General features: G+C 48.1%; 4 protein-coding genes across 7 annotated transcripts; 2 read left to right on the forward strand and 2 right to left on the reverse strand.

The window, feature by feature from the left end:
* Window positions 1-58,677: 58,677 nt before the first annotated feature.
* On the reverse strand, window positions 58,678-77,971 carry CYP26B1 (cytochrome P450 family 26 subfamily B member 1). The gene is made up of 6 exons (XM_072862120.1): window positions 77,621-77,971; window positions 75,308-75,532; window positions 62,196-62,471; window positions 60,998-61,153; window positions 60,043-60,324; window positions 58,678-59,090 (listed from the first exon to the last, which is right to left on the reverse strand). The coding sequence occupies exons 1-6, from the start codon at window positions 77,822-77,824 to the stop codon at window positions 58,698-58,700; spliced, it is 1,536 nt and encodes a 511-aa protein (XP_072718221.1). The 5' UTR covers window positions 77,825-77,971; the 3' UTR covers window positions 58,678-58,697.
* Window positions 77,972-106,710: 28,739 nt separating this feature from the next.
* EXOC6B (exocyst complex component 6B) lies at window positions 106,711-424,394 on the reverse strand. 4 transcript variants are annotated; one of them, XM_072861634.1, is made up of 23 exons: window positions 424,100-424,394; window positions 371,806-371,971; window positions 365,032-365,079; window positions 362,768-362,858; window positions 362,614-362,659; window positions 357,897-358,101; window positions 302,863-302,934; window positions 277,853-277,954; window positions 268,535-268,603; window positions 240,692-240,775; window positions 240,483-240,529; window positions 239,115-239,235; window positions 236,530-236,601; window positions 235,980-236,077; window positions 234,987-235,092; window positions 233,708-233,817; window positions 227,799-227,910; window positions 224,202-224,336; window positions 222,862-223,041; window positions 199,221-199,362; window positions 186,652-186,725; window positions 118,633-118,745; window positions 106,711-112,824 (listed from the first exon to the last, which is right to left on the reverse strand). In XM_072861634.1, the coding sequence occupies exons 1-23, from the start codon at window positions 424,210-424,212 to the stop codon at window positions 112,698-112,700; spliced, it is 2,433 nt and encodes an 810-aa protein (XP_072717735.1). In that variant the 5' UTR covers window positions 424,213-424,394; the 3' UTR covers window positions 106,711-112,697. The 4 variants fall into 4 exon arrangements, with proteins under 4 accessions (XP_072717735.1, XP_072717733.1, XP_072717736.1 ...); XM_072861632.1 differs by having other exon boundaries at window positions 106,712-112,824; window positions 277,778-277,954; XM_072861635.1 differs by lacking the exon at window positions 302,863-302,934 and having other exon boundaries at window positions 106,712-112,824; window positions 424,100-424,392.
* Window positions 424,395-437,916: 13,522 nt separating this feature from the next.
* SPR (sepiapterin reductase) lies at window positions 437,917-440,900 on the forward strand. The gene is made up of 3 exons (XM_072862810.1): window positions 437,917-438,253; window positions 439,087-439,377; window positions 439,526-440,900. Exons 1-3 carry the CDS (start codon window positions 437,917-437,919, stop codon window positions 439,714-439,716), a joined length of 819 nt encoding a protein of 272 aa, XP_072718911.1. The 3' UTR covers window positions 439,717-440,900.
* Window positions 440,901-456,637: 15,737 nt separating this feature from the next.
* Window positions 456,638-466,431, forward strand: EMX1 (empty spiracles homeobox 1). The gene is made up of 3 exons (XM_072862622.1): window positions 456,638-457,016; window positions 459,600-459,784; window positions 465,952-466,431. Exons 1-3 carry the CDS (start codon window positions 456,638-456,640, stop codon window positions 466,117-466,119), a joined length of 732 nt encoding a protein of 243 aa, XP_072718723.1. The 3' UTR covers window positions 466,120-466,431.
* The last annotated feature ends 5,093 nt before the right edge of the window (window positions 466,432-471,524 follow it).

A 471,524-nucleotide genomic window follows, 5' to 3' on the forward strand; every position in this document is an offset into this window, starting at 1 on the left:
GGCAATTCCCAGCCTTAGAGCCCTCATCTTGACAGTACAAATGATGCATGAAAAAATGCTGGCATTTGCAAACTGGACCGCAGGGAGCCATGAAGTTAGGAAGTGTTATGAACAGAGAGAAAGGCTTTTGCTTTACTAAGCAAGGCATTTGGCTCTGCATTACAAGCCAGATGAGGGAACATATGGCCTATAGGACTCTCAATAGCCTCCTCCATGAGTTTGGCTCATCACAACATGGAAAAATACCTTGACGTCTGGGCTCTGTGAGACATCAGACTCACCTAGGAAGCAAGAGACCCATTTTTAGACCCCATTCTTCCCAAACAGGACCAATGTGCTAAATTCAACTGCCATTTCCCAGGACCATTGCCCAATCACTGGGTGCAAAATATTCCACTTGAGTACGTGTATCTGTAAAGTTACAAACTTTTTAAGGAAAGAAGAAGCTGTTTGGAGAGTTCAGTCCCTAGATACACTTTAGGAAGGGAGAGACTGAAGCATCCTGTCAATCTCTGAACAACACCCTACTCTCCAGGCAGGAAGCCCACAGTAGGGACCCTGCTTTGCTATGAAAGCTCATCTGTCTGGTGGGCTTGAGGCTCGGCAAACACCAAGAGCATGACATAAGTCTGTAAGACCAGGCATTTCAGCAGAACCAAGATCTTGTAGAGTACTGGAACACAGGGCAGGTAACATAGCGCTGATTCCCAGCTATGTAGAAACACAGTCAATGGCAAATGAAGGGATAAGAAATCATTGAAATTAAGGGGAAGATGGGCTCCTTTGTGGAGAGGGGTGGCCCAAGAATTTAGTATTCATTTTAATAAGAAACAATGTAGATGGAGTTGCATCTACTTTGCCTGTCTGGTTTTTATTTACCCTTCCTCCCTTCTTTGGAAAAGCATCACAGAGCAAAACATCCCAGAAGGGAAACTAGCCTGATAAATAGACCATCAAGAGAAATAATTAGTCTAGATAGGAAAATTAAATAGGGGGAGCCACTAATCAGCTGCTCTCTCTGCAAGGAGGAGGCTGGGAAAGTAATTTAAAAAACCTTTTGGAGGAGACTCTGAGGCAGAGCGTAAAGTAAAAATACAGATGGCCAGAAATTAGAGTAAGTCTGTGTGCACAGGAACAGGTGGAATTGGTTAGAGGCAGAGCTCCCTCCCACCCTGCTTACCCCCTCCAATTCTTCTCATGACTTTACCTTCTGCTTGGCAGCGCTGTGAGCTAGGAAGAAAAAAACATCTCCCTCCAAGCTGGTGAAGCTGTCTCCAGCTGGGAGACTGCACTGCTAGCAGCTCTGCTCAGTTCCCAGGGGCTGCACACAGAGCCCCCAGCACCAGCAGACTGATCCTAACTCAATTCCTTCAGTGCTGGCCTCACAAGTAGAGGGGTAACTCAGCACCCCAGAGCCCCTGTCAGCATGAACTGGAGGGAAACTTTGCCTGGGCAAAACAATGCTAAATAAAACCATCAGACCCTCCCTGCTTATAACCCTCCCAGAAGATTAAGCTTTGCTAGGATCAGACTGAGTCAGTCCACCACCAAGGCAGGAGGGAGCAGACCACAGCTCTGCTTTGCCCACATCGGACTTCTTTTTGCTCCAGGACCTCACTGTTCTTCCCATTCCTGCAACAAGAAACTACAGACTCTCTAGTTGAGATCACCCTGTCAACAATCATTATGGCATCTGGTCACCTGCAAAGGCCACCATCTTACCAAGCAGGGCTACAAGCTGGAAGGTCCACAATGGTCCTGCAAACTCAGAGGCTGTACCAGTGTCAGAAACAGTGGAAGTCCTGAAGGGAAATTGGGATAGACAAGGCTTTGGAACACAAATAAAATTCTTCACCCCAAGGAAGTTTGGATCTTCAGCTTCCATTCAGTTTGGGAAACTCTAGCTGACTGAAGCCCAGGGCTAAGCAAACTCATGTCTCCCAGAATGGAATCCATTACCGAGCTGGAATGCCTCTAATTATACTAACACTAATAACGTTAGCTACTAAAATAGCTCAGAAAAGGATAAGTTACAAACGTGGTTTTCAGCCTGTGGGTTTCAAATGCATGGAGGTTGCCAGGAGGGGTTGAGAGCAGGGACACAACCTACTTTCTTTCATTTCACTTCCATCTAGCAAACTCACCCACCGTTTTCAGATCCAGTCACATAAAGAACAGATGTTTTAGTTGCTATGTAGGCACCCAAAGAAGTGGCCCAGGTTTCAGAAGAAAAGCGCTGAAAGACTTTTCTCTATTTTAGATAGAGAGGAGAAAATTGTTTACCCTGGATAGAAATGATCAGGTTTCCTTCCCTTTCTATATGTGAAATCATGTACCTTATGACTCTATGAAAGCTTTCAAAAAAAAAAAAAAAAAAAGCTTTTTTTTTAAAAAAAAAAACACCAGAAACCAGACTTCTGTCTACCTCATATAGCAAAGGGGAAGTTCATACCAGGTTACATCTGTCAGTGCTCAACAACCAGGAATTCGTACGATGCCTCTACCCCTCACTAAGCGATGCATTATGGAAGATGACCTGGCTGAACGCCTCGCCCCAAGGAGAAAATAGGAGCCTGAAGAAAACCGGTGCCATATTTTATAGAGGATTTTCTTTGGCTAGCATTAAAGTTTTCCATAGAAAATTAAATTCCCACCCAAAATAGTTTACTCTCCAACTAAATCCTCTCTGATTTATGGATTGGGATGATGGTTGGGATTTTTTTTGCTCCTAATATTGGAGGCAGAAGCAACTGCCTCCAAATGCAAGTTTCAAAGGGAAGGTCCCAATTTCCTTTTCATCCTGTTTTGGGAGTTTTTAAGAATGTTTAGTATTTGTTTTTAAAAAATTAAGATTTTGGAACTGCTTATGTGCATCGTGGTGTCACTGCCAGATTTCAGACTAATCTGAAAGTAAAGTGCCAAAGGACTGGAGGGGGTACAAACAATATTTACACACAGTACACTTTTATATTGAGAGGCAGGGACCTAATAAAGAGCAGCAAGTAGGTGACCAAATCAATGAGAAAAAGGCACATCAAGACAGGGGATTTCAACTCAAAGGATTATTCCTTTATTAGTCAGGACTGCTTCTGAAGGAAATAAGCCAGATCATTTCTGTCATGAGACTGGTGATTCTTCATGACTCCATCACAGGAAGAGGCAAAGAAGAAACACACATACACACATGTCGTAGGTTTCGGTAACATGGAGGTCACAGCTAAAAATTCAAGCCCTTATTAGAAGTTAGGGGAAATTACCTTCCTAAAGACATGCCAGTGACCTTCAACTCCTAATATAGTCTAAAGGGATTTGGAGTCCAGCTGTTCATACACACTCAGAACACCCAAATTGCAGATGATTAGTATGACTCAGTTTGCTACCTTTCCTAAATTTGTCCCCACTGGAAATAAATGCCAATTGTTCAAACATGAGGGGAAGAAGGAACACAGCCTTCTTCCTACAAAGCCTAAGGTCAGTTACACACTTTGTCAAGGGTTTACCTGCCTTCAGCATTGCCTTTGGGGAGCAGATCCTTCCTCAGGCATTGCAACAACAGGTACTGTAAAAAAGTCCTGCTTGCAAGCACACTGAAGGAAACGGAGAGACTCCCTTGCCACTGTTAGGCTCAGACAGTATCGATCCTGGAATAAAAGTATCAATCCTGGAATAAAATACAATAATAAGAGATGCTGCAGCTATGGATGGCTCAGTCTTTTGGGGCCAACTGCAAGGCAGGCTTTGCCTGTGAATGTCCCTACAGGGGCTGGAGCTATGCACCATCTCCAACACACTCAGAATTTCCCAAATGGTGCAAGATGCATAACAGCGATAGCTAATGCTTTTTGAAAGCCTTGTTCCCCCAGTCCACATATTCTCCCACTGAACAACAGTTTTATCCCAAATGTACTTTTTTTGATATCCCATATTGTTTTCTGTGAGACCAAAAAGGGAAAACAGGACAGTTTGTTCACCCCTTCCTCAGCCCATTTTAACTTTGGAAATAAAATAAATTAAAGAGAGAGGAAAACAGAGGAATAAAAAACAAAAGGTGAAAAAGACAGTAAAGGAAAACCAACATTCTTCAAAATTAAAAAGGTGGTTGTTCAAAGCTCTCCACGAATCTCCTTTTAATGAAGGGCCAATTCCTTCTGAAGCCTGTGGAATAATTACTCTGAAGCTTCACAGAATTAGTTTCACCTCAAGCAAGTTAGGGAGTGATGAGCCATGGCCAAGTTTGAATAAATGGATGTAAATCAAGATCCCCTGGCCCCCTTCCAAGCTGGCCAGACACAAGACAGCTCTGGTCTTGAAGTCACATACCTCGTGTATCTACACTCGCAGCGGATCGTGACTCTGTCTGGGTTGATCGTGTGCTTGCTAACAAAGCCTCGTTACTGCTCGTTACAAAGCTATATCACTGTAATAGCAAGGTGCTTACAGCAACAGGTGAAGGTGGTGTAAATGCATCTCTAACAGGTCTCATACTGCTCGTTTGACCTCAGAACAAACAAACAAAATTGCTTCTCACCTTCCTTGGGGTTCCCTTTCTACAGGACTCCACATAAAAGGAAAAAAGCTCCAGGCTTGCCTGGCCTGGAATCAGAAGGCACTTGCATGTGGAGGAGAAGGAGGAGGGAAGAGAGCCCCAGTCCTTTCCCTCCCCTGTCCCACTTGAAACGTTTTCTTTCCTTCAGCCCTGAAGTCCTGCCAGGAAGACTCCGGATCCTGCAGATGGGAGAGCGTGCATGGTGAGTCAGTTCCCAAACCTTCCTGAGGTTGGATTTGACACCAGCAAAATGCCTTCACTTCAGCACAAGGTTTTAACAACCATATGCAAGATGGGTACGTGAGGGAGATGGGTAGCCAGTGAGTATAATTTAAGGACCAGCTACCCCTCCCAGGCCACTTTCAGCTGCAAGCCCAGTTGAGTTGGGGTTTGCAACACCAGATCCAGCAGGAGCAATTGCATTTCTATCAGACCCACAACCCCACTCAAGATCACAAACCCCAACTGCACTGTGTTTTGGTGGTGGCCCAAGGAAGGTGCTGCTCCAAGGGATGGGATGATCACAGGTTGAAGGGAGTTTATTCTGGGATGAGGCTGGTCGTACTTAAAAGAAATGTGGCTCGGCATGTTTGGAGAAGGGGTTTGTCAAAGGAGGGTCCAATGCCAAGCACAGAGGGGCTGCAAACCGTCCAGAGGACTTTCTGCTCCAGTTTTAAAATACCACCTCTTCCCAAAGCGACCATGAGATACTTTCTAAGGCAAATAGACAAATGTCACCACATGGAAGTTAAAATTATCAAAAACTAAAGACACCTCAATGATGAAAACACACAACCCAGAAAAATGAGATTTAAAGATCAGACCTCCCCATGCACACCCCATAGCAGAGGACATGCACTGGGTTTTAAGAATGATTTCTAACCAGAAAAGCCCAGAATGGCTTAGATGTGTGACTTCATCCAAAAAAAAGCGTGGCCCAGACATATGTAACAAACCCAGAAGTCATCCGGAGGCCAAACAAAGAGCGGATGAATTAAGACAAGGCCAAATGATCAGAAAAAGGAAATAAAGGTTTATAATCTGTCTAACCTGCCTAGAAAGCACAGGTCTTTCCTACATCAACATTCCTTAGCAGTTAGTAAGAGATAATAACATGATTATTATGGGGTTTCTAGAGACAGCTCAGGCAAAAGTAAAGGAAATTCATGCTGCCATAGAAGAAAACCACAATAGAGGGCTCTGCATTTAAAGGTTGTCTGCTCTGGACATTTCAGCTATTCATTGAGCAAATATTAGTAGCCGAACTATTCAGGCTGGCAAGGGATTGGGTTCAAATGTGACCGAGGCGAATGATTAAACCAAGCGTTTATGCAGCTTTCCTGGGATAGACTGTGTCTGCACAGGCGGAGGAGGCGGGCAGACACCCCTCGGTTGGGTTTGACCCACAGACAACACCAGGCAGTGGATTCTGCAAGGACTGATGCTGCACTGGAGATTTTTTGGATGAATAATTTATTCACTGAAAAAAATTGGGGTTTTGGGCCTACCAAAACTATTTGCAAACTCAGTGAATACTTTCCACCAAAAGCCTGAAAACATTTCAAGGAAGCAGTGTTTTGTTTAGACTTTTTTTACTTTTTTTTCCCCCCCTCTAGAAATGCCTCTGCTTGAAACTGCACTTTGAGGCCAAATTACTTGACTTTAAGCAGACTAAGCTTGAACGGAGATGCTTCCATTTCACACTGAACATTGTCAGCACTCCGCTTTGTGGGCCAACCCAAAGAAATCAGTGATTTGCACAGTTCTAGTAGGAACAGCTGGAACAAGCCTACTGGCTCAGTACTCACAGGGAAAGACTGGATCTAGTGCCAGTAGACCCAGTTCACAGTGTGACCTGGAGCAAGTAAGAGAAAGGACTTCTGGACTAAGGAAATACTTGATATGGGCTACTCAGGAACTATGCTGGGAAACCTGGGGCCAAGAAGAAAAGCCTGGAGTCTGCAGAGTTGGAAGGAGCATGAAGGAGCCCAGCCTGGCACCTCCACAGAGCTCTGGGAAGTAGATAACCCAAGAAATAAAAATCCACTGACAGCAAAGAGGCCAGCTGAGCTGACTCTCGAGGAACTGAAGCAGTAGGAATCAGCTCATGATAGTCCTCCAGGCTCCCTGAAGACCATTAGCCTAAGGTTAATGGCAATATCTAGTAAGAGGATGATGAACTCCCAAGGAGATGTTCCACCTGCTGATGCACAGAGAAGAGAGACCTCTCCTTTCATATACGCAGGCATGCTGGTGGTGGATGAAGGGACAGTGAGCAGGTATTCCCACACAACCCTAAGCTCCCAAATAGGCGCCAAGTCTCCCCAGACTTACTATACAGCAGATTTGTCCTCCAACCTTCCCTTCTCCATCAGCTATGTGGAGTCTAGTCTCCCAACTTCTGTAGCTAAATTAAAGGCTTCAGTGGAGACTGTGGGATAACCCCACATTCACTTCTCTTTGTTAGTCCCCAGCAACAAGCAAAGCATAAAAGAGTAAGATACACACAAACATACTAAAATCCCATCCCAAAACGTTTCTCTACATTCCAGTTATCTGCTGCTCAGGGACTTCCTAAGCCAGAAGTGCCATCCTTACATTTAGCAGCACTTGATGGAGCTTTATTGCTTTTGCCTATATGGCATTATGCTGGAGGGAAGGGGAGGAGAAAACCCAGCTGGATATAGGCCAAGAATTGTGTCCTCACATGATGGTGTTCCTGCACACAGCTTATCTTTGCAGCGATGGGGGCTTGTTGAAGGCAAATTGATGTGATTTTGGATGTTCAGGAATTTTGGCTGTCACCACAGAGACATTCTGGACACGTGCAAACACCCAACAGTTCACACCAACTCCTATTCATTTTCTGCCCAGTCGCGGAGGGCAGGAACAGGCTCTCGACCCATAAATCAGGTCATGGTGTGTTTGTCCCTGTGCCATGAAGAATTCTCCGAGAATCCTGCAGCTGAAGACAGGAAATTCACAGCTGAGACCCGTTCCAGGGCTGGAGCCCAGGGAACTGGCAAGCAACTGCAGTGGGAGATTTTGGAGTTACTGAGCTGAGATTTATGCTGCTGGAATTCATCACAAATATTTCACTCTCAGCAAGAGGTGGGAAACAGGGAAAGATCGCTTTGCATGAGACAGCTTATTTATGCAGGGCTGTCTCTCATCTAGCTTTGGAGGCATCATGAGGCAGAGAGCTGTAGTTCACAGAGCCTTTTGGGAGGCAGAGGATGGCTCTGGAGCTCCATCCAAGCCTATCTCCAGCAGCCTCCTGGAATCCAACTCCTTCTCTTGATTGATTCTCCTATAGAGGCAGCATCAATTGCTTGCCTTTGCTGCTATCAAAGGCTGCACTGGCTGCTCATCAGTCAGTGTCCTGAATACACCTCTTCCTGGGGTCTCTACTCCCAAATAAACACCAGCGGGGGAGAAGACCACCATAACAAGGTGAAAATTTGGCTCAGTCTGTTTGCATTGTCACCAAAGTCCCACTATGATGGGGCACTGCAAGTCTCATCACCTCCAGAATGGCAGAGAACTCTGCTGACAGCCAGTTCAGTAACCACAGCAGTTCTTCTGTGCTTTGCAAGCATCTGAGGTGGAAGAGGTCGCTTTATCCAAGCTGAGAGATGCCACAGCACCATATTGCTATGCCATACACATTAGAGAGGTTGGTTTTGAAGAGTTTAGTTAAGCCTTGGGGAAACACATGCTTGGGGTTGCTCTTGTGCATGCACACGAGGCATGTCTGCACAGACTGTTACGGCTGGGCACGCTGGAGCCACTTGGATGTGCTGGCACAACCTTCTGCCTGGGCTGGGAGGTCTTGCGGAGGGGGCTCTGGAGGAGTCTCTGCTCACATCCAGCCAGGTCAGATATGAGACCTCTCCACATATGCACGTGCCATGCAGGCAAAGCAATTTTGAATGACAAATATTGCCAATTCACATATTTGACTGGCTCATGCTGGGGCAATACCAGAGATGACCACCACCAGCTTTCTGCTGCACCCATGTGCCAGGTATTACCTCCCCCATAGTAAGGGCAGCAGAGCTGACCACAAACTAGTGTCTGGTATATGAACTTAATTCATTTCTAATTTGGTGTTTACCTTAAACATACATGGCTGTGAAAAGCAGTGGCTGAGAGAAGGCTGTAGCAAATGACTGTCTGCCCTGAGCAGTCCCCTGGGTGAACACAGCAGCTGCAGCTACCCATTGCTGCTGGAGTCAGTCCTGAAGAGCTCATGGACCAGGGAAGGGAAAATCTTGGAGCCAGAAGCAGAGTTTACTGCTGGTGGGGAGGGTTTAAGTTGGTGACAAAGGGACTGTTTGCCCTGTGGGCACCCAATTCCCACACTACCCCCAGTGCCTCTGCAGGAGCCGCAGAGGCCTCCATCACTGTGATCCTTTCTTCCTCATCCTCCTCCCCCCATTCCCCTGCCTTTTATGAGTAGCCATATCTAAATACCTAAATCTGGTTACTGTTGCACAGCCCTTGATTTGGAAGGAAGTTGCTCAGATGAGGCAATACTTGAACTTTGACGTTTTCACGCCTTTACAGAGCTTTTCTTCTTGAACATATAATATTAACCCAGGAAACATCCTGAGTATGTCTCTAGTGCACAGATCCAGTTCTGCTCTCATTCACAGCCCCTCAAGGTAATGGGGACATAAAGGAGAACAGAAGTCCTACTTTATCTACCGGAAGTGTCTTAGGGTTGTGCAACTTGTTTACGATGGCAAATTTTGGCAGCCAGCGCAAGGAGCTTGGGATGGGATTCCAGTTCAGCTCGAACTGCCTCTCAACAAGTCCCAACAAAAATGCGCACCATTCAAATTTTGCCACACCAAATTCATACTCCGACTTGGCTCCAGCAGCACGTGTGCGTGGGACATTCTCACCGCTGCTTACGCCACCGCGTTCCTCCCAGCAGATCTCACCAGATAAGTTTCCCCATCTGAACCATTGAGATATGCTTTGGTGATGAGCAGGTAAGTACAAAGTTCAGATGGCCTTTCCCCTCCCTGCAAGATCCACTGATAAGTGACCAAGGTCAAGCTCTCATCCAAATCTAGTGAGACCAGTATTGGCAAGGAAGTGCAAGCAATATTTGCCCATTAAGTCAACTGGTCAGAGAGTAGGTGTTTCCTGGTCTAGTTCCCCATATCCCTAGAAATGGATCTATGTGATCTGACCACTAGTGTACTAACTCCTCCTTCTGTTACCATGCTAGTGACAGAAAAGTGGTATCTGCCTTCCAGTGTGGTGAATTTTTCCACAAGTAGCCCATTATTTAGAAAGTCCATTCAAAACCATTGGGCCAGCTACATTTTCTGGGACAAAAATAATAAAATTGGAAGCTTCCCTCTTGCCTATAGCCTAATTTCTTGGGATGTGGGGAAAATTACTTTTTCCCCACAAACACAGAGGGTTCCTTAGTTATTAAGCCATGGCACAGAATTGGAAGCAGCTACCCTTTACTGGTTACCCAATTATGAGGCAGCTAGGGTGGAGAGTCTGCATCGCCTTTGCTAAGGGAATCTGAAATGGAACCCAAAAGTTTTGTCTCAGATTGAACCAAAATATTTTGAACCATGTAGATCACACTTTGGGTTGTTTTAAACAAGTTTTCCCTCCTATTTTCTGGCCTAGTCAAACGAAAGAATTTCAGGGTCCTATCCACCAATTGCTGAGTAGGTATCTCCCCACACATTTTGGGTCCAGTCGCATAAATGATAGCTTTCTTTGAGGGTACAAAGCAAAGCTGTGATCCATGAACTCCAAGCAGAAACCTCTAAACAGTGGGAAAGAGCAGATTCCCAGTGTGAAAGTCAGGGAAGTTTTTAGCTATCCGCTTTCAAAGTGTATGAACTCAGAATACTGGATGCTGATAGAATCCTCAGGTCACACTGATGCCATTCATTGCTCAGGAAAAGACTGTCCCAGCAGCATCAATGGACTTAGCATCTAAACAGTCAGGAAGCAAAGAGCAAAGAGGGGAAGTGGACAAAATGCTTTGCCCAAGGTTGGAATGAAGGTCAACACCAGATCAGGATTAAGAAGCGTGCTCTGCAGCATCCCATGAGTGCTATGCTTTCTCTACAGTAGACACTAGATTGACAGAGGATAGCAAGTGAGGTTATTACAGAAGTATTTGCAGAACAAAAAAATCAGCCCTTTATATGGCACTTAAAATCCACCCATGAAGTAGGTGACTTTATGTAGACATAATACCCTACTCTTTACATGGAAATATGCCAGGAATGTGAAGTGATGCATATGGTTTCACAGAAACCCTCTCAAAGATCTCCAGCTTTCCTCAAAAAAAAAAAAAAAAAGACAAAAAAAGGAAAAAAATAGGCAGGAAGACGTTTTCACAAACATTAAGTCATTTAACTTTCTTGTTCATCAGCAGAGAAGCGGGTAAAAGGAATGTGAAGCATTTACTAGCAGGGCAGGAATCATTCAAAAATGGAGTGAGTCCATTAATTACAGAAGTAAATACAATTAACACAGCCTCCAAAGAGTTTACATAAGCTTCTTTTAAAAAGTATCCCCTTCTACCAAGCAAGAGTGTCTAATTTAGAAGTGAAATTAGGAAGCTGGCTAGAGATAAAACAACCAAGGAGACGCTTGCAAAATACAGTTCCTCAGTTGTGCTAGAAAAGATAAATGCTATGAAGCCACCAAGGCCGTTAGCACAATTACCAAACCGCTGAGTACTTGGGAGACGCTGTAAGGTAACAGAAGATGAAAGAAAAAAAACAAGGCGGGGGGGAAGGCAACATTTTCCCCAAGATACAGGCCCAGTAAGGTCAGAAGCAGCACAAAAGGCACTGAACTGGTAACTTCTGATGAAGAACTGTCCATGCCTGCTTTGGGGTTGTCCACATCTGAGTTTGAAGGGGCCCATTGAAATGACCCCTCTCATCTAGTACAGCAATGAAGCTTTTCTTTAATCAATTAAAATGCTTAAGGCCAAAAACTGAACTCAAACACACCTGCCTTCCGTTTTCTACAGAAGAAACTGAGAGACCTTCACCTGGGAGCTACATCCCAGCAGTTTGTACTGCACATACAGCATCAGGAAACTATGAAAACGTAGGCAGTGCTGACTCTCCACATTTTTAGAATAATTTTGAAAGTCTGGAAAGGGTAAAGAAGAGCTTTGGACAGCATGTGAAATGTCTTTTCAAGGGATTCACAGCATCTTCATTAAAACCTACAAGTGTCTCCAGACAAAACGCTGGCCACTGAAAATCACACCTTCTTCTAGCAGAGAAAGGCTGAGCTGCTTGAAACTACAGCCAGGACTGGGACATGACAAAACAGATTCAAAATGAGGAGAAACACTCGTTAGTCTGGGTAATCCCTGCCCCAAGGAAGAGTCCACAGCCCTGTACATGTCTCGCTGGGTGACAGCGGCCGGACAGGAGGGTGGAGGCTCTGGCTCAGAGCGTGCAGTTACAGGAGCACAGGTTGAGACCAGCCTGTGCTTGCAAGTTTCCCCTTCCACAGAAGGGTGCAGCTGATGTTTCTCCTATGCTGGTAAAAGGACAAGGCAGGACACCAGCAAACGCTGACGCAGGTCCCATGAGGACACACGGTGCTTCTGATGTCTAGGAAAGCACTGAGGAGCAACCCACCGTTTTGCAACTTTATGCCAAAGTTTTGGAGCCAGCTTTCCTTCTGCAAAGCTACTTGCCTTCTGCACCAGACCTTCGAGTTATTCACTCCTTCCTAATACAGAAATAAGAGCCTAATAAGGCTCCACACCTCTAAGTCTATATGGTGTGGGGTGGACTCACCCAGGATGGGTTAAGATTTTAGCCAGATTTTGCTAGCCTCAGGTAAAGCACCGCAGGGATTCAGCAGGGACTGTTAAGCACAGTGCCAGGATAACACGGCCAGGCCACATCCAGACCTGGCACCGCACACCCCGTGCTCCTAACTCAGAGCTCACACAAGAGAAGAGGCAGTTCAGGTCACCTACACCAGCAGGATAGACAAGCCCCCTGGCTATCAGTTTTGTAGGTGTGGGTCTGCACCCTCTAAAGGAACCCATGCTCAGCTTGCCTACAACCATGACAAGAAGCAAAAATATCCGGCTCTTCTAAGGGATGAAAGGCAAGCACTCAAAGGATTAAGTCACCAGCTTCTTCCCTTCCTTTCAGAGCTGGTGAACCATGCAGCAATGCATGTCGGCTGTGTTGGTTTTGAGTCGGGAGCCAGAACAATGCAGCCTGTCTTTCCTGGTGTGCACCTCCAGGGAGGATTCCCACAAGCGTTCCTCCAAACAGGACAACGTAGGTGGCAAACAAAAGAGAAAAGCCCTTCAACTTTTGACCCTCCTGGAGTTTACAAATTGCAAAGAGCTCATGTCATCATGAATGAGTCAAGAGGCATCTCACAGAGCCCTTCGGCCCACGCTGCACGTGCCTCTGCACTTTGTCACCTCCTGCAAGTGTTTGTCCTGTTTCTACCATGGAGCAGGAGAATGGGGCAGATCATTCATGGGAAGTTTTGCCTATGGGTGTGCCTGTCTCCAGAAACAGCAAATAAATTAAAGTCCTCAGGTCCAAAGGCAAGCCACATCTGTGATAGATGCTAGTCTTGATCCACATTAGATGACAGCAGCTTTAATAAACCTAGAGAGATGTATTCCCTATGTCTGCTTGTCTCCAAGCGACCTCAGACATTCTTCATGCCTGGTACTGGGGTGGCCTGAGTGAATTCATGCTCAGAGCAACTACTGCCTGGAAGTAGGAAGGGACACCAGACCTATTGCTTTTGCAGGTGGGGAAAACCAAGCACAGGAGGGACAGATTTGCTCAAGATCAGCCAGGCAGCCTACGGCAGGGCAAAGAATTGAGCACAACTATGCCAGAGTCCCAGCCCAACACCTTTGCTACAAGGCAATGGCTGTCCTTCTAAGGAAAACCAAAAGCATATGGCCACACATGCCTGTACAAAGAAACTGAGAGGATCCTAACACAGAGGCACTTCCACATGCAGTCAGGACTACACCGTGCAGCCCATTTCAGTTCCTCACTGCTTTGGGGTTGGTTTGGGTTTTTTTAAGGCAGTTTTTCTATGACACACTTTGTTGGGTTTTGGTCTGATATGTGTAAGGTCAAAAAGGACAACACCTAGAACTCACATGGCTGGTACAAACTGTGTCCCCAGTCTCTCAGAGAAAGCTTCTGCCAAACGTATTGTACCTACAGAGCATCCCCACAAATTTCTGACAAGTTCATTGCAAAGCATAAAATGCTGTGGAAAGACTATGTCCATGTTTTCAAACATGAAGAAAAGTCAGCCAGCCTTCTCAGGACGACAGGGCTGCCAGCATTTGCCAGTTGATGTGGGCTGGAAATAAATAAATAAATAAATATAGAGATAAATAGATAGATATATAGATATATATGGAATCAACTTAGACAACAACAGCAAGTGAGCGAGCATTCACATTCTGGTGCAAATACTAATGCCATCCTTTTCCTGAGTCACTCGGGCCTAAAGGCGCATAGTCACGCTAGCCCAAAGGCAGGATGTATATCCACACGGTACTAAGCTTGAACTACTGGTTATGGGCTGGCACACAGCCGGCTTAGAGTAGGAGCATGCATCTGCATCTGTCTGCATTTTTGTGAGCTGCGGCAGAAAGTTAGGACTTCTCAAGAAACAAGGCTGAGAATCAGGAGCCCTCTCCTCTGCTGATATACCGTCCTGCCATACACCCACCACAAGCATTTCCCAGGCTTACTTTGCAGGACCTTTTGTACCTTCACCTTGCTGCCATCACACTTACTTACAAGCAAGCACAAGCCAGGAGGGAAGGTATAAAATATAAACCTTCATTAAAGATTTTGTAAGAAGTCAATGAGGCCAAAATAACAGAGGATGTAATAGAGCCATAAATATCTCCCACAGCCATAAACACTTCTACCTGCTGCAGCCTGGGCATTTATAAGTGCTTCAGGCATTCAGCGCCGTGTTCACACTTATTCCAACATTTACCATCCAAGGAGCCAGGGGCAGGCAGATGTGGTGCCATGCACAGACTCAGCCATCAGCCTGGTTTTACGATTCTGGCTTGGGTACCTTCCCTGAACTCTCCTTTCTGTGGGATTAGGGCTCCTGCTTCAACCAAGGGGTGTTTAAAAGTTCTGGCTGAGCTCAGGGCCCATTATATTCAGGTGCACATAGACTTTGAAGTGTCTCAGAAGAGACTTTTCCTAAGCAAATGGGATAAAGGGGAGAAAAGCACCTTTCCTGAACACTAGGTTAAAAAAAAACCCAACAGGATTTCCCCTAACCAAGAATGGTATTACAAAAGCCGCCTTCCCAGTAGGTCTTCTCTTGAATGTCTCAACAGTGCCAAAAAGCCTCTGGAAAGTGGAGAACACTTCTCAGGTCACTAAAGAAGGACAAGTGGATTCTCAGGAACACCAACCCACTGCATCATCTCCCACACTAACCTGGGAAAGTGGGAAGTCATTGGCTGTGCCAAGGAAATTCCTTATTCTGCCCTCAAAGCACCAGCTGTATAGGGCATAAATCCTTATGGCCAGCCAGGCTTTTGACAGAAACCTTCAGGCACCCATCCTCCTTCCTAGGCCTGGGGTTTCCAGGTACTGGACAATATCATTGCTGGCACATCCCACCACTTCCAAGAGGCACAGGACAAAAGCTGAAGTATTTTAGCAGCAGACAGATGGGTTTACAAGAGTCTAGGTGGTCAAGGGGTCTCCAAACTAGAGTATTCATGCCCACCAGCCTCAGATGTGGGTTTTTTCCCATTACCCAAAAACACATCTTTCCCTAAAAAAATACATCCTCCCCTCAAACCTCAGAGCATCTACAGGTATTCATCAACTTTTTCAGAATCCTCCTCAGATATTCCACAACCTTCCCCATATCACACCATCATGTTTCCAGCTTTTCCAAGCCTCACAGGAGATCTCCAACTAGCTTATTTCCCTTCTTCACACCCTCAAGTTGCTACAGCAACAATTATATGTGGTAATGTGCAGTGTATGGTTGTAGTGTATGCTGGATACCCCGGTCATGGCAAGAGGTGGAGAAGTGGTCCCTTAGGTTTGAGCAAGGGAGCATCTCTTTAATACTGACAGAGGTCAGCAAGAGACACAGAAACAGGCCTAAACTTTTCCTAAATGGATTCTGAAGGCTATTTTACTTTGCTGCAAAGCTACAGCTTGTCCTGAGATCATAACCCACCTGAGGCTCAGGGACGGGCCAGCAGTGGGATATCTGCCAAGTGCCATGGAGTCATCTCACTACAGATGCTTCTGCCTAAGCTGCGCATTTTGTTACGGGAAACCAGAGGTGTTTGCTACTTGCTCCCTCAAGTCCTCGCAGGACATTGCCAAAGCTATCTTTGAAGTGGGGTTATAGACAAGAATTCATGATTCCCCTCCAGAGGGACCTCAAGGTAAGTGACATTTGCAAGGCTTAATCATGACCTTGTGAACAATGGGTGAATCAGAAAGCTGAACTTTACATCATTCACCCAGATTAATGTGACCTTGGACACCTCCTTCAAGATCCCAGGCCAAACATTAGTTAGTTTCTCCCCTAGATGATTCAGAACTAAGATTAACAAGAGAGAAAGCACCAAGCCAAGCAGAATTATTTGCAAAGCTTAGTTAAGCAGGAAATGTTTTACTTGTCCATGACTCGAAGATCACATTATCCCACTATTATATGTCCTTTGGAAGTTTTTCATAAATACAGTAATGCTGAGAGGCAGGAAGGAAGAAGGACAAATAGGTCAGTTATTAGAGAGCTCATATGAGATATGAGAGCAATTGTAGCCCTCTGCATTGCATGAATCACACACGGAAACTGAACCCTAATGACCAGTATGCCAAATGCTGGCTAATCTGACCATAAGAACCAGCTTCATCCTGGACCAAATACCTCCTGCTACATGCATCAACTAATTCATCAGCAGGATCTCCACAAAGAAATCTTTGTTTCAACAAATCAATATTTTCCAGAAAAACACCAAAAAAGGTTGCCAGGACTATTTCAAGCTTCTTTTACTTTTACAAGAAATAAAAGGAACCAGGTCCAGATCCCAAGCCACTGAGAATCCAAATTTCCGAGTGTTCACCTTTGTAGTTTACACCATGTCAAAGGACACGGTGTAACTTAGGGCAGGTACTCCAACTTTCTCAAGAGAAAAGGTAAGAACAAGTTACTCTTCTTGCTAATCCTTCACACAGTGAAAAAAAAAAAAAAAAAAACCAGCACAAAACCTCAGCCCCTACCTTCAGCTGCTGCTATCACACCACCTCTGACTCAGATCTCCCAGACTAAAAAAACCCCACACAGCTGCTATCTTCTTAAATTTCTTTAAAAAAATGCTGATCATTTGCCACATTAATTCATTGTACCTGAGGTCTTCCCAACTCCCAGCTAAAGCTAATGAGAAATTCTCACCTATTCTGGTTTTGACCTATACCTTCTAGGAAGGGAGACCTGAAAGCAGAAAGCTCAGCAAAATCCAGCTAGGACCTGCCCATCCAGTTCCACACCACCCAATACAGAGGAATTTGCCTTGTAGAATTCAGACTTGCGAGGAGCAGAAGTAAAGGTTCTTATTGCCTCGGTAATTGCTTGTACTGGTGGAGAGTGGGCCAGGCGTAATGGGGCTGGACAAACTGCCAACAGGCAATCGCAGCCTGAGATGAGTTGACAGCAGTGCCTAGGGTGCATAAGCTGGCTTTCTCTCCTGTAACAACCATCCTCTTCTGTTCAAGGAACCACTTGCTGGGCCAATCTCTTTTCTTTCTGTGCATCCAGGCTCTTTAAAATGACAGTTTTCATGTACAGAATACCTGAGCTAGCTACGCTCAAGCTAATCTGAGGACTCAGATATGCCTTGAGCTCCAAGTTGCTCTAGCCAGGTTGCTTTTATGACCCCATTCACATGAGTTACCACATCTCTGCACTGCAAGGCAAAGAGGCATAGATAACTTCTGCTGCACCCTCCTTTTCTTATAAATAGAACAGTTCACAGCAACAATAACCGATGATAGAAAATGGTGCTGCAGAATAACTTGGCCAGAAGAAAAGGTGCCACTGAATGCAATTGCAACCTTCTCTACAAAAAATGCCCAGAGCTCCCTGGGTAGCAGCATCCTGAAGACTTGGAAACTAAAGGAGATGGATCCATCTGTCACCATTTGATGTCAGCTCCAGCCTAGATCTTTCTTTTTGTTATACTGCTCTCTGCTATCAGCACTATAGGTATCATCCAGACGTCCCTGTGGGGAACCAGGTCTCATAATATATAGAATAAAGGGAGGCAGACGGAGATCATCACTGGCACGAAGCACATACAACCACAACAGCCTGATACTCCCATACAGAGGGCTCGCTTCAAACCATGGCCCGCCTTAGGCATCACCTAAGTTTCAGCTCTGAAATGAAAAGAAATAGGGATGGAAAAATCTTAAGAGTCACTGACCCTTGGCTCAAGGTGAATTTAATCCTCACTCACAGACGAGCAAGCAAGCCCATGCAAGCCTCACAGAACCATGCAGGAACACAGCATTTTTCTGCTCTGGATTTATGCAGCTTATGTGAGAATCAGTGCCAAAATCCATTACTGCCTACTTTCTTGCTGCCTTCGATTTTGTAGCCTAATCTCCAGTTTAGCCTACACCGAACCACAGAAGAACAAACAGTGGCCACCCGCCTCTCCCCTCCTCCCTCCCCGGGAGCACTAGCTTCTATTTATGGGTCCCCTGGGGAGAAAACAGTTGTGGCCATTGTATTTGTTTAAGGGTTTTCTGTAATTTCCTTGGGTTTGACTGCAGCCTCTGAGGTTAACCACAGCCAGCTATTGTGGCTGTGTCTTCATCATTCTCTATTGTTCCGCACTAGGTGGCTCTGCCTTGTTTTCTTGGAAGGTCGAGAGATTGTTTGTCATTTCTGGCTTGGCGCTCAACACGGAGAGGGTGATGGAGGGAAGGAAAGAGAAAAAGCGGCTCCTTCTTTTTTAGGACTGTGGGTTTCTGAGAAAGACCAGTGTCACTGACCAACGAAGGTCAGCCCAAGGTTGCTTAGATGGTATTTGTAACAGCAGGAGGCTGTAACAAGCTCTCTGCTTTGATAGGATTCCCTTGAGGGGTTTCAAGAAAAATGTCAAGAATCCCCTACTTCTGCCTTCTTCCACTGGGGTGTTCTGAAAGTCTTTTCTCCTGAGAAAAGGAGGAGAGGGACATACCATATAAAGCCTTTCCCCTGCCACGGCAAGATTAGCCACATTTGCACTGCATCCTGACCTTTTGCTACTGTAAAGCTGAATTTCTGTGGCACTGCCAAGAGGCGATCCTTTTTCTGGCTTCCAGTTTTGCTCCCTTATGGGAGGACACAGTCATTCTCCAGCCACATAGAGACAAATTCTTCCCAGCTCGTCTCTGTCAGTGCCTAAGACTGGAAACTTACCTCATCGTCATGGATGCGTCTCGGAGCCAAGGGCTTGGACTCTGATTCATGCCTAGAGGGAAAGGAAGGAGCGGGAGAGCACGACTCCATTGACTTCACCATGTTACACCAAGGAGTCAACAAGGGTAGCAGTGTAATCTAGTGCATAGGACACTGAATAAGGGAATCTGGCTTCTAGCATTAATATTGCAACCTGCTTTTTGATCCAGGCAATGCCACTGTCTCACAGAGCTTTTATTCCCCCTTTCACTCTTTTGCCAGTAATGTCTGCCTCACGTTACAAGTTGAAACATTGGATTGTGTTAGTCATCTATCTAACTCATGGACTGGAGAGAAAAAGACACTGAAGAAATTACCTCACCTCAGCCCAAAGTTGTTGTCTAACGTGGCTTAGAGGAGGTGACACAGATGTCCTCCTCATGCCCTTCCCCACCCTTCTGCTCTTTGATGGGAAAGTAGAAGATGATCCAATCAGAGATCTCAGGAGGCAGCAGTTGTCTGGGGATTGCATATATCCCACTTTAACTGGAGACCACAACCAACCTACCTGCTCACTGCCAAAGCAGGACACCTGCCTATTCTGATAAGATGTTGACTTCTTCTCCTGCGATTTGAACAGAAGCAGTTTTAAACCTGGCATGGTCATGGTACCAAGCCTGTCAGAGTTCAAGGAGCATCTGGACAACACTTTTAGTCATATGGTTTAGTTTTAGGTAGTCTTGCAAGGAGCAGGGAGTTCGACTTGATTATCCTTATGGGTCCCTTCCAACTTGAGATATTCTATGATTCTATGAATTAATTAACATATCAGTTATGACATACTAAATTTGACAATTTACACCACTGCAGATTATACTAGACATTTTACAGGGGTTGTAAGCAGAGCTGAGGTACTTGACTAACTTTCGTATGAATTTCCATGGGTGCAATTCCATTGAAATGGTGCTAAGAGGCAGCCTGGGAAGTGAATACAATTTGGACAAAGAAGTAAAGTTGTTTAACGATAAAGATGAGAGAACTGAAGGAGGTGAGAGCAAATCTCAAGCAGAAAAAAGTCAGGTTGACTACAGGGTTTCCATTATACCCAAAAGAATAGCAAAAGACTAGACTAGTGGGCATGAATCACCTTCTGGAGGTGTCTCTCTCTTTAGAGCTTAATTCAGACCTAAGTATTCAGTCTCAGGTAGCTGCATTCACACCTGCAGTGGGACTTGAGCAGAATCCAAATACCCAGGTCCACAAACACCACCCAGAAAGCCACCCATGTTCCAGTGGCTGTACTTCATTCACTAACTCTCTTTAGAAAGAAAAACCAAAAAACAAAGGCAGATGAGAGGACACCACCACAAGCCAGGTGGGTGCCCCCTACCTAAGTGGGTCCCTACCTTCAGGCAATGTCAGAGTCCTGGGTCCTCTTTGAGCAGAAGCTCCAAATTCCAGCAAGAGAAGTCCTGGGGTCGGGTCTTTCTACTGGGGGTTTCCACTTGTCATGTGGGATCTGGGCATCCCCCTTTAGCTGAACCAGAAATTATGACACCTATCTCTGACACCCTCAATAACCTGACAGGGACCAAGAGGCTAATCTTTAAACGTTGGAAGTTCCCACAGATCTCACCCTTTAGTGGGAGGACAACAGTACCCAACACAACATCCTACAGCTGACAGATCATGCCCTGTAAGACCTTGCCTCAGCAAAGCAGGTTTCTTTTCATCTCCTTCCCTTCGGCAGGGCATTTTAGGGGTGCAAAGGGAAACAGTGCACGGAGCATCGGCAAAGGTACCTATCTGAAGCATGGACAAGCTTCCACAAGGGGATGAGGGGAAATCAGCAACACTTAGGCCAAGAAAAGAATAAAAGTCATCCCAGCTAAGGATATGACCTAAAACACATCAGTCACCCCCAGCAGAAGATATGCAGGGCCAGACAAAAACCTTACTATCAAGCAGAGGTCCTGGGTCCGCTTTGAGCTGCCTGGAATGGAAAGCTGTCTGGAAAGTAATTTTAAAGATTTTAATTTTATCCAACTGCCTTCATCCAGCTTCCCTCCCTTTCCCCAAAATCCACCATTGCAGCTAATCACAAGATTTCCTAAAGATCTCAGCATGTACTGATAGGACAAGTGGCCAGTATTCCCCAGAGCTGCTCATCTCTGCAGCAACAGGAATCAATAGAAACTCAGGTACCTTCATCTGTTGTGAACAAGTTTTTGCTGAACACTTGGATGTCAGCCCTGGCATTTGTTGGCCCAGGCTAGCTCTGTTGTTCGCAGCATCAGCAGAGCATACCGCTGACATTGCAATGAGCTTCAGAGGACTGCAAAGGAGAGCGTGTTAAGAAAAGCCTGAGGGCCTGGCCAGTGAAAGAAGGGACATTTTGACAAGCCAAAATCCACCCAGCAAGATGAGCAGAAACCCCAAAGAACAGCCAAAAGTGAAGGTTGTCCCTCTCATGGGACACCACTGGCCAAACCTCATTTTAAAAGGCTTTTCTATTTTTCCTCCTGGGCCCAGCACTGATGTGTTCCACTCCTGGGAAGCAGGGGAGATTTATGCCGATTAGTCAAGCCACTGCACCGTGATACTAAATAAAAATGGATATTAAAGCAAATGCGATGAGTCACCCATCCCAATCTTTAACAGTCGTCAGCCCTGGCTGTGTAACAAGCTGTTGACATACCACTGGGAAATGAATGTTAGCAAGAACAGCCTCTCGTCTCTGCCTCAAGCACCCTTGACCTTGCTTTGAGATCTCAGAAGTGGCCTGCGAGACATATGAAGCCAATTACCTTTGCCTAAGATTGCCCTTCAAGGGCCTCATTCCACCGTAGGCCCCCCACCCTCTGCCAGGCTTCTGAGTGTCATTCAAAAAACCGGGGTGCAACCGGAGGCTGCGTGAGACGACCCGCGTTACACATCACCCGGCAGCAGCAATGCAGCTTATTGATTGCTGCTGTTAATTATTAACCCCTCGGCTGCTCTGGGGGAAGCCAGCAAAGCTGGGGCACGGGTGCTGCTGCAGGGGAGGACACTACATGCAAGGGGACTTTGGCTGAGCATCGTCTCAGCTGGCACGGGACATGGTGGGTGGAGATGGGACAAGGCTTTTCCTCACTGGGGTAAAACAGACCCCACTAATGGCTCCTACAAGAAGAAGGAGGACAGAAATAAGGGGGAGAGAGGAGCCAGAGCTTGGGAGAACCACTAAATGCCACTTCTGCAGAGAGGAAGAAGAAGGGAAATGGAGGAGAGCACCTCCTATTTCAACCCAGCAGTCCCAAGCCAGCCCCCAGCAGCAGTAGCCACCATAGCTTCACAGCAGACTGGGAAAAAAGGACTGCCCTATTTTCTCTGCTTCCCTTAAAAAGCATTTCCTCTGCCTGCTCCCAGAACAGCCCCGGCCGTACCAGTCTGCACCAGCTTTTGTCCTCCAGAAAACCAGCTTGGGCATTGCAAGTGCTGCCTCAAGCCAGGGCTGAAAACTATCATTACGTTTGGGCAAGGAACCAGGGCTTGAGCACCCTCGGCCAGGCTGTAGAGGAAACTGGCTGAATATCAAGAGCTTTGTCCAACGAGGTCAATGCAATGCTTTACTTCAGCACACTGCATTGGGCCTCCAGATGAGCAGGGTGTCCAAAGCTTCACATGCAGCTCAACAGCGTGGCTGTGTCTCTGTCAGAGAGGGTTGGGCAGAAGCATCTCAGACCCCTGAAGGTGCAGGTCCATTAGCAGGGAGGAAGGCCCATTAGTATGACGGAGCCCCCAGCTCTGTCTCAGTTATGCTGAGGTCTGTACATTACATTCCTGCTTCTCCCCCTCCCCAGATCTTTCCTCTTATTTGCAAATTTGCCAGGATAATAAATTTAGCACTGAGCTGTCCAGGAGCATAGAGGCTCTTTCTGGGGTTTGCCCCTGGGCAATTCACCTTGTCCCCCGACACGTCACCCGAGCAATTTCCAGTTGCGCCAGAGCTGGCATTGGAGCTCAGAGGCCGGGCAGGGGTCAAGCCCAGCTCCAAACTCCTTGGCTCCCACTGTGTGCTGGAGATGTGGCAAAGCTCTGCCACGGCCGAGCGAGGGACAGCTGCTTGTCACCCATGAGCAACAAGTGGCATCAGCAGGCCATCATTAAGCCCAAGTGCCCTGCATGCCACTACCCACAGCAATGTGCCTGCCAGCATCTGAGCCAGCGTATTGCAGGCACCACTTCCATCCTAAAAAAGAAAAAAAGAGAGAAAGAAAACTAGAAAGGAAGAATGGAAAGAAAGAAAAGGGGGTAGGGGCAGGGGAAAAAAAAAGCAAAAAACTCTTTAGTGTGAACTGACAGTGACCTGTCAGAAATATGTTGCATTCAAACTTTCCCATAGAGCACTGAAAATTTGTTCCTTATTAAAGAGGGGGGGTGGCGTATCCAGTTCAAAGGAGAAGCTGGAGCAGAGAAGAATTCTGTGGCTACTACTGTGGTGTATTTTTTTCCATTTGCTTTACCCTGCTTCCCCCCCTTCCCCACTCCCTTCCTTTCCAACCCCAATTCCTGTATGGTCGCCCTGAATCTAATAATTCCTATCCAGTGCAAAAAATAAAAAAGAGAAAAGTTGGGGAGGAGGGAGGGAAATCTCCAATTTGTGGGAACTGCTGGTGTTTTAGTGGGAATGCAGAGAGGGTTTTGGACTTTCCCATGCTTTTAGCTCAAAACACTATTTTTACAGTGCCATTTAACATAGGAGAAAGGGGGCTGAGAAATTAAAGCAGTGTAAAAGCAGTAAATAAACTTTAAATGTCAGTGGCTCACATGTTTCAGGAGCATGGCTTTTATTATTATTTACTATTTGAATCCTGTTTATTCCTCAGGATATCCACAGTAGCCCAAATGCTGTGACACAAACGCAGGACACAAAGCAACCCCTGACACTTAGAAGGCATTTTGTGACATTGCCTATGTTTTCTTGTGCATTTTGCCTCAGCAAGATGTAAAGCGTAGTGAAGGAAGGAAGAACGGTTGAGATCACCCTGCCATTCACTGCTGCAAGTGTCCTGGACACTGGTCATCTGAGATGGGCATTAGGAGGCATCTGGAGTCCTGGAAATCTCCTGAAGTGTTTAGAAAGCAGCTGGTATGTAATGGGACTTGCCATAAATGCTACGAGGGATAGGGACGCTAACAGCAGTACTATGAAGCATGTAGGATTTTGGCTTTAGAACACACTTAGCATGCACCCATACACTGTACCACCTTCTCATGCAGAGCCCAAAGACAAACACATTGCTTGAATCTTACTCTAGGAAAATGGGATGGGCAGGGCTTTCCTGCACAACTGGGGCCAGAGTCCCCCTACAAATCCATGGTCAGGATTAAACCAGAGGTCCAACTAACCCCATACCTTGTCCGCAGGAGTGGCCAGCAGCAGATGCTTAAGGAAGACATAAGACCAGCAATGTCACATAGCTACGTTTCCCCAGAAGAGTTGCCCAACCTCCAGTCCTCTGCTCGTATAACTACCACAACAAATCACATCCTTGAACTGATCAAGATCCATTTTTATAGTTCCTTACCCACACTCCTCTTACTAGAGGGAACTTCCTGAACCTCACAGCTCATCTACCTCTGAAATGCCTTTATGGCCACTTTATGCTTCACCAAAGCCTCCAAACTGACTTTAGGAAGTGCAAAAAGACACTGCAAAGACATGATAAATGGCAACGAAAGGTGGGAGAAAGAGGTGTGTCACCTGGGACACAGTTTTCCCTTTACTCCCAGGAAAGAAGAAAGATAACTTTTACTTTCTGGCCATCAGCCACTGGCTGGAGTAGCTGGATAACAAGATCAGTGTTTCATCCTTTCTCTAGCCTCATCTCTACTGCATGGACATTACCCTCCTCCATCCCAAAGCGGGGCCGGACTCAGAAAAGTCCTTTATCATCACATTCAACTTCAAACATGGGAGGATGCAATAACCTTGCCTGCAAATAATAAACAGGTAGGTCAGTATGGTCAGATGTGTCTGTGCAAGAAAGAGGCACAGACACATGAAACTAGGCACAGGAAACTAGAAAGTTTCCTAGCCTGACCTAAAGAAAAAACCCCACATTTTTACTCATTAGCACTCCTTGCTCTTTCAAGATTAGCAAGGAGTCCCACAAGAGCTCAAATACTTCTGATCCACTTCAGTGGATGGGAGATGAACGACATAGGCTTGGATACAGCACATGAAATTGGGTCCACATCTGGGTGAGCACCAAGGCTTTTTTCTTTTGGCAGCATCATCTACCACAGGGACCTGATCTTATCACACTGCCTTCTGCTTCACAGTTATGTCCTCAGTAGAAAGGGGATTTCAGGTGTTTCCCACTATCACGTAGCTAATTTTCATCCGAACTTTCCTCTTTTTTAATCCTCCTCACTCAGCATTTCACAAGGACCAAGTTGCCACTAACTGGTCTTTACCCAGGAGCCAACTCTTTGGAAGCACGAGGACATCAGAAGAGAGATGGAATGTGCTACACGAGGCATAAGATATGCACAAAGGAGAAATGCCTTGCTGAGTCAGGGCCTATGCAGCCTGCAAATTAAAATAGAAAAAAACAAAAGCTGATGTTTTTAGTAAAGTGTTTGTTTTCCTATTTTTAAAGGAGGCTGTTGTTTTCCTATTTTTAAAATAGGCTGGAGGAGCAAAATTAGAGGTTGTGTTCTAAATCTGAAGAGGAATTTTCTGATGGGTTGACCTACAGTAATCTGCAGTTTTGGTACAAAGCACTTTCAGCTACAGTAACCTCGCCATGATTTAAAGCCATTCACTACTTGGTATTTGTATGAAATAAGTGCAGGATTGCTGCAGAAAAATACAGTTTAACCATTAAACTACATTGGGGATGGTCAATGCTTCAAGCCTCTGTCCACTCACAGTGGTGTACAAGAAGGATGATTGTGCGTTAAAATCATCACCTGTTATTTCAAGCAATTTGGCTTCAGGGACAGCCTTGTCTCTGGACAAGATCTCAAGCACCCTACAGCTTGCGGCATTACAAAAGTGCTTCAGCTGGGACTGAGCTCCTGAGAAAACCTGACCCAGCAGAGGAAGCCGAGTACACTTTCCTCTCTAGCCTAACATTTCTGTTCCTTATCATTAGAATGAGAAAAAAAAATTTCCTTCCTCCTCCTGACTTGCCTATTTTGACAGCACAGTCATTTTTTCCTCCCAATGTCATTAAATCTTCCGTCATCTGGGGCACTCTCTTGTCTAAGGCGGCAGACAATGCTCTACTACAAATAACAGACGCCGACACTATAATGACTTTCAATCATGGCAGAGGATCTTGGATGTGAATAAGCAGTCTGGGGCTTAGTTTTATGCCACAGGCAAAGGCAATAGCTTCATCACCACAGCATCTCCTCGTAACCCAATGGCACCTTGGGCTCTAATTAAGACTGAGACATTACTGCTATCCTGGGAGGAATCCAGAGCTTCAAACGAGCCCTGACCCCTGCTCTGGTGAGCACTGGTTAAATCACCACTTCCAGTTGCTTTTCTTTTCATTGGAAAGAGCATGAAGAGTTTGAGGGGCTCTGGAAAGGAGCAAGCCAGGTTCCACAGAGTGGTAATCACCCATAATTCCTTGATGTTTAATATACCTTACACAGAGACAAAAGATTTGCAGTGGTCCAGGACCATTTGCATACGCTGCCAGCCTGTTCTTCCTAAGCTAGTTCTTCCTACTTTTTAAAGAAAGATTGGAGAATGTTTTTTTCTGGCCTGCATTAGCAAACACATGTTAATACCCAAAGAAAACAAGGTGAGCATCAGCCTTGGCTCAGGACAGATGGCAAACAGAAAGCAACTTCCTTTCCTTCGTGTTTAGACAGAAAAAGGGTCCTAACGGAAATGGAAGAGGTACTCTGGGCTTTTTCTCTGTCATGACATGACCTTGGCATGGACAGGCTGTGGCACTGGATAGCAAGCTCTTCCAGTGCGTTTATCGCTGTGTTTCCTTGGACCAACCCTTCCCCCTTGTGTCCTTCCAACACCACCACAGTAGATTACATGAATGAAAATAACGCAGCAGGACATCGCTTCTCGGCTGTTCCCAGTGCCTGGATTCAATGGAATATTTGAATGAAATTGGCAGATTTTTCTCCAGCCAGGTCTCAGGGGTAGCACCAAAACCCTGTTTCCGCCCCACGACAAAGACAATGGCTGTAGGGATTTTCTCATAAAGAAGGTTTTCTCTGTCAGCTTCCTCCTTGGGCTGAGGTCATTGGGGCCTTGATTTGCTTCTGGGCACCTCAGCAGCACTGGAATGCTTCAAGCTGGAGAGAAGTTGAAGTGGGACAACATGGATGATTAAGTGGCTGGAAGGATTGACTTATGAGGAAAAAAACTGAAGGAGCTAAATATGTATAGTTTGGCTGGAGGACAGCAAAGGAGGACAACTGTCTGCTGACTAGCTGACAGGCATAAATGTCGGGGAGGGGGAGGAATTGTTTAGGTTAGCCCAACAGGGGAATAACCAGGAATCACAAGATGGGATTAAGAAATGGAAAATGAACTCTGAATATCAGGGGAAACATTCTTAGCAGTGAGATCTAACCTACTGGATTGTGGAACATCCTCCCCAGGGACTGTGGTGGAAACCCTGCTCTTTAAGATATTTAAAAATGGACTAAAGCACAGTCTGTTGGGAATAATCCTTTGACTAGAGATGGACTCGATCCGGGCAGGGTGTTCCCTGCAAGAAGAACATCATGTGATGCCGAGCACGCATGCACCATGGGAAGGTGCTCAGAGAGCACAGGCAGGCCCTTTGCCCGAATCCAAGAAAATCCAGGCATGGACTATAGGCATTAAAGTTTGCTCTTCATGGCTGGGAGTAACCCCACTGTGAGGGTCTGCAAGAAGAGTTGCTCACTTTCTTCCTTCTCTCCCAGGCACTTGAAAATGAGGGAAAGTCAAGATATAAGGGTGGGCACCTTGTCTAAGGAACAGTGGTAGGAGTTTACACTGACAGGACTTTTATGTGCTGTGCTCAGAGTTTGGACACACACCTCTTCCAGATTCCTGACAAACTGTGGAAATAACACCATAGATCTTCATTACCAAGGAGCCTCTAACATCTGTGATACGCAGCAGATTATCACACATGTTGGACTAGCCTGAGCTTCAAATTGGCCATAAAAGTTATTTATGACCTAAAAATCCATGCCAAGGGCCTGTTACATCTCTGATCTAATAAAAACAAAACAAAACCAACCAACCAACCAAAAAAAACCCGACAACAACCCCCCCCCAAAAAAAACCCAAAACAAAAAAAAAAAAAAAAAAAAAAAAGAACTCCACTGAGCACTGAGAAGGAGCTGGAGTGAAAGTGAAACACGCCAACATGATGCTAAACAACAGCAAAAATCTTAATCTTTCCTTATTAACCTGGAATAACCTCAGCTGCTCCAAAGGCTTAAACAGCCCAGAACATGGAGGACAGCACGGAGACAGGGGAACATAGAGCTAATGCAGACTGGTGCACTCGGCATGGAGTATGGAGTACCTTGAGAAGGTAACAAGTAGGATCCAAGAAGTGGATAGCCATGTTACAGCAGCATTGTGCCTGAGTTCATAAACTTTTCCTTTTGCATCACACTGATGTGAGTCGAGCACAGTTTGGTCCATTTTTGCTTGAGGATCTCTGTATAATCCCTCCAGGTGAGAGCAATCCAGACTGGAGCTCATGGCTGTCTTCTTCCTGCCAACAGAGAAAGGGAGAAAAGGTTGAGAGCACATGAGGTTAAGAGCAATGGTTTCACGGAGACATCTGAGGACACAGATGACACGTTTGCCATCTGCATAAAAATTAATATGAAAATGTGGCGATAATTAAGGCAGAGGTACGGGCACCAACAAGGCAATACGATGCTTTTGTGGCCTCTTGGCAGCAGACACTTAGAGAGCATCTTTGGCCTCAGTAGTAGCACTGGGTTTTGACAGATATAGACAGTGAATTTTAGAATCACAGAATCATGGAATAATCTAGGTTGGAAGGGACCTCCAGAGGTCTCTAGTCCATCCTCTTGCTCAAAGCAGCATCAGCTAAGACATCAGACCAGGTTGCTCAGGGCTTTATCCAGTCTGGTCTTGAAAACCTCCAAGGACGAACAAAACTCATTATGTCATCCTCTCTCTGTGCAGCAAGTGCTCCAGCCCCCAACCATCTTGGTGGCCTCTGCTGAACTCACTCCAGTTTATGAATGTCTTTCCTGTACTGGGAGAGCCCCAAAACTGGACACATTCTCTAGATTAAGTCTAACAAACGCTGAGTAAAGGAGTGGTTTAGGCATTAGATTTGGAAACATCTCCAAACACCAGCTCCCTGCAATGCGTCTAACCAAAACTGAGAAGAATGATGATTACAAAGATGGAGAGAAGGACTTTGCACTGACTAGGGAGTGTATTTTCTCATCTCATACTTTCTTCTTCTTTACATACACAGACATACCTGGGGGTGTACCTTCCAGCCATGTAGACTCCCAGGTGACCCACAGATGTTTGTTCTTCTCCTTGCTCTGCACAGGACAGCATCTGCCCAGGATTCCTTTGCCTGACCATTTCTGATCACTTCTTTTGGGTTTTCAAACCAGAAGTTACATCCCATGTTCACATCTATAAGAGCACACACCAGAGCAGCAAAATCAGGATCAGAATTCAAACAACTTCAAATATCCACAAAAAAAACAGAACTAGAAGAGATTTTGCCAGGTCATCTAGTCTGTTCTTCTTCTCCCTCATAGGATCAGTTCTACCAAAAGACATTTGCTTAACATAACTAACCTCACCCTTGCAAACCCTATCCTCCTGTCCAACCCAAATGTCTTGCTCCTGATTTAGATGAAAACGTGTTGTCTGTTCTCCTGCAGTGGACTCAAGGAGCAGGTTCTTCTCTTGCTTTCCACAGTACCCTTTTACATACTTGCAATCTCCAAGCAAATCTCTTTGCAGTCATCTCTCCTCTAGACTAAACAATCCCAACTCTTTCAGTCCTTCCTTGGAGGTCATGTTTTCTGGACCTCAGATCATTCTTGCTGCTCTCCCCTGGACCTTATCCAGTTGGCCTTCATCTATCTCAAAATGCCTTGTGCCGGACACATGGGCTCCAGCCGAAGCCTTTTGGGACTTCCCAGATCAGAGATCTCAGTTCAGACCATTAGAGAGGAAGACTTAAGTTACTAAGTCTGGATATGGTTCCGAATCCACATTTCCTCCGTGCTTAGGATGGCTCTGCTGTTCCCACAAGGGACCATGTCCGGAATGCAAATATCTGAAACGCTAAAATATTTGAGAGCCAGTCCTGGACACTGAAGAAAGATGGAGTAGAAACTCTTCCTGGCTACAGGTCCTCAAAGCACAGCCCATCTGGTGACTTTCCAGCTCCATGTTGTGGTGTAGGACTTTTTGGGGTGGAAAGAAGGGAATACTGCTGTACCCAAGTATATCTCTCCTGTTCACAAATGTCTTAACACGTGTCTTTTTTGCTGCCTAGCACTGCAGCTGCAGAAGCCGATCCACGTGCTAGATGGGAAAAGAAGTTAAAATAAAATCAATACAACTAAAAAGATGTTTCCACTTCCCTTAATCAATAACAAGAATTGTTCTTCTTAGAAGAGAAACTGATTCCCAAAAAGGAACCCATCTATTAAAGACAACAAAATTGCTCCAATTGACGCTAATTGATGATTAACCACATTACAGCAATCTAATCTAGTCTGTCCTCCATGGAATCAATGAAATGCAAAAATGAACAAAGAGCTTAAAGGATGAAACATGAGATTTCTGTAATCCTTTCAGCTTCACTCATTTAAAGTGCTTAACAGGAGAAGAATTACACTCACATGCAGACACACACATTTTTTGCCTTGGCAGAGCACTGGCATTTCTTTTTAGTCATATTTATTATTAGAGCAAAGTAAACAATTTACTGCAAACAACAATTTGATTTGTTTTGCTTTTCTCTCTCCACTCACAAATTAGCAGGTCATGAAATGCACTCATTTTTTTTTATTTGTAATTAATAGCTTCTAAATCCTTGGCTGGTTTCAGCACTTCATAGTTGCAGCTGTACATCTGTGCACTTCCAGCACTATTCTGGTCTCCTTGGAGTGATGCACACTGAAAATGGAGGAATCCAGGGATAACCAGGATTAAAAACCAATTTTACATGCATATATTTTCATTGACAAAACCCCCCACCCTACTTGCCACTCTGTGCGCATGTTTTTTTGTGAGCTGGTAAATGCTGCAGTAACTGATACACCGTGTGATAAGACTGTCACCCCACTCCAGCAGGTCCTGGAAGCATGGGCTGTGATCCTGGCACTCCTCACTGGGGCAAAAGCTGCGCCATCAAGGGTGATACTGACCTCATGAAGAGCTCGCTTGAGGTATCGCTACATGATGCTGCATAGACAAGCATTGCTTCGTTTCTGACTGGGAGGAAATAATCCTCTCCACCTCCTTCCCCTCCCCTTTGGCCACCTTCTGCTCATCTCTTCTGCTTCCATTTCTGGAGACTCATTGGGTGCATGAAGCAATGGGTCCCCTCCTTATCCCCGCTGGGGCCTTCCAAGAGTGCTATGACACTCTAAGACTGTGCATAACTGCCTGGCATGAGCTGTTAATAAGCCATCTCATTTACCCAAGCATAGATTAATCTCCAGTTCCCACACACCTGGAATGAGACCTCGGTGCCCAGAGACCACATCTAGCCCTGCAGCAGGTCAATATTTCCTGGCCCAGCTCTGCTGACAAAAAGGCCCTCCGCTCCTGTGCTCAGCGGCTGTCCTATGTTGGCACAACTCACAGGAGTGCTTACACCGGCTCTGACCATGCGGCCCAGCCTGGCCATGCCCTCTTTCCCCAAGGCAGGGTCAAGGCATCACATGTGCATTTCCACCCTCACCCCATGCAACTTTCTCTTGAATTTACCACTTGCTTCCAAGGCATTTGCTGGGGGAAACACAAGACTTTCATTTCCAGCTGGGATGATGCACAGAGCTCAGGGATCAAAGGCTGGGGCTAGTTGGCAAACGGGGAGTAGTCTAGCAAATGCCGCCCCATTAACATCTTAGCCAAAGCCTAACCATCTTTCTGGATAAAGAGAAGGGGCAGGGAGGAGATCTTGGACTTGTGTGTTGAGGATTCATCCTATGACTTACCTGAAACTCCCTAGACTATGAGTCATGAGAGTCCTGAAGGGGAACAATGCATTTCCCAACATTTGGAGAAAGGCATGGTAAGTCTGTGCCAATATTTTAACAGGATAAGTTATTTCACTCAGGTAGCTATACACAGGCTAGCTCAAAATTAATCCTTGCTCCTTTTCTTCAGTCAATGGAGACAGGCAGGCACTTCCAAACAGCAATCATCCTACTCTAAGACAGATGTCTAACATAGATTAGATGATTCAGCTGCTGGAGGGCTGATCTCGCTCCGTTGACTGCAGAACAAACCTTGGCAGCTAGTTTGGATCAGACAGCAAACTGTTATTTGGTTAATATTAGGCCAGGTGACACCACTCCACCTTACAAAATAATTACATTTGCAACAAATGTCAGTCAATGTTTTTCATGGGAAATAGGCCTGATCCCATTTTCTGACAAAATTATGAGTTCTGTTCATCAAAGAGTCTCTTACAGGCATAATACAAACTTTCATGTGGTGCATGACTTAACATTGCACAACCTTCTGTTTGAAAAGATTCTGCTACACTATAGAAATAAAACATACATTCAATAGATTGGGACTGGCTAGTTTGTGGAAGCTGGGAAGTATTATTCAGTGAGAAAGTATCACCGACGGTTGTCAGGATCTGCTGCCTTGCCCAGAGATAGTCAACATTGTCATCAACTTTCTTGAAAGTAAATATATCGCTTGCAGCTGATGTAAGCTGTTTAGGTCACAGAAGCTGGCAAGGAGGTAAGTAATGAGGAGGGCAGGGCATTCAGCTCCATCAGGACTATCAAGTTGCTGGCATGCTTCAGCTCAAATATATGTTTTAGGTAGCAAAATGCAATGTGACATGCAGATGACAAGGAGCATCCACCATACCCATAGTGGAGAGAACGGTGACCTGAAGGACAGTGATTTTTTGAGAAGGACTTGAATGTTAGAATGGGCAAGAAAGTCAACTTGATTTCCCTAAAAGGTGGTGGTGAACAGGAGAAAGAAGTTTCTATGTCTGCAGAAACCACAGACAAGACAGATACTGAAATACTGTGTACAGTTTACAATACATATTGTAGAAAAGATGTTTAAAAGCTGGATAGAGCTAAGGAAAAAGCCACAGAAATTATCTGAGAGCAAGAGAAAATGCTGTGGTGGAAGACCTTGAAAGCTCAATCTAATTAAAAAGGATTAAGATATTAAAAGTGGGTTTCATCCCACCTGCATTTAGCAGTTTAAGAGGCTGGAGGCAGCCCAGGCTAGACATTTGGCTTCCTTAAGAATCAATGGAGAGTGAATGCTATTTCCAAAAAGCAGGTCATCTTCGGAGGAGATGAATCACTTTGTGGAAGGGCCAGTTCTCTGAGGGGATCAGCTAACCATTTCTGACCCTGACTTCAAAGAATTTATGACAGAAAACAGCAGCTTTAGGACTAGCTTAGCATGTCCAAGTCCTTTGTAACAAACAAGTACCCCAGTTCAACCTACCCTGTCTGCCTTCTCCAGCCAGAGGAGCACCAGACATCCCACAAGAGTCCCTGAAAGGTTCAGTCACCAGCACTTTGCGATACAGGTTGCAGAAAAGGATGTGTCTGCTTGGGGAAAAGGAGATATAGATAGGTAGATAGATAGACAGACAAACAGACAGATAGATATTCATGTATATATATTAAAGTAGGAAGCCCACGTCTATCTTGTGCCATCCTTATTGTATCTTTGGCCCTAACCCATCTGATTGCCCTCCCAGCCATCAGTGAGAAATACTCCTCCCTTACCCCAAAATGCTGTTGTTGCATCACCTCACCCATTCACCCAAAATCTTGCTCACCATGAGGGCAATGAGCAGTGGCAGCCCAAGTGTCACTTTGCAGGCTGGTTTCCAGTCCCCAGGCAGACGTCTACTAGATCTTCTCTGAAGGGATCTCAGCCCAACCCAGCTCAGCATTTTGGTTTCATTGACAAATTCATCACATTTCTCCAAAAAGTCCTCTGCAATGGTCTTCCAGCAGAGCTCTTAGCTGTATCTCACAGACAAGATTTCATCTTCCAAAGCGGAGCTCTGGATCAGCAGTGCTTCTCACAACGGAGTCCTAAGTGAAGAAAAACAGATTGTGTAAATCTACTTAATACATGATGAAATGGTCTTCCCTCTACAAGCCCTTCCAAGGGGCCACCAGCTCCCACAAACACAAATTCTCTTTACTTACAGTGACTCCCCAAGAGAAGCAAGGACTTGTGAGTGGACAATCTGTGTAAGCAAAACTCCCCATCAAAGTATAGATCTTTTTCACCAAGGAGGAGTAGGGAACTATTTTCTTTTTCATCCTCTATCCTACAGGCACTTCTGCATCATCTACATTGACGAGGAAGACCCTTCTCCAGAAGGCTCCAAGTTCATCTGACTTTGGGCAAAGCTGTCAGATAATGAGAGGCTCTGGTCTGTCTTGGCAAGGCTGGCTTTTAAGCGGTGACCTCCAATAATGGAGACCACATGATCCATCTCCAAGTCCAAACCACCACGCTTCAGAGTATCGTGGTTGACCTGAGCGAGAACCCAGCAAAATAAATAGAGCGCTGTGAAAGCTCTGCATGGGAACACTTTATAGCAAGCACATATGCACACGTACCCTTGCTGGAACAAGGGACCCACATTTCAGGAGAAACAAGGAGGGCTCTGGAGCTAGCCCAATGACTTGGCTTCTCTCTTTTTTTTCTTTTTTTTCTGCCAAGCTGAGACAACCCAGTGCTTTTCAGTCTGGAGCAAAGAGGGGAGGGAGAGTAAGGAGGTGCACTTACCCACCATGTGGTATCAATAGGTTGGTGGTAAAGAGCCTCTTGCTGCCAAGGAACACCAGAAATAACAGTGTCAAACATGTCTTTGTGAGCAACTATGGTAAATATAAATACACACACACACTTACTAAAGATGAGAAACATTTATATATATATATATATATATATATATATATATATATAGGCCTCCTGCTTCTCATCCACTCTTCCCTAGGCCAGGATTAGAAACAGATTGGAGTAGCCTGAGAAAAAACATTCATGTGTCCTAATTCTCTCATTAAACAGTAGGTGGTTCATCTTGCCATGTGTTTGATATCACGGGGTTTGCTTCTCCCCATCTCTTTTGATGTGTCATCACTCCCCACCCATCACAAGAGAATTTCCCAGTGAACTTCACACCTGCATGGTCCTTCCCCCTTCCTGCCCACCCTGGTTAGCCTTGCTAAAGTAGCACAGGGCTTCCTTATGCAAAATTTGCTATGTGCAGACACAAAACTGCAGGAAAAGACCTGTGTCTGGTCCTGCTCGTAAAATATGTGTAGGCTATGGAACCTCTTAGGCAAATGAAGGTGAGGCAGCTCCAACTGAAAAGGCAGGAAAATTTGCCAAGCCTGTTGCAGAAAGAGGTGTTGGGAATCAATAACCGTTTTGCTCATCTGTACAAGGTAACACCAGAATTGTATTAGTATAACTTGGAATTAGGGATAATTTTTAACTGAGGAAAGAGTTGAAAACAGTCTTTCCCCTCTACCTTTCCCCAAAAATGTGATTACTCAAAGAAATCTATTTCTGCTTTCAGTTTTTCACCAAGGTCTGAATAAAACTCCAAAGTGCAAAAGGAGAATGAAAGAAAGTCAGCATGAGTTTAACAATTACAAACCATGACGACAAAATACAAAACACCATGCTGTCAATAAGAAGGATTTTTTGCACGTCTCTGCCAATGTTTTCAACAAAACCAAATAAACAGATGATTTCTGGTGCACAGAGAGAAAATGACCTTTCTAATTCCTGCATGCAAAACCTTGTCCTTCCTCTGACCAGCTCAAACCACAATATTTTACAGGCATCCCACAGAGCTTTACGTAGCACATAGACTGCCCTGTGCTAACCTCATCCCTCCCAGCGGCATATTCCAGTGTAAATCCTCTCATATGTGCATTCAGAGAAGCAAAGTCATGTCTTGTGGGGACCAGTGCGAGGGAAACCAGTAGCTTCTAAGCACCCAGTGCTCCTCCTCCCACTCTGGTGGGCAGGAAGCGGCTGGAGCCGCAGCTCTGCTCCCCACAAAGCACCGGCTGAGCCAGCACAGGCAAGAAAATCACGTACGTCAAGGAATTGAGCAGAGATTACTTCTCTCCTGGACCTAGACCGGGGTCACATCTCTGATTTAAGGCCACGGATGGCTGTTTGCTTTGCTCCCTGATAGCTCAAAGCTGCTTAGGGCAGAAACGAACCTTCTCGCCCATGTTGGTTAGCACACTTGTGACCACCGTGTCCGTGAGATTTGTCCAGATCACCTCCAGAGGGGCAAGCGGCAAACGGGGCAAGCTCTGCACCCTACATGCCCTCACTGAAATCCAAAAGCCATGCCAGCACCCCCCCAAAAAAAAATCCTTTTGCAAACATGAAGCATGGCACTCAAAACCCACTAGCTGTTTAGAAAAAAAGGTAAGGCAGTGTCTTCCACTTTGAAGTCCCTCTCCCAAGCTGATCACAGTGGAACAGTTAGGAGGAGCTGGGTATTTCCAGAGGGTGATCAGCCCACTGATTAGGCTATCCTCTTCCCAGCCATCCCTTGGTTACATGCGTGCCTCAATGTGCTGCACTCCCATCACATGTGCTGAGGATGTTAGCCAGCCCCGCACGCTCTGCAGAGCTAACCTAGCACACGAGGGGAAGCAGAATCCCCACGGAGCTCATTTAAGAGCAACTGAGACCGTTTCTTGTGATACGATTTGGGAAATCAGGCTTGAATGAATGGCTCCTCTTCCAGTCCTGGCCAAGACTGTGGTTTTCCAGGGAGCAGGGAGGAGGGGACACATACCTTCAGAATTGTCTTTGTGGATGGGAATTCATCATGGTTTATTTTCTCAAGGCTCATGGCTTGTCACAAATCCTTGTAAAGTCATGAGGCCTGGGGGGGGGAGGTGGGGGGGTGGAGAAAAGAGAATGTTTTGGTGTTATTTTTGTTCAGATAGGAACTGTTAGTAAGTCATTCCGATCCCGTTAAGTGAGCGGTTATAAAGCCATAGCCCCTTGGACTTTCTCACTTGGTGAGGTTTGGAAGAAGCAGAAGGCAGTAAAGGGTGTTCCCCTGCTCCAGATATCCCCCCCAAGCCCACTGCTCCAACTCCTGCCCACATACCCTCATGCAGCCTGCAGCATTTTGGAAAATCTGAGTGAATCTGCTCATTTTTTAGCCTGCGTGAACCTTTCTCTCTCTCTTTGACACTGGCTAAGGTGCTACAACATCCCGGGCCCTTCACATTGCCTCTCACACCCAAAAGAAGTACCAGAGACAGGAGATTTGCTCTCATTTTCAGTGTACTGGCCTGGCTGCACAAACAGCAAAGCAGAGGAAGCTCAGAGCTCTATGCTATCGCTCGGGACCTCCAGCTCCAAGCATGCAAGGTAATGGTAGAAAGTTTGCAATCTCCTGCACTAGGGGAAGGAAAGATGCTGGGAGAGCAATTAAAGCTCTGCCTCCTGGGAGAGCAAATGCAATAAGCAGTGTAATGTATCCCCTCAGCTGGGAATCCTCTCACCTCCCTCCAACCATCTCGGAGCAAGGTGTTAGTCCCACCTGCTCGGCCAGCCGGTCCTGACGGCCAGCGGAGGGGGAGCATCACCTCCCAAGGTGTGACACGCTCGAGGGGTGTGTAAAAGAGGGCAGGGGGAGAGGGTCTGATCTGGCTTTAAACATTCACCTTGCAGACACCAGCCACAGTGTCAAATCTTACACACCTTCCTCATGTCAAGCCTCAGGGACACTTGCCCTGAGAAAGGGCCTCCTTGTACAAGGATACTTATAATGGACTGATCCAGACTCTGGCTGCTCCATTAGCTGGCGTCCCATGATGCACAATATACCACCGTCTTTTCATGTAATATTACTCAGCATTATGGTTCCTGAGAGAATAGGCTTCCATAACCACACTAATAAATCATTACTCAATTGAGGACTGTCTCCCCCCGGGTGTATCCTGTAGCTTATTGAGCTCGGTAGAGCAGCATCCATTGACCTTGTGGGCCCTGAAACAGCCTGACAGAGACTTAATGTAGCAGCTCTCAGACCTCAGCAAGCAGGGGCTGGGACATCTTTCTCCTGATCCACAGCAGCATCTGTCTACTGGTGAGCGCTCAGCAGCTGGAGCTGGTGACTCTCCAAATATTCACCTGAATAAATGCTTCTCCATAGCCAACACAGGATGACGTTGTACCTCAGCCTTTCTCCTCCTGCAGTAAATCAAGGGCGTGAAAAACTCAAGTTATGTCAGAGGGATGCAGTATGTATGCAGCTAGAAAAGCAGACAACCATTTGACCCTCTTGAGCTTGCAAAACTGTTCTAGCGTAAGATGTCTGCTGAGATTTTGGGGGGCTTTCTGTAGAGCAGAAATAGTGGAGAAGAAAGGAAATCTAAAAAAAAAAAAAAGAAAAAGCACAAGCCAGAATTTCCAGCCTCAGAACTGTTTTTTTCCCATCTTTCTTTAAGGATTATGCATGAGAGTAAATAGGAGAGTCTTTTTTACAATACATCCTCACAGGCTCTCCATACCTTGCGAAGAAGCTGATGTAAATTGGAGGAATGTGTGGCAACAAAGGGGAAAAAGAGTGTGCATTACCGTGATCATAGAAGCATGAAGAACTGCATATATTCAAACAATCTGACCTCCTACAAAAACCAGGCAAGAAAATCTCACCCAGATATTCTTGCTTCGACCATAACTTTCAGGTGATTTATGGCATAGGCTTAACAAAGTCTCCCAAACCTGTTTTAAAGGCCTGAAGCACCCATGGACCCACCATGCCCTTAGGCTTACTGCCTCAACAATTCAACAGACAACAGCTCCCCAAGAGAAAACGCAGAAGAGACAACTCATAGAAGCCCTAATGGATGTACCGGCAGGAAAGCTGAATGAGAGGTAGAGGTCCTGGCCTCTCTTTTCCATTCTTTTTTTTTTCAAAGCTGTGGCACTCAGCCTGAGGCAAAGCCCTCTGAACTCAACAGGAGTCTTTCCACGGTCAACGGTAGGTCCATTCATCCCACCTCCCGTCACCTACCATCCAGAGCTCACTCTAATTCTCCATGCCAGCACTTCCCATCACGCTGGGAAAGTTCCTTGCAGCCCCACTTAGCTCCTGAAGGTTGATTCCCGTTTTTAACAGGCCAAAACCGCAGGATGCCAACTAATTGCTTCGTGAATGACCCCAGTGTTAGGGGCTCCGCCGCCATGGCTGGGAGGCCCTTCCACACGTTTGTGGTGCCTCGCACTTCCTGACATCTGGTTCCAATTGACGCTCCCTTTAGCTGCTGCCAGAGCTCAAATGACCTCTTACCTGTGCTAAGGTACCAGTAAGCCACAGGGCAGGCATTGCCCACAGGATTCTCACCACATCTGCTCCCTCCTCTGCCTCTCATGCCAAGCCCATACTTCATCCCAGATCCACCATTTCAGATCCAGTGTTTCAGCTACAGTGAGATCCTTCCTTGTGCTGTCCCTCCTTTCTGCAGCTTTTACCATTTCTTTTATAGGTGGAGGTTTCATTAACTTTTGGGGTCTTTATTTGCTTCCCCATCTACGGCAACTCGCTATGGTACCTAGGTGCTCAGCTTCACAGGATCTTCATGAGTTAGAGCAGGCTTTAATACCCCGCATGCAGAAGCAGCCATTCACAGCACCAGTCTCAGGCATCAGCCTGAACATTGCAAAGCCTCAAATGTAACTGCCAGACTATTCAGGGGTTGGGTGACTTAAAACATAGCCATCAGCTGAAAACAGACACTTGCAGATCTTGAGAAGTGTGGAGGTGCAGGTTTCCTCAGCCACCAGCTTGGAGGCTCAAATACAACCACACGTGCCCAAGTATGCAGTCTGCCCCTTGCCCCAAACCAAGGGCAGCATACACAGGAACACAAGGCAGGGAACCGAACCACATCTCCTAACCCTCTAACCATAAGGATGTCCTTTCCCCTGTTTTTTGGTCTCCTTGACCCAATATGCAACAGAGTCCGGACCCAATATGCAACAGAGTCCGGCTGCTTCCCTCATCCCATTAACTCCATTTTTTAAGCCATGGTCTAAAACCCAGATATTCTCTGCTGTTCTTGGTCTGTGAATGAATAGCAAACCAATTCACCATCCTGCTTCTCCTTCTTCTGACCCATCTACTCCTCCTGTTTAGCTTCTTCTCCACGAGGCTGAGGCAGGCTGCAATTCTGCCACCTCCCACATTGCCAGTGCAAACTACTACAGAGCAGAGTCCACGTCCCGCTGAGCAGAGTTTTGATACTCAGCCACAAAAAAGCACCGTACATATGAAAATCTGGTGCATGCAAACGCAGTCACAAATGCTGAACTCCAGGTCCTGGAAGGTGGAGTCCCCCAAGCCGACAAGGTGGGACCTTCTGATCCTGCTGGAGATCAGAAGGATCAAAACTGCTTTCAGCTCTCAGGTACTGTGCAAGATTATGTTCTCATTATAAAGGGCTGTGGGGTCTGGTGGTCAGAGTAAGGTACCATCAATCAGGGCTCCCGAGCTCCATTTGCAACCACAAATTAACCCACTATCATATTACTCAGCTGCTGTATAGTTTTGCAACGGTTATGGAGTGTCAGGCTGAGTACGGGCTCTGGGAAACAGGGCTGGAGCTGGGCTTGCTCCTGGAAAGCTCAGCAGTGATCCTGTCTTGCACTTTTCCTGTAACTTGGATTTTCTGTGAACAGGAAAGTGCCTTTACCACCTCATTCACACCTCTGCCACTGACTGTCTGGGTAGCCTTGGCAAAATCACATAGCCTAGCTCAATTTTTCCATCTGGACGCTTAGGATAATTGCAAAGCCCGTTTTCCTAACAAGGTGTTTCAAAATTCCCAGGTAAAAGGCACTGTGAAATTGCAAAACTGTGTGATTTTTGTGTGTTTTGAGATTAATTAGATGCCAAATATAAATCCTGCCCAGAAACTGAAAAATGAAGTGTTGCAGAACCGGGGTGGTTTCAAGTTCTTCCTCCTTTTTTTATGTTTTGATTTCCTCAATGCATGCAGAACCCAATCTGCCCAAGGAGTTTTGTTTGGGGCTCCTCTGGATCCCATCAGATCACAGCTTCTGGAGCCAGCGCTAATAAATATGCTGGTGCTACAGGTCCAGGTTCCCAACACACTGCTGCTTCGGGTGACTTACAGACACCCTCGTCCCAACCTGGGTTGGGATCAGATTGAAGGCTAGATATTCCTGATCAGCCCAATTTCCAGGTCTGTATCCCAGGCCAGAAGAGACCGTGGAGGGAGAGTGAGGGTGGTTCATGCAGGCCTACAGCGTGGGAGCAGGAGGCAGCTCCTGCAAAGAGGCTGCAACCTTGATTTACCCAGCGGAGAAAGGGCAGAGGGGAGGAAAGAGATCCAGCCATAGTACAGACGTCCAGTCTGTGCATGCAAAAGCAGCTTCCCAAAGTAACCCTCTGAATTGCCTGCAGCTTCAGAAAGAAAACAGTGACAATTATAGTTACGACTGTGTTTCTCCATGAGCTCTCCCCGTTGGAGGGCATCTTTGCAGCTGGGTCAATACACCCGAGCGCCGGCATCCCTCCACGCTCACCCACCACGCACGTAGCCCCGCTCTGGGAGCGTCTGCCAAGCACCTCTGCGTGGCCGCTCGCATGCGAGGCTCCTGGGGCTGACTCACATTTCTCCATCCTACGCGCTCCTCCGGCAGCAGCTGCAGCCAAAGCCATCAGAGAGCTGCCCGGCTGGGCGGCCGGCCCGCCGCACCGGGGGAGGCTGCGGGTGCCCTTTGGCATAGCTGGCTCCGGCTGCCCCGGGCGAGCACGGTGGCTCCTCCGCTGCCCAGCAGCCCTCGGACTCCGGCTGCATTTGCAACGGAGCATGGTTATTTTGGGGTACCGGGAGGGGGGAAAGCGTGGCGAGCCAGGCCAAGGCTGTTTCTCGGCTGTTGCGGGATGGGCTGCGTCTGCTCGACAGAGCCGTGGACGAGGGGCGGTTGCCTCCAGAGGGCAGCAAGGGAGCACAGCCAAGTGCTGTGTCGGAGTCCGATGTCCAGCGCTGGACTTCAATGTCCGGCACCAGAGTCCAGCTCCAACAGCTCTTGGATGGGTGTGTTCAGGATTAGGGTGCACGTACCCCCTGTCCCATTCAGCGACCCCCCCAAAGAGCCATGCACGCTCAACAGACACACGCACACACCCTGCGGGGCATGCACAAACGTGTTTAGCCTCACATGCTCCCTAGCACACGCAGGCATGTGCACACGTGTGTTCTCAATAGCACTCTCAGCTACTAACACGCACCCTCAGCCACATGAACAACCATGCTGGGCAGCCCCTGGTCCCTTGCACTCAGATTTGCACCAGTGCCAAAAAGCATCACACAGAGAAGCATCATAAAAATACCACCCCCCATCACATCGGTATCTGGGGAAAGCCTCACCCCAAAACACTGAGCGTGGCAGGTACAAGAGTGCCTGTATACCCCAGCAAACCTCTCCTGTGTGCGTGCAAGGGATGCCAGGACACAGCTCCCACAGCGCCCGGCACAGCTACACTGCTGCCCACACCGAACTGCCGAGCAGACCCACATGCAAATGCACAACCAGCAAAGGAAAGTTCATGCAACCACAGGCTGCACTGGTGAAGCACGAAACGAGCTCACAGCTCTCAGCAGCAGCACCGTGGGCTGTCCTCTCCCATCCACCTGGGCCACAGAGAGGGGATGGGGCTACATCTTGAGCCAGAATCAGGCTCCTCTCCCTGCAGACCCCCACCTGCCCCATCACCCCAAAGCACCAGCCACCATGACACACCAGCCTGGCTCAAGCACTCCCAAAGCAGACATTTAACAGAATGAAATTCCCTTTTAGTCACTGCCTCAGGGTATATCAGCACATGACGCCTGCTGCTGAGTGCAGTTATTCCCTCCAGACCCCAGGTACTGCTCAGTGCCGTTGCACTGAGTTGCTGCTCAACCCCTGCCAAACAGCTTTTCGGGAAGAAGAGGGCAGGGGCCACCCATTCCAGGGAGGCTTACCTGGCTATTCACCAAGACACCCAGAGTGATCACAGTCTATGTAACCAAACACACATGCAGAAAGTTGCCTGCACAGCTCCCACCGTGCATCATCCTGCTGCAAATACATTGATGTGACCATTGCTGTCACAGCCCACCCAGGATTTCTGTAGAGAGCAGAGTTATCTCCTCCCTGCTCTGCATCAAGGGCTTATGGGACCCCAGCAGAGAACTCCAGCCCCTGCCAACTCTTGAACTCAATCCAGACACACAAACGCATCCACCCCACACTTCCAGCTGCAAGAGGTGGGGAGCCAGGTCCAAGGAAGGTGCTGGCATATAAGAGAAACCAGATCCAGCACAGCCTTTTCATGCACTTAAATCCAAGCACATGAGCAAGTGCTTGGCTAGATTGGGATCCCAAGCTCCAGGAGAGGGTAGGGAGATTTATTCATTGCAGCCACACTGAGCGTGGCACTTGCAACCTCTGCCTCAAGAGGGGAAAAATAAGGGAGGAAGGGAAGAAAATTAACCCTGGCAAAGAACTCAAAGTTTAAGGACATAGAAGGAGAGCCTCGCTCCCTGCCAACCCCAGCCCCTGGGATTGGGAATCAGAGTTCAGCTGATTATAAACCTTTGAAGTGAGGCTGTAAGGCATAGTAGTGGCTTGGCACAGCCTTCCCTGAGCCTGAAGCCCCGCAGCCAGGTGGCTGTGTGATGGGAAAGCAGGTGCACAGGGGGAGAGGGGACAGAGGAGAGAAGAGGGTGTGGATCGAGCAAAAGGATTGAAGGCAAAGCAGCCCTGGTCCTCGGGGAGGTCCCGACCTCAGTGCAGGAGCATGCCCAGGGATGCCAGCCTGCTGGCTGCATCATCTCCCTTTCCACCTACCTGCAGGACCGATCAGGGATCACCAGCATCTCCCACATCCGAGACGACCACACACAGGGCAAGTGTCAGGGAAGAAAGATCCCAGCTTGGAGCCCAGAGCTATATTGGGTGTCAGCTTGTCAGGGCTTGTGTACTCAGCTGCGAGTGGGTAAACATGGCCCTACGCGCCTGACCACAGCCCCAGGTAGGGAAGCAGGTGGCCGAAGAGGAGGAAAGAGCCTGAACGGGGCTGCTGTGCTGCACGAGACCACGAGCACTGAGCTAACAAACAGCTTCCCAAAGTTGCCAACAGTGCCCGAGCATCTCCGTAGCACTGAAGCATGGTGAGGTTTTATCAGTGCTGGCTCCCAGCGTCACACAGAGGTGAGTGAGCCCACAGCCATCTAGGTCTGCTGTGAAAAATTTCCATGCACGTCTTATTGACTAGGTAACGTGCAAGCGCTGCTCTAGGAAGACCTGCAGGCATCTTGCTCCTGCCAGCAAGAGGGGTGTTGGGATATCTGTCCTCTTCCTACATCTATGTGGATGGAGCAGGAGCATCCCCAAGGGTGCCTTTGGGAGCCACACTGCTGCCTGCCTGGTGCTGACTTCCCCAGTGCAGCTCCCTCCTGGGTGCTGAAGCGTCCCTGAAAGTCCTCATGCAAAACTTCAGCCATGCAAAAAGAGGATACACGCAGGGTTTGGCAACCTCTGCGTGGGCAGATGGTGGCCTGACATGTTCTCTAATGCCTCAAGCTCACCCTTGCATGGCCAGAGTGAGGTGGAACTGGGCTGCCCGCAGAGGAAGCATGGCAGCAGGTCCTGCAAATGCCCTGGACTTGGGGTCACATCCATGATCACCCACTGCAGGTACAGGTTGACATGCCAACAGCACCTCCATTTCCCCTCTGCAAAATGCTGCTGGCTCCCAGTGCTGTGGTGAGGAGTTTCTGCAAATTTGGACAATCTCTATGGGTCAGGGTCACTTGTGGAGCCCCAGATGGACAGAGCTGGGACCAAACAGTGGCCTAAAACCAGTGACCCACAGCTGCTCTTGGTCAACAAGAAGAAAACTGGTTATTAAACAGCTTCTCATGAAGTGAACACCATCCCTTTGATCCACAAAGCGTAGCGATATTACTGTGCCTGTGACCATGTCATTTAAGACAGGAACATCATTTACACACCAAAAGGAGCAAAATTAAAGCCACACAACCACAGTTCAGCTTGGGGTTTCCCAGCTCTTGCAGCCTGGACTTTGCGGCCACACTAATACCTTATTTTAACATGCTTTTGAGAGGTTTGTTTTCCTAATAAACAAACAACTTAGAGAATGTTCGGGCACCATAATATTCCCCAGTTTCGTAGGCAGGACTTGGGGCCATTGCTTGGTTCATGGATTTGTGCTGAGCTGCGATAGGCAGGGGACAATTAGGAGACCCATACCACAAAGGCGCGAGATGCATTGCCAGATGGATTCATGGCCCCGGGATGCTCTAGCTGCAAGGGAGGACAAAGCAGAGGGTTTTGGAGGAGAAGGGCTGCCTGCAATCTCCTTGGGCACTGGTGAGAGGAGCCAAAGGTATTTGAGCAAAGATAATAACAGCAGGGCTGACCCAGAGAAAACCTTGCTGGAAAGAGCATAACCAGGGAAATCAGAAGTTTATGTGCTTTTGTTCCAGAGGTTGCATCTGTTCATGCTGCCTTTGCATCTTCATACTTACAATTAGCCCATGATATTTCAATCTAGAGCCAAGCTCCTAAGCAGAGAATTTCATTTAGCACTTAAGCTGAGGAACATTGAAGCCAGGCTGATTAGCTGAGTTTCAGTTTTACTTACAGTGGGATAAAATGCAATTGATGGTGCTGTTCCACCAAAGGGACCCAAGGAGACCCTCTGCACGTGCATGCTGGCAGGCACAGGACAAGTCTCCACTGCATTATCACCTCTCTGTCATGCAAAGAAAGAGGGAGGATTCAGGTTCTCCCCTTCCATTTTCAATGTCCTGATGGGAACTGCTGCTGCATCAGTACCTTTTATCAATGCAGACATTTGGCTTCACCACTCTCATTAACTCCTGAGACTGAGCCTGTCCCATAGCAGGAGATCCATAAAAATACAGACAGAGCCGGTGTGGCCTTCTCTTTCCGAGTACGCGGTTCAGCCAGCCCTGGAATATTTTCCCAGCTCAACAGTAGCACCCAGACAGTAAATAAACCACAAACTGCAAAGTGAGAGCAAGCCTTGGAGTCACGCTGGAGGGACGACTGGCACTTCCGAACTGGGCAGCTGGGAGAGCTTGACCGGTATTTTGGGGTCATGGAAACACCACTGCACGTTCATTCTGTTTAGGTGTCTGAACCGCAGGTCTGACCACGTCTAATGTCTGGTTTCCCCTCTCTTTTAATAGACAGAGAAACCACCTGGCTGTGTGAACCTGCCCGGGTTATCAGACCCACCGCAGAGCTCCTCTGTTCGGCCACCGCTGTCTCCTGCTGCCTGCTCCTTTCCCTCTCTCCAAGCTGGATGTGAAGAGCTGGGAATGTGTGCCCAGGGCTCAGCACCTTCCCTGGCCACGTCATGGGCTCATGGGCAAAAAACAGACCCTAGAGCACATGTTGCATTTGTCCAAGTCACCCTCAGGTGCAACCACAACATTAAGATTTAGCCATTAAACCATTGTTTGGTCCAAGCAAATTAATGAATTTAATCTATCCTGTTGTAATCCTTCCCAGGCACAGGAGCAGGTCCTCAGCATGGGTAAGTCTGCAAAGCTTTCCTAAGGGAAAAAAATAGGAATTTACAGCCTGCTGGAAAGCTATTTCTGATGGGTTTGTGCAAGTTCTGGTGACTAAATTGTGGGGTGCTCGGGGAGACAGATGGACCATCAGGCCAGTGAACAGGAGCTGGGGCATCAGCACACACTTCGAGTGCTGGGAGCATCCAGCAGCCAAGTAGGTTTGCATCTGCCGGTGGAGAAGCTCTGGAGCACCTGCCTGATCCAGCTGCCTTGGGAGACACGACATGGGGGTGAACATCTCCAGTGCCACTAATCGCCTTCTTCTGCTCAGGCACTGGCTGTTCCAGCAGCATCACCATCTTCTCGCCCATCCTCTCCTGGATTTCCACCAGCCCATGCGAATCAAGCCCAGTCTCTCTCTGCCTTTCCACTCTTCTGATAAGTCAGAGATAAATAAACCAGGTTTGGAAAATCCACCTTTTCCCATAACATTAAAAAAAAAGCTCAGATAACTCAAAAGCCTGGGAGAAGTATAAATTGCAACAAGATCGAGGCAGCACAAGGAGCAAGCTGGAGCTCTTGGTAACCTGAGCCCATACAAATAATGAGTCTTTTTGCCCCAGCTCCCACACCTCTCCCCACAAACACATCTCCCAAAAACAGCCACTCCACCAAAGATTTAAGGTCCAAAGGGGCCAAGTTACCTGATGACAGGTCCCATCACAAAGTTGTGAAAGAAAGGGAAAAATTGAGTGTGATCTATGAATGGAGACATTTCTGAGGAAGATGAGCTCTCCTCGGTGATTTCTCCACCAACAAGATGTGTAAGGGAAATCCGGGCAGAGTTTTTATGTCTCATATTTTTAAAAGGATGGTGCATTCATGAATGATTGTGAGGAAAACACACAGGGAAATGATTCAGAGGCTGAAGCAGCAAGAGGCCTCATGAGCTCAATAATTTGCTCTTAGCTTATCAAAAAAAGAAGATCCTAGAGCCGATTTGATTACATCGCATAAACCTCTTCACAAGGAGCAAAACCTGGGTCCTAGAGAGCTCTTTAGCTTGGTGGTGAAAGGCAGAACAAGAATTAATAGCTGAGAGTCAGACAAATTATAAGTGGAAATAAACAGTGAGGGTGACTAACCAGACAAACCGCTGAGGGAAGCGGTGGATTCTCCGCTGCCTGATTTCTTCAAGATGGGATGCTTTCCTGGAAGACGTGCTTTTGCTGAATTCACATGGCAGGGAACGATGCACAGGTAAAAGCATGAAATTTAAGGCCTATATTCAGGAGATGAGACAGGATGATCTAATGTCCCTTCTTGGTCATAAACGTGATGGATCTAGAAGTCTGTGAAAGTTGGCAGAGACACATTTCCCCAGTCTGCCCCTGCACATGTAATGCCTGCTCGATTTAATAGAACCCCGTCTTAAAAACATCTCACTAATTTTCTGTGACAGCAGTTCTTTCAAGAGCAGACATTGCCCAAATCGTAACAAAACCCTTCTTCATATCCCAATCACCCCCCAAAAACCAGTGTGATGTCTCAGACGAGACTGGCCTGGGGAACCACTTGAGACTCAAAACGACTTATTCCTCTTTCCGCTAAGAAAAACAAACCAGGAAATGGAGCAAAGCAAAAATAAATTTTAAAAAAGAAGAAACCTCACCACTGAACATTTGCAGAGTGCCATCCAGCTAGTTTAGCCGAAACACAGATTTCTGCTATTTGAGGTAAATTGGTGGGTGTTTCGGGAGCTAGCACCATTGAAGGTGGGGGCTGACAGCCCTGTGAACACCAGGAGAGAACAACTAAACTGCAGAAGTGAACGAGGCCACTTCCTTTTCCCCAGACAATGAAGAGCAATTCCTGAACACAGCTTTTTAAATATATTTATATTATAATAAATTAGTTTTGGTCTTATTTCAGGCTGGTTCGGCTTCACGAACGTCAGAGGTTTTGCATCGCTGTGGGAGCAATTTAAGGCTGAACACGTTTTCGTGAGGGAGGATACAGAGCCAAAGGTGGCAGTCACTTGCAGCAATGTAGCCCTCAGACCGAAACTGGGCAAGAACAAGTCAGATTTACTGAGTGTGACTGAGATTTAAGTGAGCGCAACACCACCGTGGAGTTGTGCCATCCATAAACTGGAGGCAATGAATCATCTCTACCAAACACAGGAACTCAGTTTGACAAAAATTTCTATCCCCCCCACCTATCAGACCACCAGATTATTTTCTCTTACCGTCATGTTACTCAACAAAAAGATTTTTAGGCACTTTAACTCAGGCTGAAATTCCCATAACTTGTGCGTTGTAAAAAATCCTCTGAAAACCTAAGGTTAGGTCTTAACAAGGCATGGCCTCTTGCTTGCCTGTAGCACAGGGATGGTTCCAACCAAGAAGTGAGACCACATGAACATGTCTCTAAGGTGAATTGATAGTGCCCCATTAAAAAAGGAAATCAACATTAGCTCCCAGTAATCCTGGAATTATACCTTGAGAGCACGATGTTTTGCTTTGTCCTGTGCTGCCCATCCTCAGAAGGACTGAGGGAGGGATGGTCCAGAAAACAGCTGTGGGTTCTTCTGCATCCAGTTGAAATATGTTGGTTTGATTGGGTTTTGTATTTTTTAATGGAAAACTCTGCAATGGCAATTAAAATGAAAATTGACAACAAGACAATATAAATACAGCATTTGTTTATACAGAGCTCATGGAGCAGGTCTGGAAGGGCTTCAAACCCAGTTTCCCCTCCCTTCCCAATTTTATTATCTTAAAAGTAGAAACAGATCCCAATAGGCCTCATGGATTTCAAGTTAATTTGTGAGTTCAGGGTCACAAAATCTAGATTTCACTCTGTTGACTTGCAGAGTCAGATGTTACCAGAGGGGGACGTTAATCCACTTAACACAAGGCAAAAGAGGGAGGGCTTGATCCCAAACTGCTGCCAGGAAGTCACCAGTTACAGTGATAAAGCCCTTTGCCCCTTCCAAGACCTGCTCCATCTCCTGCAAACGAGCACTTGCAGGAGCAGGTGGAACTGCAGGAACTGCTGGGGTATCCCACAGGGCAAAGAGGGAAACTGAGGCACTAAGCAGCTCAGCAGTACCTAGGCAAATCCTGACAGGTAGAACATGAGTCCCGTGCATGTCCTGTGTGCGGGTGCATGGAAGACGTGGGCACTTCTTTGCACATAAGTGCACATTTGTGCCCTGCCTTGTGGTGGGCTAAACCAGATCCATCCATGGTCACAGGATAATAGCCTGAGGAGGTTATCTGCACAACACTGGAGACAGTTCAGAAGAAACCCAGCAGGAGAGACAGAGGAAAGTGGACCAGTTAGCAATTCAAACTTAGTTTTGAAGGAATCATAGAATAACTCAGAGTAGAAGGGACCTGTGGTGGTCACCTCATCCCACCACCTGCCCCAGGCAGAAGAGACAATGGCTCAGCAACGTGCCATAGCAGATGGTGAGCTTGGGGGCAGGGGGGAGTGGGTGTGGGAGGAAGACTCATAGGATTCACTGCTGAATTACTCATGGGGTCTCTTAGCTGCCTTATCAGCACTAGCAGATAACAACACGCTTGCTGAAACTCTGCTGGGTGACTCGGACAAGTCCAACATTTCAAGTCCTGTAAACCTTAATGAATTGATCTTGAGGGAGCTTTCCTATAAACTGACCTTACCTAGCAGGTCAGCTTTAACAGGAGGATGGCTCTGTGGTCTCTCTGGGTCCATTTCTTCTACCTTTCTGTGGACAAACACTGGTTAATTTTATGAGAGTAATCTGACACATTAATTTACTCAGTCCAGATTTGCCCATGAGGCCCCTTCACCGCCCCACTGAGTGTATCCACTCAGTGATTAAAATCCAGCAGAGGAAATGTTCTGCTTTATTAATAGATGCAATAATGTCTGTCTTAATGAGACTCCTGCAAAAGCAATTCTAGTACTCATGGGCTTCTGTTTTTAAATAAACTTCTGCAGAAGAAGCTGGCGGCTCAGACCAGCCAGAGACCAGGCTTTGGGCTGGTCGCTTCTGGGATGTGGAGCGCTGCCATAGTGTCCGGCCCCATGACATGATGGGAACCTGGGACATCCACAACGTCCTCCACTGAGCTTGGGATGAGGCTCTGTGTTTTGGTGGTCTGCAGCCCAACCCTTGGAGTCAGCCAAGCTTAACCAGCAGCACTGCTGGCCATACTTCATCACTCCCTCACCTTTTCAACCCATATCTCCCCTTCCCTAAATGCTTTACAAGCCACAACACCAAGAGAGAAGGATCTACTTCGAGAGCTCCAGCAGAGGACAAGACAAGCTGATGTAGGACATCTCCACTGGTGACTACAAAATGATCCTGGTGCTCCAGCAGGCCAGGACCTCCCTAACCAACCCATAGTCTTAACCTGAGGTTTAGCCAGAAAAGAGGTTCAGTCTACACCTATCCTATTTTTTCAGCCTTTCCCTCAATATATGTTACTGGCCATGCTCAGAGACAGGTATATGGTATGGTGGGGCGCAACAGCTGCTCTTACATTTCATGAGCACCCAAGGAGCACATCTGTGGTTGTTTGGGGTCGCTTGATGCAATCCACCACCATGACACACAAGTATGTCTAAAAAACCACCTTTCTCTACCGAGCAAAATGAATCCATGTAGCCATAATTAGACAAATATTGTTAAAGGAAAAGCTATATGTGAATGTAGACTAAACATAGCTCTTATGCCAGATAAAACTGTGTTCATTACACTGAAAGAGGAACTGTTCATGCTATAACAAACGGTCAAACATGATACTTCAGAACAAATACACATATATACTCCATCGATATTTATAATGTTGAAAAAGCGTATAAAAGCCTGAGCCAGCTTCCAACACAGTCAAAAGAAAGACAACCATTGACTTTACTGAGTGCTGGAGAAGAACGTGAAATAGTAACACAAACTGGAGGATGCAGGTAAGGTCATTTGGGTGCTGGTCTTAGACCATTAAAAAGAAATTTTCTTAGTGCGAGTGAATTGATTGTTCAAGCTGCTGCCTGAAATAACTTAGGAAACATTTGGTTTTGGAGTCCATACTCCTTAGCATTAGTATGACATTCAAGGGTGTGTTCAATGTTACCTTAATTTAATTTCCTATCACCTAATGGTGACTTTGGGAATTTGTTTGAGAAAAGTCTACCCTGATAGAGACCTTTCCCAACGTCTCCATCAAGGAGCCCTCACCCTGCACACTGCAGCCTGCCTTTTCTGATCTTCACTGTCCCTGGGAAGCTCAAGCCACTGTGGAAGGACCATCTCTTGATTTTGATAAACTCAGCAATCTTCTTGTGAAACCACACAGAGGCAACAAGTGTGAAGCCTCACAGGGATGCGTTAGCTAAAACCACTCTTCAGCCCCCAGTTTTGTGTCTGAACGCTGTAGATCATTTGTTTACAAGGAAACACACACACGCCCACTGGAGAATTGAGCCACAGCCTCAAAGCTTCCCTGACCCTCTCTTTCCCACATTTTTTCATGCAAACCATTATCATTTGTATTTTATCATATCAAAAGCACACATCAGCACTTAAATCAATAATCAGGAAGATGCTATAAGTTAGGATTTGGGCGTAATCACCTGCTGTAGAGGAAAATTTTCATTTCCAGCTGGGATAAATTGGAAATCTCTCACATGTAAGTGATGAGGGAGACCTTCAAAAAGAAATATTTGCCAGAAATCCATTTGCCATTCTGCTACTTTACATCCTTTTTGCTGTCACAGTCGATCATTTTTAAATGTACCGATTGGACATTTATAAGATATCAAGGCTATCCAAGTACTATAATTTATTATCACAACACTTAGGAAGATGTAGTAGAATTTATTTTTGAAGCTTTCAGCCTGTTTCTATTAGGAGGCCAGCAGGGGACTGGATGCACACAGCATACCAACCTCGCTATTTCACCTCAAAAGTCTGAAATTGGTGCGGGAAGCCTCTAGCACAAGAGGTGCATGGAGACGAGAAGCCATGAGCAGCCCCCAAGGTGTCTGCTCTAGCAGCATCCTCCAGCAGGCATGATGATCCTTGTAGGATCCAACTGAAATATTCTATTCTATTCATGGGGCAGTGCATGTCAGGCACCCAAAGTGTTTAAATGCCGGCTGAGACCAGAGCTGGCATCTCCCAGGGCTCCTAAAATTATCTGGGGGAAAGCGATGCCAAGAAGCCACCCACATCACCTGGAAATCCATCACTTTCTCCCATCTTTTTTTTAATAATTCCTATAAATGTGATTTTAGTTACCCTTCAACATTTTGCAGTTCCGGTTCCAACACTGCCTCACCATCCCTTTGGAAGGGCCTGAGCCTTGAGCCTTGCAGATTGAAGCCGTGCTTCAGCCAGACCAAGAGGATGCAAGCCCATTCCAGCAGCCCACTTCAGTTTGCAAGAGACACCGGGCTGTGTTCAGAAGGGGGAAAAAAAAAAAAAGAAGAAAAAGAGAAAAGTCCATGTATGCGTACACACACTCGCACACCTTTTCTACGCTCTCACACACAACCTTTAAAAAGAAACTTTCCAAGAGTTCAGCTAAAGTTAAAACAAAGCAAGTAACGTGAGACTCGGTGCCGGAGCCGAATGGAAAGTACACGGAGTCCGACTGACCTGCGCTGCCGTCCAGCGGCTCCCGCGAGACCACCCGAAAAAAGCTCCCTGCTTCTGTTGGAGCCGAGTGAGCCACATCATCTCCCTCCAGGGGTGGTGCAGCTTCTCGCTAGAAGCCATAAATTAAAAATAAATAAATAAATAGAAGCGAAGGGAGGAGAGCGAGGGGGGGAAAGAAATCCCAAAGAGAAAAGCCCAAAGGAAATGACCTTCCCTGCTATTAAATAGGTGACAGACGGGTATTATAAACGCATCGTGGGTTGGAAGGGAAAGGAAGGGCGAGGAGGTGACACATCGGCCCCTTCAGCTCAAGGAGAGGCCGGGAAGGGGACAGGACCGTGGACGAGAGCAACTGCACGGTGGTTTTTTTGGCGACAGCCGAGACAGACACGGCAAGACCGCTGTTGGCAGGACACGTCCAGAACAGCAACCAGGAAAAGAGAGAGGCCACAAAGCACTAAAGGGAGGGAAAGGAGCCTCAGATCCTCTGGCTGCACCGAAGGGACACAGGCTTGGGTTGCATGGTCATATTTTCCAGCCAACTGCAAAGAGCTATATTAATTCCTCCAGCCTTCGCTTGCCTTTGAATGTGATCATAGGAAGGGTTTGCAGAGAAGCAACATCCTGTTCTCCAACACTCCCACCACAGCCAGGGCACTATCAGAGCTTTTTTTTTAATGGGGAGAAGAGCAAGGAGACAGAAAGCTAATTACTTAAATAATTATCTAATTACTCACTAAGCACTCCCAACATACCCCATCTCCACTCTGGGATGAATGCAGCTGGAACTCCCACCAGTAGCTTGCCCACAGGCTGCCACATTGCTTGCAGAGCACTTCATCCCACCACCCAGGGCCAAAAGTTCCTAAAACTTTTTGGGTTTAAGAGGCTCAAAGCAAGCCCCGCTCACAGAAGACTCTGGGACACAGATTTGCTGAGGAGCTGATTACTGGAGCAGTCAATCTCTCAATAGCCCAAATGGGAGATGATGGGCGGGCTGGGGACAACCTGTCTGCTCCCAGCCAGCATGCAGCACTGCTGCTGCCCATCGCAGGATCCTTCCCACCTGGGCTACCCTTGGGAAATGTGTCCTGCTTCGTCTGGTCCACCACACATATCCTGCTCATCATCCAGCCTGTCAACACAATCTGTTGTTGGGTGTATGTTCTTCAGCCCATGGTGGTCTCCTGGGCCACCTCTGTATGGTGTAAGCTCCTGAAAGAGCCAGCAGCAAAGGCCAGGGCACGCATGCAACTGGAGATAAGCACCATTCCCTTCCCTCCTGCTTGTTTTGCCCAGCCTCTGTCTCTCACTGGGGACAGGTAAAATCTTTGGGCAGAAACGGGTGTCCTGGCGCTCACCGAACCCTCAGGGTGGGATGGACCTCAGAGCAGGGGCACCTTGGTCAGGTTGCTCAGGACCGTGTCCAGCCAGGCTCTGAGTATCTCCAGGGATGGAGACTCCACAGCATCTCTGGGCAACTTGGTTCAACGTTTGGCCATCCACCCCATAAAAAAGCTTTTTCTTATGTTTAAGTGGAATTTCCTGTATTTCAATCTGTGCCAGCCAGCAGGGCCTCACCCTGGCCACGGAGACCGATAGGTCCCCAGTTGGGTGCAAAAGTCCCACTTATGGGGTGCCCCAGTTCCCAGGATGGGGGTGTTACCCTGAGACCCCAGACCAGGAGACCGCAAGCCCTTCGAGAGGAGACGCAGACGAATATGAAACAAAAAGTTCAGAGATTCAACTCTTTTTATTATGGAAGTCTATAAAATAGCCACATGGATTATTTTTTTTTTTTTGTAAGATCACAAAATACACAACATTCATTTTAATATGCGACACATAATATTATATACATATTAAAAACCACATGACTGAAACACATGTTCACACGGCACCAATTTCATAACGAAAAACCCCACAAGTGCTTTTTTCTTTTTTTTAATATTAAAAACAACTGTGATAAAACATATTAATATTTTTCCAGACAATGTTTACAATAAAGAGAAAAAAAATCATATTTTACTAAATAACAAATATTTAACAGCAAAACTTTATACTAAATATCTATTTTGAATTATAACAAAAATAGTACTTATAATAGTTTATAAAGACAGACCAAAAAAAAAAATTTGTGTATAAAATAATATTATAGCAAATTGGACTGTGCTAAGAAAAAAAAAAACAAACAAACAATTCTGAGATTCAAAGTGCTTTATTCTGCAAACCCACTGCAGCAACTTTTTTAGTCAAGTTATATTAGTTAGGAATGGAAAAAACAAAAGCATGTCTTACTTATGCCTAGATTAAATACTCACACACACAAACATTATATATACACATGATGTAAGCATATATATATAATGGATGTATGCATCTTACATTACCGCTCTCCAATCAACCACTCACTCAAAAGCATGTTTGGTTTTCACGTTGTAATGACATTGGAAGTTAAAATAAAAATTTCAGCGAAACCCTTCACTGATTTCCCGTAAGCACAAGCGGGACCGAGCCCTTTCGGAAAAGTCTGCCCAAGAGATTTTGCTCGCCGTAGCGCGGCGTGAAGCCACCCGTGAGCTTTAACTGGACCTTTTAACCGTGTTGTCCATTCCTCTCTCCAGCTTTCCCCTTTTTCAGCCCTCTCTCTCCCCCGAGCACAGTTTTATTCCCCCAACAGGCCTCAGCTGGAAATGGGGGGCTCCTGGATAGCACCCAGCTGTGGGTCTCTGCTGGGTTTTCACCCTGCAGCTCCCCCCTGGCAGAGCATCCTCTACCTCCTGCCCCCATCCCCATGTCCTACGAGGGCTCATCATCAGCAAAGACCGTGGACACCCTCACATGCCACTTACCTTTCCCCAAATGCTTGCCCCTGGGAGACTCACCCCTTCCCACCGCATTCAGGTTTATGTTCTTTGCTTCTTTACCCCTTAGGATTTTGATTGCGATTAAGCTCCTTTTATCACCGGGAAAGTTTTCTCTCCATCAGGGACAAGGAAAATACCTGAAATCTCAACAGTGCCTGAGCTAGCAGTGTTTCACTCAAAATTTCCAGCCTGGCAAACTAGCTGAGCCTCTGCTTCAGGGACATGGTGCACATAGCTAGAGGCTCCTGAGACCTTGCTTTTGCATTTGGCACATTGTTTACCAACCAGAAGGCAAGGTCTGGATCTGAATGGCATCTCCTAGAAGGCTGGGAGTTTTATTTCAGGTTAAATCAACCTGAAAATCAAGCCGTGAACCCTGGCATGAGTGGGGACCATCTGCTGGGATGCTCCTGGGGGGTTTCTGGCAGCTTGGCTGACGCCAATCCAACCTCAAGTGCTTCCCCTGGCTAAAAAACTGCCTCCCTCCTCCTTGCCCCCACCAGACGATGGGCTGGCAAAGGCAGCCATCACCATTGCTCGCTTCACACTTCCTTCGACCTTCCAAAGAGGCACCCACGTGTCAAAAGCACAACCTGCAAAGCAACCTGGTAAGCCACATCTGCCCCTTCACCTTTCTTATTTCAACCCCTCTGACTTATCTGGACACCTTTAAAGCAGAAAGCCAAGCTGACCACCCAAGCATGAGATCTTTTCCCATCACGGTTAGGAGAGGTCTCAGCCATGGTCCTTGTCCTGCTCTTTCCACCCTGGAGGGCAGGAGATGGAAAAGGAGTGGGGGTAGGCAGGCTGGGCAGAGATGCCTCAAGTCAGAGAGGGATCTCCCAACCTGATGCTTGGCTCTAGTCTGAACCGAATGCCTGCCATGGCGCTCAGGGAGGTTTTGCTCTGCACCCACGTGTGAGGCCATGTCTGCTTTCAACACAACCCACCCATCTCACACTCATCCCAGAAGCCTCTTGCATGCAAAAAATAAAATAAAATAAACCCACCCAGCAAATCGAATGCAAGATACCTTGGTGGACGCTTGCTTGTGCCGGAGAAGCTTTGGGGCAGGGCCCCTCTCCTGGGTTAGAGGTGGGATGGGGCGGACAGCTTGCAAGAAGCCCGCTGCTCGCTCTCCTTCCTGCCGAGCTCTCCCATCACCAAACAAAACCCAAACACAAGACAAACAATGCATACGTTGGCTTATTTATAGAGATCACCTTTAATGCAAATGCCTCCTACGGAAGAGGACGCACCAAAACGAGCAGTTCTGAGCGGGGCAGCTTTGCTCAGTGCCCCGGTGCTCGCAGAGCCGTGGTGGGTCGGCGGGGACATGCAGTTCAGAGGCCGGTGCCTGCACCTTGAGAGAGAGCAAAGGCACCGAAATGCCCCCAAAACAGGTGCCTCTGCATGGGGAAGGGGCTGGTAAGGGGCTGTGGTGGGGGAACGGGTGCACACAGGCCGTGTAGCAGCAGCAGGAAACTCAATGAGAAAAAAAGGACACCACCCCCCCACCCAGAGCCCCAAACGCAAAATGCATTTTGCAAAATGCAAATATGCACTCGTCCGAGGCCTCAGGGGGACAGCTCACCATCCGTTCGGCCCTGGACAAGACAGCACAGGGTTTTTCGGTCCCGCAGCAGAGGCGAAACAGCAGCCCCCCCTCCCCAGCCTGCCCCGGCACCAGCGGGAGAGGGAATGGGAATGGGCATTGCTCGTCTCCCCCTCACCAAGGAAAGCCTCCAACACCCCAAAACAAAAAACACAACTGAACAAATGAACAAAAAAATAACCCCCAAAACAAAACACTGTTATCACCAGCTAATTTAACACTGTTAAAAAAAAAGATCAGAGGCCACCCAAGAGCCACCCCGGGACACCAGACCTCTGATCGCCAGCTGATTTCCAAAGCCTTTCCTGCAGTCAGGCCTTTGCAACGCTCCTCCTCGCAGCAGAAGTGTTTTATAGATATTTATATATATATATATTTATAATATTTAGATACTGTGTATGGTCAGACATCCCAGCTCAACTCAGGTTTTGCGACTCTTCCTCCTTCCAAACAAAACGAGACGCACGACGACACCCCAACCTTCTCCGCACCCCGCGGGAAGAGCAAAATGGTTTTGGCAGCTTCACCGGTGGAGAAAGCAGTCCCGACCCGGAGGCTCTGTGAAGCGAGCGTCATGGAGAAGCTTCTTGTCCCTCTCTCCTCCCCTTCTGTTCGTCCCCTTGCCCCCACCCCACCCCTCCGTCCCCCGGCCGCCCGTCCCTCGCGCTGCCAGCGTGGGCTTTACACCGTCGCCCCCAGCATGGCATCTGTCCCCGTCAGGATCTCGTTCTGATTGGAATCCAGTCCAAAAAATTTGACCTTGAGTCCATCGACTGGGTGGACCACAGGCACCAGGGTGATTTTGGGGAAAGTCCTGGTGGCGAGCTCGAAGCGGCTGGTGCTGGCCAACTCGATGGCCAGTGCCTTGAGGAAGAGCTTGGCCAGGTGCTTGCCCAGACAGGTCCGTACGCCTCCTCCGAAGGGGAGGTAGTGGAACCTGCCGTCCTTGTCTTCGCTTCGACCCTGCCCAAAGCGGTCAGGGTCGAAGACGTCCACATCCTTGAAGACGGGAGCGGTGTCGTGGGTGTCCCGGATGCTGTACATGACGCTCCAGCCTTTGGGGATTTGGAAACCCTGCAGAGAAGAGGGAAGGGGTGGAGAGAAAACCAGAGTGAGTCAACCCTACTGCAAAGGGAGAGGGAGTGGGAAAACGAGGTAAAGCCATTTTGCTTTGTCTGCTTTTTCCCATTTTCTTCGGGTTTATTACTCGAGGGTGATGCAGATTTAAAAGAAAACCAGAGAGCGCAGCGCAAAGAGCTGAGAGATGGGAATCCTGGGTTTATTCCTGCCTCTACCCCAGGGACCCACCGGATGATCCGTTGCTATTTATTTGCTTTACGGTCGCTAGCAAGAGTCACCTACCAGGAACCCCGCAGTGCTCGACTGCTGCCGGGCAAAGGGAGGCAGCTTTTCTCGCACCCGTGCCATGCCCTGCACGCCGGCCAGCCCTCCCCAGAGCATCCCATGACTTTGCTCACACCCTGCTGCCTGTCAGCCCTACACGCCCAACGCACATGTTAGGGCCTGGGCAATGAGAAACGGGGCGGATTTATCATCCCCTGAGCACTTTAAAAGGTTTCCGATTCAAATAATTACATTAGTAGGATTTACAGTGACAAGCCAGGTCTCAAGATTTTGTTTTGCTAGTAGGAAATTCCAGCCATTGTGATGAGTAATCCGCCTGTCATCCAGCAGCCTGGAGATGCCCTTTGCAGTCAACCTTTCCCTTGTCACACCCCAGTTTACTTTTTGGCGTCAAACATTGTCACGAGTTGCTCCTTGAAGCATCACGCCTGTCTCCTCTTTGACAGCCCGAGTGCGTCCCTGCCCTGCCACGGGCCAGATCCCATCACGCTCCTCTGAATCTGGAGCAATTCCAGCTCCCATCTCCAGGAGGACGTAATTTGTCCTCCCTGAGGTCTCATCTAAGCCAAGCTCAAGCAAGCTTTGCGACAGCATGCAAAAGGCTGTTTTGGGGAGCTCACGTCACGGTGCAGCTGCACCCTGGTGAGATGGCAATACTCACATCCAGCTCGAAGGTTTGAAGCACCGTCCGGTACCCCCCAGAGATGGGGGTGAAGAGGCGAAGCACCTCCTTGATGACACAGTCCAGGTAGTGGAGGCTGTTGATGTTGTCAAGCCGGAGGGAGCCCTCGCAGATGCAGCCATTGTGGAGGATGCCCCTGCTGCGCAGCTCTTCCCGCAGCTTCTCCAGGACCCGGGGGTTTTTGAGGAGCTGCATGATCAGAGACGTGCTGGCACTGGCGGTGGTGGCATAGGCGGCGAAGATGAGCTCCAGGGTGCCGTCCTGAAAGACAAGACCAAAGCCGGGGTAAGACACAGGCGATGGACAGACAGACAGGCCAGCAGCTGCGGCATGTCAAGGGGCAGGCACGCAAGCTGCCATGGGGCATTTTTTTTCCCCAACAGCTCTCCAGCCTGGTCATGTCTAACTGCAAGGTCCCTCCTTGTGCAGGCACAGGTCTTGGACACCCACCACAGGGAGCTTCCCGCAGAGCCTTGGAGGATGCTGAGGACCAGACAGACAGGAGAAAAAACCCTGGGGATGGCTCTTGATAGCACAAGAAGGACAAGTTATGCCATGACCCTGCTGCAGATAACGACCTGCCAGGGGCTCATTTGCCCTGCAAAGGAGGCACCATAAAACGTGAAGCTGGTCAAGGCTGAAAGCTTCAGCAAACTTGTAGTCTTGGTATTCCCTGGAAATGCTTTTTAGAAAGGGCTGAGCGTGATCTGCAAATAAATATGGCCCACAGGAAAGCAACTAGCTTGTTGGCACCATAATCCACCAGACCAGGATTCACCTACAGCTCCAACAACACATCCTGGTCCCCCAGCTCTCACTGACCATCTCAGGTCTGCCCCAAAAAATCCTCCTTACAGCAGCTCACAGTTTGCTCTTTGGGGAGCCCCTGCCCTAAGCACAGCAAGGATGAGGTGGCCATGGGGGAGATCTTTACCTTCAGCTCCTGCATGGTGAGCTCCTTGCCATGCTCTTTGCCGCTCTCTATCAGGATGTCCAGCGCATCGGCGTAGTCCTTGCCCTGCGTGTTCTGCAGTTTCTCCTGAATGGCTTTCTCCAGCCCTTTCTGCAGCGTCTCGCGTGCCCGGATGCCCTGTGGAGTGGGAAGCCATCAGACCACGCAGGACACAACGCTAGCACCACCATCCCCAGCCCAGCATCCCCAGGAGCTGGAGACATGCTCAGGACAACATGTCTAAGTAATACAACTGCAATTGCAGATGCTCAAAGAGAAGAATAAAAATGCTGAAGTTGTTCCCTGGGCAGGAGGAGCAAGCCCCAAGCGGGTGAGATTACAGGCAAGAGTAATCAGCACCTATGTGCAAATGATAGGTCTGATGTGGGAGCCCCAGTACTGCACCAGTTCACAGGCCTCCGGCTCACCCTGGGATGTATGGCAGTCCCTGGGAAAATTGTGTCTCAAAGGAAAGTCAATTCATCTGAAAGGATCCTCTTCCCGGAAGCGTAATGGGCTTCCCGAGCAATTTTATCACCTGGTCTCAGTAAAGCAATTCCTATCTGAGTGCAGCTGCACTGGGCTAACCTGCTGCTGCAAATGCTTTGGGGCTGCAAACGGCTGGGCTCATTCACGTGATCAAATAACAATAACAAAAATTGCAGTGATAATCACAAAAATAAAATTTAAAACCCCGTATTTCTGTTACCAAAATTCCCCATGAAAAACATACAATTTTTTGTCTCTGGTTTTTGTTATGTTTTCATTTTACACCATTCATCAAAAAACTACAATAGTTCTTGGAATTAGAAGGTCCACTGACCTGTTTTGCCCTGGGGACAGGAGGGAATTAGCAGGAGAAGGGTCCCACAAACAAAAAAAAACCAGCAAAACCACCAGTTACAAGTGAGGAAAAATCACGCATTAAATCTGAGCAAGTCTTGACTGTATTCTCCCTTGCGTTGAACCACACAGTTCCTAGCACTCTAAAAACCTGTGAATGGATCTCCCTCTCCACTCTGCCGAAACAGGAATTTGTAGCCCAAAATGGGCCCACTGCTAGAGGTCAGAGAGTGAGAAGACATCCCGCCAAGAACCTGTAGAGGGATTGGCCACCGCCCCATTAATCCCAATAACTTGGTGTTATCGGCTGGTGGAGGACTTAACCCAAATCTCTTACCCTCCTGTAGCCGCTGAAGGGCAGATCCAAAGGTAAGGAGAAGACATTCTCCACGAACTGCTGGTAGACCTCAAAGAGGCGGTTGAGCTCCTCATCGGGGATGCGGAAGCCCAGCAGGACACGGATGGCCATGCGGAAGGTGAGCTTCTGGGTCTCGTGGTAGACATTGATGGACTCGGGGTTGCTGCTCCAGGCCCGAAGGGTGTCTTTGATCACCAGCTGGATCTTGGGGAGATAGCTCTCCAGTGCCTCATGGCTGAAGATTTTAGAGAAAACCTACAAAAGAGAGTGAGCAGAGATTTCTACACGGCCCCAACACCCTCATCTTTGCCTTCTCTAGTAAAACAGCTTCTGCCCACAAAAATGGACATCACAGGTCTCCTCCACTGAGCAGAAGACTCGTCATCGTCCAGAATTCATCACCCAGAATCACCAGTTCCTAAAAGTTCCCAAAAAGGGTCGATGGAGAAATATCAGCTGACAGATCCTCCGCAGGCTGATCCTCACCGCAACCATCACAAAAGACGGGCAATAACACGGTGCAAACCCGAGACGGGAGGAAACGCTTGACCCCGTGCACAGCAGGACGGATGGAGCTGACTTTCCCACAGCTCCATGTCTCGTGGCTCCCAGTTACATTCATCCCACAATCTGGATGCTACTAATACATCTTTTCCATGGGGATTCTCTAGTGTCTAACATTACGGTTGTGCACGCACGCCGACACATGCACGCTTTTCTCTCAATGGGAAGCTTCAGCAGTTTCTCCCACCTATCAACAACCCTTTTTTAATATATGTAAAAAATTAAGTAAAATAATTATTTTGAGGCATTTAGGATCTCTGTGAAATCTGGCTGAACTTAGACAGGGGTTCAAGTGGGGAAGAGAGGCGCACACGTACCCGGAGGCTGCGATCACACACGGCTCATTTCCTTGGGAAACCGGGCAAAAAAACTGATGTCAGTAGACAGTATTAATTTAAGCTCTGTGAGTAAACACTGCGCGGGAGTGGGCCTCCCCAGGTCTCCCATGCTAACGGCTCCTTACTCCAATTTGGGCCAGGGCCCGCGCGTTGCGCGAGGAGCTCAGCAATGCCAGGAATGTCCCTTCAGCCCTCCCCGGCGCAGCCCACAGCACACGCTTTCATTCGGCATCCCCGCCGCATCCCTCCCAGAGTGCACCGGAGGAAAAAGTGCTGTTTGTTTATTTTTTATTAACCTACACACACACACAGGGCAGCACGCACACACGCACCACCACATGCCAGGCCTCCGGGAAAATCAAATTAGAACTGGCTCCCAAGGAGGGAGCTGCAAGCCTGCATAGCCTCCACCGGTGGCCGGTTCCCGGGGGGGCTCAATGCACGGTGGGGGAGCTGCAAAGTTATCAAACCAACAAGAGGAGAGAAATCAAAGCCGCCCCCTCTTTCCATGAGCGCCGGACTCGCTGGAGCTGTAAATGTGAGAATTTCCTCCGCAGTCAGCACTCAAAGGGAAAGGTAACATTTTCCTGGCTGCGACCCCTCATTGCTAATGCACATCGTTCACTGGGAGTTTGTTTGGTGAAATAACACCTCTGTCCCCTCGCAGCCCCGGGCAGGAGGCTCGACAAGAGCCGCTTCATAACGAGCTGCGCTCGGGCTGAGCCCTGAGTAAAACTCATCACACAATACACGGTGGGGCAGAGCTCAGAGGCTCCCCGTGGAAATATCAGCATGCAAACAGAATGATAGGAGGGATGGGAGAGAAAATGCAAGCAGACCAACGGACAGATCTGCATGCAGACAGACAGCCATCCCCAGCTGGCTATGCAGAGCGGAGGCATGAATGAACGGAGCGGAGGAATGAATGAACGAACAGCCAGGCCACGGTGAGATCACGGCAGGCGCACAAGACTGTGCGGCTGCTGCTTTCTGCCACCTCTCCGTGCTTCACAAGATGTTTTTAAGCCTGGAAAGGGCAGCAATGCTCAGGCAGACCTGCCTGCATGAGGGGGTGAAAAAGCAGCCACTCAGAAAAAAAAAAGCTGGAGGTGCTAAAGCTGAGCCACTCGGCTGCCTGGGGAAGATACAAAGGGAGCGGGGAAAAGGCTGGTTCCTGGTGGCCATGAGCAGGACACCAGGCTTTGATGCAGTGCCGGCTGGAGGAGAGCTGGCAGCCACAAGCTGCTCAACAGTGATGGGACAGGACCTCCTAAGTGGGGCTGGCAAAGGGACACCGATGTCTCCCCATCCGGCTGGCATCTGCCCTTCATCCACGCTGCAGAGTTTGGGATAAGGACAGAGGCTCCCAGTGAATCACTCTGCTCTCCCCAAATTGCTTCCCATGACTCAGTTTCTCCAGCTGAAAGCAGAGCCGATGAGGGGACAGCCTCTGCTTAAGGAGCGCCGAGGCTGCAGCCTTGCTTGGAGCCACCGTCCCGATGGAGGTGGCCCCTGGGGCTCCTGACCTGGGGCAAAGCCCTTTCTCCCCCAGTTCTGCCCAGCATCTCCCACAGGCAAAGTGCTCGGGGACCCTCTGCACCCTGCAAAAAGTACAGCAGCCCAAGAAATGCCTCTGGCCCCGCTGTGCAAAACTGCTGCGGTGGCGCAGAGAACCAGCCTGGGGCCAGACCCACGCCCTGCGGACCAAGCCAGACTCTGAGAGTGCCTGTCCCAGGGAGTGAAGTGCAGCGAAGGCACAGAGGAGGGGACCCTCAGGAAGAGAAGACTGAGCCCCTATGGCGGTCAACGCAGCACCTGCCCCGTCTAAAAAAGGGGGAGCATTTAGCACTGGGAGGTTGGGGGGGGATTTTTTTCTTTTTTTGCTCTTTTTTGAGCTGTCCTTTTGCTATCGGGCTCCTCCAGCCCCAGCCGGCTGCACCCCACATCTGTCAGAGCCTGCAGCTCCTGGCCACAGGGCCAGCCGACATCGCGAGCCCTGGCCACTCTGCCAGCTCGCTGCAACGTCCCATCCGCTCGCCGCCGCTGCACTCCACGCCGCCTAATCCCAGATGTCAGCGGATCCTTCCCCAGCCAGACACAAGTCTGGATACCCTTCCAGTCACCTCCAGTTCAACCCTGCATCTTTCCAGTTGATTAAAAAGGAGGAAAACGCAGCCAACTTTCCCCGACAAACCTCCGCGCGTTTCTAGCCTAAAATTCCTGCGCCCTCTAGTGAAGCCGAGCCGAACGTCTCAGCCGCTCGCCAGAGCAAGACCAGGCAAAGCCAAGGAGCATCGGTGCAAAAAAAGTTGCTCCAGGGCTGCCAAGAAGTAAAATCAGCTCTAAGGGGATGCTCGGCTTTGCTAACACGGAGATGGAATAGCCCAGCCGTGGTGGGGGTCTGGCCGGGTGGCCTCAGCAGCAATGCCGGGGCAGCGGCCAGGACTTTTCAGGGATGCTGGAAAGAGCCCCCATTTTTTTCATATTTTGATATGTCCCAAAAGAACCAAGTCTGGGGATTTGTTCTGTCTGGGGGCATTCATTTACACACACACGCTCACCCCACGCCGAGGGAGACACCACCACCCAGCGAGCCTGGCTGGAAACTTCCAAATCTGTCTCATAGTGGAAACAGGATATTTAAAGATTTATGGTTTTCCTAAGGCAGAAAATTCCTTCCCAGTGTCTCAGCTCCAGGATCTCCTGGAGAGGTCCAGCTCCATGTGACAGCAAACTGCCCCCAATCCTGGCTGGAGAATACCCCAGCCCCATCCTTAAACCACACCAAAGAGGAGAGGACATTCAAGTGAAGAGCCCTGAACTTCAACCCACAGCATTTTCATGCATAGCAGAGGCTTTGTTTGGTGGCTAGGGTAGAGAGGAGTTAGCAGGGACAATGCTTTTCATTGTGTTACCCCTCCTTGGTGCTGGCCAAGCCTCCCCATGCCAAGCAGAAACTTCAGCCGCTGCCTTTTGTTGACCATGGTCTCCCCTGCTCCCACCCAGCACATCAGCATGGGAAAGAGGGAACAGAGCTTTTTCTTCCTCCCGTCCAGGAATAAAACTTATGCTTTGGGATGAGACACCTGCATCTCATCCAGCCCATGCCAGCCAGAGCTGCTGGCCCGACCAAACAAAGGCACGATTAGCGTGGAGACATTTTCACGAACCAATTTGGCATCCGACGGCAGCTTGGCCAGCAGGACATGTCAGGAAGCATCCAAAGCAGCGTCTCAACTTGGAGACGTACTATTTCTTCCTACGTTTCAAAGGACAGGCGGTGTTTGTCCCAACCCTGTCCTGTCACCACGTCGTAATGGATGTCTGCCTCTCTCCAGCATCAGACGCGGTGCTGCCAGACGTGGAGCCCACTGCCATGCTCCAGCAGGCTTGTAAACCATGATATTTTTGGAGCGGGATGAGAAGGCTCATGGGCAAGAGGCTGCCCTGGCATCAGGAGCACAAGCAAAGCGAAAACACAGCAAAAAAGTTGTGAAGACTATGCAAGGCACCGCAAAGAGGAGAGGACCTCCACAAAACCCCACCACTGCCCTGACGCTCTGCTGTCTATTTTTAAAGGGCTTTGCCTTTCACAAGCACCTAGCAAAGAGCTGATGTGTTTTCTCCCCATGCTGTAATTGGAAAATGGAGCACATGGGCCACTTAAAGGTCTCCTGCCATGCTCCATCACGGGAGGAATCCAGGCCCATTAAGAGAGAAAGGCCAAGAGTTTCAGCTGCCGACCACCCAAAATGAGGAACGCTGGGTTTGCCCATCAAAGCATAGCGCTGCACGCAGAGCGCACGTGAGGAGCACGGGTGTCTCAGGGGAGCTGAAGGCAGTAACTTCTCCCAGGGAGAAATGCAAGAGCCCCACGAACACTGTGACCGGTCTCCAAAGGGAGTCTGGTTACAGTAGCTGGAGTCTCCAAACTCAGCCCAGCTGAAGAAAAGAAATGGAGTGCCTTTGCAAAAGGCAGTTTTACTGAAATTCAAATGATTCTCAAAAAAATGTGCTTGAAAAAAATGTAAAAATCATTTCATCATCCTTGGGCCACATTATGATGATCATGCACCTTTCAGGGTTGCCCATACCCCTAATTTTTAAAAAATTTTTTAAACATCTAGGGTTGTGAGAAACTCTAACATTTCATATTTCCACTTGAGTGCAGAATAAAAACGAGCCCAAGCACCCCTTTTCCCCACGGCTCAAAAATCTCCATGTCTGAGCAGCTCTCCTGCAAACCCTCCACGTGGCATGGGAGACTTTGCTTTCGATCCGAAACCTTTAACAGGTTAAAGGGGCTGTGATGCAAAGGCTGGGGGTGAGAGCAGGGAACAAGCAGGACACCCGACATCTCTCTCAGCACCCCCCTCTGCAAAACTGCCTCGTGTCTCAAACGAAACAACGCCAGCACCAGCAAAATGCAACCAGCTACGTGCAGCAATTTAGGCTTAATAGCCCACTTTATGGGGATACCTAAACACGCTGCGGTTCTTCAGCATCTGTGTGCCTACACCACCTTTGAAGTGCTGCTCCCAGTGCCCTCCCCCCATTTATTCACGAGGAACCAGTGCATTTGAGGAGAGCAAAATTCACCTTACATATTGTCACCACTCTTCAAGGAGGGAATCAAACACAGGCAGGGAAAGAGAAAGAAGATATCACATCAACGGATAGTGTGGCAAAGAAATGGGAGCTGTGTCCAGCCAGAAGGGATTAGAAAGGTGGGATCAGCTGGCCAATAAGAAGTCCAACAGGGCACGCACCCGCTGCCTGTGGCTGGAGCCGTGGAGAAGGAGCATCCTGCAGACCCACCAGGCACACGGCTGCATGGTCAGAGCAGCCATTCCTCAGCGTCAGAGGGCCAGGTCAAGCTGGAATGGGCTATCCTCTTTGGTTTTGGACCACATACTAAATCCCAGATCTGCGGTGTGAAGATGAGAGTTTACCCAGAGCTAAAGAGGAGAGCAGCTTGCCCAGGCAGCAGGGATAGTGCCCTGTCCACCACTGCGGAGCCAACGGAGGAGAAATATTAGGACAAAAGTCCCCTTTTTGCTGACCCCCCGCATCTTCCTGGAGCACGGAAGGGGGACCAAAGGGAAGGGACCCCATGCGTTTAAGTAACCCAGAGCATGGACTCCCCTAGAGACAAAGCCAGACTTGGCAAGGAAACCAGCCTCAAGTGCTCTTCCACGGGAGCACTTAGTCCTTGGTCCTGCCAAGTGTTCCACAAGCTGGGAGCGGAGCAGAGCACAAGGGGTGGCCACGCTCACAGAGGAGATGAGAGGGAAACACCCGCCCCACGATGCAGCCCACTCCATCCCAAAGGTGAAATAAATACGCCTCTGAGCACGCACGGTCTCCTGGCAGAAATAGGGGAAGAGGCTTGAAAAGCATTTCCTCCAGCAGCTCTGCCACCGAATCCTGAGTAAGGTCTTGCAAGACCTCAATGCATCGTATGGGGATGAGCACACATCTGACGGTGCAGAGGTGTCCCTGCTTATCAACATGTGAGCTCCTGCAGACCATCAATGAGACCTCTTCTGAGCTTTAAACTAAGCCCAGGGAGGAGATAACAAGGGCTGAGATGACCCAAGGCCACCCTACAAAATTAAGGAGAAGGAAGTTGAAGAGCAAGCTGGCTGACAGAGAGATATATTTAGTGGTAGAAGTGCCACCTGAGAAGTAATGGAGAGCATCGTTAATCTGAAACAAAGCACTCAGTCCCCAGAGGGATGCGCGGGATATTACAAACCACAACTCAGCAGGTTGCTCGAGCTGCTTGGAAGGATGGAGCATGATGCAGTAGAAAACCAAAGCTACAGAAAGACAGTGTAGGATGGATCCTGAGTCTGAAAAGCTCCCCCCCATCTCTGGGATTAGCTCCTGGCATCCCCCATTCCCGCTCTGAAGTGGAGCCGGGACCCATGCAGAGCTATGGACTGCAGATTGCAGTTCCACCCAGCGCAGAGCATTGCAGCCCAAGGAGGGGTTTCATCTTCTCTGTGCTTCACAGGACATCCAGCAACTTCCATCCCAGATGACACGGAAAGGTAGAAAAGCGTACGTTAAAGAGGTTCAGCTCGCAGGGTATTGTACAGCTCCTGGGCCGTAACCACGCTGCGACACAGCACAGCTTCTCAAAGCAGGGTCTGAGCTTGCAGGGCATTTTGGGGTGGAAGGCGCCATGAAAAAACGCATGAAATTTGTCTTTCAGCCAGGAGCACCTGCGCTTTGCTTTTTTTTTTAATCCATTGGAATTACTCTGGATTTACACCACTGTAGATGACAGCGCTATTTGGTCTAAAGTCAATGAGCCAACCTAGCTGACAAATTCTTCCCCAAGACCGCGAGCGGGAGCCCTCTTCTATCAATGAAAGCCTTTTCTCCGGCTCCAGTGGCTTTTGCCCATGGGTTAAAGCTCACAGGGCAGCAGCCCAACACGGAGAGCCGAGAAGGGGCTGGGGCCAGGCCAGCCGATGGCAGCTGGAATCCAGCCTGCTTGAGCTGATCAATATGATTTGGGGGCGGGGAGGGGGGGCTCGTATGGAAGGGGATGGTTTCCTTTCCACCGTGGGATTTACAAGTCACACGGAGGAGGGCGGCGGGGCTGGGTGGAAAAGCAAGGAAAAAAAAAACCTAAAAAAACCCTCTTAACAACTTGGGTCAGGGTTTTTTGTAGTGTGAAAGGTACGTTCCCACCGCCTCCCATCCCTCCTTCCTCCTCCCGCCCCTCTCCCCCGTCTCCCTCCTTCCCTCCCTCCCCCCCCAGTCCAGCCCACAGCAGCTGGTTTATATTTGGCTGTAAATTTATGGCCCCTTTTGTGTTCTTAATCCTCTTGCAAACTATATTAAAGCCTCAGACCTTTCTACTTGGTGCTAATAAGCTCAACACTTGTATGCCTCCAAGGCAGAACATTAATTGTGGTGTGTTAATGAATGATGTAGTTTTGGACAGTGAGACAAAACAGGCCGTTCCTCTGCACCACTGTCTGCTTCCTCCTCAAGTCTCTGGGTCTAGGATGTCTACCCAGCCCACGGACTGCTTTTATTTTATTCTTTCTTTTCCTTTTTTAAGCCAGCTGTGCCTATTTTGGGATTACTATGCTGGAACAGAGCAGAGGGCCGGCAAGTCCAGCACTCTCCTGCCAAGGCTGGATGCTTCCGAGGAAAGTCTGAGTCCCACCTTCCCCATGCACCGTAGCATACCCGCGTCGGCAGCGCATATCCTGCATGGGGAAACTCCTTCCTGGCCCCAGGCGCTGCTCAGTCTCGACCTAAAACCTAAGGACTCTGTGTCCCAGCCATTTCCAATTCCCATTTCCTTCACCGAGATGCTGGGGTCCCTCGCAGGCAGAGGCACAGGAGTGCCTCCCTCTCTGTTTGCTGAACTTCAACTTCCCACTGGCCTTACATCCCACAAAACCAGAGCCCACGCTATCACCACGCGTAAGACCAGGTTTGCTTTGCCTTCGTTACAGCTCATATTGACCCAGGGATTGACACTTCCAAAAGACACACGTGGTAAATCTGGAGTGACTGCCCTGATTTCACTGGGGTTTCACTGGTATAAATGGGAGCTCACAGGTATAAATGGGAACTGAAGATGTCTAAAAGGACAGGTTGGAGAGACGTGAAATGGATTGAGTGAACAGCCAGGCTGGGATAGGGTATGGCAGTCACCCCTTCCCGATGAGTTACTGTAGGAGAGCAGGCACTCCCTTCCCTTGGGACATGTCACGTCTGACCCCAAGGGATGATGTGCATCCTTCATGTAATGGAGAGGGGCAGGGATCTGCCACCAAAATGCCAGAGCAAAGACATGCCCATGCTCAGCCAGACGTGAGAGCAACGTGGCTGCTCCTGCCAGTAACCTGCAAGGTGATTTTGAGACAAAAATGCCACCACGGAGAAGCGAGCTGCAGCACGGGTGGCCCAGATCCTTCTCCGACATCAACATAAACTCCATGACCCAACAGCAGTAACAGCCTCTCAGTAGATATTTATCTCAGGAGGGAGGCTGAGGAGTTTGGGGTTGCTTTTGTTTACTACTTGTAAACTGTTCTTATCGACCAGCTTCATCTCAGGCCAAGGACAGAGCCAACGCTGATGACATCTGCAATAAAGCGATACCCCTGACGCAGGCAAGCCCTGCTCCCAGCCCCGCTCTCACCCTCCATCCCACCCCGCAAGCTGTCACGTCCCTGGGCAAATTTGACTTTATACCCAGAGACCCCCTCTCTAATGATCAGAGAGTTCATTTCCCAAAAGGGGGAAGTTTTCTCCAATTTATATTAACTTTGACAGCTTCCTGCAGGGGAGCTTTAATAAATAGGGGATGGGAAAGCAGAAAGCTGCCATAGCTACCGGCTTGTTAATATGGCTTTGTTCCTCCTGAGCACCTTTCACACGTGCATCTCAGAGTCCTTTATCAACATCTACAGGATTTAAGCCTCTGGGATGAAGAGGACATTCATCTGCTTTATGGAAGGGGATATTGAATCTGTACAAGATCCTGAAAAGGAGCTGAGATAGGGAAGCAGCAAACCTGAAAGAAGAGCTCCAGAGACTGAGTTGTCCAACCCAGCTCTGATCCCATCACTGTCATGGGCAAAGTGTCCTACAGCAGTTCCAGTAGTGATAGCTGCAGTTTGCTGGTCTTGACGTTACACTGAAGAGCCAAATCTCTTTGGAAAGCTTTGCAATACATGGCCAGCAAAACAGCCCATTTCAATGGCAAGCTACCAGAAACATCATGCAAGAACATGTTTGGTTTAAAGCTCCTTGCTAGAGCTTGTCTTCACATCTCAGTGGCAATCTGTCCCATCAAGAGGAGACCACGGCTCAGTTGCCAGGGAATGATGAAAGAGTATCTGCCAGTGCTGCTGCAAATAAGTGCAATTCCACGGGCTTATAGAAAGATGACGAGGACTTATCGCAGGTGGTGACCATGTAAAGGTTGGTGGAACAAGAGCTAGAGATGACCCCAATGGTTCAAGTTGCAGAAGAGGGTGAGCACATGGGGTTTCATGCTCCACCTTTCCTCATGTTGGCTAGCACCCTACACCACAAGCAGCCTCATGAGAAATTATACCTCATGTATGATTTCTGTCAAGACCAGAAAAAGAGAAACCACTTAAGAGAGAAGGCTCAAGCTCAGAGATGGGATAAAAAACAGAATTTGAGAGCTGGATGGAGCTACCGCTCCAGAAAGCTCCACGATACTTTAAACTGAATTATCAACAGCCTTAAAGGTTTCCCAGGAAATACTACTGCTCTTCTCCATGGAGCTTTCAGACTGCTGTGATTCTTTTAATATTTTCTATTAATACAAGCATTCTTACTATGAAAGTTGGCAAAGTCTGTGAAAAACACTGTCTTCTGCCAACAGGTTCTTTGCTCGGTTCCCCAACAGGTCAAGTGGAAGGTACAGACCTCAGAGAAAAACTTCTACCTAGAAGGAGCAAGTTTAAATCTTCAATCTAGTGCTTCCACCTCAGACCTCTCGCAGTCTCAGCAGCAGGATGGGGAGAGTTAAAAGTCAGCACCATTTAACAGCAACAAAAGCTCAGGGCTAATGAACTCAAAAGACGCCAGCAATTTCTGCCGGTAGAAGGCACCTGGCCTGGAAAAAGCTTTAATCTGGTCATCGCAATCTCGCCAAGAACAAAATGATCTCTTTTCTTACTGTTAGAAGCAGGTTCCCCTTTCCTCCACGTGCGCAACTCACTCGGTCCAGGCCGAGGGATGGTTTGCGTAGGGGAGAAGGCAATTCAAGCAGCTGCCGGGCTCAGGGAGCACCCAAGGGTGCGTGACGCACGAGATGCTCAGCTCCGTGAAAACAGTAATTAAGAGGAGACCAAGTGAAGGAATCAGAATAACCTCACGTTTTCAAAGGAAAGGGAATCGGCTGAGCCCAGTGTGCCCAACCCCATGCTGCTGAAAGAGAAAGCTTAAAAAATAATTGGCTACTCCAGCATCCCCAGTCCCGCTGATACGGGGAAGGCGTTTGCTCTCGAGTACGCCAGAGCTCAAAGCAGAGGCAAGGTGTGCAAGCAGGAGCAGGCACGGCTGGCAAGGGTCATCCCGGGACAGTGTTTTGCCAGAGTACCTGTTCTCAGGAGGCCTTAGCCATCCCTTAAGGAGGAATTAGGATCCTTGCCAGCTTGGGATCATGCATGATGCCAAAAATTGGGCAGGCAAAAGGGTTTTGAGGAGGAGACTGGAGATCCAGACCAGACTTCAGGCTCAGAAAGATCCGAAAGCATTGGGGTTCACAGTTTAGGGTGGGACATGTATTTCCCACTAGCTAAAAACACACAAGTGAGAACATTAGGTATAAATATTGGGGGAGAGAGGCTCTCCCCTTTCTATGCTGCTGGTATTGCTCCTTGCTGGTGCTGGCACTCCCCATCTGAGCTGTGGTACAAATTACAAGTCCATCAGGATACCACAGAGGTCAGGCCTCCCTTTTCCATGACCACGTTCCCATAACCCACGCTCTCCTCGCCTCCCCCAGTGTCTGTTCCTGAGGTCTGATTTCCGCGGTTTTATTAAGGCGATCGCAACCAAAGGCCTTCAGCTACCCGCTTTTCAGTTGCAAAAAATTATCTTGCCGTGCAGAAGATAAAGGAAGCAGCGAAGGACCGTAGAGGCACCTTCAAATTGCTGGCTGCTGCTGCTTAACCCTCCCTTAATAGGAAATAAATAGGAGCCAAAGCTGCTGCCTTCCTCCCGCTGCCGGAGGAAAGCGCATCGCTCCCCATTTCCCTGCACCTCTCCTGCTGCAAATTATGCTCCATGATGGAGGGAGCCCCATGAACTATCGCCCTTTCTCTTTGACAGCAAGGTTGGGAAAAAATCTCCCTCGTTAAGGAAAAAAAAAGAAGTAGCCCAAGCAAACAGCGACATAATTGCAAACCCTGAGTTTGCCCGGCTCCAGGGTAGGGATTGACACCGCGTTTCTTGTGGTATCGTTCGAGTAGCGACCGCCAGCGCATTAAGAAATGTGACTAATGGGTGTCATGGGCTGTTTGTTTTCTCGTCTTCTCCCCCAGGAGAAAAGAGCGAGCGATTTGGCTTGGTAGGGATTTTACAGAAATTTATACTCCAAAATAGGAAATCCTGCAGACCTTGCCTCGGGGCAGGGACTGGGACAGCCTCTTGGCGCTGGGTACCGCACTCCCCTTGCCGGCATCGCCGTCTCCACACCGCAGAGAGGTGGGGCAACACATTATCTTCACCCCAAATCTGCTGCCTGCCTCAACCCAGCTGGGAAAGAGCCTGTCCCGTGGAGGACCGGATGCGAAAGCCATCACCCATGCCGCCACGCCAGCCTGCGCAGGCTGTCACCTTTGCCACCGCCTTTGCCTGCGGGAGCTTTGATGGGGGGACATGAAGCCGATCCCCCACATCTGCTTGGGCTCAACGCCCCCCGAAACCAGGCTGCTCTGTGCTACCCACCTGCCTTGGGGCCTGTAAGGAGGGTCTCACGCTGGGACCACCAAGGTGAGGCGAGGCAAGGCCCCAGGAGGGTCTCAGCCCCCCTCCAGCCAGCTCAAGTCCCCCCCGCGCTTCCTCCCGGGACCCCCATCAGCGCCCCGATTTCCCTGAAATCCAATGCAACGCTCAGCGCCATGAGACCCCCCCCGAGCAAACACAAACCTCGCGGGGTCTCCCTGCAACCCCCCCCGGCGCAGCCTGGCAATGGGGGGCCGCGCTTCGTTGCCCCCCACTCCCCGCCGCCCTCCCGCTGCCCGCCGGCCGCATCGCCCTTTTAAGAGCCTTTCCGGGACCGCGCTCGCCGCTCAGCTCCCGGCCGCCCCCGCCACGCGTGCCACCGGTTGCGGGGGGCTGGTGGAGTGGCGATGGGGGGGGGCAGAGGGGCAGCACCTCCGTCCTCAGCAGCAACCCGCGGGGCAGCCCCCCGTGTGACCCCCCCCACTCCGCTCACCCTCTCTCCTCCCCATCGCCCTTTTAAATTCCTCAAAGGCATCGAACGCGGACACGGGGGGCGGGGGGGGGGGGTGCCCACGCGGGACCTCCCACGCAGGGAGGTCCGCGGAGAGAGGAGAGGGAAAAGGAGAGGAGGGCGAGAGGGGAAGAAGAGAAGGGGATCCCCCGCCCCAGGCGCGCACCCACGCCACGCCGCCCCCCCCCCCGCCCCGTCTCGCGTGGGAGCCTCACCTTCCTCTTGTGGCGGTGGATGTCGCCGATGGAGTTGGCCACGGTGTTGGGCCCCAGCAGCATGCGGGTGCTGCGCGGCCACTCGGTGCTCACCAGGTGATGCTCCCCCATCAAGATCTTCCGCACGTTCTCCGCCCCCGTCACCCGCACCAGCGCCCGCCCCAGCAAGTGCGTCTTGAAAACGTTCCCGTACTTCTCCCGCCGTGAAGACTGGAAGCAGGAGCCCTGCGTGGGGAGGAGGGGGAGAAACACGGGGGGAGGGGGTGTTACCGCACCGGCCTCTCCGCACCCGCGCAGCCGGGGAGCAGCTTTCGGGGGGGGGGGAGATGTCGTCGCGCCTTGCAGGTGTGGGGGTAACCCTGCCGGGGTGGGGGGGCAGAAATGGGGGAGAGCGGGGTAACCCCGACATCCCACCCGCGCACAGCCCGGCTCCCTCCGACGGGGCGCCCGGCGCTGCCCACCCGCTCCTCCCGCCGCCCCGGCGGGGTCGGTGCCCTCCTCCCCCCTTCCTCCTCCTCCTCCTCCTCCCTTTTACTTCTACCTTTACCTCCCCTGGCACTTTTTAACCTTTTTTTTTTCCCCTCTCTCTTCTTTTTTCCCTTCCCCCCCCCCTTTTTTTTTTTTTTTTTTTGCGCTCAGGCTGCGTTTACTCGAAAGGCTGCAATTTGCCTAAGTAAATCTCCAGATTTGAGAGGCTTTAATAACTTTCCCACATGCTCCGGGGGCTTTTTGTCAGCGAGGAGGTGGATAGAGCCGCAGGGAGGGGGGGGTCCCCCCAAAAACCCCATCCCGAGTGGGGAGCGTAGCTGCGAGCGCTGCAGCCCGCTGCCGGGGTGCGAATGCGGGTGTTTATTTTGCAACAAAAGCGCGGTTGTGAATTTCAGATGTTCAGGTGACCCTGTTTCTTGATCTGCGTAAATATAATTAAAGTCCTTTTTGTGGCATTAATAAAGAGTTATTTGTACACCATTTCCAGGGCAGCACAAAGAGGACCTTTATGCGGGAGAAGTTTCGAATGGAGTCCAATTTATACAAAATTTTGTATTTTTAGCCCTGGACTCTGTTTGGACGGAGCCTGTGGAAAAGCGAGAACCCTTTTCTGGTCCCCCTGTAAAAATCTGATAAATTTCTTTAAAAAATAAAGCCCTATTGAGAGCGTGCCGTTAACCCCTTCGGCGCCGCTGGCAGGGAGGGGGCCGGCCGGGGAGCGGGGCCGCCGCGCCGGGCTCCCACGTCGGGGCTTCCCCGGCGGCGGGGGGGGACCGGGGACACCGCAGCCCTCGCAGCCGGGACCGGGCTGCCCTGCGCGGCCGCGGGCTCCGCCGTCCCCTCGGCGGTCCCGGCGATGAAAAGCCACCTTGGCTGGCGGGTGCGTCCTCAGCGGGCTCCCATTTGCTTGTTATTATTATTTATATTTTGCCCTGGGTGGGAAACCCGCGGGCTCATTTGCCTCGGGGGTTCCCTCCTGGGATGCTGCGAGCCCCGGGGTGCCCCCGGCCCGGCCCGCGGCTCCCCCCGGAGCGGGGCACCTCCTGCCTCCTCTCCTCCTCTCTTTTCTTTTTCATTCCTCCCCCCCCTTTTTTTTTTTTTTTTTTTTTTTGGCAGTCACCCTCTCGCAACGCGGTCCGAGGGGATCCCGCGCCGCCCGCCGCTGTTCAGCATTTAGCAAGGTTAATCCCGGGTTAATCTACCGATTACCTCCGCGGGCTTTCCCCAAGACCGGACCCGAGCCGGGCGGGTTGCGAGCCCGGCAGCCCCGGGGACCGGGGGGAGGGCGAGGGGGGGGACGAGGAGCTCCCCGTGCCCCATTGCATGGGGTGGTGAGCGGGAGGGCACGACCCGGGGAGCCCCCGCAACGACACCCACCCTCGCCCCGGGGCTACCTCCCACCCCCGGCTTTATTATTATTACTAATTTTGCAAGGATTTCGGCTGAGGGGGGAAGGGAAGAAAAGGAGATTTGGGGGGGGGGGGCAGCGTGGGGGGGACCCCCGAGCCTCCTCCCCGGCACCGGGCAGCCCCGCCGGGGGAACCCCGCACCGCCCCGGCCGGGAGCGCAGCGCGGCGGCCGCTCCGGGGTGAGCCCAGCCGGGCCGGGCTCCCTCGGTTCCCCCCTCCCCATCCCCAGCCTCGATCAAACCCCTCCGGCCCCAGCTACCTCCCCAGCTCCCCGGGAACCCGCATGATGCAATCGAAAGGAAAAGAAAAAGAAGAAAAGAAAAAAGAAGAATAATAAAAAAGCCCTAAAAAGAAAAAAAGCCGGTCCCAGCCCACCTTCCAGGGATGGAAGGGAAGGGAAGAGAATCCTCCTTACCTGCAGGAGCCAGTGGAAGGTTTCTCCGATTAAAGGGAATCCCATAGAGCCTTTAGGGATTGGTAGCTTGCAGGTTTTGTCGCGGGTGGCAGCCCAGCGGAGCTGCCACAGCTGTTGGGACACGGCCAGCAGCAAAGTCAGTGACACCAAGCACGCGGCGAGGGTAGCCAGTGCCGAGACGAGATCAAAACTTGCAAAAAGCATATTTGGAAGAAGGAGGAGGAGGAGGGTGGGGAGAGAAACAGCCCCTTGACAGGCACCGCACTCGCACCCACACACGCACCGCGCACGAAGAGAGAGAGGGGGGATTGCGGAGCGCAGGGTAAAGCCCGCCTGGGGGGTCTTTGGGGGGACCCCGGGCTCGCCCCCCTCTCCGCTGGCAGGTTAGAAAAACAATAGGAAAAAGGGGGAGAAAAGGGGGAGAAAAAGGGGGGGAAAAAGGAAAAAAAAGGGGGGCAAAGGCAGTTTCTCCTCTGCCCCTCTCTGAAAACTTTGTTCTTGCTTGGAATAAACTTGACAGAGTGACACAGGAGGGGGGGGGGGGAAACACACCAACACACACACAACACAAAAAGAGAGGGGGGAAAAAGACTTTAAAAAAAAAAACCACAAACCAAGAGAGACCCCAAAAGAAGGGGGTGGGGGCAAGTGAGTAGCCAAAAAGGCAAGGGGAAAAAAAAAAAAAGAAAAACCCCAGAGTGTGTGGGGGGGAAAAAAAATCCCCAAAAGTCCAAATGCAGATGCTCTGGCTTTCCCTCGCTTTCAAGGCAAAGCCACACACACCAGAAAGGGGGAGGGGGGGGGGGGGGGAGGAAGAAGGGGAAAAAAAAAGAAGGGGAAAAAAAAAGAAAGGAAAAAAGAAAAAAAAAAAGAAAGAAAAAAAAAGGAGCGAGATTTTAAAAAATATTAAAAAATCATAAAATAATTCAGCCACGACCTGGAGAGATGGAAGAATTAAATAGCTATATATATGTATCTATACACACGGAGCGAGACGGATCGGTTTATAGCTCTATCTCTCTCTATATAAATATATCTCTATAAATATATCTCGCTATATGCCGGCTATTTGTTAGCCCCCGACTTTCCACCAGACTCCTGTAAAGAGGGAGGCAGGGCTGCTGGGCATAGCCCCTCTCCACGTTGAGTTTGAGTAAAAAAAGAAAGTCAATGTGTGTTTATATAGAGGCGGGGAAGCCGGGGCTGGGCCGGCCGCCAGCTCGGCTGCTCCCCCCGCACACCCACCCTCACTTCAGAGGGCTCGGGGGGGCCGGGCCGAGCCGGGCGACGCGGCGCTGGAGCGTGCGAGCCCTGGCCCGCCGCCCGCCGCACGGTCACGCCGCGCTCCTCGGCCTCATCCTCCTCCTCCTCCTCCTCCGCCTCCTCCTCCTCCTCCGCCTCCTCCTCCTCCTCCGCCGCCGCCGCTCGCCGTCCGTACCGCCGGCCTGCGGAGAGACAAGCGCGGCTCAGCTCCGGCGCCCACCCGCCCTCCCCGGATGATTTCCCCCCCCCCCCCCCCCCTATTTAACCCTTAATGATGCCCTCCCTGCAGTGATTCCCCCCATCATTTTCCCCTCGCAATGACTCCCACCCCTCTTGATGATTCCCTCCCCCGCGATGGTCCCCCAATATTTAAGCCGTGATCGTGCCCCCTTGCCATGGTCACCCCAATATCTAATCCTTAATGATTCCCCCTTGCCATGGTCCCCCCAATATTTAATCCTTAATGATTCCACCCCTTGCAATGCCCCCCGTATTTAATCCTTAACGAATCCCCCATGCCATGATCCCCCGATATTTAACTCTTGATCATGGCCCCCTTGCCATGGTCCCCCCAGTATTTAATCCTTAATAATTCCCCCCCTTGCCACAGTCCCCCAGTATTTAATCCTTAATGATTAACCCCCTTGTGATGGTCCCCCAATATTTAACTCTTGATCTTGCCCCCCCTTGCCATGGTCCCCCAATATTTAGTCCTTAATGATTCCCCCTTGCATAGTCCCCCACTACTTAATCCTTAATGATTCCCCCCCCCTTGCCATGGTCCCCCAATATTTAATCCTTAATGATTCCCCTCCTTGTGATGATCCCCCAATATGTAACTCTTGATCATGGCCCCCCTTGCCATGGTCCCTCCAGTATTTAATCCTTGATCATTTCCCCTTTGCCATGGTCCCCCCAATATTTAATCCTTAATGATTCCCCCTTGTAATAATTCCCTCCCCAAGATCTACCCCCTTACAATGACCCCCCAATATTTAACCCTTTAACGACCCCCTTGCAATAATTTCTTCCCCTCAAGCGTTACCCCAATGATTCCCCCTTGTAACGACTCCCCACACACACATGGTTTATCCCCCGATGATTTTCCCCTTTCAGTGATTTACCCCCACACACTAATTTGCCCCAGGCAATGATTTCCCCCTCCATGCCCCACACTAATTTGCCCTAGGCGATGATCCCCCCCCAATAATTCACCCCTCTATTGATTTTACCCCCTTTCATTACTTGCTCCTTGCAATGATTTACCCTCCCCATAATGATTGAGACACCCCCCATTTCTCCCCTTGCAACTCCTTGCTCCCCTCCCATCACTTCCCTGCTTGCAGTGCTTTACCCCCACAAGGATTTACCCCCTGCAATGCTTTGGCCTCTTGCAGTGATCCCCCCCCCAGTTATTTGCCCACTTGCATTGAGTTCCCCCTCCAATTATTTGCTCCCAGTGATTTGCCCCTTGCAAATATTGCAAAAACAATAATTTTTTCGGGTTTGCTAGATTCCACACACCCCCTTTTTAATTTTTTTTTGGGGGGGGTGTCTGTGATTGTCCTCACCGCCCCCCCTCTCCGGTGCTTTCCAGGGCAGGGGGATCAGGGCTGGGGGACCCCCCCGCTTTATCCGAGCTGTGTTTCCAACCCAGACGCTGCCTTGCACAGGAGGCTGCGATACCGCTGCCCCCCCAGCCCCCCCAGCCCCAGCAGCGATGGAGGCAAAGGCAGGTATCCGGGCTGCCTGGTTACAGGCAGTTTTGCAAAGCATTTGCTTCAGATTACAGGAAAAACAAAAGTTCTTTGAGTTCCCCCCTTCTCCTTCGCCACCCCCCCCAGCCCCCCCGCCCGGCGTCCCCCTTTAGCCTCCCCAGCTGGTTTGAGTCTGGTGCGACTGTGGAACGCCGAGAGGGGCTGCACCCCCCCCGCGCTGCTGTGGCTCGGGAGGGGGGGGTCCCCCTTCTTTTGGGGTGACCCAGGACTACAGCCCCTTTCCTGCGACTCCCCCCCGTCCCGGTGCGGGGATGGACCCGGGGTGCGGGGATCCTCCCGGAGCATCCCGGGGTAGGTGCAGCGACCCCCGCCCCCCAGCATCCTTGGTGCAGCCCCCTCCCCGCCCCCGTGTGTCCCGGTGCCTCCGGGGCACAACGCGAGGCAGGGGGTCCCGACCCCGTGCATCCCCGCGGACTCGGTGCTGACCCCCTCTCCCTCTCCCCGTCTATCCCGGTGCAGAGACCCCCACACCCACCCATTGCATCCCCGTCTATCCCGGCGAAGGGAGTTTCCACCACCCTGCCGGTGCATCCCGGTGGAGGGAAACACCCCCCGCGCCTCCCCGACCCGTCCCTCCTCTCCCCGTGCACTCGGGTGCAGGGACCCCCTCCATGCACCCCGCTGCAGGGAGCCTCCCTCCCGCCTCCCCGGTGCATCCCGGTGCAGGACCCCCGCCCCCGGTGCGGACCGGCAGCCCCCCCGCCACCGCCGCCGCGCTCACTCTTTGCCCTGCCGCCCCACCCGGTGGCCACCGGCGGCACTGCAGGCGACGGCGCGCAGGTGGCCGCGGATCCCGCGCCGCTCCGCGCCGCTCCGCGCAACGCCGAAGACAGCCCCCCCGCAGAGTCCCTCTCCGGCTCGGCCCGAAGCGCCTCCCCAAAGCACCTTCCCAAAAGATCTTCCCAAAGCACCTTCCCGAAGCGTCTTCTGAAAATATCTTCCTAAAGCGCCTTCCCAAAGCAACTTCCTAAAAGACTTGCTCAAAGGGCCTCCCAAAAAGCACCTTCCCAAAGTGCCGCACGCCGTCCCGAAGCACCTTCCCGAAGCACCTTCCCAAAGCATTCTCCTAAAACATTTTCTCAAAGTGCCTCCCAAAAGCACCATCCCAAAATATCTTCCCAAAGCACCTTCCCAAAGCATCCTCCTAAAACACCTTCCCAAAGCACCTCCCCAAAGCACCTTCCCAAAATATCTTCCCAAAGCACCTTCCCAAAGCACCTTCCCAAAACGCCTCCCCAAAACCCCTTCCCTAAAATCGCCTTCCCAAAACACCTTCCCCAAATTCCTCCTGCCACGCTCCCCAGTGTTCCCTGCCCCAAAAGGACCTTCCCAAAGCGTCTCCCCCCCAAAACACCTTCCCTAAACACCTTCCCTAGCACCTTCCAAAATCACCTTCCCAAAACACCTTCCCCACATTCCTCCTGCCACGCTCCCCGGTGTTCCCTGCCCTCCCGCTCCCCTGGTAGCCCCTGGCCAGGGCCGGCAGCCCCGGCTGCAGCCCTGGATCCCACCAGCCAGCCCGCCCGCCTCAACGGGCTCAGATACCCCCCGCTAAGCAAGGAAAATGGGGGGCGGAGGGCTCAGTTCTCCCCTTGTCCCCCCAGATCAGTGTGGAGGGGGACGTCATGCATCTCCCACAGCGGTGACAGCCAGCGTGACACCGGGCTCAGCATCAGACCTGGGCTGGGACGGGGGCTGAGAGTCGCAAAAAAGACATTTAAGAGAAGCACATTCACCTCCAACAGCTTCGCTTTGGCCCCCGATGGCAGCATCTGCCACGGAAAACACCCCAGGAGCCCCCAAACTGTGGGGCTGACCATAGCCATGCCCAGCAAAGAGGGAGGCCTTGTCTGCCTCGCTCTCCTCCTCCCTTTCCCAAGGGAAAAACCATCCCCGAGATGCTCTCGGCCCCTGCAAAGCAGCAGCGTGTGTGAACAGTGTCCCAAAATGTCTCCCACTGCTTTATAAGTGTATAAAAATGCCCCTTTGAGGGGCTGGGAGAGGGACAGAAATAAGCCACCAGCACATATTTTCATAAGAATCTGTTTCTTTTCCTGCTGGTGGAAATTCAAGGATAAGGGGGGAAAGCCTCAAAAAGATTTGGGGTTTTTAGGGTTGGGGTTTTTTTTTGCAGAATTCCTCCCTCTGGAGATAAAGCCATGAGAGTCCAGAGGGAAAACGCCTTTTCCAAGGTCAATGGTAGAGCTGAAACCAGGCCACCGGGGTGCAACCACGGCCCTGCCCAGAAACTCTTTGCCCCAACTTTTACCGTAATCCGGATAATTTTATCATCGTCCGCAAATAAAGCCAAAAGCCCGTGAAATTGCAAAAGGGGTGGAGAAGGTAACGGAAGAGCAATTATTCATGAGGCGGAGAGGGGTGATGGCACCGGCAGGCACCAGGTTTGATAAAACCAGCCCCAGGGAGCGTTTCGGTGGCAGACGCTGCTCCCACCAGGCATGGGCGAACACAAGGAACTCATCGCCCCGGGATGCAGCTGAGCCCGAAAGCAGCAGCAGGTTTGGGGGCTCAACGCTATGGGCTACCCCGTCCTGGGGCTCAATCCTACTTTTCCCATGAGGTCGGACCCTGGAGTCCAATTTTGCAACACAAATGGGATCGTGAACTTTCCTGCTTCTTCCCACGCCAGGAAAAAGCAGGAAAATTCAGTGCAAGGAAGGAACCACCTGCCCCAGGAAAAGCTCCCTCCGGGCGGGCTCCCCCGCTGACGGATGCTGCTCTGTGCCCTAAAGCAGCAAGTTTCTCTCTTTTCCAAATTTAACGGGTTTGGATTTCCCCAGAGCGGGCGATGCTCTCCCTGCAGCTCCTGAAAAACTCCAGCGCTGTTAAATTTCGGCTGGAGAGAGCAGCAGAGAGTCCCGTAGGTTAAACGCAACGCCGCATTACTTGGATATCCTCATTATTAGGGACTGTGGGGTTGTTCTGCCTTTCCGGGTCATCCCTGGCTCCTCCGTTACGGGAGGGTAAAAGAGGTGCTTGATTTACTCCCTGCACACATAACCTCCCTCCGTGCATTTTCCTTCCCCTCTTTCACGGCCACTGCCGTCCCCGGCAGAGCCGAGCTGCATCCGTCTCGGCCGCACGGACAGACTGGATGCCCTGAAATAATCCCGGAGGCACATCTAGGTAACATTTTATTTTATTTGATTTGATTTTTCAAAGGGAGCAGTTGCTTCTGAAATTGCCTTTTCTTTTTCTCGCTGTCGAATGCTTGCTCATGTCCCATCCCTTTTTTTAAGGCACCGATCGTTTCTGTCCGTATCTCGTCCAGCGCAGGCAAAACCCACCGAAAGGGGAATTGGGAGGAACTGGAAATGCACAAGTGCCATTTTTAATTTTCACGTCCCGTTCAAAGTCAGGTTTTATTACACTGCTCTCACACCATGCATAACGTGTGACACTATTTCTATTTGATTTAAAAAAATCAAATTCACCCAAATAACTTTAATTTTGGAGCTGGGACTCCCTGCTAACGGTCTGCTAGGAATGTTGCTGCTTTTTTTTCAGTCTGATGGTGTATTTTATTTCTTGTGGGCATTAATATTCTCTCCTCTGACAACACTTTTATAGCTGATTTGATAACTTCTCTGAGGTGGATCGCAACGTACTTTCTAACTGCTCAACCACCTGTACGGCAAATGAAGCACGGGGGCCGCTGGGCCGCTCCCACCGGCACTGCAGGACAGGCAGAACGTATGGAAGCTTTACATTTCAGAGAAATCCCATCTCTAGTTCCTTTGTAATTTAACCACTGTCCCTGCCAGGCTATTAAAGGAGGGAAAAAAAAACCATATTTGCCATTTAATTCTTGCAGCCAAGTCTGCAATGTAAATTTTTGCCAGAAAATCTGCAATTTAATTTTTGCCACCAAATCTGCACTTTAATTTTTGCAGCCAAATCTGCAATGTAATTTTTGCTTCTTGATCAGTTTTGGTATTTTTTCCCCCCAAAGTGTGCTGGAGCCCCGGGGGGTCCCGGCAGCCGGTGCCCAGCAGCCAGCGCGTCCTGCTCGGAGCGGAGTTACACCACTTCCCCCACCTGGGAATAGGCCCCCAGTTCTGGTTTAGGGCTTTGTTTTGCTTTGCTTTTTTTTTTTTTTTTTTAACCAGGCACTTTTAAAGCCCTGCAATGAAATTTCGAAGTTGTCATCACTGGTTTTTTCACCCCTCAGATGAAAGAAAACAACAACAAACCCCTTGGGCAGAAGCGATTCAATAAAAACCGAGAGGAGCGAAGGACGGGGAGCAGATATTTCGTTGGCGATTGGGTGCAGCTCCCCGGTACTGAAAACCCTGCTCAGCAACCAGCTCCCACCAGGGGAAAAAAAAATACAATAAAATAAAAGCGATATTATTTTCGCCACTTACCAAACCTTGAAGTCCAAGTTGACTTCAGCCACCCCGAAGCCGGAGGTCCCGTGGACCGCTCCCCACGCCAGGGAAACCCGGAGCATTTTATAGCGTGAAAGCTGGGGTGGTCCCCGCCCACAGGGTGCTGCCTGAAAATGAGTATTCATAAGCTTTTAGGGACGATGACAATGTAAAGCTTCCTCCGTGCTCCCCCAAGCCCTGGCTGCCACCCGCCCGCCCGCATTGCCGGCCAGGCCCCCTCCGTCCCGCTTCTTCCTCTCCTCCATCGCCTCGCTGCAAACCCCCTTATTTTTATTTAAAATGCTCAAATAGGCTCTCAAATATCGTCTCCCCCACTCGCACCCCTTGCAGGAGCAGCCCGTGGGGTTTGGGGTTTTTTTTTTCTTTTTTTTTTCTTCTCTTTTTTCCCCTTCTTTTTTTTTTCTTCTTTTTTTTTTTCTTTTTTTTTTTTGAAAAGCCTCCGAAACCAGAATGTTTCTGCAAAGAGTTTATCAAATTACATTTGGGGACAAAGAGCTAAAGTGCATTTTCTTGAAGGCTTGACAATTGGGGAGCCATCAAGGAAATGAAAAGAATGACAGAAAACCAAAGGCTTTTGTCAGATGGAGAAACGCCATCGAGAAAAGCCAGGGTTGGGGGCCTTTATTTTTGTTTTGGTTGGATTTCCTTTCGACTTTCTTTTCCCAGGTGTTAAAGTTGGGGCTGTGGGGAGGGCAGGGAAAGGCAAGGAAAAGCCATTCCATTTGGGGGGGACTTAAACGGGGGATTTCTCCTCTCGTTTTTTTTTAACAAGATGCCAGTGTTTAAAAGAAAAATGAAGCCCCTTTAGAAATGTGAAGCTGCCGAGATAATGACTGCGATCTCTCTAAGACTGGATGGGAACAGGTGATATTTTTCTCTTCCTTTCTTGTTCCCATCTGTCCTTTGTTCAATATGAGACCGAAGAGAGACAGAAACGAGATCATTTTGATATTCCCCTTGTTGTGCATACACCTTCTCCCAAGGAAAAGAAACGCGGCTTGGTCCCACTCCAGGCGTTATTAGAGGGTGGCTACAGAGAGACGCACAAATAAAATAAAAATCAAATCCCTCAACTCATTTTTTTTACGTCTTATAAAGCGAGAAGCGGAGTGTCTGGGTCCGCTCGTAACGGGCTGTCGGGGCTGAGCTCTGGATGGTCCCGCGGGAAGATGCTCCAGGGACACCCACGCGGCCCCTCGGGGTTACCCCACCCACAGCTTCATTCCCCTCCACGCTCTATTTTCTTCCCCCAGGTGCCACCCCGCATCGCAACGGCATTTTGTGGTCGCTCTCAGCCCCTTTCTACCTCCCCAAAAGCCATCCCGTCCCGCCATCCCTTCTGCAAAACCGAATGCCAGGGCAATAAGCCAGCGGCCAAATGCTTCGATGCCCCTTCGGAGCATCCCGAATCCTGGGCAGGCATCCCCGTGGGAGCCTTGCTTGGGGGCATCGGGCTGCACACAGCAAGTTTAGAGCTTCTGTTGCATTTTTTTTGCTCAGTTAGGACCATTTTGCATGTTCTCTCCCCCTGCTTCTGAAAATAGGAAGATTTAAGCTCCTCGGTGAGTCAAAGAAGCGGGGATGCAACTGCCTTTCCCTGCAAGCTGGCAATATTTTCGGTATATTTTGAATAATCTCAGGTATCCAGAGTCTTTCCTTAATGTCTCCTGCTTTGAAATTTATTTTCAAGAGCAAGAGATTCTTTTCCCAAGTGTCCTCCTTTTTTTTTTTTTAATTTCTTTCTTGCTTTCTGGATCGTCTCCTATTTTATCTTCCTTTCTAGTATCTCTGCAAAACATTGCCCTAAAAAAATCTGGTTTAAATGCCTTGCTGAAAACCCAACCCGCCAGCCCTGGCTGGTATTTATTCTCTTTTTCCTAACAAACTTCCTTTTGATATTCTGCTACCAGCAAAACCATTCTCCCAAATCTCAGCCCTTTTTGAAAACCATCTGGCTTTTCCCCTGCCTGGGTCTTCTGCGAGCGGCAGATAATTACTCGAAAGGGTGGGCTGCGAAGGATTTTTGCATCATTGCAAGAATACAGCCACTATTATTCTACATGCCATGCAGCCTTTTAGAAAATTAAAAAGGCATAACGAGAAACATCTTACCCTGCTCTGAAGGAAAATAAACTACGTCGAAGTTTCTCCGTTCATCTCAAAAGAAAATGCCAGGGTAATCCGAGACAGGGACCGGCTGCAGGGGAGGGAGCGAGGGGTACATGTGTGCATGTATATATTTTCAAGAGATGAGACTTTGAAGATGCTGCGGAAACACTATTTATATCCCAGACCTTTTAATACAAAACACTGCCGAAGAGGCAACTTCAAGGACACGCTGAGTGGGAATAATTCAAAGTTTTCTCAGGAACCGCTTTCTAAGACCAGATTTTCCTCGCTGAAAACACCGGGTGCACGTGAAGGGGGCTGGGATTTACACTGTTATCCTGGACTTTCACCCTTCTCTCCACGCTAAACATCCCCACCAGCTCCCTTTCCCCTCCCTGCTCCTGCCCCCTCTCCCAAACTCATGCAAAACCCTATGAAAAGGAGTTTAAAAAAATTCATAGAAAGAGAGCAGTGGAGACCATTGGCTTTTGCATGGCAGCTTGTGATTTTAGATCGGTGGCAAGCAAAGGGCTGGAGCCGATGCGCACGTTAACCTACCCATGACGATGCCCTACTGCCGGCTCCCGTCCCTTGAGTCCTGCCTGCTCTGCTTATTAAATCCCACTGGGAAAAACAGGGAAGAAGGAGGGGAGAAAAAGAAAAGAAAGAAAACAAAACAAGACCCAAATGAAAAACACATCAAGCCTCAAATGAGAGGAAGTTCAGCGTGGGATTCATTGTCTCCCCGAGAGCCGAAACGAAGGGCTTGGCTTGTGCCGGGCACACACTGCCCTCCAGAGACACAGCCCAGCAGCGGAGCGGGGCTCCCCGCCGAGGAGATGCTTTCCTAAAGGACCCCCCAAAAAAACCCTTTTCCTCTCCATACCTTTTTAAAATTTCTTTTCTTTGGGCTCAAATTGCTGAGGATGGCAGCCGGCTCCAGAGCTCGCCCACAGCCAGGGCGGTCAGGGTGTTTAGGGTGCATGTGCCCAGCGGTTGGGGCACCCAGCATTTGGGGCACCCAGCATTTAGGGCACCCAGCATTGAGGGCACCGAGCAGAGCCCACACTGGGTGAGGGACCCCCCCCGCTAACCCTGTACCATCCCTGCCTGCGGCACCTGCATCCCTCCAGGCCAAGAAACCTTCAACAGAGGGAAGATGCTCTGGGATGGGGCCACCCCTTTGCTGCAGAGTCATGGGGTGAAGCACCCAAGCACCTGCTGGTGGCACAGAGGGGGACCCCGGGGTGGAAACCCCACTCGGGGCTCCTGGGTTTGCAACCGGCTCAAAAATGGGTGCACATGGGTGCAGGATGGTGCCCCGGGCCAAAGGATGTGCTGGGAGCTCACCCAGCCTTGGGGACAAGAGGTGGCACCAAAAAGCAGGATAGGGGCGGGATGGGGTCTGTTGTCATAGCCAGATAACACCAGGCCTGCGTACCAGTTAGGCGCAAGAGGTGGTTTATATTTTTTACAAAAAGAGAAAAAAAAAAGCCATAAACCAGTTCTTTTTCCCCCATCAGAATTCAGCAATTTTAAATTTACCATTTTTGTTTTAGCAAGGCAAGAAGAAGGGACGTCTGCCTTCTCTGCATCCAGAAAATGAGAAGGAGGTTTGTGAGAGAGGAAAGGTATTGGGGAAGATGAAGAAAACAGCATTTTTCCGAACAAGTCTTTCTAGTTTGGGGAAATTTGGGGAAGTTTTCCACTTCCCTCAAGGACACGTGGAACGAAGCAGAAAGCAACACGGCTCATTTTCTTGCAAAGGATGAATCCCCTCTCAAGCAGCACCGCTCTGAATCCTGCAAACTGCTTATGTGACCTTATGATTAAAAGGAAACACAACGGCCCCACTGAAACCCACAGAATAAATTGGTATTTCACTCGTGGATGAGGCGGGGTGATGCTGGCTCCGAGTATTTCTCCCTCTCCTGAAACACGCACCGATGGTTTCTCTAGCCCATCTTTAGGATCGCTGAGTTACAAGGAGGTTTTCCCATTCCCCTTTCAGAATTCAGCTTTCTTTTAAGGAAAACTGCCTTAAAACCAAAATCAACCCATGCTCCCAGTGAAAAATCAGGGAAAGAAATTCATATCCAGTTTGAGCTGCATTCAGGTTTTCTGAGAAGGCAAAATGCATCTTCCTGCATAAAATAGCCCAGATTTATGACGGGAAGAGAATGATTTATCAATAACTAGGTGCTTCGTGGGGTGCCCTGTTGGGCTGGTTTGGGGGTACTGGTACAGGATAACCAGGAGGCATTGCCCCCCTTCTGCATCCTCTGCTCTTCTTTGCATGACGGCGAGCAAACCCATAAATGAGTATTAAATATCCAGGGTGACGAGGCCCCAGAAAAAAAAAACCTTTGCGAAGGGTTTTTTGAGGCCTGGGTGAAACCGTATCAAATCTCCGGAGCTGGCAAGCAGCGTGGGGAGGAAGTTGTTAACATTTTGGTGTGAGAAGGTACCTGCTCATCCTTTCAGCCTCCGCCGTGCCCCTCGCCATTCAAGCCGGGCACGTGAACAGTTACAGTTAAGAGGACAAAACCTTTGCGCAAAACACCGCAGAGTGACCCAGTAGCTAAAAGCTCATTTGCATTCATTAACAGTCCCGAGCCAAGTTCAGAGCTATTACCGCAGACCTGCTCCCCCTCCTCTCCATCCCCCGCCCCGTCCCCCTTACCTGCCCCGTGAAAGATCCCTCTCTCCGGCCGAAGCTCAAGGGATCGTGCTGGGCTTGAGACCTATCAAGTGACAGAGAAAATAATTCGCTCTGAAAGAGGATGCATCCCCAGGGCCGGGCGCTGAGGCCTCCAAAGAGGCGGCTCCGCACCGATTCGGCAGGCTTTGCTCCGCTGGGAGAGGCGCGGATGTGTCCAAGTGCTTCCAGCTCTCGCTGCTGCCCATGGAGCCAGGGAAGGGGGTGGGAATTCCCGGGATGAAGTAGGAAATGATCAGGGATTTTATTCCCTCTGCTGCACCCTTCCCTGCCTTCTAATGGGCGATGGGGTTTAAACCTAGGAGAGATGGGGCATCTATGTTGGCATGAGTTTAGCATGCAAAGAGCAGGTTTATTTGCATCTGCATCCTGTGGGCATCCCCTGTCTCCCTTGAGGGCCTCCAGGAGAGCTGAGATGCTCTCTGGGACACTCTCCCAGAGAGGTTTCCGCAGGAGGAACTCTCCTCTCCCTCCAAGGGGACATCCCAGTAGCATCCTAGCAAGTCCTCCTTAGCTCTTGGTAGAAACTCTGCACCCAAGGTTACCTTCAGCACGAAATCAGTGCCCCAAAACCTCCTGCATTTGGAGCCCAATTAGGCACAGCCTCCTGACCAGGAGAACGAGAAGGATCCTGATGAGGGATCACGGGCAGCGATGCTGCAGGCAGCTCAGGAGGACCGTGCCTGCGAGTGCTGTCACCGTCACGGCAGCCCCAAAGGATCCCGATGCACCACCGGCCGTGAGCGCCTTGTGTCTGCATCGCCAGCTCGCAACGTGGGTGTGCGGACGGACCCACGGACACGGTGGTCCCCAGGACAAGGGACCGGTGGTGGTCCCCGCACGGGCCGCACGGGCTCAGCGCTGCGTGATGCTCACATTGCACAACGCCGTGGCCCGGAGATGGGCTGCGACTTACAGGGATGGATCCCGATGCTCAAAGCTGCTGTAAAATCTCCAGGGCGCTGGGACATCCTTCTCTGTCTCGCATTGTCTACCTCTCGCACTAGACGGTTCTCATTAAGCCCCGCAATTGATCTCCTGTCTTTAAAGGAAACAAGAAAGAAGGAACAAACCAAAAGGGATCCTCCTTCCTTCAGCCCAGGGGAACAAATCTGGCTTTAATTTCTTTTCCTTTTGTCGTTCCAGTTGGGGATTTCACTTTAACGACGCTGCCTTCCCCATTCCTCTTCTTCTGCTCTTCGAGAAACAGGAAAGTACCCCCTCTGCTTTCTGTGTTTCCTCCCTTTGTTCTCCAAGCTGCTTCTCTGATTTATGAAAGGACTTTTCCCTCCCTGTATCTTTCTTGTTGGGAGTCGAGGACCCCCAAAAAAGTGGTGGTCCCCACCCCGGAGTTCAGAAGAAACGCTCTGCGGCTTGCTCTGATGTTTCTGACTGGCACTAAATATCTCTGCTGGGAAGGTGCTGGAGGACCACACCTTTGGAGCTATCCTTTGGGAGGGGGCTTCACATTGCTGCTACTGAACGGCTCTGATTTCCAGTAATGGGAGAAAATCCACACCAGCACCCAGTATAATTCATATCCAAACAGGTAGGAGGAGGCTGACAGACCGATCCACCGGGATTAACCTCTCCAGGAGATTAAACCCTGCACGGCAGCGCTGTAGAAGACCCAAGAGAGATGGTAAAATCACCTCCTTTCCCTGACCTGTGGGTAGACCCTCCCCGGCGGAAATCACGGCAGTGCACGTGGAGGTGTGAGAAGGAGCCTGCGCTGCTCTGAGGGAGTGTGACGATAATACCAGGAAAAAAGCAGGATTTAGGGGCTAAGGTGGGAAGGGGCATGGAGCCTTTTAAGCAGAAAATGAGACCAAAATATGTTTTTTTCATTTGGCATATGCATCAAAAAGTTATTAAAAGGAAATGGTTAAATATCTCATTAATGAAGATGAATGATGCCTCAGATTTGTTTTTAAACAGTTCAAAGCAGTTTTTTTTCTGACCTCCCAAAGTGTGTGTGTGGAGGGGGATCTCAATGGCTTAAAATGTTCCTTTTTTTCTTTTTTTTTTTAAAGCAGCTTAAACTGATTTCAGTGCTGGAGCTGCTGCTGCACACCCTGGGAGGGAGAGACCAGGCTGGGACATGAGAAAAATCAGTTTGCTGAGTGCAGAAAGACACCAGGGATCTCGGGGGCTGCTCTGCAAATCCACACTCTCCATCACGCTACGAGACGTTCATAGCTGGGACTGAACAAGCTCCCTCCTGCTAGAAAGCACACGTGAAGCCCAGGAATAAACAGCTCCAGGGGATGAGGCATCTCATCCCCCTAAAATCACAGCTGGACCTCCCCTGGACGGCAAGCTCCGAGGGATGCAGGTTGTCCCGCCGCTGTGTTCACCATCACCATCCTGTGGTCCAGGCATCCCATCTTGGGACACCAAGCCTTGTCCTGGGGACCAGGTCGGACGGGGTGTCCGCCTGAGCTCTCATTCACACGGTCAAACCCCCAGGCTGCCCCACGAATCCCAAGCCCAAAATAAAAAGTATTTTTACTCCCAGAGACGGGAGGGAGCAGAGGGCAGGGGAAGAGCGTGTTTTCAGATTGGTTTTTGATACACAGCCTAAAATAAGGCACAGAGGAGCTTCTTTTAAGAATGATTGCATTAAAATAGCCCTCTCCATTACACAGACACTAATAGAGGCTCAGTGCATTATTTCTATCAAAGTGCAATTTGCATTTACAAAGGGCTCCTGGGAAGTGATGGATGGGGAAGGAATGGAGAAAGGCTTGTAAAGCCGAGCGTGCTCATCTTGGAGTAACTTTCAAGCACAAGGCGGTTTTTCTTACACCTTCCCCTCCAAAGAAACTCGTGACGTCTGCTTAAATGAACATTCAGGCTCTCGCCTTTCACCCCGCAGCCCATCAATAAAAGCCGGAGGAGCGGAGGAGAGGGGATATTCATTTATCTTCATTAGGACTCTGGCCAGCTCCTCTGATCACCACGTCGGCGTCGCCGGGAAGAGAAAAAGCTACTGTTCCTCTCCCCGGCTTCCCTGCCCGCACACGCACACCCCGCCAGTGGCCTCGCAAGCATCTCGGGGTGGTGGGACCCTGCTCAGCACCTGCCCTCAGCTGAGGGAAAAATGGGATTTTGGGGGGTATTCCCCTTTTCTCTGCTCCTTTGCAGAAGCTGAGCTCCAGCAGAAGAGTGGGCAGCGAGGGGAGGGTGAAAGAAAAAGCAAATGAATGTCATGAGATACCCTTCAGTGGAGGCAGGTTAAAGAGGAGGGGAACCCTACTATGCAGAAGATGAAATGGGTGATATCTGGCTTGAATATCTTAAAGGGGTGATATCTGGCCTGGAAGCTCAGCCCCCATCACCGGTCTCCTTGTTACCTACTTGCATTAGCTGTTTAGAAGCCCACTCCCACTTTGGACAAGGGGGATCATTTTGGGAGAGGCACGTCACCCTCCCTGCCCTGCTCAAGGTTTCCTACCATGGACACGCTGAAAGACCTCCTCCTTCAAAGCCCTTTGCAAACCTTGCTGGGATGCTGAGGAACAGACCCACCTCCTCCTGTGCTCAGGGATGTCATACAATTGTCACTGGACGCTCTCCCACCTCTTCCCTTGAAGGATGCTCCTGGGACCCAAGTACTGGCAGTCAAGTACTTATGGAGTGAATGGAGACCTCAGGTTTGGGCTCCATATCCCTCCCAAAACCCATCAGCAGCTCACTGAAACCCCCTCCTGACATGCACCAGCAGCTCTCCCAGCTCTCTCCTTGATCACCCAGACACCCAGTTCTTCTTTGACCCTGGATAAATTTTTGAGCCTTGGTGGCTTCCAGAGGCAACAAAGTCCGTTGTCCAATAACACTTTGAAGAATAACCAGGGAGACCAGGCCCTTAAGAGATGTCAGATGTCAAATTTAACCTACCCTTTTGCACCGTCAAAGTAGAAGATTTTAAAACCACTTTGCATGAAACTTTAAAAAAAACCCACTTTTTAAAAAAAAAAACTTTAAAAAACCCCTTTTTAAAAAAAAAAAAAAGCTTTAAAGAAACTTTTAAAACCACTTTGCATGTCTTTGTGCTGTCTGGTGTTCAATGTTTCTGTATTTAAGTTCTCATGACATCCCTGGGGATGGAGATCCAGAGCAAGAATATCACACCTAAAAAGAAATCTTTCATCAGGTATTTCCCGCCTTTGTAAGTCTTCTTCCAATGTCTATCAGAGCAGTCCTCTTGGCATCTAAAAGACATCATCTGAAATGGGAGGGAGCCCACACGACAACGTGTTTCATGAGCTGCAGGAATCACTTCACAATGGAAAAGTCACACTGGGAACCCACTGCTGACAGTTGGGTATGGCTCATCCCACCTACGTGGAGCTGTCCACAAAGAAGGCATCTGCTCCAGGCTCGCTCTCTTAAGCCCCCTGGTACTTTCTGAGACGGAGGCATCTCCTCCCAGGACTGGTGTTTCAGAGGCTGCAGGATCCATTTTCCCAAGGAAGTGCCCATGTCCAAGGATGGAATGAATCTCTCCCTGGAGGTGCCTCATGGCCTGGCATAGCCTCACTTCAGCAAGAAGAGAGAAGGCAATAAAAAGAAGATAAGGGGGGAAGGAACGTGGCTGATTGATACACTCTGGGGTGGTAAGTGTGATAGGAGACTGCACTACTCTCTGGTGTAGCAAGGACATTCACTGGGAAGACGTTAAGATTCACATCATATGGGTTTCTTTCGGTTGAATGTAAACATTTCACCCAAGAGCATCTGTTCAGCCTCCCTCTGTACTCAGAGTGATACAAGTCATCTCATCCTGACTTAGCCACCTAAAATCAGTCAGGTGAATCCTAGGTGGGAAGGTCTACTCTTATCCTTCAGCTTTAGAAAGATCCCAGGGATCTAAAGTTGGGTGAGATGAATTCGTCTCCCATGTTTAGATGAGCAAGCAGGATTCAGGGTCCTCATAGCACGGGCATCAACTTCCCAAGAGCAGCGAGGGAAATGGGTGGGTATTATTTCTTCTCATCAGTTTTGGGAGCATTTTTCTCAGGTTTTTTTCTCCCTTGCTTTCGCCTGGGGGGGGTCCTAAGCCACACGCTAGGCCCCAGCCCCAGCAGAGAGGTGACACAAAGCATGGAGCAAGGGGTGATCCCTTCCCTTTTGGCCCGGGTATGGCTGGGTGACCCGAGGAGGTCTAGCCCCTGCTCTGGCCACCATGAGAATCACTACGGTCCCCTCTGCCCCCCCATCCCAACTCACACCTCAGCCTTGTTCACCACCAGCAAAAACGCCCTGGAAAGAAAAAAAAAACCAAGAACACAGCTTGTGACTGCTGGGCACTAAAGATGATGGATTGAAGAGCAGTATTGCTCTCACAGCGTTTTACAGGCTTCCCCAACAGCAGCTCCTCTGCTTCACAGGTAATTATTGCCTCTATTTTCTCTCTGTTTTATGGGATTAACGACCATATCGCCTCTGCCCTTCCTAACCTGTCGTTCTGCCTGACAACCACCTTTTTTGCCCAATTGCCCAACTGACATCATTAAGTCACACTCAGTCATCCTCAGCCAGGACTTGGCTTGAACTGTGCTCTACTCTGGACCCACAGAAAGGTTCACAGGCCTGAAGACATGTCCAGCTCTACTCAGAGAAGATACTTGCAGAAAATACTGCTTTTACCTAAAGCCCCACCTCAGAGCTTCAGAAATGGGACAGAGCAAACGAACTCCTTTCTCTCACAGCTCATCTGCCCTTGTGATCGGAGGTGGCTCGAGCATCTCTCTGCTTCACAAGGTCCTGCAGGAGAGATGAGGACACACCACACACTCTTCTCACAGAAACAAGGAGTTTTGCAACTGTGCGTGCTACAAGGAAGGGGGGATGATGGACAGAGATACAAGGACCTATAGCTACTTCCATGCCAGCCACCACTTAATGCATCTGAAGGCTTAGTCTTATTTGCTGCCTTCCCTCCCACCTCAGCTCAGAGCAGTTCAGTTCTGTCAAGCCATAGCAGCTTTCCACTCCCAGCCCCAAGGAGCATTATTTTGTTGCTTTTCTTTTCCTGTTTGCCAATGGAGGAACCTGTTTGAACAAGGCATTTGCTTTGCAGACAACGCATAAAGAGCTGGGAGTAGCTATCTGACCAAGAATGACCTTCAGCCCCGTGTTCATGCTCATGCTGGCAGCCCCAGCAATCTCCCCAAGTCTGGTGCATCTCCATGCCAGCATGGCTGCACCTAGCTCAGAAAACCGATGCGCTCTGTGGTGGCCTTCTGTGTGCCACACAACATCTAGGAGGGTTCGCCGCATCCCACGCTTAGCTCCTGCTGCCTTATGGGTGAGCATAGTCCCGGGCAAAGCAGCAGGTAGGAGCAAATTCCTCCTTGTTCTACCTCCTGGGATATTTCCTCGTCTATGGAGGTCTTCAGCTCATGCCAACCTACGCTTGGTCAGCTGATAGCTCTCCATTGCATTGGTTACACAGACTAGATCGTTAAGGCAAGTCTCAGTTGCCCACACAGAGGTACGAAGTGGTGTTTGAGGTGCTCGGGGTATCCGAGTTGCCCATAGGGAGCCAATGGTAAGAGCTCAGCACCCCAGGGAGAACTGCATCCTCCTTGAACAACTGGAGGCCAGGTGGACTCCCGGCTCTCTAAAACTGGCACGGGTCTCTGAGATGTCTGCAACTGAATTTCACCTCTACATTTAGGCGTGGGAGTCTGGGAGCTGAATCTTGCCCAGTGTCCAGCTGGAACCCATTTACCAGGGACAGGCGAAACCCCTCATTTATATCGCTGCAATAAGGCTGGAAGGACCTCAAAGCAGTCTCATTCAGGGAGCCCCAGATTTCATGAGCGGTGCAGTAAACTACTTAGTTTCTAATTTCTTGAAAGAAAAAGGCATGTTGGGGGAGACTCAAGGGAAGAGGGGTCACTCCTTCCCTTGATGATGCTACTGTGTCTGCAGCAGCAAAACTGCTTTAAGAAGCCCTGTTCCCAGCTGGCTTAGCCACAGGATCATTGAAAAGATCTGGGTTTGAACAAACAAGAAAGAAAACCCTGAAAGCAGTGTCTAAAACCACTTTGTTACCGGATTGTTTCGACAATCCAGCTTGCATCCTTGCTACCGACAAGGCAGCAGCTCCACCAGCTCCCAGCACTGAAGCTGGGGGGACCCGAGCCGCCTCCTCCCCATGCTGCTCCACAGTGCTGAGCACAATTCAAAAACCTCTCCAGATGCATTTTTCTGGTGTGGCGTGGCACGGCGTGGCATTCAGCCCGTTGCTGACCCCAGCTCTGTGCAGGGGTCCCCATGCAGCATCTGCTCCAGCCCAAACTGCTCCCGACAGACGTTGGTCCTCCCTCTTCTCAAACCTCCACGGATGGAGACGCTGCCTCGCCGCAGCCCCCAACACAAATGCCTGTCCTCACCATAGAAAAATGTTCCTCCTAACTTCAACCTCTCTGGATGTAATTTAAGCCAATTACCTCCTGTCCCATTCCTGGTGAACAAGGAGAACAGTTCATTCCCTTCTTCTTTGCAGAAGCCTGTTACACATTTGTAGGCTGTTATAAAGTTTTCCCAAACTAAACAACTCCAAGCCTTTTGATCTTCCTTCCTTGGCCATGATTTCCAGTCCTCTGGTCTCTTTTGCAGCCCAGCTCTGCACTGTCTCCAACCAGTCTGTGTCCCTCCAGCACCGTAGCCCACAAATTCAGGCTCAGAGGGCTCAGTAGCACCAAGCCAGAGAGGGAGACTGGATGCTCGGACCATGCCCAGCAGAACCGAGCTCACACCTTCCCTCTTCCATCATTTTTTGATGAGGAAATGGTTTCCCTGAGCGTCAGTTCTCCCCGGCTCTACCTGGGCATAGCGTTACCCAGATGCAGATGTACTCAGCTTTCCTTTGGTGCAAACTCCCCAGTGGGGTGGGGAGAGCGTCTGTAAAAAAATATTTAGAAGGGAGCCAAGCAACTAGGTGTGTCTCAGAAAGCCCAAGACATACTTTAGTCATCGGCTTATCTATATGGGAACGGGGCCAGGGTGACTCTGGCGTTAACGATGTCGCACGTCACATTCACCTGCTTTCTAGTACTCCTTGGGGGAAAAAAATAGTAAAAATTTGTCCACCAGACGTCTAGAAAAACAAATAAAAATATAATAAGCCAAAAAGCAAGGAAGAAGACAGTCCCCTCTGCACTGGGGAACTTCCTCGTCGAAATTCCAGCATGCAAATCTCTCCTGCCCATCCCACCTCCCCGGCAGACAGGCAGATCAAAAGTGCCAGGGAAGCACGAGGGTTTTACGAGGTGCACGGCACGGGGAGAGGAGGAGCAGGCAGCTTGGGCAGCCTTGGATGGTGACGGAGATTTCTCCAGTGCCAGTTGATACATGCACTGCTGGGTCCCAGTTTCGGGGGGGAAGCGGCTTTCCCAGGAGGGCTGGGAGGCACGGCAGGGGCCGACTGTGTCTTGCCAGCTGGTGGAAAGGTGAGGGCTTCTTCTTGTCTCTGCTGCCTGGAATTAGGCCTTTCCTGGTGACAATACCAGCTGCTGCAGACATGGCCTTAATCAGCAAAAATAAGCATCCTGGGGAAAAAAAAAAAAAAAGAAAAAGAAAAATGATGCTACTGTAAATTAATATGAATGTTTGCAATTATAATTAATTACTATCACTTAGGTATTCATGGCTGCATGTTTGGTAACTATCCAAGCTGTAGAGACTTGAGCTGTAGGTTTGTTAAATGAGAGCCTGGTTGACCACGTCTGCGCTGCAGAAGCACAGAGGTTACATCTGCACCGGCGCGATGGACGTGCCTGGGACCATCCTCCAGCCCCAAGGCTATGTGGCAGGGACAAGCCTTTGCACGTTGCATTCACCTTCCCTACCTGCCAAAACAGGGTGGCCACATCCAACCTGCCTATTGGGAAGGGTCTGAGGCCACGGACACTCCCGAACCATGCCTGAGAATTACCTGGGCTAATAATTTAACAGCGAGGATAACTGGTGTCTGAACCCTGGAACTGTTTAATTTGCTGGTATAGACACAGCCTCAGGGCTTTCGCTGCAGCCCTACCCCGGGAAAGCATCCCAGAGGCTTGAAAGCATTCGAGCAGGTGTGAAATGTTTTCCTGGGTTAGGACTAAGGGTTTGGTCTTAAGGTGAAGTTGGTGGTGGGGAAATCTTGCCCTGGTAACCCCAAAAGGCCAGTCCTGACATATACTGTGCTCATTGTCCAACATGGGGCTGGGTTTTTGATGAAGCCAGCACCCTCATGCACTCCTTCCAGCACCTTGGGGCCAAACCCCAGAGAGATGCTATCTACCCCCGCATGCCACCACACGCGTGCACGAGCCCTGGGCTGCTCTGCCTGCAGACAAAGCTCACAAACCTCTCCTGAAGTCAGGGAACACTGGAGCCAGGCAGGAAAGCTGCGACTTCACCACTCCTGGGGTCTGGATGTGCTGGATCATCCCCAGGACTGCTTGTTCATGAGGATTTTCTGCCTGTGTAGGTCGCCACAATGAAGCTTTCGATGCCAAGATGTTCAGGACATGACCTTGAAGGCTATGTGTAGCCCAGTCTGCCCTTGGGGATGAGCTGGCTTTGCATCCCTTCTGCCGAGTTGACAGTGGAGTTGTCTTCTCCCAAGCAATGCTGGAGAAGGATGATTTTTGGCCGAAGCAGAAACTAGTGCACAGTGTGTGACTGTGCTGATGAGCTGCTCGATTTCTCCTGGGTCTGCTGGTGAGATGAAACACCTCAGGAGGGTGGGAAGTCAAACCTCACTGCACCTTGCAGCTCTGGAGCCATCGCATCCTGGGAAGCTGGTGGTTCCTGCGGAAAATGCAGGACATCCTGACCGATGCTGCTCACATCACTTCTGCACACCAAGGGCTTGCTCCACGCTGCATCGTAGCTCTGGGGGACTTTTGACCAGGGCCTTAGTAACAAAATACAGGTCGCAGGTCTGTGTCAGCCCTGGCTGTCTGCACTCACCCTTTAATCTGGTAACACCTTCATGCTTCTGACAGCGCGCGCAACCTGAAGCCCAGCTGTGCTATTGCAACCTCCTACCTGTAAATGCTGTTGAGATTCCCTCCTTCCACCACCCGCTTTGAGATGAACAAGATACTCTCAGCCACTTCAACCATGAAGTATCCAAAGGGATCTGAACCCATATGCCAGGTACAAAGACGCTTCGATCGCCTCACCAGCCCCGTGCTGGGCATGTTTTGCCCATTAAGCAAACAAGACTCCCAACCAGTCCCACCAAGGGAGTTAATCCCCCACCCAAGTTTTGCAACTCTTAAGAAATTGCCTTTCCATAGCAAGGAAGGAAGACTCCTTGGAGCAGGATATCTCTCCACGGGACACGACAGGCTGTGATGAGATGGGGTTGAGTATCACAGACACGCAGTGAACGCTTAGCTCAGGGCCTCAGGTTGTTGCACCACGCTCTGCTCCACCTCTTGTCAATGGTCTGATGCAAACCCACATTTTTCTGATGGCAGTGACTGCAGGCTACCTTATATCCTGCCCTCAGCCCTCTGAGCAGATGGATATAAGTGGACACATCCCAGTCTGTACCTAGGAAGAGGTGTACATGAGAGCTGGAGGGGTTTCGTAGCACAAGCTGTGATGCTGAGGCCAGAAGCAGGTGCTCAACAGATAAACTAGGGATTTCCACCTCCAATAGCCAGTTTCAACAGAAACCAGTCCAGGTGCACCCTGCCAGCAGCTCCTTCAGGCTCTTCACATAGGTTTCTGCTTTCTCATGAGCCACTGGAGCTGAGGGCAGCTGAGAGCAGGGAAGGACCCAGCTGAGATAAAGTTATGCTCATATCTCAGTTCCTGGGGAACGTCAGCCAGGGTCTTCCTCTTTACAGCCCATTGGTATGTGTCTAATACTCACCAAAAGCAAATTTGGACAATAAATATTATGTTCCCAGTGATCTCTCCCTTATAAAGCAAATCTCACTGCCTCAAGAAGCGTCAAAGCTGTGCTGCCATGGCCAGGAGAAGCTGCAGCTTCAGGTGGGGCTGGGGGTGCTGAGGGAGGAGCACCCACTGCTGGAGCCACTGCCAGCTGGCCTCGCAGAGCGTCCACCCCTCAGCGTGGGTAATATTAAGGATATTCACCCGAAGGACACATCCCCTCTTCTGTGGGTTTCTTCTAATCTGAATCATGACGCTGTGGAGAAGTGGAAGAGCGTAAGGCAGGAAGGTAAGGAAGATCTGTCCAAACATGACAGCTTAGCGGCTGTTGGCCATCCTTTCTTGGACAGATGGGAACAGCAACATACCTAGAGATCCAGTCACCCACCAGGTTCTGTCTTGGAAAACCCGTGGCTTTGGCTCATTAAGAGGCTGGTAGGGCAGCGAGAAAGCTCGGTGCCAAAGATTTGGGGAGGAGAAGAGCCAAGTGCTGCCTTCAGCCAGGGCTTTTGCACTTCATGGTGGAGAAACACTACCAGAGCTGCAAATGACAGTAATAGGATGGGGCTCTAGAGCATCCCCTATACTCCACACAGTCCTGGGGGCCATCACAGCTTGAGCCTAAAAAGAGGACAGCAGTGAAAAAGGCTGAAGTTCAGGTTCTTTCCTGGTCTCCTGGACTTGTTCCCTGCGGGCAGCACCTGCCTGGCCCCGCTGGGATGGTTTTGTTACCAGGACTGTGGATGGAGGAGAAACCGCATCGCCTTCCTCAGATGGGAGTCCCCCGCACAGTGGAGCAACAAGTGGCCCGGGGCCACCAAGGGAGAAAAAATCAGGTCCCGCCACTTCACCGAGGACCATAAGTGAGGACCCGGGCAGCAAGCCTGCATCTCTGCACCCCCTCAAAGAGTGAGCCGACATCTGCAGCGGGCCAGCTAATGAATACAAACGACTGTCCCGTGCCCCGCCGGGGGGGTCTTTAACACTTCACACGTCTCAGCGACGTTGAGTAATCATCTCCCAAAGCCTGCTCGGGCAGCCCCTCCATCCCACAGCAAGCGGCACGGAGATGAATGACTGCCGAGAAGATACAGCATCGCAATAATTTTTCATCCACAGTGTTGCTTAACCTTTCGTGAGCAAATCAGATTTCCCTGACACTGGCCTGGGCACCGTACCTGCATTAAGTATTGCTGGGTCAGGGAGGGGCAGCCGTGATTTATGCCTTCTCCCTGCTAATCGGATTCTGGGGCAGGCAGATATTGATGGGCGCCTGCCTTTGATCCATGGCTCTCGTGAGCCTTCATTCAATTACTGCCCCACAGAATGCAATTAGCAGGGCCACGAAGCCACGTGGGCCTCATAATCACGGCACAGAGCGAAGATGAAGGGGCTGTCACCAGCAGGAACGCTGGCCGGTCCCACCTGGGGATCTGATGCACTGCGGTGCGTTTGGACAAAACACCGAGGAAGCATCAAGGAGGAAAGGAGAAAAGTCCTGTTTACCCCAAGCAGTCCCATCTTGCTTCTTCCCCATCACACAGAATCACCGCACGATGCTCCCACCACCCTCGCCTTCGTTGCCATCTGGCTTGACCATCCTTGCCCTCTCTTGGCATTGCGACTGCTCTGCCGTGTTACTCCCTGCGTGATGCAGTTTCACATCCCAAATCCGGTTGCTCCACCTCCTGTGTCTCTCTGCCCACATTTCTTCCCCTGTACGTAATGCTCTGTGCTCATTCCTCTTGGATTTCATCCAGTCTTCTTGCCAGGGGAGGTGCAATCCCTTCCCTAGCTCCTTCATCTCCCTCACCCATCCTTATCGCAGGCCGCGCTATCTCTGGGCTATCTGTTCCTCTCCCTTCTCATATTTACCTGCTCTAACAACCTCCTTCACCTGTGCTCTCCGGGCATGTGATGACTGCTGTCTCTATCAGCTTTCTTCCTCCACTTTTGCTTTAAACTCTTCAGTCCTGCAAACTTTGGTGGTCATTCTGGTCCAGTGTCCATCTGCCCACTCGTTCCTTGCTCTCAGGAGTGGGAAGAAGTTCACTGAAGATGGCCATATTCTCTCATCCATCTCACACAATCTTCCCTATCCTGCCAGAACTGTTTTTGACCCATGGCAGAAGAAATCTGGCAAACCCTCCGCACCGCAAGAACATCACCACCGACAGGGATCATGGCGACGTCAGCTGGGAAGAACTGAACAACCACGATGAGCAGAGTGAAGGCAGGAGGGTGAGAGCCGTTAGAGCAAAGTGCAGGGTGATGCACCAAGCAAAGAGCCCTTCACCTCAAAATGGCCAACGAGAAGAAAGACCTGGATGTGATGGTCACTGCCTACAACAAACAACTCTGTCACAGCACTGAACAAGGGTGTTTAGTATCTGGAGAGACATTTCCAGCTGAGACAGTGAAGCATTAATGCCCATGTACGTGTCAGTCCTGGCAGCTCCTTGCAGCACGCGCCTTTTTGGTCCACCACGTTGAAAGAGAGACTCAGATGGGAGCAGGTATGGGAGATGGGAACATGCAAACATGTCTTAGCTAAACACTGGCGGGACATGGGACAGAGACTTTTAAGTATCCGAGAAGTGAGATGCTGGGAAGGCTTCCAAATAGGTGTCCGGGAACAAAATCCTCACTCATTCAAAGGGGGGATTTAAACACGACTGCTATCAATTTAACACCACGGGACCTAATGAGATCAGCCCAACACCTCCAAGAAGCAGCCTCCCGGACAGAGGCTGTGAGGTCTGATGTGAGCCCAGGCGTTTTGGGCAGTATTCCCCTCCTGTGTGCAGGGACCTACATCTGACCTCGTCAAGCTCTGGAGCCAATGAAGAGAAGGGGATATCTGGGCCATCATTCTCTGGTGCTCAACCAATTTGGGGCTTGGTTGGGAAGGTTTTGGCTCCCATGCAGTCTCCTGCCTGGAGCCACCACCCTGACTCAGAGTTCAGCCATCACCAAACAAGGTTTATTTTTCTTGTTCCATTCGCTGTAGCTGTTTTCCAACGAGTTGAATCCCAAACCCACAAGCAACCACAAGCAGGGAGGTTTTTTTCTCCTTATTTTCTTCGAGGCAGGTGAGACAAATACTTTTCAACAGATATTCCTGAGCATTTATTTCCTCCTGTCTCTGTCCCTTCTTGCCTTCACCTTGATTTACCTCTTAACCTCCTTCCTTGATGAGATTGGCTGAGTTTGCAGGAAAGTGAAGTTGTCAGATGAGCCTGTCTCCAGCCCATGGGATTTTCCTCCTTAAGGGAGCCAGCTTCAGCAGCCCCAGGAATGGAGCTGCCATGGGACAGAATAAGGGCTTGGGACGGGAAGATGCCTGCATCAAGCTGTAGGTTTGCTCTCTCGTCGTATCCCATGTACAGGACAGTCATCAATCTGCTTGCTCAGCACTCCCAGTACAATGCTCGGCCTGGTGTGACCCTAGAAAGCAGTCACAGAGCAGGAACTGAGTGGCTGAGTATCAGCTCTGTTGGCCCAGACCTTGTGGTGACAATGACAACCAGGTTGAACGTAAGCCCACATTACTGTCCTTGCGAGCACAGCAAACCACCCTCTGGGAGTTGTGTTCAGATCGGACAGTAAGAAAGTCTTCACTGGGAGGGTGGTGCAGCCCTGGGACAAGCCACCAGAGAGGTGGGGGATGTCCATCCTTGGAGGCTTTTCAACACTCGGTCACATAAAGCCACAACCATCCTGATCTAGCATTAGCAACAGTCCTGCTTTGAGCAGGAGACTGGGCTAGAGACCTCCAGAGGTCCCATCCCACTGGAGAGGGCAGAAGCATCTCTAGGTCCAAGCATGTTAAGGCTGTGTCGGATCTTCTTCCTCGTGGTGTCCTGCAGACCCCACAAAGCAATACTGATGGTGATAACCCAGCCAGACTTGCCACTTGGCCTCCATCCCATCTGTGTGGGAAATGCAAGGCAGCGAGCCACTGCACGGAGATGTTAAATCCCAGTGCAGAAACTCAGCGCCCCGCAGAAGATGTCAAAATGAGAAACTCTTATTTTAAAGATGAGAAAAGCAAGGCATTGGACAACCAAAAGGAGTAACCCAAGGGCTCAGGGCATGCTCCCTGCATCTACCCAGTGACACGGCATCAGGCCAGGGTGTGAGCGGAGGTGTGGGGCTGCGTCTCGCCCCCTTGGCTGCACCGTCCCAACTTGCTCTTCTCTAGAGACGCCTGGGCATGTTCCTGGGGAGGGTTTGCTCCAGGGACTGCTCCTCAGATAGATGGGGCTACACCTGGAACCTTCCTCCAATGCTGGGCTTGCAACATGTCCCCGGGGCTGGGACAACAGGCTCGCTGCTCTGGCAGCCCCCTGCATGGGCTGGGGGGTCACAAGAAGTCCTGAGGACACCCAGGGTGAAAGGCTCGGTGGCATGGAGACAGCCGAGAGGCTCTGGGGTGCTGTGGTGAGGTTTGGCCCTGCTTTGTGCACTGGTTTAGGTGCAGGCAGAGCCCCACCACACCGTAGCACTCGGTCTTCGGTGTAACATCGCTGCGCGCTGCAGCATCCCGCATCCGTGTCCCAAAACGTACCTGCAGCTGCAGCTCGCTGATCCACTGTCCGGGATGGTCCGAGGAGATCTCTGCCCACCATCTCCCACCGGAACCCCACGGTGCTGGACCACGTCTCAGCCCCACGGGTGCTGCCGAGCATCTCCAGCTCTCCTGCCTGGGGCTGCACGTCCCCTGAGCCTGGACCTGCACGCATCCATTCTGCTCTTAGCATTGCTCGGCACCCAAAATACACCGGGCCAAGGGGACGGGGCTAACATTAAAGCCCTTAACCCAGGCACTTTGCACGGAGCTGCCCCATGGGAGCAGACACCAGGGGTGCTGCACCAGCTGCAGGGTCCCAGGCTGGGCTGGCCAGGCTTGGGGGGGGCTTCATGCATTTTTGGGGTCTCACCTGGACCTGCTGTCAGAAGAGATGGCACTTTCCCTTTTGTTCATGATTGCCATTGCCAGATAGCACCCAAGAATATTTTGAGGTGGACAGATTCAATTTGGGAGGTTCCCATCCTCCTTTTAGCCTCTTCTGCCCTGTGTGCACGTGCAAAGAGGCAGAGGTTTCGTTAGAAACAAGCACCGGGGAGCCCTTTTCCTTCCCACTGCACCGAATTAACACACAGGACTCCCTGCCCCAGGACGTGATGGAAACCCAAAGGGATAAATGGCTTAAAAAAGGGTTTTAGAGGAATTCATGGAATACAATCCATCCAGGATCCTTTTATGCAGCTGCTGCTTTCCAGGAGGGAGTCCCCCAGCCCAGAAACATGCCCTAAATCCTTCACTCCTACACATCGAACCACCCTGTTCGCCTGAGCCCTTCCACCAAACCTCCCCATTGCCCCTACCAGGGGGTCAGGACCCCCCCATCCCCCTCAGCCCGGCGTGCTCGGTATCGCCCAGCCCCGTGGAGATGCCCCAGTGCTGCACCTCTGTTTGGAATTACACGCTGAGATTTCCCAGTTAGCCAGTTTTTAATTAGCATGTGTCATGTTGATTTTATATCATTTTAATTTCCTAATCAACATGCCGTGTGGTACCAAGTCAAACATCTTACAGAAACCAAAGTCTACTGCACGTTCAGTGCCAGGGCTGGGAGGTATTTGGGGAATCTAATATCCTAACACAGTTAGGGCCAGAAAAAAACAGGCTAATATAATCATCAAATTGCAAAGGATGATAAATACCATGAAAGAAAATCGGCAATGTGAGCGGGCAAAAAGATTTCCCATAGAAAGCTAACGCATTCCCCCTTTCTGCCTCGATGAACTGCCTATTATCTCTGCTCTGCCCTCCAAAGCCTTAATTCCTACTCGGGATTACTTTCCCCCTCTGCAAACCTAGATGTAATCAATGAGAGCAAGGCGGCTACTTCTTCAGCTCCAGGCTTGGGTTTAATCATGCTTGTTTATGGTAGAAACCAATTAAAATAGCCACCAAATTAGGCAAAACTTGGCTTTAGCTTACAGCATGGCAATGCAACACGGGGTGCGGGAGCCAGCACTCGTTAAGGGGTCGTTTCCCCATGGGACAATCCATAAATCCGGGTGTTTCAGCAGCAAATCGTTGCTGGTTGTACAAAAGGGATGCTGAATTTTGTCTTTTATGGGATTTAGGAATTCTTTCCGGCGAGGTGAAGGCAAAGGCAGTGCCTTCGCAGCGATGCACACAGCCACAGCCAGCACAGGCGCTTATTTAAACAGTTATATGCTGTATTGTTTAATAGAAGTTACAATAGGATAAATGTACAGTCGAAATCAACATGCTAATTTCTAACGCAATTTAACCTGTAAACCATGCAGTCCATTTTTTAATCAGTCCATCTCTTTTTTTTTTTCTTTTAATCAGTAGCTCTGCTAGTGAGTTTTAAGGAAAAAAAAAAACTTCCCTTTAAAGTTAAACCTAATTTACTAAATTTTCCCCTTATTGTGCAACGACTTGTGCAAAAAAAGCTGTTTTCACCACATTAGTTTACAAAATCACATCCTTCCCCCCCAAAAAAAAAAAAAAAAAAAGAGAAAAGGCAACACAAGCAGCCAGTGGACAGGGAGGGATGGGGATGAGGGCACGGGTGTGTTTTCGTGTCAAAATAAAACCAGAGGGATGAGCCAAGGCAGAAGGGAGCTCGGTGCAGACTGGATTCCAGAAGCACGACCCCGAGTTGCCCGCGGAGGTTTTGGGGTGCTGCCCCCGAGGCGGAGGAGCTGCAGGTGGGATGGATGCTCTCGCTCCGGCCAAAGCTCCCCCAGCCCGGCCTGGAGCACCCAGCGTGGCCCCGGGGGCAAGAGAGGGGCTTGAGCCCCGAGCAGCAGCAGCAGCAGCCAGCATCTGTGGAGGTGAAGCAAATCAACGAGTCCCCAGGTCACAGCCGGAGCCCCTCCTCTCCATCCCCTGTTTTTGGGGTGAATCCTGCCCAGAGCAGGGTGTGCTTGGGTCCCTTCCCTCAAACGCACAACGTTCCCAGCTGACAGCAGAGACGGGCCCATCTTGAAGTCATTTGCGATGAGGTTTATTTGTGAGTTGTGTTCCCTCCGAGCTCCCCAGCAGTGTGACGAACACACGAGTCGCGCTGGTGGGGGACACACGTGGGGTCTCTGGGCACCACGGAGCCATAGGAAACGGGGCGCAGGGACCCCCGCATCCCCACGGCATCCGGGGATGGGACGTGCATCCAGCCGGGGCGTGGGAGGGTGGTTCAATGCTCCAAACCACTTGATGCTCCAAAAAAAGCACTAAACCCACCCAGAATTAAAGGGAAAAGCCAAAGGGAGGTGTGGCGGAGAGGTAGGAAACAACCAAGGAAGAAGATTTCTCTGCCTGGGGCGTGAATACTGGTTTGAAGGGATGTTGGAGGGATGTCTACCGCAAACCTCCCTCACCGGCCACTTCCCATCATCGCTACCTCGGGGGGTAAAAGATTTTACCCGAAAAACAGCTTGAGCGCAGGAGGTGCCGACAGCGGCCGATGCCACCGGAGTGGCCCCGGCTCCATCTCAGCCTCCGCTTTCCACGCTGCCTCCCAGCATCTTGCAAACAGTTTGGGGCCAGCATGCAAACGCCCACATCTTCTGCCCAAACATCCATTTTCGTAGCAGCACAAAAGCAGCCAATTTTTAAGAAAACAAAACCAAAACAGCCCGTCGAGCAAAGCATCGGCCAGCCTCTTCCCCCCCCCCCCAGAGCCTGGAGCTGCGGTTGGATGTAGAACAAAGTGCAAAATTGCTAAGAGCATCTGACTTGAACTCCAGCCCTAGGAATAAAAAAACACCCAGAAAAATCTCCTCCCCTCTCTCACACACATGCACACACGCCGATGGCTAACGGAGGCCCTTCCCCCTAACGTATAGGTACGGTCTGGGCTGCAAGTTAGCACATCAGAGCCCCTATATAAAATCAGTCTCAACCCCTGGGCTGCCTTGCAGAGCCCCTGAGGATTATAAAGAAGATAAGATGTGCGGATGCTTCTCAGGAAGCCAAACTTGTCTCTTTTGTTAATATTTTTTTTTTCCCACTGGTGCTGAAATGTTTGTCGGGTAGGGGAAGGGGGGGGATAACCCAGTCTTTTCCACAGCCACTACTTAAAAAAAAACTAAGGAAGGTTCAATGTATGTACATGGAGGTGTTAATAGCAGCATTATTTGTTTTGGGGGTTGCAAATCTTCGATTACTGCAGCGCATTCTGCCCCTGTTTCCCACCCCTCCCCTTGTGAATTTATAGCAACAACCTTTCCCTCATAAGCAATACCATCCGTATTGGAGGATACCAATCATTAGTAAGAGATTTAGAGGGGATTTTAAATGTCTTCCAGGGCTTTTTAAGCAATCTGTTTAAAAGATTAATTTTATTTTGAAGGGATGGAACTGCATCTCTCGGAACAAAAAGTTAATTAGGACCAGAGCACCAAAATGCCATTTTTCATCCCATTCTGTGACTTGCGGTTAGGCGCTTGACCTCCCGAAATCAGAAACTCGCTGAATCTCTCCCTCGGCCGAGTTTGACTTTCCCAGCAGCAAGTCCTGGGTGCCAGAAGCCGGTTTGCAGGATCCCAATCCCGGCCTCACCGAGTAGGGCGTAAAGGAGCGAGGAAATCCATCCCGGGCAGGCACGGCAATGCCGTGTCGCTCCTCTTTTAACTAAAGCTCGGTGGAGACGGGTGGGAGAGCCCAGATGTGGGACGGGGAAGGCTGGGAGCTGGCTGGAGCATGGGAAACAAGGTCTCGCCCCAAGACCCAACTGCTTTGGGGTTTTTATGCAGGCACCCCTTGCGCAATGCAATGTAGGGGTCACCCCTTGGGGGAAAAAAAACGGAGTTTCAAGGCGGTGGGCAGGATCTGGATGCTTTTTTCCGCTCGCACCGACTGCAGCACAAAGGCCCTTCCCCGCGTCTCGGGGACCAGGGGCGATGGTGCCCGGCAGTGCCTGCTCCTCCTCCCTTCATCCCGCACCTAGCATGGAGGAGAGAAAAATCATCCCGGCTGCAAAGCACCGCCTCACCCGGCAGCAAAGCCAGCGGCTGACAAAAGCGCTTAAAAATTGTGTTTGACAGTCTATCCTCCCACTAATAAAAACTGGAAATGCCAGAGTGCCTCATTTGTCATGCTTGCTGATGCTCAGTGACGCCGTTGCCAGCATCTGTAGCAGCTTGATTCTGAAGGATTTTAAAGTGCTTGTTACTATTTAATGGCCCTTAACTGAAGTGCCCTGCGGATTCAAGCTTCCCCTGTTACTGTCGCCATCGGATAGCTGGGGTTTTTGTTTCGCTCTCCATCCTCCGGGTAGGAGCTCAGGTCTGACGCTTGAACCAGCCGATCCCACCTGCTTTTGCACCCCCTTCACATTCTTGTCCCTGCGTCTCTCCCCTGGCGGCTCCGTTGAGGGCTGGGGAGGAGGAATAAAAGTGTCCTGTGGTCCTGCAGCTCACGGGACATGTCGTGTCCGGAGGGCTGAGGCCTCTCCCATCACTGCCAGGACCATAAGGACTGGTCTGCTTCCTTTCCCCAGCAATTTGGCAAGGAAGAGTTTCCCATCGGAGTCCGGCAAGCTGGGCAATTTTTTCTTCTGGGTTGTGCAGGATTTGGGATGCCAAGATCGAGCTGGGGACCCCCTGGGGCTCACAGGGGCCGTGACGGAGCCCCCAGGCTGGTTCACGCTCAGGTCCAGCGTCCTGGAGAGCAGGAAAGAGGTTGCCAGTGGGGAATGGACTGAGTTCATTTTCACTTGTCCCTCTGAAAGCCTTTGCTGGGTCATACGTAGATGTATCTACGAAGATGATCCCTTTCTGGCCATGCTAACACCAACTTTCATTCAGCTGCTTTTTTCCTCCATCCTTCTTACATGCACTTCAAAGAGGCGTTAAGAAGAAAGTAACCTCTGATCCCCCCCCCTCAAAAGCGAGGAACCGTAAAGCCAAGTTTGGCTCTTCCCTCCTATTAACATAAATAATCCACTGGTCCTCGTGGCTGGAGACTGCTGGGACAGGACGACAGCCCCAGAAGGTCATTGCTGACAACGTGCCTATTAACTTTCAGGGTTAATTAACACGTACCCTTATCAAAAAGAAAACAAACAAAAAAAGTATTGCTGAGGAACAAGGAGGGCAGATAAAGCACCATCCCCTTTGTGCATCCAGAGCTTGACTGTCAGAGAGCTCCCCAGGCAAGAAACACACAGCAAGAAGCGTACGTGGTCAGAGAGCAAAGGGACTGAACGCACCACGAAAGTGCTGCTGCGCTTCTGCAAATGCCATGCGGTGGTGTTGGAACAAGTCCTGCCCCTCCATAGCTTCGGGAGCCTGTGCCGAGGGAGGGGAAGGAGAAGGAACTTCGCTCCGCAGGTCAGCAAAACACCCCTCCGCTTCCAGAAGCGGTTGGAGAGCTGAGCGCCCACCGCCTTCGAACGAGGGTAGGCAATGGGCACGGCTTGTGCCCCTGCTGAAGCAGCACTGCCAGGGCCGTAACATACACCAGGAAGATTTGAATTCCCTTTAACATGAGGGTTTGGAAGGTGGGGGAATCGGCTGGATAAGCTTTCACCTGCAGTAATTAGAGTCAAGAGGGTAACGAGAAGATAAGGGCAAAAGTCCCCTCTCTCTGTAACCTGAACCCTGGGATTAAAGTCCTGCTGGTAGCGTTACCGTCCTCCTCAAAGGCTGCCTTGATTTGAGCAGGGCTGTTTGGGCTCCTCCAGAACAGAGAGGGGAATTTTGTCCGTAGGCACTTCTGAGCTGGGGGTTGCTGAGCGATGCTGCTCCACGGGGCATCTCCCGCTGCCTCCGCTTCGGGGACCTCCAGGAGGTTCCCGCTCGGTGTCCTGGCCAGCGGCAAGTTTGCAGGGCTGCTCCTCGCATGGCGCAAGCCAGAGCACACGTGAGAAGCAGAAGGACTTTAGCCCATTGCACCGTGTCAGGAGGAGAGGGAAGACAGGACATCAGCATGGAAAAGAGGTGCGAAAAGAGGAAAAAAACCCTGAACGGAGTGCCCTGGACACCGGGAGAGCCCGGTCTGCCTTTGCACCGTCCCTGCTGAGCATCCCTCCTCTCCTGCTACCCGACCGTGCTGGATGCGAGCAGCAGCATCCCAGCGCCAGACCGGCACCGCAGGACGCCCTGCCAGATTACCTTCTGGCTCTCCCTTTCCAAATCTAATTAACGAAGCAGCTCTTGAAGCCTTTCTACATTCAGTGCAGATCCAAAAGACACCGGCAGGTCCTAGAGGTGGAGCTCAAGGGGTGGCTACGCTGATTACAGACCCGCGGGAAAGGGTTGCAGCTCCAGCGATCTGCAGCCTAAGGTGGAAACCAGCCCTTAGAGGAAAAAGAGGAGAAAAGTTGGGAAATCAGTTTGCCTCTTTTCCTATCTAAATCCACTATGCAACCTGGCAAGACACACTAACGGGTGACCCTCTTTCTAAACGTGTGCTCCTTTTACCGGAGCCCATGAGAAGAACCTGAAACCACGACTCCTCCCTGTACGTTTTGTTTTCGTTTGTTCTGCAACTGAATAAGTTAACAAAAGTCAGACCGATTCTTTCAATTTGGCTTATATAAAAAAAAAAAATAGTCTGGGTGTGAACTTCTCTCTCAGGCTTCAGGATTTACCGTCACTTTATAAACCCCTGAAAATAGGAGTTTATAATAGGAGACTCCTGACACCACGAGCAGTGCCACCTATCTTCCCCGGGATTGTTTAACAAGGAACTTTTTGTCATCAGGGTAGGTTTCATGAATACTATACAGGTGAATAAAAAAATACATATATTCTCTTTGAACAAGGATCTCAAGTCCAGGCATGTGGAAGGCTGTGGTGCAGGGACCGGCACGGGCAGGAGGTCCCCAAGTCCCTCACGAGTGATGGCTGTTGATCAGGCTGCGGAGCTGCTTGGCCACGGTGTCTATCAGCTTCTGCTTGTCCCTCTCGTTTTTCCGAAACTGGGCAAAAACGTTGTTTTTTCTGCTCGTGTCTCTCATCCTGCGCAGAGCAGAAACAGGTTATGGCACAGGTATCGCTGCTCAAGGTTGCACCCAACCCAAGAAGGAATTGCATGTAAAGAGCCCGTATTCAGGCTCTGACAGAGAGCGGAGGTGACCGCATCTAAAGGCTCTACCCCAATTTTTATCACGTATTTGGGTAAAGACGGGCATACCAAGCCATGTGCCGGCTTTACACAGTTTGCCTTTTTGCTTTAAACCCCACAAATCCCAACCAACGTCACCGTAGGGTCTGTCCCTAACGCCAAAATGCATGAAACCCTAAAGCCTCTCATTCTCCCTTTCCGCACAGCTTTTGCTACGTCCCCATGGCATCTCATGAAGTGGTAAATGGCAACGCTGTAATATTAGGAGGAAATTAAAAAATTAGCATCAAATCCACAGCATTAAGGCTTCTTATTTGAAATGGTGCATTGCGTGCGGCCAAGAGATGCAGCTTTTGTGACAGCCATGAAGTTTTGGAGTTGTGAACTTAAAATATTATACGATATCATATAATATAATTTATACTAAAGGAAGGAATCCAGCAGTGGTTTCCCCAACTTACAAATCTTCTTGAGATTTGTATTTTTTTTCATTACATTTAATACATAAAGTAGTGCACTGGTCTCTACGAGGTCTCCAAAAAGCCAGAGACACGAAGAGCGGGTGGTGGGACGGGACCTGAAGGCGAAGCTGGTGCAGCTCCATCTCTCTCCGCCATGCAAAGCTGGGGGTTCATGCACGCTTGCATTCGCGGATGCATGGTTTTTTGGGGGGGCGGGGGCGGGCAGGTCTCGTTGCACGCTCCGAGCGTCAGCTTTACGCAGGTAGGGCATGTGCTGGGAAGGGAAACCGCCCCACACGGATCAACCCTTCAACAGCTCCTGAAGGTATCAGCCTCAACATCCAACCCGCTGGTTCTCAGCCGGGTATTATTTTATAATACCACAATTTGTAAATTATTTTCTCCGTGGATCAGATCTGGCAGAGACAGATGGCTTTGGACGAGTCACATAAGCCTGTGTTTTCGGTTTTGGGGACCTAAATGAAGCATTAAAGTGACTGGGACACAGCGCGGATAGTCCCTGGGAAGCTGGCACTTTATCAACCCGGGGGTTTTGAGTTAACCGAGCACAAATCAAACCTCTTGAAACTTATTTAACCGATTAAAAAAAAAGAAAAATCTAAGCTTTTTCATGCTTCAGTCTTCCTAAAAAGAGCCAAAGGGAATCTGAAATGTTCCCAAAAACATCCAGCTTGGAACTGGAAACAAGGATAACAACTTTATCCCAAAGGCTAATTTGCTAAAGTTATAAGTGCCCAAAGACACGGGATTACAGTCGAGCTGCTTTCCCAACAGTAACAAGATAGCTTGGAGCACATTTATTCAGCAAAATAAGCTTTTTTTTTTTTCTTTCTCTATTTTTTTTTAAACCAAAGCAGGTTGCCAGCTGCTCCGCCGCAAGAACCAGGGAGCGATCGCACCGATGGGATTTTCGAGTCGCACAGGTTAGAGGTGTCACAGTGTCAGGAATTTTGGCAATAACCATCCTCCCGTGGGACACCCGTTCCTCCAGCAGTGCTGTACGGCTCCAGCGGGCTTCAAACCACTTTACCAGGAGGGCTGAGAGCTCTGTTTCTATTTCACAGGCTATATGGGGACATCAGAGGCGCTGAAAGTAAACCTCTACCTTCAGAAACCTCCACCCAGAGCTGTACCCATCGCTCTCCGTCACTGCCCGCTGCAGTTACCCCCAGGTAACGCATGGGGAATTTACAGCAGAGCATCCTCTGCCCTAAGAGCCCTCTCATCCTGGGCATCCTGGGAGCCATCTCCGATCCTGTGGGACCTGTTCAGGTCCATGAAATGTTTTTGAAGTAGCGCGTGTTGTACGCAAGGAAACCTTTGCAGGTGTTTGAATGATTAGAAAGGAGTTGCATGGATAAAGCTACTGGATTGGGATGAAAAAGCATTACAGTTGGAGCACTGGTCCCACAACAAACCCACGTAGCGGGATCTGTTGAAGGGGGGATGAGTGTCTGGGAGGGACGGGAGCTGCTGGTATCTTCAGACGTCATGTGAAGGTAGAGGCACTAAGCTATTAAATATTATTAATGAATGAAGTTGCCTACAGGACACAAAATCCTGCAGAATTTGGGTGGGCTGTGCCAGGGACCAGGCAGCGTCAGGAGCGGCTGCATCCTTGGGAGAGCCTGAGCTTGCAGATCTGATCGAGGAGACCACACCGGCTCCGGTCCTGCCGTCACAGCCCTGCAGACGGACCCTGAGCCGACGTAACGTGGTCGGTGGTCAAAGGTGTTCAGAAATGCCGGCCCGTTTCTGTTCCAGCATTTGGCTACAGGAAACACCCAGTCCCCGATCAAGCGGTGCATCCAGCCACCACGAATATCCTCTTTGAAAGAGGGAGACAATGCTTTCGAGCAGCTCTTTGGAGGATCGATACTTTTAGTTCTTTAAGCATGTGCCTGCAGAGCCCTGGGACAACCGAGCCCGGTTTTGTAACGTGGTCCCTGTGCGTTAGCACAAGAATTAAAAGAGGAAGGGAAAGAGAGAGCTCGGCGCTGTCCCCACCCCTGTCAACAAACACCACCTTCAATAGAGCCAAGCTTTGTTTAAATTAATCTATAAGAAAAAAAAAGCAACAGAGTAAAAGCTCCTCTTTTAGCTCTAATTAGTGCATTTGAGACGATAAAGTTACCGGAGGGAACCGTTTCAAAGACAGCTTGCATTTAGATCATTTAGTGCTCCATTTAAATCAAACAATAAAGTCACTGCAAGGTGAGGGTAAAAGCCCAAGCAAGCGGCATACTTACACTCGTGATATCCTATGAGAGATGTGTGATTAGGAAAAGAGATAATGATGAAAACAAGTTACAAAACGAACCAGCGGATCAGAATTTCACGTCGCCTTGTCGGCAAAGCTCGGCTGCCTACGGAGAGGGCTGGGGCGGTGGACTCGGAGCGCGGAGGGGAGCAGACGTGCCTGAAGCTATGGCCAGGTCAGTGCAGAGTCTTGGGGGAGCTGGAGCTGGTGGATGATGCACGGAGACTCCCCAAAGGGCTTGAAGCCCAAGCGGGGACAGGGCAGAGCCCACTGGAGCGTGCAGGCGATGCCGTGCCAGGGACGCCATGCAGGCAACGCCACGCCACGAGGATGCGGGAGATGCAAGTGCCAACCTGGTGACTCCACCGGGGCTGCCTCCGGAAAGCAGATGGGATACGTGAAGATTGCCCTTCAAATGAGATCCTTTTCGGGGAGAAGGCTGGCAAGCCGAGCCAGGGTTTGTGGCTTTTTAATACCACCACTGAGCATGGATGCTGTGCGCTCAAGCACTACCTGGGGAAAAGGGCCGGGAGCATGGAGCTGCCCTCCTGCCGTCCCACTGCCTTCCCAGCAACTGCCACAGATCCCAGCTCACTGCCTGCTCCCAGTTCCCTGGCTCCTCCAGCTGCTTCATGGCCAAGCTCTCAGATTTTTACCATTTTATTGATAGCTCTGAATAGACCTCACGCTTTTCCATCATGGATGTCAGGTTGCGAATACACTGAGAATAACACAACCTATTACACAGCACATATAAATATGTATATAAAAACAATGCCATAATGTATAGAAGTGCTTTACACACAGCAACTACCTAAGTTTAGTCCCTGTGTACCGTATTGATAACATTTGGATGTCATGAGATGCTGTGAAATTATTCTCCTCTGCGGGAGAGGAGGCGGTGCGGTTACGTGGACCACAGATAATACAGATGCAACTCCGAAGCTCAGAAGCACAACAAGGTCTACACTTCTAAAAGTGTAGCCCCACCTCTAAACTAGTCATCTCTTCCTCTGCAAGCAACGGAGAAAGAGAGGAGCTCCAAAAAACAACTCGGACTTCTCCTACGGGTCTGATTTCATGGTAAATCTAACCAAATCTGACTGCCAACTCGCTTATCCTGCCTGCTCCTCCATGCAAGACTTAGCAGTGGAGTGCCCATGGCATAAGCTGCTTGGAAAATTATTAATTATCATTTTTGGCAGGTTATTTCTCTGTCAGATCAGCTGGAAGCCAGCTGTGAGGTCTGATGGTAGCAAAGGGGCAGGAGTAGGACTGATCCTCTCGATGGGAGCCTGGAGGTCTACCAGAGAAAGGCTCATCTGGGCCTCCTCCTACCACGGGCAGGATGGGTGACTGGTGGCACTTCTGTCCCACATGCTAGCGGGGCTACAAGCAAAGCAAATCCCACTCTTTGGGTCTGCAGCAAACTCATGGGCTTTCCCTCCTTGCTGCTGGCTTGTAGGACTGGCACACGCCTCTTCGCTGCGCTTCAGGAGGGATCCCAAAGCCCCGCAGAGGCCACGCGATGCTCACCCGGCACGGCCCGGCGCTGCTCCTCGGCACAGCTCCAGGGCTTGGGCTGAAGCTGGGCAAAGCGTACGAACTACAGGCTTCAAAGAGGTGCAGATTCAGCCTTACCAAAGAGCATGTCCTTGCTAAGGGCAAGCCCTGGAGCACACAGCCACCTAAAGACACTGTCCCTGTCCCGTAGCTGGGTTTTTAGCACTTGACCCTCTCCGTGGATCCAACAGAAGGGAGAGAATAGAAAAGAATAGAATAGAATAGAATAGAATAGAATAGAATAGAATAGAATAGAATAGGACAGAATAGGATAGGATAGGATAGAATAGAATAGAATAGAATAGAATAGAATAGAATAGAATAGAATATTTTCAGTTGGAAGGGTCCTACAATGATCATCTCATCCAACTGCCTGACCACTTCAGGGCTGACCAAAAGCTAAAGCATGTTGTTACGGGCATTGCCCAAATGCCCCTTAAACGCTGACAGGCTTGGGGCACTAACACATGCCTGCAGGCTAGCAAATTGTAAATGATTCTGGGGGCTTGAGATACACCTTTACAGTGGAATTCTGTTGGAAGACAAGGAAAACTCTGCTTTAAGTGTGAAGCAAAAAGACAGACCCTCAGCCAAGTGTCCTGGTTTCAGCTGAGACAGAGTTATTTTTCTTTACAGTGGCTGGTATGGGGCTATGTTTTGGATTTGTGCTGAAAACAGCATTGATAACACAGAGATGTTTTAGTTGTTGCTGCACTGGTCAAGGACTTTTCAGCTCCCCATGCTCTGCCAGGTGCAGAAGAAGCTGGGAGGGGACACAGCCGGGACAGCTGACCCCAACTGCCCAAAGGGCTGTTCCATACCATATGGCGTCATGCTCAGTATATAAAGCTGGGGAAGAAGGAGGAAGGGGGGGACATTTGGAGTGATGGCGTTTGTCTTCCCAAGTCACCGTTACGCGTGATGGAGCCCTGCTTTCCTGGAGATGGCTGAACACCGGCCTGCCCGTGGGAAGGAGTGAAGGAATTCCTTGCTTCGCTTTGCTTGTGTGCGTGACTTTTGCTTTCCCTATTAAACTGTTTTTATCTCAACCCTCGAGTTTTCTTACTTTTGCTCTTCCAATTCTCTCTCCCATCCCACCGGGGGGGAGCGAGTGAGCGGCTGGGTGGGGCTTAGTTGCCGGCTGGGGTTAAACCACAACACCAAGTCAATGCATTGTCATACAAACCCTGGGATTCAGGTTAGTGGGATAAAATAGGATTTTTCTATTTGAGCTCCCACTGTCCACCCGGGGGTGAAAGCTTCGCTCACGGGATCACAAGGAGCCTCCTGCTCCCCAGGCTGCTCCGTCCCAGCACCGCAGGGAGCTGCTAAAACACGTGCTTGCCCAAAGCGAGATGGGGGTGAAAACCATCCCGGGTGTCCGGACCCGCACTCACTTTTCCAGCAGGACGAGGGCTGTCGTCGGGTTCACGCGAAGATACTTGCACGTGGGTTGCCCGTAGTCAGCCAAATATGTCGACCAGTCCCACTGGATGAACAGATCTAAGAGCTGAAGCAGCCGTCGGAAAGAAAAAACAAAGAGATAAAAGATTTTAACAAGCTGGCGAGAGAGCAGGTGGTTTATCCGAAAGCTGGCAAAGATCCTGGGCACGTGGCGTTAACCACAAAAAAATGGTTTGCAGTCTTTATTAATTGATTTAATATTATCCTGCTAATATTTAATTATTAACTTATTCATACTTGATTGTTAATTTATTACTATTTAATGTTAATTTATGTATGGCTATATTAATTTAGCCACAGTGCACTCCTGCTACATTATCTCTATTTTTGGGGTGAACTAGCAGTATAGGGGATATGAGGACTAAGACACCCCGAGGAGGTGGGTGGCAAAGAACCCCAGCGCTCTGATGCTCTCAGCTACGGCAGGAGGGCACTTTGGGGGTCAAAGTCACCACAAATTTCTTCTGTCCCCAAATAACCCCCAGCATCGTCTGAACCATGCCACAAGGATTTCTCATCACGCTTGCTCCATCTCAACATCTTCCAAGCACTTTGTAAGCATCTCTGACGACGAGAGCTCCCCGGGGAGGTGTGGGACCCGTCCAGGAGCTCAGGGGTTTATCTTGGGTGAACGCAGCTACCAGAGGAGACTGGGAGTCCCAGGTGGTTTCCAGACATTTGTAAGAGAAACCACCGGCCCCTGGCAGTAGGGGAAGGAAAAAGTGGATTAATTCAGCTGTCCATGACAGTCCCTGCTCCAGACCCCCAAAATTCTCACCTGAAGCCCTTCACCTCTGCAAAGGACCCCCTCAGTGCCCTATCACTCCCAGCTGATTTGGGTGAGGAAGGAGCGAACTACAGCCCAAGTTTCCTAAATGCCCTCTTCCACCCCACCTTTCACATCCTTATTTTCCATAAAACCCGAACAGGAGCTCCCATGTCTTTCCCACACGAGGATCTCCTCACCCCTAAGAGGACTTGCCTCTCTGCCCACCCACGAGAGCACAGCTGAGGATGTATGAGATGCAGCCTTCATCTCCATCATCTAAACCAGGTTAATTAAGAGTGGCTGCATTCCCCCCCCCCCAGCCTTCCGCCTTGGAGAGCTGCTGTGACCGCTCTATTGCAGGACAGGCTGCCAAGCGTGTGGACGTCTTCATCGCCGGCGTCTGTGCATCCCAGCGCCCACCGCTGAAGCCTGGAGAAGAAGGACCATCCAGCGGCCAAGCGAGGACCATAGAGGGCTCATTGTTCCCGCGTCTCCATGGTTTTCCTGGAGACTCCAGCACTGTTTAACAACACATCCCGCCCCGCCAAGAAGGGGATTTGGCTCTTCCGAGACCTCAAGGTACAAAACAAAAATGTGCAACAAGATTCTTTTTGACTATGTAGGTCAGGGCAAAGAAAACAAGCTGTTGGGAACAATCCCCCGGACTGGCAGGGGGGACGGATTAGCCGGGACCTAAGAGGGCTTTTCCAGCCCGCGGTCCCGCACGGCTTTGTATGGCGGGTCCATTGTGTTAACTACAAACCCGAGTTGAACATCATCGGCAGGAGTTTTTTCCAAAGGGCACCTTCAAGAGACAACCTTAAATATGATTTCACAGGCTCTTTTCATACAGCACAGCGGGGCCAAAACTCTTCTGTCAGGTTTGTCGGCGGCGGGGGGAAGCTGCGTGGTTGTACAGGCTAAATCAGATCCCCCCCAGCGCACCAAAGTCCTCTTGCTGGTGGCCCCAGGGGGGCCGAACGTGCCTCTGGCACACCACGAACAAAGCAGCACAAGTTATTGCCGTAGAAAGTGCACGGCCGGACTTTCGAGGGGCCAGGTAGCCGTTCATGGGGAGAGGAAATAAAGCCCCAGGAGAAAGTGACAAAAGAAGAATCAAAATAAAAAGGCGATGATTAGAAGTGGGTTAGGAGAAGATAAAATAAAAAGCATGAGGAGGTGTTATAAACAGGAGGCTTGGGGAGACAGCAGAGGCTCAGGGAGCTGTGCACGAGCTCAGAGGATGGGTAAGGAAAGAAGAGGCTTGGAGAAACCTCCCACACATGTCTCTGAAAGAGCATGGAAGATTTTTAAGCAAAAGTCGGATGAACGGCCACCTAGGGCAGCTCAGCCCTTGCTCTCCAGCTCGGGAGCCTGAGCCAACGCTTGCCATTCCCACCAGGGCCAGGCGATGAGTGGCTGGGATGGCACATGGTCCTTGGCCCGACGGCCATCCCCGTCCCACAGCTTTGCTTCAGCTCTACTCCAACTCAGCCGGGTTGAAGGTGCACCACCACACCTTCCGTTGCTCTGGCATCAGCACGAAGGGATGGTCAAGTTATTTTATGGGCCTGTTTTAACATGGAGCTGTTGGAGCAGGTCCAGAGGAGGCCACAAAAATGGCCCGAGGGCTGGAACACCTCTGCTGTGAGGAAAGGCTGAGAGAGTTGGGGTTGTTCAGCCTGGAGAAGAGAAGGCTCTGGGCAGACCTCATTGCGGCCTTTCAGTACTTACAGGGGGCTTATAAGAAAGACTGAGAGACATTTTACCAGGGCCTGTAGTGACAGGACGAGGGGCAAGGGTTTTAAACTGAAAGAGGGTAGATTTAGGTTGGACAAAGGGAAGAAATGTTTTACTATGAGGGTGGCGAGACACTGGACCAGGTTGCCCAGAGAAGTTGTGGATGCCCCATCCCTGGAAGGGTTCAAGGCCAGGTTGGACGAGGCTTTGAGCAACCTGGTCCAGTGGAAGATGTCCCTGCCCATGGCAGGGGCTTGGACTGGATGATCTTTGAAGGTCCCTTCCAACCCAAACCCTTCTGTGATTCTACGATTTTACATCCATCACACCGTTCAGGTAGCTCCAGCTGCATGCATCGCTACAACAGTGCAATAGGCACATTTGAGAGAAACCCCAACGACCTGGGGGTGTTGGTCAATAGCCGGCTGAACATGAGCCAGCTGTGTGCCCAGGTGGCCAAGAAGGCCAACAGCATCCTTGTATCAGCAATAGTGTGGCCAGCAGGAGTAGGGCACTGATCGTCCCCCTGCACTGGGCACTGGTGAGGCCGCACCTCGAATGCTGTGTTCAGTGTTGGGCCCCTCACCACAAGAGAGACATGGAGGGGCTGGAGCGTGTCCAGAGAAGGGCAACGGAGCTGGGGAAGGGTCTGGAGCACAAGGCTGATGGGGAGCGGCTGAGGGACCTGGGGTTGTTCAGCCTGGAGAAAAGGAGGCTGAGGGGAGACCTCATCGCTCTCTACAGCTGCCTGAAAGGAGGGTGTGGAGAGGTGGGGGTCGGTCTCTTCTCCCAAGTAACAAGGGATAGGACGAGAGGAAATGGCCTCAAGTTGCATCAGGGGAGGTTTAGACTGGATATTAGGAACAATTTCTTCACCAAAAGGGTTGTCCAGCATTGGAAGAGGCTGCCCAGGGAAGTGGTTGAGTCCCCATCCCTGGAGGTATTTAAAAGCCATGTAGACGTGGTGCTTAGGGACATGGTTTAGTGGTGGACTTGGCAGTGCTAGGTTAATGGTTGGACTCAATGATCTTAAGGGTCTTTTCCAACATAAATGATTCTATGATTCTAAATAAGCCCCATCCTAAATCCGCTCCCACCCTGGGCTGGACCTTCCCCGAGCGCTGGGAGAGCCAGACTCCCCCCGGCCGGCTCACGACAGTGACGGATAGCCTGTGTATTTTACAACTGTTTGCCCACATCAATCTTGCCGGCGAGGCAGGTCCGAGGATAGCTGGGGCCGGCACCTTTGGCCCCCGGCTGCCGTGCGGCACAGGGCATCGCCGGCGCTTGCAGGGCTCTGCCACGGGTCGTGCTCTGTAGGAGAGAGGTCTTGCAGGAGGAAGCCCGACGGCTCAGGGCAAGCTGTCTCAAAACGATTTATCTGTCACATAAATGTGGTTTTATTGGTTTTACTGTTTAAACTTTTCACCTCTGCTGCTAAATCTGAACGACCAAAAAAAAAAAAAAAAAAGGAAAGGAAAAACCCGCCTGTGCAGTGGCGCTGGGCTGCGGCTGGCCTGCCAGGGGAGATTCCAAATAAAATATGCAAATGCCATTAATTCTTCAAACTAGAGTCTCCTTTTCAAGGCTATAAATCAAACTCGACAGGACGCACATTGGGGGAAAAGGAAAAGAAGAAGGGGGAAAAAAAAGAGGAGCTTTTACCGCGATGATATGAAAGTGGAATAAGCTCAGAAAGCTGCAGACGTGCTGCGTGCGCAGAGCAGGGCTGCGAAGCTGCAGCTTCCCGGGGCACGAGAAGCATCTTTGCTGCAAGAGCGGGGAGAGGTTCACGTATACATTTATAAAAATGAAGAAACGGCGAATGGTTTGAGTATGCTGCCTAAAGAAAGGTGTTAAAAAACCCCCACAAAATTGTTTTTATACACATATATGAATGTTTACTCAAATGGTGATTCAAGAGCAACGCTGGAAAGAAAGAATTAAACTGGGAACCAGTTCCCAGCCCTGCCCCAGGCTCCCCTTGGCAGGGGCCGAGAAGCACTTTCTCCCCATTTCCCTCAGTTCCACCTTGAAAAACACTTCCTTTTCACTCCCCTTGTAATATCACCATCTCAAACTCTGCAAAAATGTTATTTTTTTTCAAAGCAGAGGCATGTTTTTACGGCCCTCAAATCAAGTACAGGGAAAGGATGATTGCAACTTAATTGCACGCTGGTGGCAAAGGAAAGGGGGCCATCGCAATGACTTTGCAAGCTTCTCCCTCCAGATGCAAAGCAAAGCGGGACAGTATGGTCTGTCTGACACCAGACGACAGAACTGAATCTGGATACAATTCTTTCAGCCAAGCCAGAAATAATGCAGTGTGAATCCAAACTGATTCCAAACACAGTTTGCAAGCTCTGCCAGCGCCCCTGGAACGAGATCAGAGAAAGCACCAGCATTTGCATGCTTGCACCAGCGTCACAGCGGGCTCTGCACAAACCTGGGAGGTGATGCATGGTGGCTAGAGATAAAGATGGCAGGAAAGGGAGACCCATGTTTCCTAAGATGAAAATAAACCCATGCAAAAAAGCCTTGTCCTATCTCAGAGAAGCCAGGATGATGTTGCAGGGATAACTCTAGATACGGGATCCTCTCAGCCCCAAGGACCTCTCCTCCCCTCCTCAAGCCTAAGACATGAAGGTCAAGTCTTACTGCAGGACAGATGAAAATTCCTGAATTCCCTGCCTTCATGCAACACCTGGCTCTTCTGTTTTTTTCTTTTCCCTCTTCTGAACTGATGCAGCACGGCTCTGAGCATCCACAAACAGGGAGTTGCACCCAAATGCTTTTGACCTGCAGGAAACTACCACTTGAGGTGCACCAACTGCTCTGGGCTCATGGACAAGTCTACTGGAAGAGGAGCGTGATCATCCCCTGTTAGCAGAGGGAAGAGCTTCCCAGGACAGAACTGTCACGACACCAGACACGATGCTACGTCCACTGGAGCAGGAAGCAAAACTCATCCGAATTAAAAGCAAAGAGCAACTGTTCACAACCAGAGCTGCTCCAAGACATGAGGGCAGCTGGCCATGAGACCACAAGAGGCAATCTGGCTCAAGAGCCTGATGGTGAAAGGAGAAACAACCCCATCCTGAAGACTAACTCTCACTTTATTTCAAGGTCTAGGTCTCCTCTTCCCGGAGAAATGGAGGCTCAGGGGGAACCTCATCACAATATTCCAGTACTTAAAGGGTGGCTACAAGGAGGATGGAGGCTCTCTCTTCACAAGGAGCCACATGGAGAAGACAAGGGGTAATGTCTCCTAGTTGCACCAGGAGAGGTTTCATCTCAGTATGAGAAAGAAATTTCTTACAATGAGAATAATCATTCACAATTTCCCCAGAATGTGGTAGAGTCCCCATTGCTGGAGGTCTTCAAGATGCGATTGGACAGGGTGCTAGATCATCTCATTTAGGCTTCCTTTCCCACGAAAGGTTGGACCAGATGATCTCTCAAGGTCCCTTCTTAACCTGGGCTATTCTATGGTTCTGTGATTCTATCCCGAGAACAAACATCCTCTCCCTCTTATCCACCACAATATTTACTCCCAGTGACAAGAGAGAGCACCAAGATGGTTTGAAAAAGACTTTCCTCTGCCAACACCATCAGAGTATCAGTAGATCCACCAGCAACAAGACATTGTGAGGGCTGGTGGGAAACATCCAATAAAGAACTAAACCTTTGCTTTGATAAATGCCCGAATTAGGGAATTCTCATATCCCTGCAGCTATTAATTACCCTTTTAGTTCTTTTTTCCTTCAAGCACACGTACAGCAGGAGACAGACTCTTCTCTACTAGGAGCTGTTGACTTTCCGTGGTGCTCAGGGACCACACGTTGGAGCTGGCCGGAGCCGGGCTGCGAGGCGTTACTGCCTGACATGCCTTCTGCAAAGCACCAACTGCTATTAAAAAACCCCAAAACAAACACCATCAGCACGCACGCATACACACCGAAGGATGAAAAGGGAAAGATGACTCAAGACCATTAGCTGGCAAATCTTGCAACCTGTTTCAACAATATTAAACGCAATTATCCCGGATTTCTCACATCCATTTGAGCTAAGGGAATTAGAATTAACTTGCATCTTAAATTAGGAGCCAGCCAGGCATCTGGAGGAGCCTGGCCTGGGTCTAGGTGGTACCAACAGCGGGTGTGTGAGATCACAGAATCATAGAATACCAGGTTGGAAGGGCCCTCAAGGATCATCTGGTCCAACTTTTCTTTGCAAAAGCACAGTCTAGACAAGATGGCCCAGCACCCTGGGCCATCTTCCTTGATCTTCCTTGCGGTAGGGTTTTGGGGGAGGTTCAGATCAACACGGAAGGGACAGCTATGCCACAAGTTTACGGTCAAGCTTTTGGGATGAGCTTTATGTCCCCTGGATGCCAGGGCATAGAGGAGTGCTAATTAAGTCGGGTTTGGGGGTTTCCCAGCTGGAGGCAGCACTCCTGCCCTGAAACCTGCTGAGGGTCATGTTCACGAGCAACTGCTCTTGCTTTCTGGGGGCAGAAGGAAGGAATATTTTCAGAACCAAGCTGAACCCGGCTCTAAAAAGCTCTATTATCCATCCTTATCCTTATAACCTCTAAGTCTGATGCTCCTCTTCCGCAGTCTTTGTTCCCAGCAGTACACAGAATGAACAGCCTTTGACCCGACACCTTCTACAAACCAGCCGTGCTTCAGTTTGCAAGAGATCACACCATTAGCTTACAAACCTACTGAGATCTTTTCTTTAAAAAGCTCATTTCACTGATTTAACACCACAGCTCCTTTGATAAAGGTGACAACAAGAAGCTCAGAGAAAGGCAGCACTTGGGTCCCACCTAAAAACCACCTGTATGAAGGGACAAGACACTTCCAGCAGGACCAGAAGACACCCAGGTCCTGCTGGGTACCTCCATAAAAGCACAAGAAACTACTGAATCCAAACCAGTGCCAATTCCCAGTTTGCCCATGCCTAAGCTTGCCCACAACCCATTCCCACCACCGGTTGAGCAGCCCCTACTGCCAGCTAGTGGGTAATTGTACAAAAGCCCAAAGAGTTTCCAACATCAGCAGCCACAGACAAGTGCATTCAAAATAATTTATTTTGGTGAGGTTTCAATTATGCCTCGTGGGAAAGTAATACTGAAAGAGAAAGAAATATTCTAACCCATGGGGAGACGTGGGTTTGGACAATAGCATTACTAAGAAGAAAAGGCACCAGGAATTGGAACATGATGTTTGTTCATTTACTTGTGAAAGACACGGGGGGTGAAATCGTAGCCTAAATGAAAGCAGTAGCAGGTTTGTCACCAATTTCACTGGAAACCGAGATTTGCTCTATGTATTGAGTGTACTTTGCGCAAGGGGGTGGATAGCACCCGCGGTAACCTGACGTTGCACAAGCCAACGCGATGCACAAGCCAAGGGATTGATGCACATGGAGCTCAGGGAAGGTCAATCTTATTTTAGGTGCTTATCAGACCTGCCTGCAAGACAGAGATGGACTTCTAGGAGTTACTGTAGATCAGAGAGCACTGTCCAGTCTGGACGGACCTCTCTGTAAGGCACAATAACTCTACGCTCAAGTGACCCCTCCATGTCTCCTGGGCAGATGTCCCACCCAGGGCTGTCCTTCCTCCTAAACACTCATGCTGGAGGGAGAACCGATTCCAAGTTCCTCATCTCACATTTTAAGTGGATTGATTTTGCAAGTTAAGGCAGCAATTTTATCTTTCCTTTTTTTTTTCTGTTTACTTATATCTGCAAAAGTGAAACAGTTCTTGGAAAAAACATGAGAAGAATCTGGAAAGATTTATGGCAGATGGGACAGTATGTAACGGAGAAAGGTTTGAGACCAACAGAGCCCTAATCTGTCCAGTCTGGATTATTTTCAGATTCGTATTATTGCCTGTTTATAGGTTTTTGTATTTCTTACATCAGATTTCCAGTGGAAGGTCTCCAGAAAGCTTTTTGCCTGCACTGTGTGTGCAGAAACGTCTTCTGGTTTTCCATCTGCAGATGTTCATCGTTTATTAGGAGGAAAACCTCGTGTTCCACCTGCTTTGAAATAACGCTGTAATTACACCGGTTGACTTTTCTACTGTTTCAGAAGAGATTTATTCCATGGGTCTCATTAAAATCTTAACAAACACAATTTTACCCGAAAAATGTTGTGTTTCTGATTGTAGCTCACTTCTGCACTTATGGTAAAAAAACTCCCTTTTGGGTTAAATACTGTTTTGAGGAATCCACCTTCTTCTCCCAGCCTGAGACACGAAACCACATGAAGGAGCCACGAAAGGTTGTCGGGCTTGAACAGAAGCGATGCAAAGCAGCCCAAGAGCAGAGGGTGAGGACGCTGAGGATTAGCATGTCGTGTTACAGTGACAGTCTCAAAGATGGCTGGAAAGTCCCTACCAGCTTCGTTCACGCTCCTACTGACTTTGATGGTGCGGCATCATGGCTTTAGTCATTCACTGGAGGCTTGCCCGCAGGGAAGGCTAAACTGAATTCTAGGGAAATCCCAAGTTTCTCTGACCATCACAAAGCACTGTGCAATGCTGCTTGAAAAAAAAACAAGGCATGAAAATTATTTGGTACAACAACGCTGGGATTTCAATGTTTACGAATATAAACAGTCGGTTCTAGCGATAACTGCCCAGACGGGGGATTTTATGAATGGCCAAAAGAAGAAAAGGCAACTCTGCCCTGCTGGATTTAGTTGCCAATTTGCACTCATAAAAATAATTATGTAGACTCATGGAATTCTCCATGCAGGTTCACAAGTTTGCATGGTGCTTTCTGCCCGGAGAAGACGACCGTATTTTCACCCTCCAGATCCTACAATCTGCGTAAGACAAAGAGACAATACTGGGCAGCAGCCAAAAGAAATGAAAGAGCCTCGGAAGACCGTTCTCCAGGGACCGCTATTGAATAACACTTCGCGTTTCCATTTAACCATCACAAAGGAGGATTCATTCCTGAAGCAAAGATGTCTCCTTTAGAAGCATCCCCCCGGTAGCCTCTCCGGCTCAGATCTTCGGTGGGCATGGCCAGAAGGTGCACCCATCGCTCTGCCCAGCAAGGATGGAGCCTGGCTAAATGCTTGGGGTCAGCATCTGAGGTTACGGGGACCAAATCTGGGATACAATGCTTGGAAAGCGCCCAGCTTGTAGATAATTTTTCTTAGAAGCATTTCTGAAGCTATTACGGGGAGGAGAAGCTGGATTTGCTGATGGTAAAAGACCCCCTGCTCCGTGGTCGGGAGACGATGGCGTCGTGCGTGCGTGTACACCCCTCGTATACAGAAATACCTTCTCTGCTGCTCTAGTCGGAGTGCATACAGCCTCATGCATTTATCTGACTTGCCCTGCCTGACCCACTCTTCAAAATCAGCGGCTCCCAAGAAAATGTTAAGAAATAACATGGAAAATCCTAATATCTCAGCTGCAGGTCAGGATGCTTTAGTAAGGAAGGAGAAGAGTTAACAAGGGCAGAAAAAAAAGGCACAAAACCCCCTAAACACAGGAAAGTGGGTTGAGAGGGGCCGTCCTCCAAATAAGCCTATACACAAACCACCTCCATCATCGACCCTACAGTATCAGAGGGGAAAAAAATCACTTTAAATGGCACCTTTCTAGGGGAAAATGTTCCCGATTCATCGACAGAGCAGGTATCCACAGCCAGGAAAGTTTTGGGCCGGGAGGGGTTAATGCTCCCAATCCGCTGACAGTTCAGCAGCAAATCTAGGTACCTGCAGCGTGATCAGGGTCTGCCCAGAGCCACGTTTTCAGATAAATAGAGCCCTGCTTGCTGCCACTGGCAGCCAGGACGTGACGCCCAGATACCCCGGTGAGGGGCACTGCGTGGTGTTTTCCCCGTGGGGCGTCCCACCGGCAGCGGGGAGCAGGGACAGGCGAGCCAGCAACGTCTTTCTGAGCTCAGCAATTAGGGTCCCTCCTTTCCACGGTAGAAGCGAGCCATGATATTTGAATTAAATCGCTCCCACCGCCCCTAAAGGCACCGGCATCGCCTTCCCCGAGCCCCGCAGCCGGGCGCTCGCCGGGTACCAAACCGCACCGCGGGGCCAGCACACCACGATTATTTTTCCTGTTGCTCAGCTGATGCCAAGTCCTCTGCAAAGTTGCATTTTTCTTTTGTTTACACATTAAAAAAGGGGATTAAAAAAAAAAAAAAAAAAGAAGAGGTGACCTCTCGCTAACCCCAGCCGGTCTATGAGAAGCTGCCGCTGCCTTCACCTCCGAATGAACTTTCAGATTATCTCAGACAAGATTCACCTTGCATTGAACTTGTACCCTGCGCGGCAGCACACAGTCACGTAACCTTGATTAAACGTTACAGCGCAACGCGGCTATAAATTTAATGAGCATTACCGGCGCGCTTCCTCCTGTCGTCCTCGGGCAGGGGGAGCGATGGAAACGCCGGGAGCCACCGGGAACCAGCCTGGCGTGCGCCGGCACAGGCAGGAGATGGAGAAGCAGCTATTTGAGGGACTAGGAGAGAGACAGAGCAGCTCCTGTGCTGTCCTCTGCTCCTGGGGATGCAATGAGTTGCGTACGGGCTCTGCGGCAACTCCCGCAGGACCGAGTGGCTTCGGGTGCCCACCACGAGCGGGGACGGCCCGTGGAGCGCTTGCACACCTTTCTGCTCAAAAGACCCAAGAAAAAGCAAAAAGAACGGAGCAACAAGGTGCGATAACGGGTCCGGCGGTCCCTTCACCCAGCAGGAAACCTTTCTCAGCCCGCGGCCTCCTAAACTCTGGCTGCCCTCTTCACGCAAAGCATTGTAGCCTGTCACTGTCCTCCCATTTATTTTCAAGACACACGCGTGACGGGAGGCAGAGGCAGCCGCCTCTTCGTCTCCCAGCTGACACGTAAGGAAAGGGAGAACTCGGCATCCGCGCTGGTGGCGGCGATTCCTGCCGCAGAGGTCACTCGGCCGTTCGAGAGGAGAGCGGCTGGGCGGCGAAATAGATACGCTCAAGTTCAAGTGCTTGAAATACCTTCCTTTAAAAAAAAAAAAAAAAAGAAAAAAAACGCTCAAAACCAAACTAATATATCCCCTGCTTTTCATGATAACTTCCTCCTTATCCTTGGCGGTTTTGTTTAGCAGATCTATTGTTCTCGGCAAGTCTTGCCCTGGGGTCCAATTTGACTGTGTTCTCATTTTTCCCCTATGTAACTGATGCTTATTTCTTTAAGCTCTACTGTAAACAGAAAACACGCTGCAGTGCCCTTGCCTGGCTTTGCAGGAAGCAGGCTCAGACCTGGAACTACTTCTTTGGGTTTTTATTTTTATATAGGAAACAAAAAGATCAGGCTTGCTTGCTTCAAGGATTTAAACACCTGCGGGACGCGGGAGGACGGCTGCGGTACCTGCGGGTGGTCTGGGCTCGGAGCGGGGACCAGCGCTGGCTCCGCTGCTGCTTTGCTGGATAAATGGCCTTTTTCTGCTTGCAAGGCTGGAAACATGCAGCTTTTCCGAATTACAGACCTCTTTAATGTTCATTAGGGGCAGGGGCTGAGGAGCAGCATCGTTCGGAGGTGCCATGAAGTTCTTCGAGGTGCTTGGGGCGAACGAGAAAGCCACCAGAGAGCATCCCCCTTGACGGGATGGCACAAGGGGAACAAATACAAAATCAAAATAAAACCTTTGCAGAGGGGAATGCATCTTGGATGGTTCGAGGAACGCAACAGGAGATGGGGATTTGGGAAGGGTGGGTGATGGGGGCACCAAGATGCGGTTTCGTGCTTCCCGTCATTTACTTGTCATGGGTTTGGTCCTGTCCTCACCCAGAGAAACGCCCTCGCCCCAGCAGACAGCAAAGGGGGAGCTTAGGGAATGCAAGACCTGCTCGTGCTGCAGCACTAAAGAAATGTTTTGAGCAAAATGGGCAATTTTTTCCCCCATTTGCTGTCCTCATGGCTCCTCCCCACCCTGGTTCCTACATCAGCCTCCCAGGAGAATCACAGAATCATTTAGGTTGGAAAAGACCCTTAAGATCATCGAGTCCAACTGTCAACCTAGCACTGCCAAGTCCACCACTACACCATGTCCCTAAGCACCACGTCTACACATCTTTTAAACACCTCCAGGGATGGCGACTCCACCACTTCCCTGGGCAGCCTCTTCTAATGCTTCACAACCCTTTCAATGGGGAAATTGTTCCTAATATCCCGTCCAAACCTCCCCTGGCACAACTTGAGGCCATTTCATCTCATCCTGTTGCTAGTTACTTGGGAGAAGAGACCGACCCCCACCTCTCTCCAGCCTCCTTTCAGGCAGTTGCAGAGAGCGATGAGGTCTCCCCTCAGCCTCCTTTTCTCCAGGCTGAACAACCCCAGGTCCCTCAGCCGCTCCCCATCAGCCTTGTGCTCCAGACCCTTCCCCAGCTCCGTTGCCCTTCTCTGGACACGCTCCAGCCCCTCCATGTCTCTCTTGGAGTGAGGGGCCCAACGCTGAACACAGCATTTGAGGTGTGGAGAAGACTTAATCCAGCAGAGCTTGCAGGAGCCTGCCCAAAGCAGATGGATCCAGCATCACTGCCAAAGAAACCGGTGACAGTGAGGTCTCTGCCCAAGGGAGAGGATGCAAAGGGCAGGGATGAGGGGATGGAGGAGGTGGCCTCAGATGCTGCCAGCTCCCACCGAGAAGGTTTGCTCGGCATTGCAAACACGCCGACTTCCAGAGATGTCCCCGCCAAAGGCACCATCGTTCCCCCTATCTAGCAGCGTCACCTGCAAAACTAATTTGGCCTGTGAAACAGCCCGGCAATTTGGGTGGTTGATTAGAACTATTTTTATAAGGCCGCGGGATATATATTTCCAGAGTCTGAAATAGTGTTTGGAAAACAGTGAGAGTCATTTAGAGCCATTTAGCGTATTCTACAGAGAGGCAGACGCACAAGCAAATGGATATTTAAAACAGCTGTGAAGACAAGACTGGTAGGAAACATTTGGCTAAAAGCAAACGCAGAAATAAAATAACTTTGCAGAAGGTTGGAAATCAGTGAATTTGGTAACGCCTGACTTCAGGAAAAAAATAATTGTATTTCTTCGGCTTCTAGAGACTAATAAATTACCATAGAAAATATAAAGATTAAAGTCCATTATTGCACCTTTTACTTTCCACCCGCAGTGTAAAAAAGTCTCTTTTTCGCTTGAGTGGACACCACCAAACTTCCCCTTTGCACTGCTCATCACCCCTCTTAGCATCCACAGGATAAAGCAGATTTTACACGCCAAGGCCATGAAATCGCTGGGCTCCAGCTGACGGCGATGGGTGAGCTGATGCTTTTTGGCGGGCTGCATGCTCTAGCCCCCAGACTTTCAGGTGAGCCCCTAAAAAAGTGCTTCCAGGAAGGGTTCAAAGAGGAGGATTTAAAATTCACGCTCACGTCAGGTTTGTTTGGGAGCCTGGCCAGCCACCTCTCACCCTACAGCAACTCCCTTCTTTTGAGAAAATATGGAGCTTATGTGAACCTGTTCCATTTCTGGTGGGTGCAAACCATTCTGAGAACTTCAAATTTGTAGGGAACTAATGTGCAAGGGGAAAAAAATACAACGTTCTTGTGCGGAAAGCGTGCGACGCTTGCTTTTGGCATCCGGAAAAACCTCCTGAAAATACCCAGGGTGACCAAAGCCCGGCTTCCAATGAATTAAACCCCCAAACCCTCAGAGGGCACGCTTTCCCGTAAGCGAGTACGATGCGATGAAGAGGCTGAGCATCAGGAGGGATCTCAGCTGAAGCAGCATTTCATTCTGCGATTGCATCCGCCGGGCTTGCACTGCAGCCCTGGGCACGGGGAGAACCAGCAGGATTTATGGCTATTTGTTGTAGATAAAAAAAACCCCCAACCTTCAGAGGAATCTGAAAACAAAAGCAAAGGCTTTTCCTTACGCGGTGTCACACTAACCTCTGGATGGCCTCGCACTTATTGTCACAGCCTTGGAAAGGTATAAACAAAGGCAGATTTTGGATGCCAAGAGCCGGGTTAGGAGAGAAAGGAGACGCGTCGCTGCTGCGAAATCCCGTTTGCACTGACATCTAGGGTATAAATCCCGGGAAGAGATGTTTTACGACGTGCACGCAGAGTTATCGCCCTATTATAAAGCGATTCGCGGGGAAAAGAGGTGAGAGCGGACGACGGCGAGGTCCCGGCGGAGCGGGGAACTCAACACCCGCAGCCGGGGCGGCGATGGAGAGGCGGCGCGAGGCTTTGCGAAGGGCTGGAGGAAATAGCAGAAAGTCCCTTTTGGGGTTAAAAATGCTCTCTAAGCGTACTGGTAGGGCTGCAAAGGGAGGGTTTGGGGTGAGAGTGGTTCCTGATGGCTGGGATGGGACCCCAGAAGGTGCTGTCCTGTTTAAGGACATGTTGCACCGTGTGTTGCCCAAACCTGGTGCTCCCCCCCCCATCCCGCAGCGGGCAGTCCCAACGCTCAACAGCATCTCAAAGGCAGCTCTTTTTTTCAAAACTTGGGGGAATTTTAAATGCGTCAGGAGAAAACTGCTCTGGTGAGTTTGCAGTAAATATGGGCAAAAAGAAAAAGGAAAGAAAAAAAGGAATAAAAAAAGAAAAAGAAAAAAAAGGAAAAAAGAAAAAAGAAAAAGAAAAAAGGAAAAAAGGAAAAAGAAAAAGAAAAAAGGAAAAAAGGAAAAAGAAAAAATAACAATAAAAAGAAAAAAGAAAAAAGAAAAAATAACAATAAAAGAAAAAAGGAAAAAAGAAAGAAAAAGAACAATAAAATAAAAAAGGAAAAAAGAATAATAAAATAAAAAAGGAAAAAAGAAAGAAAAATAACAATAAACGAAAAAAGAAAAAAGGAAAAAAAAAGAAAAAGAACAATATAAGAAAAAAGAAAAAAGGCAAAAAGAAAGAAAAAGGAAAAAGAATAATAAAAGAAAAAAGAAAAAAAGAAAAAAGAAAGAAAAAGAAAAAAGAAAAAGGAGAAAAGAGAAAAAAAGACGGGCGGGGGGGGGGGGAGAAGACAGAGAAATTTCATGTAGAAGTAATCTGAGAGGAGGGGCATTTGCCAGAGCAGATAAAACCTCATCTATGGAACCTGCCTCTGCTCGGGGAACTGCCGTCCCGGTTTCGGCACCAGGCTTTGGGTTCCACGACGGACAGACCCATTAAGTCCTGACTACTGCACGGCCACAGGTGGTGAAAACCCTCCAAAACCAACAAGACCCTCAAGAATTTGGCCAGCGCACACGACATCAGTGCGCTCAAGCCTAAACTAAACACGGCTCAGCTTTAAGCCCAGCCTTAGCGGCCCCGCTTATGAAGCCAAGCATCCCTTTTTCTGGGCAATTTCAGCCCAAAACGAGGGGGCTGCCTCAGCCAGGCGCTGGCACGACACAATACCGCGCTGCGCCATTTCCTCCTATTGAAAGCGTTTCTTTTTCTCAAGGTTTCTCGGACGTCAGGGTTCACCCGCGGGTACGCGCATTTCCTTCACCGTTGCGCTGCCTCATTCACTTCTTTCCGCCCCGTTATCCTGCTGCCCGCCCAGCCCAGCAGGCAGGAGCAGGCAGCTGAGCCGAGCCGTCCGCTTGCCCTTTCCTGTGCTCAAACAGCGGTGTTTGAGGAAGGATAAACCAACATGGATTTGTCTTTATTTACGCCAAACCGTTTACTTTCTTCTTTTTTGATTTTATTATTGTTTGATAGGAACATAAAGCAGAAGCCCAGCAAGATCAATGCCAGAGGTTCCCAACCAAAGAGCTTCTTGCAAACTTCCTTTTGGTTGCTGTAAAATTTTTGCGGGGTTATGAACTCCTTAAACAAACAGCTGAGGTCATTGTTAGCTAAGAAAAAAAAAAAAAAAAAAAAAGAAATTATTTTAAGAAATCAAAAAGCAAGACTAACGTTACAGCCGGAGTGGAAGCTGCTCTGCAGAAAAGGGAGCTGAGATGGCACACGGCAAAATTCATGGCAAAACCATCAAAGAATCACAAGTCTTGCACACACTTTCCATCTGCCGGTCCAAGCCACGCTCTCCATGTTATTAAGATGGCAAAAGCTGGACTCAGAAGCCCCACCATATTCTGAGATCTCAACCCCAATTCTGAGGACCACAGCCCAGAGAAAAGGAACTTTTGGTGGCAATAATACTGTCCCTTCCAATCTCTTGACATGATATGACAAGGTAAGAGCAATCCCAGCCCTTCCAGTGTCCAAGAGACAGCACTGGAAGGGCAGCAGACGGTTATTGAGATACTTTGTCCTCCATTCAAGCTTGCCCAGAAAAACCATGAGCAAAGAGGCACGGGTGTGATAGTCACATATCACAGTCATGTATCTCATAATCACTTACATCAGGGATTCAAAATACTTTTTTCCCCAAAAAAATTGAAACTGAAAATCTCAACTTCTTCCTCAATAGGAGGAACTTTGCAAGACCCGTATGTCGTCCCAAGGACATGTCCAAGCCACCAAGCAGGGGGTGACGGCAGCGAAGCAGCTCATTTCCTGAGCAAATATTGGCACAAGGTTTCCCACTGGCAGATACAGAGGTTTGCAGGCGAAGGCTCATATTGTCAGTGGACGGGATATTTTAATACTTTCCAAGAACAGAAAAGCTTTGGGTCCAGAAGGAAAGAAATTCTGCAACCGGGTACTTATGAAGAGAAGGTCTCTTCGTAATAAGGAAATAATTTCATGGGGTTTGTGTGCTGTCCCCAGCAGATGAAGCTGATATCCTCAGCCATCTTCCACCCAGTTCCTTCAGGAGATGGCTATTTCCAGGAAAAACTTCCACCTGCACCCACGGCAGAAGGCACCGCGCAGTTAAAGCACTGAGTGTTAACAAGAAAAGGGGTTTGGGAAAAGAAAGGGAAGGAATGCCGACGGCGTTATTATGGGAAGGAAATAAATCACTACCGGGGCGTTCATCAAAGCCAGAGGATGCCTGAATGACCCTATCAAAGGCAATACATGAATATCAATAAATTTAGACAAAAGGAAAGAACGGGATATAAGCACGTTGCAACAGAAAAGGCAGAGAGGCCTCTTAACCTGAAAATTTACAGTCAGAAAGAAGAGTCTGCCTGGCTGTCTCTACACCCAACCTCTTCCCATCTCTTGATCCATACGGGATAGAATTACTCGTACATCCCCGGAGGCAATCGCATGCAGGGTTTCATTTCCAATCACCAGTGATACTACAATTTCCACTCAGCAGGATTGCTCTCACCCTTTGGTGAACTTCGTAGTTTTGGAGACCCAGCCCGCAGTCTGCAGTCGCTGTCTCCCCAGAGGTTTGCTGTAAACCATACATGAAGAGCAGGATCCATCTCTAACACAATTCACCCTCACCTCGAGTGGGCTCAGCAGCCAACCTGGACGTAGAACCCCAGGAGAAGAGAAGTTGGGTACCCAGAGCTTCTTGCACCCCTGAAACCTTCATGCAATGTCAAAACTCTGCAAAGAAATTCCTGTCTATATGCTGCTGCTCATCCCTCTTTGCTGCTAACAAGCCTCTCTCCGGGCCTCATTTTTCATTCCTGCCTTAATGCTTTCTCCCACATTTCTTCCTCTTGCTTCGAGATTTTCCTCTCTGAACCACCGGCTGTGTTTGATACTCTTTTCTCTTTAGAAAAGGCTTGTTTTCTGAACAGCCCAGAAAACCCCCAGTCTCCTGAGACAGAAGCATGAATAAATTAGACAGTGAATTCAAAAAGAAAGAAAAAAATTAAAAATAAATAAAAGCCAAGCAAGCTCATGGCATGTGCTGAACTTTCCTTGTGCTCAAATACAAATTTTTCATGACATCTCATCACTTATTTAGTCTGTGGGTCCGTGACCTTCTGCATATCGCTGTACTCCACCGACAGATGAGTAACACCTCTGCCCACCTCCGCCCTCACCCAGCCCCAGAAGAGACATCAAAGCCTCCAGAAAACCCCAGCTCTGCTTGAAGGAAAGCACATTGAAAGAGTTGATCGTACAACTGATCTACAGGACTACTGAGTTTAGTAAAAATGAAAAGAAGACAGGGAAAAAAAAATAATCCTTGTAGATTGAGAAGATTTAGAAAGAAACGCCAGCGGAGATGGAAATCATATGGGTTATTAATCATCTGCCTGCTCGAAGGCTTGATCTAATGCCTAAAGCAGAAGTGAAAAGATGATGCGATGTGCAAGAGGGAAAACAACGCTGCTTTTAGCAGCCCAGAGAACCTCGGGCTTTTGATATTCTCCTCCTCTTGCACCGTGGACATGTGCAATGTTAAATATCGCGGTGCATGTCCAACCTGCCCCTGGGAGGGAGCCACCAGAAGGGCTCCGGCAGAAGTTCTCCTTCTCCTCACCTGAAGCGACCTCGTGGCCATGGGCTGCTCCACAGGGCAGCACAGCTTTCTCACCCTGGAGGGACACAGAAAATAACTAAAGGGAAAAAAAAAATCAGTCTTCTGCAGATTTTGAGGAGGTGCCTGTGCTCCCCCTGCAAAACCCTTTGGTGGTGAAGGCACCGCACGGGAGAAGCAGCTGCGATGGAGTTGCAAAGGGTATAAAGAAGCCACGGGAAATACTGTGGCACGAGAGTTATCGTACATAGGGATGATGCTACTGTGGGTGAGCTAAGCCCTAAAATGCTCCAGGAAATAAAGATGAACAAATAAAGCCCAGACATGGTTTCAGAGATGCTGAAAATCAGCAGCTCCTTTAAAAAAATAAAATTAGTTAGACCACGCGGGACTTAAGGGTCAAGTCATTTACAGAGTCAGCCAGGGGCTCATAAAAAGGACCACATCCTAAGCCCTAAACAAGTGTTTCGGCGAGCACCAAATTAAGCAAGCGTGGCTTTATATAAATTTATGTCTTGTGACTGATCGACTTTGATACAAGGATGGGCCAACCCTGCTTGAACCTCATCCCACCTACAAAACCCCCTTCCCGCTGGCTTCTCCGGGTGTAACGAAGCGTGAGCTCTCGGCGCAGCCCCTCTCTAGGGATAACGCTTGCTGGGCTTCCCCTCTTATCCTATTTCCATGCAACTTGGAGTAATTTAATAACCCTCCACCCTTTGTGAAATTTCAGCGAGCTCTTGCAACGAGTTCAGAACGTGTTGGGAGGAGCGGAGGGGGAAACGCATGGGCAAAACTGGCAGGCAGTGAGATTGCCTGGGTCTTGGTTTCCTTTGGAAAGGATTACACTAGATATAGGATGATATTATATTATATTATATTATATTATATTATATTATATATATAATTGTATATGATTATACATAGTATGATATGTTATAGATTATGTTATATATACTTATTAAACACTATATACTATGCACTACATACTATACTACATATTACATATTACATATTACATTATATATTATTTATATTATATTATATTATATTATATTATATTATATTATATTATATTATATTATTTATATCCCAGGCAAACTTTATGGGTAATTCAGCATCCTTCTTGCCGAGGGGCATCACAAAAGAGAAAAAAAGAAAAGGTTCAGGATGGAGAGACAGTGTAAGAAGCTATAACTGTGGGGAGAAATCAAGTAGCGAAGGGCACAGAGTGTTTTCACCTCAAGATTTTTTTTAAAAAAAGGGGACAAGGGTGGATTACAGCGTGTGTGCACGCCACATGCAATGGGAGAGGAACCACATGCAGTTCCCTGGGGGCTTAAGGAAGCAGCAAACCTTTTATTAAGAGAACCGAGACGGATGCTGCTGTACCTGGACCTGTTGCCACAGCCGCAGCCATGGACTTCAGCCACTGAAGGGATTCAACAGAGACAGATTTATTGCAATAATTACCATTAATTAAGACCTAGGATCAGAAACAGGATGAATCTGATTTTTTTTTTTTTTAGTAATAACTTTCTTGGAAACAGCAACGGGGGGGGGGGTGGGGGGTGGGAAAGCAAAATCCCTAATTCATCTCAAATCCGTGCACAAAAGTCATTTAACTCTGGGAAACTGAGCAAGCCTGGAGTTATGAGCATAATTTAAAGGCGATAAGGATCTGACGCATCCTTTGTGGTTTATGGAGTCTGAAGGGAGGTAGTCTTCCCCAGCCTGCCGCCATGCGAGTGTCCTCGTGGAGGCTGGGGAAAGGGGAGGGCTCGCGTCTCTCATTACTCTCCCCCCCAAGGCCTCACTGTAGAGTTTACAATTTAATTTTCTGCATTTGTAATCTGTAGACCTTGTGTATATAACGTCTAATGAAAAAGGCCTTTTTTAAATTAACATGGTATTTGGAAAAAACCCCATGTGTTTCTATTTCATTATTGAACTACATTTATAAAGAAAAAAAAAAACTCGAGCGGAGGGTGATCGGATTTAGTTGGCAGGGACACAGGACAGTCAGAAAACATAGATACCCTTATGTAAATGTCTGCACAGCATCAAAACGCCTTTGAGTACAACTTCATTCTCGCTCAAGTTAATAAACCCCTTCCATGACGCAGGGCTTGATGCATCGGCTGCTTGCACTTCCACCAGGCTCTTCTCAGCCTTTTCCCCTCGACCTTGCCCGCTCCTGACCCCATGATTCACTCTCCTGCTGGTGACATATGAAACGTGGATCTGCTGAATAAGCCACTCCGCTTTCCTCTCCTACCTTTCCAACTCCTTCCTTTATGGATGGGTTCCTCAAAAAAATGAGGCTTATATGGTTATTCTTCATTCAAATTAATACTTATAAGGGTCAATCCTTAAGCCATCCTTAATCTTCCTAAAATACAAACTGGCAAGTAGAGACCTCACAGTTGTAAACATAGACTAGACTAGACTAGACTATTTCAGTTGGAAGGGACCTACAACAATCATCTCATCCAACTGCCTGACCACTTCAGGGCTGACCAAAAGCTAAAGCATGTTGTTACAGGCATTGCCCAAATGCCTCTTAAACGCTGACAGGCTTGGGGCATCGATCACCTCTCTAGGAAGCCTATTCTGGTGTTTGACCACCCTCTTGGTAAAGAAATGCTTCCTAATGTCCAGTCTAAACGTCCTCTGGTGCAGCTTTGAACCATTCCCTTGGAGAACATGGAGAACCACAGAGTATCTGGGGCTGGAGGGATCCCTGAAAATCACTTGGTCCCTGCTCAAGGCATGGGAGCTGGAGCAGCTTGCTCGGGACATCATCAGCTGGGTTTTAGGTGTCTCCAGAGATGGAGACTCCACAAGTCCTTGGGGCAATTACCTTCCCTGTTTACTCAAAGCAGATGGCCAGCTAAAGAAGACAAGACCGTACAAGAGAAAGGCTCAGCTCTATTAGACACTAGAGAATCCAAACAAGGGCGAGATGACGAAACCAGACTTCCTAACGATGCCGCTCCCAGGACAGCGGGGTTTCCTCTGTTTCAGATACTTATCGGGGTTGGAAAAGATGCTTGGCAGATCAACTGCGCATCTTCAAGGGGGCATCGAACCAACCTCTCCTCCGAGAAGGCTCCCACTGCCTTTTTGAAACCACTTCCCTCCCTACTGTTTTTTGGGGATACGCACTTTTTATTCTTATTCTCCTTTCTTTTGCTACCACTATGTCCTCTGGCTCCAGGCTTTTCCTCATCCCTATTGCTTAATTTTTTTAATCCCAGCACCTCAGAGGGAGGAAGCCATCCTGTTTTCCTTATTAATCAGGAATCTCTGGCATTGACCACAAGAAAAACCTCCAAGAACATTGAACTCTTTGGTTCAATGCATTTCATCATAATAGAGCTACCGGCATGCAGAGTTGATTTAGTTTTGCAATTTTCTGTGAAAATACCTTCCAAGTGCTCGCCTTGGCCTCCAGAAATCCTCTGCTACACTCAGAGTCACGGCAGGAACATCCCAGAAAAGCGGTTGTGTTTTTAGTAGCTACCAAATTCCTCAAAAGCGCTGGTTAAGCTATTGCACTGAGTCTGCAGTGTTTAAAGCTCGGGGGGGGGAATGGTATTTTCATCTGAATCTTGAACATCTGTCATTAAAATGCTGTCATGAAGGAAGTCCATCACCAGCAACGCAAGCCCACCATGTGTGTCTGGAAAGCACCTACCATGACCTCAGCCGGTGTCCCAAGCTGGGGACAAGTTGTTCCTTCGAGCATCCTCCTCTGCACTGACAGCTCACCTGGGATTTATGGTGTTCATTTTGGCAAGGTTGATCCAGGAATCATCTATCACACCTGCATTTCTTTAGAAGAGTCTAGATATGGACAAATCCAGCTCTTCTGGTCTCCTCTCTGAACAGAGGCTGTTTCTCCAGAAAAGAGAATCTGAGCATATTAAATAACGAGGCTTCCATTTTCCCGGAGGGGTTATCCCATCTGTTAATACAATCTAAGCACCCCAACTTCAACCATCATCCCTCCATCACCTCCTCTAGGACTGTAATTATATTCCATCTTTTTTCTCAGCTGATTCAATAACTTCCCAACACCGAAGAAGAGCAAACTGGTGCAACTGGGCTTTCCACTGCTAAGCAATACCAAATGCAAAGGCGGATTCCTGACAGAATCACAGAATCGTACAGGTTGGAAAAGACCTTTAAGATCATCGAGTCCAACCGCAAACCTAACACTACCAAGCCCACCACTGCACCATGTCCCTAAGCACCTCATCCAAACGGCTTTTAAATACCTCCAGGGATGGCGACTCAACCGCAAAGAGGACAGAAACAAGAGACGGAGATGGAGGACGGCAAATACTTAGCTACTGACCCTGCCCTGTGATTGAGAGAACAGCCACGACCACCACAGCCCATGCACAGCCACCGTGAGGTTCATCTATAGGCAGCTACATCCACCCTACACCCATCCAAAATTTAAGAGCTTAATAAAGAAGGTAAGATAAAAAATCAGCATCCACATGAAGATGGACAACTGAGGCACAGAGATGTTCCTGGCTAACGATTCAACACATTTCCCAAGGGGAAGGGCCTGAATCCATCCTTAATCTTCCTAAAATAAATTTAAAAAATACCTCATTTAACCTTATTATTCTCAAGCCTCTCAAGGCGAACACCTCGGGAGACACGGTCCCTTGGCACACACCGACGCAGGCTGCGCTGGTACGGTTTCAGGCTGGGAGAGGTCTGAACTCTGAGTTTCCTTGATTTTTATCAGGGTTCACTCAGACTAACGTTATTTCGAGATTGCCTTTGGTACTTAATCCTATTTCAACACTGGATCTGACCTCATCATGGTGTGAACTGTAAAGTGAGTGTTCCTCCGAGGTTACGGCCACGAGAGGGACTGGGGAGGGCGGCTGGCAGGGCTGTTAAGTAATCCATTTTTCTGTTGCAGGGCTCATGTAATTCTATTCAATGCAATTTATTAATTGTTCTCCCAGCATCTTGGCAATATTGTGTATTGCTTTCGACGGGAGTTACGTGGCGGGCACAAGGGACAGCATCCCAAAGCGGAAGAAACCTCATACTCGCAGTGCTGCTATTGCCTGCGGAGAGATTCCCCAAAATTAAAAGTATTTTTACCCAGCGTAAAGCACACACGTAATGCTGAGAGACGATTACGATTTTCAAAGTTCTGACCCGAATCCTGCAAACTTTGGATTCTTTAAAAAGAAAAAAAACAGAAAACCACAACACCTGGGAGGAAAGCGCATTTTGCATTACCATCAAAGCCTCCTTTTTCCTCGTACGCTCCTTTCTGAACTCGCCTTTGGAAGAGTTAGGCAGTCTGTGTTTTAAATTCAGCCACATCAGCTTTGATTTACTGTGGCAGCGAATTGCTATTTATTAAAAAAAAAAAGCGAACTTTGTCAGGATTCAAGTTCCCGTCCCTTTCAGTTTAAGAGTCTTTAACTTCATTACCTTGTTCTCACTTGATGGGACAAAATAAAAAGCAGGACTGAATGGGTTTTTCTCTCCTCATTTTTTTCCTACTTGTTTTCAGCTCGTTCATCCTCTCACCACCAAGGAAAGCATCACGATTCTTTCTGGTTTTGCAGGGCCTCAGCTACTAATCTCTGCCTACGACACTCTCCCCTTCTGTTCTGCATTACAATTCAAAGCTCCCTCTCTGCATCGACAACTTGTTTGCGGCGATTCCACATGCCGTTAAGTAAACGGAGCCGATAACTCGGTTAGAGAGGAGGTTAAGGCAGGGCTTTTGCTCTCAAAGAAAAACCCTTCAAGTCCAAGAAGCCTGGCAAGAAACACAGAGATGGAAAACAAGAGCAGCGTCCTCCACCCCACGCTGCCGGTGATGCTGCTTTGCGTGATGCCCTAGTCCCAGGACATAAATCCTGCGTTTAATCCGCGGGCTGTTGGAAGAGGAGGTTGGAACCTCATGAGGCTATGTTGCTCCTGGTGGCACAAGCCCAGCTCGGGGTTTTTACGGCTGCTTTGCCATGAATTTCAACTTGTGCCAGGCTAAGGCACCCTGATGTGCCCTGGGATGCTTTACTGCAGCGTATTGGCTTTGCGTGGCAAGGTTTTGGTAGCAGGGGGGGCTACAGGGGTGGCTTCTGTGAGAAGCCGCTAGAAGCTTCCCCCACGTCCAATAGAGCCAATGCTCGCCGGCTCCAAGACGGACCTGCTGCTGCCCAAGGCTGAGCCCATCAGCAATGGTGGTAGCACCTCTGGGATAACATATTTAAGAAGGGGAAAAAAACCTGTGCAACTGCAGCCAGAGAGAGGAGTGAGGATATGTGAGAGGAACAGCTCTGCAGACACCAAGGTCAGTGAAGAAGGAGGGGAGGAGGTGCTCCAGGCGCCGGAGCAGAGATTCCCCTGCAGCCCGTGGTGAAGACCATGGTGAGGCAGGCTGTCCCCTGTAGCCCATGGAGGTCCATGGTGGAGCAGATATCTACCTGCAGCCCATGGAGGTCCATGGTGGAGCAGATATCCACTGCAGCCCATGGAGGTCCATGGTGGAGCAGATATCCCACTGCAGCCCGTGGAGGTCTATGGTGGAGCAGATATCCACTGCAGCCTGTGGAGGTCCATGGTGGAGCAGATATCCACTGCAGCCCATGGAGGTCCATGGTGGAGCAGATATCCCACTGCAGCCCGTGGAGGTCCATGGTGGAGCAGATATCCACTGCAGCCCATGAAGGTCCATGGTGGAGCAGATATCCCACTGCAGCCCGTGGAGGTCCATGGTGGAGCAGATATCAACTGCAGCCCGTGGAGGACCCCACACCAGCGCAGGTGGATGCCCGAAGGAGGCTGTGACCCCGTGGGAAGCCCGCGCTGGAGCAGGCTCCTGGCAGGACCCGTGGAGAGAGGAGCCCACGCTGGAGCAGGTTTGCTGGCAGGACTTGTGACCCCACGGGGGACCCACACTGGAGCAGTTTGTGAAGAACTGCAGCCCATGGGAAGGACCCACGCTGGAGAAGTTCACGGAGGACTGTCCCCCGTGGGAGGGACCCTGGGCTGGAGCAGAGGAAGAGTGTGAGGAGTCCTCCCCTGAGGAGGAAGGAGCGGCAGAGACAACATGTGATGAACCGACCGCAACCCCCATTCCCTGTCCCTCTGCGACACTGCGAGGACGAGGTAGAGAATTTGGGAGTGAAGTCAAGCCCAGGAAGAAGGGAGGGGTGGAGGGAAGGTGTTTTAAGATTTAGTTTTTATTTCTCATTATTCTGCTCTGATTTTGATTGGTAATAAATTGAACTGATTTCCCCAAGTTGAGTCTGGTTTGCCTGTGACAGTAATTGGTGAGTGATCTCTCCCTGCCCTTATCTCCACCCACGAGCCTTTCGTTGTATTTTCTCTCCCTTGTGCAGCTGAGGAGGGGAGTGACAGAGCGGCTTTGGTGGGCACCAGACACCCAGCCAGGGTCAATCCCCCAAAAGCAGCTTTATTCAATGGTCTTCTCCTCACCTCGACTCCCTCGGCCGCTTTCCTCCTGCGCAGTCTCACCAAGCATTTCAAAACACGCCGTGACGTTGTTTATGAAAACTAATCTTGCTTTAACGGCCTCTTTTGCCAAGCAGATTTTGCTGTGATTTCATACCCAATATTTTTGTCCATACAGATGTCTTAAATTTTCTTCTGAGTTTATTTATTGATCATATAACATTGATAGGATGTTCCAGAGATAACTACAGACCAAAAGCAATTAACCCAGCATTGAACTTCAGTTCCGAAAAGCAGCAGCATAAAATCGTGCGTCCGACTGGATGCAAGATTTTTGCAGTCATTCATGATATTGTTTTACCCAGTCATTAATAAGAAATTGAGATCGCTGCTCAGCAGGCTGAGTCCTTCAGGTTGATAAGCTTCGAAGAGCCTCCCTGACGGAAGTGCCACCATCTGACACCATCACATCTATCTGAGCACATCGCTTGCGTCGGGAGCCAACGGCAGGGCTGAACCCAGGTCGTTGCCTCCATGTAATAGCTCCACAACACATTTCCACTCAAACAGGGAGCTCAAGGAGAAATTGAAGTATAACCAGCCCCACGCTGGTAGAGCTTCTCATCAACACTGGGGAGCTTGCAGGGCGCCTATGCTGCAGACCAGCCTCGTGACTCAAGTTCACGTGGATCCAGATCACCTGGGGGTTAAAACACTGGTGATGCCCCCCAAAAATCCGGATCTCCATTAATTTTCGTATCAGAGACAGATCCAGGATGACTGAAGGTCGCTCAGCTTTTCCTCTGCATCTCTGGGTGTTCACATATTCCCCCTTTCCTCTCCCCCTCCAAAGCCTCTGAAATATAAATTACTTTCGCAGCAGAAATGGAAACTTGATCATTAAAATTAGATAACTGAACAAACTCGCAGCCGGGGCCGGGGCCCACTAAATCCAAAGCCAAGATCAATTTTGTTAGGAGGGAAAACTGTCATTTAATCGATAGCCATGTGCAACCTATTATTCTGATGCTTGACAGAAGCTCTCGCACGGTGTGTTAACACGGCTGAACACGGAGACCTTGCCCAGCACAGGCTTGGCTGCTACTGGGAATACTTAAGACGATACCATCTGCTAAGCCTTTAAAGCTGGGGTGACATTTTAGGTGACCGGTGAAGGGTGGAAGTGTTTAATTTAGGACACTTTCCGGTACAATCATAGCAATAGGAGATCTCATAGATAAGTTACGCTCGCCAGCATCCTTCTGGGAGATTTTTTTTTCCCCCTTTTGCTGTCCGACAGGACAAAGGGGCCTTTACAGTGTTTTTAGCAAGTCTGTTTATTTAGTACATATTGTGGCTGATCCGCTGTTGAAATATCATCCATTTCCCTCCCCTGAGAGATACTCAAAGGAGCAGCAAGTAATCAACTTTAAACAAAAAGGCCATCTAAATATACAAAAAGAGGAGAACAATAGCAGCATTAATTATAAACCAGGCAGGCGGGTTTCCAAGGGGATGTCATATGCAGGGAATTTGTTTCTGCACAATTTATTTCTCTCTCTGGGGGCTCAGAAGAGCAGCGGCAGCTCCGAGAGGCTCGAGCAGAGCGTTATCGCAGGGGAAGGATCAGGAAGATGAGGATGGAGGGATGGGGGAAGAGAGAAGTGACAAACAAACTGGAACCAACACGGGCCAAAACCAGCAGGAGAACCAAAGCCACATAATTTTGAATTTGGAAAAGAGAAGTACGCACTTGGTCCTGCTTGGTTGTTGCAAACGATAAATAGCAAAGGCAAGGACACGTCCCACAGCTCTGTGCAAAAGGGGGACTGCCGGAAGTCTTCTTTATCACTTTAATGGGACCCAAAAATCTTCCCTGCGTGCGGGGAAAGTGCTGTTCTCGGGCATCCTGTACTCCGTTCGACCCCTCTCCTGGTGCTGGTCCGGCAATCTCGGATAAAAATCCCCCGGGATTATACAGCAGCTGGATGCTCAAAGGGGAGTTGAGGGAGGTCCAGCCAGCACTGCAACCTGCACATCTATCTCAGTGTTTAACAGGTCCCCAAGCAAGGCAGTGAAGTGTTTTGGTTTTTAATTCAGCTCAAGAGGAGCAAGTTGAAGGCAGGATTTGTGCTTTAACAAGGCATCAGCTCTGCAAGTGTTGTGATCCCTGCTTAGACAAGGCCAAGGAGCATCAGTGCCTACAGTGAGCACAGGGTGAGAATTCGGGGAAGCCCTTGCCTGGAAGAGACTGCACTTCGTGCTTCTTTAACCCAGCAAAATAAGGAGAAAAGCACATCTGTGAGATGCTGGAGGGGAACAGGTAAAGGACTCCATGGGGGAGGTTGCAGAGGTACCTAGCAAGGCTCGTGCGCAGCCTGCAACACGCTCCAGCGTCGGGGAAATAAATATTCAGTGGCATGCGAAGGACTTGCCGGGGAGGGACACGGGAGGAGCAGAGCTCTGCATCCCATCGACGGGCACTTCCCACCCATGCAAGACCTCACGTGGTTCCAGCAGGGCAGGAAGAGTCTGTCAAACGATTATAACGACCCACAAATTAAAAGCGAGTTGTCAATGCTGAGCAAAAGGCCTGCGAGACACATGGGAGTCGTTCGTGCATCTTCCTCGGCTGATGTCATGCAGCCAGTTTTGGAGGCGGTGATGCAAAAGGGATGGGGATGGACCGGTGAGCAGTCAGGGGACAGCACAGGGGATAAGTAGATGCGGGGAAAAAAACCAGCTATACAGATGAAGAGGATAAATATATCTGCTACAAGGAGGACCAGGGAACGACACGCTTAAATTAAAACCAATTAACATTGATGTTCAACAGTAGAAAAGCTTTGGTAGCAGCGAGGAGCAGCGAGTGCTAGGACAGACGGTGCAGGGGAGCCCGCAACTCCCCGTCATTGGGGTGTTTTTAAAGAAGTCGGTGACAAGAGATTGTCACAAATGGCTTGGGCGTAGTGATGACTATCTCTCGTCAGAGGGATCTCTCCGCATCCCTTCTAGACCTGCTTACTGTAGTTAGACAGCCATTCGCCCAGGGCCTTAAATGCAAGGGGAAAAACCAAAACATGACATGGTGCAGCAGTGTTCTGTTATCTGCCACTTGCGAGCACCCTGGGAGAGGCGTTCATCCAGCTCAAAACAGGCTCAAAGCACCGAAAACATAAAACCTTACAAGTGGCCTCTAAAAGATACCAAGGTTCAACTTGGGGGACTTCAACGTACCAGATGTCTGCAGAAATACAACACAGCAGAGAGGAAACAGTCTGGGAGGTTCCTGGAGTGTGTGGAAGAGAACTTCCTGACACAGCTGGTGAGGGAGCCAACGAGGGAAGGTGCCCGCTGGACCTGTTGTTGGTGAACTGGGAAGGACATGTGGGTGATGTGACAGTTGGAGGCCGTCTTGGGCACAGCGACCACAAAATGATAGAGTTTTCGATGGGAGCAGTAAGGAGGGGGGTCAGCAGAACTGCTACCTTGGACTTCTGGAGGGCAGACTTTGACCTGTTTAGGAGCCTGGTTGACAGAGTCCCTTGGGAGGCAGTCCTGAAGGGCAAGGGAGTCCAGGAAGGCTGGACATTCCTCAAGAAGGAAATCTTAAAAGGTGCAGGAGCAGGCTGTCCCCATGTGCCAAAAGACGAGCCGGCGGGGAAGAAGACCGGCCTGGCTGAACAGAGAGCTTTGGCTGGAACTCAGGAAAAAAAGGAGTTTATGACCTTTGGAAGAAGGGGCAGGCAACTCAGGAGGCAACTCAAAGATGTCGTGAGGTTATGCAGGGAGAAAATTAGAAGGGCCAAAGCCCAACTAGAGCTTAATCTGGCTACTGCTGTAAAAGACAACAAAAAATGGTTCTATAAATACATTAGCAACAAAGGGAGGGCTAAGGAGAATCTCCATCCTTTACTGGACGCAGGGGGAAACATAGGGACAAAGGGTGAGGAAAAGGCTGAGGTACTTAATGCCTTCTTTGCCTCAGTCTTTAACAGTAAGACCAGTTGTTCTCGGGGTACCCAGCCCCCTGAGCTGGCAGACAGGGACAGGGAGCAGAATGAAGCCCCCATAATCCCAGGGGAAATGGTTAGAGACCTGCTACACCACTTAGACACACACAAGTCTATGGGGCCGGATGGGATCCACCCAAGGGTACTGAGGGAACTGGTGGAAGTGCTCACCAGGCCACTTTCAATCCTTTATCAGCAGTCCTGGCTAACCGGGGAGGTCCCAGTTGACTGGGGGTTAGTAAATTCGACGCCACCTACAAGAAGGGCCAGAAGGAGGATCCAGGGAACTACAGGCCTGTCAGTCTGACCTCGGTGCCGGGGAAGGTTATGGAGCAGATGACCTTGAGTGCCATCATGTGGCACGTAGAGGACCACCAGGTAGTCAGGCCCTGTCAGCATGGGTTTAGGAAAGGCAGGTCCTGCTTGACCAACCTGATCTCCTTCTATGACCAGGTGACTCACCTAGTGGATGAGGGAAAGGCTGTGGATGTTGTCTACCTAGACTTCAGTAAAGCCTTTGACATGGTTTCCCACAGCATTCTCCTGGAACAACTGGCTGCTCATGGCTTGGACAGGCGTACTCTTTTGCTGGGTAAAAAACTGGCTGGATGGCCGGGCCCAAAGAGTAGCAGTGAATGGAGTTTACTCCAGTTGGCAGCCGGTCACAAGCGGTGTCCCCAGGGCTCTGTGTTGGGGACAGTCCTGTTTAAGATCTTTATCAATGATCTGGACAAGGGGATCAAGTGCACCCTCAGTCAGTTTGCAGATGACACCAAGTTGGGCGGGGGTGTTGATCTGCTTGAGGGTAGAAAGGCTCTGCAGAGGGACCTGGACAGGCTGGATCCATGGGCTGAGGTCAATTGTATGAGGTTCAACAAGGCCAAGTGTCGGGTCCTGCACTTGGGTCACAACAACCCCATGCAACGCTACAGGCTTGGGGAAGAGTGGCTGGAAAGCTGCCCAGCAGAGAAGGACCTGGGGGTGTTGGTCGACAGCCGCCTGAATATGAGCCAGCAGTGTGCCCAGGTGGCCAAGAAAGCCAATGGCATCCTGGCTTGTATCAAAAATAGCATGGCCAGCAGGAGTAGGGCAGTGATCGTGCCCCTGTACTGGGCACTGGTGAGGCTGCACCTCGAATGCTGTGTTCAGTGTTGGGCCCCTCACTCCAAGAGAGACAATGGAGGGGCTGGAGCGTGTCCAGAGAAGGGCAACGGAGCTGGGGAAGGGTCTGGAGCACAAGGCTGATGGGGAGCGGCTGAGGGACCTGGGGTTGTTCAGCCTGGAGAAAAGGAGGCTGAGGGGAGACCTCATCGCTCTCTACAACTGCCTGAAAGGAGGCTGTAGAGAGGTGGGGTTGGTCTCTTCTCCCAGGTAACAAGGGATAGGACGAGAGGAAATGGCCTCAAGTTGCGCCAGGGGAGGTTTAGACTGGATATTAGGAACAATTTCTTCACTGAAAGGGTTGTGAAGCATTGGAAGAGGCTGCCCAGGGAAGTGGTGGAGTCGCCATCCCTGGAGGTGTTTAAAAGCCGTGTAGATTAGGTGCTTAGGGAGAGGTGTAGTGGTGGACTTGGCAGTGCTAGGTTAATGGTTGGACTCGATGATCTTAAGGGTCTTTTCCAACCTAAATGATTCTATGATTCTGTGATTCTATAAGCTCTATTTTTTTCCTTTTTAAAGAAAACTGAAAACACAAGTGGAACATCCTCTCCCCATACAAAACAAGGTCTCTATCAGGTACCTGATGCAGTGCAAAAGGTGACTATTGAAGGAAAACCCAAGTATTTTGCCCTACCAGCAATCCCGAACAGAGCGAGGCAGGCAGAGATGCCGGGCAACGCCGAGGGTGTGAAAACTTCTTTACGCATAGCCGTGCACACCTAACAGAAAAGCAATAAATATTTGCACCGTGTGTCACCGGCGTATAAAGACATGGAGACTTTGGGTCCCATCTCCTGCTGAGGAAGCCCTACAAGGTAGACGTGAGGCTCAAGGGGTGGATGCAGGAGCATGGAGAAGACGCATCCTTAGCTTGCACCGAGCGTTCCCCTCATCGTGTATCCAGCCAGCAGAACGGGGCGGTTTCACGAGGTTTTGCTGGCCAGGTGACCGCAGGAGGTATGGACCCTTATGGGAAACCACCATGGACCTGAGCATCCCAGCCTGACCGCAGGGATCTCGCCACTCGCCTGCTTCAGCAACAAGCACACCCACAGCACTCAAAATAATGGGGAAAATTCTTATTTAAAAAGCAGTTCCAGGGAAAACTTCACCCCAAACCTCAGCGCTCTCCTATGGCACAGATAAGGATGTGAAATACAGCATGAAACCACGTTTTCATCTACAGATTTTTAATGACAAACCGCAAAATCCCGGGCTCCTCGGCAGTTTATCGTTAGAGTCCTCAACTGAAGTTTACGGGGCTTGGATCAAATCACTTAAACCCTGCTTTAGTTTTACAGAATATTTTACAATATATGAAAAGCGGTAACGTTTCAGCACGAAGCTTTTATAACTTTATTTTATATAAATATATCTTCCCATTCTCGTTATCCCTACGGACCTAACGCACTCATGTGACGCTGTACAAATCACAGCTGGGCGTGTTGTATCACGGAGATGCAAAATAGATGTTTTTTAAAGGATTACCAAACTACCTGCTTCAGGGCACAAATCACCCTCCCAGAGCTGGGGCTGAGGGAGATGTTTCTTCCCCGGGCAGGTTTCTTGCACCTTCGTGGAAGCAATATCAGGGGTGCCAGGTCTGCTCTGAGACAGCAGACGCTGAGACAACACGATATGGCCATGAAGCAGCAAATTCCAGCTCACTTTTCCAGCTCCTTCCCCCTCCTGGCTACAAATCGATGCTGCTTGATGATGCCCTTTGATTTGGGACCGGGCGGTACAAAGCACCATCCTGCATCCCACCAGCAGCTCCCACCGCTGTGCAAGTCTCCCGAGGTGAAACCCCCGAGGTGACACCCCAGGCTGATACCAGAGCACCCCGGTCGGGATGGATTTTGCTCCAGCTCCTTGGGCATCCCCAGCAAAAGCCCCACCTGCAGCTGCCAGCACCCAAGGACCTACATTTAAGCCTCGACGGCAGCAGAGCGAGGGCTGGCGCGGTGCTGGCAGGTCCCTCCCAGCGCTGGTCCGGCACCAAGGTCACGCCAGGGTTTGGGTTTGGCCTTTTGTGTTCTTCCCCCTCCCCGGCGCCCGTGCACACACCGCAAAGGTTTGCAACCAAACCTCAGCCACCTTATCGTGGAGGGAAGGCAGGCGAGGGGGTCAGGCGCGGGGCAGGGTGCGGTGAGCCCCGACACCTTACCGGGGCGTGGGCAGTGAAGGCACCGGGCTGGTGAGCGGTGGGGTCAGCCAGCGGCGGCCCGGCTCGCCCCGAGTTCGCCCTTGGGTGCAGGGGGCCCCCCCTGTTATCTAACGGGCAGCGCTGCCAGCTCCCAGCACCCTGCGTGTTGCCTGCCCTGTCTGCTCGCTAACTGTCCCGCTCGCTGCCTGCCCTGCCTGCTGCCTGTCCCGCTCGTTGCCTGCCCTGCCTGCTGCCTGTCCCGCTCGCTGCCCGCCCTGCCTGCTGCCTGTCCCACTCGTTGCCTGCCCTGCCTGCTGCCTGTCCCGCTTGCTGCCTGCCCTGGCAGCCAGAGCAAGGGGGCTCCCTGCGATGGCACGGCACAACGGGGACAACGCCATCGGGAATAGCAAGCTGGCCCCGCATCTTGACAGGCAAAAACGAGCTGGGCCAACACGGACGGACCCTGGAGGGTCTCACCTGTGTGCACTTAGTTTTATTCTTCTTTTCCCTTCTCTAAATATCCTTTTTTTTCCCTTTTCTTCGAGCAAAAAGGGCTTGGTCTTGCTCCTCCACTGACGCCTCAGCCGTCATCGGGCTCATCGCAGCTTCGTTCCCCACACAGGCGCACTTCAGGCTCCTTTCAACTCCAAATGACCTCACCTGCTTAATTTTTTTTAATTTTTTTTTTCCCCCTCCCTTTTGTCTATGTGGACTAAATTTGTGTCAACAAAGCTGAAAGGCCAAGTAGAGTTCACAGTAACAATTCACATTTCTTAGCAGGTTGCCCAGAACTAAACCCTAACCTTAAACACGAATATACAGTAGCTTTAAGAAACCAAGAAATATAAATCCTAGCATAGAAAATACTAGTATATCAATGTCTGCTGGACTGATTTCTACAAGCCACGGCCATAACTCAGCAAGCCTGGAGCACCTCATCTGTCGGATATTTATGTGGTGCTTTAATTGCAAGAACAAAAACAACTTTCCGAGCCTAACATATGCTGTATTTTGAAATCCTGACAATGGTGGCTCTCGGCATCATAAATTACGCTTGTCCCCTTTGCGGAGCCAAGCAACACGTGGATCTGAAGTGTCTTTCTGGCAGCTCGCTTGCAGGCAGGGTTACGCCGGCTGCAGGCAGCGCGGGATGAGATACACCTTTGGCTGCAGGTCCGGGTTCAGCTTTGAATGGAATATAGGGATTTCTATGAAAGAATATAGGGATCGGGTTTGACGCGCTGCCTTGGGTACCACCGGCAAAAAGATGCCAAGCATCTCCCGCCTGGTTCCTGCCCGGTATAAAATGAGCGCAAGGAGACGCTCCTTGAATCGCAGAATCGAGGACCAAATTTGCAGGAGCTGCAAAGGGATGAGCCCTTTCCCAAGGAAAGTCCAGCCGGCCGGAGTTGCGGCAAGGCTGGAGTTAAGTCTGCCGTCCCGCTGGCCGCGGTCACGCCTTCCACGGAAGATTTTGGGCTTTAGTGATGCCAGTAAGGGGAGGTTAAATTGATTTTAGAAAGCATGGTAAAGCCAAATGTTATCCTCTGCAAACAGCTCGGCACTCCTGATCCTGTTACCTGTAACCGTAAGTCACAACCCCCTATTTAAATAGGAAATTATTAATCTGCAGTTGCACAATGGCATTAAGGTAGGCTCAAAGCTCCCTTTCAAGGACGGTAACAAACGGCCGACAGAACGGGACTCGCGGCCTCGGGGCCGCACGCTGCCAGCGCCGCCCGTCGCCGGTGCCAGCCCGGGTGACGGGCTCCACAGCATCCCTGCCCCCCTTCCACGAGGTTTCTTTGGACGAGCCCCAGTGAACAGGGAGCGACGCGGGCGGAACGCGCCGCAGGCTCCAGTGCGGGGCTGCTGCAGACACTGCCACAGTACGCTGCTTTTTTGGCCTTTTTTGCTTTTTCTTCCTTTTTTCCCTTTTTTGTCCCTTTTCTTCCTTGTTCTTCCCTTTTTCCCCTTTTTCTTTTTTCCTTTTTTCTTTTCTCCTTTTTCTTTTTTCACTGCCACATTATGCTGCATTTTTTCCTTTTTTTCTTTTTTCCTTTTTCCTTTTCTCCTTTTCCTTTTTTCTTTCTTCCTTTTTTCTTTCTTCCTTTTTTCTTCTTTTTCTTTCTTCCTTTTTTCTTCTTTTTCTTTTTTCCTTTTTTCTTCTTTTTCTTTTTTCCTTTTTTCTTCTTTTTCTTTTTTTCTTCTTTTTCTTTCTTCCTTTTTTCTTTTTTCTTTCTTCCTTTTTTCTTTTTTCCGGTTTTCTTTTTCCCTTTTTCCCTTTTTTCTTTTTTTCCCTTTTTTCTTTTTTCCCTTTTCCCCCCTTTTTTTTCTTTTTTCCCTTTTCCCCCCTTTTTTTTCTTTTTTTCCCTTTTCCCCCCTTTTTTTTCTTTTTTTCCTTTCTTTTTTCCCAGGGAAGAGAGACGTATCATCACGAGGCGATCCCTACAGCCGAGGGCATTAACACGGACCAGGAGCGATTCCCACCAAGGACCCCTCACGACGCCAAGCCCGTCCCTGCAGCCTAACGACCTTGGCAGCTCGTTGATGCCAATAGCTCTGAGCCGCTCTCATGCTTCACGTTCTCCTCTGCCATCGGCTTTTCGGGCTTCACTTCGCCCCTCTGCAAACCAGTGCTGGGAGTACGCGGCTCCGGGACACCTGACAGTTGTTTTGTGGGGCTCGTCATCTGGAGAACATTGGTTTTTGGGGGAAAAAATGAATTACATTTAGTAACGCAGAGGGTTATTAATATTGTAACATATGGGAGGTGAGCGCACGTGAAGCCAAACTTTTATATAGTCTAAACAGCTGTAACGCTCCGAAGTTATAAATCATCCAAAAATGGAATAAAAACAATACATATCCATATTTAAAAAAAAAAAAAATCGCCTGTACTCAATTACACCATCAACTCCATCAAGGAATTTCACTGACATGGCAGAGCAGGAGCACACCAAATTAACCCTTTCACGGCCGGTCAGATCGGCCACCGCCGTACCTTGCATTAGCCATATACATTACCAGCATCGTCATCATCTGTTTTGCAGGTTTCATTTGTCTTCTGAGTTTTCAAGGCACTAGAAAGTAATGGAAAAGTGGTAAATACTATTCTTTAGCAGAAACAGTAGGAGTTTTAATGTCGACTCAAAGCTCCGCCATAAGCTACAAATCCAAACGAGCGGCGGATGATAAATGCTCCGATGAATCTCCAAGCCAGTACCTCGCAGCAGTAAACACGCTGTCATCCATCCTTCCCAAAATGAAACACATCATAAGGTCAGGCTTTCCACCAGGTTTCCCGGCGTTTCACGTCCTCTCTCCTTAAGCCAGGGGGTCTCAACCTCTTTTTGATCTGCTGAGCTCTCCAAATTCAGCAGAGAGAAATGTAGACTCCTGAAGAATTAATTGAAGCTGACTGGCAAGAGGCTCGTCGGTTTGAGTTACCTTTTCCGGACGCCTCAGAAGTCATCCAGAGACTCAAACCCACTGCTTTCGCCTACAAAATCTCTGGGACAAGCCTTCAGGCAAACCAAACTCCATGACCCAGAGTTTGCTTGCTCATGCTGGTGGGAAATCAGACTTGTGAGCAAGCAAAAGCTTATCGGGAGCATCGCTGGGTACTGAGACAGTGCTGCTCAACCGAAAAAATTAAAAGCATCTCGAAGTGGGGCGATTTTGAGGTTTGCAAGGTGTCCTTGCTTGTTTTCAGGTGGCAGCGGAGATGGGGATGTGGCTGAAGATCTCTGCGTGACGTGCTGTTCGAGATGCGCCATTCCGGGGCACAATTGCACAGAGAAAAGGTCGCCTTAGCTTGTTTTCTGAATCGGTGGCTGAGAAAGTTGCACTATTATCCCTTCGCCCACCTATAGAAATCATCAGAAATCCCATGACCGGCTCCCGTCTTGGGTTTCCACTACCACCGACAGCAGGAAAGGAAAAAAACCCACATTTTTATTCTACAGCCTCTTTCCACCCATCGATACCGAAATGCTTTGCAAACACCGAGCCATTGGGTCCAGACATCCCCACGAGGTCCCGGGGGTTGTCGTTACTACTGGGAGCACTTTGCTTTGCGGCGAGGGACGGGGACCCCGGCCAGAAGCTGCACCCCACGATGCCTGCCCCCCCCCCCAGGTCCCCCCTCTCCTCCCTGGACATCTCTCACCCCCCCGTACTTGCGAAGGTGCCGGTGCCAAGGGCGGCGCAGCTATAATTGACATCATGTGTGCATCAGGCTAGCTATGTTAGAGAGCACACATGGCACAAAATATATCTGGAAAAATGAAATAATAATAAAAAAAATTGCATTTTCCTTCCCCGCTCAGGAGCGGGGCCTGCGTAGCAGCATAACTCAGTGTACATACGTTGTTAGACACAGTTTAAATATAGCATCTAACTATGAAAACATGAATAATTGCGGTGCTTAAAACGTCTGGCTAATCTTTAGCAGAACTGCAATCAATCACCGGTGTCAGACTGGGAAGCATTTCTCAGTTTCATACACAAAACCTTCCTTCAAATGCAAACTATATCCACTTTCAGCGTTTGGACTGATTTTCCCATCTGATATTAATGGAAGCACTCTCGGCATGAAGAGGCACTGGTCGGAATTGATTTTCTGATTTTTTTTTTTTTTTTTTAAATAATACATCCAGTTGGGAATGACAGTCGTAGGAAAAAAAAAATCCATTCCCTGAACAGATGAAGGGGAATTTGGATGGGTTTGTAGCTTTATTAAAGAAAACACAGGGAACATGTTTGGCTGATCTTGCTCTTTGCTCACCGACTTGCAAGTCCACAAAACGCGGCTAGAGGAAAGCAGCAAGGAAAAGCCAAGCCTACGGCTCAGCTCAAAAACCCTGGAGCACTTTGTGCCCACCATCCATATCACCTCTCCTCTGGAAGCTCGGCAGCACCTCACCTTTGGCTGGTGAAATAGATAGTCCAAAATATTGTATTATTGACAAATTGGATTTTTTTTCTTAATTAATAGCTAATAGTCACTCATTTGAAGGTCAGCTGCACTGTTCAATGGCACACTCTAGTCCAGGTCCCTGCTACGCTGAAGCTTTGCCCGTCCCTTGGTAGACAGTAACGCATCTCTAGCTTTTCTAGGAGAGTATTTCTCACGTTCTCCCCAATTTCCTAGACAGCAGTTGCATTTTCTGCTGCAGCATGGGGCACACGGCTGGCTCACGTGTCTCTCCTTGGATGGAAGTAGGTAATAACCAAGTACTCCCAGTTTAATTAATCTGAGCTCTGGCCGACCACGGCTCCATGCAATTACTGATGCACTGAGCACAATAATTCTCATTAGACCAGGGCACGTCTTCCAGAAGACCACTCTCTGCTCAACCAGAAGATGCATGAGCAAGACCAGGAGAACCAAGTCAAGTCTCCTTCTTCCCACCAAGACCTTGCTGGAGACCAGCTTGTAGACCCTCTTGAGGGTCTACCCGCTGTTACAGAGTTAAGCTCACCACTTAATGCAGTTTTACAGCCAGGATTTTTTTTCCCCACTTTATTACAGCAAAGACAGAAGGGTCCTGTCACAATTTACCATATTAAATAAGAAAACCTCAGAGCTGGCAGCAGTAGAAACACTAATTATTCTGGTTGCTGGCATCAGAACACTGTGGAGCCCAGACTTCATCTGAAAACCTCTGGCTGATAAAGCTCATTGAGTATTTTTAAGCTGTCAAAAACCTCTCGATTGGCTTGAGGTATAAAGGAAGCTGATCTGATCGGATCCGAGAGCAATTCGGAGCGGACGCGGGCAAGCACGACCCACTTCGTTATGCATCTCTTGCTACTTCTTTCTCTCCATCTTTTATGACTTTTTAATTTATTGGGGGTTTTTTTTGTGGGCAGACTCCAAAAGGCAAAGTACCGACAAGCGAGCTGACAGCCAAGGCATGCGCCTAAGAGCTGACATCTCAAAACAAGAAAATAGGGTTCATCAAAATTAAATAGCGCTAAGACTGAATCTGCAGCCGCAGTTCAGGTGATGGTATCTGGAGCCCACACGAGGCCCTTTAGAATATGGAAAGTCTCGATAAAATCTGGTGAGTAATACCTGTATTTTTAATCAGTTGCAATCTGAGCACACGGGCTTATGTAAGGTTGGTGGTTTTTTTTTTTTTACACTGCAACATGCAGTTTGTTGAGAGATGTAAAAAAATACACCAAATCCCTGCCGGGACTGCAGGCAGCGCACGGCATGAAAACCCCCAGGTGATACTGCCCGCTCCAAGAGCATCCCTGCCTGCACTGCCTGCAGTCGCTCCCCGCTTCAATAAACGATTTGCTTCTGTGAACGTGATGTTTGACACACAAGCGCTATTTTCTCTTCTTTTCCGGTTCAGCAATCTGGCTCTTATCATCTCGGCATCGATGCGCATCTTTACGGCTGAGGTCAGAAACTCCTGTCTCAAGACGCTCGCCGTCACTTCCAGCCCACGTCTCGCCCTGCGCCCATAACCCTGCCTTGCGCACATCAGCTGTGACCCAGAGTCACGTTGACTTGGGTCATCTCAGGAAATACAGTGAAATAAAAGAAATCTCCTAAGCTTTTTGTTTGCTTGTTGGGCAGAGCTGCTTGTGGGCTCGGGGCTTTTGGGGCAGGTGGGGGTGTATTTTTGGAGGTCCTCCCCCAACTTGGAGAGTTACTTTCCAACCCAATTTCTCTACGTTCTCACATCATCCTTGCTCATATCCCCCCCAGCAAACCAAGGAAATAATTGCACTGCCACAAATGACACTAATCCTCCCTTAACTTTGCCCATTTTCAAGGCAGGCTATCTGATAGGGACACCGCGGGACCGGTGAGACCGGGAAGAAATGCATCGTTCAGAGCCTGCTACTCCATTTGCAGATCACCATATGCTACCTCGGGATATCATCTTCTCTTTCAGGCTGATTTAAGCAATTTTAGTGACGCTTTCACTGCCGAATGCTGAAAGGAGGTTTACAATGCTGCAGGGAGGAGCCCAGCCCCGTGCAGAAATAACCCCAGTGGGGACCCTTGGACGCTCCAGGAATTACCACCACAAAGGTGTTTCTGAGCTGATGTTTGATATTCCCAAACACAAACCCATAAGCCAAGCTTAAAAAATCAGCTGGCGAGCAGTACCAGACACCTTGCACGCCAGCTGACGGCAGAGCCCGAGACGCAGCCATTCCGCGGAGGTGGGGATTCGTACTTCGCCTCGGCCAAAATATGTTGGCGCCTGTTTTCGGCTTCTCCTCTCCTCCAGGCAGGTGTGAGCCCAGCCTTCCCTCAGAGACACCCCACCGCGCTGGGAGGACCGGGGGCCACTCCATTTCCTCGTTCATCAGATAAGCCCTTGTGGGAATTTTGGCAGCGAAGCTCCGAAGACGAGCTTGGCTCTGCTCCTAACAGTTGGAAGTACCTTCGAGCCAGGATTTGTTTTGATAAGGGATCTCTGGCTTCCTCCTTTCCTTCGCCCCAACGTGTCCACAGGTTTTCGGATCCTGTTAAGCTCTTGCTCCAGAAGGACAGCACTAAAGACGTGCCGTTGGTGTTGCCTTTGACTTCACATCCTTGCGGGGCTGATAAACCTCGCGGGTCCCAGTTTTGCCAATACGTTACGCTAAACACCCGAGGACCCGCGCAAACTTCTCCCATATCCATTCAGCCCCACAAAACCTACATTAACAAAAAATCAGCTGCTGCCCTGGAGGAGATGATCCTTTCCAACATGGAGGAAAACAGTTATGGCTTTATACCCTTCACATGATCCGAATAAAACTCATTTGGTCTGCTCTAGCTTTTAGGAGGACTTTGTTACACACCATTAAGGTTTCTCATCATCCTTTGAGGCTAAGGAGGTTTAAATGACATTCTCAAGGCAAAGGCAGCAGAGCAAATCAGTGGTTCAGTCCCAAGCCATGGAAAGAGCCCTGTTTGCCTGCGTTCATAAGAAACTGGATGACCGAAACACTCAGAAACCATATATCCCAGAGACCTGGTATCAAAATGCTTTATGCAATGGATGGTCCATACGGACCCATTCCCACACACCACTCTACGGCAGGGACTTGGATATTCTCGCTTGAAACGTAGGACAAAGGCAAAGGGGAAAAGAGTGGATTTATTTATATAGAAGGTTTTACCACCTGAACTTTCTGATTCAGGGCTGTTAGGAGATTTGGGATGCCTTCAGAAGACAAACTCTTGCTGGAGGAGTCCAGCCTTATTTAACTGAAAGATTACTAAAAGCCGCTAACGTATGGTAGAAGCATTTACCTTCTCATGCAAGACAGGACACTGGGATATTAATCACATATTCCTGTAGCATCGATTACTGGGGCTGCAACGACAAGGGTCAAAATAAGGCAAAACCTGCCAGTCAAAACACTAAAGAACTTAAATTCCTCCTGTCTCTTGTCCTCCACGATGATCCTGAGCTACTCCAAGATGACAACACTGATTCCTCCAGGTTGTAATGCAGCAACTCACTGTGCACCAAGAGCTAATTGCTTTGGAAAAATAGAATTTATTAGCAAGTCTCCAAGCCATCCATTCTTTGCCAACATCCAAACCGAGAGCAGATTCTGCAGGAAAAGATCGGACATTTTCTCTCTCCTGGGGGACGTCAACTTGGTCATATGAAAACTCGCTATTTGTGACCTTCAGATAGGTGGGTGACAAGAAATTTGCTTTGTTGGGACAACTTATCTAGCAGCTACTATGCAATAACTCTCCCTGGAGAGACTTTAGTGGGCACACGATGCACAGCTGTAGAAGAACAGGCTCTGGAAGCTCACGAAGAGGTCGTTAGTGGGCTCTAAGGGGGTCAAACTCCCATTTAGCATCCAGTGTGGGGGCAACACGGGGCACCCAAAACTTCGAGGGCCAAGGCTCCCTATGCCGTTGCTCCGAGCTTCCTGCTAGAGAAGACAACATGCTTGAGGTTAGACTTAGAGAAGTCTTCGCACATAGTAAATACGAGGAAATTAAGGCAGGATGGTAGCAAATACGCTGTAAATTCCAATTCTGGTTTGCTCCCTGCTCATCGCCCTGCAGAAACAGCCCCTTACATTGACATTAAAATAATTCTCCCAATTGTCAGGATCAGCAGGCATCTCGCTGGTGCAGAGCTGCTCACTCCGAATTAGTAAAAAGCTAGCAACAAAAACCTTTGACAGCAAGAGGCATTTGGAAAACTGCATTTCTGGGTAAGTTTCCACCCTGTAAACACCGCGGGAGTTCGATCACGGCTCCGAATTCTTTTGCTTTCTGTTATGACTTAGTTCTTGTTCGCGTGCCAGCTTACATAAGCGAGGGAGCACGGCTCCATCGTTGGAGCGTGGAACGGAGGACGGGGATGGGTAGGTGCAATCGAGGAGCCACTTTGCTCCGCGGCAATCACCACCTCCTCTCCCTGGGTACCACCCAGGCAAGGAGATGGTCTCTCCAGGGAACAGAGGCTCAACATATCCTCCACTACCTGCAGAGCACCCTGACATCTTCCCGTAAAGACCCTAAAAGTGTCTTCTGTTATTCACTGAGTCCCGAGTCAAACAGAGGTTATGATAAATTAAAAAGATGAGCATTTAAAATCATGCTGAAACGAGCATTTAAAACCCTGCCTTCTCGAAACGAGTTTTGGTCACTCCGGATGGATAAAACCGCGCCTGTTCCTCGGAGCAGTGGGACCGGAGCTCATTGCACATGTGAAGGGATGGGGATCCCCACCGGCGCCAAGCAGAAGCTGTCAGAAAGCCGACCAGATGTCTGCTCCGCCGCAGCCACCCTTCCAAGGGAGGATCCGTGGTGTGGACAGCAGCCAGGTGGAGGAACAAAAGGGCGCCTGCTTGGTTTTTCCTCCCGTTATTCAATACCAGGGCTTAACGGTCACACCACATTTGCCTCCTCTCCTCTCCGTTGACGGATGCTCAGTGCCAGCCCCAGCTCCAACACACGCAACGGGGTCTCACCTTCCTCGGTCTGCGCCGCTGCACACCATCGCCTCTCGGTTCCTGCAAGGCATCCCAGGCCAAAATATAATGTTCCTTAAATTTGCCGGATGAGAGCACGTTAACAGGCTGATCTTTCGAAACTTTCCCATTCTTCTCATAATTTATTGATGAAAGGATTCCTCGCTGGTTAGGCAATGTCCCTCTGGATGAAAGCCTGGCTAAGTTTCTCTTCTTTCTACCACCCTCGGTAACATACACCTCCTCTCTAAGGGCCCCCTGATGAAAAATTCACTACTCGCTGGGCTGCGCTGCCAGTTGTGCTGCGGACGGATCGCGTTACTTTTTACCTGTTCAGATTAATCAGGTTACAGCTCCAGCCTGCCAACAAAGCACGGCCTCACACCTCAACTCCAGGACCTAAATCCACATCCAACATCCGAGGCGGGCAAACGCTGCAGATGTATGCCCAAGCTTGAAACCAATCCTGGGGCTCAGGAGTGGCTTTAGCCATCGTTTCAGGTGAAGAGAAACCGTAATTTGCACCACATCTAGCGTGCAAAAACCATTTATACTTGCAAACTGTAGTTGCAAAGAGCAGCGTGCCAGCCTGGGCCAAGAGCTGGTGGGAATTGAGATTGAGGAGCTCTGCTGCCCTACAACAGCATCGCCATGTGAGCTCCTCGGCTGTAAAGGGAGCACAATGCTTCCCCTCCCTCTTAGGTAGGGCTGTTTGGAAGTTTAATTTGTGCTTTTAATGACCTGAGACACTTCTGATTGAAAGCTGGGATAGAAATACTCTTCATTACTTTGCAAATTCAGTACCTTACCAGGCAAAGTTTATCACTGGGAGTAACTCTCATCTCGCCAGAGGACAAGGCTCGTATATCTTTTCAGTGCTTAAACCCAGCTTAGTGGTCCTTAGGATTTTACTGCATGGGAGTAAACCCTGACTCTGAACTTGTTTGATGGAGCGCTTCCACCGCCGACTCAGCCTACGGCCAACCAAGAAGCTGCAGTCTGGACCGAGCGTAACAAACCCACCCCAGAGAGATGTTTTAAGACGCCGGGAACGCATTTCCTTTGCACGCAAAAATGTATCTTGGCCATTTCAAAAGAAGGAACTGACGCAACTGTTCTACCACGGACACATGCGACATAGGCTAGGATTATGGATCACGCAGCTGGTGTCGTAGGGTGCCGCTTATTCGGAAAAGCTAATTCAAAACAGGGATGTCCTGCTGCTCGGCTGGACCGCGTGGAGGAAGCAACCGACCTGTCGCAAATTCCAGCCTTCGCTTCCTCCACCCATTTTGCTCAAACCAGAACTGTTGCTCAACCTTTTCTTCTTGGCTTAACCTTAACCAGACAACCAAATACTAGTTACACGAGGTAAGGTTTCAGCTGTGGGAAACACAGGTAACTTCTGCAGCCAAATTCCTTATCGGTGCAGTTCCACTGCCGTAATTGTATTGTCACTCATCACGAATGTCACGGAGATTATTCAACAATTAACACTAACTGCTGAGAACTGCAGCCCTAAGACAAACCAAAGGCATATGAAAACGCAGCAATTTTTAACTCATTACATTTCCAATAAAATTCAGAGGCCAAGAGGGCAGCGTCTCAGGCAACAGCTTTTATTTTCTGAGACAGCTCAAACTGCATTATAAGATAATAATAATAATAATAATAATAATAATAGGGACAGTAAGAACTGATGAATACACTTCACGCTTTGGATTTTCAAGGTCAGAAGCGTAGCTCCTATGAAAGAAAACAATAAGCTGCTTAAGCAATTTTCTTAAGCAATTATTGCAGGTTTGAGCACCACTGAAGCTCGCAGTTCTTTGTTCACAGGAGGAAAAACCCCATTTCTTAATATTTTTATATTTGTCATGAAATTAAAATCTACTGGTTGGCAACGGGTGGCCTCATTACAGTATTTTACTATCACTGTACGTAGCTGTGGAGTTCTCTATTGCCTTTTTTCTACGAACTAGAAACCAACTTACGAACTTGAATAAAGCCTCAAGTCCCACATTAGGTAGAATACGCCCATTTGACAGCTGTGGAAAAGTCAAGGGCACAAGCTGCACAATATCGTCAAGATCAACTGGCAAAGCCAAGCCTAGAGACTCTCAACTCCCAAAACTATCTGTGGAAATTCCCCTCCTTCCTTCTTCCAACTAGCCCTGGAACAGACTCTTGGAAAAAAGGTTGAAGAAGGTTCCTCCAACATTTCTTCTGCTCTTTGGATCTACTGCATGTTCTGGGGAGGCCGTGGGTCTCCTGGCTCTTTATCCACTGTGGGAACAAAGCCAGCATGTTGTTTGTTTTCTGTAAATTACATCTTTACTTAATTTTTCCTGAAATGCCCAGAAGTAATTTATTAACAATGACCAGGATTCCCTGCAGAAGGCGATATTCTCAGAAAAGCAAAGCGCTCCAGCAATGCAAGGAATGTGCGCGGACCGACTGGCGAAGAACTAATGACTTCAAATAAAGGCCATAACATCTGGCTTAGTTTAGCCTAAAGCTATAACCAAACCACAGTCTCCTCAACTCTACTGGCACCGTGCTTGTGAAAAATCACACAACTATGAGATGACAGTTCGGAGTCGGAGCAGCAGCAAGTAAATATCATTTGATTAGGTGTCAAGTAAAACCGTCTTCGCTGAAACAAAATTGATGATACATAGCTTTGATCCCCTGGGAACATTGTTCGATCGTATAACTGGACGGCTTAAGTGAAGGTGTACGTGTTTAACCCCCTTAGAGACGTGGTCAAGCTACGAGGTGTTGGCAGAGCACCACCGAGACTCCCAACCGGCAGGGAAGACTGAGAGCTTTCTCCACTGCCATGCAACGCAGCAAATTCATATTCTCTGCTTCTGCTGCACTTCTTTTTTAAGCCTTTTTTTCAGTAATTACATGGGAAAGACATGCACGAAGTAGCTCCTGCAGCTCACACTAGCATCCATACCTTTGAAAACACGTTCATGATTCAGGTTGTAGCTCCCTGGGCGTTGAAGCCAGGGGAAAACAAGGGTGTCAAGGCCACCAAAAGCATAAGAACGATACAAGCCTACTTTTATTCATTTACTTTTAAGGCAAAAGCTTGCAACTTTAAAGAGCAGAGTAAATGAGCTGGGTTGTAACATGCTACCAGACTTCTTGAAGACACCGTCGAAGCAAATTTAAGCTTCAGGACCATTTCTACCAGAAGGAAACTGCTCTCGATGTCATCTCTTTGCAGAGACGCTGTTCGCACCTTCACAGGGCAAAAGGCGATGGGGAAAACATAATTTAATATGGTCCTGACAAATTTTATTATGTCACTATAACAACTGTAAAACTGACCAGAACATGTTGTTAAAGGCTCTAGCCCACGGGAGAATGAATGCGTGCATTATATAAATTTTGCAAGCCCAGTAAAGCTCTTCACTGCTAGAGCCACAGGAGAGCAAAACCAGAGTAAAGGGGCGGGATACGTTATCTTCAAAACAAATACTCCAACCCGTCAACCATTTTTCATGTGTTTTCAACATGTCATTTCCAAGGTTGTTCATTTATCTGGAAGGCAGCCCGGTTACGCTGCCCTTTACTTTTAAAAACACCACGCTACTGTGAGTTTGCTCATTTTATTTTAAAGCCAAAAAGGGCGGCAGGCAGCAAGTGAGGAAACTCGACGTCTCGTTTTTAAGCGAGCCGTGCATGGGAGCGGTGGGGGAAGGATGCTGGGAGCCTCGCCGACCTCCCAGACCCGGCTTTTCCCCTTACGCTGCTGGCTGGAGGGTGCCCGGCGCTTTCAGCTCCCTGCGCAGCTCGGCCTGCTCCAAGGACTCGACGCCCGGGGATGAGAGGCTGCAGCAGATCCAGAGATCCCGGGGCAGAGCAGCAACCCTGCGGGGTAGCTCGGGGCTCCAAGCTCGACAGGAGCCTTTCTATGGGCAGCAGCTGCTGCTACGGCACGGACAAACGTCCTCGAGAAACTAAATGCCACCGCACACGTGGTGATTTCCAGCCTCATTGATGGAAGACAGATTTAAGCTCCTGTGCAAGAGCCAGGTTGCTGTATCCAAATACTTCCCCACCCCCCAAAAAGCTGATTTCATCAAAAGATCCAATTGCAACCCTATCATTTACCAAAAAAAAACCCCCAAAATTTCCTCTTAGCATAATCTACTTTAAAAATGAAATCTCATTTGTAGGTTATTATAGCTGCTAGGGTCTGTAACATCCCTGCACAGAGCTCCCATGAATTTTGAGAAGAGGGAGCCGGAGTCGGTTGTACTTGAGTGTTTTGATGAGTTTCTGTAATGCTGGATGCAGCCGGCTCATTAGTTGCAGTGCTAGCCACAAACAGTTTCAATAACTTGCACAAAACTCTGCTTGAAAAGACAGTGGAAAATATATGAATAAAAATCCAAATAAAAGCGATGGCATTAACAAGATCTGTGCTGAGTTTCAGGGTCGATCACTCAGCTCATTGTCAGCTCCAGCCTCCAGCCACCGCCTGCGTGTTTTTCATTTAGACGAGGCTGACAGAAGCAATAATCGTGTCTTTGCTACTCTTTGCAAACCACCTATCACACTTCTAGGGCAAGATTGACTGGTAGTTTTTGACCATAAACAGCTAAAATGACCCTCTTCCACCCTAAATTTTAAAGTATGTTTTGAAAGAGGAGCATCAGGTCCTACAGGAGTTTGCAAGAAGACAGTTTCCCTGTGAGAAAAGGAAAAAAACCCTCTTTTTTTTCCCCATTACTACTTGGCTTTTTCTCAATATCCACATATATCAAAGCTTTTCATGGAGGAGAGGAGGAAACTGAGGCACAGGGACTCTGGCCAAGACGACAGCCAGCACGGGGTGCAGAGCCGCAGCCCCGGCGCACCGCTCCGCGCCAGTCCCCGCCGGCGAGAAGCCTGGATCCTATTAGTGGCTTTGGCAAAGCCTTTGGACCAGCACTTTGCTCGTGTGAACGACTCCCGTGACTCAAACAGCGGGACTTTCCTGCGCCGTGATTCAGTTTCCATCCCAGCGGGGCTGCTGGGGCCAAGTTCAGAGCTTTGGGAACCTCCGAGGAAGAGGAGTGATGGGATGCTGGGAGATGGGCGGTCTCTGCTTTAAAGAAGTAATTATCAGAAACACTGATAATTTACTTTTCAAGGTTTTAGGACCTGTAAAACAGGTGGAGGTTCATCCTGAAACACAGCAATGCTCAGCCCAAGAAGGAAAAGGTTGGCCAACCATCAGGGCTACAACGTTTTCCCAAATCATTTTAAATCAAAGCCAACGCAAACCCTCAGAATGACCCAAAAAGCAAAGGGCAGATGAATCCCATTCTTCTGTGACATCTGGGCGGGCGTTTCCTCCCAGAAAGAATTCTCTAATTCTTTCAACTTTCCACTAGTTTCATTTAAAAGAAAAATTAAAAAAAAGCCCCAAAATTAAAAAGCTCATTTATATATTCAGGACTACACTGGCCCCAAACTAAAAGCTGAGGGTTATGAGGTTAATAATTTTAGTACCTACCAACCTAAAAGGCAGCTACAGAGAAAAAAGAACCAGAGCCTTCTTGAAGTGACCAGCAAAAGGACAAGAAACAACAGCACGGGTTGCAACAAGAGAAATCACAGTGGCATACAAGGAAAATCAAACATTTCCCAGTGGGAAAAGAGGTGGGAAAAGGGTCCAAAGAGGCTGGAGAGCCTCTGGACAAGGTCCTGACCAACCTGGTCTAACTTTGGCATGAGGCCTGCTCTGGACAGTAGAGGTTGGGGCAGAGACACTCAAGGGTCCCTCCTAGCCAACACTCTTCAGCGCTACACGGTCATGTTCTGGAATATTCTTTTTCCAAAGAAATAAAGAGTTATTGTAGATATCCTACCTTAAGACAGCTCCTTGAATGTCTGAATCTGTTTCCTTAGTGTTTTTCAGGAAACACCAAGGATTATAAACAGGAGGGAACAAGCTGGGTATGAGAAGGACAGAGTAAGGAAAGGAGATCTGTATGGGGAAGAAAATAATAAAAAAGACAAAACTAGAGCAAATATGTACGTACAGAGGTATATGCCCACGTGCAGAAAGGTATCAGGCTGCCAAGAATGAGGACAACATACCAGTGCTTCCAACTGGTACAACTTTCCCATTAAGCGTAGCTAAACGTAGCTGTGAGGAGTCACCAAGAATGTAGTTACTCTGTAAGGGCCAGATCCTGCCCAGCAAATTTGCCATTGGCTTCATTTGAAAAATATCCAACTTGGTAGTCTGTTCATGCTCTCCATCTTTAAGGAAAGACTCAAAGTCTACCATCAAGCTTGCTTGCTATCACCACATCGCGGCCTCCCCAGGACACTGAAGGTGAGAAAACCTTCAGAAATGCATTTCTGAATAAATTTCTGAAGAAACCTGCATTTCCATCTGTTCCACAGAAAACAGCTAAAAGGGAACGTGCTGCTCTGGCTTGGGGCTGCAATGCCCTTGCTGGGGGTCTCATGTACCTTCCACCGCTGGAGGAGGTCTTAGGTTCTGATTAAAAGAGTATTAAAGTGCTTATTCAAGGGAAAACCACACCACATTACGTAAACTCTGCAAACAGATCCAATATAAAAATAAAAATGAGCTTTCCAACCTTGGCACTGTTACCTAAACAGTTTTGCCTTGCAGAATAGTTATGCAAACACTTTGCATGCGTCCTTTACGTCAGCCTTTAATGGGACATCAGCAACCCCAAAGCTTTAATTCAAGACTGGATTTCTGCATTAACTCACTGCACTGCTCTGTTCAGACCTGGAACTTGAACATCCCATCACCCTGAGCCCTGTGCTTCAGCGGGGACGGGTGGGAATCCCCACAGCCCATGAGGGCAGGAGAAATCAAAGTTTCCCCTGCTCTTCACCTGAACTGAGGTGTCAAGAAACAAAACCCAGGCAGGAATCTCCTTCCCCTTCCTTGTCTGTATCTTGTTTGGGGATCAGGTCTGAAAGTTGCTTACAGACCAGGCTGCTTCAGACAAAGCAATAATCGACATTTATTCCCACACATTTTACAATGGTTGGACTTGCTTCGCAGTTTCCAAATGCACAGAGTGTTATTCCCTGATTGAACTCTCACGTTCAAAACGAAACACAGCTTGTACAGTAAATTGGTAAGTACGGCATCTGTGTGATGCCCATTTAGCAATAAAGCCAATCGATAGAGTGTCAGTCGATAATTTGAGTCAAACAGGTACATCTCAAATCTTGGTGTAACTGCAGAGCGCAAGGTTTCCCTTCAAGCAAACTGTTGGGTGCTTGAATGCAGCAAAGCGTTAAGGGAAGCATCAGAGCAGAGACACAGACCTGCAAATAGACAGGTTGAGGAGGAGAAATGAGAAAATTAAACCAAAACATTCCTAGTTCACATTGCTACCTCTACAGTCACTGTGGCAATGCAGCCTATGAAGATAGAGAAGTTGGTCTTTGAACATACCAGAAGAGAAGAAATCCATTAAGACAATGCAAGCACCAAACAGAAAAAAAAAAAGCTGGCATTACCCAGAGTTGGACTTGTTTTAAAAGGGTTTAAAAACAAGGCAAGAAGATGAAGACAGCGCTTCAACTGCCCTAAAACCAATGTCCTGCATATGGTGCAAGTAGTTGCTTGGCCACCTGTACCCGCTATCGCCAAGGCAATGTCCAACCCAACTTCCAACAGGGAATGAAAAGGCGGAAAGACAAAGGCCAGATCCTGCACACCGGCCAGAATAAGGACGCTGGAAGAAGCAAACCAGTGAAGCCCTGCTGTTCTGTAGGTGCCATTGGATGGTTAACAGCTCAGGCTCAGAAACGCTTTCTGCAAGCATCTCTAGAGGGTCCGTGGAAGAGGGTTGAATGCAGGTTCCCATGGAGCAGACCTGCCTCGCAGACGCACCAAAGCAAGTGTTTGTTCCTTCAAGTCATCCCGCTGGTGAACAATTTTGTTAGAACAAATCATTTAAAACTCAAACTCAGCTCTGAAAACAGCAAAACACCATTATCTGGAGCTCTCATTTGAACTTAACTCAAGCTGAGAGGTGTCCACCAGAACAGTACCTCCCAAGCATGGTGCTGGGACATGTCTGAGGGTCATTTTGGAGAGGACAGGTGCCACCCATCGAAGCTGCTCTTGACCACGCCTTAACCTACCGGGGGCAACTCCAAATCCCCTTGCAGAGTTGGTAAATGAACTGCCCTGACCCCACGACGGGGTGCGATGGCAAATGACTCGGTAAATTACAGCAGTGCACGGACCATGCTTCCTCCAGCTCTTCGGTCTCCCCTTCTCCCGTCTACATGCTGATTTTCTAGGCTATTTTTTTTTCTTCTGGCTTTACCTAATGAACTGCTGAATCGGTTCGACACCTCCAAGCCATGACAGATGGCTCCACACGTAGCTGCTAATGTGCTGGAAACCACCGATGGATACTGCTTGCTGCCTGAACCCAGCACGCAGCAATGGGGGAGCTTTACCAGAGTGGTTTACATTTCAATGGGTTTGTGCCTTTTTTCCACTATTTATATCGTAAGTGTGATCAGATGAGAGAAAGAATAAAAAAATATTATTTCCACAGTCCATTACATCACCTTTTCCTCTTGGAAAACTTTGTAACTTCATATATATTTATCCATACAGCCCCACACAAGCTGTACTATCTCTTTACGAGAGCAGAATATTCTCATCATGTATATTAAAGGATAACATATAGGAAAAATACACTACTGGAGAGAAATGTGTGCTGGAGGCTTCCTCTGCTTTCGGAAAAAGCTGCAAGTGGCGAAAAGGCAGAGGGATATTTAAATGCCTTAAATTATAGAGTCTGCAATTAAGTCCATGAGCAATGCTCCTCTTCAAGGCAACGAGCGTCTGGGACGCCAGGTGATGCTCACGGAAAACTTCCACCCGTTCGAGGGGATCAAATGGAAGCAGTGTTCTTCCACAAACTGGGAAATTACATGTGCACATTCCTTTAATCAACCTGCTTCCACAACCATACAGAATAACGTGCCCAAGAGGTTATACAGCAAGTTTGGACCCCAGTCATTTCAAATAATAATGCCTACCTCCATCAAGGCAGAAGAGAAAATTGTGTGAACTCAGGTTGACCTTAAAGAAATCCCTTAACCTAAAAATATAAAAGACAAACTGTTTCCACTGAGAGCTGCTATATAAAACCACCCTCAATAAAAGCGCCGGACTCCTTTCAAACTAACCTCAAACATGAAGCAAATTCCAGCCTGCTATTTTCCTCTGGCATCCTGGAATGTACATCTCAAGGACAGAACTGGCTGTTCAAATTAGCTCCTACTCCTGCAGAAGCGATTGTTTTCAAACACTTTTGAAAAGCAATTTTGCATAGGGTGTGCATTCCAGGGAGGATTCCCTCCCCCCTCCAGATTTTAAACATTAAGAGAAGCAGAGCAATAACAGCCTTTGTACGCTTCGGTTCCAAGTTGCCACAAAGAAAAGAGGCATTATATTTTTTTGTTGCTTTTTTCTTTATAGTGTACTTACGACGACTTAATACCACATAGAATCATAGAATCCTTTAGGTTGGAAAAGACCTTTAAGACCATCGAGTCCAACCGTAGATGCCTCTGACCTTGGACTGGATCTTCCAGAGGCCGATAACAGGTTTAGATGAGAACAAGCCAAGCGATTTGCAGAAAGACTCAACTTTCATGTGTGGCTTTGTGCTCTGAGTCAGCATGTGAGGACTACTTCTGGTTACGGGGCACACCCGACAAGACTATCTACTCAGGTTCACTTAATCTTTGAAACAAAAGATTCCTATCTACCATTGCTGTCATTCCTGATTACCACATCATTTCCCCATCAGCCCTCATGTCAGCAACCAAATTAAGGTATTACACTCTGGAACATTTAACGTGATTAGATCGGAGGAGTATTTACTCTTCCACTTGGGCAGATGCGACTGCTGTGAACAGGAGGATGGGGAGATGCCAAGTGAGTCTCGGCGTGGTACACACCTATCGCTCCTTCGCTGGCTGGCTGGCTGACACCACGTAATACAAAAGCTAGATTTCTTTTTTTTTATGATATTCATATCAAGGTGCTCCAGCCCATGCTCAAAACATACACATGCTTTAAATAAAATTCAAAGACACATGCATCCACCCAAGACAACTTGAATTTCCAATGCCAGGAACTCCCAGCCCCACCCAGCCCAGCACCCACCAGGGGAGACAGAACCAGACAGTTCATGGGAAGCTACAAAAAAAAAAAATCACAGAAATTAAATAAACCTGTTGCTCACAAGAGGTTCCATCCCAAATGACACAAAACTTCCAACTACACGCCAGAAAGTAAAGCTCTGCAACCTCTATGTCTGATCAAACAAAGCCACGGCCCAAACTTTGACTGGCCAACCACCACAGCTGAGCGATTAATCAAAAACTACAAAAACCGAGTCACAGAGCTAAATTACCCGATTTAATGAACTCAGAATTTGCTCATGCAAGATGAAGGTTCTTGGTGACGCACAGAATCCAACCGTCACCATCCCAGCGGATTACCCAGTAAGCACAAGTTGGATCAACAAAGTTGGGCCAGCTAACATCTAGAATTACAGTATTTATTTATTTTTTATAAGAGCTGGTCCACAGCTCCTAAAAAATTGTCAATATATTCTTACAGCTGAATTCTCAGACTTCAGTCAAAATAACTCAAACATCTCCTGAAAACCTTCTTCCCCATGGCAGAGCTGTTTCTCAACCAACGTGAGCAGGTATCAGGGAACAAACATCAGGATCTCCCCACCACTCCTCTGGCAGACCTTTCCAAATTCATGCCACGCGCTGCTTTTTCCCAGGGACCTCCCCTCCAAATTGCAGCATTTCTGGTACTTGCTTGGCTCGAAAGCATGAAAATTCTTAAAGCAAGTAAAAAGTTCACCCCTGCCTTCTGCAAACAGTCAGAACCGCTTTGGAGATGGAAAAAGGTGGATGCTTCTCCTCTCCGATGGGTTCAATGAGGGACTTGAACCCTGGAACAGGAGGACATAAAACTCTACCCATTTTCTGCAGCGTGCAGTTGCTCAATAGCGACAGCTACGTAACCCCATTTAACCACAGCTCTCCTACAACATGAAGCACAAAAGAAGTGGATCCCCAAGTGATCCAACATCCCACATCGCACCGAGCAAGCGGCACAAGCTCAGCAATGAAGAGTTAAGAATAGATTTGGTGCTTCATGTTCTGCAGCAAGACCTTCCAACCACGGCTATTTTTTCAGTCTTTTCTTTAGCAACAATCTAAAAGGATGATGCAGCTCCCTGAAGCCGACTTTAATGGATCCATTCAAGCAACAGCCTCACTCTGCAATTATCATGCCTATCCAGTCCAACTAATGTGCTTGTTTACACTATCTGGCAAACTCCAGATCGAGTGTCATTTCATCACCGGAATTCTTTTGCCTAAGCCAAGACCAACAGACCATGGTGGTAATTTAAACGCTGAAAGCATGCACAGTATCGATCCGCGAGACTTGACGCCAGCTAGCTGTTACACAAAAATACCTCCCCCAGGGAACTGCCTTCAGCGAGGCCTGATAGAGAAGAAGAATTTAAATGAATGAAGGAGAAGCCGGCTGGAGAGATTAATATGCATGAGCACATGACCTGAATAAATGCTGCACTTCGTGTGGTTTGTTAGACTTATTAGAAAGCGCGAGGGATTATCCAAGAGAACCATGTGAAAACACACCGTAAGCCGGTGATGGGTCTTTGCAGCAGAAACCTGTCTGGCATCTTGAAACAGCCCCACCGATGCAGACACGGTGCCTAAGAACGCGTTAAAGCATCCAGTAATAACAGGCGCTAAATGAACAGATTACAGTTAAATCTAATAATCACTGTCTGGAGTCATATGCCTCCCTTCCCCCCATCTCTCTTCCTCCACTTTTGGGGTTGACCGGTCTGCAAGCACAGGAAGACGTAGCCCACGGTGGAAACCACCCCACTCCTTACCCCTGCGGGAAGCAGACAGACATTTCTGCTTTCTGGTGCGGAAGAGCCAGAGTTTCAAAACCATTACAAAACACATGTTTTTTTGACAAGAGGGGCATCGGCCACCCTCTCTGTGTGTGCTGGAAGGGCCTCCTGCAGAAGCCTTTGTAGATACGTGATCTGAAAGGCATTCACATCTTGCCATTAGCAATTCAAAGGGAGTGGGAGGTGGAGGGGAAGACTTCATGGTTCTTCCATTGCTTAACCTCAACTGAGCCAAGCGAGATGCACGTTTTCTACTTGGACCCATCAGAAGCCATAGGGATGCCACAACCATTTCCAGAGGAAAGCTCATCTCACCTGGAACCTCAATAGCCCTTGGAGATGGAGTCACTGGAGAAAGGGTCGAGCCTGCAAAATGGAGTTCAGCCACTCGGCTTCACCTCGTCTCGGGCGTTACTGCAAGCAACGCGTGATGCACTGTGAACCGTTACAGAGCACAATCAACACACTGTAAAGCAGAAACTCCTCGGTGGGCCACTTCCATTGCCCCCCACACAGATATACCGTTCCTCTCACCCTTGTTTACTCTCCTCTGCATTGCCTGGCCAGTCCTGAAAGTTCAGGAGGTCCTCCTGGTCCAGAAGGAACCTGTCCTCACTTTGTTCAGCCTTCATACCTGCTCTTAGGTCCAGGTGCAAAATCTCTGTGTGTGTTAGGCTGGTTTCACCCTCAGCCAGATCCTCCAACGAGCCCCACAACAGAAAACTGCCACTCCTCTGCGCTGGTGGTCAGACCACCTCAATCGTTATCAATTAAAGACCATTAGCCTAATTGCTCTCTTCCTCCCTATGCATCGTAGCACACAGAGCCCTCTTAGCACTGTGCTGATCTCACATACCATCTTGGAAGTCGCACGTTGTTTTGGATACATATGAAATTAGGCAATAATAAGGGTACTTATCTAATATTTAGTCAAAATTGCACACCAGATTTCTAATGCTTGTTAAATCTCTGATGCTTTGGTGAAGCGTGTTACGTTTCTAGGATTAAATGTTCATTTTACTAATGGGCAGGAATGCAAAGTTAACCTGAAAGCTAGAAAGTCAACTGAGGATAATTCTGGTTTGTTCATTTTAACACTGGGCGTGAAGAATCATAGAATCATAGAATCGCTTAGGTCGGAAAAGACCCTTAAGATCAGCCACTAACCTAACACTACCAGGTTCACCACTACACCATGTCCCTAAGCACCACATCTACACGGCTTTTAAATACCTCCAGGGACGGGGACTCAACCAATTCCCTGGGCAGCCTGTTCCAATGCTTGACAACCCTTTTGGTGAAGAAATTTTTCCTAATAGCCAATCTAAACCTCCCCTGGCGCAACCTGAGGCTGATTCCTCTCGTCCTCCAAAAGAACTGCCTTTTGGAGAGCGTGTTCCCAGCTCCTGGCTCCCTGAAATTGCATAGGTACATTTAAGGATAGAAACCGAAACTGTATTAGCACATACACCTGCCACACGACCATGGGCTAGAACAAAACCCACCTCATCTTCCATTACTTCTACTAGTAGCAGAGCTGTTACCTCAAAGCTCGATTTTGTCACTACAACAGATGTTGACATGCATCTAATAAACCAACCATCAGCCACACAAAGCAGTGCAGGTCCTAAAGAGAGGTATCTGGTGCCGTTTAAGGCACCTAAGGGCATCCACCAGCTGTTACTCCAGCAAGGCACAAGTCTCTTGAATGCCTGTGTCCTATCTACCGTCTCTTGTGGACATCTAGGATCCTTCTGGGCTTCTACGACAGCAGTAGACATCCACATTTAGACACCTGTACCACTCCCCTCCTATTCTAGAGGAAAACTGCACTTAAGCACTGAGGCGCCGATTTAGAGCAAGAGCAAAAAACCTCCCACTACGATCAGATCAATCTGTAAACTCTCCTAAGAGACCCAACCTAGAAAATAACCCATTTATACATCTAACAGCAACAACTATTGCGTTGTGTTTAAAAACAAACACACGTGCCCTGGAATCAACAGAACCTATAGGAATGCAAATTACTATTTTTATCATGGGACCGGGGGGGGGGGGGGGGACACGAATGGAAAAGCTGAAATAAATCATACTGTAATGTTCCTTGCTATACAGTGCCACCTTGCTGTCAATTCATCAATACAAATGACAACTGCCGAGGACAAATGCTCTTGCGTGAGATGCGCAGTACGTTAACCTCACGGAGCTTCACGAAGGAATTGTTGGCTGAAAGATAATACTAAAGTCATCTTAAAGCACAATCCTGAGATCCCAACTCTCAACTTGTTTGGAGGACACATCTCCTCTTTGCTTCCAAAGCTCCAGTACCACTGTCATTCCTGCACCCACTCTTCACTGCTTCAGCTTGAAGCGTGAAGAGGTCAAGCTTCCTCCCCTCTGTCTTCTCTCCTTCATAGGGCTCTTACACATCAGAGTCACCTGCCTTTCCTCACAAACCTTATCTCATTTATTAACCTCTTAATCCACGCGTACAGCACTACATAAATGCTAGTCAATATGTGTACTCTTTAAATCAAATGGAAAAAATCAATGGGAGAGTCTGACAACAGACTGCTCTGGGACCGGTTGTCTAAGAGGCAATTAATAGCTCATTCCTGAAGGATACGGGGTACCGAAGGCTTCTCAAACAACCGCCTTGCAATTGAAGTCACCTTGATGGATAAAAGCACCAGTGGGCCTGTCTTGCGTACTTTCCCCAGATGTTCATCACGCCACCGGTGGCTTTTTGATTTGCGCGTGTTAGTTCAGAAAGTCGACTGCTTGACTGGCAGAATATCACAACAGGCTTTCCAAGAGCTGATGTTTCCTTGCTCTGAAATGACAACCCAGCGATCCAGCTGCACCTCAGAGATCCCAAGGAGAAGAATGACACGGGTGCATCGGGATACTGTTTCCCTACGGCTTCAAAGACAAGACTGCTCTGCAAAACTGACTTGACCACCCACTGAGGTCCAGCCAACGCCTTCCAGGGAGACCCAGCAGCTGAACCGAGCGAGCGACTCTTCACTTTCACAGCAGCAACAGGAGCTCTCAGGGGAAAAAAACAACCCATGTTGCACAAGGTGAAGCTAGGATGTCATGAAAGGCGGCTCCATAAAGGCTTCTTTATGGACAGCTCTTCCTCACCAGCTCAAGAGTGACAGCTCCCAAGCATGCACAGATCGCCGGCGCGGATTCGGTTTCACAGGCGGGGATGCTGAGGTGAAGGGCAACCACCTCTGGCCCTCTCTATTCCCCATCAATCCGGCCTCAATCAGCAGGTTAAAGGTGAAAGTGGGCCTTATAACTCCAGCGGTGTCCATTTCCCCAGTCGGATGACTGTCTCACAGCCTCCTGCAATTAGAGGGCACAGCGGGGAGGAGATCTCTCCTCCCACCAGCACGGGCCAGCTCCTGCTGTTCATGCCCCGCGGCAGACGCCTGAAGTAACAGCAACCTGCTCCAGGGTGGATGGACCACAAGCAGCCAGAGCTGAGGATGCTCAGGAGGAGGCAGGGTCCACAGTTGAGTTTTAAGAGGAATAAAACCCAACTAAAATGTGTTCCCGTTCCAGTGCAAGGTCCCCTTTTGCTGAGGTTCTTCATGGAGTCCCATCTGAGTGGCTGAACTGCTTGTTTTACCATAAAATATACATGAAAACAAGAGAAAGGAATAATAAGTGATTGCACAATAAAGAAAAATGTAATTTCTGTGTTAATGTCAGCAGATGGACACAGTGGCGTGGGGTGTATGGGACCAAACCCCAGAGCTGGGGGTGGCCACAGCACGAAAAGCCCAGTTGTTCCTGAGCAAACCCCAAGGCTCAGCCTAAAGCGCTGACTAAGGTGAGAACAAGTATCTCCTCCCTCACCATCTTCTGATTTCAACATCTAAACAAGCCCGGTGCGCTATTTACGTGACATCTCGAGGAATTTAACACCCAACCACGACGTAGAAAAGTCTATTCCTCGCTTTCAAATTCCTCATTTCCACCCTTTATTTCTTTTGCCTAGCCCAAAAATCTCCGAAGGAAAGAGGACTTGATTGTTTGTTTGTTTTTATTGTTCCAGTCTGTAAAGTGTCGACAGGCTCCACAATTTCCATTGCCATGCCCTAATGAAAGAAACCCAGGCAGCGCTCTCTGTGTAAGAGAAGTGCTAACAGAATATGTTTGCACTCTTGATTTTTTTTGTTTGAAGGCTCCAGGGAGCATCCAGGCACTTTTAATTCCTCACCATGCCAAAACATCCTTCCTGGATCAAGAGCGATGGATTCTGACCGAGTCCGAGCAGCCGAAAGGACTAAAGATCTGTGTGATTTCAATATAATTGAACTACAAAAGGCTATGTTTAAAGTAACACTAAGACTAGCTTAAACCCACCAAAGCAAGAAAATCAGAGTTAAGGCTCTAAATCTGCTCTGAGCTCACGTCTTTGTGTGTCTTTCCCTCTCCCCTTCTCCTTTCTGCAGAGCACAGCGAGCAGCAGCTTGGATTTTCAGCACAAACTTTGAAGCACCCTTCCTTTGTGAGTCAGACAGTTAACACTGATTTAAAAATAAATAAACTACTTAATGTGCCCTTTTCAAATACTGTTCGTTTTTGAGCAGTAAAAAAAAAAAACGTACCCTGAGCCTAACAAGCAAGAAACACAGTGGTTTGGCCAAGACCCTGGAATGTCCTTCCTGGTGCACTGGGTTAGCCGCAGCCCGGGGGATTCCTGCACGGCTCCCTGGGCTACGCCTGCTCGACAATCCATGTCCGAGCACATCTCCATGGGCATTCACATAAAGACGCAGGGGAGTGGAGAAAAAATGCCTCTATCTGTCATCCATGATGGGTCTCCAACATGGAGCGCCTTTCCCGATGAGTACTCTGGGTAGGCTGAGCATCACCAGAGGTGCAGGATGGCTGGAAGAGCACGCCCATGCATTTTAGTCCAGCCTGACCTTTAGGAGGTTCCAACACAACTTGCAAACCATCTCTTGCTACTTCTTAGATGTGCCATAACTGCTCTGAGACAGCTTTTAATCAAGGTCCAAATGGTTTCCCAAAAGGAGAAAGCCCCTTGCTCTGATGTTACCAACGGGTTAAAATGGATGGTGCTAACATCAAGGCAGAAGGATCAGGTGGTATTAAGAGCATGAAATAAGGCAAAAAAGGCCCCTCATTAAACACCTGGGGGGTTTTGTTTGTTAATTTTGGTTGTTTGGGTTTTTTTTTAAGTCATTCCTGCCATCTTACCTTTCTATTTCTTCACCTCTTCCAAGCTTCCTAGGGAGACATGGGGTGGGAGACAGATGGATGGAGACACCTAAATGCTTTCACTAATGGAAATCAAAAGGGCATTTGAAGCACAAGGCATGACATGGCAATAGGTCCCATATCCTCATGTGATCTCCAGATGTTGAGGGCCTCGGGCACACCTTGTTCACAGGTGAAACAGGTACCGTGTTCTCACCACAGCAGGTTTCTAACCTGAACTGAAGGGTATAGCCAGCTCCACCTTCCAAAGAGTAGACGACTCATACAATACGAGCACATGAAATTCATAAGGTTTTAAAAGGGCCTTAATAAATCTATAACTTTACACAAACTGTTACTTTCCACCAAGCGATTACAGCAAACTTTTTCAAAGGTAATTTGAAACCAAATATGAATTTAGAAAATAAATCCAGGCATTTCTTGAGAGAGAAAGCTAATGTACAAGTCCTTTTTTTTTTTTGATAACAAAACTATTGTATTACCCAAAGGAGGTAACTTTTGAGAGGAAACTCAGCATGATGCTGGAGTGGCCCAGACACCACTGAGGTCCACCATAAATTAACACCAGACTACAGCTTTGAAATTGGTTCCCCCAGGCAACCTGGCATTCAGAAAAACCAGCGTTATTTGGGTCTATGGAAGTAGCGAGGTGTGACAGAGGATGAAGGCGATAATATCTCCACTTCTGGGAAGCTGATGTGGCTATGGCTTCTGGATGCCTAGAAAAGCATCCATCACATTCACGAGTGTTAGGAAACAAAATACCATTTAATTGTGTTCGGCTGTAAGTCAGACGCGTTTGGCCTGCCTCTTCTGGTCTCCATCTTCTGTTTAGACTCCTCAGGTCTTCGTGTTTGCACAAGACCCAGCAAAATGGGCAGTTCTTAGTTGGCCTGTAGGCACTACCGTAATGAGCATGATTAATAATGGTGGATGCATTATCCAAAAGATACTAATCAGTGGAAGGAACTCGGAGAGGAGCAACTAAAGTAATTAACAGCCTGGAGATACGATCTTAACAGCAAAACCCTATATTTAAGGGTAATGATAAAACTAGCTCAAACCCATCATTGCCAGGTAATTAAGAATTAAGGCTGCAACTGGAACATGCGTCTTCACACCTCTGGTTTCCTTAGTGCACAAGAAGATGACATTTGCAATGAAAGATTAATAGAATTCAACATTTCGCTTGACACCGCTTGGGAGGCAGCTGCGGGCAGGGCACACAGGACTGCTCTTGAGAGCCAGCGAAGGGCTTCAGATCGCTGAGCTGGAGAGGAGAATGTGGCAGAGGCCACATAGCAACGGTTAAATAATTAAAACAAGCACTATTAAGCAAGGACAGAATACAGGGTAAACACAGGAGTAAAGGGATGCAGTTAAAAGTGAGCGAGATGTGAAATGTAAATGTTGTCTTCCTATGGTAAAAGTCCCCTTGCAAAGGGCATTAAACACTAAAGATGACCAGAAACCAAAACGTACAAGACTGCTTCTCAAAAAAAAAACAGCGTACAGATCGCCCATGCTGCAGCCTTCGGCCAGAGCAGTGCGACGGGCGTTTGGGAGAACCGGCCGAGCTGCGAGGCCGAAGATGGGCAAGGTAGTGGGCCAGGGGGATGGCAGTCTCCAGGACAATTTGGAAACGGAAAATAGCAACTGGCAAGGAAGCAGATGAGCTGAAACCCGTGAGTCACCTTTTCATCTCTGCCTTACTGCATCCAATGATTAACGCGGCAGCTACTCTGTCTGCAACTTCTCTTACAACAGAAACCTGTGCTTCAAAGATGCAAGCAAGTACATGTGAAGAGGAGACACCTCACCGAGATCGTTAACTTAATCGATCCTCCCTCTAATACAATTTTCAACTTCTGTTGCACCTACCAGCAAAACAAGTGGGGAAAAATAGGCCAAACCAGTTTCACATCTAATGAGCCTCTCTCCGCGCCACTGCACACTCATGGCACTGGCAGTCCCTCTCTCAGCAGGTTCAGGACTGGCTCCGAGGCTCACCCAACATCTTGTTTTCACACTGCTCCTCAGATATCTCATTAGACTTTGCAGGGCAGGAAAACCACATTTAACTGCAAAATATAAAAACAAGTTTAAAAAAAACAAGCCAGGGCTTCCTGCCTGGTGGGAACGAACCTGCATGCTGTCCTGGATGCTGCCTCAGAGCTCTTGGAGGGACTGTCTCCACCTTCCTACAATTGAACTGCCTCAGGTGACAGAGGAGAGAGGTGGCCAGAGCCTTGCAGTGTCAAGTCAAGGCACAGCCCCATGGGGCCTTGGCCCTTCAGCCCAAATTTGCAAGGGCTTCCCCTCGGCCACTATGCCTGAGCCTGGGTATGGAAGCCCTGGACCGCGTGGTAGCAGTAGGAGACAGGGCTACATCTCACTTGAAACAGTCTCACCTTGCACAAGTCCAAGCCTCCAAATGCCTTTAAAGCAGCCAACAACCAAGTCAGATGGAGTTTTAAAAGCCTTATTTATCATCTGACGTTTTGGTAAGAAGCTAAGCTGGATATCCACGAACGCCAGCGTTACTGTCTCTCTCAACGTAATCTCACAGTTTGCTGTTCCCTACAACGGAGCAGGTGGTTCCTTAAAACCAAGCATAGAACGAAGAAATCCAGGTTTCCCCACGGGTCTCTCTCAAGGTTGAGTCTAAGGGATGAGTTCATACTCCAGCTTTTCTCCTTTATCTTGGCTCGTGTTTTCAGAAAAATGTGTAGGGCTGTCAGACCTTTGAAGGCCACCAACCAAATATGGCCAAAATGGGCCAGAAGGTTCAGAAGTCATTGGGGGAAATTAAGATGGACACAAAGATAGAACAACTGCACATTTAATACAGCTAAAAGCTCCTGCCTAACTTTGTAATTCGTCTTCTAAATGAAAAAAAAAACCCTCTAGTAACTATGCAAACAGTGCAGAAGAGACGGGAAACCTGTATGAAGGGAAGAACAGGGCACAGAGCAGGAGTGGAAGGGAATTGTGTTCCCGAGGGGAACGCTCTTTTATTAAGCATCTCTATCAGAGGTAATAGGGAAAAATTAACGCATCAGAGGGAGACCTCTCATTACCCAGCTGGCCGGCATCCAACACCAACCCACAATAACCACAACTGGCTTTCGAACACAGTGAAAAGATGCACCGAATGTTTGCTATCGGACAAGCGGTAAGCAGAAGAGTTGTTCCACACCCAACAATAGCGCTTGCCTATCTTAACCTCACCGATGGGGTTTGAAGAGCTGATGCTCAAATTCATTACCACCATCAAGTTACAACCATAAAGTAAAACAGAAAAATGATGGAGCAGAAGAGTGGAACCTCCCTGTCATCATCCCTTGCACATCCACGTGCCTCCCACAAGACGGGCTCCTGCCTGCCTTTCTCTAAATCTCCCTCGATGCTGAAGTTTGCACTTGCAGAGGAAATTCAACACACAGGATTTATAACTCGCTGGACAGAGGGAGAGTCTAGAGTAAGGAGCTCTAATCCATCGAGGACGTTCCCTCGCTAAAGCCCAGAGTGAAATTCTTCGAGTGCTGGAGACAGATTTTCCTTGGCGGGCAGCCATGAGTGTCGATCTGGCTTCTAGGAGAGATCAGCATGGCTGTGGATTGCAGCAACTTCACAGACAAACATAAAACCTTCCTCTTCAACTAACTTTCTTATAATAAACCCATGAAAACGAAAAGCTAAAACATTTCCAGCTGGCCAGAAGCTGCGGAGAGAACAGTGAACTTATTGCATGTGCAGGCTTGGGGCTGATTTGAAAGCTCCTGGAGATCTTCAGCGGTATTTGGGCACTCAACGGTATTTGGACAGAAGTGCCTAAGTCACTTTTGAAAGACAGAAGCAGAAGAGTGAATTATTTAGGCACCTTTCGTATTTTAGCAAGGTTATTTATGGAACTAAATTTATTTCAGATTTCTAACATATAGCACTGAGTGCGTAAGAGCAAAGTTTAAACTTTAAGGGGAAAAAGTAACTTATTGCTTCCTTGTAAAGCCTTAAATATTTGAGTATCGCTGTCAGCCCCTTGTTATAAAAGGGCTCTTACAGAAGGATTTGAGATGCGAACTTGATTTACTTTATCACTTCATTAAAGGTATTTAAGGATTTAGAATTGTCCCAGGATGGGAAGAAAAGTCCCTTTTTAAATTACTGTCTGCTCAGAACAGCAATTTTGATTATCTGGGCTTGACTCTTTTCCTCTTTACCATACGGTGATGGAATTGCTCCCAATTTCCTTGAGCGCAAGGGGAAAATCAGGCTTTCAGTGTACAGAGGGATCTTACACTTGAGTCTGCTGCACTGAACAAGGAGGAACTCTGATGCTCCTAGACAGTGACATTTTTATAGGGCTTATTTTCTACTACAAGGATCTGTATTCAAGACACAAACCAAATCACTACATTTTTCTACCATTTTACATTTTATTGTACTCAGAATTAATTTTGGTCATTCCTTTAAACTTAATCATCCCACATTACTTTGAAAATTTTCTCTCCTCTACAATTGCTCTGTAACAGCTAGTACTGAAATATATTGGGAAGGGAGAGGGAAATCTCTTTAAACTCCCTACTTACTTGGTGCATTTTTCGCCCAGTCATTTTTCCTCCCTACATAACCAAGCCAGACCGCTTCTGCCTGCTCATGCAAAGCCACGCTAATTGACAGGACAGCTCCAAGGTAAGTATAAACCTACCTGAAATATAAACCTGAAATTACTTTTAACATTTTGAGAAGCCTGTCTGGATTTCAGGTGGGAAACACCCTTTCACCAGCTACGCCGGCGTTCCTCCCCGGGCGAAGGAAAACAGCCAGAAACACAAACACTTTCGGGTGACATCTTTTTCCCCCTTTATAGCTTTAAGTCAATATTGTGTTAACATTTAGCAGCCTAAAAGAGAAAGAACGCAATGTCCAAAAAGAACAAATTAAAAACAAGTTGAAGAACAAATTAAAGACCTCTCTTTGCTGTACTTTCATCCATCCACCCTTCCAGCTATCCCCTGCTCCCAGGCCCTGCAGCTGGAGCTGCAGTCCAACCAGAAGCACCACGGTGGTGGGAGCATTGGAGCTGTGATGGCCCCAGAGCAGCCCACGGAGCTCCACACAGACGGAGTCTGGTGACACATTAGATGTCACGGGATTAGGTCATCGACAGGATCAAGGGAGCTGCGAACTCTCATCTTTGCACGTTATCGCTAATCTTAATAAGCCAGTGATAGGTGGATTCTTCTCTACTTGGAGCAATGAGATGTTGTCCTTTACCTGTACACTACTTGGCATCAACAAGCACCCCTGTTATCCAGAAGACCTAGGACTGCCTGTCCTCACCTGAAACTCAACAGGCCAGAGCACCTCCCCTTTCTCCTCGCAACATTCAGAAAAGCTACTATTTTTAAATGCAGGGAAAAAAGTTGGGACTACCTTCCAAAACACAGAAGAAAATGCCATGTACAAAGACGACTGTTTGACAGAGGAGGAAGAATTGTAGAGGGCTACTGTTCAGCTTTCTCCTCACCCGAGCTGAATTCATTTGGCTGCGTTTTGCACTTATGAACCGTACGAACATTTCACTGCTAACGCACTGGCTCAGACCAGCTGAACCTCACCGAGCATTTTTAAGGCATTTCATTCTTCAAACGGCCACAGCTTTCCTCTTCAAAATCCCTGCGTTCACGTCTTCGTGCTTGGAAAAGGACCAAAGCCTCCACATTTCCTTATACCCAGGAGGCTGTGAGCGCGTTGTGTACTGCAGTCAATAAAGTGCCAAGAAGCTAATGAAGATAAAAGTGTCAACGCGTAGCAGTGATAACACACATCTTTCCCATAGAGTTATTTTGACCATTTTGCGAACAAATGTGGCGGGTACTCGCAGGCCCAAGTCCGAAAAGCAAACGCGCGGCATCTCAACGTTATTAAACTTATTGCTGCTCCGCAGAAGTGTCATGGGATGACAGATTGCTCCCTGCACATCAATTGGATTCAGAGAAGTTCTCAAACCCTTACGGGTTAAAAGCGGCTCCAGCATGAATCAGAGTCCCAGTGGTAAGGAGATCATCGATACAAGGGATTATGCAGATTTAAGAAATACCCTCGGCACCCGAAAGTTTTCAGAATGCAAACTACGTCAACCCTGAAAACAAGAGGCACTGCATCATGATGGCAGGAAGGACAAAGCCAGGGGGGTTTAACAGACAAAAAAAGATTGTTTTAATAGGAGAGAAGCATCAGTCATTGAGTCTTACTTCATTCAGACTTTCTATGCAACCCATCCATCTTCAGTGCCAAGAGATGACAGGACCACCTCACTTTTTCCCCCCAGCCTAGTATATCAATAATGCCCATTTCTACCCCAAACAAATGACTCGCTAGAATGGCCCTTTTCCCTAAATTGGCTTGCCAAGCCCCACAAATGCCTCAGTACCTGCTATGGTCAACTTGGCTCTAACGGGGCCCCCTCGAGAGGTGGGCACCGATGGGTGGAGCCTTCCCCAATCATCTTCCCCAACAGCCACTTTGTCATTCATGGCTGGGGACCATCTGCGGAAGAAGGGACCGGGGAGGGGGGAGCCGAGCCAAAGACGGACACAAACGGGCGCGCACACACTCATGCCCTCCCCACACAAGCCCGAATGCAAATTCCTTCGCCCTCGCAAAACGCCTCTGCGGGCATTATCTGCGAACAAAAGTCCTCGAGGCGGGCGGTCTCTGCATCACTGCTCTCTCTGTTAGCACCACCTGCTTGGCGTCAGCCGGGAGAGTCGCCGAGTTATCTTTTTGCCGTGTCTGCAGAAGCCAGAGGGAGCACAATGGACCCCATCGGCCAGGGTCAGGCATGGCTTTCTTTCTCGCCCCTGTACCACCAGCCCTTTTCACCTCCACCATCTCCAGGACCCCGGAGCGCTCAATAAGGAGGTGGCTTCGAGCACAGGGAGGAGGGGGCGGGGGGAAATATAGATCTCTGGCGTAAATCGCCGACGCCGTTTCCCCTCCTCTCCCTTTCCTTAAGACCTGATGGTCTTCAGTCACACATCTTAAAAGAAAAACAAAAAACAAAAACACAAAGACTTACTTGTCTCAAGTCGATGAAGGCCAACTGCAGCGTGTCCCCTTGGAACCCAGGCACTGGGCCGGATCTGGCAAACTCTGTGGGAAAGAAAAGAGGATAAAAAGCGCCTTTAACTAACCATGGACAGGGAGATTGGCAGACGGATGACAGGGAAGACAAGAGAGGCTGGGGGAGAGGAGGACCGCGCTTCTAAGGAGTCATGTCTCCCTCCCTTCAGCGTCTTTGTTCGCCCTTCAAAATTCGTGTCATCAAAACACCATTAATTCCACCGTCCTGACAGCAAGGAAACTGTACTAATTCGACCTGAAATTTATTCCCATGAGCCGTACTGGGCTTCAGAGTATTTGTTTTGTGAATGGACAAACAACTCGCCGAGAAGAAAGGGGGGGATGGGGGTGGAAAAGTTTTTCCTCTCAACACAATAAAATCTTCAGCTGTGAAACTCTTTTCAGTTCCGAAAGCTATTTATATTTTAGGGCGCTGAAGGAATTTTCTAATTTCACGCCTGTCACCAGGCTCCATAAGCATTCATCAAAAAAATATGCCCAGCCGCATCATTAATTATTCGGCAGCAGATTATTTGCATTATCTGGTACGGCGCGCTATTGCCAGTGTACAGTCACCCCAAATGGGAAGAATCGCGGCCATTATATGGCATATTTATTTATGTTGGATGAAGACATCTGACAACTGAATAACATTGGCTTGTAAAGCAAAGAGAATATTTCCAAGGCCACATTTACCTCCTTCCAGTGTAATCTGGCCAAAATTTCATACTTAAGTCATTTATTTTTCTTCCAATCCATTATTTAAACCAAGTCTAAAACCACTGAGGGGGACTTGAACGAATCCACGTTAGAGGACCTTAGCTCTTCCATGCCATTTAACAGCTTTTACTTGGTAGCGCTCATGAAGCCAACGACTGCACATATTCAAGTGTGTCTTCTGAAGATACACCTGAGGTTGATTTTGCCCAACTTCACTTAATTTTCACCCTCTTTAGCTACTGAAGTAACAGCTTTATCTCCGCTCTCCGTGCAACTTTTCGTCACCGAGGGGACCTAATTTGTGAAGCCGCAACTCAACATCATGAAAGACTCAAGAAGGAGCTTCTGCCTTCGGCTGAATTTTGTTGCTCCTGCAGACACTGAAGATGCTGCACGCTGGAACGAAATGTTTTCTTGAGATGCAGCCGAGCGTGATGGCAGAAAGGAAGAAGGGAGGGAATATATACACCAACCTACAGATTTTTAAGTTATGTATGGCCCATTATTGCCCAACTATTCTGGTTTCTACCATACAAGAACCCCCAAAACAGCTCCTGCAGCTCCACAAAGCTGAGGACTAAGGATGGCTTGGCAATAAGGAAGAAGGATTTTGCCTTCTGTCTCCATGACTGCACAGAGATACTAAAGGACAAAGCCTGTCCTGCCCTTAAACACTAAGCAGTCATTTCATGCCAGATGGTCTTCTCCTCGAATGCTTCTCCTTCCAAAAGTTATCTCATTTTCAAGCGAATGCCACAAAAGAAGGAAAACAAATCATCACAGTGCTATTTTTAAGGACTTCCTATACCAGCCCAGTCACATGAGCAGTCCCCACAGCTCTAACGAGAACAGACTAATGAATTAGACATCGGGATTCAGCCCTGTTCCTCAACTGCCTTGTTTCTGGAAACCAGAGAGGGGTTATTTGTCAGCTTTCTTGCTCCACCATCCATTAAAATCTTGGGATGGAGAACATGCTTCAATACAGACACAGGTACCTCCAGGGGCACAGCAGCCAGTTTTCAGACATCCACAGCTTTGCTTTTTAATATTTTCAAATGCCACAAGAGCTCTAAGATTGGAACGATCCCTCATCTTTGCAGTGATCGCTCAAGTGACAACTGCTGCAGGACAATAGCAAACACAGCTGTAAAACCACTGCTTTTATCCAACGTTACTACTAGAAACGAATAATAAAAAATAAAGAGAGAAAGTATGGACGTGACTGTTCACTTTTAGATTTTGGATAGGAAAAGCATAAATGAAAGCCAGGAGAAACCATCCGTCGTGGTGCCTATGGACTTTGCCACTTTTGCACAGGACGGGACTGGACAGAGATAGGAGCTGCTCGGCTTCCAGCCAGTTTCATTGACCGATGCTGCAATATTCAGGCTGCAAATAGTCCAAAGAGAGTTTATATTTAACCCTCAAAAACTGTTTTAATTAATTCTAACTGTAAAGGCATTTTAATGTACGTTTGCTATAAAATTTGACTGTCGCTTGCCTGTGCCAGCACACACACGCAAGGGAGGACTAACAAGCTTTCTGACTCTGATCTGCAAAGGATAAATCATCTTTACACATTTGCTGTACACCCCACTGTCTCATCTGGAAAAATTATCCCCAAAGCCACATCAATCCTAAAACACCCCCACTTTGGAAAAGCACGTACCTGAGAAGTTAAAAACTTTGAGATGAGAGAAAGAGCGTTTGAGCATCCTCTCGAGGGATGAAACTGCCCTGGGCGGCTCAGTGTCGCAGACGTCCCTGGGCTGAGGTACCCAACAAACTGGCTGAACTGCTATCTCCTACCCTCCAAGGATGGGGTCACGTCATGTTACTAATTATATTTGGAGAAACACTGGAAAACAGAAACCCTGAAAGGACTGCAATGAAAGAAAATTTCTATTTTGGATTTAAGGGCTTCACAGCTGCTAGGAATCTATTTAGAAGCGCACACGGAGTTGTGAAATTTAAGATCATCCCGAAAGCATGAATTTTAAATCCTCCTGAGAAAATGCCTGTGACTGGGTCTTGAATGTTTTCACAAGACTCGTGAATTTATCACTACTGTCATCTGCTCATGAGCAACCCAAGACAGATTTCATCCCAAGACATGGTTGCTAGTTAGCTGCTCACCTTTAGCTGTCTCTTACCCAGGAACCGTATGGGAGGAAGGCTGGGAGAGTTACGGGGTGATGCTGCCCTTTAACACTGCACATTCCAACAACGGTAGCGCATTGAAGCAACATTTCCTTGACCAGTCATTCTCATCAAAAGAACGGACTGGAGTCTCTACTGCATTAACAATGCACTTGACATTCAAGAAGTGAAATGGCGTATGAGATCATATTATTTGTATTACAGAAGAAATGAGAGCAAGAATACGGCTCAGACGCTAGAAGCAAGCTGCTACAGCACTTGGCTGTAAGGAGCCCGAAGAGGAATGAATGCAATGCTTCACCCCACGGTTGTTATAAAAATAGCCGTACCTTCTGTAATCGTAGGTCACATTTTACATACCAATGCCACAAACTTATTCTGAAGGAGGAATGAACAAAGTCTTAAAGAAAAAAAGAAACAAAGAAGAGAACAGAGCTTTAGAGGAAAGACACAGCCAGTTCTTCTTGGTTTTAATCTCTTCAACCAGATTTCAGGATAATTTTCTCAGAAAAACCAAGCACAGTGCTGGCCTCAGTACTGTCGGATTCGTTCATTGTACTGTCTCCACTACCAAGGCAAGTGGCAAACAGAGCAAGCCACCTACAGTACAGCCCCTTGAGCAGAAAATCACAAGAGAATAGAGCAGATCAGTATGCGGCTGTTTGTACAAAGCATTTAGCCAGGCTAAAGGTTTGAGAGACTTGTGTTCAGGCCAAAAAAGTAATGTCTTTGCAAGGTCTACAGGCTTGGGCCACCCAGGGCAGGTCACAGGGGGACTCTAACCTCTCTTCCAAAACATTTCACCAATGAAAGAATCAAGGAACAGGAACCGTTAAGCCCTTTACAATGAACAAAGAATAAAGAGTTCAAACGCACACCAGAAAAGAGACATCCACTGTAAATTAATTATACAGAACGGGGGAATCTCTTTTTGTATACTGTAGACGGCTACGCACAGAGGGGCAGAGTCTTATATGTATTGTGCGGTTCAAATAAACACAGCTGGCGACTTCGTTCCTCAAAAACATCATTTTGAGGGTAAGATTTTCTCTAAATTACACAACACCGCCAGAATTCATGACAGCAGACCTGCAGGATTGAGGTTACAGCAGCTCCTGGTGAGGGGAACCTGGACAATCCGCTTGCGGTTGCATCAGTCATGAACAAGATTTTGTATTTGGGGAAACAACCATCTCAGTATTCCTCAGTGAAGAATGTAGGTCTCAAAGTCACCTTCCTTAGACAAACCCTTGGAAGACTATCTTAGAAAAGGCAAGCGACAGGACCTCTTGCACCCTACCCAGAGGCACAAAATGACACCTTGAGGATACTCAAGCTGAAGAACAAATCTCTGCGTGGACTCTGGAGAAGCTCGCAAGGAAAACAGATGAGAAATGACGGGTAGGAATTGAAGCAAGAGGAAGAGAGAGAAGATCCCAATTCCCATATTGAGCTTATACTTCACCCACACCATTCCCACACAGCCCTGCTTTGAAGCTGTTCCCCGTTATAGGCCAAATTATCAAAGCTCTTCCCCATCTGGGGAATTCCAGAGAGCTGCAGGGAGAGGGAGGAGTTATCCAAAACACACTGAACTGGGTCAGATTAAATAAAAATTTCTACCCCTCTCCATCATTTGTTCCTCTGATGGAACAAAGATGAGCCTGTAGTCCTGTTATTGCATAGAAACGAGTGGTCCCAGGGGCCGTGATGGTCTGCTGACAGGGCTGAGGAGCATCCACAGCCCCAGAGAGGAACTCCTCACTGCTGGACCACTGGATGTTTTCAAGCAGAAGAAAAGGAAGCTCTTCAGAAGAAATTGTACGAGATACATGCCAAGAAAATTGCTCCCTGCTAATCTGTAGGAGAGGCCTACAGAATCAAGTTACAGATCTATACAGGTTCCCAAACTCTTAACCCAAGAGGTACAATGGATGTCTCTTAGCAGATGTGAAGTTCGCAGCTCCATTAAAACACTAATACTAGGAAAAGTGGAACGTATGCATCTCACCATGAGCTCATTCGAGCTGCAAAGGCTGACAAGCATCAATAGTGTGTGTCCATGATGGGTGGGGAAGGGAAGGTGGGCACAGGGCTGAGGAACCGCACGCTCTTAAAACTGTTTAAACAAAATTAGGCGTGGACAGAGGCGTCTTCTTGTCCTAGAGTTGCAAAGGACTATAAGGATGGGTAACTAAATATCAGGGGGTCTCCTGGTAACAAAGGAGAACACAGGAAGGTGGTGGAGATGGAGGATATCCAAAAGGTTGTAGCAGACAGCAGAGGTTGGAGACAAGAGGACGGGAGAAGCTGAGATGACACCATGGGACAAAGGAGACAGAAGAGAAGGAAAAGAGAGAGAGAAATACTAAAGCTAAAACAATGAAGGAGACCAGGTGATGGATTATAGAACAGATGAAGAGTGAATATAAGGCAAAAACCAGCTGATGGTTAGAGGTGGCAGATGCAAGCAGGAGGTCTCAGTTCAGGGGCAATGTAAAATGGCTGGAGAGAAGTTCATTTCTCCCGACATCACGCAAACTCCCAGGATTTGCCGGAGTCAGACTTGCAAAGACCGCTGAAGTACTGTGCTAAAGTAGACACCATTGTCCAAATACGCCCTATCAGCATCTACCCAAAAAGGACACGTTTTTGATAGCTCATCAATGGGGGGTCATGTGCTTCTCCTCCATGCATATGTATACGCACTAATTCACCAGGCATCGCTTTCTTTGCCACTGCGAGTACTTCTCAACCTCTAAGAAAGGTCAGCTGTGGAAAATGAAGGCAGCACGAAATAAATTAATGATATGCCCAGGGGAACAAATTCAGGGAGAGATAAGGGAGGATAAATCTAAGTGTAGGGAAGTGTCAGAGCCGTGGACCAGAGGCTCCCACTTCCATGCCCTCCGTCACTCGGCGCACCGATAATTTACCCTTCTCATTTCAGGAAGCACGTACAGCAGCGCTTGGAAGACAGCTCTGCTGTCAATACAAATCACCCCACTCCATTTTAACCGCAGGAAAATGCAAAGTTTTGTTTTCCCAATGAGGGCTGAGTTTTGACAGAGGTGGGAAGGAAGCGATCCGCTCCTCTTGTCCTCCAAGGGAATGGCACAGGTCACCGGCATCGCAAGCAACAAGGCAGGCCTGGGCAAAGCACCGGGCAAACAGAGGGTCTGCAAGTTCCCAGGGATGAGCTGAACTACGCGCCTGCACGGGCATCAGCATCTGCTTGCTCCACGACGAAAAGGTGTTCTTTCAAGCCATCCATGCAGGCAGCTCATGCAAACTGTGCTCAACCTTGTATTTGGGACAATCTAGGACTCTAATGGCACTTTAATCAACAGGTAGCAGCTTTCTTAGCTGCCAGAATCCTTGACCTGGTTCAGTCATGTGCCCGTACACTAAATACACCTGCACACTCTCAAAGCTCAGCATCCTTTTGCCAGAATTGCATTTTTTCTTGCTGCTCAGCCCCGCTCCAGGTTGCAGTGTTCCAGGATGCGGTGCCAACGCATGGCCCCAGGCGAGCCCTAGGGAGGAAACGCAAGGGAAGGAGCTGTGTTTATTCCTGACGTGCACAATAAAGTGTTAGCGAGTGCTACGATGAGCTGCAATTTGGGCAGGAAAAGTCACCAGGAGGGAAAACAGGGATGCTGACGGCAAAGGAGTATCTGAACACGCTGCGGGGAAGGAAAGCAGCCTTGCCATGGAGCAGAGCATCTCCAGAGCGAGCTGTGGAGCAGATCTCTGCGAGGCTTTGTCTTGGACCTCCCAGGAGCGGGAGGCAGAGGAACAGCAGTCCCAGCCTGTGGTACAGGAGCAGTGCCGCAGAGAGTGTCCCGGGGCACGGCAGGCGCCGGAGCCAGCACGGGGGGGGAGATGGCCGATTTTCCGAGTGAGGCTTGGCTGCGAAACAAAGGTTGGAAAGCCCTGGCTTAGAGGACACTGCCTTCAGGCACTGCAAGGCAGGTGGCAAACCAACCCGCTACCTGGCATGCTTCTTCCCTGCTCTTCCATCAGCTGCTTCTGCCACCCATGTACCATCATCGACCACCGTCATCCCAGCCTACGAACTCCTACAACTCCCATGTTGCAGCATAAGGACTTCCTACCAATCATCCGAACCACAGCCATGGTCCTTTCACACCCTCACAACCCAGGACGCACATGATGTAGCTTTGTCCTTCATCATGGGCTACTAAAGGTCCCCTCCCTGGCTCTCACCATGGGTGAGGAGCTCACACACACGCAGTTACCACCAACTCAGCCAGCACAGAACCACCACCAGCTGCAGTAACATGACCCTATGTATGTGCACTATGTCTTGGGAAGATCTACACCTTTAAATTCTTTTAAACACATATCTTTTCTTTTTAACGATACACCCGAGTGGCATGGAGAGGCACTTGACTGAGGCCATGAGCCAATAATATAATAAAAAGCTATCAGGTATTGCAGGATCTGAAGAATCACAGAATCGTTTAGGTTGGAAAAGACCCTTAAGATCATCAAGTCCAACCGTTAACCTAGCACTGCCAAGTCCACCACTACACCACGTCCCTAAGCACCTCATCCAAACGTCTTTTAAATACCTCCAGGGATGGCGACTCCACCACTTCACTGGGCAGCCTGTTCCAATGCTTGACAACCCTTTCAGTGAAGTAAAATTTCCTAATATCCAGTCTAAACCTCCCCTGACGCAACTGGAGGCCATTTCCTCTTGTTCTATCCCTTGTTACCTGGGAGAAGAGACCGACCCCACCTCTCTACACCCTCCTTTCAGGCAGCTGTAGAGAGCGATGAGGTCTCCCCTCAGCCTCCTTTTCTCCAGGCTGAACAACCCCAGGTCCCTCAGCCGCTCCCCATCAGCCTTGTGCTCCAGACCCTTCCCCAGCTCCGTTGCCCTTCTCTGGACACGCTCCAGCCCCTCAATGTCTCTCTTGGAGTGAGGGGCCCAAACCTGAACACAGCATTCGAGGTGCATCAAGAGATCAGCATCAGTGGCGTGGAGATTTCTCTCCTGATGCTATCTGCTCAAACCGTTCCCTCTGTTCATTGCGACATCCCCTTTTCTCCCCCAAAACATGAGCTTTTGCTGGTGCATTGCGGCAGGATGGATACCAGCAAGCGCACAGTGCAATAACCTAAAATCAGGGAGTTTGTCCTCAAAACCGCCGTGCTCACCTCTAGCTCCGCACACGCTAATCCCTGATGGGCTGCAGGTTGGAAGAACATCAGGCAGCCGTTTGCGTGGTGCAAAGAAGCCGCGCTCGAGGAAGAGGACTCCTCCGGCGTGGTGGGCAAACCCCAGCATCTTACACAAATAACAGGATTTCCACGTGAGAAAGTCCTCAGAGCCAGATAACGCAGCCAAGAAGGAGGTGGTGAACGGCTGCGCCGGGACCCGTATCGGTGCATTTTGGCACGCTCGGGTGTCGGGCTGGAGGATTCCTCAAACCGGCGGAGACATCTGTGTTTCTTATTGACTGCCCCCAGGAGTGGGCTGAACAAAAATGGGGAGTTTAATGAAATTTTAAATATAATTTTTACAGCTCTTTTAATTTCTCATAAAGCAGCAGTTAAAAGACTTTAGAGATTATGGAACTGCTTATTTTATGATCTAAGTATTGTAAAAACAATCTGCCTCAACCACTGCTGGAACCGGTTACGTAGATGGGAAACACTTTTGTAGGAGTGGTTGCAATCTCCAAATTTGGGTTGTTACATTTGATTCCCATTACCTCCGAGGTACAGGAGATATGGAAAAAAAATATATATATATACCAGCACCAGGAGGTCCAAAAGGAGCAGAGCAGGGAACTGGGTTACGAGGCATGTAGCAATTACAAAAAGCATGCTGCATGTACTGTTAAAGCTTGGGTTACAGACGTATTCTGGAAGGCAGCAAACCCATTTTAAAAAGCAAATGCCTATGCTGAAAAAAGCATCACCTCCTCTGTTTACAGGTTCACAGAAATATTTGTGTTAGGGGTATTTTTTTTCCCCTCTCCAGACTTTTTTTTTTTTTTTGTCTTTTCAAGTTGGCTCGTTGGGCTGGAGCCAGAACTCACTCCTAAATTGAGACATAATTAGACGTGTCCTACTGTGTCTTTCTGGGCAATTCATTTAACCTCTATGCCTTATTTCACTTCAGGTTTAAAAAGGAGGTGAGAGAATCTCTCTTGCCTGCATAAAAAAAGAGCTATGTAAAGCCAAGCAACAAGAACAAGAGTTACAACTCATACCTGGCCAGCAACAGACGTTTTAAAAATGACTTTTGCCCTTCCCTGGAGGTCAGCCGTGCCATCCACGCACACACATCATTGTAAATCTGCATCAAAAGACTTTCAAATCTCTAACACACACCTTGGGAAACGGCTTTTTGCTGGGAAAAAAAAAGAGGACATGAACCTCTACGCGCAGGACCGGTGCCTTGCGTCTCCTCGAGGGCTTTGTCCAGCCGGAGGCTCCAGCACCGTGGTCTCACGGGGGGATAATGCCGCAGGAAAACAGCTCACATTTTTCCCAGGTTTCTCACATCACACCCAGCCTAATCGGGTTTTTATAACTTTTCAGCTCCACTCTTTCTTGCCTCTTTCGCACCAAAAATGCTGCTGACGTCTACGGGACTATTCATACGACCAAGACATGCAAGATTTGGTTCTTAATGTTTATTTAATTTACTGCTTCTCCCCAGCCCTCTGAAAGCTTTCTTTTTGAAGGTCATAAAATTAATAAACTGTATATTCAGTGCTTTGAAGATGCAAAACAAGCACGTTTCTATGGAGGGGGGAATTTATGGTGCAGGCAAGGGGTCCCACCATGACCGCGTGCTTCTCCCGAGCACCATCCGGGCTTGCATGCGCCTGGTGCCAAACCGTAGCCTGATGCAATGGTTCGTGCAGCCATTCCCTTTTTATGCTGATGGGATTGCAACTTATTTATAAATCAGGAAATATTTTATGAACCCACAAGTCCGGAGAATTAATTTACCGGTGTCTTGTTTTAAACCTAAGCTATCATCTTTTTCAGCTCTACAATTGTTAGCTGTTGTGTATATAAACACATTTTCTTGTAACGTGCATTGTATCTACTCTGATATAGAGCAAATTATCTGCACCACCTTCAAACCGTGCTTAATATACGTCTAAGTCCTTTCATTACTTTGCCTCACCACTCTCTTAACCAGCTTATACCTTTGGCCTCTACAAGAGGCTTAAACAAAAGCCTAATAAACTCTGGGATCGAAACTCCGAAGCCCCGTTCCCGCATCACAGAACTCACTGGAAGTGCTCCAAACAGCCATAAAATCCTATTTTAATATGATAAGTACAAGATAAAGCTGCTAAACTAGGTAAGGGGTCTGGGGAGGGGAAGAGGGCTGGAGGCAGAGACATAAAGTCGATTACACAACTGGTATGATAGGGATGCTGAGATTCGCACCTGCGCTTTCAGGTAAAAGATAAAAAAAAACCCCAACCAAACAAAACCCGTGCAAATTGAAACATATTTGCTGAATATATCAGTTCACTGTCAGGATTGGCTTTTCTTAAAACTAAAATCTTGATGCACTGCTTCTCAAAAATAGAACTACAATTATCCCCGGTGTCAGCAAAGCCACCAGACAAACCCGCAGGAACGAGAGAATGCATTTTTGCTGCCGAAAAGGAAGAAAAAGACTTTGTCTGGGTTTTCCGTTCTGGGGGCTGACAGTGATGGATAGGAAGGTTACAGCACCGGCATCCGTCTCCATTCCCCTGCCCGAGACGGCATCTCGGGCCGGGGCTGGGGGGAGCGGGTCGCCTGCCCCGCTGCTCAGGTTGGCGTCACCTGCTCTTGAATGTCTGAGTGCTCCTGGTTTTGTCTCGCAAAACAATTGGAATTTAAGGAATCGTGCTTTTAAACCCGATATTAAATGTCATCCGTTTTACTTAGCATCGGGGGCTTTTAGGGAAGAGACGCTGCTTAGTGACCCACGTTACCGATGGGGCGGAAAACTGCAGGGTTACGAGTCTGTTTGCAGCCAAAAGAGAAAGAAGGAAACTATTATTAATGACAAATGCTTCCTATTATTCTCAGCAACATCGCCTGTCCCTCTGCGGACACCGACTGGGAACACAGCTGCTACCGGTGCAGCCCCGACGCGCTGATGGGACACAAATTAGACAGCAAGAATTCAGGGCTGAAGGTGTTTCTGGAAGAAAAATAAGGCATTGCTTGCGTTACGACATACGATAGAGCTGCAAATTTTGGATGTGATTCGTTAAACAGGGATCCTTCTCCCAGGCTACTCAGCTGAGTGCTGGAAATGAGCAAAAGAACATTAAAAAATTTAAATATACTCCCTACAAACACCAAAAATCTTACTGGGTGATCTTTCTCAGAAATAAATTTCATCTCGCTATTGATGGGTGCAGCTGAACAAAAACGTGATCAGCAAAATGTTTTATAAAGGGTGGAAGAATATCTTTTGACAGTGTTAAGGGCCAGATGATGAGGAAACCAACACAACTGATTTCCTTGAGTTATCAGAGATAGGAAAAGCAAACTCACCGCTATTTAGGCTCTGATACCATTCGCGCTGAGGCCAGGGACTATTTTGCTGTGGGGTTTAATGGGAGCCACATGGGGCCAAAGAGCATTTCAGAAGACTCTGCAGTAAACAGGTTTATCATGTTCTAAATAAGACACATCCCAATTTCCACGTTAACCGAGAAAGACAAAAAGGTGGGTATTGGGAAAAACAACTTCCTCAAAATACTTTATCAAAGATTTCCTGAACTCTTTATCGACCCTATCAAGCTCTGTGTTTTCCATAGCCACAGTCGCTAATCCATCCTAATATTAATTGCAATAATAAATCCGTCCCCCTCATAAGGGAGAGAGGTTCCTGTGCAGAAGTGTGCTCACCCTGCTGTAGCTTAATTATAAAAATAGGAAGAAAAAAAATAATTTTGTCAGTTTTGTGCTATATTTTTTGAACCCTTCTCTTGAGCAGGATAACAAGCAACTTGAGGGAAACCTTCGGATTTCAGAGCTAATTCCGGTGTAAATTAGATGAACTGAAATAAACAGGGTTGAGAGCAAAGCCATGGCGCTGGCACCGCGATGTTCCACGCACACCTTTGAACAGACGTAGTTATTTTGTCACAGAACATCTCTTTTCCCTCACAGTGACTTTGCAAAAAGGGGTCGGTTTGAGAAAAAATTCTCTGCAGCAGAGAGAGAAGACAAACAGCTGAGGTCAGAAGAGGACCAGAACTTCTTAAGAACATAAGCCAGTTATTGTTTTCAGACATAGTCATAAGTAAACTGATTTTCGTCAGCCCTCCTCATGTTTTACCTACTCTAATCCCTCCTATTTTTAAAATACTCCATCTCAAAAAGCAGGGATGGTCTGGAAAGCATCAAGGTAGCGTTAAAGAAAAAAAGGAAGAGTAAAGCTTTGATCTCTTATAACTTGCTGGGCTGCTTCTGTCCTGAAGATATCGCCAAGCGTCATCCTGGACAGCCCCAGTGAGCTCTGCGGGCGTTCCCCCATCCCAAATACTTGGCATCGCTAAAAGCCCTGGCTTCGGTCCCGACGTACAAACGGGCAAAGCAAGACACGGAAAACACGATGATTTTGCATCTTACGTTCGCACTCCTCCACGTCCAGGTTGAACTGCTGCAAGGCGCCCAGCGTCAGCTGCCGCACTTCGGCTTCCAGCAGCAGCTGCATCAGCGAGGTGGAGAGGTGTTTGCACGCCGACATGCAAGCCGTCTGCGCCACCTTCCCCTGCAAGAGAAAAAGGAGACTTATTAAAGCTATCGAGCACAAAAGGAAAGAGGAACTTCTTTAGACCAGGACTTGCCAGTCCAGCCTCTTTAACGTCTCCCGTCTGCTATGGGACCTTCACGTAGCGCTCAATCTTGCAACCGCCGTCTTTCAAGGGAATCACCTTTTGGGACTCCCCATTGCTACGAGTAGGGTTAGACCTTGTCAGGTGCAGAGTGCCTGGGAGCAGCTCAAATCCAGGAAAACCTTGGAATGTTCAGAACTCTAAGCATCTCCCATTATTATGTCCTAAGGTGGGCAAGGCAACATACCATATTTTATTCGACGTCCTACATAAGATTGCCTGAAGTAACCTTGTTGATAGGTCAAAATAGCGCTGATGACAACTGCAAGTGCCAGCCTACAACTAAACCAGCATCTATATATGTCCCAAGATAGGAATTTCACAATCCCTTTCCAACAGCAGAGGCTCACAGTTCAAGGTTTAGCCTTGGCTGCCGGGGAACAGACAGCCGGGTCCACACCGTTGTGACAACGGTGTCTCTAGCACGTTGATGTTCTTCAGCTCACTTCCAGCACCGTGCAGCACCTTCCAGATGCCAAGGGGGACTGAGAAGAAGGAAATATCAAGGCAAGAAGGTGACTGGAGAAGTCGGTTGTGTTTACACGGATAGGACTGCTTCCCAGGGCTGGGTGGTGGGGAATGACCTCAGGCACCCGGATGCATCGTGTGCCTGCTTGTATGACGAGGAACGCAGTTATCAACACTTGCCTCCTCCTGAGCCATCCCTAATTCGTGGCAACTAAACAGGGGGTCTATGGGGAGGAGGCTGCGGCTGAGGCTGAAGGCTGAGAGAAACTACTTAAATCCCTTGAAATTCTCATATCTATAATGAAAGCATGACCAGTTATGAGTTTCCGCTATTAAGGAAATTGAGAACGTTGTAGGTCAATACTTATTTTTAACATATTTTCTCTGAGCCACCGCGGTTATGTTTCACTTTTGAGGAACAACTGAGATCTCAAGCTATAAATCGTGTGAACAGTTCGTAGCAAGAGGAGTTACCCTAGCTAAGCCTTCTATTTTCCAATCGAGAAACAAATGCAAGGCAGGAGAAGAGTAATCACAACAGACAATTTAATTAGCATGATTAAATTTCTGAACTGTTGAATTTGAAACAGCTGATTTGCAAATTATGGATGAAGCCCCTGTATTGAGAGAATTGAGCTGTCAGGTGGGAAGCCTAGGATGCCTCTGAGGACTTGCGATGTTCAAAGAAGAGTGGCATTAAGGAAAGGGATGATGGTGGGCGTAGGAATGGGCTGTGGAACAGGAGAAAGGGTGCTCAGGAAGCTCCATCTCCTGTGAAAGGCCGTAAGTGGGTCACCCAGCTTGAGTACCCGTGCCCTTGACCTGGCTAAGAGCATCAGCTACCAGGAGAGCCACTGTCAGAAGAGAAGGAAGCTCATGAGCACGGACGTGAAGAACTGAGAACGTCCATAAAGACCTACAGATTCTTGATCCTCTTGAGACGCCACGAGGGGACAGAGGAAGAGAAGACCTTTCCAAGAACGCCACAGATGCTCTGCCTCGTAGGAGCCCAGTCCTGCCGAGGACCAGGCTCAGGAGCAAGCAGGGAGCACACTCTGCATTTAGCCAAGGGCTTCAGAAAATCCACGTTGACTGACCAGAAGCACAAAAGGAACACTAAAGCAGCCGTAAGGCCATTAAACAAAGTCAGACCATCTCACGCACAAAGTGCTTATAAAGCTAAGGTTTCTTTTATTCTTACTGAATTTATTTTGCATCACGGCAGCAAGTCTCACAGGTCACAGGTGCCACGCTCTCAGTGAACTAAAACCAAGCCTCATTTAGGGGCACCGAACATGTGGGAGCATTTTCTTTCAACTTATCCAAATTTCTCCCTCATTTCCAAATGCTCAAAAGATTTCCCCCATCCCTCAAGTATTGCTGTGTGCCATCTGAAATTTGTGGCAGGTAAGATTTGGGTAGATAAGATTTGGCAGATAAGATTTGCATGGGTCTGTAACATATATTAAACCCGTAAAAATAGGGAAATCCTTTGCACAAGAGCACAGACTCGCACAAACCCACCAGCCGACACGGACGGAAGGGTCCTGCTACCCGCGTGTGTAACCCCATGATAATATTTCTGGGTAATGGTGCTACCATGAAAACAGCTTCAGGAGAAGATTATGTTTTCAAATGCACACAAAAGACTTTAACACGCTTTCTTGAAAACAAGGAGTGGCTTCAGAGATCTCACCAATTTTTACCAGTACTTTACAAATTGTATTTAAACTGGGATTAAAGCGAGGGGTTTAAGCGTTGTTTCAAGCTAAGTATCACAAGTTTCATTACCGCAGCACGGAGAGATGAGCAAATGTTTGATGCATGTGCTGGCAAGTGTTCTTACCAGCTCTGCAAAGTTGTTTTGGATCTTCAGGCCATATTCATCTTCAGCAGGAGGGGAAAAAATCATTTTTTATTTAAACAAAAAAGAGCAGACCCATGCATTATGGGGCAGGGTACTTCATCTCTGCTGTTCACCGCTGTTCCCAGGCTCCAGGAGCGTTCATTACTCACCTCCAAACACCTTCACTAAAATTAAGATAAAGCATGGCAACCATAAAGTTTAGCGGAGCCCTGGGTTGTTTTTTTTTTTGCTTTTCATCATTTACTTGTGCCCCTCTGACACATTTGGTTATTTAAAACACCGCTCGTGCCATTTCCTCCTCCCCGACCGCGGTGGGAAGCGCGCTGCTACCCGACTGTGATTTTTCTTCATTACTTCCAACAGACACTTGAGTTTCTGCTATGACCGAGTAGTTTTGATGTGTTATTGAGCAGAAGACCCAGATGGAAGCAGAAGATGAGAAAGCAAAGCTCTGCAGCCATGCCCTGGGACCCCCACCCATGCTGGGCATGGCAGACAGGGCTCCTTACCCTTCGTGGAAGAGCATGAGAAAATCCCAATGAGTAGCTCGTTCTTGCACATCAGCAGGAGTTTGCAGAGAGGGTTGCAACCCTTGGAGAAGCCTTGGAGACGCTCACCCCCAGGTGAAGTCAAAAGGAAAACCCCCGGGAAGGTTTTCTGCCCCATTGACAAAAATTTAAGAGGAGCAACCTTCTTGCACGCCAAGCAAGGGTCAGATCAGCACGCGTGGAGGTACCTAAAGGGTTACCCACACCTACAACAACCACAGCAAACGCCTGCCCCGCTGCACACATTCCTCCGGCCAGTCAGACTTGCCCGAATAAAGAGTGAATGACAAGCGACACCGGGAGGGAGTGAAGAAGAGCAAATAATTGAGATGAAATGTCAAGTTAATAAGCCGAACGCGAGGAAGACGGGATGGAAAAAGTAATTTAATCATCAGGGCTTGACAGCACAACTCAGCAGAGTCCTTGCCGCGAAAGCAGCACATAAGTTGTACTTCAGGACATTCTTTGCGAGCATTTTCTACTGCGGCTCATTGCAGAGATGGTAAAGGGGATCCAATCGACAAGCCCAGGAGCAGCTTCTGGCTCAGCCTTCCCTCCTCCTTCCTTTTTCACGCGGGATTTGGCTAGGCCCAAAACTTTTTTCCGGCGCAAATGTGCACTGCGTCTTTGAAGACACTGAAGCTGAATCTTCTCATGCCAGCTAAGAAGCTGGCCTTTTATTTCCATTATTCTTAAGGTTTAAACACCTAAAAAACATTCTGCTTTAAAAAAGACTCGGTCTTTAATCTTAGATTTAACATACAAATTCCTGACAGTTTAGATCCATAATTACTAGCTGAAAGACAAAAGTATATACAGGTATTTTTCTCCACCTTTTAAGCATTAATCTATTTTTCCTTACATTTACTCTTAGAGGGCTTGGAGATGCCACAGGGTTTAAATCGTTGTGTTAAATGTCTGCCTAGAGAAAAGAAGGTACCAGCAGCGATGACCAGCATCTCACTCCCTGGGCACCAAGATTTAAAACCCTTCCAGAATTTATGTTTTTCAGTCTTATAAATAAGACTGAACCTAACTTTATAAGTAAGACTGAACCTAGCCTTATAAATAAGACTGAACCCAACCCTTTTCCACCCCACACCTACACCCAGTGCAACAGATGCCCACTTACAGCAGCTCCTTATAAGATCAGCAATGGCTTACGAACATCAATTTTAGACTTTTTCCCCAGAAATACAGTGCAATATCTGCTTGATAAGCAGCTGTTGTTGACAGGAGAAAAACCAGCACCAGGACACTGATATATCACTACTAATAAGCTGCTGCTGCAAGTGGAGAAGGCTGTTTGTATTCACACTCGGGATGGTTTGGGCTGCACGCTGGCAGATATCAATCAAGTACATCCTCATACCACAACGTGCCCATCTTGGTTCTTTGGCACTTATTTACCACTGAGGTTCACTTCATAGCGTTATTTTTTTTTCTCCCTGGTTCATTTTTCAGCTTTCCCACAGTGCTGGGCGGAAGAGTCCCCGCTCACCCCGGGGCGCCCGCCCGGCACACCGACACGCGGAGCCAAGCCCGTGATAGACGTGTTTTCCACCAGCCTCACCCCCCTCCCGAAATCATTAACTGCACCACCCATGGCAGCGGCGTCGGGACATGTGCCTTGGCATGGAGATTGAGCCGGATGCCTCTCAGATGTCATCCCTAGACGTCACTGCTCCTAGAAAACCCTGCAGTTCAGAGGAGCCGCCGCGCTCAGCTGGGACGGCTCAGACCTCATGCTAATTACCCTGATGATTTTTGCGAGCGCGTGCTGGAACCGGTGGCACTCCCAAAGGCTCTCCTTGTGCCAGCGCCCCGAGAAATCGTGGGTTACGTCCTGATCCCGCTCCCCGGCGTGGCTCCAAACCAGCTCGGTCCCTGCCTGTATTTCAGAAATGCTTTACCTGCCTGAGCGCTGCGGTCCCTCCAGCTCAGGAACAATTTCTCTAAAATGCAAGATGAGATTTGGAGAGGAAGGCAAAGGAGAAGGAATGCAACCACAACCTGAGCTGTCTGCAGAGAAGGGGAAAACAAACACCTTAAAGTCACCAATAGCTCATTTGCCAACTTGACAGAAAACCGAAGAGCTTAAAATCTCACCAAGCAATTCCAGGAACACCTCTATAGCATCACTCGTTTATTCAAGACCTTGGCAAACCTCGTTAAAAACGAACTGGATTTGCATCAGGGAGAACGGGGCTCACGGGTCAAAGTTGACAGAGCTCAACGGCCAAGACACCCAAGCACCTGCCTGGCCACCCCCACCAAGCTCCAGCTTGGTCCAACGTTCAGTGAAATAAAGCAATTCTGAGCTTATTATCAGCGCAAAAGCCATGAGTTTTTGTTTTGAGGCTCAAATCAGTTTGTAACCATATTACTTGCAATAAATCCCTCTGTCCATGGCCTCTGATGTAACCTCTTTGCAGTTGGGGTCTGCGGTTGGGGTTTCCATTATACCTCTCAAGGTGATGCTGCTCTCCCTGTCCCACCAAGGCTTCCTCTGGGCACACGAGTAGGACATCTAGAGAGGTTCCTCGTGGCCATGCCAACCAGTTAAAGGGCAGCGCCAAACCTCTGAAGCTCTCCCAAAGACACAACCAAGGGGCACCTACTGGAGCATATCTCATAAAATCAGAGAATGGTTTGGGTTGGAAGGGAACTTTACAGGTCAACTAGTCCAACCCCCCTGCAATGAGCAGGGACACCTTCCACTAGATCAGGTTGCTCAAAGCCCCGTCCAACCTGACCTTGAATGTTTCCAGGGATGGGGCATCTACAGCCTCTCTTGGGCAGCCTGTGCCAGTGTCTCACCACCCTCGTTGTAAAAAAGTTCTTCCTTCTATCTAGTCTGAATCTCCCCTCTTTCAGTTTAAAACCATTACCCCTTGTCCTATCGCAACAGGCCCTGCTAAAAAGTCTGTCCCCATCTTTCTTACAAGCCCCCTTGAAGTACTGAAAGGCCGCAATAAGGTCTGCCCAGAGCCTTCTCTTCTCCAGGCTGAACAACCCCAACTCTCTCAGCCTGTCCTCACGGCAGAGGTGTTCCAGCCCTCTGACCATCTTTGTGGCCTCCTCTGGACCCGCTCCAACAGCTCCATGTCTTTCCTGTGCTGAGGACCCCAGAGCTGGACACAGTACTGCAGGTGGGGTCTCACCAGAGCGGAGCAGAGGGGCAGAATCACCTCCCTCGCCCTGCTGGCCACACTGCTTTGGATGCAGCCCAGGATACGGTTGGCTTTCTGGGCTGTGAGCGCACATTGTTGGCTCATGTCCAGCTTTTCATCGACCCGTACCCCCAAGTCCTTCTCCACAGGGCTGCTCTCGATCACGTCATCCCCCAGCTTCTATTGATAGCGGGGGTTGCCCCGACCCAGGTGCGGGACCTTGCAATTGGCCTTGTTGAACCTCAAGAGGTTCACATGGGCCCATTTCTCCAGCTTGTCCAGGTCCCTCTGGATGGCATCCCATCCCTCAGGCATGTCAACCACACCACTCAGCTTGGTGTCCTCTGCAAACTTGCTGAGGGTGCACTCAATCCCACTGTCCCTGTCATTGATGAAGATATTAAACAGCACTGGTCCCAGTACGGACCCCTGAGGGACACCACTTGTCACTGATCTCCATCTGGACATTGAGACATTGACCACTACCCTCTGGATGCGACCATCCAACCAATTCCTCATCCACGGAACAGTCCACCCATCAAATCCATATGTCTCCAATTTAGAGAGAAGGATGTTGTAGGGGACCGTGTCGAAGGCCTTATGGAAGTCCAGATAGATGACATCCGTAGCTCTTCACTTGTCCACTGATGTAGCCATTCCTCCATAGAAGGCCACTAGGTCAGACAGGCAGGACTTGCCCTTGGTGAAGCCATGTTGGCTGTCTCAAATCACCTCCCTGTTGTCCATGTGCTCTAGCATAGCTTCTAGGAGGACCTGTTCCATGATCTTCCCAGGCACAGAGGTGAGGCTGACAGGTCGGTAGATCCCAGGGTCCTCCTTTCTATCCTTTGTAAACAGGGGTGCAATGTTTCCATTTTTCCAGTCACCAGGGACTTCACCTGACTGCCATGACTTTTCAAATATCATGGAGAGTAGTTTGGCAACTACATCAGTCAATTCCCTCAGGACTCTGGGATGCATCTCGTCAGGTCCTTATGTACGTTCAAGGTCGTCAGGACTGATGTACATTCAAGTTCCTCAGGTGGTCACGAACCTGATCTTCTCTTACAGTGGAAGAGACTGTGCTACTCCCCATGAACCCCATCAAGTCAATTGCACTTCAGGAGATCAGCCATGAAATAATCTCTTTTCATCTGTATTTCATCCTCGGGCAGCAGATTGAAGCCTCCAAGTTCCCAGGAGGACAGGCAGCGGCCGCGGGGAAGGCTGCGGAGCCGGCACTGCTCACGGTAGCGCATTTGTTTGAAAATAGCAAATATGTTAACAATTAGGGAAAGGAAACGCTGAAAGGCTGCCTTGTTAATTAAGGAACTTGCTATCAAAGGACTCATTAAAAGCTACTGAAACGGAATGGTTGTTAAAATAAATACCCATTAATCTTAACGTGCAATCAGGAATATGCTGCCACTACCCACCTCGCAGCAGGGAGAGAGGGGGCTCCTCAGCACACACCTACCGCTGCCAGAGCCGCGGTGGTGGCACGAGCTGGCAGCGGCCACCAACCAGAGGGTCCCAGAAGAGACCCAAGCAGGTTGACCCAGGGGCCCCATCCCACCACCCTGCAGGAGCAACCTCTGGCTTCATCGAGGAGGAACCTGCCGGTGCCTCCTGCTTTTCGCTCAGCCAAAATGAGATGCAATGTGGTCACTGAAATGCAAACAAAAGTCTTACTGTAGCACGGAGAACACTTCCACCAACTCGCCAAAGAATTAATGCAGCATTTCCACGAAAACCAAAGCCTGACAGGTTTCAAATGGTCTCAGGATTTCCAATTATTTTTATTTTTTTGCTAACAACAGGATTTCTTTTTCAATCTGCAACAAGCATTGGGATTGATGTGATTAAGTCTATTTAGACATGCAAATCCATGGACTTCATACAACAGAAAAGTGGGCCAAAAAATTGGAATTCCTCAATATTAAATGTCCACTTTTCTATAAACACCACAAGTTGTCCCAATAATTTCAGCACTGAATTTGCTGACTTTTCCAATTCATAACACAATACTGGTGGAATATTTTGCAGAAGATGGAAATGTGATGCTGTAATAACGAGCAATTGTTTGGCAGCATAAAACCGAGAATAATCCCAGCGGATACTTTCTGTGCAGGCACGGATGAAGACTTCAGACCCTGCAGACCCCCAGGCGTGATCTCCTCCTGCTCCAGATGCCTCTGGACTGCCCTTGCTGCCGGCAGCACTGGAGCCCCAAATCTCACTAAACCACGGGCAAAATCAGTAAATCAGCTCTGCTAACTCCTAAGGGGAAAATTTCCTGGCTTGCTCATGCCACCCTGATTTGCCAGGTTCTTAACACCACCCTGATGCATTTTTAATTGCTTTTTTTTTAAAAAAAACCAATTGTTCTGCAGTGACTGAAGATGGCAAAAAACCCCAAACCATTACCCAGATACATTAACACTTCCCAAACAGTGAAAACAAATGTACAACGAGTACTCTGTTGGTTTTAAGAGGTTTACTTAAAAAACAAATAAACCTCTTATTAATTGCCCAGAAATCCATTTTCAATTTTGACAAAGTGGGTTTTGTGGGGTTTTTTGGTTGGGTTTTTTGTTGGGTTTGGCATAGGGTTTTTTTGTTTGGGTTTTTTTGTTTGTTTGTTTGGTTGGGTTTTTAAATTATTTTTTTAAAGAGCTGTGGATCTGCACCCAACATCTTGCAAATAAAAGTGAGTGTATCCAGGCCAAAGAGGTCCAGGAGCAACGTGTGAGAGCCCCAAGCAAAACGGTCAAGAAGAGGCCTCCCTCTCTGCGTTGGCCAAGCCCGCAGGCTGGTGCAGCAATGCCCACCCTGAGCAGGGTGGTCTCCAAAGATGCCCCCTCTGAAGGTAGGAGCTCAGCTGGCATCAGTGACCAGCTTGGCCACACCAGCCTCTTCGGGTGCATCTCTGATGGCGCGGAGAGGCAACGGCACAGGGAGAGTGGTCCAAGACCAAAGCTTGTACCTACAGACCCACAGGATGGGATCACACAGACCCAGTGGAGGGACAAGGGGCAGGGGAGCTTCCTAAATGTATGTCCCTTTTTTAGTGGCCCCGGAGCACTGAGGAGTTTGATGGAAAGGTAGAGAAAACATCTGCCCCAGCGTTTAAGAGAGAGAAGATGCTGATCTGGAGAACTGCAGGATAGCACAGCTAAACCAAGCCCAGATTAAGGTGTGAGAAGGGAAGCAACCATACGGAGTTAAAACACAACAGCATGAGTGTCAAATCACTGGGAACAATACAGACTAGCAAAAAGAAAAGTTCATTTTTCTAATAAGTTTTACGTTTAATATAAAAGGAGAATCAATGCAGTGTCTTTGTCCAGGAGACGATTAGACTCGCTAAGTGCTATACAGTCAGACAACACCACGCATCCCAGAGAATCAAATCCATCCCTAAGGGTATTAGCTTCAGCTCAGGTATCAAGAGAGCAACTCTTAATTAATTAATTCTATCTACTTGGCTTTGCAGAACCCTTATTAAGAAAAAGAAATCACTTTTTCCTCCCAAAATTGTTTGCGTTATGGAAAGAGGACGAGAGCAGACGGGTTCTTGGTTTCCAGCAGGGAACACGCTGTGGGCTGAGCCCTGTCACTTTGTGTTAGACGTGGGATGCGAGAGGTGACTGATGTGCGAACGTTAACGGTCACTTACTGATTTCAGCCACTGTCAAGCTCCGTATTTGATCTCTGGCTCCATGAAGTCATCCCAGGAGCTACACACTGAAGCCAGTGTGTTGACTTAAAGACTTGGAAAAAGGCAACTGGCACCGAGCTACAAGCTGACGTTCACATGGTTTTGAAATTTGCCAAGGAAAAGACGACAAAACCTTCCAGACAACAAGAGAAGGCTGGCAATGAGCAACACTTGTGGGCCAGGGCTCCCGAGCACAGAGCAATGCCTGTTGGGGAAAGGGATGCTCCCCAGCCCTGGACCCCCGGGATGCTCCTCAGCTTTGGACCCAGGGGATGCTCCCCAGCCCGGGACCCCCACCAGGTCTTCATATTACTCGACAGTTACAGAGTTAAAGGTTTCCTGATGCCCAAGCTTATGAAAGGGGAGGCAATGAATGCACACGCGTTTCTTTGAGGAAGGCATTTGGGATTCAACGCACAGCTGGGACCTACTGGAACGGTCAATGGCATTGCCTTCGTGTCAACAGCCTCCCTTCCAACAGCTACAAAATCCACCCTGCTACTTGCAGTGAATGGGACAGGCGTCTGTGCCCTGGTTTACCAGGAATAAGAAGGGCCTCTTTCTCCCCAGGATCTGCCATGTCAGAAGTGACCCAACGAACGACAGTTTCTGGTTTAGGAGGAGGACCGATGCTCTGTGCAGGATGAGCTGCAGGTGTTGCTCCCCTCCCCTCTACACCTGATTACTTGGGCAGGGAGCAGGGCAGGTTGTAGTCCTCTACGGAAAAAGCTTCATTGCCATTAGCAAATCACCAGATTTAAGCAGATCATCACCACCGAGGTACTGCCATAGCCTTTTCTGAGTGAAACTGGGATTTTGGTCTTCTGATGACTTTGACCATCCCTATCATGCAACAGCTTGGTTCAAGACAGCGAGGTGGTCCCGCACCTCAAATACTGCGTTCAGTTTTGGGCCCCTCACTCCAAGAGAGACATTGAGGGGCTGGAGTGTGTCCAGAGAAGGGCAACGGAGCTGGGGAAGGGTCTGGAGCACAAGGCTGATGGGGAGCGGCTGAGGGACCTGGGGTTGTTCAGCCTGGAGAAAAGGGGGCTGAGGGGAGACCTCATCGCTCTCTACAGCTGCCTGAAAGGAGGGTGTAGAGAGGTGGGGTCGGTCTCTTCTCCCAGGTAACAAGTGATAGAACAAGAGGAAATGGCCTCCAGTTGCGCCAGGGGAGGTTTAGACTGGATATTAGGAAATTTTACTTCACTGAAAGGGTTGTCCAGCATTGGAACAGGCTGCCCAGGGAAGTGGTTGAGTCCCCATCCCTGGAGGTATTTAAAAGACGTTTGGATGAGGTGCTTAGGGACATGGTGTAGTGGTGGGCTTGGTAGTGTTAGGTTTACGGTTGGACTCGATGATCTTAAAGGTCTTTTCCAACCTGTACGATTCTGTGATTCTGTAAGAGACAGCCTTCCACCATTGAAATATCTCAGGTTCAGCACAGTAAACCTATGAAGAGCAACACCTTAAAGCAGTGCCGAGTAACACAATTTTGAGTGAAATTTGTCTCAGGCAAAGACCCACTCACCTGGAAAGCTGACGGCATCTGAAGAGCAAAAAGAGCAGTTGCTCCAGCCAACCTGGAAGGCCACCATCCTCTGACTGAAGTGGGATTGCTTTCAAATTCATGTGAAAGCTGAGCCCAAGCTCGTGTTTAAGTGGCTGTCTTCCAGAGGTATTTAAAAAAATCGACGGGGTGTCATTTTCAGAAGTAAACATTTACCACTTATATTCTATTTTGAGCATTAAAGGGAAAACAAGCTGTCACAGATACGGCAGCAAGACAAACACATGGCAAAGCTGAACTCCCAACAGAAGCTTAGAGGCAACCAGACAAATATAAAAGAAAAGGGAAAAAAAAAGCAAATACAGCAATTATCCTCACCACACAAAAAATAAACCAGCCAGTTACGCCAACCACTGCAGCCCGATACAAAACCCCTCACTTTCCAATAAAAGAGGAAAAACCGTAACAGTTTGGCTGTGTTGAAGATGCCCAAGGTCAGCAGCTGGAGGCTATTTTGGCCGAAGCTGGCTGGAGACTCAAGGCTCCCATACAGAGCAGCAGAGCAGAAATCACATCGGGGGTGATGGTCTCAACCAGTTCCCATAAGACAGATCTGCAAGTGGTTAGCTTTTTTTTTTTTTATATAATGTTATTTTATTCGGTTTAGGGTTTTTTGGTCTTTAACCAAATGACAATTTGTGGAGCAACGAGCTCCATGGCAAGGTTTTTCCTACATAGGCATCAAGGGGTCTTGGCACGACGAATTGCATCTACTTTCTTACAAGCACGAGCGAATACACCCAACAGCAAAAGCACAACTCAGGGATTCTGTAACCACAAATAATCGTGCGATCCAGGATATAAGAGGATCCAGGATAAGAGCATGCACAGGAACACAAGATCTTTCCCTCACTTTAACTGTGCTGTCAAGAGTCAACAAGCGACATCTACTTTTTTTTTTTTTTTTTTTTTTTACATAGGAAAATAAATAAATAGAAGGAAGGGCAGGGGGTGGTGAAGGGAAGTACCTCGGGACGCAGCTGTTACAACTGAGCATGAGGCGGTTTCTTTGAAGCCTTACAGAGGCACACACAAACACACAACTGGGCCGAGGTCTTTTTGTAGAAGCTCCGTAGTTTGCAGCAAAGCTGGGAAGCTGCTGGGGTGTTTTTTTTGCATAGGCACATATGCAAAAAACCCCAAGGAAATAGAGGATTACAAGATCTGCGTCTTTTTTCCTTGCACACCATCCAAATGCGTGGCAGGATATTTTTAATTAAATGCTTTTTAAATGTCTGTAGCATGGAAACAGTTGTGTGTAGAGCCTGGCGCACCCGAAATGAGCAGCGCCTGCGTTGGAGCGTCCAGCTGCTGTCTGGTCTCCTGAGATGGTTCAGAGATCTATGCAAGGACCTTCACACTGGACATGGGTGGGAAAGCACCCCTGCCAGTCTAGATTAGGCGTACGACAGCATTATGCTTTGAGAAACGCTAGGAATTATATGCTTTATCCTTGTTAGGCACTTGATTTAACTGTAGACACTCTCATTCATCATGTAACCATCTGATCCCAACTGTCCCACCAGGCTGGAGGTTCAGCCCGTGGCATCAAACATCCGCCTTCTGCTTTCTTTACACCATCCTCTTTTCTAAACAGTAAAAGATAAAAAAGTCCCATCTACCTGCTCTCTAAATACTCCACGCTGTTATGAGCTGCACTGCGAACGCCTGCGCCGCCTTCTTGCTCTGAGAAACGGCATCACGAGACAGGGAGGTGCAGGGGCCAGCAGGGAAGCAGCTACCAAAACCCACACAAACCCCAAAATAGATGGACAGAGCAACATCACGACAGCTCAAACCGCTTCTCCTTCCCCCAGAGGGTATCTCCACGGCGTGGCTCAACATCCTTGGCCCAGCAGCAGGAAGGAACCCTAAACCGAATTGCACCGTTCACCGACCTGTACAAACCTGGGGCTTTTGACTTGCCACAGTGGCAGTTTGGCAGCCTCCCCTCCGCACTAAATATTAATTTTTCAACATTTAAATGTGTTTCAGAGCAAACTCTGCAAGCAAACACAAGCAACAGGCCGAGAAAGGAGGGTGCTGTAGATTCACTGCAACCCCGGGGAGAGGATGGCGACCCGTGGACCTGCTGGCTGGGCTTGGACCAGGCATGGGCTTGATGCTCCTCATTCTTCTCCTCCTCCCATGCTCACCACTCGGGTCTCCACAAAGATCATTCACCTCTGAAAAAGACACTAAGACCCTGCAACAAGAGGTGTCAAGGAAAAAACGCGGTGCTCCAACAGCAGAGGCACCTCAGCCTGCACAGGAATTAAACCCATAAATAACCTGCACTTAACGAGTCTCTATAAGCACACAAGCAGCATGAAGTAGCCCTAAATTCTTCTTGGTCCTATTTGTGCCTCCTAACGTGGAGCGAGGCTCTCTCCTGGTCCCCGTGTCCACGGGCTGAGACTTTCCGAGTTACTTGACGCAAACCAGAGCCATGGCCTGACCGTGATCGGAGCGCGGGGCTCCAAAACTGGAACGAAGGAGAAAAAAAAAAATAAGTGACATATTTCATCCTCCTCTTTTGTGGCTTTTATTTTCTTTTGTATTCGCTTTGGGAGTAACATTCTTTCCATTGGGAAGAGCCTGATTTTCCATTAAATACAAAGCAGCTGCCATTTTGGAAACAAAAAGTTGATTAAATACAGATTTTTTTTATTTTTTCCCTAACGTACGAAGAGCTAGAACCACGCGTCTTTCTGCTGATTTATCAGGGCAAAGCATCTGCCAATTATGGCAGGAGGAAGACTTAAAGAGAGTGAACGGAATCGCTTCATCTTTGCTATATAATTTTATAATTATAATTTGATGTTATAAATAAAAGGGGAAAGATCTCGAGGCTTGGAGCACAGCACGCTGTACTCATCCTCGCGGCGGAGCCCTCCGGCACGCTGACACCAAGGGTTTCCCACCCTTCGCACACACATGGATGCTCCAGATTCCCCGTTTACGCAGATTTCTGCTTGCCGAGATGCCGAAGGAAGGGTCGGCATGCTGCCGTGACGTACGGCCGCCTGTTGGAAACGCAACTAATACATGACTTAAAGCCCAGATGTTGAACAGACTGGAAAAAAGGATAAGCTCAAAACAAAAAGAAAAATCCCACCCACTCCATTTCCACTCCATGAGCCATCAACATCCAATTTGGGAGATATTTTTTTTCCAAGCAGAGCAGATTACTGAGTGACCAACGCAAGCGGCGTATGAAACTTCAGTTCGTTTTACATTTTCCCAAAACCTAAATCATACATTAAATTTCTGTTTTCAATATTTAGATGCTATAGGTGAAAAACAGAGGCAAGAAAAAGACGGATGGTGAAAGCTGTAGAAATTACTGTTATCTTGTTTTTTAATTAACCCGTCGGGCTCTCGTTAGTCATTGCCGCTCATGAAACACAATGAAGAAAGACCGCAGCGATCATGAGAAATCCATCAGGATCTGCACTTTTAAACGCTTCGCTTCTCTTTCTTGATTTTACAGCTAACCTAGGCTACAAGATCCAGGGAGAACATATCTCTGTGTAAAGGCACCCCTACGACGGTCACTAAACGATGTGGCCTTAATTGCAGCCGCTTCAACCACACCAACAGCACTCAACTGTGCTCAGGCGATTGTCGGCTCCAGATGATGGGCACGAGCTCCCAACGCTTCTCCGTGCAACCTCAATTCAAGTGATCTCTGCACGGGGACCCCAAAGGACATGGCATTTGCAGGTTGGGCTCCTCTAGGGCAGGCGGGTCTCCTCCCGTGGGTAGGTTAAGCAAGATAGCTGGGGACTTTGGAAGCAGATGTGGTGTTCACTGGTGTTCCTTTGCACGTTCACAACTTAAGAGAAGCCTTACAAGATTTCAGGCTGCCAGTGGATGAAATGAGAGGAAAGCATACGATCGCAAAGTCTATTGTTTCGCTTAAATTCGCTAAAGGGGAAAAAAAAAAACCAACCCAGACTTTAACTTCTGTTAGGGTTTTTGGAAGGTATAGGCTGGGGCTCTGGCGCAGGAAGGAGCAGGCATGTTTGGATTCCTTACGCTGAGGATGGGTATTCGGCTGCCAAATTCCCCGTACCGCACATCTGATTCTTTGTGTATGTACGTGCACGTAAAAGTAAGCATAAAATAGCTTTACAAATCTAAGTTTGTAAAATAAAAATCAAAGCCAAACATGCCAAGGTGACTACGCAAAGGGAAGCAATACCTAGGGAAGCGTGCACACCCTGGTTTAAAGGATTTATGGGACTGGGCATTTTAGCTTCAATTAATTTTCAAAGTGCTGAAAGCAGACAAGAAACCATGTAATTACAAGATAACTTGGCTTACCCAGATTCGAGTTAACTAGCGCTCCTGGGTTAATCAGAGGTCAGCCTTCTCCCCAGCCAACAAAGCTAAATCCACTGTATTTGAACGCTTTCCTCCTTGCTTTATGGCAACCATTAGTCCTTGTTTCCACTGCTTCATTTGGGTAAGTATTTGGGATTTTGGAGACACTTGAGAAGACCAGGAAAGTGATGCGCAGCCACCAGACCGCAGCAAGGCGGGCAGCACGGGACCACACAGCCACGCGAGCGCTGCTCGGGTCACCAGCCCATCTTCTCCCCACCAAGGCACCCTGGTTTTAAGGGCGTTTTGCCCAACCTTCAGGGCAAGCTGGTCCGAGCAACCCCCCAAGAGACTCGGATCATCTCTGGAGAGCAGAGAAAGCCCCCTGAGGTCCACACAGGGAGGATTTTGGGTGCTGCTCATGCCCTGTCCATGTCTGCATCCCAGGCAACTCACGTTCTTTTAAATCTGTGTCTGTATCTACACCACCAAGAAACTTCCAGGATTAGCCACAACTACTTCCCACCGGACATTTTAAACTCCGTTACAATTACTCCTTTGTCCTGCTATTTTGTGCAATCAGATTTTTATTTTCCAGTCTCTTTTAGACAGACAGATTAGTGATTTATTTCCACCAATTAATACAAACTACCTAGAGAACAGAAAATTAGAGGGGTTAAAAGGAAAATTAGAATCCGTTGCAGTTAAAAACAAAACCAACTAAGAGCAGGCTAGCAAAGTCCCACCATATAAAGGGATTACTCCATTCCTGACCCTTTCCAGGGGACCTCCAGGTATTATTTTTCATTGATTTACCTTAATGAAACTAATGCACCCCTCTCCATAGGAAGCTGACTCCATAGCTGTCTAGGCACTGGATTCAATTAAAGAAATAAATACATCTGGCTTCTAAATGGTTGAAAGTCTTGAAAAGCCAGAGGCAATACCAGTTTCTGCATCTGTCTCTCTTAGGGTACGCCCTAAGGACACCACGTAGGATGGTCGACATTCAACACCGCTCCTGGAAACCCGTGGCCGTGGGGGGAAGCCCGAAGCATCCCTGCCTGCTCCCCGGCGGTGCAGGCAGCTCCCGCAGCCCTGCCAGCAACCGAGCCACGGCTTTGATGGAAGCTGGCCTCAAATTGCTTTAACAAGGCTCTTTCTTTCCAGAAGCTGGCGTTGATTTGAGACCTCGATGTTGACTTAGAAACCCCCAGGTGCCCAGAGCCTGCAAATACTCAAGGCTTAGCTATGCTCAGTTTCCAGGAAAAGGGGTACACGCACTCAACCGCGGCGTGAAATATCAATACTACCATGGCAGCTCAGCATTAGAATGAAGAGCAGGGGTTACAGGCAGAAAAGCAGAAGCTGGGGTAGAGGCTACGCCTCCGCGACGGCCGCATCTCACACCGCACAACCGCGTCGAGCAGGGCTGCACCGACAAAAAAAAACAAGGCGCGCTTTGCTCGCACGTGCCTTGGCTTGCAGACGTGGGAATAGAGGAAACAAGGTAGCTCGAGAGCACTTTGTTTGCGATCTATCCGGGGAAGGGCCGCAGATTTTTCTCCCGCACATGAAACAAGCAGAAATGACAACAACTAGAGAGGTTCGTTGAACCAGAAGGCAGGTCCGAAAGGTCTCCTTCGCTTTCTTGGTGCTAATTGCCCTAATCCAAATAGGGAGATAGTAAACGTCAAGAACCCACACTATTTTCTGGATCAAATACTATTCTACCACTCTAGCCGGAGGGAAGGCTTAGTGGTCCAAGCCCCAGGTCAGAGCACTTAGACCAGGAGGAACGCCAGGCTGAAATCCCCATGGGCGATTTGTCTGAACGAAACACGGAGAGCGAGGGGGATTTTGCAAAGAACTTTTCTCTTTCAAGCAGACGCTGAAGATCCCATCGTGCTTTCCCTAATAACAGGCATTTCCCCTAATTCCCCGCACATTTAGGGATGCATGGGGGATAAAAGGAGCCAGTTAAATGCGATGTGCTCTAAAAGCAACAATTTAGCCATGCTACTGCAACAGCACACTTGTGGGTGACCTGTCTGGAGGGAAAGCCTTTCCCCTGGTCTCTTATTTATCCTCTTGATTTAAACTTCTACTCAGACTTTTCCTTTCCTCCCTTCCGAGACTAAGGACCTTTTCTGGTTCAACTCACCCTCTAACATTTGAGGTACGAGCAGAGCAGACTGAACGCGCACGACACGCAGTCTTGTACTCACCGACATTGTAGAGTGGACATCTACATCCCCCTACAGAGGACAACACAGGGAGTTTAAAGTCAAATGCAGAAGAGAGCAAAGCAACAGCGAGAAAGGCAGAGAGGTACACATCGGTCATCGCCCGTAGGTGCCTACAACCCATCAACGCTCCAACCGAGGCACCGGGCTGCTCGGCTGTTGGCAGAGTATTAAGAAAGCAAAACATGGGCTCTTTGAACCTGGTCTAAGGAGGATGAGGAGGAAATCAAAGTACCACGGACCAGTTTTATTGCTATTAAATATGCTCCGCAAGTCACCATCCACGTGCCTCAGCTCTCCCACCTGTAAGATGGAGGTGATGGATGTCAAACCCTAGCGAGTGACAGCAGGGATCAGCTCCAGCAAAACTTGCTCAGCTCTTCTGAGGGCAAGGGGACGTTATCTAAGCACAGACAGGACTCGTGCAAATCTAAAGAAGGTCTCTTTGGTGCTCATATGATGTTTTTGTGATGGTTATATTCCACTTGGGTCCCTCCCAACGTGGTCAAGGCTGTGGTCGGTGCAAAGTTCAAGGCATTTTACCTCCACGCACAGTGCCTTGCCTTTTAAAATATTACAGAGGGATTTGGCTTTTTAAATAAAAACATAGGTAATCTTTCTCTTTAAAAAGAAAATAAACACTTCCAAAGCTCTTTCTACCAAAGCAAGAGCTGCCGGGGCCGGCGTATTTATTTGCAACTGGGAAGAGATGCCAATACGGTGAGTAAGGCAAAAACATTGCAGGCAGAGCAGCCACGGCGTTCGCACAGCTCCAGCTGAAATCTGTGCCTGCCATCTGGCAAAAATAAGCACAAAAGGAAAAAAAAAACACCAACCCAAAAACCCCTCTGCAGAGAGTTCACGCTGAACTGCTCAAGACGGCAGAGGTTAGAGTTTGTTCAATCGCTGAAAGATTGCTTCCCCTTCCCGGGTCAGCATCACCTCTTGACCCGCCCTGATTACCTTCCAAAGGAGGTTATCAAGATACAAGACTAACAGAGGATTAAAGGAAACTTAAAATAAAAACAAAACACCCCCCCCTTCCCCTAACTCTGCTCCCCTCCCCCAAGAAAACATCCTTGCTTTGTTAACCTGACAGTTCACTGTAGGTGTTGACACAACCCTCCATCTTCGAGAAGCTTAATGTCAACAAATCAGTGTGTTTGGAGTAGCCCTGTCAATGCGATTTACATTAACTTGTCTAACAAGAAATAAAAACAACAATCAGCCATCAAAGACAAAAGGCTTTTTCAGTCACTCTTTTAAAAGTATTATGCTGGAAATGTTAATTTTTGAGGCCATGGCCCTTTACTTGCTGAAAACCAGAAACCACCTTTTTTTTTTTTCCTAAAATACTTTTTTTTAAAGTATTTTTTTTCTTTTTAAAAAAAATAAAAGTATTTTCTTTTAAAGGAGGCCCGAGCATCCCACGTTAATAAGCTCAGCAGCAGCAGAAACCGACTCTCCCTGGTTAACGCAGGAAGAGGGCAGCCTTGAAGCCAAACGTTAATTAAGCTTTGATTTCCACCAGCGTGTTATTTGCTTTGAGACATTTTGGGCACTTAGCAGAGCATTTTCGAATTGTGGCTCTAAACCACCATGAAAATTTCATGCAGCAGTGGTATGCACCAAAACCCCGTTAACTTCACCATGAACTTTTCCTCCCCCCCGGCACACGCTGTACCCACCAGCACACCCTTTGCAGCCGGGGGCTCGGCGTCCCAAAGCGAAGCTGGAAAAAGCAAATCGCTTCCAGGGATTCTTAATATCAAGTGGTTTCCACCATCTCCCACAATGTCTACTCTGATGCTCTAAAGGAAAAATTAGGGATTGCAACTCCTGCTTCACACTCCAGAGAAAGCGAAGACTCTTGATGCTGCTCCACAAGCCAGAGCTAGCTTTGGTCTGGGTTATTTTTCCTCCTTGAGCAGGGGGGTTGGACCAGATGACCTGCTTGTCCAAGGAGGTGGTAGATGCCCCCTCCCTGGAAATGTTCACGGTCAGGCTGGAAGGGGCTCTGAGCAACCTGGTCTAGTTGAAGATGTCCCTGCTCATGGCAGGGGGGTTGGACTAGATGATCTTCAAAGGTCCCTTCCAACCCAAACCATTCTATGACTCTGTGACCTCCAGAGATCCCTTCCAACCTCAACCCTTCTGGGATTCACCCCAATAAATACAGGAAAAAATCAGTCTCATGTATCCAAAAAGGGAAACACAAAACCTAACGCCCACATCTTGGCTTGGAGTCGTCTTTTAGCTCACTCAGCATCTCTGCTCCTCTTCACCCCCTCTCTGAAAACGTTGACTTGAGTCAACCGGACCCTTCAAGGCCATTTGATCTGCCTTGCGGCGAGCTGGAGCCTTGACCCCAGAAAGGTTTCCTGCAGACGAGCAGTCCCGTCTGAGACAATGGGATTACTCACACCCATCAAGTTAAGGAGCCGCCTGCATTTTTGCAGGCTCAGGAGTTTTGGCTCCGTTCTATTACAGGACAGTGCTTTTTGTTGGTGTAATTTTAGCACGGTAACCACCGACATGCCCAGGCTGAGTTTCTTTGATCAGCAGGTGAAGGTTTTTCTTGGTGTAATTACTGTCGTGACAAAAGGCAGGTGAGTAACTCAGCTCCTGCCACTTAGTCATCTCCTGAGACTGCCACTCTTCTCTCCTAAAAAACTGCTGCAAGTTCAAATACTAGGAGAGTGCTTCTCACTTACTTTAAAATCGTGTAAATTCAGTCAACATGAAGGTACCTGCTCTGGAAGACAAGGGCATTTCCAAACTGGGAAAGAACATGAGAACCGGAAGGGATGGTGTTGCGTGGAGGCCACTTCTAGGGACAAGAAGATGCTCCACTCTCCACGGATGGTGCACAGTCACTTGCTTTTCTTCATGAGCTACTGGCAGTGTGGAAATCCTATATTTTATAGCTGGAACAGGCTGCAAACTCATTTCAAACCAGACAGCAACTCCCCTTAGATCATAACGCGATGGTGCTAAGAATTTGGGCTGGATTTGGACCAGCAGTATAGAAACAGCTCCACCTTGCCACTAGAAATCCTGCAATACCCTCTTTTACTTATAATTCACCCTTTTTGGAGATAGTTCCTTTCCCTCTTGAACCCCTCTCACTCTTTCCTTTCACAAATGAGGCTAATCCCACTTAATTGGTGCTTTCATAAACATCTCCATCATTTTTCTGCATTGGTTTAGGCAGATGTGGGCTTCTACACGCCTTATCTCCTACACTTCATTTAGCAAAGTGCAGAAATTTTAATGTGTTTCTAAATAAGCCACTGGAAAAAGGCCCTTGAACCCTACAAGAACAAGCCAGCAGAGACACCAAGGGAGCTGGGTGCCTCTTCCATGTATCCTGATTTTTTTCTGACTCGCTCTCACCCAAGGTTGCCTGCAGGATACGCAGGGACTCACCAGCAACGTTCAATGACGGCATCTTCATAACGCTCCTCTAAAGGAAGAAACTCCAATATATGTAAAAAAAAATCCCCGGCCTACGTCTCCTACAAACCATTGAACCAGATCTACAGCTTCATAAATCAGACTGCAGCATCTGATTGACTTGCCTCCCCTATCTCACAGGGCTGTCGGGAGGATCAGTGCCATGCAATGCTTTGAAGATAAGGTGCTGCGCACGTGCTGGTTGAACAGCACCGGCACGGCAGCTGGCACCTCCACCAGGGCACACTACAGACAGTCGTCTTCTCAGCTGGGTCCTTTCTAATCCAGTTGTGAAAGAGAAAAGGCTGCTTTGATCTGTCTCGGTCCTTTTTAGACCAATTAGCTGCCCTCCCAGTTTCCAAAACAATTTTGACTTATTCAAAAAGGAAACATTAATATTTAAGGAAGATAAATCACTCCAGGTCCATCTCATAAATCATTGTGGGCATCTCTCCCCATGCTTCATGCTCTGGTGCAGAGACCAATCTCCCTGTCAAACTCCATTACTTGATTGCTTAAGTAGTCCCAGTATGATTTGTGGAAGCGGTCTCCAGGTGATAACCCACCCCTCCGCAGCCACATCTCCTTTTTTAAGGAGAAATCCAGCAGTTGAGGGAATCCAGCCATGCCCAAGCACCTCCAGACTCCAGAGGGCACCTGCCCCACGCCTGCTCGCATGGCCACCGGCCACGCTGCTCAGGGCTGCTAACGGATGGGACATTTTGGCAATAAACCCGGCCTGAATAAGAAGATGGGCAAAAGCCCTTCTGACTTCTCTGCACAGGAGGCAACACTTTATTTAGAAGTTCGTTCCAGTGATAACAGAGCCAAGAAAGCACCTTCTCCTCAACAGCACCTCCAGCTACAGAGAACTGGGAAAGCCACTTTCATTTCTCTTTTGGTGGCTTCTCCACCCACAGCAGATCAGTCCTCATTTCCATCCAGCTACCAAATCTTCCTGCTGTGATGGAGAAGACCAAAGACATGAGCCATGCAGAAGCCTGCAAAGTTTTGGGGCTGTAACACCTCCTAAAACGGCTCTGGAGTGCTTGAACATCCTTCCAGTAGAGCAATCACAGCGACGTTAAACAAGCAGAACGGAGAGAAGGGAACTGCCATCGTGTATGATCAGCCTTTTCTTCCTGTTTATATCCAAGCTCGTGAAAGGTGCCCAGTGTGCGCCGGTGTACTATAATCCTGGGCACCCACTAACAACAAATAAATAACAGTCCACTAAAGAAGAAAGATCTGAAATTGCTTTTAGGACAAATATAGTGTTCAGTGGATTTGCTATTTCAAAATACCTGCTGATGGAAGATACTCATAAGTATATATCCAGACAGGTCAGGACAAATCTTATTTAAAGGAAAAAAAGCTGTTTGAGCAAAAATGAGACTCCCTGATGATTATATTTTTCCTATTCAACGGGACATTACTCAGCCAACTGCAAAAACAACACAAAATACATTTTTTGATGGCAATAACATAAGCATAAACACAGGCATATTTTAGACAGAAGAGAAAAGAAAGAAACATATGCTGCCTTCCAACGCAGAGCAGCATTTTGATGTAAGGCATCCAGTGACTTGACAAACATTTGGAAATGTATCTGCAGTTCAAATAATAGACACTCTTATACTGGCATCTCTTGAAAAAAATCTTGAATGTCCATTAAGCTGAAAGTTAATATATCTAAAATATAGGTGGCTAGTGAATTATGATCCTACTTCTACATGGTGGACTGCAATATTTCTCTCGTTCATGTATAAGTAGACTTGCAAATACTTGGAGAGACTCTCACTGAAGCCCAACTTCTGGTAACACATGAAATAGCTTCCTTTAGACATAGATTTGTTCTATCGTAACACTTGACAGTACAAGGCCCCACTTGCATCACACTCCATAAAGCCTGAGCAACCATTAGTTTCAACAGCACCATCAGATGCCCGTGTGCTCCCCGGACAGAAAAAGAAAGCAAATCGGTGGAGATCGCTTACCGGGAGGTGGGTGAACACAGCGAACGTGCTGCGTAGAAAGCCAATGAGATCTACAAGGTAGTCGCTGGCCTTGCTGCCCGGCTCCATGGCCATCCAGTCGTAGTCCGCCAGCTGCAAGAACTGGTCTATCTTCTGGTTCAGGTTAGTGTAAATCTCCTCCTCAGCAGCATGGCGGGCGTCCTGGGAAACAAGACAATGTTACATGGGATGGAGTCTCCATACCACAAGTCTACACAAGTAACAGGACGTGAGATTGACCCAACCTTTAGCCCTAAAATTGGCACAAGACAAAGTGCCTGTAGGCAACTACATGGCTGCTACAGCCTCAGGTTAGCTCAGACTGGTGGGACATGTGCCACCAGGTCAGTGGTAGGTGAGATCGAGCTGGTGTCTGCTCCTGATGCAACCTGGGGACCAGGAGGACAAATCTAGTCCAGGATGGAAGAGAGAGAGATGGGAGAGGAACGTCCCGTATGGACAAAAGGTTGAGGCCCACCAAACTGTGTGCAGGTATGGGGCGCAGGAGGGCCACAGAGGAGCCTCCCTTCCAGAATAAGGGTAGGAAAACTCACCCTTAGGCCAAATAAGTTGACGATGCCAGAAGGGACAACAAATGGACTTCCCTGAGGACATGGGGCCTTACTCTCCTGCTGAGTTATCCCAAGGGCAAACCTCACCTAACCAATTCCCTACCATCGCTGGAGTCCTCAGCACTGTCCCCATCTCCTGCTCTCTAGCCACAGGACACAATTTGGACACCCCGCAGTTGACCAAATTATAGCCTTAAGACTTCATATAAAGTATCTGGGTGGACACTCCTGGGTTATGATTTAAAGACTGGGAAGTCTAGCAGTTTCTGCCAGCCCTGATTTTTAGGGGATAATGCTAAAAGGAGTGGAAAGATACAGAAACGTAAGTTCTGAAAATCTATTCTCCTCTTGGGTGAAAGAGGAGAGCTTGCGTTCATGGCCAGACGTGTGTAACACTGTATGGCGCTCCAACAGCAAACTGAAAATTCATTAAAAACAAAAAAAAAAAAACAAAAAAAAAAAAATCAGGCTTTTGTTTAAAAGCTGCTTAATCCTTTAGAAAATAAGTGCTGCAGTCACAGCCTGTAAATTAGGGCTACAAAGGCTCACGATTTCGACAGAAGTAATGCTCTGAAGGACAAACCCGAAAGCTAGTCTGATGGCGTAAGCTTCCCAGGATATGACAAAATTACCGTTCAGCTCAGCTTAGCTCCCTACATGCACACATTCACACACGCGCTTTGAAAGCAGATACTCTCCAACCAAACATCAACAGCAACTCTCTGGAGGTGGATCTACCAGCCTTCTCACCTTGAAGGTTGTGGTCCCGTAGAGTTTCGTAGTGTGGACAGTTTCTGGAAGTACATTAGTGATATTGGTTATGAATTCCTCTAGGAACTTGCAGGATTTCTCCAAATGGGTCGTATTTATAATAATCTGTACAAGCTGCAAAGGCAAAAAAGGTATTGAAAGATGGTGCTCCTGAAGCCAGGGACGTGCCAGGTTAATGGACGCCGATTTGTAAGAACTTCTGGTGTGAAAAGCTGACGCTGTACGAACACCCCAAGCTTTGCCACACGCTCAAAGGCTCTCCTCCTTAAACAACATCAGAAACTGAAATAAAAGATAATTTGGGGGGAAAAGCATTTCCCATGACAGCTACTAATACCACAAAAGATTATTTTTTTTAATGACTTTCCTACATTCAGCTGTCAGTCAGGGCTCGTTTCAGCGCAGTTCAAATACAACAGGCTTACAAAAAAATGCCATGTCAAATCACAAGTATTCTGCCTGCTAATGAACCCTAAATAACCTGTATCTTGAGTGACACCGAACATCATCATACTAAGGCATTTAACAAAGAAACTACAATCCTGAGGGTGGTGTGGGTGAAGAGCAGATCTCACCCTGGTATCTTCTCGGTTATCATACCCACCATTATCTGCCATTTTCGTAATGCTGTCTTCTCAGCTGCCTTCACATGGCACTATGTTGGGACGTTAAAGGCAACTACAGAGTAAAAGCCTCTGCTGAAGTCAACCAACACAAACATTTCCAATCCAGAGCAAACCAATCCGGGCTTTTACTTTAGGATCCCTGACTTGGAAACATCATTAATTCCTTAAGCAGATACCTTTTTTCCAAGCAGACTGCTGTGAATATTTTCAAGGTGCAACATAAGCTATAACAAAACCTTTCCAAATAACCTCTAGCTCAGATAGCATGCCAAAACAGTTCTCTTAGAGACACAGAAGGCATTATAATGCTCCGGACTGATATAATTTAATTGCTGGAGTATGGTGTGGCAGTCCGCAGTTATCTCCTCTAAAGAAATTATTTTGAAACACTCACAAATCTGCTGAATGAGACGGATTAATCACCGATTTGAGTGCTGCAGGCATGGAAATATTGAAGTAACGCTACAAAGATTATAGCACCCAACTCTTGTTAGTGCCAGATGACATGAAAAGAGGCAACAGTCACAGTTTGGGAGGTTCATCTTGGATATTAGGAAGGAAAAGAGTCATTAGGAAGGTAGTGCAGAACTGGAACAGAGTGCCCAGAGAAGCTGTGGGACCTATGTTTTGGAGAAATTAAAACTCAGGTAGAGAAAGCAATGGTTGATGTGATCTGGGCTAGATACCTCCAGAGGTCCCTTCCAGCCAACACTTCGGTGATTTCAGTCAGGTTTTTGTTTGTAAGAAATCAAATTACAATCTATTTGAACTCCTCTTGTTTTGTACTTGATCCCTGAAATGTATTACACAGGTAACTAGGAGGGCTTCTCATTTCTGAATTCCTTGGGTTAATTCTGTTCTTGATTTTTGCCTTCAAACCAGCAGGCATTTGTTTGTCTTTCTCTGTGTCAGACAGCCCTGACATCATGATTGTCATATATTTCCCTATAGTTTCAAGTTAATTAAATATTAGATATTTCCAACTGTGTGAAATTCCTCCTAAACCTCTTCTCTAGTCATCACAACTTACTGGTCCAGATCAGCTATCAAACTTGAAGGCCCTGATTGCTTTGATTCTCTTCCACCACTTGCTATGAGCTTTTCTGCTCCCTCTCTGGCTCCTTCAAGTTCTGATCTTCTCTTGAATGTGGAGGGGTAAGACCTTCTCGTTGGGGTAAGACCTTCTCGTTGGGGTATTCAAATGAAAAAAATAGTAGCATCTTCTCCCTCTCTTTTGTTGAGGGATGTCAGGATTATTCAAAACACCAGGATTATGTGGACCAGACTTGGTGGCAAACTTCAACATCCACTGCTCAGAGGTAGTCCCAAAAAAGAGCAATGAAAAAACAAATTAAAGAGGATAACAGACCGCGAAGGTTGGTACACAGCCTTGTATTACCTTGTCCACTGCTTGGAAAATGACATCAGAGAGCCCAGAAATGGATGGCGTTGCTTTGTGCAAAAAATTAAATCTGGGAAGTGATAGCTAGGCAACATACTTAAATATCTTCTGCAATCACTTTTGCCACCAGGACTATGCTTGTGTATGATCTGGGACTCTTCAACGTGCCCTTTAATTCCTGTGCTCCACATAGTCACATCAATGTCTTTTCTTAAGAGGGAAGGATTCGAGAAACTCAGAAAAAAAATGCCGCGTGCTTCCATTTGGACAAACAGGTCAATGGTTACACAAAGAAAAGAAGCAGGAGGGGACAAAGATGCTCAAAGTAGTTTTTCTTCGACTGAATTAGAAAAAAACTGATGGTAGAGATAACCCCAGGAGGGAGCTAGTTGTACTTTGCTAAGTGGTAAGGAATAAGAGGGCGAAAATATGAGAAGAGATTCAGAGATGAACACGTGTCTCTGGACATACTTTATTTTAAACTCAAGTTCTGCTACGTAGGCTTTCCTCGCAAAAATCCTCTTCAGCTCCAAAGCATGGGAAGAAGCCACTCTCAGCCCAAAGAAAGGCATCACCTTCACTCAACGTGGAAGATGACAAGGAACATCTACACCGTCTAAACTGGGCAAAAGCGGCTGAGGGGACTATCACACTCGGTTTGTCCTTCCAACACTCAATCACACTGTGGGAACGTTTGCAACAGCAGTGAAAAGATCATTTGGGGGATGGAAAGTGCAGGGGTAGTGTTGCATTCCTCTTTGTGGAGGGAGGCTTGGGAGGAGCAGGAGAGAAGAGGAATTTGCCCCCAGGGAGCAGAGAGATTCCAGACTTGGAGATAAAGGGCTGAGGAAGCATCATGTGTAAATACATACCGCTGTAAATGCACTGAACTCTCCAAAACTCACCTCCATAGGGTATTTACGGTGCCCAGAGAACACACGACACATTTCTATAGTGCAGGCAATTAAACAACTGCAACTGTATTAATACCTACTCATTTCATAGCAGCACACAGAGGTCCCACTAAGGTATCCAAACTGCCCTGGGTACCACACACGTTCCCAAACAGCCATGACTTACACGCATTAAACTTTTCAGAAACCTGACTTCGTGCACAAAAAATTATCAATCGCAAAAAGAAAATGCCAATATAGAGTTTATACTGTAGCGATGTGCTGAGACCGCCTCAAACATCACCTACAGAGGGGGACCACTCCCCCATCCCCTCCTAGCTCCCACTTGCCTCTTCTCTGGTGGTCCCTGAAGTCCTCATACCCGCCACTTTAATTCAGAGATATAATGCTCTGCAAATTCAAGAGAGGGGCAATTCTAACAGCAAAAGCAAAAAAGCTTCCTCTTTCCTGCAGTATTAAGTGTTTCTTTCTTTATACAGCTACGCTGTGTGGTTCCATTATTGTTTTCCAACCAAATATTTTATAATAATGCTCCAAACCAGCATCTCTAAAGGTGCTGTAAGGAGTTCCAAGGGACCAAACCCCCTTCTGTCGCCCTGCCTTGGAAATGGGTCTCCTCGAAGCCACGTCCTACCTCCGTCAGCCCGACGTTTTTCCTCTTGATGACATTCTGTAAACAGTTGCTCAGCGTTCGGGTCAGCAGCAGATTTGTAGATTTTCTAATCATATCATCAACTTCGGTGGAGCTGAAAAGTAGAATTTAAAGAGAGATTTGCAAAATGCTCTATTAAAAGAAAATCACCTGGAGTCCTCATCACCCAGGCTCCTTCCCAACCCTCTTCTGCCTTATGCATGATCATCTGCGCACTGCTTACAGGCGTTGACATACTAATATATACCAAAATACCAACAATTCAGGCCTTTTTGTGCACGTGTCAGTAAGGAAGGGGGCTAACACGTGCTAAACCTACATCCTTGAGCCTCTCCTCTTAGAGGAGCTGGTCAGGGGTGGGTAAGAGCTGCCGCAGCGTCAGCACCAACCCGTGCAGCCAAGCCACCACCCTGCACACAACGCTGGAGTTTTGCACGTTCAGAAAGGGAACAAAAACCTGCAATGGGGGGGAAAAACCAAATCAAACCCTCAAAACACCCCCCTAACCTTCTCACGGCTTTTTCTTTAACTAAATCAGACTGGGAAGCCCTTGCAACGTGCTCAGGCTCTTTGCCAGATGGTTGCAACTGCAGCATCGCTGAAGTTTGGGGGGTTGGCTTTCTGCTGAAGTGCTGCTGCCCCTCCAACGTGCATACCAGCAAGGTGCAACCTCTCCTTTCTGATGGAGGTTTTGGAAACCCACCCTGCCACAGACTCCTTTGATCTGTCGTTGGCCCTCCATTAGCCCTGACACCACGGGGCTTTATCTCTGGCAGCGCAGTGACAGGCAGCTGAGGGCAAAGAAAATTTTCAACTGGAAGGCTGAGAAGCATTAATAACTTTAAGGCTCCCGGTAAATCAAGCCCGTGACCTTTTGCTCCTTCTCCTGTTTTACCTGAAAAATGGGCCAGATTACAAAGCAGGATGGACACGAGAAGCAAAAGCAAACCTTGCAGTTACCCCACCGCCGGCATGCGAGGTGGGGGATCTCAGGGTGCTGCTATTGGGGTGCCTGCCGGTGCAGGGACGGGTGCTGCCAGCCCTTGTCCACCTCACACCTCCCAAATTTCTGTGTCTGTTTAATGTTAGAGCAGATGCAGAGCCAAGCCCTGGTCCATCAGCGCCATCAGCTTGGGAAAGCAAGACTGAGTCTTCTCCAACAGCAACCTGTGGTCACAGCAGCATCCCCTGGACCTGCCCATCCACCCCGAGCACCGCGCATCCTTCAGTCAACTAAATTTTCCAAGTGATTCAGGACCTTCCTTGTGCTGCTGCATGAGAATTACACTGAAATCCCCCAAATTCCCAGGAGAAGTGGCAAATATTGCTCCCTGCTCGCGTCTCTGAGCACAGTCACGCTTGTATTTCCGTGAGACCGAGAAAGCCGTGTCTTGCTGCCGCTTTCCCAAGGAAAAGCCCAGCTGCACAACTCCCCGCACGCCCAGCGGATGCTCACCACGCTGCGCTCCCCAACAGGTTTCTCTAATATTTCCCCTGATGTTTAGAAGTCTGCTTTTCTGAGCTACACGCCTGTCAAGGGTTGACCACTGTCTCCTTCCCAGTTGGACGCAAGCGGAGCAGGGCCAGAAGCTCAGCAGGACCCAGCTCCTGAGAATGTAAATTCAATGTCATCAGCCAAAGTCTTAGTGTGGGTCTCTTCTAGATCATCACCGCTGATCCCTGTGAGTTTATTTTCCTCCCGCTTAGGGGGGAAGCACATCCTGTGCCAGCGATGATCAGGGCTAGGCCACCCCACGTCCCAGATGGACCCCCTGGCTCCTTCTCGCAGGGTTTTGATGTGCAGTCCAAGGTGATGCATTAGGGTTTTTTAAAGTGTGGAACAGAAATCAAAATGTGGGGGGAGAAGAAACCAGCCAACGATTTTTCCTGGTCTTTATACTATGGGTAGGGCTCTCAAATAAGGTTTTACTTAAAGATAAACAAAAAAAAAAACCCCAAAACCCATCATGCATGCATGCACATACCCCCCAGGCCCTCCATCATCCCCCAGGAAGAACCAGATTGTCCCCAGTCCCCTCCACCAGACAATAGCATGGTTAAATATAGCAAGTACAATAAAATCTAACCCTGTGATGATCTACAGATGGTAAAAAGGAGATTTAAAGCGAAGGGGTGGTACAAAGGAACCCTGTGACACGGGGCGGCAGCTGCCAGAGCAGAGTGGGAACTGGGGAAGGGGGCTGGGGAGCAAAAAGGGCTGGACCCACGCTCAGAGGGGGTAAAGAAAAAATTGCGTAGGAAGCAAAGATACGCAAAGCTGTGCCTTTGTACAAGCAACTGTGGCCCTTTCGGGATTTTGCCTGAGAAATCCAAAAATGCCCATCCCTAAGGATGGTGGAGGTGCGGAACGGCCGAGGTTGGAAGAGGAGCTGGTGGCTGGAGCTTCCAGCATCTACTGGAACTGAGAAAGCGCAGATGAAAAACAAGGGCTTTTGGACATTATGTCAGCTTTCCTCACTAAACCAACACAGGAATCAAATAGGTTGTGCTGGAAAAGCTTGCTTTTTTTAATTCAAATGTCAACCTGTCATCAGAGCATCGAAATTAAACAAGCCAGTTACTGTCTGGCTGCGTGTACACCCCGAGACAGTCATGCTCTTGGCAGGAGCGGGATGCTGCTGGCCTCTGCCCGACACCACAGCCAGTGCTGACAGCACGAGGTTGCCATATCACCAAACGCTTTGCGAACTGAGGGTTTGCTTGAATCGCTCACTTCAGCTGCAGGAACATCTCAACCAGGATAGCCTCCAGGGCATAAACAAGTAGTGCTTAATAATACTGCTCAGCACTTCCATGCTGCTTTTACTTCTTCAAAGCATGTCTAACCGAGCTTTCTCTGCGTACAAGCACCATTTCCAAAGGTTTTCTATTCTCATTTTGTTTGCTGGCCGCATAAGCTACGAGATCAGGCTGTAACTTTAGTTACATGGTGGGTCAAGCAGCCTGGTAACCCCTGCGGTTGGGTTCCACCGGAGCAGAAGGATCTGCGACCTTTCCCATGAGGTCCACACACTAAGTGAGGAAAAAAAATGGAAGCATTCCTTGATAAAAAAAGAGCAGGATTTGACCAGGCACTGGATTGTGATCCCCCAAATCTTCCTTAGTTCAACAGAAGAGGTAAGGGAAGGTGACCACAGGAGCGATGGGTGTTAGCCGCTGCCTTGCCCAGGACTCTCCCAGCTGAAACGATGAACCAAGTAGTAGCTCACATCAACAGCCCAGGCCCAGTGCCCAGACCAGTGGGGCCAGTTAGCAAAGAGTAATGGTGCCAGCCAGTTGTATGATGCCAACTCTTGACTGTGAAGTAGAGGTTGGGTCTTGGTTCAACAGAAAGGTCAGATCTCCGCTCTCAATATGCAAGAAGAAAACAAAACCCCCAAATTAAGAGTATTTTTCGTGTGGTCTGCTCGCTACGTATGTCTGCTGTCAATTTGATCTCCCAACTTTGTTACCAGGCTTGGTCTACAACCACAGACCACCAGTAACACTGAAGCAATAACATCTCAAAGAAACTACATTTATCTCCTCTCTCCTAAAGCGGGCTTCCAAAGGTCCAACCTGATTTAGGTATTCAAGCCTCTGATTTTTTATTTTATTTTCTTTTCAATAACTTTATGTACTTGTATTATTTTCAGCGCTTTAAAAATTGTATTCCAAATGCTTTCAGGATTGGTGCTTTGTTTGAAAAAAACAACCCAAACCCAAACCCAAACAAAGTCCTGGTAGATTAGAGCTGACATCTCCTCTTTCCACCCACTGTTTTCCAAAGATATTCCCTATCTTTCAAATGGGAAATTCCACTGGAATCGGCGGAAGCCTTCCAACGAGCGGATACTTTTAAAGACATCTCCTCAATGAGCTCAAATAAACGCTTTTTAACAAAGGCAGAACTGCTGCAAATATAAAGCAGGTTTTCCTTCTCCTAATCATATTAATAGAGCCAAACCAAAAAAATTTGCAACCCCTATAAATGCACAGTAAGCTCCAAATTTTCTTCAAATACTTGAAAAGCAAAATAACTTTCACAAGCATATCAACATAAAGGAGAACGCTCCTGTCCAACAAATACAAGGAGCTAGTTTAAAAAAAAAAATATATATTAGAAAAAATACAAGCTACGTTTTCTGCCATAGGCTCTGTTCTTCAGGAAAAGACCGCAGAGTATTTAAACGAACTGTCTGGGCTAATGACAGCTGATGTCCCGTATCCCATAGCAGTAGTCATGACCTTCAGGCCTCCCGTGACTGACGGGCTGACCCCAATCACTCCAGGGTGCAAGGTAAATGACAACCAAAGAAGAAAAAGAAAGAGAAGAGAAAGAAAACTTGCTGCCGGCTTTGTAGCCAAGCTTCCTAATAAAACCTAATTCAAGCTGTCAGGGTGAAATGAAGAAAGTGTCAACAGGGGTTTTCAGAGAAATATTCCAAATGTTTGGCTAGAAAAGCCAAGAGCTCGGCTCCCTTCCCCCAGCCCAACACCGCAACTCAAAAAGGGCTGGAAAATCCAATGTCGAAAGGAATTTTAATAACGTGTCCAGGGGGACCCCTGAGGAGGGACCCAAGGGGACGCTTTTCTTCCCTTCCCTGACAAACCCAATCATCTCCGTAATGGTGAAGAGCACAAAACTCGCAAGGGAAGTGCCAACGGTGGGGTTCGGTGAAACCAGCATCCGTGTGAAATTGGACCATTCTGCCGGCTTTGGAAACTGAGATGTTTAATGGTGACCCACAGGTTAAGAGCCTTGGGAGCCACCAAAGAGAACAACCTGCCACCAGTGAAAGGTTGAGATTAAACGTGGGGCGAGAAACGTCCTGTGCTTCCAGATCAACCAATGAGCTACCACGTCCTCTAGCAGAAGATGGAGAGAAAGTGCCTCTCCAAATTACTATCCCTCACACAAAGGAAGAGAATTAAAACTCTGAAGAGCCTTGTGTAGGCACGGAAACATCTGGCGAGTCCCCAAAACACTGCCCTAGCTTCACATCACCACTGGGCAATGTCCAGTGTCAGGCCACGGCCAGGACATGACGCTGCCAAGGGAGGTGAAACCTCGCACACAGTCCAACCTCTTGCTAGTACGGTGCTGCAAACGGTCGGAGGGGAAGAAGGATCCCTCCTTCAAGCAAAAGTCTTGTTATTCAGTTATATACCTCTACCAAGTTGAAGACATCACTGGGTGCAAAAAGAAAGCACCAACTTGCAGTTTCTGGCTAATATAGTTGTTTTCCAATCTCACACACGTACACGTGGGAAAAACCAGCATCAAGGCACCTTGGGATGGAGAAGGGAGGGTAAACACATGGAATATTTTGGAGGCTTTAAAAAAAGATCAGATCATTTGTATATAAACTCCCATGGGAAACAAGAAAAATAAAAACCCTACACCAGCAGCCGAAACTCATTAACACACAGGGCAAATCGAAACCTCAAGAGTTTTCCTGCCAACACGCTTCTTAAGGGACAGCCCCGGGAGGCCGTGTGGAGGTTGTAGATGTTATACCAGGCAGTGACCCAATGACAAGTGGACATCACTGTCTTTCTCGAGATAATCGGATTCATCTGTTTAGTACGACTGACTCAGAAACATCTCTGAGGGAACAGCCCCCTCGGTTTGTTATACAACTAGCATGGTTCTGGGCTATCTTCCCCTACACAAGGCAGCTATTTTTGAAGACTTGGCCAGCCCTTTGTACAAGAAGGATGTTACCGCTCCAAGGAGACCACCAGCCACCTCCAGCCTAGACACGGTATATCCAAGCAGTTGAGTAGCATGAAGGGTCGGGGAAGAGAATTCATATTTTAATCCCGTTGAGATCTTTCAATGCAGTCAAAACCTCCATATTACAACTACTAGCACACTCATCCCCTACCTCAGATGAAGGTCTTCTGAAAACTTCAGACAGGCGTAGATGAATTCCTTAATCTGATTGTAAACTTTAGGCACAAACTCAGAAAAGGGGAACTTCTTTGGAAACGGCTGCTGTAAAATACAGGAGAAAATTCAAGTCGAAGAGCAGATATTTAACAGGAGTGACGACTGCTTTCCAGCAACATGTTCCAAGCAGTCAAATTAATTCGAGTATTTAGTTAAGTCCAGCAATGAAACAACAAGCCAGCATTTATTGTATATTATATAAACATTTCAGCCAAGTGAAAGACCAGATAATCACTTACAAATGGCACACGGGTGCATAAGGGATTTGGAGTCTGAAACGGGCTGGAAGGAAACTTGCAGCTAGGAGGGAGCAGGCAGCACAACAGGACCCTCATTCCCTCTCCCAACTCCCTCACTCATATGAAAAAACCCCATTGGAGAACTCCTGGGCTTTTCTCTCCCACCGTGCACAAGGTGTTTTGCGTGGTCACCTCCCACAGTTGCTGCCCAAGGTGAGCACTTGCTTACAACACCAAAAGCCAAGAGGAAACAGATGTCCTACACCGAATTTTTCCAACCAGCTTTTACCCATAGCACACACATGGCTGGGCGGTGCAGAGCGTAATTGTTAGAAGCTGGACCCCATGATATAGTTTTGGGGGAAGGACACAGACTTTCTGAAATCTAAACACTTGACTTGGATCAAAACCCCTCCCAGTCCTAATTAAGTTCACCAGGCCTGGAGCTCGCTGGCTGCCAGATGTGGAGCAGAAGGCCAAGCAGGCTTTTAAGGGACACCGGCTAGGTCAAATTTGGCTACACTTAGGTTTTGCAAGCACACACTTCTACAAAAGCCAGGATATACTACTTTGTTGGGCTTTTTTTCTTTTTAAATATGAGATTAAAACAAATAAAGGTCAATAACACAGTTCATAAAATGGGAATAAAATACCAACGGCAGCAGATATTTCCAGTCTCTTGCCTCCTGCAAGCACTGTTCAGCTGCGATAGTACACTGTGATCTGAAAACAAAATCGATGAGGTACTGCTATACGCACTTTCCTCATTCACGCCAGGAGAAATGTAATACATAGAAAGTATATTTGTTTTTTTCCCTTGTTTTGCTTTTTTTGTTGCTTATTTGTTTTGGGGGTTTATTTGGTGGTTGGTGGGGTTTTTTGGACCCTTTCATTTGCAGTTCTCATTGCCACAAGGGCGCGGGGTTTTCCCGCGCCAGCAGACACGCCGTGCCGCTTTCCCCATTTCAAGATTACCTTTTCAAGTTCTGCATCCTGGAATGGGAACTGTCCAACTATTTTCTTATAAACCTCTTCATTTGTCACTGGGATGGGACTGTAGTTATCTGAATCAAGTATATGTCTATGAAAAGAAAAGAAAAGTTAGAAAGACAGCTCTGTGATGACAGACCAACCACAACTTTGCAGATTCACTGCTCAGTTGGGAAGCTCTTAAGAAGTAGGTGCCAGTCAAAGATGTGATCCCATAAACTTCTTCCCGCGTTTGCGACTGTTGATATCATCTTTGCTGCAGCCGGACGCAAGATCTCTCACAGCTTCCAGCCTTCATTGTGCGTAAAGCCAGAGTTTAGCAGTGCTTTTAGTCCAGACCGGAGCTTCAGCAGCAGGCCTTGGTAAAGCCCAAGTGAGCTTCAGTCCTGCCTGACTCGAGGAAGATGGAGGATGAACTACCAGGGCATTGACAATCCTTCAGCACCTCTTCCCAATGCCCCGTACTCTGAGACACCTCAGTCCTCCTGGGATGTCCTGGAAGACCATCACAGGGTGAGCTGGTGGCTCCTGAGCGCAGCGTGGGACCCTGGATAATATAACGTGCCCTACCTGCAGGCAACTGCTCAGCTCACGGATGTGCCTACAGCAGCAGCACCGGGATATGCCACCGATGTCCTGAGACGCACGTGGCTCAGGGCTGGAGTGACGGCACAGATTTTTGCATCCTTCCACCTATCGACTGCCAAAGTGAGCTCCATAATGAAACCATAACCTTATCCCCCCTGGGATGTAAAACCTCTGGTCTACACCGATTTATTGCACAGATCTCACCACACCCAGGATCCTCACAACTGTATTTAAATTGGCTCTCCCTGGTCCAAGGAGAGCCCAGGCTGAAGCTTACTGTTGCCCAAAATTTAAACATGAGCTTGCTACTAATCTCACAAAAGATTTTATTTATGGGCCAAAACTACTCTGTAAGGTACATCTCATGAGCTTGCTTAAAGAGCTTCTTACCTGAAAACTCCCGACCATTTCTTCAGCAGGGTTTCACTATACTGGTCTTGGATCTCCAACAGCATGTCAAAGAGCTGGTTCACCGGGAAGCCATATCCCTGCAGTGGGGTGCGGGAAGAGAGCAATTTCAGATAAGAAAAAGTCATCAACAGGCAGCTGAAGAATATTTTCCCTGTTTAATAGGGAGCACGTGAACAAATTCTCCCCTACCACCACCACAGAGGTGAACGGTGCTGGTGGAGGGATTTAGGCAGTGATTTATCAAGGTGGTAGGACCAAGGGCTATTAAAGGTTGGGCTGGGTGCAGGCAGGAGGCACAAGGGCTTGGCAAGGTGGCCAAAGCTTGGTCCTTGCCCATGGGCTGGCCACCCCACGTGCAGAGCGAACCAGGCTGTCCATCAGGCACCACAATTCATGCACCGCAATGCCAAAAAAGAAGCCAGGCCACCACAGCAAGCCCACATCAGCCATTTAACCCTGCTGATGGACACCATCTGCGAGCAGCACAACTGTTGAGCGAGATAAAGAGCGGTCGCCAACAGCCCCATACCTGGAGTGTATCTGCAAAGAGGACGATGAGGTTCTTCAAGTCTAACACCAGGCTCGGGTCCGAGCAGTAGGACTGCAAAGAAGGGGAGAAATTAAAACATGGTTTTAACTGCAGCACGCGGGAAAAAGATTGCCCTCAGCCCTCCTGGGTTATCACTTGAGTGATAATAAATACATAGGCACGCCGTGCAGTCTTATGATCAGCAGCTTTTATCCTACAGCCCATGCCCTAATGTTGTACAGGGCAAGGGAAGGCACGCTGATAAGGGTATCTCTCCTCGTAACGCACTGCTCTTGAGGCTCTTCATGATGAATAAGGATTTCAGTTGCCCTAGAGATACCTGAAGTGTGTCTAAGATTACCCAGGAGCTGCTGGGGAAGCGAGAGGAGATGAAGCAAATCAGCGCACTGTCATACGAAGACGACAGCAGCGCCTCTCATTTAATATTTAGTGTGTTGTGTCTGATGGTAATGAAGCATCGCAGAGAGGCATCCCCAAGCCCCGTGCGAAGGCTGCATTGCTGAGTGGTTCAGGCTGAGAAAAAACACACTGCATGCCCATATTTCAGCAACATTAATGGTCGGAGCTACAATACAAGTACTTATCACGGGTCAGGACACCGCTCAAAACTCTAAAACCACAACTCGGCCCAGTGACAGCACTGATTGTCCCCCCAGAGCCACCCCGTGTTACCCACAGGCTTCGTGTGCTCTCTGGACACAGCAGACAACCTCCCTATGCTGAAATATGTAAAGTTTCAGACAGACTTTTACCAAATATAGAATCAGTGATCATAAGCTGGAAGGAGAAACAGATTTAAAGCTCACTGGAAACTCAAGGAGGAATGACTATTAATCAATGTGAAAGACTGGAAGAGATACATTTTCCATTTCCCTGTCCAAAAAAGAAAAGTCACAAAGAAAGAGAATGCCCTCAGCCTATCAGAAGTGATAAAAGACGTCCCCGTCTGCAGCAAGGAAGAAAATCCAGGCATAAGTTTGGCTGAACAGGAGGAACCAAAACAGCCGCACCGACGTGAGAGCCCTCCATCAAGTCTCAACGGCAATATGGGATGGACAGCACTGGTCTATATGGGAGCTGTAGGTTGAGCAGTGCTTGGAGATGGCAGTGACGACCACAGTAATAGAGTTGAGAAATCATGTAACATTTCATGATTACTGAAAAAAAAAGCTCGCCTGGCAGCTACTTCATGCATTAAGTTTGGCATCGCTTAAAACAACTTGTCATGGGAACAAAGCTGGTAAAATTGAAAAACATCGTGTTTGTACCTGGCTTACTCTCACGGCTTTCACCTAGCAGAAAACCCCACTTAAAAAGAAAATAAACACAGGTTTACAACCTAGCGGGGTGTACATCTCTGTGTTTACCTTCTTTTGTAACAGAGAAGCTTAAGTGGAAGGAGGCAGCTTTCCAGTCAACACCACTGCCGTGCCGGACGGAGCCAGCGCGCCCTGGGAAGCCTCTGTGGTCCCTCATCTCAACAAGCCCCAGGTCCATCACCTGGATTATCCCCACCCGCACAGGTAAAGCCAAGCAGGTCTTCAGCACCACTGCCCGTGGGCGACCACGCTAAGCTAAAGTCAGGGGCACGTAAACGCAGAACTCGGTGTGGTTTGGAGGAAGCAGCATATTGTGTCTCCACGCAGAAATTTTAGGGTTTTCTCAGCAAAGAGCAACGACACCTTTATCACTTGGGTACCACCACGTGCATGTGTCACGACGTTAGACGCAGGCCTGCACCGACATGATCCAGCAGCATCCTCATGCTCTCGGACGGCACTGCCGTCCCCGAGCAGCAGTGGGATTTCAGTGATTTAATACTTTGTTTTTCCTGGAGAAAACGGCCCAACAACTTGAAAATGGACTTGTGGAAAGTCAATAATGCTTTTTCTTTTATGGTCAAATGCAATTATATCATCCCGTTAACCAGGAGGGTTTTCAGAAAACTCCAGTGCTCCCAGCTGAACCAGTACAACATTGTATCAAGTCATGCAAAACTGGAAGAAAATTGGACTCTTTTTGCAATTGGCTTTGGTTTTTTTGCTCAAGCAAAGAAATACTGAAGCGACAAGCAATTTCCAAACTTCTTTCAGTATTAAGGAATAAGCAGTCTATTTAGCGCCTTTTTATGCACAAATGATTTGCAGTTTGATAGCAGCCCATTCACTGCCATGAACTTTAAGGGAGTATCAAACAGGGTCATACATACTTCAGCGTGCCAAATAGACACTTTTTTCCCCAGTTTTCCGGGACAAACCGACTCCCTCTGCTGGTGCTTTTCAAAAGTGATCAGCAAAGTAACGGGGGAAAAATATCAAACCACTGTTTTCTTCTTTCCAGCCCCCCAGAATATTGAGGGTTTGGTACAGGGAAATGCAGCGCATCAAGAGGCAAAAAAAGCTGCAGAAAACTTTTGGGGAAATAGCAGTGTATCTTCATGTTATGGTGTTAAACAGGCTCATTGGAAAAGGGGTAAAACAAAGAATACTACTGTAAAAGCCAATATTTCCAGCATGTCAAGTCATACTCAAGCAACAGTTGAGCGACCCGGGGCTTTTACTTACTGAATGTGTTCTTAGTGCTGCAATAGTTTTTGATAACGCCATCTCCCACAGCTCATCAATATAGGCTCTATTTACCAAGCCCTGCGTTGTATGCAAGATGTGATCTTCAACTACAAAAAACCTAATGGAGAGGAGAAAATGCCACTGTTATCAGAAGTCACAGGTTTGGAGACGTCACAAGAGATCTGCAAACGCCGCACGCGAGGGATACGCGGCATTTGCACATCCACGAATCTCCAGAGCAAGCGCAGATTTGCAGTAGTATCTCTATCCAATATAGCCAATGCTAAACACTTTATTCACCCATTTTTAACATCACAGTATTTTATATGAAGTTTCACTGTATTACAGAAGTGAGCTAAAACACAGTAGCTCCTAGTAATGCCACTCTGTGTATACACAAAGGCAGAATTTCCCCTCTCTAAGTTCTCCACCCCGTTATTTCAACATAACCACTGATTAAACTCTGCTCCAGCCAGCAGCAATTGTACTACAATTGGTTAACTGCAGGAAAAAATACTTAAACTGCAGGGAAAAATACTTAAACTGCAGGGAAAAATACTCTGTCACACCTGGATACACCACACGCTCACAACCATTTAAAGGCAATCAGTTCACTCCAATCTCCAGTTATCAAACACGCTGGCCAAAAAGAAACTGTATTTTTCAGGGAGCGAGCGTGGCATCGTACATTTTAAACAGCAACGCACAAAATCTCAGCTGTGTTTTGTCAGGGAAATTCAGCCCAGGAGCACGGAGCTGCGTGAGAAGGCGAGCAGCACACGTTGCATTTGCGATGGTCGCAATTAGATGTTGAACTTCTTATCGGTAGCTGAAGAAATTTCAACATCATATCCTGTCTTTGCTAGATTGGCAGTCTTAGGTTGCCTCCTCTTAGAGCTCGGCTGGGTTTGGAAGGCTCTTGTCAAATTTGAGTGCAATAATAAGAAGCTCATAGGAATAGAGGCTTGAGAATCACCTCCTTTATGAGGAAAATAATCAAAGAATAATTATCAAATATTAAAGAATAATTAAGGCAGAAGGGCCTATTCATCTCACTAGTGGGGCAAGTCGATGCACATAGTGCACAGAAATTATTTATCCTCAAATTCCCAGAAACACGCTTGCTGGTACAAGAGCTGGCAGGTTCCTCCATGCTCCCACTAGTGACACAGCAAAGTTCACGGGGGCTATAAAATACACACTAAAACACTTAAAAAGCCCAAACCACCTCTTTTTCCCCTGTTTTGGCTCCCTTTAAAGGACCCTCAAAAAGATCAACATTCCCTCCTCTCTCTTTCTTTTTGGGCTCCTCAACAACACGGCGCACACGTATTTAGCGAGGATGTACATAAAAAGAACACCTACCCTACAATTTGATTAAAATACTTCCTGTAGCCATCTAAAGTTTCATGCTGCAACAAAGAAAAAGTGAGCAAAGATTAAAACAAAGGCAACCAAGAGCAACTGGAAATGCATTAGAGACCACCCACCGGCAACAACGTGCCCAGATACAACCCTCCGCTCCTTTATTCGGCAGAGCAAGTTTGGGCACTGCAAGTAGGGGACCATCATACCATGTTTGAAGGTGGCTGCAGGACCAATCTGGCTTGTTTTCTTCTCTGCTTCCTGTAGTAGTTCTCAAAGGTTTCTCGGGCACCCTAGAAGAATGAAGAAATTAATTCAAGTAATTACAAGGGTTTGCATTAACCGTTAAGTTGCAATATGCTGCATTTACCGTCAACTTGTAATACACTGCATTTAAGATGCAAATCTCATATTCCTCCAGCATATCTGCACAACGCTTTCCTGCAAAATTCAATCCAAATATCAGATGACAAAGAGTTTTACTCTAAACACCAACTCAAAAAAATCAGCTGTTCAGGTATAAGAGTATCGGATGAACGCTTCTGTACCCATTTTCCAGTATGGCCGTGCAGATGTGGTATATGGAGGCGTGCAACCAGCTTCTTTACCAGATCATAACATGGAGAAATATCAGATTTGCTTAATCATAGGGACAGTGAAACAACCCATTTCTAGAGTTAGCAAAAAGAAAGAGGGGACAAACAATGCCAGAAATTCTTCCACTGATTCATGGGTGCAGAGTGATGCAAAGCCACAAACATCAGGGAATTGAAGAAAAAATGTGCTTGTGTGGGTTATAGCAATTTATGAGACCGGTTTATATAGTTGGGAAACATAAAATAGGGGTTTGAGCTCATTCTTTCCCAACTTTACTGTGGGTCTGAGCCTCCAGAGGAGAGCCAGTTAGCCCCGAAAGCCGAACACCCGAGTTCCCCTCCATGGGCATCTCCCACCCATGCTGGGAGCTGCGGCAGGGACCTGAACCGCTCCTCTGGGGGCTCCTTCTGTAGGTGGCTTGTTTTACCAAGCCAGCTACATCTGAGCATCCCCACCCAGGCAACAAACCCATGAGGATCCTCAAATGCCATCGACCTGCTGAAGCGTTCAGACGTCCGCCTACTGCCCCGGTCCCCTAGGCTATGTAAAACCTTGCCGTTTTATCCCTGCCTGTTCCTCCCTCCTCCACACCCGTGCTGTTTTATGTCTGAAATTGGATTATAAACACTTCAGAGAAGGGACAAGGTCTTGCTTTGAACTGTTCTGAGCCAAAAAAAAAAAAAATCTCATTTGGAATTCACAAAACAAACAATGCGCAACAACAAATCTCACCTGAGCGACGCACCAGCCCTCAACCTTCTCTACTACAAAAAAATTAATTAATTACAAGAAAAACCTGATGCTAATTTAATGATTCTCCAGCTGCTGTGGCATTATACAACCAGGCTGCCTTAGGATGCCCTCGACTAAAGGAGTCTTATGAAATGTCTGCGATGAACCCTTGAGGAGCTGTAGCCTGACTTGCTCCTTGTCTTCTACAAGCTGGAGCTCAAGGCTTAAGCAAAAATTCAGCCTTACTGACGTGCCCAGGAGCATTCCCACGCGGGACTGCCCTTCCCACCAGTGCTAAAATTCATCAAAAAAACCTTCTTGCGACCATGCACATGCATTGCAAAGATTATGCAGATTTATACTGTGGATTTTGTCTCTGAAATATACTTTTTATCCTAGCTGAATATCAGGGGTGCACAGGACGAGCAGCTCCTGACCCATGTCGGGTATGTCTACGCAACCATCAGTGGTGCCAATACCCCAGCAAGGGACAAACGGGGATCGGGTATAAATCTAAGTCTTTCTCCTGCAATCCTGCATCAGCTTGAACCTACAAGTAAGCTGACATTTTAAGAAAGCTTTTCAGAAACAGAAACTACCCGGGATCCAGGATTTCCATGTCATATGTCTTCTCAACGCTCTCAAAAGCTGTTTTCCCCTGGAAAGGGAAGGGTCATGAGCCCAAAATCAGTGATCTACAGGTTAGACCCAGAACAGAGAGGATTATGACAATTTTTATCAAGCTAAGTGCTAGCCCCCTTCAGAGGACCTACAAGCAGGAAGCTCTAACCTCCTTTCGAGCTCCTCTCCCAGGCCTGGGAGCCGGTGCTCCTCAAGATGCTGGTGGTACCCATCTCCTCTCAATTTTGGCAATGCCACAGGAGAATCAAGACATAACGGGCTGTTCCACTGCCACCCTGCCACTGATGGGACCGGACTTAAGTTATTTATTAAATCTTGCTGTGCCTCATCTCTCAAAACCTACACAAGTGGCACAAAAAAAACCCTGATCATCTCCGTCCTGACCATGAGAGCAACTCATCTCTGGAACTCATCTCTAGTAGCACCACTGAGATGTTTGAGTGAAGCTACTCACTAACTTAGCACAGCCTGCTGCTACCAATGAGTTTGTGGTGCAAATTCAAAACTGAAGGAGTTTTTTTCCCCCATTTTTTTAATAAATTAATGTATGGCACCATCAAAGGCAAGAGCACACAGAGGTTCAGCCACAAGCACCAGTGCAGCCGCCGCGGCGGACGGTCGCTCACGCCAGCCACCGCGTTTAGCTTTACGCAACATCATATGGAAGTCAGTGGGTAATTAATTCCCCATTAATGAAGACGCATAAGCTCCATCTCCCCAAGCTATGCAGGCAAGATTTTGTGGTGACCTCAAGGACCTACTGGAAACTTGGAAAGCAGTTCATCAGGAGCAGGAGGCCGATCTGAAACCAATCAGCCGGTCTGAAAGCAATATTAAAAACACCAGATTTTGAAGATTTCTGCTAAGACTATGCCACAGCAATTCAGTTCACCTGAAATCGCTTTCCCTCATCCCTCCAACTGAGCTCTGAGAAGAGATCCTTCCTGCTCACCCCACCCTCACCATGCATTTCTTCAGGAAAGAAAGGCCAAGAAGTCATCCCACATGTGGCTCCGCTTCCAGCACAGCTCTGCCCATCCTCCCATCGCCCTGCGACACCACAGGTCTTATCCTGTAGCTGTTCACCTCGTTAAAAAGTTTCTCCGTTTGATGTGACCACTTTCCCATCAGCTCCTCAGGAGCACCCAGAGGATGCTGGAGGTCACCAAGTGCTGGGAGAGGCAGAAGCCACCAGATCGTGGGGGACAAGGCAGCGGGAAGCACGCGTCCCCACGGCCGAGAGCTGAAACCCCCAACCCCATCACTCAGTTCCTTCGCCACTGGGGACAAACCACAAGCCAGGTTTCTATCCCTATTTTACTGATGGCTTTGAGGAGGATGAAGCATCTGGACCAACTTTATAACACTCTCTGAAAATTAAACTATTTTGGATTGCGCTTTCAGAGGAAAAAAGTGTTTTCCACAGACACAAGAAGCAAGAGTGATCTGAGCTGGGCTGGAGATATTGCACAAAGGATTCACTCAAAACCTGCCTCTCAACCTTGGAGGGAAGCCCCTTCAGCCTCACAGGGTGCTTAGAAGGTTTGGGATGCCAGGTCCTCCTTGTTCCAACCCAACAAATGGCTTTAACTGTAGTAGAAGAGAAGGAACAGCAAAGACCTTTGAAACCATTCCCCAAAAAATTGTAGACCATATTCACATGTTTCCCTAAAATTTATGGCCTAGAGACCTGCCAATTTGACCAAAAAGATCTCCCTCCTAATGCACTGTTCCCTGGATTTTCTTTCTTGAGCCTTTTTTGACTGCCCCAAGAATTAGGGACTCTCTCATGAGAGGCTACGCCAATGAAAATCTTCTCCTCCCAAAAAAATCTCTCTTGATATGATCCACATTTTTCTTGCGCATAATTTCACCCTTTTCTCTTAAGTGCATTCCTCCATTATCTCCCTAGATCTTTTCATTGCTCGCGTATTATATTCTCCTAAAACCAGGAAGTTTTTCTTCCCCTTGGTGGCAGTTTTAGCTTAGACCACCCAGTTTCCCACATTTGACCTATTTAAGACTATTCAACTTATCAGGTCTTCAGATAATACTACTCCTCTGTACTCTACTTTTTAATATTGTTTTCCTCTGGGTAAAAAAAAGGCAAAGCAAAAAACAAACAAACAGAAAGAAACCACACCAAAAAGGTATCCAGAACAGACTACGAGACCCTGTGTTTTACAGACTACTCATCTGAAACACCATGAAGTATTTGTACTTCGATCCCGTTCTCCTCTCCCAGCCCCATGCCTGGTGTTTTTTTCACATTTAACCAATCCCGTCATTACCTCCAGTTTTCAAAGACAGTATTTTGGGACCTACATGGTGTATGCAAGGAATCATGAGAAGTCACTTTGAGAGCATCACTCAGGCTGTGCAGGCTCAGCCTCTTGGTCCAGGGAGGTATGCCAGCGTCTGCTTGGAATACGTCTTGGGCTGAATAAAAGATTTGCTCCAAAATCTCCCGAGTGTTTCAGCGTGGCACAGTACCCACGCAGAACACCACCTTCATCAACCAATGCTTCGATAAAAATACCAGACCGGAGCTGACCTGCATGCGAGCACATAAGCTCGGAGCAGAGCCGTGCATGCGCGTGCCCTATTCCTGCTCTCCATGTCCCCTCGGTGGGAAATGGTCCAACTTTTTCCTTTCTTTTCCTTTCTCCTAAAAGCAGCTATTCTACTCTGTAAAGATGCATTGCACCTGCAAAGTTTTTCTTTTTCAGCAAAACCCATGGTGCACATGCAGATCTCAAGCGGCACATGGCAGGTCTGAGAACAAGGACCACTTAGGAAAGACTACTGAAGCCCAACCTCTCGTAGACTTCCAAATCCACCACCAACCTTCTGCAGAAGCAAGACGCTGCTAATACATATCATTACAGAGGCAGCAGCCTTGCTCCTTCTGGGTTTCTTGTGAGCTCAACCCATAACTTGGGGAAATCAGGTACTCATGGTGGGGAGAGGAGAAGGAGGTCCCTTTCCTATTCATCTCTTCTGTTTTAATGACAATAGGTTTCACCCAGTTCTCAATCTCTTTAAGTGAGCAGTGAGAATCCAAAGCTACGCTTCCAAACTACACATTTATTATAATCACTGGTCCAGGAAAAACCCTCAATAATACCTCATATTTTTAAAATTTCCTTCTCAAATTGGCTTCAGAGTTCACAGAGTTGGCAATGAGAGGCAGGTAATTAAGATCGCAGATGAACACCACATAAGGGAAAACAGAATGTAATCACAAGAATGCAAAAACAACAGCTGAAAAAAACCCAAAAAAGTTTCCTAATTCAGGAGCAGCAGAGAGCTGAAAGCAAATCTAGTTGTGAATTACACGGGGAAAAAGGCGCTGTAAGTTTTGTTCTGCTGTTGTCCTCAGCAAATAATTAAAACGCCCAGTAAAATGGGACTTTCTGGATCCAGAACATGTAGATGACAATATTTTGGATTACTAAATTTCTGCTTACCTGGAAGCAGAAATACACCCTATGTACTTCACGTAATGACAATTTACTTGCTGCATACAACTAGGTAACATCTACCATCGATAACCCATCACTCCCATGGTCCCATTATTGGCTGAGCTGTCTCAAACGCTTCGCACTTGCAACATCATTTAGTCCATTCCCTACAAACGAGTGGATCTTCTAAGCTCTTACATTAAAATGTCATTACAATGACAGTAAGCAAGGGGACGTGCTATGATAATATATGCTGAGTAGATTCCTCCCTTGATAATCCCAAATTGTGCTTAGTTCAGCGTATATATGTGGACAGCAGTTAATCACATATGCAGAACAAGCAGAACAAGATCCAAGTCACTTGTAACAGCCTAGTTTCCAATCCATTGGAGAACGCTTTTGTAGCACTCGATCCACAGACCACACCATTTGCATCGCTGCAGCTCTGGTTTAAGCAAACAGGATGAATTTGGCTTTCTTCCTTGTGAGCGAGAATCTTAAACCCACGGCCCATCTGGATTTACTAATGTCTCTGCACTAGCTACTGCACGACCTGAGCTTCTCTTAAATTTATCTCTGGCTTTCACTGGCTCTTCATCCTCCTTTGACTTTGGTCCACAAAAATTCTCAGGCACATGTTTCAGGAATTCTCCCGCCTTTAAAACAGTCTTACACAGCATCTCACAAAAGCACAGCTCCACTCCTATACAGCCCATCTCAAGGGCTTGCACAACTGTTTCCCAAGAAGCAGATCAGTATTCATCTACCTAGGAAAGTGTACCTTCAAACGGTTCCTTATTCACTTGGAGAATTTACTGTGGAGCTCCCAAAATCCAAAATATTCTACCTAAGTTAAGATGTCAGTGTGGATGACTGATCAGCTTGATGGGTACTTGGTTGGTACCCATCCATACCTGGCGGGATGGTTGTGTTCAGAGGGTTGTGGGTTAACAGGTCATGCTCTACATGGAGGCCTGGAACAAGTGGAGAATGGCAGCGGGGGTTTGGGACCTGCCTTGCTTAACATCTTCATCAGTGACCTGGAGGAGACAGTGGACGTGGCCTCATCCACTTTGCAGATGACCCCAAATTGGGGAAAAAGTCAATACATTCGAGGGCAGGGCCACCATCTGGAGGGGTCTTGGCGGGCTGGAGGAATGGGCCAACATGAACATGATGAAATTCAATAAGGACAAATGGCAAATCTCACATATGAAAAGGAAGAACCTCTGAACCCTTTGCAACAATACAGACTGAGAACCACGGCTTTGGGAGCACCTCTGTGGACAAGGACCATAAGTTTTGGTAGACAGCAAGCTGAACATGAACCTACAGTACATCCTCACAGCAAAAGCATCGGTTGGACTCGATGATCTTAAAGGTCTTTTCCAACCTATACGATTCTGTGATTCTGTGAAAAGCAGCCAAAAGCATCTGGGGATCTAACACTAATATTTATGAGGAGGTCATTCAGAAGATGAAGCCAGGCCAACTCTTCACAGTGGTGCACAGCAGGAGAGACAACGGGTACAAATGAAACAGAGACATTTTGACTGGTTGTAACAAAAAGGTTTTTCACAACAAGAACAGTCAGGCAGCAGAAAGAGTTCCCCAAAGGTGTTTTACAGTCTCCATCCTTGGAAGCTTTCAAGACCAGACTGGATAAAGCCCTGAGAAACCTGGTCTGATCTCACAGCTGACTTGCTCTGAGCAGGAGGTTGGACTAGAGACCTCCTGAGGTCCCTTCCCACCTGGATGACCCTATCCTGTGAGAAACACACTTTACGAACAGACTACGCAGAGATTTTGAAGCCTCCAGGTATTCTACACGTGGCTTATTTCCCAGCCTGGGCTCCAAATGTCCTGACCACCGGCCATTTCCCACGTGTCATGTTCTGTGAGGAGGAAGGGCCAGAACTGGGGCCAGAGGTCCCATTGCGGGGGGGTTACATTCACAGTTTAGCCAATCTCAGTCTCATTTCAACAAGTAACAGAATATTCCTTTTCCCCCACGTCACTGAGCAAGAGTGCTGCGATGTGTCACCCCTCACCTGGCTGAAACGGCCCCTGTAGATAGTGTTTCATTTTAATTTGCCTACAAGTGCCAAACAACACCTGGCATCGTATCAATGCCGAAGAGCTGCTCGGTCAAACCTGGATCCCACTTCTACTCCCCTCTTGTAACCCCAGAGTTTCACGGGCACACCCAAAACCAGACCCACATGTACAACCCCTGCCCCGATGGCTCAACAGCTCAGAGCAGCAGTGTGGATGGGACCTACCTTGTCAAAAGAAGGAGAGAAATTTTAAAATCCTGCAAATAATTACTTTTGACCCTAAAATTACCTAAAAGGGGCACTTTGTTTTAAGGAGACATCATCGTCGGGTGCTTAAAGAAACCAACAGGAGCTCGTACGCTTAGTTAGAAATAAGCTGCAAGAAAATGAGCTTGGAAAATAAGTTTAACATGCCCTGAAGATCTATCAAGACAAGAGAACAGCAGTAGCCACTAATGAAACAAAAAGAAGTCCAACTCTTAAGCAGATGCTTAACTTTAAAAACATAAATATTCCCGAATAATATCACGGAGGCACACGGGTACATGTGCAGGTGCTCAGCACTGAGTATGTAAGCGCTTTGCTGAATCGGGATCAAAAAGGAGGCTCTTGCTCAGCCCCGTGGAACCGCTTGTTGACTGTAAACACCACCTCGATACTGAAAACAAAAAGATAAAGCTAACCAGAAAATTGCGTGGGGGGAAGAGAGAGCAGCGGTACGGCAAGCGCCGCTTTTGAGGTGAGCCTCTCCCTCCGAGGGCTGCAGAGCTGTGCACGCTCACAAGCGGCCACGCTCAGCTCCACGTGTCCTGCGCGGCTGAATGAGCACACGCGAGCGGAGAACAGGCACGGCCCCACCTCATCCTGACCAGGGATGTCTCCTCCATCCTGGCTAGATGGATTTTCTGTGCTGCTCTGCTGGCCGGTATCCCACTACGCTGTGCATCTCTTCCTACAAATAAAAGGGCCACGGGCACACACGTGCCCTTCCTACCAGCTCAGACCAGCCCAGGCAGGATTTGATCTCTGCTTCACCTAACCCTGACTCCAACTGGTATCCCAGATGGAAGACCATCACCCATTTCTTTTTTAAATTGGTAAATCCCAAGTTTCAAAAAGTGAATTTCATGTTTGAGATGCTTCAGGGCTTACGTCCAACAATGGTGCACTGATAGGAACCGCCTGACTTAGTGGACTTGTACTCAAGCACTTAAAAATAACTGAGACCTAACAAAGTGGAAGAAGGCCAAGGAGCACGACCGAAGGCCATGCCAAAGGAAAGGAGTGCTCCACAGATCACATAGTACCAAGGTCATGAGCTAGTCAGCTGAAAGAAACTCTGAGAACTAGCGAGAGCCACAAGAGCAGAAAGCCAACCCAGAAGAGTCTGTAGGAGCTCTAGCACTCCCTTCCCTCTCTCTGATTGTTTGTTTGGCAAGTTAATTTAAAGCAAAGTTTGAAAGCAACAAAATTTACAAAGCAAAAGCAAGAAGAAAGCAAAGCTTGAAGTCTGGGTCCAACAGATAAAAGTTACCTCCCTCCTGCTCCACCAACTAGTCCAATGCGGTTGGCAGATGCTGGCGGTGCTACCTGGGCCACCTCCATCAGCAGAGACGGAGAAGATGGGAGAGAAATACCCTCCTGATCTCCCCAGGCAGGGCACCGGGAGCCCAGGTGAGCTCCCAGCCAGCCCCGGTCAGGCAAACAAGGAATATACGGGCATCAATGCACCAGAGGATTGGTTTTAGAGCCAATTCACTATGGGGTGAAGATGCACGTGGCTTTTCTTTAGCTCTGATGCAAAGCAGCACAGGAGCCACCGCTCTTGTCCTAGGGAAAACTTTGGGTCCTGCAGCAGGTCCTGACACAGCTTCTCACTGCTTCCCACCAGCCTGGCTGTGAAATAGTTAACCATAGAGGAAAATAGGTAAGATCTCCCCCTTTTTCCCCCTTCCTCTAAGGTGGATACCCAACAGCTCCTCTCTCAAAGGAGCTGGGCTCCTTCCTCCCAGAAAATAAGGCCATTACCCCCCTGTCCCACTGCGGGAGCCGGTGGTGCAGCATTGTTCCCCAGCCCTGTCTATAGGAAGCAATATCTATTTTCCATTTAGACGAGGGTAAAGCCTTTAATTTCGCCCTCCTGGCTGCAGCTGGAGTTCCCTTTTAACTGCTTGGCCACGGGAGTGAAGACAGTTTTATATGGAAGAAAATGCTGAAAAGGCCACTTTAATATGCTTGCATGTGAAAAGAGGAGAGCTTTTCATACTGCACGGTAATGAGGGTCAGCGGGATATTACACTTCACCATATGGCTAATTTGCACAGCAGGTCAAATGCTCTATTTGCTTTTTAAAGACGGCCCTATAGATTAAGCTGCACTAAAACAAAACACACCAAAAAAATAGAAAATAAAGAAGCGTGAGGAGGAGATGCCCTCTAATGTTCGAGCCCGGCAGCACATCCAGCACGGCATGCAGGAGCTTTTGTTAAAAAAAATAATAAAACCTGAAGATGAGCGGGGTAGGGGTGAGACAAATCGCTGTCTTTTGGGGAACCTTGCTGCTTGGGCATCACCCCACGCCCACGACGGGTACCCGTGGTAAGGACCGTCCCCGCTTAACGAGGGCTCCGACGATTAGCGCGATGGCCTTCGTAAGCCGTGTTTGTCTTGGCGCGTCCTCGGCGCCGTGGCCCAGGCATGACCCGCGGAGGTGCTTCCCGTCCCCGGGCCGGCAGCTGCCCGTGCAGCTCCCAACAAATCTGGTGGGTAAAGATTAGGGAGCCGCACGGCCGGGGCGTTTGAAGAGGGTAAACAGGCTGATTAACGAGCCTGGCTTTTGTAATCGCCTCCCAGCCTCCCCGCCACAGCAGAGTGTTAATTTATTAAATACCTTAACAAAGGGCCTTTATTAGTGGCCTTAGCTCGGCTGGCTCCTTTCAGAGCATTACTAACTACATCTAATAAAGCTTTAATTGACTACTGCTTTTCGCAACCCCTGACCCGGGATGACAAACGGTGGGGCCGCGCTGGCAAAAGGAGGGGTTTCCATCCCAAAAGAACCTGGCGGCTCGCAGGGACGCAATGCGCTTGGCTGAATCCGACGGATGAGGAGTCTGGAGATGAGCATCGCCTCGCTCCGTCTGCACCAGAAGCCAACTTCTTCCCACATCAGCCCCTTTTATAGACGTTCCAGTTTTCCCAATAGGAGGAGATCACAATTTGGTGAGAAATGTGAAATTTTGATGGCTTCTGTGATATAGAGGGGAGTAAGACCTAGGAACTGAGAAAGAGAGGTAGAAGAGAACCAGACCCTGGTGCTCACCAGCTCCCCAGCCCATGCTCCTGGCTAGCTGGTGCTGTAGAGAAATGAAAAAAACACCATTTTCCCCTTCCTCTCCATGGGATCAACACGAAAGCAACGGGAGGGAGGTGGGGACCAGAAGTAGAAAGCCAAATAACTCTTTGCTTTGGCCATGATCAGGGATTCCCATCTGCTTGCAGCGGGAAGCCATCAATGAACAGACAGAAAACTGCCATTGGCAAAGTGATGGAAAATCAAAGAATTAAAGACTTAAAGGAAAAAAAGAAAGCCCGGAGCAACTAAAATTGCAGCACAGAATTGCCTCTTCAGCTTGGTGAAAGGGCTGGGTAGCTCATATCTCTACTTATCCTCTCTCAAAATCAAAGTTTCTGTCGCTAGCGCTGCTCTCAAGATCCTAACCAGGAGCTCAAATGTTTTGCCTCAGCCTCAGAAGCTGGAATCAAGAGTGCTGCATGGCTATCTAAGCTTTCACTGAAAATAAATAAGTAGGTATTTCTAATCCTTGCAACTGCAGAAGAAAAAGCCTGAAAATGAGAATAAAGTACCCTTTAATTGCTCAGTCCAGGAAAGAAAGACTTTTTCAAATGCCACAAGTTCTTTCGCCTCTTTCATGTTTACCTACACTGGTATAACCGGGAAAAATCAGAAATTCCCAGGTTTAAAAAAAGCAGTAGCCTCTGTTCTGCAAAGCAGCTAGAAGTATTTTAACCTTATTCAAATGACAAAAAAAAAAAAAAAAAAAAAATCGGAAAATTTAATGTCTCTCAAACCCTTGGCAAGACCAGATCCATGAGGTCTTCCACGCAGTCATACGGCAGTGCCTAAGAGCTGTCAGGAGATACCCCACGTCCTGCCTGCATGGGGCTCAGGCAGGTGTTGGAGATGATTAAATATAACCTGAATTTAACCAGCAGGAACAACCAGCTTTCCTAATGCGCGCGTGCAAATGCTACGTGGTGGCAGAGCCCGGGCGCAGCGCCCTGTCTCCAATGCCAGCCAGCACCAGACCTGGTGTTACTGAAAAATAACACAAGAACAAGGCAAACATGTAATCCAGTTTTTTCCAGCATCGTTTCTCAGCCTCCAGCAACTTCCAGTGCAGGGACGACCTGAGCCATAAGCAGAGTCTTTTTATTTAATGGCCCTTGAGGGATTTTTTTCCGGTAAGTTTGCCCGATGGCTTCCCATGTCCATGTAAACCTCTACTGTCCGTAAGACCTTGTGTCAGAATTTCAGAGAAAACAGAGGTTAGAGATCAGAACAGAGTGTAAGTCTTTAAAACTAGGGAAAGAAGTGCTTATAATTTCATATTCTCTCTTAGAAGAATCCAGCTTGCATGAGAAAGCTGGAAGAAGTGACTCGTGCTGCTGTGTGGCTCCGAGGAGCTAAAAGCCACCAAAAACCTGCAACCAAGCCCCAAATGTGGGAGCTGTCGTGGCAGCACAGATGATCAGCACACCCGAAGCCTCCCCCACGCCGTGGCTATCCACGGAGAATTGGGGCTCAGGTGCTCTTATCTTCAAAACACTCAACGGGCTGGACGGAGCACACAGAAAACGTCTCCTCCTAAAACCACGGGACGAAGAAGGCATCAACAATTTGCCTCTATCTACAGAGCAGATCTCCCTCTCCCACCAATAAAGTTTATTTCTGCAGCCAGCAGAGCCTTTGCAGGGGTCTGTCAGGCTGCAAAATACAGTTCTGGAAGGAATTACACCCACCCAAAACCTCATCCCTTCCCAAACGCAAGCAGAGGAGAAGGATCTGATGAAGAAGTGACGCTCCTTGCTCAAACCCTGCAGTAAGTCCGTTGAAGAAGATAGAGAGCACAAATATCTCTGTACAAAACAGAAGGATTCTTTCTTGTAAATAAATTTTAAAGCAGTGTCACAAGCAGCATGCCTGGTTTCAAGCACGCTGCTGTTGAGAACTTGCCTTCAACAACTCATTTCACATTTCCCATAGCATCAGAGGTTTCAGGGAGCTTTGCAAGGAGAGAAGGGACAGCATCTCCTTTTTCAAGTTTATTCCCCTGTTAAGAATTTAAACTCTGCACAAGCTAAGGTCGACTTTCCATGAGAAAGGGCATTTTCACGTGTATGTTCATCGCTTGCTTTGAAAGCAGAAAAGACAGCAGGCAGCAGCCAGGGGAGAGGACAGGGAGACAAAGACCTGCCTCTCTCCCCAGGCTTGAGCAAAGGCTCAAATTAAAAACTTGAGATTTCAAATACAGCAACGGATCCTGCGACCCTTCGGTTTCCTGAGATGAAGTAGTTTCTTGGGCAAGAACTAGGACAGAAGCTCTCCAAGGAAATCAAAACTCTTTGGCACACCAAAACGCTGCTGACAGGGCAGATGGAAATCTCCTCGCCCTTACGGCTGCAAGGAGCACACTGCAACAGGAGGATTCTGCAGCCCAGAGTCCACCCGGATCCAATGTCCTTTTTGTCTAAAATCCTAAAATGTACTTACCGGTTGACTACATTAATCCTAGCCCTACACAGTTGTGCTCTTATTTACCGTTTGCTCAATCGGGTCACCCACCACCCGGGCTGAGCTCCGGCACGGCGCAGGCGAAGGCATCTCAGCTGCACGGGAAGCATCTGCAAGCAGGTACAGAGCTGCACAACCTGAATACGGGGATTTGGGTGAAACGTAGGGATTTTCAGGGTGAAGCGAGTTCTCCTAATGTGACAGACAAGTAGCCACAATAAATCTTCCAAGTAATCCAAGATGCGAATTCCACTTCAGTCACATTTTAATAGGTTTAAATGTTAACCAGAAATGTGTTTTCTTTTCCACTTAATAGCGGGAGAAAAATCTAGCGTATTTGCTACTGCTCAGTCATCGGTTTAGAGCTGCTGGGTTCATTTAACAAGAGCTAGGGAGTGCAAGGGTTTCAGTCGCTGCTACCCAAGTATCATTTGTTTTGTTATTCCGCTTAGCCAGGACTGGGTACCACAGCTTTTCCTTAAACTAGACCAAGCAAAAGACTGCTGCCCCAGTCCAACGTGTGATTTAACATCACATCATCCTAGTTAAAGAGAGTTGGTTTGCTTGTCTAAACCCTGAACACATGGCCAACCTTTTAAAACAGTATTTTTGTATTTATCAAATCAATTCTCAATATTAAAAAGAGATATGTTCATCCAGTAGGAACATACAAAAAGATTCAAATACTTCAAAATATTTCCCTTGAGGGCCTTTTCTGATCTTAAAAATTTTACTTTTTAATAGCTGGAAAGAAGAAGAAGTACTCCAAATCTGGAGTTGCTGTGCCTGACAAATGAAGTGAAGCGCAGAGCACACTGAGCTGTAACAGGCGAGAAGGACATTAAACTTCTCCGAGATGACAGCTTGAGCTTTCACAGTTCCTCGGAGTTAATGCTGCTCCAAAGGAGTAGAAAGTAACATGCACAAATTAATATTTGTTGGAAAGTCTAATCTTCTCCCGTGATTAATAGTCGAAAGTTTATCTCTGAGTGGTAGCAGCGCAACAGAAGATCCAATGCATGTTCATACCCCGAAGACCAGTGACACTGATGAGAAGTCAAACACAAACCGTTTTTCCCTATATTTAATAGCTTTGGTTTTGTTTTCAGATGACAAAATACATCAAGTAACAGTGTACGTTTCTAAAAGTTATGCCAGTGACCAGGCCCATACACAAATATACCCCTTCGGTCTTCCCAGCATCTAATGGAATATTTCCTGTAACTGCTCCAAGGACAGATACGTAAGAGACCTTCTCCTACCACGAAAAGGCTTTTCTAAATCAACCTCATTTCTGCTTTTAAACTTCCCAGCCATCTGCATATACAGCCTGAGCATCTGATTCACCTCCTCACACACTGATCAACCCCATCTTCTCCCCAATATCCCCATGGACACAAGCTGGTCCATGCTGCGTCATAAACCAACTCGAGGCAAGGGCAATGAGTTTCTGGGTTTTTCTGGGAAGACTGAATCTTTTAGAAGGTGCAACACGTCACAAGGCATAGAAAGAAAAGCTCATCCCGAGTTGTCTGAGTTGAAGTTATCCAGAATTAGTCCCTCACATCCCAGAAGCCGACAGATTCCCAAGCGAAGGGATACTGATTTCAGAAAGAAGATCCTAAAAAGTATTAAATGCTCCCTTGGCGCTTTACAGCCTTCACATCGCCCACAAAACCAGAGCCATGTAGCATACATCTGTCCACACTGCTTCTCAACCTTAGAAATTTGAAAATACACCCGAAATACGTGACATTTTGACACTTCAGACTAAGTACAGCCACCTTGCAGAGCAATTCAACCAAAGCACCGTCACGCAGCTGCGAAGCAGAAGAGCACAAGACCCAGCAAGCGTCAGAGCAGGGCTCAGCCTTTCCCCAGGTCAGACTTGCACGGGGACACAGACATTTATCTCGGCTTCAACTAGCCCTGTCTCTGCAATGCGAATAATAGGTTCCTCACCCCATAGGTATAATTTGTAGGTGAATTTTTTCTAGGGGAAACCACAAAAGAATATGAAATACCTCAAAGCGACACAGGGCTAAGATACACTAATATTAAGGAGCTTCTCTCAAATATCAGCATCCCCCAAATAAACCTTTACTCTGCCGCACAGGACACAACGTGTACAGAGGACACATCATTTCAAGCATTTCTGAGAGCCCCAAGTGAGCTCCTATTTTAATAGCTAGAGTGGAAACTTCACCCATTTTGCACCGAGCCTTTCTTTCTGTGCAATCCCTCCTCCTACGGAGCCAAGCCCTTGGGTCTGGAGCACCCAGCCCCACGCCGGCTGACAGGCTCCGAGCTGGAGGAGGGCAATCGCCAAGCCCCGCACTGGGTAACGCTGTGAAGAAATCACTGCACGCTCAAACAATGGGATATTTGTCAAAGTACAGCTTGATCACCAGCAATCATCTGTTTTTCATAACTACATTTGACCTAAACTGAATTGACTGAACAAGTAGCCTGTGTTTCTCATTCTGGAAAATACGGCGGCGCAGCTCCCTCTCCAACCCTCCCCCTCCTTTTTAAGTCATACTTTTGAAAAGTTACAAAGCGATGATGTAGACAGATATTTCCTCATTATGAACAGCAGCAGCTAAACATTTTCAGGTTGCATTTTTGGCGATCTCCTCCCGTTCCAGGTGACCTGCAAGGTTAAGCGCACGGGGACGTGCCTTTCTCCTCCGCTTGCTTTCAATGCACCCTCTCTGCAAAGAAAAGCACAACCCAACACTTCCCAGCGTAAAAACGAGCAGAGATGGTTTCTAACCACGTGCTCTTTTCATAATATATTTAAAATTCATTAAAGCTTTATAATGAACGAGCTGCCAGGGAAAAAAATATATTCAGGACAAGTCCACGGAGTCTTCTATGCGAGGCCACCGTGCATAAAACTTCTGGTAGGCAACTGTCTGCTCGTAGAAGAAAGCTTGCTCTCCGGTCTCAAGGAAGGAAGGAAGTGGTGGAAATCGGTCACAAGCTTTGCGAGGAAGGATGCATCCCCAACAGCTAATCAGCTCTTGTCAGGGCTCCCATCAATTAAGGGGGGGAAAAAAAAATCCTCAATTTAAGAAGAGTGCAGAATGAGACCTTGAGGAAGATGAAGGACAGGTCCGGAGGGAGGCAAAGGAGCCATGGGAAGAGGAAGGTGGAAGGACAGGAAGCAAAATGTACTGAGAAGAAAGCACTCTGCAACAAATTCTCACCCATTTTTTACAGCCTGCTTAGCAGTGTGTATTTTAAGCTGTATGGCTCCTTCCAGAGAGGTAACAATCACCGACAGACAGGGTTTGCATTAATTGCAGAGACACACGGGGAAAAAAGGCCCTAAATGGGGTCTTTTCATGAGGAGACAGTACTGTACCGCTAGATGATTTGAGTTCAAAGCTCTTCGCTCTCCCTCTCCCTGAATCCAAGCACGCACTCGGGAAGGGGCAGAAAAGCACCCGTCCTGCGCACCACGTTCCAGCAGAAGAATGCAGCTCGCTCCTAAGACTCTGTGAGAAAATGTTTGGGTTGGAAAATTACATTTGCGTACTTGTTTTTTTGTTCTTCCATTGCAGAACATGGGGGAATGGTCAGGGAGCAGGGAGAAATAAAAACAAGATAAACTAATGAACAGAACTCCCGTTCCAAGCGCTGCTGAGGAGCAGCACATCCAGTATGAGCTACACCCTCCGTACTGGGAAAGAAGTCATGTCCTAGCAGCCCGTTTCCACGTTTGACAACTACTTTTTTGCCTCTTTTTAAGGCAATGATCTATACAAACTGAATTCAAACAGGCACGCGGGACGCTGTACAGGCTACTCCCAACCAGAAGCGGACCGGCATGACCTCTGGTTTGACCAGCTCTCAACTCTGCCCACCTAAACCAACACGTAAGTAATAATTATGGGTTTATAGAAGACGGTTAAGTCAAGAAGCCAAAACGACCAGGCAGTGAAATAGCTGTGTTACACAAACAGAGATGTGAGCACAAGCACCAACACTCGGCTCATTTGAGCAGAACAAGAGTTCCCCTTCCTCCTACCCATCACCCATGGAGCTCTGTTGGGTGAAATCTGCCTTTGATCCCTCCACTCCCTGAAAATGCAGATGACAAAACTGGAAGGAGCGACTGACAGACCAGAGGGGTGTGCCACCGTTCAGAGGGAGCTGGGCAGGCTGGAGAAATGGCCCAACGGGAACCTCATGAAGGTCAATGAATGCCAAGTCCTGCCCCTCGGGAGGAATAGTCCCAGGCACCAGTACACACTGGGGGTGACCAGCTGGGAAGCAGCTTGGCAGGAAAGGACCTGGGGGTTCTGGTGGACACCAAGTTGACCATGAGCCAGCATTGTGCTTGCAGCAAAGGCAGCCAACAGACTCCTGGGCCATGTTTGGCAGAGCGTTGCCAGCAGGTCGAGGGAGGTGAGCCTTCCCCTCTACCCAGCACTGGCGAGACACAGCTGGGTCCAGGTCTGGGCTCACCAGCAAAACAAAGACAGACAACACTGGAGCAAGCCCAGCAAAGGGCCACAAAGATCTCAAGGGATGGGAGCACGTGACATACAGTGAGAGAGCTGGGACTGCTCAGCCTGGAGAAGAGAAGGCTCAGAGGGACCTTCTCAACGTGTAGAAGCACCTGATGGGGGAAGCAAAGAAGGCAGAGCCAGACTCTTCTCAGTGGTGCCTGGTGACAGGACAAACTTAAATAGAAGAATTTCCATTGAACGTAGGAAAAAAACCCTCTTTACTGTGAGGGTGATCAAACAACTGGACACAGTCCTGAGCAACTCCACTCTAGCTGACCCTGCTTGTGCAAGGAGCTGATCTCCAGAGGTCCCCTCCAACCTCTGTCTGCGATGCTGTGAAGATGGACACAACAGCAGCTTCACTACAGGGCAATAATGTATATACATGTGGCCACCCGTACGAGTCTTTGTGCGCCCGTTTAGTTACAGGGTCTACACACAAAAATATCATGAGGCTTCCTATCCAGCAGCAGCTGTAGAAAACACGCTCTGTGGCACACCTACAATAAAGAGTTTGCTGTTTAGTTCTGTGCATATCCTTTGGTTAATATTTGAAACAATTACTAAAAGGAACAGGCACAACATTCTAGATTGTTATTCCTTACAATTTTTCATCCTGAAGGAATCCAAGGCATTTCAACATGGTACGACAACCATGGCTGGGGCAAGACAAGCTGGAGGTAGTAAAGCCGGGAGAGAAGATTTAAAGGCAAGAGACAAATCCCTGCTCTCATAACAGCTCTTGTGGGTTGCTCAGTGTCTGTGAGTAGGTGATTAAGTCTCCGCAAAGCGGAGAAACTAGAAGATCATAAGTCACCCAAGACCTCCAGGTACCAGCTTCAAATGCTAAAAGAGATGAGACACCTTTCTTAGAAGCCAAACCTCTCATTCCGAGGGATTCAGGAGAGCAGAGCCAAGAAAAACCTCTCTGAGGGCAACGCTCACCTTCTGAACATGTTGCACAAATCCCTGCTTTTGTATACAGCAATTATCAACCCCCTGAATCAGAGCTTTTCCATCACCCTTCATATTTATGACCCAAGCTGGCTGTTGGTCTCCCAGCTGAAGCAACTTTTTTGTGTTGGGATGGCGGTCTGCGTGCTTCTCATCTTCCCACTGCGAGACCACGGCTGCCCCGCAGCAAGCGGCTCCCGCGCCACGCTCCTGGAATGCGAAGGCAGCGTTTGTTCATTGTACAACTGCCTTGTTTCCACATTTTCCTGAACAAAGGACTGAAATAGGGGGTATATGCGTCATAAGCCCGTCCTGAACATTGCTCACCCTTTCCTGCACAAATATTTGTAAACACATTGAGAATTAATGTCCAGCCAACTCAAGACCCTTCATAAAAAAAGGGTTTTATTGAAAACAGGATGGCAATCATTTCCCAGATACACTGCATATAGGCCTTTAAGATGAGAAACAACATACATAGCAGGAAAACAGCAACCGCAGCTGTGCACCAAGCCATTTTCTGAGATGCATAAAACATGGTGGCTTATTATTTTAAAGCCCCCTCCTCCCCCACAAACACACTCTCCTCTTTAAAAAAAAATAAAATATGAAGTTTCTGGTCAGCACATGATAATTCCCCCAGGGTTAATTTATGCACGAAATACACAGCTTTGCTAACAGGAATAGCTCAACAGTCCTCACGCAGAAGGATCTTCCTAATGCCTCTTTTTATAGCAGTCTTAGAGAGTCCACATCTTACACATACTCCACTGAGATCCAGCTTGAAGCCCAGGGTGACTAAAACACTTAACAGCACAAGGTAAGACGGGGCCAGTATATCTCACAACTTTGCTTCCATGCACATCTTATTACTTTTGCTTTTCAGTGATTTCCGTGCCTGGAGTCTGGAGGCAATGCCACAAAGGGCAGCCCACAGGCAAGACCCGTCACTTCTAAGAGGGGTTCCTGGGACTCGGCTCTCCCTCCAGTTTTGGGGACAGTCAAGAGAAACTGGATCCAATTCACCAGGGTCAAATTTGGGTCTAGTGTTATGTTGCAATATCTTTCACATGTCACGATGAACTGCCACTGAGAGTGACATTTATTTATTTTTAGGAGCAAAAGTAAGTCCTAAATACTGAATATCGGCATCAGCCCAGTGGACCGGTGTCACTTGTGATCCAGCTGCAATAAAAAAGGTTTTAAAAGTGTTATGCAAAAGAGCAGCTGTAGAGATACCGGTGTACTACACGTTGAAGCAAGGCCAGCAGTGGCCACCAACGTAATTGCGGGAGCTGGAGCACACAACACATGAGGAAAGGTGAGGAAGGAGAAGGGTGAGGAAGCATATCTAGTACAGGATTACAGGGTAGATGGAGCCAGGCTCCCCTTGGGAATGCACGCAAAAGGAGAGGCAAGAGACAAAATGTAAAAAGATAAATTCCAATTAATTTAACAGGAAAAAAAAATACAGTAAGGGTGGTCAAACACTGGAACAGGGACCCAGAGAGGCTGGGCAGTCTCCACCCTTGGAGATCCTCAAAACTCAACTGGATGTGGCTCTGAGATGCCTGATATAACTTCAAATTTAGCCCTGAGTGGAGGGTTGGACCAAAGTCCTCCATGAGTCTCTTCCAGTCTAAATTATTATGAGTCTATAACCAGAGGATGAGAAAAGAGTGGGAATGCTGGTTAGAGATTTCCCTTTCTGTTAAACTGAGTTTTACCTTAGCAAACTCAATGCTCGTCAGCGAAATTCTTTGCAAATCAGTGCACTTCCGTCTCTATCACTTGTTATTTTTGAGATATCACCACTTCTAGACACCACCACAAAGTTCTCCGGTGTAGCTGAGGCATTTTCCAAACATTCCTGGGACCCTCCTGAGCCCCAATGCCCGGAACAGACCAAATCTTAGGAAAAGCCTTCCCACACTTACACAATACAAATAGTGGTGTCAGTCCTTAGGGTCCTTCAGCTGGCCTGTATTCTGCACCACTCAAGGTGAACATCTCATAACAAAATCAGTCCTGATCTTAGAGCTCCCTAGAACCAAAGACCCCCTAGTAGTTACATACCAAAAAAAAAAAAAAAAGACATGCTCCCAACAAGTGGAAAAAGGTAAATGTTGCAATAAAGGCTGAAAAGATGATCTGAGGAACTACAGCACACTCAACCTCACTTCAGTCCCTGGGGAAGTCATGAGCTGAGTCCTCCTGGGACACGTTTCCAGGAATATGGAGGAGAACGGGACTGGGGACAACCAGCATGAATTTAACAAGTTAAATTCATGAGAATTTATGCCGACGATCTGATTGCCTTCTACGATAGCGTGACAGGATTTATGGATGAGGGGAAAGCAGCGGGTGTCGTTGACTTTAGCAAGGCTTTTGACATGCTCTTCCACAATATTCCTGTATCCAAGTTTGGATTTCACAGCCTGGATGAGTCATTGGCTGGATGGGTAAATAATTGGTTGGGTGGTCATGTTCAGAGGGTCATGATTAACGAGTTTTACCCAACATGGGAGCTGGTAACAAGTAGGAAACCACAACGAGGTCCCTCCTGGGACCTGTCTTGCTTAACATCTTTACCAGTGACTTGGAGGAGGCAACAGAGCACACTCATGCACTTTGCAGATGACACCAAATTGGGGGGGAAAAGTCAATACACTCGAGAGCAGGGCCACCATCCAGAAGGTCTCAACACGCTGGAGGAATGGGCTGACAGGAACCTGATGAAAATAAGTACGGAGAAGTGCCAAGTCCTGCACCTGGGAAGGAAGAACCTCTTGCAACACCACAGGCTGGGGACTGACTGCCTGGGGAGCAGCTCTGTGGCTAAGGACCAAGAGCCTTGGCAGACAGCAAGCTGAACACGGGCCAGCCGTCTGCCCTGGCAGCAGAGGCGGCCAACAGCCTCCTGGGCTGTATTAACAGGAGCAAAGCCAGTAGATTGAGGGAGGCGATTATCCCCCTCTACGCAGCGCTCGTTCAGACTCTGTCTATACCCTGCATCCAGTTTTGGCCCTCCCAAATACAGGAAAGACACCGATAAACTGGAGCGAGTTCACTGGAGGCCACCAAGATGGTTGGGGCTGGAGCACTTGCCCCACAGGCAGAGGTTAATGGAGCTTGTTCAGTCTGGAGGAGTGACTACTTCAGGGGGACCTAACAGCCACCTTCAGTACCTACAAGGAGGTAACGGAGCAGAATAAGTTGCCCTGAGAGGTTTTGCAGTCTTGGTCCTTGGAGGTTTTCAAGACCAGACTGGATAAAGCCCTGAGTAACCTGGTCTGATCTCAGAGCTGCCCCTACTTTGGGCAGGAGGTTGGACCAGAGACCTCCTGAGGTCCCATCCACCCTGAACGATTCGATGAAATACTGAACAGATGCAATATATATTTTCCATGCTCAGGACTAACAGAGCTGACTCTTATTCTAGCCACTAGGAGTGGAATGGGATTAAGTGAATCAGGATGAAATCAGCATTAAATGTAAAAAATCAGTAGATTTTCAGTAAGTGACTGTGCAGAGTTTTGCAAAGGCCTGGGAAAGCACGGCTGCTGTTCCTAACCTCAGGTGACAAGAAGTCTGCATCCGGGCTATTGTAGTAAACCTCCCCCCCCCTTTTTTTTTTTCTCTCTCCCCCCTAACATGTCTGTTTTCCAAGCTGAATATTTTAAGAATCAAGGCTGCCTGTGATCATATCTAGCCAGCTTAGAATGAACACTGATTTCTTTGCTGCTTCTTTGATCGAAGCCAAGTGGTTTTCTCATGGGTAATAAGGTCACAGGGTTAAAAGAGCAATATGACAATTACAAAAGTTAAATCTATTGCCACTACAGACAGACACACTACCCAGGGTCCATTAGCACGTAGTACAGAGTGGTTATCACAGGTCACTGACACCAGTTCACTCTAATGGCTTTTCCTGTGTCCTTATCAATCCAGTGCACAAAGTGTCTCACCCTCAGCCTTTCCCTATGATCTCAGTGCTGTGTTTATAGCTATCTAACTCCACCAGGCACCAGTGGGTCAGCCAAGTCAGCAGACAGTGAGATATGCCAGGACACAACGATGGGACAATCTGCAAAGTGTCTGAGATGAACAAGGAGTTACCAGAGACTTCGAGAAGGAAATTTTTTCCACTGCCCCCCACCCCCCCCCAAAAAAAAAGAGTTTTAAAGCTCCCAAGGACACAGAGGGAAAACTTTACAACCCTGATCTCAAAAATAGAAGTAAACCACAGACTTTCCATGGTATGGTTTGTGTTTCAGTATCAAATAAAAGAAACAACTACTGTTACAAAGAGAAAAAAGAGATGTTTTCATATGAAAGAGAGGGTTGGGTAGCTCTTATTATTTGAATTGTGGTTCCTATAAGAGGTTTTCTCATCCCTTGAAAGAAGAACTTCAGTTGTTTTGCCCCGTTACCAAAGAACAAACATTTCTGGTGGGGATGCTGGAGCCCCGCCGGAGAGGTGGGGACGGGGCAGGAGCGACCGGCTGCGTCACAGCCACCACGGGCAAGCAGACGAGCAACCAGCCTGCCCATTTATTAGCCCACAAAGGCAGAAAAAGGAGGATTAATGCAGGCAGCACAATCATTAGCACACTTCTAAGAGGAATTAAAAAAAAAAAAATTATTTAAGTGGAGGGCTGGGAGGAGACTAACGATCCGCCGCCGGATTCGCGGCATCTCCCACTTCAAATGAAATCTGCTCAGCTTGGAGATACGAAGTGGTGTTTCCCATCCTCAGCTGAAGGGTTCACCTCGAGTCCCTGAGCTGGTGGATCCCCGCGCAGCTTCTGCAGTCAAAACGTAGCAATTTTAGCGATAAGCAAAAATAAACCCTAGTTTCTCCTCCCAAGGCCGTGCTGGCTCCACACAGCTAAGAGATATAAAGCACTATATTCTTCACTAAAATAGGCAAGTGAAAATGTACCAAGTGGATACAGTCTATGCACAACGCATGCATTTTAATATAGGGATTTAAAGACATTTCTACATTGATTATTTTTAGTAATGTAGGGGGTTTTTATTATTTGCTTTACATTTTTTCTACCTTTCCTAATGTATTTTGTGCATCAAAGCAGCTTTAGGGTTAGAGAGGCTTGGGGTAGAAGCAATACAGCAGATAAAAACGTCAGTGGCGAGATACGACAAATTTATAGTAAATACCTGTCAACTGCTATTTATCTAAATTATCCAGCTCTGGGATTCTCCAGAAATACTTCATCAACTAGGAGGCAGCTACAATTTTAAGCCTGTATTTACATCAGAATCTGCTCTCTTCTTCTTTTTTTTTTTTTTTTTTTTCTTTTTTGACACTTGTTCTTTACCCTAAAATGACCCCTTTGTAGCTCGGATCAAAGAGCTGGGAGTGTCAATACCAGTGTCTTCATGAACATGTTAAGAACCTCAAAGTAATTGGTAACCAATTAGCATAAAGCTAAAAAAACCCACCTAGCTAAGGCAAACCCAAAATGAGTACTAACAGGCAACAGCACCGGCTGAAGCAGGAGCTTAAGCGACTTAAACCACCGTCAGCTGCCTTTGAGACAACTTCTTGGGAGCCCCCTCTGTGCAAACCACTCCGACTTTCTTTGGCTTTTTTTCTTTAATTTTTTTTTTAATTCCTTTCTGCTCTTCGTTCACTCTTTGCTTTCTGCCTTGCTACAGCTTACGGGAAACATGAAACAAAAACTGCTTTTCATTTTATGTTATGTAAAGCAAAGCAATTCCATGTCTTGGCCTTGAAATACAAGGCACCCAACAGCTGTTCAGATGCTCCAGCAGATAAACCAGCTGGCCTAAACCTCACCTTTCCTAATTTATTTTGGATATCGATCAAAGCAACTTGAGCATTACATAGACTTTGGTCAAAGACAACATAAAAGATAAAAACGTCAATGGCAAAATCACTTCACTGAAATATCCTTGTTTCTTCTTTATATAATAATATTACCATTTTCAACAAACTTCTCTATTAACTGAAGGAAAAGATATACCCGATACCAACAGCCCAGCAGCCTAACCACGCTGCAGATGAATGTCCTTAAATAGCACATCGCTGCTGAACAGAAACTAAGCGGGGTTTAGTGTTTACGATCAGCTAAAACTAGACACGGACTTTGGCCAACCGACCAAGGAGACCAGGACAGGCCCCAAGACTCACATGTCCTGGCTCTGCTGCCGGCTCCCCCCCTTAACCCTTCTATACGATGCTCCTGGCATCTGAAGAACCACCATATCCATGGTTCCAGCTCGTCTTTTTTTAATTTTCCTAGGAAAAGGACAGTACACGTTTGTCTCCTATTACCAGGATTCCCACCGAGACCCCGAGGTTGTCTAGTGGTTACCGATTCGTACCGACTTGAAACCAAACCTGTCATCTGAAAAGCCTTTTTTCATGCAATTCAGAGTGTATTTGCTGCATGCAGAAACCACAGGCAGGGTGAGGACTTGTTCTTCTAGGCACCGTTTAGGGACATAAACACAAATCATGAAATCAAAGGGTTATTTGAGCAAAGAAGGGTTATCCGTGTGTGCAACTCCATGTATAATACACAAATACACTCTTGTCATGTTTTGTTTGGTATCTGCAGATATTCAAAGCCTCCCCTACGCCCATTTCTTCCTCAAGACACCGTCAGCCGGCCCGTTTCTCACAAGAAAAGGAATCGCCGATGAATAGTCCCATAAAGCATCCCACCAGAGCCTGTCCTCCCCGGAGCCGCCACCACGCCAAGGTCCAACTCTCAATTAACCCCCGCCTGACCTTCCTTCACTTTCTTTCCCCCTCCTCTGCCCTTCCTGAGAAAGTTCAGCGTTTCCTGGAAAAGTCTCCTTGCCTGTTTGATATTGTACTTCGCCTTGGTTGCTGAAGGAAGGATTTACAGGTGCCTGGCCCCCTCTGTAAGACCATGACCGAAGGCTGACCTCCCGTTACAATATGTGAACTTCTGCCCTGCTGATAAGGCTGGCAGATATGAGTAGGATTTTTCAAATAATCCTTTGGGAATTTATAAGCAGCACAGCCATAAAACCGAGGTGACTGGAAGGTCGATTTCACTAAAAATAATAAATATCTCAATGTTTATTCAACGTGGGCCTTTTTAACTGCAGGCCAAGCATTTAGATAATGCTATTGTAAATGACAAATATTAGGATTTTTTGGTAACTATTACATTATGATCCTTCCGTCTGACACTGATGTGGCCGTTTCCCTCGACGCTTGCTGGATCTCTGACATTGTTCAACCCAAGTTGGGCCTAGAAAGCCAGCACAGGATTCAATCACAGGTCAGGAAAAGGGCAATTTTCTTTTCAGGAGCCTTTACTACGGTTGGTTACCTTTTTCTCTTGCTCCTGTCTCCCCAACACACCTTCTTTAGAGCTCTGCTGTGTATTTTTTCTCATTCCTAAGGCTTTCGGATGAAATAGAGAAGGAGCAGGGGGAGAAGGACTCAGCTCAGGATGGGGACAGAGGACGCTAACCCTCTGGCATGAAACCCCTGCACCAGGTCTAACTCCACCATCACCGAGTCCCCTGCACTCTTCCCACCTCCAGCAGAAGACAATCCCAGCCAGACCCACCACCGAGCGCTGGCCATGGAACCTGTCTTCTAGCAGCAGCAGTTCCTTAACACGCTTTGGAGGACCAATTGCTATTTCAGATTAAAAAGGAAAGCAACAAGACAACAACAAAGCCCCAGTGTCGAAACGAGACCATTTCGCATGTGCAAAACTGTTATATCCACCAGCGAAAAGCTCTTCATCCTTTTCGTAACAGCTTATGTATAAATTCACAATTAAATAAATACCCTCGCATTAAACAAATGCACGTAAGCTACGCAAATAGGATTCCTAATCCTGTTTTCATTACACGTATTCTTCACTGAAGTCGCTCCAAATAAAGTGACACTTTGAATCCACAAAGCATTTCAGACCAGTTGTAATCTTCAATTAGCACACTCCCTGAACCGGGCTCCCAGCGCCGGGTTTGAGGAGGAGGTTTTTGTCCAAGATAAACAGAGTAACACATTTTGGGTAGGTTAACTTTTTCATTCCAATAAAATATCATGGCAACGTAGCCAAATTACATAATTATTAACAGATGAGGGCACAAAAAGATTTTATATAAATGTTTTTTATGACAATTCTTTTCCTTTCGCAAATTCATTTGTATGTATTGCTGGAGAAACTGGCTTTAGAAGTGCCTTAAAAACAATTCTCTCTCAAGCCTGGCTCCGCCGTGGAAAGGGAGGAACGCTGCGAACAGAGTGCTCCTTTCATCTGCTGCCTGGGCTTCAGATTGCTCAACCGCAGGAGAAGAGCCCTCTGAAAGCTCCCTCTCTCCAAAGGACATTAAAGAACGGATGCAAACAACACAGGTTCTTTGGGTCGGCAAATGTAAGGCTCGTACGCTTGCTGGAGGCACCTTAGAAATTAAAAGTTGAAGGGTAAGCTACAAAGGGCATCTTATCTGCCCTTGTTATAAATAAATAAGTAAAAAAAATCAATACCTTACGTACTCATAATGCCTAGGAGAAAACGTAGCTCATCTAGGAGCATCTCTGCAGAGATCGGAGCTCTCTTGAAAAGTTCTCAAGAACATCACACGGTTCAGACTAACACTCGTTAGCCAATAACCAAAGTTCTCAAGAACATCACACAGTTCAGACTAACACTCGTTAGCCAAGAACCAAACACCAACACAGAACAGTTTCAGCTTGGCCGTATTTCTCAGTGCACGCAAAGCCTAACTATCAGGAAATTGGGAGCGATACAGTCAAACGGTGGATTTGGTGGGACGGCAGCAAAGCTGCTGCTGTCAAATGATGTTTGAAGAGCGGCAAAGTTCTCCTCCGTGCAGCAAACAATACATTTAAAACCAATTTCCCCCCGCGACTCCTCCATTTGCACTGAATAATGAAGCTCCTGTGGTCAAAGAAGAATTCTCAGAGGAAAACTATATGACCAAGAAATATGTATATTATAAACCCAGGGTCTGCAATAGCTGGAGAAAATATCCCTTTATATTTCTGTAGCCTGCATGAAGTAACTAACTGTGTGGTTTTTACCCAAATCCATCCAGCACTGGCCTACTTTCTACTTCAGGGAACGCACTTCCTAGCTAGGTGAACATTAATAAATATTTTGCAACCACCTCCTTCCAGCCACATCGATGGAAGGAGCAGCACCCCATCGTCTTCTTTAAACCACAGTCCGGTGTCAGCACGTCTCCTGGGCAGCACAGAGTCACTTACCAAGACAGAATATATGTGCAGGCATCGGTACACCGGTGAGAAGTCCACCAGGTCCTGGGCCCCAGGCACCTAAAAGGCAGCAGGAGATCAGTGAAATACGCAGAACACATATCGGTAAGCACAACTCTAATATATCACATCTAGGAAAGTGCAATTCAATGCATGCAACTCCGACAGAGAGCGACACCAAGATTTCAGGTACGTTACAATTAGAGTGATTATTGATATCTACCTATCTCTGACTATATTTACATTTTTTAAAGTTTCTTGAAGTAGGAAAATTTCATTTAATATTGCTCTCGCTCCATTTACACTCCCCTAGGAAATCACATTGCAGCATTTGGCCCTCTGTTAGCCAGCTCAGCAGAGATTTAATTTTGAACATAGGCTTAAATACAAGTTCAAGCATCCTGGCACAAGCTGTTCTGGTACTTATGCAACGGGGGGGGGGGGGGGGGGGGGGAATCTTATTCTCTAGATTTCTGGTTTGATTTCTTTAAAAGCACAAGTTCTACTTTTTATTTTATTTTTTTCTTAAAAAACACGCGCCACACAGACTCCACCACCTTTCAACAACATAGCGAGTCTTGCGCAGGGACAAGGAAGCGCATTTTTGAAGGGTGGGACAGAAGGAGGGAGGGCAAGAGGAAAGATCAGAGAAGAAATTTGCATACAAGAAGCTTGTGTCCTTTGGATATGCGCAAGCCAACACAGCATTAAGCTTGTTGGCCAAGGCATAAAGCTAAGGCAACCCTCCTTCTCCCCCAAAATCCAGAGAGGAGGGGAGTGTTCTGTTGACATGTGGTGGAAAAAAGGGGAGAAAGATGAAAGGGACCAGTGGACAGGCCTGGGAAACATGTTTATTTTATATATTTTTAATTATGCTTAAGAGGCATTTCTGCTAAAAGGGAGGTAGGATGAAGAAGAGACAAGTTCCTAGCTGGATGAGGGTATGCAAGCCTCAACCAACGCTGCCCAAAGCGCCTGGGGCGAGCGGTCCTCATCTAAAGCAATGGCTTGAAGCAGGGGAGTGCAGAAGTTATGGCTGGAAAGGGAAAACAGGGGATTTTGTCAAATAGCCTCTGTATAAAGCAGAATTGGAGCTGTTAAAGAATCCACTCCATGCAAAGAAACTCAGTCCTCAGCGCTACACAGGTTCTTGGTTAGAGCTGAAACAATGAAAGAAGCTATGGAGACAGACAGAGCAGCAACACGGCATGGGGACATCCCATCCCGCATCACCAGCGCCGCTTCGAGACCCCCAAAAACTTGACAGTCCCAACCTGGTGGTGCAGGGAGGGGACGCAGCCGATCGGCTCGGTGGGAACAAGGCAGCAAAGGGATTTATTGGGGTATGGCACGAGCCCGCTCATCCATCTCACCGGGCTCTCCTTCCCCGCCTTGCGCCAAGCACTCCGTCGTGCCACTTGAGCAGCTCTTCCAGATGGGCAAGGTTGGCTCACCAGGAAAGGGGAAGGTTTCTGAGCGAGGGATGGGGGCTGGCATCGCCTGGGTGACCCTCTCCACGTTGAACCCGGCTGTTCAACACGCCCCAGCAAAAGGGTTACAGCTGAACCGAGGGCAAGCAGCCGTGAAGCACAGCTCACCGGTCTCACTAGCATCTCTTACCTTTTATAAGACTGTATTTGACAATTGCAAATGCTAGGCAGCAGTTTTATTGTGTTAATGTCAATTTTATCATGTCTTCCTGGTCATTTATTTTCCATTTGCAGTCTCCTGGGCCTTCTAGTGCTCCCTAAACAGCTCCCAAACCCAGATTGCAGCTAGTTTGTGGATACAGATTTTGCCTTGCTGTATTCCTCCAGCATTAAGCATAATTGGTCTCCAGTTGGTAAAACAGTAAAACGCTTCTGGCTCAGAAATCCCCAATTGCAAAACTGCTGGAGATCACTAAAGCAGACAGGGAAGTATCGGTGCTCGCTCAACCCAGCCATCCTCCGGCGACCACCATCAGCGTGGGGAAGCTGGACTGGATGGACCCGAGTCCACCCTGTGTTTTTCTAAGGGAGGAGAAATCTGTCATCCCTTCACAACATCATCAAAGCAGGCGATGTTTTCCTACGAATTTGAATTCAGGATCAAACGGTTTTGCTCCTCTTGGATTTGGGGCACTAGTTGAACATGGTCCACGGAGAAATATTTCTGATAAAGATTTGTGAAATCAGGATATTGCCAAAAACGGAGTTTACTCCCCCAGAGAAATGCTTTCAAAGCAGACTGCAACATTTTCACAGTCTCTGATCTTCTGTAAAAACTTTTAAGCCCACACACACACTCACAAAAAAATATGCTGGACTATTCTGCAGAGTTAACATCTCTGAGACGTTAAGAGCTTTAAAATTGCTCATCTAGGTAGAACACTATCAGACGTGGAAGCGGAAGTCCTGGACCACAGGAAAGCTGTTTTGCAAACAGAAAGACACGCACCCAAAAACTGTGCTAGGATTTTATGCAGGGTATGAACGTACAATATATTTTAAGGAAAAGGACAGACCATCTCTTCCACATATAGCCATAGCCCTACAACAGAAGAAACAATAATCCTATCGTTTGAAATCTTTCCAGACTAACCAATATAGGCCTCTGAATATACAGAATATATGAAATTATCTCTGTGGCTGGTTTAACACGTTGCACAACTTAAATGTTTCTAATATTTACATATTTAGATATTTATCTAATATTCACACATATCTAAAAATTCAGGCTTAGCACATCCCCTTCAGCAGTGACTTGATTTTCTTAGCCAAAGCTGCACTACCAGTGTTCAAAAAAATAAATAAATCTTTGATTTTTGAAACTTGACAATGAAATGAGAACTAGAGCCGCCTCAACAACAGGACTGATTACTCCCCTGACATCTCCCCTTCAGCCTAATCTTTTTCTTTTGATTTGCAGAACAAAGAATTTATTCATCTTGTCCAAAATTTTCCCAGTCCACAAAACATCAGCTTCACAAACTTCATTCCCAAACCCTGCATCCGGCACGTTCCTGGTGCTGGGAGCAGAGGCGGACCTGTCAGTCCCCGTAAACAGCCAAACCCTCTCTTTTTGCAAGCACATTTTCGGTCGGATTAAACACTGCCTGTAGCAAATTTAACCCATGGAAGCCAAGTTTTCAATGGAAATGTTCAACTGTAGCTGCCACCAACACAAGGCTGGCCCAGGGTTAAGGGATGCTCTGATCTGGCTTCAGACAAAGTTGTGATACAACAGCTTAAACCTCTGCTCCTTGTTAGTTTTTGATGTAAAGACATGACGCAAGCACAGATACATTCACCCCTCCTTCAGTGAGGGAAAATACCCTCCAGACTTAAACACCAGGAATTCAAGAGAGGTGTTTTATGAACCACCTCACGAGCCCATTGATTGATGTACGTGGATGAGGTGGTGCAGAGGAACATGAGCACACACAACACCGCACCCACAAAGGCTCAAGTCCAATGGAGGACACTGAGCAAGCTGGGTCTCTTCACGTGACGCACGCATCGCAGAAAGCATCCATTCACCCTAGGGAGTAAAACTCTACTGCTCAAAGCAGTGCTGGTTCTGCACTGCATCCAGCTCTGGGGTCCTCAGCACAAGACAGACATGGAGCTGTTGGAGCGGGTCCAGAGGAGGCCATGAAGATGGTCAGAGGGCTGGAACACCTCTGCTGTGAGGACAGGCTGAGAGAGTTGGGGTTGTTCAGCCTGGAGAAGAGAAGGCTCTGGGCAGACCTTATTGCGGCCTTTCAGTACTTCAAGGGGGCTTGTAAGAAAGATGGGGACAGACTTTTTAGCAGGGCCTGTTGCGATAGGACAAGGGGTAATGGTTTTAAACTGAAAGAGGGGAGATTCCGACTAGATAGAAGGAAGAACTTTTTTACAACGAGGGTGGTGAGACACTGGCACAGGCTGCCCAGAGCAATGGTAGATGCCCCCTCCCTGGAAACATTCAAGGTCAGGTTGGACGGGGCTCTGAGCAACCTGGTCTAGTTGAAGATGTCCCTGCTAATGGCAGGAGGGTTGGACTCGATGATCGTCAAAGGTCCCTTCCAACCCAAACCGTTCTATGATTCTATGATTCAACAAATCATATCTAATCTCTTTGGGTACCAGCAGCCGGGATGCACTTTACCCCATGCTGAATGGAGGTACAGAACAAGCTGTGCTGTAGATTCGCTACATCTTGTGTGGTCTTGGTGTCCTTTGACAGCCCCAGTGAGTCCCATGGCTTAACCCTAGGGAGAAAAAAATGGAATGCATTTACCCAGTCAAGAGGATGCTCAGGTGATACTGGAAGTAGCCAGATGGTCCTGCAGACCAACTGACCTCACTCTGGCTCATGTTATAGGCAACAGGCAGACAGCTTTGTCTGGAAATAGAGAAGGTTCTCTCAGTGTCCAAGATGTTTTTTGTGTAATTACTAGTGGAAGCAAACAAAAGGGGGAGGCTGATGGCACCTAACAAAGCCATTTATCAGGGAAGGTCTACAGAGCTCTCTGGGGTCCCTGCACTAGCTCCCAAAACTTTGTAAGAAATCTATTACACTCACTTAGAGAATTACAACTTATTCCTACAGGCAGGTCAACCTGAAAGAACGCCAGAAGCATGATGAATTTTGGCTACACCTCACACCTGCTGATGTCCCCGAGTGCCAGACTCCTTCTCCAAATAGAAAACTGTCTGGAATTTGTTGATTTGTTCTTCACATACAGTTGAGTGGCCGTTATTCTGAAGCATGACGTCCTTCCTTAAAATCTCCTCTCTCCCACAAAGGAACACCATGGAGTCCAATTCGACCCAACCACTTCACAGACACCTGACCAGTCTTTTTTAGGGACAAGAAGAAACAAGGCACAATGCAGGCGAGTTTGTCCTGCTGTATTCAACAAGATCGCAGAAGAAAAGTCGCTGAAAATGAGAAGAATCTGGATGAGCTTTGTAGTTTTCTGGATGCTTTTTACTACAAAGGGAACAGCTGGCACAGACTGAACAGACTGTGGAGCTCCTCACTGTGAAATGCAAATTTTCCTTCTGCAACTTGACATTCATAAAAATGGAATTTAAGGCTTCTCCCAGCTCACTTTACAGCTGGACCCGCTCCCTCACTCTGATTATAGTGGGAGCTTCCACCTCAGTGAGGCATCTGCGCTTATGTGGGGCAAGTCTGGACCATAACATCTCCAAACTGGAGAACACTAATGGAGTGCAGAACCACATCTCATCTTCATCTTCTTGAACGCAACTGGCAGAGCTCTCTTCTACTCCAAGGGAGAGAATGATCTACAGTAAATACGTGCAACAGTATAAGCAAAACCCTTCTGCTCTTTGTTCCCTTTCAAAGCTTTTCCTGTAAATTTTGCTGCAGGGATGAAGGGATTGCTCTATATGGGTGAGGAATCATGGGCTCTCTAGAACAGTTCATCCAGCTGAGGTGGACAACTCCGTAACACAGCCTGCTGAAGGGCCTCAGATGTTTCCTAGAGGGGGGGAAAAAGAAAAAATATTTACCCCACTTTTTCCAGCCTATGCACCAGGATCAGGAGCTCTCCTGCCTAAACTTAATCAGAAACACGAGGACCATCCTGTTTTCAATTCTGAGTAGGAGTGGGTGCAAGGTGCCCTTCATTCTTCTCTTTCCATATTCACCAGTCCTCACTGGCTGTCTTTTCAATAGAAACCTGAAGTTACTGGTTGGCTTTATTGGCTGTGACAGGTCAAGAGCGAGAGCTGCCAGTGCAGTCTTTGAATGCTTCGGGATCATTTCTTTACTTGTCTACTGATTTTATTCTACAAGGGGCCAGCTTTTCTGTCTTCAGGTTTTCTTGTTAGCAGTATTCCATATTTCCTCGAGAAGTATAAGCCTCAGCAGTCTCGGTGAGGGGCAGAGCACAGCAAACGACACGTGCCCGCTTGTTGCAGTACTGTCCCTCTAAGCCCAGAAAGCCTTCTGCATTGCTTCAGAACATGGGGGCTGTGCAGGAAATGAGATGCAGTTCGCTTGCACTCAGGACACTTAATAGTAACAATTTTAAGCAATGAGGATGAACTTTGGAGACTCAAATTCTGTATTAATAGTATTCCTGCATAGACCAGATAATTGGAAGGAGAAAGAGTCACACCAGAAGATGAAAAGCTAGGAATGAATCCATCAACCATGAAACAATTTTGCAGTTGGCCTGTAACTTCAGAGGACTCTTACCAAAGAACCTCCCATTAACAGTTTACACACTGTATTGGTTTGGGCTGGGATGGAGTTCTTTTTCTTCATTGCAGCCCATATGGCGCTGTGGTTTAGACATGTGACCAAAACAGTGTTGATAACACACCAGTGTTTTAGCTATTGCTTACACAGCATCAGGACCTTGTTTCTTACTTTGTCCCCCCAGCGAGTAGGCTGGGGCTGGGCAAGAGGCTGGGAGGGGACACCGCTGGGACAGCTGACCCGAAATGACCAAAGAGATATTCCATACCATGTAACGCCATGCTCAGCAATAAAACTGGGGGGGGTAGTTTTTTTCAAAAGTAGCCATTGCTCGGACACTGGCTGGGCATCGGTCTGCTGGCGGGAGGTGGTGAGTGATTGCCTTCGCATCGCTTGGTGGGGTTTTTTTCCCTTTACTTATTAATCTGTCTTTACCTCGACCCACGGGTTTTTTTGCTTTTGACCTTCACATTGTCTCCCCAATTCTTCTGGGGGGCAGGGGGTGAGTGAGAAACTGGGTGGGGGCTTAGCTGCTGGCCAAGGTCAACCCACTACACACACGTGACACTCCTTCAGATTTAGAATCACAGAATCTTTCAGGTTGGAAAAGACCTTTAAGATCATCACGTCCGACCATTAACCTAGCACTGCCACGTCCACCACTAAACCATGTCCCTAAGCACCTCATCTACACGGCTTTTAAATACCTCCAGGGATGGCGACTCCACCACTTCCCTGGGCAGCCTGTTCCAATGCTTGACAACCCTTTCGGTGAAGAAATTGTTCCTAATATCCAGTCTAAACCTCCCCTGGCGCAACTTGAGGCCACTTCCTCTTGTCATATCGCTTGTTACCTGGGAGAAGAGACCGACCCCCACCTCTCTCCAGCCTCCTTTCAGGCAGCTGTAGAGAGCGATGAGGTCTCCCCTCAGCCTCCTTTTCTCCAGGCTGAACAACCCCAGGTCCCTCAGCCGCTCCCCATCAGCCTTGTGCTCCAGACCCTTCCCCAGCTCCGTTGCCCTTCTCTGGACACGCTCCAGCCCCTCAATGTCCTTCTTGTAGCGAGAGGCCCAATAACGTAATGCCTTTATTTCCCGATGAGAGATCCACTTGTACTAATAAATCAACCATTTTCTTTCCAAAAAGGAAAAGACCCCCAGGAGGCAGCAACACGGCGAAGAGCCTTTAAACCCACCAGGAACCCAACCCCTCTCCTTCCCCCGAAGACAAAACGAGGAGGAGAGGCCTTGACCGCAGGGCTCCAGGAGGCCAGGCCGAGCAGACCAGGGGCTCCCGCCGGTGCTGCCCCGCCGCGCTCCGGTTCATCACCACGGACAGCGCCGCCGCCCCGGCCCCGGCCCCTCCCGGTCCCCCGGCCCCGGCCCCTCCCGGTCCCCCGGCCCCGGTCCCTCCCGCCGCCGCCTCCGCTGCCCATCCCCCGGCTGCACGCTCACCCCCACCCCAAGTTCATTCGCTTCCTACCAGCCTGGCTTCACACGCAGCCAGAGATGGGATTTCGTCTGCCTCGAGATGAGTTAATTCCGTTCATCAAACGACTTCAGAGATGGAGCCCAACCACCCTAGATGAATGAGGGGCCTTCAATTTTTCCCTCCTTAATGTTTGCCTGACACTTTTTCCTCATACCTGTCAATTCTAATTGAAGTTCAATCCTAATTTCTCATTCTCATGACCCGAACTTCGCCTATCCCACACGTACCGCCACATTTCACGCTGCCGCCCGATTTTGCGAGAACCCACTCCCCAGCAAGCAAGAGATTTTGAGAGCAAGATGGAAGAACTCCTCCTAAAGGACCAGATTTTTAGGTTTTAACAGGGAAATACCCAAAAAGATCTATTCAAATCAATGTTTGCTTTCAAAAAATGTGCCCTTCCCACTCTTTTTTTCTTTTGCTTCACTTCTGCTCTATTTCCATTTTGACGTAGGGGTAAGTGGCCCACCCAGATGGTTTCAGTGCAGCGTGAGGGGTCTGGGTCATACCCTACAGTTTAGTCCCTGTGAATTTAAATCTCCTCGGTCTGCTTGGGAAGGGCAGCAGAGGTGAAGAGGAGAGAGTTGAACTGCGGGGAAAAAGGCAGAACATGAGCACAGAACCACTGGAGCAACCCGCTCTATTTTAAACTTCAGAAAGTTTGCTCGTAATCGTCCTCTCTGGCTGGTCGTAGACTTCAGGGCGACAAATACTACCCAATTCAGTTACAGGTCGTAGCTGAAAATATCATTCTCCCGCCGTAACAGCAGTAAGAGAAAAAGCATCCAGCGTGGCAGATAAAACTTGCCAAAAGGTCCAACGCAAGACTTGCATCGCAAGAAACGAAGAACACATCAAAAAGCTCAACACCTCGTGACCGACACTCCGAGTAGGAATCTCCAAGCTGCCTTTTCCCGAAACACAGAGGAACGGGGCTCTCTTGCATTTTAAGCCCCATAAATCCAAGATGTCCCACTGCACGCACTATCCTCTAGCGCAGGGAGGAAAGAAGAACCAACACTGTCAGCGAGGTTATGCTTTGCGGTTAACAAAACCAACAGACTGTCAGTCTGAGGAAGCAGCAGCAGAAAGGGAGCACACTGAGGAATTAAAATGGCATTTAAATAATTCTATCCCAATGCAGTCCTTATCAATGCAAAGTGTCTCTGCCACCAAGACACACGTCCCACAGAAAAGGCCACGTATCTCATGCGCTACGCAGCAATTTATCTCTTTTTAAATGAAGGACGGATACCAAACTGCCTTCCCAAGTAAGCACTGAAGAAGGGGAGGACAGAAGACAGGGGCTGTTCAGTTCTCATGCAATACTTGGCCCCTCTGCTGAGCCTGCTAACAAGAATAGGGACAACAGCGCAAAGGAACCCAATACTGAAACACACCCCATGTTCTACAGCCTGTTCTGCATCTTTACGACACGCTGCGCGGCAACACGAAAGACTGAGCGAGGTGCAAACACCGATTGAGACGCTACTGACCACCCCCAAACCGTCCAGTCTCCTGGATTTGATGTTATACAGTTACCTCTTCATCCTCATCCTCATCTTCAACATCCAGGATACCCGAATCCTGCTCAGACATGGGGCTAGTGTTTTTTACCTCCAGATCTGAGCTTGCGCAGACTTCTTTCTTGGACTTCTTTCCCCCGCTTATCCTGGGATGCTGTGATACAATATTGTCCAGGTTTCTTTGCTGCTGTGCCTAGAAAAAAAAACAGATTTCTCATTTTACGATAGCATCCTCGGATTTCTATTCTTTTTTCAGCCAAAAGATGCAATCAGTCATGAAATACGACAAATGAGGCAAAATAAAACACACACTTAATGGAACTTAGAAATGTTATGTTTTTCCTAACCCAGATATTCCAAAGAAACAGAAGATTCCTTTCAAAACCATTCCAGGGATTATGCAACAATACAAACAATATTCTGACTCTTCACAAATCAAAATGCCAAACCCATCATACTGCCATATTGATCTATTTACAGCACAGATGCAGAAATATTAGCCCATAGGCCATGTGGTGACTGTCACAGGCTAAATTAAAGGACGTACTTAACCGTTGGATTTGTTCCTCTTTTCAACCCATGTCAGCACAAAACATTCCACATCTGGACCCCAGAGGTTCCTGAAAGCTTTTTTGTGGTACCCCAGGAGAGCTTAATTGTACGTTGCTGATGTACAGAATGAGCTGTAAAAGGTATTGAACAAAAATTCGCTCGCTGGGAGAAGCACCACGATTCAGGGAGCAAAACAGATGGACTCAGTGGAGCTCCCTCGACCCCCGGTTGATACCTAGTCCTGGGGCTTTGGACTTTGTTTGCAGCGGAGGTCAACGCATGTGCTCTGCTGCAAAAACTCACTTGGTTTCCTCATTGTTACCGAGCACAATATTTGACAGGAAAAATGCTTTAGCCCCGATTGTTCAAGAGAGTTGACCAAGAACTTCAAACTGAAGGGGAAGGGCAAGGAGCGGGAACGGCACAGAGACGCTGGTCTTGCCACAAGTGCCAGATCATGGCCAAACCAAGGGGGGAAAGGCCAAGCCAACGGATGCAGCGGCTCTGCACATGTGGGCTTATGCTCTGGTGTAACCAGAAACTAAACACGCTGAAAACCTGAAATTTATATGGATATATATACACACAGATTTATAGGATCCCTCCCATATTTTTCTATAAATGTTTTATATAGAAAAAGAAAGGTGTATGGAAATCACCCAGATGTCTTTCTGAAAGTGTTATTTTAGAGGGTAGGTTTCTTTTTAAAAAAGAACGGAGTTTTCTATATATGTCAGTTATTAATATAAACTGTATTTCTAGCAACTACCTGTACCGCCCGAATCAAACCTGTGCCTGTGTATTTTATTGCTCCCCCACAACAGGAGAAAAACGAGTTGGCGAAAGGGGACCATCCCCTGCCCCACACCAACGCGACAGCCTGGCTTTAGAAGGAAGAAGGAATACTAGAAATCATATTGTAGATACTGTTGTCAGTGAAACCAACTGTGCTAGGAAAACAATGGAGAATTAATACAAGTGGAACGTATTAAAAAAAAAAAAAAAAGCCACTAATTACTTTTGCTACCTGAACTGCAGAAAGTAGAAAGCTCTACGGAGAGCACAAACCTTCAAAATTATTTCCTTTTAAACACTTAAAAGTATCAATATCACACAAAAATAATTTATGAGCCAGTTTTATTTTGACAGCCTCTCTCAGCTCAACTCCCTTTTGCATCCCTCCTTGGGAAGAAATACCCCATCAGAGACCGATCACTTGTGTAGCTTCTAGATCTGAAGAATATTAAAACCCAAGCACGGCACAGATATTCCAACCTTGCAAAATCCAGCAGGCTCTACCGTTGCGTAAGGCAAAGTGCCCTTCACACTGTGCATGCACAATCAGCTTCGTCTTACTTGCCAAACACGGCAATTGATAACTAAATTAAAGAGATATATAGCACAATCTTGACCTCTAGTGGTTGGAAAGCAGTAGTATCCTTGAAGTTTACTACAAGTGGCTCCTACAAGAGAAGTAACGGCTGAGCAAGGGGACTACCAACCAAGCTTATTAAAAAGATGTCTTAAGGGATGAGTCTCAACAATAGGGATTTTTACAACAAAGCCACAGGAAAAGGTCTGCGTGGACACTGCGAAGACACATTTTGCTAGCAACGTCAATACTTGAAGCAATTGGGGAAAAAGTGGTATTTTTTGCATTAGAAATCTCAAACTTCAGAGGCACAACTCTATAGAAAGACATTGCAACATCATATAAAGAGAATTAGGACTTCAAAAAGGGGAGTGAGCATTTGGTCCTTCTGAAGCCCACACAACAAAGAGATTCGAGGCTCGATTCCGCTCTCAGATACACCCATTTATGACATAAGTTACTCAACTGAAGCGTAATGAAGTTATAACACTGAATCCACTGTAAATTACACCAAAAGCAAGCCCAGTGTACTCATTAAAATCTCTGAAATTTATGTAATCTTTTTTCCTCTAGAAAGGGAAGAAATCAAAGAATGGGAAAATGCAAAGTTTTGGATAAAACGCTGTGCTTGAAACGGATCATTAAACAGGGCGTAGCAAGATCACAGCAGAAAAAGTGGTCATGGGAGAGGAAAAATCTGGGCTAACAAGCTGAAGGATGCTGCCGCCAGCTCTGAACTTCACTGCTGAAGCCCTAAGCATGTAACATTCAGTATTTTAGGCTGAACATGGAATTAGTCTCAGCAGAGGACCTTGTGGACGTGTTCTCAGAAGACACATAACCTTGCTCCCCCATCTCTTTTCAAACAAGAGGTATTAATGTCATCCTTCAGCTTCGGCTAAGCTCACAAGAGGAGTACAATAGGACATAACAACTATTAACCAGATGTCAATATTGATAAGATCCAAGTCCAATATTGATAAGATCTGAATCAAAACCCCAAAGTCAAGAAAGTCTGTCTTTCCAGAAAAAGCCATCGCTCTAGGCCAAGGAGTTCAAGATCCAAATTCAAACGCTACTTTTTGCATTTTGCGTACTTTAAATGCAAATAAACTGAAGTTTATCAAGAGAAAAATTTTGACCTCAGTTAAAGTGCAGAGACCTACTGGCAAAAAGAAGAAAAAGGGAAAGAAAAAGTATGTCCCACCTCCCAGAGATCCATAAAAAGCATCCAGAGAGATGCTCCCAATGGCACAAAAGCTTTGCAGCCTACCAAGAGCAATTTTTACCTTTAGGAATTTTTGACAGGGGGAAATAAAAGTTCTAAAGTAGAAGAGATTTTCCGGGGATTTCTACCTTAAAGACCAACAAATGGCCCCAAAGTAACCCTGTCGACGTTTATTCCCTTCCAGCACGCTGGTGCACATCACGGCACATCACCCCCATCTCGCACAGCCGCCGCTCCATCGTACGATGGGCGCAGCCCCTCAATAGCCGGCTGGGAGCCCGAGGAGTCGGCGCGAGACAAGCAGAGCCCATAACCTAGGTGTTACGCTGGAACGACACAATGTACACGCCAGAAAAAATAGTAATTGCTTTTCCATTAACAGGAGGGCATTTCCCCCACCCCCACTCTTGGCAGGAAACAATCTGGACTGAAGTGACCTATAAGTGAGAAATATCAAATTTTCTTTAACTTCGGCAGGCTTGGGTGAAGTCACTGAGGTTTCAGTTTCACCTTGAGAGAAAGAGAGAGCTGGGGAGAGGCCCAGAGGAAGCAACTAAGGAGAAATTTGGGCTTAACCGCCAAGGAACTCCCCGCTCCTACCCCCATCTCGTTACCCGCACCTTCCCGGGCTGGGGGTGCAGCCGAACAACTCTGCAATATATTTGACGTCGCACATAAAGGATGAAAAATGACCTGCAGAGCAGGCACATTTGGATTTTAATGTTCTGTTTCACATAAAGGCATCTGTAGGGAGCCCAATGAAGAGGCACACTTTAGAAACCACATCAAAGCACAGGCGACACTCCAGCGTGCCCTCTGAAAACGGGGGGACCTGGGGCTACGGGGGAGGCGAAAAGCCCTCAAGGGACAAAAATCAAATAAAAAATCCCCTTACCTTTTGGTGTGGTTTACATGAAAGCAAGTGCATTTTTGTATTATTCTGTAAAATTGCCTCTATTATACAAGACTATCAATCTCTTGACTCTCTGCTTAATGTGACGATAAAAAAAAAAGGTAAAAAACCAAATGTCTGTTCGTAGCTAACGTTACATTTAGCACTAACACACAAAGCGTTTGGTTCACGTAGCTGAAACTCCCTCCAAGCACAGCTACTTTCTTCATCCACGTGATTAGCACAGCGGTCTGGCAGCCTCCTTGCAGCACAGGAACACCCTACGCCGCTCTGACACGGCAGAAATCCCCGTCCCCCTGACAGCAATGCTATTTCCAGGCTGGTTGATGTAAGAAGCAAAGGCTTTCCACCTCCAGGTTCAAGTTTAGGTCAGCGACCTACGTTTGCTGTTGTAACTGGACCGAGGTTGGCCATCGGGTGGTCTAGGAGACCTTCATCTCCACAGCTGAGAAGTTGGTAGGTTTTGTCGGCTGAATGCAACCAGCAAAATCGATCCCTTTTGCTGTTGTTCCTTGAGAAACAGAGAATCAAAGGAACAAGGGAAAAAAGCACTTCTACCTACATGTTTTCTCTCCCCAGCCATCCGCTTCTTTTAGGTTATGTGTACGCCACTCCGCCAAGTCCTCCACCTTGCAGGACGTGGCTTTGGGGGTTTTCCCTTCAAGCCTGTCATACCAGAGTCCTAAATACGAGTCGTCAATACGAGTCCATCCTGAAATGGCTGCCACAAGCTTTGGAGCAGCGACTCCACCTTCACCACCCATTGCGACTCAACCGAGCCAACCCAACCGACCAAGCGCACAGACTCAACGTTCTGCCTGAGGAATTAAATGTATTGGCTTAAAACAGTAGTGACAAGTAGTAGTTGAATTTTTCGTAGTTGAATTTTTTAGAGTAACTTGACTGCTTGCGATCAAGCGAACACGGCCCCAAACCTGCAACCCCAACCTGCGTAGCTAAGCTGGGGAATGACATGGAGTAGCAGAGCAGGTCATGGACTCCTCCAGGCTCTGCCTACAGAAGCCATACCCACCGTAACAGAAAGCTGTTATACCACCTACACGGGGAACGAGCTCCTTTAAAACTCAAATAGCTTTTTATAGGGTTTTTATAACTTCGCCTTGTTTTCTGCATTGGTTTGCCAATGCGCGAGTGTGTCTTACCTCCCGTCACCTCCACCCACCAATGAACTGACAATATTTACTTTTTAAAAGAATCTAATTAGCTCTTTCCTGATGAGACAGTAGATAAGGCACAGCAAAAAAAAGAGGTTTTATTATTTACACGGGATTGAAGTACCCCTGTGGTTAGCTTCGGTGGTTTTGATTAGTTACTGCACATTTGCTGCTGCGATTGTTTTATAGACCCCTCTAATGGGCTGAGACACAGAACTTTAAAATATTGTTTCCCAGTATCCCTAGGAATGGGATACATATTCCTTAAACAATATAACAAAAAAAGTAGACTGGCTACAGGGGAAGAAAAAAAGAAAGTTAATAAAAAATGACAGTAGGGCTGGCTCCCCGCCAAAGACCCATTTGAAAGTTATAAAATCCCCCTCTGATCAGATAAAAGCACGGATTATTATTGCAAGGTGTAAACTCAACACACTGACACAGCTTCTGGTTTGAGTTTTAACAAAAAGCCCATCGCTTGTCAAGATGATAAGAGTTTTTGTCTGTCTGCTTTCTCGGTGTTAACCGGTTATCAGAGAAAACAATTTGTCGGAGGTTTGTCTGACAAAGTTCACCATCAGCACAGGAAACGAGGACCAAGAACGTGATTATTTTTTTTTTTTTTAACTCGATTCCTAGTCATTAAAAAAAATAAGTTTACAAATGCAGCGTTTGACAAGTTTGCTCTGCCCAACACCCTGCACAGACTTTGCTTCAACCTCCCACTCCCCCTTCCCTAAAAATGACTCTTCCACCTCAGCCCACCCAGTGCTAAATCCAGCTCATGATACTGATATTCCCAAATATCAATTTTGCTGAAATATAAATTTTTGGCATCAAGGGTGCAATGGGGAACACGCAATCTTCCCTTTGCTTTTGCTTTCACCCAGTGATTTATCCTTGTCCCCATACTCCTGCTCCTTTTCCTTACCCGCAAGACAAGGTCAGCGTTATTTATATCCTCAGAGTTCATTGTAAAGAGTAACTTGGTTAATTCAGCATTTTATACAAAACCTATTAAACCTCAACTGTTCTTTGGGGAAGCTCCTGCACAACAGTACTTGGAGAAAGGAATGATCAAGACTCCCCTTTTCCTAGGAGCTGTAAAAAGAAGTTTATCACATTAGCATTGATAAAAAGACTTAGGCAACCAAGTCTTCCAGGTCAGCTGTACAATAAAAGACCAAAAGCCATTTTTTAAGAAGTCCTTTATTGAGCAAAGTGTTGATTTACACTTCTGTGTGATCTAGCCTCAAGAACAAGATATCTGCAGGCAGGCATCAAAAGTAGCTCAGTTATGTGATTACAAAGTTTATTTATCACATTTACATGGAGTGGAGAAGCTGAAAATTAGATAAGCGGACTAAAAGCAGTAGGAGGACGGCTGTTCTACAAAGTATTTCAAACACATTAAAGACTGTGGCCCTGACAACTCCACAGCTCGGGTCTTTGTTTAATCAGTCCCAAGCACTTCGCGAGCCGGGCTGAGATAAATAGTTTATTGCTCGCTGTTAAGCAACTGGATGCAGAGTCTTTGATTAACTTTTACCAACAATTTAAAATTCCTTTTTAAATGCTGAGCGCCTTCATACGAAATCCCCTGCTATATGCAATACTATAAACCACGCTCTGATGTTGGGGTTTTTTGAATGCTGCCTTTTCATATAACATTGAAGAGGCATCTCTCTCCCTGACGAGACTTAATTATGACTCAAAGCACAAGTGGAAACTCCCACACTTTGGTTTAACCTCTCATTAGCCTAATTGCAACCGAACCAAACCCCACCAAGCAAGAGAGGGAGCAGCAAGGTAATCGCAACCAAAACCGGTCACAGGTGAGAGGGTCCAACTCTCACCCTCCCCGTCCCAGAATGACTCACGTGCACACAACCGTGCAGGACCAAGCCTCAGCTTTAAGTACTCTCTCATGCACCGGGGACTAGTAATTATTTTCTAAGCACGAGTTTGTTTCAACACGCTCTCTGACAATCAGGGCATGACAGAGGTAATAGGGGTTTTTTCGCTGAAACTATTAAAAAGGAAAAATCTAGACAAAAGGCTTGCTTTCCCAGAGACCAACGTCAGAAGAAAAGGAGATGTAGATGGAGAAGGGAGGGAAGAACTCAAGGGACACTCTCAGGCTTTGACTTAAGGACACGCTATGCCCCACGCTTGCTTGGGCTTGGTGCTTCCATTAAAGATAACCACAGCGAAGCACTGGAGCTTGCAGCGAGCAGCCAACGTCGCACCAAGGCAATGTCCTCCTCCATCTGAAAGCACTCAACTCAAAGAGGTCTCCAGCCCCCAGCGCCATCACCCCCAAAATGGGAATATTCCCAGCTCAATAACCGAAGCCTGCAGGCAGCTGCAGCAGCGAGTGACGGCACACCAACCCTCACCTCTCTTTAAATCGACTTGGGCAACTCTCCAGTTGTTATCCTTACACCTCCGACCTTGCCCAAGGAAGTTGTAACTATCACATCCACAGCAATTTAGGGTAAAAAGAAGTCGTGGATTAGATCTCACAAAAGGTTGACCGTATGTTGGACTGTGAAGCTTTTCAGGGTTTGATCCGTGGGTAATTCTGGAAAAACAATTAGAGCGTGCTTACGACTGCTGCTTCAGCTTGGAGATACCACTGCCCCAGGTCTGACACGCTACAGGGCCCTCACGCACTCTCATAAACCACAGTAAGGCAAATGAAAAGGTTTGCATAAGCCGTTTCCAACATTTCTCAATGGTTTTACTCTCATTTTTCCTTCCCACTGTCTAAGGGGTTCAGGCCATTTAAAGCTACTGGTATATTAAGGAACACGCTGCCTAATATCCCCATTTTACATGTCAAGAATTGCAACAGAGGAAGGGTTTCTCACTCAGCCAGGATATAACACAAGGATTATAGCTCATCAGTGCTTGGGTCTCTACTCCACACTTATTTACCTTGACCACATTGACCCTCAAAAAGTTATACGGTGAAAAGAGCGTTAACCCTCAGTGCCTGGCCTCAGATTAAACCCTTATATTCCGTTCTCTGTGGGAGTTCCCAAACTGCTGTTTCACACACCCTCTCTCTGGGCCTTGTCAAGCATTTTGGAGATAAGTTTCCTTTCAAGATTCTGCTTTTGTTTCCATTTATCGGTCTGGTTTGGGGTTTTTCAAGATTCTGAGAAACCGGCAACGTTCAAAGCACCTATCTTAGATGGTCCCAATTACCCTGGAACACACAGAGACTCATCTAAAACAAAGGATAAAGCCTCGAGTGGTGAGTCCTGGACAAAACATTTTTTTGGCTTTTCTGCAAGGCAGGTTGTAAGTCTTTTAAATCAGATCTGGGGAGATCTGCACAGCAGATACCCTTAGGATCTAACTCGCTGTCCAGATCTGCAGTCAGAAACTATCTTCGACCATACTCACGATAATCTGAGATAACAGGCTCCACAGCTGGTCCTCAACTGCATCAAAGCAGTGGGCAGCCTTCCACCAATTCAAGCAAGGGCATGGATCTTCTCTTCCAACCTTCTTCCATGAGACAGAATCTGTACTAATACGCTCTCGGCAACAGCTCCAAGTAACGTCATCCAAGACATCGGCACCAATGACTCATCCGTTCTGAGATGCACCCAAAGGCACTTTCACAGACTCTTATGGGCGCTGAACTCCGTGCCCCGACAATGCAACGGGTCACACCAAGATGAGACCTGAGTTAGACGGGCCAAGAGTGGTAAGGACAGCACAGGAACGCAATTGCCAGCCTAACGGGACACGCTCCATCACTGGAGACCTAAGAGCATGTTCAATGGCTGCATGCTAGAGACGGGCTCCGTAACGTCAACCATATCTAGGAAGAACCTGCTGGACTAGAAGACGTCTTGAGAGCCTTACTATGCTGTTCTCTATGATAGAGAAATGTCTTTCCAGCGGTAGGCTAAAGGTGCTCACCCAAACTGCTGTCCACTTCAGAGCGGGCAGTGTTACAAGGACAACTCCAGAGCTATGTACCAACGTACCAAAGAGTTAAGGAGCAAGACAGGGCAAGGATCACAGCAGTTAAAGACTGAATCCTAAAGAAACCCCTACTATCTAGTTCATATCTCTTGGGGAACACAGACAGCAGCAGTACCTCCACCTTCAGAAGATTTAAAAAAAAAAAATATTAAAAAAAATTTAAAAGGGAGAGAAATCCTTCTTGGAACAAAGAATATTTCATTTTGTTTAGGAATAACCCCTATGGTTTTTTTGATGAGAAACCCACAAAGCAGATGCCAAAAGGGCTGAGCCACAAAGACTAGCTTTTCTTGTTAAGAACTAAATGGCTTTTTCAAGAATAATCATCTTCTCCATGATCTATGAGCTTTAGGGTAGTAGGAGAAGAAAGCAGAACGTTATTTTGTTATTTCTGGTTTTAATTAATCAGAGAACTAAATAGCCACTGCTTCTCCAAGCATGTTGACTATAAGGGGTATTTAATCCCCATATGAAAAGTTTCACTGAAAATTACTTTAAAGAAGAGCTTAAATTTCATTTGGCTTCCTTAGTTTCACACAGATTCCTCTGACACTGGAATATTCTGTTGATAAACAGGTTTTTTCTAAGCAGTTGCTCACCAAGGATAAGGCTGCTGGGCACAAGTCTTGGGAATTTAAAAAAAGAGATTATAGGAGAGAAGAATGGAATTACACATTCATCACACAGTATTACTCTCTAAAACCCATTCTCCAAACTCAAATGATTTTTTTGTGGTCTTTTTTAATATAAAAATGAATTTAGTCAACATATTACATAATTCTTCTCTACCACAGTACATTCCCAAGATTTTTCTCCCCACATTGATAAGTAATATTTTGCTTGTATCACAATTTTTAGCATTGAAACCAGAAAGACTGTAAATACACATAGATAAATCAAAACTTGATCTCATTTTGCTTCTGTAAGTTGACATAACATTCATCCTTTAAAGCACCAGAAGTGATTGCTGAATTAATTAAAATTATGCATTAAAAAAAAATCTATACTCAGAGTCTCCAAACTTTCAGAATTCACAACCAGAAAAATCGGGCAAGTCCCTAAATCTGCTATTTACTGGACGTGATCTGCCCTCTAAAGGCTAATGGGGAAACTGCAGAGAACTTTTCAGCCAGACATAAAGACCTGAGAGCGTTACACATCCTCGTACTTTCTTCTTCTTTACCTCACTGCCCTCTCCCCCACAACCTACCTACTGTTCAACCACTCAAGAGGATCCCACGTTCAACTTGACCAACGCCTACTTGAGCTCAACCCACACAGTGACAATCCTGGCCCCATTAAACTCAAAGAAAACTCTGCTGTTGGAGCCAGGATCTCACCCCTATAGGTAGTTTTCTCCAGTGCTGAGAGAGATGAGTATCAGGCATAAATAAGATTTAGTCAGACACCAGACTGAAGGCCATCTATTTTACAGTTCGATATAATTTTGCAAGTCACTGGCCAGCACAACAGCACCACTGTTGCAGCATGACCCTACCAATTTGCTAACAATATACATAATGTTTGGCCCAACCATTCAAAAAAAAAAAAAAATCCTGCAAATGAGTCTTTGACCTCAAGGCCATTGATGTTTCCATCTTAAACAAGAAGCCAGCCGCAGCTGGAAGATGGGAGGCTGTTAGAGCTGGCTTTCTGCTCCTCGTTTCATAAGAGACAACATACACAGCCATTCCATTCGCCAGAGCCATCAGCTCTTCCAGACTAACAGGCCTCAATAACATCCCTTGTGGCACAATGGTTTTTTGGTTATTTAAAGGCTGTTCCTCTCTATCAAAACACTCTTGTCCCCAACATCCCAACTGAAAAACAAGAGGTGGAAAAGCTCAGCACTGCCATTCTCTAGATCCCAATATGCATCTTTTGTTGCCATCATGTATTATTTCATTAACTCTGCTTATGAATTTAGAAAGTGTGATCTCGCATAAAGCATTTACACAAATTAAATGCATATTTCATAGAATAAATGTTTCAATATTGCACGCTCTGCCTTTACATTGCAATTACTCACTACCAGTACACCACGGAGGAAGAGAGGAGCCAAGGTAGGACCGCAGCTGCCCAGAAGCGATCACCTGGACGTTGATAGAGAAATTTGCCGTAACAAAATACATTCCTAGCTTGGAAACCTGTAATCTCACTTCGTGTGCAATCATTATAACACAGCCATATTGCTTTTCTAAGGCCAGGAGTGGGTTTTTGCATCTGGACATCTTCAAAGCTGCGTGCTTAGTTGTCCCTCTAAATTCCCTAACACAAGGATCCTAAATGGGAGCTGGGGTGTTAATATCCACAATTGACATTAACAGCATTCACAAGTGTTACGTCCTTTCCCAACAGGTCGCTTTTATTAAGGGTACCTTAATAAGGATTAGAATAATCCACTATTCTGGATTGAAATTTTTGGCCAAAGTACCTGCCAAAGAAGATGTGATGTATGACATTAGCCCATCTTGTCTGCAGACACAGCGTTGGAAAAGGATTTTCTGTTGAATTTCAGCTGAATTCATTGAAGTCATCATTGGGTTTATAAATCAGCAGTACTCTTTGGTGACAAACTTCCTTCAGAGCAACATGTGGTACACAAGAGAGGAGCCCAACCTGGAGGCATTTTTTCAAAGCCCTAATTCTGCTTCTCCCCCCTCAAATACATTTTTGAAGAATATTCAAGAAAAAGAAAACGCCTAGTTTCCAGGGCGTCATTTCTTATCCTCATAAAGCACTTTACGATGGTTTAGATTTAAAGACTGAAATTTCAAACCATTTCACCATTGCCACACTTCCAACAGCATGGAAGTAATAGCAAAAAAACATGACAATGAGAAAAGAGACGAGTGGGAGGGAAGCACACATTTAAATTATCTGGAATAGGAAACTACCATCTCTGCACAAACAAGCTTTAATCCCTCAAGCACCAAGCAACTCCCATAAGCTTCCACAAAGCTCTTCTGCACTTTAATGCCTCTTCAACCATTATAGTCAACTAATCCATTGAATTTAATCATGCTTTCCTAACAACCTGTTTTCAAGAAAAAATTAAGACAAACGATATCCAACCTAACACAGACTGCCAGTAATAACTTGGCATTTAGGAGGAGGTTTCATCCAAAGACACCCGGGGTTCTCCCAGCAGGAACACGCTGTCGCTATTTTATGGACGTGGTAAAGAAATCCTTGCACCAAAAAAAAATTGAAAAAAATTTTTAAAAGTCAAAGTGACAAAAATCCCATTGACTGAGCCTGGATTTGCAGGATTGAAACGCTGAGGAGTTATTCCAGGGTGTCAGAATTAGCAGAGCAAGAGCCAGCGCTGCTACCTACCAGCTCAGCAACCCTTCTTCTGGCCACCAGGTCAGGCATCCTTCCCACACTGCCAGGCCCTGCTCGCCTACCTTTAAAACTTGCAGACTTCAAAATTACAATCACATTTTTAAAAGACCAAAATAAACAGCAGCTTGTACAAAAAAAGGGCAATTAGTAAGTTAGCATTCCTCCAACTTCTCGTTAGTAAAAGTTTTATAACCCTCCAACATGTGGCACTCCGGCATAAAACCTGGCAGAAGGAAAAATGCCCTTGTCTACCCTTCATAAATACAGCAGCATTTCAGTGTTGGCAAAGATGGCCTGGTTCCTATTACTAGCTTTTTTCCATTTTAAATTTACTAGTTAATTTTATAGAAACAAATAAAGGGACCTGCATATTATAAATCTATTAAGGATAAAAAACATAACTCTGAAAAAAAACACAAGAAAAATCTCACACCTTCCCTCCAGCCCTTTCCAATTTTAATTTATATACCTTTTAAAAGGAAAAAAGCACCTCTCAACTGAGCTGGGAGGTCTTCCCTTAGTTCCCAACAACTGGCACACGTGTGGCACCGTTGTTCATACCTTGGCAACATGCAGCTTAATTGACCCATCACTCTTTCACAGGTCACTAACTCCACCTGCTATTGATAAAAAGGAGGAAAAAAAATTTTTTTTTGAGGATATTTTCATCTAGCCCCCAATATGAGGTTGGTAAGGGAAGCTGAAGGACAAAATTCAATAGAGTTTCAACTGTTATGCCTCCATCTGGAGTTAATGGGGTTGCACCTGCTTTTCATAAGGTGTGAACGTGACCCCCTCAAAGTGCTCAAGTGAGGCACTGGTACTGCCTCAAACCAAGCTAAGAGTAGGGAGGTATCTCCATGAGGGATAAGGTTAGGAAACAAAACATGACTTTGTATCAAGAGGAACACATTAGATTAAGAAAAGAGTCATTAGAAGTCAACACGACCAACCATTAGTTTTCCTCCAGCATCAGTGAAATTTTATGCTAGCAAAAACCCAACTGAGTTTGCTGACCAGCAGCTACAACAGAGCGAGAGGGAAGTGTCCGGACAACATGCGGTGGAGCAGCCGGTGAAGCAGGTTCAGCTGTGCTTCAGCTCATGGCTGACTTGGCCACTGCTCTCCTTTGGGGACTTCACAGCCTCAGAAGTCCTTGGGAAGCATTCCTCACCACAGCACCCATCTGACACAGGTCCATGGGGCTGAGGAACTCCACAGGACTGGTCGGGGTGGTAGAGGAGGACAACACGGCCATCGGGATATTTATAGGAACATCTTCAACAACAACAGTTTGCGTGGGGCAGAAGTGTGTCAACAATTCCAGCACTGGGGCACGGATCAAATGGGAAAAAGGGGAGGGGGGGGAGGAAAAAAAAATTGCGAGCACATGTATCTCTTTCAAAACGCTCCCTGGACCATGAGTTTTCAGTGTGGCTCTAAGTACCGTCTAAGCCTACAACTGATTTCCAGCTCAACAGATTTGCCTTTTCTTGCGAATTTTCTTTACTGATCCAGGATTTACATGTATTTTTACAAGACAGGGTAGGCATAGGCATTCATGTGCTACTATCTGAGCTACAACCACATCTTCCAAAAGCAGTAACCAACCACTAAGCCATTGGTTAGAGCTTTGCACAATGGGAAGCGAAGAACCTGAGCGCGACTGAATTTCTAAGTCACGTTTAGTCTTCTAAATTTTATTTCTTATTGGAAGAAAAGAGGAGAACACTTTTATTAGCTCCTGGATGCTGTTACAGAGATATTTGTTCCCTTGAAACAGTCTGTCACATTCATCTCAGAACCACAAAACTGGAATTTTTTTAGGCAATCGGGGGACAGCTGAGCAAGAAAAAATGACAGGAGACAGAACAGCAGGCAATCCCTCAAGAAAACAAAAAGAAACCTTTCTGTCTTGTTCCTCACCCACGTGCAGCAGTGTTGGACATGAGCACGTTGCCCAGAGTTCCCAGGGGTGGATGCAAGGAAGAATCACACCTAAAAAGAACCTTCATTTTTCCCCCTAGCACAGTGACTGATAGGGCCCACATCACAACAGCCCCAAAGATTTGCTGCTGCAAATAATCAGAAAATCTTCAAGGACCTGGAACCTCCTCATCCTCCAAATAAATTCCAAACTGCCTTTTTTTCCCTTTCCAAGTAAAGCGGAAAAGAGAGATCCTCCCATCTCCCAAACTCTTGATGGTGGTGTTCGTAAAACGCTTTGGAGATACTTCAATAGAAATCACTTAAGAAATACTAAATAGAATCTCATCCTAAGGCCTTGCAGGTCATTTAAGGGCCAGATCCACGACTGCATTCAAGTCCCATTCTCTGTTTGCCAAATAACTTCCCATTTAAGGTGATGGGCATCTGGGTGCTGAAGAAGTACGCTGGAAACCACAACAGCTTTGCCAGTCTTGCACTACAGAGTTTATACATACCTCCTTCCCTACGTATTTAAACTACTTTGTGAGCTACATCACAGATTCCGTGCACAGATGAACATTATGTAAAGTAAAATTTGGCCATCCTTCTGTGATGCATCACTACCAACCAACAAGCTTAAGAGCTAACACAGCTTGATTTTCAGCTCCCGAAGTAGGCTTGCAAGTCTGACACTAATGGAAAAAAGTACATCTGAGCACAGTCGCAATGCGAGACGCCGAAAAACAGCAAAAATATGCTACTAATTTCTTGCTTAGGATAAGCACACTCTAAAGATTTGTGTTGACTTTGTAGAACTACTGCAATTAGTTATAAATGATTAAGTGAAAGACTCCGACTCCATCCAACTCACAGAGGATACAGACACTGACTTCAGTTACTGCTCCGCTAATTGAAGTACTGCTCGACCCAAAGTTAACTTAGCGTGCAGCTAGTAAAACGTCTGGTTCTTTTCCTTTTTCCAGCGATGTTCTAAAAAACACAATATAAAAGCTAGATTCATGCTACAGAAATACACCCAGAAAGACTGGGGTGATTTCTCTGCCAATTCTTTTTTCCTTAAGTTGAAACATACACCTTGGGTAGCCTCTCACATACACTTATTTAAGAAGAAAGCATGTCATATATGAAATACGAACTTTCCAAGTTCACTTCGGAAACCAGGCTCGAGTTTTCATCTTGCCTCCAGGAAAGAAAGAGCAAAGAATGATAAAGAGATGGTCCATTTAACCATTGGGAGAGCAGAAAAAGATGAAGGAAAGAGTAACTCACGTTAATTCTGTAGAAGACTTCAAGCACTTTATGACGTTTCAGGGCTCAAAAAACAAGTGTCTTATTTACAGGTTCCACACTGGAAATGAGCAGGCTAGATCTACCAGAGCTGAGAGACCAGTTCTTACCCTGTAACATCCTTGGGGCTTCAAGAGGTGACTTCAAGGTCTCTGGACCCTCCTTTCTCATCTTCTATGCTACCTCCTAGCACAGCGAGCAAAACATGCTCCCTTGAGTGCTGGGAACTGTGACCAACCGTACCTGCCACAAGGCTTCACATCCCTGGAGATGCTTGTCATCCCATCTCAAATCCGCACCAGGTACCTGCACAACAGCTACCTCAATCCTAAGATGCTTCCACCGGAACGGAAAGTTACTCTAATGAATGACCTGAGTGACGCTCCTGAGAGCCCTGAATTACTTTCAGACATTTTTCTTGACATCGGCTTGATGATTTACTGAACCGCAAGGCTGCACTACTAAAATAAAAGTACAGGGTATGCAACAGAACGCATGTACAGAAAAATGAGTTTGGAGGATAGGAGGTGGCTATGGACGTATCATAGCGAGCATTCACTCCAGCAATGGAAAGGGAAGCAGGGATTTACTTTCCCATCAGGGCAAAGGACTAATGCAAAGTAGTAAATCATTAATCTCAAAGAGAGACAGACTTGTCTTCTGGATAGATGAAGGACAGACAGATCAGCATTTTTTTATTACAAGTAAAAAGCTTCTGAACCCTCAGATGAGGAAGTCCTAGTCTTTCACAATTCAGGATGAAACTTTAGAATGAAATAAGGAAAAAGAAAAAAAAAATCCAACATCAGGCTCGACTTCTTAGAAGTCGGGACTTTTCTAGGCAGTTACCTGCACAGAGAAGAATGCAAAACGTGAACATTTCTTCAGCTGGTGGGGGCGAGAGGGAGGAAGAGAAGAAACAAGCCTGCCTGCTCCTCTAACTGGATGATAAATTTTTTCTAAGGCTAAAAATGTGCTAGCCGATACTCAATAGCACAGGATTTTCCCTCACTCCCTGGTATTATCTTTAGGCTTGAGAAAATAAATTCCTCTAACCGCTCCATTTTCACCATTTTCAAGAATACCCTGCTTGGTGGCAGGAACCCACCCACCAATCTATTCGCTAGAGACAGATTCATGTCAGAAGAAGAAAAGCCTTCTCAAAACCTTAACAAAGAAACCTTTACCTAAAACATCTCAAAGAAAGCTCTTCTTCCCGATGGTTATTTTGAAGTGTTTAAGGCAGTCACCCAAAATTTCTTTGGAAAAGGATTTCTCGTAATAGATTTCATGGAAAACTACCCTTTGTAAGGAGAGGTTTGCAGCTCACCCTCGTTGCAGAGGAACCCCATGGCTGGCCCATGCACTATGTTGTTGAGCCAAGGGGAGAAACACCCTGCGCATAGGATGACAGGCCAACATCCTACATAGAGACACCACCGAAAAGTTCCTGCAGCTCACTAACCTGAAAAATAATACAGACCAATTCATTTGCAACTGGAAAAGCCAAGCGATTCCAAAGACAAAGACGATTCCAAAGACAAAGACGATTCCAAAGACAAAGACGATTCCAAAGACAAAGACGATTCCAAAGACAAAAGAAAGTCAAAGTTTTGATTGGACCAGATAAAGTTTGTAAAACTCTAACGCAATTTCTCTGTTTTGTACAAACAAGTTTAAACACTAATGGCCAGATGCATCAATAAGATCGATGAAGGTAACACAACAGACAAAACTATGCAACACAGCACCAGCCCACCTAGCAGGCGACCCAACCGCTCACCTATGCTGCTGCATACCCCTGCCCTATGCTGTTAGAGGACCGAAAACACAACTGGAGCTGAAGGTTAAATAATTAGGCTGTGCACGTTACCCAGTCCAAGCTTCTTCACGTCCTTCAGCCATTTAGCAGCGTCAGTCTTGGCTGTGCGATGATGGGTTATGAAAAAATGCTACTCCCGGTACTCAGGAAGAGTAAAAACCATCATCAAATACAACAGGGGACTAAACTTCTGCAAAGAACTGGATAGATAAAAGGAACTGTGGAAGGCCACTGTCCGCTCACCCATCCCAAGGGACATGGAAGGCTGATGCTAAGCTTCTTCCAATCAGCCATTGGGACTTGCCAGACACCAGACAGGATTTCTGCCCCTCGGTCGCAGCTCCTGTGCTGCCCGGCCTGGAGTCAGCAATCACCTCACGTCAGCCGAGAGCCGAGTAAAACAAGGTTTTAAAAATAACCTTGAGAGATGCTGCGACGCAACGTGCGAAAAGGAAGTTGGCTGCTCTCCTAATTGGGGGAGGAAATTTCTACTCCAGCACGCTAAATGTGAAACAGAAGGAAAAATGAGAGCCCTCGCGCTTATGAGGTGCTACTGTGGGAAGTTATCAATAAACTCTCCTCAAGGGTAACGGCAACAGCCCAATTTAAAGCAGGTTTCACTGACCAGGGCTACTGCCTGGTCTAAGACAGAGAACTGCGCTACTTAGAGAGAGATGCTGCAAACAAATGTAAATTTTAAGTAGTGCTAAGTGAACCCACACATCACACATCAACAGGCTCGGTCTAGAAGATTGCAGAGAAAGCCAGGAACGGTAGCTGTAGTTCAAGAAGACAAATAGACCACCAACGTAAGCACTGCTTTCTACAAGGACAGAAAAGACAAGGGTCTTCATCAGGAGGGACGGACAGGCGGAGCTGAGGTCTGCAATGCAAGGTCTGTGAATGCGACAAGGGAATTTTGTACTGAAAGCTGAAAAAAATTGGGAAAGACCTAAGCAATGCTGGGTAAAGAAGTGGCTCAACAGGTGGGTGAATGCCAGAAGAAAGAGAGCAATGGGGACTCATCCACACGCTCTACGCAACAGCAGTCTCCTTCAGGAGGAACGGCCAAGCACCATCCATTTATCCCAGGACTTCAGGAGTCTCAACACAAAGATGGTCAACTTAATGTCCAACTAGATACTGGAACATCATGTCCTGGAGAAGATGGCTTTGTGAATATTTGGGAAAAGTACTTATTTATGAGGATACAACAGTCAACATGGCGTGATCCTCTTTACAGGGAAATTTCAGTACTGGTATTTGCCTAACTGTGGGCAAATGGGGATACAAGTTCGATGGGATATTAGGACTCTCCAGGGCGGCATCCTCTGTTGAACACAAGCCATGACGGATTTTGGTAAACAAGTTCTGTGGGTCTGGATTAAGAACAGATCTTGAAGTAGGAGAAGGAACGCATGGGGGCCGTTATATCTGGTCCTTGACTAAAACCGTTCCCATGCCCCAAGCCAACCCTTCATGGGATGACCAATGAAGCAATCCCCTACAATTTGCTTCTGCCATAAAGAAAGCTTATTTTCCCACAATGCTGAAGCCACCATATCTGGGACCAATATGCTTTCTCAAGAGCAATATAAAACTATTGTCATCCCTCCCTCTCTCCCTCAAGGTGGCAACTGCCATTCAAAATGACCAATCCTACCAACTGAAGGATCCTAGTACAGGTCTTCAGATCAGCTCTCCAGCTCCCCCACAAAGTCACAGAAAACAAGTGACTATAGATGCTAACCTCGGATATAGGCAAGCTGTGGCTCATGTACTAGCTTTGTAGGTCTTCTGGAAAGAGTTACCAAAGATAAAACAATCTTTCGAGCTTCTGATTTAAAAAGGGACTTCTGGGCTATGCCTGTCTTAAAAGCCAGTATAAATTTGCATTTATCCCTGGAGGCTCTTAGTACCAAAGGGTTCCCATTGGGCTTTAACCATGCTACTGCCCTTTTTCATGAAACAATGACAAATTCTAGTTCTCTTGAGGGATGCTTATCCTCTACAGAAGACAACAGCAAAAATGTGAAACGGATACTGAGCATCACCATGTTCTTACAAAACTGTTCAGTCTTCTCAGCAAAACATGATTTAGAACTCGGCGATGAATAATGAAGATGTGTGGAGATACCAATCTCAACATAAAAGCCAGCTCAGGTTCCTCCCAAGTCCTTTTAGCAAAATGGATATCTGCTCTTCTACAGGGCTCTCGGCAGAGATTTCATTCCTAGTTTTGCCAAGATTGCTCACTGTGAAGGCTTTAGAGGAAAAAGAATAAAACGAAAGGGAAAGAAGTTAAGGCAGTTCAGAGTCTAAGAAGCCACTGAACTATTGCTCACGCAAACTTCAGAAAACCGTTCATCTTCTGAACGGACCCACCAAGAAAGGCGTTTCAGTGGCTCTCGCACAACAGCCGTCCTTGTGGGAGGTCTAGTGACAATTCTCAGTGCCTAGGACTTACACAGCCGGGAGGAAGATAACGCTGCTTAGCAGGATCACCCCAGAAAAGCAACTGTCTTTTTAACAGAGAGAACAAAGGCAAAATTCCTTGCACGCATTTACAGCCAGAGGCAGCTTAGCCTGGCTAAAGCAATGGGTACAGGTGGCACTTCAATACTGAAGACCCTCTACCTAGCTCAGGAGGGAGGAAGATTCCAGGAAGACCACAGAAATTCCTACAGGGCTACTGGCCACCAGCAAGACAGGGTGTTAAGAGGTATGGGAACTTATACATAGCGTATTTGAACCGACCCAAGAAACTTCCTATCGCAAAGGATGTTTGGTCCTCAGCAGAAAACCAGAACTGATTAGACTGGACCCTTGCCCATTCACAGGGTAATAAGTATTTGTTGATAATTACAGACACTTACTAAGCAGATTAAAGCCATGACTCTTCAGCAAAGAGACCTAAACGCAAGTTGAAATATGTTGTATCCAGCTGAGGACTCAGACCAAGAATCCCGCTTTGCCGTTCATGTCCCTCAAGAAACATGAAAACATGTTAACATCACGTAGAAATTTCACATCCTTATCCGCGTGTATTGCATCTGCTGAGCGCTACAGCTGAATGTCCAAGAGGTCCCTGAAAAACAGCCACTTTCAAACAGGTCCCACAACAGAAATGACCCTGGAACAGATGAAAATGCAAAATCATTACGTAGATTTACCTGATCAGCACTCACGGCTTGGATCGTTCACTAGAAGCATAACAGGCTTCGAGCAACGTGGAAACCACCTCAGCAAATTCACTTTCCCCTCTTTCCTTGCCCTCAGAAGCAAGAGAGCAATTTTCTACAGTGAAGATGTCAGTGAAACTCCAACACTGGGCACCAGCTCCAGGAATTCCTTGGCCTTGGGCACGCTCCCCTTTGCCCAGCCAAAACCCAGACACACAGAAGTGCTTGCTTGGTTTCACAGGACGATTTGAACCGTGTGAAACATGCATGTGACAGAAGCTTTGCACCCAGAGCATGACCGCTATTAGCTAGCAGCTTTGTGAAGGTTTTTGATGTCCATAGACAAGACAAATTAACAAGTCCGCAAGCTCAGCTGCTGTCTCTGACTGACCTCCAGCAAGCAAGTCCTCAGCACAAGACAGACATGGAGCTGTTGGAGCGGGTCCAGAGGAGGCCATGAAGATGGTCAGAGGGCTGGAGCACCTCTGCTGTGAGGACAGGCTGAGAGAGTTGGGGTTGTTCAGCCTGGAGAAGAGAAGGCTCTGGGCAGACCTTATTGCGACCTTTCAGTACTTAGAGGGGGCTTATAAGAAAGATGGGGACAGACTTTTTAGCAGGGCCTGTTGCGATAGGACAAGGGCTAATGGTTTTAAACTGAAAGAGCGGAGATTCAGACTAGATAGAAGGAAGAACTTCTTTACAATGAGGGTGGTGAGACACTGGCACAGGCTGCCCAGACAGGTGGTAGATGCCCCATTCCTGGAAACATTCAAGGTCAGGTTGGACGGGGCTCTGAGCAACCTGATCTAGTGGAAGGTGTCCCTGCTAATGGCAGGAGGGTTGGACTCGATGATCGTCAAAGGTCCCTTCCAACCCAAACCATTCTATGATTCCGTGACTCCATTCAACCTGCACACCCCATGCATCTGGCAAGAGCTGGACCTCTAACCGGCCAACCTGCCCATCCCAGCAGTTAAGATCAGCTGAAAGAGGTTTCCTGGCTCAGTCCCTGAGCTGAGCAGATGCAGCAGTGATTGGCATAGAAGGTCAAAGCAGAACAAATATGGGCAAACTCCAAATTAAAGTCTGCAATTTCCTCCTCTTGCCCCATTTTTGTTTACAGCAGGGAGAGGTTCTCCTCTGCTTTCTCCGAGGGCCTGGTTCTTTCTAGAAAGGAGTATTTTCATCGGACGCTTGGCATTTTACAGAAACTGTGCCAGAATATCTTCTAACACTCTTCAATCTCCAGCTTGCACTGGATTGCAATAAAAAATTTTAACCCTAAATATCTTACGAAGACATCTTTACTTGTTTTCTATAGAGCAGATATGACAACTTCTGATGCAAAACTTGGGTTTGTTGTTCTTCGGGTTGTTTTTTTTTTTTTTTTAATGACAGCAAAAAAATCTTGCACCAGGTCGCAAGACAATGAATAAAACTGTGACTAAGGACTAAAAATAACAATACCAAAGACGGAGGCCGTGTGGAAACTGTGCCTTAGTGCTATGAACTAGGCATTTCCGTGCCTCACTGTTACTTTGCAGAGTTTTGAACATCTTCCTCTATATCCACACAGTTCTCAATTTATGTAAAACAAATGTATAAACACACTGGAAGAGTCTTTGAGGAGAGTCAGTAACAAAAAAAGAAGTTCCCACGATAAGCCAAATGGCAGAAATCATCGGACACTGCTACAGAAGTATTCTTACATTCAAATGTACAGTAGGTTTTAATTATATGGTAATAAAGAGCTATATACATGGGCATTTTTTCTGATTTACTAGATCGCTTCTTTAAATTATAAGCCAAGCTGTGTTTTTAAACAAAAACACTTTTTTAAAAAATAATTAAAAATAGAAACAGCACTGCAGCAAACATTTGGAAAATTTTCGGAGTCGATTGTTTATTGGGACTCCAACTGATTTTAATGAAAATATGGTTATAATTTTAAAAAACAGCACTTTTATGTTTTGCATAAGGAAAGTCCCTACAATGCAACCTCCAGGGCACTTTTTAAAGAAAAAAATATCTCAAATGGTCGCAGGGCTCTCTGGCCAAAAAGCCCTCCTCGAAAACCAAAAGATGTGGGTTGCAAACTATTTCAAGTATCCACAACAAGTGAAACTGGATGTAGAAAAATATGTTCTCAACATTTACTTCTGTTTATGGTGAAACTGGAACCAGATGACACCTAACAACATATTGTGTGAACGGGTAATTAACCAGCTGCAGATGGAGCCCAACTGCTGATCATTTACATTCACGGCGCTGATCATTTCCATCCAGCTCAAGGAGAAGGTCAGCTGGTGGGTAATCTGGGGCAGTCCCTCCCATCAGAGCCTCCAAATGCATCCCCAGCGCTGCAGGCTCGATCCAGCCAAAGAGTTATCTGTAGCGCACAGCTCCGAGGAGAGATGCTGGCTCGGTGCAGGACATCTCAGCGGCTCCTGGTGCAGGAGCTCTTACCGGGGCTGCGCTGGGGGAAGAGAGGTTCAGGAGTTGATACCTGCCCTTCTCCCTTGGGTGGCTGTTGCACGTTGGTTCTCCCCTGTGGTTTCCCTGCCCCATCGCCACCATCGCAGCCCTCTCCTGCTCACTCCACCACCAATGGTATCCCAGTTTGGTTTCATGTTGCTGTGAAGGTTACAGGAAAGGTCTCCAAGTGATCCTAACTGGACGTGGACCAGCCTGCGGTTATCTTGCCTTGATCTTCCGCAGTAACTTGGGCTTTCTTCTACTTTTCCAGTTCATTCATATGAAATTTCCACCTTCCCACTACAGGCAGCGCCTCCTCCACCGGCTTTGCAGAGCACACACGAGGCAGTGCCGTTTTCTCCTGTCTCACCTGGAAACTCATGCACGCTGCTCCGACACGGACAATAGCACCTCTGAAGCCGGTGTGAAGGCAGCATTTGTCTTTTTAAATCACTCCCGAGCTAACACGGCACTAACCTTTGGGATATAACACACCACGTGGAAAGTTCAGCTGGAGCTGAGGTTGTTCAGACATCAAAGGGCTGGAGGTGATGCCCCTTCACTACAGAAGCACTGTTTGCTACATGCCAATAAATCCTTAAATCAGCATCCCCTGTGCTAGTGGCCATTTGGAAAAAGAAAGAGTTTTTAACCAGCAGCCATGTTTTATCCCACTTTTTTGATAACTAAAACACAAGTCACCATGACTTGATCACAATTCCATATGCACCCAAAAAACATCTAAATTAGGAATAAAATAGCACTACCAATAGTACACATATACACAGATGTATCCATACACACATATATATACACACACACTTTTTAAAAGGCCCAGTTTCATCAAGCTGAAAACAATTATGAGCCAAATCAGTTGGGGAAAAGAATGTAATCAGAAAAATATGAAGACTAATTGAAAATTGTTTAAGAACATTTTAACTAGATGCTCCAAAAGCCACAATCCCACAACTGAAAAAGGCGGCCACGCTAGTTAAAAGGCAACCTGGCTCAGACGGAAGTTAAGGAGGCTATAAAAAAAAAAAAAAGAAAAAGGGAACATGACAAATGGAATAAAGAGAAAAGCTCAAGCTGACACACAAAAATCTGGTGTTAGGATGGGCAGATAGCTGATATGGGAAGCTAGAGGATACATGAAGAAATCAATGGCTGGGTGAGTTAAGTTTATCAGTGGTTTCTTTTTTTAAGCACATTAAGGGTAAAACAGTCCACTGGATTGTTCCTCTAGCAAAAGGAAGGGGTATTTTTTTCCCGTGGAAATGCAGAACTGGAAAAAAATTGTTCAATAGTATCTTATTCTGCACTGCTAAGGGAGGTCATCATATCACAGACATGCAAAACACTCGTCCTCTTGCACTGGTAGGCAATGAAACGGTAGGCAGGATAGCGAGCCATTTTTACTTCAGTAGATAGCACAATTTAGATGTACGAGCATGGAATTATTGTCGTAACTTCTCCTAATACACTGGCTTTAGTTCTGGTGTCCAAATTCAAGAAGGTTGGTGAAAAAGCTGCTCTGGTTTCACACCCCAGCAGATGACCAGACTGGAAAATTTTGGAGTTTTTCCATTGGGAAGCACAACTTGACTGATTTCTTCCACCGCAGAGAAGGTTAGTGAACTGTGAGTACTCAGCCAGGGAACCCGTGTTTGCAGTTTAGTGCCACAAAATCAATCCGAGTATTTCAAAGAAAGTCAAAGGTAGATTAGAAATTAGGTCCACGTTATTATCAAAGAGAGTGATTAGGTGAATAGACACATCAAGTGCAAAGTACCTTAATATTTGGAGAGAGCAGAAGACTGAAGAATATCTTGGCAATTATTTTCCACTGATTGTATCTGCAATCCTTTAGGAAATGAAGGGAACAAACATTAAAAAAAAAGAGGAAACAACAACAAAGCAGAGAAGACAGAGAGCAGACAGGCAACAAAAATTCATGAAAAGTGGAAATAAACAGCACAGAAACCTGCCAACGACATTGAATTAAGGTATTTGCACAAATGAACACAACGAACTTCAAGGGAATTTTAAGGGAAATTAAATCCACAGCTGATATACCTGGAAGGACTGATCAGGGGACACATTCAGGAAAGACTGAAAGTTTAGGAGGGGACAGAAAGGTGAAGCGTCTGCCTAGAACCCAAGAGAGAGAGCACTGAAAGCTGAAGGAGCTGCAGTCACAAGAGAAGAGCACGACCCGAGCGTCCGGGAAAGCGGCTGGCGCAGAGCTACGAAAGCTGCAGGGTTAGAAGGGACAAAACGGGTTGCCCAGCTCTACAAGGACCATGGAGATCCATTAGCACCTATCTACACATTACACAAAGCATGGGCCACCAGAACGGGATGAACACGGCACATGGACCCAAAGGGAGAAGGAGCATGGAAGAGATTTCTCTTAAGAGCTGTGTTAGGTAACACTTAAACACGTTCAACTAGCATTGCAGAAATGCCAGATTTTCAAAGCCTATGGGATGAGAAAAGCGACAGCATTGTACCTTGAGTTGTTTCACCACCTTTAGTAAATATATCTGGAGACGACTAACACCCACTGTGCACTGTCTGGGTTTGGTCTGCTGACCTTTCAGATTTTGTGAACATTTGAATGTGAATGGCAATCTTCTTGCTTAAAGTGAACTTTTCCTATAGAAAAACCATCGTCCTTTAAGCTGCCCAAACACCTTGGTCTGGACTGAGAACAAGCAGACAACCCTTAAGCCTGGAAGTGCTTGGTTTGGGGAGAAAAAAATGTGTGTGTATACATATATATATATAGTAACAAAGAGTGAAAATTCAGAGAGGGGCACCAAGACCATGTCTCACCCTTAATGGTACCATCTGATACCAGGCAATGGTAATAATTCAACAAGAATAAATATATGCCAGAGACAACCAAAGAAATACTTTCCTAGTAAGCCAAACCATGGCGTATACAATGCTGCCCTCTCCCCCCAAGGTCAGTCCTCCTCCGTGAGTCAGAACTTGATTCATTTTCCCGTAACACAGCAAGTTTAACAATCCAAGAATTTTCAAGTTTCATCAAAATCCATAAACACATTTTATTCTATCCAGAAGAACATTGAACTTGGCGGGACAGAGTACCACAGCGGTGGCCTCAAGTCAAGAAAAATGCTCTTTTGAAGAGTCAAACCATCTCCCAGGAGTTAAATGAAGTAGGTCTGGAAAATGGGCATCTACTCTAAATACAAACATTCTCTTTTGTCATAAACAAAATAGCCATTAAAAGCTTGTAATTATTGCATATTTACATTAACAGCATGCTAAACACACGTCATCCTATTAGGTGAGTGAAGTTATCCGGATCGACAAATTGGCAAACTGAGGCACACGTAGATTAATAACTTGCCCAAGGCCACACAACGAGCGCTATCGGAGTCAAAATCAGAACACCAAAATCCTTGGCTGCCAGAGCTGTGCTCAACTTATTTTTTCTTTAAACGCTTCTTTTTTTTTTAATTTGGTCTTCGCCACAAGAAGAAAAACATCAAGTATGAATCTATCATTCCTATGGGCATAAAATTTTAAGAGATCACAGTAGTCAGGTAGCCTAACATCTTGAACGACGCAGACGAGGAGTCGTCCGCTAATTAATACCTACTTCAAGGTCAGCACTTGTGGTTGAACTGGAACATAAAGCTTTTAGAAAAAACAAGTCATTCTGATTTTAAAGGTTTTCCAGGGATGATGCAATGTCCACCACAAATCTTGATGGATTGTTCCAGTAGCTCATTACCTCCACTCCCATGTCTTTACCCAGCTTTGACCTTCACCATTGTATCTTATCAAACCTTTGGCTGCTTACATTAAAAACAGGGCCTACTATCAGTGTTTCCTAACAGACATCCAGAGAAGTAGAGGTCGCGATCCTCTTCTTTGATAAATGGAAGATATTAAGTTCCTCAAGCCTTGTATCATAAATCCTGTTTCCTAACCCTAATCCTGATGAAGGTTCAAATTGTTGCATCTTTGTACAACAAAACCATGAATAACTCTAGCAATATTAGGACAACCCCTGTATAAAACCCTCAACAAAGGCAAATACTGCGTTGCATGAAGCGATGTTTTGCAGGTGAAATAAAACTAACACTTGCCATGACTATGTTCAGCAATGCTCACGACATGGCTCACTTGCAATTTTTGCCTGAACTGTACTATTCTACGTCCTGCGAGGCGCAGCAACTGGGGAGGACAGGTAAAAAGATGAATTAAAAATCTTATTTAGAAGATAACACTCCAAGCAGAGGTGTTCTCCTCTACTTTGTAAGAGAAAAAACTAGGTCCCTCTGTTCCCATATGAATTTTGGCCATAAGAAAGCTCATTCCTTCAGGACACCCTAAGGTCCACTGGAATTGATTTCACATCAAAGATTTTCCTTTACTCCATCCTACCCAGACACCCTATGTACCCAGAGGTGTCTCCAAAGGACCCGCAGTAGCATTTCTCTCAGTACCTCTACCTTCCACCCCTTCCTTAGTACATCTGTAAAACCAGCCCGCCGTGTCCTTTAGCAGCTCATATCAACTTATCTGCCACATTCTTCAAAGCTGCTGGGATAACCATGTGTCCTGGTTTCAGCTGAGACAGAGTTATTTTTCTTTACAGTGGCTGGCAGGGGGCTATGTTTTGGATTTGTGCTGAAAACAGCATTGATAACACAGAGATGTTTTAGTTGTTGCTGCACTGGTCAAGGACTTTTCAGCTCCCCATGCTCTGCCAGGTGCAGAAGAAGCTGGGAGGGGACACAGCCAGGACAGCTGACCCCAACTGCCCAAAGGGCTGTTCCATACCATATGGCATCATGCTCAGTATAGAAAGCTGGGGAAGAAGGAGGAAGGGGAGGACATGCGGAGTGATGGCATTTGTCTTCCCAAGCCACCGTTCCATGGGATGGAGCCCTGCTTTCCTGGAGATGGCTGAACACCGGCCTGCCCGTGGGAAGGAGTGAAGGAATTCCTTGCTTCGCTTGCATGCGCGGCTTTTGCTTTCCCTATTAAACTGTCTTTATCTCAACCCACGAGTTTTCTTACTTTTACTCTTCTGATTCTCTCCCCCATCCCACTGTGGGGGGAGTGAGCGAGCGGCTGGGTGGGGCTTAGTTGCTGGCTGGGCGTAAACCACGACACCATGCCTGGCTGAAAATGGATTCCCTGATGAAGAGCGATCAGAAGGAAGACATTTGAAGAGCCATACATGACCAGAAGGGCTTAATATCCATCTCATGTGATAACACAAAGACTACCGCTCTGCAGGAGGAAGACTTTTCCGGTTCTTTCTTCATTACAATAAAATGAGCAGCAGATTAGCCATCACAACAAACCATTTAATAAGGGGAAAACGAGCTAAAATTGAACTAAGCAATCCTATACTATGATACAGAAGATGTAGCAGTAACAAACAACGGCAAGCCTAAACCCAACAGAAGGAAACATGTAAAGATCTTATTCAGCCTCAAGAGATTCCAGATCAACATGACTATGGGAATTGGACAAGTCTGTATCCATCATTAAAGAAAAGAATAACCTTAAAAATATAATTGCACCTACAGTCAATAACCTTTGAAAAAGTGCTCAGTTTTCAGATAGCTCAAGATCTGGTGGGAAGAGTGCAGACCAGGTGAATAAGAAATCAGTTTTTATTTTCCCTGTTCACTTTCCTTCTTCCCATATCTCCAATTTATGAGACATCCCCGAATCACGCTCCTCTGCTTCAAGTCTGGAAAATTTTTCACGAGCATGTGTTGAGAACATACTTCACACATCACCAACCACATGCACACTGCCACATATTTGCATGACACAAACAAAGCCCCCACCAAAACTCGGCTAAAGCGATGCCTCTGACTCAATTCTACTACTAATCCTGCTGCAGGATTTTCGGGAGCTACCACCCAGCACTCAGTGACCTGACCTGAAGTTCACATTTGGTCAGCCCTTCTGATAAACAATACTTTCCAATTGGTTTTTACTGAGGTTTCCAACTGAACTGTAATTTTCCACATCTTCAAAGAAACTAACCCTGCTTTGTGTCCTGGATGGCCTTCAAAGTTTTTATTCAATTTTATTTCTACACTCTCTTATATTACTCCTCCTCCTAAGAGGGCAAGGGGATTGTTTTTCTACCTCCATTTTTAGTAGTAAGTGGCAGCAAACTTAAAAGTTACCACCTAAAATTAAAAAAAAAAAAAAGGAAAAAAGAAAAAAGGAGAAGGGGAAGAAGAAAACCTGTTAGACAAAATCAAGAATTCCTAACTCAGTCTCATATTGGTAGTGAGACTAAAACAGATGTCTAGAAATCAAGTAGACAGTCATTTCTAATCACAACAGTGCAGGAACATATTTCAATTTAAGCTTTTTTGGGTTTTGGGGGTTGTTGGGTTTTGGGTTGTTTTTTTTGTTGGGTTTTTTTTTGTTGGTTGGTTGTTTTTAAGAGTGCTTTAGGAGACAGCTGAAGCACTGGATGTTGTACTCAGACCAGCGGCGCTCAGATTACATCTCAGGAAATCTTCCTAGCAGCAAATAAAACAGAAAAATCCTCCTAAACACAGTGAAATGGAAGAGAGAGAAAAGATGACCACATGCTAAACAGGGTATAAAAAAAGCCTACAACATTCCAACTAAAAAAAAAAAAAGTCATGAGACACAAGAAGCACCCTCCAGACTAGACTTCTGATTTGCAATTGCAGATATTAATGACATGCAATTTATAAATCAAGAACTTTACCCCTTAAAAGAACTCAGATATTCATCTGAAACAGACCCTGTAGTTGGATCTATTTTTTAATTCTTGGTGCTCTTCCAAGATACTGGATACATCAAGTATCAGTGACTTATTCCGATACCTCATCTAATGCCTTGAAAAAACTTGCCATACCTCCTCTGCTTGCTAGTGGGGCTCATAGATACCCAGGACCTCAGTCCACCACCTACAGGACAACCCAAGTGTATTTCCAAAGCCTGAGAGAGGAAACATCGCTACCACCACGAAGGCAGAGAGGAGGTGAAGGTATCCTCACACCTGAAAAGGTGCTGGAGGAACCAGAGCAGACGGGCAAGACAGGATGAATTGTGCAAACCATATAAAGTTTGCAAGCCGAGAGACACTGCAGACACACAGGCGTGGAAATTATAAGTTTCTAACGTTGCAAAAGCCCCACACAGTCAAACATCACTTTTTTGGTCAAGTATTTTGCAGTCGTCTTATGGAAGCAATAAGCATGCACTGTGCCGTGTGCTGAACAAAGCACATGTAATTATTTATCGTAGTTTACTAGAAGAAAAAACCCAACAGATTAGAGGTCCAGAAGGGGCTCTGAGTCATGTCCAGTTAAGGCAGCTACCGCACACCAACCCCTTCGGCACACACCAGCGCTCAGCCTTTCCATACAGGAAAACGCTTACTCTGCAATTTCTCTCTTTCAGCCACGGTGAGGAATGAGGTCTCCTTCCGAGACTTGCAGCACAACCTGCCAAGAAGGGAGAGCAGTTTTGCTGAAGGCCACATAATAGTTTCCTGGTAATTATCCTCATTCCCTGCTCACCAGGCTACACCAAGACCAGTAGCTTCAACCTCGCAGCCAATAAATAAAACCTTTAGTAATAGCATTAAAAAGCGTACATCAAGCACGGGACTCTGCAGCGAGCTTACCTCTCTGCAAGGCGTTCTTCAATCTTTACAACAAACCCACTGAAGTACAAAACCTTACCCTGGAAACCTGCACCAAGGTCCAAGGGCTGAAGACAAAGTGATTAAACAGAAGCGAAGCAGGTCCTTCACTGCGACCCACAGCAAAAGGGGTCCAAGCTAGCACCAGGGACACCTGAGCCACTGCAGGTCTCCAGGACCTAGAAGCCTACTCAAGAATAAATGAATGGGTTTTTCCTTTTAGCATGATTTTCAGGATCTTGGAGGAGCACCTCTAATGCCTGGCAACCTAAGACAGTATTTCTCCAGATGACATTATTGCCATCTTCTACACCAGATGTGGAAAAAATTTCTCAACCTGATGTGAGCAACCTTCACCTTCTACAACTCTGAAGTTTTACATTTCCCCAGGCTGTTTCTTGCCCCCACTTGTGTCCTACCCTCACTACAGACCACAAATGCTGCTAGCCAGAAAGCAAATATTCAGGTGGTAATTTAGGAAGACACAAATTAAACTAATAAGCATCAAGAGGTCTTGTGTTGTAGTGGCCAAGAGACAAGTTCTTAGATTTCTGGGTCACATAAAACACCTTGGTGCCTCCCTCCAAATACGGAGAAGAGTATAATGTCAGTACTGGTTATTACGGTCTCACATCTCCCATCCATTTACTCAAAATTAATGTTGAAGTTGAGGGATCACAGCACACAGGGGCACGGTTAGATACAGGAACATTAAATACATGGAGCTTCAAGTGGTCGGTCCCTATAGTGAAATAATGCCAGTTGTATAAAGCAAGTTAGCAAAGTCAGGGCAACCTTTTAGTAAATCGCTTTGGTCAAAGAAAAACAGAAAATGTGTAGAAGTCAAAGGTATAGCTAAAAACCCCAGAACAAGGAAAAACACACAACTTCCCTTAAGAGTTTCTCTTCTGATCCATTGCCTGATGCAGCCAACTTCAAGGAAATTGTGGATCAAACGCTACGTAATTTCAACACAGCTATTTTTACCTTCAAATATTTGGAGTATCACAACTCTAGCACCTCTCCGCGTGTTTTGTTTTGGTTTGCTTTGGTTTTAAACAGCAATTCCTAATTCCTTTTCCCTAAGTCCCCCCCCAAGTGCCGTTTGCTGCTGCTCTGCACCTTCCACTCGGCCAGCTCTGGCTTTGCCGACATAAAACTCGCATCCAAGATGCGGTGATGGGGGATGCTGAAGGAGCCGGCTCCAAACTGCTCCACAGAAGATGGCATCCAGCACAGATGCTGCTCGATCCAACTTTACACCAATTCCTATGGTAACACACTACCTCTCTCCTCTTCAAGCATCGCTGCCTTCGGCTCCTAAATGCTTTTGCTCCCCAGGTTCTTTATGGACCTTATGGTCCTTCCTTTATGGAAGCTCACTTTGTAGATAGGTCCTTCTTCCTTTTTCCTCACCAGTGGTAGCAATAGCAGACAAGTGTCATCTGACATCTGCGCATCACAGAGATCACTCACTGCTGTATTAATTAACGTGTAACTATTGCAAATATTAGCGGCAGTGCGCTAGTCACGGCAAGTGGTAAATGGAGTGACAAAGTGATCTTCTGCCCGTCACGTAAATGTCGTGCTCACGTTGGTATCCGTAGCATTAACGGTACCCAATCTTAACAAAACCTCTTCAGATAATAAACATCCAATATTAACACGCCAGACAGCAAACATTCTTCTTTTATTCCAAACCCTGTGTTCGTTTTAGGTCATCATGGTGGCATTTCCCATCTTTTTAAACACATATGAATAGAAAATGACATTGATGAAGCAACAGTCAGGCAAGGAAGTAAAACTGCCTGTTGCTTCACAAACCCAGTAGCCAAAAAGAAGGTTGCCCTTCCTCTCCAAGTACATACTTACAGGTATGTGCAATGAATGAAGCAGAGCAGGAGTGAAACACGAGTGCAATGATTGCTCTGACCCTTCTAACAAGCAAACATCCTGATTACCGCTAGAGAAAACGACTGCGTAAAAATCATTTAATTTACGGCACCCTACCCTTGCAGTGTGCTACGGAAGTCAAGAGGCTATAATCATGCATTTCACTCATTTTTGTCTTGTGAATTTCGAGGCACAGGTTTTCTCTGGAGAGAATCAACCAAGATGAGATGGATGACTTGTAACTGCTCAGCCCGGCTCTCGCAGGCGACACAGAAGGGTCCTTTATGTTGCATATCCAGTTTTATTTTACTTACTTCCCCAAACCCTACAACCACAGCCATTGGGATCTTTGATTTAAAGCACAAATTAAAGGGGGAGAGAAGGAAAGAAGACAAAAAAGCTAACCAAAAAACATATATCAAATGCAGAACAAAATAACTGACCCATAGCCGATGGAGCTGCCTCCGCTTCTTTCACAAGCTACACCAGAGGCTGCTCTGCCAGATGCCATTTTTGCAATTCAACCACAAAATAACTTGTGGCGATTTCATCTGATTTCCTATAATCTAGCTCCTGAACCTTCTAAGACTTCCACAAAGATTACAGTCTTCAGATACTAGAACAGGTCTCATTTGGTGGTTGTCCAGCCATCCTAGAGTACGTACATGGAACACAAGGGGAGAAAAACGTTTGACGATAACCAAGACAGGATCTGGCGTTGTGACCAACCTGCTCATAGCCATAACAGACTTGCAAAGTGACGGCGTCATTCCCGATTCCTAAACTCACCTACTGGATCATGCCGGGCAGTCACTTCTTCTACAGGCAGGGAATTTGTCTAGAAGGCAGTCTCACACCCTACCTTATCCTACCAAGGATTAATAGGATCTCAGGTTAATGAGAGTTAATGACTGAAAAAAACAGGAGTCTCAGAGAAAGAGATCTCCAGAGCACTTGAAGTCAGGAAGAATTGTTCCTGAGCACTGAGCGTTGTCTGACAGACCACGAGAGGTCTTTTGAAGATACCAAGCCATTAAAAAAATCCTGTACAACCTTAGCTGAGGACCCCCATGCTGTCAGTTTACACTTTAAGAGCTTAAATAAAAACTCACATAGCATTGACTCGCTAGAGATGCATACACATCCTTAGAGATGGCACCACTTTTAATTTTGTATCAACTGATTTACCTCAAAGCTGTAGACCAAAGACAGAGTTGCTCTAAGACTCCGCTATGAATCCAAACCTCTTCGTCTGCCCAGTTTTATCACTGGGAAAATGGAAAGCTCATCGGATGTGGACAAAGCAATTACTAAGATTTGCTGGTAAAAACAATACTCCGTGCTTCCACTTAAACACTTCTCAACACTGTCTATATTCAGAAATACACAACCCTTTAAGATAGCCACGGGTCAGAGAGAGAAATAAATTGGGCATTTTATTCAGTTGCAGCTTTTAATGGATTAACAAAGCTTTCCCAAGCAGTGACTGCGATTTAATCCATGCACTCAGCAAAGGGGATCCCGATCTCAAAGTCTGGCCAAGATACATGTGCCAGAGGTTGAGTCCTCCCAACAGAAGCTCTTTCCTTGTGCTCAAGAGGCTGCTCCCATCACCAGACTTTGCAGTGCTCCAGACAAGCATTTCTATCCTACAGGCAGCACTAATTTGTGCACAGTAAAAGACAGATTATTCCAAATCTCCAACCCTCCTTTTCTAAAACTTTGGGGTTATTCTAACAAACAGAACAATACTTCAGAATACTAAAGGGAATCTCCTTCATCCCTCAATTCTGACTCTTGTTAAAGTCCTGCATTAAATTGGACTTCAGGGAAGGGGGAAAGGAGGAGAAGGAGGAGGAGGAAAGGAGCAAAGGGGGAAAACAACAAAAAAAAAACCCCAGCGCACTTCACTCTAATTTCGCAAGCTAAACTGAACATTGGGTATTTTCCACTGTTTTTATTTAAACCAGATCCAGCATCTGGGACAGGCACACTGTCAGGCCTACCTCCATCAGGAATCCGTCTCTCGAGAAGTTCACGGTGGAGCTTGCAGGTAGATCAGGGAGGGGTTCACAGCCCCTCCAACTCTTGCCATGTTCTGGTTGGTGCCGACGCGTTCTGCATGCAGCCGGGTCAAACACAGACCCCAGGGCTGCAGCGTAAACTCGGGCGATGGATGGAGACGTAACAGCGGATAGGAAAGAAAAAGCTGTGCGCTTTCCTTGCCATCTCGCATCATCAAGCAGGAAAGTCAGGAAAAGGAGTGGTTGGAAAGTCTGCTGCAAGGGCACCGAGCACAGGCAGGACACACGGGCGGACTGGTGCCAAGCACAGGCAGGACACACGGACGGACTGGTGCCAGTGCTGAGCTGCCACGGGACGCTGGCAGCCGTCACCCGTCTGGGCACATGGCAGCTTCATCCTGCTCCTCATCCCCCTATGCAGCATGCTCTTCGGAGAAGAAACCATACTCCCTATGGATGCACGGTGCTCCATGCATCAGGGGCCAGCTGAATTCCTTTTTTCCACTACACAGGAACAGTAGTTCAACCTACTGAGGCGAACAGCCAAGAAGTTTGACATGGAGGAGCTTTGAACAAAGCTCCCACACAACCAGTAGCACAGGGAGCACAGCTTCTTCCTCTGCCCCACAGCCCCTCTCCAGTCCTTCTCCCATAAAAAGGTACTGAAGTTTGGATCTCAGCTGTTTGGACCTTCCTGGCCACACCAGGGACCAGATTCGGTTCTTTCACCGCCTCTTCATCCATCATATTTTTCACCCAGCTCTTGCTGATAACCACAGCTGACTAATTCTCACTCTTTCCACTGCGCTCACGTCCACAACCCCCACACTACCTCTGGTCGCTGCTGGAGCAGCTTTCTTCACCTTTCCCATTCCAACAGCCCCTGCGGATTTGCTCCATCAGCAGTTTCTGCCTTCACGGATGCAACGCCATAGACCCACACAGCAACTTTTCATAAGGTCCACGTGAGCAACTCCTCACCAAGAGTCAACGCTCTAGAGCAGAAAAACAAACTCAGTATGTGAGCTGCAATGTAGGCACAGGATGAGGGATGATGGCAGGACAAGACCTCATTCACCATTTGCAACTCATTACTTCTGGTTTTGGACAGCACGGAGCTTCAGCACATCAGACCCACCTATTGAACCCAGTGCAGATCACCACTGCCAACGACTACCAGCCTGGTAGGCTTGTGCACAGCGGGAGGTGACCAAAAGTAGCAGCAATACTGGAGGACAGCAACGAGGTTACCAACACAGCATGTTTTACCAAATCGTGAGAGTCTACATTAAGTTCTGGAAAACCTCCTGCCTGGTTTAGTTTTCCATCTGTCGCCAAACAGACCCCATAGCACATAGATTTCTATTTGCATCCTGGTATTTGGCAACAGCAAGAAATATTTCCTAGCAGGAAGAAAAAAAAAACCAACCTCTTCCATTCACACTGAAACATCTACTGGACATCCCTGTGGGCCTAATTCCCAGAACACTGAAATCCAAACCTCCAAATAGGAAAAATATACTGATTACCTGCCAGTAACCTCAAGAGTGGCAAGCCAAGCCCTTAATAACAGTCTGCATTACCATCTGGCTACCACACAGTAACTAGGAAAATGTTATTGTTCTGAGTTTGACTTACTTGTCAAGATAATTGCTTCAGTATTAATTAAATGTTCCTCTCTGTAGCTGCATAGAAAGCTCATGTGGATACTGATTGCAGAGGGTATGCTTCTCTTGAATCAGTGGGCACAGCATGACCGCTGGACCCAAGTCTGGCTGTTAAACACTAAACATCAACATTTCAGAGTCTAAAAACCTGAATATCTGTTTCAGAAATTGGAAGGCCAACGATAAGCATGACTTTTTACACCCTCAAAACAGTTAAAACATTGCGGAAGTGGGAGAACCACCCCACCACCTACTCAAGCAAAGTGTCTGGTGTTGGAGTCACTACCCCACACACGCTCTTCACTTACATCTACGTCAGCAAAGTTCACTGGCACACCCATATTTCTCAGCTGAGGATGCAAAGGCATTTCATAGTCACACAGCTGCATGGAGCCACCAGGAGAAAATTCACCCAAAGCTCTGCTCAAGGCAATCCAGAAGGACTGTCCCTATTTGCAGTCACGTCTAGAAGACGCTCAACCGATGGCTGTCCTCCTTCTCCTACCTTCAACTTCAGCTTCAGCACAGCAGTCGTCTCTCCCCATGGGGTGGCCCAATCCCAGCTGCTTCCCCACCTTCACATGTCCTGGCCCCAGCCTCAGGAATAAATCGGTATTTCTTTAGCCACCCCTCATTTTTCTAGCGTTCATCTGCCGCTAATCCTACTTACAGTCTACTTAAACATTATATGAATTAATATTAACTATAAAGGTAACAGCAGATCAAAGGGCCTGAGAGTCGAGAAAGACTCGCTGACAGTTCAGAAATCTTGCTGTAGATTACCTAACGGGGGTGAGTGTCATTACTCCTCAAAAAGCCACGCTGCCTTAACTGAAAAGCCTGACATATTATAATCAAGACTGGATCATCGTATTTACATACCCACTTCTACCAATTAACCAAACCAACCATCGCTGCAGCTACAAAACACTTGATTACTTGCTTTTTTAGCTCTCAAACTGTAACAAATTTTGAGCACTGTCCCAAGCCCGCCTCAAAGAGGTGCAGGACACTTAAAATTACATTTATTTAAGTTCTGCAGCTCTATTTCCACATCGTCCTTCACAGAGAAAACAAGGGGTTCGTCAAGATCTTCCATCCAGAAAGCTCATGCCAGAATCCTTTCCATGTTCCCCTGGCTGCATCTCAACCTCTTCTTCTTCTTCTGCGTCCAACGTATGACCCAGTTTGGAAGAAACTAAAGGACCCAAAGAGCCCAGAGGTTCTCAGGAGGAGAGGGAAGGGATTGTCCTGACATGGATTACATTGCTATGTTGTTAATTACATCGAGCCAGTTTTCTATTGAGATTACAGGCTGCGACACTGCCGTTGTAACCTCTGAAGTCTCTCCAAAACCTTCTTTCACTGTTGCTAGCTTAGCGCTCTTGGTCGAGTCCCAAGCTGTGGAAATTTGGGCTGTGTTTTGATCAAAGCCCTCCTCGTGTTCCGTGCAAATTTCAACACTTGTGGTCGCTGGGTTCCCTCGCCAAGCTCAAGCCGTTGCCTTTCAACACCCATCGCTCCCTGCTTCTTTCAAGACGTGATTAGGCACGGCCCTCAAGCGAAGCTGGTATTTAAGAAGTTGTTTGAAGGCCTGGGACAAGGTTTTACATAATAATCATGACTTTGTTTAATTAGGCTCTGCAAAATGTTTCAATTTTAGATCAAACCGTTCAACTTTTTATTCCCCTTCTCAGAGATGTAGTCTATCTTGAAGGAACTAGGAAAATTGAAAAAATTACAGAAGCAAATGAGCTCACAGAGAACCACATGAAGGACACACTTCAACCCCCCAAAGATTCCCATATCTCCACGCACAGGGGTTCCTCAGCAAAGCACAGCTCCCATCGCCAAAAATGTAGCTTTTGCTAACGAAGTCAGAGCATCATCACCTCATCCTGCCAGCAGCCTGAAGACCAAATCAAACCCATACATCACCGACAGGGAAAGAACTAACACAGCTCCTTTTGACCGAATTATAGTAAATCTACTTCTTCCAAGCACACTGTTCATATTAGACGCACAAAAGAAAAGCCGTACAACCTACTGCACCACGCAACTAGGGAATTCTCTTAATGAAAGAAACCAAACCTCTCAGGGTCATTTCTGATCTACACAAGAACAGTCTTCTCCATCAGGGGCCTTATCTGAAGAAATAAAATTTCAAGCTTTTTCACTGTGTTACTCTTCAACGCAGAATCTTTCCTTAAATGCAGGAGTCCAAAGCAAGACACTCCAGGGCAAGCATTTCCCCCTCGGCATTAAGATATAGATAAGGTTTCTACTAAAAAAAGGTATCAACCATACTTGTGGCAATTTGATATCAATTTCAGCACACATGTCCAACAGATGAACACGCAGGATGGCATCAGAGATGTGGCTTCCTTGCTCTGAGCCTGTCAGTGCTCCCAAGGACCAGGTTCTGATGATATTTTAACAAAGGAAAGACTATTTCCCAAATACACTCTGGAAGCTGCAACTGCTGACCGAAGTACCTGCCTTCTTTAAAAAAAATATATAATAATCTAGAAAAGCTTCCAATCAGAAAACCACCTCTGCATTGACATGGCGATCATCAGGGGACCTCCTGATGAAGCAAACCAATCCCTCCTGCAAGAGTTCAGTCTGGGTAAAACCGAGGAGTTTTGGAAGTTTTAATGCCTGAGAGGTGATAATAACCGTTGTTGGGCAGGGAAACATTTCACAAACCTTCACGAACACGCTAACAGGGTATCGCAGGCTCAACCCCTTGGCTGGACACGTAGCTACACTCTAGGAAGGGATCCAGTTGTTCCACACTTCTTCTAGAAGTCAGTAAAAAGACCAAATGGCCAACGAGGCCGATTCCTTCCCTGGCCCCAGGAAGAGGTTATTTCTTCTGCAACACCAGTTTCGAATTCATCTCGCCTCAAGCGTGCTGCAAATACACGCAGTCTACGGCAAGAACACAGCTGATTTACCCTCGACAGAAGCAGCAAAGGGCAAATATCAGGTAAACAGGGGCTGGGGCTTCGTTCACTGCAGGCGAGCAGTTTCCCTCTGGACAGCCTGACTCCTTCTTGTACGGAAATACCAAAATGCCGTTACATCAGTCACAAGCAGGACGAGAGTTACCCAAAACGAATGCTTCTGTTCAAAGCCAACAAGTATTATGTTGTCTCCCCATGGCATCTCCTTCTGGACCAAGCTAAGCCCTGAATGACTCTGCCGCTCTTCTGAGCTGGCATCTGGCAGCAAGGTCATTCAGCCTACGTCACTACGGCTGTGAAGATACAAACCAAATCTGGTTGGGTTTTGTTCGATTAGCTCAAAAAAAAAAAAAAAAACCCAAGGTCTGACAAAAATCTCAAGCTGCACCGAGGGATACAAGGGTGAAACACGCTGAGGATAACAGGAATGTCTAAACTGGTTTCAAACTGCTGCACAGAGAAACATACTTTAAGGTCAAAAGCCAACATTCCCAACTGGCTCCAATATTACTGGGATTATTCTTACCCTTCCACGATCAGCTTTCGGTTTTTTAATATCCTTTGAAGACAATGACAAAACCAGGTAGCACTAGTCTTCCAGGCAGACCCTGAACTTTTGAAGCCTCATGTACACATGAATCTAAGGTACTCCAGAAATAATTTTAAACTTTCTGGTTCAGAGTCTTGAACGGATAAATTATTCAGCCGTGTTCCTTGAAGATGCACAAGGAGCACCCATGAGATCAAACATAAGCTACTGAAGATGAGAAAATAAAGCTGCTATCCATATGCATGAAGAAAGAGCCATCTATAAATAGCAAAGTAGGAAGTTAAGTCTCCTTTAGGAACATAATTTATACTAAGTTGTTTTTGTTCCCAACTTCAGAAGTGAGAAATAGGAGGAGGAATAAAAATTTATTGCAATCTGATGTAGATGTTGGACGGCAGCTTTCATATCTTTGCATTCCCAGAAGTTGCTTCACGTGAGAGCGAGCTAGGGCTCCAGAACCCTGCAGAAAGCACAAGCTGCAGAGGAGCAAAGCGCTTTCCCCAGCACACACAAGTGAATACGCTCTCAGAGCTCGTTGACTTCATTTTGCCTAGGTCTGTTTGCAGCCACGTTAAAAACCGACAGGCTAAGAGTTGCAAAATGAGAGATGCAGGAGAGTGCAACTCCAGCCCTCTGCTCAGCGCCTCGCACCCGCACAGCCTCCCCGCTGCAAATACAGCGTCCCGCTGTGCTTCAAGCCATCTCTTTAACTTACCAACGACCCCCAGTCTTTTCTAGATTGTCTGTCTATAACTGGGAGGTTTGCAGATAAACTCAGGCTGGGCGAAGCTCTCCTGAAGTCTTCAAGAAGAAAGCCTATCTCCCCAAGCTTCCCACCACTCCGTGAGAAAAATGTTTTAGGGAGAGAGCTCCTAGGTCAGGGGATTTTTTTTAGTTAAGGAGTTCACCTGCGGTACCTCTCGCTCATGCTAGCAGAGGAGAGATGCTTGAGGTTTCAGAGGATGCTTCATCTTACAGGGTGGGAAGCTTGCCTACTGCTACTTGGCAGTTGTCACATGGAAGGGAAGGAGAGGACACAGTTGCCTACGCGCTGTCTGGGTAAAGAGCAAGAGAGACATGTCCGTCACTGCTAAATACCAAGTTCCTGAGGGATGGGGAACGCAGGAACATTTGCTGGTGGGAGCAACGTCAAATTGAGTTTGGACAAATGCCTGGAATGGACTAACGGCTGGGGAAAGACAAAAAAAAAGGAGGGGGGGGGGCCACACAAAATAAAACCCACAAACCTTTTGACTGAAAAAGGCAGCCAAGCAGCCTAGAAATAAGCGGAGCGCCAAAAATCTGCTAAACACCTTGCTGCTCTTTCACAGCAAGGCTACTGTCTCGCTCATGGCTTCGTAGCCAGAGGCAGCAGAGACTGTGGGAACGATGAGCAAAACCCTGACATTTGGGTTTGGTATGATGAACTCCGTACCTCAGCTTGTGCGTTTCCATAGAACAAAGATTAAGAGACAACGATACTTTTCTTAAGACAGCTGCAGACAACCAAGCCCTCAGCACCGCCTGGAAAAGGCTCTTTGTTGGTCTGTGTGTGGCACCATAAATACATAAAGATGCTCCTTTAAGGGCAATCTGGAGGGATGCTTTCTCCCAAGGCACACAGCCCCGAGAAGCATCTGTGTGCACGTGCTCCGGCTGCGCTGGGATTGATCCCAGCGTGCCACACTCGATGCGGAGGAACGGGGAGCAGCCCTGATTTTATCTATTTCCCCTGCAGAAGATTTTCCTCCATCATCCTGGGTCAAAGGCAGAGGCAACACTAAGCCCTGACACCGCTCCAAAAAGTAAGATTCTCACTGCTTAAGAGCTGTGCGTACCAGATGGGGCCATCCCCCCGGACGATCCAGCCTGCTGTCTTGATAGAAACCCCCTCGCCGAGCCCCTCGGAAAGGCAGGAGCAAGACCGATGACCCCAGATCTCATTACCGGCCCCGTCAGCAGTCCGACCCCCTGCTCCCGGTCCCCCACTGCTGAACCAGACGGGAATCAACGGTTTGAACTTTCCCTCCAGACACATCTCGGCAGCACGGAGACTCGGGCTGTCAGCCACCAGCGAGGCAGGAAAAACCCAGGGGGAATTGCAGGCAGCAGGAGACTCGCCCGCTGCCAGCATCCAGAGGATCTGCCTCTGCCCCCCACGCTGCCAGTGGGCTCCTGCTAGCAGACCTAGGGAGCTCGGCACAATAAAAACCATCAATCCCATCCACTAAACACTTCCCTCCCCAAATACCAAACCCTCTCCTCTTTCCCTTCCCCTCAAAGCTTCTCAACAGTTCTGTAACATTTCAATTTTCGACCAGAGGACCTCCAGGCTCTCGCTGCTCCCAAATCCGTCGCAACCGCCGACACCTCACATCTTCTGACAGCCCGAATTAGAGCCCCGAAGTCTCCCACGCAGGGTTCCTGTAAACACATCCCCATTACAGAGAAGTTGTTTCTTTTTTTTTTTTCCCTTTTTTTTTTTTTTTTTGAAGTGAGAAAAACCCACTAGGGAAACTTGAATACTTTAATCTTGGGCAAGAAGAGTGGAGCGAGAGCTTCATCCTCCGTAACGCACCCTGCACCACTAATCCCTGCTGCCCGCCCAGGGACAGCAAACGAGCGCATGGACTGAATAAGTGAGATGGAAGAAAACCGGTTTGTTTTTTTTTTTAATTTTATTTCAAATAATTATTTAAAGCTGCGAGGGACCTTGTTTTTAAAATCACACTGCGTGCACTCTATATATTACGGTCAGACTGACATGAAGAATTATAAAAATCCAACTGCTAGCGAGCTACATCAATACTGCTTATTTGTGATTTTGCTGTTCTGGATTTTCTCAGGCTGCAGACAATGCAATAAAAGCTCTCTATAAAACAATATTCTTCCATACTTTAAGAACACAGTGGAAATATTTCTTCTGCTCTTACTGGTTTCTAAAACAAAATTTCAATCTAATGCCAAATTTCAGCTATTTTCCAGCAAGCCTCAGTAATTTGGGATGTTGGAACTTGGAATCAGCAATGCGCTTAGGAGCAGATGCAACTTTAAGCATGTGCTTAATTTCCCCTAAAGGTGACTTAAGCATGCTGAAGCACTTTCCTAAAGAGTCACAGTTTGCTGTATCGAGGCATTAAAAAGAATATAAAGTTTTGAAATACAGTTTAATAGTGACTTACGGTTTCTCTTCTAACTGAAAATGAAAAATTAATATGGATGCAATAGTATTTTTCTTGGTCACTGACACATTTTTCCAATCCTCTGCGTGTTATCGCACTCCATTTTATAGAGAAGCATTATTTGTTCAGCTGAACTATTCCCAGTTTATCCTGTATGATTCAGACATTCATTTAATTTTTGGACAATGGCGACTCCTTTTCAGAAATCAGAGGGGATTTACAGATATTTATTCTGTAAAAATGACTTCTGCAAAGGTTGAATTGACCCGAGATTATTTTTTAATTTTCTTTTTTAAAATCTATTATCTCACACCAGGGCTCTCCAACTTCTGCAAGCCAGTGGTGTCGCTTCTGAAGTCCCAAGGTTATGAACGCAGCAGTTCACAGGTCTAACATCTAACGAGGCATCAGCAAACTAGAAAGCTGTAAATAAAATCATTAGAGCACTGGACAAAAGCAGCCTTCTCAAAGACCATCGGCACCGCGCTACCGACCGCAGCTTAAGGTCCACACCATCGCTCACTGCAAGAACTGTTGGAAATGTTAGACTTCTTATACAAGCCTCCTGGTGACAGTGAAATCGTAACTTAAGCACAGGCTCAACTCTTGCCTTCAAATTTGCAAGACTAAATATAATTAATTTCACTGGGAGACTAAGCGCAGAATTTGGCTTAAGCACTGTAGAAGCGGGTGTTGCTAATACAGTCCTACACTCCCAGTTACACCTCGGCGAGAGGCGAAGACTCTTACAAGGTTTCCCTTCTCTAAGACATCTCAGAAAATGTTCTGCAGTAAAACAGAGCCTTATCATCATTCCCTAAGATCAATAATTACTGACATTATTCCTGCCCAGTTATTCCTGTTTGCAATTCTATAGTCACATGCCAGTTTTTTCCCCTTCCCCTATCATTTTTAAGCTCCCAAAACAGAGAGGAAAAAGCAAGCAACTCGTATATCAAGAGTTCGAGCACCTATATAATGTCCCAGGACACACACAGCACTTCACTACAGACTTCTTCCCTTCCTCCAAACCTTCTGTCACATTGCCCAGCACTGTTCGTTTGTTCCGAAAAGTCTTAATATTTCCAAAGACAGGCTTGGTTTTAAAACCATAAATCACCTGGCAGTGCCAGCAGAAGACGATCCAAGGGTAGAAATGCTCTTAAGGAGGAGCAGGTTTTTGGAAGGGCATTCCCAGACTTGACCACAAACCCCGGGCAGATGGGTGGTTGCTCAGGCTGTAGCTTGAAAGTCAACTTAAATCAGAAGAACCAGGACCAAACCAGAGCAGTGGGGACCCCTCCGCTCCCACCAAAGCTGGGCAAGTTCACGTGCTGAACCTGACCAAAGACAACACCTAATTTACAAACACCTTCCTCCTCCCCAAGTCCATTTTTCAGCCAAATTCACTTGGTTTACCCACAACAGCACAACGTAAGGGGAACAAAGAGAAGGAGAACGGTAACAGCACTTCTTTCCAGCAGCGATGCCCAAAGCAAGCCAGCGAGCCCACGTGGTTGCCTTTCCATGCCCTGCTCATCCATCCCGTCCTCCGCCACTCCACTTGCACGGCTCTGGGAAACGGCAAACGATGCGCAGAAGGACACTCACAACGGCTGTAATTTCCACAGAGAAGTTGAGAGAACGCAAAGGAAGGTCAACACAGGGCCACGTGAGGACAGGAAAAACAAAAGCAATCATGAAAAGCACTCAGGACCACTTGAAGGCAAACTGTCCATGTGCCTCCTGACAGCTTATCACTGCCAGCTTGCCCGCCACAGCCAGCAAAGAGCGACTTTTCCCCAGCTGTGTCACTCCGCATGCTGCTTTTAAAAATAGCACTTCTGCAGAGAATGCCTTATATTTCCCCAATGGTAAGACACATGTGTATAACATGTCCTGAGGTTAATTTGCTAATTTTGCTCTTGTTTAGGATTAGCTAGGTTAACAGCAGAAACCCAAAGGAAAATGTCAACAATCACGTCTTTCCTAGAGGGGGGCGAGGGGTTGAAAAGACTTCTTTCCTGACATGTGTCTGGTTTTACACTGTTGTTTTTGGCTCTTCAAAGGAAGGAAATTAAATGAACAGCTTCTTTTTTTATCCTTTTGGAATACTAAAAAGGATAAATGCTGAGCAACAAGGCTGCAGGAGGACGCGAGGGCCTTTTCTCTGGCCACGCATTTTTGTCAAAGCTGTTTTAAAATTCCTAAGTCCCTCCAGTACAATCCCCCACAGCTGTCATCACCCACACACCAGGTTCCCAATAAATGCTGAAGCCACAAACCTCCCTCAGCAAGATTACAAGGCCATGGATATTGCAGGTTAGGAACCAAAGAGCAGTAGGATATTCCTTCTGTAGCACCAAGCCAGGTTGCTAGGTCTCATCCTCCAAGACGGTCTTCATGGTCTCACCATCTTCAGCGGTGCTCTGCTCATACAAGTCCTTTTTCAAGCCCGCGGTCCAAACTCTAAAGAGTTTTTTAGACTCTAAAGAGTCTAAAGAGGTTCTGCACCACTTCTGCAGCTCCTGAACTGGAGCGATCCTCTACAAACGTGCTCAGAGACTGGGGTCCTGCAGATGTAACTGAAGGTGTTAGGAAACCACTTTCTTCTGCCAAAGGGTACGGCCCCACTGCAGAGCCAGCAGGAAAACTGTGCGAGCATCCTGCATCTGCTCCAGTGCAAAGTCTGATCATGAAAGGTAATAAGAGAAAATGCTACAGATATTTCTGCAGCAAGTACTACAGACATGTCTGCGGCAAATATTAACAGCTGCCTGGTCCCGCTCCAAGAAGGTTATAAGTTATAATTTAGATGCCAAGAAATTCAATTCTTGCTGCAAGACTGCAATAAGAATTTTTAGAGGTATAAGATACAAGAAGAAAGCGGTGCAAAGACAGGGAAAAAAGAGGAATATGATGGTTAAAATTCCCAGGAAAGCAGGAGATAAAGTTGCTTTCCAAGCCGGAGGTAAAAGGTCTGAGCTACTAGAAGTCATCAGAAACAGCAGGGTGCAAGACACAAGGTACAGTAACAAACCTTTCTTGGACCGCTTTTCCAAGACAAATACAATGACAGCGTCGATGTTTTTCATTTATAACACAGATACCTTTGTTGGTAGCCAAGACAGATACAGACACTGGGGTTTGGCAACAGCTTCCTAAAAACATACGGCAGCCTTCCTGCTCTCTTATTTTACTTTGCTCCGCCGTGGTTTCTTCTGTTCTGGCCTCCTTTCTACAGTCTTTTCTTGACCCTTCCCTTCCTAAATACAAACTCCTCATTCTCCCGTCTGCCACCTCTCCTTGCTTCTCCTTGGCAAATCCTGCTGGGAACGCAGAAGCCCAGAACGATTGAACAATTTTACCTGTAAATATGGATAGTTACGTAACGGAACACTGGCAGTAGGTTTGTGCTCTGTCCACAAGCTGCTGCACCAGGTCGCTTTCTGCAATTTATAATTTTAATAGACATCAAAACAGGAAAACACTTAAAGTTATGCAATAGGAGCGATTATTAAAAACAGAAACAGACACCAGCTCCTAAAAAAGAATTTGGAGCAGCTGAGCGGTGTCGGCGTAGCTAATCCAGTTCAACATTACGGCCGCCTCCCTCTCCATCTCATCATTTCCCACCATGTGTTGCTTCGTCTGAAACGAAATCAAACTCCCCAGGAGAGGGGCTGTCCTGCTCCTTCGGGTCAGCAGCTGGCTCCTGATGGAAGTATCTTCAAAGGTGCTCTTCAAACAGGCACCTTCACACACCCCACCACCCACCTCTCTCCCCTGCCAAGTGGGCACAGACTGCCATAAACAAGATGACATTTTTTCCCAGGCTCTGTGAATATTTTCTGGTTTATAATCTTACAAGTTCGGTACAGGAGCCAGTGGTGAACACTCGTCTCCAGTCTCCCATCACCTAAGCAAAACCAAAAAAACAGTGCTCTCATTTCATAAATACCAAGGAAGTCTTTCTCCGTAATTTCAACTCTTCTGAAGTCAAGTTTTGCACTGCCATTGGGACACCGGCCAGCTCCCCCGGAACAACGGTTTATAGCAGCTCAACCCTGCCACCAATTAGGAATTTAAAGGCTTAGAGAAGGTTTCAGTATTTCAGAGGCAGCTGCAATAGGCAAACATTAGCAAACAAACAAAAAATAAGAGAAATAAACAATAATCAATGAAGTAACATGATAAAAAGACAAAAGATTGGCTTTCCAGCTTCCTCCCATGAGGACTGAAACAAGAACAGAACAAGGGAGAAGTAAAAGGTCAGACAATTTAGTGGGATGATGAGATTTTTAAAAGCCACAGGAAGGGGATAAACAGAGTGCAAGTCAACAACGGGCAAGAGTGTTTCAGTGTCTCACGATACCCGTATTTCAAAACACCAATCAACTCAAGACTCCTAATCTTCCCGACCCGGGGTCAGCAGGGTTTGGAGGTGGAGTCTTGATGCACTGTCTTGAGAAAGCAGCACCTCACTATGCAGTGACACTGTGGTAGGATCCCAAGTCTACGTGAATGCGATACACCAAGGAGCTGCCAACCCTATCACAACACCCTTGGGTCCCCCACACAACATCCCGTGCAGGCCAGCCCCATCCACCATGTACCACACGGTCTAACCACACCCATTGCCCTTCGGCAGAGGGACAAACTGCCCATAACGCTCTCCTGCAAGCCACAGATCATAGGATCGTTGAGCTCTGGAGATGACCTACTCCAATCCACCTGCACAAGGTAAGGTCAGTGAAGAGCAGATCCCCAAGGAAGACACACGCGCCACGACTCTGTTCTGGCACACTCCCAAGGAGGACAATAGCAACCCCTGGCCCGGAGGAAGGAGAAGAGGTATTGCCTCCATGTGCCCAAGCCTCCCTCCACCAGCAGATGTAGCAGAGGCCATGCAAGTACCATCGCTGGGCTCCAGAAGGCCACTGAGGGGTATAGGGCAAGACCCTAAAAGACACCAAAGGGGGGGTACCGTCTTGTCCCATGGGTCTAATAATACTGGCAATGTTTGGCCCTGGATGTATTAAGGATTGAGATGGCCAAGGCATCCTACAAAGTCCAGTCCTAGTGCAGGACAGGCACAGATGTTAACATGGTAGGAGTTAAAATAACTCCTCCATTCCCAAAACTCAAAGACAGTTGTGCATTAACCTGAGAGGCTTCAGATTCTTTACAAATAGAATCAATTAAAAAAAAATATGATAATAAAAATGCAACAGATGAAACACTTCAGATACTTCTACCAAGTAAAACTGAGTCTAAGAACTTAAAAGGATTTCAGATAGGTGTGGATGACTGGAGAACCCAGCTGCACACAGATGATTTAGGAGATGGGAGAACATCAGGGCTCAAAACCCTTCCAGTACTCACAAGGATTATCCTATACCTAATTTTTATAAGGATTTTTGCAGCTTCTGTTGGAGCCACAGTCAGGTAGAGGAGAGAAATTGTGGGAGCTAAAGAAGCAGTTACTGCAAGTAGCACATCCTTAGTGTCCTTATTTCTTAAAGAAGAAATGCAATATATATTCCTGTACAAACAGTAGCTACGGTTATTTTCATCCTCGCCTTATCCAACAACATAACAACAGACAAAATTACAGGGAACAGTTTTTTTAATTCAGCTATGCACTTCAGCATTTAAAAGAAAACACAACGACCTCTGTTCACAGCTGCTCTTGCCCTTGAACCTGCACAAAGCTCTTTTCTCCAAGCCTTGCCCAGACTGCCGACCCATTTTGCAGGTTGTTCACCTCCTCAGTGACCACACATGTACTGTTATTAATGCCTCACTTGGTCCACCACAACACAGAGTACTGCCACAAATTATACACTTAAAACGATCCACAAGAATTTAACAGAGAATCAACAACAAATGATGAGACAATACAATTATTCTTTGGGACTGGAAGACTAAGGTTTGGGGTTTTTTAATAAAAAAACAGAGAGCAAAAGCTACCCAGGTCATTCTGTTGTATAAGCAATGGTTTGAGAGATTATGTTCTCCAAATAATCAAATGGGTTCCTTCTGGTCTATCTGAAGCCTTGTAAACAAACTCATTATGTTAGATCTTAAGAGAAGTAAACAAATAGTTGGCATCTGACACCACTGCATTCTTGCACAACTTAAAACAAACCCATGCCACTTGGAAGCCGTGCCGCCCGCCTCGCTGCTCATTCATCACGCCCCTCGCAGGCACACATGGCAGCGAGGACACGAGGGGCTCCTCCTGCTCCAAGCAACAGGGGACTCTAGTGACAAGCAGCGTCGGTTCAGACAAGCCACAGTGATGCTCGGATAAGGCAGCAGCGTGAGGGTCCAAATTCACAGAAGGTTGTCAGATGCTGTCATGTCGAAGCACAAGTAGGCACCGAGCCCTGTAATCCTGGCTTGCAGTGCCCGGCTCATCCGTACGGTGCTGCCAGCCCCGTGCGTGCCCTGCCTGCACTGCTACCGGCGCAGCCGCTCTGCACCCACCAAGAGGAAGGAGCAGAGGAGAGGAGCCTCCTAATCCTGGCAAAGCCGCAGAGGCGCAGCCAGCAAGCCTGGGGGGACACCACGCCGGACCAGGCAGTCCCATGGCTGGGAAAAGTAGGACAGGGGAGGAGATGCCAGCGCTACTCCACTGCGCCTGCCACCGTGAAGTCCTCTTGGCACAGGTCACGCTCCCTGCTGAGATCAAGGCAGTTCAGAGATAGGAAACACTACTATAACAGGCTTCTGGTCAAATATCCCAATATTCGGTAGCAATTTGTGTGAGATCCGAGTGAGTCCAGCATGCTGCTGAGCAGCAAAGCACTCCCCAGGAGAGGGCAGTGGCACACACAGGACCCAAACCTAAACCCTTTCTTCCTCTTTTCATGTAGGGTTTTCCCCATTTCAGTGTCTTTTATACAAGTCTCAAGGCTTGCAATAAAATAGATCTGCAAAAAAAAAAAAAAAAACCCCACACAGCCTAAAGCAAAGCAACAGCAAATAAACAGCCCAGCTGGGCTGGAGCCGGCGGCTTGCTTCTTCCTTTAGTTTTGGTGTCCTCCTAAACCCTGATCAGCACCAGAAACAAACCCGGCTGGGTCCATTCTGAACACAGACGCGAGCAGAGCAACGAGGAGCATCCAGGAAGGGTGACACCATGCACACTGCAACGTCAGGGGATGGAGACGTGTCCTACTTCGCTCCACCGAGCTGACGAGACTCCAGCCCCACACGCCAGCCCGCTGGCACCGGCCACGGGTGGAAGACTGCACCCTCAGGCCGGCATCCCAGGTCACCTCCTGGGGCTACGTGCCATTGACAGCTGATGTGCACCAGAGGACTGAGGAGCAGATATGCTTTCATTTTTAAAATAAAAGCTGCAAAAGCCTTTACGTACTTTGAGAAATTGTTGTTGAAATCCAACTGAGCCTTTCAAGAGCCACCTGTGAGAAAAATAATCATGCCACCCTCTAAGAGGGCATAATTATCAACACTTCAGAAGAAAAAAGTACTGAGGGCAGCGATCCAACACCATGACCTCTCTGCCAAGCCCAAACACTTGGACAACCTCTTTCCACAAACTCTGAAAACTGGTCAAAACTCTGCCCAGGGTTATGGGATCTCACTGCTCTCCGTGCTATCTCGGGCAAGGATCTCTGCCGCAGAGCAAGCGCATTCCCATTCTGCGGGATCCAGCCCTCTGCTGTCAGCATTACAAACACAAACCACAGCACCTTGAAGAATTAGCACATGGTATGTACTAAACAACAAAAACGAATTCACCTTTAGATTTGTCTCTTGCAGCATGAACATCTGGAGGAGGCCACCTACTCCTTCAATAGCTGGACAAAATCAAAATGCTGCTTCTGTAAAACTGCTTATTGCCAATAAACTGCTCCACCACACACTCGATCCCTTTCCGCAGCGTTTACTCCATGAAAAGGTATTTGGCCTCCACCAAACACATCCATATTATCATGGGTCATCCCCCATTCATCTGCCGGTACCCTCACAGATAACCCAGACTTTTATTCATTTGCATTGCATCAGGAGCAGAAAGCGGGGTTAACTTCACCGATCCCAGAGCGGGATCGGATTTATCGTGGCTGAGTGGGGAAGGGGACACATCGGGCACCGGGGACCTGTTCTGGATGAGAGAGTAGTGTCGTCTAACTTCCTACAGTGCAAATTATTCACTGTGCCCGATCTTATGGAGAAGGCAGCAACCGCTGCCCGGCAGCTCTGCTTCTCCACCAAATTTGCACTATGCCAAAAGCCTCCAACACAGAATTGGGGGGGGGGATATCTGTTATTTGTTTATTATCTCCTTTTGGGCACAGATTTCATCCCTGGCCCCCGAGTGCCGGTGCTGCACGTTCGCACGTACCACTTCCAAGCGCGGCCAAGCAGGCTGGAAGCCAGCAAGCAAACACCGAGGGTGACTGAGGAGGGGACGGGAGAGAAAACCGCACAGGCTGGCACAGAACTGAGACTGCAGTGCCTGCAAAAAAACTGATGGCAGCAAAAGACAACAGAGACTGGCCCTTTCCACAGGTTTGCCCTGCTCCAGTTCCCTGCCGGCATCTCCCATCCCCTTCCCAAAGTTGTGGCCGAGTTCCGCGTCTCCGGTCATGTATGTTCTTCCAGTGATTCCGCTGCTCAGAGACTCAGTTCGAGATCCCCAACATCTTACCCGTGAGAAAGGGAGCGAGAGAAATCTGTTCACAACTGCATTTCATTTGAGTCCCCCGCAAGCCTCCACGAGGTTCTTTATCTTGTTATTCTAATGCAAACAGACTTCTGTGATTTTTTTCACATCCAAAATTTCACCATTGCAGTAACCGCAATCCTGGCAGGCTTTCCCCAGCCTGGAAAGGGAACAAACTTTCAAATCATTTATAAATAACCATTTCAAGAACATAGCTTTTATTCTTTCATCCCACAAAAGGCAGAAATTTTGCTCGGGACCGCAAGCTGTCAACTTCCCAGCAAACCCAAAATCCCACTTAACTCTCTATTGTAAACAGTGTAGTATTGCGCTACCACATCAATAAATAAAATTCTTGAAGGAATTATTTTTGTGTTTGATTCACATTTGTTCTGCATATGCCACTGAGCCCAAGGTATTCATAACGTTAAACTCCTAAAAGCCTCAGCTTTCAAAAGGACCGCGCAGAAGGCAGAAGAGCTCGCCTGCCCGGGCGCTATTGTTTTAGCCAGAACGAAATCCCAAATAGAGGATGTCATTTGCCCCCCTCCCACCCCTTAACTTAAGGATAAAAAAATTAAATGGCTCAAAGCTGCCTCCAAATCGGGCTGCAGCGTGCTTCCAGCCCCCAGCCAGATCGCGCTATCAGGACGCTGCCTGGGTGGCCGGTGGGTGCTGCCCTCCAGCCTGGTTTCAACCATCACGACTTTACGGCTGCCGTCTGATACCCAGGGGTGAAGTTCACACTTCTTCACCTCTTGCCTCCCTCCAAACCTTTGCTCTGGGGAAGGAAAGCAGCAGGACCGTGCCTCCTGACCGCGTTGCGGCTGCGGGCTGTCCTGCTACCGAGCTGCTACCTGGTCTGCTCCAGAGGATTGGCAAAGAGCAAAGCAATCCCTGATGCTTCCTTAGGGCTCTAAAAGGCTTCAGGATAAAAAGCTAAAACAAATAACCAAGAGAGAGAGATGAATCTGGAAAATGCAAGTAATTTTGGTCGCAGACAGCCAAAAGCGATTCAAAATAGCTTTGCATGGGTTGGCAGGAGGTGTCTTTGCAGATTCCTACAGGTGGTTCCTCCGCCGACGCCTGCAGAGAAGATGCTCTCTAAAGGCGCAAAGACTTCTGCGTAAAGCAGAAGCCTCAACCCTAGAGAAACGGTGTCCCTAGCACACGTCTCTCCCTTCCTCCACAGGAAAGCTGGAAGCGTGAGCAGATGAGCAGTCCTGATGAGGATTAACACACTGGAAATACAAAATCCCTTCAGTAAATGCTTACTATCTGCCATCCTCGCAGCCGACCCGGCGCCCAGCAGCAGGAGAGGATTTAGGTTGACCATTTCAACTTTCCACAGTGGGCATCTGTCCCGCTGCAGTAACAAAGAATTCCTCGGGAAGATTTCAGAAACAGAAGGATTATTTAGCCACCCACACACAGTCAAAATTAACTAGTCATGGAAATTCAAGATAATAAATGCCATAATTTTGCCTTTAACTTTGCAAAAAAAATTTTTTTTTCAAAAGTGAATGTTTCTAATTTATGGAGAGAGAGAAAGAAAAAAAAAAGAATTAAAAAAAACACCCCACCTTTCATTAGTTTGTTTTTCCATGGATCAGAACTCCCCAAATATAAGAAATTAACACACTAATGTAAACACACGTCTGCTCACGGTCCTGGAACAGATTTACCCAGGCACTACAAAACGCTGCCCCTCACCGATCAGTAACCCCAATTTGAGACTTATTGTATAAAAACAACCCTATAAAGCTTTTTTTTTTTTCATCTTCACCATCTAACCAGGAAAGCGGTGGGCCTCCACTCTTTTCAAAAAACTGGAAAAGATGAGTTACAGCAACGGAGATCAGAGAGGAGAGACACGAGACGTGCCAAAGCGAGGGAAACCTGGAAGGGATATTAAACCGCCTACTTCAGAAACTAAGCACCAGTCTCTAATTAAATTAATAGGGATGAAAACAAAATAAACGAGGAATTTGGTGACTATCAGAGCTGGTGAGGCTGTTTCTACAGGATTTTAGTCTCGCGGCTTATGGATTTTGGTGTCTAAGCAGGACGAGCCCCAGCTGCCGCAGCAGTGTAAATGCAGAGATCCCTGCCCACAGGTTCTCCAGCATCTAATAACACAAACTCATTCCGCAGCCTTTTGCTTCAGCTACAGCACTTCTAAAGGCTCTCTTTGGGTACCCATCACCATAAATCCCTTGGAATCAAGCCTTCCAAGAATCTACATGCAGCCGAATCACATGCAACAGCCATGCAAGTGACTCCAGAGGCACAAAAGCCCTTTTATTGCAAAATTCCTGTTTTGCTCGCAGCAGAAGACCACTTGCCCCAGCAGATGCACTCCTGGCTTTCACGCTTTCCTCGCTCATGTACACAATAAGTGTTTAACAGCAAGCAAGACCTCCCCTCCCCTTGGCACTCCACCCTGCCTCTGCAGTCAACAGCTCCAAACAAGCTGGCCGATAAGATGCATTATTGTAATCTAAGTATCAACAGTTCCTGCAGCCTATCTTAATGGGAAGCTTATGACCGGTAGAAGCTGCAATTAAGAGACCTCTGGCCCGATCTGCCGTGGCTGCTCCCTCGTTTTGCAATATCCGAAATGACGGGAGCCAAGGTTAGCACAAAGCTCCTTGACAAGTCTGGGAAAACAACGGAGAAGCGAGCTGGCGTCTCAGAAACACAAGGAGGGGAAGAGAAACCACGATAAAAAATGACCGGCAAATGGGTGTAAAACCTGGAGCTACCAGCAAGGCAGTCAAGTTCATCTGATATATTATGCCTCTTATACAAAGCCTGTATTTGCCTCCAACTTCAGGTCTCAAGGCTTCCCATTCCCAGCCACCTTTGCTATGCCCTTAACTTAAAAGGAACAATAGTTTAAAAAATGTTTTTTAAAAAAAAAATTAGCTTGGTTCGGTCTGAGAAGTCAGTCAAGGAAAGCCTTTAGTCCTCGATCTCCAGTGAAACGGTACATAAGGGATTGATTGCTCAAGTTTGAGAGTTCCTTGGGCCCCTACTTAGATAATCTTTATAGCTCACAGGACCCATTGAAGTGGTTTCCAACAGCTAAAGCCTCAGATCAGCCTGTCAAACACTGGGACTAGTAAAGTCAGAGCAAGAGAGCAAAAATGCTGGAAGTGTAACTCTGCCCTTCAAAAACAAGAGCGTGCACACACCAAATTAATAATACACAGCAGCAGCCTCATGCTCCGCTTTTATGCAACCCCTTCCAGAGCAAAGTCCCAACAGCACAATTTCATTACAGCCTTTTCTCCTCCAGTTAAATCTCACTGCAATTGAAAATTTCTGGTGAAATAGTATTTTTCACACTCTAAGCCTCAAATGCACTTAGAATCAAAGAAGCATACGGTTGTGACAACCATCAAGCCTACCAAGTATGGGATTCCCATAGCCGAGCAGGGATCAAAAGGTATTTCTTAGGGGAGGTCATCAAACATGATGCCACACAAAGCCTCAGAGTCTACATGCCCAAAAATCAGCACTTCAGTGCTACAGGCAAACTCAGAAGAAGGTTACGTGGACGGTTCCAGACCCGTATTCACTCTGCCCACTCCAGAAGATGTGCAGTTGTGACCGCACAGTGTTACACCCCAGCCAAAATACATCTCACCACCGAGAAATGGCATCCTGGTAATGGAGCTGCCCGGCTTCCAGGTGGCAAGTGGCTCCCACCAAGTGACCCTGAAAAGAGCCAGACATCTCTGTGATCCCCTCTCCATGCCCACACGTAGGTCTGGATGAGCTCCAGGACAAGGGAAGGACACTCACAACTACCAGATCAATTTAGAAAGGAATCATGGTAAAAAACCAAGAGCTTTGGGAGGGTTGCAAAGGAGTAGCAGGATATTTAGCATGCAAGAAGAGGTGAATCCTGCACACCTGTGGGGCAAAATGGGATGAGCACGATGCTCCTGCAAGCAAAGCGGCTTTGTGCAAGCAGACAGAGAACAAGTAAAGGGCAGAGAGGCAGGCATGCTTTTTTTTAAAAAAAAAAAAAATTTCTATTCTTTTTTTAAGGAGTTCCAAAAATGGAAAGCCTCTCTGATTGGCATTTGCTCTGCTCCCTGACTCAGAGGAGAGAGGAACATGCTGCTAATTTTTAGCATATTACAACTCACTCCGATCCTTCAGAAAGGATACTCTGGCATCCGTGAACTCAAAGCGTACCTTCAAGCAGGCACTAAAAGGACGGCTCCAACGCTACAAAGTCCTTTATCTTTAGAGAAACGCACTTTCAATACCTATTCAAGCACTCCCCGTTGGATGCAGATGTCAGCGAAACATCCTACGCTGCATCCCCTGCATACCAGAGAACAATTTCAACTTGCACATCACATTTGTTTCAATGGTTTGTTCTTTTGTCTGGAAAAGTAATTTTTCAAATGAAGCACTCAAATGTACCCTTTGTCCCTCGGTACAGAACAGCAGAAACCATCTTTCACGCACTGCTCTAGCACACAATAGGCTTTGTCTCGTTAAACAAAAGAACATGGACTTTCTTTCAATTGTTTCCAGCTGTTTGATCAAGGTTTTACGGGATCAGAACAGCAATCGGCATCTGGCTACCTGCACAAAACCGACTCTGAAAGTCTGAAGGATTGGGTATGATTAGCAGATCTAATTATCACTCCAAAGAAAAACCCACCCCATGTGCTTTTACAGCAGCACTCTCACTGGATCCTCTTTAATACTCGATATAGACTCTGAAGTCCTCATCTGTGGTGGGAACATTGTTTACTTGCTTTGCTGAAGACACGTTTTTGGGGCAAAACTCATCCGTCAAAGCACTCTCTTTCAGCATAGGAACAAGGTCAAAGCACCTCCCGTGAGAACAACCCCCGGCCCCGTCACCGACGCCAAGACCACGAGCTCGGATGGGCTCCCTCTGCTCTAGCTTTGGTAACTCCTCTATTTCTGTACACAAGTCAGATTTGTTAAGGTGGAATTTCTTAATGAGAGGATTTCAGGCTGGTGATTTCTAGAACATAAAAAAGGAAGCGTTACTGGGTCATTAGGACCGATGAAAATCCCAAGCTTTTTGACTAAGAGCGTTAATAATCCGAGATGGGTAGAGCAACCTTGAACCACACCATCCCAGAGCACCCTCGCGCTTCTGCTCAAGGCAGATTAATCAAAAAGGGATTTCTTCATTTCAAAGGGATTTTCCTTAGGAACCAATTCGATGCCAAGATTGGAAATTAGCTGCGGAACTCCTCACCTCTCCCGTCCCTACTCCCCCACCCGCTGCCCAGGTACTGGATGTTACAAGGCTGAACTTGTACATACAACTGTCAAATTTACACAAAATTACCCAGAAATCTCAAACTCCAAAAGGACGATTATCGCAAACTCCTCTCCCAAAGCTGCTATTTCAACATTTCAGACAATTTAGCCTCAGTCCCAGACATACCCCAACACATTGCCTGTCCCCAGATTTTCATGCTATTATACCATAAAGTGGCCACCAGTTAAAAATAAAATCTTTTTTTTAGTGGAATGGAGGTTCCCTGAAACTTGAAAAAAATTACAGCATTTAGGCTCAAGTCTAGAGACTGTTATAACATTGACTACTTCTCACTTGGATCATTTCTATACTTCTAGTGGCAACGCGTGTATTGCATATAACATTGCAAAGAAACACACTATGGAGAAAGAACCTGAATCCACACAAGAATCCTTACGTCAACTCTTATGTAATAACTGCATTAAAGAAAGCTTTTCACTCAGAGTTAGTATGCACTCGCATACAAATATTATAAGTGACAGATATAATTTTAATTCACGGACTGTCTTCATTATTTTGGACCTACATAACGACTATGTAATTCTGACAAGATAAGCACTGTCAACAGACTCTTACTTAAATCCTTATATAGCCTCCATCACCAGAGCGTCAGCGCTCGCTTCAGAGATGTTACGAACATGGAAATCGCATCAGCTCTTCAGACCACGACATCCTTCTGAATTTCTGGATGTCAGCTACGTGGTAAGACAGCAAGACAGCAGCAGGGCATGGGAGACGACAGTTCACCGAGAGGCTATCCATCCTTTCTGAGTATCTGCAGAATTCAAAACTATTGCAGAAATCACTGCTTATTTGCTGGCCGTTAAGGAACTCGACTGAAGTTGCACTTGTTTCTGTCCATGGAATTATCTTCTGCTTCTCTCTGATGACACGGGAAGGCCTGGAGAGAAACCAGTGCTCCCCAGAAGCAGAGCATGTACCCCCTTGTAAAGGGGAGCCCAACCTACCTACACTAAAGACATATGCAGCATATAAAGACTCCTCCTTCAAGTTTCCTAAAGCAGAGAGACCTGGAACAGCAAACCCAGTGTGCCTGTATCCAAGTTATGATTAAAAACATAAAATTTAACACCTGCCACTTCTCTTTCAACTCTTCCTCTGTCCCCCAGCATATAAAGAACCATTAGGTCAGATAGGAAGCAAAAATGTCAACTGTCAATGTTAAAAATCAGGCGTTAAACTATTCTAGAGCTGATGTGGCGTAAGCAGCTACTTCCACTTCATTCCAAATCTGTGCTGTTAAATACCTGCAACTCATCTGCCGCTTCCCAGGCGCTCTCATATCCAAATCTCACCTCACTGCCAGCCTAAGTCATTAAAAAGAGAACCAGACAGATGCAAAAAGGAAGCAAACACGGGATTCACCTTGTTATCTGTAAGACCAGCCTACAGCCGCTACGTTACACTAATAAAACATCCAATAAGTGGAAGAACAAGGAAAGAAGCTGTTAGGAGGTCAATATTAGCAGTATCTCATTTGTTTCCAACATAAGACCATGATCAAAGGCCAAATATTCCACAGGGTTAGGAAAAACCCAAACGGTATACGAGCAACCCGCCAGGTCCATGCAGCATCACCACAAAGCATGCTGATGTGTCCCTCGAGGGCTGGCCTCACGTGGGTGCCTCTCGCAAGGGGGACGGTGAAGGAGAAAGGACAAAGGGACACCAGCTAAGAAGCCCTCCATTCCCAAAGAGCATTTCAGTTGGCTGTAGAAGGACGGCTAAATAAATAGTAGGAGTGGTGGTCTTTTAAGAAGTTGATAAGCCGCAGGGTTTCCCTTCTGAGGCTCTGCACAGAAGGTTCACAATTCACCTTCAACCACCATTCACTTGCAAATGAAACAGAAGTGGCCAGGAACATGAATTAGCCCCCAAGCTTCAGCAACACAGACGACGTGCAGGGATACAAGGATGAGGTGATCGAGAAGTCTCCATTCAGGGGGCGAATCTGAGGACTGACAAGCTGTTCCTGGCAGCTCCGTCATAGCACGCGTTTCCTACTTGCCCACGGAGACGGTAGAAGGTTACAGCCGGAGCACCGGTGACCTGCACGCAGCAGCAGAGCTTTATAAGGTAAAGTGGAACCAGAACACGTTCCTAAGGCTTCAGAAATAGCTGGTCTCCTTGGAGCCTGCCCAGGCTGCAAACCTTGCTCTTTCTCACCCTCCATCCCCCCCAAAAAGCACTCCCTCCAGAGCATAACTCATCCGCAGCACATTCTGCAGCTCTAAGGTCTTCAGCTTCCAACAGTGTTGATCTTGAACCTTTCAGACACATTAAACTCACCTTAAGAGGCAGAATCACAGCCGCATCTGCCAACATTTCCGTCGGTCTCTCCCTAAAAGCAGCAAAAAGCATCTTGAAATGCCACAGCACTTTGCATCCAAGCGGGAGAGATTTGTGAAATATGGAAGACATTAAAGTACTCACTTTCTCCCAGCAAAGAAAGAACATAGACCTATAAACAACGCCTTGAAGGCATTTCAGCAGCTTAATCTACACAGGGTATTTTTTTTATTATTATTATTATTATTATTTTAAGTCAATCAAAAATCATTGGGTCCAGGAAGCAGTAAATGACAAGAATTTGGCTTAAAAGGGAGAAAAGCAAATAAATACTTGGGGAGGGGGGAAAAAAAAAATATATGAATATCACTGAACATTTCCAAAGACTTGTTTGTTTATGATAAAGACTGCAAGGCTCAGCTGTATACAAGCTGTCCCACCCATGCACAGACTATTGACATTTCATTCCAGTGGCACCACGCAGACCGCCAAGCAAGGGGGTCTGTCAACATTTCTATCAGCAACAACTGTTCACAGGGGTTTATAAGGCAGAAAAGCTAATTTTCCCCAGCCTGGTTGATGCTCGGTACATAAGGTCTCTGACTAAGAGGAAATTATTAGTATTTAAAAACCACATCACACAAGAGAGTTTTATTACTGGTGCGGGAAGAGAATTAAATCTGTAGTTCTGAGGAAAAACACCCAAAAAAGCAGCCATTTAGCATATATGAAGCAAACTGGGGAGTCATAGCTTAGACATTAAAGCCCCATAAGCACTATTAGCCAGGAGCCACCACGCTGTTAAAAGTAAGACAAAAAAAAAAATTGAGTCAGCTGCAACAGCAAACTAGTCATGCCTTTATTTATATAAAAAAAGCACAGCATAAAATTATACCTCAAAGAGACTCTAAGGTCAGGGCAGATCTTTGCAGACCAGTGTCAAGTGCCACATAATACGCAGACAGCAGCTGAAGACGACGCAGAAGGCAGTTAACTGGGCTTCATAGAATAAAGACGACGCTTATGAAATTGCCCCCAGTGCGGTGTCCAGCCCTTGGCCATAGTCCCACAGAAAGTTTCAGAATTAAGCCCGAATGCCTCAGGACACCTGGTAGTGCTCTCACATTTTAGAGGTTTCTATAAAACAGGCGAGCAAAAGCCAGACCTGGGCCACGTGCACCCACAATAAATCCCATCATCCCTCTGCGGGAGACCAATTTTTATTGTTTGTGCTCGCGGGAGAGCTGATCCAAGTCTCGCTGGATCGGATAAGTTTGCATTCCAGGACAATGATATCATGCAAGGATCTCCCCATCTGAGGCCCAGCACACAAAGCTCATGGGATGGGCAAGTGTGACTTCCAGCGCTGTCGCCAAGCTAATGCCTAACGTTTCTCACCGCGAGTCCTTCATCCTTGACCGTGATGGGGCAGGCAGGCCCTAATGCTTCGTACGAGCTTAGCACGAAGCAGGGCATCTGTCCTGCGTCAGGTTCACATGTGCAGCACCACGGGTAGTCTTCTACAGCTACATTCACATATTCCCCAAGCACCCAAAAACTACTCAGCTTACAGGCTGTTAGGGCCATCTCCTTGCCAAAAGGGAACAGCACAAAGCTAGTTGCAGTTCCAAAAGAGAACCCACCATAAACAGAGAAAATACTAACGAAAAGCATGAGAAAAATCTGAGCACCCTTTGGTTGGGGACTCAGAGCCGGGGGAAGCAGGTACGTGATACAACCCTTGGAAATGTCACCAGAAGGGCTCGTTCACCACATCCCAAGGACCTCAGCATTCATTAGACCACATCTGGAATAGTGTGCCCAGTTGGGGCTTCCCTGGGACAAGGACGGCATTGACCAGATGTGTCAGGTGGAGACCACTAACATGGTCAGGGGCTGGAGCACATGCCCTGGGGGAGCCGGGCTTGGGCAGCCTGTAGAAGGCTTCAGGATGACCTGATAGCCACCTTCAATCCCTATGAGAAGGTCATCAAGAAGATGGAGCCAGGCTCTTCACAGTGGTGCATGGTGGGAGGAGGACTTAAAACAAGCATAAACAAAACAAAAGTGGTCCTTACTGGATATAACGAAAAACCAGGTTGCCCAGAGATTCTACAGCCTCCATCCTTGGAGGTTTTCAAGATAAAACCCTGAGAAACCCAGCCTGACCTAAAAGTCTGACCTATTTTGAGCAAAAAGTTGGACTAGAGACCTCCCTGGATGTCCCTTCCAACCCAAATGATCTTATGTTCTCCTAAGATCATCTTAGTTGAAGTTTCATTGCAATAAATGAGACTGCAGCATCGTGGGGGCTTGGTTTTGCTTTGTTCCAGGCTACGAGATGTCTGAAAACAGATCAGCTGAAGGGTTAAAGGCTGCTTCAACCCTCTAGATTTGCGTACAGTTTCCAAAGCTCAGGGAATGGCTTCTTGCCCTTAACACCATGCCCTGTCCAGATCCGCCTGTAGATGCTTCACTGGGAATATCATCAAACGTATTTCTGTGCGTATGCATACATGCCCCCCACACAAGCTCACATACAAAATTAGATCTGCAGTAGCTGCAAATATAAGCTATCAAAGCTGCAGCTGCAACAACAGCACAGCGCTGTAAAGATACTTCAATAACATCTGATACATTAAATTTTAAAAAGTCAGATTTACAGGGCCAACGTCCCTATTTAAAAAATAAAGCGTGCACAGGTGGCTAATAAAACTGGACTTTAACAGCCACACTTGCAAAAGAAATTTATAAGAGTTAGCAAAGCTCATAGCCTTTTAATTGCATGTCAAATATTGGGCTCTCAAGAACTAAACCAGATTTCTTGCAGTCTGTGCCAAGTGCTTCTAGATATTACGTGTCTGGCATGGGTGCAATCCTGACGGATACTAAGGGGTTAACTCAACGTCCAAGGCCAGAGACCGCTTGAAGGCAATGCCACCAACTGTGAAGTAAAACAGAAAACATTTCTGCCAGCTTTGTTACAAATAAAAGGTTATTAAAAACATTCACATTCGCTGCTAACAGAAACAGCACAAGAAGAAGACATTTAGAAAGCATTTGAACTTGTAAATACATCAAATTAATATACAACAAATTTCTTTGATCCAGAGGACACGAATTCCCTTTCCCTACAAATCTGTTCATTAATATTTCAATGATCCACTTATGTCACTACACTTGCCAGCATTTTATAAGGAAAATACTTCAAGTAACAAAAAGCATCTATAGCTTTTACTCTGCCAATGGACTTCTGGTAAGTTCAGAGGAGAGGTTGATGGGGAACAGCAGCAGCAGGACGCTCCACAGAGCCCCCGTGCAGGGCTCTCGGCTAAGGTGGTCGCAGATTTACTAAGAGCAGTTAAATATGCCTCAATACCCCAAACGCCCAACGTTTCAGAGACAGAGATATGAAATAAAATGGCTGCACGGTTCACCCAGAGCATCTCTGAGCTAGGGATCTGGCTCATGGATCACGAGGCTCAGCACATCGGCGAGTTAACCCAAGGTCATCAGTTTTCCTGAACCAGCTGCCATGCAATAACCTGTCCACACGACGAGTCCCTGACCTAGCAAACGGGCCCTAGGTGACTTCTGCAAACCTAAACGCGCTGAGCCGTAATCTGGAGACAACCTGCAAAATTCCTGTCCGACCATATGTAATTATGCTGAATTCAGGAAGGGCAGGGAGGAGGCACCACGCACGCTGCCCAGCATGCAAAACAAGAGTCCTCGGGCCCAGCTGCTCACAATCTAGGTTGGACCAAAACTCAATCATTTTGTTGTTGTTATTTTCTTTCTCCAGACAACACTGGCAATGTTGTAAGATGGAAGGGGAGTGCTGAGGACAAGGTAACGTTAAATTAAGTTACCACTGAGTGCACAGAGAGTTGATCTGGCCACCTTCTCAGTTGTAGTCAACCACAAAATACCTGGAGACTAAACAGTCCTCGCTGCCAGAAGAGAAATACACCCGTGAGGTTGGGCAGACAGTAAACTCGGTAGCTTCACAGACAGGTCTCAGCCCTCTCCAGTCACGGACACTGAAGAATAAAGTCTTAATTAAAACACAGAGATGGAAAAGTCACACTACTCTTTTTCCATGCCGTCACACTTCCACCATCACCAAGTTCACCAAGTTCTCACTAGTGAAGATGACAGCAATGAATTTTGCAAGTTTTAATGAAGCACGGCCAGAAAGAAACAAAAGAGGCTAGAAGTAGGCAAAGCAGCAAAAAAGGACAGCAAAAAGCTAATCAGAATTATGTTGGAAAGAAGAAAAAACAGTACTGGCAACAAGAAGCAGCCAGAAGATGTGAACATTCACAGACACATCGGCCAATGGAAAAGACTGTATTGGCTGGCAGCGGGAAAGTGAACAGGAGGGACAAGTCATTTGAAGAATAAATACGGTTCCACTCAATGTGCCGCATCAGCCAGTGTTCACACACCCCATCTTATACCACTCCAAAATGCAATAAAAACTGTTTTGCACTATAGATGTCCCTCATTTATGTAATCTGGGCCTTTCTAAAACCTCTTGGTAGTGTTCTCCTAAAGAAGAATGACAAAGTTGCTCAAAGTCACGACAATGAAGATGTCCAAAGCTGCAATGGCCACAAATACCCAAGGACCAGGCACTGGAAAAGCTGACAATCCCTAGCAAACCCCAAACACTCAGCGTTTGCTCTTACTGGAAAGTGTTTCTATCATTGACTGGAAATGCTGATGCCTAACGCCAAAGGGGAACGGCTTCCGAACAGCTTCAAAAAAAAGCTATTGGAAGCTGGGGAAAAAAAAAAAAACCCACACCCTGGAGCAGAAGATACTCCAAGAAGAAAGGCTCTGTTTATTTTTAATGGGCAAACAAAGGAGAAAGCTGGCATAGGCTGTATGTAAATCAGTACAAGTGGAAAAGCAGCTGGAAAGCAAGTCAACCAGTTTTACCTGCACAGAAAAGCACCGTAAGGTTAATGGGAGCCAACTCCCTTGGCCTCTCCGATGTAGGGAAACGTTTTAAGCAATAACATCTACGGGCACATCTTTGTCCTACTTCTTCGCATGCAGCAGCAGATGCTCCCCAAGACCTACAGGCACTTTTCTGCTCACCGCCCGCCTGCATCACCCACCCATTGCATCACAGATGCACACACACAAGAAACACGTTCCGGCACGCTACGTTTCACAGCTTTTCCTCTTCATTTTCCCAGTATCTTTTTTTTTTCCCCACCCCTACAGTTGCTCCTTAAGCCCTTCCCAGAGATTGCCTGAGGCACGGGAAGGCTTCTTGCCCTCTGCTACCACTTCTGCTAAAGCATGGGGCTGCACACTTGCAGCTTGCAGAGCCAGAGAAAATTCATGCAGCCCACCAGGCTTATCTCAAAAAGGTACCAGGCTGCTCCCATCCATCCATATCCATTTTTGAGTGGGTTGGTTTTTTTTTGCTAATTGCTGAGTTTTGCAAGACTCTTGAGACAGCAAGAGTGACCCAGATTATGCTGGGCATACAAAGAGGATGTGTATAACAGCAGGAACGGGAACACATCAGGACCCACACTTTCTTTCCAATTCTGCAATTAAGGCACAGGGGAGCTTGGTCCAGGTGAACACCCCATAACGCAGTGTCATCTCGAAAATAAAATTAACCTTTTGTGCATCTCAGAGGAAGCTTCTGGAGCTAGCTATTAAAGCACCACCGAGATGCATGGATTTAAAAAAAAAAAAAAGCACAACTATATCAGTGATACACCAAACCACGTCCTCACTGAAGATACGGAACCAGAGAGCAACCGTGGTGTCGGAGCTCCTTCCATCGCCTGCTGTCCGCACTGACTGAGCGCCCAACATCGCTGCGTCCCTAGGCTGGCACGTACACCCCGCTCGCTCGGACCGAGCCAGGGTTTGACGGTACCTGCCTTCATTTATTCCCTCGCTTTTTTACATCTGCTCTGTGGAAACACAAAGTTGAAGGACATGATGGGGCGGGGGGGGAGGGCAGTATTATTTCCATATGGGTTTGAAAATAAAGAGGCTTTAAATGAAAATACCATATGAGCAGAGGGCTCACACAGGACCTATAAGCACTCGTGTGTGTGTACCATATAGGAAGAATGCCCCAGCAAGGCTTTCCCCCTTTCAGAGCCTGATTCTGCTGAGACAAGTACTCAAGCTCTGTATTGTAACAAGGCATTTCTTTGCATGTCATTTGGCAGATGCAATTGCAAGGCCCTGCCAATTCACCCCGAAGCCCTCCGTTTTAATCAGCATCACATAAAGTTTAACACATGCTTTGAAATGTGCACCAGATTCAAAGCTTCGCCTCAAGGGGGTCCTGCTGAATAACACATACCATCCCGGCCGCTGCTCCTCCAGCAATTATCTTTCAACTCTGGCTGAACCATTCGAACTGTCAACGCCAGCACGCTGCCAACCAGAGGAAAGGTTGTGGGGTCAGAGCTGAAAACAAGACTCCTCAAGGCTGGAGCGCCAGGAGAACGGTATGGGGTGTTTGTTTATACTGCTGTCTGCTTATAAGGAGAACTCCCAGGGCGCTTGTTTTATGGCATAGCAGAACTACAAACAGTGTTAAGAGGGGCTAAAAAAAAAAAAAAGGTTAGCAATGAAAAGGAGCATCAGCACCCGCCAGGCCCCCCTGGAAGGTGGAGAGGGCTAAGGTTGTTTGCACCTCGTAACCGGCAGCATCCTTCCACCCTCGCCTGAGCCAGAAGCTCCGTATCTCGAATCCCAGACGTCACCGACTTCCCCGGCTGCCGGCCGAGCCTCCCCACATCAGTGCTTCTGCCCGCCAAGTGACGGGTGGCACGCACCTATCTCGCCCGGCTGCCACAGGTGAGGTGCTAAGAAGATAGGAAGGATTAGGAAATACGAGAATTGTTAGTGTTGATTAGGATTTCGACAGAACTGGAAGGAAGATAAAGGACAGACGGACACAGCGGTTTCAACTCTCTATGGGAGCAGTTTCCAAACAGTTCCCATGGGGGTCAACGCAACTAAGCAAAACCCTGCCCTCGAGCAGTGATCACGGAGAAGACCCCGTTACAACTGGAATCTACACAGGGACAACCTGTTCGTTGCTCCCTTTCTGTAGCCTCTTCCCTACAGCGTCCATCAGCAGGTCCCTGCTCAGAAGTAGGACCACAACCGCCCCGTGCCCGATGCCGGTGGTGGCAGCAGCAGCCGCCCTCAAACACAGGCTCCCGCCCAGCTTTTTCAGCGGGATGGTGCGATGCTCCCACTTGCTTATTCCCATGCTGTGTAAAGCAAAGGGAGACGTTTCAGAGGAGCACCGAGCTGCTGATCCAAGCACAGGCGGTGGCACTGGAGCAGCTGAACCTTGCAGACAAAGCCATACATCTCCCTACAGCTTCTTGCAGAGGCTGGGATGTTAAATAGCAGCCCTATAAGGCACAGAGGGAGGCAAGGCGATGCTTTCTCCATATTAAAGTAATTGCCAAGCCAAGGAATTTATTCATCAGTCTTTCAAGCTAAACTGCTGCTGCTGTGGGTTTCCTACTACAAATTCTCACTGATGGCAGAAGTTACAAAGCAAACTCAGACAACCGTCAGATGCAATACGGAGTGCTGGGAAACTCACTCCACAACAGTTATAAAAATGTAAGCCTGTATTTAGAGAAACTGCAGCAGGGCCTCTTAAGGGTGAATGACTTCAGAGCTGCAACCTGTATTGTGTTTCTGGGATTTGACTAAAAATCAGGGCCGTTGGAAATCCAAGTGACCTGCAAAGCAAAGCAGCCACGTTTACCCTCTGCACGGCTGCTCCCAGCCCCAGCCAAGGGCCCTGCGCAGCCCCAAGCAGGACCGCGGGCAGCTGATGCGACAAAGAGCAGCCGTTCGAGTGCTGCTCCAGAAAAGCAGGTACCACTGAGCATCCACACCCCTGGGATACTTCTGCAGGCTTTTAGACCATCTTCTACCTTCCTCTGGAAAGGAGGTCTCCTACGCAGCCTGCTGGCCCAGGCATGAGCTGAAAGCATAAGAAGGACAGGAGACACATGCAAAGCTGTGCTTCCAGAAAGAAGAGTGCTCAGTTACATGTAACAGCCACTTTCCTCCGATGTTTCAGGCTTCAAAGTCCACAAAAAGGAACAATTTGGGGTTGTTTTTTTTTCTCCCTCCTCCTTGACCCTTTTGCACGTTACATTCACCGTACATCCAGCTGCATGCAAGGAAAAAATTCAACAGCCACGCAACTCACCAGGGAGCAGGAGAAGGCAGAAAAGCAGCCTGCTGCACCCCTGTTTTAGCACCACGTGCTGCAGCTTTCCTTATTTATTTTAAGGTAAGGGGAGGCCCCATCCCTACCCCTGCCCCAATACAACCATCCCCAGCCTTACGCAAGCACCCCCTGCCCCGTGTCCGGGTGCTTGGCCAAGCGCCTGCTTCAGTACGTGCCATCCACTTGTAAGACAATCATAATTTTACAAGAAAAAATAGCCACAAAACTAACACCACATGGCAGACTCACTAAATGCTGCCCTCAGTATCTTGTGCCAGCTTCATCTTCGTTAAGGGAGATGGCTGATAAGCCACAGTCCCTGAACTATTCAGGGCCCAGAGGTCTCCCAACATCCCGGTTACACAAACCACCCGGGTGCGTTTGAAATCTGTCACGCAACGCCCGGACCAAATTCAGTTCCCATCTGAAGATCATTGCAAGCTTTATTTCATGAGCACTGGCATGATTTATTGCTGCCGATCCTATTTGCACGGTAGGAAAAACCATAGCTACTTCCAGCAGAAATTTTTTTTTTTATCTACTATGCATTGCATCGTCCATTGCTGGAAGTTAGTGAGCCTCCTCCAACGTACCAACAGCATCAAAATTCGCTCCTCCCCAGCTCTGCACGGTAACGACATCTTTTAGAGTGCCATTTCCCCGTGCACACTGCAGGCAGTGAATGGAGAAAGAACTTTTAATCATTTGCGCAGAGGTTTTCCTTCACACATCAGCTGACAGCAAGGGCGAGCAGATTTTTTGCTGCAGTTCTCATACAATGCTATGGCCTTTAAATTGTCATTTTCCCCAGTCTGTGACAATGAAACCACCATTTTCCTTCATAGCATCCAAGCATACTACAGGTGCTAGTTTCTCTATTTCGTTTAAAGAAAAAATACTTGGTTATCTGGGGAATGTATTTTCCTGGTCTAAAATACCTTCAAACTGGCAAGGGGAAAGAAAACCACATCCTCCCTCTCTTCTTTCCAGTCTAGAGGGTCTAAAGCAGATGCATGCTGCTGTGTCTTTAGTTTTCATTCCCTGCGGTGCAAGGAGACTATTTAACCACTACATTCTCCACCCTAAAATAAGCTGTCAACGAAAAAAAAAAAAAAGAATTACAAGTGAGAGTGAAGCAATCAAGAATCCCCTTTATTTATTTTTAGGGTGCCGTTTCTTCTCTGGAGTTAGATCCCAGTCTTGTAGGATCCAACCTCTGGAGACCAGGGCAACCACACATGATACTTCTACCTTCATCCTCTCCCCGTTCTCCAGCCTGCAGTTCACAAACAGACCAGATTAAAGATCTTGCAGCCCATGAAAGGGAAATGCTCACGGAAAGCAGTGTTGCACTTGAGGAAATTGCAGCGAGACATCTATCTGCTTTCTTAAAATTAAGGGCCGCGCAGTCCTCGCCTCTGCACATCACAAGGAGGAGGACAGCCTCCCCGATCCCTTCTGCATTCTCAGCTATCCAAACCTGCCTTTGGGATGATCCAGCACAAATGACCAATACTTCCATCCTGCAGGGCTAAAGCACCCTATCAGTTATATATTTCAAATTTTCCTGCTGCGGAGGGTATTCTTCTCTTACTCAAGAGAGATTTTGATTTCTCACCAAAAAGCAGCCTTTGAAACCTCTAAACAGTGCCATTATCGGACTCTGAGGCTGCGGTGACAAACCATGTTCAGATCGCAGCGGACAGAGACTCCTAAAGTCAAACGAGCACAATGGTGTGTCTGAGACATCCCCTCCCTGTCCAATTCTAGAAGGAGACGGGGAAGAGAAACAAAGCTGAGCTGTCCTGGAGTAATTTAAGTGCATTTTTACCCACAAATGAAAGCTGTTCTAAATTTGCTATATATGCGAATTAGAAGAATATGTCGAGAGGCTTAAATGACCTGAGTCTGTCAGCAGAACTTGGTGTTTTAAAGAAAAAAGAAAAAAAAAAGTAAGGGAAGTCTTGGGTTGCTGAAGGATTTCACTTGGTGATTTCTGCATACACCCGTTTGCAATTTGTACAGGAGTGTCATGCAAAGGGCACGCTGCACGGCACAGCTCTCGAGTCCTCTCCCTGAAAACTAAACCATTGTACCTCTACCGTAAAAAAATACAGCCCTACTAATACTAACCCATTTTCATCTCATTAGCAACCCAGAGACCAGAACTCCCTCGTGCCCTGACATCGTTTCATATGATCCATTCCCTTCCCCGTCGCTTGTGAATCGGTCACAGCCCATCAGCTGAAAAGCGATGGCTGGTATTTCAAAAGCTCCCCAGAAATTACGTGGCAATGACGTTCCCCTAAAGGGGTGTTTTGTGCAACTGGCAGCTTGCTGCAAGAGGTGTTATCCTTCTTGCAAATAATAAATATGAAATCTTGCTCACCTGGATAAAAAGCCAAAATCCAAACTAAAGGGGCAGTGGCTGTTTTCAAGAACCGGTGCTGGAACTGAAAGGGCTGCAGCACTTGCAAGCCTTGAAGATCAGGTCCCAGCATGACAGGCTGTTACCTTGAACAAAGTGCCAGCACCATTTTCACAGCGGCATTAATATTTGCCACGTCCACAAACTGTTTTGCATCTTCAGGTGAAGGTACGTGAAGACTCTTAGGTGACTGCGTTACACCGGGAGTACCCAGGCTCCCAAAACCTCCTCGGCTTCTCTCCCACGTATACACAGCCAGCCACAGGGCAAGAGTATTCACCAGCTGGAGAAAGTACAGAGAGATCAAACCACCCCATGCGCAGCACAGGAATCCGTTACCAAAACCACTCAAGGAATTTTTAAAAAGAAAAATAAGGAAAAATTCAGTTAATTTAAAAGGTTTATTAGCAGCTGTATTACAATAAGCCTGAGACATCCAACTGAAAACTGAAGAATTTATCATCCTGGGCAGCAGCATCCTGATGGGAGCAATTCCCAGCACTTTTTGAGCAAGCCTTATTTCCATCACCTCTCCCGACACGGCTGTCCTGTCCAGACCCCCGTGCTCCTCTATATCCTTTCCCACACGCAGTACGCCAAAGCAGGCACGCAACCCGGTTTATTAGTCTGAGGTCTATCCGCGCTGTCTCACCTCCAAAGCTGGCACGTCCGCGGGAGAGCAGTGCACCAGGCAGCGCCTTCCTTTTAAACAACTTAACAGTCTACATAATTGAAGCCAGTAGAAGCAAGACCAGTGAAAATTACAGCGCTGAACGCCTGCAGTCCAGGGTGAATAAAAGGAGTTTAACGGCACCTCTTTTCCCAGCTACAATACAATAAGCGTAACAGCAATTACTAATGGCTCGGAAGAAGGAGCAAGGGGTGCTTACGCCTCAGCTTGGCACCGCGCTTTCCCAAGCCTTATGAATTATATCGTCTATCACGACGGTTGGAAGATAAAGGATTTATTTCAAGAAACATCTCCAGGTTTCAAGTGTTTTAAAAAGGTCTAAAAGGCAACCACACAACAAGCTGGTCCAGCATATGGTTGCCCTGTAGTTAAACTTTTGATTTTATGATGCAGCCATGTCCACAGAACATGCTGGATATGCTACTGGGGATACCGCAGTCCCTGTGGCCATTAGTCATACATATGCTGAAATAATAAAGGCCCATGATTTAGCAGTTTCATTTTTGAGGTCATAAAAAGAATTCAGAGGAATACCCATTTATTAATAAAGTTCCTATGGAGTATAAATTTTAAATGCAGACTTAAAGGCACAGAATTCCTCTTAAATAAACAGAGAAACCTTCTCCAGAAAGCCAGGAAACATTAGAATAAAAAGTTCTTTTATGATAATAAGCACATTTGCACTCAAAATTATGCGATGTGGGAAGAAGGAGAGTTAAAGCACAAGGAAGTACAAAGACCTCAAACAACGTGCACGGGGGAACAGAAACATGCTGACATCTGCACATACCCCATCACCACCTCCCCAACGTGGCCCATATGCGCTGCTGGCCTCCAGTCCCCCCCTACAGAGGTCCTTGGCGATGCCTTCATCTGCTTTTCCCATCAAGTGTCTGCCCCATCTACCCCGACCCAAGACGCTAAACCCGAACTTGTCCGGCTGCCACAGCCTCTCCGTTCCCACGCCCGCCGGGAAGCCGAGGGATCGCATTTAACCTCAAGCTCCTGGCTTGACAATTCGCTTCAGGAGCCACTTCAAAAAAATGTTTCCAGTTCTCAAAATCATTCACATCATCTTCCTTCCCCGGTTTTCATCCCTGCTGCAAGCAGCAGAGCATCCTACAGCCGTGAGAGACCTCGCTGGGTACCGCTTCAGTTCCTGAGCTCCAGCCTGAATGTGCAAAGCAGGGGATGAAAGACAGTGACAGACCCATGCACAAAGCCACCACGCTGGCTCTGGCTAAACGGCATTGGGAAATCTCACATCTCATCTTCAAAACCCATGACGATCGTCGCTGAGTCAAGAAAAGAGCGGGTGGATCGAGTTGACAGATGCAGACACTTCACCAGGGTTTGTCTCCAAAAGCTTCCAAATTAAACAGCAAGTGTCAAGCGATTAGTCCAGTCACCATCGAGATTGTGTTCAACACACTGCTAAGAAAACAGCTTTCCGTGCCAAGTCTTAATGAAAAAGCAGCGAGTTAAAGAGTATTGAAGTCTGTAATTTTAATCCAGTGCAAAACAAAAACATTTTTACCAGTTTTCTCAAGTAAATTTTCAAAGAGGTTAAGCGAAAGATGCTGAGGATCAGTGACCAACAGGAGTCAGTACTATTTATCCACCTCTGTCTTGGTGGGGGGGAAGAGGATGGGTGTAAACACATTATAAGCTTCTGACAACAAACATTTTTACCAGGGCACTTGAAGGCATCTCAGAGCTTACTCAGGTCTAACAGCAACACCTCTCTTCAATATCCAGAGGACATTAATCATTCCTGCACTGTGCCACAGCATCCCGCTTCACCCAGCCTGGTTTGTGAGCCTCTTCCCCAAGACCTGCAAGCTGAGACCGTAGCTGGCCATCAGACTTCTAATCCAAACAGTCCCAGAAGATACATTTCCTTTCCTAATACTTTAATATAACAAGTAGACAAGCAGCAGTATCAAAGATTAAGTCGGTCTCGTTACTAAATTTTACTAGAAAATAACTTTCTCCTTTACAAACCTGCCCAGAAGGGGAAAACACCATCCCCTTATCCCCACTCTGTTGTGTAAATAGTCACCGCATACCCAGCCACCAGACTGACCTTTTCAAAAGGCTCTCCTGCCTGCATCCAAGACTATAAAATCCCCTTGCTTTGAATAAACAACATTATTTTTACTGTTCGTGCTTGTTAAAGAAAACCTTTGGAATAAGAGACACCGCACTTAAACCCGCGGGAAGTTCAGATCTAAGGGTGTTTTTGGAAGTCCTGGGGCATGTCGATAAAATACGGCCCCTGCGGAGCAAGCGGATGCAGGGATCTTCCAAACACGACACGTAAGCCCAGGCTTGGCACAGGCGGATCCAGCCCGCGTGGCAGAGGAGACAAAGTCTTACACAGGGCTCCCGTGACCTTTGGAGAGCACCGAGTGCTGCTGGAGCACTGACACCCAGCAGAAGGACACTCCCCGCACAGCGCATCCAGAGAAAGGCAGTAAAATCTAATTTAGTCTAAAAGACGCATACAAAGCAAAAACAATTTCCATATGCGCTGCAGAAGATTACATAAAGTTAAAAAATGTCAGGGACGAGGATAATTAAGAACACTACACAAACTGCATTTTTAAACATTTTTCTGGGCCATCAAAAGGCCACCGGGCAGTATCTGGAGACTGAGAACATGTCCTTCTCTCCCCCGCCGCGCAGGGAACCGCTCGCTCATGTGGCTCGGGCTGGTGTGCATGTGTTTGCATTTAAAATGAAGCACAGGGAGGGGACAGGATTTCCCAATAACGCTGAAATCGCCACATGCCACGTCTCTACTTATCACCATCATTTCAAATAAACTGCCTGACAAAACCCCCTCGTGTTTTCGCAGCTCAGTTAAAGCCACCTGCAACGGGAGACCCCTGCGTGCGCGGAGCCGGCGCGGCCTCAGAGGGACACGGTCCCTGCCGGGGGCTTGCTCACAGCGGGAGACCCCCCAGTGAAGGGCAGAGGAACTTGTCCGGCTGCCACGGCCTCTCCGTTCCCACGCCCGCCAGGAAGCCGAGGGATTGCATTTCTGCGATCCCTTGCATTTCTGGACGGGCATCACCAGTACAGCAATACTGCACCGCCGAGGTGTGTTTGCCGTGATGTGCAACCTTTGCAGACCAAGTTCTCCGCTGCTTTCCACACCACCCGTTGCCTCCCCTTCGCCCACCTCGATTCTGCAAACTCCCTAACGCAGCCCCGCATTTCTCACGTGCTGCTGGGGCACGGACCATCAGCCTGAAGCTGCGTCGTATTCGCCTGCTGTCCTCCACGGCCAGGAATCACGGACCCTCTAACGCTCCATTGCCACGTAATCCCATCACTACCCTCATCGTTTTAGCAAAATCCTGAAAGAGTTCAACAGAATAAACTGCACGGAGAGGGGCAGAGGCACGAAGCGAGTGTTGCCGGGCAGGACGATAGCTGCTGTTGCAAAACACCATCCTAGGATCCAAAAACCAAGGGAAGTGCTTGAAACCGCACTTGGGGCGAGCCAAGGAAACAGGCTCCATGTGCCGGCAAGCCGAGTGCACCCAGTTTTTTCCATGGCCATCACGCAGAGAAGCAGGCAGGGCAGCTTGCAGGTGAGCCAGCTTTTTAAAAAAAATGCAAGCTTTCAATTTAGTCTGTAAAAAAATTACATGGTAGCATTTTTATTACAACATCACTGTATTCAAAATTACTTTAAAATTAAAAAACAACCAACAGACACTCAGGACTCATGACCAACACGTAGCTACTTCTCGGTATTCCTAGTAAAAATGCACATTGAGATTCGGTTACAGTTGTAAGAACAAACCGGTAGCACAGAGCAAACTACGCAAAGAAACTTGCATCCTCAAACCAATCATCATAAATCCAGGGAACTCAAGGTCAGAATTAAATTTAAATCCAGACATACCTAAAATATTGAAGCACACGGCTGGGTGCTCAACAGCCTTAGCATGGCCCCGTAATCATGCAGCACGGCATCCCAGCAGTCACGGGGAATGCCTATTAGCAGCTGTCATCTCCAGTCCAAGTAATTGGGGGGGAAAAAAAGAATAAATCTCCTCCTCTGCTTCTCATCCACAAGATTTTTTTCTTTCTAAGGCCAGCTGCATTTTGATCCTGTGCTACTGAATATTTTTATACCAGAGAAAGGTGTATCGGTACAGCGGCAGCCACACATACCCACGTGCTATTTAGGCATCTTTGTCCAAGCTATTTGCAGGCACGAGAGGCCACGTTAAACAAGAGAGGAGGTGTGCGGGACGCTACGCTCTGACCGCTGCACGTGAGCGGTTCTCGGTCAGCTCTGACCTGCAGGGATAGCGTGTGAAGCGAGGGAAGTCATCCAAACCCTAGATCTGAATCACTGATTTCAGAGACGTAGTTGTCTTTCTATGGAGCTGCTGGTAATCCACGCTCTGAAGTGCTTCGTCTCCTCCAGCTGATGGTCAGAACTGCATTCCTACCAAAATCAGATCAGCATTTTAGTTGTGTACATCATTGTGCAACGTTTTGCCTCATTTTTTAAGCGTACGTATACACTCACATCACCAAGTTGATCTTTTCTGCCACTGCGGGGAAAATATACATACACAAATGTGAAGTTATACGGCTCAGAAATTACACAGACATCAATATCTGTCGGCAAGAAGAATAAACATCACCTTGAGAAAGCATAGCTGAAACACCAACCCGTTCAAACTCATACTAGATCACCACCTATTAAACATCAGCTTTGACAGCACAACCAAGTGATACTAAAAAGAAAAAATAAAATTAAAAAAAATGCTGGTTTGCCTCCATCTATGTGAAAGGCACGCTGAATATTTTGGCTGTCCTGACAAACTTGATCCGATAATGGCTTTTGGATGGGTTATTCTTGGCCCCCTGCGTAGCAGCATTCGCTGCACTTAACCCTGGTGCTTTGTGTGCAGCACCATCCTAAGTGACCTCCTCCACATGCCGTGCATATTTCAGACATTAAGCTAGATAATAAAACCACATACCAGATATCAGCAAGTGTTAATAAGATGTAATTCATTCCTGGCAAGCCCAGAACTCAGATCTTTTTTTAAAAAAAAAGAAAAACACACTAACAAAAACAACACACACACGCAGGTTCACAGGGCCAAAGTCCAAAAGGAGTTCAAATGCGCAGAGCTACTTTCATCTGCTCAAGCGCCATGTAATTAAGAACAATATTTGGAACCCAACAAATTCCCCCAGAACCATAGGTAATAAAATTCAGATTTAAAAAAAAACACGAGGAAAGGAGTCAATGAGAGCTCATCATTTGTACAGCAAGACTATAAGGTTTCTCCGTGCGGCGAGATCCCTCCGGTTCCCGTGTCCGGCTGACCCCAGGAACGTCTCACTTGACTTCACCCCACCACGGGCTTCCTCTCCAAGAGAGGGGCCGGCGAGCTCCCCGCATCCTTGACTGCCAGCCAGAAACACAGCCACGGCTCCGAGCGCTCCAAGACAGATCCTTCTGATTATCACAAAATGAAATTTTCAGCTCTTGTCATCATCGGCCTCAGATTTGTAATGTTACAAAAACATGATTTCCTTTCCCCATTGTATCAAGCCCTCTTCCATTCCCGCTGGTGAAATCAAACAATTTTAAAAGAATTTATATGATGCTAATTTAAACCGAATGTATTTAGCTGCCAATCGCAGTTCCCCGACTCTCCCAGGCCTCCTGCCAGCTCCGCTCCGTTCCAGAGCGGCTATCAATCACGGCCAACAGACCGAGGAAAAAGACCCAGCGATGCAAGAAGCGATACTGGTAATTCTGGCAGTGGGAACCCTGTCCTTCGCTCTCGGCAAAACGACGTGAAGTGACCCCAACGCAACGGGAGGCTCCGAAAGCTTCAGCCCCTCATCACTTCTCACTGGTGAAGCAACCCGTGCTACTTTTTGCAGGAATAAACCTAACACGTTGCTCAAATTCCAGCATCGCTTCCAACTCGGCTTTTGCAACTGGATGTGGCAAATTGACCTTCCTCCCCAAGCCACTGTGCGGGAACAGGACGCTTTTACCGCTGGAAAGCCATCGAGTCCGACCTTGGAGATACCTCTGTTCCCACAAAGGGTGAAGGAAACCCCTTCTAGAGTCTACATCTTGCTCTCATAAAACAGCATGAAACTGGGATTTGAGAGGAGACTGAAGATGTATACTTCACTATATTATCCGTAGGGAAACTAAAAACATCTAAACATTAGCCCCTCAGTGCGTCTTGTGTTGACGCTCCCTTACAACAGCCCAATTAGCATCTATGTGGAAGGAAAAAACAAACAAACAAACAGTCTTTTCCACTTGAGTATTTTTCTGTTGGATACATTGAAATGCTGACGCTCTGATGCACCCATAACAGAGATGGCCAGCAGCATCAACAGGCAAAAGAAAAGTTTACCACAACCTAGACTTCAATTTAGAAATCCTTAAGGTCCAAAAGGGCTGGAACCGAGCAGAAGGTGGTGAACGATGAAGAACTTCTACAAGCTTGTAAGGCAGAAAAATACTGAAAGGAGAAGGAACAGAGTGCTTGGCTCAGGTCAACGCAGGGACCCTAGTGCTGGTTGAGAGGCTATCTGGAGCTGAAGAACAAATAATGAACTTCGGAGAAGCTCAAAAGATTAGCAGTTGAAATAAACACTGAGGGACAAAAGGTGAAGAGTAGAGAAGAGTCTAACGAACAGAGAGGAAAAAAGAAGCGAGTTGTTACGGGAAGAAGGAAAACACTCTTTGAAAGTTTCATTCAGATGCATGGCTGCTTGCTGGCTCACAGCAGGAGCTCAAGTAATCCAGTACTGCAAAATCAAACACCAAACTCCACCAAAGGAGGATGAGAACAGGGTGAGGAAATAGAGTTCTTCCCCCCAAATCTTTTCACTGTTGTCAGATCAGGCACTTCTTGAGCCTAAAACAGTCTGTTCAGTCAGCAACCCACAGGGAACCCGGCAAAAGGACTTGGCCAGTTTGTCCTTGAAGATGTGGAAAATTGTGCACGAGAAGCTCCACAGGTCCATCACCCACAGAATGAAGAACCAACTTTTTCCCCCCTTATTTCAAGCGTGGCCCCTGCTGGTTTCCCTCACTGGGCCCCAGTTCTTGTATTGGGGTAGGGCAGGAGCAGCCAGTCCCTACCAGCCTCCCAGTGTCTCTCCTGATTATGCGGGTGGCAAAAACTGCAAGGAGGAAGGGTCAGAAGTGGTGAGCAAAACACCAGGAGAGTGCCCATAGCAGAAAAATAGATGCCAGTATGGGCTACTGCAACTTTTTCAGCTTTGCTGTAAAAAGACAGATTTCTTAAGCACAAGAGATGGAGAATTAACAGAGCTCCACGCAGGGCGTGAGCTCTCCCCAGGAGCAGAAGGGACAGGAGGGAGGGAGGTGAAGAAGGGGAAGAAGTGCTCCGTGGATCTGAAAGGGACAGAAAGCACAAAGCTACAAAAATATCTCTACTCAAAAGACAGCAAAGGAAGCTATTTGAAATGATGGCAAATTTCTCAAAATTGGTCTGCCTGAGCAGCCAAGGACACGTGGCTGGACACGCACATCTCTCCCCACCCCTCAAAGCAATCAGCCACGGGGCCGGGAGGTTTAAATACCCCTCCCAGCATCATGACGACAAAACTGGAAACTATGAGAAGAGGACGCAACATCTGCATCCTCTTAGGTCTCTGTAATTGGTAAATATCCTTAATAGGATATAGAGAAGTTATTTATTTATTTAAAGTAGCACATTCGCTGCATTAATTGGGCACCAAAAGACAAATGAAACTCCTATTCCTTTCCAGCCACAGAGCCACAAAAACCAAGAAAGAATCTGTTTGGCTGCTGTAACAAACAAAAATAGAGTATTTGTTGTAAACAATTACTGTTCTAGAAACTGCTGTATCAGGTAAATTCAGCACGAGAACACCCGTAGCCTTCCCAGGCATCGCCACCGCACATATCTGGCTCCACGACAGGATGTCCAGGTCACAGCGTGTTTTCTGCAGATTCAGAAAGACTAGATTGATTCGATGCAACAACTAACAAAAAAGTTCGCTGAACTCTCAGATGCAGCATGGCATCTCTCCACAGCTCTATTACACAATATAAGGCTTGGTTTGTTTTCCCACAGTACTAGAGAGAGGTTGAGAAGACAGTAAGGCAGCGGATATACTGTAAATTAAATCAATTAATAGCTAGCTCAAGCTAGACCATTTTACAGAAAGGATGGTGTTTATAAGAGAAAAATCGAACTTGCCTGTATCTCTACCCATAAACATAACAGCACAATTTTATCATCTTGTGAAAATTATAGCAAGAGTCCTTCCCATAAATCAACAAGTCCAATCCATCAATCACTATCAGAGGAAGTAGTTTACTGCTCATGAGAGGTAACATTCCATCACTAGTGGATTTGAATTTCATCAAAGTAGCAAAGTTCTTTTTAAGAGCCACTGTGAGCAATGCTCCCCACCTGCGATAAGAAAACCTGTCTTGAAATTCAAAACTAGAATATTAAAGAGGAGTGGGAAAAGGCAATTCCATTTTAAAACATGCACGGGGATGTTCAATTAACCAGGTTCATCTTTTATAGACATCAACTGCTAGGCAAACACAAGCGAGCCGCAATGAAAGTTCACTCAGTATTTGAAAATCCGTTTAAGATGCAAAAAAAATTAAGTTGCAGTCAGTGCGTGAACTTCTATTGTTTTACCCCAAACCTGGGAGATCAACACTGGTGTCCCCAGGTCTTCCAGCTGCCACCAGGCACAGCAGCACAAATGCCCCTGTCCTGCTAAGCGGAAAATATGAGTTACACACCCCAGCTGCACCCCCGGGCTCTGGGCTAGCAAGAGCCTCCGGCAAAATACAGGCAGGAGAAGACGACGACAAAAATGGTCCATCACTTTTCAACGGTATAAAAATCAGAAGATAACCTCAAGTAGCAACCACAGAATGAATTAGGTGAATCATTGCTTCACCTAATAACAAAATTACTTCAACATTTCAAACTGTTTACTGCCTTGGGATTGGAGAAGTAGAACTTTGTTTAAACACAACTGTGAACCACCCTCCTCTTCCAAAAAAGCCTCCACCACGTGTGCACACAGAACAAGTCCTACCTGCTTCATTGCTGTCTCTCCAATCTTGTCAGAGTGCTTACGGATACTCTCCAAGAAATCCTTGAGGTCTGACATGGAAACTTCTTTGATCTCTTCACGCAGCTTTGGAATATTATCCACCATGATCTTGCAGAAGCGGTAGTGGCTCACTTGGGGCAGGTACGTGTGCTCAAGGTGCTCCAGGGTCTTGAGCGCAGGGTAGTGTCTGGGGAAAGCAAGCAAGGCAGATGTGGAAAGAAGAGCGGCTATTTCCATCTCACTTCCCCTCTGAAACGTGCATTAACTGTAAATAATTTAATATATCTAAGAACCTCAGCTCTGTTCAAAGGAACATAGACCTCAGCATCCAGGTCACCATAAAAGCATCATTTTCCTTTTGAAACAGAGCAACAGAGAAACCCAAAGGTGAGTAGCAGCTCCTCACTCAGTGCTCTGATGTGCAGACACGGACCAGCTGGGTCACAAGTGACCAGCAGCAGCTGAGCCCAGCAGTAGCTCTCACCCACAATAAAGCCATTTGGGGCACCGTATCCCAGAGGGAAGGAAAAGTTGGCAACCACACATAGTATTTTTAGGTTATGTGAGAAAAAGCTCAGCCCCACATGCACAGAGGCACACAGAGGCACGGCGGCTCGTGGGGAAACCCCAGAAAGACCCTGGACTGGTCTCCCCAGGAGAGCCATCAGCCCCGTGGATGGAGGTGACACCCACCAAGGTGAGCGGGTCTCTGGAACACCTCATACACCAAGGGGGCTGTGTCAGGTATGGGGCACGTTATGGGATACAGCATTTGGGGATTGCATCTCTAAGTCTTTTCCTGGGTCAAGGGCGCTCTATTCTGGGTGCACGTCTGTGTGCATCACCTTCATCCCGACCAGCCAGACACGGGGACAGGATGATGCTGCTGGTGTTTGTGAGTGCGGAGCGTTTCTGCCTGCTGGTCTGTGCAGCTGGCTCTGTGCATATACAAGTGTGCGTGTTGTATACGTGCCTGCTGGGAGCACACACTCAGCCTCGCTCCTGCTCGGACCCGGGGCACGGGGCTACAGCAGACTTGTCTCCGTCATGCCGCCTGATTCAGCGGCCCCTAACAGTGAGGTGCCATAAGACAGAAGCATGGAGATGGGAATATACCATAATATACCACAGACTGATAAACTGGTGTCTAACACATGTTAATATCCAATATCTGCTACCAGCACGGATACTTGTTATTCTGTTGTAAAGATCTTGGACATGAGAGCTCTCAGACTTCTTTCCCCGTGCACACCAGGAGACAGATCCCACCTTTCTCCCAGCTGTTCAAACGCTGCGAAGCACCATTAAAAACACTTTCCACTCGAAGTACTTTTTCTTTAGATAGAGGTGAAAATCTGGATAAAACCTCCAGATTAGGGGTCCAACAGCTACGTTTTCTACAAAGTCCCTGCCTCTCCAACAACTACTGTTGTACCACTGGGGTATGTCACCTTTGCCATGTTGAAAATAATTTATTTCTCCACTCTATAAGAAATATACCTTATAAATTTAAGAATGCAAAATTCCCAATGTTTCTTCCCCCATGCACAATGCATGCCTTTATATTTTGGTCATGCCCAATGGCCTTAGGGAAGGCACTGTAAATTTTATCCTACTTTTCTGCATAAAAGCAACCTTCATAGCCTGACAGAAGATGCTAAATGGAAAACTATTCTAAGCAAATAATTTTTCTCAAACGCCCTCCCTCTTTTTCCTTCGGGAAGTGGGAGTCCATAGGATTTTTGCCTGTTCAATGGAATTCAGGAGCCCTCCTGAATGGCAATGTAAAATGCGAGACCATCCTCCCCCTGGTCTGACCACAGATCTGGTCAAAGGTTTAAAAAAAAAATATATATCAGGGAACCATCTAGGAAGCATTAGCAGGGTTGGTAAGAACTTATTTCAGACTAACGCCAGGTCACAGTCACCTCTTGGGTGAATTAAGGCAACTTTAGCTGACTATACCCATGGTTAATCCTGGCCACAAGCACCTGCCACTTACACCTTGAATTTTGGGGGGAGAAAAAAGTGTTTAGTCATAAGAAACATATTAGCACCACAAAAAAAAAAAAAAAAAACAACCTGACACTCATATCCCCATTCCAAATAATTCTTGCCTGAACTCCAGGCAGGTCCACAGGGGAGTTATTTTAACCAGAAGTGGCCTGTCCTGTTCCCAACACCAGAAGTCAAACAGATTAACCCCGTAACCTGGCCAGTGTTTACACTACCGTATAGTATGAAAAACTATTTGCAATAAAATGCAAACCTCTCTGGAGAGAAACTTAGGAGCGCACAGAAAGCCAGAAATTAAACCAGAGGAATAAACACACGTTGGGGGGTTTGTTATATTTTAGGGCATTGTTTGTTGAACTAGAAGCAGTGAAAAGGTGGCTGGGGGGACAGCGTGCGGTCACTGACGGGGTCCCCGGCTGCCTGCCGAAAACAAGTCTGAAACACGGGAGGGCAGAGGAAAGCTCAATGCTGTTCTTGTGCGAGACGCGCAGAGGCCAGCAATTCCTGCGGCTGAAGTCCTGCCGCCTCAGCCCAGGTAACGTCCCTTACGCTAATGCCTACTATCAGCCACCCAGAGGTTGCCCAGCTCTGTGCCCCCCGGCACCGCTGCACCAGTGAAAAAGGAGCGCTTGCCGAGTGGGGGAAGCAGCATTTTGATAAAACAGAGTCAGAGCTGGCTTTTGGGTTGGTTTTTTTTTTTCCTGGAAGTACCCAGGCCCTGCTCAGGTGGGTACAGCTCTACAGAGGCTTCTCGGCTACAAGCAGGATGAAGCATTCTCATTTCATGGATACGACAAGTGACCCAGGAGGGAAAAAAAAAAAAAAAAAAAGACGGATCCCTCTGGAGCCCTGCAGAACCAGAAGGAATCCCTGAAGGCAGGGGGGTGCTTCTCATCACTTTCCAAGAAGCAGCCACATGTGTCCCAGCCGTTGGAGAGAAGCTCTTTCTGTCCCTTCCTTAAATTCTGGACAACAGCGGATGAAACATTTCTCTCCATCTCTTCTCTTTGCTGGTTGCACAGCCGCTGCTCCGGGTTCGGACCATGCTTCGTTCCCCATCTCCAACTCCAGTTAACGGCCACAGATTCTGCATTTGGCAAACGCCTGCGTTCGGTTTATAAACATCACGCAGCAAACAGCACATAACTCATTTTGTCTACCTTGGGCGAGTTGACTTTATTCACCCCGAATGCAAAACCTATTAGTCCTCTGAGATTGTGTACTCAAAACCCGAGACTCACGCTAGTAACCAACTCCCTTGCTGGCTACCATGAAATGATATATAAGTGAGACCGGGTGCAGACACAAAAATATTTAATATGTTGTGCTGCGTTTGGTGAATGAAGCCATCAAATCCAGACAAAGAAAGAAGGAGGGGGGAAAAAAAAAAGCCAAGGGTTCAGATTTTCCTTAAATGTGGCTTTCAACTTCTATTTGTTTCAAAATGAACCAATCCAAAGAGGGGGAAAAAAAAAAGATGCAATTCTTAGAAGCAGACCCTGGAAACACTATCCAGAGCGAGGGAATCGAGCGGCATGTGGATTCCCTTCAAAAGTTCACAGTGCTGTGATCAGCTCCAGCTCCCCACCCCACATCTGTCAACAGATAAGCCCCTCGCTGTTCCTATAAACAGACTAAAAACACTTGGATAAACTATACGCTGCCCTATTCTGTACTGAGCCATCCTGAGACGGTGAGCGAGCTTTGTGAACAGCTAAATAAGCTCCCTGTAACTGCTCCGGCCAGCCCAACTTACAGGAGTAATGCGTATCTGTTTACCCAAGGCTCCTGGGTCCAAGGACGACAGAGAACAGCAGAGGCGGGAGGGGAAGTGTAAAAATACGCCCATCCAATTAGTTATCGCCTTGTTTGAAACATCTGGTTTCTTCTGTATTGTTTCTATGATGGGATGGCAGGCACAAACCAGGCATCGGATCCGACTGCTCTCCCTGCGTGGCATTCAGCTGGAGCCTGCCGTGTTTTCAGCTGACCTCCTTCCAGCAGCTCCTTCCAGTCTTTGCCCAATTTGCCACCCCCAGGGCTAGAACGTGCCTCTGAAGTCCCATGCTGCTTAAACAAACCGTCCCCCAGGATCCCAGCCACGCAAATATCTCGGACCGTGGTTTCATCCTTCAGCATTGCAAGAGATGCAGGGTGGGAAAAATCCTAGATTTACAGCTCATGATTTCTGAGCCAGAAAGTCCTTCAGCTCACTCTTCAGAACAATTATTTCTACCGCAAAATAAGCCGTACGCCTTCTCACCAACTTCCACCATCCCACACAACGTTTCTCAGGAGCTTGGCTTCCATTCACATTCATCGGTTTCTCTCAGATTATATCAGGTTTTCTATTATGACATTCACAGAGTGAAATCTAGTTAATAGCACTTAAGTACCAAGTCATGCGTGGATTACATGCATCCCAACAGTGAGCTTCCATGAAAAAAAGTGAACGTCCACCTTAATTTAAAAGCCTAACACAATATAAAATTAGAGCCTGCTGCAATCCCGGTTCTAGGCTACACTGCAGGAGGCTGAGCAGGACCATGAAGATACCAGCCAGAAATCAGATAAGTTAACTGATTTTGAAGTCCTCAGTTTTGAGAACCTCTTAAATTTATCTGGCACCAAACGAGTGCTTTTCAACTCTTCTGACACAAACCCCAGTCTATACAAAATTTACCTTTTAGATTTCATTTGCTCTCGCAGTTTGCTGTACATCTCCAGGACTGGAAAGAGAAGGAAAACACACAAGCATTGAGACACAAGCACAAAGCAGAGAGACATGAATTAAAATAAACAGCTACACAAATAAAGAGCAATTTCAGATTCCTCACCAGGAAGACACAGCGTTAGCTTATCAACCGTCGCTGAAATATTTCTCTGTTGTAATCGGCATTGCTTCAGCTCTTCCATTGCTATTATCAACTTCAGAAAGGAAAAAAAATAAAGTTTCACTAAGAACAGTAAACAGAGCAGAGAGGATATAAACTGCTTTGCACTTGTCACGACCATCCAAACAGTAGGTTGACAACAAAGCCTACTCTGATAACCGGAGAGCTCACCGAGCACTGCACAGCGTCGCTGAAACAGGGAGGACAGGCAGCTTCGGGTTGTTTAATCAAGCAGCAGAAGCATTTCCTAGCCTAATTTCAGTAAGCAAGCAGCAAAACCAAAGCCATCAAAATACCAGCTTCGTAGCACATCCTGTGAATTCCAAAAATGATTTCCCCTTCCCATTTTATTCATCTCTTCCCTACTCCCTCTCCAAGCTTCTCTTTTCTAGTTCTTCTCAAAGACAGGATGTGGCCGCTCGCTCCCAGAGGGATTCTTACCATCACAAACTCACAAGGATTTTTAAATGCTCAGTCTCCAACAGAAAAACCTGTGCATCTGGACAGGGAGTGCAAAACAAGGACCGGCCATCGCATACAAAAGAAAACTCCTTAGTTTCTTTTTTTCAAAGGGCCAGGTCGCAGATTTGTCCTCTCGAGTACCAACTTATCTCCACAGCACCAGACTGAGATTGCAAAGTCCTTTTGAAATCCCAGGCTCTTCTACCCTTGGAGGCGAATCCTCCGTTCAAGGTAACCCAGAGGTATGTTTACTTGATTCAGGAGAGAAGCTGCATCACCTCCACCCCAAAGGGCACTTTTATCTTTAATCTTTATTAGAATAATTGGTCTGACACAGTCCAACATTGGGATTTTCTCATTTGTTTTTCAACTGCAACGCAGCTGACTGAAATAGCAATGCCTGCATGTACTCGGAGCAAAATGAAGGCTAGGTGTCTGGGAGGGAAGTTAAGAAGGAAAATAGAAGAGCTGCAAAGAGTAGATTTATATGGAATATATAGAGCAATGCGAGAAGGACCGTCCCTGGGACTTCTCACACATCTCCATCTCAGGCATTTGAAAAACTTCAAGCATCAGTGCCTTCACGCATACTCAGCTCTGAAGTCCCCCCAGCCTGTTAATATCCCCTTATGATGAAGGGGCAGAAGAATGAATGTGGTCAGAGGCATACTGCATCCAAGACAAGCTCAATCGCTTCCTTTTCTCCATGCCTTGATGCCTCTACCCATGCAGCTCAATAACCACCCTGACTTTAATTGCTGCTGCACTGCACTGTGAAGCGGGAGCCAGACTTTCCAGCTCATATTCATAGAATCACAGAACGGTTTGGGTTGGAAGGGACCTTCAAAGATCACCTATTTCCAAACCTCCTGCCATGAGAAGGGACATCTTCCACTGCATCAGGTTGCTCAAAGCCCCATCCAACCTGACCTTGAAGACTTCCAGGGATGGGGCATCCACAACTTCTCTGGGCAACCTGGGCCAGTGTCTCACCATCCTCATCATAAAAAGTGTCTTCCTTATGTCCAATCTAAATTTCTCCTCTTTCAGTTTAAAACCATTGCCCCTTGTCCTATCACAACAGGCCCTGCTAAAAAGTCTCTCTCAGTCTTTCTTATAAGCCCTCTTTAAGTACTGAAAGGCCGCAATAAGGTCTCCCCGGAGCCTTCTCTTCTCCAGGCTGAACAACCCCAACCCTCTCAGCCTGTCCTCACAGCAGAGGTGCTCCAGCCCTCTGACCATCTTCGTGTCCCTCCTCTGGACCCGCTCCAACAGCTCCATGTCTTTCCTGTGCTGAGGACCCCAGAGCTGGACGCAGCACTGCAGGGGGGGGTCTCACCAGAGCGGAGCAGAATCCCCTCCCTCGCCCTGCTGGCCACGCTGCTTTGGATGCGGTATTGTTATGACCGATCCCATTCACGCCACTCAGGGCTGCAGGAGCAAGCCCACAACTTGATTATTGTTGCTTCAAGTCCCTCCTGCTTCCCAGGCTTTGCCTTCCACTGGCTTTCAATCCACAAGCAGTGAAAAAAGAAAAATAACTTCCCAACACTCACACAACTCCTCTTTCATGCAGAAAAGTAAAATACAGGAAGGAGAATCGATGCACGCTTTAATACCAATGCCGTGTACGTTATCAGTTAAAGCTGGGCAGTTATTGATGCTCAGTGTAATTTGCCACTAGCGAGCACAGCCAAATAACGGAAAAGCAAAAAACAGACAGAATGAATGAATGTATCACTCACTTCTTTTCCTTCATTCTGCAGCTTTCGGTTGGTGTCCGTCACTTGATTCTGCGGGGATATTGGGGGGAAAAAAAAAAAAGACAAAGCACATCTACATGTAAATCAGGACAATGTTTTTCACAGAAAGGAAATTGTACATAAACACCATCACTTTTCACACAATCTTCTTCTGCGTGGCATAAAACAGTTTTAATTAGCTGATTTAATAGTCATTGCCATTCTGGCAGACGGGATGCCAACAGCCACACAGTGAACACCAAGGATTTTCTCCCCCGCTACCAGAGAAAAGTAAAAGGCAACAGGAGTTAAAACTGTTGCACGGCAGCCCCAAAATGCTGCAGTCTTAATGGATAAATTTTGTAGCAGACGCTCACATGGGTTCTCATCTTAAAAGCTATTTTACCTGAGTGGTAGAGGAATTAATCTACTTGGTGTTGGGGAGGGGAAATTTAACAAATAGGTTTTAACTCCTTAATATCACAGCAAGAAAAGAACTCTTCAACATGGGCTTTACCTATAAAGTTCAAATATTTTCTTTTAGATCTTCTGATGCATCTCCCACCGGATCCCTGCTCCTGGCTGGTATGAAGAGGTATTTTTATACACCTGGTATGTATCTGCTATAAAAAAGGTATTTATTTTCTTTGCTAAGCCATCTTTCAACATTATCCTATCAAGCTGGGGCTCACAGTTCAAAAATTTCCCACTTTGCAAACTTGTAGGTTCCTGGACTAGCAAGATCACAGCAGTTCAGCCCTTTACAGCCCTAGGCATCAGTTTGACTCAGTAAAGGCACACATGAGAACAAAGCTAATTTTTAGACTCATCAGGATAGAAAATAAGCAGCTTACACATTATTTAGACAACAAGTAGAAAGATGACTTTGGGAATTCTCCTGAATACTCATTCAAGTTCAGACAGGAGAAGGTTTGTAAATAGAGATACCATCTTCTACAAACCAGCTGGGGTAGCTGAAAAAAAATTAAACAAACTTTCAAGTAAACATGCCCAGCTCCAGGTCTCCAGCAAAAGCAGCCAATGATAAAAGGTAAATACCAGCAGAGAAGGACTGCTCAGGGTTCAGGTGCCTCACGTCAGTCTAAGACTAACATGCCATAAAACTACTTTTTTTTTCCTCTTTTCACAGCTACTAAAGTTGTAAATATTCATTTCCAGGCTCGTCTCTAAGATGTCTCAGAGGTTTCTAGTTTTACTCAGGCTTACTGTACAGTGGAAGCTGCTGCTGGATTTCAGCCGGCATCATCAAATTTTATGAACTAGTTCCTGTGTGTTTTCAGTTCTGTTCGTTCTATAGGCAAAATCAGTAACAGAGTTTGGACAACAGCATGAGCTGCGACACGGAGCTCTCAAAGCATATTCAGGAGCATAAGATCACACAAACCAACTTAAGATCTTTGTTTCCTGACGCTTTTCAACAATTGCAGAAACCAGCTGAATTTTTTAATGAATTTATCACTAGTGAAGGAACGTCATTTGATGCTCTCCAATTATCCAACAGAACATGGATGGTGCACGGAGCAGCAGCAGAGCAAAGCAGGACGAGCTTCAAGGTGGATTCAGAAGATAATAGCCACCTCTTTCCTTTTGGAGCTCACCAGGAGGCAACCAGTTCAGATAGGAGGGGAGTTTTGTATTAATATATACCAAATTGATTCAGGATCCAATTTGTTTCCTGCTGACTACTGAAAGATACTGGGCAACAACAACGATTTCCCAGACCGGTCCAAATTTCAGCAGGAGGTCTCGCACTGAGAGCTTGGTGTTGCTTCAACGAGCAGAGCCATCCAGCCTCACAGGCTTCCTTTTGTTTTAACACTGGCCATGCTGTTTAAGCTTACCATGATGTAAGAAGAGGAGTCATCCCATGATCTCCCCGCGCACAATTTCTCTACAGCATCTGCATCACATTGCTCCCCCTTCTGCAGTAGCTTCAGCTCTCCTGGCTGCTTGCCCTGTGCAAAAACTGCTCATTTCCTTTATGATGTATTGAGATTTTACGAGCAGGAGCACAAGCGTCTCTTCCAAAGATTATTTTATTTGCTTATATCCTGAAAATCCCACCAGGAAAAAGGAATCCATGTAGGGTAATTTAAAACTGCTCCTAAAATAATGCCAAGGCTGTACTAGTCTTCTATTAAAATTACATATCAATCCCAGCTAAAGCAAAAAGTAAGAGTATATTCTGCCCTTGCACACTAGGAGTTTTCAGGGGGCGGGGGGGTTGTGTTTTGTTTTGTTCTTAAGGTCTACATCCATACCTCGAAAAATTAGATGATTATTTATATAGACTCTCTGTAGACACGTTGAAGCTTTTCAGACGAAGAGATTTTATAATCCGAGACAGACGCACAGCAAGGGGGGACAGACAACAGGTGGGCACACGTGAAGAATGAGACGATGGGATCACACAAGGGGCTTACGGGATGCTCAAGTCGTTAGTTCATTCATCTATATACGGAACATGTGGTACGGAGCAGAGCTTTTGTTTGGGGGGTTTAAACATCACTCTGCTATCATTTAGAGAGTGTCAGCGTGATGAGAGAGAGGAGCAAAGGGCGCTGGAGAGGAATCCTGGGAATGGACCCGAAGGGCACCACTGTGACCCCGCACGGCCGTGCTGACTCCATCCCTCCATCCGACACCCACCTACCGCTGACTTTCACCTTCCCTAAGAAAGGGAGGGTGACTGTGGAGTGAGCCTTCGAGTCAGCAAATTATGAACTTCCCAATCTGGAGGGTGCACCCAAAAACTGGGTTCATGATCCACCACTGCAGCCGTTCTCCCTCCGTTTACCTAACCCCCATGGGAATCCGCTGTACGGCCGTTGCACTTTTAGGTCATCGCCGCACGCTGGGGCGGCGAGATCCCCCACTTGGTTTCGCACGGGTGAAGGGGAGCCTCCCTTCGCTCTAAGCCACTTGCCTCAGTTTAATTAGATCTGCCTTAATCTCAATGCACAAAGCAATAAAAATTGCTTCCTATTCATAGATTCTCATAGATTCCCATAGCTTCATAGATCTTACAACTGTGTGCTGCAGTACTGCGCATGGGGGAAGAGAAGATTAGAATTGCAGATGTCTTTTCAGAGAAAAGCCTTTTTATTAATTGCTATTCAAGAGTGGCAGGTGTCAAGTGCTAAACTTGGGCAGAGATAACCAGCCCCATAAAACAGGGCAACAAATGACTTGACAGTAGCTCTTAAAAAATGGACCCGGTGATCACAGTACGTCAAACTGAAGAACAGTCAGTGCTATGCTGTTACTAAGAAAGCAAGATCACACGAGTATGCATGAACAACATCCTACAACACACCTGAAATAACCCTTCTGCGCCATTTCACTGGTGACTGATTGCCTGCCCCAGCTCAGAAACCATGCTTCTTAAAAAAAAAAAAAAACAACCCAACCCCATCAACTGGAAGGACTTCAGAGTAGGAAAGTAAAGAAATTATCCTTCAGGATGGAGTGGGGCTACCTACCTTACAGAGGACAAGACCAGAGAAGAACATTCCTACAACCTACAACCTGTAGAAGACTGCTGCAAAACCAAGAAGGAATAATCCCTCTTTTGTGCCTGACAGGTCAAAAAGTAGACAACCTAAAAAAGACTTTTCAACGATGTAACCTGAGTTTCCTAGAGAAGGAAGGACAGCAGGACCTGGGGGAAGGCTAACATTAGAAGAGGTTAGATAAAAATCCATCAGGAATGACACAGATGAAGAAGAACTTGCTTAAGAGAAAAAAAGATGGACTAGGCAATTTCTTGAGGTTGCCACCAGCCCTGCGACTCCGTGATCCTTTCCCCTTCGCACCTCGAGTCGTGTTTTCCAAGTTGAACCATCCTAATTTATAATCTACCTTTGACCTTTTAATTTCCACTGGAACCCTTAGGAGATGGAACAGCCGGACTGGTACATGGTTTCCAAGACCCAGTAGTACTGTCCATTTGTAGGTTTGAGAACAGGTCAACATCACACTGCTCACTTCCTAACGAGGAAGAACATTTGTGCAGTACCAGATATGAGATGGTTTAAGATGTATAACACAAAAAAAAACCAAAGCAACAAGACTGTCCTTTGAAACCACTTAAGAAGTTAAAAGTAGAGTTGCCATAGTGAAACTATATAGTTAAAAAAAGAATGAGCAAACACAAAAAGAAGTTTTGGTTTAAAAAATTTTAAATATCATCCAAATTAAGGAGATGCCTTTTTGAAAATGTACCCCATGTATTTTCAATTAACTTACTTTTTTTATCCATATATAGATTACTAATCAGTGACCTAGCATCTCTTCAAAACTACACAAGGTTGCCTAGGGCAGAAATTCATTGCAGAGGAGCTCCTCTGCTGATCAAGAAGATAAAAGTTCCCAATTCAGTGCTAGCCCTTCACAGGGCACAAAAGCAGGACAGAAAGTTTAGCCATAGAGTCCTGATCAGGTTTTAAGTTGACTTGGGGCCACCTGAAATACAGCATTACAGTACAGAGGGAAGAGGGCAGCTGTGTTGCACGTGAATGGGGGGGGATCGTGCATCCAGCTCATATTTAGCATGTGCACTCTTAAAACAATGAACGCTGATAGTTCTGCAAGCACGATATTATACACAATACCCCAAAGCTAAAAGCACACGAGTGAAGATACACACTAGAGATGCAATACGGAGGGCATTTATTTTATTGCTGGTTGCATGTAGGTTCAAAGACCAGCGCTATTGAGAAAAAGACGAAGATCAAATAGAGAATGAATGGCTGGAACAAAACACACTCTTACCACTGGACCCATGGATGATTCCCTGGGGAAACCCTTACAAAGAGGGCTCAGTATTTCTCAAATAAGTTTCTGTGTATATTTTTCCCATGTGCCGTTTTATAGATCACATAGTAATGGAAATCAAGAGAGATCCTGAGGGTACAGAGATGGACTTCACAGTCCGCCACCAACAAAGTAGCTGTTTGTAGAATGGGAAACAGCAACAAGCCTTTGCAAACAAACAATGTGGAATTCTTGGCTAGAAACAATAGCTGGGGAAAAAAAAATACTTCTTTCATGGTATTTCCAATGGCCTCATCCTGCAATCAACTGCTGGATGAATCCTTGACACGGAAAATGCCATTGTAATTATACGGGTGCTTCTGGCGCCAGGACACCCTCCCCACGAAGGTGTTCCTGCGAGCACGTGCCTCTTTGTGGGATGGAGACCTGTGTGTGTAAAGCTAGAAGCCTGCTAGGAAATGCCAGAGGTAGCTTTAAATGAATAAATAAATGTATGAAAAGCAGCAGTCAGCACACTGAAGTTAGAGTTCTTCCTTCTTTTCCAGAAAACTTGCTTTTCTGAGATTCCCCCGCCCCCCCCATTTATAACTTTTTCCTTTCTAATGCCCATTGAACGGTCTCCCACACTCCTAAACTCCCAGAAAGGTCCTTCTCAAGAGGTCAAACTCCACTCAGCCAGAAAGACTTGCTGTGCTGGTCTCTGGAGACAGTCCACGCCTTTTTGGGTGCCACACAACTCAGCCCCATTCACTAAGTGACTGTGCTGGGAGGTTGCTTTTGGTTTTCAAATCAAGGTCACACCTTGCTGCTGCAGCAAGGGATGGCACAGCAGTCTCCCCCGCCTCTGTTCTAACTTGTGTAGGAAAATGAGGAAGGTTCTCTGACCTCTGACGCCGATTAAGTCATTGTGGTGCTTTTTTATATGCCCCCAGTTGTGGAATACTTGTATTTTAAGGAACAGCAGCCAAGCTTCAACTACAAGCCCACCTGGCTCCCACACGTAGGAACATCTCCAACCTCTACGTCCTTTTTCTCCCCAGAAACCTGCCCAGTTTCCTCCCCACCACTTATCCACATTCTGATCCTACAAATGGCTTTTTCCACATACTACTAAACACAGTTTTTCAAGAAATAGGTAAATTCCACCTTCCTCTCGTCTTTCTGCACAGCTTTAAAGGCCACAATACTTGGAAAGCCCATTCGTAGCTGTAACCATTTTACTTTCTCCATTCCCAGCTCTAACCATTTTACCTTCTACTTAAGCCAACCAAACCTGGAGATGCCACCGACACAGAATCAAGCTGTGCGTTTGTTTACGCAGTCTTTCGGTATTTAGTGAAATTAGTAGTTATTTTTCACTACTGTTCCTGCTTACACCTGAACATCTTACAATGCTCTGATGCTCATTCGCTTTTTAAATATTAACATTTCACTTGCCGACACTGGACAGAAACCTCGTGACTGCAGCAGAGTCAGATCTGCATCAGACTTCTTTGCTGATTTGTCTCAGACACAACGCTACCTGTGATGAGATTTCAATCTCAGATGGGGCACTAGAGTAGATGCTGCTATAGCGGACGTACTTCTGACTGTAGAGCTTATTTTTGCTTGAGAAATTGCTATAAGGTATAGCAGGAAAAGCACATATTTCCTAATGCAAAACAGGCTTAGCTTTAAGCTTTCTTGTGCTTTTCACATACCACACTGTTCCAGTTTACCCAAATAATCGTCGAACTTCAAATGACTAACCTATTGCTACAGGAAGACTGAAGAGAGATATATATTTAAATTTATTTTTTAATTTTTTAGATAGAGGAGAGATGCTCTAGACAAAAGGAGACATTCACATGGTTTTCACAGAATCTCAGAGCAGTTGAGGTTGGAAGGTCCAGCCTGAGGTCATCTGGTCCAAGCCCCCTCCTCAAGCAAGGCCACCTAGAGCCAGCTGCCCAGGACCATGTCTAAAGGGCTCTCTCTTACCTTCAGTTTTTGAGCTTCTCCTCTAACTTTCAGCAGCTCCGTGATGGAGTCCACAAAGCCCTGGTAATGGAAGTTGCACATTTTCTCAATCTCACGATCATGGTTTCTGATTCGTGCTTCCAGTTTCTCCATGAAACGACCATGTTCTTCTCCATCATAGACAGACCTAAAAAGAAGATGCCAACGTTGGTCAAGATTCCCGTATCTGTTACTGTCATTACTTACAAGAAATATCCAAAAGATGACCTTTAAAAAAAAAAAAAAAACCACACAAACCCCTCCTGTGATAAAGGGATAGATCTGCTTTTTATTTGCATACACCAGACACCAAACTCAGGTTTGAAAACCTTTCTATTCCAGCCTTTCTTTTTCGTTTTCCACCTCTCAAACACCAACTTGATGTTCCATCGGAGACCACAACACAGCCGAACCAGCGCCGAATCATCTGAAGCAAAGTCTCCGTGCTCTAGCTTTGAGCTCAGCCATCTCTGATCACTATCTGCTATCGTATGCTGTAACACAGAGCGCTCCTCTTGGACAGTTTTCTGGATGTTCTTTGGGCTTCAAGGGTAAAAGCTACAATGGAAAAGTATCACCTCTACAGCTGCCAAAATCCATTTCTCTTCCCATCCCCAGTTTTGCCAGCACAGTTAGTCCTGATGCCTAAAGATGAAGAAACACAGATGAAGACTACCCAAAGTGATGGGGACACCCCGATCCAAGATACAGGGTACACTGTGCAAGCTGCAGGTGATGGGTAATCTTTGGTACAACCAAAGAAAAACACTGGTGTTGAATTTAAAGGTGGAAGTTTAAAAAAACCTAAGTCTATCCTTCATATTTTCTTAAATTCCATGCAACTGGGAAGAGAAGCTTGAATTGCCACGTCAAGACACTTTTTGTTCTGTCCATTTCCAACGCACGCTGTCTAGTAATGATGATTATTTCCAACCGTTTTGTAAGGCAGCCTAGAAGGCGACTCTCATCCACAGAAAGAGCCGCTGTGCAGAAGCAATACATCGTGACTGCAAAATAAGCGACAGTTATTCTAGAAAGCAGAGGGATTGTGTCACACCCTGAAGTGGTATGGCATTTTCAGGGGGTTGGTTTCTTGCCTTTCTATAGTAAACATAGATGTTTTCTACAGAGTGTGGAAATCCCACCCTTAGACTTGTCTTTGTGAAGTTTTAGTATTTTGAGGAGCAGTGTTAACTCCTAAACGTGAATTCTCTCCCAATCCAAAAAAATTAAGTACACAGTGAGATTGATGGAGTCTGAGCTTGTACTGTGTCAGAAAGTAAGGCTAAATTAAGTATACACTGGACTCCATGCAGCAATTAGAGATAAAAGATGGGGAATGACTGAGCTGTAACAAGCTATAAGAATGAAAAAAAAAAAAATTACTAATCACAGCAGTGACAAGCAACACTTCAGAAAGAACCAGAACTAGATGAATCCAGCTGGATATGTTAAATCTTTCTGCCTGCAGAAAGTGATGTGATCCTCCGGTGTGATCTGTGCTCACAAGTACCTTTGGAGAATCCCACCTCTGCAATCCACAAAGGTCTCAAAGTAACACAGAAAACACCAAGACAGGACTAAAAGCTGGAGGAAATCTACTTAGTTATCATTCTTTAAAACCTGCCCTAGCAATCTCAGTTATACAGTTTCAGTAAACCATGCTCAATGGCAAAACAAAAATGCCAAATCTTTCTAAGCCTTTTTAAAACTCAATGTAAAATAACACAGTCACCAAGAGTAGAAGTCTTCAAAGGTGACCATGTTGCCTTCTTTATTCCAAGGTAGAAGCTGCTTGCTGCTGAAGGTGAAAAAGAGAGATAACTTCCTAAAATTATATGAGTGCCACCGCTAGCATGATGCTAGTGGTTTTTCCTTATGGCTTCACAGAGTTTTGCTGGTAAAATATGAAAGTTGGAGACAGAGTGCCATCTAGTGCTGCACAGCCTCTTCGCAGGGCCTCCCATGAAACTCAACCGGGCACCTCCGCTCTAACGAACGCTTAACTCAAAGATAACTCAAATACAAGCAGCAAATACAGCTAGACCAGTTGTGTTTTAATTCAAGTATAAATTTATGAAAAAAAAAAGCCAACAGTAATTATGGGTGCCAAATAAATGTGTTTGCATTCAAAGGAAAATACCATCGGCATTTACAGAGGCATCTATCAAAGGGGGGTGGGGAATCTCAAAATTACTTACAAACTCCAGGCAAAGTTTCCTTTGCAGATGGCTAACCTAAGACATAAAGGTTCAACGACTAAAACCCTTTTATTACTTTTTTTTTAGCCAAACTCTAGTGTTAAAAAAAAAAGTTGGTGACAGGCAGCCACGAAACCCCAGCATCTTAGGGGTCAGCTCTAAGCTTATATTTAAACAAACTCTGTATCTTCCCTTTTGAGCGCTCTCATTCATCCGCAACCCTCCCTCCAACGCAGAACCAGCACCTTTCACTTCCATCCTCCCTCTAAAACACAAGCAAACGGGCAAGAGCCAAGCAAGTCCCAGACCAAACCGCAACGCACTCCGAAGTTGCAGGATGTCAACTCCAAAGTTACGGGATGTCGCGGTCTTGCTCTGTACTGAACATCACCATACAAGCAGGCTACAGTGACTATGCAGTGACTCTTGGCTCAAAATAAACAACGTAGGGACTCAGTCTGATTGCAAGAACAACAAATCTATCCCCTCGTCAAATCACGTCAAAACACCCCTCAAGTCCCAAACTCTACCACCATCATCTTTGGTTCCCTGGCTCTGGTAGAGATCCACCTTCCTCAGCCGTTTCTGCCGCTGCCCAAGCTACAGCATGACTCTTGGAAAACCATCCTTGTGATCCCATATCCTTCATGTTTATGCACTGTTATCTACCTAGCAATTGCCAGCTTTCTCAAGACCAACTCTGGTTCTCACCTGACCCACCCAACTGAGCACCTTCATTACGTATTTCTTCCTTTTCAGGATTACCACACCTGGGGCATTATACCTCCCGCTTCTTGCCTACCAAACCTTCGGGACACCCACCGCCTTCCTCTGGATCTGCAGGTCTCTCCAGCTGCTCCCTTCTACCTCATTTCTTCTGCACATACGCTCTGCTCCTAGTAACACCTCTCCTAGTTCAAACGCTAATTATAGCCTGATCCGGATCTTCCGTTAACTGTCCTGAAGTGACTAGTAATTCAGAAGACATTAGAAGGTGATGCACAAAAAAAAATCTCCAGAAAGAAAAAAAATCTTACATGTATATTTACACCTCCTAATAATCACAACAGTACACAATACAAAAATAAAGCAAGGAAAACAAAGATAAAAATTAGAATTGGTTTGGGCTGTTCATTCTCTTGGTTGTAAATAACAAAGCACTGTGACAATGCTATAGAAAATGATCCTTGAGGCTGTGGGGTTTTTTTTTTCCCTTTGCTATAAAAATTGCTGGTCAGATAGCTTTAGTAATAAGCCTCCCCCACAAAAAGCTTTTTTATTAAAAAAGTCTGAGAAAAATAGGTCTGTCCCACATGCACTTATCTTATAACTCCAAAGCAGGCTGTAATTCTCCGATTGAAGACTATGGTCAGTGACAGATCTGTCTGGTTTACATTTTTTAAGTACACTCACTAAACAAAACCACTTAAAATGACTTTTAAAAGTTCTTGGATTGTATTGTTAAGTTTCACAATTTCTGCATTCATTAAAGAAATCCACTTTTTTTGTTTTCCCCCCAAAAGGTCAACTGGAAAAATCTTTCCAGGAAAGCCATAACTGGCAAATGCATCAGGAGTTCCCATCTGTAGCCTTGAGTTACTGCAGAGTTTATCCCCCAAAACAGGGGCAACCAAACCTGGCCCAGACCAAGTGGCCAACCTGTTAACAACGGGGATGCCGCAGGCACAGACTTGTGGCACAGCCGGATGCTCAGGTGCCTTTTCTGTTTTCCGAGCAGCAGAAAGCGAGCAGGAGCTCACACAGAAGCACGACGTGATGATGTTGAGCCTTTCACATCTTCATACTTCCCCCACATCCCAGAGCCTCACTTGACTCTGCCTGTACTCAGCCCCCCACGCTGCACTGGATACTCTACTGCGTTCTCGATCGCTTCATCATCCACAAGAGCAAAAACTGGGGAAAGAGCAGAGGTTTGGGGAATATAGCCCAAGAGAAGAGTGAAAGGGACAACGAGCTCAGCTGCAAATCTCCTGAAAGCGCGGTCAGACGCAGGACATCTTGGGTCCTGCCACCAAGCACCAACACAACCGACGTTCTCTCCAAGCCGTGCTTTAGACACTTCATCTGGCTGTTCTCGGGCTGGCAGGTCCTATGCCAGACACCATATACACGCTGAAAGAATGCCAGAGGAGCTTAAAGTTATTGCACGTGTAAAATTAATGCTAGAATATATTTAGGAGCTAGCTTTGCGGGTCCTCCCTGCATCTCTCGCTCAGCTGGTTAACAAGAGGGCTTCAGGCAGTCTCGGAGAAGGCCAAGCCGCGAGGCCGACCCCGCAGCTTCATTCCCAACGAGAGCTGCCTGCGGGACGGGGACTCAGAAGTAACCTAAATAAATTCAGCTGAAAGTACAGAGGAGGGAAATCTCTGGGGGCAAAATGAAAGAGATCTGGAACAATGCAAGGAGGACATTCTGGGGACAGTGGAACAGAAGTGACTTGCTTTTGTTTTCAATTAATAAGTGGAACAAATTCCTGAGTCTGTTGTGGACTTCAATTCCCCCCCCCCCTTTAAACTTCTGTAGTGGTTTTAATCCCTCAGAAACATTTTCTTCTCATTAAGCTACATAAAAGCATTAGCAGTTTGTTTAATCTTATTCTAACTTTTGTAATAAACAAATTAACTACTGAGCAATGCAAAAAAAAAAAAAATTCAAGAGTGGTGCAACAGCTCCATGGAAAAAAGGTCAAAGAAAGTTTGCAAGACTAATACCTGTTTAATATCTTAACTGTCAGAGTTCACAGCTTCAAGCCTTGTCCTTCACCAAGTTTATCCGTGTACTGACACAGCATTAGCACGTTGTACTCCAAAGTCACCCCCTTCCCTGGTGTATTACACCTGAAGTTATCTCAGTGGAAGAGCAAGTGTAGACTTTGCTTCTTGTTTTCATTCTGCTAATTAATCAGAATTTAAGTCCACTCTGTTTTCCCGTATCACCCACGTAGGTTTACATTTACCTCATGAATGAGGAGAAAAAAGGCTTTTTTTTTTTCCTTTTTGCAGAAGTATAAGATGTTTAATCATAAATACTTTTCATTCTTATAGTTCAGAAAGCATTCCCCCATGTACCTTTCCTCCTTAGACCCCCTTATCTTGCACGCACCACCACATTTTCCATTTACAATAGAAATCATTCCAATCACTAAAATTCAGCAAAATATCAGCAATATCCCATTATCACAAGGTCCTGGAGTAGAAAACAAAGCAGTTTCTGAAGAGCACCACTACACTTTATTATTTGGCATAGGTCCCTGGTTTCATAGCTGGGAACACCTTGATTTCAGCAAGGTCCCAGCATGGTCCCGGTGGGTATTCTCACAAGCACTCCCAGAGGAATGCTGCACAGAAAACTCCCATAAACCACATGCGTACACTGCTCAAAAACCATCCTAAAAATGATGTTACTTGTCAATGGCTCGCCTCAACCAGAAGGAGCTTTTCAACAGGGCTTCTACATGCATTTGTTCTGGGCCTGGTTTTCTTCAGCAGTTTTATTAGCAAATCGGAAAATATAATGCAAGCTGTACTTTCGAAATATGTCGGTAACACCAAAGTGAAGGGAGCCGCAAGCCTTCTGGAAAGCGGCAGCCAAAGACCCCGAGAAACTGGAAGTGTTTCCAGAAGTCAAGAGGTCAATAAAGGCAAGTGGGTGGTAGTGGTCCAAGGAAAGGTCAACATCAGCAGGACAAGTAGGACGGGACCAGAGGGGAGGCAGGAGAGACCACAAACTCCACACCAGCCACCTGCCATGGCATCTTATTTATTGGCCCATGAAGGGCCAAAGGAATTGGGGTTAGATTTGAAGAGAAAGGGCTGGTGAGGACACAGGGGAGCTCAGAGCCATGGAAAAAGACCTCCGCTACATCAGAGAGGGAGGAAGGTGAGGAGTTCTGCAGAGCCGTTGCAGGAAGGACGAGAGCAGATCAATTTGCAAAGAACTAGGCTAGATTTTTGCAATAAAATGCAACTGAAGATAGGCAAAGCCCTGGAACAAAGCATGATGGGACACTGGCAACCCCGTTCATCAGAGTTTAAAAATAACTTGAACAGATGTTGGTTCGGGGATGGAGAGAGGATTTGATGCTGCCTTGGGAGGAAATAGGGTGCGGGACCTCAGGCTCTTGGGCAACACCGCTGACCTGGGGGGGCAGAGCAGTTCAGCAACAGTTAAAATACCTTCTGGCATTTTTTTTATTATTATTATTCCTTTTTTTAAAGCAGGGTCAAACCATTAGAAACTCACAGAGCCTTAGCTCTCATCCTATTCCACACTGAACTGCCAGAGACCAGAGCAGAGCACAGACAGGAGCATCAGTCCAACCTCACACCTCCCGCATCCAACACAAGAGACCCGTTTCAGCCTCACCAGAGAAATACAGTCTGAACTCTAGATGACGAACAGAATAAGGCCAAGCAGACTGAGAAAAAGCCAAATTAAAACATGATTTATCATGCAGATGCACCTGCCACAGCAGTGCCCTGGAAGCCACCACTGCAAGCGACAGGCGGTATGTGGGTATAACATCACGAAAACAGAAGAAAAACCATGGTGTGAAAGCAAAGTAGGGATATTACTAATATGCAAAATCCCTGTCTTTTGGAAAGTATCTTTTATATTAGGGCCTTTATCAGCACCGCACCGCACCACACCACACGCGAGCTCTAGTCACACCTGAGCCCAGGCTTTGCATCTACAGAACAAAAGACTCTGCCAGTCCCAACACCAGTGTAGCGATGAAAATCTTCAAGACTGGAATACCAGGACAGGGCAAGAGGCACAAACCACCCTACAAAGCCACTGCCGGACTGAGAAGTCTACCTGAACCACCAGATTCCAGAAAGGGTCAACTTCTGTGTTTCAGTACATATCTACAGATTGCAGGTGGGAGAATAGAAGGGAAGAAGTGGTTCTTAAACGAGATACAAGACACCAATATTTTTGGTGCAACTTATTCCCTTCTTAAAAGACTTTTAATACCCCCTCACCATTCAGTGTAAGAGCTATGACATCAAGTTAAAAAACCACACACATCACCCCATCTTTTTCAGAGAGAACATGAAAGATTGCAGTTTGGCCACGTCTCACTCCCTGCTCCCAAAGCGCTGCGAGATGAAGACCATCTCCATCACAAGGGTGACAGTTTCAGAGACAAGCACTTTCTACCGGACACCACTCTTCTCTTGCTGTGCTATTTACCCTATCAGCAGCACAAGAAAGAGGAGAAAATGAACACTTGACAGTGAAGAAGAAAGGCACCCTCCCAAAGCATCCGCAAATCAGATTACTGATAACAGAATATCATTTTTATAAACTTTACAGAATTAATATTTTAGCCATTACATCTATAAAAGCAGATTAGATTACCAGAGAAAAATTTTAATGTCTATACTTGCTGTGTTATTGTCCAATAAAAGTTTTTTCCTACTAACAAAGTTCATTTTGCTGTCTTATGCCTTGTTTAAACAAGTTGATTTTTTTTTTTGGTGCATTCTTGGCTTTAAGTCTTGGACCCTCCTTTCTGCTGTGAAGCAATGTTGTCACAACATCCAACAGAGGCACAACAAATCCTCATGACATGCATGATATTAGAAGCGCTGCATTATAAAACCGCACAAAGCACATTCAAATTGACAGCAGCGTGATTGATAACTTCCATGCTCGAAGCGTGCGTACCAGCACCTTTGCGAGAGGACGGGGGCAGCAAGGCCAGCCAGCACGACACACGGGCTTACACGTTGTTCATGCGTGGTCTTTAAGCCCAAAGCAGCAGCTTCACTGCCTCCATCACCTCCACGGGCAGTACGGCGTATGACAAATCAGCACTTGGCATGGACATCCCTGCCTGGCAGCGTGCGGTGCTCGGCAGCGCCGGCCTCCAGCTCCTTTCCTCTTGCAGAAGAGCACGGTTCATTATCAAGGTCAATTCAAGGTCTCACTCACAGGCAAAAGTTGAACGAGATGGCACAATTCAGCTCTTCGCTGCCAATTCATTGTGTCGAGAAGTTCCTGACTTTCAGCAGCAGACAGATTTGTGCTCTGCACACAGCTTTGCCAGGGGAAAAAAAAAAAAAACTCTGCCAGCTCCTACTCCAGTCCCACGAACAGCTTCTGCCTTCCTGCTTCAGCCCTTATACCCTCTCCCGCACCACCAGCACCCCAAAAAAGAGCGAGGCTACTTCTAAACATTTTTGTAACCTTGATCAATTTAATAAAACCAGATTAGGAGTAATCACACAAGTGGCTCCAGAAGGAAACTTTATGCAACAGGGACTTCTGGCAGAGACAAGCATCTCACCGACCCAATTTCTACCATCAGCACAGCCCGAGCTAGAGAAAGCTTGCTCTCATTTACAGTCTAATAATTGCTTTCTAAATTGCTTTCTAGAACTCACATGCAAGTCTCAGATTAGAAAACATGTAGGCTTCAGTTGCCTAAATATAGATGCCTGGCACCCTTTGAGACACCAGCCTAGGGCATTGTCAACCCAACACAGGACCTACAAAGGAGCAGTGCTTTTTTAGAGAGGCAGCTGGAGGCCAGACAAGACACATCCCGGCATCGCAAGCAGCACTAGGTACCTCTGTTTCTACGGCTGAGACACTCCCTGCGTGCGTTAGCTCAGTTTAAGAGTGAGAAGCCCCTTTGTTCAGTTTGAGAAGACTCAGGTCACAAACCCACAGTTACGTGTGCCAAAAAGCAGAGAGGTTCTGTAGGAGACGTGCTTAGAAACCAATTTGACTTGATGAATGTACATGAAAGGGCTTCCCCAAAAGATAAAACTGGGAATGGAAGAATATATTTACTGCATGTTACCTTACTCTGGTAGTTCTCCATTGTTTCATTTCTCCACCACATTCCCAGGACCCATGCAGTCAAAATAAGACTTAATAGTGATGCACAAGAGTCTCAAAGGGGCCATGAATTTTCAATTAAGCCTCACAAAAGCTTTGTCAGAAATGTATTTTACAGATTGTGCTTCAGTTGAGGAGGCAAGTGAAGTGACTTTAAAGCAAAACAACAGGTCAGGAGCAGCTCTAAGAACAGAACTCAGATGCAGAAGCTCGGAGTGTGTCTATTCGGGCTTGAGAGTGCAATATATGGCATGCATCTGCTATAAAAACTAGAAATAGCTGAGCCAGCCCCGCTGAGCTGGACCCTCTCAAGAGGAGCAGCGTTCTGGACTCCAACAAAACCGACCAAAAGACCTCCATAAAAGAGAGTCACTAACCCTGCCTTAAGCCTCTGTTGTCCCAACTGATCCAGGCTTGAGGTTTGGGACTCTAATGCCGAGTTTCGGATGAGTAAACCCCTCCTTGCCAACAAATCTCAACCTCGTCCCCAAACTGCTGCTCACTTCTGAATTGCAGTGCTGTAACTGAAAGCCCATCCTCTTTCTAACTATAGATGCCTACTCTGGCAAACTCATTTGGAGGACATGAGACATAGCAACAGCAACATCCTCAGGGAGGAAAGCTGGATTAAAAGGCAACAGCGTTTGGGATGTATGACTACCAGAGAAGGCCCAGACTCACATTCCCATGCAAATATTTGTGTCTATTGAAGAGAGGAAGAACAGTAATGGGCTTAAATTGCCCAGGAGAATTAGGTTAAACATTAGACAAAGTTTTCTAACTGTAAGAGCGGCAGAAATCCAAAAGGGATCATCAAGGTATGTTACGGAATCTCTTTAAATTGATCATTTCTAAGAGTAAGTTAGAAAAACATCAAGCAAGAGCCGCTGCATTTGCCGCTGGAGAGACCAAATACCTCCTCAGATAGGGAGAGGATTGAGTAGGTGGCTTCTTGAGGTCCCTTGAAGCCCTGTTTTCTATAGGTCCAACCTACAGAATAGCTGAAGCTCTTTGGAAACCACCTGATCTTAACCCAATGCTGGACTAACCCCCAAAGCTGAAAGAAATGCTGTCCCTGACCCCGGGTGCTAAATCCTTCCAGGTTTTTACAAGGATTTCAAAGAACCCAACTCAGCTTTCACTGATGGCAACAGACAAATTCCCGTTTCCTTCATTCATACAAGACCAGGTCTTTAGTTATAAAATACTCTAAAGCCTTCTTAAGCGTGCACTTATGACACCAAAGCACTTTCAGACTACACATTACTGGGAAAATAGATCCACCATGAAGCCACAGCCATCTCTGGGGTGGAATAGAGCTATTCTGTACCAGACGAGATTCTGAAGGAAACGAAGAATAATTACCCTAATTGAAAATATAATGGAATGACTTGGTTATAACATCCCTATTAAAGAATGAAATTCAGACGATAAAAGACGTTAAGAGGGAGAGCTTGAACAAATTAGCGTTCAGCCTCCAGAAGAGCCAGGAAACGTAAGGAGCAACGCAAAGCCAGGCAAGCCAGAACAGCTACAACAAACACGAATGCCCCCAACCGAGGCAAGTATGGAGAGAACTGGCCACGAGCAGAGCTTTCAACTTCCCTCCTCTTTTTGCGAGCACAATGGAAACAATTCCCCCAAGAACAAAAGCGATGCGTCAGCAGGCCCTACTCTCTCAAGCTCTTTCAAGTTGGAAGCACAGTTGATTTGCACCATGTGTAGGATAGGAATGCTCGCTAGAACCAAGCAAGATAAATTTCATCCCATCCAAGCTGGTTAACATTAAGACAGAGATGAATCATCTTTACAATGCCTGTAAACAACATTGTTTAAAAAAAGGAAGAAATCTAGCGATACACCCTAGTCACACTTACTTTGCAGGAAGTTTCTGAACGTTTATACCATATGTACTATTGTTAGGAAAAGTGTCGAAATAAGGGGGCAGACACAAACCCACAAGAATGGGAGGATGTGGACGTAAAGCCACCACAAATGTTCTCATCTCCCTTCTGCTGAGCCTGCAGTGGTGTTCCAGCACATCTAATCCTTTAGGACAGGCAGAGGCTGGGGGGAGAGGACACACTCAGAGTAATGGAGTAGATGTACATCAGATGTGCTATTTATAACGAGAGACAGAAAGCTCAATGGAGTCATCTGCTCTCTGTCTCCAGCTGATTCTCACTCTGACCTTTAGTGAAGCACTGATTTTTAAAGGAGGAAACCAAAGTATCTGAAACCACGACAATGTGGGTTACCTTTATTTGGTAACTCAGATGTGAAGGAAATACCAACACCAGAGCACAGAACGTGCAAGTCACTGAGCTACGCAAGTCCCAAAACACAGCAACAAAATGACTACAAAAGACTGCGGGCTGGACAAAGTGCCTTGGATCCGTCAGGACGCTTTGAGAGATCTCTCCACTTAGCTTATTCAGAAGGGAGATTGAGAGGCAATTTAATTACCAGATGTGAGTATAATCCTTTTAAAAAAACGGGTACCAAGGAGCTGTTTAATTCAGGGAAGAAAATCTTAATAGCACAAAATCACTGCGATCTTAGGCCAGATAAATTCAAAGCAGAAAGGAGGCATAATATTTTTTGTTTGCATGCTTCCAGAGCCCTTGGTAGAAACCAACAAGGGAAGCAGAGGAGTCAACCTCTCCATCTAGTGTCTTCCAAGCTGGCTGCTGCTCAGTGCGACATACGCTAACCAGACACATTGTCTTGCTCAATATAGGCATAAGAGTAAAAATTTACAGTCTGCAGCACGCAGGTATGCTGTGCAGTACATCCTTAAACACATCTTGCCATGCAACAGGGTACATACAGTCTTTTCCTTACCCCAACAAAACTCCACAGCTAACCCAAACTAGGAAAGAGCAGACACTGCTGCTCAAGTATTTTGCAACATGATGAAGATGATCTAGAGTAGTGGTATAAGCCCAGGGGCCAATACTGTTTAACTTCTTCATTAATGACACGGATGTAGAGAGAGAGTGCATTCTCAGCAAGTTTGTAGATGATAAAAAACTGGAAGGAGCGACTGACAGACCAGAGGGGTGTGCCACCGTTCAGAGGGACCTGGGCAGGAGAAATGGCCCAACGGGAACCTCATGAAGGTCAATGAATGCCAAGTCCTGCCCCTGGAGAGGAACAGCCAGCGGCAGGCATCAGTACATCTGGGGCTGACCATCTAGAAAGCAGCTCAGCAGAAAAGGACCTGGGGGTTCTGGTGGACACCAAGTTAACCATGAGCCACCAGTGCGCCCTTGCAGCAAAGGCAGCCAACAGACTCGTGGGCTGTGTTAGGAAAAGCATTGCCAGCAGGTCAAGGGAGGTGATCCTTCCCCTCTACCCAGCGCTGGTGAGACATCTGGAGAGCTGGGTCCTGGTCTGGGCTCCCCAGTACAAGAGATATGGAGCTACTGGAGAGCGTCCAGTGAAGGGCACTAACACGATAAAGCAATTGGAGCATCCTTCATGCAAGGAAAGGCTGAGAGCTGGGACTGTTCAGCCTGGAGAAGAGGAGGGGAAATCGGTATCAATGAATATAAATATCTGGTGAGGGTTGGGAGGGTAAAGCAGACAGAGCCAGGCTCTTCTTCTTGGTACCCATTGACAGGGCAAAGAGGCAACACACAGAAAAGTCCATTAAACCTAAGAAACAAAAAAAAACCCACACCTAACCCACACACAACACTTCTTTATTGTGAGGGTGATCAAACACTGGCATAGGTTGCCCAGAGAGGTTGCAGAGTCTCCACCCCTAAAGATATCCAAAACCACATGGGACACGGTCCTGAGCAACCTGCCATAGGTGACTCTACTTGAACTGGGACTAGACGATCTCCAGAAGTTCTAGCCAACCTCAAGTATTCTGTGATTCTGTGAATATTTTCACCAACCGAGATCAGTCACCAGGCTTTTCTCTCCCTCCCCACCTCCAAAAAAACCCTAAAAAAAAAAATTTCAGCATTCAAAGGGGCCCAGCAAAATGTTAAGCTGATGATTAAACAGTTCACAATTTAACAGAGATTCTTTCAGATACTTCTTATCCAAGCAGAAATATTGCCAAAGAGAAATAAAGTTGTTAGAGTAAAATATTACTTCTGAATAATATTGAAATAGAAAATGTTTCTAATCGGTCTGGCATTTTAATGGCTCTATCTTGACACATTATATAAAAGTTTGATGCAACACGAAGAGAAAGCTACCTCTAAAGGTCTACATAGGACCATTCCAAGGGGAAAGAAGAATAATTGGGTGAACCAAATTGAATGTTTTATTCCTTTATTCCATAAATGCCAGAAAAGCCCCCCAGGCAGCAAAAGCCCAAATTACAGGAGTCGCATTGTCTATGCCCAACACCACCCTTACAATTACATCTACAAAATGCTAGTTTCTACTACAAAAGGACACCACTATTAGTAATTGCAGCCACCAGAAATTAAGATTAACTAGTTCAGATAATTCCTCTTTTCTTTCCAGAGTACAGTTACCCCCTGCCAATGCCTCTTCAATAACAGCAACCCTACAGGCTGCAATGCCTGCACGACAGCACTGATGGACAACATCTAGTTTGCTTCTGGGTTTTGTTTTCGTCAGTCAACCATCCTCCCCCACTGTGTGATTTAAGAATGACTACTTTTTAGACTGTTAGCTAGCCATCTTCTAGGGACAGGATATTATCAGAATCCAGCAGCACCTGGACACCTTCACCCCGTAGCACCTCTCACAACAGGGTCCTGCTTTCAAGCCTCGTCTTCCTCTTCTTCCCAAACATGGCAGATTTCAGAAGGTTCCAAGACCTCAGCAGATGAAAGCACTGTTTTCATCTTCGCTTAAAGCACAACTCAAGTAATTCCACTCACACTTGAGTCAACCAAGGCTTGTTTCTCACATGTTCCTCTCCCGTGGCTGACAGATTTCAGTGTCTCAGAAGGTGCAGGCATCAACAACCTCATCCTATGAATGAGGTTTATACTGTCCATGTGGATTCTCCAGCGTCAAGTGAGGCACAAACTCAATCTTTTTCTTAATCTACAGTCTCTTCTGGCCATCCACCTTCATGAAAGCTGTAGGATGTCAAGACCTTTGAGACTCCCACACCTCTGTCCAATAAATTACACAGGCAGCCAAATCCAAGCACCCTTAGAGAGGGAACCCAGAGGCATCATGACCAGTTTCAGCTTAGGGACCACTCTGGGAACGCAGGCTAAAGGACATTCTCTCCACTACTATATCATCTTGCAACAAGGACAATAAAAGAGTCACCACCTAAGTGGGGGTAATGAGATGGCAACAGAACCAGGGCTGGCATCTCTCACCTCTCTTGGCCCACCTCCTGTGATGGTAGGGAGATAACCACAAAACCTGTCACGCATTTGGGACTGTCACGAACTTCAGGTTTCCTGCAGTTTTTTCACACACACAACTATGGTCCCTGGGTCTAGGCAAGTCATCCCTCCTCCAGCTCAGGAGGAAGGAGCTAATATTACTGCCTTTAAACACTTGGAAGGAACAGCAACAAGGAGCGATGAGATGTGTTTTTGCTTATTCTGGCATATAGTTCACTTACTCATGCCTCAGCTATAACAGATTAGTACAACAAAACATCAGAAGACATTCAGACACTCGGAAGTGATTTTCTATCATGCCACCGATAAGCATTTCACTAACAGAAAGCTTACAATTGAAAGCATGTCTTCACCTTCGGTATTTCATACACTTATTTGACCTTAATTACACAAGGGCTTTACAATTCCAACACCAGGAAGAGCTACGCGGAGCTGGATAACAGAGGCAAAAGTACCAAGTAACTTGCCTACAAGCATGTTATAATTCAGTTAAAGAACAGAAAAAATAAAAATAAAAAACCCAGCCTCCTAAATGCTGCACAGACACCATCCTATAATGTATTTTTTCTTGAAACCAGACATCCTGTTGATTTGCTATACAGCTTGATAGGGGGAGGTCAGTTATCCAGACTCCCCACCTACCCTATATAAAGATTTCCAGAAGGATTACTTCAAGTGACCACCATGAGCAGACAAAAAAAAAAAAAAAGCAAGCAGTGGGAGGCAGTTTTGTCGGCAATTCTTTTGCAGTGTTGATTTTCACAGGCTGGCTTGCCTTTCAAACCAAGACAGATTCAACCTTGCCTGAGAGAGATCGCGTAGGCACTTCTCCAGCTCCTCCTGCTTGTCTGCTCACAGACTGATAAATGACTTGAACAGACTCTGCCGAGTCAGGCCAGTCCTCTGAGCCTGGAAGAGCTGGGCTGGGAGAGCTGGTCTCCTGCCACGCTTTCCTTCGGGAGCAAGCTGCAGGATATGGGACATTTCTATAGCGGAGGAGACTGCTTAGTCCCAAGCAGAGACCTGGAAGACAACTGGCACCCAAGCTGCAGAGGGCACCCAGAAAAAGGCCACAGGGTCAGCAGCATAGGAAGGGGTGAAATAGCAATGCGGGAGCATGCTCTAAGATCTCTTTCAGGCTACTATTTATCAAAAAACAGCACAAAGAAAACAGATCCCATGCAAGATGTGCTGACAAGAGCTTAATGCACCAGACACTAAACAGAACAGCAGCACCAGGCCAAGAACTGGAAGGAAGAGACCTCTGCCAACACCAAAACTGACCTTACCAAAGCCGAGGAAGCAACAAAGATGGTCCATCAGTGCCCAAAGGCTCTCTCTAATTACAGGGGAATATAGGAGGGAGGAATACAGGGAATATAGAGGAGACACCAAGAAACATTTTGCTCCTGAACTTGCGTGATCCCTAAAAGGGTGTTTTAGGAGTCACGACAGCTCTAGGTTACAGAGACAAACTCAAGACAATGGGAAAACCAGAGGGAGACTGGAACACTCAGGGAAATCTGGGAAATAAGATTGCTCTTGGGGCAGAGCTTGGCTAAAACAAGCCCCACAGACACACAAGCACGGGCTCCTCAGAGGTAGCACTGTGCAAAGTTATGACCACACCAATCAGCTCATGTCCTCACCAAGCCGATGTTCAGCCACCAGGATCCAGAAAGCAGATCTAAGTCAACAGAGGAAGATCAAAACCAGGGATTAAAAGACTGAGAAGGTTAAGTCACATGTGCCAGGTATGGGGGTGATTTAACCATTGCCAGAAATTCTGGGAGCTCCTTAGCCCACGGGATGACTGCTAACGTTCAAGCTTTCTCACCAGCTCTTCCACAAATGCCAGCTCGGTGGCTTGCGGCTTACTGAGCACAAAGGAGGGGGCTCTGGAAGAAGCAGACATACACACAGTAAGGCAATTCAGAGCCACCAAAGGGACACAGCCCTGACAACAGCAAACTAAAAACCCAGATTATCCCGGCCTTTGGGCCAGCAGACCTTTAAGTGGCACCGCCACCCTGTGTTGCAAGGGCTGAACTACATTGAGGTTTAGCTTCCCCCAAAGCACAGCAACTGTCAAACAATGCGGAATACTCTTTTCAGCATGAAGGCAGCTAAAGCAAGGCCAGCTTCATTATCTGGAAGGCCTCGAGTTGAACTCTGCATGCAGAGAGGCTGAAGCCAAGTATTTCACGCTGATGCGCGATCCAGACTCCAACTGCAGCGCGTTTCGTAAGAGTTGAAGCCAGACACAGAATCAGCAAGAGGAAAGTTTGCTCAGACAACTGAAACCTGAACAGCAGAGTTACCAAAAGCAATTTGGAAATAGCGTATCACCTCCTGGTTGAATAAGCTCAGCTCACCGTTTCACAAGACCTTGCTGTGCTGAAAATGAGGACGGCAGCCTGTAAGCTTTGGTTCCCACTTGTAAAGGTGCATCCAAAGCATGTGTTCTGTAGTATTCCTGGAAGTATAACCTTACAAAGGATATCTCAAAACATTTGTGCTTATTTTGAGATCAGCAGAATACTTCTTGAACTGTGTATACGTTAAAACAAGAACTTAAACTAACCGCATACCCTTAAAGGCTATCTCTTATCAGAAGCTACCAGAATACCTTACCAACACCAATCTGTCTCAATTTCCCTTTGAAGGGAAGCATCAAGCATATTTTACACCCTGGCAAACACAGACACAGAAGAATTAAGTGAAAAGCCTATGGCCACACAAAAAGCCATGGCCGCACCAGAAATCAGAGTGCTCCTTTCCCCAGGAGCAAGGCGAAGCCAAGGAAGCTTTAACTTCACCACAGTAAGTCACCAAAAATTTCAGACCGTGAACCAGACCGGTTCGCCTCCTAACCCACCTCAGAAGCACAGATATTCAGCAGTCAGTTCCAGCCTCCAAAGCAAGACAGAAAACATACCAGCACTGAGCACAAAGAACTGGAGCATCATGTTGGAGCAGCACAAGCTGCTGCATCCATCGGCCACGGCAAGTATCCCACGCTTGAGCTGTGCAAGCTCCACCACAAGAGGATAGCAAACAGAATTAGTTTATCCCAGACTGCTTCTGCCATTCAGTCTCCAACACCTCCCATAAAAAGTCCCTTCCTCCCAGGTAATCTCATCATCTCCATTATCCCTCATTCCACTTCCACCCCCCAAATTAAATAGCCTCCAAGCAACAAAGAAAGCAGCTTTGGAACAGGGGCAAGCCCACTGTAACACACAGGCAAGTTGTCCTAGTACTTATTTCCTAGAAGTGGTGCTTTTATAACGAGCACAAGCTGTCCATGCAGATTCACTAATTAAAAGATGACTGTTTTCAGCTCCCATCTGTGCAGGTAAAGGTGCAAATGCCCTTGTGCAAGACTGAACTGCACTAGAAAAGCGATGGGGTGGGTGATCCTAGAGACATACCAGGCCACACACACCCCTGCAACAGCACAAGGAAAAAAAAAAAAAAAAACACACAACTATGCCCAAGTTGTTCAAAGGGTTTCATCCCTTCTTCTCCCTCCGTTTGCAGGAGCCAGTTGCCAACAATTGTTTTCAGCAGCAGGGAAATTCCCTTGTGTGCTCCCAACTGCAGTTGTTGCTCAGGAGCTGAACGCGTTCATCCACCACCACCCGTCACCATCTGATGGCAATTGTCACTGCGAGCTGACTCACGTTCACACCCTCCTCCTCCTCCTCCTCCACTCAAGTCAAGCCGCCATTTCCCCATTTCAAAGAACCGCACCCGTTACAATTCATTTCAGTGAACTTAAGGTTGGGCTTTTTCTTAACTGGCAACAAACTGGTTCATTATGTACGAAGATAATTTATAAATTTAACCAGGAGTTTTGGGTAGAAAAATCAACCAGCGCTGCTGCTTTATGTTGTGTAAGGATGCAATTCTTCATTACTTTAATTACTACAATAACAGCATGATAGCACAGGAAAAATTAGGAAAATGACTTAATGTTTACATGCAAACATCTAAGCAAGACAGCATGGTTGGTCTTGTAGCGAGATATCTGTTCATCCTGTGGTTTTTAGAAGTGCTGATGCCCCGATATAATATATATCAAACTTGTTCTTCAATCATTGCAAATAAGTGAAAGATTATTTTATTAGCAAGTGAGCAGCTAGGAGGTAAAAAAGCTACAGCAGCAATCCGCATAGCTACCAGAGAAGGGAGCTCTCAGTCATGCACAAAAATAAGCTGTCTCCACTGGCTTGGAGAGAAATAACATTTGTTCTGAATCTGTTTTACAAAATCACCGCGAGAAATGAAGTATGTGCTTGTTTAGGCTTCAAATTGAGCTAAGCACACATTTCAGCTTACATATACTCTCATTCACAAAGAGTGAAGTCGTTTCACAGCACAGCGAGCCCTAAATGGCTCTCGACCCACACATAAAGAGGCTGTAAGACTATTTTTCCCCTCCAATATTCACTACTTCTGGATGAGATACCGGGACCTGACCGACGTCCAGGCAGCTGTGGATGCTCAGTGCCCAAGAGGCAGACACTGCAGAGAGCACCCAAACACTAAAGCAACAACTAACTCCCACCGGAAAGATTTCACTCTGTATTTGTTAATGTATTTATTTTTAAAAAAGGATTTTCAAGCTTCTCCTTAGGAGAACCTTGAAAGCACAGTTTTAACATACCAGATAGTGACTGTGCTGATAGGAACCTCTTAAATACTAAGCCACACATTGGGCAAACACATTTTTTAAGATCTAAATGGAAATAAGGGCCAAGAGGGGTTGTTACCACCAGGATGTTGTTCACTCAGAGAGGAGCAAAGGGAAGATGACTTTTGTTTGTACGGGCTGGATTGCTCTGGCTGTCACAGCTCCCCACACACAAGCTGAGAACCAGGGCACAAGACACATGCCAACACTCAGAGAGGGTCCCCAGGTCCCAAGCGTGACAAATTTTTAAGGGAGAATACAACCACTATTCATCATATTTACTGCCTTTAATATCGTAGACTGTCACACTGCTTAAGATACCTGGTTCAGCAGCTTGGCAAGGCGGAAAAGAGCTGCCAGACGCCAGGGGGATGGATGGGGCTTCCCAGGGACCCTGGGGACCAGGCAGCATTTGCTGCTGTACTAAACAGAAGTAAAAAGGTCTTGACGCAGCTTTACTGCTGCCTTCTACATCCTACAAGTCAGTGCTTGCGGACTTCACTTCATCCAGCTTGATTGATTTCTTTCTCAGTTGCCTTAATCTATTTAAAGAACTAATTATCCCAGTTTTTTACTCTAATTAAACTTGGCTTTTTTTTTTTTTCCTTTTTTCCCCCCCCCCCATCATTTGAAAGCCTTACCATTTTCTTCAGGAGGTTACTATCAGAGGATCTGGGCAAATCTAGGTAGCTCTGCTAACTCAGGGACCACTCACAGGATGCTACATTATATGACAAGGCCATCCCCTAAGCAAGGGAGAGAAGGGAATACAAGATGATGGGCGTGAGCAGATCCCAGGCTGGATGAATCCTCTTGGGATGTGGCACACAACTCACAAGCATTAAGTACGCACAAAATAAACTGTGAGGTCTTTTGAAAGATATGCTTGACTACTTCATGGCATTGGGGGTTTTATCATGAAAGCAAGCTTCCAGTTCTTATTACACTTTGTGCTTTTACACAGTCCAGAGTAAAGAGCTGGAAGAAAGAAAGAAAGAAAGAAGATTTTATAAATAAATATGAAACATCAGTATCTGGATGATGACAAGGCTTTTCCATGGCACCAGAGCCTCCTTGGTGGTCCTGCAAGGACCTGACAGGCAACCGAAGCAATGAGTTTGGCAGTGTTGAGCTAGGGATAATGGGAAGCAAGTAGAGTACAGAAAGAAAGTAATCCCACCAGGGAGAAAAAACCCACCAACCACAGTCCCAAAACAGCAGCAGGAAAGCTATAGGAGGGGGGGGGGGGGGGGGGGGGAAACCTACATCTGACCTCACTTCTGTGGGCAAAGGTGAAAGAGCTGCAATTTTAGGTCTTTCTGAACTCCTCGCTGATCTCCAAAAGTAACAGATAACCAAAGCAGTAGCCAAGCAAAACGCAGCACTACCCAAGCCAAACATTACAGATCCCCATGTGAAAGCATGGTCGACGTGATGAAGGGAGCACGCTAATATCTGTTTCTTGAATGATCAAGAAAATCTCCTTTCCCGTCTTGTCCATTTGCAGGTAAAGCCATCCAGAACATGCTGCTGAAGAAAGCCAAACCTAAGCCTCGAGACGTAACATTTCTCATTTAAAGGCTGCGTATTGCGATTAAACCCAAGCAACTACTTTTTAAGCCAAGAAAGTGATTAATCTGTCAACAGTTGATAGCACTGACCATTTATATTGAAGCCTGGCTGTCTGAAGGCGCAGGCTGAGCTTGCTCCTGGTGTAGCATTCCACCAGCTTCAAGGAGAGGCAAGAGACAGGGCTGGCAGGTTAAGTGCTTTTACATCCGAACAGTTGAAACAGTAGATTTAGCAGTTAAAACATATTAGTATCACTGGGAATTTATTTCTACCCAGAAAAAGGCTGGAAGATGAGGGAAAACAAGGTGGCCAAGCAGATACACCAACAGGTACAACACCAACAGATAGGAACGACCCCCCGCGCCTTGTACCCATCTCTGCACAGAGGTGTGGGATCTGGTACCTGGGAGTTTTTCCCCTATGCTGTTTATTTCTCACAGACATATCTGCAGTGCCGTAATCCCCAGAGCCTCAGCAACAGCACTACTGAAGGATCTAGAGCACTTGCTGTAGGATCAGGTCTGCTCCCTAAAAGCTAAGGAGCGGTTTGAGATACACGATTGCAAGTATTAGAGAAATTTTAAAAAGGAATAAATGAGCATTTCTCACAACAGTTTTATGATGCCATCTATTTTGTACTTTCTAACTGCATCTCCAACGACCAGAAGCAACTTTCCTTTTCCATAAGAAAGGTGCTTGAGATCTCAAACCCTTTGCTCCAGCTCAGGCACATTTATCACCAGAAGGCACCAGCCAGCAGAAGGATGGGCAGAGTTTTGGGGCCATGGGTAGCAGCAGGTGGGTGTGCAAGCGCACAGGCGAGCGTGCAAGTGCGCCGTGTCCAGGCTGCGAGCGAGGCCGGACGCACGCTCTGCACACTCCAGATGGCAGCACGGGAACGCGCTGCACGCTGCAGCTCCCGGGCAAAGGACCCGACCGACTTCAGCAGCGAAGCAGACGCCCACACTCTGCATCGCTCTTCAGCCTTTCCACTCGGAGGCAAAACATCCTTTTATTGCAGCTGCTGTGTAAACTAAGCCCATTCGATTCAGGGCTATATAAAGCAGATGGCCGGATTATGGGTTCAAATTTTCAAACTGCGGTGGTTTAAGAGTTTACAGGTCCCAGCCCATCCAGCCTACCCCTCTAGCTGGACATGTGCAATACATGCAAAGTCTAGCAGGAAGAAAAAAGCAGCATGCCTTCAGCTGGCTGAATCACTGCCCCTAAAACACACTGCTTGCAAATTACGCTTACGAGAAGCAAACCCCAATCTCAGCGTGGCTGAAGGACATGCAGCACTTCATTATCACAGACTCCTCGAGAGGTCAAACACTCTTGGGCTGTATCGCAGCATCCACACTGGAGGGGAAGCTAGCACGGAGCACAGCCCAGCACGCAAGCCCAGCCTCGAGGGACGTAAGGGAAAGCAGTAATGGGTTTTGCCTGGAAACTGAAGACATCTAAGGCATGCTGTCTTTCAAATGCTTTCTGTGCTCAAAAAACAAGAAGTGCTCTGGCAGAAAGCCAGCATTTCTGCACCAGGGAAAATGTCACTTGTCCAAAAATCCTATTTAGTGATTGACAGAGTCTTAACTAATCCTCCTCAGCCAGCGTGATAAGCATAAACAAAGGACCATGCCTCTTCATACATACTCCGCACCTTCCCATCCTGGTCCAGACAGGACCGTATTACTCCAGCCTGCCCAAGCCAGCATGCCCACAACTGCTGTCGCACGTGGAGGCACAAAGGCACAGGTTTAGCAGAGGCAAACTTGTAGGCAAGGTGAACATCAAACCTGATCCATCACAGGATCACAACACCGGCATGCAGTTCAAGCAGTAAGCGGATTATAGCTAATTAGGTTATTTTGAAACCACTGGATGAGGTCAAGTGCTGACATTCATACTTTTAAACGTGTCTCTGTGCATGGGAGGAAGGGAACCCAGACTGCCAGGTGGGACTAAAGGGCCAGGGAGTAATTACTTGGCTTTTCCACCATCATTTTGGGGACTATGGCTTCCAAGTAATCTACACAGAGAGTCCCACTTGTCAGCCAAAACACTCACTGCACACATAAGGTAAATCCTTATAACAAGGATTGCACAACTGAACAGACTAATGGTCCTGCTTGTCCTACAGCTGCTGAGCATCTCTTTGGTAAGGGTTCTGTCTTGAACAGTCCTTTGCTTACAGTCCATGGATAGTAAATGCTGACTCAAATGGAATAGCTCTGGCTCAGGAAGATCCTGAATCTCTTACGTATTTGAAGCAGGAGAGCATATACATGAATAACAAGGAACAGGACACAGTGTTATACTCTCTTGAAGTACCTGCTGCTGCTCTTGCTGGGAGACTTCTGGACCAACTCTGTACTCTTACCTGGTTTGCATTATATATAAATAGTATTTTGGGGGGCTGAAGCCTTATACATCAAGTATCTGCTTCCAAGTGGTTCTCTTTCCTCTTTCAAAGTTTCTCATTTTATACCTATCAAAACAGCTCAGCCACTTCCACAGTTCAGACTTAAGAAAAAAGGATTTTTCAGATATTACCTGTTTGCTAACCCTCTCCTGGAATCCTCCTCAGGATTCGGCATACAACATCTGGTGTTTGTACCTAGGAGTTATTTGTTTTCCAGCAATGCTTAGCGATCAGCCAGGCTGGAGATCTGCAAGCAGAAGGTGATGTACAGGTGCATGGGGACCGTCCCCAACCCAAGTCTGATCCAAACACCAGTGTCACACTGCCAAGGGAAAGTCAGGCACTTGCAACACGCCTTTCACACTACCAGCTTTCACCTCAGCAATTGATAAAATACCATCAAGGCCTGAAACATCACCTCCGCTTATTAAGTTGTAACCTGCAGCAACAAAACATCTGTGCATCCGTTTCAGCTCATTAGAGCAAAAAGAAACAGGGGAAGGATCAACTAGAAAGCCTCACTGAAACCGTATATTTGGCTAATAACCCTCCCTACAACCAAAAACTGTGCTTTGCAACAAGCCCACAGATTCAAATTAGAAAACTGGGATTACAAAACATCATGGGGTTTCTTTATCAGAAGCAGCAAAACCAAATTTACCTAGTGGCAAGTATACCATGCAAATCCTGTCTTCAATCCTCCCATGCCCACAGCGCAACAATGCACGATGCAGGTTTTGGCAAGAGAAGAGAAAGCGCAATAAATGGGCTCTCGGTTTCCAGCAGTGCTTTTATGTATAAAGGTAATTTCATGGAGTGGAAAGAGCAAAAGGTAGAGAATCTGGGATGTCCTTTGTAGGGTAAAATATGGTATACCGGGTCATGTCCTTCATTCTCAGCACTGCTGTCAAAGAAATGCTGGGTTCAGTCTGTGCTACTGAGCACCCTCTACTCACTCTTCTTACTCACTGCTCACCAACACATCCGACCGGCTCTTCAACGCTTAATGTAAGAACTAAATTCCATGTTTAGAGGCTGCTTAGGAGCAAATGATGTAAGCCATGTAAATACAAGTGCTTGAATAAGGTAGTGCATGACATTCATCAGAAGGGTGGGAATGAGAGTGGAATAGAAGGCAATCCATTAGATCCTCGATAACCTCACTCCTTGACAAGGCAAAATTATTCCTGACATCCCCATGTTCTACCCTTCCCACACAAGGCACATCCTCAGTAATCTCACAGTACCCTTAAGCAAAGTAACTTGTTTCCTAATTGCAGCCTCTGCTCGTCCCGAGAATCATCTCAACCAAGCAACAATACTGTATTTTGCCACTTGATGGCACCAAAGAAAACCCTAAATCTTCATATGACCAGGCCAGATTTACAAGACTCAGGGAAGATAAGGTCTAAACCCTGAAGGAAAAAGCTTATGGTCAAGGCTTTGCATAAGAACACAATAAAATAACTGTCTCCTAGACCATAATATTCCTGCGTCCAAACTGCAGCAAAAGAGATCAGTTATTCACCCTGGGAGTCCGGAATGATCGCAAAGCTTGAAGGAGGCCGATCTGTACATCAATGCTATTAGATCACGGCTGACAACTGCTCTTCAGACTATCTCAGAAGACCCTTCTCACCAGTTACAAGCACAAAGTTGGCACTCGCCACCCGCACTTTGTACCCCAGCGCTTCTTTAGCTGCACGCTGCCAAAAGGCAGGGCAGGGGGAGCAGGACGGAGCAGCAAGGAACCAGCTCCAGGACTGGGGTTACCACCATAGACTTAGCACCTGGGAAAACCAAGCCAAAGCCAACCCCAAGCACACCAAGTCCTGCCAGCCCCAGCTGGCCCTCCACAGAGCCAAGGGGTGACAAGGTAAATCCACAATCCAATTGCAACGACCCGAGTTAATTAAGAGTCAACCATAATGCCAAGGTACTGGATTACCCGAAGCCAGGTTGGACGGGGCTTTGAGCAAGCTGGTCTAGTGGAAGGTGTCCCTGCCCATGGCAGGGGGGTTGGAACTAGATGATCTTTAAGGTCCTTTCCAACCCAAACCATTCTATGATTCTTCATTCAGCATACAAAAGCAGTCCTGGAATGCCACACTGGCACGGGAGACCCAGGACCACGTCCATCCCTGGGACGCAACCCATCCGGCTGGGACAGACAGTCCTCCCCTCGCCCGGAGCCAGAACCGAGCACTCACCTGCTGCAAAACATTTAAGAAAACTCCCCTGCTACAGCCAGCCTGGATTATCCTCCCATTACCTGCCGCCCTGCGAGGAACTAAACGAATTACTGCTTTTCATTTGCATTCCTGTTAGTGGACAAAAATTTCACCCCGAACTCTCAGCAGAATATGTCCATCACAAGAACCCGTGGGAGCCATATCAACATTTACTACTGCTTTCCCCAGAGCACCTCTTAATTTTGAAGACTTACTAGCCTGAACTGGCTGCAAAAGGGAAAATATTAAAAAAAAAAAAATTTAAAAAAGCAGGTTCGAGTGGTTTTAAAACATACCATATTTCAGAAAATGTCTGCAATATGTTTCTACTTGTGCTAGGTACCCAAGAAACAAGTATTTACTAGCTGGTTTGAAAGACCTACTAAGAAGTGCTAGTCTCAAAAACATGCAAGAAGATTTTACCTCTAATTTATCTCTGTTATTAGACTAGACAGCCTTCTACATTATAGCTGCATGAAATCTTAATTAAAAGCCCATGCTGAAAGTTAAAACCAAAAATACAAAGCGAGCTTGTTCTCAACGTCAGACGGAGACCACCACAGATATTCATCTCCAAAGCCATACATCAGCCAGGGCAGCCAGAAAAATAAAATTATCTTGTGCAAGCAAGAACAAAAACACGTAAGGACAAATTAGCTTTACCGCAACAGAGACTGCTTTGTAGACTATTGCTCAGTAAGCGTATTAAGGCTGTGCTTTAACAGTGTGCGCTCATCTAGGAACTGGGCATGCAGGTCACTTTTGCTGCTCAGGAACAATTTAGGAACACAGAATTACAAAAAAAAAAACCTTAAGACAATTCAGTGCACTGACACATTTTATAGATAGAAAACATTATGCAGTTTATATAGGCAGGAAATGCTGAGTTTAAATAGCGAGGTGCTTATGTCCTGCTGCACACATTAATGAAATCATTAATGAAACCCTGGATCTGATTCATAGAAGCACAGAATGGTTTGGGTTGGAAGGGACCCTCAAAGATCATCCAGTCCAACCCCCTGCCATGGGCAGGGACATCTTCCACTGGACCAGGTTGCTCAAAGCCCCATCCAACCTGGCCTTGAACCCTTCCAGGGATGGGGCATCCACAACTTCTCTGGGCAACCTGGTCCAGTGCCTCACCACCCTCATCATAAAAAATGTCCTATCTAAACCTACCCTCTTCCAGCTTAAAACCATTGCCCCTCATCCTGACACTACAGGCCCCAGTAAAAAGTCTGTCCCCATCTTTCTTATAAGCCCCCTTGAAGTACTGAAAGGCCGCAATAAGGTCTCCCCAGAGCCGTCTCTTCTCCAGGCTGAACAACCCCAACTCTCTCAGCCTGTCCTCACGGCAGAGGTGCTCCAGCCCTCTGACCATCTTTGTGGCCTCCTCTGGACCCGCTCCAACAGCTCCATGTCTTTCCTGTGCTGAGGACCCCAGATCTGGACGCAGCACTGCAGGGGGGGGTCTCACCAGAGCGGAGCAGAGGGGCAGAATCACCTCCCTCGACCTGCTGGCCACGCTGCTTTGGATGCAGCCCAGGATATGGTTGGCTTCCTGGGCTGCGAGCACACACTTCTGGGTCATGTCCAATTTTTCACCCACCAGTATCCCCAAGTCCTTCTCCGCAGGGCTGCTCTCAATCCCTTCATCCCACAGTGTCTGTTCTGATACTGGGGATTGCCCCGACCCAGGTGCAGGACCTTGCACTTGGCCTTGTTGATCCTCATGAGGTTATCAACACTGTTGTTCTTTTATCAGCACTTGTCCATCTGGGTCGAAACTTCTCAACACGTTTCCTTCACCCACAACCACCCCGAGCGTTACAGCTCGTGGTGAGCTGCTACGCCTCCAAAAGACAAACTCATCCCAAAAACACCTACTGCTATGACGTGACACTACTCGGAGGATCCATACTTTGCATGGCTGTTTGTGGACACACGATAGAGGAAAGTGGAATCGCGCAGAATACATCACTTGCAGCAAAATCACCCAAAAGACCAGAGAGTGAATGGCCTTTGCTTGTAACCAAATGCTTTGAATTTTCATTCAAGAATAATGCTCATGCCACGAATGTAATGGCGTGTCTTTGCTGCTTAATGTGTGTGTGGTGGCATCACTGATGCAACACTTAGTTGAAAGACTGGAAGAGAAAGGAGAAGTTGACGCAGATTCAGAAATACTGATTTAAGGCTCAGAGAAAATGCCCTCCAAGTGACCTAAGAAGTGCCATCTGGTTGGCTTAAAGAGAAAAATAAAGGAGTCAATGTATAGAGTAACTTGATCTGTTAAGATTATTTACAATTTAATCACTAATATTACTTAATGGGTGTGCTTCCAGTGGCAGTACTCGGCCCAGCCAGGAACCGAAGCCAGGCAAATTCCCATTAGGAACAAGGCAGGGTTTTGCAAGCAATAAGAGTAATCCATTGGTAATAAAGAATTGAGAAAGACAAACCTTCCATCACAGTGTCTTTTACAAAGACGCCTAATCTCAACTCGAAGTTGTACTCTGGCTCAAGCAAAGGTCACAGCCTTGATTCAGGAATTTATGATCTGTATTGTACAAAGGTCAGAGTAGATAAATTAATTCACCCTTTTTTAAAAAATAAAAAAGCCTGTAACACTGTCAACAAAAGCAATGCTACTCAGATAGTTAGGATGGGAGGCTGAACACAGCCACAAGACGTTGATCCGTGTCTGCCTTGAACAGCACTACCCGAACCACTGCAAGCCAGGGCAGCCCTTGGTCGGGAGAGCACCGAGTCCCGTGGTCCTGCTGAATCGAGCAGCACCCCAGACTACGCAGCAGCACACCCGAAACCCCGAAGCTTCCCTCTTCTCCACGGCTGAGCTGAATCGTACCACAGATTTATAGAGCCAGGTGAAGCAGGACGGCCTGCCACGAATGACAGCTGGCAGGGAAATCCGCCCTCGCTGCCTGCGAGGAAGTGACCTGGAGCCGAAGCAGCATTTCAGGGAAACAGAAGAGCCCAAGATATCATTTCCAGGACAGCTACGGAAAAGGGGGATTTGTAATCACTGGTTGATCAGCCACCACACCGGGGTCACCTCTCTCAATGCTGCAGCACAGCCTTCCGCAGGGGCAAGGGGGGGGGGGGGGGGGGAACAATAAAATAAAATTTTAAAAATCCATATTGAACATCAGGTTTGTCCTGCTATCACAAAGCTTCACCAATCCTCGGGCAAAGCAGGCACCTTCAGCAACAACAATAAAAAAACTTGATTAAAAACATTTTGAACTGACTCAAGAGCAGAGTAAAAGCACCACCGCTTTACATTCCTTAATGTCTAGTACAGCGTATCTAGCTCCAATAGGTGAGTCAAAAAAACACTTATGAGAAATACAAAAGATAGAGCGTAAAAAGATCGGAAAATATTTAATTTCCTGCATCAACTAAAGACTGGGATACAGCAGGGCCTGAAAGCAAGCAACTAACGTGAGCATTTAATGCACAGCAAAGAGAACATAGACTTGCTAGGTGAATTTTTTCCAGACCTACAAAGGCTTTTGCAAATTAACCTTGTAAAATTTGTTCCAGAAAAGGCAAGCAAGCAAGCAGGGAAACTCTGGCTGCACAACTTACAAAAAGCCTCTGCTGTATGGAGCAACAATCTCTCATTGCTGCTAGCACCGTAGAGGAACGGGTCCCAGTCCGCAGGCTGCAAATCCACCCGCATCCACCAAGCGCATGACAAAAGAGGGAAAAAAATTAAATCTGCACGGTTCTGTAGTATAATTAAGCAGCAAGATAACAGCAAGTCAGCAGCTTTCAGATGAAGCTAGCTAAGAAGAATGCCCCTAAAAATTGTGCTTTGACAAACAAAAATTGAGATGGCGACTTCAGTGCATTCATTAGCAACCTGCATCGCCTAATTTTGTTTTCTGGATCCATTGGGCGAGATTCAGCTAAATGACCATGGACACAACCATAGTAATATGTAGCACTAGACTGGTAGGACAGATTTGCAGAGCAAAACCGGCGGTACTTTGTCCAGACTATTAAGCTGACCGAAAGCAGGTACCTATTTTAGGGCTGCTCTTGCGATACCTTTAAAAGAAGGTATCATTTAGGTGCCTCGGTCCAGGCGCCGAGACTCACCCGTCCACCTCCAGCTCTATGATTCTATGATCTCGCTTCAACCTTATTTCTCCCCATCCCAGACAGCTCCCAGGCTCAGGCTCCCTTTGCTCAGCGCTCCCCAAGCAGGGTCCTGGGACCCACCGCTCAGACTTGAGAAAACACCACAACAAATAGCATGGCTGGAGAAGCACCACTTGCTCATCACTGCTCTGAGCTTGCACAGTTGCAAGACTCCAGCAATAGATTTCAAAACCACCAAGCTATTTCAAAATGCAAGCAGCTCGTTATTTTTTCTTAAAGTACATTTAACAGAATAACACTAAAAAACCCAAATGCATTTAACAGAGTAACACTAATAGCCCCAAGTGATGGAGAGCACCTCTCAAGGGTTCCTAGAGAGCTTTCAGACTTCAGCTTCATGTGCTACTCAAAACACAGCTATCACTGAGGCAGAACAAAGCGACTCTCTGCAGCTATTTAGGACAGGAAGCAAAGGACGCTGTGTCCAACTGATAGTGCAAAAGGAATTTTAAAAAGGCAACATGTAATGTCTCAGGCCTGCAGCCAATTTGCTTCAAAGGACCCTGGTGTCCCCAAAGGGAAAATTAAGAAAAAAAACCCACACACACATAAAAAACAAAGAAATTATGCACGAAGCTTTTATATTTTGCAGGGTGCTTTGCCTCCAGCAACGAGCCATACACGATGGACCATGTGCAATGCTGTGCTCTTAAATCTGTTATCCCCGGGGCTGCAGAGCTGCTCGTTATCATGCAACCCAGGCGTTTCCAGGCCAGGAGGGGCTATCGTGGCCATCGGATCTCCTTCATAAACACATGCTATAGAGCTGCCCAGCAATTCCCAAAGCAGGAGGAATCATTCTGAAGTTACTACATCCACAAACACCTAATCCAGCCCAAATAGGGTGCACACAAAACACTTCCTCGGTGGGCTTTAAATCAGTTTGCAACTCTATCATGGTTTTAGCCAGGGAAACGGGAAGGCAAGGGGTGCTGGAGGAAAACAGGGGATCTTCTCTCCAGCTACATCCCCTCCCAACACACCTTCCATGCATTTGGTGCGTGATACTTTCTGGCAAGAGTGATTTCCCTTGTGATAACCCAGCAGTGCCCCAACAGAAGAGCAGTTTGCCAGATGTACATCATCACTCTACACAGTAAATGAACCCTCTTATCCCAGGGTATTTTCCCCAGGAAGATCAGCTTGCAAAGCCACTTCACCTCCAAGCCAACCCATGGCAAAGGTGGTGGCAGACAGCAACCACCACCAAGGGAGTTTCATGAACTGTGTCCTGCGGAAGAGATTTCTTTAAACCCCATCTCTCATATATTTACACCTTTGGCTTGTCAAAATACGGGTGTCGTTCAGCAGCAGTTTAGATGTCTTCCTTGAGAGGAAAAAATAAAGTCCTGACTTTTCCTGTTTGGGAAGTGGGCAAGGGGAAAAACACCGTAGTATGCTGGTTCAATCTTAAAAAAAAAAAAAAAAAACCACAAAAAAAACCCCACCACACACTGCACAGGATGTGTAAAAATAGGGCTCCTGATTAGATCAGGACAATTGACTATTTATGAGTCCCACCTTCTCAGCTTGTAGAGGGACTTGTCCCTCTCACCCGCCCGGGCTTGCACACTCCACATGGGAAAGCCAGCCGAAACGGGTGCCTTGCAGCATTAAGGTAGATGAATTTAAGGCATGTTGCAAAGCTTTGAAAGGACCCACTGGTTTAGTTAAGATCAGTTTGATGCCAGTCAAGGACTAATTAATGCAGCTCCTGCCTTTACAGAAGACCTTGGGTTTGGACTGAAGTCCTGGTGAAGGCAGTCTGCCGATCAAAACTATCCACAGCGACCCTAGATAGTAAAGGACAGACCCCAGCTACACTGAAACCCACTCCCCGTGCCATGGGGTGGGTGCCCAACCCCAGCGTGGCCCAGGGAGAGATGGTATAATATATATACATCAGGCACTCAGCAACAAAATTTGGGAGCTCCTGGTTTTTGTCCATCTCCAAACCTGAATCAGGTCCCCAAATCATCCCTCGGGTTTCCCAGCCCACCTTCTCCGTCCCAGCTGCGGGAGGGGGAAGCCAAAGAAACATCAAACTCCCCAGATAATCTCTCCCCACGTAGTTTCCAAGCACGCAAGTGAATGGAGACACAGATCACCAGAGTAGTTGCATGGAGCCGGCCGTTCGCACACGCGTGCTCCTCCACCCACCCCTTGGGAACGGCTATTTTCAGCTAGTTCAGACGGTGAAGCTCACGACTGAGGAATTATCTTTACGTGGCTGTAGCTGCTTCAAGCATGAGCTGCTCTAAAAATACAATCCACATTAAGGAGACTCAAAAAAGCACGCCAAGAGCTCATTAAAGAGCAGCAGAAAGTCTGTCTAAGTGAAAAACAGCCTTCCAGCTTGTGCTTCAGTCTGAAAACAAGGATGGGAAGGACTTCAGATAAACATCCAGTCTACCGAAATTTCACGTGGGAAAAGCACACCTCCAGAGCCAAGAGCAGGGTCAGCCTCCACAGCACCTGCAGACAAAGGCCAAAATATATATACACATACATATATATATTCGTGTGTAGATATGAGGTTTATATATGTAACAGCTGGAAACCACAAAATTTGGAGTGGGTGCAAAACCTGGTGTCCAATTGCATTAAACAAATAACAGGACAAACGAGGAGGTAACACTACGGATTAATCTACTGAATCATCACTGCCGTGGTCTTAAGAAAATAAAAATAAAACTGCTATTGTCCAGGAGAGAGAAGAGGAGGAGAAGGAACTCACATGAAGGGTTTGCAGCAGAGGTTCAACAATTTAGTTGTAGAAAATTGTATATACAACTCGATAGCAGAGGGAGGCCATGAGTCACGATGACAGAATTGAACAGTTCCGCGTATGTCCAAATCCTCTTGATGGAAGAGGAAATAACCCACCAGGAACAGGGAAATGCTTGGAATGCCTTATCTTAAAAACACAAATGCATTTTAAAAAAAAAAAAACCACACAAGTAAGAGCAACCTGTTTGCCCTCACATTCATTAAATCATTCCACCGCCAGCCTCAGACTTTCGGTTTAGTGGTGTCAAACCAATCTGTTCCAGAAAGGCAATTATTTCAGAACTTGAAATAGCTTTCATGTGCCACAGCCCACGAGAGTCAGTCCATCTAATCTCATACATGGACCACCGAAAGACGCTGGAAAGTACAAAGAAGCCCCACAACAGACAGATTCAGGAGAGCTTGTGAGCGCAGGGTCCCAAGGACCTCCCGCAGATGTCCTGGTGGCATCTCCCTGTGGCATCTCCCAGGCAGGACTGCTTTTATCTTTGAATTTTCTTGTTGCTCAGTTTAAATGACACCTCCTGAACGCCACAAATTAAGAGACCAGTAATTACCAACCCTGCCAGAATGAACACGCAGAACAGCCTGCAAGCTTCCAGAAACACACCTACTTCTTTCCCTCCTGCCAGACGCTGGGAAGCGGACCACAAATCTTGTATTTAAAATTTAAAAAAAAAAAATCTTTCAGAGAAAACATTCCAAAATGCAATTACCCTAAATACAGCACATTTTTATTCTGCATCTCTGCCAACATTAAGTCGCTGTTTTTTTCATGGCATTTTTCAGCTTCTGGATGGAAATGTATCTGTTTGTATTATCCCTCCCCACCTAGGAGAGCTAGCTTCTCCCAAAACTCCTGGCTAATCACACACCAAAAATAAACAAATTGCTCCTTTATTATACCTTTTCTGAGCAAACATAGTAAAAAAAACTCCAAAGCTTTGACACATTGTAATGTGTTTCTGCTGGAAAACTGTAACACCCAGGCTACTACAGCAACACCAGCTAAAGGACTGGATGCAAACACCCCATTCACACAGACATACTGCAAGTAGCAGCCAGAAAAAAGAAATACTGAAAAAACACAGATTTTAGTGAAGAAAGTCATCCCTGGGCAACAGTTCGCTCAACTGAAAACAGGACAGAAGTGTTTTTCTGTATTTTGCCTTCCCAAACCGGCTCGCATTTCTAACGCGTGAGAGCAGTTATCACGCGTTTTACTGGGGTTTCAGTCCGGTCCCCGGTGAGCAGATGGTCAGGTCACAAAAACGCCTCGCTGGACATGGTAATTGCCGGCGATTTCAGCAGAGACCGATGGAGATTGTGTTATCAGCACCCCTGGGACAGCCTTCGGTCTTCGCACCGATGGGGCCAGGCTGGATCGTCTGCATGGTCTCTGCCTGGTTGTACTTCTCTTAGACAAGGGGAGAGTTGCAGACTGCAAGGGTGCTTGCATCAAACCTTCACCAAATTCATACAGAGGACTGAAGAAAAATACCTTTATATACAACAGCTGAAGAAATGCTTCAAGATATGTCATAGTTCTGTGACTCTTCGTGTATTTCGCCAATTCTCCCAAGAAATAGAGCAGAAAATGGGGCTATTCGCACTGCTTGCAGAGGTGAGAGTGCTGCATCTGGCCATTTACTCAGCAGATGCAAGCCCTGTGGAAAGGGATGGTCTCCCAGAAGACTGAGTCACAGTCATCAGACATTGAAAGAGACCTGTTAAAGCACTCCTAAGTGTCACACAGATTATGCAGAAGCATAGAAACACTGTTTTTTTGAACTAGCCTTTGCAGGACTGCTCCTTACAACCTCAGAACGTAACTTACTGCTACTCTAAGATACAGAAAGCAGCATTCTCCTCTTCTGACTTGTAACTCAGACGAGTGTATTCCACTCCAACACAAAAAAACTCACAGCCTTTCAGCAAAGCACATTTGTGTTTGAATTCATGCATGTGTACTTTGTGTAGAGAAAATGCACATACGATAAACTAAGCTGGGGGCAATTCAACCCAAACAGCAGTTTCATCCCGCTTCTGCAGCTTCATGTTTCGTTGCTTTAGGAGGCTGAGAAATCACCCACCGAGCAGTCTCACTCCTGTCACCACAACCTCCGTCGCTGAGGCTGAGCTTGGGCACGGAGGAAGCATCTTCTCAGGCGAGACTTGGAAGCACAAGGATACAATTAACAGCACTTTTGGGGGCCATAAGCTTCGTGGTATTCAGCTAGTGGGTGAAACATTGAGACAATTTCAGTCTCTGGGGACGGTTTCCCTTTCCCGGGCCTCTCTCCTACCCCGTTCCATCTTTCAGCATTAACTTCCCTTCTTCTCTGGTCCTCTCCCCCGCTCCTGCCTGCCCCACGGAAAGCAAGCTGAAGATCTGAGCGTGCCGAGCCCCGCAGCACAGCGGCTGCGGGCAGAGCAGCGGGTACATCCCTAGTCCTCAGTCCCACTACGTATCACAAGCTACAGAGGGTGCAGACACAAAAGCAACCGGATTTCTACAAGAAATTCCCACCGGCGGTACCTTTCAAGTGCTCTGTTCCCATCAGGACTCGTTGTTTTGAATTATATTCTCTTCTTGACAAGGAGCTTTATTTTTGTGTACACTGCCAGACACTCAAAGGCAAGTTATTTTTCAAATAAGCGTCACTTGGGTTGAGCCAGGTTGAATCTCAACTTGCACTTCCTGCTTTTATTTCCAGCTTCCATTTATTTTTCTGTCCTTGCCACTGCTTGCAGCCTCTGCACTGCAGTTTTATCTACATGTGTAATTAAACATGGTTTTGTTGTTATTACCTCTTAAAGACTGAGGACTTGGAGTACAGTCAGGGAGCATAACAGGCACTTAAGCACCTATGTTCCTCGTATTTTGCCCTTCTAACTCAATTGTCATTTATTATTGTTACTTATGGTTTCCAATAAGAATGAAAGCACTGCTTAATTAGCCCAATTTGGATTACTTAACGTCAGACTCTAACTGAGCATCCTGCATATGCCACTTCAGATGAATCTGTACCAGACCCAAAACTGAGCATCAGCACTAAAAATGCTCAGGAAAAAAATAATTGTGATTATGGTTTTAACCTGCATGACCAAAAATCTTGTCCTGGACAAGACACAGGATCCATTCAAGAAGGGCAACCTAAAGAAATGAGCCTGAAGTCCAAACAAAGCAGCAGTCCACATCCCAGCCTCAGGGCATTTCACAGTGCTTTGGATCTAGTCCTTAGAAAGCCAGCATTTGACCTCGCCTCTATCTCCAACAGACAGCTGTTTTTAAGGAAAATAGCAACACATAACTTTATTTCAAGGTTATTTTGCATGGATTTCTATTATTTGGGAGAATCGGAGAGGAATGAAATTAGATCACGCTTCCCAGGAGAGAATATTGTGTTACTGACTTCAGACTTTCATATATTTAGTTTAAAAAATAAAATCAAGCAAATGGACAAATGAAGATTAAGTGCAGACAAATAAATGGACAGCAGGTCCATAAAATGAAAATAAAAGAACTGGTGGGTTTTTTCCTATTACAGCTATTTGTGGCAAAAGAGTTAACTTCCCTTAAGACGCACAATAGTATTTGAGGCTTTTATAAAAACACCCCTGACATATTTTACTGCAATCCATGGATGTGTCATCTATCAAGTTCCCTTCCAGCACCTATTTTGGAATTCTCTCCCAAATAAAGTACACACAAGTTTGTCTGGCACGCAACAATTCATGGCACAATACCAACAAAAGATGTTCATTTTTAGTTGCTGCTTCCGAACCAAGAAGCAAAAAAGCAGGACCAACATATTACAGAGTATATAGAAAGATTTTGTTTGTTTGTCAATAGATAAATTCAAAACCAAAACCTTGTTCTTAACAACATAATTTCACTACAAAAAAAACTGCTAGCAGGTAGGAGCAGGTGGACATGGAGGAACCATCCACATATTAGTATTGCACGGCCGCAAAACTGCTTCAGCTTACGAGCAAAACATTGGTATCAATTTTTTATTATTTGATTTTTACCCTGCCTGTGCCACCCGCAGCCAGCGGGCAGTACTGACCACCGCAGCAAGCATTCTTGGTCACTGGAGGGTGCCACACAGATTCCCAGGGACTGCAAGATAAATCCACGCCTGCAGCAAAGACCACAAGTAGAGGACAAATTGGAAAACTCCAATTTCCAGTTTGTCTTGTCCAGAACATAAATGTCCCCATCTGTTCAGGCCAACACAACACACACTTCCTAACCCAGCCACAGCATTTCCAGCTTGCACTGCAAATAAAAAAAAAATAAAATAAAATAAAAAAAAATCTTACAGGGGCCACAACATGCTGTGCTACCAATTCAGAGGAGCGATCACAAAGATAACCACCACTACATGGCTTTAGCCTCTGTTGCTTTGGTTCATAGAATCACAGAATGGTTTGGGTTGGAAGGGACCCTCAAAGATCATCCAGTCCAACCCCCTGCCATGGGCAGGGACACCTGCCACTCGATCAGGTTGCTCTAAGCCTCGTCCAGCCTGGTCTTGAACACTTCCAGGGATGGGGCATCCACAACTTCTCTGAGCAACCTGCTCCAGTGCCTCACCACCCTCATCTTAAAATATTTCTTCCTTATGTCCAACCTAAATCTACCCGCTTTCAGTTTAAAACCATTGCCTCTTGTCCTGTCACTACAGGCCCTGGTAAAGAGTCTCTCTCCATCTTTCCTATAAGCCGCCTTTATACATTCAAAGGCTGAAGAGAAGTTTTCTATAGTCCTGCATGGGAGGGCAGGATCTAAGGAAAAGCTCACACTGGGATTTCTCCTAGCACTTAAGTGCAAAGGAGGTCCAGTAACATCAAACGCTTCCAAAGGACTCCACCTAAAACTGGAAGATTGATTCCGTTTCAGTGAGAGCACCCAGGGCAGAAGAGCAGAAGAATCAGTAACCCAGACTGTCCCTTCCCAAGCTGAGCTAGCCAAGCTCCCCGCGTTCCGTTGTAAAGAGCAGCCCTCAGAGCCCATGCAGCTCACGGTTGTGGCTACCCTGAACAGCCTGTTCAAGTCCTATGGGCAAAATACCCCCCCGTTGCATTGGGCTACAAGATGCAAGCCAGAAGCAACAGCATTTTAACTTGAATTTGAGTTCTGACTAAGTTATTAAGTTTCCCAGATATTTATGAACTGTTTAGAATAAAAGCATGATAGCAGCACATGGGATTATCCAGAATAGGAGGCAGACAACAGGTGAGCCTTCTACCAAGTATTTTTTCAGAGGTAACAGATGCCAAGTGCAGCATGGACAGTTAATATCTCAAAGAGCACTGCCACACATGTACGTTTTCACGTACCTACAGCAGCCTTTCTGGGTATTCTCCCAACTAGCTGGTATCACCAAACACAACCACGCAGCAACAGTAAGCACGGCCATTTTGCTCGCTAGCTGAAACACTTTTGGCACCTCAGTTCAGTTCTAGAAGAAATTAAGAAGGAAAATAAGTATTCCCCAAACAGATCATCTGAAATTCCCAGACTCTCCCTCCTTGAAAGGTGCTTCAGCTGAGGTTGCTTGGTCAAATACCAGGACAAGTCTGATCTCAGATCTTCGTGAGAGGACATGGACATCACCTATCGATTAAAGGCTCTTCCACTGCTTCAAAAGGGTGTTGTTAAGCTTAAAAAGAAAAAATCTGACAGCCTCTCAGGACAGAGACCATCTTCATGATGATGCACAGCACAGCGGGGCTCTCATTCCCCAGTCGGGGTCTTTGGTTCCCATGGAAAACATTTTCGTGTCAGTCCTGCATCTTTCCTGCAGCATGGGAAGGTGATCATAATGTTAAAGAGTCCCGTAAATACATTTTACTTCACCCCGAAGCCACAGAGGTAGAAAGTCTCTACAGGTGTACATTGTTTTGAAGAAAGGTAGGCTCTCTGATTTGAGAGAGAAATGGCTCCAGAAGATTCACAAAGAATTCACAATGAGCAGATCTCTAGCCTCCTCTTTTAAAGTGGTTAGCAATGAAGTCTGTAAGCTTAAAGGGTTAATCTAGGATCATATGCCCTTACTGAAGAAGCTGAGCATGGAGTTTCTACTTCTACCAAAGGCAACATCTCACTCGCACAGGAAAGCCCCATGAGGTCAGCTTCTAATCCGAGACCACATATAAATTCACTCTGAATTTAAAAGCCTCCAGCTTCCTCCCACCCCAAGACCACATCACTCTTTCAGCCTGTTCACCTACCATCCCATAACCCATACCAGCTCTCCACTCCTGGACCTTGCCCCAGCCCTGGCCAAACCCTTCCTACTCGCACGCCATCATAACCACATCACCAGCTCGGTATCCTCCAGCTGTTTCCCACTGCAGGGCACAAGCTCTGGTTGTCTTCTCCACACCTGCACGTGCCACCCAGCTCAGCTTCACCGTACCAGCTTATGAAGGAAGCATCAGATTATGTTAACTGTCAGGAAAAGGCAAGCTGAGGATGATACCAACATATTTAACAGCCATTCAAGAAGGGCATAGTTTCTCTAACAAAGTCAGATTATAATCTTTTGGTGTCCAGTTCTCTCCAAATTGGACAGAGAAAGAAGGAAATAGATTCACGAGACGGTTCAACCGTCTTTACTCTCTCTAGCCTCTAACAACCATCCACCCAGAAGGAAAGCAAAGGCTAGCTTATGAACGGTGATATTTGGAAAATATTCTGTTAACGGGTACCATCTTCTGGGAGATTGTATCTACTAGTAAGGAAGTTCACATCCACTTGGGCTTTGAGACATCAGCCTGAAAGCAAAGTCTACAGCCATGTCCATCACCCAAAACACTGCCAAGGGCTGCCTCCACATTTCCAGCAACTTATCTTGCTTTCAAGCTCTTCATTACTCAGCAGAGAGGGGAAAAAATTGCTCCTTAGACTCATCTTTTGCCTTTCTGTTCCTCTTGGATGGCCATGAAAAAAAAAAAAACCCAACACTTGGCTTCTCAGTGAACCTTTTATGGAAGATCTGGCAAATCTCTTAACATCACTGACAGATTTTAAGGAGGAGATTTTGTTTGCTCACTCTTACGAGCCTGAAACTCAAAGCAAGCACATAGCTAAGCAGTCACAGCCATACACCCTGCTCCGCTGTGTCAGTATCCTTGGCCCCGATATCCGCAGAAGGTACTGCGCAGGGGGAGTGCAGCCAGCTAGCAGCTTGGGAGAGACGTTTGGAGCTTTATTTGTCGCAGAAAGGGAGGCAAGGAATTATTTCAATGCCAAGATGGAAAAAAAAAAGCTCTTCTGGGAGGCACGTGAATCATCAGCGGGCTGGCCCAGGGAGAGGGGTGCAGTGGAGGGAGGAGGTTATTGCAGCTCTATCAGCACCCTCACCCTCTTGGCATGAAGAGTGAAGCAGAACATCTCCAAAGTGAGCAGCAGCAACCGTGGGGACACCTGAGCTCGAGGAGGCTTCAGTCCCTGACCTGGGGGTTCTGGATTTTTAAGAACACAAGAAATACTTTCTTTCACTGGGACAGCAGCTGATGATAAGTCTAAGACACCCAAGCCACAGCTCATCACACAACTGCTGAGCTAAATCCTCATCTATTAATACACCCAAGGGCAGATCCTCAGGCTTCCTCCCTGCCCAGCCAGGGCGTGCAAGGACACGTGCGCTCACAGCACTGCTATCTATTGTGTAGGACATGTCACCACACCCAGAGCAGGCAACGCAAAGCAAAATCAGCTCTGTGACAGTCCTGCCCCGACACGAGGACATCGGGCAGACAGGTCAGGTCGCTCTCCAGAGCGCCCTTAAAAGCCTCTCCCCGTGCACAGGGTGCCCTTACTTCACGTGCTCCTGCCGCACCAAGACTGGGCACATTCACAACCCAATGGATGTTCAGGCCAGAAGCAAATTATTAAAAAACAGGCCAGATAACAGTCTGCTAAACAAAAACCTAATGTGCCACAGGTATTTCAGGAAGAAAACAGTCACCTTTACAGATTTCAACCTTTCCATCACTGCTGCCTGCAGTTTAAAAATCCCAAAGGCACCAGTCCACCCCAAAAAGCAGGATTACGACTAGCCTCATCCTCCGCTTTCTTAGTAGCTATGGTTGAGAAGCAGCAGAAACAGAGGATTTGCTCACCTGCTGTTCTGCCCCAGCTAATGCTGCTCAGCTCCTTTGTGTCCAAGTGACTGAAAGAGCACAAATCAGTGTGTGTGTGTGTGTGTGTGTGTGTGTCTTGCCCGAGCAAATTGCCAGCCCTAAAGCCAACCCAGCAGGAGAGCTAATTATCCATACACTGATTTTCCAAACCAAAACGGATTTGGAAGCAGAGAGAGGAAGTTCCAGCAGACAGGCACACCATGCATCCTCACTTCTCCAAGACAGACGGCACCTGGAAAACAGGCTGGGTATTACAAAGAAATAATTCTTTATGATGACCTAAAACTGCGTCTAGAGATTTTATAAAAAGGATGTTACTTCCTAAGATATGGCCACAGGAAATCAAGAAGTCTCGACTCCTGATTTCAGATTTTTCAAGAAGCTGTGGCACCTAACCTATGGCACTAGAGGTAGAACCACCTTGACAAGGACAGCATCTGGCAGAACGGCTAACCCAGCCCGCAGCTTGCTGCCCTCGCAAGCGCTGACGAAGGACAGCAGCCAAAGCCAGGCTGAAGGAACCGTGCCGGTGGCAGCGTACCCTTGAGAAGACCTGTTCTGGTGGCTCCTCAGACCCAGTGAGGGTGGGACAAACTCTCCCCAGAAGCTTGGACACGTGCTTACTGGAAACACCATGAGCGTCACACACACGAGGCAGTTGATCTGCACAAGCAGAGTAAGCCGAGCTTCAGCAGGAAGCTAGAGACATACTGACCCCCCCAGAACTACCATACTAAATCTACGATGGGCAGAGGACCATGCTGCATGGCACCACCTACTACTGACAGGACATCACAGCCAGCCCAGCTATCGCTTTTGGACCTTAGCTAATGACCGGCTAGACCACTGGAAGCAAAGTCAAGCACCCTATTGATTCACAGGGAAGGGATTTCCAGAAGCCACCTCCTTCACTTCAGTCCCCACCGCAAGGTCAACCTTCCCTAACCCACTACTGACAGATGTATGTCTACCCATCTTTTCAAACCCTTCAGACAAGATGCTCTGTAGGCAAATGAGGGAGCCATGGCAAGATTAAGGTTTTAAGTTTGCCAAAGGGTTTTGTTAGCAGAGAGTCAGGACAACCTACAGAAGAAAGTAATTCTGCTCCAACACTTTGACGTGTTCAGAATTAACGATGGGCTCTCTGCAACAGTTGGGGTAAAACACGCAAATCGAGCACCTTTGTGGGAGCAGGAAGAAAACCATTACTGTCGCATATCACTACAAAGAAGAACAGCAGCGTGCTTCTTCGTTTCTTCCCTACCCAAAAAGGAAATTAAAAAGGAACAGCTAGAAGTATTAAATGCTTGTGGGTGGCAATGAAACTGCTTAAAAGACATATTTATGTGCTCTAAGGCAGCAGTATACTAACTAGGAAAAAAGGCTTTAAACATTCACACACACACACCCCCCCCTCAGCCACCATGGTTAAACAGCAGCAGAATAAGGAATAGAAGAAAAAATTTCCAGAGCTGGAAAATTAAAGTGCACAAACCCCAGTAAGCTAAGCGCACGTGTAAAATAATCTATGCAAAAAAAAAGGACATGTGAAAAGCGAATTAGTTAATATATAAAAAACTAGTAGCTTCTTCAAACATCAGAAGCAGGAAACTTGCAGAGCAAGGAAGGGAGCAGGAGCTTTTCAGGAAAACTCTTCTACAGCAGAATGGCTGGAGAAATGGCTTGCTGTGTGCCACGGATGGGACCAAGGAGTTTCTACCCCAAAACTTCTCTTGCTGCCGCAGACTGAGACCAGCTCAGTAAAACGAACAGTTGTGTTTGCTCAAGAACACTAAAGGTGCGTTACATAAAACTGCCAGGCCACAAACACCAGGTCAGCAATAACCTACCATTAATGTTGTGGTTACCGCGAGCGAAGTGGAAGATGGAAAACGTGATACCGATTTCTTTAGTGGCTTCTGCAGCACATGAAGAATCCTACAAGCTACAGAGCACTAAGCGTGACTGGGCAAAGTAAAAGGTTTTTTTATGAAATAGTTCACGAAGATGTAAAAAGTACAACATAGCAAAGGAGACAACAGCTTCTTTGGGTGGCATTCACGCATCTTATTCACTAGCACTCTTTGAAGGAGTCAGACTTGTTAACGAGGAGGATCTGGTCGACCTAACACACTTGAATGTTTAAAGCATTGCGAAAATTCAAAGGAAAAAAATAGATGGTTGATGTTCCTCTAGTTCAATGTGTTTCACAGTGGTTTAGAGAAGGGGATGAACGTCACGATGACATTTTGCAGAGGACACAGAACTATTCAGTTGGATTAACTCCAAAGCAAAAAGCTGCAAAGGATCTTACAACACCGAGTATCAGGTGACAAAGTGACAAATAAAGCCCAGTGCCAGCAGTGTAAAGCAGGACACTTGCAGGGGAGGAACAGGGGACAAAGCCTTTGTAATACACTGACAGCGAGGGGCTCCAAATTAACTCCTAGCACTGAGGAGGAGAGATGCCAGCGGTATTGCGGCTATATTGTCAGAAGTGTTGGCTCAGACCACAGAGACTGCAAGAAAAAGAAGAGAAAGCGAAGCAGAAAACATTATTGTGCCACTTAACACATCTCAAGACGTGAACCTGCATCTTGATCACTATGTGCAGCTCTGATCTTTCCAGCATCATCGCAAAAAGGTGATAGTTGCATGAGAAAAGATACCAAGAAAAGCAACAGGGATAATGAGCAATTCAAAACAGCTTTAGCAGGAGAATAGAATGAATTGATTAAGAACCTTCAGCTTGGAAGGGGGAAAAAAAAAGAAAGACTGACTTATTTCTCATAATCCTTTGTGACAGCCTAGACCCTGTCCTAGCAAAAAAACCAATTTTAAACCCTAAGGGAATACACAATGCACAATTAAACTGCAGAACTCATCCCTGTAAAATGTTTCAATGTGAGAGCATTAGCAGACTAAAATGTTGACAAGACAGTCGTGGAGAAAAGATCCATGGGAAGCTCTCAAACAGAGAAATGCTGGTACAAACTGTGCCGAAAGCCTCCCAAGTGCAGACTGCAAGACACTAGAAGCATGCGTCTGTATTTGCTCTGTGTCTCATGTGATAAGCACCCACTCCTCACTACCCTCAGAGACAGGACGATGAAGAAGAAAAGGTTTTGATGCAACCAGTACGAACATTTTCATGATTTTCTCAACTATTAGTTAGAAAGCACTTCCTTGCATCTATCCAAAATCTCCGCTGCTGCAATTGTAGTCCAGACCCCAGCCTGTGCACAGTCATGAAAGAAGAGCTTTTCATCTTCTCAACAGTCTATTCTGCATCTGAAGATGAATTGTGTGCCCGTCTTGTCTAGATTAAGCAATCCCAGTTATTTCAGTTTTTTCCTCAAAGGTCACGTTTGCTCTCCTTTGGGACAAAGATTCAGAAAGTCGCTATTATTAGGTTTCTGCAGCCATGAACTAAGCGGCCATTTTATTTATTTATTTTTAGATAAAGACAAAAATCCTTCAAACCACTAAAAGTGGAATCAGAAAGGGCATAACAGAAAGGACAGTCTAGGTAGACTTAAATGCCACAGGACTCTGCCTACAGAGGGGCAATCAACCGAGTCCCCAGGCTACTGCTTTTCTGCAATCCTCTACAGGCAGGACAGCAGAGAGCTGTAAAGATGAGCTCAGCTGCCAGCTCGAGATGAAATACTGCTAAGTCATACGCAGTGACAACGCCAGAAGACACCAAGACAGATTAGTAGAGCAGCCTTTCCCTAAAGATTCAAGGGAAATATCCCCTTTTAGCTTACTACCTCACAACGCTGCTATCATGTACTGCTATTGCAGACGAGGTGCTTGGAGGGTACACAGGAAAATAAATTCAGTGAGCTACTGAGAGCCCAGACACACGACTACATCCCACAGAATAGGAACAGGCATTTGATAATCTGTCCTTGGACAGTGATTCATTAAATTCCAGAAAGGAATGTACTTCTGCGAGAAAAAACAAGAAAATATAAGCTATAAATAATTGAGTGGTACATTCTTGCAAGCTGTTCCCTTCAGACTGCATCAGGGTGCAGAGTGAAATAAAAAGGGTTGTATGAATTATAAGGATTCACCATCCCAAAGTTGTCTGCAGAACCTTAGCACTGTAAACGAGAAGGTATCCATAAAACTCGAGATAATCAAGTAAAACGTACCTCCAGGCAGAGATTGCCAATGCTCCACACATTAAGCCAGACCAGTCCGTCTCCCGATAGACCGTTAACGCTGGTACCAGATTATTTCACAGGAGCAGCTGCTGATACTTTCTTTTCCGCAACAGAAAACTTGGAGTTGAACACCATCAGCCTGACCAGAAGGGAATGCTAATACAATTCAAGCAGTATTGCAATGAACTGCCTTTTTTAAAAGACACTTAATTATGTACATATGAACAGAGGGCCAGGCTCATTTTCAGGAGACTGCAGTTTCCCTGTCTGGGTGGCAGGAGAATGGGCTGAAAGATGCTTCAAAAGATCCTGCGAGGCTTTTATTAGCAGACAATTTACAGTTGTTACAAGCAGCTTCCTGAGCAAGCTCTGTGGCCAACAGTTAGTGTCTAGACGGTCTGCGCTATTTCTTCATGGCGTTGCTTTGCTGGTGGTTGGCATTTCACGAATTACTGTGCGTAAAGCAAGGGATGGGACTTGTGGAGATGGGACTCATGAAGCCAAGGCGAAGCGTGGCACAGCTAAAGGGTGCAAAGTCAGGAGAACAACTCAGTATAGTTTTAGCTCTGCTACATGTAAGTTCTCACAGTATTCAGCCTCAGGGGATTTTTACAGATACTGTGTATGATTTTCAGATGCTCTTCAATTCTTACTGTGCCTAGGACCTTGAAGAGGCACTTCTTAGCCAGCCCTGGCATGTGTAAGAGAAGGTCCTCTTCATCCCAAAGCTGATCCAGGTTCTCCTTCACCTCTCCTCACCCAAGGCAGGCTCAGCTGAAGGACAAACCGCAGTGATCGCAGCTCCCTACCACCAGTAAAGGTAGTCCCAAGAGTGATCAGGAGGACACTAGCATCTTAGAATCATAGAATGGTTTGGGTTGGAAGGGACCTTTAAAGGTCATCTAGTCCAACCCCTCTGCAATGAGCAGGGACATCTTCCACTAGATCAGGTTGCTCGGAGCCCCGTCCAACCTGGCCTTGAATGTTTCCAGGGATGGGACCTCCACTACCTCTCTGGGCAACCTGTGCCAGTACCTCACCACCCTCATTGTAAAAAATTCCTTTGTTAAATCCAGTCTAAATCTGCCCTCCCTTAGTTTAAAACCATTGCTCCTTGAGCAATCTTCACTCTTGCACGCCAAAGTACAAATAGGGAAGCTGTTAAGCCAGACGCTTGTCATTACACCTCGCTTCACATCTGTAATGCAGACCATTATCCTCATGTCACCCACTGCAGCAGAGATTAGGACCAGCTTGGCCAGCCTTCGTTCTTAGCACCCAACCCAGAAGACTCAAACTGCTGCTCCTTACTGTGTCATGGTTTCCATGCTCATCCGACCCACTGTAAACCAGTTACACTCCCCAACCAAGTAAAACAGTCTTCTACCAAGTGAGGGAATTGCAAGCAGCTCATGGAAGAAGGACACGTCCAAGTTCACAGACATTAGATGTCTAATAGCACAGCTGGCCCCCAGACCCAGTACCCTGCCACCAAATCTCTTGTGCCAGTCTAGATGCTGGGAAGCCACAAAACAAGCCCAGGACAAAGTGGAGGCAAACTGATCCAGATGAAAAAAAATAACTCAAATAAGGTGGAAAAGGGGAGGGTTGTGTTTCAGCACCCGCATGAATGCTGTGCCACACCAACGCTTGGGAGGAGCAAGCAAAAGATGGGGAAACTGCTTAAGCCAATACTGGCCCATCAAACTACACCCCATAGCCCCAAGCACAAGAAGCAACGTGCACTTAACCGCAGGCAGCTTGACCAAACCCACGTCAGTGCCCGTGACTATGGACTAGGAACGACACAGCAGGTTACTGTCTGCTTGGACAAACTCATTGAGCTTTTATAAATCTAGCAAGACTCAATCTTGACTTTTGCCATCACCAAGTCCCTCACTCCCATCCCCACACAACCTCTTTCCTGGGCTGGAAACAGTATTTGTGCTATCGCACAGCCAAATATGTTAAAGCAGAGCTGTATAAAAGCAAAAGATGTTTTAGCTGGGTTATTTTTCCATCCAGATCCATTTTCCAACCAGGTTTACCACCGGGCTTGTACTAATGCCACAACTTTCAGCTAAGTGGAGCTCAGAGGGGCTAAGCAAGAGCCCGAGCACTTGCTGGACCCCATCCATAAGTTTATGTCTAAGAGCAAAGCCCTAGTTTTCCAAGTTCAGCACCAGAAACCTGAATGACACGGGAACATGGCTGTACTAGTTCCAGCTCAGCTCCACCTGAAGCTGTAGAAGAAAATAAACGGGACAACATCCTTCTTCCAGGCCATCAGTACCAGCTCAGGAGTCAGGATCACAGACAAGCTGCTGCTATTTGCACTGTCACATTGCTCCAGCCTGGACCCGAGGTAGCACCGAACAATGTCAGCAAGATGGGCTGCAGCAAGAGCGCTTCTGGCTCCCACACATCCAGCTCAGGTGTCTCAACACTACGCCCATACAGCCAGCCAGAGCCTGAGGGTACCAAGAAGGACCTACGGTGACGTGCCTATGGGAGATGAGGTTAGTTATATCCATTAGTCGCGAATGAGAACGTTGTTTGTCAAGCATTCAAGCCAGAAGACCCAGAAACCTAAAGAAAAAAAAAAGGCAGTTGAGGACCTCTGGCTCCACTGTTTAAGATGAACCTGGGCACAGGGGATGAACATGACACACTGCCAGAATGGTAAACGGGTCGGCCAGGTAGCGCCAGGTCAGCCAGAGCAACACTAATCCCAGACACGGTCATGGAAGAGTTGATAAAGGATTTAGGGAACAGAGCTTAATTACAGTCCTACTTTAATCTCAGTCAAGAGCCGCTTAGTAGAAACGCTACCCTATCAAGTGTGCTTTATTTCATTCTTGGGTTAAACAACATTGTAATCTCTCCAAACATACATAATTAGCAGACAGATACGAAACTCCTATTAAAAATATAGTTTTACACAAAAGCACAGACTGGATGACTAATTGCTGTCTGAGATACAACATTTCTCAGTTTTCTAAAGGGGCACAGGTAAGTACTAGTCCCAACATAACTGATAAAAATCTCAACCACTAAGGAACAATCTAGAAAGCAAATATACACCTAAAAAGAAAAAAAAAAAGACTGATGATATAATTTGCAGATGACACAAAAGCTAGCAGAGTAACAACCCATGAAATCAGGCAGCCGTAGAAAACAATCGTTTGGAAATCTTGATCCTTCCCAGCAACTCGCACTGCAGGAAAACCAAGCGCGAAGGTACAGATGTAGCAACGAGGAGCACGATCCACAGCTATGAACAACTGGGCTCCCAAGAAAATAACTCTGCATGAAGTAACGACTCCTGTTACAATGCTGAGGAAAAGAGAGCTGCTCCGATCTCTCAGTGCACAAGCAGGAGACTACTACAGTATCGAGGTAATTTCACCTGCATCTAAAGCGGTGAGGAGACGGCAAGAATACTGTAACTACATCTATGTGGCCGGATGGGGCTTTTTTTAATTTTATCAAATGCTGTTTAAAAATCCTTCGCCTATTTCAAAAAGCTGCAAATGCAGCTTGAGAGCAGGGAAAGGGTTTTCAAGAGTGCTAGACTTGCAGAGCTCAAGCTGTAAAACCAAAAAGAAGTGACTGGAAAATACAAGCCTGTATTTTAACCGTGAGAAGACACCAGGTGTGAAAGGACACTGCAGAGTAGCAAGGGAAAGGACAGGAAAACATCCACAGGCCGAAACCAAGAACTTCTTTTAAATGATTGGCAATTCAGATAATCACACGGGCTCATCCTTAGACGACAGGCTGAGCGCAGGGAAAACTGGGTGAAGTTATACAGCCCACATTTATGGGGTGTCATACAAGATAATCTCACTGTTTCTCCTGCCTTTATTCTGTACCAGTTTGAGTCAATCATTTATAACCTAGAGGTCCAGCACAAAGCACAGGGCCAGGGAGAAGTTAAAATCAAGGGAGACTAAGAGAATCACAGAAGAAAGCAAGACAGCATCAGCTGTGCAATAAAGTAATCTCTCCATATCAAAAGTAACAGCGAGGTATTTCAGGACAAGCACTCGGCAAATGCTGTATGAGCTTGCAGAGCGAGGGACTACCCTTTTCTCACCGAGTAAGTTTGATTAGAAACTACAGAGGCAGAGAGGCGAGCATCCTCACTTACAGTGACTGCAGCTAGACTATTACGGTCCATCACTAGCTTCCCATCGCTTAAAAAATAAAGCTGAAGTGGACAGAAAGCTCAGCGAAGAGCAACAAACTGGATCAGTCAATGGAGTGTAATAAAATTAGAGCATTCGGGTGTCACAGCTTAGTCAAGAGGTGGTTTTAAGCAAGAAGAGTTTCTTTTCCCGTAGAAGGTTATCTGATCCCACAGAATTAAGTGATTCTTAGAAGCCTAGATACAGAGAGGGGATCCAAAAATAGCCCGCAAAATCAAGAAGCGTAACACGAGGGAAAAAAAAAAGATGAATTAGAACAGCAGAAGGAAGTGGAATTAGGAGCAATGGATATAATTAGTAGAGGTTGAATAGCAGGAAAGACATCCTGAAGTGGATTATTTTGATTCCAGGAGCATCACAGACTCAAGGGGATCCCCACAAAGACTCACTGAACTTGCTCGGTGTCCTCCTTCAAACACAATGACATTCACTGTCAGGTATTTAAAAAAAAAAAAAAAAAAAAAGAAGAGCCCTCGATGGCATTGGAGCCACTGGCGTAGCAAGACGTGAGACTGGCACAGCTCATCACAAGATCAAGGCTGTTGCCAACGCTTCCTCGCACGCCCTCGTCTCCCATTTTTTATATTTAGAATGAAATTCCTCTCCTTGAGGAGGGGCAGGCTTCGTCCCACATCTGCACAGCGCCCGGCACAATGGAGTCCCGGCCCATGCCACCGACTCCCAGAATCACAGTGAGAACAGAGCAGAAAAATAGGGCTGGAAGCAACTTCAAGAAGGCATCTCATCCTTCCCCTGCCCCAGGGCAAGAATTACTATACTTGCTATTTTTCTAACAGAAAACGCTCTCCCTGATGGGTGGGACACAAACCCACCCAGACAGATTAATTATTTGGACCTTAAATTTAACATCTTAACCCCTCCATCACCCTCTGATAATAGCAATTCAGCCTTGAGCGCTACGCCAGGACAACACAGAGCGGCTAGAGTCGGAAACTGATAAAAACTGATTCTGACTCGGAACTGCCGAGTCAGAAACTGATAAAAGCGCAATTCTGCAAACAAGCCCCGGCTGGCAGCAGGAGCCCGGCAGTCCAGCCTATTTCTGAACTGTGCTTTGGGACTGCTGTTCCTAGAAGGGAAACCAGCCTGGCTCCTGAAGACACATTTCTTCCATGATGCCTACAAGAAGTGAGTCACCTTTTTTTAAAAGTTTCCATCATCCTCTTTTCCGGACTCACCAGCACATCATGTTTACCCTCAGCTGGTCTAGTTTCAACTCTAGAAATCCTCGGAGCAGGTATTGCTTGGGCTTATATCATTAGTAATACTCCTGATGAAGTACCGCTGTTCTCCAACGGTTAATGCTAGCAAAAGCACAAACCTTTCTCTGCCCCAGACACTGATTAGTGTTTCTTCTGTGGCTATGCAAAGACAGACATTAAGCCCAACTCCTCATCTAACCTTAATACTAAGAAACAAGATCAACTGCACTTAGTTCTATGCAATGGAAAAAAAAAAACCACCCACACTCTTCATTCTGGCAGTTCCCAGACATTCAAACCAGTTTTTTCAGGTTTGTTAATAAATCTATTTCTCAGCATCTCCTACCGTTCAGTTTACCTTTAAAGGTTTCACAGGACAACTTCAGAAAGAAAACTGCAAAAAGCCAAAAAAACTAAACAAATGGGCAACCCTATAGCACAACAAATCCAGTGCTCTGTTGCTCCACAAATGAAAAGCTTTCCCATTTTAATTTTGTGCCCACACTGCAGTATCACTGCAAGTCAAACAGCTTAAACCCATTTTTAAAGACAGCCACGCGAGTCATTTAAAACCACGAGTCTGTAAAACTTAAATATCGAAAAGAAATGAAGGGCTGTTGTGGAGGGGGTGGGACGAGAGGCTCCAGTCCTGTTTATACCCACAGACTCCCAGCTGGCACGGTGATTTCCAGTTCAGCAACTCCTGGGCTGATGCAGAGCAGCTGAAAGAGGAAGGTGAAACCCACTGCACTGCCCTGCGAAAGGGCACCGGGTTCCCCTCGCCACCAAAAGCAGCAAAGCTTAGCACCGAATTTCAGTTTGCGATAATGCAACTATTTAGAATTTGAAGCTGAGTATTTCTGGTAACGCACGTCTATCTTTTCCCACCTCTCAGCCCGATCAATTTGGTTACAATGAGCTATAAATATCCTCTACCCATTTGTAGCATCAACCTTCTAGAGGATAACACGCGCACTTGTGCTCAGCGCTGCGAGTAATGCATTTTGGGTTTGATACGAAGTTCTCTGGGGAACTTCTGTTTTACTTTAAAGAGGGGGAAGGAGAGATGAGGTGTCTCAGTTTGCCAAATCCATTACGTGGCTTCTACCAGGACAGAGATGCTAACAGTACGTGGTCTGGCTAGAAAGAACAGGTCTTAGACATGCATAATTTATCTGAAATACCATATTTAAAAAAAAACAGTCGATTTCTCATGAGACACAGGCTAAACAGCCAGATACCGCACCTTTCAGATTAACGACGCAGCAGAAGCCACCGCTGCAAAGTCCTAACCAGCACCACAAAGAAATCCCTAAAAGGCTGAAAGGCCAGACCCAGACTCACGGGAAGGAGCAGAAGGAAAAGGAAAAGTGAACGGGCAGCGCTCCTGGGCACGCAGCTATATCCATCTGCGCTCCTCGGGCAGGAGGAGAGCTCGGCAGATGAGGCAACGGGTTCTCCCAGCTGAAGGATACTGCAAGAACCACTGGGAGAAGATGCTTAATAGGAGAACAAAGGATCCATTAAGCAAACAGAGGCATTAACTCCTATCATATCGTCAGGATGGTAACTACACCCCTACCCACGGCTTCACAATTAGCCACGGTTTTTGCCAAACGGACACAAATTAACAAAAAGGGCAGGCGATGGTTTACAAGAATAACTTGGACGGGTTCCGGGCTAAGGGCAGGAGAATGCCCTGCTTTCCCCTCTTTACCAGCACCCCGGCGGGGAGGGCGACGGCGGGCTGCGGGCAGCCCGAGAGCTCCCGGAGGGGCTGCAGGCCCCGAGCAGGAGCCCACGGCGGAGGGGCAGAGCCCGCCGCAGGAGCCGGCACCGCAGCCAGGCAGCAGAAGCCCCGCCGCCACCCCGGCCAGGCCCAGGGCGCGGAGCCGCGGGCCGGGGACAGGCCAAGGTTCGCCCCTCACGGCGCTCCCACCGCCCGGGCAGCCCGGCCCGGCGGGGAGCCGAGCAGGGGGAAGCGAGGCGGCTGCGGGCGCTTCGCAGAGACGATTATTAAAAAATAATAATAATTAAAATGTCCTCGTTTCTTCAGAGTTTCTGGGGAGGGGGGTGGCAAGGCAAGGCAAGGCAAGGCAAAGCGAGGCCCCCCCCCTCCGCCCAGGCTGGCCGCCCCGGGTCCCGCCGCCCCGCCCCGGCCGCACCTGAGCGTGGGGCCGATGCAGGCCGTGTCGGTGCTCTCGATCTCCCGCAGGATCCGCTCATGCTCCGCCGCCGTCTCCAGGCTCTCCAGCTCCGCCATCTTCCCCCGCTCCATGGGGCTCCGCCGACCCACCTGCCCTGCCCTGCCCTACGCTGCCCGGCCCGGCCCTCCCCGCCCCGGGCAGCACCAGCGCCGGGGCCGCCCGCTCCGCTCCGCGCGGCCCGGCCCGGCCCGGCCCCGCCGCGCCCGGCACGCCGGGAAATGTAGTGCGGGCGGGGGGCACCGCCGCGGCCTGCGCCGGCGCTGCGACACGCCCGGCCCCGGCAGCCGAGGGGCGGGGAGGGCCCGGCGGCGGGAGCGGCCCCCCGAGGCCGTGTCCCGGGGCCCGTGCCGCCGCGGAGGGGAGGTGTCCGCCACGGCAGCGGCTGCCGGCCTCCCCCCGAGGGGACACAGCCGCATGGCGTCGACATCTCCCGGGGGCGCGCAGCCCCATGGCAGGGACCCCGTGTCCTCCCCCTGAGGAGAGACAGCCACCATGGCAGCAGCATCCCCTCTGAGGGGACACAGCCCCATGGCCATGACACCCACCATGAGGGGACACAGCCCCATGGCAGGGACCCCGTGTCCTGCCCCATGAGGGGGCACAGCCCCATGGCCATGACACCCACCATGAGGGGACACAGCCACCATGGTAGTGACACCCGCCATGAGGGGGGACGGCCCTGTGGCAGGAACCCCATGCCATCCCCTTGAAGGGACACAGCCCCATGGCAGCGACACCTGCCAGGAGGGGACACAGCCCCATGGCAGCGATATCCCCCATGAGGGTACACAGCCCCATGGCCATGACACCCACCATGAGGGCACACAGCCACCATGGTAGTGACACCCTCCATGAGGAGGGACAACCCCCTGGCAGGGACCCCATGTCCTCCTCCCCGAGGAGACACAGCCCCATGGCAGGGACCCCATGCCATCCTCTTGAAGGGACACAGCCCCATGGCAGTGACACCCGCCGTGAGAGGACACAGCCCCATGGCAGCGATATCCCCCATGAGGGGACACTGCCCCATGGCAGTGACCCCATGTCCTCCCCTCTGAGGGTACACAGCCCCATGGCAGTGACACTGTTGTCACCTGTCACGAAGGGAGGTCCCAGCAGGAATGAACCTGTGTCCCTGCCCTGAGCAGAGGCATCCCCCTGCCCACAAGGGATGAATCTCCTCTCCTCCTGCCCCATCCTGTCCCTCAGCCCCATAAACAATGTCACCCCCACCCTGAAAAGGTGCCATCGACTGTGGTCCCAAAGAAAGCTCTCTGCTGACACCGAACCACCTTCCAGCTTGATCCTAAAATGTCCCACCAGCTGCTGAGCTGCAGCGCGTCCCCCCCCGAGCTGCGCAACCCAAGAGACGTCTTTGCCCAAGGACACGGCAGAGCTTCCTCTGAAAGACACCACCAGCCCCCATCCGACATCCTGGGATGTCAAGGTCTCCTCGAGGTTTAACGCCGCAGCTCTGGGTGTGGCTCCCTCCTTTGGAAGCAGCTGCTTATTATTGTTATTATTTTGTGTTATGAAAACGACGCTGGAAGGGTCTTGTGTCCCAGCCACGTGTTATCGGGTGTGGTGGAGCCGTCCTTGCACGGAGATCCCACGCTCTGCCAGAGGCACGGTGGGGATGAAGAGCAGGACCGAGAGCAGGCTATGCATACCACCGAGGGCTTCTGCATTTGCTTTTGTCATTTCATCTTCTGAGATATAAATAAACTACGCTAATTGTATGAGCACGCCTCTGGCTTCCCTCACCGCTGCTTCCTAAGGTTGAAAGCTGCTGGTCTGAATATCCCCACATCATCACTTAATTAAATGAGAAGGCGATAAAAGAACTTCCCAAAACACGATGCACCATGACTGGAACAATGCAGGAGGGGCAAGGAGAGCCTGGCAAAAACTTTGTTAGTTCACGTGAAGTTCACCAGCTCTCGGACATCATGGCTACGGTTGCCAAACACGGTGTCGTGCGAGACCAGATGGATGTCACTTTGGATGTGTTAACACCAGCGAGGAAATCTGTCCTCTGACAGCAGTCACCATGGAGATCTGGTAGAAGCTTTCCGAGGACCAAGAAGCAGAGAGACACGTCAGCGGTGGAAGGAAAGCAGATAAAAATAGCAGGGCGATTTCTGAGCCCAGCAGCCTGGCACTGCCTTCCCCCGGGCTGGGTCGGGAGCTGTATCGGGGGGAAGCGCTGTGCATTTTGTGCCTGCCTCCGCCGGCTGCTCTGCAGAGGCCGGTGCCACAGGCGAGCCGGGGCATCCGTGGCAGAAGACTGGTGCTTCCAGCACCGCAGCTTACAGGGGCAATCCCCTGTGGCAAAAGACCGTGACGGCTGCTGCAAGGAGCAGGCCATCTGTGATTCAAACTGCTTTGGACTTCAGACCGTCAAGATGAGCTATCTGTGGCTACGGGAAATATATAATGTGCTGCTCGGTGCGTGATATGCACACAGCTCTGGTGTAAAATCCGTAGATACCACCATCTACCGCTGTTAGCAGCTAAGAAGATTACTGTTTTCATTCAAATTAGTAGGGGCTTGTGCTGTTGGGACCGAGCCAATACTCCTGAAGTCAGTGGTAACTATCGCGTTGTCTTCACTGAGCTTTAGAAACAGGATTAAACACCAGCAGTTGAAGAGCGAGGGACTGGCAACAATCCTTAACGGTTTTAATTACAGGATGAGAACTGCTACGAATGACACCAACGCCAGTTCAATCCTGAATGCTCGGTTAGGCGATGGTGTTATCACAAATACGGATCTCAGAAACAGGATCTGGTTTTCTCTGGTACGAGGATGCTGCTTACAGATTAGATTACAGTACAAGGGGGTTGAGCACGGAGATGGGACCTTAGAAATCAAGTAGTCATCAAATTCTGATGTTTACTTCAGTTTTACTTCAGTCTCACTCTCCTGCACCAGCAGAAAGAATGAGGACTGCTGTTTTCAGCGCCACGATGTAGTGCTTCAGCGAGAAGAGGAGCCCCGTGCCTGGAGCATGGTGTCAGTCAGCCAGCAAGACCACGTCCTGGAGAAAAGCAGAGCATTAACCTCCACAGAGCAACATGGGAAGATGCTATGAGGCACTGTAACAGTCTGTCTAAGAAGAAATGTTTGGGTTTGAATGGAATAAAAATATTTATTTTTTTTTTTATTTCCACCAAAACATCATATTTTTCTCATGGGGAGAAAAGCACCAAAACCATTTCCATAGATTCGTAAATACTCACGTCAAATGGGGAGGGAGAGGGATGTTGTTATCTCGTAGGAGGACCTTCTAAGGAGCACCAACCATAGATTTTCCACGTGTCAATTGGCTTCTAAAGCTATGGTGAAATCTTGGCATATTTTTAAGAGGAAAACTCAGTGCTGTTTTGGATGCCATAGAAAATCCCACCTGGCCTCCAACTTCAAATTCCAACTGCAGATCTCTTTTGACCCTTGCATGGTAGAGCCAAAAGTCTGCTGTGATCAAGTTTTTGGTGTTCATGTATGGTCCTGAGGTCCGGGATCAACCGACCTCTTCCTTGATCAGCTGAACAGATTGATTTCTTGGAGCTTTTCATTCTTAGGCACCTTTTCCAGCAATTTACTCATTTATGCTTTTTTTTTTTGCAAAAACGACAATATTTCAAGATTTTTCTTAGTCTGTGGGTGCCAGAAGTGGGCAGAGCAGTGGCTCCAGTAACAAGCACAAAGAGAATATAATCCATCTGCTCCTCTTCAACATTGTGTTGGTACCGTCGTGGGTACCATTAGCCACTCCCGTTGGCCACAGGGTCACACCGAGGCTGATGTCCAGCTGATTACCCACCATCACCTTCAATTCTTTTCAGGTCACTGCCGTTCGGGATAAAATTTTCCATTCTGTAAGAAAAGCTACATTCTTTGTCCCTGGACACATGGCATTTGGTCACCTTCACATGAATATTCATTGCTTGTGTCTGTCTTACCAAGCGGTCTGGGACTTGCCCTTATTATTTACTGCCACACAAACTTTGTACCATTCAAAAGCCTGTCCACAAGAAGTTTATTTATTCTTACCAGTCACTGACATAAGCATGCTGAATTTGTATTGTTCTAATTTATTAATCAAATCATCATGCAGTACCAACACAAATGCATCAAAGATGTCTGTTACCAGCTCATAATCTCATTGAAAAATGATATCGAGTTTGCCTGACAGATTCTATTTCCCTTAAAACCGTGCTGGCTGACGTTAACTCTTTTATGTTCCCTTCATTTCCTACTAATGAAGTTCCATATAATTGGTTTTTATGGGACTGACAACAGCCTGATGGAGCTTTAAAAACTCTCCCTTTTCATTACTGCCCTCTCGTTAGTGTTTTCCAGTCCTCCAGAACTTCCCCGGTGTTCCAAAACTTCCTAAAAAATCAATGTAACGGGTCAGAAACCTGGAGCAGCCTTTACACAGCCTCGTGTGCAGGTTACCTGGGGCTGCTGCTTCAACAGCCTGTCTCCATCCGCAACTGCTCGGTCGCTCTGTCACTGCTGAAATGAAAAGTCATCATCGCTGTCTACAACTTACTGTGTCACCTGGGATCTTCCCAAATTCAGGACCGTTTGTCATTCTGCCGTTTCACTAGAGTGATATCACCATCAGAATTTATTTCTTTTTTTTTAATCTTAATCTCTCTCTTATTGTGCTTATTTGGGTTTATTCATTTCGTGCTGTTACTTTGCTGAACTGTTTTCAACATCTCCCGGCTTCTCTGCTTCCTTACCCGCTTCCCCCTCTCGCTGCTGGCTTCTTCCCTTCCACCTGCCTCCACGCTCTTCCGACCGCACCTATATTCCAGTAACGACAGGCGGGCACGATGCCAAGCTGCTCTCCTATTTGGTCCCGCCAGTGTCATTCAGGAAAACATTTCACAGCGAAATGAAGGGGCTAGCAAACAGATCCAGGAATTAAAAGGAGAAAGAAAGGAACAAACAAGGCTGGATGCTGGTGATCTGGAAGACCGGCCTCCTGCAGGGACCTGGGGGCTCATCCCCCACGTCGTTAGACACTCAGATAATCTCAAACAACCTCTTTGGGCAGGTCCCTTCTTCTGGGGTGTGGACTGGAGTCCTGGAGCCCCTGTAGTTGCCTCCACACGCTCCTCCTGCATCCCCAGCCTCCGTCTGCTCCCCACCTCTCCCTTCTGCCTTCACCAAACCCCTTTGGCCGGAACCTCTCTCTCAGCCGGGCTGGGCGTCCTCAGCGTTTGCTTTCTCCTACCCAATCCCTTGAAGCCCGACAAGGAAAGGCGCATGGTATTTCTAAAGCAACAAGAACACCACGGGTGCTGACTAAGCACCCAAGTCAGCCGGTCCTGTTTGCTCTGGGTGTGCAGCAGCCCGGTTTCCTTCTTAAAGGCTGACCTTTAGCACCCTCCGCTTCAACCCCAGGGGAATAAATAAATCTCTGCTGCCCGGAGAGGTGCCTGCATTTCATTTATCCCCCTTCCTTCAGCCGCCTTCTGCATTTTTGCCACGCGGTGCCAACTGAAAGCACCCCCCGTGCACCCGTGAAATGCAATCTTGCCCTTTCCAGCGGGGAGAGCTCGGGGCTTGGCTGTCCTTTCGCGGGGAGAAGGGGAAAGGGCTGCCGCTGGGATGGAGAGGCAGAAGAAGCGAGGAGCCACGGGGAGCCGGGCTGGCTGCTCCTGGTTGTATGGAGGGTGGGAGAAGCGCTGTCAGCAGCTGCCGCTTCTGAGAAGGGCCACAGCATCCTCTGCACTGATTGCCACCATCCCACACACTTTGATGCCACCCACAGCAGCAGCAGCAGCCAGCCTGGCTTGCCAGAGACTCGGTACGGTGATTGCACCGTGGTCGTGCTGCTCTCAGCGCGGTTCTGCCTCCGGCAGGTGCCCTCGCCCAGACCTGGCTCTGCGTGGTTTATTGCCCCCGGGTGCATTCATCTGCACGGATCAGTAACCACAGGATAATCCAGTCTTCCACAACATATTTACAGAGGATAAATCCCCATTTTCTAGCCACTATGCTTAAAATCCTGTTCTGCTTTACATTTCTGGCCAAGACTGAAATAAATGTTTAAGTCTTGCTGATATTACCATGCTGTTCCCCAAATCCCTGCTTGGGACGTACCTTGATGCTTCTAATCATGACTTTTGTTTTCTCGTGCATTTTGTTGTACCTTTTTTTCTGAATACAGGAAATTAATAGCTCAGACATTAGCCAATTTAGAGCTTAAATTAATAGCTCTAAATTAATAGACTGAAATAGTGGCGAGATGGACTTCAGCCACGGAGTTCTGCCTTTCAACCTTTGTGGAGGATTTTTCAAATCTGAGTTTCTGGTTTAATTAAATACAGGGACGGGGATCTCTGGTGGCAATGCCGGGGTGAAGATCTTTTGGCAAGCTGTACTGCGATTTCTAAAGTCCTGCCAAAACCCACTGGCATGGCATGAGATAGCTTCATCTAGACAGGATTTGAAGACCAAAGAAGTGGATCCCCGCCTGAGGTTCAGAGCTGCTCCTTAGCTCTGGACTGTTCAGCTGAACCTGGGAAGCCCGTGCGGGCAGGGAGCATTGCAGTGAAGGAAAGGGCTGGTCTCCCTGTCTTTGTTCAGAAGCAGAAGGACAAACACATTCACCCTTAGGCTTGAGTGGTGCGTGATGTATTTCTCTTCCACGTACGTCAGGAAGTGGTTAGCACTGTTGCGAGCGTTGAGTTCAGCTCTCTGCCGCAGCTTGGGGCTGCGTGGCTCACCCACGACAGCAGCAGAAGGGATCATCGCTTGTGGGTAGGAGGGAGACCCCACCTCCTAGCCCGTAACGAGGGGAGATCTCCTCTCTGCACGCTCCCCTTCTCATCATGGATAGCTGCGGGAGCGAGGTTCCTGCTGTGCTGCTCAGCCCATCCTCGTTATCCTCGCTGCCGTGAAACCCAGCCAGATAGAAGCCCCGCTGCATGGGGCGAGCGATCTGCTGGCATCCGAGGCATCTTGTCCTTGGGAGGTCACACAATTAGCTGCCGAACATGATGAGATCCCACAGTTGGGGTGGCCTTTGGGCTACTAAAAACAACAAGCAGAGCTCAGGAGTGAAACCACAGTCCTCCCTTCCAGCAGCCCAGGGGTAGTCATGGCAATGATGACTACAGCCAGGGCCACCTTGTATGACTTCGAGCCCTGCCCTTCTTGGGTGGTAACGCCGGGCAGAAATACCCAGGGCTCTTCCTGAAAGCTATTGTTAACAGTCCTTTGCAGAAGGAATTTAGCACTTCCTCTCCGACATGCGTGAGCCCTGGCAGCGTTACGGCAGCTGCTGCTCGGGAGCACCAGCTCCACGGCATTCCCACCGCCTCTGCAGAGCGCAGGGTGGGTTTTCCCCCCTGGAAGCCCTCCTGCCTTCCCCTGGATTTGTGGGAGCTCTGTTATACCGTCAGAAGCTGCTGAGAGCATTGCAAACACACACGCACAATAACCCAGTGCCAACGGGATCCGTGCCACAACGACAAAGCGGCTTGGGTGGCTTCTCCGGCTAAATCCAATAGGTACAATCTCAAACGAGGGATAATTTGGGCAATTCTGATCATATGCCAGTAGATATTTAAAATCAGCCCCGCCAAGAGAAATTTACTCCCCTGGCACTTCTCTGCTGGCTTGTACCAGTGACTCTCCCTCTCCCTGCACTGTGCTGCCCAGGAGCGAAGCCCCCAGCCCCCTCGCTGTCCTCCCGGGGGTCCCTGGGCTCAGGGGTTGCCCGCAGCTCCCTCCAGATTTTAAATGCCGCTGACACCTAGTGCTGCTTCTCTCAACTACAGCCTGAGCTGCAAGGGAAGCCCTAATGCTGATGGATGAAGAGCCGGGGGTTTGGTGGCGTGCGTGGTTTCGTGATGCTCGCTCTTCTGGATCCAGCTTCATCTGCCTCCTGCTTCGTGAAGGGCGAAGAGGTGCCTACAGCGTGTTGTCCCGGCACAGGAGAGTGCCACAGGGTCTGTCCACATCAGCAATAGAGCTGTGCGGCAGGAGCAATTCTCTAAGGGGACTTCTCTAAGGATGGTGCTGAGGGCCGAGCATCCCCGCTGTGCACAGGGTGGGAGGGAAGTGGAGCTTCTTCCATCTTTTAAGAGAATGACCATTGCTGTCGCTGGTTGTGGTGCATCTCTGTTCATCTTCCCACCCAATGTCCTGGAAAGAGTTCAAACCTTCCTGCTGCCAGAGCGTGGTCCTGGTATGGGGGCTGAGACCCCGGCTGAGCAGGTCCCGCTGCCCCAGGAGGGTCTGTGACAACCTGCTCATCCTCCAAGACCCACATGCTCACCTAGGGATGAGATGATGCTCATATTGCTCAGGGGAAAAATCCCCCCCGGACCAGCTCCACCAGTCACAGGCGGCTTCCCCCACGTTGACCCGTCCCTGCTCAGGCAAAGCCTTTCGCTACCTAGGGAAGCTGTCCCTGTAGTTCAGTCCCACCTCTACAAGAGGTCATCTTCAAGGGCTTTCCCAGCTCTGTCACCTTCCCAGCCCAACTTACATCACTTCTGAAAACCCAGTGATGAGCTTTCTACAATGTACAGCCCTTCCCACTCTTCCCTATTCCATGCATTAGATGCTTTCATATTGTGTTTCTCGATGTGCTATTCAAATCCTCAGCCAAGAGCAACCATTTATGTTTTAAAACATATTCTCTTGAGAGAGCTCCAGAGCGGTCCAACCAAAATGCACTGGTTCCTCGTGATTGCATTAAAATTTTATTCTGCTCCATGGCCCTTTCCAATATTAATTTTATTTTTGCAGCTGCCGTTTCTGGAATCCTTCTTCCATGGGGAAACTTTCTTTTTGTGAACTATCCCTGCGGTCCTACAGCTGGTTTTGGATGGTGGATGAGGAGAGGAACTAGCAAGTTGCAAAAAAACACAAATATAAAAAGGCAGCCAGGAAAAAAATCAGAAGTAAAAAAAGAAAAAGAAAAAGAATAAAAAAGAAAAAGGAGGAAAAAGAAAAAGAAGAAAAATAAGAGGAAAAATAAGAGGAAGAAGAAGAAGAAGAAGAAGAAGAAGAAGAAGAAGAAGAAAAAGAAGAAGAAAAAGAAAAAGAAGAAGAAAAAGAAAAAGAAAAAGAAAAAGAAAAAGAAAAAGAAAAAGAAAAAGAAAAAGAAAAAGAAAAAGAAAAAGAAAAAGAAAAAGAGAAAAAGAAAAAGAAACAAAAAGAAAAAGAAACGGAAAAAGAAATAGAAATAGAAATAGAAATAGAAATAGAAATAGAAATAGAAATAGAAATAGAAAAAAAAGAAAAGGAAAAAAGAAAAAGAAAAAGAAGAAAAAGAGAAAGAAAAAGATGAGAAAGAGAAAGAAAGAAAAAGAAGAAAAAGAGAAAGAAAAAGTTAAAAAGTTAAAAAGTTAAAAAGAGAAAGAGAAAGAGAAAGAGAAAGAAGAAAAAGAGAAAGAGAAAGAAAAAGATAAAAAGATAAAAAAGAGAAAGATAAAGAGAAAGAAAAAGAAGAAAGAAAGAAAAAGAAAAAGATAAAAAGATAGAAAGAGAAAGAGAAAGAAGAAAAAGAGAAAGAAAAAGGAAAAAAGATAAAAAGAGAAACAAAAAGAAAAAGAAGAAAAAGAGAAAGAAAAATAAAAAGATAAAAAGAGAAAGAGAGAGAGAGAGAAAGAGAAAGAGAAAGAAAAAAAGAAAAAAGAAAAAAGAAAGAGAAAGAGAAAGAAAAAAGATAAAAAGAGAAAGAAAGAAAAAGAAAGAAAAAGAGAAAGAGAAAGAGAAAGAAGAAAAAGAAAAAGATAAAAAGAGAAAGAGAAAGAGAGAGAAAGAGAAAGAGAAAGAAAAAGAAAAAAAGAAAAAGAAGAAAAAGAGAAAGAGAAAGAGAAAGAAAAAAGATAAAAAGAGAAAGAGAAAGAAAAAGAAAGAAAAAGAGAAAGAAAAAGAAAAAGAAAGAAAAAGAAAAAGAAAAAGAAAAAGAAAGAAAAAAAGAAAAAGAAAAAGAAAAAGAAAAAGAAAAAGAAAAAGAAAAGGAAAAGAAAAAGAAAAAGAAAAAGAAAAAGAAAAAGAAAAAGAAAAAAGAAAAAGAAGAAAAAGAAAAAGAGATGCCAGGGCAGTACCTACATCCTTTACTGGATTTGGCCCTTAGTCCCCATCTCCGGCCGCTCCCTACCCTCATCGCAAAGCATCTCCTTTTCTCCCAGAGGTGCTCTGGCACCTGCACTTCCAGGGTGGCTGGAGGATAAGAAGAGTGCTGGTACCTCCCCGTCCTTGAGCACATAAAACGTGAGACTGCAGCAGGCTCTGCAACCGCTGAGCGATGCTTTCATATTCTCCAAGAAAAGTGGAATAGTCACTATCAGCGTGATTGTGTTGACTTAAAGTCAAGAAGCAAGCTGCTGTCACAGGAGCCAGAGAGCATCTGGTGTCAGAACACAGAAACACCGGGGAATTAAGTTTAACCTCTATAACTACGCAAGCAGAGCTCCTAACATCACGCTCACCCACACCAAGCCGCTTACAGAGGGTCTCCACCACGCACTGTGTCCGTCAGGCGGCAGACAAATACATCTTGGATACAGTCTTAGCAAATTTGGTCATAAATCAGATTAGCTGACAGGTCACAATCTGCATGTTTTCTTCTTATTCGTATTTTCTTCTTCTCTCGTTCTCAGCACGCAGCACGTCACCCCACAAGCCGCCCACCTGAGGTCAGGAGATGCCCTTCGCGGCATAAAGTGACATTCAACAAATCCTCAAATTGACCGACTTAAAAAGCAATCCAGGGAATAGAAAGAGAGCTGATCTGATAAGGATATGTCATAGCTCTCATGGGTTATGAAAATTCCCTTCCCTAACTATTATCTCAACCAGTCTTTATAGTACAAAAGTGTATCAACTTTGTTAATATATATTAGTTCACATTATACCCTGGAATGTAATGAGGTAGTGGAATTTTACGGGAGACTTTGGTATTGTTCATGCTTCCCTAAAACTAATGGACAGCCCAGCCCTGGAAAGACGGACTTTGCTTCTGGGAAGCTTAGAGCTGTGCATGAAGGATAAAGGATACCCCAGGACAACCAAGGTAACGCCAGCATCCCAGCCCCTCCGAAAACTCCCTGAAGCCCTCCCAGCATCGTCTGGCGTCATAGATCAGTACCTCCAGCACGACTGACTCCAGGGACATCTGGATCAATAGACAAGCAGCAAGAATGCTGCAGAAATAAGAAGTGCTTTGCAAAGTTTTACTATGATTAATAATTGGTGAGGGGGGTGTTAGTGATTAGTCCGATCGTGTTGTACCTGAATGCTTGAAGGGTGTAAGAACCCTGTGTAAAACCACGTTTGTCCCATGCTGGGACACCTCGTTGTCCCAGCATGAATAAATATTTACTCTTGTAGTTTGTGTTCCAGCCTCTGGAACAAAATTATTAGATTTACACCAAGATACGAGTTCCCCATCAGTGACAGGGATAGGATTTTGCTGCAAAGCAAGGAAAATATGTGGGTGCCGCAGCTAAAGAATCATAGAATCATTAAGGTTGGAAAAGATTTCTAAGATCATCAGTCCAACCATCACCCCAACACCTCCATGCCCACTAAACCATGTCCTGAAGTGCCACATCTACACGTTTTTTGAACTCCTCCAGGGATGGTGACTCCACCACTTCCCTGGGCAGCCTGTTCCAAGGCTGGACAACCCTTTCAGTGAAGTAAAATTTCCTAATATCCAGTCTAAACCTCTCCTGATGCAACTTGAGGCCATTTCCTCTTGTCCTATGGCTTGTTACTTGGGAGAAGAGACTGACCCCACCTCTCTACAGCCTCCTTTCAGGCAGTTGTAGAGAGCGATGAGGTCTCCCCTCAGCCTCCTTTTCTCCAGGCTGAACAACCCCAGGTCCCTCAGCCGCTCCCCATCAGCCTTGTGCTCCAGACCCTTCCCCAGCTCCGTCGCCCTTCTCTGGACACGCTCCAGCCCCTCCATGTCTCTCTTGGAGTGAGGGGCCCAACACTGAACACAGCATTCGAGGTGCGGCCAGAAATGACGTTCTTGGCACTGATGAAGCAGAGGAAGAAGTCACAGATAACAAGTCCACCCGCCCACGGTCAAGGCAGACACCAGCAAAACATGGTCTGGCCTCGGTAGATGATGTGTTTGAGCCAGAAGAGCAAACACAGCAGCGAGACCTCCCCGAGGAGCAGATGGTGAGAGAAAAAGTAATGAGTTTTTGTTCTTGTTCTACAGGAGGCTGTAGCTGTCGGGGCTCGAGCACATCAGGAGGTGACGTGGTGTCACAGGTCAGCCGTGCGAAAGCAGCACCGTGAGCACGGGAAATCATTTTGCTGAGGCTGCCATGACAAGGAGCCAAAAAGATACATCTCATCATCCTCAATTTGCCTAAATGTGCACAGTGCAAGGTGCGTCCTTGGCACAAGGCTGTTTGTCTACCGAGGAGCACAAAGGAGAGAATGAGACATCAGCAGGTATCTTAGGGATTTCTAATTTCTCTGCAGCTCTGCCCTCCAGTTCCAGCTCTGGACTGGTTTGGTCACCAGTTCCCTCCCTCTGATTTTTTATTTTTAGTGAATATTAGCACAAGCAACTTCTATCAGATAAAAAAAACCCCCTGCTTCCCAGACCCCCGCTCCTACATCTACACCCTTTGGTGCAGCCTGGTAACAGGTCAGATGGAAGATACGGCCTGCTGGAAGGAAAGTCCAGCAAAACGATGGTCGTTTCCAGCTGGCCCAGTGTTGCTTCGAGCACAGCTACGCGGGACAGGGTGCAACGTCGGGCTGGAAACCGGGGCAAGACTCGTGGTGGGTGCAGGAGATCGGAGCTGCCAAAATGGGAGGGGGGGAACTGGCAGTCACTAAAGCAAATTCTGCCATCAAGAAGCTACTTGTGAAAAAGATACACGTTTGCTGTCTTATTTTTTTGCTGATGATCTTAATTTTACCGAATGTGTAAGATTTCCTTTAGCAAAACAAATACCACTCTTGGGTTTTTGCCATACCATGAATTTTTAATGCTTTATTAGAACGCCGGAGGGTTTCAGCCCAGTCTGTGACTGCTTCGTAGAGTGAAACTCCGCTTCGGTACCTGCGGGGACCATCTGTCCTCAGGATTTAACAGCTGGGAAACCAAGCCCTGCTGCCAGCTAATTCCACGCAAACCAGGTACCCCTTGCAAAACCCCTCTTTGCAAGTTGTCTGCGTGTTCATGCACGAAGGTATTTATTTTAAAAAAAGGGGGTTAGGACTCTTGGGGATCAGACAGGGCTTGCCCTACCTAATAAACAACCAGTGCCGAGTGGCAAAAAGAGGGGAGGCAAAGGGAAAAGGGGGGAAGAGGCTTTGGCAGCCCGCGGCCCCAGAGGGGAGGCGCAGCGGTGGCAGGCAGCGAAGGGCCACGGCTGGGGAGGTGCAAGAGGGGGGGACTGACATCCGCGCTGGAACAAATGGACCGGGAAAAAAGGTATTTAAAAAAGTATTGAAAAAAAAAACCAAACCAAAACCCCAAGATAGTGGAGAAAAACGCCAGCGCAGCCGCGCTGCGTCCGGGCCGGCCCCGCCGCTCCCCGGCCCGCAGGCCCCGCCCCCGCCCAGCGGCCGGAGGAGGGCGCGCCGCCCTGGCCACGCCCACACATTCGCGTCAGCGGGGCGGCACCCAATCGGAACTGGCGGCGCGTTGGGAGCGGCCATTCACAAAGCGGCGGGGAGGGGGCGGGGATGAATGGGGCGGATCACGTGGTGAGGAGCGCTGCCACGCCCCCCCCTTCCTCCGCTCGGGGCCGGGATGGAGCCGGGGCCGGGGCCGGGGCCGGGGCCGGGGCCGGGGCGGTGGGGCCCGGCCGCCTGCGTTCTGACCGGCGCCTCCCGCGGCTTCGGCCGCAGCCTGGCGCGGCTGCTGGCTCCGCGGCTCGGCGAGGGCTCGCTGCTGGTGCTGCTGGCGCGCTCGGCGGCCCCGCTGGCCGAGCTGGCGGCCGAGCTGCGGGCTGGCGGCAGCGGGCTGAGGGTGGAGTGCCTGGCCGCCGACCTGGGCTGCGAGCAGGGGCTGCGACGGGCGGCCGCTGCCCTGCGGGAGGTGCTGCCCGCCGCCCCGCCCGGCCGCCTGCTCCTCGTCAACAACGCCGGTAACAACGCGCCCCCCCCAGGCCCTCCGCCCCCCCGGGGCAGCGGGGCTCGGCCCCCGCCGGCCCTCCCTTGGTCCTGCAGCGGCTGAGCCGAGGCTTGATCCGTGCTTTGGGTGCCAGGAACGAACCGAACCGAGTAAAGGAGCAGCAGGGATTTCACCCTGTCTGGATCTTATGGTTTCCTTAAAGTAAAGAATTCGGGGAGCAGAGCAGGGAGGGTTCGCTCCCGGGGCCACCGGGCTTTGCTGCTGGCAAGGTTTTACCCGTTACTCATGGCCCAGGACCAGTTGGCCACCCTCTGCACCCTCCGCTCGGCTCCCCGAGCACAAACCTTCCAAAAAGCTTCTAGCCCTGCCGTGGGCGTGCTTTGCTTGCAATCCTTAACGCCTGTTGGCTTTAGTGCCTTTTTTCACCCATGACCGCTATATATAAGACCACGTCTTCCAGTAGGTAATAGGCGCTACAGGAGTTTGCTCTTTTAGTGACTTGGTCCCGAAAGAGGGACATGCAGGAGAGCGCGTGGTGGCCCGTGGGGACGTTGTACTTCAGGCTGGAGGCTGGGAGCTGTTTGTGTTGGCAGAGGATCGGCAGGACGGGTCCGTGTCCCATGTCACCTCTGTTGGTTCAGCACGTGACCCAAAAGCGATGAGCAGAGCCGGGCTGTGCTGAGCTCCTCGCTCTGCTGTGAGACCCTGCTAGAGGCTGGGCCAGCAAAGCTGCTCGCTTTTGTCTGTAATAGGGTGTTGCACGTGGAAACGTGGGAGCAAAAGGGATCCGCTGTGTTGTTGAACCCATCTTTAACCACTCCAGCCTCATTTGTCCTTCATTCCTAGGCTCCCTGGGAGATGTTTCTAAATCCTTCCTCGATCTCACCAACCCAGACGAGATCAACAGCTACTTCGCCTTCAACGTCACCTCGGCGCTCTGCCTCACCTCCACCGCCCTGCAAGCCTTCGGGAAACGGCCCGGCTCGAGCAGGACGGTGGTGAACATCTCCTCGCTCTGTGCCGTGAAGCCCTTCAAGAACTGGGCGCTGTACTGCAGCGGGAAGGCTTCCCGGGACATGATGTTCCAGGTGCTGGCGCTGGAGGAGCCCGATGTCCGTGTGCTCAACTACGCCCCAGGTGAGGAGGGGAGCTCATTAATTGCTATTAATTGTCTCCTGGCTTTGTGGATAAAAGATTCTTGCAGCCGAACCAGGTACAGAGGGAAAATGAGCCCCAGCTTTTGCTTTCTCCTTATGTGGTTTCTTTTTTGTTGCTCTTTCCCTAGGTCCTCTGGACACGGACATGCAGCTCTTGGCCCGGACTAAGACCGGAGACCCTGTGATGCGTCAGTATTTCCAAAGCCTGCAGGAGAGCGGCCAGCTGATAGACTGCACCGTGTCGGCCCAGAAGCTGGTCACGCTCCTGGAGGAGGACACCTTCTGCTCCGGCGCCCATGTGGATTTCTATGACATCTGAGTTACTCTCGCCTCCAGCCTCACCTTCATGCTTTGCTTTCTGCTTCTGTCCGCCGAGCTGCGTCTTGGGTGCCTCCAGTGTGTTTGGTGACCTTGTTTGGTCAGGACCGGGACCTTTGGAAAGTCCTGGGTGCTGTGCAGCTTTCAAGAGAAGACCTCTGGGTGCCTTATCAATACTCCCAGTGCCCCGATGGGGATGGGGGGGAAGTTATTGCTTTGCTGTGCTGTAGCCATCGAGCCCCCCTGGGTACCCACCGGCAGGAGCGGGGATTTCTCAGCTGCTGGGGACGAGGGAGCAGAGGTGGCTTTTCCAAGGGAACAGGCATGGAGGCTTAAAGCTCTCCTGCGCAGGAGTGTGTGCGAGCCAAGGAGGTACCGAGCCATGCGAGGCCAGGTCAGAAACCCACCCCAGAAGGTCTCAAAGAAGCCAACAGTAGGGTTAGAGCTGCATGTCCCCGTGTCTGTCCCCGTTGCCCCGCAGGAGCTGTGTGCTCAGCACCGGAGCGAGTCACCAAAGGGTAAAAGAGCCATTCCCAGGGCCAGAGCTGGTGGCTGTCACTCCAGAGCCCTGACTCTCCGTCCCCTGTCTCACCAGTGGCTTGTCCAGGATCTCCTGCATTTCTGGGATCGTCTCGCTGTGAATTTTGTGCGTTAAGACACGGAGCAGAGCCTGTCCCTGTGGTTTTTGCACAAAGGCAGTAAATCACCAGGAGGGGGAGCTGGCCGTGGAGGAGATGGGAATTTTGGGTGCCTAGCTGGGGCCACCAGCTTACATAAACCTGTGCACAAGCACCGCACCGATTAGAGCACATCTGAGACACAGCCCTGAATTCATGCCATGCTCCTGTTTGCAGGTTCTGGGTCGAACCCTGGATCTGGGGCTTCAGCCCCTCCTGGGTTGTTCTTTTAATTATTTGTGGGGTTTTATCCTCACTTTTTCATCAGGTTCCAGGAGGCACAGGCACTCATAGACTTGCCCTTCTAGAAAGCAGCCAATCTGCAGTGTGTGTTGATGCAGGAGAGCTTCTTTGAAGTGCAGCAGCATCCCCTGCGCATCCTTGAAATGCCCGGTGTCTCTCTGCTCTCAGCGACAGCAACCTTCCTGCAGTAGTCTTCTGTCTCGGCCCTCTATTTCAAATCTTGTCTACCTGAATCTACCTGAGTCATTAAAAGTTTCGTGTCTGGTCTGGGTCTTCTGCTGTATCTTTAAAAGTGGATAAACTTTTGGGAGGGTGGGAGGAGAGGGCCTGGGTTAAGCACTGTCTTCATCCAACAAGGCACCACGCGTGCCCTCCTGGAGTCCTGATCATCCATCTCTGAGCCATTTCATTAACTCTGTGTTAACTTAATCCTGTCAAGCTCAAAAAAACCTTTCTCTCTAGCTAGTCTGCTGCTTGGTTTCATCTTCCCTCTATGCCTGGGAAACTCCTTATTAGCAAACCCCCCTCTGCTGCTCGCTACACTGGCAACGGAGTTGTTTTTCCAGGGTTTGATGCCTGGTGGTGTTTAATGTGGTCTGTGAAACCTGGATGGACCTGCTGCTGCTAAAAATCCCCCATCTCCTCCCCCTGCATCCATGTGGGCTTGTCCCATCCCCTCTTGGGCAGAAATCCTCTTTGGGGATCTGATTCTCTGCAAAAAATAACCCCAGTGCTCAGAGCTGGGGGTGCCAAGTCCTGCCCTTACAGGGTCGCAGACCACGGGCTGGCCAGAGGCTGGGCTGAAGGTGGAAGAATGCCCCCAAAAAGGCTCAAGGAGCCTCAGATTGCAGGAGGAGGTGGGCAGGTGCTGGGGGACAGGGACAACTTGGTACCAACTGGGTGGGAGATGCAGAGGGGTTCCTAAGCCAGGGTACCCAAAGAGGAGGTTCATTTTTGGACTCTGTGTACTTGGGTGAGGTCTGCCCACCCTCCAGTGGCTGGGGGTGTATCAGCAACTCTCTGTGTCTTCTTGGAGCATCTACGTCAGGGATTGTGGTATCACGGAGGTGCCACTCGAAACCAGGCACTTCTCCGACCCAAGCCTCTCCCCCAAGAGAGGATATATAGGCAGGGAATGCTGACTTTAAATAGCGAGGTGCTTATGTCCCGCTGCACACATTAATGAAATCATTAATGAAACCCTGGATCTGATTCATAGAAGCACAGAATGGTTTGGGTTGGAAGGGACTCTCAAAGATCATCCAGTCCAACCCTCTGCCATGGGCAGGGACATCTTCCACTGGACCAGGTTGCTCAAAGCCCCGTCCAACCTGGCCTTGAACGCTTCCAGGGATGGGGCATCCACAACTTCTCTGGGCAACCTGGTCCAGTGCCTCACCACCCTCATTGTAAAAAGCTTCTTCCTTATGTCCAACCTAAATCTACCCGCTTTCAGTTTAAAACCCTTGCCCCTCATCCTGTCACTACAGGCCCTGCTAAAAAGTCTCTCCGTCTTTCTTACAAGCCCCCTGTAAGTACTGAAAGACCACAATAAGGTCTGCCCAGAGCCGTCTCTTCTCCAGGCTGAACAACCCCAACTCTCTCAGCCTGTCCTCACAGCAGAGGTGTTCCAGCCCTCTGACCATCTTCATGGCCTCCTCTGGACCCGCTCCAACAGCTCCGTGTCTGTCTTGTGCTGGGACCTGGGTCACTTTTCGCTCTCTTTTCTCTCTCCCCTGGTGCCTGGAGCAGCAGTCCCACAAGCAGCAGGAGCAAAAATCAGCCTTGGTGTCACTGTCCCTTCAACCAGGAAACTCTACATCTGCTCGAAGAGGAAACCTGTTGCAAATGTCCAGCACGTACCAAGTGCGAATCCTGCGGCTGCGGTGATGTGCTGTGGCTCACGCTGCTGAGTTTTGCTGGTGAAGCAACCATGTGCTTGCAGTTCAATGGAGTAAGTTTGTCTTCAGCATGGCCACTCCACGCTTTGTGCTCCAAGCTTGTCTCTTGGATGTTTTAACTTTTAGGGGTTTCATCCCCTTGGACTCCTTGCGTGTGTGTTTAGGTGTTTGGCATCGCTCTGTAACCCCCAGGGACACGCCGAGCTTGTGAGTCCCATCTCAGGAGCAGAGCTCTGCCCGGGGAGAAGTGCCACGATGCTTTCGGGGCATCCCCTGGGTACCAGTATCCCCCTGGTACCGGCATCTCCTGCCCAGGGAGAAGGGCCAGTGATGCTTTCAGGGTATCCCCTGGGTACCAGCATCCCCTGCCCAGGGACCGGGCTCAGTTCCCATGCCCTGTAGGTCTGGCTGACATCTGTGCACCCATGGGTGCTGTGAGATGCAATGGCAAAACGATGGGAAATTGTTTTTCTTCCCTTTTCTAGCATTTTCTGTGACCAGCTGAGGGCGTACCGAGACCGGCTAAAGGACAGCAGCCAGCGCAGGGAGTCCGGAGGATGAGCAGCATCCGTGCCCCCGGACCAGCAAGGGGCTGTTCGGTGGGGCTGGGGGGGGGTGCCAGCTCAGGCTCCCCTCCTGCCTCTGCACCCCCCTCAGCGCAGGTCCCTACGACGACTGATTTATTTTATTAATTAAGGCTCCATGTCCTGGGGCCGTGGGACCATGCCCGAGGCTCAACTGGGAGAAAAAGGGGTACTAAGAAAAAGAGAATTTTTGCTCTCTCCTAATTGCAGAGGCAGGAGCTCACAGCTCACCTGGCAAAGCGTAGCCGATGGGGGTAACATGCCCGGCCTTAGGGGAGCCCCAATATTCGGGCAGTGCTCTCCATGGGCTAAGGATGAACCTGCGGCTGAAGGGAATCACCCCGAAAGGAGCCGTCACCTCCTCGTCCCAGCCAGCAGCCACGGGCTCTGTTCTCCCTGACAGGGATAAAGTGGGGCTTGTCAGGCCCAAAATCCTGCCTAGCACAAGGGGTCCCCGCAAGCGGATCTGCCCCCCTGCCAGCCTGCCTTCCCACCCTGCCTCCTGCAGTGAAATACCGCACAGGGCGTTTTACCCCTTTTTCCCCTTTTTTTTCCCTTTGCTTTTTCCTTCCCATCCCCGGACCAAAGTGCTGGGGGTCATGGCAGTCCCAGGAAGGGCTGCCCAGCCCCGCTCTCCCAGCGTGTGGCTGCAAGGGCTCCCGTGGGACAGTCAGCCCCGCCACGTTCCCCTCTTACTCTCAGCTCATTTACTTACAAGAAAAGCAATTTACTTGCTGCCAGGGGCAAAGCAGCAGGATGGCCGTGCTGCCAGCGCTGGGCCCTTCCCACTGCAGCGATTTCTGTACTGGCTGGATGTTGGTGAGGGTGTGATGTCTGCTTGAGCCCCGGTAGACGAGGAGACAAGGCTGGAGCACGAGCTGCGCAGATGCCTCCCCGTGCGAGAGCCCTGTTAAAGTGCAACAGAAAGCCCCTACGATGGCCTCGATAGCCGTTTGGGGCAGGAAGGGAAGCGTGTGTGCGATGCTTAGGGGTGACACCACCCGAGCGACCGGCCCCAGGTCCCCACAGGGACCCTCCCCAGCCCCCTCCCCACGCCGGGGGAGACACTGGGCCCTTTGTGCCTGTGGTGAGATGTGGGGAACTGGGTTATGAAAGGAGCCAAAGTCACTGCTGGGGTTTTGTTTCTGCATGTGGGACCAGGTCCCCAGGACGGCGGCAAGGGCAAGCCTGCTAAATCCCCCCCAAAGCCTCCCAAATTAAAACCGGCGCGAACCCAACGACCTCCCAGATCTCGGCCGCTGACCTGGGCTGCCCCGGCTCAGCGGGGCAATAGGCTGCAGCCAGGTTCCTCTGCCCCTTATTAAAGGTTTCTCAGCAGAGGGGAGAAGAAGACCTTTATTTTCCCATCCGGTGGCCAGAAATGCTGAGTACGGGCCTTTCGGCCAGGACACCGAGTGCCCGGCGAGCTCCTTGCTCGCAAACAAGCAGCCGCCTCCGGCCACGAGGCCAAAGGTAAATGAGCTGCTCCTCCGGCAAAGGGGATCCCGGGACGGGGAAAGGTCTGGTGGTGCCCACACTTCCCACCCAGGGACCCCAATCCCATGGGCAGAGCCCCCTGAGATGCCCATGGAGACACCCGAGCCATGCGTTCCCCCCCATCCCAGGCATCCCCCATATGAACTCCAGGCCATGCGCATGGCTCGGGTGTCTCCTAGACACACGACCAGCCGCCCCAGAGCCTCCCGCCTCTCTATGCGACAAGTCAGGAGCTTTGCAGAGTCTTCTCAGGGCTGTGGCTTGGATTTGGTGGACGTTCACCGAGCCCGAGAGGGTTAGAACAACAAACATCTTTCTGCTGAGCTGGCACAGTTCTCACCCACTCTTCTCCCCGAGACTGAACGCTTGCTCGCGCACCCTCCTGCCTGTAACTCTTCGCACTCCTCACTCTCAGCCTGCTGAGCTGCTTTTATTCTTCATCCCTCTATGCTGTCCCCTGGTTTTGGTGGCCTTAGCGTTAAGCAAGGAGAAGGACCAGCTCCAGGCTAGCCATGTCCTCTGGAGCAGCCATTTAATGTGTAACAAGGGACTCGTTGGTCCAGCGAGGAGAGATGACAGATTAACCCAGTTTAGAGCCAAAGAGCAGCAGGTTTGCTGGTAAACTGTCCTGTTCCTGCGAGCTTGAAATGCCTTTAATGAGTTATTATTTAGTCTGCTATGGAGGTTAATGGGGGGACATTGCAGAAATGATCTGTGATTAATTAAACCATCTTTATCTGGCATGGGCAGAGCAGCTGGACTCACTGGGCTGGGCGCTAAGCTGGGACCGGTGCCGGATCCCTGGCTTCGGCATCGCTCCCGGCACTGCCCAGCACCCTCCGGCTTCACTGGTGGTCCAACCGGGCCCTGCAGACCAACGGCCACCTCCATCCTGGTGGGAAAGAGCTGCCAGAAATAGGAGGTTTTCCCTGTTTTTTTATGCAGCACCCCAAAGCCAGACTTTGTCCCGTTTGCCGTTGACCCACGTGGGATGCAGCCGAGTGCATTTCAAGCCTCCTTCCCCGAATATTGAGTGCCGAGCTGCTCCCGTGGCTCCCCTGGGATTTGGGGACACCAGCCGCTCCCAACACCGCGTGCTCCCTGTCCCCTTTCCTTCAGCAGAGCTGCTGGTTCAGATCAGCGCATCCATCCTCCTCCTCCACGGCCCGTCCTGCACCACCTCTGCTGCGCATCATCCTCCACCCGGCCTTGAAACCCTCCTGTGCCGACGCCTCAGCCCTTCCCCGAGCACTGAATCATCCCGGCGGATCCTGGTCCTTCCCGTTAGGATGCTGGGGAACTCTGGCAGACGCTCAGCACCGGGGTTTAGACCAGAAAGGACGAGCAAGTCGTGCTGCGCCCATCGCTCGCAGCACCCCATCCCATGCAGGATCCCATGGGAAGCCGAGAGCAGCTCCTTCCTTAGGATCTCGCAGCACCCAGCCGGCAGCGTGGCCTCACCCTGCCCGTGCCACCGCCGGCAAAGCTGCCGCCGAGGCACCGCGGCGAGGCCGGGAGCCGCATTCACATTCCTGCCGCGAGCACACTTGTCAGCCGAGCTGTCAGCCGCTCCCGTAATAGGGCCACGGCGGTCACTCGTGTTGGGAGTAAACACAGCCGAATCTGAGAAAACAAGAGCAGAGCCGAGCCCGGGTGCTTCCAGCGAGGCTGCAAAGTATCAGCGCACTCGGGGGGGAGATGCCCAGCCTCCCCCCTGCCTCCCCATCACCCCCCGCCGTGAACCCCAAAAAGCCCCCAGGAAGGATGCTCTGTGGCGGCGCGGTCCCCGGCATCGCAGGGGGACGGGGACACGGCCGGCTGCTCCCAGAAGGAAACACCGGGGAACTGGGAGTAAAAAATAAGTTGTTTGGTGGTATCGGAGCTGGCACATGGGATAGTTGGGGACAGCCCTGGCCTCGAGCTGCTTGGGGACACAAGGCAGTGGAGCCGCAGGTTGGTGATTTCTAGCAGAAACCCACCCCCAGCTTTGGCTGGAGGAAAAGCACTTTTTAATTTTATTTTGTTTTCTTTTTAAACTAAAAAAAAGGCATTTTGCACGTGCCAGAGCTGCCCTGAGCCCGGGGGAACCCCTTTAGAGAGAGGGTCCAGCCTCCTTGCCACCCTCCAGCCAGCATCCCCCCCGGGTGCCCTCCACCCCCGGGCACCTCCTGCCACCTCCAGCCATGTCACCAGCGCTGGAGGGGACACCTCGCCCGGGTGGGACAGACCCAGGCTCTGCGCTGGCCCCTGACGCGCAGCACAGGGCTGTCAGGGGGTGTTTGTGCGGGGGCCGGGGAGCTCGTTGGGGCTGCAGTGAGGAGGAGGAGGAGGAGCAGCCCCGGGAATAATTAGCGCTGGCTTATTCGTTTTGCGCTATTCCTCCAACTCCTAAACCCTCCCCGCAACAAAGAGGCGGCCGGCCTGAAAAGCCGAGGATTTAGGACAAAGAAGGGGCCGGGAGCGGAGCAGGGTGGCCGAGGGCACGATGCCCCTTCGGGGGATGCAGCCCGCGCTGCCCCATGCCCGGCCGGCGGCGATGCCCTCGGTCGGGCCGCGCGCTCCAGCCCTAACTCTTCAATCTCAGGGGTTGCTTCTTTCCCCCCCTCCAGCCCAGCAGCTTCCCAGTGCCCGGCGCCGTTTCTTCACATCCAGAAACCCTAAAAAGCTGAAAACACCACAAAATATTTTCTCTTGGCGGGGAGGGGAGAGGGCGGCTATTATCCTCATCCAAACCAAACCCGAAATGTTGGGGTCCAAAGGGTGTCGCTCCGCCTTTGAAATCTCCCGCGGCCTTTCTTCCCATTAAAACATCTCCCGGCTCAGCTCAGAAGTTTCTTCCCCACCCCACCCCCCTTTTTTTTTTTAATTTAATAATAAAGCATCTCAGATCTCTGAGTTACAACTCATCTCACACCTTAGCGAGATTGCGTTTTGCACAAGCCTTTCAGCTGTTTTCTCAATCTCTCCTCTGTCTCATTCTCAATTCAGGCAGTTGCTATAGGTATGTTTTAATCCCCAGCATGGTAGATTTTAATTAGTCTTTGTACAGATGGCCAATTAACATTCATTACTTTTGCCTTGAGCGATTAATTATGAGTTTGGATAGAATGGGAGATGGAGACAGAGGAAAGATGGGCAGGTGAATAAAAAAAGGGATTTTAATCAGAGTTTGGGATTTTTTTTTTCTCCTTCTTATTTATATATATACACACACACACGCAGAAAGAGGAGGGAAGAGAAAAGCAGCAACACGGTGCGAGTTATGCTCCCGCTGAACCGCTTCCAGTCCCGAGGCCACGGGGATGGGCTCCGATGGGGGGACAAAGATCCAACACCTCCAGCCGGCGATACTGCGGGGCTCGGGGGCTGCCGTCCAGCCAAGCCCCATCTCAGGGATGGGGAAACTGAGGCAGGGAGCGCCGGGGAGGCATGCGGCTCCCCGGGCACAGCCAGGCGCCTGGGCTGGAAATCAGTACACCAGGCCGGATTCGGATGCCTGGGCATCACGGTTCTGGGGTTGTAACTGGGTGGTGGGGACGGCCAAGGGAGCGGTGACACGCTGCCACCTTCTCCTGGGTGAACCCGTGTAGTGGTGTGCGGGGCCCGTAATTCTCCCCGTGCAACACCCGTTGACACGTCGCTAATTCTTCCTAATTGATTTTTCACACTGGCGGGAGGGAGACGGTGACATCCAACAACAGAGCCCTGATGTCGCGGCTTTCTCCTCCGTGAAAGGGGCCGGCATCCTCCCCCCGGGGCCGACATACTTCTCCCCGGCCCGGGTAGCCATGGTGAGACGTTGCCCAAATCCTTTCACCGCCGTGCCGCCTTGCCGCTGGAGGCTGGCGATGCTCCGCGCTCCCTGTGCCAGCCCGCTCACGGCAGCTATTTTCAGGCACGCAGGCAAGCCGGCAGGAAAAATTAAAATAGCAAAAGCCCCCGGGGCCATATCCTGCCCCGGTTCCTTGGCAGAGCGGGATGCATCCACATTTCGTGCCGTCCCAGCACGCGTGAACCGGCAGCGGGTTCTGGATTCGGGGTTTCTGGGTTATTTTGGCGGCAGGCGAGGAGCGCGCGTGGTGCGGAGCGAGCAGGTGAAGCTGGTGGGGAGATGGGGAAGGGCCTGATCCTGCTCGCTTCTGGGGACCCTCCCTCGACAGCAGGCAGGCACAGAAAAGGGGAGTAGCGTAAGGATGCTGCGCGGCAGAATCCGTCCCGCAGGACTTGGAGGGCTCCTCATGGCGCCGCTGGCTGGGATTTTACACCCGTTCTGTTGAAATCTGGGGATTTCTTTTTTAGTGTGTTTTACATTTTGGCCCCAAACCTCTCGAGCTTGGCGTTTCTCCGCAGCACAACAACTTTTCTGAAATCAGCCACTTAGGCAGTGGAGGGGGGTCCGGATCCCTCCCTGCATGGCAGGGATGCGGCCGCTGCGCCCCATACCCGTGGCGTGGCTGGAGGATGTGCCGCCTGTGTCCCGGTGTGGTCCCCAGGTGGATGTGCCGCCTGCATCCCGGTGTGGTCCCCAGGTGGATGTGCCACCTGCATCCCAGCGTGGTCCCCGGGTGGATGTGCCACCTGCATCCCAGCGTGGTCCCCGGGTGGATGTGCCACCTGCACTCCGGCGTGGTCCCTGGGTGCGTGCCCACCCCAGGCAGCACAGGTAGCTGAGCCCATGGGGATTCACTCCCAACGGTGCTTGAGCACTGGCTCAGCTCATCCCACTTGTAAGCTGGTGACACTGCACGGAGCTCCGGGGAACGGGTGGGTGCCCCGGAGCATCAAAACGATGCTGGGCCGCCACCCCAAGGGACTTCCCCTCCTGCAGACACCTCCATCCCCACACTTGTGAGCTGGATCCGGCCTCTGCGACCTGCAGGGACGAGCGTGGCCTCAGCCAGACCATCCCCACCAGCAAACCCCCAATTTTGCAGGGTTTTTTTGCAGGTGAAACACAGATGGGATGTACGGGAGCCAACAGTCCCTGCTGCCTCCAAGGGTAACCGAAACCCCCCACGCCGGCTCAAGGCTTCATCTCGGGCGAGGAAGAGGAGGCCGGGAGCGCGGGTGCCTCCGTACGGCACCGTCCCCACCTGCAGAGCGGTGGCAGGGTATGGCCCTCTCTAAGTATACGCCATTGAAATGTGCACATTTCCTAAAAGCAATATGGAACAGCTAAATATACTGCTCACAAATCTGTTTACACTAATAATGGCTGGGAGCCTGCCATCCATATGACTGCAAGGAACCATTGATTCAACATAAATTAACTGAAAATTACTTGCGAGAGGAAGAAACTCGCGGCATTTTGTATTTCTTTTTATTCCCTCCTTGTCTTTTTTTTTTCTTCCCCCCGCCGGGGAAGGGGGAAACGCGGAGACATTGGCACCTCCGCTACTGACAGCCATGGCTGTGCTTGGCAGCGGCTCCGCTCTCTCCTCGCCGGCCCCTCTCCCCATCCGCGGCGAGGGGGACCGGGATGCCCAGCGAGACGGGATTTTCCATCCCAGCACCGGGAACTCGAGCTGCCACCAGGGCCAAAGGAACACAATATTTACCTGTTTTCCAAGAAACAGCAACGGAGACAGAAGGGTCCAAGTTATTATTTTGGCGCGGGCAGATTGTTAACTTGTTTAAATTTTTAAAAAAGGGCGGGGGGGGGGGGAGAAGAAAAAACCCCTGCCAGAATTGGCAGCTCCTCGCATATTAGTTGAAATGCTGCAGACTTGGCTCCCGCTCACCTCCGCAACATAATGTTAAATGGCATCAAGACAGTATATCAGTCATTTACATATGTTGCTTATAGACGCCAAACTTATTAACACAATAAAACTGCTGCTAAGAAGCTTTCCTGCCTATTTTTCTCCTGGAGAATGTCAGTGTTGGAAGCACCTAGCCGCCTCGTATGAAAACACCCAGGGTTGCCTTTCATATGGCACCCGGGAAAATAAATATATGAATCAGCCAGGGTCCCCCTCCGACCACTTCCAAAGCAAAGCAGGAGGAAGATTCATTGATTCCGAGCGCTGTGCATCGGAGGAGACCGCCAGCACCCAGCCCACCCAGCAGCACCCCGCGAGCCCCGGCATCCCCCCGAGGCACGCTGCCTCCCAGGACAGCCCCCCAGGCGGGATGGGACGGCTTCACCCTGGGACTGGCTTTAAACCCCTCTGCTTCGAGCTGTCCCCAACTCCCTGCCCTCGCAGCCAAGGTCTGGAAAGGCTGGAAGGGGGACCCTGGCTGATTCATATATTTATTTTCCCGGGTGCCATATGAAAAGCAACCCCGGGTGTTTCCATACGAGGCGGCTAGGTGCTTCCAACACTGATGCTCTCTGCGCAGGAAAGGAGGCAGGAAAGCTTCTTAGCAGCAGTTTTATTGTGTTAATAAGTTTGGCGTCTATAAGCAACATATGTAAGCGGCTGATACACCGTCTTGATGCCATTTCATGGTATGTTGCGGAGGTGAGGGGGAGCCAAGTCTGCCGATCTCCCCTAATATAACACTGCGTGGTCCCCGTGGGGTTTTGGGGGGACTCTCCCAGCATCTGAGCGGGGACAGCCCCTCTCCCCGTGGTTTCTTGGCCCCTGCAACGGTGCAATCTTGCAGGGGATCTTGCTTTCTTAGCTGTTGGAGCAAAGCCGGCATGAGCCCAGGGGGGTCCGACGTGGGGGTCACGCTCCGGTGCCATCCGAGGGAGCACCCAAACCCTCCTGAGGGCTGGAGGCGTAATTTCCTGTGTCGAAATTTCCCGAGCTCTCCTAGAAATACATTTTTGCTGTAATTATGACCCTGTCATGCATGGAAAAGCATTTCTAAGGGTGACATCCTACAGCCCTGGAGGGAGATACGCCCTGGAGGGACATTAGCTGGGAGACCAGTCTTCACCCCCAAAACCAGTGGGGAGGGCTGGCTGAACCCAAACACTGTGGCTGAGCTCTTCTTCGTGCTGTCAGTGGTGTAAACCCTCAAAAACACCCCCAGGAATCACAGTGCTAAAGCACAGAGCTCGGGGAACCCCAGGACCCCCACGGCTCTGCCCCCTGATGCCGTACCCGCTGTCACCCCAGCGGGTCCCCAAGGAGGACTGCGTCCCGTGCCCCATGGCAGGTGATGCCACCCAGGGAGCCGTGTGTGCTGCTGGTGCCTGTGGCATCAGCGCTGCTCTGACAAGTCGTGTCACAAGCAGGAGGTGGAGATGCTGCCCCAAAACCCCGTGTTTCAGTGCTGCTGCCCTTTGTGGGCCCCGGCGTGGGTGAACCAGCTCATCACCCCAACTCAACCCGTAGGCAAACAGGGGACATGGGGTCCCCAAGGTCAGGCACAAGGTCAGGGCAAAGGTCCCCAAGCACCCAACCTCTGCACATCACTTTCAACTAATGAGTCGCAATGACTTTCCCCAAAACCGCATGGTCCTGTGGGACCACCTTGCCGAGCAGAAATGACCGGAGCAATCTCTGTCCCGGGTGTGGGTGCAGCCCCAGTGCAGGTACGGGCATTGCCACCAACGGCTGAGGGTGCCACAGCTTTCTGAAAGGCTTTGTCAGGGCTATGGGCACCTGCACGATCATCTCGAGATGTTTCAAGGCTTGGAGATGATCCTTTCAGGAGCTGGGGGTTTCAATGTCTACAAGGAGCCAGGTGCAAAATCCTGTTTGCTTTGCAAGGGCAAAATTCCTGTTCATGACGCTTGGCCGCAACCACCGAAGCCACAGCTGCGTCCACACCGAATGGCCTTCAAGATCTCCCACCGCTGAGTATGTCAGAAGCCCACCAGGACCCACCACACCAGAGCCCACATCTGTGCAGGGTTTCTGTACCAACATAGCAGTCAGGCCATGCTGGAGAGGCGAGGGTGGATGCAGGCTCCATGGAAAAGCCACTGTGACCATTGCGTAGGTGGGCGAGGACCCAGCAGCATCTTCCCTTGCTGGACTGACCACTTCCAGCCCATAGCTATGTGGTCTGGGTGGCTTCCCGTTCCCGGGCTCGGTGGTGGGATCCTCTCTCAGTATCAGCCTGACTCCATAAACTTAAGCTATCTCCCATTCATCCATGTCAATGTACGTATCTACCACCATCCCCACCATTCCCATGTCATCTCCGTCCATCCGTCCTTCCGTCTGTCCATCCATCCATCCATCCATCCATCCACCCACCATTGATGGACCAGTTGACAAAACCACCTTAAAAAAGGGAGACTGCAGGAGATGAGATGAATAACCTGCGGAAGCCCACTGGGTTGTGCAGGGACGGCTTATTCCAATCCAGAATATCCCTGAACCAAATGAAAGAAAAAAAACCTAACAGCCAAGGAAGCAGGAGAGGGGGAGCAGCCCGGGACAGGCAGGCTCCGGACCTCCTCGTCCCCCCCAACCCAAAATACAACCCCATTCCTCCCTTCTTCACTTCGGGGTCGCACTTGAAGGATGCCAAGAAGAAATCCGGGCAGGGCGAGGAGCTGTGCCCACGGGAAGAGCAGGTGGGAGAGCTTTGGAGGAAATGATCCAGCACTTTGAAGTCTGGTCAACTTTTAACATCCCGGCAAGCTGCGCCCGTGGCCACGCTCCGGGGCCCGGGGCCTGATTTTCCACATTCTGCCCTTTGATGCTGGAGGCCGATGTGTTACAGATTAACGTGGCAGGGGGACGGACTGCACCTGCCGGCAGTGTGCCGGATCCGGCCCCGGCAAAGCCTGCCTGCTCCTGCCGGGGCTGCTGCGGAGGGAGGAAGGGGTGCAGGCAGGGATTTGAGTCCAGGCAGGGGAGCGGCAGCCGGGGCTGGGGGATGCAGGTGGATGGGGACGGACCCGCTGCCCGTCCTCAAGCATCCTCGGAGCTGACCCTCTACCCCCAACCCCAGGGCCAGTTTTTGGTGCCTGTCCTGTCCCCCTCGCCCTCTCCTTCCTTCCTCTTTCGTTTGCTCCTTGGAAAATCCTCGCTGTTGTATTTTAACGGGCATCAGACCCCCCCTTTTCCCCCACCAGCACCCCCTAATCCCATTGCAGCACGCCTCTGCCCAGCCCTGCCTGCCCACCGCCGCTGCCAGCCGCGTCCCTCCGCCGCGCTGGCACGCTCTGCGGCTCTTTCGTTAAAAAAGAAAATGTCTTTCTCCTCCACCCAGAGCTCCTCCTGGCCAGAAATCCAGCGGGAAGGCAGGCTGCTCCCGGCTCACCTCCTCCCGGGGATGCGGGGGCTGAAGTTTTCCTCTTAATAAGCCGGGGACCCCAGGGGCCGGAGCACGGCACCCGCGTGTTCTTCCCGTGGGGGATAAAGAACCTGCCTGAATTATCCTGGAGGTGGGAGCAGGCCTGGGAGCAGCAGGGGGAAAAAGAAATGTAAAGATAAATTTGGGTTTCTCTCCCAGTTTCAGTGCAGCAGCTGCCCGGCTCCCTCCAGAGCATCCAGGGAGCCTTGCCTGGACACCGAGCCGGGACTGGAAACCACTGGGGCGGACAGGGAAAGGAAAAACAACCCCCAAAAAATCAGCTTTAAGCTTGATAATTTTCTGAAAGGGAGATTTAGTCCCCAAACCAAAGCAGCTCCCCCCAGAACGAGGCTCCTCGGGAGACGGGGGGTGGAGGGGAGATGCTGCCCTGGGGATCCCCGCAGCGAGCAGCCAGCCCCCGGCCGGCTTTGGGCTCTGCTTCCCCCACAGAAGATGCCGAGAACCAGCAAGCCCCCCCGAAACGAAGCCCCGGCCCCGTGCACCACGGCCAGAGCCGCTGCCCCGGCCCAGGGTGGGGGCGAGGGGCGCGGGCCACAGCCAGGGAAAGCGGAAAAAATCAGTGGCTGGAGGTCAGCTGGGATAAACCGATTTCAATTAAAGTCCACAAACGGTCTGGAGCCGGGCACAGCCCCTGTGGCTGATCCCCCTTCCCTTCCCTTCCCTTCCCTTCCCTTCCCTTCCCTTCCCTTCCCTTCCCTTCCCTTCCCTTCCTTCCCTTCCCTTCCCTTCCCTTCCCTTCCCTTCCCTTCCCTTCCCTTCCCTTCCCTTCCCTTCCCTTCCCTTCCCTTCCCTTCCCTTCCCTTCCCTTCCCTTCCCTTCCCTTCCCTTCCCTTCCCTTCCCTTCCCTTCCCTTCCCTTCCCTTCCCTTCCCTTCCCTTCCCTTCCCTTCCCTTCCCCTTCCCCTTCCCCTTCCCCTTCCCTTCCCCTTCCTCTTCCCTTCCCCTTTGCCTTCCCTGTCCCCTTCCCCTTCCCTTCCCCTTCCCATCCCTTCCTTCCTCTTCCCATCCCTTCCCCTTCCTCTTCCCCTTCCTTTCCCTTTCTCTTCCCCTTCCCTTCCTCTTCCCCTTTCCCTTCTCCTTCCTTTCCCCTTCCCCTTCCCCTTCTCCTTCCCCTTCCCTTCCCTTCCCCTTCCCTTCCCTTCTCCTTCCTCTTCCCCTTCCCTTCCCTTCCCCTTCCCTTCCTTCCTTCCTTCCTTCCCTTCCCCTTCCCCTCTCCGCCAGCCAGCTGACCCAGCCCCGCTTCTTTATTTCCATTTCGTAAGATAAAACCACATTTCAAATACGCATTATTTTTCTTCTCTCTCCCTCTCTTGCGGAAAAAACCATAAAAATAGAAGCTCGTCGGGACGCGCTCGCTCCGCGTTTCGCCCTCCATTTCCGCGGGGCTTCACGTCCTTCCACCCCGGGGGTGTCTCCGCGGAAAGCCCGCGGGCGCGCAGCAGCGCTGCCCTCTCCGCGGGGAAGGATCCGCGGTGCGGCGCGGGGCATTGCAGCCCAGCCAAGTGGAAAACGGACTTTCGGCCCCTTTGTGCGGGCGGGGAGGGCCGGCCCCCGCCCCCGCGGGCCCCCGGGCCCCCGAGCAGAGCCAAACTGCGGAGCGAACTCGGGACCGGCCCGCGCAGCGCTGCGCGCACCCCCCCGCGCATCCCCCCGCGCCGGGGAAAGCCCGGCCAAAATTCGAGTTCTTGGTTGTTTGGGGTTTTTTTAAAAATTTTAATTTTATTTTATTCCCGGGGCAGGATCGGCCCCGTGGGAAGAGCGGGCTTTGGGCCGGGGGGACGGTCCTGCCGTTGGAGGGGGGTACGCGGAGGGGAGCGGAGCTTGCGCGGGAGGCGGGGAGCCGCGGTGGGGCGCGGGGGAGGGCTGCGCCTCCCCTCCCGCCCTCCCGGCCGGCAGCTCCGCCAGCCGCGGAGTGACACGCCGCCGGTGCGGGGAATTTTTTTTTTGTTATTTAAAAAGAAGAAACGGAAAAAAGAAGAAAAAAGAAGAAAGAAAAAGAAAAAAGAAAAGAAGAGAAAAGAGAAAAGGAAAAAGAAAAGAAAAGAAAAGAAAAGAAAAGAAAAGAAAAGAAAAGAAAAGAAAAGAAAAGAAAAGAAAAGAAAAGAAAAGAAAAGAAAAGAAAAAAAGAAAAGAAAAGAAAAGAAAAGAAAAGAAAAGAAAAAAAGAAAAGAAAAAAGGGGAAAAAGGAAAAAGAAAAAAGAAAAAAAGAAAAACAAGGAAAACAAGGAAAAAAGGGGAAAAAAAGAAAAAAGGGAAGGAAAAAAGAGAGGATTTTTTCCAAAAGAATTTTTAATTTTTTCTTTTTTTAATTTTTTTTTTTTTTTTTTAAAGAAGACGGGAAAAAAGCCCCGCAGCCGCAGCCCCTCTCCACAACTTCGCGGCGCGCCTGCGGGAGCGGCTCCAGTCCAGTTTTTCGGGCGCTCTCTGCCTCCCCCTGCCCGCCCTGCGCTGCCTCCCTCCCCTGCCCGCCCTGCCCGCCCTGCCCGCCCCGGCCCCGGCCCCGGCCCCGGCCCGAGCAGGTGCGGCCGCCCCCTCCGCCGGGCCCCGCCAGGTACCGGCCGTATTTGTACCGGCTGCCCGGGGCTTGCGGGTGCGTGGGCGCCCGCGGGTGGGCGGCGGGGCGTGTGCGCGCCGTGTGTGTGCGGTGCGTGTGCGTGTGTGTGTGTGTGTGTGTGTGTGTGTGTGCGTGTGCGCTGCCCGGGGGGAGGTTTCTTGCACACGCACACACACACACACGCGCGCAGCCGGAGGAACAGCCCCGCTCCGGCCCCCCCCCTCCTCCCGGCTCAAACCATGTTCCAGCCGTCTGCGAAGCGCTGCTTCACCATCGAGTCTCTGGTGGGCAAGGACACCCACCTCGGCCCCGAGGAGCCCCCGCGCCCCGCCGCCCTCGCCTACCCCGGCCCCGGCCCCGCCGCCGACGCCGCCGCCTTCGCCCCCGGCTTCCAGGGCGCCGCCGCCGCCGCCGCCGCCGCCGGCCGGGCCCTCTACGGCAGCGCCGAGCTCGTCTTCCCCGAGGCCGTGGGGCACCCGGCGCTGCCCGTCGGGCCCCACCAGCTGGGGGGCTCGGCGCTGCCGCACCCCCACTCCTTCTTCGGGCCGCAGCACCGCGACCCGCTCAACTTCTACCCCTGGGTGCTGCGGAACCGCTTCTTCGGGCACCGCTTCCAAGGTGAGCTGCGGGCGCGGCCGGCCGGCGCCGCCGCCTCCCGGGGCGCGGAGGGGGCGCGGAGCGAGGGCTGCCGCCCGCCCTGCCCGGCTCCGGCTCCGGCTCCGGCTCCGGCTCCGGCTCCGGCTCCGGCTCCGGCCGGCCGCGTCCCCCCGCCCCGGGGCCGGTTAACGGGGGAGGCCGGGGGAGACCCGGAGGCAAAACCTGTTGCTGCGGTGCCTGCAGGCGCGGCCGGCGCTCCGGGCGCTTGCACGCGGGTGCCGAGCGCCCTTGCACACCCGGCGCTCGGTGCGTGTGCGCGCTCGGTGCATTTGAGCACCCGGCGCTCGGTGCGTGTGCGCGCTCGGTGCCCTTGCGCACCCGGTGCCGGAGTGCGTTTGCACGACCCGGTGCTCGGTGCAGTTGCGTGCTCGGTGCGCTTGCACACCCGGTGCCGGAGCGCGTTTGCACGCTCGGCGCGTTTGCACGGCCGGTGCTGGGCTCATTCGCCGGGGGGCGGGGGGGCCGGAGCGGGTCCCGGCCGGGCACCGCGGGGCTGCCGGGGCCGGGACCGGCGCTGCCGCCTCCCTGCGCGGCTCCGCGGCCGGGAGCCGAGCGGTTGGGATCCTGCATCTCGGGAACGAAGGGGAAGATTGCGGGGGCTCTGGGCTGCGCAGCGAGATCTTGTTTGATTTTATGGCTTTTCTCGCTTTTCCTTCTCTTTCCTTCTTTCTCTTTCTCTTTTCTTTCCTTCTCTCTCTCTCTTCTTTCTCTTCTTTCTTTTTCTTTCTTTTCTTTTTTCTTGTCTTCTGTTTCTTTTCCTCTGTCTCTATCTCGTTCCTTTCTCTTTCTTCTCTTTCTCTCCTTTTCTATCTCTCCCTTTCTTATTTTCCTCTTTCTTTTCCTTTCTCCATCTGTGTCCTGTCCCTTTTTCCTTTCCTTTCCTTTCCTTTCCTTTCCTTTCCTTTCCTTTCCTTTCCTTTCCTTTCCTTTCCTTTCCTTTCCTTTCCTTTCCTTTCCTTTCCTTTCCTTTCCTTTCCTTTCCTTTCCTTTCCTTTCCTTTCCTTTCCTTCTCTTCTCTTTTCCTTCTCTTCTCTTTTCCTTCTCTTCTCTTTTCCTTCTCTTCTCTTCTCTTCTCTTCTCTTCTCTTCTCTTCTCTTCTCTTCTCTTCTCTTCTCTTCTCTTCTCTTCTCTTCTCTTCTCTTCTCTTCTCTTCTCTTCTCTTCTCTTCTCTTCTCTCCTCTCCTCTCCTCTCCTCTCCTCTCCTCTCCTCTCCGCCCCGTCCCCTCGCTGTCCCCGCCGCGGTGCCCGGGGGCCCGGCCCGGCCCGCATTGGGGTTATCTGCTGGGCACCAGCCCCGCGCCTGGCTCCGGGCTCCGCCGGGGATCGCGGCCGCTGCCGGCGGCGCCCGGGGGCCCCGGCCCGCCGGGACACGGCCCCGGCCCCGGCCCGGGAGCGGCTCCGGGGCACTCCCGGCCCCGGCCCCGGCCCCGGCCCCGGCCCCGGCCCCGCTCCCGCCCGAGCCGCCGCCGCCCGCTGCCTCCGCGGGTCCCCGGCTGCGCCGCGCCCGGCCCGGCCCGGCCCGGCCCCTCCGCCCGCGGCCTCGGCCCTTCCCGCCGGAGCCGGCCGCCGGCTGCCGTCTCGCCCTTCCCTTCGGCATTTTTCTCCTTTCTTTCGTTTCTTTCCACCTTTTCCTTCTCTCTTTCCTTTTCGTTCTTTTCTTCCCTTCTTTTCGTTCTTTTCTTCCCTTCTTTTCGTTCTTTGCTTTCTTCCTTTTCCTTCTTTCTTTTCTTTCTTTCTTTCTTTCGTTCTTTCTTTCCTTTCTTTTCTTCTTTCGTTTCTGTCTTTTCTTCCTTCCTTTCTTTCTTTCCTTCTTCCTTTTTCTTACTTGCTTTCTCACTTTCCTTCTTTCTTTCCTTCTCCCTTTCACTCTTTCTTTTCTTTCTTGTCTTCCTTTCTGTCTTACTTTTCTTTCTTTCTTTCTTTTTCTTTTTCTTTTTCTTTCTTTTTCTTTCTTTTTCTTTCTTTTTCTTTCTTTTTCTTTCTTTTTCTTTCTTTTTATTTTTCTTTCTTTCTCTTGCTTTTCTTTCTTGCTTTTCTTTCTTGCTTTTCTTTCTTGCTTTTCTTTCTTGCTTTCTGTCTTACTTTTCTTTTTCTTTCTTTCTTGCTTTCTTTCTTCTTTCCTTCCTTTCTTTCTTGCTTCTCCCTTTCTGTCCCCCTTTTTTTTCCCTGCCACTTTCTCAGGCTGTCTCTCTCTTTCTGCTCTTTTTTATCTTCTTTTTCTCTCTTTCCCTCTGTTTTTCTCTTTCTTTCTCCTTTCCCTTCCCCTCCCGTTGCCCCCGTGTCCAGGCGCCCCATGGGATGGAGGGCAGCTGGGGAGGGAGCTCGGCCACACCGTGAGCACTGAGGTGCTCGGGGGGGGGGGGGGGCGAATGCTGCAAGCTCGGGGCGGGGAAGCTGCCCAGGGCCCCCCAGTATCTCCTTGTCTGTCCTCCCCACGTGTCAGGGCAAGAGGGTCTCCCCAACATCCTCCCCCGCTCCCACCGAGGGGGAGCTGCAGGGCTGGGGGTGCTGGCGCGGGACCCTGACTCCGCACTCTGTCCGCAGGGAGCGAGGTGTCCCAGGAGAGCCTGCTCCTCCACGGCCCCTTCGCCCGCAAGCCCAAGCGCATCCGCACCGCCTTCTCGCCGTCGCAGCTCCTGCGGCTGGAACGGGCCTTCGAGAAGAACCACTACGTGGTGGGCGCCGAGCGCAAGCAGCTGGCCAGCAGCCTCAGCCTCTCCGAGACCCAGGTACCCACCCGCCGAACCCACAGCCGTCAGTCCCACCGTCCGTCCGTCCGTCCGCGGGTGGGAGCAGCTCAGCATGGGGCGGCAGAGACGGTGCCGACCCCGTGCAGGGCTGGGGCTGCGCTTTGCGAAATCCCAGCTGGGTTTCTCCAGGAATCCCGCATGGAATCGGTGGCCGAAGCGCGCGGATTCGCGTGGGCTCGGGGTGGGTTTGGGGTTTGATTTTTTTGCCGCAGCATTTGGTCGTTACAGTCGTGCCCAGCAGGGCTTGAGGCTGGGAACGCAGGTCTTGCGTCGTGCCGCTCTCCGGAGTGATTTTCTGGTGTTACGTCTTGTTTGCTTGGGGTATTTTTTTCCCAAGAGCAATATACGGTTTTAAAAATCCAGTGGAAAAAGGAGCAGCAGATGAGACCCTTCCCCGGAGAGCTGCAAAACCGCCCTTCAGTTGTGCTCTTTTGGTGTTGTACACAAATACCGCGGTGCCTGAAAGTCAGGATGGGTGCAACGATGGGTGCCTGCCGAAGGGCATTTATTTCCGCTGCAACTTTCTGATTTTTTTAGAAAAGACATTTCCCAGGCATTTAGAAATGATGAGACCCAGGAGGACCGTAGGGAGGAAGGGAAACGGAAAAGCGTACGGTGCTGGGGGAAAACAGGGGAGTCAGGGCTGAGCATCTCTGTGCGTGTCCAAGCCCGGTGTCCTGGCGAGCAGCTATTCCCAAATGCTGCGGGCGAAGGTACGCTATTTCCCATCATATTCAGTAACTGAGTCGATGGAGAAAGTTTTCTCCAAATGCTGGCTAGGTAGTTTGGCCTATATTCTGGATTAATTTAATTTTTATCCTTTAATTCAATTGGAAAATAAAGCTGGAGCCGTGGGTGTTCCCGGTACCCGCCTGGCTCATCCTTGCAGAGGCTCTGCCAAGCAAAACCTCCAAATACATCTCTGCGAGAGGGAAGTTACCAGGAGGAAAATGTCACTGTCACGGGGACAGCAGGAAACCGCAGGTGTGGGTATCGGGGAGGATGGACAGAGCCCACAAAATCCAGAGGCTGTTCGTATCCTGATGCTGATGCTCTCCCGACCCCCAGCCCTGCGGCTCGCAGGGCACGGCAGTAGCTGCCACCCCAGCTCGGGTCCGTTCCTTGCTGCTTCTGTCATCTCTCCAGGATGAAAATGATCTAAAGGGAAAAAAAAAAAATACCAAACCCCAAAGGTCAAAGAACAAACAGCAACTTGCCCGGGCGGAAGGGGCAGCTGCGGATGCCCGAGGGGGAGCTCAGCGACTCCCTCGGATTTTGCATTATTGCCCTGAGCCTAAATGCAATACTGCAATTTATTGGGGAAAAAGCAGCGGCATCCGTCCCTAAATCCAGGGGGAGATTCAGAAATGGAAAGAGGCAAGACAGATAGATAGATTTTTTTTTACGCACTGCAGCGTATTTTGTAGTACGGCATTTCCATGTTTTTGGAAAGCTGCTGCAGCCGCTCGGCACAGGGTAATTCATCACCTGCGGCCAGGGAGCGAGTGCGGGTCAGGGCGGGAGGCGTTCGTGGGGCCGGGGCCGGCTCCCGGGGGAAAGAGCATCAGGCTCGGGAGCGGGATGGCAGCGAGTGTCAGCAAAGCATCCCCGAAGGCAGCAGCAGTTGGCAGGGGGGCCCGCGGGGCAGCAGGGAAGACTTTTTCCCTTTCGGCTTTGCGGCTTTAGAAAAATAATCTTTTAAAAAAATTTTCTTTGAATTACCGGGAGGGAAATAACCCCAATGTGCAGAGGGATGTGATACGGGATGGGCATCAACGTAGCGGGACTGGCAGGGTGCGAGAGCCAGCCTGACCGGTGGCTGTGCCAAAAGAAGGCATTATTATTATTATCATTATTATTATTATCATTATTATTATTATCATTATTATTATTATTATATATCCAGTGACAAATCCGACACGCACGCAAACCTCCCGTGGCAAACCACCCCCTGCCCTCCGTGACACACGTCCCCAGCGTGACGCCGGGTGACACAGGCACGTTTTCAGCCGGTGCAGATACCCAGCCCCACGTCCAAACCCACGGGTGGGTCTGCTTGCTTATTTCCGAGTGGGTGCAGCCGCTCCGAGAAGGGGCTGGCGGTTATGGCTGGGCCTGGCCCTATTTCCCAGCCGCTTTTCCCCCCGGAAAAGGGAGCTTTGCTCTTTGGGCTGGGCCCGCTCCGGGTCCCCCAGCCGGGGAGCAACACCTGGAGCAGCCCAGGGGGAAGGTGAAAAGGGTAGGGGTACCTGCCCCGCTCAGGAAATGCCTTGGGATACAGGGTGGGGAAGGGTGGACGTGCTTAACCCCTTCCCATCCTTTCTCCTACCAAGCAGCTGCATTAGTCTGGGATAAGACAGGCCCACGCAACAACGGAAAAAAAAAAAAAAGGGAATGGGAGAAAATCCCGCAGCAGCGCAGGGTCCCAAAGCAAACGCCAGCGGTCGAGAAGTGGGATCAGGCTGGAGTACGCGTAGGGAGGGTTCGGCAGGGGACGCGGGGCGGCCTGCGCAAGAGGAGCCGTCCGTGGGGTTTGTGCGTGACCGGGATGACGCGGGGGGGGGACACGGCGTGCGTGAGCCGGATGGCGTAACGAGCCGGGCGGTCGGCGTGCCGCGGGGGTGCCAGGCGGCGTGGGTGCACCGGGGCTGGCGTGCCGGGGGTGGGATGCCTGTGCCGGGTAGGTGGGGAGCGGGGAGGAGGTGGGGGTACCACGCTGTGTGCCGTGGTCGTGCCGGGCTGGGCGACACAGGCGGTCACGCCGCTGTGCCCATCGCCGGTGGCGTCAGGTTGCTTCACCGCCCGGGGGAGCACGCTGGGCTGGGAAATAACTTCCCTGAGTTAATTTTGCACGACGCAGCCTGCCCATCCGGGCAGAGCCTCTCCGTCCCCGGCAGCGCGTGGTGCTAACCCCACTTGGAGTCTCAAATCTGCCTTCCCAAAGCAAAGGCCTCACCCTGGCTCCTGCCAGCAGGAGGTTTGGGGCGATGATGGAGACACCCGACATCCCGGCATCCCCTCCTGGCATCGTGCGTGCAGGGATGGAGGCACAGCAGCCCCAGCCGGTGGGTCAGGGACGGCCGGGCATCGCAGACGCTCTGGCCGGAGCGGTAATAATTAACCGAGCGAATGCCTGGGAGTCACAGGAGGAGAAAGATGCACGTCCCAGATACAGCCGGAGAGCGGCCGCGCTGCAAAGCTGGGTGTGCCGGCTACCCTGCGCTCCGTCGGGGCTGAGCCTGCTGGGACTGGCAGTGGTCCCCTGCTGAGGACCATCCCCAAAAATAAGCTCTTAAAAGTTTTGGGGTGTCTTTAGAAGAAAAGTCCTGGCTGGGACTGCAGGCGTAAGCGAGGGTGCAGCGCTGATGCCTGGGGAGCTCCGCTGCCCTTCGAGGTGGTAGCACATTTGGGTGACAGCACGGCAGAAGTGGTGTCACTGCGTCTGGCCCCAAGTGACGGCGGGGCTGGTCCCTCTCGGTCACCGCTCAGACCCATCCCCGTGCCCTCAGCCTTCGGCAGGGTTTGGGTCACAGGGCCGTTGTCCAGGGGAGCCACACACGAAGCCACCGGATTTTAATTGTCCCCATCTTGGTGATGGCAACGTCACCTTTCGGGCAGAGCTGCTTCTCTGGGTGCTGTCGGCATCCCCGAAGCAGAGCGTGATTTCCCGGTGGACGCGATGGCCCGCAGGGTGTTGCACGGGTGGGAGCACATCACGTGTGCAGGCAAAGCGGTGGATGGGAGCTGTGTGTAGAGGCAGGACCGGGATGCAGGAGCCGTCCAGGGACCGTCCCCATCCCGCAGCAGGAGCGTGGGGACGGTGGTGACCCCGGAGGGCAGGGCCAGCCCCGGGGAGTGGCCGGGCAGGGACCCCATGAGCATCACGCCAGTCGGATGCACAAACACCCGGCATGACAACGGTTAATGCGGCGAGGGTTTGGGAAGGGATAAAACCCCCTGAGCTTGGGGGTTTAAACCAATTACTCTCGGAGTCAGGATGAGGCATCGTAGGGGGCAGCTTATCCCCCAGTTGCCCACTGTGAGGTTCTCACACTTCTCTCATTGTGGCTTCTGGCCCGTTGGAGCGAGGGATATGGTATTGGAGGGGTCAGGGAGCCCATCCAGCCTGGAAACATCCCCGTTCCCGCAGCCGAAACAGTTGGGAAGTGCAGGGGAGCCTCATCCCACAGGAGACGGCCGTACCCGGCTGGGTTTCTCTGAGCTGAACCAGAGGAGGAAAGGCTTTACATGCCGGAGCCGCTTCACACCCACCCCTGATTTCCACAGAGCCTCACTCAAGCATCTTAATTGCTTTATGCCTTAGTTTCCCCTTCTATAATTTAGGGATAAGGCAACTTCCCTGCTCCCAGAGGGCTGAGAGCTTTAATTAAAGTTTGCAAAGTGCTTTGCAGTCGTTGAATGAAAGGCGCCAGCTCCGTATTGTTCCAGAAATGCCCCAAAGCTAGGAAAGCAAATGGTTTGAGTCCAGGGCGGGGGGGGGGGGTGTTATAATATATACCGGTGCCATAAAGCAGCTGGTTCCATAGACTAAGCGTGCCTGAAAGTCAAGGGCTCGTACTGCGCTGGCTGCGCGGCACCCTGCAAGGGTTTTGCTCACCTGGGGAATGCAGCGAGGAGTGAACGCTGGCCTTCGCCTCGCTGCGAAAGGCTCCAGAGCGGAAAGCAAGGGTCGCTTGCAATTAATGCTGAAGGAGAAGGGGGAAAGGGGGTGACGGTCCCAGGGGACGAGGTGCGGCAGCGGCTGCTGGAGGGGCTGCGGGCACCGCAACACCTGCGAGCGGGTAAATGCTTCAGCCTGGCCTGTGCTGCGCTGGCAGCGGCAGCCGAGCAGCGGCACCTAGTGTCCTGCGGGCCCGGGCCGCCGGGCAGCATCCCGCATCCCTGCCTGCAGCATCCCGCATCCCTGCCTGCAGCATCCCGCATCCCCGGCTGCAGCATCCCGCATCCCTGCCTGCGGCATCCCGCATCCCTGCCCACAGCATCCTGCATCCCTGCCTGCGGCATCCCGCACCGCTGCCTGCGGCATCCCGCACCCCTGCCCGCAGCATCCCGCATCCACGGCTGCAGCATCCTGCATCGCTGCCTGCAGCATCCCGCATCCCTGCCCGCAGCATCCCGCATCCATGCCTGCAGCATCCCGCATCCCTGCCTGCGGCATCCCGCATCCCTGGCTGCACGGCATCCTGCATCGCCAGCCACATGGGTGCCCACAGCATCCCACAGCACCGACCACATGGGTGCTTCAGCATCCCAAACCGACCGCCGTGTCCATGCCGCCATGTCCAGCCCGCACCACAGGCCATGCTCCCGGCACTGGCATGGAGGGTGTGCGGGGTCGGAGCAGGATGCTCGGGGCCTCGGGCAGGCGAGGAGGGTGTCAGCTCCAAGGATGGAGACCCCGCTGCCTCTCTGGGCTCCTGGGACAGTGTTTGACCGCTGTCATGGTGGAAAAGGTTTCCTGAAACCTCAATTTGGTAAATTAATGATCTATAATTGTAATTATAATCTAGCTATAATTAGCCACCTGGTTATACACAGTCCAGCCCAAGCCTAATGATGCCACCCTGGCCCTGGGACACAGGTCCTCGCTGGAGGCGTGGGGATGGCTCTGTGCGTCGGCCCACGTGGTCGTTGGAGCCACGGCCGCTGTGCCCGTGGCATCCTGACACCCGCGACCAAATGAAACGGTGCTGGGTTTAGCTGCTCCCGCCATGCTGTGCCGCTCGGGGCGCAGCCCAGACGCCAGGGTGACGGGCACGGGGTTGTGGTGCTGTAAGGAGGGTCCCCGTGTGCCTGCTGACCCCGTGCCTGAAGTGTGATTGAGCATCCTTCACCCCTCTTGGGTTTCCCCAAGGCCGGGCTGTGCAGCAAAGCGGAGCTGGGAGGCGGCAGCACCCCGCATCCTGCAACCCACCACATCTGGGCCCCCCGTCCCAACTTGCCGCAGGCAGAGGGGAAACCAAGGCAGGGCAGGGTGGCCGTGGGAGCGCTCCTGGGCGGCCAGGGACTTCTTTTTTGCTGATCTCCGAGGAAAACTGAGCTTGCTGCCTGGTTGCAGCACCATCCCTCGCCGGGGCTGGCTGTGCCGGGACCCCCGCGAGCGCCCGTCTCTCCTTCTCCCCCAGGTGAAAGTGTGGTTCCAGAACAGGCGGACGAAATACAAACGGCAGAAGCTGGAGGAGGAAGGACCCGACTCGGATCAGAAGAAGAAAGGTTCCCACCACATCAACCGATGGCGCCTCGCCACCAAGCAGTCGAGCGGAGAAGACATCGACGTCACCTCCAACGACTAAGGCAGGGACAGGCTCCTGGTGCAGCCACCATGGAGAGGAACCCGGGGGAGGAAGGGGGGACACAGGCGGCATCGCCAAACGAACTCTAGGGACGTCGCCGAAGCCACCGCCGCCACCGCCGCCCACTGCCTTTCCTCCGGGGTGCCCGGCCTGACCGGGGACCCGCGCCCCGTCCCCCCCCGCCGCCCGGGGCGTCCCTCGGAGGTGCTTTTCGGGAAGCTCCCGCCGCCGAGCCGAGGAGGAAGAGGGGGCTGCCAGGGCGCCCGCGGCCCCGGGACGCGACCGCGCATCCTCCTCTGCGCTGGAAGCCGTCCGTCAGCCATGAGATCAAATAAAAACGTCCTACCTAGAAGCTCAATGTCCCCAACCCCTTTTTCATTTTCCTTTTTATTTTTCGCTTTTTCTTTTTTTCGCCTCCCTCCTTTTCTCCGTTGTTTTGTTGGGTTTTGTTTTTTTGTTTTGTTTTTTTTTTTTTTTACACAGTTTTATTTTAATTTATTCTTTTTATTTTTGTGCCTGTGTGCGTGCGTTCCCTGTCGTAGGTAGTCAGCAGCTGTAGTGTGTGTTACTGCGTGGTAATAAAAAGCAAAATGCGCTGGAAACCTGTCTGGTTGCCTCGGTGGAGGGGGGGCACAAGGGGACCGTCCCCCTCTCCCATCACTGGTCGAACGGCCACGGGGATCCCGGCGTCCTTCTTGCACCGGGGGGGGACTGGGTGGCACCGGGGAGGGATGGGTCCCACGGGAGCGATGGAGCCAGGAGAGCTCGGTGGCCCCATCGCAGTGGGTGCTGGGGGGATGAGGGTGGGGGTCTCCCTCGGGGGTCCCCAGTGGAGCGGGGCCACTGCCGGGGTGGCCGCAGGTATGAGAGGTATGCGGCGGCTTCGGGGCCGGCAGAGCTTCACACCTGCGCCGGGGATTGAATGTCGGGGAGAGGCTCCAAAGAGCTCTGCTTCCCTCCCGCTCCCCCGGGAATATCCCCCCGGGGATACCCCGAGACACGGGGTGCCGGGGGCTGGCGAAGGGACCCCCCGGTCCCCGGGCACTCCTGGGACCCCCAGCAATGAGGGACTTGGGGGGCGGGGGGGTCCTCGGGGGACGAAGGTTGAGCGTCCTTCCCACATCTCGCCGGAGCGTGGGGGAAAGGATGCTTGTAATGATTTTTTATATATATAAAAAATATAAAATATATATACACTCAAATATAATAATTATATAGAAGAGATACCATATTACACACTTATACACATATATACATGCAAACCATATATACACATATATGTGTATATAATGTGTATATATATTGTATTTTGTAAAATGCATGTATATATATATATTGTATATTCTATATAATTATAGATAATTATAGATAACTAGATAATTCTAGATAATTGCGTATTTTATAATATATATTCACATATTATGTATTTATTACATAAAATTATATATAGCTCGTATTATTTTCTATTTAATAGATCATAATTATATATAATATTATAAAATATATATACCCCCAGACACACACAAATATAACAATTCCTGCTGTTGGGAAAGCCCCCTCCCCACATCCCCTCGTGCTGCAGGGAAAAGCCCCATCCCTGGCAGTTTCTCCCCTGTAAAACCAGCCCATAAGAAACGCGTCTTTTTAGACGAGACTTTTAAATCCCGCCACCCACATCGTCCTTCGCCCGAACCAGCCGCACGGAGGTCGGACTACAGCGCCGAGTCTTTTAAACTCTTTTATTGCAGACAGATCCGAGTGTTACACAAAGTGTCACGGCCGATAACGCTATCAAGAAGGTTAAAAAGAGGCGGTGCGCGCGGCAGGGTGCCCGCGGGCGGCCCAGGTACGTACGCCCGCGGAGGTCCGGCGGAGGGACCGCTGGAAGACGTGCCGGTGCTGGCCGGTGACCTCCCCTCCGTGTCCCCCGGGACTTGCCATTAACGCGGTTATAAGGTGCATTCGGATCGGGTGCCGGAGGGCGATTGCATGAGGAGGGGCAGCTGAGGATGTTGGGTGCAAAATAAACCATAAAAAAACGAGGAAAAAAAAAGCCGAAAGTGGATGTTTCCCAAAGTGACCCGGGGAGATACCCAGGGCTGGGGGTATCCACCACCACCGGGACCACTTCAAGCCTCCACCGTCTGCACACCCGACACCGGGAACGCTCCCAGAGCCGGGCCAGCTTCTCGGGCGAGCTTATTTGTACCCTAAAAAGCTTTGCTCAAGGCTGTCGGGGTCTTGCCGCAACACGCCGGCAGCCCCGCGCTCTCCCCCCGCACGGCTGAAGGGCACCCCAGGCTCCGGATCTCCATCACAGCCCTTCAAGAGGAGCCGACCGAAGCGAGGGGGGGACACACACCCCCCGACATCTCTCAGCTCCACGGCATGGGTACAACCCTGAGATCTACCAGCATCGCTTGTCCCAGGGTGGCAGAGTCCAGCATCGGCCGGGTCATCCCGCAGCCCAGCAATGTGCGGCGCTGGGGCGGGCAGCAAACGGGGTGACCCGTTGCCTGCCAGTGCTGCCCGTCCTGCCGGGACCTGGGCACCTGCCCGCACTCTGGGCTGCAGAGCAGAAAAATGAGCAACAAGCAAAAAATGGAAGGAGCTGAGCCATGCCCGAGCTTAAGGGTGGGTTCAGGACATGGGTGACACAACCCCAGGGTCGTCCCCTGGTTGTCCCCTGGCCGGCTCGGGGAGCAGCCAACAGACACATCTTCCAGGAGGGACTCAAAACTTCTCGCTGGCACCTTTTGCTGCAACCTGGTCCTCATTATTTCTTAATTAACATATCCAAGAAATCAATTAACTGCGACATTTCTAATTAAATGCTACAGGAGATGATCATCTCATTATTATTATCTGCTGAGGTGAACAACTTGATGTGTGTGGTGGGTTTTTTTGCTCCCCGTTTCTTCCACTTCCCCAATTATAGGAAATAAGAAACGCAAACGGTTGGGTTGTTCTCGCAAACCGAAGGCTCCTTTTTGTACATTAGGAAAGTCGAAGAGATTAATTAGCTACTAAGTGAATGTGCATAATGTTATCATTAGCTGTTGTGTGTAGTCTTTTCTGGCACAATTTGCTGTCCTAATAAACAGTACTAATGTGCTACCGCTTTCCCAGCTCCATGCTTTTCATTTCTAATGCTGGAGGAAGAGTTGAGCGTGGTATTTCGCTGCTCGCCGGCGGTCCCACCACGGACGGCAGCAACCACGCTGAGCCGGTGCCGGAACCACTGCACGAAGGAGCCCAACCTTGAGCTCCCTGCGAGTGAAATGGTCTTTTAAGATCCATAAGGGTCAGGTTTGTGTCTGCTGAGCCTTTCTGCTGCTTTTCAATAAAAATGCATCTCATCACCCTCCTGCGGTGGGATGGTGGTGGCTCAAAAGCTGAACCGCATCGGCCGGCTTCAGTGTCCCAGCGTGGGGACACTGCGATCTTGTGTTCCTCAAGTTTGGGTCCATGGGGCCACCAAAATGTGCTCCTCATACATGCACCTTGTCCTGCTTGCCACCAAGCCGGGGACAGCGAAGGGAAGAGCAGCGGAGATGGGGCTGCACCATCCTGGCTGCCTGGAGGAAGGGGACACACGTGGGTTTGGGAGATGTGGGGTCACGTCCTCGGGTTTCCAACCTCTTGGGCACCACTGCTGCAGGCGCTACCTCGCAACCAAGACCTGCAGATGCTTTCAGAGGAGGTTAGAAAAGGGACCTGAACCCCATGAGGTGGCAGCTCTCCCTTCCCAGCTCCAAGCAGGAGCATCCTCCCAGTGCTTTGGGCGGGGGGCACAACATCGTGAGTTGCATTTGGACAAAATTTGAGAGCAAACGTTGCCACCAACCTGCCAGAGGCTGCGATCGGCTCTTAGAGACATAAACACCGGCGAACGCCTGCCTCAGGACTCCGGGATGTATTTATTTCTCAGCACAAGCTCTGCCGAGTTGACTGAGACCCATTTTCATGACACATAAAGCGAAACAAGTTTGACGGGGTTTGTACGGGAAGACGATAAATCCAGACTCATTTAGACCGTTTGATTGTCACTTGTTCGACTGTGCAGCTGCTTTTCAGCCGAGCCATAATCTCGCAGTGCGGCTCCTCTGACATCCCTCAAGCTGGTCCTCGCTCGCTCGAGCAGGATCAGGCCCTCGTGATTCAGAGAAGCCACGTGGCTTAATAAGCCCCAAGTCTATTCTCCTCCAAACCAACGCAGTTCTTATTGAGCGCCCCTGGATTAATGTGATGAGCATCCCCTGCTAATTAACGACCTGCGCAGCCAAAACTCTGCAGGTGATGTGTGCTCAGGGAAAGCATCCGTACTCACTTCCCATCATGGAGAAAACTGGGAATTGGCTCTTTCCCAAGGCAGAACTTGCTCGATCCGTGCTTTTCCTTGGGTGTCTCCTAAAAAAATAGGGCAAGCAAAGCCCTGATTCCCTTCCTGCGCTGCAAATTCCTCGCTCCATCTGCGGGCCCGGCAGGTAGCTGGAGCGCACAGCCACCAAAATCTTTGATCGGGGATCACGATGCAAAACCAAATCACCGTCTCCCTCCTTGCTCCACCTCTCCGAAACCTCGCAGCAAAGGGCGGTCTCCATCGCTTCTTCCTTCCCCTCCCCAAAAAAAGCCTGGGATGAACAAGCTTTGCAGCAGAATGGTTCAGGCAGCGACAAAACCCACCGGGGAAGGGGAAATGATCCACCCAGACAGACGCTGGAGCCAGGAGGCTTCTCCCTGTCAACACAAGAGGCTGTTTCTGTCTCAGCCTCGCATTTCCATTCGGGAGGAGGAAGAAGGCAAGTTGTGCCTCCATGCAACACGATGCAGCTTGGCTCCTAACTTCTGCGGGCTCAGCGGAGCCGTAAACTGAAGTTTTAGGCTCAGAGTAGCTTTTTCTCCACTGCACACGCATGTGGATGTGTGTGCAAGGGGGTACCTGTATCCCCAGCATCCCACAACGGTCCTCACCTCCTCCCACACCCTGCAGCAATGGAAAGGGCCCTTTTTCAGGCACCCAGCTCGTCCCAGCTGGCTCTCCAAAGCCTTCCCGCTGCGGTTCCCAACAGCAGGCTGCTGTTCGGGGATTGCCAGCGTCCCCGCTCCCCTTCCCGGGGTGGGAGGTCTGCCCCTTCTTCCACTGCTGTGGGGAGTTACTCACTCCCAGGGCAAAATAGGGGGCCTGATTCTGCGCTGCGCTGCCTGTAGGACAGATGCCCATGAAAACGTCCATAGGACAGATGCCACCTGCCTGCAGCCTCTCCAAATCCCACCCGGAGCAGATGGGGTGGCCTCGCTTCCTCCGGAGCATACATTCATCTCATCTAGTGCATTAAAGGAACTCTACTGCGTCAAATTCAGCTGTCCTTTACCCTGGTGTAAATCCAGAATAGCTCCATGAG

The sequence above is a fragment of the Ciconia boyciana genome, chromosome 5 (assembly GCF_034638445.1).
Source record: "Ciconia boyciana chromosome 5, ASM3463844v1, whole genome shotgun sequence".
In the NCBI taxonomy this organism is placed as follows: Eukaryota; Metazoa; Chordata; class Aves; order Ciconiiformes; family Ciconiidae; genus Ciconia; species Ciconia boyciana.

What these genes read in the sequence shown, in the direction of transcription:
- EMX1 (XM_072862622.1), top strand. Translation starts at nt 456,638, where the DNA reads ATGTTCCAGCCGTCTGCGAAGCGCTGCTTCACCATCGAGTCTCTGGTG. An exon ending in CTTCGGGCACCGCTTCCAAG is followed by an intron (nt 457,017 to 459,599) that starts GTGAGCTGCGGG and finishes CTCTGTCCGCAG; the next exon opens with GGAGCGAGGTGTCCCAGGAG. An exon ending in TCAGCCTCTCCGAGACCCAG is followed by an intron (nt 459,785 to 465,951) that starts GTACCCACCCGC and finishes CTTCTCCCCCAG; the next exon opens with GTGAAAGTGTGGTTCCAGAA.
- SPR (XM_072862810.1), top strand. Translation starts at nt 437,917, where the DNA reads ATGGAGCCGGGGCCGGGGCCGGGGCCGGGGCCGGGGCCGGGGCGGTGG. An exon ending in GCTCCTCGTCAACAACGCCG is followed by an intron (nt 438,254 to 439,086) that starts GTAACAACGCGC and finishes CTTCATTCCTAG; the next exon opens with GCTCCCTGGGAGATGTTTCT. An exon ending in TGTGCTCAACTACGCCCCAG is followed by an intron (nt 439,378 to 439,525) that starts GTGAGGAGGGGA and finishes CTCTTTCCCTAG; the next exon opens with GTCCTCTGGACACGGACATG.
- EXOC6B (XM_072861632.1), bottom strand. Translation starts at nt 424,212, where the DNA reads ATGGAGCGGGGGAAGATGGCGGAGCTGGAGAGCCTGGAGACGGCGGCG. An exon ending in TGCAGAATGAAGGAAAAGAA is followed by an intron (nt 362,859 to 365,031) that starts GTGAGTGATACA and finishes TCCTTTCTGAAG; the next exon opens with TTGATAATAGCAATGGAAGA. An exon ending in GGACGTGGAGGAGTGCGAAC is followed by an intron (nt 186,726 to 199,220) that starts GTAAGATGCAAA and finishes TCTTTCCCACAG; the next exon opens with AGTTTGCCAGATCCGGCCCA.
- CYP26B1 (XM_072862120.1), bottom strand. Translation starts at nt 77,824, where the DNA reads ATGCTTTTTGCAAGTTTTGATCTCGTCTCGGCACTGGCTACCCTCGCC. An exon ending in CCTTCCACTGGCTCCTGCAG is followed by an intron (nt 75,533 to 77,620) that starts GTAAGGAGGATT and finishes CTCCCCACGCAG; the next exon opens with GGCTCCTGCTTCCAGTCTTC. An exon ending in TCACCATGCAGGAGCTGAAG is followed by an intron (nt 60,325 to 60,997) that starts GTAAAGATCTCC and finishes CTTGTCTTTCAG; the next exon opens with GACGGCACCCTGGAGCTCAT.